At 43.5% G+C, this 549,704-nt stretch overlaps 1 protein-coding gene, 2 long non-coding RNA genes and 2 pseudogenes across 5 annotated transcripts, besides 19 other annotated features; 3 read left to right on the plus strand and 2 right to left on the minus strand.

Moving 5' to 3' along the window:
* Nucleotides 1–29,202: 29,202 nt before the first annotated feature.
* THRAP3P2 (THRAP3 pseudogene 2) lies at nt 29,203–30,575 on the minus strand (annotated as a pseudogene).
* On the minus strand, nt 89,586–90,605 carry LOC105370974 (uncharacterized). Its single transcript, XR_007064765.1, has 2 exons — nt 90,487–90,605; nt 89,586–89,895 (listed from the first exon to the last, which is right to left on the minus strand). It is a non-coding gene; the product is annotated as an uncharacterized LOC105370974 (long non-coding RNA).
* Nucleotides 90,606–121,967: 31,362 nt separating this feature from the next.
* Nucleotides 121,968–122,065, plus strand: LOC124903608 (uncharacterized; annotated as a pseudogene).
* Nucleotides 139,719–139,893: a silencer, noted in NCBI's record as "fragment chr15:92396360-92396534 (GRCh37/hg19 assembly coordinates)". NCBI's record gives its function as "represses an EF-1alpha promoter that drives an FKBP-Casp9 reporter gene in an ReSE screen in K562 erythroleukemia cells {active_cell/tissue: K562}" and the evidence as "EXISTENCE:reporter gene assay evidence [ECO:0000049][PMID:32094911]".
* Nucleotides 139,719–139,901: a biological region, named in NCBI's record as "ReSE screen-validated silencer GRCh37_chr15:92396360-92396534".
* Nucleotides 139,762–139,901: a silencer, noted in NCBI's record as "silent region_6839". NCBI's record gives its function as "represses an Ori minimal core promoter by ATAC-STARR-seq in GM12878 lymphoblastoid cells {active_cell/tissue: GM12878}" and the evidence as "EXISTENCE:reporter gene assay evidence [ECO:0000049][PMID:35858748]".
* SLCO3A1 (solute carrier organic anion transporter family member 3A1) lies at nt 140,297–459,024 on the plus strand. 3 transcript variants are annotated; one of them, NM_001145044.1, is made up of 11 exons: nt 140,297–140,677; nt 202,582–203,047; nt 381,470–381,568; nt 390,868–391,131; nt 407,054–407,218; nt 412,650–412,848; nt 414,940–415,078; nt 433,573–433,748; nt 437,539–437,603; nt 449,345–449,587; nt 458,369–459,024. In NM_001145044.1, the coding sequence occupies exons 1-11, from the start codon at nt 140,498–140,500 to the stop codon at nt 458,449–458,451; spliced, it is 2,079 nt and encodes a 692-aa protein (NP_001138516.1). In that variant the 5' UTR covers nt 140,297–140,497; the 3' UTR covers nt 458,452–459,024. The 3 variants fall into 3 exon arrangements, 2 of the variants coding, with proteins under 2 accessions (NP_001138516.1, NP_037404.2); NR_135775.2 differs by lacking the exons at nt 140,297–140,677; nt 449,345–449,587; nt 458,369–459,024 and adding exons at nt 140,893–140,999; nt 440,086–440,210; nt 441,782–441,908; NM_013272.4 differs by lacking the exon at nt 458,369–459,024 and having other exon boundaries at nt 449,345–452,492.
* Nucleotides 154,308–154,602: an enhancer, noted in NCBI's record as "tiled region #9082; HepG2 Activating non-DNase unmatched - State 10:DNaseD". NCBI's record gives its function as "activates a minimal TATA promoter and a strong SV40 promoter by Sharpr-MPRA in HepG2 cells {active_cell/tissue: HepG2}" and the evidence as "EXISTENCE:reporter gene assay evidence [ECO:0000049][PMID:27701403]".
* Nucleotides 168,266–168,841: an enhancer, noted in NCBI's record as "OCT4-NANOG hESC enhancer chr15:92424907-92425482 (GRCh37/hg19 assembly coordinates)". NCBI's record gives its function as "activates a minimal SCP1, AML or CMV promoter by ChIP-STARR-seq in primed H9 embryonic stem cells {active_cell/tissue: H9 hESC(primed)}" and the evidence as "EXISTENCE:reporter gene assay evidence [ECO:0000049][PMID:30033119]".
* Nucleotides 236,668–237,540: an enhancer, noted in NCBI's record as "H3K27ac-H3K4me1 hESC enhancer chr15:92493309-92494181 (GRCh37/hg19 assembly coordinates)". NCBI's record gives its function as "activates a minimal SCP1, AML or CMV promoter by ChIP-STARR-seq in primed H9 embryonic stem cells {active_cell/tissue: H9 hESC(primed)}" and the evidence as "EXISTENCE:reporter gene assay evidence [ECO:0000049][PMID:30033119]".
* LOC124903557 (uncharacterized) lies at nt 250,517–254,233 on the plus strand. Its single transcript, XR_007064764.1, has 2 exons — nt 250,517–253,403; nt 254,086–254,233. It is a non-coding gene; the product is annotated as an uncharacterized LOC124903557 (long non-coding RNA).
* Nucleotides 260,677–261,177: an enhancer, noted in NCBI's record as "H3K4me1 hESC enhancer chr15:92517318-92517818 (GRCh37/hg19 assembly coordinates)". NCBI's record gives its function as "activates a minimal SCP1, AML or CMV promoter by ChIP-STARR-seq in primed H9 embryonic stem cells {active_cell/tissue: H9 hESC(primed)}" and the evidence as "EXISTENCE:reporter gene assay evidence [ECO:0000049][PMID:30033119]".
* Nucleotides 261,178–261,678: an enhancer, noted in NCBI's record as "H3K4me1 hESC enhancer chr15:92517819-92518319 (GRCh37/hg19 assembly coordinates)". NCBI's record gives its function as "activates a minimal SCP1, AML or CMV promoter by ChIP-STARR-seq in primed H9 embryonic stem cells {active_cell/tissue: H9 hESC(primed)}" and the evidence as "EXISTENCE:reporter gene assay evidence [ECO:0000049][PMID:30033119]".
* Nucleotides 298,438–298,938: an enhancer, noted in NCBI's record as "H3K4me1 hESC enhancer chr15:92555079-92555579 (GRCh37/hg19 assembly coordinates)". NCBI's record gives its function as "activates a minimal SCP1, AML or CMV promoter by ChIP-STARR-seq in naive H9 embryonic stem cells {active_cell/tissue: H9 hESC(naive)}" and the evidence as "EXISTENCE:reporter gene assay evidence [ECO:0000049][PMID:30033119]".
* Nucleotides 368,936–368,985: an enhancer, noted in NCBI's record as "active region_10111". NCBI's record gives its function as "activates an Ori minimal core promoter by ATAC-STARR-seq in GM12878 lymphoblastoid cells {active_cell/tissue: GM12878}" and the evidence as "EXISTENCE:reporter gene assay evidence [ECO:0000049][PMID:35858748]".
* Nucleotides 377,521–378,257: an enhancer, noted in NCBI's record as "NANOG-H3K27ac hESC enhancer chr15:92634162-92634898 (GRCh37/hg19 assembly coordinates)". NCBI's record gives its function as "activates a minimal SCP1, AML or CMV promoter by ChIP-STARR-seq in primed H9 embryonic stem cells {active_cell/tissue: H9 hESC(primed)}" and the evidence as "EXISTENCE:reporter gene assay evidence [ECO:0000049][PMID:30033119]".
* Nucleotides 404,056–404,647: an enhancer, noted in NCBI's record as "H3K27ac hESC enhancer chr15:92660697-92661288 (GRCh37/hg19 assembly coordinates)". NCBI's record gives its function as "activates a minimal SCP1, AML or CMV promoter by ChIP-STARR-seq in naive H9 embryonic stem cells {active_cell/tissue: H9 hESC(naive)}" and the evidence as "EXISTENCE:reporter gene assay evidence [ECO:0000049][PMID:30033119]".
* Nucleotides 404,828–405,527: an enhancer, noted in NCBI's record as "OCT4-NANOG-H3K27ac hESC enhancer chr15:92661469-92662168 (GRCh37/hg19 assembly coordinates)". NCBI's record gives its function as "activates a minimal SCP1, AML or CMV promoter by ChIP-STARR-seq in primed H9 embryonic stem cells {active_cell/tissue: H9 hESC(primed)}" and the evidence as "EXISTENCE:reporter gene assay evidence [ECO:0000049][PMID:30033119]".
* Nucleotides 406,227–406,925: an enhancer, noted in NCBI's record as "H3K27ac-H3K4me1 hESC enhancer chr15:92662868-92663566 (GRCh37/hg19 assembly coordinates)". NCBI's record gives its function as "activates a minimal SCP1, AML or CMV promoter by ChIP-STARR-seq in naive H9 embryonic stem cells {active_cell/tissue: H9 hESC(naive)}" and the evidence as "EXISTENCE:reporter gene assay evidence [ECO:0000049][PMID:30033119]".
* Nucleotides 407,028–407,322: a silencer, noted in NCBI's record as "tiled region #9655; HepG2 Repressive non-DNase unmatched - State 22:ReprW". NCBI's record gives its function as "represses a minimal TATA promoter and a strong SV40 promoter by Sharpr-MPRA in HepG2 cells {active_cell/tissue: HepG2}" and the evidence as "EXISTENCE:reporter gene assay evidence [ECO:0000049][PMID:27701403]".
* Nucleotides 410,924–411,914: an enhancer, noted in NCBI's record as "OCT4-NANOG-H3K27ac-H3K4me1 hESC enhancer chr15:92667565-92668555 (GRCh37/hg19 assembly coordinates)". NCBI's record gives its function as "activates a minimal SCP1, AML or CMV promoter by ChIP-STARR-seq in naive and primed H9 embryonic stem cells {active_cell/tissue: H9 hESC(naive and primed)}" and the evidence as "EXISTENCE:reporter gene assay evidence [ECO:0000049][PMID:30033119]".
* Nucleotides 433,460–434,363: an enhancer, noted in NCBI's record as "H3K4me1 hESC enhancer chr15:92690101-92691004 (GRCh37/hg19 assembly coordinates)". NCBI's record gives its function as "activates a minimal SCP1, AML or CMV promoter by ChIP-STARR-seq in primed H9 embryonic stem cells {active_cell/tissue: H9 hESC(primed)}" and the evidence as "EXISTENCE:reporter gene assay evidence [ECO:0000049][PMID:30033119]".
* Nucleotides 451,228–451,985: an enhancer, noted in NCBI's record as "OCT4-NANOG-H3K27ac hESC enhancer chr15:92707869-92708626 (GRCh37/hg19 assembly coordinates)". NCBI's record gives its function as "activates a minimal SCP1, AML or CMV promoter by ChIP-STARR-seq in naive H9 embryonic stem cells {active_cell/tissue: H9 hESC(naive)}" and the evidence as "EXISTENCE:reporter gene assay evidence [ECO:0000049][PMID:30033119]".
* Nucleotides 457,528–457,822: an enhancer, noted in NCBI's record as "tiled region #10912; HepG2 Activating DNase matched - State 8:EnhW". NCBI's record gives its function as "activates a minimal TATA promoter and a strong SV40 promoter by Sharpr-MPRA in HepG2 cells {active_cell/tissue: HepG2}" and the evidence as "EXISTENCE:reporter gene assay evidence [ECO:0000049][PMID:27701403]".
* Nucleotides 459,025–549,704: the final 90,680 nt, after the last annotated feature.

Below are 549,704 nucleotides of genomic sequence, written 5' to 3' on the forward strand. Positions count from 1 at the left end.
GCTTGCGCATCACTCCAGCCACATGGCTAGCTCCTCCCTGTGTGTCTTTACACCATCTTCTCTCTGTTCATGTCTGTCTCTGTGTCTAAATTTCCCCCTTATATAAGATGTTTTAGTCACATTTGCATTACTATAAAGAGTACCCGAGGCTGGGTAATTTATAAAGAAAAAAAGGCTTATTTGGCTCATGGTTCTGCAGGCTGTATAAGCATGGCAGCAGCATGTTCTTCTGGTGAGGGTCTCAGGAAGCTTTTGGTCATGTCAGAGGTGATGGGGAAGCAGGGATGTCACATGGCAAGAGAAGGAGCAAGAAGGAGAGGAGGAGGTGCCACGCTCCTTTAAACAACCAATTCTCATGTGAAATAACTAAGTGAGAACTCAGTCATTACATACAGGATAGCCCGAAGCCATTCATGAGGAATCTGCCCCCATGACCTAAACACCACTCACTAAGCCCACCTACAACATCGGAGGTCACATTTCAACATAAGATTTGGAAGAAACAAATATCTAAGCCATATCATAAAGACAACAGTCATATCAGATTAAGGTTCACCCTAATGGCTTCATTTTAACTTGATTGCCTCTGTAAAGAATTTGTTTCCAAATAAGGTCATATTCACAGGTACTGGATGTTAGGACTTCACATATCTTTTGGGGAGGGGACATAAAATAACCCGTTACAAATTATTAAACTAATAAACATGTTTGGACATACCTCTTAACCTTTCTCTGCTATAGTTTTTCTCATTTGCAACATGATCATAATACCTGTTTCAATCCCACATAGATTTCTGAGATGGAAGAAGTTAATGGCAATAGCATATAACATTCTTCTGCCCACCAGTAAATTTGATTTGACTGACCAACATGTTTTTGAATATTTTAAGTATAGTTAGACCAAATTATAGGTGATATCAGAATAAGTTCCAAACAGCTGGAGAGCAGAAGTTATATAATACACAGAGTCGAGAATGTCTACACCCAAATCAGGCATGTGGCATGACAAGTGCAGTTACTGTTGGGGTAATGAAAGTGACTGTAAGAGAGGTACTGGAGTTAATAGCAGAGACTGTTGGTTCAGAAAGACCTGGGTTAGAATCCTGGATCTGTGGCTCATTTTAGCTATGGAAATTTAGTCCCTCTGAGTCTTAGTTTTCTCATCTGTAAAATGGGTTAATAAGCCTTTAATAATCCCTGCCTAAGGTGATAGAAGAGATTGAATGACGTGTTTTTATACATGTTTAGCAGTGTCTAGTACATAATAACCATTCACTAAATGGTAGAATATGTCAGAACCACATATGATATATATTTGGACTGTGCTAAAATTCTAGCCATGAAATTGCCATAGTTATGTGGCAAATTGGAAAGAATAAAGGGATGATCTACGGTGGCGCCTACCTGTAACAGATCTCTCAGGCCCTCAGCAGCCTCTTGGTGCAACCAGGGGAGAATCATGAGAAACCTTCCTTTCTTCTGTGTTTCTTTCTTCTGCTAGCAGCAGACACCCAAGAAAGGCTTAGAAACTAATGACAATAAATTGTGTCAGTGGTGGATGTCCTTGATATGGTTTGGCTCTGTGTCCGCATCCAAATCTCATGTTGAATTGTGATCTCCAGTGTTAGAGGTAGAGCCTGGTGGGAGGTGATTGGATCACAGAGGTGGTTTCAAATGGTTTAGCGCCATTCCCCTAGTGCTGTCTCGTGATAGAGTTCTCACAAGATCTGGTTGTTTGAAAGTGTGTAACACTTCTCCCTTTGCTCTCTGTCTCTCCTGCTGGCCATGTAAATATGTGCCTACTTCCCCTTTGCCTTCTGTCATGATTGTAAATTTCCTGATGCCTCCCCAGAAGCAGAAGCCTGTACAGCCTGCAGAACTGTAAGCACAATTAAACTTCTTTTCCTTATAAATTACCCAGTCTCAGATAGTTCTTTACAGCAGTGCAAGAACAGAGTAATACAATCCTGAACCTCTTGGAACAGATGTGAATGGATTATCACATCTGATGAAATGGGGCTTCTTTTTACAAGAAAGAAGGGACAAGAAGATGAAAGCAACTCTGCTGAGTGTTCCTAGCGGAATATCAGATTGTTCTTTGCCATCAGGGAGAGTGAACTGAACCATTGCTTGAGATCAGGAATGTTAAGACATATACTTCAGTGACAAAAGGCATTATGAGCACAGAGCTCCAGCTGCCTGGGGAGCAGAACTACAGCCAGTATGGCTGAGTGTGTCAGTGCCAAAGTGCTGGCAGTTTGTTAGACTCCTCAAGGTGTAGGGCTTTCATTGTGAAAACTAAGTTGGTGTGGCGTTTTGAAGTCCAACAGACCTTGATTCAAATCTTGCCAGGCTACATCCTAACAATGGGTAAATTACTTAATGTCTGAGTCTCAGTTACTTCAACTGAGAAGTGAGGCTGATTCCTATGTCCTAAGGCAGTTGAGAGAATTTGATGAGATGGGATATGCAAAGTGCCTAGCAGAGTGCCTAGACTGAGGTAAACAGCTGATAATAGAATCAGTGCCACTGCATGTTGGAGGTAGAATTGAGTACAAGGAGAGACCCATACCCTAGAAACCAGACCCCAATTAAAATAGCCAGGGCTCAAATCCTGACTCAATTACTTACTTACTATAGGGCCATTTATCCCACTTGGTAGAAATATTGACAGTGATATAAATATTTATTTATATTTATCCCATTTGGTATAAATATTTACATTGATTATGAAGTGCTGCCCCAGACCTCACTAGAAGCATTACATTATATGTGGTATATGAATCACAGTACCTTCTAAAATTTCAGAACTTCTCAATTCTGAAATCCATCTGGCCTCAAGGGTCCTAGATAAGGAACTGTAGACCTACATGTAGAACTCACTCCATGGGGCTGGGTGGACTGATGGAGTGATCTATGTAGAATAGAGCCCTGCAGCACATAGAAGGGCTCAGAGAGTGCAGGCAAGGACAACAGGAGAATCTGACTTCTGTTTTCCATACTTGCTGCATGACCTGGGGTGAGCTACATAACCTTTCTCTTTCCCCTTTGGAAATGAGCATGATGATCATGATACCTCACTTGTTATGAAACAAAATCAGCTGATATATATAAAGCACTTGGTAAAGTATCTGGTACCTATTAGTAAGGGCAAATTCTTATAATTATTGCATTTTATGTGTACATGAAAATTTCTCTTTTATAACAGGCATGGCATCACAGCAAAACTCAGGAAACAAGGCAGACCAACTTGTATTGGTATTCCAAGAATTTTACAGGGAATAGAAAGGTTACACGGTATATTAATCCAAACTGACCTTTTGTGCTTTCTTTAATCCGATTAAAGCACTTTTCATTAAAATAGTTTTATTTTTACATAATGCTACTGACGGATTTTTTTCCTCCTAAAAGTTCTGATAAGACAAAAGCAAGAGGAAAATGGTTATCTCTTGCTTGTAACTACACAAGTTATTTCAGATAGATAGATGAGGAATGGATGATTGAAGGAACACCCAATGAGGATGCTGTGCCACATATTGTTGAAATCAACAACCATTTATTTCTGTTTCCACCCGCTCTGTCCCTCGTGGGGTGGCTATGGAGCTATGTCACTCCAAGAGGAACTGCTGCAGGGAAACTGGTTGGTGGACAATTCCAGCTGTCCCTTGTATTTGCATCTGCCACATTTGCCCTAAGACTACACTTTCCCACACCATTGACAGCTGGTGAAATAAGCACGGTAGGGTAGGGGTCCTAGTGCCAGCCTATTCCTGCCCAATGTGGAAATCCTCTAATGGGAAATTTTTGCATGAGGACTCCCCATCAGCCTGGTCAAGATGTTCTAGAACTGTGCTGCAGCCTGAGGCTTGCCCCACACAATCCTTCCTTCCCTCTCTCCTTGTACAAGTGTCTGATCTGCATTGTGGTCTGAAGGCTCTCCCTGCCTGGTTGTGCTTTCTCCCATTCTTTTTTTTTAATTAATATTATACTTCAAGTTTTAGGGTACATGTGCACAACGTGCAGGTTTGTTACATATGTATACATGTGCCATGTTGGTGTGCTGCACCCATTAACTCATCATTTACATTAGGTATATCTCCTAATGCTATCCCTCCCCCCTCCCCCCACCCCACAACAGTCCCCAGTGTGTGATGTTCCCCTTCCTGTGTCCATGTGTTCTCATTGTTCAGTTCCCACCTATGAGTGAGAACATGCGGTGTTTGGTTTTTTGTCCTTGCCATGGTTATCTCCCATTTCATCATGCAGAGACGATTCTCCTAGTAAATATCTTGCACATCTAATCCCATCTTGGTGCTTGCTCCTTGAGGACCCTAATCGACACACCCTGTGTTTATCTCCTAGTTTTCCTTGCCTTGAGGGTTCTGGGTGTTATGTAAGTTTTGCCTCTGAGATGTTCTTGCAAGAGATTTGGAAAGGGAAAGAAAGGGAGACATCAGTCTCTCCATCGCAGTGGAAGCTGATGACTGGGCTCCAACAGATACGGGTTTTTGGAACAGCAGATTCCCCATTCCACTGTCCAATTACCAGCCTCAGGGACTTGGGCTGCTGTGGCATTGGCAGCATTTTTATGTTGCTTCCTGAACTTTGGACTGTAGCAGCAGGGACCTCAGATCAGAGCTGCTGTAGCAGGGTTTTGAAGCCCAGGAGCCACTCCTTAGCTGCTGTTTTTCCAGCCTTTTTAATAATTTCATGAGCACTCATCGCCCTGAGTGGAATTTCCTTCTGCTTAATTCACTGGGGTGATTTCTGTTTCTTGCACTGAATGCTGACTGATACAGAATTCAGTTCAGGCAAGCATCACATCCCCCAAGTTCTTATCATTGGACTGGGCTGTACAATCTACACCACTACCAGGGAAACCTTATTACCCAGTCCCCACTCTAGATGTGGCTCCAGAGATTAATGGACAATCAGGAAGTTTTCAGGGGCAGGGGCAGGGGCAGGGGACATGGAGAAGAATGGGTGGAATTTCTCTAAAAGAACAGAGCCAAAGTCTAACCAAGGAACTCACTTCCCTGCTGGGGTAGTGAGTCTTCACAAGGTCTGCCCTGCAAGATTTCCTTGGTTCTGGACCAGTGACTGCTATGTGCTCCCCAATCTACTCCTCTCTTTTTGAGTTTTTGCAGTTGCCCTGTTCCTGCTTTACTATTGTATATTGAGTGTGTGTTGAAGGGAGAAGGAAGTGTAGAGATAAATTGTCTTTTTGTATACATAGATTACTGAACCATGAAGAGACAAAGTTAGGCCTGAGAATCTTCACTTTGAGCTTAGTTCGGAAATGGGGCAGTGCTTTGGATGGTCTCCCTTGAGGAAGAGTGGTTGTGCTCTATGTGTGGGAAGAAGAATACACATGACTGATTGGTGGCCGGGGGTGAACTGTGTTGGAGACTGATCGTTAGGCATAAAAATCCATTCTCCTCTTCTTGTTTGTCTTAATCAGTGTCTGATCAGGAAAACACAAACTGTGTCAGGTGTTTCAAAGAGAGGGAATTAACACAGGGAAGTGGCTCCAAAGTGTATGGAAGCATTGAAAAGGCAAACAGGAGAAAATGAGGTAATCAAGAAATTAGCAATATCAGAAAACAGCCCTTCCCCTTGTGGTTAAAGGGACAAAGTAGGAGGTGATGTTACTGTAGCCCAGGAAGCCAGAACCACAATGGGCATGTCTCAGGAGAGCCGGGATCATGGAGGGTAGGACTATCGGGCAGGAGGCAGAACTGTGGAGGAAATGCAGCTAAAGCAGAGAGGTAGAAAACTACACTGCCTTTCCTTCTGCTCCTGCCCTCCAGTCCCCCACCAATGTCTCCTATTGGCCTACCCTACCCCAAACTAGGGAGCAAAGAAGGCTTGAGTATGAGGTTTCCTGTGATACACACGAGGACACAAGCCAGGCAGTCTGGGCATAAGGCTAGGCTGCATTTCCCAGTGTCCCTTGCAGTTAGCTGCATCATGCGATTAAGTTATCTTCTTTGGGATGTGAGCGGAGGTGATGCATAACCCTTCAGAGCCTGGGCCTTGCATCAGAGGGTATGCCCCTCCACATGGTCTTTCTCCTACTCACTGGCTGCCACAGGAGAGATTCAACATTCTCCAGGCAGACAGTAACAATGCCCTAGGAAAAGAGGGGCAACACATGCAAGAAGCTGTGTTCCCTGAGTGATTATGTGGAGCAGAGCTGACCCACTGATGTGGATAGCTCATCTGGAAACAGGTACAAAAAAGAGAAATAGACTATGTTCTTTAAGCCACTGTATTTTTGAGTTTCTTGGCTACCACAGCTTAGGTCTTTATCCCAATAGACATGTTTTCAGTTTTTATTCCATTTATTCAAGGATTAATTTTCAGCTACTAGACCTAGGCACCTAGGCACTTAGGTACTATGGATAAAAACATAAACAAGACAAGTTCTTATTCTCAGGGAGATCTCTACCTACTAGAAGAGACTGACAAACATAAAATGTTATAGCATAGAGTGCTAAATATTATGAAAGCATAACACCCTGCAACTGAAGAGGTGACACAATTTAGGAATTATTCTTAAAAGTCAGAGTTGACAGACGGGAACTTGGAGGTTTACAACAATCACTACCAGTGAACAAAATTCTACTGTGCCAGACTGTGTATCAGGTCCTTAAAACCTGTTGTCTCACTTAACACTCACCTTTTGAGACAGGTGTTAAAACTCCCCATTTTACAGATGAAGAAACTGATAATCAGAGAGTTTAAGTAAATTATCTAGGGCCACAGAATTAATTGCTGAGATTTAAGCCCAAGTTGGCTCTTAAACTGATGTTCTTTCCACCATGGTAAGCCATCTCTCTATCCAGTGAGCTTTGATTTTGTGCTGCACTTAATAGTGTGCCCACTGGGTAGATGCCTGCTTGTCTGACCTGCGCTAAACATCTATTTAACTCATTGCTCAGGTCCACAAGGAGAAGACAGAAGAAAGTGGGGAGACAAGAGGCTGCTCTTGTTACTTGATTTCTTTGCTTTATTTCTGACCAGAATAAGGTGTTCACCACCAGCATGACTGTCCTCCTTGTTTCATACCAAATTTGTTCTAAATTATTTCAGACAATTTCCCAAAAATAGCTAGACTTAAAGGACAAAGATTTACCACCATGAAGGATATTCAAAAAAACGCTCTGGGTTCTGGCAATGTTCAACATTTCTGTCTCTGAAAGTTTTGGGGCAAAAGAAAGAGCATGGGAACCGCTTTCCACTGGGCCTGAGGACCCCATTTTTAACCATCTGAAAAAGAGACATGTGAACTGGCACTGACTTTAGGGACATCTTTCAATGATCAAGAATATCAATGACAATGCCAACACTAATATATCCAAATACTGGATTAATAATTGAACAAAATTGTAGCACCCCATGTGACTCTCCCCTTCTAAATTTAAAAATGATAAAATGAGACTGACTGATCTCAAGAGGGATTTTATTTATGTATCTCCTTGACATTCTAAGAGAGAGTGAGAACTGTAGTTAACTATTGGAAAGGAGGAACATAAGCCTTTTCAAGGTCCAAAGGCCCTTGCTCAGTTTTGAATGATGCTCAGTTGCCAGTCTCTGCCACTTTTGCAAATGATCATTTATTAAATAAGAAGGGACATTTTGAAGACAGCTGAGTCTTCAAAACATGAAAAAGTAATACAGTCTCAGAGCAAGAGGGTGATAAATTATGTCATGTGAACCCAGCCATGGTGTGCCCTGAATGCTTATGGAAAAGTCATTGTGTAACAGTAAATAACGGGTGGATCATAAGGTGTTTTCTTCCAGAGCATTCACAATGCTTGACGTGCTTGTTAGTTCACAAAGCGTTACAAAGTATGTGAATGGTACAGTAAGGCCAGTTTGGCAGGGGCAGGGACTAAGACTTGAAGTGATTATGTCCAAGATGACAGAGACAAACGCACTTGTGGGTGCAGAGCCTATATCTCCTGGGTCAAATACCAATTCTAAATATCAGCCCACCTATCCTTCTTGTTTAGAAAAAACTCAAACTACTTTTTCGTCTTCTCCTACACCACAACAGTCACCAACACAGAAGACATCCACGATCAAAATGTTGGGTGTAGGGGGATGTTTCTCCCCACCACCAAGTGAGCAATCAGTTTTGCAGTGGATACCAGTTGGGCATCCTCCAGTTCAATTCCAACACCATCTATGTGAAGCCAGTGCCAGATCCCACAGGTTGAAGGTTCAGTCCCCAGAACTTCCCCTGCTTCGAATAGCAGGCACAAGTCCAGGCCTCTGGAACTTCTGACCAACCAGCTTCAAGTTGGGGTTCCCAAAACCTCCTCTTTGGGTTCCATTAATTTACTAGAGCAGCTCACAAAACTCAAGGAAACACTTACATTTACTGGTTTATTGTAAAGGGTATTACAAAGGATATAGATGAAGAGATGGATAGGACAAGATATGGAAGAAGGGGCATGGGGCTTCCACACTCTCCCTGGGTACGCCAACCTCTTAAAACCTCCTTGTGTTCAGCTATCCAGAAGCTCTCCGAACCCAGTCCTCTTGGGTTGTTATGGAGGCTTTGTTACATAGGCATGATTGATTAAACCTCTGGCCATTGGCAATCAACTTAACCTTCAGCGCCCCCCCACCCCAGCCCCCACAGGTTGAGGGGTAGGGCTGAAAGTCTCAATCTTCTAATCATGCTTCTGTCTTCTCAGGGTTTCTGGCAACCAGCCCTATCCTGAAGCTTCTGTGAACGTTAGTATACAAAAAGCACTTTGGAGATTCTGAGGATTTTAGGAGTTGTATGCCAGGAAACTGGGAAGAAGATGACATATATATATTTTCATATCACACTTCTCTATCAGGCATTTTTGCTAAAATCCAATAGTGGTCAGGGTAACAAATTTAATCAAGATCTTATGCAAACTTGACTGTAGATTGAGCTTGCCAATATACATATAAAATAAACCAGCTCACAAAAAGATAAAAAATTTGATCTCCCACCCTCTTTTAGGGCAATCCACAAAAATCAAATAAGATCAAATCTGTACTTTCCCTACTGTCTGGGCTTAAATTATTAGTAAGAATGAATGGATGACTACATCTTGATTAGTTTCATTCTTCTTCATATCCTAAGCATAAGCTAAAAACTGAAGATATTTTAGTCAATGTAAAATCGTTTAATTTTTTTCTCAGATCTTGAAAGAGGCTCCCAAGTCTAGTTGAGGGTTTGGGGAAAAAAGATAACTTTGTCCAGCTTCTTTGAAAAATGAGACTACATTGAAGATATGGCTCACCAGAGACCTGGAGAAGTCCATTTTGTCACCTCCTTGTGTCACTGGCTCATTGCACAAGTGGTCTTTCAAGGCAATTCCAAGCACCATTTTGCAATGTCTCACCCTTAGGGGTTGTCCTAGTTAGCATGTCTGGGGATATCTATTATCTTGGACAATACACATTTCCCCAAATACATGCACTCCCAAAATTAAATAAAAGGAGCATAACAAACAATAGATTAAGAAGTATTAAATCAAATAAAGGATATAGGGGAAAACAACAAGCCTGTGTGTTTTTACTACTCTCACACTCCAACCAATCAATTCTCCAGCAAATGTGAGCGGGACTTTCCCCACACACCGAGCAAGCAATTCTGCAGTGAACACCAGCTGAGTATCCTCTAATTCAATTCAATTCTCACACCATCTACCTGAAGATATCATCGGACCCCACAGATTGAGGACTCAGTCCCAGAAAACTGCCTCCCCACTTCAGACGCCAATCACAAGCGTAGGTTGTGACCTGTGCTTCTGACCCACTGGCTATAAATCAGGGCTCCTGTGACCCTCATTTGTGTTCGATTAATTTGCTAGAGAAGCTCACAGAATTCAGGAAAATACTTTACGTTTACCCATTTATTTTAAAGGATATCAAAAAGGATACAGATGAACAGCCAGATGGAAGAGATGCTTGAAGCAATGTATGTGGGAAGATGCATGGAGCTTCTGTTCCTTCCTCAGCAAGTCTCCCCCTAGGAACTTCCACACGTGAACATACAGAAGCTCTCTGAACCCAGTCTTTTGTGGTTTTATGGAAGTTTCATTATATAAACATAATTGATTACATCATTGGCCATCGGTGATCAACTCAGTCTTCATCTCTTCTCTCCTCCCTAGAGGTTGGGGATTGGGGCTGAAAGTCCCAATCTTCCACTCATGCCTTGGTCTTTCTGATGAGCAGCCTCATCATGAACTACCTACTCTGGCCACCAGTCATCTCATTAGCATGCAAAAGATGTTGTTATTACTCCAGAGATTTCCAGAGTTTTAGGAGCTATATGTCAGAAAATGGGTCAAAGACCAAATATATATTTTACAATGTCACAATTACCCTATTATATATCATTAAGCCAAGAATCTCAAAATGTTCTAGTTTTCCATGAATGCATACTTTATGTACATATCTCCATTTCCTACACTACCAGAAGAGGCAGGGAAGAGGGCAGGGGGCCTGGAGCTCGGAGGGCAGCAGGTCTCTTCTCCTTTAATCAGCCATCCCTCACTACCTCCCTACCACTGGGTTATCCTCCAAGTGCCCCTCTCTCCAAAGGAAGAGTTCTTCCATTCCATCACAGCATCTCCACCACCCCCCTTTTCTCCTCTTATACACCATCACTACCTCCTCCTCGCTTTCTCTTTCTGCGTCTCCATTCCTGCAACTCCCCCAGCTGGGCCCATGTGCCCTCTACCTCCATCCACGTGATGCTCTGGTAAATCTTCTGTACTTCTTGGGTTGCCTTCAAGGTCCTCCCCTAGACGGTTTCTGCCTGCTACAGCGTCCATCTCATCAACAATGGAAAAACTGAACCCAAAGCAGCCACAGGACTCTGCAAGCCTGAGCACAGCTGTGTCCAAGAGGAGATATCCTCGCCATCACTTGTGGACTTCCCTGCTGCAGGAGAGCCAGAGGCCAGTGTCTATGCTGGCCAGTGTCCTATCAAACTCAGCTACTTCCCACTCCTTAGAGGTGGAGAGAGTGAACAGGTATGGATTTCCAGTGCATCTTTTTGAGCTTCCATTATTTCTTCGACCTGTTTTTTGACCTTCAGGAAACCAGGGGTTCCCTTAAAAGGAATGCCATCTTAATGGCATTTTAAAGTCTTATTTTAAAATTTTTGCCATGTGGGCTGGAGATGGAGAGGTCCTGCAGCCCCCAAGGGCTTGCACCACCCTCTTAGCTCTCATGGCCTTTCCCTTTTCTTGTTTGTTTGTTTTGTTGTTGTTGTTGTTGTTTATGGTTGTTTTGTTTCTGTTTTTGAGATGGGATCTCACTTTGTCACCCAGGCTGGAGTGCAGTGGTGCTATCTCAGCTCACTGCAACCCCCACCTCCCAGGCTCAAGGGATCCCCCTACCTCAGCCTCTGAAGTAGCTGGGACCACAGGCATGTGCCATATGCCTGGCTAATTTTTTGTATTTTTGGTAGAGACAGGGTTTTGCCATGTTGCCCTGGCTGGTCTCGAACTCCCTGAGCTCAGGCAATCCACCCGCCTCGGCCTCCCAAAGTGTTGGGATTACAGGTGTGACCCACAGCACATGGTTGGCCTCTCCCTTTTCAACTGTGCACCTCTAGTCCAGAGCCTTGCATTTACTTCTCCACATTACTCCTCTGCATGGAGAAGAAAAGGAGCTCTTTGAGTTCTACCAAAAGTAGACAATCAAGTTCGGGGACCCAGCATTAGACTTTTCTGAGCCCTGTTTTTATTAGTTTGCTATTGCTCTTAACACTCTTTCATGTAAAGTCCCTCAGGGATGAGTATTAATTGGCACCTGCCTATTTTGGCATCTTCCTCAGCGACGGGAGACAACTCAGAAACAAAGAGCCAGCATTTCCAATGGCTGGACCTTTGTCAGCTCTCTAAGGACCCAAATGTTGAAAGAGATGGACCACAGAAAGGGCCTCTGAATCTGCAGGCCAGAACAGAGAAGTGGTAGGTGAGTTTTAACAGGGTTAGGAGTGAAATAAATCCAAGTCAGAAATAGGAAGAAGAGCCAGAACAGTGAGTGAGAACTGGGCTCAGTGAGGATTGCCAGTTGAGACGTTAAAGCGATGTTCTTCTTTGGCCATAAACTCTTCCGAACACTTTATATATATTAAGCCACTTATTCCCCACCAAAAAAACAGCAAGTTTGGTGCCATAATTATCACTCAGTTGAAGAAAGGGAGGTGCAGACAAATTAAGTAATTTGCCCAACATCACACAGCTAGTAAATGGCATTGTGGTGTCCCAATCTGCTTCATATTTTTTCAAAAATTTATGAAAATATACAAACTAATTCAAAGAATAGGTCAGTGATAACCTATTGCTCACTACTTAGCTCCAATAATTTTGCCAGATTTTTATCCACATATATGTGTGTGTGTGTGTGTGTGTGTGTGTTTATCTTTTTTTCCTGAAACATTTAAAGTTTCATAATACTTCACCCCTAAATACTGCAGTACATATATCCTTACAACAGGGTGTTCTACACAATATGATTTATTACACGTAAGGTATTGGAAAGTCTCTAGCATAATCCAATAGACAGTTCATATGCATATGTCCTCCATTGCTTAAAAAAAGGTACAAAGCTTTTAAAAGAACAGAAAAAAATTTCACACATTACATTTTAGCTTCTTTCTTCTTTCTTTGTTTCTTTTTCTTTCTTTCTCTCTTTTTCTTTCTATTTCTTCCTTCTGTCTTTCTTTCTTTTGAGATAGGGTCTCATTTTGTCGCTCAGGCTGGAGTGAAGTGGCACAGTCATGGTTCACTACATCTTCGACCTCCTGGGATCAAGTGATCGTCCCACCTCAACCTCTACAGTAGCTGGGATTACAGGCACACGACACCACGTCCAGCTTTTTTTTTTTTAATTTTGTGTAAAGATGGTGCCCAGACTGGTCTCAAACTCCTGGGCTCAAGCAATCCTCCCACCTTGGCCTCCTAAAGTGCTGGGATTACAGGTGTGAGCCATCAAACCTGGCCTTGTTTTTTTAGAGAAGAGCCCTTCCACCTCATTTTTTCATGACATCAGTTTTTTGAAGAGGCCAGGCCAGTTGACTTCTGCGTTGTCTGAGGCTTCTCTGAAAAGACTCACACTGATTCTCAAGTGCCTCACATACACATCTATCCAGAGCTGAGAATGGAACCACTTCTGTCTTCTGCCAAAACATCCACCCTTCCCCAATATGGCCTTCCCACAGCCCCTTGTAGACTATTATAATGTTTAATGTATACAGACTGATTGTCTATTTTAACAGCATCCAGCAGTTTCCTTAATTTGTATACCTGAGTTCTGGCATAAGGCCTGGCACAGGGTGGGCCCTCAGTGGATGATTTGATAAAACAAATGAGCCTAATCTCTCTTTTCAAATGCTTTTGAAAATTGCACTATAATATATATTCAGAAAATGCATAGATCTTAAGTGAACAGATCTAAGAACTGTTACAAACATGTGCTCTGTAATGGCCTGTATCAGGATAGAAAGCATTTACCAAACTTCCAGAATGCTGCCCCATACCCCTCCCCACCACCCACCCACAAGGGTAGCCACTGCCCTGACTTCTGTCATCATAGTTTAATTTTATCTGTTTTTCAATGAATAAATAATGTCATAAATAGACTCTTTAGTGTCTCCTTCTTTCACTCAAAATTATACCTGCAAGATCCATCTGTGTTGTCCCAGTATTGTTCATAATGCAGAAGTTCATTACTTTTTGCTGCTATGTAATATTCCATTGTAAAAATTAACCATAATTTATTTCTTGATATCTGTTTTTTTGTGTTATTTTTCTATTTTGAGGCTATTAGGAGTAATGCTTCTAGCAACCTTTTTATACTTGTCTCTGTTGAGTGCATATCTGTAGTATAATTTCTGGGACTTAGGGACACTGCATATTCTCGTTTAGTAAATACAATCAAACAGGTTTCCAAGGCGGATACTCTAATTTACACCAGCAGAAAGTTTGGGACAGCTCACTTATTCCACATCCTCTCCAATGCTGGGCATTGTTGTTAGGCTTTTTAATTTTACTCGTTTTGATGGGTATGTAAATGGCATATCATTCTGGTTTGAATTTGCGATTTTCCATGATCAACTTTGCTTATACTTATCGGCCATCTGTAAATTCTCCTTTGTCCAAGTATTTTGCCTTTGTTGAACATTAGGTTGACAGTGTTTTCCTTACTGATTTAAAGGACTTCTATATATACTAGATGCAAATGTTTTCTTCCTGTGTGGTTTACCTTCACACTCTCTTAATGCTATCTTACTGGCATTTTAAAGTCTTATTTTAAAATTTTTGCCTGACCTAGGGCCAAAAGGATATTTTCTACTTTTCGTTCTGGAAGTTTTATTGCTTTACTTTAACATATTTAGATTTGTGACCCATCTGGAATTCATTTTTGCCCCCTGTAGATATCCAATTATTACAGCACCATTTGTAGAAAAGACATTCTGGACTACAGTAGCAATTTTGTCATAAATCAGCAGACCACATATATATGGACCTATTCCTGGGCTGCCTATTTTGTTCTTTTGCTATGTTTGTCAATCATTACAATAATATCACTCTGACCCGACTACTGCAGCTTTATAATAAATCTTAACGTTTGGTAGCAAAAGTTCTTCAATTTTGCTCTTCTTCAAGCTCTTCTACACTATTCTCTGTCCTTTACATATTCACATACATTTTTAAATTGGCTTGTCAATTTCCACAGGAATACCTGCTAGAATTTTAATTGAGATTCCGTTGAATTTATGGTGAAACTAGAGATGATTTAACATATTTACAATATTTAATCTTCTAACTCATGAACATTTTGTATTTCCTCCATATACTTGGGTCTTTTAGAATCTGTATCTGTAATGTTTTATGACTTTATAAGTAAAAGCCTTATAGGCCTTTCATTAAATTTATTCCCAGTGATTATTTTGTATTCTATTTCAAATGGTGGTTTTTAAAAAATATCATACTCTAATTGTTTCTGCCTAGTATATAGAAGTACAATTTATTTTGACAGGCTGAGATTGTATGCTGCAATCTTGCAAAATTAAATTACTAATTCTAATGGCTTATTTGTTTACTTTTTGGTAAAAATAAAAAATAAACACATTTTTGCATATATCATGTCATCTGCAAATAATAACAGCTTTATTTTGTCCTTCTCAATTCTTGTGCCATTTATTTGCTTGCCTTATTGCACTAGATAACACCTTTAGTAAAATGTTGAGTAAAATAGGGACAGCAGAAATTCATGTCTTACTCCTAATTTGAGGGGGAGAGTTTTAACATTTCATCATTAAGTATAAAATTAGTCATAGAGTTGTTATCGATGACCTTTATTAGATAAAGGAAATTCCCTGTTATTTCTATTTTGCTTAGCCTTTCTATCATGAATCAATGTAAATTATATTACATATCTTAATGCACTTATTGAGATAATCACAATTCCCTCCATATTCTCATTTATTCAGTAAACTGTGTCATTGGAGATTCTAATATTTCTTCTTTTTTCTTTTGGTTCCACAGCATTTGGAATGATTTTCAATTGTTAAACCAGCCTTGCATTCTTGGAATAATTCCAACTTGGTTGTAATGTATTTTCCTTTTAATATGTTACTAGATTCTGGTTGCTCACATTTTGTTAAGAACTTTTGTACCTAAGTTCATGAGGAAGATAAAAAATAATTTTGTTGTAATGTCTTTGTCAGTTTTATTATTAAGGCTATTTAACCTCATGCCAGGTTGAGAACATGTTGGAAAATGTACATGATTCTTCTTTTTTATGCATGATGCAATTTAAGCTCACTTCTCTACAGTCCTTTTTTCTCTGAGGTCTTGGCTTCACAAATCCTGACTGCCTTAACAGCCTTAAATTCCAATTTTATGTTTACCTCAGCTGTAAGCCTTTGGTCTCTGCTCTGTGACATACATCATTAAGCACCCTGAGGAGAAATGTGGTGGCCACCATAGAGCTCACGTCTATCTGTTCCTTTTCTTTCAGGATCTTGGCCACTCAAATCTTGGCTGCCTTTCAACAGCTTTTTAAAATCTAGTTTTTTATCGTTGTTCCTGGCAGGCACGAGTTATTTATCATAACCAAAATAGGAAGTCTAATCTTCATCTTTAAAGTTGACATCAGATTGGACCATCTCTCATTGTTCCTTCCTTGGTAATAGAATATTGGGATAGCAGTACCCACAAGAACGACTTCGTGGTATAAGGCAAAGATATGAAGCAGTGATTGCATGAAGAGCATCTGTAGCCAAGCCTGGGCTTGGATTTCAGCTCTGCTACACCTAGACGTGTGAGTTTGAGAACTTTTCTACACTTCAGTACACACATTATAATACGGAATAACAACAGTATCTACCTCATAGGCTTATTGGGAAGACTAGACCTAGTGAAATAATATATCTGAAATAGGTACTCTGTGCCTTAAACGGGGTGATAAAATAAAGTGCTGGCTACCATTAAATTAATTTTTATTATTTGATTTCTGATGTGTCTCTTAATCACTTTTTATTAATATTTTACACAAATATAGAAAAGTCTAATGAGTTTATGCTTTTTCTTGTGTCTGGCAAATAGTAGGCACTCAACTATTCAATATTTGTTAAACAGGCTTAGTCGTGAAGGGATTTAACTCCACACATGGCTAGCAATGGTTTATTCAATTCCTTTGATTCCAAAATCATGATGATTTCCATCAGCAGTATTAAATCACAAACTTATCAGCTACTCTTCTTTAAACTGGGCATAATCTCAGTCACCGTAATCATTTTGAGACACCATCGACTGTTGTCACCTCCATCTCAAACAAAGCCAGGAAGAAGAAACCTAACGCTTTTTTTTTTTTTTTTTTTTTTTTTTTAGAAGGAATCTCGCTCTGTCACCCAGGCTGGAGTGCAGTGGTGCCATCTCGGCTCACTGCAACCTTCCCCTCCTGGGTTTCTGGGTCCAAGAGATTCTCCTGCCTCAACCTCCCGAGTAGATGGGATTACAGGTGCCTACCACCACACCCGCCTTTTTTTTTTTTTTTTTTTTTTTGGAATTTTTAGTTGAGATGGGATTTGCCATGTTGGCCGGGCTCATCTCAAACTCCTGACCTCAGGTGATCCACCTGCCTCAGCCTCCCAAAGTGCTGGGATTACAGGCGTGAGCCACTGTGCCTGGCCGAAACCTAACACTTCTAAGGAAAATTATGAAGCCCCTCTATCTCTAAGGTACACAGCTCTTCTAAAAAGAAATAATTTTATTGTGATTTTATACTGTATAGTCTTTAAGAAGAATAAATGTGTTTGGACAATAAGTTTTGTATGTAGCCCGGCAATGGAACCCATAGCTGAAAAGAACACTCAAATGGGAGAATTAGCCTCCCTTGCCCACCCAGCTGAGCCTATACTCACCCTCAGTACCTGTGAAATATTATTGCCCACCTGGCTGGAGCACAGACATGTCTTGGAACCTGGAGAATGAGACGAGAGCAATCTCTGAGGGTAGAAGATGAGATCTTTTTTTTGTGGAAGGGATGGGCTTTCCCCAGGCAGGTGATGTTTTGTCACACTTTGAGAGATTGGAGGTGGGATGTGCTGTTGTGCTGAGGACAGAAGGAAAGACCAGGTACCCTGCAGCTGGAGAGTCCCTGGGCACAGGGCAGCTCAGGATTTCACAGGTCTTGGAACATACCATTTAGGAGTCCTTATTAGAAAAAAGAATACAACACTAAAGATACAAAAATCAGCCTCAAAGGTGATCATTTATCTTGAATGCAGAAACTACAAAAATTTTTAAAAGTTGACCAACACCACAAATACACAGCAAATAACACTTTGATGACTTCATTATTTGGCATACTTCTCTTTTTGTTCACAGTTTTTTAATTTTGTTTGTTTGTCCAGTTATTGGCTAAATATCCTGGGATTTTGTAACATTTCCTGTAAAGAAATTAGGAAGGTAGTTCCATCTCTTCATTAGCAAGATAGTGTAAACCTTATCTTTTATTATTGAGAGTTTAGGAAATTTCATTTTGCTTCAAAAATTATTGTTGGTAATGTCATATGATTTTTTTGAGATTGTTACAGACCCCAGAAAACTAATATCTACTTTCTTTTTTTGTGTGAGTTGTTAGATTTGGAAGAATTTTCCAGGCTAGTATCTGACTTTGTACATTTCATCCCTTGTTCTCCCATTATGGTGCTAGGCTTCACAAGACGCCATTCCTGTGACGTCAGGCCATGCTCATTTGTAGGATGATGCTAGGAGACCCAGCATGTGGGGCAGCATGGCTAATCCTCCAAGCCACTCCTATGGGGCAGCTTCTAGTGACTATATATGGCAGCAATGGCAATGACACAAAAAATTTATATCGAGACAAACTAAATGTATTCTCAATGCAACTTTCCTCTCACTATTTCACAGATGTCCATGGCCACTCTATTCCCCCACCCCACCTCTCATGACAATCAGAGGGGATGTTGACAGGGAATAAAATGGAGTGGCAATAGAGACGGTCCTGCAACACTTGGAATGAAAATATCTTACTCCTACAAATTGAACAAAAAGCTACAAACACTTGAACACATTTCTAGTTCTCCTCCCAGGGTCATGTAAGGGAGGGGCCCTGAAGCTAAGGCTTTGTTTGTTTCTTGGCAAACACACCTCTGCCAGGACGCCACCATTTCTGCCTACACCCAGAGTCCAGGTGTATCTTTCCTTGTGTGTGGCAAAGAAGTTCTAAATTACCTGGGACTTCTTATTTTGCCTTTCTTAGCTTGTCTTTGCCTTCTGGAAACTCCTTCCTCATTCAGCAAAGAGCTTTACATGGACCCATGGGTTAGCCTTGTGGAGATGGAGGGTTTAGGGTAGGAAGAGGATGGAGCATTGTTCCTCCCCATGAGTTCCCAGCCTCCAGGGATAAAGGAGATTTTCAACCTATCAGGAGAACCAGAGCATGATATTATCAGTAGAACTGACTTTAGTGGACTCACCCTAGATCCCGCAGGAGTGTCCCAGAAGAAGGCATTAGTGGGGCTCACCTCTCTGCAAAGCTGGGATCTCAGCATGTGGTGGATTTGAAATATAACAAATGCATCTTCAATTGATGCCCCTTTCCATTGCACTCCCATACAGTCACCCTGAATCTGCCATGTGGCTCTCATGGTGTAGCCAAGAGAAGGAACTCAGAGTCTGATGCCAGTTGGCAAGGCAAGGAAAATGAAGTTATAGTCTCTGTCTGTACAAATTCTATAACTTTTTTTGTTTGGGTCATTGTTATGGTTAAAACACAAGTTGAATACTTCCCCCTCAAAATGGCCCCTGGCCAGTGACCCTTTGGCCAGTCCAATCTTGAATACAATTGCTTCCATTGCTAACCAGCGTGGAGGGTTGAGGAGATCAGCTACTGACTGTATCGCAGACTTCCCAGAATTTGGAGATTGGCTGCTGTCACTGTGAGAATGATTGAGGTCAAGTGAACATGGAAACCAAGGAATTAAGATAACCCAGGCACAAAGGTCTCGAAGAACAATGCACCCCTGTTCTTGATGTTTTTCTGAGGAATTTCCCCGTGCTGCACTGGACAGGGACCAGGTCCTTTCCTTGGTTACAAAGGCCCATTATCACAGGCAAAAGGCGGCATCCATGTGCCTTCCTGGAATTCTATGAAACTAAATGCCATGCTGGTGTGGTGTGTGTGTGTGTGTGTGTGTGTGTGTGTGTGTGTGTGTGCGCTTGCCCACATAGGTCAAACATTTGAAAAATGTCTTATGGCCTCATTCAAGATCACAGTTACTTAGATGTGCCTGCCTGATTCCAAAATGCATAGATATTCTGTGCCGCAGCTGGCTGTCCCATTACGGGAGATTGCCTAGACTGAGAGAAAATAATGGTCTTCTAGAACCACTGAGCTATGCAGACTATGTGATGAGTTGAAACAAAATACACCATCATAAGAATGGCTAACTGTTATTAAAGCCTATTGACACAGTGAATGATAGAATGTTCACGCTAGAAGAGATCTTACCATGAATCACAGATTCAGTTTCTAGCTACTGAGGATCTACTATGTGCCGTGCATTTTTCCACACACTAAGGATATAGAAATTAATGGGATAGATTATTTTCCCTCAGAAGTTTACATCCTAGGAGGGAAGACAGACAATTAGCAAGTAAATGAACAAGACATTTCTGATAATTATAAGTGCCACAATGGAAATAAAGTAGATGTACGGTAAAGAGTCACTGTGAGGGGTGGGAGGGCTTCTTCAGATAGGGCAGTCAGGAGAGGGCTCTGTGTTGACTATCGCTCCTACAGATCCACAGTCCACCTTCCCCGGCTAGCTCTGTGTCCCAGGAGGCAGATCTTCATTCAGTTCTTATGATGCATAAAATCCAATGATATCCAGTGTCAGAGAAAGACAGAGATGCATTATGAAAGCCCTGGTGAACACCAACAGTAGAATCCCTGTGGAGACCCGTAGGGTTTGGAGTGAGACCCCGCGCCTGATACTATATTCCCTTGGGGAACCAGCCACTCAACTGGAAGCAGGGTGTGAAGATATTCATATCTCATATAAATGCCCCCCCAAAAGTATCTGTAGTGGAGGAGGATACAGTCAAGCGGACAAAATGATACCATAAATGTCAGTCAGTTTCTTTTCCCATCTATGCTAGTGTTTGCTCAGAGGGCCCATGAACAAAGTGGCTCTCATGGCAGAGATGGAGAAAACACACGGGCTCAAAAACGTGGACTTCTCCTTACCAAGCCTCATCTGGCTAGTGCCCCAGCTGAAGACCTAAATTCTCAATAGCATTGAGTCCCTGACATGGTACCAGTTCCTCGGGAAACATGCCAGTCAAATGACAATAGATCAATTACCCTGGGGTCCCTTACATCATGGGGAGATCAACAATTGTTTCACAGCAACAGATACATATTCCGGATACAGATTTACCTTCCCTTCCTGAAGCAATTCTTCCAGCATTGCCATTCACAGGTTCATAGAATTTATTTACCCTCATCTTGGTATCCCTCACATAGCTTCTGCCAGCAAAGGAAGTGGGGCAATGAGAACTTATACACAAGAGACTGTGTTTGATCCTTTATATGGATTAATCTACATCTCAATCTCATGATATAGGAACTATTTTGCGCCTTTTGTAACTGTGGAAACTGAGACTTGGGGAGGTTAAAAAAAACTTGTCACAAATGATCAGCTAGCTTGTGACATAACTAGGACTAAAATCTAGATTTTTCTGGCCAAAAAGTCTGTGTTAAAAAAAAAACACTGCATTTATTGGAGAGATGGCTGATTCCAGGGTTGGGAGAGGGAAAACAAGATGAGCCAGAAACATCTTAAAATCCCAGTACGGAAGGTAGTACCCTCTTCCCCTCCAATAAAAGGAGGAGGGAAGGAAGGAAAGAAAAAAGGAAGGAAAAAGGAAGGAAGGAAGGAGAAAATGAAGGAGAGAAGAAGAGGAAGAAAGAGGGAGGGAGGGAAGAGGGAAGGAGATAGGTGGGGCTTGTCCAAGGGACACAGGATCCAACCCTTTGTTCAGCCCTGGAACAAAGCTGGAAGAATTTGAGCAACAAAATAAAAAACAATCATATTTGATTGTAACTCAAATAATAAAACAAATACCCATGAGCTGTACTGATATAAACAATTGATCAAAGAAATAAACACATGGAGGAGAATAGATAAATCTTTCTTACAGAATTCCAAATAATGTTTGTAGATTCTCCCTTTCCCAAAGGCTTGATATCATGCATTCCCTAGTATGGAACAAAGAAAAGGGCACTTCATGTCTGTGGTTTCTTCCCCCAAAGCCCTTGACCCCAGTCTAATGATGAAAGAACATCCAACAAACCCAAATGGAGGGACATTGTGCAAAATCTCTGACCAGCTGTCTTCATAACTGTCAAGGTCATGGGAACCAAGGAAAGGCTGAGAACCTATCACAGAATTGAGGAGACTTCGGAGACACAACAAATGCAATGTGGTGTCTTGGACTGGATCCTGGAACAAAAAAAACCCGACATGTGTAGAAAAACTAGCAAAATAATATCTGTAATCTAGTTAATACTACTGAAACGATGTGAATTTCTTTGTTTTAAAAAACATGCTGTGGTTATGTGTGATGTTAACACTTGAAAAAGCTGGGTGAAAGGTGTATGGGAATTCTCTGTACTGACCGTGCAACTTTTCTGTAAATCTAAAAGTATTACAAAGTAAAAAGTGTAACAGTTTCAAAAAACATAGAAAACAGAACACTGTATTAGACCACCTTTGAGTCATGGTATTTGACAGAACTTGCCTGGGTATTTTCCACTTGGGAACATTTAGTTGTAGGCCATGGAAAATTTGCCTCTCTGCCCAATAGAGAAAATAAGGAAAGAAAAAAAGGAGACATGTAAGGAGTTGATTAATTCTCCAGTTTTAAAGATTACTCCAAAGACACTGTACTTTTTTTTTTTTTTTGAGACGAAGTCTCGCTCTGTCACCCAGGCTGGACTGCAGTGGCGCGATCTCAGCTCACTGCAAGCTCTGCCTCCCGGGTTCATGCCATTCTCCTGCCTCAGCCTCCCGAGTAGCTGGAACTACAGGTGCCCGCTACCACGCCCGGCTAATTTTTTGTATTTTTAGGACGGACGGGGTTTCGCCGTGTTAGCCAGGATGGTGTCGATCTCCTGACCTCGTGATCCGCCCGCCTCGGCCTCCCAAAGTGCTGGGATTACAGGCGTGAGCCACCGCGCCCGGCTGAGACTGTACTTTTAACAAACAATTTAATAAACTCAGTGACTCTATCATTAACTATCAGTTCAGTTGTTGAATTTTTCTCTATGTATCCATAAAAATTACGGGTCTTACATCTTGTGATGAAATCTCCCACTTCACCAAAAAAATAGTGCACCCGGCTTGATGAATAGTCACTGGTATAAATCATTTGAGACAATCAGAAGTTTCATTATGCATTTGCCTGAAAAATTGGCCTCTTTGGTGAATATTTTTAATGTATTTCTCAAATCTGTCTTCACTGCACCACATCAGGCTGGAAAATCAATATAGACAGTAACTGGAGGCAGCAAAAAAGGAGATGAAGTAGTAGCTACTGAGAAGTAAAACTGAGGCAGCTGGTCACAAGCCACAGTAGGACTCACGTCTCTTCATTGTAGTTGGCATTTAATAATTGCACATTTATTGAACACCTACTTCTGAAATGCATAGAAATAACCACCTTCATGTGCCAGGACTAAATGGTCATTATTTTATTACCAACCCTACATAATAGTCATTATTATCCCCAGTGTTAGAGGTAAAGTGATTGAGGCTCAGAAGCATTAAGTCACATTGTCAGCTGGGCATCAAATTAGATTTCCTTGGCTTCAGACCTCCAGCTTATTCACAGGGAGCAGAGCTGTGCTTACACGGGCAACACGGCACGGAGCCTACACCCCCAGCAAAGCAAATGAGAGCTCGGAGGCCATGACTTAAACAAACCATTTTTTAAAAAACATGGAAGAATCTGTTAAGCAACATTTGGTTGTTAGTTAACTCAAATTGTCCCTGTTTTTTTTTGTTGTTGTTGTTTGTTTGGTTTTTTTTTCCTGCAAAGGTATGCTCTGAGCTCCAGGTAAACTTGGACGGAAGAGAGGGTTCTCAACAGAGGAGCCACCTGTTCAAGGTATAAGCCAGGAAGACATCTTTTTAGATTTTTTTCCCCTCAAGTCATAAGAAACGTTTTTACTTTTCAAAGGCAGTAACAAAAATGGATCTATGTGATAAGAGAAAACAGTCTCTTGAGCAAAAGCACAAACAGCAGTTTCAGTGCAAAGCTACAGCAGCTTTCCCCCAAGGAAACATTAAACACACATACTAAGGGGCGGGGCTGGGCTGAGTACGCAGCAGCCTACACAGCAGACGGGATCAGAGTCACAATCCAATGGAGCACGCTCCAGAATTAAAAGCAGAACTCCAGCAGGCAGAGGGGAAAGACACTGGATGATATGGTTTAGCTGTGTCCCCAGATCTCATCCTGAGCTGTAGCTCCCATAATTCCCACGTGTTGTGGGAGGGACCCGGTAGGAGATAATTGAATCATGGGAGCGGTTTCCCCCATACTGTTCTCATGGTAGTAAGTCTCTTGAGATCTGATGATTTTATAAGGTGGTTTCCCCTTTCATTGGGCTCTCATTCTCTCTTGCCTGCCACCATATAAGACGTGCTTTTCACCTTCTGCCGTGATTGTGAAGCCTCCCCAGCTACGTGGAACTGAGCCTGTTAAACCTCTTTTCCTTTACAAATTGCCCAGTCTCGGGTATGTCTTTATCAACAGTGAGTGAAAACGGACTAATACACTAGATGACCAAACTTCAGCTCTATTATAGAAATATATATATGTATGTATATAGTTTGTATATTTTATACCTATATGTAACTAAATTTATAAATACTAAATATAAAACTATATTTAAATAAATATATAAATTATATCTAAAATATACTAATTCAAAATATAAAATAAGGCATATTGTGTTAAATAACAATTTTAATTTCAAAATGAATCAACAGGCTCATCTTTTATTTTTTTAACTGGGAGTTCAGAGGTAGTTAGTAAGATGAGGGGGTATCCCCAAACTAGATAAGAAAATCCCTCAGAGCAATAGTGAATAATTGGGGTGGAGGGGTTCTGACTCCTTTGAGAATCTTATGAAAGCCATAAAACATTTTCCATGAAAATGAACATATACCCATTGATGCGAGTTTTCTTTCTGGGTGGTCCATGAACCCCTGGTGTTGATCCCTATGGAGAGTCCAAGGGCAGCCTAAGCCTTCTGTCATGTTCATTTCCCAAGCAGCAAAAGAGAGGGACAAACCATCAAGATTTCTAAAAACCAGTTTATAAATGTTTGTTGAAGGAGCTCTGAGTTTATCTATTTGTATACATAGGGTTGATTTCTATGCCTCCCAATTTCCAGATAATGTTCCAGATATACATGCCCCAAATAATTGAAGTCAGACAGATAATAAAAGAGCAGAACAGAACAGGGATCAAACACTCTTACCCTTTGGTGCATTAGCAAGAGACTCCCAAAGCTTAGAAACTGATGGACATCAGCCAAACTTGACAGGCTAATGAATCTGGTCCACACAGGCATGGCCAGGAGAGCCAGAATGTTGCTCCGGCCCTCTCTGGTGCACATCTGGGGCAGAATTGAAACAGGCGAATGATGGTGTTGGAGCTGAGGTCATGGAAGCCATGTGCCAAGCCCAGGGGGTGATCCCAAGTACAGAATGGAACTGTGTCATGTGCACATTTCAGTCTCATTAATTCAATGACATAGCCTAGGGAAATAAACGAAAACGCCCACGTAAGAGCAAGATAAGAGGTAAATAATTGAAACAGTGTAGACCATGAGGCCATGCCACTCAACAAGCACATGCCAAATGGCGGTGGACACAACGCTGCTGCTGGCAAATCATAAAGGACAAGCAAGAACATGTGAAGGATGTTAAGGATTTCTCAGCCACTGACAAGGAAGCAAGCCTGTGGCTCAGTGGAACCAACAAGTGAGTGTTCAAGGAAGCAAAGTGGAATTGAGGACCTGGTCCGCAAAGAAACATTAACCACTGGTGAACTAGACAAATGTATGAAATCATATGCAAAAGATTGAAACGCCTAGATATTTTCTTTGGTAGTTGGTGGGAGAGGTATATTGGGTGAGTACTCTCCCTCATAAAAATGGGCTGCACAATATTGATTCTTGGAAGAAAACTAAAAACATTTTTTAACAAAGAGATATGACTACAAACTTGGAGTCACTAGCCACTGTATTCCTGGATCAGTCTTGTACATATGTAGTCAGATTATATATTTGTTGAACGCTCCTAGGTTGTTGTCACTGACAGATAATAGAGTACTGACTAAAGTGGATCTTATGGTACACTTGACCTTAAGCAAGAGAAATCAAAGTGGGAAGGCATCATCCACATTAAATACTACCTGAGCTCCACAGGTGTCTCGTGGGTGTATGAATTGCACATGGGAGAGATTGTTCCAGACCACACACTGTCTGTCACCATAACTGATTGAACTATTTCCATGAAAGACTGTGGTCCTAACCCATAAGGAAAAAGTTTATGCCTCACATAACGCTTCATCTCTCAACACATCCTTGAAATTACTTACCAAAAAGTCTTCCAAGGGGCTTTGCACTTGTTATCAACCATAAAACCTCAAAGGAAGTCAAATTATCCCAGAAAAGTCAGAGGACATGAGGTAGCCATTTCACTGACTTCAAAAGCAAGTGAAAATTATTGTATTAAATATCAAATGCAAATCACAGGCAGGAGATGATAATGCGGGAAAAATAATTCCTCCTCTCATTGTGACCTACCTTAGAACTGCATTTGTAGATATAATGGTCTATAAAATCCTGTTATTACACCTGCAAAATTGCTAGAAAAAGTTTTCACTCTTATTCATACAGTACAATATACCTTACAGTTCCCAATATACCTTAACACATACTGTCTCTTGCCGTAGAGTGAACTCGGATGCAGAATATCACAGTGAGGAAATGGAGGTTCAGAAGGTTAAGTGAACTATCCAGGTTCAGGCTTGGAATGGGGATAGCTATTTGGCCATAATGGTAAGAAACCAAATTTAGCCACTAATAACACCCTGTTCTGAGCTGCAAAAGAAAAGTAACAACTGTTTGGCGTCTGTTTTCTTGGGGTAACAGCTTGCAAGTTTCTGAAAGAACAACTTGCTATTAGGGCACTGGCTCCTCAAATTCCATTATTAATCCAGGATGAATGGATGCCCAGTTTTGTAGGCTTCTCTGGAAATGATACTGGCTCTCTGCCCTTTCCTACATCCCCGCCCCCAATTCAGAACTGCTGTTTTGTTGTTTTTAATTGCCTTTCCTTTATTTATTCTTTATAAAGCCCCTCCAATTCTAACATCCCAAGCTATTTGAAATACAAATGCAGGAGGATTTGTCATGTCCGTAAACATGCTGTGTGACTGTATCTACCTCTGGAAGATACTGCAAATGCATGTTAGTCTTCAGTGCCTTTGCTCCTGGAATTCTCTCATTATAGAAAACCAAAAATGGCAGAATGGCTTATTTTGCCTGCAATTTAGGCAACCTTCTATCTATCCTAGTATAATAATAATGTCTCTGGAACTCAATATTATATTCAAACCACCAGCTCCCTCACTTAGTTGGTGGCTTTGAAAACTAGAATAGAGGAACAACTTCAAGTTTAAAGAAGAAAATAAGCACTGATCTCATAAAATAATTCTAACTTCATGAAAGTTATAATTCTAGTCCAAATGTTTCATGCCCAGTAGGCCCTCCTCTGCCTTCCAAATTGGAACTAAATCCACTCTAATCTTCCGTACTCAGACAGAGGACAACTTTCTACCTATGAATCTTGCTATCAGAGTAAAATGTTGTTAAAAATTTCTCATCCACATGATGGAATATTATGCACACATGCAAGTGGTGTTTTCAAATCATTCATAATGTCATGGAAAGGAAATAAACAAGATATTAAACCACATATGTTCTCTAATCTCATTGACATGAAATATGTAATATGTAATGTAGTTTATAGTTTAAATGGCTGGAAAGAAATACATAAAATATTCATAACAATGGTCTCTGTTCTACAATGATGATTGACTTTTGTGTTCTTTAGCTTTTCCTTTTTTATGTCTGTCACTTCATTTATTTTATTTAATTAATTTACTTATTTACAGGAGGATTTGAAACAAATTTTAAGAAATTTTTCCTCTTTTTTCCTCAGACATGAATCATTCAAGTGAAACCAACTTAACTACAGAAATGTAAAGAAGTAAGGAGAGAGATGCAGTCCACATGTGTTTTAAGGGGCTGCATGCTCAGGACTGCCTGCCTAGAAGGCAAGCACAAAGACCCTTTTAAGAGGATATTTTTCTCCCCAAATATCTACAGATGTTTCAACTTAGAGCTTAAAGGTTTTTTTTGTTTTTTGTTTTTTGTTTTTTTAAAAAAAAGGTGCAAAGGTGGCCGGGTGCGGTGGCTCACGCCTGTCATACCAGCACTTTGGGATCTGCCAACTTGGGCAGATCACCTGAGGTCAGGAGTTCGAGACCAGCCTGGCCAACATGGCGAAACCCCGCCTCTACTAAAAATACAAAAATCAGCCAGGTATGGTGGTGGGTGCCTGTAATCCCAGCTACTCAGGAGGCTAAGGCTGGAGAATCGCTTGAACCCAGGAGGTGGAGGTTGCAGTGAGCCGAGATCATGCCATTGTACTCTAGCCTGGGCAACAAGAGCAAAACTCTGTGGAAAAAAAAAAAAAAAGGAGGGGGAGAAAAAAATTAACAAAAACAACAACAAAAAAACCCCACACAAACCACTCACTCCTAATTACCTTCCTTAACTGATTATGGTTGTTACAAATTTTACCAAAAGATTAATGAAAATATTGAAAAAAATTATTTTCTCACCTTACATTTGTAAAGATAATAGAATTTAGGAGTTTCTCAGAAAATAGACCAGAAACTGCCTTCAAGTTTCCAGACTAGAAAGTCTGGGACAGTGGAGATGCAGGTGGAGAATGGGAAGCCCAGCCCAGGAGAAATCAGAAAATATGGGACTGGGGTGTGGTCGGGAGCTGCTCCACAGGAGACGTGGCTGTGTGAGAAAGGGGAACACGAGGTAGTCAGAAAGACCTTAACTCCCCGCTGACATACCGACACTGGCTTTCACAAGGATTCCAGCAGTTTGGCTCCAAACTGAGGTGAACGCTTCAATGCTTATTCACATGCTTTCATTCCCATTGTTTATTCACATTGTTTTTTTCACAAAGACTCAAGTTGCCCAAATTAAATATTTCTTCTAATGTGACTACACATGCCTAAAAAGTGGGGTGAGGTGGCGGGTGCTTTTAAAATCAAGATGGGAATGAGATTAAAAATCATCAAATTAATCCTTTTAGCTCCAGATGAAATGAAATTAAGCACAGAATTATTGGTTTCTAATAGGAAATAACCCGAAATCTAAACATCAGTTTCCCTTCCTGCCCTAGTCTCTACCCTTCACATAGAGAAGAAATGAGAAACTCAGCTAAAGCCCAGTGTGTTTTGTTCTGTTGAAGAGCAGAGCTTCACCCCAGGCTCTGTGGCCGGCCTCTCCTGTCCAGTGGGATGCAGCACGTGGGATACTTTCGGCTGTAGTAGGATTCCGCAAGGCAGGTGGGGTTGAGCATAAGATCTTCAGAGTCTCCTTGAGGCTCCTCTGTTAGCTCCTCACCCGCCATCTTCCTAGCACTTCTCTCCCCTAGGCAAGGGCTCCTGTCAAAAGCAGCCCCCACTGAGTTGTGGGCTATAAGTTATCCTAGGTTCTCTGTCCCACTCTCATTATCTTCAGTCTCCCCTTCCTCCCCACTGAACTTGTCATGGGCCCTTCTGGGGCTGGGGCTAGACTTCTGAAACATGAACCTCCCCAGCCTTGGCCCTGGCTCTGGCTCACCCACTTCTCTCTGCCTTCAACTTCACAGTCATTGTGTGAGTAACACTTCTTGCTTTTGAGTGTATACTCTGGGTTCCACTGCTAGTCCTGGTTTCTCTTTTGAAAATCATTGTTGCTACTGTCATTCCAGAGTAACTGACTCTTCCCAAGCCACTCCCCCTGGCTGGAAATGGGAAGGCCCCTCGAGCTCTGCTGCTCCTCTTTCTCTTGGACCCACAAAGTTTTGGTCCCCAGTCTCAATTTTTCAAAGCCCAGGTGCTCTTCTTTCCCTCCTCTGTTTCTTCAGTGCACACTTCTGCTTTGCAAGAGTGAGATGCCTGGGAGGAAGGGGATGATGACCTGGGCCAGTCTGTGTTCTGACAGCTTTTCCAGTTTGATCCCTTGAGTTTTCTCTGTTTTCTCAGCTGATCTTTCCCTTAAGTGGCTTGAGTCTCGGAAATCCACTGATTCTCTTGATTTACCTCTTTTAAGCTCTTTCTCCTTATGTTTTTTACCATGTTCAATATCAAGGTGAAGATCAATGGGATCTTCTTTTTATTTTCCTCTGGCCTTGAAGCCAAGTTGCTGGGGAATTCTCATTTCATCATGAGCCAGGCCATGCTTTTTGAATGTGTTGAGGGAAATGTCTAACCTCCTGTGTATCTCTGGGCTTTTCTTGTTTTTAGCTGCATCCTGCTCGGTTTAGGTATTTAGTAAAGCATTCATACAATGTCATCCTGAGGAGTGAAAGTGATGCTCCACAACATGGTGAACAAGGGTCACTATCTGCTGGGCAAACAATTCTGAGGGGCTACACTGAGACTGAGCTGACTGTATGTGCTGGAAAATGGGACAAAATTTCTGTTCCTTTTTGTTGCTGTGAACTAAATCCTGACAAAGCTTGTGTTCCTGAGCCAAAAATCCACTGGGTCATGCAAGGTCCTCATCAAAAGATTCCATCCAGACATTGACCTGTGTCTCTTGAATAATCACAAAGAAAGACTTTCCTGTGGGCAAGTCTTCTTTGGCTCCCATGTGTTCTTTTTTTTTTTTTTTAATTCTTCTTCTTCATTCCCTTAGGTTTCTGCAATAATCACATATTGCTTATTTTAGAAAAATATTTTTTCTTCAAGCAACCCTTCCTGTGTTATAGCAATAATGTGTCAATTTGCATTCCTACAACTATATACTTCAGTGTTCAGCTTACTCTATGCTCAGAATTTACTCTATACATTTTCCTCTAGCCCTCTTCCTTTCCCACTCTATACTCTTCCTAGTCAAGCTTTTCCACTCCCATTGCTTCAGTTACAATCTATATATTGATAACTCCCAAACATATATGGCATATCCCAGACTTCTCCTATGAATGCTAAACCTATGTATCCAGTTGCCTATTTAGCATATCCACCATGATCACTCACTGGCAATTCAAACTCAGTATATTTAAATCAGAACTCAAGGACCCTGCTCCATACCCAGTCCTCTTTCTGTTTCCTATGTCAGTGAGTGACACTCCTATCTATGCCATTGCATTATCTAGAAACCTGGTTTAACACCTCCCTATCCAACATACCACATATATCCAATACTTTATCAAGGCCTATTGCTTCTCCTTACAAAATATCTTTCAAATCTTTCCACACTGCTCCATACTCATGGACACTCCACTGGGTGAAGTCTTCGTCTCTCACCTGGATCACTGCAATAGGCTTGAATTGTTTTTGGGTTTTTTTGTTTTTTTGTTTGTTTGTTTTTGTATCCACAGAAGACTGCCTTCCTGCTGTCATCTTCTCTCTAGCCAAATTTATCATTTTGAAAACACTAATTCGACTCTACGTTTTTCAAACCTTAAATCTTTCAATAGTTTCTCTATTGATTTTTAAAATAAAATGTAAAAATCACCAAAATTACAGGACCCTGAGCAATATAACCTCTTTCTTTCTCATCACCCTTATCCTCCCCTTCCCCTTGAGTTTGGTAGCCTTATGCTATAGGGGAGGAAACCCCACAGATTCAGAATTTGAAAACAAGGCTTTGCCTTTCATAAGAAAGGTAGGAAGAAAGAAGACTTCTCACTAGCCATGGGCCGAGGACCACTTCAAGCCCAATTCTTAACACATCCACCTGACAGGCTTTATTTTAGATCTGAGCGCAACAAATCCTGTTTCCAAGAATTGCCCTGTATCCAGCAAAGGGAGAGAAGGCCTCAGGATGCTCAGGTAGAGAAGAAGGGGCACTGCGTTGCTCACCAGAGAAGAAAAAGTAAGCCTTGTCATAAGCTATCAAACTTCAAAAGGGTATTTATGTAGAGGCACTGACAACATTTGTTTGAAGGAACTATTTGTCCTATAAAGTGTCTAGAATCCATAAGAGAGTGTAATATTTCCCCCATATTTATCCAGGAAAGTAAAATAGTGAAACTGTACAAGGGAGACACAGTATTTGCCCAGGGCAACAAAACATTAAGGATCTCTTTGGCTGATATTCTGATATGCTGAGCCAAGAACATCTGTTGATCGCAGAGAGGCTGATTTCCTCTTCTACAACCACAGTAACTTTCATTAAGTACCACAAGGGAGAAAGTGTCTTTCTGGTTAGGTCCATTTTATGCACTGTCTGTTCTATTGGAAACACTTTTTTCTTTCTTCTCTCATCCCTTCTCCAGGCTAACTCCTACTCTTCATGGAGATCTCAGTGAAACATAACAGCTTCTTGGATAGCTTCCCTGATTAACTGATCATCAGCTATTAACTGATTAACCACTTCCTTGATTAGCTGCTTGAGAACTCTGTCTTGGACCCACTTACCAGCAATGTGATTCAATAATTAAATGACTAATACATGTTAGAATATGCCTATCAGGTTCTTCATTGTAGGCCCCTTTCTCAGCACAGGATCTTACACATTAAAAAAAATTTGCTGAAAGATATGTTAATTCATTTGTATTATTTAATATTTGTTCATCTATCCTATCAAACTGTAACTCCCTTGACCAGGACTTTGTCATATTTCTCTTTGTAGAACAGGAGATTTATGATTTAATATGGTTCTTTGTCCACAGTATGCATTCAGTCAGTGTTTTATACATACCAAAATAAAAAGGAAAGCCCTTCTTTATCGATGTCCCTGTGTGATACAGTAGCAGCTTAAATCTTGGCTTCAGATACCTTTACATTATTAAAATTGATTTATGACTTCAGAGAGCTGTTGTTTACATAGGTTATATCTATCAATATTTTTTCATCTGAGTTAAAACTGTGAAAGGCTAAAATATATCTACTTAGCAATTTATTAAGGTAATAACAAACCCATTACATGTTAGCAAAATCACCATGCATTTGTATGCAAATACCATGCATTTTTGTATAAAAATACATGCATTTGTATGAAAATATCATGCTTTTGTATAAAGGTACATGCATTTGCATGAAAATACCATGCATTTGTATAAAAATACATGCATTTGTATACAAATACAATGAAAATACAAATGCATGGTATTTTTGTTGACATGCAGTGGGTTTGTTGTTACCTTAATAAATGGAGATATATTTATTACCTTAATGTACTTGGCAATGAATTTTGGAAATACATTTCCAAAATTAAAGCCTTTTTAGTTAGAAAAATGGCATTGTTTTGTGTTTTTAAAAAATATCTTTAATGTCTAAAGATGATAACTAGATTCTAAAACGTGATTCTGCTTTCAACCTGCTGCAAGCTGTTGGTTTGTTTGAAGTATATAAAGAAAACTGTCATTATACAATTATGTAGTTGGAAAATAAAGAGATTTTAATAACCTTTTTTAATAATTATGGATATTGGCCGGGTGCGGTGGCTCATGCCTGTAATCCCAGCACTTTGGGAGGCTGAGGCAGGTGGATCACGAGGTCAGGAGATCAAGACCATCCTGGCTAACATGGTGAAACCCCGTCTCTACTAAAAAACAAAAAATTAGCCGGGCGTGGTGGCAGGCACCTGTAGTCCCAGCTACTTAGGAGACTGAGGCAGGAGAATGGCATGAACCCGGGAGGCGGAGCTTGCAGTGAGCCAAGATTGTGCCACTGCACTCCAGCCTGGACTACAGAGTGAGACTCCGTCTCAAAAAAAATAATTATGGATATCCTCCTTTACTAGTACACCAAAATTCAACAAGTGGTAATTTCTTAAAGATGAGCTGAAATACCAAATTGAAACATTATCAGTGAACTTCTTTCATACATGGTTACATTAAAATCTGTCAGTTCACTTTGCACTCTGAACAGACATTTAACTCATGCATGCTTTTGTAATGTCATGCAGTGATCACTTAGAAAATATTAATTCACTGAGTTATACAGATCTTCTAAATGTCATATTTCATTATACAATATAAAAATTACATTTATTAATACCACCACCAATCTCATTAGAAAAGCAATTATTGGGAAGCTGCCAAGCTTGCAGTGGCAAATACAAATTTTCCAAAAGTCTAACTTTCACTTGAAATGTTAAATTTTATCATTGGCAACAAAAATTGTCAGTTGTTAGCGATAGACCCACTTTATATATTTTTAAGAAAATGTCTTTAGAATATCCAAATCTGCATAACTAGAATTGGTCTATTAGTCATTGTTCCAGATAAAAATAGTGTTTCCTTAAAATACTAAAATGCTGATATTTCAGCTTGCAATTCAGACAACTACACAAGTGCTTTTCCTCTGGAAAACCGTGGTGCTTCAGTGTGTAGCAGAAGTGCTTTAGGCACTTGACTTTTATCTTGGAGTATTCATGAAATACCAGAGCTCGAGGGGCATTCACTGGAAATCAATATTCTATCCTCAGCCTCTTTTAACTCTGAGGGAAAACTTACGCTTTCCAGTACCTCTGACTTCCAAACATCCCATTCGACATACAGAAATTATACTTCCAAGCCTGCCAGTTTTATTGTCAACACTAATATCCTTAAGGGCTTAGGCAAGAGAATACAGATACCAGCCAGGGAAAAACAAAACAAAATCCATTCAAAGTCCAGGCCCTTTCGCTGGTGGGTGGGGCGATTGTTTCCATATTAATCAAAAGCACGTAGAATTAGGAGAAAGAAAGATAAAAGACAACTTCCAGGGCTGTGGCTGGGGATCAGGGAGGATGATGCTATTATAGCGGAAGGAGAAATCACAAAGCAGCAACTCACGAAGGAGGTTTGATGAGTGCACTGAAACTGGGGATCATTTCTTCCTGTTTAGTTTCTTAACTAAACACAAAGATTTCCCAAAACTCACCTACCTCATTGATGCGGTGGTTTAGCCAAGGAGTGTAAAACCATTGTCACCAGGGAGTAAGGAAGTAGTTCAGGAAGTTCACAATGGAGCCACCACCAGGAGACAAGAGACCCCACCTCCAGAAGATTGGGGTACCTCCTACTCACTCTCCCTCCGTTGGTTCCCCTCTTGAGATCAGGATTTGGAGAGATTACAGACCATTTTGGAAATTTTTTATTCACTATGTATTTTCTATTTATTAAATAATTAAGAATATCTTTAAGAGGATAAACCATGAGAAGGAGGAATATCTTTGTCATGAGAATCTCATGAAAAACGCTGTTGAAATGAGGATTCTTCAAAGAAGAACACTTCCATTACTTTATTTTCAATGAATAAGAGTAGAATGCAACTGCAGCTTTGCATCCTTAGGGAAGCTACTTAACCTTCCTGAGCCTCTGTTTCCTCACTTGTAAAATAAAGATAATAATAGTATTTACCTCCAAAGATTATTGTGAAGATTAAATAAAATATTACACATGCAGTATTTGACACTCTGTTTGACACAAGTAATACATCACAAATAGTGGCAGAAGTGGTAGTGGTGGTGGCAGTGGCAGCAGCAGAGGTTGTAGTAGTCATGGTGGAGACTGATAGTCGTATAAGCAATGGTGGTTGTGGTGGTGGCTGTGGCAGCAGGAATGGCGGCAATAATGCCAGTGGTTGTGGTGGTGGTGGCAGCAGAGATGGTAGGGTGGTAGCAAGTACAGGGTGGCAGTGGAGATTTTAGTCCTGGGGGAGGGGTGGTGTGGCAATGGTGGTTGTGGTGGCAATAATGTCAGCAGTGATGGTGGTGACAGTTGCTGTGGTGGTGGTGGACTTGGTGGTACTGGAAGTGGAAATGGTGATGGTGGTGGTGGTGATGGAATTGATGGAGATGGATGTGATGAAGATGAAGGTGGAGGTGGAAGTGGAGGTGGAGGTGGTGGAGATGGAGATGGAGATGGAGGTGTTGGAAATGGAGATGGAGGTGGAGGTGGTGGAGATGGAGATGGAGATGCAGGTGTTGGAAATGGAGATGGAGGTGGAGGTGGAGGTGGTAGAGGTGGAGGTGGAGGTGGAGGTGGTAGAGGTGGAGGTGGTGGTGGAGGTGGTAGAGGTGGTGGTGGAGGTGGAGGTGGTGGTGGGAGCAGTGGAGGTGGAGATGGAGGTGGAGGTGGTGGAGATGGAGATGGAGATGGAGGTGTTGGAGATGGAGGTGGAGGTGGAGGTGGTGGAGGTGGAGGTGGTGGTGGTGGAGGTGGTAGAGGTAGTGGTGGAGATGGAGGTGGTGGTGGGGGCGGTGGAGGTGGAGGTGGAGGTGGTGGTGGTGGAGGTGGTAGAGGTAGTGGTAGAGATGGAGGTGGTGGTGGGGGCAGTGGAGGTGGAGATGGAGGTGGAGGTGGTGGAGATGGAGATGGAGATGGAGGTGTTGGAGATGGAGATGGAGGTGGAGGTGGAGGTGGTAGAGGTGGAGGTGGAGGTGGTAGAGGTGCAGGTGGTGGTGGAGGTGGTAGAGGTGGTGGTGGAGATGGAGGTGGTGGTGGGAGCAGTGGAGGTGGAGGTGGAGATGGAGGTGGAGGTGGTAGAGGTGGAGGTGGTGGAGGTGGAGGTGGAGATGGAGATGGAGGTGGAGGTGGTAGAGGTGGAGGTGGTAGAGGTGGAGGTGGAGGTGGTAGAGGTGGAGGTGGTGGTGGAGGTGGTAGAGGTGGTGGTGGAGATGGAGGTGGAGGTGGTGGAGGTGGAGATGGAGGTGGAGGTGAAGGTGGAGGTGGTGGAGATGGAGATGGAGGTGGAGGTGGTGGAGATGGAGATGGAGGTGGAGGTGGTGGAGATGGAGATGGAGGTGGAGGTGGTGGTGATGAAGGTGGAGGTGGAGATGGAGGTGGTGGTGGAGATGGTGGTGGTGGAGATGGAGATGAAGGTAGTAGCGGTGGTGGTGGTGATAATGGTGGTGGTGGAATTGGAGGAAGAGGTGGTAGTGGTGTTGGAATTGAAGGTGTTACGGTTGGTGGGGGTGGGGGTGAGGGTGGTGGAGGTGGAGGTGGTTGGAATTGAAGGTGGAGATGGTGGAGGTAACAATGGAGGTGGTGATGGCAGTGGCAGTAGAGATGATGGTGGTGGAGGTGCTGGCGATGGTGCTGGCAGTGATGGTGGTGGAGGGGTGGTGATGGTGGTGATGGTGGAAGTGATAGTGGAGGTGAAGTTGGTGGTGGTGGATGTGGAGGTGGTGGAGATGGTGCTGGTCATGGTGACAGTGGCATTGGTGGTAGTGCTGGAGACAATGGCAGTAGAGGGGTGGTGATGGTAGAGGCAGTGATGGTGTTGGTGGTGGTGATGGTGGTGAAGACAGTAGTGGTAGTAGTGGTAGCAGTGATGGTGGTGGAGACAGTAGTGGTGGAGGTGGTGGTGGTGGTGGTGGTGGTCGTGGTGGTGGTGGTGGTGGTGGTGGTGGTGGTGGTGGTGGTCATAGTAGTGGTGGTGGTGGTGGTGGTAGTGATGGTGGTGGTCATAGTAGTGGTGGTGGTGGTGGTGGTAGTGATGGTGGTGGTCATAGTGGTGGTGGTGGTGGTGGTGGTAGTGATGGTGGTGGTCATAGTAGTGGTGGTGGTGGTGGTGGTAGGGATGGTGGTGGACATAGTAGTGGTGGAGGTGGAGGTGGTAGGGATGGTGGTGGACATAGTAGTGGTGGAGGTGGAGGTGGTAGTGATGGTGGTGGTCATAGTAGTGGTGGAGGTGGTGGTGGTAGGGATGGTGGTGGACATAGTAGTGGTGGAGGTGGTGGTGGTAGGGATGGTGGTGGACATAGTAGTGGTGGAGGTGGTGGTGGTAGGGATGGTGGTGGTGGGAGCAGTGATGGTGGTGGTAGTAGTTCTGGTAGTGCTGGCGATGGAAATGCAGGCTGTGGTGATGCTGTTGGCAACTGTGATGGTGATGGCGGTGCTGGTGGCTGCTGTGGCAGTGGTGGCAGTAATATGGTGTAGTGGTTGTGGCTACACTGTGTTTAATTATTAAAGCCAGTTGGTTATCGCAGAGGGAGTACAATCCTGACTCACTTGGTCATCGGAGTAAGATCAAGTCTTTTCGATGGCATTGGTAAGAGGAGCTGGAAACCATCTCCTCCTGTAGGACTCACAGGGTTCTAGCTCCACCACTTAGACTATATGCCCTCAGCTCTGGATGCTTCCTGTAGCTGTAGAAAGTCCAGGAAGGCAACTAAAATAAATGATGATGAGACCTGTTCACGGAACGAGCTTAATTCAAAAGAGGGGTAGAAGAATTGATTTAATTATTTTCCCCTTTGTCCCTTCGAACCCAACTTTTTTTTCTCATTGTGGGATAAAATATTTTATCAGACATGCCCTTACTAATTCTTAATCATTTTTGGTTAATAAACAAATAATATCTTTGTTTTGGCATCAAAACGTAGAGTCCAATCTAATAATTACATAATTCCAGTGAGACAAAGTGCAATTATCAAAACACTGCGAATTCCTCACCCACCTCAAGCTGGCTTCAGGCTGGGTGCCTGGTTTCTGCTGTTCCTGGAATGCTGTTTCTAAATGTTCCTGGCAGGGCCAAGATGGGATGGAACAGGGGAAGAGGAAATAAGTCTTACATGCTGGTACTGTTGGCATCTGGCTTTGGTCTGTCTTGGATGGAAGGTGGAAGGCACACATTTACTGAGTTTTGCTGTCACAGGCACTTTTGAAGAGTCCTTGCCAACTTACTACACACACACACACACACAACTCATGCACACACACCATACTCATCCATACACACACTCACTCACACACTCATGCATATGCACACTCACATGTACACTCATGCACACACACACACAACAAAGCCTCTCTCCTGAGAACAAAGCCCCTCTCCTCAGCCTCTCGGTTTCTAGTGGCCCACCCCTCTCCTGGGATCACATTGTCTCTCCAGGACATCTTCTTTGGTCCCTTTCACCAAGTCCACATCTGGCCCCCGGAGAACAATCACCCTTGTTCTTGATAATCTGATAAGGGTGGCATCAGTCACAGCTGCTTCCTTTTGAATTCTGTTGGCTATAGTAAGACACATTTCTATGTTCCCCAAATGCCAGTGGGCACATGCCAGACTCCCCAGGTGGCCCCTCAAAGCCCTCTCAGTTGACTTGCAGTGAGCCATAAGTTCCCACCCACACTCACACAGGGGACAGGGGTTGGAGTACAGCACCCTGAAAATGCATCCAAAGAAACCCTCTTTCTATCAGCCTCTCCTGCCTTCCTTAAGCCTGGAAGCAGATGAAGGGCTAATGCTTGCAGAACTGGTTTTCCAATCTCTCAGCATGCCCTGCTAAGGACGCGGTGGAACTTGCCACCTACTGTCCTCTTCTAAGGCTTTGAGGCCTTGCTGAAAGCCGCAGACAGAGTGACATTTTCACATTCTCTTACAATAGGGTTGCAGTGCTGGCAAATAAGAACAGAACAAAAAATGATGAGCACGCTTGATCTAGGAAAACAAACACAAAGAGAAAACAGTAATAATGAGAAAATACCCCGCGTTTGTTGAGCAAAGCTTTTACATGTATTGTTATATAATTTTCAAGGACTGGGAAATGGATATGGAGATCACAGTAATAACCTAGCATTTAGATAACGTGGCAGAGTTTACAAAGAGCTGTCTCCCATATCGACTCATTTGACTCTCATAAGAAGCTGGCTGGGTTCGTGCTATTCATCTCATTTTACAGAGGAAGAATTAGGGTCAGGAGTGGCAAAGGGGGCTAATCTCACAAGCCAACCCATATTAATTGAGCCCTCCTGCCAATCACAGTGCTATTCAAAGTATAGTCCAAGAGTAGAAAATGAAAATAAATATTTTAAAGCTCTTTTTTTTTTTTTTGAAGTGTAGTCTCGCTCTTTCACCCAGGCTGGAGTGCAGTGGCGCAATCTCGGTTCACTGCAACCTCCGCCTCCTGGGTTCAAGTGATTCTCCTGCCTCAGCCTCCTGAGTAGCTGGGACAACAGGCTGGTCTCGAACTCCTGACCTCAAATGATCTGCCCGCCTCAGTCTCCCAAAGTGCTGGGGTTACAGGTGTGAGCCACTGCACCCAGGTGAAACTCTTTTTTTTTTTTTTTTTTGAGACGGAGTGCAGGGGCGCAATCTCGGCTCGCTGCAATCTCCGCTCCCAGGTTCAAGCAATTCCCCTGCCTCAGCCTCCCAAGTAGCTGGGACTACAGGCACGGACCACCATGCCTGGCTAATTTTTTTAAAAAATCTTTTGTAGACATGGGGGTCTTGCTTTCTTTCCCAGACTGTTCTCAAACTCCTAGCATCAAGCAATCCTCCTGCCTTGGCCTCCCGAAGCGCTGCTAGGATTACAGGTATAAGCTACTGCACCCCACCTAAAAACTCTAAAAGGAATTTAATGTTGCCATGACATCCAAGCATGTGATCGGTAGACTCATTTCACTGAGCAGGGTATGGACCAGTTTACCTGTTGTCAAACTCATATGGTGAGTCTCACACAGCTTGAGCTCTTTTTTAGTCATGTATAGTAGGACTGTATTCTAGTCGGCAACAGATTAGAAATTTAAAAAGAGAAAAAACAGGCCCTTCATGACAGATAATTTAAGAAACATTTCCCTAGACAAAGCATCACATTTAAAAGGATTTGAAGCCCAGGAAACAGTGTTGTGGTTGATTAGTGATGTCTGTCCTGAGCAATGGGGTGGGAGGCAGTGACATGTGCATCACCCTGTGCCTATCAGCTAGGTCATGGTGTCCTACCCTAGTAGAACAACCTCACATCTTGGAAAGAGACATATGTGGGGGAAACGCTAATAAACCTGATTACAGAAACAGCTATATTCGAAATGCTTTACAAATTTCTTTGGATACACTTGCATGTACTATCTCATTTGAAACTTGGAACAATCCTGAAAAGAAGATGAAGAAGGGATTATTAGTCCCATGTTGCAGAGAGGAAGACTGTGAGTCAGATCATTTAAGTTCCTGTCCGTAATCACAGAGGTAAGCAGTGGCAAGTGCTGGGCCCAGAACCAACACTTGGTTGTCAGCTGCTTAGTCCAAGTATCCTCTCTCCCTATCTAGCTGCCTCCCTGTTGAGGATGAAATAAAGTGATATATGTGAAAACTCCAAGTAAAAATGAGAATGTCATACGATATCAGTTTTATTACAGAGCAGCTTAGATAATTTCATGGATGACATCCCTACATGGTTTTTAGATTGACATTCCAGAGGACAATCTAGCCTTCCTGATACTAAAAGAGCAATTGCCCCTTTCAAACAAATCTCTGTGCTAGAAAGACACGTAAGTCCAGGATGGCAATTTTTCTCTTCATTTGCTATCCTAGTTCCAGATGAAACTACTGAGTGTTATTATAAATAGAGTGGTAAAAATGTCCTGTCCAGCAAGCACCTATTGAGCACTTGCAGTGTGCCAGAGAAAGGCTACACTGCACTAGGCACAAGAAACACAGACATGAATGGGACCAACAGATGCATAGACTCTGAGTCCCTTAGGTGGCCCGTGTTCTCAATTAATATGGGTTGACTTGTGAGATTAGCCCCCTTTGCCACTCCTGACCCTGGTTCTTCCTCTGTAAAATGAGATGAATAGTACCAACCTAGCCGACTTCTTATGAGAGTCAAATGAGTCGATATGGGAGAAAGCTCTTTGTAAACTGCCACATTAACTGCTCTTGCAATTAACTGTTCTATGTGTGGTAATAAAAAATAGATAAGAGGTCCAGAATTGCTTTCAAGGGGGACTGATTTACTCATGGGTGGAGACGGTAAGCTAAGCAGAGAGGAAAAAGAATTTACAAAGGAGAAGAGCCTGCTCACGGCACATTTGGAAGGGTGAACGAGGAGACGATCGGAGAAAGGGCATTCACATAAAAGGAATAGTACGTGCAAAGGCTCAGAGGCTTTAAACCATCTCATGGGTTTGGGGAATATAGATGGTCCTACATACTGTCTGCAGGTAAGAGGGAAAAAAATCAAGATTGACCTTCACTATGCATTTCTTTTAAAGAAAGGTATCTATTGTTCACATAAATTGCAAACATTTCCCCTACTGAAACTATCCTACTACTTAATCTATGTCTTATTTCATCTTTGATAATATAAGGATGCTAACAGAACTTACAGCACTAGGCTGTTTTGTTAACCACGCAGAGTGCTTAGAACTGTGTTAGTCCATAGTAAATGCTCAGTAAGTGTTTTATTGTTGATGATCGTGGTAGTGGTGGTGATGATGATGGTGAAGTTCATGATTTCTACTTTATTTGACTCCTCACCTCAACTGCCACATCTGAGCTTCACACCAAATATAGAATGAATGTGAAATAATTTGTTTATGCTATGACAGTTTGGCTTATTGCTTTTCTCACATAGATTCCTTTAAAGACTGTTATGCTTGGCATCTTTTGGGCTTTGGTGAAAAGAGGCACATCTGAGATGCCTAGAGCTCACAGCAAGGAGAACAGGCTCCCTTGCATAGGCACTGGTGCCCTAGATCAGGTTTAAGCAAACCAAAATCCCTGGGACAAATCAACCCCCTGTTTGTTTTTGTAAATAATATTTAGTGGAACTCGGTCCTTTTTATTCACCGATCATTGTCTTTGCTTGCTTTTATGCTACAATGGCAGAGTTGAGCTGTGGCAAAGATCTTATGGCTGACAAAATCTAAAATATTTACTCTCTGGACTTTGGTTGAAAAAAATTAGCCAACTCTTGCCCTCAATGATGCCCAGACTCCTGCTACTCATCACTGGCTGCACCAGCCATTCCAAAGCTGGTCAAAGTTAGGACAGGGGTTGGTGCACTGTTGGTTAGAGCACATTGGTGTCCTGATCTAATTGTCTTCTCCCAGAAACCTCACGGCAGTGCCAACCACTTCCTGAAAATATGGCCAGTCCTCATGATTCACAGATTCTGTATTTGAAAATTCACCTACTTGCTGAAATCTACGTGTAACCTCAAAATCAACACGCGCAGCACTGTCTTGGCCATTCATGGACATGTGCAAAGCTGTGAAAAATTTGAGTCACCCAACGCTCACGTGTTCCCAGCTAAAGTTGGACAAGCGGACCCTCTGCCTTCTTGTTTTACTCTCATAATGTAAAACGAGTATCCTTTTTGCAGTCTGTTCAGGGCCATGTTTTTCTCACTTTTGTGCTTTTCGTCCATGGTTTTGCTGTATAAAACGGTCCCCAAGCCCAGTGCTGAAGTGCTGTCTAGCGGCTACGTGCAGGGCGGCTATGATGCACCTTATGTGTCTTAGATAAGCTTCCTTCAGTCACACGTGACAGTGCTGTTGACCCTGAGTTCAATGTTAATGAGTCAACAATATATATTAAATGAGGTGTCTTTAAACTGAAACACACATACGGCAAGGCTATGTATTGATTGACAGATGACAATGTGACTGGAGGCTTGCAGTAGCCCTAACCCTGTGTTTTGGTCTTGGTTAATTTAGTGTTTGAGGTGAATTTATACAACATAACTACAGCAAATAATGAGAATTGACTGTGAAGAAAAAAAATGGCTCAGGATGGCCCAAGGTGTATAACCACATTGGCAGAGCACTGTGCACAGGGACCTGAGACCTTCCTTAGCAATAAAAGGAGCTCTTTTGTGTCACATTCTGATGAGCGAGAAGAGGTCTCTTGCTCTCTCACCTGCTGACTCCAGGAAGACCGGAGATATTCCACAGTGGTTTGGGCACAGGAAGTCTCCATAACTCATAAAATAAAGGTTTCTGGGAACTGACTCTGGGGCTTAGGGATATGGTACATGAGCTCTCCTTTCCAGAAAGTTGCTTATGTAGGATTCCAAATGGCTTAAATTCTGATTTCCCTCCTCTCTCCCTCTTCCCTCCTCCCCCAACCCCTGCCTTTTTTTTTTAGACTGAGTTTCACTCTTGTTGCCCAGGCTGGAGTGCAGTGATGCGATCTTGGCTCACTGCAACCTCTGCCTCCCAGGTTCAAGTGATTCTCCTGCCTCAGCCTCCCAAGTAGTTGGGATTACAGGCATGTGCCACCATGCCTGGCTAATTTTGTATTTTTTTAGTAGAGATGGGGTTTCTCCATGTTGGTCAGGCTGGTCTCAAACTCCTGACCTCAGGTGATCTGCCCACCTCGGCCTCCCAAAGTGCCGGGATTACAGGCGTGAGCCACCACCCCCACCCCCCAACCTGCCACTTCTTTTTTCTGGAACTCTGGTATAGCTTCTGAAAAACACTTCATTCCTGACTGGCCAGACCTCCCTGTGTCTTTTCTTCTTCCAAGTACACAGAGGTGCTAAAAGTCCCCCCAAATTACTGCTTTGTGCTCATCCTGGCCGATGATGGCACCCGTCTCTGCAGCCATTCCTGGGCACTGCCTACCCCAGAGGGATGCAATCCTGTGTTTGCACAGTTACAAGAGCAAGTTGCCCCTCTTGTCCCTGTGGGGTGGTGTCTTGAACTGAGTAGGAGGGACATGCTGAAGGGCATACAATGAGCTGAAGTGCCTGGTGGTGATGGTGCTAACATCCCTGGGGAGCATCTAACTCAGGGCGTTATCCACAAAGCAGCTCTGCAGGCTTGACATGGGGTCATGATACCATTAAAGGAGATGGCACTTGTCAGCTTCCTTTAGTGGTACCTCCTTGGATTCCCACTTTCTCTTCTTTCCTTCCCTCCCCTCTTTGCTTCTTCCTTTCCTTCTCTCTGTCCTCTCTCTATCTTGATCAGCTCGAATGGTATTGAATACTAATCAATACCACACCTAGGCCAGCTGGTAAGTAAAATTTAGAGACAGGAGTTGGGGATTTGATCCCTTCTTTGTCACTCGCTAACTGCATTAATTTGATTAGCTCATTCATCAAATATGGATTGTTTACTAGGTGCCAGGTGCCATGTTGGACACTTGGGCTAGGTCAGGCAAGGAGCAGAGTATAAGTTAGAGAATGCAAGGAGCCATGGGAGAAAGAAAACACAGAGCAGTATCAGGGGTTGAGCACAGTGACCCAAGGGAGGCCGAAACCGACTTCTCTGAGACCCCATGTGCTCAAACATAACATGTGGGTGATGGCTCTGGCTCTCCTTATGAAGGTGAAATGAGACAACACCCATGAGAGGGCCACATAAATCATCAACTGCGAGATGAATGTGTGCTGTGTGAGGAAGAATCGTCTCATCCATAGGACCCAGAGATTAAAATACGCTCCTCATTTGGAGAGGAAAGTGATAAGGGACAGAAATCCACATTTGTGGGGTACCTATTCCGTGCCACCTCCCGCCGCTCTGGGACCTCCTCTGCCCTCTAAGGTGGGCCTCACTTTCCCAGTTTTGAGGATGAGAAAGGCAAGGCTTAGAAGTGAAGTAACCTACCCAACGTCAGGTCACAGCCCTGGGAGGATGACAGAGCCGGGCTGAGAATCCATCTTCATCTTTCCAGGGCTTTGTCCTCCGGGGATCTGAGGTGTAAACCCAGCTGGGTGACCTCTAAAATCCCTCCAATTCCAGGAGCACACAGCTTCTCAGCAATTACTCTTCTGGGTGAGGATAATTGGATGATCCAAAGAAAAACACATCTCAAAAGGAAATGAGTCCCTCGGTTTCTAATAGGAAGGTCGTTTCTCCGTCCTGCTGGAAACATGAACCTCAGGGGGAAGCAGACATCCACATCTGACCTTGGGGATCAGATGGATGGGCGAGTGGCAGAAGCTTTGACTCGAGGGGCTTCCTCCACCGTGGGGGGGTCCCAGAGCCCAAGGAGAAAATAGAAGCATGAGGGATTTCACTGGTGCTTCCAAGCCTCCTACTAAAAAAATGAGAAGGATGGGGCCGCAGTTGAATAAGCCTTGCTTCTGACAGTAGGGCAGTTATCAGAAGGGAGCAACTCAGGCTTCTTTCTTTAAAGAATGGAGATCTACATGCTCAACTTCAAGTACAAGGTGGTTTAGAAAAGGAAGAAATACACACACACACACACACACATACACTCACACAAAGAATTGACAGTCCTGTTAAATATTGCTCACCAAGAAGTTGACCAGGAAGAAGTATTTATTTCATGCAATTTTCCCAGTGTTTGAAGTTTTGAGATATTAAATCACTTAATATTATAGATAACATAGTACTTTTTGGCTGTTATCTCATGTCTGATCCCTGGCAGGTTATGAATAAAGATAATGTGATTTACATATTTATTAGCTCCTTTTTTCACTAAAATAACAGCCCCACATCTCCCATAGCCCACAGTCTGCACTGACTGGCAAGGACATTTAAAATAAGACCTTGTCACAAATTCTCATTTTATACTGGTCACAGTGATAGTGTGCATGAAATTATAATAGGGAATACTCCCAAGTCTGTGCTGAATATCAAGTTTAAGTGCAATGAGGTCATTCGAAGAGTCTGTGATCCCTCTATAGAGGCAAGAAAGTCACTGATACCCCTGAACCCCATCTCAGGAACACAGTGGCCTAGATTGGCTTGCAGAACAAAGGTTCCGATTATAACTGCTCTGTCCAGAGGCTGTGGCATCAGTGCCCTTTGCAAAAGGGCCTGTCACCTGGAGTGGACATTAAACAGAGCAGCACTCTTTGCCTGGGGTCTTAATGCCCATGGTGGTTTGTTTGAATTTGAACTCCTCAGCAGAGTTCCAGTCATTCTCCTGGGAATATGGACTCCTTCAGCTGAAAGGCACTGAACACAATTAATCTCCTTGTCTGGTTCCCTTTATCTTGTAGAAACATATGTGTATATAAAATTTCAACAAGGAGTTCTCCTATCAGACACAGAAGGACCTGCCATGTAGAAATTATTTGGCAAGGAAGTACAGGCATTTTGACTTAAGAAGGGCCTGAGAAGGCAGAGCTGTTCCCCTGGGAGGAGACCCCTGGTGCCTTTTTCTCCCCTAGAGCAGTGATGGTCGCCTGTGGGTGGAGAGACGATTGCAGGTAGACATAGGAGAAGAAAATGCTGAATGAATCTGAATTTTTATTTTCTAAGTACATCTTTATGTTTAAATAAAATTTCTTGGACCAGCAGGTTTGTGGTGTCAGGAGTCCTTAAATAACTAAATAGTATTTCTAACTACTGATGTTCTTGAGCAATGATGCAAGTATTATGTGAGTGGTGTAGCCTGTAATGGATCCACGTTACTATAGAGAAGGATGTCTCTTTAACATTCTACTACTTGACTGTAAATCCAGCAATCACCGGCCTCTTGCCTACTTCCCTGGGCATGGGAAGAACTGTAAAATCATATGGACATTTGGCACAAAGTTTCTTTGAGAGAGGTATTTATTATCTCTTTTCTAAAAAGCCTGGAAGCAACTTTTTACCTACTGCAAAAGCAGGCGTCTTCTAAGAAGTCACACCAAACTTAATTTGAATCCTTATCTAATGAGAGCATCTTAGAGCTACTTCAGAGATTTGTTGGAGACTCGGAAATCCTGTTTCTAGGCCATCAGTCCTCTCTGAGCTGTTTTAGGCAGAGATTCATTCATTTACCCAGAGATTCGTTCTCACAAACAGAGAAAAGAATGAGACGCATGATATAAAACTCAAGATTGCTGGGTGTTGCTCCACAGGGCACGTACTGATGGGTACGAAAGACCTTTGCTACAGGAAACTATTTGTTTTTCTTTGCTGCAACGATTGCAAATCTGGAATCTTCCAAACTGAGCTTGACTATCTAAGGTGGGGGGCCTCCCACAAATGTGTGGCCGTTTTAGAAGACGAAATACATTCTTTTCTTATTGTTTCCAGGCCTCACATGAGCTGGTGCCCTGTTTTGACTACCTCTCTTTCTCCTTGAGTCATTCAAGCAGGTCTACAACTCCGACAGTAACAATGAGGCTTTCCCTTCATTATTTGACCTCCCAGCCAGAATCATGGTGCTTTAATGAGGGACCCCATATCTCATTTGGCCCATCAAGGGTTTCTCTGAGATATCCAGTGACAGCCTTCAAAAAGCACAAGGGAAAGAGACCGTTGCCAAGCCCCAGGAGATCAAGTGAGGAGCAGGGGGTTGCTACAGGAAAAGGTAAAGTTGGGATCGGGAAGCAGGTGGGAATCCGACCCTGAGAAAGGAGCGTCTGATTGCTTCAATCTCCATACCGCCCTCTCTTCTCCACCTAAAACAGAGAGAATTTTCTGTGTCTTTCCTCTCTGTTACCGTCTCAAAATTTTTTATATAAGAAATTTGGAAATTGAGTGTTTGTGTGTGTGAGTGCAAGAGAAAATAAAAAGAAATGAACATAACATGCATTATAAAGTACTTACTAAGCTCCTGTGCCAGTGTCCCCTGAATTTGAATTGTTCCTCTCCGGGGATTTGATGACGGGCCCCACACTGATGTGGGTAGGTAGCCTACAACCAGCTAATGGAAGCCAGGGTTTTTTTGTTTGTTTGTTTGTTTGTTTGTTTGTTTTGATGGAGTCTTTCTTTGTCACCCAGCCTGCAGTGCAGTGGCACAATCTCGACTCACTGCAACCTCTGCCTCCCCGGTTCAAGTGATTCTCATGCCCCAGCCTCCCGAATAGCTGGGATTACAAGCACCTGCCACCATGCCCAGCTAATTTTTTATGTTCTTGGTAGAGACAGGGTTTCACCATGTTGGCCAGGCTGGTCTCGAACTCCTGACCTCAGGCGATCTGGCTGTGTCAGCCTCCCAAAGTGCTGGGATTACAGGAGCGAGCCACTGCACCCAGCCCGGAAACTAGGTTATGTAGGGTTAAGGAAATTCCAGTTCCATTGGCAGCAGACACCTGGAGAGTTGTCTCATGGAGAACATTTCTAGGTTGACAGCTGTATAGACCAACCTACTGGGAAAGAAAAATGACAAGAGTAATGAGAGTAACAGTAAGTACTCTACAACAACAGTAAGGAGATTACGCTTGTAGGTCAACTTCTCCAAACCTCAGCTTCTTCAGTTCAAGGTAAAGAAACTAATAGAATCTAAACCATAGGGCTGTCATGAAGATTAATTTATTAATATAAAGTTTTTAAGAGCATAAGTGCTCAGTAAATGCCAGCATTCATATTATAGCAACACAATATGGAAAAGATATAAATGAGGTCCTGTCTCCAGAAGCTTGACATCCAGTGGGAAAGCAGGAGTTATAATAAACAGGTGAAACATAGGGTAATTTCTGCAGTGGAGGTAAATGCATTTCAGAACTCAAGAGCTGTTCTTCCAAGTTTTCCCAAGAATAGGAAAATACTTCTCAGAGAGGGGGACATTTGAACTAGAATATCAAAGATGAGCAGCAGGGGGGCTTTCCACAGAGACAAGATGTAAGATCTTTTTTATTTTTATTTTTTTCAGACCAATAAAATAGAATGTGCAAAGGCGTATAGGAACAAGAGAACACTGGATTTGGGACAAGCCCAGATACTTCAGATCTCATCTTCTAAGCTTGCTCATTATGAGTCAAACACAAAATAAATCAGCGATATACTTTTTTTTAATTGCCAGAAACTTGAAAACACAGGCAGACAGAAACCAATTCGTACTTCTTTTTTTTTTTTTTAATGTTTTTTTTTTTTAATTATACTTTAAGTTTTAGGGTACATGTGCACATTGTGCAGGTTAGTTACATATGTATACATGTGCCATGCTGGTGCGCTGCACCCACTAACGTGTCATCTAGCATTAGGTATATCTCCCAATGCTATCCCTCCCCCCTCCCCCGACCCCACCACAGTCCCCAGAGTGTGATATTCCCCTTCCTGTGTCCATGTGATCTCATTGTTCAATTCCCACCTATGAGTGAGAATATGCGGTGTTTGGTTTTTTGTTCTTGCGATAGTTTACTGAGAATGATGGTTTCCAATTTCATCCATGTCCCTACAAAGGACATGAACTCATCATTTTTTATGGCTGCATAGTATTCCATGGTGTATATGTGCCACATTTTCTTAATCCAGTCTATCATTGTTGGACATTTGGGTTGGTTCCAAGTCTTTGCTATTGTGAATAATGCCGCAATAAACATACATGTGCATGTGTCTTTATAGCAGCATGATTTATAGTCCTTTGGGTATATACCCAGTAATGGGATGGCTGGGTCAAATGGTATTTCTAGTTCTAGATCCCTGAGGAATCGCCACACTGACTTCCACAATGGTTGAACTAGTTTACAGTCCCACCAACAGTGTAAAAGTGTTCCTATTTCTCCACATCCTCTCCAGCACCTGTTGTTTCCTGACTTTTTAATGATTGCCATTCTAACTGGTGTGAGATGATATCTCATAGTGGTTTTGATTTGCATTTCTCTGATGGCCAGTGATGATGAGCATTTTTTCATGTGTTTTTTGGCTGCATAAATGTCTTCTTTTGAGAAGTGTCTGAGAGAGGAGTTGATAATATCAGGCTTCTTGTTTAAAAGAAAGCATTGGATATTTCTACTCCTTAGCTATTATTTAGTTCCAGAGCAATAGAATCACATCAAATATGCTCTCTGGAAATTATTCTCATTAAGTAAACAATATACAAGATCTGAAACAAACCCTAAGACAGTCACGCTTAGTGTCACTAATGTCCAATTTAAAGTCAGAAGTCCAAGAAGGTATTTTTGTTTTATTTTAAAGAGTCCAGTCTGCCAGTTACATACCGTTCAGTGTGCTGTGATATTATTTCCTACTTTATTTGTTGGGGTTCTCCAGAAAAACGGAAGAAATAGAACGCATATAGGGAAACAAATAGATTTATTTTAAGGAATTGGCTCACATGATTATGGAGGCTGAGACAAGTCCCAAGATCTGCAGTCAGCAAGCTGGAGACCCAGGAGAGTCAATGATGTAATTTCCAGTCTGAGTCCAAAGGCCTGAAAACCAGGAGAGCCCATGTACAAGTTACAGTCTGAACGCTAGCAAGCTCAAAACCCCAGGAAGAGCCGGTGCTTCAGTTCAAGCCCAAAGGCAGGAAAAGGCCAAATTCCTTCCTTGAAAGCAATCAGGCAGAAGGTGTTCTCCTTACTCCTAGAGGAAGGAGCTGTCTTTCTATTCTATTCAGGCCTTCAGTGAATTGAATGAAACCCACCCTCATGAAGGAGGGCCATCTGCTTTAGTCTACTGATTCAAATGTTAACCTCATCTACAAACACCCTCACAGGCACACTCAGAATAATGTATGACCAAGTATCGGGGAACCCCGTGGCCCAGTCAAGTTGACACATAAAATTTCCCACCACACCTAATTAGTTAGTGTGATGTATTGATCAGCAGTTGCATTCCATATGGTGGAATTTTTTCAGAAACTGTTAATTGCAACACTGAAGATAATTATTATACCTCACACTGAATGCATGAGATTTAAAGTCTGGAAAGACATCTCTGGCGTTCAGAAGACCTGATTTGCATTACCTTAACTTCCTGCATTTCTTACGATTCTGCAGCGAAGTCTAATGTGACAGAAGATTATTAGAAGGGACACAAATATTTGTAATTTATAACAAGAAGGTCTGAGTATTTCAATAATGAGAGAGAGAAAAATACTGTGACATCAGAAGACTTGACTTCGCTGAGTTTCCAAGGCAGTATGTGGCCATTCTTTATAAAATATGTATTATTAAAACCCTGATCCTGGATAGAGCAGACCTTTACATCTGCCCACATGGCACAAACAAAAACAAAGTCTTGGCAATCACTTCTCTGATCTGATTGATATAATCAGCGAATTCTGTTAATTTCGGGCTGAAGAGACTTTTCTTCATTCCTGCTTTACCAGTTCTCACTTTGCACATCAATCACATTAATTGGTTGATTGTGAGCTTTCCACTGAGCTTCCTGCTGTTAGAAATCCCCAGGGAGTTTCACTTAAGGAAAAAAAAGTGAAATGTCTACTGCAAGTATCCCCACACAGAGCTCTTTCCCAAAATGGGAAGAGAGACAAGACTTAAAATTTTTCTTCCCATGAAATGTCCATTTGATCCCTTCCTTTTGGACCTCATTTAATGCCACAGGACATAGGGTTCACTCTGGCCTCACCTCCTCTTTTTACTCCTGGCCAACTGGTGAAACCCTGAGTCCAGAAGCCGAGGAGCCCCTCACCTTGTCTGAGCTGGAAGAGTCGCCCTCATGGGAGCAGTCACCTCCTAAACTGGATTGATTTTCTTGTGGGTTTATGAAGAGGCTCCTCCAGGGTTGACACATAAGGGAGGAAGGTTCCCCAAAGCAGCTCTGCTTCTAACTGAATCATATATAGGACTCCCGAAGAAGATTGTTGAGCAGGTGGATCCAAGACTACAAAAAGATTCTGGGCAATTACTTTTCAGTCTTCTTCCCCTCACTCCTCATGACTTTTGTTTGGAATGAATTAGTTGATGCTTCTGTATTAATTGAACTAGACTAAGTTAAACTGCGAAAACTCAACCCCTAGATCTCAGTGGCTTACCACAATGGTGGTCTGCTTCTTACTCATACCAACCTAGATGACCAGCATCGACAGGCAGCGAGTTCTGCTCCTTTGGATGCCCAGGGACCCAGGTGGACTGATGCTCCAGCCTGGACTGAGAGTCTGGGTCCTCCATGCCACCATGGCAGGACAAGAGAGCGAATGAAGGTCCTGCCCTTTGGCAATTTAAAATCTACACCCCAGAAGTGGCAAACACTACTTTCACTCACAGCTCATTGGCCAGAACAGTCACATGATTCCATCTCATGAAAAGAACTGGGAAGTGCAGGTGCCCAAGAGAAGAATGGGACATTTACCACCCCTGGTAATGTTTACCAGAGCTTCTCTCTTTTCTTTTTCCCTTCACCCCAGACTCTTGACTTCCAAGGTCTTCTAACCTTCCTCTGATTTTACAACATTTTGGACTCTTTTCTTTTCTTTTTTATTTATTTTTTGTTGGTTTGTTTGTTTGTTTTTATCTTTGTTTTGAGATGGAGTTTCACTCTTGTCACTCAGGCTGGAATGCAGTGGCACAATCTTGGCTCACCACAACCTCCACCTCCCAGCTTCAAGCAATTCTCCTGCCTCAGTCTCCAGAGTAGCTGGGACTACAGGTGCACAACACCACGCCTGGCTCTTTTTTTTTTTTTTTTTTTTTTTTTTTGGATTTTTAGTAGAGACGGGGTTTCATCAGACTCTTTTCTAGAATTTTTGTCATCAGTAACTCTGTCCAAGCCCTCCCCCTCCCCCAGGCAAATCATCCACAAACACACACACACACACACACACACAGAGTGGGTAAGAAAGGTCTAACAATTTGTTGACAATGCTCATGCACATTAGGTAGAAACAGAAGTCAATGAGAAGTGTAAGCATTCTGATTGCCTAGGATTTGTTGAAATGGCTCGTATGAATTGCTGTCAATGGTCTTCAGGCCCTGCCACTCTTGTGCTCATGTGTGTGCGAAAATGGTTCATTAACAAACCCTCTGGTCATGTTCAGTGCCACTGCACCTGTATATATTGTAGCTCACAGGTAGGATTGATGTAGTCACAGTTAGACATGCCTCTATGTGATGCTCTATGTGTGTGTGTTGAAGGGAGGGGATTGGTAGGATTGTCCCTCTCCAAATATAGAAATAGCAAATTCAGTGGAAATGATCTGCAACAATTTTTTTTTGAAAAAGGTTCTCACTCTGTCACCCAGGCTGGAGTGCAGTGACATGATCTCAGCTCACTGCAACCTCCGCCTCCTGGGTTCAAGTGATTCTCGTGCCTCAGCCTCCCAAGTAGCTGGGATTACAGGTGCGTGCCACCACTCCTAGCTAATTTTTGTATTTTTGATGGAGATGGAGTTTCACCATGTTGGCCAGGCTGGTCTTGAACTCCTGGCCTCAAGCGATCTGCCCTCCTCTGCCTCCCAAAATGATTTTTAAATTTATAATACTCATTCCTGGCAGAGATCTGGGAGACAGGAGTGCTCATCTATTATAGGTCGGAGTGAACTTTAGTACATTTCTTTTTCTTTTTCTTTCTTTCTTTTTTTTTTTTTTTTTTGAGATAGGATCTCACTCTGTTGCCCAGGCTGGTGCGTAGTGGCACGAACATGGCTCACAGAACATGGCAGCCCCAACCTCCCAGATTCAAGCAATTCTCCTACCGCAGCCTCCCAAGTAGCTGGGACCACAGGGACATGCACTACCAAGGTCAGCTAATTTTTTAAAAATTGTTTAGAGACAGAGTCTCACTATGTTGTCCAGGTCAGTCTCAAACTCCTGGCCTCAAGTGATCCTCCCACCTCGGCCTCCCAAAGTGCTGGGATTACAGGCGTGTGCCACTGTGCCTGGCTCATACAACATTTCTGAAGGATGATTTGGCAATGTTATTCAAAAGATTTAAAATTGCACATAAACTTTGTTCTATTATTTCCATTTAAAAAATTTTCCTAGGAGAAAAAAGCAAAGATTTAGTTGTAAAGTTCTTCAGTATAGCATTATTTATTACAGGCTTGAAACATGTTTAATATCCAGTGATAGGGAGTTAGTTAAATAAATCATTTCATATTATTGGACACTACCCAACAACTAAAGTTATGTTTTGGAAATATATCCACTAACTGTGAAGATGTGCATGAGTTCATGAGTTATTATTATATGTTTCCATTTTGAAAACAACTACACATGCATGCACATGCCCATGCTTTACTTTTGCATAAGGGTTGACTCTGGGTTCATTTTATCTTCTTGTTTTAATTTACCTGAAATTTCTTTCTAGCTCACCTACTTGTGTAAAAACACTATTTTGAAAAAACTTGAAATGTTGCACTTTGAAGGAGGCCCATGGGTGTGGAAGAGCTCTTATCAAGGAATTTGGCCCATTCACGCACCACCCCACTTACTCCTAAAGCCCCCACAGATCTCATGAACACTTGGCAAAAGCTCTCTGTTCTTCTCTATTGTGTTTACCTAGCAAACATCCTCACACTTGAAGTTTACAGTCTCTCGCTTTTGTTAATCTCAGTCTCTGACTACTTGAACACGAGTGCCCACAGAAGTCTCCTCCAGCTCCTCTCCCCAATACTTTTACTTTGGAACCCTTCTTTCTTGAACACAGTTCTACACTAGCTGCGTGGTTTCAAGCACCATTAACTATATGTAAGAGGCTTTCTCTAGCCCACCTGCCACATCTTTCAGAATTCATATTTCAATAAGTGTGACGTATTACTGCATTATTGAACCATCAGAGTTAATTCTCATCTCTTTATACGCTCCCCCCACCCAGTTATGGGAATGGGATTAAATACAAAATGTTAGTTGTTTGTATTTATGTAAACATTTAACTCATGAAAATCTTTGAAAACCACGAAACTCACTTTGGGAATTTGGTTTCGGAGAGTTAGTTATACAGACAGAGGAGGCTAAGCATGGTGGCTCACACCTGTAATCCCAGCACTTTAGAAGGCCGAGGCGGGTGGATCACCTGAGGTCAGGAGTTTGAGACCAGCCTGGCCAACATGGTGAAACCCCATCTCTACTAAAAATACAAAACTTAGCTGGGCATGGTGGCGGGCGTCTGTGACCCCAGCTACTCAGGAGGCTGAGGCAGGAGAATAGCTTGAACCTGGGAGGCACAGGTTGCAGTGAGCCGAGATCATGCCACTGCACTGTAGCCTGGGCAAAAGAGTGAGACTCTGTCTCAAAAAAAAAAAAAAAAAAAAAAAAAGAACACTACTAAACAAAATTCCTGGTGAAGATTTATTTATATTACCTGGAGTTTGACAATTTTACATTTTTCCAACATTTGTTTTGTGTATTTTGTGAATATGCAGCTAGATCAAACTCTATGCAAACAAGCTCTTCTGTTTCAGTATCAAAATCCATGAATGTCCTCCCGAAAATTTCTTCTTGTTTAAATTGTGCTAAGTGTACCATTAAGCCTTATGTATGTGGCAGGTATAAATGGAGAAAACAGAGGCTATTTTATTGAATTGAAACAAATGCCCACCTTTCCATCAGATCAGCCTTTGTTTTTTTGACTTGTGCTCTTCAGACTCCTATTTCCTTTGGTGGTGGCAACACATCCTTGCTTGTAGGGGCAATTTGCCCTCCATCATATCAGAATCAAAGAGCATCGTTTATTGGTTGAAAAGCAGTAAGTGCAAGGCATTGCCCTGGAAGAAAGAAAAATATGACTGTGCTAAGAATTTTTCAGCACATTCCAAAGTATATCTCAGCAATTCTGTGCTCTGGTGGGGCTAGAGTCCCAAGCACGGCATCTGTGCAAATACAACATGGCGCCCTCTGAGGCCAGGCTATTTCAGGACCATACATGTGCAATGATAAATAATCCTGCTGGGTATGTTATCACACATCATGGTAAATCTGAGAAGCAATCCATCTGGAATGCTTTATACTCTGAAATACAAGCTTTCAGAATTAGGCAAAGTGCATTTTCTTTGAGCTAGCTAGTTACGAAGAAAGAATTGGCTGCAACAGAGGTCAAAGCCACAGAGAGATGTTCGATACACAAGTAGATAATGAGGTGCCATAAGATTTGTTACATCAGCTGGTATCTCAAAGCTCCCTCTAAAAGAGTTTCTTATTTGTAAATAAAATACAAATGCCCCACCCCAGCCAAAACTTGAATGGGAGCAAGAGGTTAAACTGCTAAGGATAAGATACCAAACGTAATATGACTTGCACTATCAACCCAGTATCCTTTGGGATAAGCAAAGCCCTCTTTAAATATAAAATTACTATTTGTTGCATATAATCTTGATAGAGGCATCACCAAATTTATTATGACTTTTCTCTACAAGATGGCTAATCGCTATTGAAATAAGATTCCTTAATTAAATCAGGAACAAATGTAATTCACTTAAAGCTCCATATTGCACACACGCGGCGAGAGAGGCAATACTGAGAGTGACTATCACGCCAGCTGTTCTGCTGATTTGTCAGCAGCAGTCCCTGAGTTCAAGGCATGTCTTATTTTATCAGCACTAGAGAGACTGAAGAAGAGGAAGTGCATTTGGAAAGGAATGCACCAGACTGACAGTTATGGACGGTGATGCCATGAACAGCGTACAGCCAACCAGAGGCCACAAGCTCTTTTCACTCTGCCATGAGCTTAGGGTTTCACACGGAAGGACACAGATTTGTCAGGGCAGGGTTGGTCTCCTGCAGCAGAAGATTGCAGCAGGACATAATGAAATAGGATGATGTAGCAGAGAGGATACTGGATTGGAACAAAAGGATATGATTTTTATGCTATTTATTTGCTGTGGGACTTTGACAAATACCATGACCTCTCTGATCTGTGGTGTCCTTACCTGAGTAATAGTGGTCATAGTGTATTAGTGTATGAGTGTACTAGTCAGCTAGGGCTGCCATAACAAAATGCCACCGACTGAGAATCTATTTTCTCACAGTGCTGGAGGCTAGAAATCCAAGATCAGGTGTCAGAAAGTGTAGTTTCTTCTGAGGCCACCCTTCTTGGCTTGTAGATGATTGCCTTTCCCCTGTGTTCTCAATAGTCTTTCCTCTAGGTAGGCATTCCTTGCATCTTTTGTGTCTTCAAATTTCCTCTTCTTATAAAGACACCAGTCAGATTGAATTAGAGAGGGCCCGATGTCATGCCTCATTTCAGCTTAATCACTTCTGTGAATGTCCTATCTCCAAGTAGAGTTACATGCTGAAGTACTGGAGGTTAGGACTTCAACATATTAATTTGGTTGGGGTGGAGGACACCGTTCAGTCCATAACACAGAGTCAATGTAAGCATGCAATGAGATAACGAACCTTCAAGTACAGGATAGATTGCAAGGCGCTATACGATATGATATATTATCATTTGGAAGGAAATGTCATAACACAACAGCTTCAGACCTGCACCAGAAGCAGCTGATCATGGGAGCCATCTTAAGGCCTTCCTGTTGCAAGGTAAAGTAGAAATGGGGAAAGTGCAGAAAAAACATACAAAATAATTTTTATGATTTTTTTTGCCATTGATCATCCATTCCTTTTCATAAGTGTACCTTGATTTCCTTTGGGGCTTTACCTCCCCAAACCCCTACACTGGGTGCTGTGAAAATGACCTGTATTTCCACCATAAACCTGAGAGGTCCCTGCAAAGACTTTCCACTAGATCCTTTCTTTTACACTATACAGCCAAGAGCGTAGAGCATGCAACCCAAGCTGGTCAACTGGTTATACTCTCCTAGGACTTTGTTTCCTGTTTAAAGTGACATAAGGTTAGAGAAAAACATTGTTACATTGTTGGGTTTCATTTTTTCCATCTGAAGAGTTTCTGATGGTCCAATGTGTCAGATAGTTATGCTTCCAAGCCTGTTTTTTTTTTTTTTACCTTATTACTAATTATTAGTGCTTCCTAATATCCTTTACCCAAATCCTCTTTTGCATAAGTTTGCCAGAGTTTGTGTCTGTTGCTTGCAAACAAAAAGCTATAACCAGAAAATAAGGGTAGAAGAATGAACAGAAAGAAATTTGTAAGAAAGGAGGAAAAATGAAAGATCGGAAGATAGAAAAGTGAAAGGAAGGAAGAAAGAATGGGTGGAAGCGATGAAACAGAAGGGGGTTGGATGAAAAATCAAAGGGTCATGAGGCATAGCAACTCAGATCTTTTGTGAGGGCAATCAGTTCCATGCCCAGAGAAAGTAATATGGTTTTCCTCTGCTGCTTAACATATAGTTACACCTCAGTGAGAAGATCTTTCTGTTCATGGAAACTAGTGCTGCGCTTGTCCACCCAGTTTTCACCTCCCTAGGTAGCCTATGTTTATGACACCTTATATAGAGTTGAAATTTGCTCCCAGTAATCTACACCCTCAAAACAGGTCTTCTGACAACCTGCAAATATTTTAAGACTGACCGAGAGAGACAAGGTGAAGACATCACAGATAAACCATCCAGGAACGTTCCTCAATGAAGTCACTATATTCCAGATTCTTGTCTTCAGCTTTGTCTCTCCAGAAACTCAATGTAGCTAGGGGACCTAGAATTCCAGAACTGACAAGGTTAATTCAAACACACTCACAAAAGACTGATGATAGAATAGGTTTCCAGTTTCTCAATATAAAAGTACTAGGTTAGAATCTGAGCTGGTTCCAAACTTAGCCAGAATAACGATGTGATTTTGTGCAAGTTAGTGAACTTCTCTGAGCCTTGGTAATATCTGTAGTTGGCGTGAGTGTCACATTAGCCATTACCTGTGAAGTGCCTGGAGCATTGTGGCGACCCAGTACATGTTAGTTGCATTCCCTTACCTTCTATGCCAGGTGCTTCTCCTGAAGCTCTTCAGATACTCTTGGCCTCACTGTTCTTGTTCCAGCTACTGCTGCGGCAACCAGCTCTGCATGGCCCCTGACTAAGTTCACGCAGGCACAACCTAGCAGTAACTTCCTGCTGCCTGTGCCTGCTTCTCTCCATCCTGGGCTTTTCTATTGACTTGGAGTATGCCAGGCTCTGGGGGTGGGGGTGGGGGGGCTGCAAAATCCTTCTTAGTGCCCACCTGTGCAAAACTCTGATATGTGTTTGGGGGCGGGGGAGGGGGGCAGGGTTATCACCAAAGGGTGAATCGTTGACCAACGGAAGACGGGACTCAGGATAAACCCTTCCCTCTTTCTCTTCTCCGCTGTCCTGAGACCCATCTATAAGACGTCTCAGAGGACTGTACTGTCCCTTTGTGTCTGGGTCCCTTGGCCCCTCGAAATCCAGTAAGCAGTGGCATCTGGTGGTGACTAACTCAGTAAGTTATCCTCATATTGGCTCTGTCTCCTTCTCTGCCTTATCCTCTGAAATGCTTCCTCTCTACCTAGTAAGAACACATAAGCCTTTTCTTCACGCTCTGTTTTCTAGGGAAGACAAGATAAAGTGAACTGTAACCCCCTTCACCTTTCCAGTCACCAGAATAGCTCCATCAGTCTCTCCATTGTCCAGATCAGGCAAATTTTATGGTGTCCAGCAGGCGAAATTAACAGTTAAGAGTTTGCTGGTATATATATACAACAGAATATGATTTAGCTTTGAAAAGAAAGGAAATTTTTGACACGTGCTACAACATAGATGAGCCTTGAGGACGTGCTGCTAAGTGTAATAAGCCAGTCACAAAAAGATAATGTATAACTCCACTTACATGAGGCACCTAGAGTCGCCAAATGCATAGAGACAGAAAGCAGAATGGTGCTTGCCAGGGTCTGGGGAGAGGGGAAAATGGGGAGCTGCTGTTTAATGGATGCACAGTTTCAGTTTTGCGAGATGAAACAAATTCTGTTGTACAACAAGGTGAATATACTTAACACTACGGAACTGCACACTGAAAAATGGTTAAGACAATATAAATAGGGCTGAGTGCAGTGGCTCACACCAGTAATTCCAGCACTTTGAGAGGCCAAGGCAGGTGGATCACCTGAGGTCAGGAGTTCAAGACCAGCCTGGCCAACATGGTAAAACCCCGTCTCTACTAAAAATACAAAAATTAGCCAGGCGTGGTGGCGCGTGCCTGTAATCCCAGCTACTTGGGAGGCTGAGGCAGGAGAGTCTCTTGCACCCAGAAGACGGAGTTTGCAGTGAGCCGAGATTGTGCCACTGCACTCCAGCCTGGGCGACAAAGTGAGCTCCGTCTCAAAAACAAACAAAAAAAAACCATATAAATATTATATCACAAAGGGAATGTGAGAGATGTTAGGAATAGTCCATGGAGACTCTGCTGCAATAGAGCTCACCTCCAGTGACAGCCATGTTTAATGACTCTGCTCCTGGAAAGTCCTGGGAGACCATTGCCCCCAACCCACTTCATGTCTACACTTTTCCTGAAACCCAAGCAGACTCTCATGGGTTTTAGGAAAAGTTTTTGGTTTCATATCTACATATCTACACTTTTCCTAAAACCCAAGCAGACTCTCTCCTATGTGTGAACACCTTCTTTGTGTAGATATTACATTCAATGAGAAAGCAGCAGCTTTCTTTGTTATAATGATGACATTCATGGTCTGTCTCCATCTCCTTTCCCTAGTCACCTGGATTTTGTTTCCTGACCTGTCTAGTTTCTGCAAATCTAGTTTCTGCAAAAATTAGCAGAATAATAGCAGAAATTAGCAGAATAAATGTAGTAATAATAATAGCAGCTAGTGTACCATGTGTCAGGCACCATTCTAAACGTTTTACTTGTATTAGTTCATGTAATTCTCACAACACCATTATATGATCAGTGCTATGAATATCCTCATTTTATAGGGAAGAAAATCAAAGCACAGAGAGATGATATAATCTGCCCACATAGCTATTAGGTGTCGGTGAGCTCTCATACTGAAGCAGTTGCCTCCAAAACCTGGGTCCTTAATCCCTACATTTTACAGCCTCAAATCCCATTCTCTACGCTTCTTACTCTAACAGTGATCTTATTTCCAAGTTGTGAGGACATTTTATGGTTGCTCTTTATGGGTTCTCTACCCCACTCTTCACCTTGCTGACTCCCCTTTGTTTTGGGATCAAAACACCACCAGTTCTTTCCAACATCTTCTACATGGCATGTCCTCGTGTGTCCATATCTAATTATGTAACAGGAAATGCTATCCCATGCTCTGGGTATGAAGTCCAGTGGGACCATTCCTGCTGGAATTTGTAAACCACACTTTCATAAATATAGTCAAAGATTATGCTGGACTTAGTGTAATTAATTAGACTATCAATATCACCTAAGCTATGATTTAGACCTTGAAAGCCCCCTGTTACAGGCTGAATTGTGTATCCTCCCCTTATTCAGTTTATATATTCGAGTCCTAACCCCAGTACCTCAGATGTGAACTTGTTGGGAAACAGGGTCACTGCAGATGTCACTAGTTATGAGGAGGTCATTTGGGTGGATCCTCATTTGATATGACTAGTGTCCTAATCACAAGGAAAAATTTGGAAACACACAGAGAAAACACCATGTGGTAATAAAGGAAGAGATAGGGAGGGATGCTTCCACAAGCCAATAAATGCCAAAGATTGACAGCAAACCATAAGAAGCTAGGGAAGACGCCTGGAGCGGATTCTTACACACAGCCCTCAGAGGAACCACCCTTGCCCTCACCTTGATCTCAGACTTCTAGCCTCCAGAGCTGTAAGACAACAAATTTCTGTTGTTTAAGCCACTCAGTTCGTGTTACTTGGTCACAGCAGCTCTAGCAAATTAATATATCCCCTAAGATCTTTTCTACAAGTCAGGTCTTCCCTATCCTGTACTACGCAATTATTTTTCTTTTTATACCCAAGGACAGGACTTCATTTATTTTTATATCTCTATTTAATTTTGGTTCAGAATCTAGCCCATCAAAATCATTCAGCATCTTGATTTTGTCATATGTTGCATTCACTTCCCTTCCAGGTTTATATCATCTGCAAACTGAATATTTAAATCCTCTGGGGTAGGGACCATGTCCTCCTCCTCCTGAGATTTATAAAGAGAACAATGAGTCAATGATGCTTAGAATGTCATTGGCCTCATAGAAAGATACACATTCTTCCAGGCTGAATGAACAGTAGTGTTTTTACTATTAATGTCACTAATATGTTTATGTGGATGGCAGATTTCCCATAGGCCTACCTAAGTCAGTAAGACGGAAAATCTTATCTCTCTCCACTAAAATGACATGGTGGAAGTGTAATAAAAGACCTCTCTAGTTATTACAATTACATAAAAAATAACAGAAGCCACTGAAAAATCAACAAATCAACAATTCCGCTCATGTCTATACCTGCTTTCTTCCTTTCTGTCTTTCTCTTTGGTGGTGTGTGCTTGTTCCAGCTAGCTCTTGCTTACTTAGTTATCTCACAGATGAGCTTGGCTGAATTCAATACAGAGGAAGGTATGGCAGTGCCTTTTGCTTTTTGCATGCTTGTTGTTTTGAAATACTTGACCTGAAATTTTCTGTTTGGCATGACACAGCTTTTGTGTGTTATTCACATTTTCATTGCAAATAAATCTTGCTGTTTGGTACTGTGACACATAAAAGAAGCAGCTTATGTTTTGAAATACTTGACCTGAAATTTTCAGTTTGGCATGACACAGCTTTTGTGTGTTATTCACATTTTCATTGCAAATAAATCTTGCTGTTTGGTACTGTGACACATAAAAGAAGCAGCTTAGACTTCATTTTTCTCTCTCCAGCCTGTTGCACCAGTAGCCATATAGCACCTGTTGGCACATGATCTTGTTTCTTAATTATCACGGGCTCCCTGAGTGATCTGGAGCCCATCACGGCACCTCTCTGGGCCCCTGGAAAATGAAGGGCTTGGGACGGCTAACTTCTGAGGTCCTTTTTAGCCCTGACGTTTTCAGATGTTCTGGGTGGGTGGTTGGAGGCAGGGGGATTTCTCATTATAGATACATGTCTTCAAAATGGAAATTCTCTTCTTCAGAAAAGCAATTCTTGTTGGAATTTCAAGGGCAACAAAGAATTGGAACAGGTTTAGCAATAACTCAAATCTTTCTCGAAACATTTTTTCTAATGTTTCTAAGTGAAAGGTGTCAAAAGCATTACATTCACTGGTGTGAATTTTTGTTAGATATCAAGAGTAAATAATATATAATGGGAAGAAATTTCTATTAAATCTATTTGGGACCTTATGGAGATAAAGCCATTTGATTTGTGCTTGGATTCAATATGGATGCAGCATTAATATTTATCTATGAATAATTCATGGCTATTATTTTTATAGGTGTCTAAAACAATCTTTGCCTTTGAAAGACATGTGGGAAATCAGGAGCTTCCCCAAACCTCCAGGGAGCGCCCTGGATAATAATTCTTCTGCATGCGCATGGCCCAACTAGGCTGAGCAGGTGTTTGTGATCATTAAAGGCAGGTGCAGCCTGGTGGGGAGAGAAGGCAAGGGATCCCAGCAAGATGTCCTGGGGCCAGTGGTGATGGAAGAGCTTAAAGTTCCTGTTAGTACAGAAACTTAGTTGAGCAAATATAGAAAATAAACAAAATTAAATTTTGGCTTGCCCCCCCAAAACATAGCCTCTAAAAATTGGTTTTGAGGAAATTAACATGTTTACTCTGCACTACAGAGTGAACTACAGTGAAACATTACCTATGCAATTTCAATAAAACTGCACCAGCCCAGGGAAATACTAACTTCAGCTTCTTTGTATAGATCTGCTAGCCAAGTTTCAAAGGGCTAAGGTAGGGAAAAAAAAGCCAGCATTTATTAAATATTTGCCACATTTCAAACACTAGGATAGATTTGATTAATTCACACAAGAGTCCTGTGAGACATGAGTCCATTTGTGAGATAATGAAACTGAGGCTAGTAGAGGTTACGTATCTCATCCCAACAAGAAATGGCAGAATCTAAACTCTCCATTCTACCCTGCTGCATCATGAGTACAGTTGGAGTTTGATCTTAAAACAATACTAACAACCCTAAAAACATATTAAGATTCAGTAAAATTCCTATAAACCTTTAGGACATTGGAACGTTTTCCCGATAGTCCCAAGTTTAGGTGCACTTCAATAGGGCAAATTCTTCTCCAACACGGTTCAGTGCAGGATTAACCTGAGATCTACAGATTTGCTTCAGATGTCAGTGAGCCTTCTGGAATTGCATGCGAAATGATGCAACTGTGTGTGTGTGTGTGTGTGTGTGTGTGTGTCTACTGCTCTCATTTGACTTTCAGAAAGCTCTCAATTTTAAAGAAGGTAAGGAATTAATGGCACAGATTTGTAGAACTATTTTTATGAGCCCCCAGGCTACTGGTGCTTTAATGAACCAGTGAGAAGATGGACAGTGTGAGCCACAGAGGAGGTGGTTGCTTACAATTAGGTATTATCTATTGAGAGAAAATTCAGAAGAAATTTGTTGCCAAACTTAAGAGAGAGTTCCAACAAGCTTTTTAGGGGTGGAATCATATCCAAATTCATCTCATTCAGTCCTGAGTGCTAGTTAGGTAGGAGCTTGACCCATCAGAGAGTAACCAGAGGGAAACAACCACAGTGGGGCTTGCATCGGGAAACCACATCATGCAGAGAAAGATTGGGGAACCAGGGATGAAGGGAACACCCAGCCATTGTGAGTAGGAGTGTAAATTGTTGGGATAACTTTGAAAAGCACTTTTATAATATGTCATAATCTGAAAACATGCATCTTCTACAACTCAGCACTTCTACCTTTTCATAGAGAAACTCACTCATGTATGCCAGGAGCCATGCAGAAAAAATGTCATTATTGCATTGTGTGTAGTAGCAGAAATGAAAAGAATTTTTTAAGAGAGAAAAAAAGAAATGAAAATCTATATGCTTATCAACAGGAGAATTAATTACTAAAAAGGTGTAAAATTTTTATAAGATGGAAAGTAAGCAAAATGGAAAGGAGCTAAAATGAATGAACTAGAGCTACATTTACCTATGTGGAAAATTTCAATACAAATTTACAAAATTTTTTAAAATAAAAATAAAGCAAATAACAAAAGGTTACATACAACATGACATCCTTAATATGAAGCTTAAAACTCTGCAAACTAAGTTATATATGGTTGATAGACACATGTCTATGTAGTAAAAGTGAAAAAATCTGCATGGGTGCACCTGTAGTTCCAGCTACTTGAGGGGCGGAGGTGGGAGGATCGCTTGGGCACAGGAGGTTGAGGCTGCAGTCAGCTGTGTTTGTGCCACTGCACTTCAGCCTGGGTGACACAGCAAGACCTTGTCTCAAAAAAATAAAACATTAAAACAGTTTTTTAAAAAATAAAAATCTGCCTGGGAACGATATCCTCAACATTAAGACGGTAGTTATTTTGGGGGACAAAGTGAAAAATGGCTTTAGAGCAGTTACAAAGGGAGCTTCAGCTTTAACTGTGCTATTTTATTTCTTGATAAAAATCTACAACATATGTGTTTTACAATATACATATATGGAAAAATAGTACAGTTTAACAAAGCTAGGTGGTGGGTACATAGTTTTATTATTGCTGTCGTTAGTATTCTTTATGCATATCTCTGTGTGTCAAATATTTTATAATAATGAAGCACGAAAAATGTTGTAGGCTCCCTTTACTGGCAGGTTCAGTTTGAGGCTGCACGGGTTTTTTAGAGTTAATCCTTGCACCAGCCTGAGACTAAATTAAATGGTAGATCTTTGCAGCTAGCAGCTTGTGCCCCCAACAGCACCCTAGCATGCCCTTAAGCAGCCTTTCTTTGCTTTCTACCTGCTTTGTTTTACCTGGGACTCCAGAATCAATGCAGAGAAGAATGCAATGAAATGAAAATCCCCGTTGGAAATCTTGTTTCTTTTGAGGGCAGGATCCCTTTGAATATTTAGATCCTGTGTGTAATTCCTACACAATATATGGATGAGTGAGTCCTTAGACTTGACAATGGCATTTCAGGAGGACTTTCCTTATCCATGGGGGATATATCACAAGACCCCCAGTGGATGCCAGAAACCAAAGTTAGTACAGAACCATCTGTGTGTGTGTGTGTGTGTGTGTGTGTGTGTGTGTGTGTGTGTGTGTATGTATATGTATATTAATCTTTCTTCCTATATATACATACCTATAATGTTTCATTTATAAATTAGGTACAGTAAGAGGATAACAATAATAAAATAGAACAATTATAACAACATACTGTAATAAAAGTTATGTGAATGTTTATTTCTGGAATTTTCCATTTAATATTTCAAGTTTGACCCTGGGAAACTGAAACCTTGAAAAGCGAAATCATAGACAAGCGGAGACTGCTTTAGTCTCACAGAGAAAACCTTCACATCTTTTTGTTTTCAGAGTGCCGACCAGAGGTTAAATAGGGACAGAGTTTGTCCCTGGTTCCCTGTCCCCCAATTCCTTTCAGCTGCCTCCTTACTCCTCCAAGTAAGAAAGCACCCAAGCACACCACCCACTCTGCCCTAGAAGTGCCCGATATCTTCAAAACTGCCCTGCCCTGCCCGAAGATCCTCTCCCCTGACCTTGACACCCCACCTGTGCCTGGCCTTTAAGCCAGTGCTTCACATTGCCTGTGCTCCCTTCCCACCCTTGCCCCATTCAGAGCTCCCCTGCTTACCATCTCCTTGGGGACCTGCGTCCTACCAAGGGGAAGATGAGGTGGTGCATTTGCATGCAGTCAGCCGTCTGAGTCTTTAACCCAAAGCCGGGACCCAGGGCATTGAAAAAGAAGCAGGAAAGGTATTTGGGGGCAGGTAGCCTTTTTAGTTTACCCATATCTAAGGGTTTCCTGAGTTTCCCCCAGACAAGCTTTAATTTGGGGGAATTCTTTCCTTTTGACCTGGTATCATAGACTTGGCACACACATTGGGAGCCAGTGGATCCTGGTTGAAACTTTGTCTGCTACTTTCTGGCTGGCTGACCCCAGGCAAATTTCTTAAACATCCTGTATTCTTAAACAAACAGTTTTCCCAGAAGTAAAATAGGGAACTAAATAAGATAAACTGTAAAAGGCTGCATCAGAGCACTGCTCAGTTGATGTTAGTTCCTGTATTAGTTATCTATGGCTGTACAACCAATTAGCCCAAACACAGCAGCTTATAACAGTATGCATTAGTTATCTCACACTTCTGGTAAATCAGGAATCTGGGTGCAACATTGCTGGATCTTCTGGCTTAGGATCCCACAGGCTACAACCAAGGTGTCGACGAGGGCGAGTCATCTTAAGACCTGACTGGGGAAGGATCTGCTTCCAAACTCACTCACGTGGTTGTTAACAGGATTCAAGCTCCTTGTGGGCTGTTGGAATGGGGGCCTCAGTTCCCCAGTGGCTGATGGATGGAGGCTGTCCTGTGTTCCTTGCCACGTGGGCCTCTGCAGCATGGCAGTGGGCTTCATTAAAGTAAGCAAACTAAGAATGCAAAACACACACAGAGAGAGAGAGAGAGAGAGAAAGATGGAAGTCATGATCTTTTATAATCTAGGCTCAGAAGTGACATCCTCTCCCTTTTGCCATATGCTACTCATTAGAAGCAGGGAGGTCTGGCCCGCACTCATGGGGAGGGAACTACACAAGGATATGAGGCCCAGAAGGCAGGGTGCACTGGGGGCCTCGCTTCAAGGCTGCATACCACCGTTCCTTTACTTTCCCATTTTGACTCATCCTCACCAAAAGGACACTGCCATGCATTGCTCTTCATTCAACTTATTTTATTTTCAGTGATTTTATAATGCCTATGCATATCATTTAATATTTCTGTAACTTTTCATTCAAATATTTACCTAGAAAGTATGAAGTATTCCCTTATGTGTACCTCTACAGCTTCTTTCCTTTGAGAATTTCTGATACCTTAAGATCAGTGATATAATAATTCTGCTACAGCCTCCTTTCTTCTCAGCTGCGATCCAGCTAATGAGCCACTGGGGGACCAAGGCTCAAGATCAGTCATGTATCCACTCCTTTCTGGCCCAGTGACCCCTCACACAGCATGTCTTTGGGCCTGAAGGTCATTCTATCTGTCCACAAACACAGAATAAGCCACCATCTAGAAACTGCCCTTAATTCACAATGCCATTCTCCCTTTGCTGCCTAGGAAGATGAGCTGTGCTGAGTTTCCCTTGCCCAACCCAGGAAGACCGAAGACAGGCTCTCAGTTCTGTGTCTGCCTATGTCTGTCTCCAGACCAGGAGGGCATAGTCTTCTCTTTCCTCTTGTGTTCTCACACAGTGCCATCAGTCAGGGCCCTGCACAGCTCTGCTGAGACACCCCCGTGGCCATACTTGTCCCAATCTCCAACACATGACAGTATAAATTCATGATCACCCAGAGCATCATAAACACAGCTCCATCTCAGGAAACTCAGAATGCCAAAGCCTCCTTCTTCTTGTCTCTTTTGTGCAGCTTTGCCCTCTATCAAAACTTTTGGACCTTCAGAGTGCTTGATGAGCAAATGAGAAATTGCTTAGATTGGTGTCACTTCATCACTTGCTGCTTGCCTGGCCCCACTCTGCCTCTCTCTATGTGTTCCCTGTCCACTGTTCTCTGTTGTCAGCCTCACAGCACCCAGAAGGAGCTATGGGCAGTATCAATGGTTGTCTCCTAGCTCCCTTAGGGTGATTGATACCTCTCCACTTTTGCTCAAGTTATCCTCAGTATCTCTGATGCTCTTCTTATCTGACGAGCTCTTCTTCTTCCTTTGGAACTCAGCCAGATGCCAGTTTCAGGAAACTAGGTCCTAATTATAAGCTTCAGAGTGGCCCTCGTGTGACAGAATATAGTGCCACCATATGACTTACTATATTCTATTGAAATGTGTTATTTGCACACTTACCTCCACGTGGGACTTTTGCCAAGATGGGCCCAATGCCAACGTTATTGCCTCATGGTTACTGGCATTATCTTATATCAACTACCCTAAAAACCTAGGCATTGTTTTTATTCTCACTTTGCACATAAGGAAACCAAGGTTAAGTAGCTTGCTGGAGGTCACGAGGTTAAGAAGTAGCAGAAGGAAGTTTCAAATCCAATCTATCAGACCGCAAAGTTCATGCACTAAACCATTAGGCTACACTGCCTAGTTCTTCTCCCCTCTTCCTCTCAGCCCTCAGCCCTCTGCCCTCTTCCCCACCCTCTTAGTAAGGGGGCCCAGCACTAAGTTGGCGCGTAATCAATGTTTGTCTAATACAATGGAGTTGGGCCCCGTTTTTTACAGATAAGAAAATTACATTCCTATTGCCTTCATCAGAGCCAGGAAAATGAGCAGGACTTTTTATATGTCGGGGTTTTAAATAGATTTATTTCATGTTTTCCTAAGTGACTGAATAATCATCATTCTCATCAATACACACAGGCACAATACAACCTGCAGATGAAAAGACCGTATACTTACAAAGGTAGTTTGTTGTTGAAATGTAAACATCTTGTGCTTACATGCCTCTAGATTCAGCTATGAAACACCTCAACCAGTCTAAGATGCATTCTTAAAAATGAGGGGGAAAGAATATTAACTACACTTGCAAAATGTACGGTAATTTGTAAGGTGGCTTTTAACTGTTGCTGAGTCAAGGCTGTTCATCTGCCATTCCTCACTGTCCCTTTAAATACCACTCTCTGTCACTTCGGTGAAAGGAGAATGATGTATATTTCTAATTATAACCAACCAGGCACTTCCACACTCTGTTTGGTTCCCTGCAGGTTACACTATTTGCCAATATCTATTTAATTGTAGCAATAACAGGAAAAACTCCCAAATCCAACCAGCTAGAAATTCTCTGGCTCTCTTCCACTTTAGTGGAATCAAATTTTTGCACTTGCGGTCATCTTTATATATGAGAGGAGAGTGAGGCTGGGAGAAACTTGGTGTTAAAAATAAAGCAAAGTTACAGACTCTCACTCTCTAGAGCTCATGGAAGATTCTGGCTTTTTATTATTAATGATTAGCATTGACACCATCCCCCAACCTCAAGAGCATGCTGAGGATCTTCAGGGAACTCCAGCTTGATCTGGGCAGCTGCCAGGGTTGACATCTATCTGAAGATTCTGTTCTCCTCCTGCCCATCATGTCAAGGTACCATGCAGGGTGAGTCAAAGTGAGTAGCATTGTGTGTCCACCCCCTGAGGCCTGCCTCCCACCCTGAAACCTTTGCCACCTCTCCCATAGCCACCACCTTCCTCTTTCCCATGCCTAAGGCTGCCTTGGCCCCTAAATACCCCCACCTGCCCCAACATTCACCATTGAGGGATGGGGGTTACCAATCAGCTACATCACTAAATTAAATACTGACAATATGCTACCAATAGGAGAACACCTTCTAGTTAGAAAATTCAGCTTTTCTTGATAATGCCCCTGCTTGTGAATCTAGCACAAAAGTCTCTCTAGGGACAGAATTCTAGAATGGTTAAGAATGTATTTTTAGGCAGATGGAAGCTTTTTAGAAAATCTTGGATTTGACTGCATCATAAATGGTGCAGGGATGAGCAAGCAAAGGGGAGGGGAACATGGGCTGTGCACTTTCCATGCCAAGCACTGTGCCAGAGTCTAAATTCAGAATATATCATTTCATTGCTACTCTCACCCTTTGGGTAGATATGAAGATCTATGTTCTTTTTTTTTTTTTTTTTTTTTTTTTTTTTTTGAGATGGAGTCTGGCTCTGTCGCCCAGGCTGGAGTGCAGTGGTGCGATCTCGGCTGACTGCAAGCTCCGCCTCCTGGGTTCATGCCATTCTCCTGCCTCAGCCTCCCGAGTAGCTGGGACTACAGGCACCTGCCACCACGCCCGGCTAATTTTTTTTTTTTTTTTTTTTGTATTTTTAGTAGAGACGGGATTTCACCATGTTAGCCAGGATGGTCTCAATCTCCTGACCTCGTGATCCGCCCGCCTCAGCCTCCCAAAGTGCTGGGATTACAGGCGTGAGCCACCGTGCCCAGCCTGAAGATCCATATTCTTGTAGTTGAGGAGACTGAGGCTCGAGGAGACTGAGGCTCAAGGAGATCACATAGCTCTTCTGAGGTCACATGTCAAAATCGAAGCTTGAGCCCTGCTTAGGGGATCTCTAAAGTGTTGATTTTCCCTTGACACTATGTGGGGACCAGGGGCAAGTGTTGGCCCAGGTCAAGTAAAGGTACAGCTTCTGCACATGGAGCCAGGACAAGAGCTGCTCTTCTAGAGAAGGATGAATGGCAAGTTCCAGATTCTCACTATTTGGAGGTCATGGAAGATTCTAGGCTTTTCTTATTAATGTTTAGTACAACACCATCACCCTCAGCTTGAGAGCACACCGAGGACCTTCACAGCTAGCATCTGAGCTTGATCACAGCTGCCACCAGGGTTGGCATGTGTCAGAAAATGCCTCCAACAGACACCTGTAACAGAGTTGGCATCTGCCCAAATCCAATGCCTAGGTAAGGGACTGTGCCCAGGCAGAGGCAAGGGACTACAAGGAAAGGGCCAAGTAACCAGGAGATGCAGCAGATGCACTTAGAGAGATGCGAGAAAGCAAGAGAAGGGCTCCAGGGAGGGCCAGGGCAGGCCCACAGAAACTGGTTCATGGCTGGAACTCCATCTATTTGGTAACTGGAGGACAGCGCAGAGACCTTAGCAGATGACTCAGTCATCTCTGGACCAGGGCCTCAGGACTAGGGAGGGATCTATTCTAAGCCTGGCCTGATGTTGAAGCGCTAAGCATATATCCCAATTCCTGGATAAGGCTGATCCCTGGGGAATGGCCCTGGTATCTTAGGTTACCAGATTGAGACACCTGCAGAGTTGTGGAGAAGTGAGGACATTGACCCTGTCAAGGCCTGGGGCAAAGCTTGAATATGACCACATTTTACAGAAACCAACAAGGTGACCAACGCCCTCCACATTCAGTCAGTCAGCACATTACTCAGTCACCAAAGCCTTTTTTGGGCACCTGTGATTCTTTCCTTCTACTAAGAGTTGGTGCCACCTGACTATGCAGTGTGTCATGTTCTGCTCTGGGTATTCTTAGACAAAAGCCAGATTCTGTGCTAGGTATCACAGGAGATGAGTCAGCCAGGCAGACCAAGATTCCCCCTCATGGAGTTTATAATCTAGTAGAGAAGATAGGATGCAAATTAGAACAGTTATAATATCCAGCTAAGAATCCCAGTGGAGGAGCAAAAAAGAGCTTTGTGTAACAGGAAAGAAAGAAGAGAACTTCTGATAAAGGGAGGAAAGAGCAGGGTGCCTAAGTTGATTTGGTGAGACTTCCAAGAACTTGGGAGCTTTGCCGTAAAAATTATGAAGGACCAGGAGGCGTGGGCTGTAGGACTGAGCTTCAGGTCTGGGGTGACCCTCCTCTACATGACATGTGCCCCTTCTGTCCTCTCCAGCTGGTCCATTCCAATCCAGAAGTCAATGCTCCTTAGCATCCTTCATGTCTATGTTAGACCTCAAAATGCTATCCCCCACTCTCCCTGCTTTTCCAGTGAAATATGCTCTTCTCCTGACAATTGCTGGCCACAATCCCCTCTACCATGAAGTAGTCCAAGATCAGATCTCTCTATCTTGACATCATTGTTGAATCCCCATTCCGCTAAGCATGCAAGACTGGGTGACTAGAGTTAGCAGGTCTCTCTTTACCAAAGTGCGCTTTGTGATATCAAACAGCAATACTCCTGAAATAGGGGATGAAAAACCAATCTGTCCTTCTGATCATATTTGAAAAATACTAGAGAATCTTACGATGATCAGGTAGGAAATTGTTATTAAACAAAGTGATCATTTGGGACACCAATAATCCCAACTTACGTGTCTATTTTCTAAGTATGAATTCTAGAGAGGATTTTTCTTCTACCTTGTGAATCTACGAGTTCTTGGATATGTATTTTCATAGGAACTTTTCTGGAAATTGTCTCTGTCTTTAAATTGTAAGAGGACCTTGAGAACAGAGATGTCATTTTTTTAACTCATCCTCCCATCTGTGCCACTCTATGAGGCCTGAATGCTGGCCTGGCAACCTGGGGGACACACAAGGTGCTTAGTCTTTGTGGACACTGTTGTCTGGCTGAATATAGGGATGCTTAATGCAAGTCAGCCCTTCTTTGAGGACAAACTTACTCAGATCCATTCTGCAAGGCCTCCGTGGTCTACCTATTCCAGGTAGTAGAATTCTAAAGCCCTAGGAAATTGCATCCTTTGGCTAAGTTCTCTCTCCTCAATAGCATGAAGCAGCATAATGTCAAAGAAAATGACCCTCAAATCAGGCAAACTGAGCTCGAAGAGCACCTTTGGTAATGACTAGCTGTGTGGGCAAAGTACTAAACTTAACCTTTTTAAAGATCTGTTTATCTTCATAATGAGACTAGCCTATTCCACAAAGATGTGAGTGTGAAACAAGTCTGGATTGTTGTATGCCCTTAGTAAATGACAGCTATATACAGCATTCCTTCTTTGAATTTCCAAATTTTAATGAAAATTATTTTTCAGAATGAAATCTTTGCTTTTTAAAAACTATTTTGAGTGTACACAATTATATTTGCTAATGGGCTGACTGAAGCTCAGACACATCTCCATAAAATATATTTATGCACATATTATATATCCAGACCCTACACACTATGTCACTATATACCTGAGTATGCACGTGTTCTCTCTCTCACACACACACACGTACACACGTACACACACACACCTCAATCCCAAATTAATTGCAGGTGTAATGAGTATTTGGTTCCAGCATTAACTCCCAGTCCCTCGTCACTAAGGAATTCTCATTGCTCAACTGAGTTAACATCGCTTGTCTTGTATCGTAAACACACCTGCCGGTAAGAGCTTCCCTAGAGTTCCTTAGTCACCAGTTCCTGAACTTAGCACTGACTGGGATGGACCAGCAGCCCCAGTTCACCTGGTTGCCATGAGAAAGAAACAGAACACAGCCCTTTGACAGAACTAACAAGGTCCTTGAGGGTTTGCTTCAGCCCTCAAATAAAAGAAAGAATGCCACATGCAGCTCTGTGCCTCCATGGAGGTAAGAAACACCTGCCATGCCTTGGGGATAACATCGACACCCCGCTCTTCTGACGTAATTGGCTGTTAACTAGATCATATCACTAATGGAGTTTCATCGTCATTATTCATGCACCTGTCTTTCTCCTGTGCAGGACTGTGAGTTTTTGTGCAGGTGGAGTTTGTCTTATTCATCTCTGTGTCCCCAGCGCCTGTCTTCTGTAGCTTTTGGTGCACACTTTGTTAGTTGGATGAATGGATGAGGAATGGATGGGTGGGTGACACATTTACTATTTGGGTCCCTATATCAGCTTTGAACTAGAGTCACAAGAAATTTTTTTAAAATAATTATTTACTCTATTCTTCTTTTTCTTTTTTTTTTTTTTTTTGAGATAGGGTGTCTGTTTGGTTCCCTGCAGGTTACACTATTTGCCAATATCTATTTAACTTGAAACAGAATCCTGTGCTCAGGGAATATTCCTGTGCTCCCCAGTATCTGTCAGTTGCCAAGCCATTAGGTGGTCCTGGTGCTGAAAATGGAGCTGGTATTTTTAGCTCTGTTCTCTTATTTGTTTCTGTTGACTTTCAGGAAGAAAAGGCAGGAATGTTGACTTTACACCATCATCTTCATAGTGGCCTGAATGTTTATGCTCCCCCCACTTCCCTCCACCCCCCGAAAGTCATGTTGATATCTAATCCCCAATCCAATAGTATTAAGAGCTGGGGGGCTTCTGGGAGTTGATTAGGTCATGGGAGCACTTAATGCCCTTATTAAAAGGCCCCATGGTGTATATGTACCACACTTAAGCCACTATCCTCAGCAAACTCACACAGGAACAGAAATCAAACAACACATGTTCCACTTACAAGTGGGAGCTGAACGATGAAAACACATGGACACAGGGAGGGGAACATCACACACTGGGGTCTGTTGGGGTATGGCGGGAGGGAGAGCATCAGGATAAATAATGCATGCAGGGCTTATTACCTAGCTGAGGGATTAATAGGTGCATCAGGCCAGCATGGCACACATTTACCTATGTAATAAACCCACATGTCCTGCACATGTACCTGGGAACTTTAAAAAAAAGCCTCCAGGGAGCTTGTTCTCCACCTTCTGCCACGTAAAAGACACAGTGAGAAGGTGCCATTTATGAACCAAAATGTGGGCCTTCACCAGACACCAAATCTGCCAGCACCTTGATCCTGGGTTTTCCAGCCTCCGGAACTGAGAGGAGTAAATGTATGTTGTTTATAAATTACCTAATTTAAGGCATTTTTTTATAGCTGCCTGAATGGACAAAGTCACCAAAACAGATGTCTTCCTCTGAGTTTCGAAGTGACAGCAGGAAGGGCTGAACCCTCATGTCTATTTCTCCAAAGATGGAGTGAGGCTCTGTCTCTGTGCTGTTATTCTGTCCTCCCGTCCATCTGAACATCTTTAGCAAATGGTTCCTCTCTCCTGCTGTTCTTCAGCCGTCCTGCTGTCCACACCCTGGCAGCCTGGAGGTGGGTCCAGCCAACCATGGGCCTGATTCCTGAGTAGGCTTCACCCCAGCCTCAGTTCCCTCCTTGGGTGAGTTGGACTGTGTGACCTGAAAAAACAGAGTCTCAAGAGCTTTTTCATTCTCTGCATTCGAAAACAGGCAATGCCCAGGGTGGTTAAAAATGTGAGCTGGGGAGTCCGATTGCCTGTGTTTGAATCCTAACTCTGCCCCTGCTGCCTGTGAGCTTTGCACAGGCCACCAGCTTTTCTCAATCCAGCTGTCACGTGAGCTGTGCGGGCTGAATTGAGTTCATGTGGACCAGCACAGTGTGAGCCACCAAGGTCAGCGGCTGAGCCTGAAGCTGACTCACACTGCTTCTTCCCAGGTACCCATACTTCACCAGGGGCAGAGAAATTTTCCAGTCCCCAAAATGAATCTCCCCAATACCTCAATAATCCATGGCTCCTCCATGCCAGATAATTTTATAATTTGTTTCTTCCACCCTGGGAAGAGAGGGGAGGGCGGAGGAAAAATGGTGCCTGGGGGGGGTCATTGTCACTCCACTTTCCTGTCTTGCCACTTAATGGGTGGTCCTTTTCCTTGTAAGTCCTTGGTGACTCACAGAGGGATGGTGAGGGGGACTGTAATGCTACCATGTATCAGCCTTCTAGAGAGCGTTATAGAGATGGTTTTGGAGACAGGCATCTCCAGGACATTTTATCCCAAAGCTTTCAGTATAAAACAGAATATAAAGATAATCCTGAAAATCCTAAAACTTTTGGAGGCATTATCAGACAGGAAGGAGTTTCTTAGACTCTAGAAAGACAGCACATGTTAGGAAAGGCACCAGACAACAAGACAGAAGACATGGGTTTCAGGATAGGCCTTGTCCATGATAATTGCAGTCTTGGCCAAGGCAGCAAAACTCCAGGAGCCTTGGCTTTCCGAACTCTAAACCACGGATAACAAGGTTCTTTTTCCCAAGTTTGGTGTGAAAATTTCATGGGGATTTTGTAAGGAAGACATTTGAAAATGATGATGTGCTATCAATATTATTATCATAAATTATGAATCATAATGGTAGGAAAAAGGGGAGTCTGAAAGTTAGATTTGTTTGGTGCTTCTCAGAATTGTCTGAGGAAAGAGGATTCTTGCTAGGTAAGTGTCACTCTCAAAGAAAAGCATATTTTACATTGTGAGCCAGGGCCCATATATCTATGTCTGTGGATATACATACAAAAAAAGGTTTCATGAAATAATACTTACCTTGAAAAAAATGGACTCTGATGTTTTGTATGCTTTTTTATTCCTCTTAAAATAAAATGCTAGTTATAAGTCTTTAAATTGAATTTTTTATTTTTTTTTGAGACGGAGTCTTACTCTGTCACCCAGGCTTGAGTGCAGTGGTGAGATCTCAACTCACTGCAATCTCTGCCTCCCAGATTCAAGCAATTCTCCCTCTTCAGCCTCCTTGGGAGTAGCTGGGACTACAGGTGCATGCCCCCATGCCTGGCTAGTTTTTGTATTTTTAGCAGAGACGGGGTTTCACCACGTTGGCCAAAATTGATTTTAAAACTACTAACAGGTCACAACTATAGCTTGAAAACTACTTGTCTAGATTAGGGGTTTGCAGACCCCTGTAAAGGACCAGAGAGCCCATCTCTTAGGCTGTGTGGATCACAGGGTCTCTGTTGTAGAAGGAAGCTGTATTCAACGCATGCATGAATGGGCATGGCTGTGTTTCAATAAAATTTCATTTACAAAAACAAGTGGCTAGTCTACAGGCCATAGTTTGCTGACCTCGGTCCAGATAAATCCAAGTTCTTCAGGTAGAAATATTCCAAAGGACTATTCAAGTGTGATGTTTGCACTTTTGTCTCTAAGTTCATTGCAAAGCTTGCTAACAACTTCAATTTGGCCTCCCGTGCCAATTCCCCCACACAGAGGGAAAGAGCTCTTCTACCAGCAGGAATCAGCAAGCCCTGGGTCTTATGACAAGTCCTTCTCCCAGTGCGAAGTAACCAACTGGCATCTGGTTTACAAATCAGTTCCTTTCCAGTTGAATTACTGTGAGTCATTGCCCAAGAGCCTGATCAGGCTTGCATGGAAAGAGAAATCATGTTTCTGAGCGTGCAAAATGAAGGACCAGACCCCAAAATATCACATCTCACAAAGTACTGCCTTTCATTCTCCACTCCCTTCCCCTGAGCCCCAGCTGAGAAAGGTCAGCCAGGTTGGCAGAGGATAAACTATGGAAACCAAAACAATCGTATGCTGGAATATGCAATTTCATTTTCAGTCAGGTCTTTGACATTGTGTGACCATGGGAGAGGTCACACACTGGTGAAGGAACACATGCTTACCTGAAATTTTCTATTATGCAATCTAGGTAGCTTTTTAGTTTCAATATTCCAAAAAAAATCTTGTTGCCATTCAAAATAAGCAGAAACCATTTATGTCCAATGTTTCTCCTGCAGCTTGTCCCAGACGAAAAGAGTACCCCCATTCAGGCTTTGTATGGTTGGTGTCTTAGGTTCCTGCAGACTTTGTTCCAACTATTAGAGTTCTTTGCCCTTAGTCTTTGGCCTTAGTTTTTTGTTTTTGTTTGTTTGTTTGTTTGTTTGTTTTTGAGACAGAGTCTCGCTCTGTCTCCCAGGCTGGAGTAAAATGGCATGATCTCAGCTCACTACAACTTCTGCCTCCTGGGTTCAAGCAATTCTCCTGCCTCAGCCTCCCAGGTAGCTGAGGTTATAGGCGCCCACCACCATGCCTGGCTAATTTTTTGTATTTGTAGTAGACAAGGGGTTTCACCATGTTTTGGTCAGGCTGGTCTCGAACTCATGACCTCAAGTGATCCACCTGCCTCAGTCTCCGAAAGTGCTGGGATTACAGGCATGAGTCACCACGCCCAGACTTTAGCCTTAGTTTTAAAAAGAATAAAACACTGGGAATAAGATGAACTTGGGTTGTTAGATTTGTGGAATGAAGGAAGCCCTTCAGGACATATAATAAACGCTGAGGATAAGCCTCGGCTTCATGTCCCCCTCCTCCCTCCATCCCCTTTGCACTTGTTGGGAAACAAAGAAAGCCTCTCCCTGCAACCAGGACTACCATTCAACCACAGCAGCAGGAATATCATGCGTGTGCACTCCCCCATGCAAAATCAGAGCTACTGTCCCACTTGAGCGTTAAAATTAGTAGAATCAAGCCTGGCGACCCCTGACATAGCCTCAACTGTGTGGGGAGAACCAATGCTTAAATGAATCCCCTTTTGTACGTTACTTAATGCCTAAAGGACACAGGGCTCATTCTGAGTTCACCAAGGGGTCAGCAAACTCTTCCATAAAGGACTACATAGTAAATAGTTTAGGTTTTGCAGTCCCAGAGGCAAAATCAAAGATATGATGTAGGCACTTAAAGAACAATTCAAAATGTAACCATTTAAAAATGTAAAAAACCATCCTTAGCTCACAGGCCCTACCAACACAGGAGGAGGGCTAGATTTGGCCCATAGGCCATAGTTAGCCAACTCCTGGTTTGGAAGGACAGAGTGCAGGAGAGGGGCATGGCAGAATTGTTCAACTGGAAAGAAAATGTGACAGATGTGGCTTTGGGGATACATGCTTTCAATGTCATTGTCCCCTTTTGCTGGGTTGTTTTGTTTTGTTTTGCTTTTTGAGACAGAGTCTTGCTCTATCACCCAGGCTGGAGTGCAGTGGCACGATCTTGGCTCACTGCAACCTCCACCTTCTGGGATCAAGCAATTCTCTTGCCTCAGCCTCCCGATTAGCTGGGATTACAGGCAGGTGCCACTACACCTGGCTAATTTTTTGTATTTTTAATAGAGACGGGGTTTCACTGTGTTAGCCAGGATGGTCTCGATCTCCTGACCTTGTGATCCACCTGCCTCGGCCTCCCCAAGTGCTGGGATTACAGGCATGAGCCACCTCGCCCGGCTTGCTGGGTTGTTTTAATGAGAGGGAATTTATGGTACTGAAGTAAAAATATTTACTAAGTTAAAAGTTAAGTGCATAAAGTATGCATGGTTAGAAGAGCTTAAAGGAAAACTGCATGCTCAAGTTTGTTGATAAATATTTTGTATGATATGTATAGAAATAAGATATTCTAATCTTTTAGGTTTAGGAGAACAAGTCTTTATTAATAAGTTGAAAACACAGGTATGGTTCTACAGACTAAAATTTCATTAAAATTCTACATTTTTGAAACTCCTGCAATGAAGTGCAAACAGAAAATATTTAGAACCTGGCCAGTAGAGCAGAAGTCACCGTGAAGATTGGACTTGGTTGTGGTGTTATGGGATCCTGAACAGAAGCTAATGGCAGCTGAAAAGAAAACCACATGTGGATAAAGTAGAAAGATCATCAGAGATGAGCTACCGATGGTCTTTTGAGTTCCATTTGAAAGTAATATTATGGAGAGGCTGGGGGAGAAAAAAAGAGTAAAGTAGTGACGAACTTGGCAGGAAAATACAAGAAGCTGAGACCATGTGAATTGGAGTATTTGGGGGACACTGAACATGCCAGGCATTTCTGCGTAGAACAGCCAAAAATCACCCAACTTCATGATTCCACGTTGTCTTACCTGTTCGGCTCATCATGTCTAGGTGACCAGAGGCAATGTAACCAGAAGAATCAAATGGGAATTTTTATTAAGGAAAGGAGCCATGGCCTTGACTTGGAAAACAGACTCAAACACCAGCGCTCAAGGGCAAGATGAGGCTCAAAGTGGAAGAATGAGCATGAAGATCGGAAGCCAGAAGAAGCAGCGATGAGTAGAGATGCCGCACACATACATGATCAGCACAGGCAGTGCAGGACAAAATCATGAACAAGATGAAAGCATGAACACCCAGATGAATATGGTGCCAGTCACAGTACAGGAATGACGCATGTTCTGCAACTTCAATGGCGCAAGGAATACTGGACCTGGATGGTTGATATAATAACATAGCCATAAAGTATAAGAAGCAGATGGGATTGCCTCAAGATGATAATTTTGATTATTCAACATTGTTATGTTCATAAATACATCTTTGTGCAACATCTTCATCACAGATGGCAGACACTTGACACATGTGCGGTCAGTGGCAGGGATTACTAATTGATCACAGTTGTTTTTTCCCCAAGGCTTGGATACAGCCTCAAAATTCTTCTCAATGTAGTCATCCAGTATGTTACAGATAGTTCGCTGTAATTGGTATATAAAGACAAACATATATGCTATCCTAATCTATAGATTATAGATATTGATATGGTTTGGCTCTTTGTCCCCATCCAAATCTCATCTTGAATTGTAATCCCCACGTGTCAAGGGAGGGACCTGCTGGGAGTTGATTGGATCATGGAGGCGGTTTTCCCCATGCTGTTCTCATGATAGTGAGTGAGTTCTCATGAGATCTGATGGTTTAAAAGTATTTGGCAGTTCCTCGCCACCCGCCTCCTGCCACCATGTGAAGAAGGTCCTTGCTTCCCCTTCGCTTTACACCATGATTATAAGTTTCCGGAGACCTCCTTAGCCATGCAGAACTGTGAGTCAATTAAAACTTTTTTCTTCATAAATTACCCAGTCTCGGGTAGTCCTTTATAGCAGTGTGAAAACAGACTGATGCAGATACAATATGTAATCTATAGATATATTTATAGATTATTCTGTGTAATCTATAGATATATTGACAGATTATTCTGTATAAACTACAGATATATAGATTTAGCTGGTAAATTTAAATTTTTAGCTCAGTATCCACCGAACTTTTATCTTAATTATCACTTTAACTGCTTATTACTTTCAGTTCAATAACCTTACTTGAGTTCTTGCTGCCAGATTCAGTTTTCAACAATTGTCCACACTACACTGAATTTGTCATCTATTGTCCCATTCATGTTAGTGACATAGACTCTGCAGGTATGAACTGTCAATCATTGTTATCTTTATTTACAATGTAAGAATTACCTTCCAACTGATATGAAGTGCTCAGGGTGAAATTGCATTCATCTCCTAAGTCAGGAATGGTATTTGAATTAATGTTAGTTTTAATTACTTAAAGGCTCATTTAAAATTTTGAATTTTGATGATATTCTTTCTTTAATTATTTTTATGACATTCACACATTCTAAGATACTCTAGATTGTCCACTGTCATTGAAATGTTTGTCACTGAGGCAACATCATCTAGTTGCTAAAATTCTTCTTAACTGAATGAAAGGTAGGGAATAAGATGTGATCTATTTCTGGCAGAGTAGCCTGTTGCAGATGAATCCTTCCACCAAGAAACTGAAATATGTGGTCCAGATTTTTTTCAAAAGTTCTATTTGAAGGCACTGGGGAGCCATAAAAGCAGTAGAAAGGAGAATACTGATGTGAGCCCAACATTCTAGAATTTTTCCTCTTGAGGTATCTGCCAATTCTGAAACAACTCAGGGCCAAGTGACTAGGAAGCAGGGTACAAAGTGGAGTCTAAGAGTCTGAGAGTCTGAACAAAGATTTTTGTAACCCGCAGAGCTGGGGAGACAAACATTAAAGATTAGAGCTCAGCAAATAATAGAAGCCCTGGTAAACTCCCTAGACCTCTAGTTAGAACCAATAGGAAGGATAAACTCTATGAATAAAGATGAGCTGGAAATAAACCATTCCTCGCAAAAACTGAAACCAGTATTCAAACCACTCAACCCAAACTAAAGGAGATATGACCCTATTCTAACTGACTGTCAGAAAGAAAAAAATTAATCCTCCATGGAGGAAGATGTCAGGCAGAGTCTCAGATGATCTAAGTCATTTTCCATAAATAATATTTGACTCTCAATAAAGAAATTACCAGGCATGTTAGGAGTTAGGGAAAGTGACTAAAAATCAAGTTTAAAAGAAAACAGGAAAAAAGACAAGTAGAGAATTACATGAGAATTTGATATTTTAAAGGGTCTAATGAAAATTCTAGAACTGAAAATGTATTATAAAAGTAAGGGCTCACTAGGTGAATTGAGCAACAGACTAGACACAGGAGAAAAAAGGATTAATAAACTGGAAAAACAGGTTGATTAAAAATAGCCAGACTATGGATGAAGACAAAAAAAGCATGTAAATACATAAAAGATCATATAGAATATATGGTATACCTTTAAAAGATCGAATATTTAGATAATTGGTACACCAGAAGAGAATGAGAAAAAGTATGGAGCAGAAGCAATATTTGAAGAGATGATAACTGAGAAAGAACATCAGAAAACTGAAAAAGGGCACAAAATTAAAAATTCAAAAATGTATTTGAAATATACATAGAGTTAAAATAACTATTTACAAAGAAAACTCTGAGATCAGATGGCTTCCAGACCAGATAGACTAGATTATCTTTAATGACTCTCCTAGCCTTAAAATTGTAACTATAAATAATGGATGTATTTCCTTCATACATGATAAAGCAGAGAAGAGCTGTTTCTCCTGTGCCCTGCCTAAATTCTCAACCCACAAAATTATGATTATTATAAACTGGTTGTTGTTTTACACACAAATGCATACACAACCTTCCAAAGAAAATTTCAAGACAAGATGACTCCACTGGTGCATTATTTAAAATATTAAGGGAAGTATAACGGCCTTCAGAAAACAGAGAATGAAGACTTTCTAACTAGTATTAGGAGGCCAACATAACCTTGGTTCCCAAAACTGACAAGGTATTATAAGAAATGAAAATTCAAGGCTGGGCGCGGTGGCTCATGCCTGTAATCCCAACACTTTGGGAGGCAGAGGTGGGTGGATCACAAGGTCAGGAGATTGAGACCATCCTGGCTAATACGGTGAAACCCCATCTCTATTAAAAATACAAAAAAAATTAGCTGGGCATGGTGGCAGGTGCCTGTAGTCCCAGCTACTCGGGAGGCTGAAGCAGGAGAATGGTGTGAACCTGGGAGGCAGAGCTTGCAGTGAGTAGAGATCACACCACTGCACTCCAGCCTGGGCAACAGAGCAAGTGTCCGTCTCAAAAAAAAAAAAAAAGAAATGAAATGAAAATTCCAGGTGAATTCCTCTTAGGAACATAGATCAAAATGATCTTAAATTGCAAACCAAGATCAAGGATATACTAAAAAGATAATACTTTGGTACCAATCTTAAGCTTATCTTAGGAATTCAAGATTGGTTTAAGATTCAGAACTTAATTCATCACATTAATAGAATAAAGAAGAAAAAGTAAAGGAGAAAAACTAAATAACTATCTTTATAGATGAAGGATAAAGTATGACAAAATTAACCGTGATTGATGATTTTTTAAAAAAATCTCCTAGAACCAGGCATTAAAGGGAATCTCCTTAATCTGACAAAGGGTGTCTACAAAGCACCAACAACAAATACCATACTTAATCATCAACTATTACAATTTTCAGCAGAGATCAGGAGCAAGACTGTGATGCCTGCTGTCTTAGTGTTTTGTGTTGCTAAAACAGAATACCTGAGACTAGGCAATTGATAAAACATAGAAATTCATTTCCTCACAGTTCTGGAGGCTGGGAAATCCAAGATCAATTTGCCAGCATCTGGTGAGGGCCTTCTTGCTGTGTCATCCCATGGCGGAAGACAAGGGGCAATAGAGAGAACAAGAACAAGCCATATTCATTCTTTTATAAGGAACCCGCTCCTGTGATAAAAATATTAATTCATTCATGAGAGAAGTGCTCACATAACCCAAACAACTCCCATTAGGACCCACTTCCAAACACTACATCATTAGGGAACAAGTTTTTAACACATGAACTTTGGGGAACACATCCAACCATTGCACCTGAGCTCTCCAGGCCTATTCAGCATTGTATTAGAGGCTGTGACCATGGTAATACATCACTAAATAAAAAATATATAGTCATATATATATATATAATAAATGTACATGGATTAGAAAAAATGAAATAGAAATTAAGCTGCTGTTATTCACAGACAACATGATTGTACACATAGTAAAAATGACAATTAGAATTAGTTAATGAATTTAGCAAAGTTGTTGGATACAAGGGCAGTATCATGAATAAACTGCAACACAAACCAGCAACAATTAAAAATGAATTAAACAAATGAAACTATGTAGAAGAGTGTCAAAAAATTCGAACAACTAAACATAATGAATATGAAAGACTTCTACAAATAAACATATATAACAGTATAAGAAGGATGTAAAGAAGACATAAATAAGTGGAGGACACTTATTTAGGCACATGATACATGGATTGGAATGTAAATTTGTTGATTTTTCCAAGTTGACCTAAATTCCTGCCAAGATATCTTTTTGTGTGTGTGTGGGTGCGTGGAAATTGACATCCTGAATTTTGAAATTTGTATGGAAATACAAATATAAAGAGTAGTTAGGATAAATTTGAAATACTTCTACCATCAAATATCAATACTTATTATAAAGGCACTGTAATTAATATATTAATTAGTAAATTAGTACAAGGATAGACAAGTAGACTAATGGAACAGAATGGGAGTCCAGGGATAGATCCATACATATATGGACACTTGATTTATGACAGAGGTGATACTACACAGCAGAGGAAAAAATGAATGTGTTGACAATCAGTGATGCTGTGTCAACTGGATATTCAGGTGCAAAAACAAAACAAAATAAAACAAAACTTAAACCTTCCTTTAACACACATACAAAATCCAATTGTATTTATTTATTTATTTATTTATTTATTGAGACAAGGTCTTGCTCTGTCACCCAGGCCAGAATGCAGTGACACAATCACAACTCGCTGCAGCTTCAACCTCCTAGGCTCAAGGATCCTCCTGCCTCAGCCCCCCGAGTAGTTGGGACTACAGGCATGCGCCACCATGCCCAGTTAATTTTTTATATTTTTTGTAGAGACAGGGTTCCACTTTGTTGCCCAGGCTAGTCTTGAACTCCTGGGCTTAAATGATCCTCCCACCTCAGCCTCCCGAAGTGCTGGGATTATAGGCATGAGCCACCATGCTCAGCTCCAAAATTTCGTTTTAAATGGCTTATAGAAGATATAGGAGAATATCTCTTCAAAGTTATTCATTTTGGCAAATATTTCTTATAAATGACAAAGTAGATACACTGGACACTATTGGGAGAATGGAATGTCAAGCCACAGAATTGGAGAATGTATTTTAATCTGTTTTACCAACAAAAGATTCATATTCAAAATATATAAAGAGTAAATAAATAAGGAAAAGATAGACAATTCAATATAAAATTGGACAAAAGATTTGAACAGATGCTTTCTAAAACATATGATAATCACCAGGAAAATGCAAACTAAAGCCATAATAAGATACCACTTACACACTTAGAAGAATATGTAAAATTAAAAGGATTGACCAGACCAAGTATTGGTCAATTATGGAGAAACTGTAACCTTCACACCCTCCCAGTAAGAGTGTAAATTGGTGAAAGTACTTTGCGAAAGTATTTGGCAGTACCTGCTAAAGCTGAACATACTCATACTTTGTGACCCAGCAGTTCTGTTCCTCAGGATAGATATATCCAACAGAAATGCATACATACGGGGCGAGGGGAGGGAGAGTATTAGAAAAAATAGCTAATGCACGCTGGACTTAATATCTAGGTGATGGGTTGATAGGTGCAGCAAACCACTGTGGCACATGTTTAGCCATGTAACAAACCTGCACATCCTACACATGTACCCCGGAACTAAAAATAAAAATTAAAAGAAAAAAATGTATAACATAGGTTCACCAGTAATAGCCATGTTGAAGAATGCTCACAGCATCTTTATTTATAATAGCCAAAAATTAGAAATGATCCAAATGTCGATTGATAGTAGAATGAATAAATAAATAAAATATTTTATAGCGACAAGATAAATGAGTCTCTTCTATGTGCAAAATGTGAATAAATCTCATGAAAATAATATCGAGCAAGAGAACTACATGATTTCATTTATATGAAGTTCAAAACTAGACAAAGCTAATTTACAGTACTGGAAATCAGGAAAGAGGTGACGTTAGCAGAAAAGTACTGTAGGGACTTTAAATACAGTGACCTCCCATCCTAGTTTTCTTTCTTTCTTTTTTTTTTTTTTAATCATACTTTAAGCTCTGGGATACATGTGCAGGACGTGCAGGTTTTTTACATAGGTACACACGTCCCATGGTGTTTCGCTGCACCCATCAACCCATCACCTACATTAGGTATTTCTCCTAATGCTATCCCTCCCCTAGCCCCCAACCCACCAACAGGCCCCAGTGTGTGATGTTCCCCTCCCTGTGTCCGTGTGTTCTCATTGTTCAACTCCCACTTATGAGTGAGAACATGCCGTGTTTGGTTTTCTGTTCCTGTGTTAGTTTGCTGAGGATGATGGTTTCCAACTTCATCATGTCCCTGCAAAGGACATAAACTCATCCTTTTCTTATGGCTGCATAGTATTCTATGGTAAATATATGCCACATTTTATTTATCCAATCTATCATTGATGGGCATTTGGGTTGGTTCTAAATCTTTGCTATTGTGAATAGCACTGCAATAAACATATGTATGCATGTGTCTTTATGGTAGAATGATTTACAATCCTTTGGGTATCTACCCAGTAATGGGATTGCTGGGTCAAATGGTATTTCTGGTTCTAGATCCTTGAGGAATTGCCACACTGTCTTCCACAATGTGTGAACTAATTTATCCTCCCACCAACAGTGTAAAAGCGTTCCATTTTCTCCACATCCTCTCCAGCATCTGTTGTTTCCTGACTTCTTAATGATCACCATCCTAACTGGCATGAGATGGTATCTCACTGTGGTTTTGACCACAGCCAATATCATACTGAATGGGCAAAAGCTGGAAGCATTCCCTTTGAAAACCGGCACAAGACAAGGATGCCCTCTCTCACCACTCCATCCTAGTTTTCTAATAACTGAAGAGTTAACAAGGACAAGGGATTGCAGTGTTAAAACTGAGTTAATACTAAACAAACTGAGGTGGTTGGCTTCCCTAACTGGCAGGGTCGCGGGGTCTGTTGGGGTGGTGATGGTTACATCTGGGTGATGGTTACATGGCAATCACTTTGTGATATGCCATCTGTGATAAACTACTGTGACATGTTGTTCTTTTCTTTCAAATATGCTTCTGTAATAGATTTATTAAGCAGCTCAACCTACCTGGCATTTATTGATAAATGTAGAATAATGTAGGGGTATATGGGAAACTACTTATGCTCAAATAATTTATTGATTAACATGTGCTTTTTCTGCTGATTAAGAAGGCAAATTGTCATCAAAGTGACACTTATCACTACTTTGCATTCAATTGGCATCTTCTCCCAGGGAGGTACTCCTCCAGGGGCTGTGAATATAAAAGTGAACAATAATCCTATCTTCAGGTAGCTTTCATTCTAGTGGCAGGGACAAGCTATAAGCAAATAAAGACATGTATTATATAACATTCTGTTGGGTAGTGATATGTGTAACAAATAAGAATAAAGAGGTCAACATAGTAATGAGACTGACGTTTAGGAAAGGGTGGTCAGACAAGACCACCTTCAATGAAGGTGAGATTTCAGTAAAGACCTGCATCACCTCAGGTAACAGGAAAATACCTTGGGAAATGAGGAAAGAAAAATTCCAGAAGAAGCAATGAGTATAAAGTTTCTGAGATGAGAGCACAAGTGCTCCATCCCTCATGAGCACATATCACAAGTGAAACTATTCATTTAAAGTTTTCCTTTCCCACCATCCACTAGTAGCTCCACTGAGACAGGGACTGTACCTGTCTTGTTCACCAACGTTTTGTGAGCACCACTATCATGAACGGAGCATAAATTTGTTCAATAAGGATTTTTTATAAAAAGTAAACTCAAAAACTCATTTTAATATATGCTTTGATTTGTTTCTAGGCCATCTCTTCTGCCCCTGGAATTGATCTGTTCATTTGTGCATCAGTCCTACACCGTTTGAATTACTGTGGCTTTACAGTTTGTCCTGACAACTGGCAGCAAAGTCACAGGAGGCATAATTCTAGCAGTGGGCTATGCCCGGAGACACAACTGTTAAATAAAAATAGACAGACGGTGTCATTGTCCTCGTGAGGGTCAAACCCTTGTAGGATTGTGGAGGTGAAAAAGCTTAATTTCAAAGAATAAATTGGCAGTTTAGTCTATATCTGATGAGTAAATGCATAAAAGCAGAAAATGAGTAGAATTCTTTGTAAGGGTGGATAAACAGGTTTGCAGGTCAGACGCTGGCAAATCCCCAAGATGAGGCTCAAGGTTTTTATCTGAGACTAGCTTCTTGAGAGCCATTGTGGGTTCTAAAAAGGGCGTGCTATTTCCAGTCTCGATACCAAGTGGTGAGTGTTAGCATCTGTGACACAGAGCCCAGAATAAACACCTACTGAGATTGTATGACCAGTGTGATGCACGGTGTGACCTGTTCATCTGATCCTCCTGCAGTAGCAGCAACAAACAGCTCAGATCATTCCTCTGTGCCCTTGCTTTGAACCAGTGCCGACCCAGGACCCAAGGTTTAAGTGTGGATTTAAAAATTTAAACAGCTATCTGACACGGTTCAGAGGCAATAACCCAGGTATGCCCCCATCGGCTGGGGCTTGCTTCCCCACCGCCCCAATGTGGATAATGTTGCTGGCTGCCTCAGATTTTGGGGGTGACATGGCAGGAGGTGAAAATGTCACTGTTTTTTGGTCAAGAGAGGATATCAAGGCAGGTTTAGAAAGTTCGTTAGCCCCAGTGTGCAGCAGAGCAATAAGACATGTATTGTCTTTGCACCTCAGTTGCAAATATTTCCAATAGTTTGTGTTTATGTTGCATTCTCTCACCACAAGCTTCCAATTCAGGGGATAAAACTAGGCCTTTCATAGTCAACTTTTTGGTGTAAATCTCAATTCTAACTGAATTTCTATAGCCCAAATCATGCCCTATATGAGCTCAGTAGACTGTTTAAATAAATGAAATTGCTTTATAATGCAAATAACTACCCAATTTTGTACATTTTATTTTTCAAAGTTTTGCTTTTTTAAAGCAAGATATAACTGTGGATGGCCTTCCTGCAGAGGGACGGGCATGTGCAGTGTCTTAGCTGAAGTCTTAGGAAGGCGGGAGGGAAGCATAGCCTGTTTCTGGATTTGTCAGCATGCTGTGAGCCTAGTGTGCTCTCATCATCTGAGCCTCATTAGCATCTTCATCCATTTGCGTTCAGATTCTCTTCTTGCCCAGAGATGGGATTTCTCCCAGGGCTTTGGGATGAGAAATCATCCCTGGCACCTTCCTAGATTCTCTGTCTTCCTCCTGGAAGAAATAAAACCAGCATGGATAAGTGTTTTGGTGCCGCAGCCAGCACTCCCAGCATGCTGTGGGGTCTCAGCCTCCCCCACCCGAGCTGGTTGCTTGACTCACTACTGTCAGGTACCAGATTGTGACCTTCTAGAGGGCAAGGAGACTACAGTGGTGGATGAAATGAATCAACGATGAATAAGGGAACCACAAGAAGTCGTGGGATCCGGTGAAGGCAGTGTGACAATGGAGTGAAGCTTCTGGGCTTAGAAATGATGGACCTCATTCAAGTCCTGTCATTCACAGCCGTTTGACATTTGCTAGTTACTTTGTCCCCTCTGTCTCCCTTTCTTCCTCTGTATAGAGAGGCCTAATACTTCCTCCACAGGAGGGTTGCGAACATTGCACGGGATAGCATCAAATCCACAGCACCTTGACCCGCCAGCCCATTAATGAGAAAACCCACCCCTGAGAACTGTTTGTGCCTCAAGCCAGAAGACACCATGGCAACTGGCCTGCTCTCTTCTCTGAGGATTATCAAGACCCCTGCCTTTATCATGTTAGGTAGGCTCAAAGAATGAAGAGCAATGAAGAAAAATGTCTCACCTGTGCATCTTAACAAAAAAGTCTTCAGCACTCATACATCACTGAGCTTTCTGTTTACTGCCCTGTTTCTCAGACAGGCTCTGATCTTTCCAGTGAATCACTGCCTCCTAGCCCAGAGCTCAGTCCTGTTGTTAACAGTCTGTTCACTGCCTTAAAAACGAACTAACAAAATAATAGTTAATAAACTAACTTCAATCCATATGCTCATTGATTAAAGTACACCCAAAAAGGAGAATAAATTATAAGCGTAAAGCTCAATGAATTGTATCTTCCACTCCTTATTAATCCCATTGCTTCTAGCATTTATTCTTATTGTTGCGGGGCAGGAATAATCAATTATCTATCTATAGGTTTCACCTATGCTTCCAGTGTTGAGATTCCAGCATAAGGAGGAAAGAGTGTTTAACAAAAGTGGTAAGAAGTATGTGACAGCCGAAGTGATCAGGAGCTGGGAACTCTGCTAAATAGGAAGAGACAAGAGGAAAGCAGACTAAAGCAAGTTAATTCGTGTCTATGGAGTCTCCCAAGTTCCAAGCATTAAATGCAGTAGAGGATAAAGATTTAGAAAGAGACTAGAAATCAAGTTGAAAGACAAAGGACAGAAGGAAGTTCTGTAGATACTCATCTTGACCAAGTGACTGATGGAAGAATAGGATTATTATCTGAGATGATTGTCATTGTCTTTATTCTGAAAGTTTAATGACAGTTAAAATGTCATTTGTGGTTGTGAATCAAACCTAGAACACACTAGAATTTAGCTTTTCTTTGGAATCTAATCACAAATGCAAAATGACTAGGCTGATGGCAGTGGAATTCACCCCTATATGGTCTCATTTTTGAGAAGGGGCAGACATATAAGAAGAGAACTAGAAAAAAAAAAACAAAAAAAAACCTGCTATTAGCCAGATGCAAGAGGTCCCAGGAAATTCTTGTCAGGAATTCAAAGAGAGACTTAGGCATTTTCAGGCCATACTTGGGGATGAGGAGAGCAGTGATTTCCAACCTCCTTGGAGAATAACATCTTGTACCTATCACCTGGGTCTTTTCACTCAGATCTCAGGAGATGTCCTGGGGCCCTCAGTACCCTATATTCAATAAATCCCCAACTCACTCATGCAGTGATAAACAGACATGGGGAAACCATCATTTTCCTGGACCTGAGAGGAGAATCTGTGGGAAGCCCAACTCCTCTATTACACACTACCTGGATGAGAGAGAAGATTTCAACCATAATATGATCCTACTTTTCTATTTTATTGAGCTCTTAAGGGGTTAAAATTTCACCTCTTCTTACCACCCAAGTTTAGAACCCGCTAAAAGAGAGACAAAAGGCAGAGAAACAAGAAAGTTTAAAAATTTTTCTTTGTTATTGATAAAGACCCAATGAATGGGCACAGCTTAGATGGAAAATGGTAAGATGTTCCTAAAACTGCATCCCCACCATGAATCAGAAATACCCACCCAGCTGTAGGTAGCAATAGAAAACATCAGGTCTCCCCATCGAAAGAAGCAGTCTTGACTGCTAAACTAACCATTTGGCAGACAGCAAACTAAAGCACAGGTTTCCTCTCAGAAGAAAAGAGGAAGGAAGGAAGGAGGGAAGGAAGGAAGGGAAGGAAGGAAGGAAGGAAGGAAGGAAGGAAGGAAGGAAGGAAGGAAGGAAGGGAGGGAGAAAGGGAGGGAGGGAGGGAGGGAGAAAGGGAGGGAGGGAGGGTCCTTTCTCTCAAATGCGCTTCTCAGAAAAAGCCACTCCCCTTCTTTCAGGGATAAGTAAGCCAGAAAGACGAGAGAGGCCAGGAGCATTTCTCTAGTGGAAATTCCTCCACACGGAGGGAAACATTAGGAGTGGGATATAATAGTCCCCTATAATAGATTTTTATGTATGTATGTATGTATGTATGTATGTATTTATTTATTTATTTATTTATTTATTTTTGAGATGGAGTCTCGCTCTGTCACCAGGCTGGAGTGCAGTGGCGCGATCCCGGCTCACTGCAAGCTTCCCCTCCCGGGTTCACGCCATTCTCCTGCCTCAGCCTCCGGAGTAGCTGAGACTACAGGCGCCCGCCACCGCGCCCGGCTAATTTTTTGTATTTTTAGTAGAGACGGGGTTTCACCGTGTTAGCCAAGATGGTCTCGATCTCCTGACCTCGTGATCCGCCCACCTCGGCCTCCCAAAGTGCTGGGATTACAGGCGTGAGCCACCGCGCCCGACCATATTTTCTTCCCATTTATTTGACTTCGTTCTTCTAAAGGGAAGGATCTACTTCTTTTCCTTCTTTCTGCTGTGCTTGAAACGCTGGATTAGAGTATGCACTGTCACACCAATGTTGATAATTAAGGGATTTCCATATGTGCCCGGGAATGGCAAATGGCCTGAGAAGTGAGGAGAATACCACACACAGAATTCCCCAGCACTGTGGAATTCCCCAGCACTGCTGGCAGTAGGTCTTAGGTCCTTCACAGAAGCGCAAGGGAACTCTTTCAGAGGAATGTCTCCTTACAGGGATCACCAAATCATCTGAAGAGTGGCTGGCTGGGGGAACAAGGGTAGCAGAGAAGAATGAAGGAAGCTGGTTGAAGGAGCAAGGAGGATGTAAGAGAATAGATGTGTTTCTAAGTCCACATCTAGATTTGAGCATGTAAGTGGGATATTTGACATTGATTCGTTCAACAAATATTTGCCAAGCCCCTGTGAGAGCCAGCTTCTACTGAGGACTCAGTGGTGAACATGATCCAGTCCCTGTCCTCAAGGACTTTTCATTTTGGTTTGGATGGCAGCAAAAAATAGAAAATAAAAATAACAAATAAAGAAAGAACATGCTATTACTACAAGTAGTGACGTGTGCTATGAAAGAGAATAAAGCTGGGCGAGAGGACAGAGAGTGGTGTAGTTGTTGGGGCATGCATATTCTAGGTAGGGGCCCCTAGGTGGAGGAATCAACCAGCAGCCATGGATTGGCACATGCCATTCAGTCTTGTCTCCCATCCCATCCAATGAGAAAATCTCAGCGCCGGATTCCCTGAAACACCTTCCCAGCATGAGTGTGAATATGTCAAAGAACAGAGAGTTTTCTAGGTTTTCACAGAAGCTGTTTCACTGCTGGACAGTTCTAAACATGTAATAAATGTTTTTCTTGAGCTAAAATCAACAAGTTGAAGTCCATATGCCAATTCTCATTTTGGTTTCTGGAACAACGCAGAATAAGGCCTCTTCCTCTTCCGTGTGCTGATAATAACAGCTGTTGTTGATTGAGAATGACTCTCTACATGGAGCCGCGCTTTCCAATATAGGCGAGCTCCGTAACCGCAGCAAGCATCAGTCTCTTCATTGGTAAATCAAGAGTAGCAGTGCTTGCTTCCCTGGGTTGTAATGAGGATTAAATTAGGTAATGCTTATATACACAGGAACTGAACCACATATTGACATAGCTGATCTCAAATGATACCCAAGAGTCCTGAGCAAACTCTTCAGTGTTGGCTTCCTATCAGGTTCTTTGCATATTAACTTGTTTATCCAACACTTACTGAGCCCTGATGAGTGTCAGGCAGTGTTTCCAAAGCAGAGGATACAAAGATGAATCTGACATAGTATGTGCTTTTGGGAATGGCAAGGTCTAACGGGAGGGACAGGAGAGTAAACAAATAATTACAGTTCAGCATAGAAAGTGCTATAATGAAGTGCTACAGAACTCAGAGCTTGGAGACACCAGCTCTGCCCAGGAAGAAGAGGCACTGCAAAGGTTTTGTAGAGGAGCTAATGCTTGATCTGAGTCCTGAAGATGGCCAGGATTTCCCAGGCAGATAATGAGAAAAGAGCTAGAAAGAGATGTAACAAAAAGCATCCCTAAAAAAAAAAAAAAAAAAAAAAAGGATGGCATTCAACCACTCAACAGAGTCTCCTTTTTTTTTTTCCCTGAAGTAAGATTAATATTGGAATTCTGACTATTTTTGTCATCTTTATTACCAAAAGATAATTAAAAAGAAAGAATTGTTTAAAGGGTTTTAGGTGGGTGCATTAATTTTTTTCTTACCTAATTTGCTTATCATAAATTGGAATGAAATGGAAAATATTTGGAATTTTTTAAAATGCAATTATTGTATACCTTAATATTCGATGCATAAAAATAATGCCATGTTGGTATGATGTTTTGGTTTTTCCAAAACTAAGAACCAAAATACAACAATTAAAAAATGTTATATTTAATGGGAAGACCAAGTATAGTGGTTTGAAGAAAAACATTTCCACCACATGGTATACTGCAAGAACAGCTTCGTTAATTTAAACGAAACATAGAATTTCTTATCAGGTGCTTGTATTTCCTACAATTCATTAAAATAATTGCATGATTGCTTTTTAAAAATTCCCTTATCTGAGCACAACAGAACATTCTTGTAACCTACCTAAGAACAATTTCTTAGAAAAAAGATAAGAGAATTCAATAAGATGTAATATCCTACAATGGTCATAAGGTGATCCCATAGAAATAATAGCAGAATACAAAGGTAACTATCAATCTGGATCTCTTAAATTTCCTTTCAGCTCAGTGATTAACAATACATCACCCAAATCCTGTTAACTAAACAGGATTAATTAACAATCCTCTGAGTGTTTCAAGGGTCCGGCTGATGGTTTTTCCTGTGACTTCCTATAGACTGTAAAGTCCATAAACACAGGAACCATGACTGTCACTCTCAGTTTATTCCCAGAACCTAGCATAGTGGCGTTCCACCCACACAGTAGGAGCCGAATAAACACTTACTGAGTGAATGAATAATATCATCAATTTTATATATTTGTAGCTTCAGGAACATTTAAAAAAGGCAGCCTACAAATACGGTACTGAGGACCAGTGGAGTCACAGCTTTCAGAGTAGACCAGAAATAATCAAGAACTCACCAGTCAATACATATATCACCAATATAGTTCATCAAATGAAGATCTATTTGAGTCAGGAGCTTCTGTTGAAATTTAAAAACACTCTTAGAGATACAGATATACTGGTCACACTTTAATGCCATTTGCTTTAATCTTACACTCAACAATAATTATTCAGACTGATATCTGAAATATAATTTTTTCACAAGTGTATGGATAAAGGTTATCTTTTCTTTTTTTTTCTTTTTCTTTCTTTCTTTTTTTTTTTTTTGACGAAGTAGCGCTCTGTTACCCAGTCGGGAGTGCAATGGCCCAATCTCGGCTTACTGCAACCTCTGCCTCCCAGGTTCAAGCGATTCTCCAGCCTCAGTCTCCCGAGTAGCTGGGACTACAGGCGCGTGCCATCACACCTGGCTAATTTTTCTAGTTTTAGTTATCTACTAATTAGTTATCTACTAATTTTAGTAGATAACTAAAAATACAAAAATTAGCTAGGCATGGTGACAAGCACCTGTAATCCCAGCTATTCTGGAGGCTGAGGCAGGAGAATCGCTTGAACCCGGAAGGCAGAGGTTGCAGTGAGCCAAGATCACGCATTGCACTCCAGCCTGGGCGATAAGAGTGAGACTCTGTCTCAAAAACAAACAAACAAGCAACACAAAAAAAAGTAATGCAAAACCTAATACTACAGAGCAGTCTATCCAGTCCAGCCAAACAAGGCCTGCCCTCGCCGGAAACTAGTTAACCACAGTCTAACTTGCTGATGTTTTATCAGAGCTTAACTGAGTTGGGGAAAGGGACATACTAGCAATCCTGTCCCAAATAAAGGAGATGGGGCTGGGGGAGGAACTGAGGAGCACTTGAGGTTCACAGCCCAGGGGCACAGGCCCATTGAAAGACTCAGACCTAATCACAGGACTGTAAAATGCTCCCCCAATACCTTACCACCATGTTATGAAGGCCTATTTCTAGCAGTTCTCTTTACCCAGTACATCCTGTCCAGCTATCCAGATAACAGTACAAGGCATACTAAAAGGCAAAAAACACAGTTTGAAGAGACAGAGCAAGCAAGAGAACTAGACATGGCAAGATGTAGGAATTAGCAGACAGAAATTTAAGACAATTATGATTAGTGTGCTAGAGGGTGTAATGGATAAAGTAGGCTGAATGCAGGAACACATGGACAAGGTAAGCAAAGAGACAGAAATCGTAAGAAAGAAACAAAAAGAAATGCTAGAGATATAAGACACTGTAACAGAAATGAAGAACACCTTTGAGGAGCTAATTAGGAGACTGGACATGGCTGAGAAAAGAATTTCTAAACTTGAGGATATATCAATAGAAACCTCCAAAACTGAAAAGGAAAGAGAAGGAAGACTGGAAAAACAGAATAGAAGATTCAAGAACTGTGGGACAATTTCAAAAAATGTAAATATGCAGAATGGGAATACCAGAAGGAGAAAAAAGAGAAAAAGGAATAGAAGAAATATTTGAAACAATAATGACTGAGAATTTTCCCCAAGTTAGTATCAGACACCAAACCACAGAGCCAGGAAGCTCAGAGAACACCAAGCAGAATAAATTTCAAAAAAAATTACACCCAGGCAAATCATTTTCAAACCATAGAAATTCAAAAGTAAAGAAAAAGTCTTAAAAGAAGCGAGAAGAAAAAAATACTTTACTTATACAGAAGCAAAAATAAGAATTACATCTGACTTTTCCCAGAAACCACACAAACAAAAAGGGAACGAAGTGGAATATTTAAAGTGCATTGAGAAAAAAAAAACCAAAACAGCAACCTAGAATTCTGTGACCCGCAAAATTAACCTTCAAAAGTGAAGAAAAAAGAAAGACTTTCTCAGACAAAAAACTTGAGGGAATTCATTGCCAGGAGACCTGCCTTGCAAAAAATGTTAAAAGAAGATCTTTAGAGAGAAGGAAAATAATATGGGTCAGAAGTTTGGATCTACATTTAAAAAAAGGAATAGCATCATCAAAGAAGGAATACACGAAGCTAAAATAAAAACTTTTTTCTTTTATTCTTAACAGATCTAACAGATAACAGTTTGATCTAAATATTAATGCAACAATGTATTTGATTTTGTGTGGTTACTTGTACAGATAGTCATGATTTTTCAGCATCATAATGGATTTATCAGGTTATTAAATGCAAAGTGATGAGTCTACTGGAACATAACTCCCTTGTAAGTTGAGGAGCATCTATATACCTTGTGTGTGTGTGTCTGTGTGTGTGTGTGTGTGTGTGTGTGTATACATATATGTACATATATATATATATGTTTATGCATGCTTATGTATAAGTGAAATGAATAACAGTAATAATACCAAGGATAAGAGGAAGGAATTGAGGTTAGGTTTTTACTATACAGTATTCACACTGCCCATAAAAGTTGCACAGTGTTATTTGAAAGTAGGCTTGGATTAGTTGTAAGTATTTATTGTAAACTCTAAGAGCCATTAAAGGAAAATCATTTTTTAAAAAGTATACTTAATATGCTAAGAAAAGAGAGAAAATAGAATGATATAAAATGCTCAATTAAAACCAAAAAGGCAGAAAAAGAATGGAAGACAAAAAAAAAAAGGAAAAAATGACAGGGCAACAAATAGAAAACAGGAACAAATATGGTGGGTGTGAATCCAACTATATCAATAATCACTTTGAATATCAATGGTCTCAATGTACCAATTAAAAGACAGAGATTGTCAGAGTGGATCAAAAACCAAGACTCAACTATAAATGTTAGCTACAAGAAACCCACTTTAAATGTAAAAACTCATATAGATTAAAAGTAAATGTATGAAGAAAGATATACCATGCTAACACTAATCAAGAGAAAGCAGAAGTACCTATGTTAATTTCAGACAAAGCAGACTTCAAAACAAAAAAAGATATCAGGGATAAAGACACCCTTCACAAAAATTAACTCAAAATGAATCACAGACCTAAATGTAAAATGCAAAACTAAAGCTTCTAGAAAATAATACACGAGAAAATCTAAATGACCTCTGCGTTGGCAATGACTTTTCAAATATAACACCAAAAGCACAGTCCATGAAAAAAAGAGTAAGCTGGACTTTTTTTTTTTTTTTTTTTTTTTTTTTTGAAACAGTCTCACTCTGTGGCCAGGTTGCAGTGCAGTGGCACGATCTCAGCTCACTGCAACCTCCACCTCCCGGGTTCAGGCGATTCCCCTGCCTCAGCCTCCTGAGTAGCTGGGACTACGGACACGCGCCATCATGCCTGGCTAATTTTTTGTATTTTAATAAAGACAGGATTTCACCACATTGTCCAGGATGGTCTCGTTCTCCTGACTTCGTGATCCACCCTCTTCAGCCTCCCAAAGTGCTGGGATTACAGGCGTGAGCCACCACGCCCAGCCTGGACTTCTTTAAAATTAAAATTTTTTCTCTGCAAAAGACAGTTCAAGAGAATGAAAAGACAAGCCACAGAATGAGTAAAAATATTTGCAAAAGACATATCTGAAAAAATATACAAATAACTCTTTTTTTTTTTTTTTTTTTTGAGATGGATTCTCACTCTGTCGCCCAGGCTGGAGTGCAGTGGTGCAATCTCAGCTCACTGCAACCTCTGCCTCCCAGGTTCAAGCAATTCTCCTGCCTCAGCCTCCTGTGTAGCTGGGACTACAGGCACATACCACCATGCCCAGCTAATTTTTGTATGTTTAGTAGAGACAAGGTTTCACCATCTTGGTCAGGCTGGTCTCAAACTCCTGACCTCAGGTGATCCACCTGCCTCAGCCTCTGAAAGTGCTGGGATTACAGGCATGAGCCACCATGACCAACCCAAAGAACTCTTAAGACTCAACGATAAAAAACCAAGCAACCCAATTTTAAAAATGGGTCAAAGAGCTTAACAAACACCTCACCAAAGAAGATATACAGATGACAAATAACCATGACAAAAGATGCTTCACATCATATGTCATCAGAAAAATCCAAATAAGAACAACAATGAGAAACCACTACATACCTATTAGAATGGCCAAAGTCCAGAACACTGACAAGACCAAATGCTGACAAGGATGTGGAATGACAGGAACTTTCATTTATTGCTGGTGGAAATGCAAAACGGTCCAGCTTTTGGAAAACATTTGGCAGTTTCTTGCAAAATGAGTAATATCCTGCCACATGCAGTGGCTCATGCCTGTAATCCCAGCACTTTAGAAGGCCAAGGCAGGCAGATTGCTTGAGCTCAGGGGTTCAAGACCACCCTGGGCAACATAGTGAAACCTCACCTCTACAAACAATACAAAAATTAGCCAGGTGTGGTGGCATGCACCTGTAGTCCAAGGTACTTGGGAGGGTGAGGCAGGAGGATCACTTGAGCCTGGGAGGTTGAAGCTGCAGTGAGCTGAGAGTATGCCAGAGCATCCCAGCCTGGGCAACAGACTGAGACCTGGTCTCAGGAAAAACAATAACAACAACTAATTATATCCTAACCATATGATCAAACAATCATACTCTTTGATATTACCTGAAGGATGTGTATAGAAGCTTCATTTATAATTGCCAAAACTCAGAAGCAACCAAGATGTCCTTCATGGGCAGATGGATAAACAAACTGTGGTACATTAGGTAATGGAACATTTTTCAGTGCCAAAAAGAAAATGAGCTATCAAGCCATGAAAAGACATGAAGGAAATTTAAATGCATATTACTCAGTGAAAGGAGCCAATCTGAAAAGGCTACCTACTATGTGTTTCCAATTATATGACATTCTGGAAAAAGCAAAATTATGAAGACAGTAAAAAGATCAGTGGTTGTCAGGGATTGTGGGCAAAAGAGTGATGAATAGGTAGAACATGGAGGATTTTTAGGGCTGTGAAAATACTCTGTGTGATACTATAATAGTTAATACATATCATTAGACATTTGTCCAGATCCCTAGAGTATATACTAAGAGTGAACTCTAATGTAAGCCGTGGACTTTGGGTGATGATGTGTCAGTGTAGGTTCATCAGTTGTAACAAATGTACCAGTCTGATGGTTGGTGTTAATAATAGGGGAGGCTATGTATGTGTGGGACAGAGGATATATAGGATATCTCTACACTTTCCTCCTCATTTTGCTGAGAACCTAAAACTGTTGTAAAAAAATATTTAATTAAAAAGTAAGCAAATAAATAAAATAAGTTCAAGAGGAAAAAAAGAAATGTATTGCCTTCTCATAAAAATTTAGGCAGCGCAGAACTAGATCCTTCTAACTCATAGTTCTGCTGTCAACTGAGAGCTTTCAGTGTGTGCTCTAAGATGACTAATCCTTTCTGTCCATCACATCTGCATTTCAAAGAGAAAATTCTAAGAGAAGAGCAAGACTTTTCCCCCTCTACATCATTTCCTGGAAATTGCACACACTACCTCTGCTTATGTTCTGATAGAACGCAGTCATTGTTGCACCTAGCTGCAAGGGAGTCTGGAAAGTGTGGTCTGATTCTGAGCATCCAAGTGTCTGGCTAATATCTGAGGTATTTTTACTTACCAAGAAGATAAAAAAAGATGTTGATGCTTAATTGACAGTTTCTGCCATGCTATTCATTGGAGGAGAGGAACCTTTCCACCTTCTTCTCTTGACATCCACCTCTGCAATACTGACATAAAGGATTTCAACCACTAATTCTCTCTTGGGCAAAGTACAGAGTTGCTCATCCTGACTGCGTTTTATACTTTCCTTGTGTATCTCTGGCTTTCCTTACCACCAATCTCAATATGCAACCTCCCTTCTCTTTTCATCCTCTTTGTTTATCTTGCCCCATTACCGCTGTGGCTCATCCAACTGTGTTCATGACACCACATTCTGGCAACAAACTCTGGAAGGAGGGTAGAGACCTTTCATGCTGACCTGACACTCAAGACCATCAATCCAGATGACCTCAGATGAGTTTTCCATCATCTCTCACATTTAACGCATATCACAGACTGAACCTATCACCTATTTACCTTCAAGCAAACATTGAATCTCTGAAGTACAGACATGAATCCATTTTGATACCAAAGATACATTAAGAAATGATGAAAGAAAAACCACTAATACAGAGAAAGATGTCTATTTAGCCTTTGTTTCTTTAAAAAATCAAGTCTAAACCCAATCTAAAAAGCTGTGATATGATCTCATCAGGCATTATGAAAGCAGTAGAAATGTATTTGGCATTTGCTTTACTGATGCATAAATCTAAATTTTGAAAAACGGTATTAGTTGAATGGCTTTCAGTAACACAGCTGCTAAGGTAAGGTCAGCAGTGGAATTTCTAATATAGCCTGATTTTTCTGTAGGGTAGACAGCAAAATAAGCCATTGCTTTCCGTACATTTTTCTCCCTATTTAGAAGTACAATTGAATGTCATTGGAAGAGATAATTTTTAAATGTATAAGAAAATCATTTATTTGTTAAGAAGCAGGGACAGTACCATAAAAAAGGGCCTTTTTCCTCAGAGCTATCCTCTCCTGAGCTACATTTTCCTATTATAACAGAATTAAAGTGACATACACATGAAATGTGTTCATTATACATCATGGATCGTACATAGTAGAAAATAGACTGTTCCAGAAACGCCAGTCTTGACTTGCCAGCCATCCAGTATCCTGAGGCCAGCATCACTTCTTAAACTTGTCTATCTCTTATTGGTCAAATATCTTTGTTTACAATGCGGATATACAACTTTGAGTTTAAGGAATTGGAAACAAATGCATGCATTTGGCGGAACTTATTTTACAAATGAGTCAAATTTAGTGGATCAACCTCCTGAGGTTTAAGAATATTTTGATTCACTGTCTTATGTGATCTTTTTCTTCATCTCTACATCCTCGGAAGAACTTCCCTAAATACATTACTTTTCAAAGTTCTTTTGAGTTCAATTTATGTCTTCTGGATGTAACATTGTGCAGAGATCAGCCTCAAGGCCTCCCTGGATGATTCTGTTTATATTTATTTGATTTAGTTTTATACTTTCTGCAGAGATGGAAGCATGCCCCCAAAATGGCCCTCGGCAATGTGTTCATCACTCAGTTTAAGCATAGGACATAATTGCTCCTTCACTTCCCAGCAGGCAAGGTCAGGCTGTAGCATCAACTGTGGGTTGGTCTTGTCTGCCATCATTGTAGCACTGGAAACTTGAGTGGTCACGGAACTAGGGAGTTAGAAGCACAAGGATTTAAAAAGGATTACCAGACCAGGTGCAGTGACTCACACCTGTAATCCTAGCATTTTGGAAGGCCAAGGCAGGAGGATCACTTGAGCCCAGTAGTTCAAGACCAGCCTGGACAAAAGTAGTGAGACCCTATTTCTACAAAAAGTAAAAAAGAATAATAACCAGGCATGGTGGCATTCATCTGTGGTTCCAGCTACTAGGCTGAGCTAGGAGGATCATTTGAGCCTAGGAGGTTGAGGCTGCAGTGAGCCATGACTGTGCCACTGCCCTCCAGCCTGGTGACAGAGCGAAACCCCATCTCTTAAAATAAATAAATAGCATTACCTTTGGCCCTATTAGCTTTTCTCAAGACACCTGCCCCCAATCTTTTCAGACTAAAAACTAAGACACTTAAATCCGTACATGCTATGGTAGCCATTCACCCTTTCAATCTCAAGCTTTCTTGGGCCCACAGTTGTGTATGCCAGGTGGTTTAATGAGACCTTGAGCTTCTCAAAAAACATGATGTCTGAATGCTATTTTTAATTTTTTAACTCAACAAACATTTATTGAACTCTCACTTATGGACAAATACAAATGAAGAGGTAGCTGAAGCCTTACATAAGAATTGTTCCTCTTGTGGCTTTTACCCTAATGTTCAAACTGAGAGTTAGCTTTGTTACCACCACTGCTCCCTTTGTGTTTAATTGGGTTTTGAAGGACCTGGAGGATTCCACCTGTGAAACAGACCCTGGGGCAATCAAAGAGAGAGTTGAGAAAACTGTTCAGAATCATAGAAGCAGGAAAGGGTATGATATATAGGAGGCACAATTAGCAATCCAGGGTCACTAGAGAATGAAAGGTGAGGGTAAGTGGGAAAGGCATGAAACTGGAGAATTGTGAATTCAGAATATATAGCTCATATAAAATAATAAGACATGAATTTCAGAGATAGAAGGATTGTAGATTTTTTCAGTCATTATTAAATAAAAGTCAAGGGTTACGTAATGAGATTCACCAAAGCTATACTGCTTGTACTGTCTTGTTGGTATCATGAAAAGGAAATAACTTTAACAAGCAATGAAAAGACCACATCTGGGCAATTTCTCTGGCTTCCACTATTGGTATGAGCCTCACATCACCAAAAACCAATTGGAAGGCAGCAATTATGCTTACAATCTAAAGCTCTATCATCATCATCAGAATCACTTCATCTACATGTTGCTAATTCAGAACAGACACAACATGGGCTCTTTATATGGCCAAAGAGGAATTAACGTTATCTCAGGCTTCGTCCAGGTCCAGAGAGATTTCCATTTTGTAGCACATTTTCTATAATTTACTGTAGAGGCCTAAATAGAGCATTGCAACTTTAAAGAGGAGAAGTCAAGGGCATTTAGGATATTGGATAATCAGAGAAGGACTAATGTTCACTGGATCCAAAGGTCCAGGTGCTGTTCTTTGTCTTGGCTTGTCAGGATGCTCCAAGGGAGAAGTGGGTCAAATTCTAAGGGTCCTTGCTGCATGGCTCATTGATGTAACCAGGGTAAGAGAAACGGATCTTCTTGGTCTTATCTCCATGTCCAATGAGGACACTGTCTAGTATGAAAGCAGCCAATATTTTTCCACGTGATTTGGAGTGGCTCATGAATTGTAAAAGATGTGGATGTTGGCTGCATGAAAAGACAACAGTTATTTTAAGACTGTAGTTGGACTATGCTTGATGAAAAGGGCCCAAAGCCATAAAGATCCAGAAATATAACATCATCTTTGAAATTAGCAAATGGTTGATTGCTTTGAGTGCCATCACTGAAGGTCCCCAATGTCTTGGTAGGTCCGTTCAGTAGAGGCATTAAAATAATCATGAACTTTTTTGTGTTTGTCTCTCTTTCAGTGAGCTATTTCCTCCGCTAGCACTCAGGCCTTCTGGGACAAGCCAATTATGAAATAAAACCATACATATTCTCAGGGCTGAGAATACCCAAGGGTCCTGTGGGGGTGAGGGTGGAGCAATGATTAAATAAATGCACCCTTGGATGAGATCCCATTATAAATGGGCCCCACAGTTTAATGGGTTATTGAGCCATAAAAGAATCTTTGATGAATGAGTACCATTTTACCTCTACACATGTTTCTTCTGACATCCACTATCCTGTTATCCTCCCCACCCCTACGGCCCTGCAACATCACCATCCCTAACCCCTCTTTCTTCCTACATCCCACCTCATTCTCTGATTTGCCCATAACCAGCAGGTTAGAAGACCTTAAACTCAAGAGTGAGACAATATGATCTATGCCTGGTGTTACTGTCTACAGTTTTGTTTTAGTAGGGACTGGGGAGGTCCAATTGAGGGAAACATCTAGGGTTTGGCCTCTGAAAATAGGAGCTAAAGAGAAACAATGTCACCTGCTAAAAAGGATAAAGCTGGGGTGTCAGAAGGGCCTGGGTACAAATGTCAACTCAGCCACTTATAAACTGTGATATGAAAGTAATAGCATATCTACGATCTTCAGTTTCCTTGTCTGTAAACTGAATATAATAAAGGATTATTATAAAAATTACAAAGAATATATATTATATATGGCACATGGCAGGTATGTGATAAAGATGAATTATTATTTTACCATTACTAGCATCATCAGGGCTGAAGACCGAGCTAAAGATACCAAGCTCAAAGGAAAGTCCAAAGAATAGGAAGAGAATTTTTTAATAGTAGACAAAGCCAAGAATCTGAACAAGAGTGAACTGACCCCTAGGCGGTGTGAAAGACATTGAAGCTGGAGTATGGATGGTCTGTTAACCTTGGCCTCAAGTCACATGATGTGTGACTGGCTCAGGCTTGTTCATAGTTATAGAGTGGGGTCAACACTCCACCAGTGGGTGAGGTTTGGAAGTCATCTCACTTCCCCAAACCCAGGATGCATCTTGTGTGATGGGAGCTCCTGGGTACCATCCATCCATGAAGACACCATCTTTCTCTTCTCTCCCCTCCTCTGGAACTGGGCTTCTTTGTACATGAGGCAAAGAACAGACAATAGAACCCAGTCCTCTTGGTAACAGATCCAAATTTAGTTCTTTTGAAGAAGGATTTATACTACTTCATTCATTTAAACATAAATATGAGGGAAGATAGAATCTCAGGTAGAAATGAGAGATGAAACTCTGATGAGGAGAAAAAAGCATCAAGGACTAAAAATCAAACACAGAAAGGAGGTTACTGGCTTCTTACATTCAGTACTTATGAATCTTGGATTTAGAAAGGAAATGTCCTCATTGCCAAAATGAAGAATGGACTTTAAGCAACCACTGACCCAAGGCAAGAAACTAAAGCCTTCTCTTCCTGCATTTCCTCATCTGTAAGATGAAAAAGCACTGATCTAGACTCAACTAAAAATCGCATTGAATTTTAAGTACAAAAAAGCCACGGTGTTTTTTGAAGGGCTATGTGATGGCTGAAGATTAATACAAATATTCAAACATTTATTTTCTGCTACATGCTTGGCACTGTGTTAAGCATTTTTTTACTTTAATTGCCCCTCTTAATCTTCATGACAATGAAGGCAGTGTATATTATCAACTTCACTTGACTGAGAACAAACTTAAAGCTAGAAAAATTAAAGGAATGTGCCCAAATTCACACAGCTAGAAAATGAAAGTGCTGGAAGTCCAAACCCTGGTGCATTCATGCATTTACTCAGCAAGTATTGATTACACATCTGTGATGTCCCAGACACTGTGCTAAGTACCTAGGTGCCAGGGTGATCAAAAACAGATACGTTCTTTGACGTCCATCTACCAAAGAAAATGAATAGGAATTAGTTACCCCAACACACATTAGAAAAGCAACAAACAGAGGGAGAAGAAGAAGAGTTACATGGCACTTGGGGAACCAACAATGGGATTTGACCTGGTCAGGAAGGTTGAGCAAGGCTCCCCTGAAGTGCCTTGAGTTGAGAGTTTCGAGTGAAGATAGGAGGGAAGAACATTATGAGCGAAGGGAACAACAGAAACTGCATGTGCAAAAGTCCTGTAGCAGGAGGGATCATGAGTACTATGGGGGTCAAGCGAAGGCCAATATGACTGATGCCAAGACAGCAAGAGAAGCAACATACAAAAATGCAGATGGAGAGAGGCACAGGACCAGGCAGGCCATGCAGAGCCTTGTGTGCCAAAGTGAGGAATTTCACCTTCCTCCTAAGAGCAATGGAACCCCACTGAAAAGTTATAAGCAGGAAAACATTGAGCTACCAAATTAGATACAAATTGTCTTCTTTATTTTGCCAGTGAAAATGACATCAATTAAACACCAATCTAACGGAGAGGGAAGGAAACAGAAGAAAGAGGACAGTGTCTTAGGCTTTTTCTTCTTGAGGGTGTTGACCTAACCGCAGATCATTAACAATAGGGTAAATAGCATACAGTGAAAAATATGAAGTGAAAATCCACAAGGGGTCCAGTGTGGCTTCTAAAATGCTTTGCCAGTGGAAATCTTGCACTAGTTCTCAGTCATTCTTAAAACACAGTTACAGGAGAAACAGATGAGTTTGCCTTCCTTTGTCTATAAACCAACAGATTTAAGGAGCCTACTCACCCAATGTGGTGGTTAGTAAGATTAAACACATATAAATCATACACACCAATGCCTAACTTTTGATATCCTGCATTTTAAGTTATTGCAAGTGTTCTGAATGGTGTGTGGAAAATTTTCTCTCTGTTGACGGATGCCAGGCACCTTTAAATATAGAAGTATCCTCCTAGAAGGAATAAATTAATAAAATGAGGCACATCAAAGGTAGGTTTTATGTATTTTATTGAAGTAAACATGTTCATCAGCTCTGAGAAAGAACTGTGGCATAAGAAAAAGGGCTTGAGCACCCAAGATTTTCAACCATTTCTAGGAAAACCAGAAGTATTGTGCTCACTTATGGTGACTGAACAGACTATTCAGGTTTTATGATTATTAATAAGGTTTTGAACTAAAGAACTTTTCTTATAGATTAAAAAGGAAAAGAACCTCAATTTCAGTTCCCTCTATTTTGGAAAGGACAAAGCTCTTCACACAGATCTTAAAAGAAGCAGAAATGGAAGGGAAACCAGGAACATTCTAGAAAATAAGTCTTTCATTAATTTGGACTCTTTACAGCAGAAGAAACATAAGATAAGGCCATCTTTGTGATCCCTATATGCTCTGTTTACAGATCTGATACTCACATATCACCCTTTGCAACACTTCTAACAAACGGAATACCCTGGAAGTGACAAGATGTGGCTCTCTGTGTGGAACACTTACTCTGGGGAAAGCCAGCTGCCTTATGAGGTGACTCAGGTACCCTTACAGAGAGGGCTTTATGGTGAAGGGCTAAGGCTTCCAGCCAGCAGCTATGTGAGGGCACCATCTTGGAAGCAGATCTTTCAGCCTCAGTCCAGCCTTCAGATGACTCTGCAACTCCAGCCATCAGCTTGAGTGGCCCTGAGCAAGAACCAACCAGCTTAAATGGCTCCCAAGTTCCTGGCCTATAGAAACAAAGATAAGAAGGTTTGTTTCAAGCCTGTAAGTTTTAAGGCTTACATAGCAATAGATAACTGATAAACGGTATAATAATAGTAAAAAACTACAAACACGTATTGAGTTTACCGAAATATAATCTCCTGGTAGAAAGGAATCATGTCTATTTATCTTGCCATTGGCACCTCAGGGCTTGGCACAAAGCCAGTGCTTAATACATATGTGGTGATTCAGTAAAAGTGTAAGACCTTAGTCACATGGCTGATATATTACGTACTTTACACATATTTCCTAATTTAATTCTCCCAGCTACTCTATGAAATATATTTATTATCCTTATTTACAATCTGAGGCTTTGCAAGATTATATAACTAGATTCCTGAATCTCTGACTCCAGACCCACGGACAGGGTCTAGTCATGCTGATGTATGTTTTTGCACTTGCTGTGCAATCAGCTGGAGACACGGTATCCCTGCAGCTCTCGAGACTTAGAACTCTGACCATGGAACCAAAATGTGTCAACACTCCTGTGGAGACTGTAGCCAGCTTATGCTTCTGCGGGAAAGCAGAAGGAGCTCAGCTAGTTAGGATGGGAAGATACAAGTCAGCTTCTAGAGGGGAAGGATGGGCAGGACCTGCACAAGGTAAATAGAAACAAGCTAGTGTCCCTCTCAGCAGATCCTCCCTCCCTCTAGGTGGCTTCACACAAGTCTCGTCTCTGCCATTGGCAGCAACCTTTTAGGCTGGTTCAAAACCAAAGAAACAAAGTGCCCAGGTCTGTGCAGGTTTCACAAGACATCACCTGGATTCTCCAAACACAGCACACTCTGGGGATTAAGTTCTTGGATCCAAGACCCTGGATCACATTCCTGACCCCTCACTAAGCCCTGAGGGAAAAATGTTGAGTTGTTGAAAATGAGGTTAAAAGGGATTGAACTACCAAATCCAATCAACATTCAACATATACTGAACACTAACCACACTTTTGAGTAACTAAATATGTAGTTTGTTGGTGGTAAACTGGTTTATTGTTTTAAAACATAAAAATCTGGAGTATTGATAAAATTTATTAAGAGCATGAAGGTTTCCTTTTGTGCTGTTTTAGGGCTTTTAGCTTCATTTCATAAAATATTGTGGCTCTAGGATGAGATAAAATTAAACTTGGAAATAATCTTACCAGTATTTGCCCTTACAATTCTATCTAGTCCTACATTGAGGATGGCTATTTTTTTCTGAAAATTAAGTTTTAAATAGAGTTCCAGAAGCCAGTATGCCCCATGAGAGAATCTCAAGGTAATGTATCTTAATTTCCCCCAATAAACAGCTTATTTTTCTGGTGGAAAGAGAGGAAAATGGGAAACACATTTTAAATTTTTTGTAGTTTTAAATTACTATGAATACATAATACTTGTACATATTTATTTTTATGTCAAAATAATTTTAGAAAAATAATGACTCAGAAAGAAGCTCATATAAATTCAGGGAAAAGGCAGATTACTAAAAAGTATGTATATTATGATGCTCTCACATTAAATATAGAGAGAGAAATATTTATGTTTACATATAGAAAAGACTAGGATAAACACTAAATATTAGCTTTGCCCTCCATTTACCCTCCTTCTGTTTCTTTCTTCCAGTGCCTATAAGTGCCTACTATGTATCAGGCACCATCCTAGGCTTCAGGTCCCAGAGATAAGGCTCAGGTTTGCCCTCAAGTAGCTCATAGTTCAGTGAGAAAGTCAGCAAAGTCAACAAATGCTTGGGAAAAAAACCAGACTTATAAAAGGCAGTGATATGCTTTGGATCTGTGTCCCCACCCAAATCTCATGTTCAATTGTAATCCTCAGTGTTGGAGATGGGGCCTGATGGGAGGTGATTGGATCATGGGGGTGGATACTTCATGAATGGTTTAGCACCATCCTCTCAGTGCTGTTCTCATCATGGTGAGTGAGTTCTCACAAGATCTGGTTGTTTAAAAGTGTGTAGCACCTCCCACCCACCTTGCTCCTGCTCTGGCCATAATGGGCCTACTTTCCCTTCGCCTTCTGCCATGATTGTAAGTTCCCTGCGGCCTCCCCTGAAGCTGATGCTGCCATGCTTCCTGTACAGCCTGCAGAACCATGAGCCTATTAAACCTCTTTTCTTTATAAATTACCCCATCTCAGGCATTTCTTTATAGCAGTGCAAGAACAGATTAATACAGGCAGTATAGCATAATGGTTCTTAGAAGCTGCTTTTGTGATCAGCAGATAGACCTGACGACAAACCATAGTTTTACACTTCCTAGCTTAAGCAAATTATCTCATTTCTCTAAGCTTCAATGCTCTTGCTTGCAAGTGGGGATAAAAATAGCTACCCCATAGATAATTGTAAGGGATAGAAGGAATCATATGAATACGAAGCACGCAGCATGAGAGTTGCCCATAGTAAGCACTCAATAAATGGCTTCCATTGACTTTATCACAGAGGGCATAGTGCAAGCCTAGAGGAGGCTAAAAGGCTCATAAAGATCAAAATCCCTGAGCTGATCATCCTATGATTAACCCTAAATAGGTAATGATAAATCACAAACACAGGGTTTGTGTTCTATATCGACCCAATCATTGGGCAAAACCTGCCACTGTTATCTTACAAAAATTTCCGGAATCTACATCACCAAACTCCTGTCTAAAAAGAACATTCGTTTTTTTCCCCAAAGCTTTTAGCTTCACTCATGTTTATTGCCCCTTCCAAAGGGTCCCAGGGCAGCCCCCAACAGACAGCAAAGCCAAAAACAGCTCAAAGGCATCCACCAGAGGCCCCAGAAGGCTGACTTCTCACATTTCTTCCTTTTTTCTTTCTGCTTTTTCTAGCCATTTCACTGGAAAATGTAATTCCTACCATAATTAAAAGAGTTCTGAATCTTACTTTCTTGAGAGGTAGCATAGTGTGAGAGAGAAAACCCAGCCCTCAGAGTCAGCCAGTCCTGAGTCTGAATCCCATGGCTCAGAGCCCAGAAACCTTGAGCGAATAACGCATGCCAGTCTCTGTCCTCATGTTTCTGCATAACAGTGAAAAGAACTATCTTGTGGATTTGGTGCGGACATGAAAGGAAGGTCACTTATGGAAGGTCACTCACTGAGTAACCAAAACTTGGCACATGCTCAATAAATGTTGGTTTTCTTTTTTTGTCAATAAAAATGATATGTTGACTGTATTTACACACAAATTTTGTAACTGTCACTTAATGCCAATATGCCCTCATTCTCTCATTGTGTGTATTCAAATGCAGAGTAAATAAGCCTTTCAGATGCTTTTAAAGTTGAAACCCTACTGAATTGATTACGTTTTGAGGGGAGAATGTGCATCTATCATTCATTTTTAGCATAATCAGACAATACTGACAAGAGGTGAAATGAAAACAACATTGCTCAAATTGGTTGAGCTCCATTAATTACCATTACCCAAAAGTCTGAGTGAAAATTCAGCTCAGCTAAATGACACTATTCCCATTAGAAATCATATTAAAATTTTGCAACTGAAGGGTTAATATACCCCAAGGTATCTTTTTTGAATAGGCCAGGTTTTGTCAATTTGCCTCTGCAATTTCTAAAGTATCTTTATCCTTATATCCATCCTCTCTGTAGCCTCCCAAAATAAAGAGTTAAATCTCTGTCTTCAATAATCACAAAACCTTTTAACTATTCACCCCTGGATTCTGTCTCCTCACTACTATCTATCTGAAACACAGAAGCCAGAGTAACACTTCCATTTTCACATCAGCATCTGGTAAATAGCCACTGATCCAGTCTCCCCAGTGATACCCTGTCAGTCTAGCTGCTCCACCATCCTTCCTCTCTCTAGACTTCAAGTTCAAGGAGCTTAATGCATCAGGGCACCTTGCCCTGCACCAACTCTAGTTAATTCATGTCCAGGCTGGCTGTCCCTATATGCTTATAAGCTTTGGATACTGCCTATGATCCACCAAATAAAGTCGAGATCCCTTGGCATGGTATCAAGGATTCTCATAATGGGATACCATTTTCACCCTTATTTACAAATAATACGAATGATATCCTAAACTAGGATATCTCAACACTTAGTATGCACACGAATCATTTGGGGATCTTGCTTAAACTTTAGATTCTGATTTAGTCAGGTCAGAGTGAGGGCCTGAGATCCTGCATTCCTGACAAGGGGATGTTGATGCTGCTTTTCCACAGGCCACAACTGGAATGCCCTCTGGTCTTAGTTAATTGGTTGATACCTCAAAGCCAAGCTCAAATGCAACCTCCTCACTAAAATTTTCTCTGATTTTCTGAAGTAAATACGAACTATTTCTCCCTGGAATTCTTGTATGTTTGATTGGGAAATCAATCACCAAACACGCCCAACTAGCAGAGTTTTCATATACATTTCCATTTTAGGACAAATTTTATTGTTTCCCTCTAAGTTGACCCAAGCATACCTTTAAATGATCTGCACATTCATGATTAATTCTGCACAGTAATTAAAGTACTACAAGAAGCTCCCATTCATTCAGGGTAAAATAACCAGAAAAATGTGAACAACCTAAACGGTGCAGAATTGCATGATAATAATTTATGTTCATAGTAATAACCCAGAGGCATAGGGAGCCTAAAATAGCTTCTGGATCATCAAAGAAAGATTAAAATTATGTTCGGCATATTTTAGTGTTAAGTGAAATTGTGTTCTAATTCTCTGAAAACTGACATGGGTGTGTGTGTGTGTCTGTGTGTGTGTGTGTGTGTGTGTGTGTGTATGGTGTGTTCTGATTCCTTGAAAACATATAAGAAATGTGTAATTGTCATTGTCAGTTACATGTAATATTTATCACCCTTAGCACCAACTCTGTGCCTGCCATTCCCCTATCACACATGCACACACACTCACATGCACACACACCCACACGATTTCTCAGAAAATAAAATAGGAAGGCTCGGATTCTACTATGCTTCCAAATTCCCAAAATAAACTTCTTGGAGCCCTCTTTTTTTTCCCTAAAATTGAAGACCCTGTAATTATCTGGACTAAGCCTAGATACAGGCTATTTCTCCATTGTTATATATTCTCATAATGAATGCATATTGTTTTTCATTCCACAGGGATTTGCAATGGGCGACATGCATTCCCATACTAAAATCTAAAAAATGAATTAAATATGCAAAAGAGAAAAACAACAGCCAAATATAAATGAAGCCAGGAAGAGCAGTTGCCCGGACATGGGTTTCGTAAAGTGTTGCCTCATTGTTGGCCTGGAGCAGGGAGGTCAGTATGCTTAGGTCTGACTTCCTGCCTCCACTACCTGTTTCCTTTCTCCTTCCCACAACGAGCCAGGTAGTTGGGTAGGTTTTACCCTGTTCTTCCACTCTGGGACTCGTGTATACACATATCCTCCTTTTTCCAGAGGTGATGTATGCCTCCTGTCCTCCCTGGGAATATATTGGAATTCTTGCTTCATTTACTAGGAGAATAAATCACACATTTGTTTAATATTTTCTTAAAACATGACATTCAATGCATTATTTCCCTAATAAACTATTGTTCCCTCCCCCTACCCACCACTTCCACTCCAATGACACTTTCTTTCATCCAGAAATCTACCTCCTTCCAGGGAAGTGGGATGTAGGTTTCATTCTGCACATGTGTATTTATCTTCCAGGCCCCCAGACTTTGGCCAAGTGAGCTTCATTATTGGCTGAAAATCTCACTTCCTATCAGTGGGGAATCCTTCTCATCCTCTTGGCTTTCTTAACTCTGGCATCATTCATCATGGAGTCTAGCCATACAATCAGGAAAGCTTTCCTCCAGTGGGGGTGAGCCTAGAGTGGGCCTTGCAATTGCCAATGGGCCCCAAAGCAGCAGGAGGTGAGGACTAGCTCTTTAGCTGACACCCCTGCCACGTCCTGTTTGTTCCTCCAGAGCCTGGCTCAAGAAAGGAACAGATGATGGCCAAGCACGGGCTTCCCTGGGGCTCTCATGGCTCCCCCGGTTACCTCTGGGGGAGGTCTTTCTCAGGACATTTAATAGTCTGTATGCACATGCAGCTATATTTTGTACGGTTGACCCGGCAAAAATTGGAGTGGAGTCTGGGTCAAAACCCTGAGAGAGAGAATAGGCAGGCACAGATGCAGGACTCAGGACTGTCAATGAAAGGAGGAAGGGGAGGGCCATAAGCCTTTATCTTCGAGGCCCCGTCATGGATACTTAGTCTTTGAAAGAAGAGATCCCCTTCCTAAAGAAGAAACCTAAACTCTACAGAATAAGTGTAGGTCAACAGGAGAGACACTGGGACAAAGTTGGAGTGGCTGTGCTGCAGAGGGGAAGACTGGGAGTCATTGCCAGGCTAGAAGGAAGACTCAAGTGAGTCTTGAGTGGCAGGGCCACCGGGGGGCGGGTTGTCCACAGGCCCCTGGGGCCACTGCCAGTGGAATGCCCGGGGTGTCTTGGTCAGTAGGAGAAGGAATGTCTGTATCTTAGTTCTCAAAGAATGAGGGAAGGAACTTCTTTCATAAGGATCAGGAGACTAAGTGGAATTTGAGCAGGCCTGGGCTGTCACTGAGCAATGGTCACCCACTGCAGCCATCAGTCTACCAGCCATGGAGCATTCAGTACAAGAGGCTATACTGGCCTCCCTCACACAGCTGACCCATTGCCTGTGGACAACCGCATGTTGTGGCCCTAGACACTTTATAGTAGACTAACAGAGGCCTGACGTTTTGTAAGTGGAAGGGAAACTTTACACCCTGACTGAATTAGGACTGGGCAGAATGGACTGAAAATTTCCTCGACCCAGGACAGCAACTGTACAACATCCTGCCTCTGCTACACAAGCTCTCTCTTGCATTCTCCTTGCTTTACATTCTGTCTTCAGCTCCTAAGAATCCCTTGGGTTCTGATTGCCCATAAATTGACTCCTGCTTGACTCAAAGCTTCAGGGTTTATGGTGGCCTGTTTCTTATAAATCTACCTTGCTTCTTACACACAATTTACCTTGACCTCCGCTATTTGTCTCTGCCTTGATTCAAAGCGTTGGACTTCCTCTTATCCATGACAAATACCTGGTTCTTTCAATCATGTTTTATTTTCCTTGGGCTCACTTTCTTACTCTTTATTTACATTGACTGCCATTTACATCCATTGTGTAAAAATATTTAAAACCATCATGAAAAGTGCAGCCTTCATGTAGTGAAATGTTACTAAAGATGAAGACAGAGTCATATCAGGATTTCATACATGACCAAGTTCTTAGCACTATGTCAACTCTCTTATCATCATGAGGGGCTATGTGATAACTATGATGATGCATACTCCACAATAGTGGGCCTCATTATTATTTTTTTATACAATCAAGGCACAATCTATTAGAATGGGAAGAGACCCTGGAGATAATAAGACACAACCCTACCACTTTACAGAGGGGTAAATTGTGGACCAGAAAAATTAAAAGCTTTGCCCCATATCATAGGGTTAATCAGTAAGGACGCTAAGGTCAAAACCTGGGTCTCGAATTTTCTTGTTTAATACTCTTTCCACTATGTCAAAAGGTGATTTGACATACATAAGTGAGTAGAACTGGATTTTTTTTTAAAAGTCAAAGTTTCAACAAGTGAAGCTCAAGGGGAATTTGTTTCGCTCATTCATTCTGTTCCTGTTTATTGAGTGTCCACTATATGCGGGCACTGTACCGGGCAAAGGAGGTGAAGTTGTGAGGAAGCAGATGCCAGTCCTATGAACCTTAAACATTAAGCAAATATCCATGCAAATAAATTACCGCATATCTCATTGATCTTCAAATGCAACTGCTTTTTAAACATCTCAGCACATTCAAATTTGAGACACGTTGTACCATCAATATGTCTTATGATGAAGTTGGCCTGGAAGGGAGTCAAGTTCTTCCGGATTGTATATGAATTTGCTTCTTTCACCCAGGTCACTTTCAACATGGGATTCCTTCTAAACTATACTCTCCATTTGAGGTTTTCTGGACCACACTTGTTGTTGGACTTTAGACTACAAACCTGCAAGATGATCACCTCCCGATTCTCTCCTGAAAAGGAGAGACTTTTCTTTCTCCTTCCATCTGGGGCTAAGGTTGAAACTGGCAAGTTTCCTTGCTGTCCCTTTCTACATGCTGGGTTCATTTCTTATGTGCCCTTACTTCAGTAGGCCAGCTTTGTGTGGAAAGTCTCACGCTAAATTCTTCACCTTGAGCTTCTTCTCATGAACTTTCTCAGAGGTATGTACAATAATGGTGCATTTTACAATTAGTGGCATCTTAGGTTCTATAAAATATAATAATTATAAGTTGTGAAAAAACAGCGCAAAATGGTACGAGGAAATATAATAGGTGACCTAATTTAGGTCAAAGGCCTCTATGAATAAGTGACAGGTAAACTGAGTCCTAAAGACTGAGACAAGTGACCCAGGAGCTAAGCATCTCAGACAGGGACAACAGTCTGTGCAAAACCCACTTAGGTAAAAAAAAAAAAAAAAAAAAAAGAAGCCAGCGTTGCTTTTAAATCCCTTTAGTCTGATGATCTCCAAAGTGTTAATATCCAAAAGAAAAGAATGTCTTTTCAATGAATAGCTTTTCCTTGAAACTGAAATAGAAATATGACGGATTCCGATTTCTACACTACTTTCTTAAAAATTGTATTTTTAAAAGCAAATAGAGTTATGCCCTGTAATTATAATTATCACCCACAATTTCCTCAATCTAAAGTTGATTATGTTCTCTGTCGCTGTGCCAAAAGCACAGTGACTTGACATGTGGAACAGTAACAAGATAAATTGTCGCCATTACATATTCCTTTTGCATAGGGGAGGTATTAAAACCATTCCCTCTCACAGTTTTTCTAGAAAAGCTTCATCTTCCAGGGTCTGAGCATTCCAGACAGGGGGAATAGCCCATGGCACTAGAGAATAAAGTATGATTTTTAATAAGTTCATGAAAGGAGCCTTCCCAGTTGGTATATGGAGAACACCATTCCTCTCAGCCAATCCTCTTTAAATCAGTGCAAAAGCCAATGCCCATTGCAGCATTCCTCAAATGGTGCTTCCTGAGACTTCAAAAAAGTGATGGTAACAAAAGCACAATTCCTGATATTGTGAAATACATATAGTCATGAACCACATAACAAAATTTCGGTCAAAGATGGACCACATATATGACAATGGTCCTATAAGATTATATTATCATATTTTTAATGTGCCTTTTCTATATTTAGACATGTTTGGATACACAAATACTCATCACTGTATTACAATTTCCCACAGTATTCAATACAGTAACATGCTGTGCAGGTTTATAGCCTATGAACAATAGGCTATACCATACAGCCTAGGTGTGTGGGAGGCTGTACCATCTAGGTTTATGTCAGTACTGGCTCTCATGTTCATACAACCATAAAATTGCCTAATAATGCATTTCTCAGACCATATCCCCCATCACTAAACAAGACATGACCGTATCTTGTTTCCTGACACACCGCGCCTAAACTTCTGGGACTCTCCAGAGTGATAAGAGTGTCTTTGTGTATGCTAATGAGATGGCTGGTGACCTTCCTAAACTGTTTCAGGAAGGGGGATGGTTACCAGAAAGACCAAGACATGATTACAGAGTTGGAACTTTCAAGTCTACCCCCCAATCCCCAGAAAGGGGAGAGAGGGAGAAATTGAAGGTTGAGTTGATCAGCAATGGTCAAATGATGTCATCAATCATGACTATGCAATGAAGCCTCCATAAAAATCTGAGAAAGGACAAGGTTGGACAGAGCTTCCAGAAAGCTAAACACGTGGAGATTCCTGCAGAGTAGAGCACCCAGCGAGGGCAGGGAAGCTCCATGCCCTTTTCCACAGATCTCACCCTATGCATCTCTTCCATCTGGCTGTTCAACTGTGTCCTTTGTAATGTCCTTCATAACAAACCTGTAAACATAAGTAAAGTGTTTCCTGAGTTCTGTGAGATGCTCTAACAAATTAATCAAACTCCAGGAGGGGGGTGTGGGAACCCCAATTTATAGCCAATCGGCAGAGGGGCAGGCCACAATCTAGGGTTTGTGATTGGCATCTGAAGTGGGAGGCAGTCTTGCAGGGCTGAACCCCCAACCTGAGGGATCTGATGCTGTCTCCAGGTAGATAGTGACAGAATTAAGTTGACTCAGAGGACAACCACCTGGTGTCCACTGGAGAGGTGGCTAGAGAATTGATTGCTTGGTGTGTGGGGAGAAAAAAAAACATGAATCTGGCCATAGAAGCATTGTGTTCTGTGTTGAATAGAGAAGAAAGGACAGGAAAACACACCTTGGTTTTTTTCCACCTATCTCCTAGTGTCTTTTTCTCATGCATGGCTCTACAGCAAATAGCACCCAGGGATTTCTCTGCGATTACTAGACCATCTTAAAACTTTGAAAACTCCAGTTTGTTATAGATTTAATCAGTACACTTTTACTTGTATTTTCAGAGTTGTGCTGTAAGAGTTTCTTAATAAAAGTAACTGGTAAAGGCCTATCAATTTACTGCATTGTAGAAGTGCCCAGTTACAGTATAGCTTGTCCAGATGAAATTTCCTTTCTTTTCAAACCAGCTCACTGATCCTAAGTGACCAAAAGACATTAATTCCTAGAAGCATTTTCAGTCTTTGCTCTATTTTGTACCTGGATTGTGAGACACTCAGACCTAAATGTCAGTGTGTATTTGCTAGGCTGGAATGTGGCATTCATGGAATTTCTTTTGCAGGTCTCTCCCTAGGACTGGGGACATATTCGATCCAGGGAGTCAAGAGACTTACAGAGGGCTGCTTCTTTGTCACTTGTCTGCCATGATCAAACAGAAATAGAAAAGGTAGTCACCAGGAATGAAATTTGTGTGGACAGCTGCCATCTCTGCAGCCTAATCCTATGTTGGGTTGGGGACTTCTCACCAGATGGCCCTTTATCTTATTTCATCTGGACCCCAGGTCAATCATTATTCTCCAGAAAAATAAATTTCCCTACCCTACCCTACCATGATTGTTTCATTCAGAGAAGATCCTTTGGCTTTGATAAAGAGCCATGGATGGCAGATCATCCATCTATCCATTTATCCATTCATCCATTCAAACAGTGACTGATGGGCACCTACTCGCTGTTCTGTGCTGTTCAATGTCTGAGACATATTCTGTGCATTGAAGCTGCTTGTTGCATTGTTTATCTTCATCTTCTTCCTATTTTTCTTCTCTACGCTTTACTCTTCCTCCTCTTTCTCAGTTTAAGGTTTGTACTTGCTACGGTTTGAATATGTCCCCTTTAAAATTCAGGAGTTGCCAATATGATAGTATTAGGAGGTGGGGCCTTTAAGAGATGTTTAGGCCATGAGGGCTCCTCCCTTGTGAGTGGGATTGAGATTCTTATAAAAGAGGCTTCACACAGTGTTTGGCTCATTTGCTCTTTTACCCCTGAGGGTATAGTGTTCCTCCCTTTCAGAGGATACACCATCAAAGCACCATCTCAGAAGCAGACACAGCCCTCGCCAGGCAACCAAAGCTGCTGGCGCCTTCATCTTGGACTTCCCAGCCTCCAGAACTGGGAGAAAATAAATGCTTGTCTTCTATAAATTATCCAGTCTGCAGTATTTTGTTAGAGCAGCACAAACAGACTAAGACAGAAATACTGTGAAGGTTGATTTGGGTGTCAACTTGACTGGATTAAAGGAACCCAAATAGCTGGGAAGGCATTATTTATTCTCAGTGCTTCAGTAGGCACTGAGCCCATCCCCCTTCTGCTGAAAGGGAAACCCAACTCATTTGGCATTTAATTAGAATAATTCGGCTGCCTTAAGTGTGTCTGTGAGAGTGCTCCTGGGGGAGATTGGCATGTAAGTAGGTGAACTAGAATGGGGAAGATCCACTCTCAATGTAGCAGACACCATCCAGTGGGCTGGGGGCCTGGAGGGAACGAAAAGGTGAAGTAAGGTCAAATTCTCTTCCTCTCACTTCCAAAGCCAGGAGACCCTTCTTCTCCTGCCTTCAGACATCAGAACTCCAGTTTCTCTGGCCTTTGGACTCACATCAGCAGATCCTGGGCCTTTGGCCTTGGACTGAGAATTACACTGTCACCTTCCTTTGTTCTGAAACCTTGGGTTTGGGACTGAGCCAAGCTACTGATTTTCCTGGTTCTCCAACTTGCAGTTGGTCTATCTTGGGACTTCTCAGCCTCCATAATTAAATGAGTCAAATACGCTAATAAATCCTTCATCTCTCTCTATATATATATCTAATAAATCCTTCATCTCTCTCTATATATGTCTTACTGGTTCTATTTCTCTGGGGAACCTTGACTAAAACAATACTGTTGGCCAATTATTTGATCAAATCACTATAATTGGTTTGAAAAAAGAAAGGAGGCCTCAAAATGAGTAACCCTAACTTCAACTGTTAACTTCAGTCTTTGCGGAACGAAGTGATGTCTTACCTCCATGATCAAAACAAGGCAAGCGCTCGGCTATTGTGGTTCTGAAGCATTTTCAGAGAAAAGATAGTGAACCAGCTGACACTAATAAAGTTCCCCCAAATTTGATTAAACTTAAATCTGCCCTTTTTGCCTGGGAAAACCCATAAGCTTATGTGAGTAAATAAGCCTCTTATTTAAAAACTAAACTTTGAAATTTGGAAAGAAAAGCTGCAGAGTTGGTGCCCCAGTACACAAGGGCTGTTCCAACCTGGAGTGCTCATTGGAATTTCAAAGGGAAATGAAAACAGGTGAGAAATACTTGTATTCATAGGTTGTGGGAACCCAGGCATGGGATAATGTAGAACCTAATAGCTAATACGCTTACTAGATGACTGATTGGCTTTAATGTGAAAAAGTTTGAGGCACAGGACGCTTGGAGGGAAAATCATCGATCTCACCATCTATGATCCCGAATCCAAGACGAAAACGATTATTTCCTTTCTCCTCTGCCCTTCCTCTAGCTGCTGGGAAATGGCCACACAGAAGCTAGGAAAGGGGAGTAGGTGGTGCAGAGCAGCGGTTCTCAAACTTTACTGTTTTGCTGCACACTAGAATCACCTGGGAGTTTTCAAGAATCCTGATGCCCCCTCCACGTTGAGAAGTGCAGTGAGAGCAACCCATTAAATCAGGATCCAGGAGCCGGTGGGGGAGAACTCGCAATTGGCATTTTTTTGAAGGCCTCCAAGTGCCTCCCATGCAGAGCAAGTTTGAGGCCAGAGGTATAAGTGGTGCTTCCCAATGAGGCAGGATCTGAGACAAGACACAAGCTCCCAGCTGGTGTGGTCCCTGGCTGCACTTTAAGTAACAAGGTGTAGAGTTTCTATCCCCGATCCCACCCTCACAATGATGTCCTGGCAAAGTGAAAGAAGCTGAAAGAAAAGAGCTGAAAGAATTGAGCCTGGGCAGAAATGCAAGCAGGATGTGGGCAATGGGGCTATCAAATCAACACAGCCTGGAAAAAAGGGATAAGAAAGCCTGCGTGTTCTCAGGAGGATAGAGCTATTTGTCATTTGAAGCAAGACATCCCACTGTCCCATGAAAGCTTTTCTCCTCCCCTACCCCAATAACATGCACACAGGAAGAATTCGTTTGTCCTATGTCTCCAACCGGAGTGCCCAAATTCCTCTGGCTCCCCGTAATTACGATGCTGGATGAGAAAGAATTGGACTTAGGCCATCACCTAAGCATTGGCATATGTTCAAAGTTCTCCCATCTTGAAACCAGAAAGCAAGCCAACCCACCTCCGTGGACTTTTGCTTTCCTTCCAGCCCAAGCTCCCTTCTTTCTTGCCCACAGGCAGCTTTTAAAAGGACCTATTACGGGCACCCACACTCTTAGTTTTCATCCCACCAGTATGTAATAGGGACATTTTGTTTATCATAGACTTCTTTACATTAATCTTGACTTTTAAAAAACAGTGCCTTAAAATATTAATCTTGCTCCTTTTGCGGTTTATAAGCATGATGATTGGGTTTTCATGTGTGAGATGTGTCTCCCTCAAATCTTTTTATGAAGTAGATGCATTGTCTGTCTGACATGAAAAAAGGAAATAATTATTTATCTTGATTACTTCATTTTTGGCACCCCCTCCCCTTTTATTTAGCCCCAAGACTCTTGCCTCACCCTAGTCTTAACCATTTCCATCTGCTCCTCAACCCACTACAGTCTGTTCTGCTCTCAATGCAATAGAAACTAATCTTGAAAGACTCAATAAAAATTCTTCTGTGTCATTTGTTTTAAAGGACAACTTTTTAGTCCCTGTTTTCCATGCCATCCCTTTAAGCACTCAAACACATCAAACTACAAGACATACACAAATACAATGATTATGAAAAATGTTACTAATACCTATGTCTATTCCTAAAATGTCAACATCTTGTTTTCTTCCCCATTTCTTAATTTTTTATACTACGCCTATACTATCTAAGATTATAGCAGTACTTAATTAAAAATCTCAAGTTTACAGTATTCCAGACCAAAAAGAAAAGGAATATAAACTTAAGACAGCCAAGGTCGTAGGATCTGGTTGAAGCATTGATTCTTGGTTAGGGCAGGAGGTCAGATTATTTCTCTGAAGACTATCTAAATCCAAACAATGGACACCAGGCTGAAACTTTCTTCTTAAGTTAATCTTGACTTTTCATATCAATTAAAAATAAAGTCTACATTTTCCCCATGGATTTTAGTTTTTAGTAGCCTGGAATTTCCCGATCAAACATTGATGTCTGTCTTGGCTACCATGACATAACCCATTGTCCTGTCATTATGATAACTGGGTCTGGTCTATTGATGTTATTTAAAATGTATGGCTGCCTCAGTAGTGCCTCATCCTGAGTGAGACCATCCAGAGGTTTCATCTCTCAGGACAGGTAGAACCGGGGTAGTACAATGCATTCTCCTTTTTAAGATATTTGTTGACTTCATCATCTTGGAACACAGTTTTGATCCTTTTTCTAGTTATTGTGTGTGGCCACTGGTGCTTGGAAGACCCTCCTGTTCTTGATAGAGTTTCTGTATATTTTCCCTGGGCAATTTGGCTAACTGTTTCCTGTACTGCCTCTTCTCTAGTTATGCAGCTTGACATGAGTTTTATGTCTATATTTTAAAATCAAACAGAGTTAATAGAAGAAATAAAAAACTAATTTATATTAACTTCCTCATTAAAATTAATAAAAAATTAAACATATCCCATGATAGCCAAATTTCTATGTTCATTCTAATTACCTTTAATATATATTAACTTTTCTCTGAATATCATTATAAAATTTTGGCCTTTTACAAACTCATCATATTTCAGTTAACTGCAATTATTATACCTTTTTTGATGCTCAAATTATAACTTGGCCAGCAGGAGACCTTGAAGCTGGCTCCTTTGTCCTTTCAGCACTGTCTCTGGCATTTTTGAAACTATCTTTCCTTTCTGGAAACAATAGGGTACTCTGGGTTCATGCTACTGCATGTATATGTGTGATCCAGGAGTGCTAGTTCCTTCTAGTGAGGGTGAGAAATAGAGACCCAAATCTGGGCATTTAGGAGTTCATTTGAGTATAGGCAGTGACCAAAATGCTACTGAAATGGGAGAGTTCCCTGACCCCCATTGCAGGATGTGTGACAGGGGTGTGGCTTGTGTGTTCAGCCACTATCATGGCTCAAACCCCTTACGGGAGGGGGAGCATGCATCTGGGCAGGTGCAGGAGCCAGGGCGAGCGCTTTTGGGCTTTGGCCCCACAGTAACATCTAGGGGTGGGTGCCTGTGACTCCCAAAGCCCCACTGGGTGTGTTACAATGCTCTTTTAGCTCTGCCATCCACTGATGGCTTGAGTGTTAACCAGCTCACTGCCCTCTTGGTACCCAGATCCTCTTCCAGCATCCAGGAAGAATCAGGTCACATGGACAAATTTAAGGATGGTAATTGCGGGAAATTGTATTGCCGGATAGGGGTGGGTCTCAGTGGGATAGATAGGGAGCTGGAGAGGGGATGGAGTAGAACGAATATCTCTCCCTGGAGTTCAGCCATCCGGCAGCCGATCCCCTCTCCAACTGTCCCCAGCTGCACTCCTCTCGACATTCAGACGCTCCTTCTCTTCTCTCCTCTGCTGTGCAGCTCTTCTGCTCCTCTGCTCTTCTGCTTGTGGATCCTGGAGTTTGGGATAATGGGTACAGGATAAGGGAGCATGGCAGGCCAAAAGGCACCATTTGGGCACAAAAACAGGAATGCCTGTTCTCATTTAGGGCCGTGGGTTTCCAGGCTTGAGGGTGGGGCCTTTGCCTGGGAACTGCCCTCTTCTACCCAGTATTGAATTTCCTTGCCTCCTGTCCAAATCATAGGCAGTAACCAAAATGCTACTGCTGTTGGAACACATAGCTAGGAAAAAATATTGCTTTTTAATGCTGTGAGTTCACATTGGGTTTTTTCCCTAATATTATTAACATAATTTAATTGCTGTACCTGACTCTTCTCAGAGGATGAGGTTTTATCGACCTCTAAGACTTTCTAATATATTAGTACAACAAATGACCTCAGCTTGAACCTTATCTACTTCATAGTTCAAGCCCTGATATTAATCTGCCTTTGTGTTGGCTTCACATCACACTGACGTTCGAAGACTCAATACTTGGTTTTTGTTCCAACATCTCATTGTGGCCCTTATCACACCGATTCCCAAGTTCAACCCCCATCCCAGATGACTTCTTGGCCCCTGGGAAATGCATGTAAGACATTTTGCCTCTGAGGAATAATTGTTCAGGATGGTGGCATGTTAATCTTCTATTACAAGGAGGGCCTGGCTTTACTTCTTGTGAAAAGAGAAGACTTTTTTCTGTTTCATGATCCAGTTTTGAAGAACCTGGTATTTCCTTTTGTTCATATTTCTTCTACCATCAGTTCCATATCTGTCTCTATAATTTTCTTTCGACACATTTAAATATAGGAATACAAAGCAAGAGTGATGCAGCCTCTGTACATTCTCTTTAATATGAACATTGAAAGGACAGAAGCACTGTTTTTTTCTTTGTCTCAACTTGGTATATTTCCTTCTAGAAATCTTAGTTTTCTTACGTGTTTAAAGTATATCTTCCTTAACTGATAACTCCAGATTTGCTGATAATTTGTTCAAGGATCTGGAACTCCACAAGGGTTGCACTGGCCATAAGTTTAGCTTCTATCCACAGGACGGGGGATAATGGGGGTGGCCACCACCTTGGGGGTTGTGTCATAGATACCCTTGCTACCATTATACTTAGGAGGAAGGCTCTGGACAAGGAAATGGGAGAACATTTACTTACAGAGAAAAGACCTAGAAAGTAGTGAGCACGAGCGGCACATATCTGATCTCTTATTCAATGTAAGTTTAGCAGGGTGGATTTTGGTTTTTACAGCAGCCCTGGTTTCATTTTATGCCTTTAAGCTGTGGCAGAGTACATGAGATATTTGTTGAAGGCTGCCCATTAGCCTAGGCAAAAATGCATTATAAAATGTGTATACATTTTTTTAATACTAAGGAAAATTTTTATAAATTGTAATTCTCATATAAATATATATATATTTTAATGATAACTCAATTCATGTGAATGTAAAACTTGCCATTTATGAGCCAGGCTGTATACTAGGCACCTGACACTGAACCCTCCTTCGTCCTCACAATAGCATGCTGAGACAGGTTCATTATTACCATTTTAAAGATAAGCAAACAGAGGCTTAGTAAGGTTATGTAAATTATTCATGTTCTTAAACTAGTAGGTGGTGAGTAGGCGATTCAAATCCCGGTACTTTGATTCTAACTCCAGAACCCATTGTCCTAAATATGTGTCTGTATGCATAACAAAAACTGGATCCTACCCTACATATAATTCAAAATCCTCCTTTTGTCACTTATTTTACTAAGAGCATTTCTTTCATAAAGTTTTAGAAAAGATTTTTTTAATGACTGCATACTGTCTTTTCTTGAAAAGGTAATTTTGCCAGTCTCCCACTAATGAACATGTTTTTCAAATTTTTCAGTATTATAAATAATTTTTCAATAAGTATTAAACAATAAGCAAAGCATTATACTTATTTTTGTTCATGTGTCTGATTATTTTCTTAAATTCATTGAAGGGAAATTACTGAGCCAAAGGAAATGATAATTTGTGTACCTACATTACCTGAAAGGGGTCCCGATCCAGACCCCAAGACAGGGTTCTTGGATCTCACGCAAGAAAGAATTCGAGGTGAGTCCGTAAAGTGAAAGCAAGTTTATTATTAAGAAGGTAAAGGAATGAAAGAATGGCTACTCCATAGACAGAGCAGTCCCTGGCTCTGGTTGCCCATTTTTATGGTTATTTCTTGGTGATATGCTAAACAAGGGGTGGATTATTCATGCCTCCCCTTTTTAGACCTTATAGGGTAACTTCCTGACTTTGCCATGGCATTTGTAAACGGTCAGGCACTGGTGGGAGTGTGGCAGTGAGGACCACCAGAGGTCACTTTTGTTACCATCTTGGTTTTAATGGGTTTTGGCCGGCTTCTTTAGCGCAAACTGTTTTATCAGGAAGGTCTTTATGACTTGTATCTTGTGCTGACCTCCTATCTCATCCTGTGACTAAGAATCGCTTAACTTACCGGGAATGCAGCCCAACAGGTCTTAGCCTTATTTTACCAAGCTCCTATTCAAGATGGAGTTGCTCTGGTTCAAACGCCTCTGACACCTGTATAGATAGTACCAAATAAATTTTCACAGAGGTTGTGCGGACTTATACTTCTGCCAGCAATTTATTTTAGGGAGTCTTTTCAAACTTCCACCAGCAAAGAAAATTTTCTTTAAAAAATGTTTTGCTATTTTAATGAGTGAATAAAATGTATCTTGTAACTTTTTAAATTAGTATTTGATTAGTTGTGAGTGTGAATATTTTTTCCAGATAATCATATTTTGTATTTAAGTTTACTGTGAGGATACTCTGCCCATGTCTTTTGGAGTATTTTGTTAACTGATTTGTAAGAGTACTTCATGTACTATTTCAGTATTATCTTTCTGCTCTGTTACTACAACTACTTTTTCTAATTTGTAATTTGATTGTTGTGAACGTGTTCCTCGATGTAAAGGACTTTCAATTGTGTTAACAGTAAGAAGATCTATCTAACTTTTCCTTTGTAATTACTTACATTTGCTTTTATGCTTAGAATATCGTTCCCTCTCCAGAAGTTTTTGTCTATGTGTGGGTTCTTTAATCCATCTGTTTTTATTGTTGTTTTTGTCTTGGGCTGCTGGATAGTGAAGCTATAACTTGAGTTAATCAATTTTCCTAACCATTTGAGAAACAATCTCTGCCTTTCCCATTTTTGTTGTCCTTACTTTAAACTGGAATACATACGAGAGTCTACTTCAGGGTCCACTGCTCTATTCTATCAATCTGCCTACCAGCTCCTGAGCTAGTACCATACTGCTTCGGTTGCAGTTGCTTGTAATGTATTTTAATACCTAGTAGGATGTGCCTACACACTTGAAATTGCTCTGATTCTCCTTTTTCAATAATTTTTAGTTTTTTGCTTGTTATTAATATACATTTTAGAATCACAATGTCATATAAGAAAAATAACACTATCTTTTGATTGGCACTACATTTTTTCATCATGTCATCACAATATTTAACATGTCATTGCAAAATCATAATAGTATTTATTTTCTTTTGGTTGTGCTATTGTCAATTTTAGATCAATGTTACGCTGACTTCATAAAATGAATCTTTATACAGTCAGCTTTTGTTTTTATATCCAGAAAAATCATATAACATGGTATTATCTGTCTTTCTGAAATTCTGAAAGTTATCACTGGTAAAATTTTCAGAAAATGAGACATCTTTGGAAGTAATAAAATACATACACATACATATATATCTCCAGGATTTCTTCTAAAAGTTCATGACCCTTTTTCTTAAAGTTAGGTAGTCTATGCCATGAAAATATGTTTAATTCAACTTTTCAAAGTTATGAACACTGTGCTTTAACAAATAATTTTGTATTTGTTAAAATTCTCCTGTTTATTTTTATATTTCCCTTCTACTTTTACATTTTATTTTTTCTCTTCACCTTCATATATTCTCCAGTTATGTTAAAATGTTTTTGAATTCATATGTCAACTTTACTAATTCTATTTTTAATAATTTGTTCATTTTCTATGCTTATCTTTAGAAAATATTTTCTATTTTCATCGGTTTTGTTATAGACACCTTTTAATTATATATAATACATATCATTTAAAACGTATATATTTTGTTTTTTCCTATTGTCAAAGAGCAATAGTTCCATAAAAGGCTCACATAAAACAATTGCTTTCTGTCCATTTCTTCTTATATACCTTTGTTTTATATATTTATATATTTAATGCATAAAATATCACTGATGATTTTATATTTTTATGCGTACTTTGCTCTATTGAATATTTTCGGCTATGTACCCAGTCTTGAATAAAGTTAACATTAATACCTTTATTTTTTTCTTTGTGTTTTTCCAGTAGATCTTTTTTCTTTTATTTTTTATTTATATGTGTCTCCTCGTTTTGGATAGGTTTCTTGTGAGCAGGTCATAGTTGGATTTTCTTAGCGCAATCCTGAAGTCTTAGTATTTTAAATATAGGAAGATAAATCACTTACATTTATTGTTATAACTGGCCATCCTCCCATCCTGGGTAATTATTCTGAGTATCTGTGATTTTGCTCAGCCAGGGCTCAGGGAAACTGAGTCTCAACACTGACACAGAAATCAGTTGCAGGCAAGAAAACGAGCAAAAACTCACACTTAATCATGGGTAAAGAAAGGAGCATTATAAAAATCAAGTCTGTGGAATTGATCAGAAATCTAGAACAGGATACAAATCAAAGAATTTAAAATGTCAGATACAGTTGAGGAGTGGGTTCATAAAACAAAGCCAAGACAGCTTCCCTGAGGAAAAGACACAGAGGGAGATGCAAGTATTTTTAATCTTTTATCATGATAATGAAAAATACAATGATGGCAACAAATTACAACAACAACTCATTTATCAAATCATATTTGGGCCAGACACTGAACTACGTTCTTTAGATAATCCATCCCCACAAGTACCCTAGGAAGTGTATGTTTTTTCCCGTTTTAACAACAAGAAGACTCAGGTTTTAAGTACATAAGTTAATTTCCCTAAGGCCAAAGTTAGGAAGTGCCTGAACCACTTTCAAAATAAGATATCTCTCTCAAAAGTCTGTGATGTTTTCTATTATATTATATTGTTCCCCCCCCGCCCCCCGCCCAGTAAAGGTTGAGTATCCCTAACCTAAACATCCAAAATGTTCGAAAATACGAAACTTTTTGAACACCAACATGACCCTCAAGGGAAGTGTTCATTGGAGGATTTCAGATTAAAGATGGTCAACTGGTATACACTCTGCAAATATTCCCCAATTTGAAAATCTCCCAAATCCAAAACACTTCTGGCCCCAACCATTTCAGATAAGGGATACTGAACGTGCATTAACATTTTTCTTGGTTTTTATTTTCCCCATTTCTATAAGTATGTATTTTCTTTGAATTCTTCAAATTCAGTTTTTGTTTGTTTGAGATGGAGTCTTGCTCTGTCACTCAGGCTGGAGTGTAGTGGCGCAATCTTGGTTCACTGAAACCTCTGCCTCCTGGGTTCGACTGATTCTCCTGCCTCAGCCTCCCGAGTAGCTGGGATTACAGGCGCGTGCCACCACGATCAACTAATTTTTTTCTATTTTTTGGTAGAGGCAGGTTTTCGCCATGTTGGCCAGGCTGGTCCTGAACTCCTGACCTCAAGTGATCTGCCCACCTCGGCATTCCCAAAGTGCTAGGATTACAGGCGTGAGCCACTGTGCCTAGCCCAAATTTTATTTTTTAAGATCACACTTGAATGCATACATTCTCTAATCATCAAATTCATGAATGATATAACTTTTGACTTACTTTACAAGATGAAGAATTTCATACTCTTCTTTCCCACATACACTCCTTTTCCCCCATTCTTGCCAACTTCATTTAGAATTATGGACATATTTATTACTTTTATTCTATCTCAAGAAAAATTTCCAACTGTACTTTATTTACAACTTTTTTAAACTTAATTTAGTATGTTAAGCTGGGGTTATCACAATTCTTTTGAACTCATTTTTGCTATTGAGTTTTTGTCTTTAACATGTTGTTTCACTGGAACGTATCTTTAATGTTTTCAAGAAAATGCATGGGTGGTATCTTTTTTGAACCCTTGACTAGAATATCTAAGAATCTCTTTTTGTTTTCTTTGCAAATTAACATTTCAGCTTGAGTCATAAGCACTTTCTAGTACCATTTAGACTTTACTCATTTCTCATGTAGCATCTAGTCTTGTGCTGTACCCTTAATTCAGCCTATTCTCATTTTTTATCATAAGTAACATTTGTTTTGTCTGGATGTTTGTAGAATATTTTAAAATCTTTTCCATTTGAACAAATTTGCTAGATTATGTCTGTGTACATCTTTACTTTTGCCCGGAACATGGTGCAGTATTTTAAGTTGTACATTTCTTTTTTCTAGCTCAAGTTTTTATTCCGTTTTTCTCCATGGTAAAGCAACGTCATTTGTTCTGGTTATATTTCCCTTGGGTCCTTCTTGTCCATAGAGTAAGTCTTTGTTTTTGATGGACCAACTTACCTATCTTTTCTGTCATCATTTTTTGTTTCTTTTCTCTGCATTGATAGAAAAATTCTCTACCTTGTTTTCTACATTATTTATTTGGCTTTTTGTGATTTCAATTCTGGTCTTCACTGCATCAGAATTGAAGTTTGATTCCACAATTTTATTTTTAGTTTACCTGAATTCAATTCTTACATGTCAGTTTCCTTTTCAATCTCAGAATCTCAAGTGTCACCTTTTTCATCAATTTCATTCTTACTTCAGAAAGTACATACTGCCTAGTATTAAGAACACAAAAAAAGCAGGATTAAATCTTTTTTCTGTTTTATGCAGTCAGCTTTCCCTTAAACAGGCATGCTTTTTCTCTGCCTCATTGGTCTAGCGAGTCTCCTGTTACATGTTACGGAATATTTTTCATAGACTCAATGTATCTTTATACCATCCCCCAGCGCATATGCACTTACTCCCTCTCCAACAAGGATATAGCTGTCCAAATTGTTTGTACTCTGGATCTGCCAGAATCTTCCTCTTAAATGTTTAACTGAAGAGGAAGCTATGGTGTCTAGCTAGCAATGTGTACTGTTACACTATGACATGAATTTCTCTTGCTTCCCTGTTTCTTTGTAAATAAAAGGTGAATTCATTACTAAATACTTTGAAACATTCCATAGTCTTTTTGTGGCCTGAAACAGTGCAGGGGAAACTCCGATTCCAAGACACAGAGCTCTCAATGTATCTGGCAGATTGTATTTTTCAAAGGTAGCCACAGCAAATATATACCTCATTCCTTGGTTCTTCTAACAAAGTGACATCAAACATCCTTCACCAGGAGATGAAGTCTATGTTCTCCCGTCTTGAGTACAGATGGAACTTTGTAGCTGCTTCCATGAACAGGCTGCAGCAGAACTAACATGGCTGACTTCTGAGGCTAGGTCATAAAAGTCACAGGGCTCCCTCTCTGAGGCAGGTACACTGGGAGCCGGGAGCCTGCATGCATTAAGTCTGGCTGCCCTGAGGCTGTCATGCTGGAGAGATCAGGGTGAGAGCCCGCAAACAGATACCCAAAGAGGCCCAGCTATTCTCACCCGCAGCTGTTTGTCTTTGTAGACCAGGTGCCAGGTGCCAAATGAGATGATCCCAGCTGACAGTAGAGTCCAGCTCTCCCTCCTAAGCCCTGTCCTGACTGCAGATTTCTTGAGCAAAGTACGTATTGTTTTAAACCACTAAGTTCTGTGGTGGGTTGTCACCCAGCAGTAGATAATTTTTTAAAAGTTTCCCATCCTTATTCGCACTTACATTATTTTACATCCCAGGGCATACTCTGCAACCACCCATGCATTTCACGGAGGCCCACTGCGCCTTTCTGGGAGTTGCAATTGCACAGATAGATTCAGCAAGGTGAGAATGCCATCCTCAGGCAGCCAGGAGGTGACTGTCAGGCTATTTGGTTGGGGAACCAGCCAGCATCCCCTCTGCAGAACCTTCCTCTCTTTTTCCTATGGAGGAAGTAGGAACTCCTCTTCCTTGGTCATCCCATCTGTCCTGTGTGAGGAGTAATTTCCCTGAGAAACTGACCATCCATAGTCAGGATCCTGGGTTTTCAGCCTTTTATGTCCTGTGAGCCTCTGGATTTTTGTTGGGTAAAGGCAGTTAGGAGGGGGAAATCCAGGCAACCATTATGATCCACAAGCTCAGTATCTCAGCTTTCATTCTGAGATTCAGATATGCCACCAAAACAACATTCAGACACAAAATAAAACGGCAGGTTTCCTCTCCTCCACTCCCCCGTTCCCTGGCCATGTCATTAGTCGTCTATGCTCCCTCCCTGCGGGACTGCACAGTGCGAGGATTCCCAGAGAATGAAAATAACCAGCGTCATCTTTAGAGCCAATTGTTCCTCTTAGTCCTTTTTTCTAAAGCCCCAAATACAATAAAAAAAGGGGAATGAATATAAATACTAAAATACTGCTTAAAATTGTCTAACTCTAGGCTTCTTTTGATACCATTCTAAGCCAATTCTTCTCAAGTCATGATGTACACCTGCAGAGCTTGTTAAACTTTAAATTCTGATTCAGCACATCTGGTCTGAGAGTATTCTCTCTCCCTCCCTCCCTCCCTCCCTCCCTCTCTCCCTCTCCCTCTCTCCCTCTCCCCCCTCCCTTGTCTCTCTCTCTCTCTCCTCCTCCCTCCCTCTCTCACCTCCCTCCCTGTCTCTCTCTCCCTCTCTCTCCCTCCCTCCCTCTCCCTCTCCCCCCACCCCTGTCTCTCCCTCTCTATCCTCCTCCCTCCCTCCCTCCTTCCCTCTCTCCCTCCCTTCCATGTAATAATGCCTGTGCTGCTGCCCAGGGACCACACTTTGAGTAGCCAGGCTCTAGGCAATCCCTCTTGCTCTCACCTCCTGCCTGGCTAGGTGCAGTCTTACAGCTACTGTCACTACCATGTCCGTTTTCTTCTTTCCTCCTAATGCTTACGGGCTCTTCTTGCCATTTTCTCCTGTCCCATACCTGTTGGGCAGCTCCAGTGATGAAGGGTTTCTTCTTCTTGTGTCCTCACTTGTTTGTTCTCTCCCTCATAGTTACTGACCACTCTGGGCTTGGCTCTTTTAGGAGGCAAAAATATAGAAATGAAAGACACTGACCAAAGGCTAATGAGGGAGAAGCACAGTGAGAGCTCTCCACAGTGGGATCCATGCTAGGGTGTGCAGAGGCTGGCTCAGGCGGAGAGGGGAAGCAGGTGGGAGGGAGTCAGGAGGCAGTTAGTGAGAGGGTATTCTCTGAGGACTTCCTGGAGGCGGTGACACTAGCTGGATCTTAAGATACTAGTAGGTGTAAGCCCCCTGAAGAAAGGGGGAAGGAAGGACATTCCAAGCAGAAGGAACAGCCTGCACAAGTGTTTAGAGGAGGAGACCGCATGGTGAGCTCAAGGAACTGTAATTAAGCACGGATGGAGTGTACGGTGTGTGAACGGCTGGGGGAGGGTTACGGTTGTATATTATCTGCTCCGGCTGCCATAACAAAATACTACAGACTGGGAGGCTTAAAGAACAGAAATGTGTTCTCTCCCCATTCTCAAGACTAGAATACCAAGATCAAGGTGTTGACAGGTTTGGTTTCTTTTGAGGCCTCTCTCCTTTGCTTGCAGATAATTGCCTTCCACCTGTGTCCTTCCATGGTCATCTCTCTATGTATATCTGTGTCTTGATCTCTTCCAATAAGGATACAGTCCTATTGGATTGGAGCCATATGAGCTTGTTTCACCTTGGTTACCTCTTTAAAGGCCCTGTCTCCAAATACAGTCACATTCTGAGGTGGTAGGGGTTGAGTTTGAAACATACGAATTTTGGGGGAGATACAGTTCCGCCCATAACAGGTCATCAAAGGTTGGACAGACTTCTTGTTCTGTTTGTTCACTCCTCACTCCTCAACCCTCCTACTTGCTGTAGTATGGGAGAGGCGTATGCCTGGAGGAATGGCAAGGAGGCAGCGTAAGGAAGCTAGGGTGCAGGAAACAAATGTATCCCGAGCAGAGGTTTTGTATCTTTCTCCCATGGGTATATGATGTCTCTATAACCCATTCTCTTAATTTAGGTTTTCTTTCTCTGTAGTGGCAGTCTACACCCTGGAGATTTTTTTTCCATGACCTCCTTGTATGTTCTCCAGAAACTCTTCTTTCACTTTGATCAGTCCAAGGGTTAATGGACTGACTGCACCATGCCCACTTGAGGTACACAGGCCTGGCACCCACTACCCCTCAGGAGGGCAGACAGCTGTGACCACTTTCTGCTGAGCTTGGAACTCACGATACTCTTGACATATAATCACTATCCCTCATGCTTCCTTTGTGGAAATGCTGTTGGGCCTTCAACTGGTTTCCAGTGCTGGCTCATGTCATTTGCCTACCATAGCATAACCCACTCTCCAAATATCAAGGTTTGTGTGCATTTTTCAGAGACCAGGAGCAAAGGTGGGAAAACCCTCCTCCGAGAGAGAGGACGAAAGACATTGTGTCCAGGAAAGGGGCTCGTGGGGACAATTTTTGCTGCAAGAAGGGTGTGTGTGTAGTTGCACAGAGGATGCAGAGGAGGTCCCTGGGGGGAATGCCTGGAAGGAACTTTTCTATAAACATTGACTCCTTCTGAACATTGACACCTTCTGGATCTCTTCTGTCCTAATCAGAGGTATTAAGCTTCTTGGCACGAGGCCTGGTGGTCACTGAGAACAAATGATCCTTTATTTTTATTATTATTGTTATTATTATTTTGAGACGGACTCTCGCTCTGTTGCCCAGGCTGGAGTGCAATGGCACGATCTCGGCTCACCGCAACCTCTGCCTCCCAGGCTCAAGCGATTCTCCTGCCTCAGCCTCCTGAGTAGCTGGGATTACAGGTGCTCACCACCATGCCCGGCTAATTTTTGTATTTTTTAGTAGAGACTGGTTTTTCCCATGTTGGCCAGGCTGGTCTTGACCTCCTGACCTCAGGTGATCCAACTGCCTTGACCTCCCAAAGTGCTGGGATTACAGGCATGAGCCACTGCACCTGGCCGATCCTTTATTTTTATAGTAAAACACTTTCTATACCCTTAAGAAGCTAACAGTCTATGTGGATAAACAAATTCTATTTATATGCATATCAACAGAAGCAGCAAATGATGATCTCCCCAAATGTACTAATATTGGGAAATGTTTATTATCTCTATTCTTTCTCCTTTACCTCAAAACTCATTTTCCATAAATATAACAGATTCCTAAAACCCTGGTTTTCTCATATCAATTCTTTCTATTTCCATTAATGGTCTTCTTTCTTTCTTCTGTTTCTCCAGTTGAATTCACCATTTTTTAGAAGTATATCTACATTGATGTTTATCATTTTCACTTCTTTGCTGAGCTTTAGGGCACATTCAAATTAAGAGATATAATTCACAATATGAAACTATGAATATAGTAAGTAGCAAACGGAGGCTATTTGGTAGAAAGGCATATGGACCAGGCTAATTGGAAAATGGGGGTGGGGAGAGAAAAACTCTGAGAAAAAGAAAATAAGCTTCAACTCAGCCCAAATATTAGTTTCAAGCCAAATAAGTTGGCCTAGCCCCAATTCTATCCTTGGTTGGACACAACATAGGATTGGTGCATTTTCAGAAAAAAAAAAAAAAAATTCACAGGGTGAGAATCTAAGCATCCATTTTCCATCCCAGTGACAATCAGAAATCATTCTTTGCATTTATTCTTCAACTTTGTATTTGCCTGTGAACAAAACTGAAGCTGGCAAAAGATGCTTCACGTGAATTACTTGAACAACAATTTCTCATTGTGTTGAATTACACTGAGGCTGCTTGCTGGGAAATCTTTCACAGTCCAGTAACAGAGGAAGATATTGTCGTTTTTTCCCACGACCATATAGTTAACCCACTTCTCTCCTACCAAAATGAATAGACAGTCCTCTCTAAAATGAGGGAGGAAAGCTCTTCAAATCCTGATCACTAAGCATTTACCTATAGCTTATCAATATCTTACGAACCAAAAGCCAGTTTATCTTCTCATGTCACCCCACTTTCTTTTTTGCTTCCCCACATCAGATTTTAAGATTACTTGGCTTCTCAATGTTTAGAATACCTCTAGTAGCCAACAAAGTAAGGAATCACGGAACCACAGCCTTAGCTAGCAATATTTTCATCTTGAAAAGTCATCTAGTCCAGAAAGTAGTTGAGAGGCTAAAATAATCATAAAGGTTCTAGAGTCATTCATAATACCAACCTCTTCCTAAATTCACCATCCACCACTAGAGGGAGAGATGAATGAAAAAGGCCCTAGCATGGAAGTGGAGGTTACAGCATTTCTCCAAGGCAACATTTAAGGAAGCCCAGTTGAGGCCTTTAATGGGGTTTAAGTTGTCGGCTTTCCTGCTCACATGAGTGTTAACCGTCTATTTCAGAGGCTTGTTGGAGGGGGCACTGCAGTTCATGGAAGGGTTAAACCCCCTCTACCTCCCTTTCTTTCTCCTCCCTGCTCCCGTGTCAGGAGTTGGTTCCTTCCTGTGGGTTCGTGGTCTCGCTGACTTCAAGAATGAAGCTGCGGACCTTTGCGGTGAGTGTTACAGCTCTTAAAGGTGGCACGGACCCAAAGAGTGAGTAGCAGCAAGATTTATTGTGAAGAGCAAAAGAACAAAGCTTCCACAGCGTGGGGGGGGGGGGGGGTGGGGCAGCTTTTGTTCCCTTATTTGTCCCCACTCATGTCCTGCTGATTGGTCCATTTTTCAGAGTGCTGATTGGTCCATTTTACAAACCTCTAGCTAGCTACAGAGCACCGATTGGTGCGTTTTTACAGAGCACTGATTGGTGCATTTTACAAACCTCTAGCTAGCTACAGAGTGCTGATTGGTGCATTTTACAATGCTCTTGTGAGACAGAAAAGTTCTCCAAGTCCCCATCCGACCCAGGAAGTCCAGCTGGCTTCACCTCTCACTCCCACCAATTTGGGGTGGCAAATGTAGACTCAATTCCTGCCACTTGCTGGCGGTGAGCTCCCAAAATCCACCTACTGTTGTTTCTTTTGAGAAAAAAAAGGGGCTAATAAGACCAGCTCTCCCTGTTGTAAGCTTCAGCTGAGATACAGGACATAGAAGTACTTCATAAGCATTAACGTGCTGTACAGATACAAGGATGTTTACTATTTTTCTGCTGCTTCCTCTATCTGCATACGGGGCTAGGGGAATGCCAAGCAGAAGCACTTGGTGCTCATAAACCCACCTTATCATCCCTGGAGCCCTGATCTACAAGTAAATAAAGGATGAGCAAAGAAGGAAGGGAGTTGAACTTGTTAAATTCCTTCTTTCTGACTGTTGTGAGGCCGCAGCCTGATTTCCCTGAGGCTGACTTTGATGATTCTTTAGGCTTCAGGCACCAGGATTACTTTCATGGCTGCTTACCATTAATTATAGGAAGAATCCACAACCCTAATCCGAAATCCTTTATCTGACAGCAAAAGTGTGTGATTTCTCTAAAGACAGCTAATTTTTTAATCTAAAATAAATGGTTAAGCTGAAAGAAGGCTGTGCCCTTCTCAGTCTGTACATGAGGCATTGTGGCATAGAACAAAAAGGGCTGGCCGGGCGTGGTGGCTCATGCCTGTAATCCCAGCACTTTGGGAGGCTGAGGCAGGTGGATCACCTGAGATCAGAGTTCGAGACCAGCCTGACCAACATTAAGAAACCCCGTCTCTATTAAAAATACAAAATTAGCCGGGTGTGGTGGCACGTCTGTAATTCCAGCTACTCCAGAGGCTGAGGCAGGAGAATCACTGAAACCCGGGAGGTGGAGGTTGCCATGGGCCGAGATCGCACCATTGCACTCCAGCCTGGGCAACAAGAGCGAAACTCCATCTCAAACAAACAAACAAACAAAAAAGAACAAAAAGGGCTGGACATGGATGCAAGTTTTGTTCCTTTCCAGCTTTATAAAAGAGGAACAACATAAGTCCCAGCCTCCCCATCAGATGAACCACACTGCGTGATAAACGAGATAATATGTATGTAGTTATAAAGAACCTGGGCTATGATGGCAGACAACCTGGTTTTCAAAGACTTGCCCTGCCACTTACTAGACAAGTGACACTGGTCAGGTTAACCTTTCTAGGCCTCAGTTGTCTCATCTGTAAAACAAGGCTAATAATAGTATCTGGTTTAGAGGATTGCTGTGAGGATTACGTTGTAAATGCGGGTGAAGCACTGAGAATGGTGTCTGGCCATAATAAGCACACAGTAAACATTAGCTCTTGTTATTACAAAGAATGTAAATAAGAGTTGAAGACTATAAAGCACTCCGCACATTTCATTAGCAATGGGGTCACCATTCGTAGACAAGTCTCAGCTCAGCTTTGCAGCTTACCGTCACAGAGGCAGGGAACAGAGCTAGCTTGTCAAGGGTCTTCTCAGGAGGAAGTGGGGAGGTAGCCCATGAAGCAAAGTGATGGGGAGGGAAAGAGGGGGACATAAAGATCCTGCAGAGAAGTTGGCTCCGAGTGATAGGAGGGTGTGGGGAAGAAAGAAGGGGGCAGTAAGGATTCTCATTATAGGACTGGCCGGGAATGGTGTGACCACTGATTCAGGAAGTGGGGAAGACGGGAAGAGACTTCAAGTGTGGGGGGAGCCAATTCAGATAGGAGGTGGCCTAGACAAGGTGAGGGCATCTCAAAGCGACACCAAGCCTGGGTGAGATCACGTCTGGAGCCACAGAAGGATGAAGCAGTTTATATTTAAATGCCATGGCAAAACAACATCCCCACCATTACACCCTCCATTCTCATTCAAGTTCTTCGGGAGAAAGGAAAAATATGGTCGGGTTCATTGCTATTCAGTTTTGAAGTTGAGCCTGCATTTGGACACAGGCGCTTGGGAGAGTGGGTCATTTTCTTTGACACAATTATTAAGGAAACCGTTTTAAATGATTCCTTGAGTCCCCCAATGGCCCAGGTGGAAGGTGCTGTTTCCTGGTACCTGTCCAGCCCTCTGAGCTTTTCTCTCAGCTTCCAAACGCTGCAGTTGAGAACTAGCAGATCCTATTGGTAGTGCCCTGTGGCCCACACTCCTTGGTAACGGTGAGAGTGGGGAGTAATTAGGAGCGGCTGCCATGGGCCAGGCATTCAGGTCAAGGCCGAGGATGGTGGCCAGGGCCACAGAGCCAGGGGACGGGTGGGGACCCAGCAGGCCTGCGGCTGGCCGCTTGCTGAGCGCTCCAGCAGCGGGGCCCTGGGCGGATGAAGGGCCGGAGAAGGCCCTCTGCTGGGGCCGCGGCGATCTTGCAGCGCCTGGACACCGAGGCTGGGGCACTAACGGTCCGTGGGGCTCCCGACGTATTCCTCTAACTTCCCCTTTCTGTCCTTTCGGTCTGGGGCCTTTTCAACACCCCCTGTGGCCGGGGACAGCTGGGGCAGAAACCGGCAGGCGGCAGAAGCCTCAAGCAGCTCTGACCTCTGGCACCTCCCCAAGACCCAGAGCACAACATCTGTCCCCAGAAATCCCCGGGCGGAGAAGAGCGCGCGCCAAGCCCTTCCTGGGTACTCAGTATTCTCCCTTCCTGGGAACAGCCTGCCCTCTGAGGCCTGGGCACCCGGGTTCCCGAGCGCCGGGTCCCAGCCCCGCGGGGGCGCCTCCGCACCCCATCTCCGCGCCCGGCGCAGAGCCGCCAGTCTCCGCCGCGGGGCCCCGTGCCCCGCAGCGCCACCTAGGGGCCGGGCGCCGCCTCCCGCCCTCAGGGGCACCCCCCTTACTCCGCAAGGACTCCGGGTCTCCCCAGTTCTCCCGGCAGCCGGACCCTCCCAGCCTCGGCCGCCGGGCCGCCCTCCGCATCCCAAGCCCGCCTCCCGTGCCTCCCCGGGGGCGCACCGGCAGCGAGGAGCGGCTCGGCGAGGGCGCGCAGCGGCGGCCCAGGCCCAGGCCTTGGGGCTGGGGCTGAGGGGGTGAGAGCAGGCGCGGCCGGCGGGCAAGGGGAACCGGGCGATGGCAGCGGCGGGCGGCCGCGGGAGGCGAGGCAGCGGCGGCGGCGGGCGGCGCGACGAGCCCCTGTGATTGGCACAGCCGGAGCCGGAGGAGGAGGCCAGGGGAGGGCGGAGGCGGGGGAGGAGGAGGAGGAAGGGGCGATCGCGGCGGCGGCGGCGGCGGCGAGGAGCTGTGCCTTCCACCTCTCCAGCCCCGGCAGGACGGGGGCGGCCGCCGCGAACCCGGGGCGGGGACAGCACGCAGCCTCGAGGCGCGCACCCCCGCCCGGCAGCGGCCCCGACACCCGGGGCGAGCGGGAAAGCGGCAGCGGCGGCGGCGGCGGCGGCGGCGGGGGAAGGATGCAGGGGAAGAAGCCGGGCGGTTCGTCGGGCGGCGGCCGGAGCGGCGAGCTGCAGGGGGACGAGGCGCAGAGGAACAAGAAAAAGAAAAAGAAGGTGTCCTGCTTTTCCAACATCAAGATCTTCCTGGTGTCCGAGTGCGCCCTGATGCTGGCGCAGGGCACGGTGGGCGCCTACCTGGTGAGTCCCCGAGCCAACTCCGCCGCGGGCCCCTTCCCCAGCCCGGCTCTCGAGCGGCCGCCTGGCCCGACGAGGGGGCCGCCCGGCGCTGGGGGCAGGCGGGCATGACCTCGGCCCGGCGTGGAGGTTGGCGAGTGGTGCAGAGGCGGCCGCCGGGGGAGCTGCCGGCCGGGGCTGCCAGCGAGCGGGTAGCGGGCGGGACCGTTGATGCCGGTAGCAGCTCGCGCGCGTCCGGCTGGGGCAGGGGGTGCCGGGGGAGGAGAGGCGGCGGGCAGGTGGGCGTGAAACTATTCCTCTCCCCCCATAAGAGCGGAGCGAGACGGTGAGTTCAGGGTTCTCCTTGGAGAGGAACGAAAAAGCGTCGGGGTTTTCAGGTGACCTGCACATGGGAAGAAAAACCAGTTAGCATCCTGCGTCCTCTACTCTCCATTGCATCCTCCTCGAGAACAAATCTATTATGCATCATTTTCTCCGGGCGCTTTCTACATCCGCCAATTACAGGGGGATATAACAGCTTAGAGTGAAATGCGCCCTAGTGTGGCCCTGGCCTGAGCCGGGGCTGCAGGGGGAATATTGCCACCCGGTATCCCTATAGCCCTCTTTGAGCGTCTGGGATAAAGTTACGGTACCTAGAGAGCAGCTGCGAGTTTGTGTAGTTCCTGCTATCCACTCTTAGTGCTAAATTCCCCATCGTGGTCTGTCGCCTACAGAAGGTTGCACCATTTTCCACAATGAATATGTATTTTATTTGCCTCCAGAAAGGGGATGTTAATGCTCAGAGGGCCCATGGGTGCGTAACATTTCAGAGGAAACAGCTTGTAATGACTCAGCACTGTCAGGTACCTACTTTGTCGCTTTCGCCTCCTCTGCTCAGGTGGTCGCAACTTGAGTTCCAGAGAGCGTGCTTCCACACCTAAGTACAGTCCTGTCTAAACGGGAAATTTTTTTTGAGAGTTTATAGTGTTAAATCATTACTTGGCTATTGACCCGCAACTGGAATCAAATGTCATAGACTTTGAGTATTCCTGAGCAAGTTTGATGGAGATAGAATTGGACAAGATTTTGGCCATTGAATAACCACATCCAGAGATAGAACCACGCGTATCCTGATGCTATGATTAATCCCTCATTCCTGGCCTTGGGGTAAAGTTCATGAGGGCCAGACGCTGGGGGCTGTATACCATTCATAAACTATCTCTTAAGGCTCAGGGCTCACTGTTAAAGGGAAATACAAGCAGTGCTTGGTCTCCGGTGTTGAGGAAGTTAGGTGGTTGTGAGAGAGGGGGTCTTCAAACTCAGCTCTGTTCCTGGGGTGACAGAATTTCAGGGCTTTTGAAAATCAAATACATTTCTGTTGCTCATTCTGAGACGAAAAGCGTTTACATCCCGGTCTCTGTCTTGTGCATTCGTAACTTGTAGACTGCAAGTGAACCCTGTAGTCAAAAGCATACCTTGTTTTCTGTTCTATAAAATACACTTATTGTGTCTATAGTTATAATATGCAGTTGCAGACAGTACCTATTAGCCCTTGGAATTTGAGGGATAGGGGATAATTGTGTTTTGGGAGTCAGTTTATCGGCACTTCCTTAGGGGAAATTTAACTGTTAAAATATTTAAATAAGTACATGTATTACAGAGATGCAAATTCACATTAATAAAATATATGTGGGTCTGTACTGTGACATATGCAAAGTACATAATACCTAACCGGGTCTATGTTTAGAAGGAGGTAATTAGTATATCAACAGCTGCCTCCACTTTAACGGTTTGTTTGCCTCAAACCAATTTTGCTCGGTAGAGTGCATTATTCATGTGTGGCAAACACCCGCAGAACTTTTCACCCCAGGAGTGATAAAAGCGTGGGCTTACTATTTTTCGGTTGCAGTGATCTAAGGATTTGACAAATAAATGAAGCTGGGCTGCAACTAGATGAATGGCCTAGCTCCTTTAGAAAGTTAAGAAGCCGAGTACTCCTGGAGTGGTGGACTTCTGGAGGCAGGGCTGGCCCCAGGAGATAGGAGGTTGACTTTAATCCCAGAACAGGGGAATGGCAAGCAGAGGAGGAATTCGGTCCACCTGGTGGCGGCATCCTGGCACTTCTAGCCTTCGCTGATGGAAAGCCTGGTTGGGTGGGGTAGGGTAACAGGAGTCAACAGGTGACTTGCAGAAAGCAGCTGGAGGCCCAGGAGAGGACAGGCCTAGGAAATTGAATTCATTTTGATTACTAGGAGTGGAGGCATAAGGCTCTAAGGGCTCTGCTTTGCCCGGCTGCCCTCGTCTTTGCCTTGCCATCGGAGCCTCATGAAAATAAATAGTTGGCTTGTCAGGGTTGACTGACGCAGCTTGCTATGGGCTTTGCTCTTCTGGGCCACTTCAGAGTTTTCTCTTCATCTGTTATTTGGGAGATGGGGAAAAAAAGTTTGCTCCTTCAGCCATGCGAGACTTCTCTGTGGATAATTGGAGAATGAAATATTGCAGGCTGTTTGCAGGAAAGGCACATTTCTTCCTTTTAATTCATCATGGCTTTCTTAGGAAACCTGAGACCTTGTGTCTGTAGGGGACCACAGGGCAGGGTCCACGTGCTAAGTGTGCGTTATACGTGATCCTTACCTTGGCAATCAGCCTGCCTCTCTAATGAGGCATTTCCAGATACTTGAGGAAGGACTTGCCTTGGGACAGTGCCAGTAATGCTCCCTTTCACAGAGAGGAGGGTGGTTACAAATTCTATGCCAACGATGTTATTTCCTATTAGATTCCCAGAGTCCACCTTCTTATTTCATCTCCCCAGGTGCCTTAAAATATTGCAGTTTCATTTCCTTATTTTTTTCTGAAAAGACAAATTTCTCAGTGTCCTGAATGACACTAGTGTAGGCTTCCCAACTGCAGAACTGAAGCAGAAGGTTGCCTGTGATTTAAGAAGCAACTTTGAGAAGGAGGACTCGTGTGTGTGTGTGTGTGTGTGTGTGTGTGTGTGTGTGTGTGAGAGAGAGAGAGAGAAAATGTGTGTGTGTGTCTGTGTGTGTGTGTATGTATGCATGTGTTTGTTTTCCACCAAGAACCTGCCCAGGGAGGAAACTCAAAGGAAAACTGTATTGTATATAAGGCCATCAATTGTTAGGCTAGGCTGGGGGCCTGCAACTTTTGCCTTGGTGTCAGGCAGTACAGAAAGACACTGATCCTGAAAGCCAGACTCAGTGATCTAGATAAAGTAACCCAGGTGCAACCTGGGCCAACTGTGGATTCTGAAATCTATTACGGTTACAAACATCTTAACTGGAAACCATGCTTCAGATAAACCAATAGTCACAGGGATGTTCCATCATAGTCACCTAAACCTCCTGACTGGCTATGACATAATTTTTGCAGCATAAGAGGAGAGGCCTGCTCGGTTTGATAGTCATTTTGTATGGAACAGAGAATGCAATTTAATTTTCTTCTACTTGGGTTTTGGCTTCGAGTGGCTCCAGTCCTGTTTGCAAGGATGTAACATGTGCTTAAGTCTTGGACTGGTTGGAGAAGATGCAGGCATATGAGAACTGCATGGGGAGAAAGTCATTTTGTGTGTGCCTATTGGTGTTTTGCAGAGACCCCCTAAAATGTTTTAAGCCACTCGCTGAGGGTAGCCCTGCATATAGAGGTTTCTGTGTGGTATCAAATTACTGAGGACTGGAGTAGATAAGGGTGTGTACAGGAAATTAAAGCCTCTGACACTTCTAGATGATTAGTTTGAGGCATACATACAAATACATTTGAATTTCCTCAGGTTGAAAACTGAAAAAAGGCCAGTCTAGTTTCCTGGGTGGGGCACAAAGGGAGTTCCTGTGAACAAGGGGTAGGTATTTCCCTATTTAGAGTTATAGAAAAATAAGTTTGAGGTTGTGGTGACAAAATAATGACATAGATGACTGAGTGTGGTTAATGAGGCTCTATCTCACTGCTTTGTAGTCACACTTTTTCTTTCAGCCTGAGAATAGTCAAGTGGGCTTGCAATTAATGGGTGAGGCGAAACTGCTAGGTTTGTTACTCCTTTTTTTTTTCTAAAGAAACATCATTTCGAAGATGAGTTTCTGCATATTCAACCCAGAAGCAGACAGCTCAGGAAACTGTCTGTTGACATTTTCAACAGAGAGAGACATTTTTAAAGTCCTTGTCAAATTACTATGATGACTAAGGTAACCGTATTTTATTTAATCAAATTATTTTATACACTTATGCTTACTCAAAGTGACAAAATTCCTTGCCATTTCCATAATTACTATGTAGCCCCAGGTAGTAAGAAATAAAATTACCTTGATTTTTTTTTTCCTTATAGCTAGATTCAAAATGTTAATAATTATTAAGGGAAAAAGGTGTTTCTGAAAATTCTTTTCAGCCAGGTTTGTGTATTTATCTTTGTTTGTGAGGGGGTTTTTGTTGGTGTATTTAACAATAGAAGAAACTGAATGAGTTGTAAAATGAGCGAGGGCTCTATCCTGCATTTTGTTAACTCTTCCCCTCATTCAATTTTAGACACCTTATGAAAAGGATCGCCAAGAGGCCTCTCTGCAGTGGCACCGCCTTGCTAATCAATTGCCCAGCATTTGCAGCTCATCTTGGGTGCTGCTGGAATCGTGTTTTCTGTTATGCTGCATGGGCTGCTTCTTGCACGAAGTCATTGGTGAACTGCTGGGCAAAGGCAGCCCCACCAACAGGGTCTCTGTGAATTTATTTTGCACACCTAAAAGCAAACTTTGAGGTGCTGCCTTGATCAGGGACTGTATTCTCTTAGCAGATTGGCCTGGATGAACAAGGGTAGTATTGCAAAAATGATGAGGATACAGCTGCATTTCATGCAGAAAGAGTGAAGAATAAAACTCCCTACTAGCTGCATTTCTCTGGCTTTAGTTCCAACTCGCGCAGATTTCACTACATGCATCATTTAATAAGCATGTTTCTCTAAAGTGGAGTCAAAGTACTTCTCTTCTGCATATGTACTCTATTCTGTACATTGCCGCATGCATTGCATATTTACATACGTGTTTGTGTACAGCGTTGCATACAATGAATATTGTATGCCATACTTTTTGAAGGTGCGAAGGGACATTTCAATGGTAACTTTGACTGTATGGTTGACACATGGATTTGGAACCGTTCTCCCCTGAAGAAAATCTCGGTATTTTCTTGCCTCTCGGAAATGCCTTTGGTAATCTGTAGGCCAGAAAGATAGCATCCTTACTCTTTCAATTCATTTTTATTTTCGGTTTCTATGTCTGTATCTGGAAAACAGATATAAACAGGAAAAACAGTGGAATCATGGACCTTGGCTCATAGGATAAATGAATTGATGTGATTCAAAGACACTTGTATTTTATGTAGCCTAAGTGTTTATGTGTTAGCATGAGACAAATTATTGCTTAATGGTTAAAACTCCAAGTTAAATGATTACAGTTCCAAGGTGGAGAAAGGCAAGTGTCTGTGGCAGCTGTCGCTTATTCGATGAGTGTTAGAAGACTGGGATTCATGCCTATGTCCTCCCCTTACCTGCTCTGTGACCTTGAGCTGTTTACTTAATCTCTGTGTACCTCAATTTTTCATTTTATAACTGGGGTTATAATAGTACCTACCCTCTGTTTTGCTGTGAGGATGAACTGAGTCAGTACATGTAAAGCACCTTGAACAATATCTGGCACATAGTGAGTGCCCAGGAAATATTAGCTATTACTATTAATAATAATATGGTTATGCATATTTACTGCAAACATAATAACCGTGTAGCCCCAACCAATGAGAAATAAAATTATTTCAATTAAACTTTAGTTTTGGTTTAGTGAATTGCATATTCAAGTAGTTTCCTATTCTACATGGACATTTTTGTCTGGGAGGTAAAAAGTTTTTAAGGGCAAGTAATAAGCTAAATATCAGTTGCTAATTCTGTTTATTCCCTTATAAATATAGCAATCCATTTCATCTTAAAGATGCTATAAAAATTAGTCACATGGGAGAGGAGCCCACTGCAGGAATGGTGATTCATGTTGATCATTTACAGTCCATGGGTACTTGAAGGAGGTTAAAGCAGGGCAGGCAGGACTGGCTGGGCGGGGCAGGTACCCTGATGCTTCACTTTGGGAGGTCCTCAGTATCTCTTGCTGTGGTCTGTGGCCACTGGGTGCTGAAGGCTGAGGGTAGGTGGAAAGAATGTTGGACTTGGAGTTGGAAGACCTGGATTTGAACTTAGACTTGCTATTTCCCAGCTCCTGGCAACTTCACTTACTCGAGCCTCAATAGCCTCATCTGAAAAATGGGGATAATGATCAAGCTTATCTTACAGATGGTTGTGAGGTTTAAACAAATAGTCATGTGATAGAGTACTTCTCATAGGGTACAGTATTCCACAGTTGCTTTAACAGTAATGGTATAACCCTGCTCGTTGACATTAGCACCAACAAAAGTCCCTCCCAGGGAGCTGAGGATTTGGAATATTGTGTGAGGCCAAGGCTTCTGTTTCCTAAACTGGTGATCTGGGCTCCTGAAGCTTGCTCTGCTTCACTGGCTGAAAGGCTGAGTGACCAATTCAAGGGAGCCCGAGGTGTCAGGAGGGCGAGGACAAAGGGACATATGTTGTGGACATATGCTGCCCTCCAGGCAGCCTTGTTTAAAACGTGCCTTCGCAGAGCTCAGCCTTGGTTGCCCAGAGGGGCTCAGGTCTCACGTCTTGTCTGCTGCCTTCACCTCGTGTTCTCTTGCAGTATTAAGTGGACTCTGGCAAGCAGGTCTGTGGGCATTTCCCCACGCTTGGTCTTTTTTTTTGGTTTCTCATAAGCAGAACAATGGACCTGTTCCTGCAACCTGGTTTCCCATCCCATGGATTCATCCATCTCGGCTTACGGACATACCTTCTGCACAACACCACTCCCGTTCCATCTGTAGTCTTAGAAGCAGCCTTCCCGCCCCCAGTCTGGTCACACCTGTCCTTGCGAAGGATAGAGAAGGAATTGGGCCTTTCTCAGTGAATCAGGTGGCAGTGTATGTTTTAGGTGAGTTTTTAGATTCACCTTCAAATGCCACAGGCTTCAGGAGAGAGTCTGTGCTCAGAAGACCTCAGAGCCCCAAAGCCGGGTCACTCTGATGACTTTGCCGAGGGAGGAATTGTGTGTAAAGCACTGAATCTTGTGCAGCCACAGGTGTGGAGTGAGCAAGCCAGGGGAGCCTTCATCCATGAGTTCCAGTGACAACACAGAGACTGGAAACATTCCCTTGGATGTACACAGAACCTCAGCAGTTGGTGACTCCCAACTTCTTTATTTCGGTTCTTCTTTGTGGTTTTGAGTCGAGTGCCTCTGAAAAGGGAAGCCCTTACTGAGGACTTAGCAGCTCGATTGTTTAGTAGAAACGGTGTTAACAGCCTCGTTATTTCCCATATGACTGGGCATTCCTCTTTAAACACGGAATAGTTGGTCATTAGTACTTTCCTGAACTTAGACAATAGTTGCACTTATTCCTCCTAATCAACACACATTGAAAATATTTAAAAGCAAAAAGTAACATAGGCTGCCATAAGCCCCACTTTTGTTGTTGTTGTTATTTTGAGACAGGGTCTTGCTCTATCATCCAGGTTGGAGTGCAGTGGCAGGATCACAGCTTGACGTCCCAGGCTGAAATGATCCTCCCACCTCAACCTCCCAAGTAGCTGGGACTACCGGCACATACCACCAAGCCTGGCTAGTTTTCTTATTTTTTTTTTTGGTAGAGATGGGGTGTGGGGTGGTTTCATCATGTTGTCCAGGCTGGTCTTGAACTCCTGGACTCAAGTGATCCACCTGCCTTGGCCTCCCAGAGTGCTGGGATTACAGGTGTGAGCCACGGTGCCTTGCCAAGCCCTACTTTTTTCAGTGGGGTGGGGCGGGTGGGGCAGGAAGAAGTGTGAACTCATCTTTCCCTTTTGCCCTCATGATTTCCTTTATAAATACCCCTGCCATGACTTTTCAGTACTCTCCTTTTCATGGACGTAATAGTCCAAGTGGCATTTTAAGTTATCTGGTAATGGACTCAGAGAGCCCACTGACTGTAATGATGAAGTCTTATTTTTTTATTTTTTATTTTTTTTTTGAGACAGTCTCACACTGTTGCCCAGCCTGGAGTGCAGTGGCATGACCTCAGCTCACTGCAACCTCTGCCTCCCGGGTTCAAGCAATTCTCCTGCCTCAGCCTCCCCAGTAGCTGGGACTACAGGCGCGTACCACCACTCGGCTAATTTTTTGTATTTTTTTTAGTGGAGACGGGGTTTCACCATGTTGGCCAGGGTGGTCTCGAACTCCTGACCTCAAGTGATCCACTCACCTCAGCCTTAGCATTGGTTTTGGTTAAAATCTTTGCCCTCTGAAAATTCTGGGAACAGGCTGTGCCCATAAACCCATCCCATAGGCAGTGATGGGACTACCACATTTGTTCTGCCAGGTTGTCCTTTGGGACAACTTTTGGGTGTCTGGATAATGAACCTGTTCAGATAGGCCTTGAGACTTTCTTGGTAGCTCTAAAGTCTCTTCTGGCTCTCCGTCCATTGATACCTAAATTTCTAGTTGTGCAGAGCGTGAAGAAATGAGCAGGGGCTGATGAGGCTTTTAACAAATAGTTCCGGAGAAAATAATAGAAGGCAAACTAAATCCCTGCTCACAAAACTACAGGAATTTGAGGGAGTTAGAAGTGATTATTTTTACCGCCATTTCTGCACTTGCAAGGTTGATGTAGGGAGAAGTGTCACAATGATGTTTTTCATTTAAAGACTACTGTAAAATATTAATGGGAATGGCTATTGTCTTTCACCCCCTTTGCAAGAGGCTTATGTAAAATAGGCAGGCTGTTTCTAATTGTTGAATTTGTCTCCCAACTTCAGCTGATTAGAAGGAGAAATTACCACCTTGAATATAAGCAGGTTGAAATTGGGAGAGCTGCCCTCAGCTGATTATATAAGCTATAAAATACAGCACCTAAAGTCTTATGTTTACTCTGCTAAGAATTCCCTTAATGAAGATGAAAATTTCTAAGCAGCATGGACCCATATGTGTTTATTATGTAAGATTCAATTATGGTGATCCAACCTGTAAAATAAACAGTGGGGCTGATTAATCTCTTTGTTGGCTTTTGGGTCAGAGAATTGTTTAAAGTAGATCCACAGAGCCACCTAGAGCTGTCCCCCTGGAACTCAGCTGGCTGTGCTGTCAGCACCAGCTCCCCTTCTCTCCAGGGGTACAGGAGGCTTGTCCTGGGTCTGTGGTCACTGTAGCTTTCAGGGTGGTGGAGGGCAGGGCCCCCTTAAGGTTGGCTTTCGAGGTTGCTCGTGCAGTGTAGTGGGATGGCCGTGAGTACAACCACTGCCGGTTGTGACAGACACCATCCTTTGGCCGTTTCATTTCTCAGAGTGCTGCTGTGATAGCACTTGGAATTTACTGTGTCTTGTGGGATGCTTTGCATAAGCAGCATGTATTCCAGTGTGGCACATCACACCATCCTCTTCTTGAAGCTATACATGCGTGGGGTGCACAGCACACCACACGGTCAAGTTCAGCTTTCCAACCTCCTCCTGAAATGTAGGAAAGGAGCATATTTTTTTGGCCGGAGTGATGATTGAGGAGAAGAAACTTAAAGGGAGCCAGGCCCATGAAATAGATGTAGAAGAGCTTCAGAGAAGCCTCTCCTGTCCTTATGCAAAAAACTGAGGGCAAGACTCCTGACTTATTGTGTGGCATGTCGTGTCGCCTCCCCAGTGCTGGTACATACTTTGTAGGTTGGGAGGCTTAACATGCCAGTGACAGTTTCTCAGCCAGCCAAAGAGAGGATATCTTTTGGAAACAAAAACCATAAATTAGCACCATTCCTTTACCTTTGCCAAGCTGTATACATGCATCAAGGAGATGCATATAAATAGATCAAAAAGCCAGTGAGCAGTTTTGCAGCTTTGCAGCTTGCACTTGATGGAAGCAGATGGGGAGGTTCTCCTTGCTGCACTAGGCTCAGAGTGGCACGTGGAGCCAGCAGTGCTTGGGCTAAATCCAAATACAACCTTGTTCGATTTCTAGAGATGGACATGTGCAATCGACTGTCCAACAGGCATATTGTTTCTGTGGCCCAGGGTGGGCCTGTTTTTAGGTCTTCTTAAGTATAACATCGTAGAATCTCTGCATTCATTGCTTTCATGTTAGGCAAAATCAGGGCACAGAATTGAGGCATTTACCCAAATGTGCAGCCCCACCCTCCGGAGCCAGCTCACATTCGCTGGCAGGTATAAGCAGGTGAGCAGCCAGGAAGGAAAGACAACTGATAGTTTTAATTTTGGGAATAGCAATTATAAACAAGTATAAATAAAAATATTGTTTTGGTGAATACTGGGGAAAAATCACTTCTCTTATTCTCTTTTAAAATGTTCCTCTTTTTTTTTTTTTTTTTTGTCTAAATAGGCTTAATGCTTTCTAAGAGGTACCCTACCTATCCTTAATGGAGTGAACAGATAATATATATACATTTATATTTATTTGCCTTCTGATGCTTAGGATTTCATTGGGGAATACTTTTGTATTTAAAAATAACAGTGACAGGGAGGTGATTAAAAATAGCTCAAGGGCTTGTGGCACCCAAGGCTATCAGGGGAACTATTTTGTGTGACAAGTGACACATTTAAATCCCCCAAAAGGAAGCTGAGTGTTCTCCTGTTGAGGTCTGTCGCCTTGGTGCTGCTTTTTGCACCCGGTGAGCCCAACAGTGATGGTCACAGGTGTTCATTTCCGCTCTGTCACGTCCTGGTTGTTTGTTTTCTTCCTACCTCCCTCCACTGGCCCCTGACCCCATCAGTGTCACGCCTCACCGTCCCTGACAGGATGTCACAGTCACATGGGTAGGGACTCTGGGAGTCAAGACCTAGGCCACTCCTGAGTGGGACTGTCACGGCAGGCATTTGCCATGGGCAGTGTCCTTTCTGCCCCCTCCGTGGTTGGCCACCCGCTGTCCCTATCCAGTGGATAATGGAGCTGAGCGTGGTCTCTTACAAGCCTTTCAGATCCAATTCCACCTTTCACCACAGACTGTATGTGATTCCTGCCTTCCTGGACTAATTCTGAGCTCTTTTGTACTTTATTTGGGAACAGGAATAAGTGGGGACTTGACATTTTATTTAAACTTTTCCTTTTGTAGAGTTCGTAGGACAGTAGGATTATTCCCTAACATTTTCAATATCTCAGATGCTAGACCAAAATTGGGTCATATTATAAGTGAGAAAGTGACTTTCACAGTTTATCTGTTGGTGAGGTGGACATGGGCTTGGAGGGGAGAGGGTGGATGAGATGGTAGGCATTTCAGAAGGAAAAAACCAGGTCTATTCATTAACTAGGGCTGCTGTAACAAATTACCACAAACTGGGTGGCTTGAAACAAATTTTTTGTCTGACAGTCCTGCAGGCCAGAAGTCTGAAATCAGGGCATCAGCAGGGCCGTGCTCCCTCCTAGACCCTGCGTAGAACCCTTCCTTGCCTCTTCATGGCATGTGGGGGTGGCCAAGGGTCCTTGGATTCCTTGGCTCGCAGCTGCATCACTCCCATCTCTGCCTTTGCTGTCACATGGTGTTTCCCCCGCGTCTCTCTCTCTTCTTCTTCTAAGGACACCGGTCACATTGGATTAGGGCTCACCCTAATGACCTCATGTGACTAGCTTACATCTGCTAAGTCCTCGTTTCCAAATTAGGTCACATTCACAGGCACTAAGAGTTAGGACTTCAGTTTATCTTTTTGGGGAAAACAAATCAATTCATAACACCAGAGAAGAAAAGAGCAAAGGATCCTAAAACAGTCTGTGTGTACAAAGAAAACAAAGGCAAACTCTGTCTTCTTAAGTGTTTGGGTGAGGTAGGAGGATTGTTGGATATTCGTAAGAGAGTCGTTCATACCCAAAGATATCATTTCAATCTTCACAGAAATGCGGACAGTCCCTGTTTCCTTTCTGTAAGAAGGTAACCATGTTACTCTCTGGGGTGGTGGTGATTAGACTTGCAGGAATGAACCTAGTTGGATGATTCGTTAGCTTCAAACACATCATTTTCTCTTCCTGGGCCTAGCCGAATGCTGGGATTGGACTGATAGTCATGTCATTTGATTAAGGAGAATGCATGTAAAAAAAAATCCTAGACAGATATGTGGGTGAGGAATATGTGTTTGTGTATTTACTGTGTGTATGTACATAGGTACTCATCCATGTTCCCATCCCTCACACCCAGGATTCCTTAGCAGGAATCAGGGCTGGTAAAATCTGCAGCTGGCTCTGTCTCCTTCCTGAAGCCCTATCCGATTCAGTGAGACCAAAAGAGACTTTATCACTGTGCGCTGTGCCAGCCAGTCTCAGATTTGGCCAGGTATGTATTAAGTTAGCACCAGACATCTGCATTCTAATCTCATCCATCTCTGTGGTTTTTTTGGTGGGGGTAGGAGTGATATGGTTCCCAGAATTTCTCTGCACAGGCTCCTTTTTTTAAAAAAAAAAAAAAAAGAAAAAAAAAATGTCAGCTTGATCTCTGCCAAACTAATTAACTTCGACAACTTCCTTAAGTGCTGCGAGCAATATAGAGTTGAGTAAGGCATGTTCTTGGCCCTCATGGAGTTGATTTATCGTGGGGGGGGAGATGACATGTTTATAATTTTTTCATTAATGACTCATTCATTAGGACGTTTCAGGTCCTGGGCCAGGTGGCAGCCAAGCCCTCTGGAAGCCTCATGTCTGGTCTAGTTGTATTACAATAGACCAGACTAAAAATAGAAGCAAAGCATTGGGCCAGGGTGGGAGATGGGCCTGGGTAGACTGGTCGGAGATATAAAATAATTTTCTCAACCTTGGTTGGGGATAGATCCGAGGGTAGCAAGATGTCAAGTGGAACCGTTGGTGAGAGGCTGGCTGCGGAGAGTCATTGGAGGCAGCATGTGATTGGAAACCTGGGATGGAGAAGGGGAGGGCTGGAAACCCAGGGCCACAGCCGGGCTGGGGCATGTCAGGGCTGGCACTGTGGAGTGCCACTCCAGTTAGCAGCGCGGAGGCTGTCGGCATCTCTCTCGGCCAAGCTTGGATCCCTCTGCCCCTGCTCCCCTGCTTTGAAGTGGTGTGGTGAAATGTGGCTGGAAGTCAGTCTGCTAGCCTGTGGAGGGACCTTCATCCAGGGCATGCTCAGACTCAGCTAGAAGCAAGCACAGCTTCCTCGCATGCTGAGGCCAAGGGGCTGAAGGATGCAGAATGCTTCTTGTACTGGAATGCTGTGCTCACCAGTATGGGTGCCACATGGGAGGGGGGCAAATATAGGGTCCTGGGCCTGAGGACAAAATGACACCTCTGTATTAAACCTCTCTTTTGCATATGTACAAATTAGATTCTTGCAAGATGAGCTAACATTAGGAAAGGTCCTATTATATTTGACTTTTTTTTTTTTTTTAAATAAAACCACTTTTGCTTGGCCTCGGATGTATCAGTTCTGGATAACTTTAAAGCTGGTAACAGAACAAACTGTGTTCACACACAGGAAATGTCTCCAAACAAAAAGTGGGTGTGCAGTTTACAGTTTAAAAATTGGATGAAGGCCCTTCAAACTTCCCCTCCTGTTCTCCTTGGGAAGAGCTTGGCAGGCTGCTGAGAGAGGCCACTCCTCCCTGGAATAGGTAGTCACCGGGGCCTGGGAAGGAAGGTAGCCTGTGAGTGGAGCTGCCTGGTGACTGGGCGGAGGCCCCGGGTGTTCTGGGGGCTGGGAGGCCTGTGGAGGTTTCCTTTCAGCTTCAAGGACTGTGTGAAAGGTTGTGTGAGTCAGGTCAGGAAGCATTTCTGCGCTGTTGCTCCAAGCCTGTGGCCGGCCGATCCAAGCGCTGGCTGAGCTAGCTGGAAAGCTCTGTGAGCATCCTATGTCTGTGTCTTTATCTATTCATCGCCTGGCTCTAGTGCTAGCTTCAACTTCAAGTTCGTGCTTTTTTTTTAAATTTTTTTTTGAGGGGATGGAGTCTCGCTCTGTCGCCCAGGCTGGAGTGCATTGGTGGGATCTCGGCTCGCTGCAACCTCTGCCTCCTGGGTTCAAGTAGTTCTCCCGCCTCAGCCTCTCTAGTAGCTGGGATTACAGGAGTGCACTACCACGCCCAGCAGATTTTTGTATTTTTAGTAGAGTTGGGGTTTCGCCATGTTGGCCAGGCTAGTCTCGAACTCCTGACCTGAGGTGATCCACCTGGCTCGGCCTCACAAAGTGCTGGGATTACAGGCATGAACCACCACACCCAGCCGGCTTTTTTTTTTTTTTTTTTTTAATATAAAGACTTTACTGTTTTACTTATTACACAAGGAATATATGTGGTGTTGACAATTTGGAAAATACAAATAAACATAGATAACATAAAAAAAAATCCATAATTCAGAGAACCTGGAGATAAACTGTAAACATTTTGGCGTGAGTCCTTTAAGTCTCTCTCCGTCTACCTGCATTGATGCGTGACTTCCAGGCCCACACGGTGGTAAAGGATGTGGGCTTTGGGGTCTTTGAAGTCCATGTCTGGGGCTGGTTAGTCTTGTGTGGCTTTGGGCATTTAGCTTTCCCTCTCTAATTCTCAATTTCCTCATCTCTAAGATTGGGATGATATTTATACTTTCAATGATCTTGTGAATACCAAATGAGAGAATCCATCCAAAGTACTCAGCCCGTGCCTCTCTGCAGTATGTGCTACTGTCGTGATTTTTAAAAAGTAATAAAATTGGATCTCACTATAAATTCTGTTTAGGAACCTACTCTTTCCTCTAAATCATTCTCATGGCTTTTCTGTAACATCAGATGTTCTTCTCTGCTGTCATAGTTTCAAATGAAAAATGACCTTATTGTTTTTATAAAACAATACATATTCATCATGAAGAAAAGTTTATATAAAAATGTTTTTAAAAATTCAAAATCCCCCATTCAGAAATAATCATGACTGGTGGTGGGGTTTGAGAAGTGACCGTTAACCGCACCTTCCTCTCTGCCCTCACTCTAGCCCCTTCTAATTAAGAATCCACTGGGAGCCGGGCATGGTAGCTCGTGCCTGTAATCCCAGTACTTTGGAAGGCTGAAGTGGGAGGATCACTTGAGCTCAGGAGTTTGAGACCAGCCTGGGCAACATAGGGAGACCCTGTCTCTACAAAAAATTTAAAAATTAGCTGAGCATGGTGGCTTATGTCTGTAATCCCAGCACTTTGGGAGGCCGAGGTGGGTGGATCAGTTGATGTCAGGAGTTTGAGAACAGCCTGGCCAACATGGTGAAACCCTGTCTGTACTAAAAATAAAAAAATTAGCCAGGCATGGTGGCACATGCCTGTAATCCCAGCTACTCAGGAGGCTGAGGCAGGAAAATTGCTTGAACCCAGGAGGCAGAGGTTGCAATGAGCCAAGATGGCGCCACTGCACTCCAGTCTCTGTCTCAAAGGAAAAAAAAAAAAATTAAAAAATTAGCTGGGTGTGGTGCTGCATGCCACCACCCAGTCTCCCAGATATTTGGGAGACTGAGGTGGGAGGATCACTTGAGACCAGGAGATTGAGGCTGCAGTGAGCCGTAATAGTGCCACTGCACTCCAGCCTGAGTGACAGAGTGAGACACTATTTCAACAACAACAACAAAGAAAGGATCATTTGGGAAGTAGACACCCCAGCCAGCCACAGGGGTTTAAAACATCATCTTGGGGGTTGTGTGGAAAAAACTGCAGTTTGGATTGGAAAACTCTGTTTGTGTCCAGATTCAGGCTTCTTTTCACTACTTTGTTCTCAGAATAAAACTCTTCCAAGGCAGAACTGCAGGCTTTGTCCCTGCAGATGCTCACCTGCTCAGGTAAGCTTACCTCCTGGAGGAGCAGAGAATATGTGCATCCTGAGGGCTGTTCACAGAATTGGGGGAGAAGGGGGTCAGGGCAAGCTTGCCAGCTTCCTGCTTGCAATTCTGTGAATCGAGTAAGTTGCCAATCCTTCCCTTTGGGGAGGATTGAGTGGGGAAGTTAGAAGAGCAGATGCTTTTTCTCTGTTAATTTCCAGAAGGTGGACGTTCGTCTAGTCTATATCAAGGTATGAATTCTGGGGAAAGGGAAGAAGAATTTCTTGTTATTATTAGGAATATATCATTTTAGAGTTCTTTCTATTCTTATACATGGAAAAATGACTGGCTGAGTAGATATACTTATAAAATGTATGTTCTAAAAATAGCAGTAAGTTTAATTTCACTGAAACTTAACAGAAGACTTCAGTAAAACTGGAAAGAAGTAACTATCTTTTGCTACTAAATGTTGCTGTAGAAGTGTCCAAGGCCAGCCTTATTTTTCCTCCCTTAGAGATAATTTATTATTGCCTATAGGTTAGATATATGAGGAATCTTTTCTTAATATTTGACAGATAATTTAATTCTGATGTATATTACTGCTGTGTGATGTGTGTCATAGTTTTTGGAACTGGATGTGTATTTTCAATCAACAGATGCAATTCTTTATTAGTTTTGGGAGAATTTCTTTGTATTATCTCTTCAAACACTGGGTTCTATGCAGTGAATTCTCTGCTGTAAGGCACCAATTGTCTGTATGTTACATTGTCTTTGAACTCCATAGTTGTCTGTTTTGCTTCGATTACTTGAATCCCTTTTTTTTATCTGCATTCACCATGTTTATTTTTAGCTTTCCTCTAGTCAGAAAATTGATTTTAAACCATCTTTCTTTAGTCCTGTGTAGATTCTGTTTCATATCTTTATTTTCTAGGGTTGGCTTTAGTTTTCAACGTATTTCTTTAGATCTACAATCTTTTTTTTTTCCCTTTTTTAGATGTTGTCTTTGGGTTCTTGATGTATTGAACTCATATTCTTATTAAGTTCTATGGCTCAAAGATCTTTTGGGGGGTATCTTTCTCTGGCTGAGTTACGTTTTCTTTTATTTTGAGTTCTTTGTCTTTGACACCTACTGTTGCTTTCTTGCCTTTCCAGGAGTCTGTGTTTAAAGATAACCATGCCTTGTGGTTTTTCATTTTATTCTTGCTGAAGTAAATCAGGCTATATCTTTCTTTGATTTATTTATTTGAAGGCTATCTTTTTTCTTCTTGCTACCAAGCTGAAGTTTGAAGGCTGGTTTTTTGTTTCTGTTCATGCTTTCTGTAGCCTGAAGACTTATGAAATGTCTTGGGCCAGTTGAGCTGTAGCAGGTCGTATGCTGGGTGCTGAGTAGGCTTGGCTAGATGTGGTCTTGGCAGCTTTCACTTGTGGGATCTTTTGAAGGCCCTTTTAAGTGGGTTCGGTCTTCCTGTGTGGGGGGCACACACTGCACACCCTCTGGCAGTATTCTGTGGCCTCGGGTCAGCCTTGGGTTTCACGTTGGACTCCCAGAGTCTTCATTCCTTGCAGCAGAGATGATCAACACCACGGTTTATGCATCATCTCATCCTTTTCTCCCCAGCAGATGTTTTCTCTCTTCCCTAGTCAGAAGAAGAGAATATAGGGATAACTACTCAGGTGTTTTTTTCTAGATGTGGTGATATTGATGAAAACTCTCAGAATGTTTATTTATTCACTGTTTTGTCTTCCTGAGGGTGTTTGACTCAGGGCTCTGAGCCTTGCCACACTGGATTCTTTTTCCTTTATTTTATTTCCCAGGCACCTTTTGACTTTATGACACTGGGGTGTGCTCATTTTGTTTTTTTTTGGTTTTTTTTTTTTTTTTTTTTGGCTGATAAGTGTTTTATTTCAGGTTTAATTTTTTTTTAATTCAAATTTAGGAAGAGTGAGATTTTATACAGAGGTTTAATTCTACCATTTTAACTGGGAAATGTCTAGCAACATTTGAAAAGATTGTGTAATATTCCATTGTATTCCATTTCCCTATTTCTGTATGGTAGGTTGCTTATGGTTTTGTTTTGCTGATACAAATTCTGGTTGCTCATTTCTTTTCATTGTTTTGCTTTTCAGAATTACAAAATGGGATGATGAGTTCAAGGGATTGGTCACAAAAGATGTGGGGAGTCAAATCCTCTGTGGAAAGGGGAATTGCCTTCGTCGAGGATGTGGTGTGTGCCCGGGAGGACACAAGCAGTCTGATCGAACTCTCACACAAATCCCATGCAGTAGATGTCATTATTTCTCTTTTCCGTATAAGGAAATAGGGCTCACTTCTAGAAGTTAAAGAATGTGCTGGATGGGCACGGTGGCTCACGCCTGTAATCCCAGCACTTTGGGAAGCCAGTGCGGGCAGATCACGAGGTCAGGAGTTCGAGACCAGCCTGGCCAACGTGGTGAAACCCCTTCTCTACTAAAAATACAAAAAAATAGCCGGGCATGGTGGCAGTTGCCTGTAATCCCAGCTACTCGGCGGGCTGAGGTAGGAGAATCACTTGAACCCGGGAGGCGGATAGGTTGCAGTGAGCCGAGACCATGCCACCGCACTCCAGCCAGGGCAACAAAATGAGACTCCGTCTCAAAAAAAAAAAGAAAAGAAAAAAGAAGAAAGAAAGAACGTGCCCAAGCCCAAGTTGGCACAGCTAGTGTTTGATCTTGAGTCTCTTGGTTCCAGCTCTAAATTCCCTTCTCTTTGATCACACCACGCCTTGAAAAAATTCGCAGCTGAATGCTTCAGTGTCTTGAGTGTGTTGATATTATTTTAACATGTTACCACCTGTGAGAGAACACTGTTCTCACTCTCTCTTTTAAACTGAGGGAAAAGGTAATGAACATTGAACATGACTTTACTGGGACCAGAGAATAACTTCACCAGGGCCAGAGAATCTGTTCTCTGTTCCCTTCCTCCCCTTTAGGGCATGGTGGCGTCTGTAAGTGACAAGAGTGCTCTGAAAAAGACCTGTTATACATTCCAGGGCTGGTCACAGGGCCCCTGCTCCTGGCATGCAGCTACCTGCGTGCTCAGCACTCACCTGCGTTCCTGATTTGAACAGCCAGCCACTCAAACACATGGGCCATTATGTAATATTTCTGCCATAACAATTCCCACAAAATTACAGAGTGTTCTGTGTCAGTGTGAACAGACACTCTAATTAGTGTTTACTTGTTCAACAAGCGATCATTTTTCAAAATTTTAGTGCAAAATTACATTTACCTTATTCAAAAAGTATTCCACAGCGCTGAGTAACATGTTGATGTTTGCCAAAAGATGCTGATGGGAGAGCCATCTATTTACTGTGGGTGTCAGTTTTCTCCTCGAAAACAAAAGTGAGTACCATGCCATCTTACATGTGTGGAGTGTTCAGCCAGTTTCAGTGTTGTGGGATTATGTCATTTCAGACTGACAGCAACCCTGGGACATCTGTGGGGCAATTTTGCCCCACTTTTGTTTTTAATTCTATTATGACGAAACAAAAAAGTAGAAATTATAGTACAGTGGACACCCATGTACTCACCACCTAGGACTGACTAGTTGTTAAGATTTGACACATTTGCTTCATATATACAGCTACATTCATACACACACACACACACACACACACACACACACACATACATACATACATACTTTATTTCAGGACCATTTTAAAGTAAATTATAGAAATGATGACACTTCACACCTAAATACTTCAGTATACCTCTTCATAAACTATGGTCATTTCCCTATAAAACTGCAACCCTACTATCACTCCTAACAAAATTAAGTAGTCCCTAATTTCAATTAATACTTCCTACATATCAGATTTCTCCAAAATGTTCCCAAAATATCTCTATCGCAATTGCCATTTCTAGCTCTATACCTAGCTTTCTCTGGAACTATTTATTTGTTTATAAACAGCCACAAACCAATTCAAGATCATACATTTCATTTGTTCTATGATTTTGTGTCATTTCCTTTGTTTTTTTTCTTTATTGTGGAAAATTACACATAAAATTTACCATCTTAATCATTTTGAAGTGTACAGTGAACTCAGTGGTGTAGTAGTCCCCCTTGCTCTTGGGGGATATGTTCCAAGACCCCTGATATGGATGCCTGGAACCTTGGATAGTACTAAATGCTATATATGATATGGTTTTTCCTATATGTATATACCTATGATAAAGTTTAATTTATAAATTAGGCACAGTAAGATTAACAACAATAATAATTCAACATAATTATAACAATATGCTGTAATAAAAGTTATGTGAATGTGGTCTCTCTCAATACATCTTACTGTTGCTCACTATTTTCTGACTGTAGTTGACCTCAGGTAACTGAAAACTTGGAAGTGAAACTCTGGATAAGCGGGGACTCCTACATTAAGTATATTCACAACGTTGTGCAACTATCACCACCATCTACCTCTGGAACTCTTCTTCCCAGAGGGAAACTCCATACCCATTAAAGATCACTGCCCACTCCCCTTCCCCCAGCCCTGGCCACCACTGTTCACTTCCTATCTCTATGATTCTGACTACCCTAGGGCCTCATATACAGTGTTTGTCCTTTTGCAACGGGCTTGTTTCAGTCAGCATAATGTCCTCACAGGTCATCCAAGTTGGGGGCTGGGTCAGAATTTCCTTCCTTTTTAGGCTGAATTTTCCATAGTATGTATAGACCACGTTTTGCTTATCCAGTCGTCTGTCGATGGACACTTCCGTTGCTTCCACATGTTGGCTATTGTGAATAATGCCGCTCCGATCATCGCTGTAGAGCTTTCATCTGGAATAATTTCCCCACTTTTTCCCCACTAGGTTAACTTTTTGAAGGGGTTGGGTCAGTTGTCATTCCACAGAACATCTTCTGTAATGTTTCGTATTCTGAATGTATCTGATTATTTCCTCGTGGTTTCATTTAACTTGTCTCTTTTCTCTGTATTTCCTGTGCAATGGAAGTTAGCTTTTGCTTGACTAGATTTAAGTTTTGCTTGATTAGAGGAGATAATTGGTGAGGAATTCTTTCAAGTACATTGTATTAAAACACCTGGTTGACCCCTGCTCATGGTGCTAAGGCTGACCATGAGGTTGAGATGGGTGGTTACATCCACACCACTCCACATGAAACAGACATTTGCCGCCTTGAAGTTGGCAGACAGTCTGTGTTGGTGCCCTTTTAATAGATGAGTCAGTTGCTGAAATTCTGAGTAGGCTCTGACTTGGTTACCAGTGATCTCTACCATTTACTGAGCATCCGCTGTGTGTACCTGACACATGTCATCTCATTTAGTCCTTTAGGGGCGGCAGTGTTGTCCCACATTGTAGCTCATTGTAGGAGATCCTAGTTGCACTTCTGTTATGAAGCCACTCCTGCCTCCCTTTCCTCTGACCCTCCCCTCCCACTGTGGATCATGGTCTCCTCCCCCAGCTCCATGGCATGATGTTGGCACTGCCTTTCCAGTTTACTCTCTCCACAGGGTAAAAACTGGACTCTGGAGCAAGAGACTGCCTGGATTCCAATCCCAGCTCTGCCCGTCACATGTGACGTAAACCTAGGTTGGTTCCTCCCCCGTCAGTTGGAGATGATTAAAGTACCTGCCACAGAGGGCTCTCCTGAGCGTGAAAGGAGTTACTGCCTGGGAAGCACTTGTGTGTGATAAGTCTTAGCCTCATTCTCTGTCATTCCTTCCATCGGTCCCTGGAGACAGTTGCTCAGTCCGTGTTTTGCTTTGAAGGTTTTGCCGTAACTCACAATAGAGAAACACAGGATGACTGAAAATCAGGTAATAAACATGAAGCAGTGACAGTGATTCTAGAGCAGGGGTTGGCAAACTATAGCCCATGGGCCAAACCTGGCCTGCTCTCTACTTTTGTAAGTCAACTTTTATTGGAACACAGCCATGCTGATTTATGTATATATTATCATCATCATGTGACAGAAACCATATTGCCTGCAAGTAATATGGCCTGCAAAGCCTAAAATAGCTGCTATCTGGCCTTTACAGAAAAGGTTTGCTACCCCTGCTCTAGAATCTTAAAGAATTCTTAGAGTTGTGGTCTCAGATCTCTAGATCCCAGAGATGCCACCTCAGCTGAGCGTGGTGGCTCACACCTGTAATCCCAGAACCTTGGGAGGACAAGGTGGACAGATAGTTTGAACCCAGGACTTCTAGACTAGCCTGGGCAACATGGTGAAACCCCTTCTCTATTTCTATAAATTAATTTTTAAAAGCCACCTCCTGCTAAATTCTTGTCTTCAGCTTTCACTCCCAGGAGTGGCATTGCCCAACCTTCCCAGTTGGGAAAGTTCATTTAGTCTGCCTCTAAAGGACCAAATGAGATAAAGTGTGTCAGGTACACATAGCGGATGCTCAATAAACGCTAGTGACTGTGATCACTGGTAACCAAGTTACAGCCTAGTCAGGATTTTGGCAAGTGCCTCATCTGTTAAAAGGGCACCAACGCAGACTGCCAACTTCAAGGGAGCAAATGTCTGTTTCACATGGAGCGGTCTGGATGTTACCACCCATCTCAATCCCGTGGTCAGCCTTAGCACCATGAGCAGGGGTCAAGCAGGTGTTTTAATATAAAGTACTTGAAAGAATTCCTTACAGGTATCTCCTATAATTAAGCACAAATTAAATCTAGTCAAGCTACCTAGAGCTGGAGGCTGACTTCTTTATCTGAGCAGGCCCCTCCTGCAGATCTGAGGCTGGCAAGCATGGGCTCTGGATAAGTGGTAGGTTCCGGAGGCCTCTCAACTGGAACTGTTCTCTTTACTGTGAGTCTTTTCTCCCAGCCAGTCCACTGAGTAGGCCTGCTTTTGTTTTGCACAGCACCTCACAGGTGACCCAGCAGGGAGCCCTGGTGCGCTCTTCTCTGCTGTCCAGCATGGATGTGGCCTATGGTAGAGGGACTGCCCTGTGGGATCACAGGCCTTTTCTGTATTCACATTGCCTGCCCACACACACTAACCATCACAGCTCATTACAGATATTTGACTTTTGCCGATATGTTTGGGGTTCTGCTGTTTGACCCAAATGGATCTGATTCAAATCCATTGAATGAGAAACCTCAATACCATAAGTTTCTTCTGCATTTTCACAGAAACAGAACACTTTCCTGAAGTCATTCTCTATTATGTGCAACTTATGTGACTTGATTTATTTCTTGATCTTTAAGATAGTTTTTATTGATCTGAGGCATTAAATTGAATTCTGATGTGAAAGAATCTTTTCCCTTATATTTTATGTTGTCTCCTAACCACTTAAGTAGCTGTTTAATCTTTTAATTAAGTTGGTGTGAACCTTCTTCAAACGATGATGGCTGTTCTCCTTGTATATATTTTAAAATTTTGATATCAGACCTCCCTCTCTAATCTCTCTTAACCTTAAAAATTTTAAGATGTTCGTGTTCTTTGAAGCTACTTTATTAATTCAAGACCTATTTATTGAGCTTCTGTGACTTGTCAGGCACTCTTCTAGATACTGGGGACCCAGCATATCAAAACACAAGAAATCGCTATAAAGACGCTTACGTTGTGGTACTTTTGCTCATGACATCACTGCAAGGTTTGATATTCTTCAGAGAGTGGTATGGTGGCCGAATGTAGAAGTCCATTCAAGTCACAGAGGAGAAAATTGAAGTGGATCTGCAGAAACAGAGGCTCCACAGCAGTGAAGAGGAAGGGAGGAAATTTTAGGGAAGGCCTTTGGGAAGGGGAAGGAGGTAACTAACTCCCTTGGCTGGAAGGTCCAGTCAGGTAAGGGAAGGTTTTGAAGGCTAGGCTCAATCTAGTGGGCATAAAGGAGTTACAGGTTTTTGCAAAAAGGGGTGTGGTCTATAGAAGGAGGCGTTTTAGGAAGCTAGTAGCTCAATGAACCTACAAAAAAATCTGAGACCTGTAGTCTGATCTAAGCCTGCAGCCAAAAGTTAGGGAGTCAGGTGTTTGGATGGAGCCACCCTTCCAGCTCTCCATTTACCAGGTGATGGGGCCACACAGGGAGCATCCTGTGGAAGGACTAGAATCTCAGGGCTTTCCTTAGGTGAGGCTGCACCGGAACAGAGAGAACTGTGCTGACAACATGAGGCAAGATCTGGTATCCCAGAAATGAAACCATCATCAGGTGGCATCTGAAGTAGGGATTTAGGCCTTTTTTTTTTTTTTTTTTTTTGAGACGGAGTTTTGCTCTTGTCTCCTAGCCTGGAGTGCAGTGGTGCTCAACTCACTGCAACCTCTGCCTCCCGGGTTCAGGTGCTTCTCCTGCCTCAGCCTCCCGGATAGCTGGGATTACAGGCACGTGCCACCACACCTGGATAATTTTTGTATTTTAGTAGGGACGAAGTTCACCCTGTTGGCCAGGCTGGTCTCAGGTGACCTCAGGTGACCCGCCCACCTCGGCTTCCCAAAGTGCTGGGATTACAGGCGTGAGCCACTGCGCCAGGGCGATTTAGGCCTTTTCAGTGGGCTCCAGGATTGCAGATGTGTTCACTGTCCTTGGTAGTAGCCAAATGCCATCAGAAGAAATTAGCTCATGGACTGTTTGCAGGGCATGGTGTCATCTCATGGTCTTCTAAATATTGGCCCCTACAGCTCAGAGACTAGATGATGGGACACTTGAAGCTTCCGCTCGGTATGCAGACAGTGTTAAGAATGGCATCGTGACAGGGACAGATCAGCATTCCTACCACACTCTGTTATGTTTTAAAATCAGATTCTCATTTTATGTCAAACCATCCAGAACTGTCATCTCTTAGCCGTCTTTCTCACAACTCAAAGCGTAGATTTTCATGCCCAGAAAAATTTTCATTCACAGACATCTAAACAATGAAATACTTATAGTAACTGAAAAAGTACCCATGCTTCATCAAAAGGACCTTATGCTTAAAGAGAGAAATGTTGCATTTCTTGGAGATTTTATAATTTTTTTCTTACACTTAGGAAATAAGAATTTGGGCTTTTTTTCCTCCTTACCAGTTTTATCCATTTCTCTCTTGTGAATAGTTGCAGTCATTCTTCCTGGCATTGAAGTATTTCTGAAATAGCTCTTCTTATCTAGGCATAATTACAACATATCTATGAAGTACGTGACTCTATTTTGAAAATCAGCCTGTGATCTGCACACTTGCTTCTGAACACACACTTCTACCCACATGCAAATTCTGAAGGGTAAGCACGCTGAATTCGGCAGCCACTTTTCCAAAGGCAATAGAGTAATCGGATAGGCCATGGTTATATAGAATATCTGTTGGCATAAGGGTTCTACTAAAATATTTATTGCTTGACCCTGAGTGGGTGCCTATAAAGCAGGTACGTTTTGCACACCACTTACACTGTGATATGCTTGGTATCTGTCACTTATTTTTTCTGCCTTTTTTTTTTTTAAAGCCACCATCTGCATTTTCTACTTTGAAGCACATTAGTTACTATGGAAACAGTGATGTCATTGGTGGGGGTGAGGGTTAGTAACATCTACAAGGACAGTATAAAATCATTTTATTTAATGGGTTGAAATTTATATGACACTTGGGAGAAATGATGAGTATGCTTAAGAGAATGGTGTGGGTATACAACCGTAGCTACTATGATGCCTATACATGTAACAAATCAGCATTTGTATGGTTTTTAGGTTGCAACAAAAATATGGCTGAAAACTAAGAAAAATACGAAGAAGAGAAAATGGAAGGTCAGGGCATTCTTATAATTGTTCTAGCCGCTCAGAACATCATTTTCTGAAGGTGGCCTTCTGGTTAATACAAATATATAGATGTCCCTATATAGATGTAATTTATATCAGCTAATGGTCCAGTTTTCTTCTATAGAGATACTGTCATGGGACAGGTTTTTGGCTTTCTGAATGAAATTTGTGTTCCAGGCAGTAGTGGTTCAATTCTGACATGCAACCAAGCTCTTAACGAGATTCCTGAAGAGGATCCCATGGTCTCCGAAGCTCCAGACAGAGATTTTATGTAAGGACAGTTGTGTGTCGCAGCAGAGATGGCACAGTGAGTCCCAGGAAGGGCCCTTGGATCTCTTTAATAAGATATTCAGGGCTCTGTGCAGAATGTCTGAATGAAGCTGGCTGTGTTCCTCTTTCATTTAGTCTCCTTGGAAAGAAAAAGTGCTCCAGATAGATAGATATGCTCCTCAACCTGCTTGTATGTGTGTCCGTCCGTCCGTCCGTCCGTCCGTCCGTCCGTCCATCCATCCATCCATCCATCCATCCATCCATCCATCCATCTATCTATCTATCTATCTATCTATCATCCTGAGATGATGGTAGATTCACATGCAATTGTAAGAAATAATCCAGAGTGATCCTGTACACACTCTACCCAGTCTCCCCCAATAGTAACATATTGCAAAACTGTAGTATAACACCACAATTAGGAAATTGACAGTGATAGGGTCCACCAACAGATTTCCTCAGTTTTACCGGCACTCGTGCTTCTCTCTCTCTCTCTCTCTCTCTCTCTCTGTGTGTGTGTGTGTGTAGTTCTTTGCAGTTTCATCACTTGTGTGGATTAATGTGACCACCACCACAATCAGGATATAGAATCTGCTGTACATTTATTGCCACAGTCTCTCCTGCTCCCTAACCCCAGGGCAGCACTATTCTGTTCTCCATCTCTCTAATGTTGTCATTTTACGAATGTTACTTAAATGGCATCATACAGCATGCAACCTTTTGAGATTGTTTTTTTTTTTCCACTAAGCACAAATCCCTTGAGATCCATCCAAGTTGTTGCATATATCAATAATTCATTTCTTTTTATTGCAGAGTGATATTGCCTAGTGTGGAGGTACTCCTGTTAGTTAACCGTTCACCTCTTGATGGCATTTGGGTTGTGCTTATCTATTTAAACAGAAGTATCTGGGAGAGGGCTTTTGGGGTCCTAAAAGCACAGAATCAGGAAGCAGTGTAAAGTGCCCCAGTCTCTGTCTATGGTTCTCTTCTTGGTTTTCAGCAGGGATCCTTCCAGAAGCAGTAAGGCCCAATTTATTTAGAGTGATGGAATTTGGTGGAGAGAGCAGAATGAGCCCAGAGAGCTGGCTAGCCAGGCGATATGTCTCCTTTCAAAATGGGGCTCAGGATGGGGCTTGGGTGGAGGCTCTGTGTGCCCTGAGACCTGCATTCATGTATCTGCATTTCTCTTACAAGAATTGATGGGAGAAGGTACCTTTTCTGCAGAGCCTGTGATCAAAGGAGATGTAATACAAGCAGCTTGGCCAGCTTGGTCCCTCCAACCCTTTTGGGGAAGATCAAAACCTGAACCCTTATTCTAGGACAGGAAGCAGAGGGAATTTTTTCCTTGGTCTTACTGATTGATTTTCATTTCGAAAAGTGTTCCCCCACCTTTTTTTTTTTTAAATGCTCGGGGATTTTCTAACTGGTCATGTGACAGAATTTAAACACCAAAACTGTTCTCTGAATACCAGCCACAGGTCTGTATTCCTGGTTTGAGGTTGATCAGGAAGTGGCCTGAGCTGAAAGACCCAGTGATTTGACATTGCTCTTTCCTTGCATAAAATGCACGATAAAGAAAAATGTTTTTTTCTTTATCGTGCAGTTTATGGAACCAGCAGACTAACCCGCCCCCTTCCCTTGTCTTCTGCTATTTAATATTTAAGCTGTTGACCTAAAGAAAGAAAGAAAGGGTTTTTAGCCTTGAGATGAAGTTAAAAGCCACTCAGAGAAACCGTTGGATCAGAAGCTTTTAATACCAACAGCTGTCAGTCAGCGAGCCAGTCAGCACATGGTCTTTCTGTCGGAGCTCAGTGGAGAATGCAAGTCCCCTGTGGTAAATAAGCAACATGCCGAGTCTACCAGGAAGGGAAACACGAACACATACTCCCCTGGCCCAGACTTTAGGAGATGGTTTTCTTAGCGCAAGCAGCATGACTTCTTTGCCTGGCAAACTCCTGGTCATCTTTTACCACTGGAATGTCATGCTTGAGTGAGGTAACCCTGCTCCATCCCTGGCCAGGTCTGGGTCCCCTCTCTTCGGGTCTCTTTTACAATTGACCCTATTATCATGCAAAACCCTTAAGATCAGTGCCTTCAAGTACAAATGCTTTTCATTGGAGAGTTTGGTTCTAAAGCAGCCACTGAGACCAATGTTATATGGAGGTGGAATATTACTCAAGGACATCCCCTTAGTTGCCTAGAAGGGAAGCAGTGCATTCCAGGATCAGGCAGTATAAACAGTGCTTACCTCTGAACACTAGGATCACGCTTAGCATGGTAATAGTGAGATCTATGCACAGGAGGGGGCATGTGAGGACTGAAACTCAGTGTGAGGATGGGAAGTTTATGTCTCCCTTCTCAAGCACGCAGTCAGGATGTGCATTTGCTGAGTGGAATTGTGGACAAACCATTCACACTCCTTAAATGGTATATATTGAACCCATGCATTTGCTTCTCTTTGTGTTCATAGCTCCCAGTTTAAGGTTGGACACTTGGTAGCCTTTGGTAAATATTTACTAAATGAATCAATGAATGATCAAACAGAGGGACATGAAATTTGCTAATACGGTATAGATTTGGGGGCCTCCACCCCCACCCCACCCCCACTATGTATGACTTCTTTTTTTTCCTTGAGATGGAGTTTCACTCTGTCGCCCAGGCCCGAGTGCAGTGGCATGATCTCAGCTCACTGCAACCTCCGCCTCCCGGGTTCAAGCGATTCTCTTGCTTCAGCCTCCCGAGTAGCTGGGACCACAGGCGTATGCACCACCACCACGTCCAGCTAACTTTTTTGTATTTTTAGTAGAGACAGGGTTTCACCATGTTGGCCAGGCTGGTCTCGAACTCCTGACCTCAGGTCATCTGCCCATCTCGGCCTTCCAAAGTGCTGAGATTACAGGTGTGAGCTACCGCGCCCAGCCATGACTTCTTAATCCCACTCGGATTTCACTGAATATGTGCGATAAGTATAACCTCATCAAGATTTCCTTGCAATTAGGTATCACCTTGGTGTCCCAAAGAGATGTAATATCACCTTGTTCTTTAAGAAGTTGGTTGGGCTGCTCTATTAATGCCCAGTGAGTAAGGGAATGACAGATGGGACAGCAGCCACCATGCAAGCCAGGCAGGCGCCATCCACTGTAAACAGAGAGGAGAATGGTGAGGACTTGGGAAGGAGCCATGTGCTCCAGCCATTCAGATTCCAGTCCTCTCTGTCAGCTCCTCTTAATCTCCATGTTACTCAGATGCTTTGAGGCTGGTGGATAACAAAGTATCCCTCCTTCCCCTTTTTTAACAGCGGGCAGTAAGTGGTCTGGGTTTCACTTACATCAGGTGCCCAGGAGTCTTCCTGTGTGAAGTCAGCTTGTTTGGAGAGTGAAGAGAGAAACTTGGCACCGGGACCCTAGAATCCCCTCTTTCTGGTTTGCTTTTTCACTCCATCAGCTGAGGTACCACAGGGGATGCCAGAGACCTGAGGCTTCTTGGTAGAAGCAGTGCCAGTTTGGGATCAGAACGTCCAATCGCTGACTGGTTCTCTTGCTCTGAGGCTGGGGCTCCCCGGAGGGATGTACCTCGCACTGACTGGCTGGGGCCCTTCATCCTTTGCATTTTCTTGCATGCAGTAGTCTTCCATAGGGAGTTCTACCTCTCAGGTATTTGTAATTATTTTATGCCATTATATACCCTGAAAGTGGCTGTGGGTTATAAATTCCAAGTTGTGATTTATAAGCCTTAATAGTTACTAAGGCAATGCATTGATACATTGTTCATACGCTCATAATTAGTTCATGTGTTTTGCTGGGTTGTGCATAGAAATTTCGGTTCCAAGTATTTTTTGAAGTAGAAGTGTGTTTGTAATATCCTACTTACCGATAGTAGTGTAGCATCCTGATAGTACATCACAGTTGCTACACTCACTTCTGTGGGTCCACACCCCGTGCCAGGCACCGTGTTACATGCATTTCTTCTGCTGTCCTTTTCATCCTCACACTGAGATGCTTGCAGAAACATCTCACAAAGCAGGCAACTGAAGGGATCCAGTTTCAGACCAAGGTCTGGCCTGACTGGAAAGCTTTATCACCATAGCATCATACATACAGTCACATTAATGATCAAAATAATGATAATAAGAATCGTGATCGTATCTAACACTGTTATAAGGTTTTCCTATGGATTAACCTTTTGGATCTTTGCAAAACCTTGTGAGATAGGTACACGTATTATCTTCATTTTGTAATGAGGATTCCGAGGTCCTGAGAGTTAGAGAAATTTTCTCCCTGTCACATAGCTTGAAAGTGGCAACACTGGACATCAAAAATGGGCATTCTGCTGGGTGCAATGGCTTACGCCTGTAATCCAGCATTTTGGGAGGCTGAGGTGGGTGGATCACCTGAGATTGGGAGTTCAAGACCAGACTGGCCAACATGGGGAAACACCGTCTCTACTTAAAAAAATACAAAAATTAGCCAGATGTGGTGGGCAGGCCTGTGTTCCCAGCTACTTGGGAGGCTGAAGCAGGAGAATCGCTTGAACCTGGGAGGTGGAAGGTTGCAGTGAGCCGAGATCGCGTCACTGCGCTCCACCCTGGGCAACAGAGTGAGATTCTGTCTCAAAAAAAAAAAAAAAAAAAGGTGGAGGGGAGCATTCTGACTTCAGAGCCTTTTTCTAATATTAAATTGTTTTAAAATAAAACTTATTGATTTATTCAGCACAGATTATGTGAATCACTACAATCAAATTATTATGAAATGTCTATTTTCTAGTATTAAATGAGGCTTAAGTGATTTTTCACAATCTGCATTTTCTGGAAAGCTTTGATAATTATATTTCAGTTCTAATGGTGACATTTCTTTTTTTTTACATCATTGGAATTATTTGTTTGGATTACGCATTTTTTTGTATGCTTACTCTATGCCAGGCCCCATGCTGCATATTTTCATATATTATCTCATTTCATCTTTTTTTTTAAGCTGATTCTTTTAGACCTGAGGCAGCTGAGCATCACGGAAACTAGTCAGTGTCTATCCTAAAAACAGCTGGACCCCTGCTGGCGAGCTCACCTGTATTCTAGGAGCATGGGGTCTGATTCCCTTCCTCAGTGAATCAGGAAAGCTTTCTGGGGAAAGGAGTTGTGTGGGTTCTCCAATTCTTGTTCCTTTAGAAGTAAAAAGCCTTTCCGTCCCATATAGGGACACAGAAAGGAGGTGATGGGGGTGGTGCTGAGCCTGCCCGCCTGCTCTGCGTCACCTGGAAGGAGGGTGCAGAAGGAGCAGGGGGCTTGTCTCCCTCTTTGCTCCCTTTGGCGTCACTCTCCACGCCCAGTAACGAAGCCCCACCCCTGGCTGGGCCTTTTCTCACCATCTTCCTTCTCCAGGGCTACCTCCTGAGGGCTCACTCCTTAAAGGCAGGATGCAGTGGCTTCTCCTTGAGTGAGCTCAGAGGTCAGGAGCTTCCTAAGCTCCTGTATCAAGAGACAGAGGACATCTGAAGCCAGAATGCCCTTCCCAAAGCTGCCCTAGCTCCTGTGTTTCAGGAAGAAGCCGGGCAGATGCCTCTTTGTTCCAGCAGCCAAACTCCAGCATGTCACAAATCATACATTACAGGAAAAGGGAGCCCTTTGCTGCTGGGCAGCGGGGCCCAAGATCCTCACAGTCTTTTAGGGATGCTTAGAATTGGCCCTTGGTTGGTTTGTAGCATTTATACAATATCAACCCTTAAACTGATGGCCCTTGAACAAGTGCATCATTCTCTGTCCTTGATTTCATTCACAGTAGACAGTTTTAGGTAGATCCCTGCTGTGAGCAGACACATACATGCGGTCTGACAATTCAGATCCCTTCGCCTTCCCCTCCCCTATTTTTATGGCTGCTAACAAATCGGCTGGACCTTTCTCTAAAGGCCTCTCTGGGCGGGTGATATTTGAGTAGATTTGAAAGAAGTGTGAGATCAAATTATATAACTATTTGGAGCAAGAATGTTTCAGGCAGAGGGACTAGGAAGTGCAAAGGCCCTGGGGTTGAAATATGCTTGATGTGGTCGGGGAGTGGAAAGACCAGTGTGTCTCTAGCAGAGAGGGTGAGAGGGAGGCAGGGGAAGATGAAAGCAGAGAGGTGGGTGGAAGACCAGACCCGGCAGGCCCCTGTGAGCCACAGGGAGGCAGAGTTGGTCCCTTTTAAATATTGGGGCTGGCAAATCTGACTAGTCCATTTCCCTAGTACTCCTGCTTACCTCTGCATTTTTGCCTTTGATTGTTCCCTTTCTTGAGTGTGTCCTGCGCTTCCCCTTGGTCTCCCTTAGTTGTGCAATGGAAAGTAGTAGCAGAGCACAAAAATCCACATTGGAAGCTTAGAGGATTGTATCTTTTTCTCACCAGCTAACTCTTACTAATTAGAAATTGACAACAGCGCTTGTCTCTCATGCTTCTCTTTTAATTGAGATTTCCTTCAAGTCCTCCTTTTAGGCAAGAGCTGCCTCCTATGAGCCCCTGGCCCGCTGCACCTACCTTGGGTCTGGGTGGCTCCTGTTTGTGTCCACATCAGCGTGAGTTGTGTGAAGTCCTCAGCAGTGCTCCATGCCTAGAAGGCCCCAGTGAGCATTGACTTGGACCTGGTGATTTTCCTCTTTACGCTTTGCCCTTCCAAAGAGAGATGGAAGATTCAGCCTCAGCGTCAGTGTTGTTTCTACGGTGTGACCATATTTGATGTGCTTACTGATTCCTAAGTCACCTACTGGCACACAGCACAGATGCATCCAATGTCCTTATCTCTCAGGCTTTGCTTTCAAGACTTCACACTGACTACATCAATCTGAATAATCGAGCTCAACTCCAGACAATAATTCAGGGGTACGATGTGATGGCCCTCTGTTGATTCTCTTTAAAAGTTGTGAATGTGAGTAATCATGGGTATTTAATGAGCTCTGCAAGATGGCAGGTGCTGACAAGTGCCTTATATATTCTGTTTCTAGTCTTGCAATTTGTATATTATCATTCAGAACCCCAGGCTCAGGAGGTTAAAAATTCTGCTTACAGCTGAAGTTGCAGTTGCGTGGGAGAGGGAGCAGGAGTTTATTCTCCCCTCTTTGTTTCTGCCTGTGTCTGTATATTGGCCAAGCCCATTTCCAGTGGGAAATCCTTAGTGGCTTTTATGGTGTTTTGTGGGAGGGCACAGGGGACTGACGTGTGAATGCCAGGTGTCATTATCACTGTCAAGTGTCTAATTCAGTGCTGGGTCATAGACAGGTTTAGAAGTGCCTTAGAATTCAGAGTTAATCCAGAGTGGGCCACAGGTTGATGGCATTTTGCTTTATTCTTCAATGCTTTCCTTTTCTCTTTAGAATATTGTCATCCCTTTTACCCCTTCCCCCTTCCTCGGCCATTTTCCCCAGAGGGCAGAATGGCTTGAGCTATTTCCTGCCTGAGTTTTGATGTCGAGACCCCTGCCTGCCCAATTCCTGCAACAATGACCCTAAAGCACTAATTTCAGGCCCCTCTTTGCTTGCCTGCCTGCCTGCATGAGACATTGCGGCCGCTAACCCTGCACCCTTGAGGCACCCCCTCCATTCAGTGACATGGTACTGCCTGTGTGCACAGGAGCCCTGCAGCAGCTGACCCAAACAATGCTCATTTTCATTGTGGCATCTTGGCATGGCCTGGCAGCTTTGGCCTTTTAGAACCCAGCTGGTGCCAGGGTTGCTGGCCTGCCCCGCAGAGGTGATTGGCCACTTCGTAGTAATAAACAGATTTCAATCCTGGGAACTTCTGAGGCCTGCTGTTCTCTCCCTGTCTTTTATGTGTCTTTTTGATGAAAGATATTCGAGGTAGCCACATGGTTTAATAAAACCAGGCTGGATGCAACTACCTAGGTTTAAAATATCATTCTGCTAGGCTAGCTGTGTGCCCTTGGACAAATTACTTAACCTCTCTGAACCTCTCCTTCTGTTTCTCCAAATTGAACTTAGTAATACCTACACTACAGTTTGTGCCAGGATTTAATAAGATAGTGTTTGTGAAAAGCACCTTGTTCAGATCTTACACACTGTATGTGCTGAGTACATAATTAGTTTTCTCAGGCAGAGTCCCAAACAGAAGGAGAAGCCAAATAAACCCCATGATGTGCTGCTTTGTTCTGTGTAGTCATCTGTGTTTGGCAGATTTGAGATTATTTTAAACCAAAGTAAAAGAGCTTTAATTATGCTCTTGTTTGTGGTTTGGTTGGTTGCATTATTAACCGATTTTGGAATACTCCCCGCCCTCTCACTGTTGCAAAGTGAAGGGCTGGCTGGGAGTCAGGAGCTGGAAGTCAATACTTTCTTTGCAGAACTTCCAACTCCCTCTGTCTCAGAGATGGGGTTGGCAGTGTCATCTGAATGGGGTGTGGGTTCAGAGACTGGCCCGTCGAATCAGTATGGGCTGCCGGCTCTCTTATTACATCCTGAGCATGTGTGTCTTGGGCCCTTACAGATATACTTGCTGTTGCCCTTTGCTCTTCATTCACTTAATTTCAGTCATGCAATCCAGTTATACAAATGACATATGCATAACTATTTGATTTTAACAAGCAGTTAGCTAAAGTGTTTAGTGTGACTCTAGAATTAAACTCCTTGGATTCCAGTCCCTTATACCAGGTTCAGAATAGTCCTAGGCATATGAAATCTCAATTTTTTTTCCTACAAAGTGGCTTAGTGATAGCACTTATCTTGTAGGAGATTAGCAGGATTAACCTGTAAAAGTGCTTAACATACTACCTGCTATGTAATAAATGTTTAATTAAAATTACTTGTATTAATGTTAGCAGTAGCTGGCTGGGTACAGTGGCTCATACCTGTAATCTTAGTGCTTTGGAAGACAGAGATGGAAAGATCATTTGAGGCCAGTAGTTAGATACCAGCTTGGGCAACATAGTGAGACCCCATCTCTACAAAAAAACAAAACAAAACAAAACAAAAAAAACAACACCAATTAGCTGGGCAATGTGGCACACACCTGTAGCTCTAGCTGCTCAGGAGGCTGGGGTGGGCGGATCGCTTGAGCCCAGGAGCATAAGGTTTCGGGGAGCTGTGATCATGCTATTGCAGTCCAGCCTGGGTAACAAGAGTGAGACTGTCTCTAAAAAAAAAAAAGAAAAGAAAAACCAAAAAAAAAAAACCTACAATTATTACTAGCTAACATATAGCTAACATTTGTGTACTTGTTATTACAGAATAAATATATTCCAGCTAAGTGGACGTGGATGGTTTTCTGCATAAACTCTTATTGTTCCTTGACTGATGTCATAACACTGGAGATGCATGCTCCTTAGATGAATGTAAGTTCTAAAATTGTTGCCAGGAAAGGACTGTGGGTGGTCCTGCTGGACCTGGAGTGCATTTGCAACACTTTATGGGCTTCATAGCACCTGTAGGCCTCTGCTATCTCCCCTAAGGCTGTTACTCATCACTCAGCACTTATCCTAGCCCTTCAATTTCCCTGGGTCTCTGGTCCAGAGCTCACACTGCCTCTTCTTACATCCCAGGGGTATCTTGACCTTTGGTAGTGGGCAGTAAGATGTGTACATTAGTCTGAGGCTCTGTGCCTTATAAAACACTGTGCTTGCTTGTTCTATGAATTGACTGATCTGGAAGCTCTGTAAGGTAGGCTCATTGCAAATGCAATTGCTGTTCGCTTAGTGTCATATATAGCATAATTATTGCACCTAGAATATGCTTGTATTGTCTGCATAACTGTAGGGTGGATCTGGTCTTGCTCTCTTATAAGAAAAGAGACAGGCCTTGTTCTCTACATGTTCCTTTAGGCAGTTTGCCCAGGCAAATCAACCAGGCCATTAAGGTGAAAGTATGATAGCTGAATTTTGCTCTTTTTCCATAGGTTGTTTGAATGATTTCATTTTGCATCATTCATAACTGTTGTCATTCTGTGATGTCTAGTTCATAAATACCATTCGCCCTGAGCGATTTTCTGTTACATTTAAGACTAACCTACTTTAAGGGAAAGATAGTCTTTCCTAGTCTAGTCCGCGTATCCTAGACTGAGTTATGCAGTCTGGGAAGCTTGCAGCATTAATTTCTTGCTAGAAACAAAATTTGTTTACATGTCCAATATTCTGCATATAGTTGTGTATTTTACTCATTTATGACTATAAATATAGAGGCATATCAGCATGTATATTGTGTAAATATGTACACATTTAACATGTGGAATATAGTAGGACTGAGTTTGTGTTTTGCCTTGTGGGCACTCTCAGTAGTTATTTCCCCTCAATATTTTATTATTGAAAAAATTAAGCATAAAACTTGAATTATATAGTTAATACACGTATACCCACTGTCATGATTCTGCAATTAACATTTTGCTATATTTGCTGTATAATTGTTCATCTCTCCATCACCATACTCATCCATTTTCATCTTCTTGCTGTGGTGGTGGTTGTATTTTTAAGTAAGTTGCCTGGTCCCTAATCATGACTATGTGCTCAGCTTGCAGGAAACATATATTATATCCTGGGTCTTCCTGAGCCTTTCCTGAACCTCTCTCTTACAGAGACCTTGATACCTACTCATGACTGCCAGAGCCCTCCCAGTGGCCTCACCCAGAGCTCTATCCCCTATGCCTGGCATTGACAATTCTGATTCTTACTGTGCATTTCAAAGCAAGGATGTTCGAGATGTTGTATCTATCATTTTACTTCCTCCCATGAAGAGACTTAACTGGAATTCTGAGAAAATGCTTTCTGATCCCCATCCCTTAGCACAAGCCAAATAAAGGCTCTTTGTCTTTTAAGGCTCTGATAAATACCAACTCTTAAAGGCAGGTTGATTTAGCCTCTGGTTATTTTCCCCAGAGTTTTCTGGTCTGGGCAGCCTCCCTCACCTTCCAGCCAGCCAATCCAGGTTGACCCTGGAGGAGAAGGAGCTCTCTGCTGGTGTGACTCACTGATGCCTCACTACTGCCCTGGCCAGACTGCGAGGCTCAGAAGAAAGGTAGACATTGCTGGGTGGGGACTGCCCATTCATTTTTAAGTAAAGGCTTTCTCCCTTATGATAATATCACAATAATTGCCACGTAATGTGTGCATTCTGTCAGAAAATAATGGTGAGAAAGTTAAAACTTGGCCCTTCATGCAATTACAGAGAGAAACCGAGTCAAATACTATTTTATTTAACTCATTAATGAGGGAACCAGTGAGTTGGTAAAGCCAGCTCAAAGAAGCTTTTGAGGAACTTGGTATTTATTGGCATTTTGGAAAAAAAAAAAAAAAGAGTGATAGAACAGAACCATTTTTAGGTAAGTGTGGGGGAAATTGTGATGGACCATTCAAATCAGCCACAGGTACCGTAGCTTCAGGAATATTGCCAGCAGAAAGAGCCCAGCTGTCAGCTCCATTTAGGACTACCTTGGCTGAAGACAGCCACCTTGTCTGAAGTCAGGCTTTCTTCCAGGGCAGCCTGCACCCAATGTCTGATCCATGAGCAGATAAAAAGACCAATTCTCTTACCACTGCTTGAATCTCTTGAAGGTCACTTATCCTGTATTCAGAACCTCCCATAGGGTCAGCTAAGCCTTCTGTTGCAACTGCATCCCATCCCCAATTCTCACTCTACCCAGACCTGCTTCTTTTCCTCCCTCTTACGTAGGGGTTCTAGGTTAGCCCCTAGAGTACCCTTGCATAAACTTGAGGCTCACTAGTGTTAATTCCAGGGTCAGCTTCATGGGAAATTCAATCTCTACATATACAAAATTAGTGAATGTCTTACAGGGTAATGTTTCTTTGACTTTGGGGTTTATCTTTTCTACTGTACAGCAATCTGTAAGTTAACACGCAGCTTCACAGTGTTCGTGCCCTTAATATATAGTAAATAGGAAAATCAAACCCAGGTATATTCCTCTGCATCAGGGTTTGGGAAACTTACCACGTAAAGAGCTGTATAGTAAATATTTCAGGCTTTGCAGGCCATACTGTCTCTGTTGCTCTCTCACAACTCAACTCTGCTATAGCCGTGATGGCTACACAAATGGGCATGGCTGTGTTCCAGAGACACTCTACTTAACACAGACAGGTGGTGAATGGGATTTGGCCTTGGGCCATAGTATGTGGACCCCTGTCCTAGATAAATAAGTAATCCTGGGTTGGTCTGTTAAACAATGTTCCAGTATGACATTGAAAGGACAGGCTGCCCCCTCCCCCCAGCTTTGCCCTTTTGACACTTGTAGAATATGATGTGTAATCTCCCCAACAGCCTACAAAGTGCTGATATTACCACTTTGCAAATGAGGAAACAGGCTCAGGAAAGGTCTGTCTTTACTACTTAAGAAGATGATGGTTCTTGAATTGAACCTGGTAGATCTAACCCTGAGGCCCACTCTGTCCCCACTCGTATCGTCCTACCTTCCTCATTCATGGGATGCATTGGAGCAGTGTTTTTCATTACTATTTGGAGAAAAGCGCTAACAAACAGAGCTGGCTGCAGATTCATAGAAGAAAGAGGTACGTGAAGAGTCCCTGCCCAGGCCATGTACCCTGGAATTTTCCCAGAATGGGCAGATTTACCTGTGAACAAGGTAACTGGAATGGAGGTAGGACTTATCCTCTGGCTCCAGAGGAATTTCCCAGCCTGGATAGTATTTTCCTGACCTGCATTTGTGACATGAGTAGGAGGTAAGAACAGCTTATTGTCCATAAAGGCATCCTGGCATGGAGTGGAGCTCTTATCTCAGCTGTGCCACACACTGACTGTGCCAAGCAAGCTCCTTGGTCAGCCTGAGACTCGGTTATCACAGCTAAGAAATGTGGAGGATCTTCCGTCTTACTCAGCTCTCTTTATAAATGTCCTTTAACACGGGGCCTAGATTCCAGTTCTGATTCCATATCTCACCAGCTGCGTGACTACTCCCCAGTAAGTTTCTGAAATCTCTCTGTGCTGAAATTTCCTTGTACGTAAAATGGGGATAATAATAGTATTCCTTTAACATAGCTAATGTCACAATAAAATGAATTAATATCTGTTAAGCTGTTAGAACAATAATCTGGTGCATAGCAGGTGCTATGACAATGTTTTGTTACTGTTATTTTTAGCACTTAGTATGATACTTGGCTAGTAATAGGTGCTGAATAAGGATTCTTCAATGCATAAATGAGCCACATAACAAATAAGCCTTAGAATAATTTCTAGAACTCAAATAGAGCTTTCTGCATTATGGGAAGATGCCTTATCTCTGCTCTTCTGCAAGGTAGGCACTAACTAGCCACATGTAGCTGATGAATACTTGACATGTGGGTAGTATGATTAAAGAGCTGCATTTTACATTTTATTTCATTTTAATTAATTTAAACTTAGCCACATGTGGCCAGTGGCTGTCCTGTTGGACAGCCCTGTTCCAGTGGGCTCAGAGGTTGAGATTCACTTGGTCTGTGTCATAGTTGGTTTGGACTGCTATAACACGATACCATAAACTGGGTGGCTTAGAAACAACAAACATTTATTTCTCATAGTTATGAAGGCTGGAAAGTCCAAGATCAAAGTACTGGCTGATCTGGTATCTGGTAAGGGCCTGCTTTCTGGTTGATAGATGGCACCTTCTCATTGTGTCCTCACCAGGCCAAAGGGTGTGGCAACTCTTTGGGGCCTCTGTTATAAGGGCACTAATCCCATTCATGAGGGCCTCACCCTCATGACTTAATCACCTCCCAAAGGCTTCACCTCCTAATACTATCACATTGGTGGTTAGGTTTCAATATATGAACATTTTTAAAAGGACACAAACATTCAGACCGTACAGTCTTTTATCAGCATTTCTCAAACATCCGTGGGTGGTTAACATGCAGCCAGAATTGAGAACAGAGTTAGAACTTTTAGGCCGGTACTTTTTCTTCTATTTATCCATCTATCCATCTATTCGACAAATGTTTGTTAAGTTCCTGTTATACATCAGTTACTCTTCTAGGAACTAGCAATCAGCAAAGATAAAGTCTTGGCTTTCAAAGAACTTGTACGCAGGTAGGGAACAGATGATTGAAAAGCACACAGTGAACAGGACACTTCTGGACAAGGTACTTGAATGCCAGGAGGACCAAAAGTGTGTTGCCATAGCGACTGGATTGGAAGCGAAGGTGGTGCTGATCAAAGGAAGCCTTTCTCAGGAGGGGACGTTTGAGCTAAGACCTGCCTGGGGAGAAATCAGCCTTGTCATGATCTGGGATAAGAGTGTTCCAGGCAGATGCAGTAGCACATTGTCTCAAGTTGAGGATGGGTTTGATCTGTTTGCAGAACAGCAAGGCAACTGGTGTGGTTTGAATGGTAAACATATGGGATGGTGGTAGGAAATGAGGTTGGAGAGGAGGGCAGGGGTGGGGGGTTTTATAGCATCTTGCAGGCCAGGAGGGTCCGGAGTTAGGATTTTATTCCAGGCCCATGGGGAGCCATTGGAAAATACTGAGTAACTTGCCATGATGTGACTTTGGTACTCAAAATATCTAATTGCCATGTAGTGTGCATGGACAATGGGGAGAGGCATGGCAGGTGTGGTGGTATCTCAGGTGAGGGGTTGATGGTCGCCAGGTCATAGGTGGTAGCAGTGGAGACAGAGGAGTGGACAGATTGGAATCTGCCAAGGTAGGGCCAAGTGATGGGTGGATTAGATGTCTGAAGGCAGCAGAGGCAATGGAGGAGGGTCCCCAGCACTGTGTTGCCATGGAGTGGACAGTGGGGCTGAAGACCCGTGTAGCCCGAGGCAGCATTTTTGACTTGAATGTTCATATGTACCACTGGGGATCTTGGTAAAATGTAGAATTTGACTCTGTGGGTCTGGGGCAGGGTCTGAGATTTTTGAATTTCTAAAAGGCTCTCTGGTGATGTCAGCTACTCCTGCTGGAGCCCCACTTGACTGAGCAAGGGCTTACTCACCCTCACCCTGCACATGCTTCTGCCACACAGAGGCACAGAACAGTGAAACCCCCGGAGGGACAGGGAGTGCGTAGAAGCAGGTTGTAGCTCGCCTGCAAGAACTCTCAAGAATCAAGGTTGAGTCTGTTGTTCCTAATCCATACCTGCATCCTGGACTTGTGGCTGTGAGTCTCCAGAGACTCAAGGCATTTGCTTTGTGAGGACACAGAAGTCCCTGCTTTTTTGTTTGTCCTTTAGGAACAGAGTTCCTGGGCAATTATTTCACAGCCTGTAGCAGTGTAGGTACATCTCTTCAAGTCCAATCTTTAGAACTGCTTTGAGGGGATGTATTTTACATGAAAAAGAAGCCTTTAAAGCAAAATGAGCTGTGGGCGTGAAGGCAGTGTGACTCCCTGTGTGTAAGAACCCTGTGCTAGTAACACAGTGCACTTTCTTGGTGTCTGGGAGAAATGAGACTTTATCACTAGAGATATTAATAATATGATGATCAGTTTCAGCAGAAAGGAAGTTTAACTCCAAAGTGGTTCCTCTAGCTGTGGGTTCATTTCTTCATGAAACAATGAACCAGGAAAGGAAGTGTCAAGTAGTTTAATGTGATGCATATTTGTTGCTATACCAGGCCATAGGATTTAGGGCTGTTTTAAAATGAGTGTATTTCTTGTATACAAGGGGCTAGCTCAACCATAGTGGTCATCCAGGGCTTGCATACAATGTTTTATTGACGCAGGACTTCATATGGAAGCTTTTTGTAAATGAAACTAACATTTGATTACTGGGAGAAAATTACTGTGACTAGCCATCTGGTTTCCCAGCCAATACTGTTGATTCATAGTGCTTCTAGTAGTTCTTAATAATCTGTCTCATTTCATATGATATGAGATATTGAAGCTATTTTCTTGACTTCCTCCAGCCTAAACACTTAGGGTTATTGCACCAAGCGTGCACTCTAGCTTTCTTCTATCTAATCTTTTGAGTTGCCAAGTGCCATGGCATTTATCGTTACAGGTTATTAAATTATGTGGTGTTTTCCATTTTTATTATGTTCTTCACTTCTAATAAATGCAAATCTTCTCTTCAGAGCCCACACAGATTTTTCAAAACTAGGCAGTGTCAAGGACAATGAACTGTGTAGACCCAGCCTTACTCAAAACTACCAGTGTCCTTTCTTGTTTTCCAGTAGGAAGCTATTCAGTTAAAAGCACTCAACCTGTTTGTCATTTTGCTCCTCTAAAGAAGCCTAAATCCTTCAGTTCTCAATGTTTGTGTCTCCTATTTGTTTCTCTTCCATTTTCGCAATTACAGCTAACTCCAGAGATAAAACAGGCATGGTTTAAGAGTCCTTAATGAAATATCTGCAGTTCATAATATGGTTGTAGAATTAAAGCAGGGCCTTTTCCTGTGTTGGAAGAAATGCTCCCGGCATAAGCATATGCACCTCTCTATCCTCTAACTCTGGAAACCAGCATGTTACATCCTGGATGAGGACTCAGAGTGATGGCCCCATCACAAAGCTGAAAAAACTTTTCTTTATCTGCCAAAAAAATAAAAGTCAGATCCATGGTGCAGTCACGATTGCTTCTCTGAGGTAGGACTCCAGGTAGAAATGACACTTGGAGGTTGATAGGTTTGGTTGTGTCCCCATCCAAATCTCATCTTGAATTGTAGCTCCATAATCCCCAGATGTTGTGGGAGGGACCCAGTGGGAGGTAATTGACTCATGGGGGTGGGTTTTCCCGTGCTGTTCTCGTGATAGTGAATAAGTCTCATGAGATCTGATGGTTTTATAAAGGGCAAATCTTCTGTGCACACTGTCTTGCCTGCTGCCATGTAAGACATGCCTTTGCTTCTCTGCCACCTTCCACCATGATTGTGAGGCCTCCCCAGCCATGTGGAACTGTGAGTCCATTAAACCTCTTTTTCTTTACGAATTACCCAGTCTCAGGTATGTCTTTATTAGCAGTGTGAGAACAGACTAATACAGAGGTGCTTTTTCTGGAGGGACACTCTGATTAGTGTGAATAAAGGTGAGTCTTATGTAAGATGTTTATCATCAGGACATGCTGTATCTTGTAAGAAAATAATCCAAATGGTACTTAGAATATGTCTCATTGATACCAGCCTTGATGCTGAGGAGAGGTATTGTGGGCTTTTAGGAGCCAGACAGTCCTGGGTGAAACCTGTCTCTGCCCCTTGTAGCTCTGTGATTTTAGGAACGATATGTCACTTTTGTGATCTTTAGTTGCCTCTAGAAAATGGAGATGATAATGCCATTTTAGCAGCTGGAAAGTTGTGAGAAATCAAAGTAACCGTAAGATAAGTTCCTACCACACTATTTGCCATTGTCTATACAATTGTTGCTTTTAAAATAAAGACAGGCTGGATGCGGTGGTGCACGCCTGTAATCCCAGTACTTTGAGAGGCTGAGGTGGGCAGATCAGGAGTTCAAGACCAGCCTGGCCAACATGGTGGCCAGTTTAGTAGAGATGGGGATCTCTACTAAAAATTAGCTGGGCATGGTGGCGGGCACCTATAATCCCAGCTACTCAGGAGGCTGAGGCACGAGAATTGCTTGAACCCAGGAGGCAGAGGTTGCAGTGAGCCAAGATTGTGCCACTGCACTCCAGCCTGGGCAATGGAGCGAGACTCTGTCTAAAAACAAACAAACAAACAAACCCCCAAAACTTATAAAGCTGGATGTTCCAACTAATGTCCTATCCTGGTTTTTAAATTTCTTTGGATCAAAATAAAAAACTCAACAGGCTTCTTCTGATTTCTGACAGTTTCTTTTGTGCTGGTGCCTTTGACTATCTCAAAACGTGGCTGCAGGTGTTTTCCCTAGCTGATGAAATGCTGGGACTGTCCTCTTGATAAAGTTAGTCTCCCTGGACAGTGGCGGCAGAGTGGATTGGTGTGCTCCCATGTGCTAGGCTGAGTCTACCCTGCAGCGTGGGCTCCAGCAGCAGTGTGTTAAGGGCAGTGTTGGAACAGACTGTTCTCTCTATTTTCTGACCTGCTCAGGCATCCTGCAATGGATGACATGTGAGCATGAGGATGGGTGCGGGAGGCGAAAGGCAGCTGAAACTGCAGGGCAGAGCCAGGCGAAGTTGAGAACAAGAAGGAATCGCTGCTCTACACACACGGGGTTTTTAAATTAGAAAGATATCATGAGATGCAGAAAGCAGGTGCTCATGGTTTGTTTCTGTTGTTCTTGGCTTGCGTTAAGGTGCCTCTCTCGACACGGTTTTCTAAGTGTGAAGTTGGAGCTAGTGTGACCCAGTTAACATTATAGGGCTCTGTCATTTCTGGGGATGCATCTGGTGACCATCCATCATGTACCAAACACCTGCCTAAGAACAGAGCCGTGTGCCTGTGTCACTGGTGCACACAGCAACATGCTCTAAGCTTGTCGATCCCCAGTTAGGCAATAACCACTTTCTCACTGAGGTAAAGAAGGCCTTGTCCTGTAACTGGAGAGACAATGCCTCTATTCTAGACGCTTGAGATCACAGTCTTTCCAGAGAGTGCATTTCCTTTTACATTTGCTAATATTTCTAATACTGTATTAGACTTGCTTGTCTATGCAATTTCCCCAAACAATGTGTCTCTCTTGGCTTTCAGCTTTTATTAGACACAAACATCTCATTTCTGTAATTGTTCTCCTGTCAGGCCTGGCTCCATTATTATCTGGCCTCCAGAGCAATTTGAGTCTCTTCTGGAGGGCTGAGAAGGCTGCACTCCCTTCCTCATTTCCAGTGGATCTGGGAAAACTCAGCTAAAGGAATTTAACATTTCGATCCGCAAGATACTAACATCATCCTCAGTGGGTTGACATCTTCTTCTTCCCTTAACTGTGAGACTCCAGAGCATGCATTTTGGATGGAGTTGATATCACTTCTAGTGGAGGGAAAATTACTTCTGGGTGGGGGAGGGAGGCAAAAACTTACTCTTTTTATGTATAAAGCAAAATATACATATTATGAATATATAGAGAGATTTACATTTTATTGGTAGTATTAAAATTTCATGGGGGGACAATTAGGAAGAAATGTCTAAAAAGGTTCTTGGAGGTGATAATGAAGAGAGGTTAAAAAACTGCTGCGAATTTTATTCTTCGTGGCTCCTATCACCCAGTCACAACAAATAATGCGTAAAATGAAACTCTTTAGTTCTGTCTTTGGGATGAAGAGTGGCCAAGTGCCATATGGGAAGGAGGGAAGGGCTGGTGTGTTCCCAAGTGAAGAGCAATTCAAAACTCCTTGGAGAGAGTCATCAATGAGGTTTAAACAGCATTGGAATCTCCCAGAGGGTTTCAACATACCAACTCCTGGGTTCTGCAAATGTACCCCAGAAACATTCTGGAACTCTGGACAGCACTTGAGTGATTCCTAAATATCCAGGCCAACACAATGTCTGTAACCTCTGATGTAGAACAGGGAGAGAGAGTGACTTAGAAGGGAAGCTAGTTCAGTGTGGGGGGGATGGGGCTATTTTGCAGGCGTTTCCCTAACTAGCTCCCTTCACCTCTGTGCTTTGGTAAACTAGACAGTACCTGGTTAGTTCACCAACTGTCCCCCTGCCTTTTCCACTTTGATGCATTTGCTTATTGAGTGGTCTCTACTTGGAGTTCCCTTTCTTTTATCATAACCTAACAACATTCTATTTACTCTATAAGATGTATGTAGTTCCAACGTGACTCCTCTTGCAGGAAGCTTTTTGTGAACCTCTCCCAGTTCTGCCCTATTTTTTCATTGCATTTACCACATTCCACCTTACATTTTGATCATTTCTGTGCATTGTCTTTTTTCCATTTTATTGGGGTATAATTTATATACCATAAAATCCGTCCATGCTAAGTATACAAGTCAATGATTTTTAACAAATTCATAAAGTTATGCAGTCATCACCACACTCAGTTTTAAAACATTCCATCCTTCCAGAAAGTTGCTGATGCCCAGTTGTGGTAAGTTCCTGCCCCATCTCCATCTTCCAGACAACCTACTTTCTTTCTCCATAGCTTTCCATTTTCTGGACATTTCATACAAACAGAATCATGCAATATATATAGTGTTTCACATTTGGCTTCTTTCAATTAGCATATCTTTTTGAGGTTAATCTACATCATAGCATGTATTAATAATAGTTTGTTCCATTTCATTGCCACTACTATTCATTGGTATTGGAATTTAGTAGATACTGTATTTATCAGATTGTGTTGGTGTTATATTTTTGGTTATATCACATTTTGTTTCTCTGTTAACCATTCATGGATGTTTGAGTTGTTCCCAATGTGATGTTATTATGAATAATTCTATTTGCTGTCAATATAAATGTGTGTTTTTAATTCTCTTAGGTAGATACCTGGGAGTAGAATTACTGGGTCATGTGGTAAATTTATGCTTAACTTTTTAAGAAGCTGTTCAACTGCTTTTCAAAGTGGCTATAACCATTTTATCTTTTATGTTCCCACTAGCAGTATCTGAGTGTTCCAGTTTCCTCAGATGGACGTGAATACTTTGTATTGTCTGTTCGTTTGTTTGTTTTTGTTTTTTGAGATGGAGTCTTGCTCTGTCACACAGGCTGGAGTGCAGTGGTGTGATCTCAGCTCACTGCAACCTCCACTTCCTGGGTTCAAGCGATTCTCCTGCCTCAGCCTCCCCAGTAGCTGGGATTACAGGTGCATGCCACTGTGCCCGGCTAATTTTTGTATTTTCAGTAGAGACGGGTTTCACCATGTTGGCCAGGCTTGTCTCAAACTGCTGACCTCAGGTGATCCGCCCGCCTTGGCCTCCCAAAGTGCTGGGATTACAGGTGTGAGCCACCGTGCCTGGCCTGTTTGTATTTTTCATTATACACATTCTACTGGGTGGGTAGTGGTATCTCATTGTGACATTTTATTTGCATTTCCCTAAAGACTAATAATGCTAAGCATCTTTTCAAATGCTTATTAGACATTTGTATATCTTCCTTGGTGAAATATCTCCTCAAATTACTTGCCTATTTTAAATTGAGTTGTTTGTCATTTTACTGTTGATTTGTAAGGTTGGTAGGTAGTTTTGTTCAAATCATCTTTATCCTTACTGATTTTCTGTCTCATTGTTTTATCAATTATTGAGAGGGATATTAACTTCTCCAAATATTATTGTTGTATTGTTTATTTCGCCTTTCATTTTGTCGATTTTTACTTCATGTATTATGGGGCTCTATTCTTAGGTTGATGTAGTTGCATTTACACCTGCCATTTTGTGATTTGTTTTATGTCTCATCTTTTTTTTGTTCCTTTGTTTCTTCTTTATTGTACTCTTTTGTGTTAATATTTTCTCATGTTTCATTTCAATTCCTTTTCCTCATGTTTTGAATTATTTTCTTAGTGATTGCATGTATGATATATGTCTTAAGTTATCACAGTGTACTTCAGATCAGTACTAAAATTCTCTAGAACATGGAAACTTTCCTCCAGTATAGCTCCATTTCATCCCCCTCCTTTGTAGTTTTGTTGTCAAACGTATTACATCTATATCTTATAAATGAAGTGTTATGGTTCTATGCAATCTAATGCCTTTTAAAGAAGTTAAGAGAAGAAGAAAAATACATTTATATAGCTTTTTGTATTTACTTACATATTTAACTTTTCTGATGTTCTTTATTAATGTATATCTTAGTGTATATTTGAGTTACTATATGGTATCGTTTCCTTTCCATCTGAAGGAATTCCTTTATTATTTTTGCAAGGAAGATTTGCTAGCAGTGAATCCCCCAAGTCTCTGTTTATCTAGGAATACCTTTATTTTGCCTTCATTTTCAAATGAAAGCTTTGCCGGATGTAGAATTCTTGGTTGACGGTTTGTTTTCTTTCAGAACTTTAAATACATTGTTTCTAATGAAAAGTCAGCTCTTAATCTTATTGAGGACCCTGGGTATGTGATGAGTTGCCATCTTTTCTTGCTGCTTTCACAATTTTCTGTGGGTCTTTGCCTTTTAACAAACTACAATGTGTCTAGGCGGGGATCTTTTTGTGTTTGTTCTTCTTTGGGGTTCTTTGAGCTTGTTGGACCTGTAGATTCTTGTATTTCACTACATTTTGGATGTTTGGGCCATTATTTCTTCAATTTTTTTTTCTGCCTCTTTCTCTTTTTTCTTTATGGGACTCTATTGCATGTATATTGGTATGCTCGGTGGTGTCCTAAAGGTCTCTGAGGCTCTGTTCATTTTTCTTCTCTGTGGTTCAGATTGCATAATTCTTAGTGATTATTTTCCAAGTTTACTGATTTACTGATTCTTTCTTCTGACATCTCATATCTGATATCAAGCTCCTTTTGTGAATTTTTTGTTTCATTTATTATACTTTTCAACTCTAGAATTTCCATTTGGTTCCTTTTTTTAAGAAAAATATTTTCTGTATCTCTTTTTTTAAGAGACAAGAGTCTCACTCACTGTGTCACCCAGGCTGTAGTGCAGTGACATGATCATAGTTCACTGAAACCTCAAACTCCTAGGCTCAAGTGATTCTCCCACCCCAGCCTCCTGAGCAGCTAGGGCTCTCTCCAGTGTGTGCTCATGGCTTTCTGGTCAACCAGAGATAATGGGGAGCGCTTAAGGATCCCTATGGCTGATCCCTGTCTTCCGTTTAAAATTCTGTTTAGTTTGCCAGTCTTTTGCTTGCCCCAACCAGCACTACTGGTTGCAGCCTCAGGGTAGCTGAGGGGGATTTCCTTGTTTATTTGCAATCAATATTGCTTTCCCTGCCACTGTTCTGCCAACCTACATGGGAGTAGGAGGGAGGGCAAGAACCAGATTCCCACTGATCTATCCAGAAGTTTTAAATGAATTAGTGCTCCTCAGTTTGTTGTATGTTTTGTCCAGAGTCTTGAAATGGTTGTTTTTGACAGTTTTATCATTGTTTTTGAGAGGATTTGCCAGGCTTCTCACACTGCCATTCTAGCCCCACTGCCTTTTTCCTTCTAGAGAGGAAAACTCATGGGGCAGATAAAGTGTGGACTCTGGCACCGGATTGCCTGGGCTTGAATCCTGACCCTGCCATTTGCAAGCTGCAAGACCTTCGGCAAATTACTAGACCTTGGACAAATGACTTAACTTTTGTGCTTCTGTATCTTCATCTGCAAATTCGAAATAATAATAGTACTTACGTAACAAGGTTGTTGTAAGAATGAAATGGATTCATCTACATAGTGATAGCAGCGGTGCTTGTTACTGCAAATGCAATATGTTAGCTCTTTTACTTGGTGCAGCAAGGGCAGGGACTGTATCTTACTTGGCACTTTAAACCTTGCCCCACCATCCTTGGTCTGGTGGCTCGCACGTAGTCAGCTCATTGGATTCTCAGATCATCTTTCTTAAGTGATGCTTGACATACGGAGGAAATGAGGACAGCTCTCAGAGTAACTGAAGATGCGAGGAGGAGGGACTGCAGGGGACCTGAGGAACAGATGGCCTGGTGCCTCGTTGAGGCCAAAGGTTGGTCAGTGTGTTTTCCCTCCTAGCTCTAGGAACTGCCCAAATTGCCTGGTGCTGCTCAGAAGCCATTGAATTTGAGATGAGGTCTGTACACTTGCATTTCCAATCCAAGAAGTTAATTAGCACAATTGCCACCATTTCAGAAGCTCTCTTGTTTCGGGCACTTCAGGAACGGACAGGACAGTGTGGCGAGGATGCTGATTTTTAGGTATTTTTGCAAAAGGGAGTGGTTGTGGGGGAGCTGTGGGAGAGCAGGGGGTCTTATGGTGTGTACTCACCAACCTCAGCTGTTTCTCACCCACACAGAGCCATCGAGCAAATGAGAGATTGGTGCCTTTTCCTCCAGTGGACACAGCTAGGGTGAACAAAGTATGGGAGGCCTTTGTGGAGGGAGGCATATGTCCTACGCAGCTGTATGCAGTGATCCTGGCTTAGCCACCACGTGTCCAGCTCTGTGCTCAGGAGCAGGGCAGCATGGCCATAAGATGGTAGCCATAGATGTGAAATCTGCTTACATGGGTTTGACTGAGGTGTACCGAGCAAATGGGGACTTTCTTATGATTCTTAACAGAAGGACTGAAGGAGGATGGCAGTGACAAGAAAGGTGATTGTTGAATTGAAGTTGTTGTTGTACATGGATGAGGATTGGGTGTGCTTGTGGAGAGGGCAGGGGTGGAGCCGGTGGAGAGGGTGAGAGTGAAGAGGAGGAAACAGGACACAGTGATGGAGAAAGGTCTTCAGGAGATGGGAAGGAGTGGGTCGGGTAGAGGGATCTGTGTTCAGCGGGAGGGAGGGCCACGCTTTTCCTGGGTGGAGGTGAGGTGCCCCACAGCACATGCCCTCACTTCCCCTTCCTCTGAAGAGGGTCCCACGTTTAGCTTCAGCAGGAAGAGGCACTGCTGTTATATCATGCACGGATGTTCACCTCTCTACTCCTGTGGTCAATTACAGGTACACCTTTTGGTATTTATTTGGGTACTTATCAGTATAGCATTTTTAGCACCTTGACCAGATACTGTGCATCCAACAAGTAGGAAACTGTTTTACTCCTGGGGGAGCGAGACCAAGTAGTGATATGTCTACTCTTCTCCTAACGCTGGGGGAGTAGAATTAAACTGGGCGTCAGGTGTGCCATTTGCAGGTGCGTGATACATTGCAAATTGCTTCATTCCTCTGGGCTTCCGGTTCCTCCTAGTAGACTGCAAGGAATGGACTAGATCATATCAACATCCAATTAGCAGTTAATATCCATTGGTCCTGTGATCAGTCACTCTGTATCTCAGATGAAGCCAGTGAGGGTGTTTTGTGCCTGAGATACACTAAAATAGGAGTAGAAGGACACACAGGTCAATCAGAGCAGCAAGCTGGCAGAGGCAGGTCGGGGAAGGTGAGTTCTTATGGTTCGTGGTTGTTTTCTTCACTGCTCTGAAACTAAAATTGGACTTTGTTATTATTCTGGAAGCTTTTTAATGCTGCATATAGGAGGATGCTATTTTGTTCTGACCTGTGTTTATTCCATACCTGCATGCACAAGCTTTGGTAATCATATTATTTTATTAGCGTATTTATGGAGGTTCATTTCCAAGAGAGGATATAATTAGGTGGAAATTGGTTATCTTGATAGTTACAATTTAACCCTACCTCTCTGATGGTTTGCTCTTGAGGAATTTACATACAATGATTTTGTACCCTGACCTGGTAGAGATGGGTTGTAAGCAGTACAGTCCTATGGAATTACAAGTAGAATTTGAAGGCCAAGAGAAAAAGAAATGAGATGCTTACGCTCATCCCTAACATTCCACATCATTGCTCTCACATGGCTGCAGGCTTGGGTCTGAGATTCCTGGGAACCAAAGCAAACAGGGAAATACAGCTATAATCACATTATTTATAGACTTTGGTTGGGTGTAGCTAAGGTGAGAGAAACAGTAGAACTAGTTCCCAGGAGAAGCAGAGCTTTTGCTAGACCTTAATTTTAAAAATATCTCATATCTGCCTTAAACCAATGTTTCTGATAGTGTATATAGCTATCCCTTGGGATCTGTGGGATATCCAGAGCCCTCTGCAGATACCAAAATCTGAAGAAGCTCAAGTCAGTCAAAGAACATAGTATAGCATTGGACTTTAACTTATGCAATCCTCTCATACACTTTAAATCTTCTCTAGATTTCTTGTGATACCTAATGCAGTATAAATGGTTCTTATACTATTGGTTTTTAATTTAGTTATTTTGATTGCTGTGTTGTTATTTTTTTTATTTTTTTCCGGATATTTTGGATCCATGGTCGATCGAATCCCTGGATGGACCTGTGGAAATGGATGGCAGCCTGTATATATGTTTTCAAGGGATGCTTAGTTTTTTGTTTTTTTTTTAAGTTACGTGGTCAAGGGAGTTTCAGGAAATGCTACATAATATATATTTTGATGGATTTTTGACAGTAAATGTTACCATTTGGAAAACTTATAAAAGTCTTGTAAAGAAAACTATTTCTCTTTGTTCAACCCAGAGTTTTAAAAATTTCATATGACCTCAGAACTCTTTTTCCTCCTTATATAACTTTTAACAATAAGTAAACTTATCGTTATTTTTAGGGCAAGTTTGGTCACCAATTTGCTTGTGGCTGCCCCTGCTTAGCTGATAGGCCCATTAGCCTTCACCCCCAAGTCGGGCCACCTTGCTGACGCAGGGGCACAGTGCTTGGTCACTTGGGTGCTATGGGACCAGTGGGGTTGGGCGTCAATCCTGGCTCTGCACCTTAGCTGCGTGGCATCAATGGGATAGTTATCTTCTCTGGGCTCAGGTTCCTCATCTGTAGAATGGGATAGTAATATTTCTGCCTCATGGAATCATAGTGGAGAGTAAGTGTGTCAGAATACGTAAAGCGCTCCATACTGGACTTGGCATAAGTAATAACAAATGTTCAACATGATTGTATTTAATGATACCCCCATTCCAGAGCTTGCTAGACACTTGTCTCCTCAGTTACTAGGGGCTAACTAACTATGTGCTATTTCTTTGGGTACTGATTGTGTGTTTTTCTTTATTCCGGTAGAGAGAAACTTTATTCATCCTTTATGATAATTCCCTGTTTTCATAGTTGTTGTCTCCATGATACTGTGAGCTGGTTGAGGGCAGAGACCAGGTCTTATCGAACTTTGCCTATCCAGCCCCTGGCATGGTACAGCTTTGCAATAAAGGATTTTCAATGCATTTGACAGGAAGCCGGGGCCCTAGGGCATATAAAGAAGCCCAATTCAGTGAAAACAGTTCTGCATATAGCAGCGTGTGTGTGTGCATAAATCAAATGAGGGCCTTAGACTAAGATCTCTGTCTTGAGAATATGTCTGGTCCTCTGTACATTTTTGTTGAATGCTGAGGAAATCATTGAAATCATTATTCTTAAAATTTCTCTAATAAAAGAGCCCTGGCACCACAGAAGTTGGTGTGTTAAAGGTGTGAAACACAAACTATTAATAATAGTCTGATGCAAAAATATCTGGAAATGAATTGAAAGCTCCGATCCTGAGTGGTAGAAAATTCTATTAGTTGACTGTACCCAGGAGGGATGGAGAGTCTTTATTTTTCTATGATGGACCAAAGAGCTACAGAGAAAAATCAATGATGAGATTTATGAGTAGGAAGCAATTAAATTGAGTGTTTTTTTTTTTTTAAAGAGACAATCATGAAATGTTACATACCCTCAGAATGAATCAATGAACATAAAAATTCACTAAATGTAAGGAATAATAACATTTGCCTCAGTTTTACTTTAGGGCCATTTAGAGGAAAGAGTGGAAGAAAAGGGAGATGAGAGAAACTAAGAAATGGAGTATAGAGGAAACAGTAGCCTGAGGAAGGTGCAAATAGTGAAGTAGAGAAAAATGCAGGCGATGGCAGAGACGGAGTCTTAAAGGACAGACCAAGGAGGCCTTTCTTTTTCTGTTGTTTTCTTTGAGATGGAGTCTCACTCTGTTGCCCAGGCTGGAGTGCACTGGTGCGATCTCAGCTCACTGCACCTCTGCCACTGGGGTTCAAGCAATTCTCCTGCCTCAGCCTCCCGAGTAGCTGGGATTACAGGCACCCGCCACCAAGCCTGGCTAATTTTTGTATTTTTAGTAGAGATGGGGTTTCACCATGTTGTCCAGGCTGGTCTTGAACTGCTGACCTCAGGTGATTCTCCCACCTTGGCCTCCCAAAGTGCTAGGATTACAGGCATGAGCCACTGTGCCTGGCCCAAGGAGGCCTTTCTTTTTTTTCTATTTTTCTTTTTTGAGACAGAGTCTCACTCTGTCACCCAGGCTGGAGTGCAGTGGCATGATCTTGGCTCACTGCAGCCTTTGCCTCCCAGGCAGATTCTCCTGCCTCAGCCTCCTGAGTAGCTGGGATTACAAGCATGTGCCACCATGCCCAGCTAATTTTGTTTTTTACACTTTTAGTAGAGACGGGGTTTCACCATATTGGTCAGGCTGGTCTTGAACTCCTGACCTCAGGTGATCCACCCGTCTCGGCCTCCCAAAGTGCTGGGATTACAGGCGTGAGTCACCGTGCCCAGCTCCAATGAAGCCTTTCTAAGGAAAGCCAGGCCGACTCTCACTCGCAGACTAGGTGATCAGAGAGAACGATAGTGCCCCTATGAAAGACCCAGGTGTAGAGAGGGCAGTACAGAGGCCCAGAGAGAGAGAGCCAGCAGCTTTCATGATCCTGCTGCAAGGACGAGGAAAGCCACCACGCACAACCCCAGGCATAACTGTGACGTGCAGGTGTGCAGAGCCTTTCTCTCCCTCATTTGGACCCTGTGACAAAACTGTAAGGGGGGATTGTTATCTCCATGTTATAGAAGGGAAAGGAGAGTTGCAGGGGTGTTAAGTGCCTTGTCTCATATTACCCAGTTAATATGAAACTCAAAATCTCACACATTTTCCACTGTAATCCCCACCCCCACAACTTGCCCCCTAAAATGATGATGCTTTTGGTGTAGACTGGAGTTTAGAGTCTGTGTCTATGAGATTCTCCATATGATTCTTACTCTGCTTTTTAAAGAAAAATGGTTTTAAAATGGCCCCCATTTATATGTGAACATGATCCAAGCTAAATCATTCCACCAGAAATAAAACCTCATTGACTAAATGTCTCTTTTCCCTAGTCAGCACATGAGGTGGGTGTTCTCTTTGCCACCATAGCCATGACAAGAGGCTGATCCTGTGTCGTCTTCTGTTACTTGGTTCTGCAGATCTAGGATCCTGGAATTCACAAGTGAATGCATTTTGTGTGCCATTTCCCTAGAACTGTAAATGACTCACCCCAAGGAGCTGCTGTCTAGATGAGAAACAAAACCTCACACTATTGCTGCTGCTGCTTCATCATGGGGAAATGACTTCTGGGCTTAGGTGATTAAGTCTCTTTCTACCACTTTACTACAGGAAGACATGTCCTTGGCACATCAGACAGAACACTGAAGTTATCTTGCAAATTACTTTAATGGAATTAAAAAAAAAAAAAAAAAACTTGGCCGGGCACGGTGGCTCACGCCTGTAATCCCAGCACTTTGGGAGGCCGAGGTGGGCGGATCACCAGAGGTTAGGAGTTCAAGACCAGCCTGGCCAACATGGTGAAACCCCATCTCTACTAAAAATACAAAAATTAGCTGGGCGTGGTGGCGGGTGCCTGTAATCCCAGCTACTCAGGAGGCTGAGGCAGGAGAATTGCTTGAATCTGGGAGACAGAGGTTGCAGTGAGCCGAGGTCGCGCCATTGCACTCCAGCCTGCGCAACAGAGCGCGACTCTGTCTCAAACAAAACAAAACAAAACAAACAAACAAAGAAACCCAAAAAGCTTGCATTAAAATTGTGCCTGGAATGACTTTTCTGTTACAGCAACAGGAGTGCTTCATATACTTACCAATGGCCAGTGTTTGTATTGCCAGGCACGGGAATAGTGTGATTTCCCATGCTGAATTTATAGAGATCAGGGGTTTGGCATTCTACATGTGGCCTATGGACCAAATGTGGCCTGCTGCCTGTTTTTGTAAATAAAGTTTTATTGAAACACAGCCATTTCCATTTGTTCATATATTGTCCATGCATGCTGCTTTTGTGTTATGGTGGTAGAGTTGAGTAGCTGCTATGATGACCATATGGCCTAAATATCTACTGACTGGCTTTTTACAGAGAAAGTATGCCAGACCCTGTTCAGGAACCCCTGTTGGGAAAACCACAGGTTTTTGCAGGACCACAGCGAGATTGACATCTCCTGCACTGTTTTTAGCATCTGCTCCCTGACATGGGCCCTGCTGCTGAGTGTGCAGTTTGAGGGTATAGGTTCCCCGAAGCTCCCCAGGAAGAGCCTGCTCAGTTCTGTCACATCTGCCACTACTCAGCAGAAGGACTTTAAAATGCAGGCTCTCCACACTGCACTCCCGGGCTCCTCCCAGCCTCATAGAGCATCCTGCTCTCACCCTTCACAAGCGCTCCAGACTGAGCCAGGTGAGACTCTCGCAGGGACCTTTCGGCTCCACCTTGTTTGTTCCATGCCTCCAATCAGCTGCTGCCTCTGTTGAGCTGGATCTCTAAGGTGGCTCTGCCACAGGGGCCTTTCCTTGCTGTTACACCAGCATTAGCCTGCTGAAGCCTCCTCTCTCCCCAGCACTGTGGAAACAGCTGCCCCGGCCGTCTCTCCTCCCTGATACCTGCACAGCAGTGCCAGGTTAATACTGCAGAAGAGCGGCTCCTGCTCAAGAACCTCCCTTCGCTCCCCATTGACCTCTAAATCAAAGCCTCAGTCTGGCCTTCAAGGTTGTTTTTATCTCAGACGACTACTCACAGTTCTCTGAAGCCACTCCATATTCCTGCCTTTCCCCAGGGGTGGTCTAAACTCTCCCTCTGCCAGCCTCCTTGACGCCACTGATCTTTGCTCTTGGAATGTTGTGGCAGCCTCTCCCCTCCCACAGCTATTAAAATCTAATTGATCTTTGTTGCATCCCAGGTATATATTCCTCCACACACAGCCAAATGAATGTTGTTGCTCCCTCAAACCCTCTGCCACTCTGTTACCCTGTTGCAGGCTGTACCATTGTTAGATTGTTTCTTTCTGCTGTCCCCAGACTGTAAACTCCTACAAGGCAGCATGCTCTCTTAATCATGGTTATGTTTCTTGCATCTATCACAGAGCAGGCACTTGGCTGTGTGGGACTGAATTTGAAGTGAAGTCACAGAGCATGCACACCAGTGATGTGGCTAGCTTTTTAGTGTGCACCTACTGTGGGCCAGCTGCTCTGATGTATGACTTCATTAATGTCCGCAGAAGCAAGTATTGTTCTCTCCACCACACAGGTGTGGAAACAGGCTCAGGAAGATTGACTTGACCAAATGCTGTCAAAGCCAGATGGGAACTCGAGGCTCTCCTGCTCCAGACTTACACTGATAGGACCAGGCTGCTCTGGTGTAAACATCCATGCATGCACAACCTCTCTGCCACCTGATACACATGCACACGCCTCTACCTGCATGCATGTTAGAGTCACCCAGGGAACTCTGAAAATACAGATGCCCAGTCTTGCAGGTGGGAGGACACGCACAGGTGTTTTTCAAAAGCTCAGGTGATGCCAGTTCAGGCCAAGGCCCCGCCACCCAGACCAGAGTGAGAAGATGGACACACCTCTGGGAGAGCCCCTGAGTTGCTGCTGCCTGCCCCTAAGAATAAGTGTTTTTTTGTTAAGTGAATGCCTGATAACCTTGCCCCTGGTTGGCACCTTTTGAAGGTGAGGATGGGCTCATGAATACTTGGCCGTGGCCTCTGAATGTGTCCTGTCCTATGGCAACATAGACTGAAGCTCTCCCTTTTGGGCTAAGTGCTGATAGTTTCAGTTGGCCTTAGTGTGACTTCAGCACTTTCCAGAAGGTGAGGCTCCCAGAAATGCATCCCAACATTTCCCACATGAGGAGACAGTGTCTCTATGAACTGGAAATGAGGAGGCGATAATTTCAATTTGTAGATAACTTAAACTCTTTCATCTTTTGAATGGGGGAAGGCTAGTTGAGAAGAGGAAGCTGAGTAAAGCAGAGGTACTCAAAGTGGGGTCCTCTGATGAGCAGCATCAGTGTCACCAGGTAGCTTGTTAGAAACGCATAGTCTAGACCCCACCCCAGACCTGCAAAATCAAAGACTCTGGGCTTGGGGTTCAGCAGTCTCACACTCTCTGGGGGTAATTTTACTGCCAATGAAGGTTGAGAACCTTGGTTCTAGAATGATGGTGAGTATGTGCCTGGTGCCTGAATGGTCAGTGGTCCTCATCTCCAGCTGGGTATCAGACGCATATCTATATCTATCTATATATATACGTATCTATATCTATATAGATATTTAGATTTTTTTTTTGAGACGGAGTCTTGCTTTGTCACCAAGGCTGGAGTGCAGTGGCGCAGTCTTGGCTCACTGCAACCTCTGCCTCCCGGGTTCAAGCAGTTCTCCTGCCTCAGCCTCCAGAGGAGCTGGGACTACAGGCATGTGCCACCACGTCCAGCTAATTTTTGTATTTTTAGTAGAGATGGGGTTTCACCATGTTGGCCAGGATAGTCTCGATCTCTTGACCTTGTGATCCGCCTGCCTCAGCCTCCCAAAGTGCTGGGATTACAGTCGTGAGCCACTGCGCCCGGCCGGGACATCTATATTTTTAACAATTGCCCCAGGACATTCTGAAATGCAAGCTGATTTTTTTTTTTTGAATAATCATTGTAGAAGCCTGATACATACTGCATACTTTACATAATAACTTCATATACACTTGGTTCAGGATAAGGACGCTTCCTCTTTCCTTTTCCTCTTGCAGTTATGGCTCCTTCTTCTCTAATTATCAAGACCTTCTCCATTAGTCCTGTTACCCATTAAGTAAAGGCAGTCATTCCCTTCCACATGCTCTTCCTCAGGCTGGGTTGTTCACTGCCACATAAAGGCTACAAGTGGGTTTTATGGCCTCATGCATACTTAGTCTGTCTTCTCAAAATTGTGTTTTAAATGAGTGAAAACATTAGCCTCTGATCTAATTGATCCACAAAGCATCATTTCAGAATCTTTGCATGACTTCCCAGACTGGCATTGCAGCCCAGCAGAAGGCCACAGGTCAAGGAGGGAAAGACCGTACTACTTCCTGTCACCCCTGTGCGTTGCTCTGCAAAGAGCAGGTGGGAGCCAGGACAAGAGCTGCAGGCACGGGCGTTATCTGTCTCTAAAAGAACTGATTATTTTTTGTTTTGCCCACAGCTGTCTCTGTCCCAATCACCCTTATCTGTCATCAATGTGCACACCTGCATGATATTTTATGACACAGCACACCTGCTGAAATGGAGCAGTTGTCATGTTTCAGATTTGTTGTCTTGTGTGTATGTCATGAGGCATCATGGCAAAAATGAGATACAGCTTCTGTTCTCTCCCTTCCCCCTACTTTGTTACCCTCCAGCCTCATGGTGGGTCCTAAAGCTGAAGACCTACCAGACTGCTTCAGCCACCTCTCCGGGGGTGACTTTCTAGGGGACCCCACCCAGACATGTTCTTTTCCACTTCTGCATCCAGTCCCCTTTGGACCTCTCAAGACTCACACAAAGGCCTGGGCGAGGCTCCCCAAAGCCCCCTACCTCCCAGGTCTTTAGGCTGCCTTCCTTTTTGTTGCCACATTGCATCACCTATTATAAACCTCTGGTAAATCATTTATTCCATCATGTATGTATGTTTGTTTGTGTTGCGAAGGAAAGTAGTAAATAAATGAATTTGTTTTTACTTGCCCAGACCCTTCAGACAGAACTTCTTTGGCAGTATTTAAAAGCCATTTGAATGATGCCAGGACTAGCTAAACTTCGTTTCTGAACAGCGGCAAACACCTGGTGTTTTAAAAGTAACAGTCTAATCACATAACTAGGGCTGAGTGATCTGCAAGCTGGCCTTGACTTGTCTAGAAAGCACAATAGAAATAGGAGTTGGGATCAGAATGCCAGAGATAGAGGGTGTCACAGATGTCATAACCCTGCTCTGCAGAGCTTGCCGAAGGCCAGGGCTGAAAGAGAGACCCCCAATAATGGGTGTCATGGCCTTAGCCCCGCGCTGCTCACTGCCATTAGAATCACCTGGGAGCTTTGAAAGCGTCCTAGGGCCCCCAGGCCACTCCCCAGACCAGTTCAGTCAGAACCTCCCAGGTGGGACCAGGCCTCTCAAATTTTTAGTGCTCCCCGAGTGCCTCCAATCTGCAGGTAGGATTGAGAACCACTAGGCTCAAGGAGTTTGTTTAAATATGTGGGTTTGAAAATGAGGCTAAGAGGAATCACCTGGCTATAGCATTTTTTTGGTTTGTTTTTTTAGTAACGGGAAATTGAATAGAAGCATGCTAATTAGCACAGGCGTATGTTTATATGTGCATAGATACACGTATCTGGACACTGCAGAGGTTGTAGATGCATGGACGTTTACAACAGTGTCCATATTTGTAGATTTGGAGGAAGGTTAGATCCATATGACTCTCCTTTTTGACCTTTCCTTAGTAGACACACCCGGTTGGTCAGCAGATCCAGCTCATTCTCCCTGAAATAGAACTCTGCCCTAAAATGCTTCTTACATCTTTTCCTGTTCATTTCCATTGCCAGTGTGTTGACGTGGCCTTTTCTTCTCCCCTCTCTCAATATGGCCCAGCTGTCTTCACTGCTGGCCTTCTTCCACCCTCCATTCACCACACCTGGTGTGACCCCTACACTATTAAACCTTTGCTGTTCTCCGGTGTTCACAGATAAATGATAATGATAATGGTTATAGCTGACCCTTCCCTAGCATTTACATGTATGTGTTGTTGACTCTTGACACCAGCTCTATGAGGTAGCACTCTTATCCCCCTTTTACAGATGGGGAAACTAACGCGCAAAGTAACTTGGTCAAGGTCAGCCAGAGTCAGGATGGACCCAGGTGGTCTGGCCCTAGAGCCTCTGTTTTGCTGCCTCTCTCCATGCACTCCTGCCATGTAGGAAGGGAGAGGCTGCTCTGTGCTAACAGACTTTTCATCCATTATTTTTAATCTTCACATCCCTCCTGCTGATTAGATATTATGATTCCTGTTTTGTAGAATCCAGGCTGGGAGAGTTTGAGTAACATGACTGAGGACACAGAGCTAAGGAAATAATAACAGGGGTTCAAACCAGGTTTTCTTCCCTCCATGATCTGTATTGTGTCTACCTAATTGCTCGGGATTGTCTAAATTCACCCCTGTGGCATTTGTGGCTCCTTACAATTTGTCCTCACCCCACCTTTCCAACTATTTTCTTCCTTTTTTTTTTTTTTTTTTTGGAAGCAAGGTCTCGCTCTGTTGCCCAAACTGGAGTGCAGTGGTGTGATCTCAGCTCACTGCAACCGCCGCCTCCAGGGTTCAAGCAATTCTCCTGCCTCAGCCTTCCCTGAGTAGCTGGGATTATAGGTATGCACCACCACGCCTCGCTAAATTGTGTATTTTTAGTAGAGAAGGGGTTTTGCCATGTTGGCCAGGCTGGTCTCGAACTCCTGGCCTCAAGTGACCTGCCCACCTCGGCCTCCCAAAGTGTTGGGATTACAGGTGTGAGCCACTGCTCCCGGCCCCAGCTATTTTCTCTTCCATGATGAAATCATGCCACCTATCTTTGGCTCATGCTGTTCCTTTTGCCTGAAATGTTCTTCCCTACTCAGCGAGGACATCATTCAGCTGTCAGATCTCCCATGACAAGGACTCTTGTCTTGCTCACAGCACCCTGCGTGGAATTTGCACACAGCAGCAGAGGGTAGCCATCTCATTTTCTTACCACTTTAAGAAGCCCTGTAAGAATGCATCTCCTCATGGCCCCCTTGGTGTGAGGTCTGCATCACACATCTCACCTCCAGTCCCTTTGTGTTATTCTTAGGTACATGTTTACCTTCTTGCTAGATGGCTTCTTCAGGCCAGATGTCCTCTCTCCATCACTTTTCTCTTGTGTCTAGGGCATTGCCTGGCAAGCAGCAGATGTTCGGTATATGTTTAACAAACATAGGGCAGACAAGAATACAAAAAAACGGGGGAAATCATAATATTCAGTTGGAGGGTACTTGGCAGGGTCATAGTGCTTAGAACAGTCAGGGGTGTATTTACCTGATGGCCTCTGGGGAAATGTACACTGGAAATTTCCAGACGGAAGCAAAGAGCAAATGATTACCCCGCTGGGCTGATTTAGCTTGTGCATTTTGCCACTTGGGTTTTGTTAAGTTTGTTTTTATTTTGAGGTGGGGGATAGGCTTTGCTAACCTCCTGCGGAAAATCTCCTGGCTCCTCTGTCTTCCTGGCATGGACTTTATCCCTAGTATATATTTGGGAGTGTGTGCAAACCGCGCACTTCAGGACTTTTATAGGTTTTCATGGGCTGTCTGTGGTGGAGGTCTGTGGGGGTGGGGAATGCAGTGTTTCCGGAAGAGGGTAGAAGCTTTCAGGATGGAAACAGGTGCCAGAAAAAACATTGTTGCTACTGGGAAAGTGAATTCGTTAACTGAATTAGGGTTATGATACTAAATAAACGTCTTTCTGATTCGTCAGGTTAAAAGGCATTTACACAGCTGCCTTTTTGCACCTGGCACCGGAGGCCAGGTGGGAGGGTCCCGGGGGGGATGGGCAGAGCGCACTGTCAGGCGGGAAGGAGAGGCTTCCTGGGCATCTTCTTGGATTGGCTCTGACCTTTCTTCTTGCCCCCCTCAGGTGAGCGTCCTGACCACCCTGGAGCGTAGGTTCAACCTGCAGAGCGCTGACGTGGGTGTGATCGCTAGCAGCTTCGAGATCGGGAACCTGGCGCTCATCCTCTTCGTGAGCTACTTCGGGGCACGCGGGCACCGGCCGCGCCTGATCGGCTGCGGCGGCATCGTCATGGCGCTGGGCGCGCTGCTGTCGGCGCTGCCCGAGTTCCTGACCCACCAGTACAAGTACGAGGCGGGCGAGATCCGCTGGGGCGCCGAGGGCCGCGACGTCTGCGCAGCCAACGGCTCGGGCGGCGACGAGGGGCCCGACCCCGACCTCATCTGCCGCAACCGGACGGCTACCAACATGATGTACTTGCTGCTCATTGGGGCCCAGGTGCTCCTGGGCATCGGTGCTACCCCTGTGCAGCCCCTGGGCGTCTCCTACATCGACGACCACGTGCGGAGGAAGGACTCCTCGCTCTATATAGGTAGGAGCTGCCCCAGCCGTATTAGCAAGAGACCAGGGTGTGTTGACCATGGATAAAAGGTGGCCTGGTGGACTTTGATTTTGCCAGAGTACTGGTTCTCAGACTTGGCTGCACACCTAGTGTTCTTGAAAAATACTCATGCCTGGGGGTGCAACCTGGGCATTGAGACGTTTTTAAAAGTTCCCAGGTGATTCTTGTGAGCGGCCGAATTTGAGCTCCACGGGGCTAGACCACTAACACCGCTTCAGTGGGAAAACATGATCGGGAGGAGTTGTATGTTTATCTCTTCTTTTTGAGTGCGTATGTGGACTTTGGGCTTTCTGATATTAGCCACCAAGGTATACTTGGGGTCTACACATTGGAAACTCCAGCTTTGAAGAATCAGAATGATGTCCTGGTCATTGTCCTGTTGCAGCTCAAAAGGAGAGGTGATGGCTTTGCCAGCATTTGGCATCATTCGAAGTTGGTGACTTCCGGTAATTTTTTCAATAATGGAAGTATGCATGGGAATTGGGTATGTAGAGAGAAATAAGGTATTTGTGTTTTGAAAAGTTATTTTTCACGGTCAGAGTTTCTGATGTTTTATACTGGAAGGATGGAAACCACTTGTGCGTGGGGGTTAAGAATCATCTGAGTGGCAAGTTGTTTATTACGTGGCGGGCAGTGTTTTCAGTGGCTGCGGTGGGCTCTGTTGGATGGCAGCGTGCAAGGTGAGGGCTGGCCAGCCCCGCATCTCTATCCCTTGTTTACAAAGTATAATTCTGTCTCCTGCCAGCTGCTGGATTTTTCTGACATCCCCAGTCACTGAGTGCTAAGCTTTGAAAACATTACCTCTACCCAGGGAAGCTTTATGCCTCCCAAAAGCAATGTGCCTTGAGGTAGAAAGTTAATTATATTATGGAGTTTTAAGTGAAAATAGAATTTGAACTGGATTTGACATAAAGGTTCCTATCTGCCAGGCTTCAAGCTTGCTGAGATAGGATGGTTTGGAAGCAGGACACACCGAAATGCAGATTTTTCTCTGTGTCTTTCTGGCCCAGCTTTGGAGTAGACGCGTTTACTGAACACGGATGTTGCACGCGGATGTTCTGGCTGGCTGTGAGCAGGCTCTGGGCAGGAAAGATGGAAGGAATGCGCCTCTCCATTCAGAGGATGGAGCACCAGTGAGCCTAGTCACCAGCTACCTATGGAACAAAGGGGAAGAGAAAACGGCTCAGGCCAGAGATGGTTAGGGGTTTCCATTATTACCTGAGAGTGGTTATGGTGGAGGAAGGGAAACTAAGGTAATCATTTTTCTTTCATTGCCTTAAGTCTTGAGTGAAAGCCGCTCCACGTGAGTTTTTTGCACACCAGATCATGGACTACAGCATGTAGCCACAAAGGTCTCCTGAGGTCCACCCTCTGACTTGACTGATGTCACCCTAGGGCTCTGGGAGAGTTGTTTTCTGGTAGGAATAACAGGAAGTAGATCAATCAGAGCACAGGGAATGAAATGGGGAGTGAAAACCTGAATTGTTGTCTCTGCTGATAGAATCAAGTAGAAAAATTTCTCCCCAGAGTCACCCCTGAAGTCCTAACAGTGCTGTATCACTTCTGCCTGGGGCTTCCAGCCGTAGTCACTGAACCCTCTTCTGGAAGTGTCTCCTGATGAGTTAAGCTGTGCTGTTTCCCCACACTGGGTGAGGGTTGGTTTGAATGTGCCAAAAGCTTTATGGTGAGGAAGCACTTTGGTTTGGGACATGGGGGTGTGGGAGGTGGAGGCGTGGACAGTAGGGCTGATCATTTGAGGCAGAAGGCCTTCTTGAATTCTGAGGCCTTGTCTGTGGGATTTGCATTGAGTCTTTGGTAGGAAGAACTATTCAGCCAAATTTCTATTTGGTCACCCCATTCCTCTGTGATAAGTCTGAGTTGGGGGAGTGTCTCTTTGCATGACATACGAACATCTTGGTGGCTCTGTTACATATGGCCAGATTCCAAAACATCGTAGCCCATGCCATGGAGATGATAGTTCTGGGTTTCTCTGCACTGGTTTACATGGGTTTGTGTTTATCGGGATCAGGAGAGGACAAGTCTTTTGCATAGATTGGCCTCAATAGGGGGCCTTTTATTCCATATGTGGTTTATTCTCCAGGTATAATTTAAGATCATAGCATATGCAGAGTATAACTGGTTCATTTATTTATTGTATGAGCTATAAAAAAAGTGTTTGTGGTAGTGAGAATATTTCAGAGTTTATCTCCTCTAATATGGCACTAGTTCCTGAAGCCACTTAACTTTACTTCACAGTATTTGGGGTAGCCCACTGAACAGGATTGATATAAAATTCTGGCCTCTTAACTCCCTGAAGAGGAGGAAAGTCTCAAGGGACTGATGCTGGGACTGTAGGTGTAACTGTATATCCATCGGGGAGGAATAACATGTGTACCCCTGGTTCCAGCTCCTGCAGAGTTGGTCTAGAGAGGGGCCCACAACCAATTGTCTGGTCATATGCCTAAATCGTGACACTATAGTGGAGATTGAAAGGATTCTAAATATGGCATGTGTAAAACACCAGCTTGTTCTTGAGCTGAGCCTTCCCTTTGGGTGTCAGCAGGGAACAGAATGATCAACATGCACAGCTCAGGCTGCAGATCAGTGGTGATGACACCTGCCCCGGGTCACCCGCATTGTGGGTCACTAGATGGGTGCTGTTTGTACATCGGTGGCCGTGTCGTAGCTTCCACTACAACCCAGGGCAAAGTGAAGCATTCCATCTTGAATCAAGCCGATATTTTCCACTGAAATGACTTACTTGCTTTGGCCTCTTGTGGCTGAGCCGCTGCCAGATTCCTGGATTCCTGGATGGGCTATTCACAAGGGGCTCCTCTGGCTGGCACCATTCTTCAGCCCGTCCTTTCCAGTGTGGGAGGGAGCCAAGGGAGCTCATTACCAGGGGACAAAACTGGATGAATGGGGACTCGGCTCTGCTGGCAGGCTTTCACTGCGGCATCATGCGGCACCCGGACTCACAGTGCAGCCAGACGGTGACCCGTGGGTGGCACGTGGCACTCTTTGTTCCTAGAGTGACTACATGGGCGCAGTGGCAGTGGAGACCACTGGGCCCCTACTGAGGTCGGAGAATCCATTCTTTGGGAGTCTAGTCATGCCTCTAGCTCCATGTTGTGATCTTCCATTAGCCCAGTTTTCTTAGCTGTCCTTCTGTTTCTCTAAGTTCAGAACACAAGTCGTATTTGCTTTTTATGAAAGTGTAAGTAGGATGATGGAATGGGCTTACTGTGCCCTTTCATTAGGTTGCCCCCCTTTTTTTTTTCAAGGAGGAAAAGGTGAAATGGGAGTACTAAAGATTTCTCAATAACTTTATTCCTAGTTAAAAAGCATTACATGTTCACCGTTTACAATTTTGAATATGTAGAAAAAGAATAATTAGAGAATATTGTAGCTTTATGGTGTACACAATTCTATTCTCTCTTCTGCATTAGCATGCTTTTCTATGAAAATGTGTTCAAGATAAATGATGTTTTGTGTAATTTCATTTCTCTTACTATTTCATGAGCATTTGTTTGTTACTATTCTATGACATTGCTGCATATATAATCCCTTCTGAATATATACGACAATATTTAATACTTTCTATAGTTGGACATGGATTTTTAAAATATTTGCTGTTTTAAACAAAGCAGATAGGTAAACTGTGATTCCGAGAGGTTGAGTAACTTACCCAAGCTCATTTACCTGGATAGGGCTGGGCTGTGGGTCTGAAAGTGATGCTTATTTCAGGTATGTCTGGGATCTGCTCACGAGGCTGGGATGGGAGCTCAAGGGTGGTGCACGGTCCAGGGAGTCAGGTGCAAGCCAGGGCATTCCACGAGACAGCCCGAAGCCTCCTGGGCATACAAATTGCAGCAGGAGCCAGGAAGGTGGGAAGACAGCAGTGTGTCTGGAGTCCAAGGAGAGAGGTGCTGCTGAAATGGAGAATGAGTGTCAGAGCCAGAATGGAGTATTGGAGGTAGGATGGAGAGAGAGGAAGGTGGTCCTAGCTAACGGTTCAGGTCTGAGTTCTGTAAAGAGGTTGCACCCCTGTTTCATAGTGCTTTGAGCTGAGATGGCTGCAAATCAGACCTTAGACATCTGGGGCAGGAGCAACTGATCTGTTGCATCTTTCGCTCAGCTCTTTCCAGCAGTGTGGGCGCCATACCTTCACATGCCATTCATTCTGTTTTTTGAACCGCAGTAACCACTAGGAGGTTTTTTTAAGTGTTGTGTTAGAAATAGGCCACCTTACAACTTCCCATACCCTGGGTTCTGGTTATGCCCTCTGGATCTACCATGAATAATCCCTATCCCTCTTCCATATTTTGATGGCTCCCCAAATAGTTGAGCACTAACCTTTCATGGGTAGGCGGATGGTATCTAAAGCTTAGTTAGCTCTTCGGAGCTAAGACCTTTGCTCCATGCTTGATGGATTTCCTACCATACTTCCTTCTTAAGAGGGATGCCAAGGGCTGGGGAGCTCATTACCAGAGGACAAAACCAGATGAATGGGGGATGTGGGATATGGCGTTGTATTAGTTTGCTAGGGCTGCCCTAAGCAAACACCACAGACTGGGAGGCTTAAATGACAGAAGGATATTTTCTTATAGTTTTAGAGGCTGGAAGTCTAAGATTAAGGTGCCACAGGGTTGGCGTCCTCTGAGGTCTCATTCCTTGAATTTCAGATGGTTGCCTTCTACCTGTGTCCTCACGTGGTCTTCCCTCTGCATACACATCCCTGGTCTCTCTGTGTATCCAATTTACTCCTCTTACAAGGTCGCCAGTCACATTGGTTTAAACCCACCCATATTAGCTCATTTAACCTTAATTGCCTCTTTAAAGGATCTATCTCCAAATATAGTCAGTCACATGCTGATGTACTGGGGGTTAGGGCTTCAATATATGAATCTGGGGGAAGGAACACTATTCAGCCCATAACAGACACCAAAGAGATTAGTACCAAACCAAGACTACACTCCTGCCTCTTTGCCAAAAGTTTTCGGTAAGGAGCTGTATTGTAATTTTTCTCTCTAAGTACTTGAGGAATTGATGATATAGTTTTTTTTTTAAATAACTTTTAAAAATTACAGAATCACAAGTTGTGGCAAAATACAGGAAAGTCCCCTGTATCCTTCTTCCTGTTTCCCCTGCTGTTGATGTCATGGTAACTATCACACAGTAGCAAAACCAGGAAGTTAACATTGCTGTGATCCATAAAATTTATTCAGATTTCTCTTTTTTTTTTTTTTATTCTTTTTTGACATGAAGTCTCACTCTGTCACCCAGGCTGGAGCACAGTGGCGCCATCTTGGCTCACTGCTGCCTCTGCCTCCTGGGTTCAAGTGATTCTCGTGCCTCATCCTCCCGAGTAGCTGAGATTATAGGTGCCTGCCACCACACCCGGTTACTTTTTTTTTTGTATTTTTAGTAAAGACAGGGTTTCGTCATGTTGTCCAGGCTGCTCTCGAACTCCTGACCTCAAGTGCTCCGCCTGCCTCGGCCTCCCAGAGTGCTGGAATTACAGGCATGAGCCACTGCGCCCGGCCAAGATTTCTCCAGTTTTATATGTGCTCATTTGTGTGTCTGTGTATAGTTCTGTGCAATTGTATCAAATGTGGATGATGCAGTTTTAAGAATGCAGATTGGGATCAAGATGAAACCAGATAATTTTGAGTTGTGTGTGTTAGGCAGACACACGCGCGTGCACGCACACACACACACGGCACAGAGACAGGCTGGCAGATTCTCCTGAGGATGGATGTTCTGGAGAGAATGGGAGCTGGCCAGCGGAAAGGGGTTCTTTGAGAAGGGAGGCTTTGCTGTTTGCCTGAATACACAGAACAAGTGCTCTAACTCAGGAGGCACACGTATTAGACACAAAAATGTGTCACGTTTTCTTTGTTTATCACTTATCCTGAACCCCAGTGCAGCCCTCTGTGTTTCCGTTAATAATGCAAAGAGAATAATTCTCAGATTTCATCTGCCAAGTGTTTGATTAGTACGAAGGGCCCCCGAATACTGGCCAGCAACCAAAGAGAACCAAATTTCCTTTCAGAGCCCTGGGAGCAAAGAGTTATTTGCCTCTGATGAGTTTTTATTTTAACTTGACATTGGGTAAAATGTGTTTTAACTCTCCAAAGAACGTGGATTGGGTATGGATCAAATATACTGTGACTGAAGTTCATCTGAAAAAATAATTAAAAAGCCATCTCTCGTGGGAGCAAGCATTGCTCATTATATTCTTGCAACTTCATTGATATTGAAGTTTCCTTCGTTAATTTCTTTTTCTAAAATAAATGGCACTATAAAAGTGGTCAGTTTGTTTTGGCCATATTCCATTCCCTCTCCCCAGCTGCTGGTCGCATGCCATTTTCAGTGTGTTTGTAGCAGCCTGCTAGGAAACAGCCTGTGGCTCTTACCTGGTGCTTCCATATTGCCTGGGCTGATAGGTGTTTCTCATTCATTCGCAGCCACTCATAACTCATGCCCTGTGGTTCATGGCATCACCGCTGTGCCTGCTGCCTGGGTGACCTTTGGACAAGACTCTGTGGGCTCTGGAGCCCAACAGTCTTGAAATTGAAATCCTGGCCCCTCCACGACTCCTGGGTTTTGGATGAGTTTCCAATTGCCCTGAGACTTTTGCCTTTTCAGTAAAATGGTCTGGTCTACCTGGCCAGGCTTTCCATGAACGTCAGGTGTCCTGTACACGGTGGGGATCAGTAAATGCTGCCCTTTTCATCCTTATGGTCATAGCATCTCCATTTCCAGATGTAGAAATTAAGGCACAGATGGATACATGACTGAACTGTTTAAACGCAGGAGCAGATCTTTGGACAAGAGCCCTTGGAACCTGATTTTCAGCCTGGGATGTGATCCATCTTATAGAGCTGAGAATAGCAACCTCTTCAGTCCTGAATTAAACCAGCAGCGCTCTTCTTTTCCTGAAGACCCCCTCCAGTGGCTCATCTCAAAGTGCATGAAGTGCTAGCATTGCCCCAGGCAGGAGGAGAGCCAGTTTGTATTAATTTGGAGGCAGCCCAGAGTATGGCCATTGCCCCAGTGTGATGTATGGATTGGCTTTCTGGGTTCTAGCATGTCGCTTCTTAATTTGGAAGCATATTAGCTCAATTTTCTTTTAAATAACGTATTCTTATTTTAGTAACATTGAGAAAAACAGAAATGTAATAAGAAAACCTAAATAATATGTAATCCAGATACCTATAGAAAATTATTGTCAGTAGTTAGGTATATTTTATTCCAGCCTTTTTTCTTTGTATATCGTTTTGCTTAGTTAAAAACCATACTATAAATAAACCTGCTTTTTATCAGTTGGCATATTATAAAGTTTTTCCTGGGTCATAAACAATATACATCATTTTAGATAATTGCATATTATTTTGTCAATCTAGAAATGCTGGAATTTGCTAGTTGGGCATTTAGGTGATGAATGTCTCTGTGGCTTTAGCCTTGTCGACGTTGGCTGAAAACTTTAAAAGCTCAGGTTAGTTCAGATAGATTCAGTGTGAGCTGAAAGCCAGCCCCCTGGCCCTGCGGTGACTTTTTCCAAAAGATAAATGAGTGAGGCCAGGAGTGTCATGCAGACGGGCTTTGGGCCGGCTATGGGTGTTGGCATTCTTGTTTTGAAACCCCCTTCCACATCTGCTCAGGGGTCACAATCTTAAGTGCTGAAGGGGTGCAGCTGATGAATGAGAAAAGCAGACAGTGTGGAGCCTGGGGAGCTGGTCCTTGCCTCGTCCTTCACCATTTGTTGCCCTGTGGGAGTGCAAAGTTAGTGTTTCCAGATCTTCTGATTGTTAAGAGAGGCTGGAAATCCGTATTTTTCAAGAGGATTGAGTTGCCAACTCATTGAAATCTTCTCCAAGCCCTTTGCGAGTCAGCATTGGTTAGCATGTCTCGAACACATGGTAGCTCAAACACACACGGTAGCTTGCCATGGTGGCAATTTCAAATTGCATTCATTGATTTCAAAAGACCATCAATTTCAAATTGCATTCATCTTTTGAGTTGCAAATAAATAAAACACGAAAAAAGAAAAGAAAGGAAAGCTGTCGCACATTGTGAATGTCACAGCCAGAAAAAAAGTGTTCTTCGCTGTGGTTCTGAATGTTAGGGGTATTGGATTTGGAGGAAGAGGACAGGGGATCTTGCACGAACAGAGGACAACCTGGCAGGAGTGAGGGTAACACCACTGCTGAGCGGACCCACTCCTACTGACACCTTGCTTACTGCCTCACAATGATGGGGATTCCCAGGATTGGAAAGAAATGAAACCATTTTCCTAAGCCAGAGGAAGAAAAGCACGGTTCAAGGTTCCCCGAAGAGAGTATTGGGATGCAGAAACCAAAACCATTTGTGGCTGGTTGGGGCCTACAGATATTTACTGTGTGTGCAAGAGCATCTTTGTGAAGAAACTTTAGAACATAGCACTGAAGTGTTTGATAGGCAGGAAATAGGACCAGAGAGGCCCAGGATGACCTGAAGAAAGGTGAAAGTCCATGTGAGGGAATTTTCCTTCCAGAAGGATGTCAAAGAATACTGCTAGTTACTTCTTTACTCCGGCTTCCTTACTGCACCTGACTGGGGAAGGCACACCCATCTTATTTGCTTTTCAACTGTGGCACAGGTATTGTTCTTAAAAAAGATTTTGAGACATTTCCTCTAATAACATGCGTATTGTTTCTCTTCAGTTAAGACTGTTTACTTTTCTGAGAGAGAATAATCTTGGCTTCATTTTCTTTTTGTCCTTTTCACCTACAAGAAGCATTCTGTGAGAGCAGATGGCATGAACGGTTTGGTTTCTGTCGAGCATTGTGTTTTGCTATTGTTAACACTGGGATTTGAGGTTCATGGTCTTCCTCCTTAGTGGGAAGTAAGTTCTTCATTGCTAGATAATTTTTTAGTGTTAAAATGCCTCACAGAAGAGTCTCTTGTGAATATTTGCTTTTGTCTGTCTGTCCAGTACCTTGTTTTTTTTTTTTTTTTTTAACTAGGAAACTACCTCTCCCATCTTAGGTGGTTGCTGTGGGTTGCAGAAGTGGCCATGTGGTCAGTCCGGGCATGGTCAATTGTGACACAGAGAAGGTCTACAGTAGTCTACAGTGACAGGCCCCAGAAGTGGGCCAATCAGAGTCCACTGTGGGGCGAGAGAAGTGGACTGAGAGAAATGGACCATCTTCTCTTGTAGGACTGCTACTGAAAGAACTCTGAATACCCAGAGATTCCAGTGTCCATCATTGCTGCCACATGCAGAGAACTTGCCTAAGAATGAATGAACTTGCCTACAGAGAAAAGTAGACCAAGGAAAAGGGAGAGCAAAAGGGCTTCCTAGATCCAGCCGTGCTTGAAGCTAGCATCTAGCCCTTAGAATCCTAGTCACTTGAACACATAAATTATCCTTTCCAACATCTACAGCTGCCAGGTTTCTGCCTCATCAGGCTTGAGTGCCTGTCATGTCATAGGAGTTGGTCTGGATTGCTTCCCTCTTGAGGTATAACCAAGCATCTTTGAATAGGGATAGAGTCCAGGGGAAACTCAAGTAAGGCATTTGTTCTCTGCTCAAAGTGCTAGTTCTTTCACAGTACAAAGATTAACCACTCATGAGACTCTGAAGAACCCCTGACCCTATGCATAAAATGAAAGGGGCTAGCTTGAAAGCGTTGGCTTAGCTCTTCATTTCGTTATTTCAGAGGCATTGAAGTTACAGGACTTAGATGCCAAAAGGAGTATCCCCTCTCCACCTTTCTCCCTACCTATCAAAAACAAACAAAAGTATTTAAAAATAACCTGTTGGCAGGCTTTGTGCAGGAACAGTAAGTGTTTAATAGCACATTGCGTATGTGGGCAGGAGCATGTTGAGCATGCTCAGTTTATTCAATGGCTCGTTTATTGAATGGAAAAAATATAACCAATCCTGGCTCTTTTACTTGACTGCAATTGCCAAAGGTACCTTAACTCCCTCAAATGACTTCATATTGTCAGGAATGAATAAGCTAAATAAATGAGTATGTTCCATTCCCAGCGTGGCTTTGCCATTTCATTCCTGCCAAGCCGTGTGTGTGTGTGTGTGTGTGTGTGTGTGTGTGTGTGTGCGCGCGCGCACGCCCATGCTTATTTTAAACCACATAATAGACAAATATGAAGATACCAAAGCCTTGGGTGGCTAGTGGACACTCATCAAAATCGAGATGTATTTCTTTAGCGCTCAGATTCAAGAATCTGGCTTCAGAATGTCAGGAGTCATCGTTGGCTGCTTGAAGCTAAAGGTTCTTGGATGTGCCTTGCGGGAGTCGGGGCCATAACCTTTTCGAATTATGTGGAGATTTACGTGTATATGTACCCTGGGAGGAAAGCTTTGACTGGATTGAATGAGGTTCATGACCCACAGAAGGTTAAAACCATATAAAGACCTAATGTTAGACTTTGGTGACAGGCATTTTGGGGTGAGATAAGTCTAGCTAGTTGAGGTGAGATAGGCTGTATGGAGTGACAGATGGCATTTAGAGACTGGAATGTTGTTCACTGTTCAGCTCTTAGCTTGTTTTGCTCCCTGGAGAGCCACTGTACTTACAACAGGAAGCATATAAGCATCACTTAGGCAACTGTGGTGAAAAGTCAGAATGCATTCTCAGCGGCATTGGAGACACCCCTCGGCCCTCCACTCCCCCGAAAATTCCTTTGGGGCTGAAATTTTCCATCCCTTCTTTCAGCCTAACCGTGGGTGTTTTGGGTAATATTCAGCAGATTTTCTGTGCTGGTTTGAACTGATGCACAGATAGGAAAATCAAAACTTTTTTTTTTTTAGTTCTAAAAGCAAAAACACTTTAAAATGGCACTTGGATCATTAATAGAATCTGAACTCTCAAAGTCAAAATTTTCCATGTGTTCTTACTAAGAAAAAGACTCACTGTTGGGGCAATTAAAAACAAAGGCAGAAAGTTGTGAGGGACTAAACAATTCTGGGGACATGAATGAACTGGCCAAACTTTTTATTGGCAAACCTTTTATGGGATAGTTGGTGCATTTGAGAAACCCTCTATTTTATACCACGGCCTCCTATTTCGGGTGTCGGGGGACTGAGGGAGGATTGGCGTTGCACTCATTCTGATGGCTCTCCAAGGAGAGATACTTTTCTCCCTTTCTCTCTGTAATGTTCCAAGCAAGTGGGGCCAATGGGTGTGATTTCTCCCTGCTTCCCTTTCTGGGCAAGATGCTATTACCATAAGAACATTCACGTTTGCCCACCTGCCTTGTGGGTTGTTAATGGAGTTTACAAAGGGAATTTGGATTCTCAGCAAGAGGTCTCATTAACACAGCAAGGATCTAATAGATTCTAAAATTGCGTATGGACACTGGAACCTTTTGAAACCTGGTGGTGTCTATTATTAGATCTAAATCATTTCGCCAACCCTGGCCTCAGGCTGTACATTTGTATCATGGGGCAAAGAGCCTTCTCTTCATCAAGGTAGATCTACCATATTGATTGAAGAACATGTTAATACCTGTGATTCTGGTGACAAGACAAGGTAAAAAGGCTATTAGGCAGTACATAGAGGAAAATGTCTCCCACATTGGTGCTTTTATTTTATTTTTAAATATCAGCCTTGTTACTGGTTGTGTGTTTAATACTAGGATTCATTACTATCATAAAGAGAGTTTAACAGCTGTCTGCTTATTTAGACAAGTGCGTTAAGCACAGGTGAGTTTGAATAGTGACCATAATACCGCTGAATACACTAGCTCCCATTTATGGGGTCGCAGCTGTTATGACATACAGACAACCAGTATTTTGCATATACTCTCTCACTCCCTCCTCATAAAGCCCAAGGAGATAGAGGCTGTTATTCTTTCTGTGTAGGTAAAGGAGCTAAAGTTCATGGGGCTTAAGCAGCTTGTTCAGGGTCATATGGTTAGTGAGTGGCACGGCCCAAGCTACAGTCCGGTCTGGTCTCCGTTATCCCAAGGGCCTTATCTTTCCCATCGTATGCTACCCCTCCACCATCCCCAGGCATGATTACATCCACACCAGGATAATATAGGACCCCAAGAATGTCACACTAAGTATGAAAAGTGACTCAACCCAACTACCTAAATAGGTATACAGCTCTTTCTCAGTATAGTACCCACCTGCGGTGCTTTGTCATTTTAGCTGTAAAGTATGAAATGGTGAGGCGTTTCTAGGCCAGGAGACGTCTGATGGGTCTGGGGTATTCAGGGCCTAGTTCTGTGGGAATTTTAAAAACTCTCATCAGATAAAGCATTGCTCCCACAAAAAAATCATGTGAGTTGTTTTCAAAATCTCCTTGTAGTAAAGTGAGAGAAGCTCACTCACCAGACGGTTTTGTTTACACTTCAGGCCTGGCAGCATTTAATTGGTATACATTCACTGCACTTATGCAACTTGGACTTGAGTGTTTCACTCCCAGACTTGATGAAGCTGACTTGCTTTTCTGAGCGAGTCAGGAGTGATTTTAAAACATACTAGACGCCAGCGGGGACAAAAATGGTAAGAAGGTAGGGCAAGAAAGACTTCATGGATCATGGATGAATACATGAGAAAGAACAAGAAGTAGAGATAATGTAATCCCCAAGACCTTTCCTCATGGGGAAATAATCAGCATGAGCAGTTATTGAGCTCTGTGGTGTTCTGAAGACCCTCAGGAGTGGCGTGTCCACATACATGAACTGTGTTTGCAGAAGAAGGTGGTTACACGATGGATGGATTGGGAGTGGCAAAGGCAGGCCTCCTTAAGGCATCCTCAAGGATTTGACGTCCAAGTAGGTGAACTCTCTTCCAACTCTATGTCCTGAAGCCACATTTTCCCGAAGTCATTGAGATAGCGTTTTGGTGACCTTCAGAAAAAATGACAGTCTCTTACTGGTCCATCTTGGGGAGTGAAGAGAGGGTCTGGAGATTAAATTGGGTGAGGGACCACGTGTTCCATGTTGGAGCATTGGTGCAAAGTTGGGAGACTCAGCTCCTCCAGCTTATGATGACAGGTTCATATTTCCAGTCTTTTTTTAATTAAAAAAGTTGTAAATTTTGGTAAAATATTCATACAGGTCACCATCTTAACCATTTTCAGCTGTACAGTTTGATAGTGTTAAGCACATTCACATTGTTGTGCAACAGATGTCCAGAACATTTTCATCTTGCAAAACTGAAATTACCTCTTCAACAACAACTCCCATTCCACCCCCTCTCCAGGCCCTGGCAACCACCATTCTACTTTCTGTCTCTATGAATTTGACTACTCTAAGTGCCTCAGATAAGATCGTAGAGTATCTGTCTTTTGTGACTGGTTTATTTCACGTAGCAGGTTGCTCTCAAGGTTCATCCATGTTGCAGCATTGGGTCAGAATTTCCTTCCTATGTATATTATATACCAAATATTCCACTCTATGCTTAAAACATATTTTGTTTGTCCATTCATCTATGAATGGACATTTGGGTTGTTTCCACCTCTTGGCTATTGTGAATAATGCTGCTGTGAACATGGGTGTGCCATGTATTTTCAGCCTTATAAAAGTATATCTCCATCTGGGTATCCTAAGGTGTGTTAAACTCAGTAAATCCATAATTCATCTCTTTAATTTTCTCCCAGGTTTGCCTTATTGACCAGCCTTGTCCTCCCCTCTCTCTTCCTGCATTTAAAAGCTCCAGCCTCTCATGGATCAGGGTTCCTGCACCTCTCTGATGTCTGGTCCCCAGCCTCCTCTACTCGTCCCCTCCCTGCCACAGGTCAGCTCTCAGCACCTCTCAACTGGACCACTGCATCTACCTCTGATGAGTTTCACTGTGCCCAATCCAGCCTGTCTCCAAGTTGTCCTTCACATTGCCACTGTTCCAAAGCAGGCTGTGAACTTTATGAACCCAGAGAGATGTGCGTTGTTCTGGAACCTTTGTTACAAAGGTTCCAAGAGCTCTGCATGGGATTTAATTTTATTTTGTTACATGCCCAATGAGTAATAACCATATGGTTATGTGTATTAATATAATGCATATGGTGAGATTATAGTATTGTATTTTTGAGACACTTAAAATAACCTGACTCCATTTTAACAGAGGTGTTAAATTTAATTGTCTACATTTTATTCATTCATTCAACACATATTAATTGATAACTTACGATGTGTCAGTCCCCGTACAAGGTGCTGGGGATACATGGATGAATCAGACCTAGCTTCTGTCTGTAGGAGTAATAATAAAATCACCCAATGTTTATTAAGCACTTATTGTGTGCCAGAGACTGGGCTAAGTTCTTGACATATATTATCTGGTGTAATTCTCAAAACAACCCCTGAGTTAGTTTTTATTTGCCGCGCTTTATGGGAGGAAATCCTGATGCAAAGAGCTTGAGTAAAGGGACACCTTGGGGATTGGAGTCAAGGGGGTTCTTGCTCCTCACAATATTCTCAACTACTGTGTTTTCCTGCTTCACAGCAAAGTGTACCAGCGAGTGTCATGCAAAAGCCAACAGTTTGAAACAGGAAGGGCAAAATGAAATGAAACACCAGGCTGATACATATGCATTTATAGATGTGGAGCTGGAAAATATTGACCAAATGTGCTCAGAAATATTTTACAATTGTGAATAATGACCAGTCCCTTGCAAGGAGACAGCCTTCCAAACCGTAGTTACTGTTAGAGAAAAGAAACAACATTCTGCATGTCCTCAAAGCAAGAGCTCACGTAAACTCGGTTTTTCATAGGTGTCAAATGCTGCTCCCTGATGCGATGCATTATGCAGGCAAAGAAATAACATGACAAAGCCTCTCTCACAGCCTCAGAAAGGAAGGTGATGTCTCCGAACTGGCCATCTGGATATAGCTAGGATGAAGCATTTTCAGAATTTGCCGAGGTTCACAGCTGAGGAGAGGGGCCAGTGGCATCCTCTGCTGTCAGGTAGCCCCTCCTCCTCTTCCTCTGTGAATGGGCAAACCCTGCTTCTTCTGCTGGGTTGTATCTTTTTTTTTTTTTTTGAGACAGAGTCTCGCTCTGTCACCCAGGCTGGAGTGCAATGGTGCGATCTTGGCTCACTGCAACCTCTGCCTCCCTGGTTCAAGCAGTTCCCCTGTCTCAGACTCCCAAGTAGCTGGGACTACAGGCTCACACCACTGCGTCGGGCTAATTTTTGTATTTTTGGTAGAGATGGGGTTTCACCATATTGGTCAGGCTGGTCTCCAGCTCTTGACCTCAGGTGATCCACCTGCCTCAGCCTCCCAAAGTGCTGGGATTATAGGAGTGAGCCACCGCGCCCGGCTGGTGTCTTAAGTGTGGAAACACACACACACGCACACACACACACACACACACTCACACAGGAGTAGATGAAGGGAAAAAACAGAGATTGCTATTCATCACACAAAAGCCAAGCATGTTCTTTTAAGAAATCACTGTTGCTGGAGACTTTTAGGCAAGTGATGTGAGCATTGAAGAGACTTTTAGTGTAAAATCAAGGTGGAAGATTAGGTTCAGTAGTTTGTAGTCTGCAGTGGTGACTGTCTTAGAAAGCTTTGGCTGGTAGGAAGCTCCATTGAGAGAGTGCATATCGTATGCAAGGCACTGAGCTCACTGTTGCCTTTATGATTGTTCACTTCATCTTCATAATGGCTGTTTTTCCTCAGTAGGAAACTGAGGCTCAGCAGAATTAGTAACTTGTGCAAAGTCATACCTCCTAGTAGGTCAGTGATGAGACTTGAATATAATGTTCACTGATCAAATCTGGCCTGAAATTGAGATTTCATAGAATAATTGATTTTTTGTCATCATGGAAAACTTAAAACATATTCAAAATTAAAAAGGATGGTTGAATGAATCCCTGTGTGCCCATTTTCCAGTAATTATCAGCATGTTGCCTTTCTTGTTTTATCTCTACCCCTACCTGGCCTCCCTTCTCCGTGATTATTTTGAAGCAAATTTTAGATATACCATTTTATTAGCAGTTTTTTTTTTTTGAGACAGGGTCTTGCTCTATTGCCCAGGCTGGAGTGCAATGGCATGATCTCGGCTCACAGGAACCTCCACCTCCCAGGTTCAAGCAATTCTGCCTCAGCCTCCTGAGCTGCTGGGATTACAGGCATGTGCCACCATACCCAGCTAATTGTTGTAAGTTTAGTAGAGATGAGGTTTCACCATGTTGGCCAGGCTGGTCTCAAACTCCTGACCTCAGGTGATCTGCCTGCCTCGGCCTCCCAAAGTGCTGAGATTACAGGCGTGAGCCACCGTGCCCGGCCTATTTGCAGTTATTTCTGAAAGTTATTTCAAAACATAATCACAATCCCATTCTCATGGTCGTTAGATCTAGAGACTTTATCAGCTTCAGGTTTCATTTCTTAGGGGCACTGATCTTTAATTGGTGACAATGATGATGATGTGTGCTTCCATCATGGGACACATGTAGCTTTTGTGGTGTTAACAGCTATGCTTGGCCATGGCCTTGGGGGTGGTGATATTTAAATTCCATCATTACTCCTTTGATTGCTTCTACTAAGAGAATCTTCCCCATTTCAACTATTTTGTTATCCTGAGTTAGAATTGGAATGAGAAAAGGAGGAAAAATCCTCCCCAATTACTAAAAACAATTTAAAATTTAAGATTTTTTTTTCGGTTATTTTTCTCCTTAAGGTATATCCTATTAGAAATATACAGCAAAATTACTGTGTTTTACAGTAATGGAAAATGGCTTCTCTCTGTGCAGTTATGACTCCAATGAACAATTAAGTTTGCTTCATTTTGCTTTTGATTTTTATAGATTGCTTTTCCAAAAATATATAATTATGTAAGCTATTTACAGGGCTTCAAACTCAAATCTACAAACCAAGAATATTCTGAGAATTCTAGCTTCTAAGCCTGTCATTTCTGTTCCATTTCTTACCTTGGAAGTAATCAATTTTTCTTTGTTTTTGGATTTTATCTTTCTGTTTTAAAAAATGACCAAATACATTTATATATTATTAGCTTCCTTTTTTGTAATAAAATGTAGTTTATACAGTTTCTCTACTTTTTCACCTAAAAAGCATACTAAAAAAATCACAGAATATTGCAGTATATAAAGGATCAGGATAACAAGCAGTACATAGAGACATAGAATCATTGAATTTTTAGAGATGTTAATAATAGCAAACATGTGGCACTCTGTGCTACACACTGTTTTCAGTGCTTTACATAAAGTAACTCATTCTTGTAACAACAGTAATCTTCTGGGGGTATGTACTATTATTATCCTCATTCTGTAGGTGAGGCAACTGAGGCACAGAGAGGTTGGGTAACTTGCCCAAGGTCTCAGAGCTAGTAAGTAGCAGAACTTGAATACAGTTGTCTGCTGTTAAATGCCACATTACACTGCTTCAGAATTGCCAGAGTTTAATTTTCTGATTTTTATGAGTCAGGAAATTACAACCCTAGGATGGTTATGTTAAAGATCTGAATACTCACGTGCCCTGTCCCCAGGGTTCTTACTTTTTCTGATGGTACTGGCTTTTCTTGCAGCTTAGTGTTGAGTCTGGGCTTTGATTTTTACCTAACTATAAGCTAAAAACTTAGACTGTTATTTCATGGATGCTCAGAAGACATGAGACTCCTGGATCAGAGACAAAGGGCTTTATTACTCATTGACAATAATCAGTATGTGTGTCTGTTCTTCTTACCTTGTAAGTACCATAGGGGTGATGGTGAGGACCAGGTGGATGTCTGTACCCCCAGTGAGTGTTACAGGAGAGGAATACTGAATTGGGGAAGTACACTACTTTGACGTCAAGCAGTAAGCAAGCCTACCCTTTGCCCCAGAGACATACCTTTCCTCTTTCTTCAAGGTTGCTCACTGGGAAATGGCTAGGCAGTGAATGGTCAGGGTCTTGCATTCTTGGCATACCCAGCAAGACATGTAGAAGCACAGAGACCCATGGGTCACTGTCTGCCAAAATGCTTCTTTGCACCGGTTTTAATGATTTTAGAATAAAGGGAAAAGCGGGTGCCCCATACCACTTCTTTGCCAAATGACTTCTTTTTAATACATTTGCCAGTATTCCCTGATGCATTTACTCCAGGTTTTGTCATTCTCAAATTCTAGCCATAGCAAAAAGAGTCAACTCTTGTTTGAAGACCACCTTTAACAAATTCTAAATACTACTACATTGCAAATCTATGGGTTTTCTCTTTTATTTGTAATGGGGACCATTTTAGAATTAGCTAGAGAGATTAGGTTGACAAGCATTGATGAATTTCATTACCACATAATAGATGGTTTCTTTTTCATTTCCTTTTCTATTTTTCCGGTTGAACTTCTTTTCGATGTTAAGCCTAGTTTTTGTTGCCAGTGAGTTGTATAATTCCGTAAGTTACTGCCCTTCCTAACTAAGGCCCTGACTATAACTTCGCCTTTTTATGGTAACACATATTGAGCTTTGATTGGTAAAACTCTTTGGAGGCGTCCTTCGTGAATTTCCTGACTTTTTTTTTGTTTTTGAGACAGAGTCTCGCTTTGTCGCCAGGCTGGAGTGCAGTGGCGCCATCTTGGCTCACTGCAACCTCCGCCTCCTGGGTTCAAGCAATTTTCCTGCCTCAGCCTCCTGAGTAGCTGGGGCTACAGCCGTGTGCCACCACGCCTGGCTAATTTTTGTATTTTTAGTAGAGACAGGGTTTCACCATGTTGGCCAGGATGGTCTCGATCTCTTGACTTCGTGATCTGCCCGCCTCGGCCTCCCAAAGTGCTGGGATTACAGGCATGAGCCACCATGTCCAGCCCAGACTTCTTAGGATAAATAAGAAATAGTAAGGGTTCAATGGTGAGAAGTGGCCTTTTAAGTTGCAAGAAGGAAAATGGCAACACAAGGGACTTTTGTAAATGTGGTGTAATTCTCCTCCATTGAGGAAGACTGGGACCCGAGGATCAGAGGCATGGAGGGAGAGAACACAAAAAACAGGACCTGGGCTAGAGAAGAAAGGTCAAGCCAAGGGGTGCAAAAGCCATTCAGCACTCAGCCCACCCCTTACCTTAAAACCTAGCCCACCCCTATTAGCTACTAGGATGGGAATTGTTGAGTTCAACCAGCCTGATGTTTGCAAGTATGATGTGCTAGACATGGAGTAACGCCTCAGCTTTTTCCTCTCTTCTGAATTTTCATGCAAGGTGGTAGACTCTGGAGTGGTGAGTGGATGGGAGAGAGAAGGGCCTGCCACTTCCTTCCTGGGGAATCCTCAAGAGGTTTCACCTGCGTTGCAGAGACTGAGTTGCTGAGCAGGTATCTGTGCCTATATGTGGTCACTCTTTTAGGAGATTTTACACTTCTCACTGGGCCTCTTCTTGGAGTTGTTTTTTTTTCTGTTTAACCAATCTCAGTGGGGTCTTTCAGGACCTTAAAACTGTTTCAAGGGACACCACAGTTAGCCTGGGAAACATAAGAGGAAATATAAGACCTAATTATTAAAGTTTGCACAGCTTATCATGGAGAGAGCACTGCTTAAGCCCTTCCTAACATAGGCAGATCATCGAGCAAGGAGTCACAAGTGGGTTAGTGACTGAGGGTGAGGGCTCTGGAGCCAGATGGTCAAGGTTTGCTCCTAACCCTGACTAGCTCTGTAGCTTAGCTTCCTCCCAGATACAACGGGAATGATAATACTGTGTCTCTTATTAGAGATGCTGTAACGATTATAGGAAGTGACATGAATAGGTGCCATGACTGGCACATAGTAAGTGCTCAATGCGTTGTTATTAAATTGAGGATTGGGCACAAGCCCAATCTACTAATTTACATGATTTCTAGATTTAAGCTATAGGAGGTTTTCGTCCTATGATCTGGAGCTGCACTGTCCAATATGGCATCCACTAACCACATATGGCTATTTAAATTAACAAAGCCAAATACAGTGAAAAACTCAGTTCCTCATTTGCACTAGCTAGATTCGAAGACCCAGTAGCCACATGTGACTGTTGGCTAGCATTTTGGAGACTGTAGATTGTTGAACATTCCTGTCGCTGCAGAAATTTCTTATGGATAGCTCTGGCCTGGAGGGTTTAAACTTTGAGGGATTTGATGACTGCGTGTTTTATTTTGGAACTTTTTTCCTGATCCCAGTTTCTTTTCTACAAATAGAAAAGAATGCATGTCGTGCGGCTTACAGGAATGTACAGACTTCAGTGAGTATGGGATTCACACAGATGAGGAAGCCCTTGCAGATACATAGAGGAGTAGGAGTTTCTCCAAGGTGAAGGCTGAGGCTGTCCTGAGAGGTGGCCAAGGGTCCCTTCAGTGCCTTTTAGTCTCAGTCTCCTGTGCAGACCCTCTGGGTGAAGGAGGCTGTATTTCCTCCATTGCTTTAGCCCCCAGGAGGACATTCCTGAGTTCGATATTCTGTCCTGTTTCTCTCGTAGGCACCATATGTCCCAATTTGGGTTCCACAAATATGGTCACTGTGATTATGGGGCACATAAGGCTTTCCATTTAAGTTGCTGAGTACAGATCATTAATCCTGTTCAGCCTGTGCCCCCTGAATCTGCAAAGAGGAAGAATCCATCCTGAAAGGGGCCAGAGAGCCAGGATGCCTTTGTCTCCCTTTCTTTTGGGTTTTATCTCCATGAGAAGTGGGTGAAGGGTGTCAGCTGTGTATTTGTAGCTAAATAACCGGCTGTCTTCCCAGCTGACGATGTAAAAGGAAACCACCCACTTACATTAAAATGTGTTTCTGCTTTATGAGCTCTGAGGGTTCATTAGAGATGGCGTTAATAAGGACTCCTGTGCTCAGCTGTCAGCTTTCTGCCTTACCTAGGGGGCAGGTAGCACGGGCAAAGCACTCTCTAGGTGCCAGGCCCCATGGGGAACAAGTGGCGGGAGGCAGAAGCTTTGACTGTTCTGCCCGCAAAGCATGAAGGGTCTCTGGGAGGCAGCCAGGTGCAAGGGGATTTCTGAGCTGCATTTTAAAAAGTGGGAGTGGGCCAGGCATGGTGGCTCACACCTGTAATCCCAGTACTTCCGGAGGCCGAGGTGGGCAGATCATGAGGTCAGGAGTTTGAGACCAGCCTGGCCAACATAGTGAAACCCCATCTCTACTAAAAATACAAAAAATTAGCTGGGTCTGGTGGTGGGTGCCTGTAATCCCAGCTACTTGGGGGGCTGAGGCAGGAGAATCACTTGAACCCAGGAGGCAAAGGTTGCAGTGAGCCAAGATCATGCTACTACACTCCAGCCCGGACGACAGTGCAAGACTCCATCTCAAAAAAAAAAAAAAAAGTGGGAGTGAGGCTTATAAATCTGTGGAAAGGGAAGAAGGGGAGGGGGACATTCTGGGAAGCACAGGTTATGCAAAGTTTTAATTTGAGACAATGAGAACAGGATATTAGAACAACTTTATTGCTTCCTAGTTATGCAGTCTTGCATAATTGACTTAACCTTGGTTTTCACATCTGTAAATTTTGGAGGCGGTATCTACCTTATGGGGTTATGAGTACCTACCTTATCGGGCTGTTCTGAGGATGAATCAGTTAATACAGGTGAAACATTCAGATTCCCACCTGGCTCAGAGGAAGCAATCAGGGAAAATTAGCTTTCGTCATTATTATTTATCTTCTTCCTCTGCATATTGCTCTTATTATTGAAAGAGAAGTAGTTTTTGGAGATGAATTCAAATGCCATCTCTGCCAGTGACCCTGCACAAGCCACTTGGAGCTTTCTGAGCCTCAGTGTGCTCATGATTAAAATGGGGTAATACTATCTGCGTTATGAGGATTCTTGTGAAATTTAGGTATTGTCTAGAAAATCCCAGTGCAGGGCCCAGTATAGAGAAGGTACTTAGTAAGTGTTAGTTTCCTTCTCTCCTCCTTCTCCCAAATTTCCTGGTAGTAATTTGGCAACCCGTTTAGTTAAAAAGTGATGAGACGAAATGGCATTTGAGCAAGATTAACTCAGCAGCTGTGTGTAGGATGGATTAGCTCATGTGCAACAGTGCAACTTGGAATACTCTAAACATTGGTTTTTTTTGTTTTTTTTTTTTTTTGGTATCTAGGTATTTGTGTCACAGTTACAAGATGGTTCCTTATATCATTACAGTAGCTTTTTCCATGTGTCAGGCTACTCTGAATGCTTTACACGTATTTGCTGATTTGACCCTCCAGACAACTATAAAAGGTAGTACTGTTGTTCACATTTTACAGATGAAGTAACTGAGGCCAGAGAGATTAACTTGCCCACGATCACCCAGCTAGTGTGTGGTGATGCGGGATTTGAACCCAGGCTTCAGAATCTATGCTCTTCACCTCAGTGATTGACACTTTTGAAATTTCTAGACAGCAGGGGGCTGTTTGTTGCATTTCTGAGTTATGGAACATGGTAAGACTAGGAACCACAGAAGGTTAATCAGGGGAAAAAGCATAGGCCACCAGGAGGTTTTATCCTAGTCCGGAGAAGTTGGGTAGGGAAGGGCAGGCCCCCAAGACTTTCTAAACGTAGCTGGGATGTTGTGCCCCCCTCTGGGCTCATCTGGGCCTGTCCCCTGCTCTACTTGTGGAAGCTGCCTTGGGTGCTGTATTAGATTGTTCTTGCATTGCTATAAAGAAATACCTGAGACTCAGTAATATATAAGAAAAGAGGTTTAATTGGCTTATGGTATGGCAGGCTCTACAGGAAGCTAGTGCCAGCATCTGCTTCTGGGGAGGCCTCTGGGAAGCTTCCAATCATGGTAGAAGGGAAAGGAGGAGCAGGCACGTCAAATGGCCAAAACAGGAACGAGAGAGAGAATTGGGAGGTGCCACACACTTTTCAACGATCAGATCAAGAACTCGCTCATTATCACAAGAACAGCACCAAGAGGATGGTGCTGAACCATTCATGAGAAATCCACTCCCATAATCCAATCACCTCCCGCCAGGCCCCACTTCCAACATTGTGGATTGCAACTTAACATGAGATTTGGGTGGGGACACAGATCATATAGGCGCTATAGCAGAAGAATGTGGTTCTGCAGCAGGAGCCTCCACCTCCCAGCTTTGCAGGGCTGGGCAGACCTTCCCCCATGGTTCGCTGGCTGCAGCCAGGCCTGGCAGAGGTGGGCAGATGCTCAGCCACAGATGGATGCCACGCTGCTGCCAGCTCCAGCACCTCCTAATGAAGTGTTTCATGGGTCCTGCATGAAGGTCAGCAGGCAGTGACAGAGGGGGTGCCAGGCTTCTTCCCTCCTCCTCTGCAGCATTCCAGTCATAGCTTGGACTCTTTCCCGTCAGTCTTTGCCTCCTACCCGCCTCCTCCATTCTCCTCCACACCTTTGCCCAGGACCTCTACGCTGCTATAAAGACATCAGCAGCCCCCGTAGCTCACAGGGTGCTGCTTCGAGCCATGCCAGCCCGCTGCTGATGTGACACAGCTAGCAATTACTGAGTTCTTCCCACGGGCCAGACACTGGTTCTATCTACTTAGCACAGAGAGGCCTAGTCACTTGCCTGGGGTCACATAGCTAGAAAGTAGCAGTCCAACCTTGAACCCTGGCAGTCAGGCTCTGGAGCCTATGTACCCAGCCCCTACCATTTGCACCGGGAGCTCTCACCACATGTTCCCATTGGGCCCTAAGCTCTTCCTTTTGTTGCCTTTCATTTCCTTCTCTCCTTGTTCCTGGCCCTACCACTTCAAACTTGCTTTCCCTCCTCTCCTAGCATCACATCCAATGACAGCAGCTCCTGCCTGGCATTGGAGCCATTCAGATCTCCTGTGTCTCTGGGCCTAGGTTCAGGTCAGTGTCCTGTCTGTTTCTGGTGCCTTCCTCGGGGTCCTGATACCTGCCCTTTCTGATACACGTGCAATCCAATAGATGACAATGTTTGCCAAGCCTGAGTCTGTGCCAGCACCTTGCTGAGCACTTCACAGCCCGTGAGACTCCCCCAAGCAGCTTTTATGGAAGAGGGGATCCAGACTCAGGGACATTGGCTTAAAGAGGTTGTAGCCAGTCCCCAGGGGCCACTGACTCCAGACCCAGGTGCATATCACAGTGCCAAGGGGCCTTTCTGTGCTTACAGAAATGAATCAGTTGGCATAGTGAATTTCAAATCAGTGCTTAAACTGATGGCCCTTTTTGTGGTTCAGGAAATTTGTGACAGGGTGATCCAAGAGCACCACTCATCTGGCACCCTCTGTCACTCAAAAAACCCCTGACACACACTCACATGCTCATGTGAGTCGACTGTTTCCTCCTGGCTGTGTTTGTACCAGTGTGCCTGTGAGTATTGATCAGGGTTCAGGGGCATCCTCCACAACCCAGAGAATGAATGCCCTGTGTAAATCCCCCTTTCTATGGGGAGATGTGAGTGAGTGAGTGGTGAATGAGCGAATATTCTGCTTCCTGATTGCTGCCTCTCTGAGCAAGGTGTCTGCCCCCTCCTAACCACCCCAGCATTTCTGGAAACCCTTGAGAACATTCCACTTGGGAGCTGCTAAATGTTAATGAGGGATCAGGTCAAGAGGGGCCCCCTTGACCTTTGCCCTTGGGCTTTGCCACCCTGCCGTTTTAGGAGGGTGATTTATTGAAGTGAAGGTAGAGGGAGTGGGTGGAAAGGAAATCACCCTTTAAAATTTATGACCATTTTCTCTGACATTAACGTGCAAGCCTCTGGCCGTGCAATTAGAGGTTGTTAGGCAGCTACAATGGGAAATTAATTCTGTAGGCTCCCTTGCCTGGTTGTGGGCAGCACTGCTCCAGGGCAGGTGGAAAGTAGGCTTGTTTCACTGGCCTGGCCGGAAGGTTGTAGTGTTCTCCTGAGAAGGGAATGTGAGCTGGTTTAGGTGTGTTGGGGCAGGGCGGGGCTCGGCTGGGGGGTGGGAGAGAGACACTGAATCAGTGCATGAGTGACCAGCTAGGACTGAGCCCAAAGACCTGAGATTCCCTGGGAGGCTGTGGGGTCTGCCACCCAGCAGATCTGTGTCACGGGAGTGGCGCTGTCACTCGTTGAGGTGGTGGCCTGGTTCCTTTGGCCTTAGGGAAGGACAAACTTCAACTCTGAGCCTTGATTGAGTGACCTTGGCCAAGTTACCTAGCTTTTCTGAGCCTCACTTTCTTGGCAATTAGATGAACCAGAGGTTTATTTCACTCAGTAAGTAATCTTTTCTCTTCCTTCGTCTTGGAGGTTTTGAAGCTTCTAATCTCCCATGGGTTTTGTACTTTTTCTTACTCGGGATGTTTGTTTCTCTTTGTCTTTAAAAAAATTATTTTTCCTCCTTTTTAATTTTTATGTTTAAAATATCTTCTATTCATTAACCTTCATGGAGCTTGTCTGTGTGCAACTTCATCTGAGAGCGCTCAGGCTTCCCTCTCTCCTCTGCCCAATGCAGTGCTTTGCATACTGTAGGAGCTGCATAAATGCCACTGGCTTATGGGCATCTGCAGTTCTGAGAGTGAGGGCTGGGGGCTGGTCTTAGGAGGGCAGCTCTCAGGCTACAAATGGGGGCTTGCACCAGCGTACTGGCTGAGGACTGCCTGCCTTTGAGCTAGGTCTTACCCATCCACGACAAAAATGAGAGAACAGTACAAGGTGGAGAGTTTGTCATAAGCTTAATTTATTCAATTTAGAGTCTTGTTCTTTATTCTAGACAATGCCACCACCTACTGTTTTGCTGTTTAAATGTACCTAATTTTAGGAAATCATAATTTTGGATCACGGCAGCTTTTCTTATTAAAATTTTACTTGTAGAAATAAAAAGGTGGCACCTCTGTCATTTACCCCTCAATATTTTATATTTGACTCTTCTGTGAAATCCAAAAATGTAGCAACTGCTGAACCCCACAATGTCTGATCTATAGCAGGCATTTCAGAGCCTCCAGGACTTGATTAGATATTGTTACACAGTGGTGATATGAGAACACACACCTGTCCATCGTTGAGATTTTGTTTTATGTATATTCCTATAGCTGTGCAGGTAAAACATGCCATTTAGCAGTGCTACTATGGCACAACTGCAGGGGGCACCATGTAGAGACCGTAGTTGGATGTGGCCTGGAGTTGTGTGTCAGTGGCCATCCCTCTTAGATTGACGATGCCCAGGCTCACTGGTTTTCAAACTTTGTTTTGCAACAGAACTCTGCTGGAAATGTATGTTTGTTTGTTTGTTTGTTTGTTTCGAGACCGAGTCTTGCTCTGTCGACCAGGCTGGATTGCAGTGGCCCAATCTCAGCTCACTGCAACCTCCACCTCCTGGGTGAAGGTAATTCCCAAGAAGCTGGAATTACAGGCGTGCACCACCACGCCCGGCTAATTTTTGAAAAGAGATGGGGTTTCTCCATGTTGGCCAGCCTGGTCTCAAATTCCTGACCTAAAGTGATCAGGTCACTGATCACTCCTCCCAAGGAGCTGGAATTACAGGCATGAGCCACCACACCCAGCCCTTTGCTGGAAATCTTAAGGGGAGTTCCCCTATTGATCAGACAGAGCAGAACTGCTCTGCCCGAGTGGGCGTGGGGCCCAGGGCCCAGCCGTTTGACCTCGTTCTGCCTCCCTTTCTCTCCTAAAAGCATCTCCCTTGACCTTCTGTCCTTGTAATTAATTCAGGTCTCCACAGAGCACACTGAAAACCTCAGGTCTAGTCTCATTTCCATTTTATAGAAATTGATGGTAAAAGACACATAGCATAAAACGTAGCATCTTACCCATTTGTAAGTGTGCAGCCTAGTAGTGTTAAGGACACTCCCAGTGTTGTGCAATCTCCAGAATGTTTCGTGTTGCAAAACCGAAACTGCACTCATTAAACAACTCCCCATTCCCCCTCCCCTCAGCCCTTGGCAACCACCAGTGTGCTTCCTTCTGTCTCTGTGAGTCTTGCTATCCTAGTTACCTCCTGGAAGTGGAACCCTACAGTATCTGTCCTTTTGTGACTGGTTTACTTCACTTAGTATCATGTCCTCAAGGTTCATCCAAGTTGTAGCCTGTGTCAGAATTTCCTTCCTTTTTAAGGCAGAATCATATTTCATTGTAGGTGTAAACCATATTTTGTTTATCCATTCATCTGCTATGGACACTAGGATTGCTTGCACCTATGGCTGCTGTGAATTAATGCTGCTATGAACCATAGGTGTGCAAAATGTCTTTTGAGTTCCTGCTTTTAATTCTCTTGCTTACACCCAGAAATGGAAATGCTGGATTATATGGTAATTCCATGTTTAATTTTTCGAGGAACCGCCATACTGTTTTTCATACCCAGTGCATAATTTTCATGTCTCATTGTTGATAAAATAGAGGTGACTAGGAGGCTCCAGGAAGAAGCCAGAGCCCCAGAGGACACAGAATGGCCTGGGAATGTATTCCCTCCATCTGTGCTAGGTCATGATTTGGGCATCGCTGGCTTCCTCTCCCCAGAGGCCAGCTCTTGCTGGATTCCAATGACCTGGTTCCCTCTTTGTGCCTCTTCAGGGCTACCCTCTGGTGACTGCCTCCCATGTTGCTTGTCTTGGGTGCCTTAGCATCCCTCGGTGGGTCCCTTGGCTCTGCCTTCACTTCTGTCAATAGACCTCCATTAGCTGCTCTTCATTGGAAACTTTTGAGCGTGCCATTTGCTACCTGCACATCTTGTCTGATATAATTACTAGCAGGATGACCTTGGGCACATTGCACAACCTCACTGTACCTCAGTTTCCTTCATCTATAAACTGCCTCCCTAGGGTTGCTGATGTATGTTGATCTATTACAAAGGACTGAAAACAGCCACTGGCACATAGGAAGCCCTCACGTAAGTGTTCACCATTATTTGTATGATTACCATATCCCTGTGCAAGGTCCCTCCTAAGATGTAAGCTGCCTTAGGTCTCCAGGGCTCCCCCTTTGGAATGTGAGCCCCTTACAGATTCAGTACCTGATTTCTGGGCTTCGAGGCAAGACAGACATGGCCAAGGGGAGAAAAGCAGTATTGGAAGGATGCTCCCAGACCTATCCACCAAAGTGAGACAAAGCATTGGGTGAACCCTCTTCTCAGTACCAGCTTCACAGAATAGTAAGCAGCTGCAGCGTGGGGCTCAGAGTGGCTTTGGCTTCTGTGCTTACTTAGCAAGTGATCCGTCACAAGTCCTGCCAGCTCCCTTTGGAACTCTGTCACCCCGCTCAGCCATGGACAAGCAGACAGCCACGGATATTATGACAATGCAAGTCCTGGAGGGTTTGCATCTCTGATATGGAGGAGTCAGAGTAATCCTTCCCACTCTCCCCCGAGATGCTTTTCAAAGAGGAGCCTGCTTTGAGTTCTGAACATCTGAGTCTTTCACGAAGGAATGTGGAGAAATCGAGGGGGCTTTTCTTCCCTGCAGAACTGATGATGGCCATCCAGAGGGGGAAAGGCACGAGCAGGCTCCCTCTCTCTCTCTTTCTCTCCCCCTCTTTTTTTGGGTGCAACAGAAACCTTGCACTTCCCTTAAGCTTTCTGTAGTACATGTTAAGATTCCTCTGCCACGCCCAAATTTCAACTTTTCTCCAATATTCTCTTTAACTTAGAATGAGGACTCAGGCCCTAATTGAATTGTCTTTGAACAGTTTTTGTTCTGAGCTATGAACTGTATATTCCCTTTATTCACCCAACAGATATTTATTAAATATTTTTGGTTGGGCATGGTGGCTCATGCCTGTAATCCCAGCACTTTGGGAGGCCGAGGCAGGCGATCACGAGGTCAGGAGTTCGAGACACCCTGACCAACATGGTGAAACCCTGTCTCTACTAAAAATACAAAAATTAGCTGGGCATGGTGGCGTGTGCCTGTAATCTCAGCTACTTGGGAGGCTGAGGCAGGAGAATCACTTGAACCTGGGAGGCTGAGGTTGCAGTGAACCTAGATTATACCATTGCACTTCAACCTGGGAGACAGAGTGAGACTCCATCTCAAAAAAAAAAAAAAAATTACGTGGCTGGCACTGGATTCTGTACTGGGAATGTGATGAACAAAGGAGATAAGGACCCTGGCCTCGTTTACATTCTAATAGGGAAGACAGCCAAAAGTGAATGAATAAGTGAATACGTAAACAGACACAATAGCGGCAAGTTGTAATGAGTGCTGTGAAGGGGAAACACCGAAGGCAGCAAGGACAGCATATGCAAAGGTCCTGTGGCGGAAAGGGAGAGAAAGTTACTATGCCAAAATAACACCCCAGGGGCAGAGGGAGATGGAGAGTTGGAGAGGTGGCCACAGCTGGCCCCACAGGGCCTGGCTGGCTGCAGGAAAGTTTCAGAGTGCTTTTCTGAGTGTAATGGGAATCCACTTGCAGGGTTTAGGTAGGAACAATGTGATCCGATGGTGACTGGCTACTGTGCTAATGGGTCTGGGTGACTGATTTGGAGGCGACTGAAGATAACATGTCACCCTGGGCTACCAAGGAGGCAGAGAAGGTTGGAGAGATTTTCAAGGCAGAATTGAGAGGAGTTCCTGATGGATTGTGATGGAGAGGGAGGGAAGAGAATTTAGACAATGAGAAAAATCCCAGATAATGCCTAGAGCTTTTCACTTTCTCAAACACTCATCCCTTTTCCCTCTTATTTTGATTAAGCACTATCTGTCATTTTCTTTGAACATATAAATATCACTTGGTGATAGCGAAGTAAAAGCATCAGGCATGATCCTGCACTAGTTTGTGGGCATGGATTCAGTATGGACTTCTTACTTCAGGGAGTGTGTCCCCAGGTCACCTTGGTTCTGTGGACGCTGAGAGCAGGCCTCTTGTAATGCAAGTGCTGAGAAGACTTAGAGATAATTAGGGCAGCGTCTTCTCTGCGGAGAGGTTGAGCCACTCAGCTGGTGTCACCCAGCTGGTCAGTGGCAGGGAGCCAGGCTGCACGTCTTTGATTTTTAACCTACACTCTCACCAGTGAGATCAGCCCTGGGCAGCCTGTGAATCTGATCGTGTTACCTTCCATTGATTCCCAGATACCCTGTGTTCCAGGCAGTGCCAAGAACCAGTGAGGAGCACTCCGGGCCCTGGTAGACAGAAACATCCTTCAGAGTTTATGGCAAACAGGAGAGATTTGAAAGTGGCCAGTATGTAGGGAAATGGTTCAGTCAGTTATGTTATATGAAAATGATGGAATATTTCCCAAATATTAGGTAGTGGTCAGAAGAATATTCTGTAACTTTGGAATGCATGTGGTAGAGAACCAAGTGAAAAAATAGGACTTCGTAGTATGGGTTGAGTGTGCAATGCACTTAAGGAGAAGGACTTGGGAGGATTATACTGTTTCATTTTTCCTAAATATGTCTATGATGCAGTTACATGAAAAAGGAAGCATGCTGTCAGAACCCCCAGTTCCCAGTTTAGTTGTCATAATGCTTAAAGGCCAAGGGGTAAGAGCAAATGACTGGAGTTACCAAAATTCCCCTCCGAGGAAGGGCAGGTCGGCGTCCTTCTGCAAACATTCTTCTAGCCAACGGAACCTGCCATTGTGGAATGGCAAAGGTGGGGACCTGCCGTGCGTGCTGCTGGAAGAAGTTTATAATCAAATGTGTCCATGAGTCCAAGACAGGATGAGTCAATGGTGCTCACGGAGGACTCTTCCATCCCCAGTCATACCCCTTAAAGCAGCACAAAGCAAGCTCCTGTCATCGGGTCCCGAGTGACCACAGGATGTTATTTTGGCCTTTGGCCCTGTGTATTTCCTTCCCTGGCCTTGAGAGGGCTGTGGAGGGCAGATCAACAGGGCAAAGGAAGCTTCGCTCTTTGAAATATCCATGCTTGCCCCTTCTGGGACCTCCCTCCTGGGTGCACCTCTAATCATACGACCCCTCCTTGTCGAGGACCGTCTTTTCCGAGGCTCTGTGGCATATGGTGACGATGACATAGGAAAAGCAGCTTATCTTTGAAATTCAGCTTGTGAATTCCAATTCTGTGAAATTGTGGGAATCCTCAGGCCTTTCCCGAACAAGCTCCCGTGCTCTTGGTCTGGTTGCCGCTGGCAGAGTTAGTGTCTTTTAGCTTCTCACTCAGGTGGTGCTTTGTTGCCTGGACAAGCTATACTCCTTCTTCCCTTTTTTCTCTGCTCTGGAGTGTTTTTGTGGGGTGAGGAGAGCTCTTAAATCCTTCTAGGTCTTGAGATGATGACACTAGGAGCCTGGTCATTGTGGGCAGGAAGTAGACTATAGATAGGGCCGACAGATCGTTGCCTTCGGCCTTTGTCACTTGTTTAACCCACTTGAGTGTTTATTAAAAATGTGAGTTAGTTCCCGACATTCACTCTGGATCTAGGCTTCTCCTGGAGCAATAATAGCTGAAGCCAGAAGCGTCTGTGCAGCAGCTAGACGGGGCAGGTTGCTCCGATGGCCCCATTGCCCTCCCAGACTGCTTTCCTCGTTAGTACCCCCTGCTTGGCCCTAGCAGCCAGGTGACTTTGGGACCCTGGGTCGGTCTGTACACTGCAGAGTGCTGTCTTGGATCCTGGGGCTCTTATTGACACACAGCTGCTGGCAATTCCCCTTTGGCCCCCGTGCAGGTGACCGAAAGTGACTGCAGCCCAGTTAGCAGGGGCTTTTCCAGTTCCATGTGAGAATTGTTTATCCTCCCAACTAGGTGTTCCAGCAGGGCCGTGGGAGCAGAAGCAGAATTCAGATGACAGATAGACGAATGGAGATAAAATAGAGATTGACTTCTGCATTCCTTGCTCAGCTTTCCACACCCTAATAAAAGTCTGAGCCAGAAAGTGGGTGGAAGCCCTGGCCCTTTGTTACCTGCCCTTTGTTTCAGTGCCATGCGGCTAATGAATGCCGACCTCCGGGAAGCTTTTTCCACTCCTGCTTGGCGCATGAGAATACAACCAGCTGGTCCCTCCACAGTGGGCTCAAATGTGACCCTGCGTAGTGCTCCTGGGAGGTGCATTTGAGCTGTCCTAGAAGGGCTTCCAGAGCTCGAGCTGTTGCCAAGTTTAGAAGTGGCCGCATGTGTGGTGCCAGCCACAGCATCCTATTCCTGCAGATAAGCCTACAGGCTCTGTAGGAGTGCCGGCATGCACACAGCACCACCTGGGTGGAAAGCAGCAGTCATTGGTTAGGAATTTGGGGATTTTCTAATCTAAGTGTTCTCCCAAGGAAGTGCAAGTCAGGAGAGGGCCGAATGTGCACGAGACTCTGCAGGAAGGCTGAAAAACTTTCAAAACAGTACAGGCAATTAATCAGGGATGCCTGCATGGGCCACTCTCTGGTGCCCTGTGTTTACAGACATGAGGGCTGGGTTTTCCTGCCCTGAGAAGAGAGGGCCGTCCAAGGAATAGGAGAGCCATGGCACAGGAAGTGGAAAGTCAGTCTGGGATGTAAAGTTGGAAGTCAGGGTCCTTTGGGTCCTGTATCCTGACTAATGACCCCAAAGATATTCTGGGTGGCATGTGCCAGCCTCCTTGCCAAGTGTCTCAGAGCCTGCAGAGCACCATCCATCCTCAATTCCTTTAATAACCTGAGGAACCTGTCATCCATTTAGGAATCAATACTTTGGTTTTTTTTTTTTTACTATTATTTCTGCTTACCTCACCTTTTGGGGGAATCATTCCCTCCATTTTTATCCCTGGTGTAAACTTCCCTGCCCTCTGGCAGATGTCATTGTTATCCTTGAGTATTTATGCAGTTCTGATGTCCTTACTGAGTGCTGACCCTCTGCATGCAGGTATCTAGGTGTGGTTGGGGTGGGTGCATCAAAAAGGCTAGACTGTGTGCAGCTGCTTCTGCACACAGATAACTCTGACACACACCCAAATTGGCATAGAGACTGGCGCTGGGGGGAAGGATGTGACCAATAGGACCAGACTGTCTACCTGGGTTCAAATCCTGGCTCCACCATTTCCTGGCTGCATGATCCGGCACTAGGTTTCTCATCTGTTAGTGGGGATAAGGGTAGTACCCATGCGGAGGGCAGTTGTGAGGAGTAAAAGAGTAACTATACTGTAATCCCAGCACTTTGGGAGGCTGAGACAGGCAAATCGCTTGAGGCCAGGAGTTTGAGACCAGCCTGGTCAACATGGCGAAACCCCATCCCTACTAAAAATATAAAAATTAGCCAAGCGTGGTGGTATGTACCTGTAATCCTAGCTACTCCGGAGGCTGAGGCACAAGACACACTTCAACCCGGGAGGTGGAGTTTGCAATGAGTTGAGATCGTGCCACTGCACTTCAGCCTGGGCGACAGAGTGAGACTCTGTCCCCCCAAAAGAAGAGTAACTGTAGGTGAATTGCCAGCGTGGTTCTGGGCAGCTGTGAAGCCCTATGAAAGTGTGTTGGTGGTTGCCTTTAATATAGAAGGCAGATGAGCTTGTAGTCCCAGCTACTTGGGAGGTCAAGGCAGGAGGATCGCTTGAGGCCTGGAGTTCAAGACCAGCCTGAACAATATAGTGAGACCCCGGCTTTAATAAATAAATAAATAAGCAAGCAAGCAAGCTGAGCGTGGTGCTGCACACCTGTGTTTCCAGCTACTCGGGAGGCTGAGGCAGGAGGATCACCTGAGCCTGGGAGATTGAGGTTGCAGTGAGCCCTCATGGTGCTACTGCACTCCAGCCTGAGCAACAGAACCAGACCCTGTCTCTAAAAAACAACAACGAAAAGAAGGCAGACTGTGATGGATTCTATACGGAAGAGATAAATGCCCTGCTGTGGAAATGTAGAGGAGGAAAAATTAGTCCTGACAAGGGAGGTTTTTAGGAGAAAGGCAGATTGAAGCTGCCCCTGGGGAAGAAAGTTGTAACAGGCAGAGGAAGCAGCTGGAATGAGGTAGGGAGGCCTGATGGTATGGAGTCTGCATGCTCAGGGCTGCCTGCTGTGGCCAGAGATTCGGGTGTGTGTATTGTGGAGGGGATTGCAGGGGGCTGGGGAAGCAGAGATCAGTCTGCAGTGGTGGGTGAAGACAGCCAGTCGTGTTGCACGTGGGACAGGGGCCCTGGCTGGGCAGGCAGGGGGAGCCCAGCCCTGTCACTGGCCATTGATCCCAGGCCTTGACCAAATGGGGTCTCTAATCCCCAAGGGTCCCGGTGGGTTATTAGGAAGGGCAGATGAGCCCCTGCAGGGGAACGTTGTGCAGTATGGCAGGCGCACCCCACATGGGTGTGTGATCCTTTGTTTTTTTGCTGCAGGCTCCATAATGTCATCCGGTCTTTCTAGCCTCCTAAGAATGAGGTTCCTAGTTCTTACCTAATTTCTCTTCAATTTCTCATGCACTGCATCTTCCCGCTGTTTATTTAATGTACATGTTGTCTGACTTCATTTGGTTCTGTATTTCACAACCAGTCTGATTGCTCTTGTCCCAAGTCATTGCTTTTTGGGGTGAGGGCTGATGTGTTGTTGAAAGTCTTTGGCAATGCTTAATTTTATGGTATGTGCAATGCTAATTCTGCCTTTAGTAATTTGATGACAGAGACTTCTTGGGAACCACAGCCAGGGAGCCACCCTTTACTCCACCAACAGGTGGCTTATATCCAATCTGAGAAAGAAAGAAAAAAAAAAAAGTATTTCTCTGGCTTTCACTTCATTTGACAGGTGAGCTGAAGCTATTGTGTGTATTCTCTTAGTAAAGTCAGTTCCCACAGTTCCCTGGGGGTGATGTGGCTTTGAGGTAAGAATGAGGTAACAGACTTAAATGTACATGATTTTATTGAGATAGAATTCACATACCACAAAATTCACCCTTTTAAATTGTAAAGTCCTGTGGTTTTTAGTATATTAACAAGGCAGTACAACCATCACCATTATCTAATTCTACAACATTTCATCATCCCCAGAAGAAACTCCATTAGCAATCCTCTCCCATCCCCTGTTCCCTTACCCTCTGGCAACTGCTTATCCACTTCCTGTCTGTGGATTTGCCTTTTCTGGACATTTAATATACATGGAATCAGTGCAATACGTGGTGTTTTGTGTCCAATTCTTTCACTTAGCATAATGTTTTCAAGGTTTATTCACATTATTGGTAGTACTGCATTCCTTTTTATGGCTTAATAATAATTCATTGTATGGCTGTAACAGATTTTGTTTATTCATCGGTCAGTGAACATTTGGTTATTTCCACTTTTTGGCTAATATGAATAAGGCTCCTCCGATCACTCGTGTATAATTTTCTTTGTTTTTCTTTCTTTTTTCTTTTCTTTTTTTTTTTTTTTGAGACAGAGTCTCACTTTGTCATCCAGGCTGGAGTGCAGTGGTACAATCTCTGCTCACTGCAACCTCTGCTGCCTGGGTTCAAGCAATTCTCCTACCTCCGCCTCCCAAGTAGTAGGGATTAAGGCCTGCACCACCACGCCTGGCTTATTTTTGTGTTTTTAGTAGAGACGGGGTTTCACCATGTTGGCCAGGTTGGTCTTGAACTCCTGACCTCAAGTGATCTGCCTGCCTCGGCCTCCCTAAGTATTGGGATTATAGGCGTGAGCCACCGCACCCGGCCTTGTGTATAATTTTCTGTGCGAACGTGCATTTTTGATTCTCTTTTGTATATACCGAGAATTGGAACTGCTGTGTCGTGTTGTAACTCTAGGTTTAACATTTTGAGGAACTGCTAAACTGTCTTCCAAAGCGACTGCACCATTTTATATTTCCACCAGTAATGTGGATTCTTCACAGCCTCGCCAACACTTATTATTGTCTCTGATGGTAGGCATGCTAATGGGTATGAAGTGGTTTTGATTTGCATTTTTCTAATGACTAATGATGTTAAGCATCATTTCATGTGCTTATCGGCTATTTGTACATGATCTTTTTGATAAATGCCTGTTCTCATCACATCCTTTGCCGTTTTTAAATTATTAGTTTTTTAACTGTTGAGTTGTAAGAGGTCTTTGTATTTTCTGGATACTAGGCCAGATCTGTCATTTGCAAATGTTTTCTGTCATCCTGTGGGTTGCCTTAAGTATACATTCAAACTAGTACCTTTCACTAGAATATTATGCTCTTGGTCAGCCACAAAGGGTAGTGCTCTGAAACTCTACCAAAGAACAGTTGTATCTTTGCATCACCAGCACCTGGGTGAGCACCTGGCATAAAGTAGGAACCGGTGATTTGAGTAAATAAATGAATGTTTCTGTTTGCCACCTTTTGAGAGTAAAAATGGGTGTGGTAAGATAGACAGAAATGGATAATGAATTGCTGAGCCAAACCACAGAGGCAAAGATGCAGGATTGCATGCTAAAGCACCTTGTATCTGGCTATGATGTTCAAGATCAATGAAAGACTGGAGTGCAGATCAGGGATTGCACCTGTGTTTCTGATGCAGTAAATATACTTTTCCGAAATCAATAGGGTGACTCTGCAGAGCCCTGTAAACATGGTGTAATTACTGTGCTGAGAATTACAGTTGTCACATATCGATTCTGTCTTCTCAGCAGGTATTCGTACATTTCCTCCTGCCCCTAGTGCCACTCTGCCCCATCTCCAAAATCTAATTCCCATTGACCGCATCACACTGCTGTGTCCAGGAGGGAAGAGGGGATGTAATGTAGTGAGGGGACTTCAGCTGTACCTTCACCTTGGTTGAGGAAGAGGCAGCTGAGTGAGTCACAGATTTAGGGACAAGGTGGCACAAAGTTGCTCTGAAAATTAGATCAAAGAATCCCAAGAAGTAGATAGGCATCAACCTCAGTGGAAGCTGCCTCGGGAAATAACCTGCTCAAAGAAGGATTTCTCATTCTTCAGAGTAGACTAGGAGGGAGGCTTCCTTAATCCTGGAAACAAGGCCCAGGTCATCCCTGCAGAGGAAACATCTATATATAAAGTGGCTAACGTAAGATAAACTGTCATCTTAGAAAGCATCATTCACTGACTCGCTCATTCGCTCACTCGTTTGTTCTAACCTTCACTGAATAGACACTTGTGTTCTTGGTGTGTTGCAGGAGGGAACTATGCTATGGCTGGGGCGATGAGTGAAGTACAGCCTCTGCCCTCGAGGAGCTTGTGTTCTCCCAGGAGACACAGGCAGTGAGGCTAGAGTGCAGAGATGAACCACCAGAGGTGGTGAATGCGGTGGGGGGAGGAATGGTGTCAGGCCTCTTGGGGAGGCTTAGGAGAGTTACCCACAGGAAGGGAGAGCCTGCCAGGAGGAGTAGGTGTTTGTCAGGCAGACCGGGTGTGCCAGGCAGAGGGGAGCCGCTCATGTTGGGGCCTGCACTCACAGAACTACAGGGCGTGGAAGGGAACTGCGCGAAGCCTGGTATGATGGAGGCAGTTGGCTGCCACCCAGGAGTGGGGAAAGTGAGGTTGGCAGTGGGAATTTCCCACCTCTGTTTACCTCTGCTTTGAGGGGGTGGGGCTGGCAGGAGATTCCAGAGGGAGCATCCCAGGCTCTGAGGGCTGGTCTCAGTGTGGGTGGGAACACTTCCCACACTGCTGTGACTCTGGGGTGATTGCCGTGCTCCTGTATCCGAACACCCGTCTCCATCCAACAGTGTCTTGTGTTGATTCGTCTTTGGAACTATATCTTCCTTCTGAGGTGGAGGATGGGAATGGATTGATTGGAACAGTGAATGGTTCTCAGACTTTTCATTCTCAGGACTCTTACAGATACTGAGGCACTCCACAGATCTTGTTTTTAAATAGGGGTATGTCTATGGATATTTACTGTATTAGAAATTAAAACTGAGGATACACAGGTGTGTGTTCTGTTAGCCATGGGCGATGTCTTCACAGAGCATGTAGAAACCCCCACTCATGAGGGAAAGATTGAGAAAGGCACATACAGTCTGTGAAGATAGTTTTGACCTCCTAGACCTCTCTGCTCAAGGGTGTTAGAGACAGACCCCTAGGGGTTTCTGAACCACGCACTGAGAATTCCATTGGATTAGAAGCTGTGCGGGTGCCCCTACGTTCTCACTTGTCTCTGAGCCCTTTGTGAGTTTCTCAGGATAAACCATCCACCCATGGAAGTGGCAGATCCTGAATGCCATCTGCAGGACGGGCACTGTGCTGAGCCTCAGCCAGGCGGAGACGGGCGGGTACTGCACAGAGTGAGGCAGTCAGAAGTCCTGCCCTCTGCAGTTTCCAGGGGCCCAACATTCAATAAATTGTTGCAGAAGCAAATATTTACCTCACCACTGGGAGAGGGCTGTGTGGGAGAGTGATGAACAGCCTACCTGGTCAGGTGCCCCGCAGGCTTTCCTGAGAAGTGAATCCAGGCGCAGAAGGAAGAGGAAGTGGAAGTTGGTGGGGAAGAGGAAGTGGAAGTTGGCGGGGAAGAGTGTTGCAGGTCCAGGAAGTGGCCCATATATGATTTTTATCAGGGTGGAGCCCCTGTGGTTAGAGCCCAATGAGTGAGGGGGGTAAAGATGGGGAGAGGGGTTGACCTGCGAAGCACCCTCTGCTTCCTCCTTCCTTCTCCAACAGCAAGGATCCGAGGGGAAGGAGTCCATCACTGGCCTAGACACCATACCCTGAACCGCCCCCCGTGGTCTCCCGCTGCTTTCTGCCACTGCCCAAGGGCTGGACAGCACCACCCCTCCTAATTCCTAGGAATTAGGCCCTTCTTGGCTCTGTGCCCTGAGCCATGTTCTCCTCTTGGCCTTGGGCTCTGATCAGATGCTCAGTTGTCTCCCTTCTCTGCTTCCCTCACTTGCCAGGGTCACCTTGTCGTCCTCTGCCTCCTATTGTATATATCCCTTTCATAAGAATAATAGCCCATCCTCACACTGTGAGCCACTGTTGCAGGTGCTCCACAAACATTCCCACCTTCAGTCTTCACCGCACCCCTGTGGGCTTGGTCCTGTTGTTGTTCTCAGCTTCCACGTGAAGAAACTGAAGCCCAGAGAAGTTAAACACTGCACACAAGGCCACATAGCCAAGATGTGGTAGGGTTGGGATTTGAACCCAGGCCAACAGGCTTCCATCTAGATTCTTAACCACTATGCTGGGCTGCTTTTCATTCTATGTCATTTTCTTTTTCTTTTTTTTTTTTTGAAACAGAGTCTCGCTCTGTCACCCAGGCTAGAGTGCAATGGCGTGGTTTCAGCTCACTACAACCTCCACCTCCCGGGTTCAACCAGTTCTCCTGTCTCAGCCTCTCTAGTAGCTGGGACTACAGGCGTGTGCCGCCCCACCCGGCCAAGTTTTGTATTTTTGGTAGAGATGGGGTTTCACTATGTTGGCCAGGCTGGTCTTGAACTCCTGACCTCAGGTAATCCACCGCCTCAGCCTACCAAAGTGCTGGGATTACAGGCACGAGCCACTGCACCCAGCCCATTCTGTGTCATTTTCTTTCCAGCTGTGGACCATGTATTTGTATCCCTAGGCTGAACACATAGTAGGAGCTCATTAGAAATTTGACACATGAAATCATCTTTGTATTCCCTCTTCATGGCCATCATGTCTTGTGCATATACCATTAATAAAGAAACAAGTAATTGGACCAATAAGCAAAACAAACAGCAGTGACTGCCACGTATTAGCGTGTTTGGAATCTGTAATTACCAGCTTTCTTTAGGGCAGAGGTGTGAGTTCATAATGCCTAGACAGGTTCTAAAACCATCCTGGTCCCTGGTGAATATGCCAACAGAAGGTATTGTTTTTACTATTATTACTGTTATTAAAAGCAAAAGCCTCTTGGGATGTGTACATTCCAAGCCCAGGGCTGGGGCTGTTAGTTCCCAGCAAGGACAAGATGAGGAGGGAGTGATTCTCAAGGAGGTGATCAGAAGACCCATCCCCTGGGCGTGCACTGGGGTCAGAGGCCAGCTTTTGGAAAAGGAAAATGAGCTAAGGTCTGGCTATTGTAATTCCCTTATCTCTGACTTCCTGCTGAGGCTGGTTGGTTTCTGGCGTTCTACAGAATTCCCTGGTGGCTTCTCAGCAGCAGGCCTGAGACCCAGAACCAGTGATCATGTTTGTGAGCAAATGACTGAGGAGGATTTGATGCGAAATGGGCTGTGAGTGTTGGGGATAAAGCGTGACTCTCAGTTGTGCTACTTTTTACCACTTCTGGGCAGCCTCAGTTGGCCCGCTCTGTGGGTTTTTCCCTCCAGCTTTGCAGATCTGCAGGCATATTTATTTGTGAGTGGAGTAAGCGGAATTTTTCAAAGAGAAGCAGTTTGCAAAAGATGAAAAAACAACTTGGGATAAATGGCTCATCTGGCAATGGGAAATGGCCTCCGGCATTGAGAGATCTTTAGCCTTGTCTGAGCAAGCAGAGGGGAATTTGGCTTCTGTATCATCTTAGAGAAAGAACCTTTCTGCCTCCTTGCTGAGGCTAGGCCCTGGGGAGAAACAGCCTAAAACCCCCGACACCATTTGAGAATTTAAAAGTTTCCCTGTCCAGTCAACTTTTGTGCCCCTCCTTGTCCAAGCCCCCATGATCTCTGTTCCCTGGACTTGCTGTGGCCTTGCCTTGCCTTCTTTTTTTTTTTTTTTTCTTTTTTTTGCGATGGATTCTCGCTCTGTCACCCAGGCTGGAGTGCAGTGATGTGATCTCAGCTCACTGCAGCCTCCACCTCCTGGGTTCAAGCGAATCTTCTGCCTCAGCCTCCCAAGGTTGGGACTACAGGCGCGCGCCACCATGCCTGGCTAATTTATTTATATATATATATATAGTATATATAATATATAGTATATATTATATATATAATATATAGTATATATAATATATAATATATAGTATATATATAATATATACTATATATTATATATATACTATATAGTATATATAATATATATAATATATATATATATAATATATATAATATATATACTATATATTATAATATATATATATATTTTTTTTTTTAGTAGAGACGGGGTTTTACTGTGTTTGCCAGGCTGGTCTCAAACCCCTGACTTCATATGATCCGCTGGCTAGGATGACAGGCATGAACCACCGGACCTGGCTGCCTCCTTGACTTCTAACTGAAAACCCTTCTGTCTCTTCTGTAGATTTCAGCCGCCAATGTGGTCTCAAAAGTACAGGGCAAATCCATTCCCATCACACCTGCAATCAAAGCCTCCGGTGCTTCACTCAGAGTGAAAGCTCATCTTCCTGTGGCCCATGAGGCCCTCTGTGATGGGGTCAGTCTGCCTTCCCCACCTTCTTTCCTGGTGGCATCTTCTTGCTTTCTCAGCTGCAGCCACACTGGCTCTGTTGTTCCTCACATGGATCAAGCTCAGTTCCCACCTCAGGGCCTTTACATTTTGCTGTTCCCTCTACCTGGTTCACTTTCCCCAGATATCCTCCTGGCTCTCCTTCATTTGGTTCAGGGCTTTGCTCAGATACTACCTTATCAGAAAGGCCCTTCCTATTGGCCTTATGTAAAGTTGTATCCCTGTTGTCATGCCTGTACTCTGTCCCCCATACTCAGCTTTATTTTTCTCCATAGAACTTAGCCCCACCAGATGTAGTATTAATACATGCTTCATTAATTAGATATATAGTTTCTGTCCCACTACACCAAAATGTAAGCATCATAAAGACGAGGACTTCATTCAGTTCAGTGCTATATTCCCAGTGCATAAAGCATGGCCTGGCACATAACAGGTACTCACCAGGTCTTTGTCATATAAATGAAAGGGAACGACTGAGTCTCCATATACATTTGATCCATGAACAACATGGGTTTGAACTGCATGGACCCGCCTCTATGCAGATTTTTTTCAATAAATATATTGGAAAAATTGTTTGGAGATTTGCAACAATTTGAGAAAACTTGCAGATGAATTATGTAGCCTAGGAATATTGAAAAAATTAAGAAATTTAGGTATGTCATGAATGCATAGAATATATGTTGATACTAGTCTATGTATTAATTGACTGTTTATGTTATTGGTGAGGCTTCCAATTATCACTATTAGTAGTTAAGTTTTTGGGGAGTCAAAATTTATAGTCAGTGTTTTACTGTGTGTGTTGGGGTGGAGGGTGACCCTGTCGCCTGTGTTATTCCAGGATCAACCGTACTTCATTTTGTATTCATCTACCATGTGTCTGGATCCCACACTCACTCAGCATTTCTGCATTTGATGTCATGGAGCAAAGATGGGCACTGGATTTGGGCAGCCCCGCGTTTGAATGCCGCCTCTCCCATTTCCCAGTCGGGTAATGCTGGGCAAGTTAACTTCCTGTCTGATCCTTCATTTCTTCACTTGCAGAATGGAGAGCATATGCCTCACCTTGAGGGCTGTTGGAGGAATGGAGGTTTGGGTGCTCAGTATTTATTAGCCCTTATACTACATTAATTTGGTGTTAGGCAAACAGAGGAAAGCCTTCTTAAAAAACAGCTTTACCAAGATAAAATTCATATACTATAAAATTTGCCCCAGTGAAATTAAAACCACAATGATATAGATACCACCTTACTTCTGCAAGAATGGCCATAATTAAAAAGTCAAAAAACAATAAATGTTGGCTTGGATGTGGTGAAAAGGGGACACTTTCCCACTGCTAGCGGGAATGTAAGTTAGTACAGCCACTATGGAAAACAGTATTGAGATTCCTTAAAGAACTAAAAGGAGAACTACCATTCCATCCAGCAATCCCACTGCTTGGTATCTACCCAAAGGAAAAGAAGTCATTATATGAAAAAGACACATGCACACACATGTTTATAGCAGCACAGCTTACAACTGCAAGGATATGGAACCAACCTAACTGCCCCTCAACCAAGGAGTGGATAAAGAAAATGTGGCATATATACACCACGGAATACTACTCAACCATAAAAAGGAACGAAATAATGTATTTTGCAGCAACTTGGATGGAGCTGGAGGCTGTTATTCTAAGGGAAGTAGCTCAGGAGTGGAAAACCAAATACCATACGTTCTCACTTATGAGTGGGAGGGAGCTAAGCTATGAGGACACAAAGGCATATAGAGAGATATAATGGACTCTGGGGACTTGGGGGTTGGGGAGGTTGGAAGGCGGGTGAGGGATAAAAGACAACATATTGGTACAGTGAACACTGCTCGGGTGATGGGTGCACCAAAATCTCAGAACTGACCACTAAAGAACTCGTTCATGTAATGAAAAACCACTGGTACTCCAAAAACGATTGAAATTTTAAAAAAGAAAATTATAGGCTGGGCACGGTGGCTCACACCTGTAATCCCAGCACTTTGGGAAGCTGAGGCGGGCAGATCGCCTGAGGTCGGGAATTTGAGACAAGCCTGGCCAGCATGGTGAAACCCCATCTCTCCTAAAAATACAAAAAAATTCGCTGGGTGTGGTGGTGGGCACCTGTAATCCCAGGAAGCTGAGGCAGGAGAATCGCTTGAACCTGGGAGGAGGAGGTTGCAGTGAGCTGAGATCACGCCACTGCACTCCAGCCTGGGCAACAGAGTGAGACTCCATCTCAAAAAAAAAAAAAAAAAAAAGAAAAGTATAAAAAATATACACAGTTCAGTTGTTTAGTGTATTCATAGAGTTGTGCAACCATTAGCACAATTCAATTTTAAAACATTTTCATCACCCCTAAAATGGAACCTCTTACTCACTAGCAATCACTTTCATTATGCCCTCCCTAGCAGGTGCTGCCAAACACTAATTTACTTTCTGTGTCTATTTGATTTGCCCATTCTTAACATTTCACGTAAACAGAATCATACAATATGTGGCCTTTTTTTGTTTGTTTTGAGATGGAGTCTCACTCTGTCATCCAGGCTGGAATGCAGTGGCACAATCTCGGCTCACTGCAACCTCCGCCTCCTGGGTTCAAAAGATTCTCCTGCCTTAGCCTCCCGAGTAGCTGGGACTATAGGCGCGTGCCACCATGCTCGGCTAACTTTTTGTATTGTTAGTAGAGACGGAGTTTCACGATGTTAGCCAGGATGCTCTCGATCTCCTGACCTCGTGATCTGCCCACCTCGGCCTCCCAGAGTGCTGAGATTACAGGCGTGAGCCACCACGCCCGGCCTTATGTGGCCTTTTATGACTGCCTTCTTTCACCACCATGATGTTTGTAAGGTCCATCCATGTTGTAATGGGTATGGAGACACCACATTTTGTTCATTCAACCATTGATGGACATTTGGGTTGTTACCACTTTTTCACTGTGAAGAATAATTCTGCTCTGAAGGTTTGTATACACATTTGGTGTGGACGAGGCAACCTCTTATTGGATACATCCAAGCCAGTTCCGGGATGCCTTCTCTCTGTGGTGTCCCAGATCGTCCTGTAGCTCCTAAACTCGTTCCTTTCAAATTAAGAACATATTTTGAGAGAGCTATTTTACTTATCTCAGCAGACATTCTTTTGATACAGGAGTAATTTATTCTTTTCTCACTATTTCATATGACTAGCTGGTTATTCACTTGATTTTGCCACCTGCAGTACCCCTTCTTTGCTCATCCTACAGGTTGTCTCTTATCCAAAATGCTTGGGATGAGAAGTGTTTCAGATTTTGGATTTTTTCAGAATTTTGAATATTTGCATTATATATAGTCACTTACAAGTTGAGCACCCCAAATCCAAAAATCCAAAATCTGAAATGTTCCAATGAGCATTTCCTTTGAGTGTCATGTCAGCACTCAAAAGGATTTGTATTTTGGAGCATTTTGGATATCAGATTTTTGGATTAGAAATGCTCCACCTGTAGCCTGATGTTCCGGATGCCTCTGTCAGACCATAGTCTGCTCAACCATGAGGCTTTATTTTACTCCGCTCTCAGGACGTTACTCTCTCCCTTGAGTGGCCCTTTTCTGAATGAAATTTGCCATTCTGCTCCGAGAGGACCCTTGACTTTAAGCATACTTGTCTGAAACGTGATTTTTGAATACTTAGTTTATCTCATTCTAGTCAATTTATCTCCTAATTGCATTATCTATTATCCCAGTAGAATTATGAAGCATTTGTAGAAGATTCATTAATTTTTGGCTGCCTGCTGGCAAGGATTTGATAACAAAGGCATAGTCAGGACTGCCTTGGCAAGTACTTGTGTTTGAACTTTTGAGGCTTTCTCTTCCCATTTTCCCAAAGGAAGGCTTGATTTTCCTGATTTTGCCTGAAGGGCATAGGCAATAGTGGCGTGTTGTCTTGAAGGAGAGGGAAGAATGGTGGGGCAGAAGAACAGCTCTCTGGTTCTACTCTGAGGAAAGGAAAACAGGGCATATGTCAGGCAATGAGGTTGATTAAAAACATCTCAGTCCAAGGTGTGTGGGATTCCAGAGATGAGTCATATCTCACACTCATAGGCACTTTTCAGTGTATTTTCCCCTACAGTGTATTGCAAATCCTACCTCAGGGCCTTTGCACTTGCTCTCTGGCTTCATTCAGGCCCCTGCTTGTGGGTCTTCCCATCAGAGAGGCCTTCCCTGAATACCCTTCCCCTACTCATCTGCCACCTTTACTCTTAGTCGCCTTACTTGGCTTTGTTTTTCTTCACATATTGCCATCTAGCATAAAATACATTTATTTACTTATTGTCATTCCTCACCAGAATGCCAGCTCTATGAGAGCGACCCATTCACTGTTACATGTTTAAAGCTTGAGATGGTTCTCAGAACATGGAAGGGACCCAGCACATGTGTACTGAATGAATGAATGCATTTGATTTTATGAAAACCCTGGGACAGAGGTATTATAATTCCCATCATGTGGGAGGAAACCTGGACTCAGAAGACTGGGGAGAATTATTCAAGGTCACAAAGTAGTCGCTGCTGAGTCAGAAGTTGAGCTCAGCTCTTCTGGTCCTGATGCAGCCATCTCAGGCTCGCAGGGCCCAAGAACAAACTCTGGCGGTCATACAGACAGGCTCAGAAGATGCCGCAGACTGCAGCGGGAGGTAGCATATGAGGCAGTGACTAGAGTGGACATTTTAAGAATTACAGAGCGGCCGTGCACAGTGGCTCACACCTGTAATCCCAGCACTTTGGGAGGCCGAGGCAGATGGATCACCTGAGGTCGGGAGTTCGAGACCAACCTGACCAACATGGAGAAACCCTGTCTTTACTAAAAATACAAAATTAGCCAGGCATGGTGGCACATGCCTGTGATCCCAGCTACTCTGGAGGCTGAGGCAGGAAAATCACTTGAACCCAGGAGACAGAGGTTGCGGTGAACTGAGATCGCGCCATTGCACTCCAGCCTGGGCAACAAGAGCGAAACTCCGTCTCAAAAAAAAAAAAAAAAAAAAAAGAGCAAGGATTTCCTGTGGCCTGAGAAAGAAAACAGGAAACAACTGAAAGCTGGCCAAACAGCAATGGGAGAGACTTGGTGCTGAGGAGGGAAGTGGAGCCGGGGAAGGAGGAGAGAATGAGAGGTGGAAATGGCTGTGGAAGGTCCTAAGCCCAACGGAGAGCCCAGCAGTGATGTTTAGGAGCCTCTTGGTGATCTCAGGCTGTCCAGTGCACCCCATCCCCAGCAGCACACCAGATGCTTTGTTCCTGGACCAAACTGAGGGTCCTCGGGCTGCTTACTTTCACAACCCAATAACGAGATGCAGATGAGCTGGGAAAGGAGAGAGTTTATTTCTGGAGCCGGGTACAGGGAGAAGGCCTGGAAAACATCGCCAGACCAACTCAAAATTACAAAGTTTTCCAGAGCTTATATACTTTCTAAGCTGTATGTCTGTGTGTAAGTGTGCATTCATCTGAAGACATAAGTGATTAACTTCTTCCAATCTGTAACTAAGATCTGATTCCTGAAGACCTTCCTCTGGAGCCTCAGTAAATTTACTTAATCTAAATGGGTCCGGGTGCTGGGGGTGATTACCCTTGTCTCCTGCTAAATCATGGAGGTTTGGGGAGTTCCTTCAGACCCCCAATACACCTGTTTAATCCTAAATAGGTCCTGTTAAGAATTCCTTTGTTATCTTGTCGTGCTTCGAGGCCCGGGAAAGTCCTAGGCAAGATGCTTGGTGGGCTTTTGTTGCATTCCAGCCTTTGTATATGGGCACTGGCTCTTTCAGCTTTCAGCTTTTAATATTTAACTTCACCAGTCAGTCAGTGCTGAGACAGTTATTATGGAGGCTACCCTGTTCAGCTGTTAGGGAGACCAGGCCTGCCACAGTTTCTCTCTCGTGAGGGTTTAACTCGGGGAGGGTGGGGGGGGGGGGCGGCAGCAGCCTGGGGCTGATTAACTCCTGAATGTTGTGCTAATGAGAAAGTGGTGTGGGTAGTGAGAACCAATGCCCCAAATAACATTTCATCTGATTGGATCACACCGTGGGATTTTATTGCAGTAGATATTAATTGTATTCTGTCCAGAACTGGTTCCTTCTGGTGGGTTCTTGGTTTTGCTGACTTCAAGAATGAAGCCGTGGACCTTCGCGGTGAGTGTTACAGTTCTTAAAGATGATGCGTCTGGAGTTGTTCCTTCCGAGGTTCAGATGTGTCAGGAGTTTCTTCCTTTTGGTGGGTTCGTGGTCTCGCTGACTTCAGGAGTCATGCCACAGACCTTCGCAGTGAGTATTACAGATCATAAAGGTAGTGCAGAACCAGACTGAGCAGCAGCAAGATTTATTGTGAAGAGCGAAAGAACAAAGCTTCCACGGCGTGGAAGGGGACCCAAGCAGGTTGCCGCTGCTATTTCGGGTGGCCAGCTTTTATTCCCTTATTTGGCCCCGCCCACATCCTGCTGATTGGTCCATTTTACAGAGTGCTGATTGGTCCATTTTACAAAGTGCTGATTGGTGTGTTCACCATCTTTTAACTAGACCCAGAGCACTGATTGGTGCATTTACAGTCCTTTAGCTAGACACAAAAGTTCTCCAAGTCCCCACCTGACCCAGAAGCTCAGCTGGCTTCACCTCTCAGTATGGGTGGGGAACCTACTTGTTTTCAGTTTATGAAAGTAGGTTTTCAGGAAAAGCAAACCTGTGGTAGAAACTTGTTGGAAATGTAATGGAACCTGGAATGTTCCATTAATCACAAGACTTCTGTGTGATTGCTCAGAGCTCTAAAAGTAGATACAACGGCCTTGTCATCTGTAATTTTTTTTTGTTTTTGGTCATTTTTAGGTGAAATATTTGATAGTGCTTTATACTTTCTACCCTTTTTAGGGCATGGTAAATGTATTTGTTCGACTGACAGCTACTGCAAGAAGCAAACCCTCACATGCATCATTGCTTTTTTTTTTTATGCTCAGGTGACTCCAGAACAGGTTTTACTAATATGTGGGCAGCTCTGTGTAGTAGCTCTTGCCATGTTAGTGTTGCTATATTTAGTTCCTCCTATTCAAGGTTGCTATGCTTGTCGGCATCAAGCAGGAGGAGAAAAGACCCTGGTGGAAGGGGCATGGGAAGTCTTGTGGACCAGGCCGGAAGTGGCACCTCATTGGCCACAGCTCCGTCCCATCTCTGGTAGAGAAAGAGAGTTGAGCAGTGTGTTGGGAAGAAGCAGAAGCAAGCTGGGTACTAACATCCTTTAAAATTAGATAGTTTTTTTTTTTTTAATGTACTTCGAGTATGTTCTAGAAAGCTATTTCCTTGGATACCTCCCTTTTGCGATGAAGAAGTGGCAGCTCACAGAATTGAGTGACTTGCTCAGGGTCACAGAGCGTCAGGTGACAGTGTGTGGTCTGGAATCCAGGCCTTATCCATTACCTTGTCCCGTACTTTGTCTTTCCACGAGTTTTTGAGTGTGGCCAGCAGTCCTACCTCTAGACTTTTCTGCGTGTGCCATGCCAGCTTTTGGGAGGATTACAGTCATCACCACCATCTGAAGAGGTACTGGGGACCTCAGCTCCCCCATGACAGCAAACATACCCAGGGAGAGGGGGCTGTGGGGATACTCAGTGGATGATTAGGGTTTTTAGAATCTGTTGGGAAGGGGAAGAGGTATACATTAAAATTGAGTGCCCTAGAGAACAGGAGAATTGGAGAGAAGACACATGATTAAAGAGAAACGCATATGCAGACCCCTCTCCCACCACCAGCATCCCAGTGCTTGGGAAACCCAAAGCCAAGCCCTGGCTCCTCAGGGATCCCCAAAGGAAACATTTATCCCCCTGGATGTTTGGATGTCCCGTAATGATTTAGAGGCCTGAGATCCTGCTCAAATCCCTGGATTCTATGTGGTATTGAAGAAGGACTTTTAAAACTAGACCTGACAGGTCCAAATAAATATCCTCCATTGTGAGGAACAATCTCATTTGGGCCTCTGAGGCTCTCTAAAAATATCCTTCATTGACTGTTCACTTTAGAATCCAGGATTGAGACTCCCACCCCACCCCCTAACTTCCCTTCCCTTTTGTTTTTCTATGTTGCCTGCTCATCCTTCCTCCTCTCACCAGCCTGGCCTTGCCTAGGGAGTGGGAGTTGGCAGGGCTTGCCTACCAGGAGGGTTTTGTTGAGAGGCACCAAGTCCAAAGGAATCTTTTGTCTACAGGTGCACTTGAATTGTGGGCAGCCAGCAGGGTGTGTGTGTGTGTGTGTGTGTGTGTGTGTGTGGAGGGAAATTCGTAGGAGTGAGTGTGGGTGTGCACACCTGCTCTAAATTGCTTCTACTGCCAGAATGTACTCCTGGAGGGATCAGGAAGGAGTAAGCCCTTAGTCGATTGAGCCAGTCCAGCCCTGAGGACATTGATTCCAGCTCCTTGCTTTCATTGAAGGGAGGAGAGAAACTCAAATAGGAGCCCTCAAGGAGATTGTGTGAAGCTTTCTGAATTCGGTGTCATTTTCATGCAATTTTGTTAAGAACTGGTGTATTTCATCCCCTCCTGGTTCATTCCGTGAGTCATCCAGAAGGCATCAGAGCCTCGTCATTTTGGCAGCCGCAGGGCATTTGTGCCCAGCGAATTATGGGCAGCTCTGATCTGAAGTAACAAGGTTGAGTCGAGATAGGTTGAGAAATGACCCAGACAGAAACAGGGGCCTCGGCTGGCAGCCCCAGCCACACCATAACTGCACCCGTAGCTCAGATGAGGTCAGGACATTTTTGCTTTGTGACAGATTTGGGACGCAGAGAAAAGAGTTCAGGCTTTGTACTGACCGAGGCCAGCACTGACACCAGTGCAGACAAAGAGGTTTGTAGCCAGGGGAGTGGAGGGACGGACAGCTCAGATTTTAGCTGACGATGATTCTCATGGCCTGTGTACAAGTTCCCACTAATGTATCATCAGTACCAGCATCTCTGAGGAAGATGTTTTTCCCACTGTGCACAATGCAACATCACTGTCCCCAGGGTACATGGGACAGAAAAATCCCTGTTAGAACTGGGCACAAAACTGCGCTTCTGAACATTTCAGGATATGATCCTTTCAGGATACTGTGTCTAGCACCCAAATTTTGAGGACTCAAGTTTTCATTAAAGCAACAGGCAGTGATGATGATGTGCTTTCCAAATGCAAATTGTAGGAACATTTAATTAAATGGGACCCTTAGGAGCAGTAACCATTCTCAGATCCCAGTTAACCTGGTGTATTAGAATGTCTCAGCAGTGGAAGGAATTCATGCCTGGGCTTTGGTGATGCTTCTCAAACAGAGCATCTGGCACTGTTCGTGGAAAAAGGTGATTTCAACTTGAAGCAGAAAGATAAGGTGGCGCTTTGTAGAATGTAAAAAAGTCTAACCCTAGCTTCTGCAGAGAGCTGGGCTGCTGCACCAATTATGTTGTGTGGCATTTTACTTCCAAAGGGCAGCTTTGGTCATGGAGGAGAAGACAAAAGCGTGGTGCAGTTTTTTGGGGATTTTTTTTTTTGACAGCAAGAGAGATGAGATACAATTTGTATTTTTGAACTCTGCTTTCAGATAACTTTATAAAGGGCTTTAAAACTGTCTTTGTAAATGATCCAGAAGAGTTAGGCTCTAAAGAAGTTTTGAAATACCTCATTCTATTTGTGCTGCTTTTTATCCTTTCTAAAAAAACAAAAAGATTATTAGATGGTAGGAAACTATGTCTAAATAAACCCAGTGAGTTGTTACATTTTTATTCATTTAAAATATTAAAATGACAATAAGAGAGGTTTTTAGTTATCAGAGCATGTTGCAGAGGTATAAGAGGAAGCAGAGAGTACTGTTTTCTAGATTAACTGCTCTACACAGAAATGAACAGCAGTATAGATTAACCCATAAGAGTCCAAATAACTCCCCCTGCTTGAAGCTTTATATGGTGATCTGTGGTAGAATGTCCCTCCTCTGGTTATGCTTTTCTTTGGCTAATAGTATCATTTGTCTCCCCACCTCTCCTGTAGGACTGAGGTGCCGTTGTGGGGACATAACGCAGAAGCGTTGCCACAGGATAAAGACAGCACTCGACATATAATAAAAATCAATATGGATAAGACACCTATTACACAGATAATCCCATATGAAATAAATTAAACCCGTTTTACAGATGGATTAATTGTTTTGTCCTTGTTCTGTTGACTTCCAGACCTTGTTATCTCTCCTGTTTTCCTGGATCATATTGTCTCTCAAATATCAATAGCACAGTTTTTGGCTGTGTTGTTTTCAAACAGCCTACTTTTGGGGAACCACGAGGACGTAGTGGCAGGACTAAAGGTCAAGGTCACTTCAGTGTTCTCCCAAATCCCGCTGGCATAGGCTCTTTCCTTGTCTGCTTTGTCTGCAGGATTCAGCACCAAGAGCTCTCAAGAGCAAATCCACAGGCAGCTAAATCAAGAAGGTGGCTCTCTTCCCTCCTCTTTGCTCCCCTCTTCCTGCAGAGATGCAAGATGGCTTTGAAATGTCCCTATCTTCCTTCCCTTCTGATTGCCTTACTTGTTCAGATGCTTCCATCCTGAACATTTTCTAGAGTCCCCTGCCTAGTCGCCCTGGAAAGTACCCAGGGAAGCCACTTACGGCCTATCCATCAAAGCACAGTGCGTGTCTCCTTTCTCAGACAGAGGACGTAATCATCCATGCCCACAGAGGAGAGCGTGTGCCCTGAGTTTCAGTGCCGGATCAGAGACTGGAAAAGTCTGTATGCCCCCTCCCTACCTTACAGTCTTTTACTTCTCCACCTGGGGAAAACAGCAGATGGAGGAGAGGAAAGAGAAGTTTAGCTGGCATCATTAAAATGACTTTCTAGTCTCCTGCGAGCTTTCTCTCAAGTAGATTCTGCTGAGTTCTGCTTGGACTGGTAAGCACAGAGAGTGAGTCATAGAGTGGCCCTCTAGAATCCTCCAGCCTGTGCTTATTATGCAGCATGGAGGTGTCCTGGCTAGAACAGGGCCTCTAATTTATCATGTCTTCTCACTAGGTGAGGTGAATAGGGCTCCACAAACCACCGTGGGGACCAGTGGCATCAAATTCTGGTGCTAACAAAGGAAGTTCCATCACAGACAAGGAGTGAGAAGAAGCCAGGGTAGAAACAAGCGACCCCTGCTTCCATGTGAAGCTTCATTCCCCAACCCATTCTTCAGACAGAGAAAGGGTGCACACGCAGACCCGCAAGCACAGCCTTCGCACGTGTGCTCACACAGCCGCAGTATTTACGGCACTCACGACGTGTCCAGCTTCTTTGTGCGCTCACAGCAGGCACTGCACTGTCCGTGGTTACCCTTAGGGTGGCGCTGTTTATTGGCGCCTTTTTGCTTGGCACATTCTGGTTCCTCTGCATGGAGTCTCCTTTCTCTTTCCCCTACCCAGGGGATCTGGCAAACTCGTGTTGCTCCATGTAGAGTCAGCTCAGAGGTCCCTTCCTCTCAGAAGCCATCTCTGCCTCCACCTACCTCCAACACAAGAGTTTGCTAACAGGTCCACACTGTGTTTAGCACTGTCACCTTGCATCATTTTTTGGTGTGATTGTATCTGTTGCACATACACCTGTGTCCCCGCTACACACTTTGAGAGGTAAAGCTCATCTTTTCGTTGTATACAGCACATGTACAGAAATATGTGCCTGGCACATAAAGGCAATTAGTAGATATTTGTCGAATGAATGAGTGAATAAATCATTTTTTGGGGTAGAAGTGGTGTAGAATATCTGACTACTACATGTGGATACTAAGAACTAATTGTTGTTGTGGAGTAAAATTTCTTGTGTTTGTCTGTATATATATAATTTTTTTTTTTTTGAGATGAATTCTCACTCTGTTGCCCAGGCTGGATTGCAGTGGCACAATCTTGGCTCACTGCAACCTCCACCTCCTAGGTTCAAGTGATTCTCCTGCCTCAGTCTCCCAAATAGCTTGGGTTACAGGTACGTGCCACCATGCCTGGCTAATTTTTGTATTTTTAGTAAAGTAGGGGGTTTCTCCATGTTGGCCAGGCTGGTCTCAAACTCCTCACCTCAGGTGGTCCACCCACCTTGGCCTCCCAAAGTGCTGGGATTACAGACATGAGCCACAGTGCCTGGCCTCTTGTTACAATTATTGTTGTCTTTCTATCAAAAACATTACCAAAATCTCCTTTTACTTCATAACACTCATAAGACTCCATCTATAGAATTCCTTTTCTGGTAGAAGTGCTCCCTTGTTGGGCCTGGCATCTTATGGGCTCACCCTTATATTCTCCCAAGAGAAGTCCCCATTTTTCAGTGGAAGAGATCTAGCTATGTCTATGGTTTCCTGGTGGCGGGGGCTGGTCCACAGACCTAGAATGAGTTGCTGGGGAATTGGGTAGGGTGAGCCCTTTGCATTGCTGGGTAGAAGAAAATTTGACCTGGGCGCAGTCATCAGTTTGGACTCTAACTTCCTAGCTAGTTCTGTGTGTGTCAAAATCCTCCAGCATAACATTTGCCATGATGAGCAAGGAAGTGTAGTGTTTTTTCCCCTCAGCGAAATGTTAAAAGGCAAAAAGGCTATTTCTGCTCACCCAGAAAAACATTTTGGCTCTAGCAGAAAACAAAACAAAAAAAACTTACAGCCTTAAAACTAAAAAGAGGCATTGAAATACAGTACCTTCTCCCCACGCTGTTCAAAACACTTCGTGAGCAAGCACATGTAGCACATGTAGGAGAGAGGCCGAGTATGTTCTGAACTAATATTTTAGTGTATTATTTAAAATCTGGCCAGAGCACAGCATATTTGCATGCCTGTCTTTGGGCTCTGTTTCTAAAACAAGGAGAGTGGTGATGAAATCCGCAGCTGGTGTGCTGGCCCCAAGCCTGGGCAGTTTGGGCTCCATCACACCCTGGAGCAGCCAGCAAAGTTGCTGGAGCCGCTGATGGGAGGTGCCTTTGGGGTGGGCAGAGTTGTGGAGTCCTCTCCTTTCTCTGTAGTCAACACACGAGAGTCAACATGGAACTTGAGGTCTGTGAGCGTTTGCTGAGCCTGTGACCAGGAGGTGCTCCTGGAGAATGAAAGCGGGTAGGTAGGAGACAAGTGGTATCCAGCTCCCAGGGACTCACAAGGAGCCCTAATGAAACAACATGGTTCTTTCTTAAGTGGACCCATTTCTCCCATTACTCCTTCAAACCTCTGGGTTTCCCCTGACCAAAAAACAGGCATCCAGGGTGTATCCTGCCACTGTGCAGTGCCCTGCTTTGGTTAGACAGTGCCCATGTGAACATGAAGTTTTCCTTCTGACAGGCGGCAGTCTTCTCAGGCTAGAAGAGTAGACAGAGCTTCCACCTGTGTACAAGGGGCGTCTGCCGTCCTCATGCTACTAATGCCCAACCAGATGAAGGGTGTGTGTGTTTGTGTGTGTGTGTGTGCATGTGTGCAAATCCTTAAATAGGTATAGGCATATGTAGTCAGTCTTCATTATTTGTGGTTTCTGTATTTGGGAATTTGCCTATTTGCTAAAATGTATTTGTAGCCCCCAAATCAATACTCACGGCACCTTTGAAGACATGTGCAGGGTGGGGAAACATTTGAGTTGCCTGAAGTGCCTGTTCCCAGCTGAGGTCAAACAAGGTGACCTTGGCCGGGCGCGGTGGCTCACACCTGTAATCTTAGCACTTCGGGAGGCCGAGGCGGGCGGATCATGGGATCAGGAGATCGAAACCATCCTGGCTAACACAGTGAAACTCCATCTCTACTAAAAATACAAAAAATTAGCCGAGCATGGTGGCAGGTGCCTGTAGTCCCAGCTACTCGGGAGGCTGAGGCAGGACAATGGGGTGAACCCGGGAGGCGGAGCTTGCAGTGAGCCGAGGTCGTGCCACTGCACTCCAGCCTGGGTGACAGAGCGAGACTCCATCTCAAAAAAAAAAAAAAAAGCAACCTCTTCCTTCTTGTTTCAGCTCTCATGCTGTAAACAAGTATCCTTTTTGTTGTCTATTTGATGTCATATTCTTCCATGTTTTTGTGCTTTTGTTGATGATTTTACTGTTTGAAAAGGCCCCAAGCACAGTGCTGAAGAGCTGTCTAGTGTTCCTAAGCACAGGACACCTGTGATTTGCCTTACAGAGAAAATATGTGTGTTAAAGAAGCTTCATGCAGGCATGAGTTACAGCATTGTTTGCCATGAGCTCCATGTTAATGAATCAAAGATATACATTAAATAAGGTTTGTTTAAACAGAAACACACTTAACACAAGGTTATGTGGTGATGAGTTGATGAAAATGTTGTGAACAGAGGCTCGCAGGAACCTAACCCTGTATTTCCCCTAGCAGCAGTGGCTCCGTATTCAGCAGTGGCTCCGTATTCAACAGTTCAGTGTTTGTGGAGACTTTCTAGAACATAACTGCAGTTTGAGTATCCCTGATCAGAAATGCTTGGGACCAGAAGTGTTTTGGATCTTGGATTTTTTTTTATGAGTTTGGAATATTTGCATTATATTCCTTACCAATGAGCATTTCCTTTGAGCGTCATGTTGGCGCTCAAAAAACTAAGGATTTTGGAGCATTTCAGATTTTGGATTTTTGGATGAGGGATGCTCAACCTATATCTTGGATAATGAGAATTGACTATATAAAGGGGTGAGGGAGAGGGTTTTATGTAGAGCTCTATACCTATGATACCATATTGGAAAACGTCTACCATATTTGAAGTCGTATGGAGAAGTCTCCATTAAGAGATTATACCTTCAGACAGGTGGCTGCGCTGGGTTGGGAGGTGGATATGGGAGATGAGGGTGCTGACATGAACCAAGGTGGTATGGTCTGAATGTTTGTGTGAATCCTAACCCAAGGTGGGTTAGATTTCAACAGAACTCGAATAGGTCATGATGGAGGAGCCCCCATGATGGGGTTAGTACCCTTATAAAAGAGGCCCCAGAGAGGTGCCTCGCCCTCTCCATGACGTGAGGGTACACCTAGGACATGCCATCTGTGAACCAGAAAGTGGCCTTCCAACAGACACCAAATCTTCTGGTGGCGCCTTCTTTTGGACTTCTAGACTCCAGAACTGTGAGAAGTAAATTTCTGTTGTTTATAAGCCACCCAGGCTGTTGTATTGTTACAGGACCTCAAACAGACTGAGGCTCAAGGCACCAGGGAAACGTGCTGACCGATCGATCTTCAGTACGGTGGATTTATTAGAAAGGGTGCTGCAGTGATGAGCCCTTGTCCTCCAGGTCAGGACAGAGGCCCAGGGAATGCCCTTGCGTGGCCTCTGGTGTGGTTCCTGGTGCTGCCTCGGTCCTCCAGGTTTGACTGTGGATGAACTGCCCCTCTGTCCACACATACATAGAAAAGGACAGTGGGGCCGGGCATGGTGGCTCATGCCTGTAATCCCAGCACTTTGGGAGGCCGAGGCAGGCGGATCACCTGAGGTCAGGGGTTCGAGACCATCCTGGCCAATATAGTGAAGCCCCGTCTCTACTAAATATACAAAAATCAGCTAAGCATGGTGGCATGCACTTGTAGTCCCAGCTACTAGGGAGGCAGGAGAATCGCTTGAACCCGGGAGGCAGAGGTTGCAGTGAGCCGAGATCACGCCATTGCACTCCAGTCTGGCAACAGAGCAAGACTCCGTCTCAAAAAGAAAAGAAAAGGGCAACGGGCAGTGCCCTGGGGCAGGGGAACTGAGGCAAAAGGGTGGGGATTGCAACCCCTCTGCTCTCTCATTTCCCAGAGAAGAAGTGGTCTTGGATATCCAAGGAACGAATGAATTCTCAGGTGCCTGCTCCTCCCAGGCACTTCACACTGGATGTCTTTGAACTTGACGGCAGCCCTCTGAGATACCATTATCTCCATTCTGCTGATGAAGAGCAGGCACAGCGAGGTTACCTGCATTGTCAGAGGACACACAGCTAGTAAGGGGTGGAATTTAAATTCAAACCTGTGACAAGTCAAGATACAATTATCTTTAGTTGGTGGCTGACTGGAAAAACAGATGCAACAGCAGGAAGAAGGGGGGCTGAAGCTGGTGTATTGTCTGAGTGTCTAAAATCATGGTGCGTTTGAAGGGAATGAAGTTGAGTGAGCGATTGCAGGATTCGAGGGCGAGTTAGGGCAGAGCTTCTCAACCTGGGTGCTTTTGCACCTCATGACGTTTGGCAGTGTCTGGATTCATTTTTGGTTGCTGTCATAACAGGGTTGGAACACAGGGGAAGTGCTACTGGCATCTAGTGGGGAGAGGCTGCGGATGCTGTCAAGCCTCCATCGGTGCACAGGACCGGCATCCACAACAAAGAATTATCCAACCCCAAATGTCAATAATGCCAAGCCTGAGAATACCTGATTAAGGGGAAAGCAGGCTCTCGAAGTGGTTTGAGTTGGGAGCATGTTATGGGCTGAAAAGTTACAAACTATATCCAGAAACTTCTATAAAGGTATTTCCTTCTGATGTGCCATCATTCCTGGCTCAAAATTCACTTTTCTTTCTACATTTTCTATATTCAGTAAGATATGACCTGTCTGTGAGCCAGGCCTATTGGTACCTGTTCTGTGGTGAGCAGGCACCAGTAGGTGACAAGGCAGGCAAGAGAGAGTGTCCCTGGACCTAAGAAACCAGGCTGTGGACCCAAAGCCATCTGGAAAAGACTCACGGGATGTGGGACATCACTCAAGGCTCAAGGTCAGCCTGGGGTCCAACAGTAAGGATAAGAACCAGGACAGCAGGTTCCAGAAAGCCAGGTCCCTTCATAGGAGGTCAGCCTGACCTAAACGGACACCATTTTCATTATTGTTATTATTATTATTATTATTATTATTATTATTATTTCTCTAAGCCTTCTTAGCATTTGCAGTGTATCCTGGGGGAACTTGCAGTTTTCAGAGACAGACTCATGAATAAAAATGAGTTGTGTAAATTCCTGTATTGAGAGTATTTGCCAAGTGCTGCAGGGCTCCAGAGGAGGCAACGGGCACCTTGGCCTGGAGAAACAGAGGAGGGTGAAGGTTTCTGGGTGAGTCACTGCTGGAAACTAGAAGGTGAAGGGAGAGTCCAGGCAGAGGGAAGAGCGTGGTGGGAGGTAAAAGGTGCCAGCGGGCAGAGCCAGGCAGGGTAGGCGTGTGCTGTGGGCAGGGCAGGGAGGCGGGAGGTGGGGTGAGGGGAAGACCACAGGGAACTCCCCAGGGAGCAGAGAATTGGGTGCCTCCTGCAAGTGTCCACTGTGGCTTCTAGGGAAAATCTCTCCGAAAGAGGAAAGATGTGCTGTGCTGGCAGGAAGGCGGAGACATTCATTTCCAGTCCCTCTGTGATAGGGTAGGGGTGACCCTGTCTTCAAGAGGTGTGATGAAGCCAGTGTCCCCATTTAGCATCAAAATAGACAAGACAGTTCCTTCATTAAGAAAGCAAATCTTGCTGGCACTAGATACCCTTTACAGAGGGCCAGGCTCTGGGAGCCTCCCTGTCTGGGTTCCCATCCCAGCTTCTGGGGTTCCTCTGTGTGCAGTCTGGGGTAGTTAACTTAATTTCTCTGTACTGCAGTTCCTATCTGTAAAATGAGTAGAATAAGTGTTCCTGCATCATAGGTGTTTTATGAGATTAAATGATTTAGTGCAAATAAAGTGCCTGGAATGGTGCCTAGAATATAGTAAATTCTCAGAGTTAACCAGTGTTATTCTCTTTTTACCATTTAGGGAAGGCAGAGGAAAGGGCTTTAAGAGTGTCATGTTCTAGAGCTGAACTTGTGAACTGGTACCTAGGTGTGCTGCAATTGGCTGACAGGTGCGCATTTTAAAAAATTGAATTTGAATCCTTTGCCTGGAGCTGGCATGATCCATGATTCATCATAGTCCATCCTCCACCCCACCCCCTTGTCCCAAGCCTGTCCAGCAACACACATGCAGTGTCCCCTGCAGTTGGCTCCCTAAACATGAGAGCAGAGGACACTGGCGATTGCATTAAGCGGACAGAAGTTACAGGAGGAACCATTGGCAGGATTAGCCACAGACTGAGTCAGCTGTCATGCCACACACTTGGTGAGAGCCCTGCTTATGAAGCAGCTGTGTATTTCAAATGTTGGGTTCAGCCTAGGAGCTTGTTGATGATCACTTTCTGTGGCAGCAGGTTCTAGGGCCAGGGGGGCACCCTGCCAGCTTCTGTCTCCAGCAGACAAGCTGCATCCAGGTACAACCTTCCTCTCAGCCTGTCAGACGTGCGTCTGCACTGCTAGCACAGCCTCCTCCTTCCTACGCCTCCACCTGACCTGTTCCTATAACTATGAGATTGCCCCTTACAGCCACCCAGTGGTGGACGCTCCAAGGCAGGCAAGAGGAGCAGCCTACTTTCCCTAGCACACACCAGCCTGAAGAGCTGTGCTAGTGGTGGAGTGAGGAAAGAACCCTGGCCCCAGAGGTAAAAGACCTCACTGAAGTGTGACCTTGGTCAGATCACTGAGCCCTGCAGTCCTCTTTGTTGTCTATAACCCCTGGGGTACTGTATTGCTTGCAGCACCTCACTTGATTATTGGGTTGTTAGAGAGAGGCAGTGTGTGTAGAGGTGCCTTATTATTATTATTTTTAATGTTAGATACTCTGCAAATGATGGACATTCAAAATAATTAGCAATGCTGCATTATTTCTTGAAGTGTGGCCAACCATCCACAGCCTGGGCTAGAAAGCAGAAATGGGGATGTTGATTGTGATGAGGGTCCCAAACTGTACTGGGGAGAAGATAGATGGAAGCAAAGAAACTCTATACACAGAGAATTTCAAAGAGTTAGTACCAAAAAAAGACTGTAAAATATCTTAATAACTTTTGTATTGACCATGCATTGAAATGACACTTCAGATATTTTGGATTAAATATTAAATATTATTAAAATTAATTTTGCATGTTTCTACTTTTAAATGTAGCTACTTTATTTTTTTTAACATAGTAGAAAATGTACAGCGTATTTTACTTTAGACCAGCTACATTGCAAGTGCTCACTAGTCACATGTGGCTGTCATTGGACAACACAGCTGTAGCCATGTACCAATTGCATTCTGTACGTGCCATTGGGCTTCGAGACTTTTTCCTCCTTCTCCTTGGAGTAGCCTCAACTCTATCGGGGAATCCACGTTGGGCACCAGATATCGGGGAATCTGCCCCGATATTCACGTAGGTTCTTTTCTATTTTCCTTAAGTGCCGGCCAGCTTGAGAAATAAAGGGACAGAGTACAAAAGAGAGAAATTTTAAAGTTGGGCGTCCGGGGGAGACATCACATGTTGGTAGGTTCCGTGATGCCCCACAAGCCGCAAAAACCAGCAAGTTTTTATTAGGGAGTTTCAAAAGGGGAGGGAGTGTGCAAATAGGTGTGGGTCACAGACATCAAGTACTTTACAAGGTAATAGAATATCACAAGGCAAAGGGAGGCAGGGCGAGATCACAGGACCACAGGACCGGGGCGAAATTAAAATTGCTACTGAAGTTTCAGGCACCACTGTCATTGAGAACATCTTATCAGGAGACAGGGTTTTGAGATCAACCAGTCTGACCAAAATTTATTAGGTGGGAATTTCCTCTTCCTGATAATCCTGACAGTGTTCTGGAACTAGATAGGGGTGATAGTTGTGAAACACTGTGAAAGTACCACAGTGTCACTAGTGGTAAATTTTTGCTACATGTCATGAATGATTGGATGGATGGATACATGGATTGTGCAAAAACGTACTGCCTGAGGTTTTGTCAGTGCAATGAGACCAGCAATCAATTCCTCATTGCCACCTGGGGGGTGACATGCACTGGTCTTCCCTACATTATGATGACCCAAGAGCTTCAGCCTCATGTTGCTGACCCTCCTTTCTGTATCCTCATGGCTCATTGAGAGAAGCGAAGGAGCTGTCTGAGGATGTTGTGATACGTTCCAAGTTGTCGGTAACACACTTAGAGGTGATATCTCCTGGCAGCTGCAGAGAAAGCCAGTTCAGTCAGTTTGGGGTTATTAGGGAGGAAGGGGAAAAATGGTGAGAATGTGCTCTAGGAAAGTGGGGTTCTCAGACATGGAAAACCAAATATGTCATGTTCTCACTTCTAAGTAGGAGCTAAGCTATGAGGACATAAAGGCATAGAGTGATATAACGAACTTTGGCAACTGGAGTGTGGGGACATTGGGAGGTGGGTGAGGGATAAAGGACTACATATTGGGTAGAATGTACACTGCTTGGGTGATGGGTGCACTAAAATCTCAGACACCACCACTAAAGAGCTAATCCAAAAAACACCTGTACCCCAAAAACTATCAAAAGTTTTTATTTTGGACAATAGCGTCCTAAGATACCTCGACAAAGAAAAATCAGAGAAGGTCTTTTGCAAGCAAACCTTATTAGAAATACTTTTTAATGGTTGAGATTAAAAACATATTTCCTAAATGATCCTCCCAGGAAACTCTGAAGTTCTTGAGGACAAAGACCTTGGCTATCTTGCTAATGTTGTCTCCCTGAACCTTGCATGGGTCCAGGCACTGAGTAGGCACTCAGTAAACACAGAGTATTGACTCAGATCCTGAATATTGAAATAATTGATTATTGAATCAGATAATTTTCCAAACAAAATGAATACCACCCTGTGCTTCTTGTTTGTTTTCTCCCATCACCCATTTCTGGGGAGTTTTTCAGGTTTCGCAGGTAGACCTAGGACTAGGAACATTGCTAAAGGTCATTGACCAAAGACAGAACTTCAGTCAGTTACTGGAGGTCTTTTCCCCCCTGTAAATGATAGGCCATCCTGCGGTACCCTCCCTTCTCACTGCTGTTTAGGAAAATGGATTATTTCTGATTCAGACATTTCCAGTCCTTTAATTCTTTCTTTCTCAGTGAACTAAGCTCTTTTACTCTTCAGTGAAAATGGCACTGTGCACAAGTGTCTGGCATCCACGCAAGGAAAAAGCTTTCTGTGAACATGTGGCCTTTTAGATTGAAGGCAGTGATCTTTAGAGTTCTTAATTACCCAAGCCACCAACTCATCTAAGCCCTGGTCCATACTGCAAAGAGGAGGGAAGGATTTGGATGTCAGTTTAAGCCTTGGCGTCTGTTCTGTATTCAGGGCTCATAGTACAAATGTGTTACTTTTTTCCCCCCTCAGTGGAATGTATTTTTCTTACTTTTCCCTCTCTAAAACATGCATGTGCCTTAGAATTTTCCCATTGGAGTTTATTTATTAACCCAGGTTTACCTTTTTATTATATGTTAATGATTTTACTAAGTAGATAGATTAAACTAAACTTATAAATTATTAATGGATTCATATATGAATACTACTGTTAGGAACAGGAGTCTCACAAAGGTTCAAACTTTCCACGTATCAGTATCATCTAGTTCAAGGGTCAGCGAACTATGGCCCACGGGCCAAATCCTATTGACCATATCTGGCCCTTTACAGAAAAAGTTTGCCAACCTCTGGTCTAGTTCAACACTTAGCATAAGCTACTGCTCATACCTACCCTATTTTGGCCTGTGTTCTGGCACTGATTGATTACTAAAATTGGTTTGCCATTCTCAATTCTCTTCACTTGTACTAACTATCATTTATGACTTCAGACCTGCTAGTTAACTTCTCTGAGATACAGGTACCTCATTTGCAAAAAGGGGACATAATGCAGTTTTCATCATTAAGCATCAAGCGAGTTTACATATACGGGTTTAGTACCCCTTAGCCCCAAAAAGCTTGGGACCAGAAGTGTTTCTAATTTTTTTTTTTAATTTTGGAATATGTGCATGTGCATGATGAGATATTTGGGGGATAGGACCCAAGCCTCAACATGAAGTTCTTTTGTTTCATATACACCTTATGCACATAGCTTGAAGGTAATTTGATACAATAGTCTAACTAATTTTGTGCATGGAACAAAGTGCTGACTGCAGTTTGACTGCAACTCATCACGTGAGGTGAAGTGTGGAATTCTCCACTTGGCAGTACTCAAAAAGTTTCAGATTTTGGAGCATTTTGGATTTCAGACTGGGGATGCTCAACCTGTATAAATAACCTTAGCGTGTTGTCTGGCAGTTAGCAGAACCTTTCTTCTTTCTACCTCTTCCCTAAAGGGTATGACCATTTATCCACGGAAAAAAAAATTGAATGGCACTGCCGTGTAGAAGTAAATTTGCTGTCACTTATCCTGGGTTTAAATCACTGTTCTGCCACTTACTAGCTATGTGACCTTGAGCAAGAGGCTTTATCTCATTAAACCTCCTCTAAAACCAGAGATAATAATAGTATCTATGTCCTAAGTACAACTGTGACTCTTCGGTATACAATGCATGTCAAGTGCTTAGCGTAATGCCTTGCACCCAGTATATACTAATTAAATGGTAGCATCTATTATTGTCATCAGTGTTATTAGTAATTTCTTAGGGTGTACAAACTATTGGTGAGGATCATGGCATTCATCAGCTCTACCCACATTTGCCAACATCAACTCTCCTAGTCAGCCAAAACTTTTGCCACTGAGCTTCACTTAAGCAAGCAAAGAAAACATGTTTTCCTGGGGAAAATGAATCTAGAGCTTCACCATCCGCATTTGGTGCATTAGAAATATTCCAAAAGGAAAAGCAACAGAGAGGCTGGATTTGCACATTTCTTTCAAACTGCTGCCTGATTCCCTTCACTCTTCCTGACTGCATTGTTAACAAGTCCTCTCGGCCTCAGCTGTCCCTGTGTGACTACAGTAGTGCCACTCACATTTCTCAGGGGTTGGTGTGGGGAGAGGCCTCGCTGCCCCGGTGGAGCTGCCCAAGGGACATACATTCATTGGTTTGCTTCTTTATTCATTCGCTTCAAATTTATTTTACTGTGCTGGGTGTAGAGGTAACACAGGATATTAATACCTAGCCTTTTCGTTAAGGGGCTCACCATCTTGGACCCCAGTTTTGAAGATACTGGAGAGGCAAGAGTTTGGGGGCTGGGAAATCTGAGAGTTTAAAAAAAAAAAATCCAAGCAAAGATGGTGAATGGATTCGTAGGGTGATAGAGGGGAGAAGGGGGTACTCAGCTGGCCAGGGATGAAGCTTTAGTTGGTATGAAGTTTCTAAGCTCATTCCTGTTCTGAGTGGGTCCTTTCTAAACATAACTCCTCGACTATAAATCCCTTTTACTCCAGGGATCATTCCATAAGAAGCGTAGCCCTGGCTGGCTTTGCAGTTTTCTCCCTCACACCATGCAGCTATTATTGGGCACGGAGCAGGCTGTATGCACTAGGAAGTGAGTGTGTCTCTTGGTGCCCTGGTGCCCCTTGAACAAACACAGTCCCAGGAACAACTGGACTTCTGTGCAAGCTGAACTTCTGTTTCTACTTCTGTGCAAGCTGAACAAAGGCACCAGCCTACTTTTCCCAGGTCCGGGAAAGACTCCAGTGCACCGTGATGCTGAAGACGGAGGTGCTTCCCTTGGCCTTGGGTCCAGGTGACCATAATTCATGTGCAGAAACTGGCATGACCCTTTATAGAACAGTAGATTCCACTGGGGCGAAATTACTGGCAGCTGTGCTTTTCTTGTCAAACACTGGCTTGGGAGAGCCAAAAATAGATGGTCCTGGGACCAGTCTGGGTTCAGGAAGTGGCATGAGCAAGTTGCCTCCCCCTTAGGGAGAGTGTGCCACATTCCTCAGAGTGACAGGCAGCCTGGGAGGGCAAAGAGCAGGGCAGTGGCCAGGCTGGGGTGGGATGATTCGGATGCCTGGCCTTCCGGCTGCCATGGTCCTTCTCCCACCAGCCAGACCCTCCTTGCTCTGCCAGCCAGGGGCTCCCATTTCTCCCTGCTCCTTTGTGCCATGGCTCACCTCTGACTATGACACTTCTTGCTCAGAAAGCTCCATGGGACATCATCGCTGGGCAAAGAAAGTGTAAACTCGTCCTGTGAGGCCCCTCGGAATCCGCGCGTATCTCATCTCATCTCTCTTTAGACTCCGCTTCATGCCCTTTATGCTCCAGCCACTCCAGACTCCAGCTTGACATTCCCCCAAAATGCCCACGTTTTCCCACCTCATGGCTTTTTCCTCTAGTTCTTCCCATCCTGCAGAGTGCTTCCTACCTGTGCGCATTCCATAAGTCCTTCAAGGACCAGCTCACATTATGTATGGTGATCGTAACATTTATCATCTAAACAAGGATTTTTTCGGAAAAAATTTCACAAACTACCCCTCCCTTTGGGCCGTGAGGTCATGCAGTCACCCAATCCGAAAACCCTTTACAAAGAGGACTGTATCCCTCCTTGTCTGGCTCTCTCAATTTTTTCTTGTTGGAAAGGTTGTCACAGATCCCCCTGCCACAGAGTGTGGACATCAGGGTAGACACTTAGTTTCTGCTCCAGGTTCTAAGCTCCCTGAGAACAGACACAGTGCCCAGTGAGTCTTGTCCCCTTACCAGTGGCATGTACAACCCGTTGCCCAAAGTTGATGCCCATGGACCCTCAAAGCAGCTGCTTGCTGGTGAGCACGCTTTGATGCTGCATGGCTGCATGCTTACATGCCTTCTTCTGTCCCCAGCACCACTTGTTGAAGTTATGCACATCATTGCAGGAGAGGGGCGTGCCCACAGCTGCAAAGTCCTTGGCGTGCAAGGTGAGGACTCTGCTTCAGCCAGCATGCCAGATTCTGGCCCTCAGGCAGCTGCCCAAAGAGCTCTTGCCAATGCCGTGGCTCTTGCTAATATTTGATGATTGTCAGAGAGGGACCACCTATGGGTCATGCCGGCCACACATTCCTTTAGGCAAGAAACCCAGAGTGTGGCTTCTTATTTTGCATCAAGTTAAGTCACTTAGCAATCAGGGCAGGGCCCTAGTTTTAAGATGGCTTAGCCCACACTGGAGTGTCTAGTTAAGTAACAGGTTCACAGTCCAGCCTTGGCTCTGGGGAGGGCTTGTAGGCGAAAGAGTTGTAGTTTCTTTCGACAAATCTGCATTTGCTATAAGAGCTAATTAAAGATTCCTTTAAGGGTTCATAAGATTGATCTCCAGTTAAGCAGTATTTTCAACTCTTTTTCTTCCTTAGCTGGAGAATCCTTGGTTCAAACAACATCTTGGGTGGACATTCCAAAATGAGAAACAACCAAGTCAAGCTTTTCTGGGCAAAAGCAGTGTTAGGGCTTGAAGTTCTGTGCCCTTGCCACGGGCTCCCTCTATAGAGTTTCTGAGAAAACACCTTGAAAATCACTGCTCTAGAGTTTAATAAGGAAGATGCGTGTCCTGGAATCACAAGTGATTTGAGTTGCTGACAAGTGATTTGAGTGAAGCACAGGCTAAGATGGGTGGGAGGACAGGTGTTGCACACCAGCCCTACAGGAGGTGTTTAATGGATGCTGGTGGGTGGGGAGCTGCACGGGCTTGCCCAAGGCCACTCAGCTCCATTATAAGTCTCCCAAGCCCAGGCCTGTGAATTACACCCAGCAAGGGGATCAGGACCCTCTCCAGGGATGCCTTCCCTGCATCACCTCCACCCCAAACTCCCAGGAACTGAGGGAGTCTGTCCCTTTACGGAATGGCAGCCCCTGCTTGGGCTATGGGAGCAGCAGTAAGAGACTGACCTCATCCAAAGTGGATGATCCTCTCCAGGTATCCCTTGGTCTTATTTCCATTAAGCTGGAGATGGGAGTAGTCAGAAGTAGCAGTCACATTTTAACAAGCTATGTTTTACAAGATACACTTGACCTTTGCTGTAGTGATCAATAACTGAGCATGTACCCTATGCCAGGCATGGCCCTATATGCTGTGCACACACACATTATCTCATTTCATTTTTACAGCGTTCCCACTTTATAAAGGCTGTTCCAATTAAGAATTTTAACAAGAAGGCTTGGTGCATTTCTTGCATCTTTTTGTTAAAGTATGACCCTGAGAATTACCCGAGTGGGAGGCTATTTATTTCTAGAGAAGTTCTCTCTGGCATCCCCAGGAGGAGAGCCAGGTCCATATCCTTTATCCCCATCCCTTGTTTGGCCTGATGGAGGGTGTCTGGCCCTACCTAAACGAGCCTTGGAAGGTTTCACTTCAATTCCAACTTAATCTTTAATTGACTGTCCCGGACAGATTGAGAACTGAAATCCATCAGAACGAAGCATGAGGCTGAATTTCTCCTGAGAGCTCAGCTCACTTTTACAAGTAAATTACTTACATCTTCCTTGAGGCAGTAAAAGCGCATTTGTTTGGTTGTGGTGTGGGGAGGCCACGGGGACTGTAACTCTGTGAAAATCAGTGTTTAAAATGTGTGACAAAAAGCAATAAAATCATGTTGATCGGCATACAAGAGATCAACGTGGAATGTGCCCTGGTAGCAGAAACAGGGTGGAGGAAAGTTGGAATTCACAAACATGTTTATAGATCTCTGGTTTTCTAAGTCCAGTTAGAAGATATTCAACCCATGTCACATTCCTGGACCATAACATTGCTCTGATGTTGATCTAGAAGCTGCCATCTATTGTACAGTTGAATCCGTCTATGGTAACTAGGCTAATCAATCAAGGAGGAAAATCAAGACAGGGAGCTTGTGAGAGTGGATGTGGTTTCTGGTCACAAGGCTTCCAGGTCAGCGCTGTACCTCTGACCCTCCCCAACCAAACAAGGGTTCTGTTTATCCAGACCAGGGGGCCACCAGGTCAGATTTGCAGTCGGTTATTCCCACTGAGGAGAGGGGTTTGTGCTTTCCTGTTTAATTGCTTGTCTGGCCAAGCCATGAGTTGCAGGGTCCACCTCTTTGTTGGCCTTTTCCAGGAGGCGGTAGTGGGAACTCAGTGCGATGACATAAATCCTCTTTCCAGACTATTACTCAAGGTTTGAAGGGAGATAAAGTTAAATTTAACCTCCCACTTCAGCTATTTTCACAAGAAAAATAAAAATTTAAAGCAGATTTCCTGGTGATTCCATCATCTTTCTTATCGGAGATTTACAAATAATTCTAAAAGTTGAGAATTTCTGCAAAGTCTGGATACCCTTGAACCTTTTTCCTGAGAGATAAGATGATGTATTTATGCACATACATTCAGATAAGAGGTTCCAAATGTTTCTGCTTAAACCTCATCGGTAAAGGTTGTGATAAGTACCAACAATACTTTATCAATTTTATACTTGTATTCTTTGATAACATAGAAGGCATATTATAAAATAATCAAACGTACATAAAAAGAGGAGATAAAGGTGAAATAAACAGTATTGTAAAATGTCTTACTAGCCCTGATGGCTTTATACTGTCATCGGCTGATATCTCAAGACATAGAGATATTTAGAGTCACTTAGAGTGACATTTATTATTAATGATTTTGAGTATAAATCCATATTTCCAGTTATTTTATCCATCATTTCACATTTGTTTGCTGAATTGTCATTGCTTTTCAACTTTATGGTAGGGCTGACAAAAGCTTTTACTAGGGGAATGAGAGGCCCTGCCATTTTTTGGTGTTGTGTTTGTATTATTATCTTCAACTCACACTTTTTTTTGCAGTAATCTTTTTTTAAGTGAAATTTTTTCTTAAGTAGATCATACATAGAGAGAAGCACATAAGTGCTTCATCTCAGATCATAAGTGAACAACATGAATTTTCACAAAATTTACACACTCATATGACCACCACCCAGATCAAGGGATAGAACATTCCCAAAGCCCCCATCGTGGCTCTCCAAGTCACTCCCACCCTCTTCTTTCCCAAAGTAACGCCCAAAGTAACCTCTCTTTTGATATCTGTTACCTTTTATTACTTTTGCCTGTGTTTGAGCTTTATGTGAATGAAATGATGGCATCTATTCTCTGGTGTCTGGCTGCTTTTGCAGTACATTCTCTTTGTTGGATTGATCCATGTTGTCACATGTAGTTGTAGTTTATTCTGTTTAAGTGCAGCACTCCATTCTGTGACAGCCCCGTTTCATTATTCCTTCTACTATTGAGGGCATTTGTGTAGTGTCCAGTTTGTGGCTATCATGAATAGTGTCTCTGTGAGCATTACTGTCCCTGGGTTTTGGTGAACATATGCCCACATTTATGTGGGATGCGCACCTAGGAGTGGAATTGCTGAGTCATGAGGTATGTTCATTGTTAGTAATACTGCCCAAAAGTGTCAGTGTACGTTTCCTAATGAGCACGGGTTGAGGAGCAGTTCCACGCTCACCAACACTTGGTATTAGTGTCGTCTTTTTAGCTTTAGCTGTTCTGGTGGATACTGTCAGCATGGTCCTTACGTCAGACAATGGGGTCCCTCAGGCCCTGTGTCACAGAGGGCCCTGCACTAGTGCTCCTCAGGAGTGTGCCAGTTCTGGAGGGTGGTTGCTTGCAAAGGGCCACAGGACCACTTCCAGGGCCTGCTTGTCCTGCAGAAGGTGGCCTGAAGGGGTGGCCAAGAGATGCTTCTCATCAGAGACAGGACGGAAGGAGGAATGAGTGCACGGAGCTGGTTCCTGTGGGCTTCCTAGTCTACGTGTAGGTGGGGGAGGCCTTCGAGGAGCAGGATGGAGCCCTGGGTTGGGGGAAGAGGGTGCCATGACCAGGGTATGGCTCTCCCCCTTGTAACAGGCTTCCAGTGCCAAGGAGGCTGGGAATTCCACATTTGGATCTGGTCCTCTGAGTTTACATTCCCTTGAGGAGCGTGACAAGGTGAAACCAGTGGAGGTGGGCTCTGGGAGCACCTGGTGGGCAGAGGCTGAGTGGCATGGCTTTTTGAGAGATGAGGGAGTACCTGCTAGCCACCATGCTCGGCCTATATTTGCCCTTTCCTCGGCTACTGTCCAGGTAGGGGTGTGATGGTGGGCAAGCAGCTGAGCCTGGGTCAGGGGGTAAAGAGCCTCCCTGGCTTCCTGGGGAAGAGGACAAAAGGTGGGTGTTCACCCCATGGGATTCCGGGGAGATAAGATTAGGGAGATGGGGAAGTGGCTGTGGGTGCCTATTGGCAGCAGGATCCTTTCCTTCCATCCTTGCCTGCCTCCTAGAGCTCACTGTCCCAAAGAAAGGTAGTATGAGTGACAGGTGTCATTTTAATTCTCTAGTAGCCATTTTTTTTTAAAGTATGCAGAAAGAAGTAAAATTCATTTTATGTTGACCTAATAGAGCCAAAATATAATTTCAGTAAGTGATCAATGTGAACATTACTAGTGAGACGTTTACATTCTTTTAAAAAAAAAAAAAAACTAGGTTTCAAAATCAGATGTGGGTTGACACTTCCAGCGCACCTCAGTTCAGACCAGCTGCATTGGTTAACCTCCTGGACAGGGCAGCCCCAGAGGGGATCATGGCCTTTGGTGCGAAATGAAGTTAATTTGGGTTTGTACTCTCCATAGCTATTTAATATGAACTGTTGCTTTTTCATAGTTTTGATTTTGTTATGAAGATATATTTGTAAAAATAGGAAGATAGAACATATTTTAAGTTTGTTAGGTTGAATTTAAACTTTTAATGTCAAGGCATATGGGGAGAAGGGTATCTCCATTTGTACCTTTGCCCATAAATTCTGGTAGCTGTCAGCGGTCAAGAGAGAGGAAGGTTGGTGGTGGCCATGGTCAGATGCTGTCCATCTCAGTGTATCCAGGCAGGGACACAGGCAAGGACCATTTCTTACTCATCTTTGGGGCTTCACAGCCCCAAAGATTCTTTGCAACCTGAGCAGAAGTTGCTTTTTATCGCTTACAGATTTGACATTTTCTAGGAAGGTGATGCAGGTTTTAAAAACCGTATAGTTGAGAAGAGTGGCAGCAATAATCAGATAATAAGGGAACAAAACCCAGTTCTTTGCGTTGTGTCGGTAGGTGCCACATGAAGGGGGAGCATACATCTGCCTTTTTTTCCCCCATATTCCTAGAGCCTAGTGTTCAGTAGGTGCTAATGAATTAACTTGTTTATTCAACACGTATTTACTGAACACCTATCATGTGTCAGGTGTCAAGTGATGTATTATGCTCTGGGGATACAACGGTGAACAAGACAAAGTTCTTGCTCTCTTGGAATTTATGTATTATTGATGAGAAGCCTGTTTTGTTAATAATAAAGTCAGGCACAGTGGCTCATGCCTGTAATCCCAGCACTTTGGGAGCCTGAGGCAGGTGGATCACCTGAGGTCAGGAGTTCGAGACCAGCCTAGCCAACATCATGAAACTCCGTCTCTACTAGAAGCTACAAAAATTAGCCGGGTGTGGTGGCGGGCACCTGTAACCCCAGCTGCTAGGGAGGCTGAGGCAGGGGGAGTTGCTTGAACCCAGGAGGCGGAGGTTGCAGTGAGCTGAGATGGCGCCACTGCACTCCAGCCTGGGCGACAGAGCGAGACTTTGTCTAAAAAAAAAAAAAAAGATAATAATAATTAATTGTGGTCGCAGCTCAAATGACATTCTGACATTTGATGGATTCTCAAAGAGCTCAGAAGAAAAATAGCAGTTTTCCTGAGTCTTAAAAGATATAATCAGTCAGCAGGCACAAGGGATATTTAAATACCTAAAGGAGGGGTCCTCGTGGCCACGTGGAGGATGTGGGATTTGCCGGCAAAGGATTAAGGGAATCCATTCAAGAACACTTGTGTCAAATTTATTTTGATTTACAAACCCATGTCTGTACCATTCTTTGTCACCTGACAGATAATTGTGTTTTATCACTTACAGATGCAGGCTTTTCTAGGGGCTGATAGCAAGGAGATATACTTTTGAAAAATGGCGTAGGGTTGGGTGCGGTGGTGCACGCCTATAATTCTAGCACTTGGGCAGGCCAAGGCGGCTGGATCGCTTGAGCTCAGGAGTTTAAGACCAGCCTGGGCAATGTGGCGAAACCTCGTCTCTACAAAAAAAATAAGCCGGGCATGGTGGGGGGAGGAGGAGGCTGCAGTGAGCCGTGATTGCACCACTGCACTCCAGCCTGGGTGACAGAGTGAGGCCCTGTCGCAATCAATCAATAAAGACATAGATGAGAAGTGTAGCATCATTAATGAAATAACAAGTGAACGTAATAAATTAACATTTAAAAATAAAACTAATTTTATTTTTAAATGTTATTTTATTTTATTTAAAGAAATTAAAAATTCAGTGAGCCCAAGGAAAACTTGATTACATGGGATGGTTCAGCATGAGACACGATAAAAAGGAAACGTGCAGATCAATTAGTAAAATAATCAAAATCCTGTGGGTCCTTTTCAGTGGTTTTTGAACTTGAGGGGAATAAGAATCACCTGGAGGGCTTGTTCCACCACAGATTGCTGGTCACTGTGCTTATAGTTTGTAATAACTCTAAGGTGGAGCCTGAAAATTTGCAGTCCTAACAAGTTCCCAGGTGATGCTGATGCTGCTGGTCCAGGAACCAGGCTTTGAAAATTCACAGGTTTATTTCATTGCATCACTCATATATGCACACAACAGCTTTATGCTTCAGTTTCATACAGTTAACGCAAGGACAGACCATAAATCCTACTAATGCAGAGCGAGGTAGGATACAGTCCAATCATGGCTGCAAAAAGAATGAGGGGAAAAGCACATCAACTATGTGTACAGTTTTCATCTCTCTCTCATACTTAACTTGGTGTCCTTGACTAGTTTGGCCAGTCTCTTGTGTCTCCTTGTGGGGATATCAAAATTAGGCTCTCCGTAACCTGACTCTTCTTGAATTGGTTCATCTCCTGACACTGCCCTTTTCCTGCAGAAACTACAGGGACCATCACTCGCAGATAAGCCCATTGCTGTTTATTCCACTGTGCCTTCGCATAAGTGTCCTCTATTAACCTGCCGCAAATGTGTGTTCTTGCTTAGGACCCCACTCAGCTGCCACCTCCTCTTTAGGCTCTTGTCTTCTCTATCTTCCCTGTTCCATCTTCTTTCTGTACCTTATATGGACTCCTGCTGCAGCCCTTAACGTACTGTATTATAATCTGTAACATACATAGTCCCCTTCCTATCGTGTGAGCAACTCTGGGGCATCAGCCTTACCTTCTGCAGTTTTGTGGCCCCCGTTTCCAGCCCACATGTGAGCAGATACTTATGGATTGTATGTCCGTAGTAAATATGGATTGCGTGATTGAATGATTTAGTAAAAAACATTCCAGATCTCTCAGTCTATAAAAATGAATAGGATGCAATCACAACCAATAACAAGAACATAGAGGGCTCAAATAACTGATATTTGGAAAAGAGTTGCAGAGTCATGGTACAAATAAGACCATAATGAGAAGTCCTGAGCTTTCCATTACCTCGTTGCTCTGCATCACAGGCAAGTCCACATTTGGCTCTACTTAGATTAATCATTTCGTGGAAGAACCAAAGTATTATTTAGCTACTAATAAAAAGCAATTTGCTGATACCAACTCAGGGACATGAATATCACAAAATAGTTATCCATAAGCATCTGTCATCTCCATTATATTTTAGTCACAGTGATAGATTATCAAATGAATTAGAGGACAGAATTAGTCTGAATCCTCAGTTCTAACATAATCACTTGGGGAAATATTTGCCAAGAGAGTAGAAAGATTATGAGAATGAAAACTTCTTCCATTTGCCTTGAAAAGATTAGCTGTAGAATCCTAATCATCTAGAATATTTCAAAATCCACTGTCAGATGACCCATGAGCTCAGTCCATGTAGTGTATTTTCAAATGCATTGCTTACCACTTCTATCCTTCGCATACCATAGATTTTTAAAATGATGGCGGGAGGGCGGAAGAGATGGTGCTTTAAGATGAGGGAAATGGGCAGTTTTTTTCTTTGGAGGCAGTCACTGAATAGTGGGACTATTTACAATGTAGGGCACGGAAAGGCAGCATTTATTTTGAAGAAATGTCAGAGCTAGAGTTTTGTGAAATTGCTTTTAATAGATTTTTGTTCTTCTTTCTCATGCAACTTTGCCAGAATTAAAGCAATGCTCTTATGACAAGAGGAGCACCAGGGCCACTGTGGGTTCTAGCAAAGAACTGGTGTTACTTAGTGCCTGCTGTTGGCTGCTTCTCTGGGAAGCCTGGTTTCCTACATTTCACTCTCTCAGCACACCTCCCTCTTGACTCTGACCATCCTTCTCAGACTCCTGAACTGGTTTCATTTCATCTCTCTTCCTCTTGCCTCTGGGTGTCCTTAAGGCACTGTTCTTAACCCTCTTGCCTCTGGGTGTTCCTAGGGCACTGTTCTTAACCTCCAACTTCTTCCAGTATATACTCAGTTGTGTATTACCAAATGCCCCTGGGACGTTTCCACTTAGATGTTCAGCCTCAAGAAAAAAAAAAAAATCCCTATGTTGAGCACATCTGCTTGAAACCCTCCTGCCTTTCCAGATATTTTCTCTAATTTGGACATACCATGATCAGACCCTTCCTGACGCATTTGCTGTTGCCTAGAATGCCCCCTGCCATCCCCCATTCTAGAATACAGCTCTTAAACTCAAATGCCTCCAGAAGCGAGGAGAGGAATTTGCATGTGTGTTGCTGGCTGGGAATAGGGTGCAAAATGGCAGCTGACCTTGGCCTCAGTGTTGAGGAGCAGTAGAGCCCGTGGGGACAGTGAAGAGCTGGGGAGCTGGTGCAGCAGCAAAGCGGGCACTTCCTACTAAGCACCAGGCCATCCTTGCCATGTAGGTGTGTGGGCCCAGTGTTACCAGATTTCTTTATTTTTAAAAAGAATGCAGGGTATGTTTGTTTTTAATTGCCTGATTTTGGCCAAGTGCAATGGCTCACGCCTGTAATCCCAATACTTTGGGAGGCTGAGGTGGGAGGATTGTTTGAGCCCAGAAGTTCGAGACCAGCCTGGGTAGCATAGTAAGATTCTGTGTCTACAAAAAAATCAAAAAATTAGGCAGGGTGGTGTGCACCTATGGTCCTAGCTACTCAGGAGGCTGAGGTGGGGGATCACTTGAACCCAGGAGATCTGCAGTGAGCCATGATGGCACTACTGCACTCTAGTGTGGGCAACAGAACGAAACCATGTCTCAAAAAAAAAAATTGCCCAATTTTATATGTGTTAACAGTTGTTTGAAATTAAAATCACCTTTTAGGCTAACATTGTGCAGATCATACAAACTGTGTCTGTTAGTCCTGTGTGGGCCTCAGCTGCCAGTGTACAATTTCTGATTTAGAACATCTGGCTCAGTGCCATCCAGTAGACATACGCAAGACATTTGAGTGATCTAAAATTTTCTAGTAGCCATGTTTCAAAAGTTAAAAGAGAACAGATGAAATTAATTTTAATATTTTTAATTTAGTCAAGATTTCCCAAATATCATTTCAACATGTGTAACCAATAAGAAAAATCACTAATGAGAGATTTCACATTCTGTTTTTGCATGTAAGTCTTTATGCTTTACAAAACTAAACGCACATCTCAATTTAGACTAGCCGCATATGACTAGTGGCTGCTGTCCCGCGCAGCCCAGCTCTGGATGAGGAACAAGAATTAATTACATGCACATATAATGAAGTGGGATTTTATTCATTATGCTTGTGTAGAGCTAGATAAGTTGAATTGGGGGTAATCCAAAGTCAAAGATAGTAAATCTGAGAATGGTGAGTCCAAATATGACAAAAAGAAATAGATAGAAAAGAATTGCTGGGATGGCACCAGAGTGATAATTGATAGACTTTCATAAGTCCATCGTGCATGGCTTCCAATAATCCCTTAAGGGACTTTTCTCTCTGGAGCTCTACCCTGTGCCACAGGAGTTCACAGTTTAAGTTCTAATCCATACTTCAAGGTTAGCTTCCATTTTGGATTTATCATGCTGTTGCCCTTCTAAAAGGCAAATGTCAAGGTGAGTGTTTTGTCTATAAGCATTTAAAACAAAATGAGCATCAAGGAAGCCACTGTAAAATGGGGAGGAGTGTTCTGAACTCATTGACCACTTCATCATTCAATCAAGACTTAGCAAATGCACTACGCTGCTAACGATGAGCACTTCCACCCAATATTTACCGGCTTTCACTGCACATTCATACTGGGAAGCAGCGTTCTAGAGTTATTATCAGCTCTGACCTCGTGAAGGTTATGACCGCCAGTGACTCCTTTCTTGACCCTGACTACATGATTTGTGTGTTTCCTTACTACTGCATCGTTGATATGCTCAAGGATCTGTTGAGGGTTAAAACGGGAAGCCAGTGATCCTTCTAAACCATGTTAGCATCTCCCCGTAGTAAGATGTCAACCATCTGGCATGCAGTATTGTGTACATGGATCATTGTGCTGTCGCTAGGCCTCTCTTTGCCCAGTAACAGTCAAGATGTGGTCATTTATGCTCCCTTGCTACCAGAAGGGACACAGCTTCTCAGGACTGTCAGTCATACCTGTTTAACTCCTGTCTAATGTTCTCAGTGACAGCTTTAGCATCTTGGAAGATACATACCATTAGTGCTCTCCAGGAGCCAAGGGTCCCAACTCTGGTGAGTTAAGGCAATGGCACAATTATAATCCTGGGTTGAACTGTCAACATTATTGGAAAGGTCATCCTAGGGCTATTGCAGTGGCATTTCCCCATATCTGAACTCTCTGGCATGGATCTGTTGTGAAAAAAGCTGCCAAGTATGATGATTTTGAGAAACAAGAGTCTAAGGAACCTTGAAGGGAATCCAGGGCCCCTTATAAAGATGGTCATTTCTTAAGTCATTAGGTACAACCTTTCTGGCGTGTGTCTAGACTCACTGGCTTCAGTAAGCAGCCTCCACTTGGTTTCAGCCAGTCTTATCTCCTAAGTACAGCACTGATTGGGAGAAGAGGAAGCAGAAATTCTGCCTTTGTGCAAGAAGGAGCTTGCCCACAATTGTCTCTGGATGCATACTAGTCTTTGTACGAATTGCATTAGTACAAACATTTCAACCAACACATAAAATTTCAGTTGTCTTTGTTTTGAGCCTTCCGAATTCAGAGGAAGTATTTCATGCTGATATATTTAGATGAAAGAGAAAGTTACAGAGCACTTTTGGTTTGAAGTTACCACTCCAGACACCTTAAATGAAGATGAAATTTGAGAACTAATTTATAGAGATAATGACTTAGAGTAGAAATTGAGAGCAAATACTTCCTTCCTTGGAAATGGCTCAGAAAGTAGATAGTAAAACAAAGGAGAGCCAAATGGAACTTGGTTGGGATGACATGGGCATTTCCTCTTTTCATCCACACATCCATTCTTCAGATAAATATTTATTGATTTTATCATGATATTCCAGACACTTAGAATGCAGGCATAGTGAAGATCCATTTTTGTTTTTAATTTAATAGACTTGGTCCATGGTAGCCAGCCTGCAAGACTAGCTCCCAGTAATCCTCATTTCCTGGTGTGCATACCCCTGTTTGGTCCTCTCCCATAATGAATAAGGCTGACCTGTATAACCAATAAGATAATATGGAATTAATGATTTGTAACTCCAAGGCTAGATCGTAAAAGATGTTGCTGTTTCTACCCTGCTCTCTTGGATCGCTTGCTCTGGAGGGAAGCTGGTCACCATGTTGTGAGGACACCTAAGCAGGCTGTGGAAAGGACCGCATGGAGAGCTGAGCCTTCCTGCCAACAACCAGCCCCAACTTTCCAGCCATGAAAAGAAGCCCCCTTGGAAGCAGGTCTTCCAGCCCCAGGCAAGCCTCCGGATGACTGTGGCCCTGGCTGATGTCTTGGTTGCAACTTCATCAGAGACCACAGCTAGAACCACTTAAATTCCTGACCTATAAAATTTGCGTGACATGATAAATGTTTATTGTATTAAGCCTCCGTGTTTTAAGATAATCTATTATGTAGCAATACATAACTAATACATAGTCTTTATGTGTGCCAGGCTTTGTTTTAAGGCCTTTGCAAATAATAACCCATGAATCCTCATAACAACTCTTCAAAGTAGGTACTGTTGTTACTCTCATTTTATACATGTGGAAACTGAGGCCCAGAGATTATATTTACTTTTTAAAATTTTGTCTTTTTTTTTGTAAAAATGTTTTACTTTTAATTTTTATGGATATATAGAGATGTTTAAATTACTAGCCCAAAGTCACAGTTGGTAAAATGTTGAGCTGGAATTTGAATTGAGCAAGCAGTCTACCCCTTAGCAGAATCTGCTTTTTTTAAATGAACTAAGCAGCCTGGCCAGAGTCCATGCCCTCAGCAGCTACGTTGTGTTGTCCTTAAGGAGGAGCATGTTTTAGAAAATCAGTTATAAAATCAGGTGATTGATGAAGTGCAGGGTTAAGTTAAGAGAAGAGTGAACTGCCTTCAGAATCCAGTGCTGTTACCACTCAAGTGGAGATCTCAGATAAATCACTTATTGGAGCTTCTGTACAATCATCTGTAAAACCATTACTTCCCACTTGGAGAGATTTTTGAGGATTAAATGAGATAATGCATGAAAGCCCTCTAGCTTGGGCATCAGTACACCTGAGTTCCCTTCCCTTGCTCTGCACAGCCTGCTCATCACCACTGATGGGGAACTCTGTCCTCTGTAGGGCCCCTGCAGACATGGGCCTTGCCTGGATGCTGCTGCTGTCGGAGCCTAGGAGAGTTGTGCCTGGCATCGCAGCACAGGTACTCACAGCTCTCAGAAGGAGACTCCTGTCTGGGACCCTGCCCTCATTCCCACGTAGGAAAAATCCTTTACATGAGCATCTCCTGGCCTTCATTGTTAGGTTGTAGACTACAATGAATGATATTCTGTGTTTAATTACATTATGCACAACACTCTACAGAGTGGGTGGTTTTGAATCCCAACCACTAATTTACGAAGTGGAGCGGCTCTGCTGGCTCTGTGAAGTATGTGTTGTGGAGCCAGAGGTGATGCTGTTGGATGTGGGTGGTGATTTACGGGAGAGCAGCATAAGCAGAGGAAGGCACAGAGACCTGGGTTCAAATCCCACTGCCAGTGCTATCTGACGTGAGACTTCGGACAAGTTATTTAACCTTAAGGCTTAGTGTCCTTGCATGTAAAATACAAATAATGCTGACCTCATTGATTCCTTGTGAGGAGCCCATGGGATAATGTGGGGTACCATGCATCAGTATCATTTCCCTTTCCCTTGATAATGATTATATTGGACAGCTAGTGTCATAGGAAGCTAATGGTTAGGAATTCAGACTCACACAAGAATAGATTTTGTTTTGCAGTGGAAACTTAGTGATAACTTTGGACTAAGACAATGTGAAGACATTTTGGCAGACAATCATAGAGTAGTTATATTCTTGTGAGGTCTGCAGAAGTCCCTAGTGGGGAGAGCAGACAGAGCCTTGGATGCTCAGACCTAGTTTGGCTGTGAAACTGAAGCTTTAGTCCTTTTAAGTCTGTGTTTCTGACCCTGGAGGAAAAAAGTTATACATACCTTGAAAGATTTTCTTGAAAAAAAAAAAAAAAAAAACTTGTACATGTCTGTATACACAAGATGGAAAAAAAAAAGTTCATAAAGTATAATATGAATTCATGATTAAAAACAAGAAAATATTACAAAGCAATACTCATAGAAATTTAGACATAGAAGGTAACTTCCTTATTCTGATAAAGAATGTCTACAAAAATATTCAAGAACCAAACACATGGTTAATATCATACTTAATTGTGAACCTTTATAATAGGAATGATTTAAGGATGCTCTCTTTTACCTTTTTCATTTACTATTACACTGGATGTTCTAGCTATACTTAGGCAGGAAACAAAATAAGATTAGAAAAGAACAAACAAAATTGCCCATATTTGCAGATAAGATTATCAATGTTAAAAAAGAGATAATTTTAAAACTATCAGTATTCAGATTTAACAGCTACAACATCAGTGTACAAAAATCTTAGCATTTCTATAGATAAGCAAAAATAAGTGGCAAATGAAAATTGTTTAAGAAAGTAAATATTTATGCTAGTAATCAAAACCATAAGGTATCTAAGGAAAAAATATGACAAAGATAAGATCTTTATCAAGAATATTATACAGCTCTATTGAAAAGCATAAAATAAGATATTTAAACAAAGGGTAAAATATACCATATTCATGGATGGGATGATTCAGTATCATAAACATTTTTTTTTGCCCAAATATACCTGTAATTTCACTTCCATTGCAATAAAAACAAAATAGGGATTTTCATGGGGGTTGGGGACTATATAAGATAACTCTAAAAGTTCATGTGGCAAAGTAGATGACCAAGAATAATTAACATAATTTCGTGTAAGGGGATCATACAGGAGGGAACTTATCCTGATAGTTATCAGGATTAAAAATTATAGTAATTAATACATGTGGTATTGGCACAGGGATATAGAAATAGATGTTATTTGAACTGCCTAATGTGCTCAAAAACCAACCCATACATATACAGACAGCTAAATGAGAGCAACAACACTACAATTAATGAGGAAAAATGATTCATTTAATGAATGGTGCTTAAACTGTTAGCAAATGAAAGGGACAAAAAGAATCAGATCCCTACTGCATACCACAGTATAAATATATCTAGATGGTTAACATCCTGAGTATGAAAAGCCAAAAATTTAAAATGTATAGTGAAAAAACACAAAAACCCTAAGGGAAACTCTTAATGTAATCTAACTGGATTGCATTAAAATTATAAAAGGACACCATAAACTAAGTTAAAAGACAAGAGAGGAAGTCCTAGCCAGAGCAATTAGGCAGGAGAAAGAAATAAAAGTCTTCCAAATGGAAAAGAAGTCCAGCTGTCTCTCTTCACTCGTGATGTGACTCTACACCTAGAAAACCCTAAAGATTCCACCCGAAGGTCCCTGGAAATGATAAATGACTTCTGTAAAGTTTCAGGATGCAAAATCAATGTACAAAAATCAGTAGCATTTCTATACACAAATAACATTCAAGCCAAAAGCCAAATCAAGAATGCAATAACATTTACAATAGCTACATCCACACCCACACAAAATACCCAGGAATGCCTCTAACCGTGGAGGTGAAAGATCTCTAGAAGGAAAACTACAAAACACTGCTGAATGATGTCATAGATGACACAAACAAATGGAAAAACATCCCATGCTCATGAATTGGAAGAATCAATATTGTTAAAATGGTCATACTGCCAAAAGCAATCTGCAGATCCAGCACTATTCCTGTCAAACTACCAACGTCATTTTTCACAGAAGTAGAAAAACCTATTCTAAAATTTATATGGAACCAATAAAGAGCCTGAATAGCCAAAGCAATCCTAAGCAAAAAGACCAAAGCTACAGAGGCATCACATTACCTGAATTTAAACTATGCTATAAAGACATAATAACCAAAATGACATGGTACTTATACAAAAACAGACTACATAGACCAGTGGAGCAGAATAGAGAACCAATAAATAAAGCTCCACACCTACAGCTCTCTGATCTTCAACAAAGTTGACAAAAATAAGCAATGGGTAAAGGACTCCTTATTCAATAAATGGTGCTGAGATAGCTGATGAGCCATATGCGGAAGACTGAAACTGGACCCCTATCTTTCAACATATACAAAAATTAACTCAAGATGGATTAAATATTTAAATGTAGGAGCTCAAACTATAAGAATCCTAGGGAAAGAAACCTAGGAAACACCACTCAGAATATCAGCCTTGGGAAATAATTTATGGCAAAGTCATCAAAAGCAATTGAAACAAAAACAAATTAACTAAAGAGCTTCTACATAACAAAAGAAACTATCAATAGAGTAAACAGCCAACCTACAGAATGGGAGAAAATATTTTCAAACTATGCATTCGACAAAGGTCTGTTATCCAAAATTAATAAGAAACTTAATTCATTAAGCAAAAAACAACCTCATTAAAAAGTGGGCAAGGTCAGGTGTGGTGGCTCATGCCTGTAATCCCAGCACTTTGGGAGGCCAAGGCAGGCAGATCACCTGAGGTCAGGGGTTCGAGACCAACGTAGCCCACATGGTGAAATCCCATCTGTACTAAAAATACAAAAGTTTGCTGGATGTGGTGGCGCACCCCTGTAATCCCAGCTACTCAGGAGGCTGAGGCACGAGAATCACTTGACCCTGGGAGGCTGAGGTTGCAGCGTGCCGAGATCGAGCCATTGCATTCTAGCCTGGGTGACAGAGTGAGACTCTGCCTCAAAAATAAAAAAAAAAGTGGGCAAAAGACATGAACAGACACTTCTCAAAAGAATATGTACAAGCAACCAACAAATATATGAAAAAATGCTCAGCATCACTAATTATCAGAAAAATGCAAATCAGAACCACAACGAGATACCATCTCATACCAGTCAGAATGGCTGTTACCAAAAGTCAAAAAACAGCAGACGCTGGCAAGGCTATGGAGAAAAGGGAATGCTTATACACTGTTGCTGGGAATGTAAATTAGTTCAGCCACTGTGGAAAGCAGTTTGAAGATTTCTCAAAGAACTTAAGACAGAACTACCATTCAACTCACCAATCCCATTACTGGGTACATATCCAAAAGAAAAGAAATTGCTCTACTAAAAAGACACATGTACGTGTATATTCATTGTAGCACGATTCACAATAGCAAAGACATGGACTCAGCCTAGGTGCCCATCAGCAGTGGATTAGGTAAAGAAAATGTGCATATACATCATAGAATACCGAGCAGCCGTTAGAAGGAATGAAGTCATGTCCTTTGTAGGAACATGGATGCAGCGGGAGGCCATTATCCTAAGCAAATTATGCAGGAACAGAAAATCAAATACCACATGTTCTTTTCTTGTAAGTACAAGCTAAACATTGGGTACTCGTGGACGTAAAGTCGGCAATAATAGACACTGGGGACTACAGTGGGGGTAGGGTGTGGGGAAAAGGGTGAAAGGCTCTTGGGTACTATGCTCTCCACCTGGGTGATGGGATCGTTCATAACCCAAACCTCAGCATCACACAATAGACCTGTGTAACAAACATGCACATGTATATCCTGAATCTAAAATAAAAATTGAAATTATTTTAAAAATTAAAAAATAAAAAGACACATATGGACAGAAGATTTGTGCTACACATAACCAATCAACGATTAATATTCAGAATATTTAAGAATTCCTAAAAATTAGAAAAAAGGCTATGCCATAGAAAAATGGGTATAAAATAGGAAGAGGGAGAAATCAGAGGTGAGGAAACTGAATGGGTAATGAGCATAAAAAACATGCGCAACCTCACTAGTAGTCAAGAAAGTGCAATTAAAACAATACAAAGAGATACTGTCCTACACCTTTCAGATTGGGAAGAATTAAAATCTGAGAACACCAAGGGGTGGCAAAAATACAGGGAAGTGAGGATTTTCACACAGTGCTGCTAGCCAGGGGCAGTGGTGCATGCCTGTAGTCCCAGGTACTCGGGAGGCCGAGGCAGGAGGATTGCTTGAGCCCAGAGTTGAAGGCTGCAGTGAGCTATGATTACTCCACTGCACTCTAGCTGGGCAACAGAGCGAGAGACCCTGTCTCTGAGAAAAAAAATTGTAAGATCACTTTGGAAAATAAGTGGCATTTTCTATTACAAGTCAGCAAATCTACAAATACAAATATACTCTCGAAAACCATAGATACAGGAGGAAACCTAAGAATGTTCACTGGGGCATTGTTTGTCAGAGTTAAAAACTGAGACCAGTCTAAATGTCCATCAGGAAGAGAGTAGATTTAAAAAGTATTTGATATGTATAAGATAGAATACTATATGGCAATTAAATGAATGGATTAGATACATTTGAATAACTTAATGTTGAGTCAGATAAAAGTCTCAGCTAAGTAATGTTCCTTTTGTGTAACATTTTTTAAAACCACAAAATGGCACCTTAAATTATCTTTGGACATATATATGATTTTATATATGATTTTATAATTGTGGGCATGTGTGTATAGATATACAAAACATGTATATTTACATATAAACATTCATGTATACATACAAGCACACCCACAGTTATGAAATCATGCCTGTGAAAGACATCTAGAAGTTCCAGAGAACAATATCCTCTGGGAAGGGAAGTGGGGGCAAGTTAAATTGAGCTGGAGCGAAAAGGAGGCTTTAACTCTGTAATGTTTTTTTCCTTTTTTTTTAAAAAAAAAAAAAGAATCTGGGGAGTGACTGCTTAATGAGTATGTGTTTTCTTTGTGGTCATGCAAATGTTTTGGAACAATATATCTATAGGTGGTGGTTGCATAAGGTGAATGTATTAAATGCTGTTGAATGCAGAAAAAAAAGGAATCAAAATAATAAGAGACCTAAAGGCAATGTCACAGAATTTGTTAAAGTTGAGAGTTGATTATGCTAATTAAAGTTGAGGGTCAGTTATACTAATTTAATTATTTTCTGTATTATTGTGTTTAAAAGGCTTCGTTGAAGCAACAGCCATCAGCACTTTTGAGATGTACCCAGAGAAACTGTTAGAAATCTGTCTCTTAGCAGAGAACGTTCTCTTTAGGTCTGTCCCTGTGTACCGGAAGGTGTTTGTGCATGAGTGCTGGTACCTTGCCTGTGTGCACACACGCTTGTACGCTTGTATTCATCTCATGCTCAGCTGCTGTTGCCTTGGCAACTTGGGATGCTCTGTCTCCTGCTGAGTCTGGGGTAGTTGGAGGGCTTTGTACATTGGCTGTTCATTTCCCTTCGAGGACTGTCATCGAGAGCAAGGCTGATCAGTCTGTCTATCTTTGTCTCTGCCTCCTAAATATGCAATTTACCTTGTCATGAGCATCTTCTAGCTACTCTCCCCAGCTTGCATACCTCATTTTCAGCCATTCATTTCTAAGACATAACTGTGAATGCCTAATCAAAAAAGAAAAAAAGAAAAATTTACAACCTTAAACCATTTTCTCTAAATAAGCAGTTAAGAACCAGGAAATGCTTTAAGGACCAGGTGGGTGGGCGGGGGGGAGGGGGCGAACAAAAGAAAACATGCTGTATTTGCATTGTTTCTACAGATCCTCTTTTCCAACCACTGGGAATGCCTCAATGGGCAAGGCATCCAGCTTAGGACCTGGCACCAGCACATATTATGGGATGCTGCTTCCTTGGTGCTTGTGGAATAAATTCCTACTTTTTGGTCACTGTGGTCCATTAGGAACCTTCTGGCTTGAACCTCCTTGTTCAGACTGGTCTACAGGGTTGAGCTTGACAGTGCCTCCTGCCCCAGCCTCCTGTGCCCGCTGGCCTGCTGTGCCAGTCTTTCTAGCTGTCACTTGGAGTGCTTGAGCCAGAAACTGATATGATAAGGACACTTAAATGCTGGTTCAGCTCTGGGTCTCACATGCCCCCCCACCCAGGGAGATTGTTTAGTGGATTGAGGCTGCATGAAAAGATATAAAACAAACATGTGCTGTTTATCAACACAGTAGGGTTTCCATTCTTAGAATGTTAAAGTGGTCATGTATTAAAGATCTCTATCCCAACCAACCAGCTAGCCAATATTTACTGAGTTCTTGCACTTTGCCGGGCATTTTAGAAACGTGACGACTGAAATCCATGGAAGTTGTGTGAGTTCTTTTTTTTTTTTTTTTTTTTTTTTTTGAGACGGAGTCTCGCTCTGTCACCCAGGCTGGAGTGCAGTGGCGTGATCTCTGCTGTGTGAGTTCTTTTTATTAGCTCAGTTGGCACCTTTGCCTAGAGAGATACCTGCTCAATGCAGGTCCCTCCATCCTGCTTAAAAGGATCATTAGAGCCTCCTCTTTTCATATTGCTCTTCTAAGATCACTACATACGGAAGACCACGACATAGGGACTCTTGGGTAAGTGCTGAATCCATATTGAGCCCTTAGCTGCTGGAACTGAGGGTCTTAGCCCAGTGAGGATGTGAGATTTTTAACCTATGGAGTGGATGTGTGGTTTTCCCATTTAGCCTCAGTCCAGATGTACATTCGCAAGGAAAGAAGGCACCTACCTGCTATTACCGCAGGTGTTAATTGTCCCTGATAAGCAGCCAGGGCCCTGTTCCAAGGCAGGCAACGTCTAGACACAGTCCTTGGCCTGAGAGAGCAAGAAGAAGAAACCGTCCAGTGGAAACTCACTCTGGAAAGGCCCTTGAACAATGTACTCCTCATTCAGGACCTGTCTGGACAAAGTGATGTGTTTTTATCAGTCTGGCAACATTTCTTACAAGTCCATAAGGCCCAGGTGATGAAAACAGCATGGTGTGAATGTATTTAGTGCTTTTTCTCTTCTGTTTTAAGAAAAAAAATTATTAACATGGAATGCAAGTGTGTTCCTACTTGTCATTCTGAGAATTTTTCTTCTTCTTGACTCCAGCCTTTCCAAATAATTAATTTTATTTGCCTGATGCACACATAGTGGATTAAGAGTTTTATGGTAAAGATATTCTCCGAAATTAGTGGTAGCAATTATCTCTCAGGAAGGGCCTGCGATGGGCAGGAGACTCACTTTTTATTGAATATTCTATAATATTTGAATTAAATTTTCCCAAATGCATCTCTTTTTCAATTAAATAAACTTAATTAAAACATCTTTTCTAGTAGAACACAAGGGATACCTATGCTGATAATATTACATGCACTGTGCTGACTCAGTATAGGATCATTTAGATTACCATACCCCAGTTCTACTTAATAGCTGTATGATGCCGCCAATTAGTTCAACATCCCAAGCCTCAATTCTCAAATCTGAACAGTAGAGATGAGGTTGATTGCTTATCTCACGGAGTATTATAAAGGTGAAGTGAGGCAAGGATATCACTCTTCCCTGCATTAAAATTACATTGCCCGCCTCCCCTGTGAACCCTGTGTACCTCCATAGCAGGAAATTCATCTTATGTATCTTTACGTGCCCAAGTCCCCCAGCTCTGCTCTGAAACATTCTGATAGGAAGGGCCATTCTGTCATATTATTTATTGCTATATCTCTCTAGTGCCTGGAACCGTGCTGAGCATAGTATACGTGCTGTGTAAATGTTTGTCGAGTGCACTTATGCGTGGTAGGAGGTAGTTAATTGATGGTTGAACACTGACTTGCTGAAATGACTTACACATGTCCTGTCTCACCCCTAGTGGTTAGTGCTAACAAATGTCTCGGCTTCAGAGAAGATACACTATGGAGTATACATTCCTTTTGCTTATTAGTACTTTATTAGTTTTTCATCAGCTAGCCTGTCATGCATTGGCCTCAGCATCTATCAACAGATCTTGTCATTCTGCCTCCCCCTTCCCATCAGAGGATGTCTCATCAGTGGACATCTTGTTAGTGAATACCTCGTTATTCCTTCATCAGACCTTCTGTCATTTTCTCAGCTGCGTTGATGAGAAATCCCAGACTTCATGGGAAAGGTCAGGAGTTGGCAAATGAGAGCTAGACAAGATTCAGTAGTGACATGCAGTGGTTGTCCTGTGGGATGAAGGGCTTTCGTGAGTGATACAGTAGGTATACACAACAGTTAGTTCCCCATGGAATTCATGGATACGGGGCCAGGATTACATGCACCACCAGCCAGAAGATGACACCAGGTCAGCCTGGCCAGGCTGTGGGTCGGATCACAGCCCTTGGCAGTAGGTTTGAATGAGGTGGCACTGGAGTAGGCATTGCCTGGCAGTGCTCCCCATCAGCACTGCGCAGCTGGGGACCTGCTGCAGAAGGGCCATGCTCACACTGCTCAGCAGCTGTAGCTGTCAGCCTCTATCATGGATTCTGATAATCGTCCAGATTAACTGAAATGTGCAAAATAGGTTGGTGCCTTATGGTATGTGGTACGTGGACCGTCTCAGGCACTGGTTATAGGGGCAGATTCCTGGATCCCACCCAGACCTTCTGGGAGAGGCTCTCTGGGGTAGGGCTTCGTAAGTATCAGCTTTAACATGCTCCAGTCTGTGCTAAATCACAGGAAAGGTGGAGAGCCATGCTGGACTAGCTGGGAGTCTGGTTTTTGGAGCTGACAGACCTGGACAGGTTCTAGGCTGTGCCACCTGCTAGCTGTGTGATTGTGGCATGCAGCCCTGCTCAGCCTCTGCATCCTCCTATACGGTGAAGACCATGACGATGGTGTCCGTCTCATGGAACTGTTAGGATTAAGTGAGATAATGTATGCAGGGCATCATAGCACAGCATATGGCCTAACACAGGCAGCTAAGAGTATAGCTGGTTAGGCAGTGATGACAATGATGATGACTATCCGTGGAGAGGGGAGTGGTTTTAGTAATTCTGCTCCACGCAGCATTAGAAGAGTAGATGCTTGAGTAGTGTTGAAGAGATGATGAATTATTGGCCATTTTATTGACAAACAGAACACCAAAAACCAAAGATACTCACTCCCTGGATTAGATGTCACCGTAGTCTGTGTATCAACAAAATCTCCAAAGTGATTTGGAAGGACACTTTGAGTTTGGCAGGGGATAGATGCTGGTGAGTGAGTTGGAGAACTAATGCAGGTGCATCCCAGAAGCAATAGTTGGAGCTTCTCCCAATTGTCCCTCAAATGCATTAGTCCCGACTGAAATCTGGTGGTTTGTGTAATGTTAAAAACATTCTTTTACTTTTCATCCTGGATGCATCTATGGCCTGCATTTGAGCTCCTACCTAAAGTAGTTCTGTCTGGCAGAGAGCAGAAGAACACTCCAAGTGTGGTCTATGGCTCTAAGCTCTGAAAGCCTCATCATTTCCTTATGGGGATAATTAAAAACTCTTTTAAAGCCTCTGAAACTCTCTTATTGAACCCTAATAAATATCAGTGGCTTTATTTGCCACAACTTACTAAAAAGCAGAGCAGTGGTTAAATGAAAAGATTTATGATATTTGCATTGTTTATTTTGAAGCATCTAATTAAATAATTAGTTCAGTCTTCTAGCTGTTTTTAGAAACAAGTCTTTAGAACCCTACAGAGAGATTTTCTGGGCCCAGGAACTCATTTGGGGAAGTGATTGGCCTTTGAACAGTAAGTAGAAAGTCATCAAGGTAGCTCTGCCCACCTGGTGTTTGCTTATGGAAACCATCTGCTGGTTAAAGTTCCTGGCTCAGAACAGCCCTAGCCAGGCAGTCACAGCCTGCACAGAGGTGCAGTGATGGCCATAGTGTGCCGAAGGGGCTGATCGCTTCAAGAGCGTCTGGAAAGTTGATGGTCTATCTGTCACTGCGATCTTGACATCCTGTGTGGTTCAGTCTGGTTGCAGTTGGACTCATGCTGGGTCTGGCGGGTAGGTGAGAATCTCTACCTTGCTGTTGCTGTCCAGGTTTCAAGGCAAGCGTGAGAGTAGTCCTACACAGAGGAAAACACACATTAGGCTCAAGCACCTGCCTGTGCTTTGCTGCTGCTTGTTTAAAGGAGTGCTTGGAAATGCCAGCTGCCCAGCCTCTAGAGAGCTGGGGGGATGGACCCCTATCCTGTGAGAAGTTGAGTTTGAGGATACACCTGACCGCTGAGGGATGCAGAGCACACCTACGCTAGCTCACTTTTACACAACCCGATAGATTTCTTGATGTTATGCACTGGATAATTCCCTTGTGGCCCAGTCACCTTCCCTTTTGTAGGGATGGCCTGTCTATGTGATAGAAAGTACTCAAGCCATGGAATCAAGTGGATGTGAATTCCACTGCTGAACCTGCCACACACTGACTTTGGGACTGAGCGAAAGCGTTTCTGAGACTCAGCCCTTCTAACTCTCACAGGAGGAATGGAATAGCTAATTGCACCCAGTGAGGGTTAAAAACGTCTTGTATGTGAAAGGAGATAATGCCACACCAGGTGTGCTCAGGCTGTGTCTGTTAGCAGCTGAGTTGCTCTGTCGTCTCATGCTTGGGCGTGCTGTTAGGTAATTTGCTAATCTGTTTTTTATAAAGCCTAGAAAGCAACAATCAGAAAATATTAAATTCAGAGGTTAATTAGGTCTCTCACATAAGCCAGGTTGTGCTGGAGTTGCCTAAAAATTTTGCATCCTTTCTAACTTCTGCACTTCGAGAAAGAGCAGGGCCTGTTCGCCATCCTGGTTCTAAGAGCAGATGGTCTGCCTGACCAAGAGCTCAGAGGTGACATTAGTTAAAGATCCATGACATAAGCTACAGCTTCTATGAGCGCCAGATTGACCTTTGTTAGAATGAATGAGTTTTACTGGACTTTGGTACAGCTACTGAGTTAGTTCAAGAGCACAGGTGCTTTTTGGTTAGAGGCATATTAGGTCATGAGCTTGCTAGAAGTCAATCTCTGTGAGTCTTTTTCCCACAAATAATGAGTGCTGGGGTTCATGCTGGTGACTGTTTCCTACTTTGATCTGGCATATGTCTGCCTGATCCAGCCCTTTCTGTGCCCAACACTCCTTGTGTCTTTAAGATGAGCTGAGTAAAAAATTCCAGCAGGAAAAAAACGACAACAATTTCCTATTCATTTAAATGACTGCCGTTATTGTTAAAGACTCAACTCTTTTTCAAAACTAGATTTCCAGTGCCCCAAAAGACAAAACATAGTGAGCGTAATAAACAGGATAGATGTGTCTAGTGCAGAGAGAATCATCAGAATTACTAATGAAGCTTCTTCATTAAGCTACCACTCCAGTCCAGAAAGGGAGTTCCCCTCTAGGGAAAGCCCCCAAATGTATCCTTTTAGCAATGTCTCCCTTTATTTGATCTCTGTTTTAGAGAACCAGAGTCCTTTACTTCAACAAAATAATTTCTAAAGGAAGTAGCAGAAAGGCTCGTTAATTGATAGTTTGGGAATTGTGCTGCATTGAATTATATAACCTGGAATGTCATATTATACCGATTTAGCACTCACATGCATTGCACAACAGTTTATAAACGAACTAAGCAACATTTCCACTGACACGCAGGAGGACTACAATATGTCTGTGGTGTAACATTTAGGACAATACCTTTATATATATGTTCTCAATGAGATAAAGGTCAGTTTCATGGTAGGTGCTGCTAAGAATAAGGAAGAGAGATTGTTCTCTTAACACCTGTCTAGTTAATGTGGAACTTGGTTGGAGAACCCATAAACACAAAATATTCAGGCATTGTTCCATAGTGAAAAGACGACAGCTTTCTACCATGGCAGACTCTGAGCTTGAGTTGAAGGGACATTGGATGGATATATGGCTGGAGTATTGAGGCTGGGAAGTCCTCTCTTACGTTGAATCGGGGAAGACTGCAAAGAAAAGGTCGGGGAGAGAACAAGATGGGGTGGATGTCAGATGTTGTTTTGGGGGAGAACAGAGGAAGAGGAGTCACTGAATAGGGATAGTGTGGAAGGAGGCTTGCCTCATGGTGAGTGGCAGAAGGGCTTGGGTTGTATGTACTAGAATGGCCTTGCATAGGAAGGGAGGAGCAAGGGAAGTGGATGATTTAATTGACGCTAAGAACCTCTCGCAGATTTTTAGAGGCCTTAGAATTAGTAGGCTTTTCTGAAAATTAGAAGAACTGGAGAGGGCGTGGAGGAAGGAAAGTAGTATACTTCTTTTTCCTGTTCTGTAAGTTTTGGGGCATCATGCATTAAATTATTAAAATAATCCCCAAAGCATAAAATTAGGGTATTTTGGGATTACCATGAGTATTTTACCCAAGGAAGAGCGATCCAAGCTCTACTAGTTTATAGGGTAGTACCTCAAAGACTGTAAGTTTATTTATTTTCTAAATTTTTGGAAGCATCTCTTTTCAGAAGAAAGACTTTAGAAAGAGCCATACTGACAGCCTTGAGGACTTGGTGATTTCGAACCTACAGGTCAAATGTCTCCGATGGGTCCAGAAAGGTTGCCTTTTCTAAAGAAGTCGGCTCGGTAAACAGGAGGACCCAATCACAGGTGCCATTGCTTGAATGAACTTGAGAGCAACCCCATACTTGGTCCCTAAATGACCCACTAGCAAAACTGAAAGACCTTTTTTTCTTCCTGCAAACACATACACACATAACACATAATTCAGATTGCTATATTTCTTGAAATGGCTTCCACTGGGGTTGACATGGGTCTGATTTGATCAAAACCTGGACCCAGCAAGTGAGACCTCCCTGGAGCTCAGGCTTTATGGTAACACAGACTGGGGTTCGTATCCCCCTTTCGCCGCCAGGTTGTGCAGTGCCCCAAAGGCAAGTCACCTATTCTTTCTGAACTCCAGTTTGCCCTGCTGTAAAAACAGAATCATAACACTTGTTCCATGTGGGTTTTGTGAACATGAAGTAATGTTTATGAAGTATCTAGCTGAGTTGCACATTCAATGAGCTAAAAAAATAAATTGCAGTTAAGATGTTTTCGTTTTAAATTCCTTGACTTGTGACCTCCTTTCTAAACTGGCATACTACAATCATCTAGATTCATTTTTACAGGTTTTGGGGAGTCAACATTGACACTGAAATCATAAATCAGGTTTAAAATTCTGTGTTCAACTTGGTAGAACATAAGGGTTTTATACACACATGCACAGAGATAGGTATAAGTTGTTTTCTCAATGATGTTTTTCAGTGATATTGGCAAATGTGATTATTACGCCTAGAAAACAATAACTGGGACCATAATCGTTTATATGATATATGTGAATGTAAAACTGAAACTAAAAGCAAATCCTTTCAAAAAGCAAATCTGCTTTGGATAGCATCAGTCATGGTCAAAAAGGCAGATCAACGCCCTGTCTACCAAGAAGAGCAATATTTCAGCTAGGAAACTCTATTTGAAGAGATTTTATGGATTTCTGATGTGTAAAATGATTTTGTATCATATTGTAGATGGAGTCATTTGTAGAGAGAATGAAAAATATATTACTTCTGACATGTTCTTTTTAATTGAAATGACATTTGTACACTCTGATATTTCTCTGTGCCAATGTGTTTTTCTTCTCACTGACCGCAGCCATCATCCAAGTCAAGGTCAAGGGCTGCATGCTGTCCCAAATGTTATGCTCTGCCGAGCCGTCCCCTGAGTTACAGTTGGGAAGTCTGCAAACCTCTGCCTCACTCACCATCAGAATATTTTCTGGAGGAACAACTCTAGGATTGAAATAAGCAAGAGCCAGTTCTGCTGGGGTCATAGTCCAGGGCCCACAGCTCAACCACGAGAGAACAGATACAAAGTGTCCTGGGCTCCTTCACATCTCTGTCATTCTGTCACTCAGGAGCCTGGTTAGGTGACTCAGGTTCTGAGCAGTACCCTGGGTTAACTCCTGCCAGCCCACTCAGTTTCTGAGCTGCAAAAGCCAACTCGAGAATGTCTCCAGCACGGCCTGATGCTTGTTGTACAGCCTGTGCAATAAGTAAACCAGGGATTCGTGTGTCAGGAAGACAGCAGGCTTTGACACCATGGTGCCATTTGGATTTGGCTCTACCACTATGATCTGTGTGATCTTAGGCAGGTCATCAAAGGTCAACAAGTCTCAGTTTCCTTCCAACATTTTGAATGACAGTACCCACATCCTTCAAAGGTCTGTCTAAATGGGATGGTGCATGGACAGAACTTACCTCCTTCTAAAAGCTTCCTTAATGTTAGCTACTATCAGTGTGGAGTTGTAATGAGGACCAAAGAGAAGTAACATGAAGCAATACAAAGCTTGTCCCACAGATGTTTCTTTCCTGAAGTCCTTTCTGTTTAGTTCAGATGGGCAGGCGATGTGCAATGAGGGAAAGGTGTGCATTCATCCAATAGAGGCATTTTCCAAAGCCCCGTGCTCATGGAGAGGGACAGTGGCACATGGAAGTCTTATGGAGAAGTGCCATGTGGGCTGGACTCCCCCAGACTTCATTGTGTAGCTCCTCCCTGCAATTTCACCGCACTCTTGACAGCCCAGAGTCAAGCAAATGGGAGATGGCGGAGCAGGTACCTTGAGCCCCTCTAGGATAAACTACCACATGACACTTAGGATCTTTACTTTTCATTATATCTGCAACACTCAGCACAGGACCCTGGAAAGTTTTTGTTGAATTATGGGATGCTAGACTGCAGAGTAGATACTCAGGTGATCTATGTAACCTATTCAGTGTTTCTCTAAAGTGTTTCAAATAACGTTACTCTTGGAAGGGGCTCCATTAAAACAACACCAATAAAATATATGGTCTTGATAAAGCTCCCTTTTGGAGAATGGTGATGCACGTTAACATATTAAAGCCCCTAGGCAGTTCTGCACAAAGAAACCAGTTTAACTGCATTCAGTCCAGCGTTTCTCAGTTTCATTTGGTCTAGGGACCCTTTTTCACTTCTTCCTAGGACACTTATTAACAGCTCATGCATATTAGAACCCATCAATCAATGGCATATTGATTGGTGTTAGTATATAATAATAAATCCTTGTGCATTTTTATGTAATTATTAGACTTCTGTGTAGGCATTTGCTTCCTGTTACAGTGCCATTGTCCTTACCTGTCTGCAAAACAAAATTCATTTAAATTTTTCTCCTGTAACTCTGTTGTTGATGTCAGTGGGGATCAAATGTTCGGCTGGACTTAATTTTTTATGAGCCCTGTTGATCTTTCTGCATGATGACCCCTCTGCCGCATGAAGCCCCAAGCCCAGTAATAAATGATGGGCTGAGACTCACTGGGCAGTCTCAGGGGGCCCTGATTGTTTTCACAACTGTCTCTATGATCCAATCAACTTTGTTCTGAAAAAATAGCTGGGATTCCCCCTACTCCTCACCACCTCCATCACCAGCTGGCTGTTCCAGTCCAAGCCATCATTGTGTCTTACATGGATCTTCACAGTAGCCATCTAAACAGACTGTTCCCAGCACAGCAGCCAGTGCGATCCTGCTAAAACCCAAGTCAGATCAAGTCAGTCCAATGCCTGGAAAATACCAGAATCCTCACAATAGCCTTCAAGGCTCTACATGACCAGGGCCCCTGCCACACTCCTCTTCTCTCACTGGCTATAGCAACCCCGGACATCTTGGTCTTCTGGAATGCTCCGGGCAGGGTCCTATCCCATGACCATTGCATTTCCTCTCCTTTCTACCTGGGACGCTTTCTCTCAGATATCCAAATGGCTCTCTTCCTCACTTATTTCCCACATCTGTCAAATGCCATCTTACCTTATGATCAAATCAGGGTAATTAGCATAGCTCTTACCTCAAACATTCATCATTTCTTTGTTGTGGGAGCACACAAAATCCTCTTCTCATGCTATTTTGAGATTACAATGCCTTATTGTTGACTGTAGTCACCTTACTGTCACATGTATGGAAACATCACATTGTACTCCATAAATATGTACAATTATTATATATCAGTTTTAAAAAAAGATAAAAATTTAAACACATGCTTCTTAAAAAAAAAATTCCATCTTATCAGAGAGGCTTACCTGGGTCACCCTATGTAAAATGCAAGAATCCCCCACTTCCTTGACAGTTATTCTCTCTCTCATTCCTTGCTTTTTAACCCCCTTGGCGCCATCAGTGCCTGCCCTGTGATGTATTTATATTGTTATTTACTGACTCACCTTCTCAAAGGAATGTTAGCTGTGCTAGGGCAAGGGCTCAGCTTTGCCAAGGGCAGCATCGCTGGCTCCTAGCGTGGTGCTTGGCCTGCAGTCACAGCCCAGGACCTGACCATTGAATGGGTGAGTAACGGCAGTGGCTAGCAGCCCTCTAGTGATGTGAACAGAGCGAGTTATACGCAAGAGGTTGTGAACATCAGGGAACCTCTCAATTTGCTGTGTTATTTGGAATGGCTCAGCCTGGCAGCTGTCCCCAGGGTCACAGACTGCTGCTTCTGAGTAAACTTGTCACAGCTGAAGGTGAGAGCCAGCGAATCACCAGCACATGAGCGGGGACTGAAGCCTCAGAGGAGAAGGAGGGTGGTGCAAAGACAGCCCAGAGAGGAAGAGACAGAAGGCGGAGCCCTGCAGAGCCTCGGGCAGCAATGCAAGCAACCCACTGTCACTGAGGTTGCCTTTATGTAATAATCAGTGCCGTTTATTGCATGAGTGCATCTTCTGCTGTCCTTGTTGCCTCTTACAAAGACCATTGTATTTTCATCTTCTCAGTTACAAGCCTTTGAGATTGGAGCAGCTTGCACGTGAGCAAACAGCTCGCCATTAGGAATCAGTCTGGATAAGAGCAGGAAAGGGCTCAGCTTTCTTGGGCTTTTCTTGCCGTGAAATGAGCAAATTGAAAGTGAAGGTTTTCAAGGTCCCTTCCCAGCCCACAGTTCTGGGAATTTAGTCACCTTGAAGCCAAGGGAGCATGTGTGTCACTCATTTCATGACTCAGAATAGCAGGCACTTCAGAAATACATAAAGCCAGACCCAGAGGTGGTGTTGGCCTTGTGGAAAGTGTCCCCTTCCCATCGCTGACCACATTGCTCTAGAAATTGTTTTCCTTGGAGTTGATGTAGACTGTGATGAAGAACCTTGTACAGGTACATGGTTTTCCCCTGTGAGAGCACTGGCTCACACCCGGAATCCCAGCACTTTGAGAGGCTGAGGTGGGCAGATCCCTTGAACCCATGAGTTCAAGGTCAGCCTGGGCAACATGATGAAATGCTGTCTCTAATTTAAAAAAAAAAAAAAAAAAAAAGGCTCAGACGAGGCTTAACTCTAGGCCCTGCTCGACTGAGGTAGAAACATCCTCAGAGCATCCCCAAGGAGCTAGAGAAAGAACAAATAAATCACCAGTGAATACAAAGATGAATAACTTCAGAGAAGTACTTCATGAAAAAGAAAATGGCATTTGTTGAATGTAAAAGAACAACTGCGGTAGCAGGTTATGGATCAAAGCTCTCACAGCCTGAAAATTAAAAGACCCTGCGTCACACGGTCCTCCAGGGAAAATAGCCAGTGGCCCCACAGTTCTGGCTACGAGGCTTCAGCTTCCAGAGAGAGGGAGACTGACATCTCCACTGGACTAGAAGAAAGGAAGCCTGTGTGCAGATGGGTGGCTTTGCATGTGGCAGACCTTGAAGCTAGGGGGAGAGAGCCATCTTTCTAGACTTGTCAAAGGGCAAGACCGGGCCCTTCTCAGCATAGAGGGAATGTGAACTTGGACTCTAATTACTCATCAGTTCTCTCGGCAGCATGGATTGATATTGGTATCTCATTTCGTGGATGAATAGAGAGGCTCATAGATGTTGAGGCTTGGTTTGAGTCACACAGGTGCTGCGGCCAAACGCCTCTGATGTTCCTGCAGTACGTGGCCTATTCTTTGGGCCAGGTGCTGTGTTGGCTGCCATGGTGATCTGACCTCAACCCTACCAGCCGTTTTGGATAGTGGTGACCCCTTTGTGGCAGAAGGTGACATGAGATTTGTTCCTGTGGTCTGATGTGCCCGAGGAGCACAGCACAGGGAGCCTTGAAACAAGGTGCCCCAGCCACCCGCCGAGTTAGGTTACACTTCTCAGCTGATGACTTAAAGTATTAAGAAGAGACAAACAGGCATTCTTCAGTGATACAGAAAATGTCACTCACAATCAAACATTCTTTCTTGTTTTTAAATCCAGCTGAGCTATAGACCTGTCATAAAATCATGGCATCTAAAAGGCCCTTTAGAGGTCCTGCTGGCAGGGGATGTTGAGGAAGGATTTGGACTTTGAGTCAGACCTGTGGGGTTTAATTCCTGGACCTGCGCCATGCAGTTCAGTGACTGGACAAGATGCTGAACCTCTCTGAGCCTCAGTTTCTCACCTTGTGAGATTGCTCAAGAATATGCTGTCCTAATAGGTGACAGAGGTCAGGCAGGAATTAAGCAGGTTTTTCTATGTAAAAGGCTGAGCGTACAGTAGGTTTTCACCAAAAATAGGTGACCTCCCCTCGCGTGGTCACTCCCACCCCCATCTTTTCTGGACCAGGAGGGCACAATCTTACCCCCAGTGAGCAATGCTAAGGCCTCTTTATCTCCCCAGATCCAGGCTAAAGCTTAAACCTGAGCCCATTTTCCTTTGTCTCGGCTGGCACCTTGGCAGGGGAGAAATATATGGAGGAAAATCAGTACCTTTGTTTCCTCCCAAGGAAAAGAAAATGCAGAAGCCTGATGGGCGTCTCACCTAGATCACAGTTCACTGGGCCACGGGGGCAGTGGACCACCTGCGGCTCTTTTAAGTGCAACTCCGGTTCAAGCCAAATACCTGGGCACAGATGTGAAGCGTGGGTGGCAGAGAGGCAAAGAAAGAGCTGGAAAGAAAACTGGCACTCTTCGGAGGGCTGCAGGAGTGAGAATGCCCCGTGATTAGGGTTTCCTTCTAGGCCCGTATTTTCAATTACAGTCATAATTTATTGCTATTATGGGCACCAAACTATACTTGCCATGGGCTTTGCATACACAGGAAATGAGCCAGCATTTAAACACTACTCAGAAAAAGGGGCCTAATGGCTAAAAAGCAGTGGGAAAATGGAAACCTGCCCTCTCCTCCTTGTCACAAAACACCCACCTCTTCCTCCTCCACTTGTCCACTAAAACACTTGCCTTTAAAAATCAAATTAACAACATTTATTGCTTATACAACATTTATTGGGTGCCTAGTCTGCCAGGCTATATGGTGGAAGTGGTGAGGAAAATGGGGCACTTTGAGGATATTGTCCTTCTCTGTGGAGGGAGAAGGGTGGGAGGTTTTCAGGTCCCAAGCATTCTGGGAACTCAGCGTCATGGCTTGGCAAGGAGACAGAGTAGGCATTGAGGGAGGTGGAGGAGGAGGGTAAGGAGGATCAGGCCTGGATCTGATGTGGAGGGAACTGAGCTAGCTGTGAGTGTAAGTCCTTCCTAAGGGGAAAAGCTCCACTGTTTGGTTTGCAGTCCCCCAAAAGGCTGATGCATTCTTTCTTGGTTCCATGGCTAAGCTTAAGGCATGGCTTTCAGAAGCCTTGGACAGCAGAGAAATACTGGGAAGCAGGGGCACCACCATTTCTAGTTTCAGGTGGGAGAGCTCTTTGGAGTGATGTCCTACTGATGAGCAAGGTCCATCCTTGGGGGCTTGGGCAGGCAAGAGCTAGGCATAGGAGTGAGCAACTTGGTACATTTAATGCCAGGAGCTTTCCGTAGGTCCTGTTGGCGGGTGTATTCATCCATTTTCATACTGCTGTGAAGATACTACCTCAGACTGGGTAATTTATAAAGGAAAGAGGTTTAATTGACTCACAGTTCCACATGGCTGGGGAGGCTTCAGGAAACTTACAATCATGTCAGAAGGCGAAGAAGAAGCAAGTACCTTCTTCGCAAGGCAGCAGAAAGAGAGAAAAGCCCAGGGGGAACTGCCACTTCTAAACTATGAGATCTCGTGAGAACTCCCTCACTATCACGAGAACAGCATGGGGGAAACCGCCCCCATGATCCAATCACCTCCTACCCAGGTCTCTCCCTTGACACATGGGGATTACATTTCAAGATGAGATTTGGGTGAGGACACAGCCAAACCATATTGGGTTTAGGACAGCTTTCACTCCCAAGGGAGAGGCAGAACAGTAAGCAAGCAGGAAGATGGCCAGAACCTAGAGTTTACACATGGCAGTGAGCGTGGGGTGTGAACAGGCTGCTAAGGGTAACTGTTGTGGGCATTGCCCAAGCATTGCTGATGATAAGACTGGTCCAGTCCCTGCTTGCTGGTGGGGCCCAGGCTCTGACCCCATTTGCTCAATCAGGAAGGCCCGAGCTTATAGGAACATGGCTTCAGAAACAGGGGCCAAGAAGAACTGGTGAAGGCAGGAGCTGATAGCTGGAAAAGTAAGACATAAGAAAAATACGAAATGGAAATTTAAAATAAGGTACAAATGATTTGGCATGTGGTTGGTCACCAAATGAATTGCAGAGACACTCCTCAGAGGATTAAAGTAGTGGGCAGAAAGGATTTCAGGATAGGGCACTCCAAGGAGGAGATGAAATTTCTGCTAGACATTATAGGGTTTTATCAAACCCCAAGAAGAGAGTTAGACATTCTGGACAGGAAGATGATGTGCAAAAAGCCCAAAGATGTAAGGCTGGGAGATAGCAAACCAGGTCTTGATGTTGCAGATTTGTTGTATATATATTTATATAGATAGATAGATAGATAGATAGATAGATAGATAGATAGATAGATAGATTAGATAGATAGATAGATAGATAGATAGATGTTATAGATATATATATTATGTATTTGATATAAACTAATGCATATCAAACATTGTTTTTTTGGTAGAGATGAGATCTCACTGTGTTTCCTAGGTTGGTCTTGAACTCCTAGCCTCAAACAATCCCCCCAACTCAGCTGGGATTATAGACTTGAGCCACTGAGCCCAGCCTGAAGAAGGCTTTGAAGGCTAAAGGAAGGAATGTCGTCCTGATCCCTTGGGATCTAGGCAGTGGCAATCTCTATGGCCTTTGTAAGTTGACATGGAGGTAGGTAGTGTGCAGCACGGGACAAAGAGATGGGACGCAGAGAGACTAGTGTGAAAGACTATTGCATGGCTTAAAGAATGAATTAATAAGGGGCTGCATCAGGATACTGACTGTGAAATGGAGGAGAGAGAATGAATTCCAGAGAGTTATCAAAGCAAGGATGGATGGGACATGAGGAAGAAGACCACAAAGACAGGGGGAGTGAGTGACAGATGGTCACAGTCATAAAAGGAGGAGGAGGAGGGAAAGATTGGGGGAGGATGGAAGATGAACTTCGGGCCTGTGGATTTGAGGTGGCAATGAGAATCCAAATGCTTACATCTCAAAGTGAGTTATGTGGGATTAAGATAAAGACTAGGGCTTGATCGCACATTTGAAAATTTTCTCTGTAGTGTGGATCTCTCTAGAAGTCACAAGGGAGACCACTTCCTTCAAAGAGAGGAGAAGAAAAGGATACAGAGGATCAGCTACTCAACACCCACTTTTGATGGGCTGAAGAAGGAGAGTGAACAGATAAAGGAGGACTCCAAGGTTAAGAGGCACCATAAAAAGCGACTAGATACCATTTGCAAAGGAGAAAGAGCCCAAAGAAGACAACATCAAACATTAGCAGCTTCAGCTGCTGCAGGGAGATTAGGGAGAATGAGGGTTAAGATCTGGTTATTGGAACTGATCCCTCAAAGGTGCGGATGATCTTTAAGAATGTTGTTTCCATTGAGTTGGAGGAGCTGGGATTGGGGGGGGGTAGGGAAAGAGCAGGTGGCATTGAAAACATCTAAGTAGCAAAAGGAAGCAGGGATCCTTATATAAACTTAAAAAGCTGTAAGTGAAACCAAATTATGTTCCCTGACAGGGAAGGACCTAGTGTTGAACACATGGCAAAGAGAAGAAGCGGTGTGTGAAGCATGTTCTGGAAAAGGCGGGGAAGGGCTGGACACGATGGCGCTCCCCTTCTCAAATCCAGGGGTGGAAGAAAATGGGTGTAGAGGTGGATATTTAGGGGAACAGAGGACTGGAGCAGGGTTGCTGACACAAAATAGCCACTGCTTCTTAGGGATGTTCAATGAGAGGGTGATGGCTGTGGGTGGTAGGGGAGGGTGGGAGAAGGCCTGTGTGGACATTTGGGGAGGAGAAATTCTGGAATGATTCTTGTGGAGGATTGGCTCAGGAGTTCACAGGGATGAGCGAAAAGGGAAGGTGAAGCTACCAGGGGCACATGACACCTCCCAGGATGCTCAGACAGCCAGGGATCTTGTTTGGGTGGTGGGGGTTGCTCCAGCAGACCAGGGTGGAGGCTTGGAGACATAGGCAGAGGTGAGTGAGATAGGGGCCCATCACACTAGCACACTAGCCCACCACATACTCCTGGAAGGGCAGGAGGCTCAGAACAGTTGGAGGTTTGGAGAGGTCGGAGGGAAACTTCTTGATGAAGCAGGCAAGCTGCTGATGAGTGGAGGAGGATGGATGGGAGGTGCCAGCGATGAGATGACAGAGATGGAACGCAGAAGGTGATGATGTGGTTGAGGGCTGGGCTGTGGCTGATGCGTACCCGAGTACAAGGGACTGAGATGGATGGGCTGAAGAAGACAGATGTGAGGCCAGGCCTTGGGGCGGTGACGGGGCTGGCATAGCTGGAAGGGAACTGGGTGGGAGTCAGGGACTTAGGTTTTAACAAACCTGTTGCTAAGTCTTTGTTTGGCCTTGGCCAGGTCACTTGGGTTTCCCTGGTGAGGGGCTGCTGTCAGCACCATCCTTGCATTACTGTGCACAGTAGTCCTTGAGAGCCAGCAGGGGCCCTGGTGATGGTTCAGAGCAGTGACCTTGGGTGCTTCAGCCTCACGTGGTCACACCTCCACAGAACATGGTGCTCCCTCCCTCCTAACCAGTGTTACATCCACGACCCCACCAGCATCTCTCATGGCATCAGAAGTGGCAGCAGGCAGCCATCACCTTGTGATACTGCCACTTCTCTTCCGCAGGGATTGGAAGCTCTGCATTTCAGAGCCAGGTTTCATTCAGTCCCCTCACCAGCCTCCTGGCAGCCTGACCTCAGGTCTGGCAGATAAGGTGGGGCTGCTGTGGTAATCCAGGAGAAGTGAGGCAGGAGGGAGGACTGGCGTCCGTCGGGCCACCAGGAGTGGGGAGCCTGTCTCACCTGTGGGCTGCACCTGAGTGGGTGAGCATGGCATCAGAGGGGATCACGGGGTGGGTTGGAGTGCAGGGATGTCCCCCAGTGTGTTCCCCATTTCAGTCGCCCTCCCAGTCTGTGAATCTAAGAGCCTGGCCACTGAGGCATCCAGGTGCAAGCTGGGTGACCCTCAGTTACGATAATGTGACTGCAGCATCTGATGCCGCTACCATCACTCCCCTGGTGCTGGGCCTGGGACAAGGTGCCATATGGGGAATTTTTTTCCCCCCAGGAGGCTATTTTTAGAGTGCTCCAGCTGAACTGTTGCTGTGAACTCTATGTCTTAACTAGGAGTGTGTGCGTCATTAACGAGGCAGGTGTGTGCGTCCTGGGAGGGGCTGATGCGCGGTTCCTAATGGTAGCATGTGTGGGCTGGCCGGTTGCTGCTTTCAGCCTGCCAGGGTGACTTTGCTCATTGCCTCTCACTTGTGCAGGCAGAGGTTGTGTGTGAGATTTAGGGTGCCCTGGAGTCAAACTATCTGCCTGACTCTTGGCTCTACCACTTACCAGCTCTGTGACCCTGGGCAAGCTATGGATTATGTTTGATGTGTTTCTCAAAGCCTCAGCTTGCTCCTCTGTGACTTGGGGTAGTGAGAGCACTGATTTCATGAAAGTCATAGGGAAATCAAATCAGGTAAAGGCAAAGCATGTAGCTCTTCCATGCTAAGTGTTCAGTAAATATTACTTTCTTCCCCTTCACCCCCAGAGGCTTCCTCCTATTTATAAGCTTCGTTAATCACTGCCATGGCCAAGCCCTGCCCTAGGCCCAGGAGAGCTGGTGGTGTTTAAGGTACGACACACGCTGGAAGCACTCCTTGTACAGCAGGAAACTTGAACTGCATCTTGAGGGATGGTCAAGAGTTTGCTGGGTAGAAATCTAGGGTTGTGGGGAATGATTGTCCTATGACAGAACCCTCCTCTTGAAGCCTATCTACTTTCTAGATTTTAGCTGATCGCCCAGTTTCATGGGCAGGCAGGAAAGGGAGGCCTTTGTCCCTTTTCCCGAGGATGAACTCCAGCCGGTGTGTGTGTTAGATATGTACAGAGCCCAGCAGCCTTGCCACTTGTGGGGTGGCTCCTTTCTACTTGGGTGCCTTATTGTCTGTCGGGTGCCCCACAGCAGAGACCTCAGGGTTTTGGTGGCAACCTGCCCAGATACGGAAGAGGAGAAGGGAGTCAGAGTGGCCTTCATGTCAGGGCAGTGAGGACTGTATCAAAGCCCAAGGCTCGTGGAACCATGTGGGGGAAGCGACATGGATACAGAGCCCTGAGAGAGGGCGCTTCCAAAGAACTGCTGCCTGTTGACCATTCTCTTCCCCTGAATGTGATCCATTTACAAGGTGGGGACAGACTTTTTTCAGTTGTTATATATCTGGGATATGAGCCTCTCTCTGAGTACCTCAAGTTTTTTACCAGCCAAGTAGACTTGTAGCTTCAGTGTATATGCGATGTGTGCATGTGTATATATACACACACACACTATATATACACACACACACACTATATATATATGTAAAGTATATCTGTACTCTATCCATCCATCCATCCATCCATCTATATTTTCCCCCATAGCGCACATTTTTGTAAAGTCCCGAAGCCTCTAGTTTGAAGCAATGCTGAAATCTGTCAACTCAATGGATTAATAGTCTAATCTCAGCCAATTTGTTTGGCAGAAACACTAAATTCCTGAAACCATGTGGGCTGGCCCACTTGACCCCTGTCCTGGGAAAGTGAAAAAATACATCCCAGGTTTTTGGGCTAACTAGCATTGAAAATCAATCCATTTTTATTTTCATTTTCCTACAGTTTCATGGTGGCCACTCTTGACTCCCATTTGTATTCTGTGTGGGTCATGTTGATTAAGGAAGTGAGGAGGATGGATAGACAGTAAGAGGGATGGCACCGTGCATGCACCACCCAGCACTCCCCTACAGAGAGAAAGCTGGCTCTGAGGGTCAGGCCAGTGCCATGAGGCTAGCTGGCTTCTTTTGACATTAGTGCTCAGAAGAGACCTGTTTCCATAGCTTATCCATGTGGGCAGTGGTGGAGAATTTACCCAATCCAGAAGGTAGTATAGTGCATGGTACAGCATTTTCCAAAAACAGATATTCTTCCAAGCCGACTTAGAAATATTTTTAATCATTACATTGTTTCTGTGGTATTTGATAAAGAAGTGAATTTAGTAATAGTGTAAAATTCCTGGCTTCATTGTTGTGTGATCTCATGTAAGTTGCATCTTCTCTCCAAACCACAGTTCTTGCCTAATGAGGAGATGCTGATAATAATACCTACCTCTGAGGGTTGTAGTGAGGAGTAAGTAATATGTCACACGGGTTTTCCCAGACATGTCTAAGTACTCAACAAATGGCAGCCACTATCCCTATCATCACCTGTATGGTTGTGCTTGTTGTCATCATCGCATCCTCACATTTTTGGGTGGCCCAGACTTAGTATGCCCTTGATAGTGCAGCAGAAGGCCTGCTGAATCCCTGATGCAGATGTCACTTACTCTTTTAAGAAAGCATTCCCTAGCCAACCGTGCAGTTAGCCTCTCCCATTCTGTATACATTTCTCATGTACCTATCATACCATTTATCAAACCATCTTTTAACTGTATGTTTGCAGGCCTGCTGTGCCCCATGAGGGCAAGAGACTGTTTCAGAGAGAGACAAAATGAGTAAATAGCTGATGGGTGAATTCATAAACAAAATAATTTATTTTGCTTTCTGTCTTCTCTCACAGACATTTTGCAAGAAGGCAGACACAATGCATTTTGAGAAAACAACCACTCCTACAAGGCAAGAGGGTTTTCCTCCATCCGAGAACTTCCTACACTTAAAGCAAGTAGGCGAAGGTCATAGATTTCCGTAATAGTTTTATTGGAGACTTGGTCTTCATTTATCATTCATGAGAGGCTTACTTAGCTCTTATTACATGCTAAGCATTAAGGTCACAAAAATGAATAAGACACAGCCCTACCCTCAAGAAGCTTCCACTGTGGTGAGAGATGTTCACATACATAGTCGAGGTACTTTTATTGTTAACGATGACTCTGTGCAAAGCAAGCACCAGGGGCACCGAGAACCCAGGGCTAGGGACGCCCGAGGGAGGCTGTGGGAGGCAGAGGAGTGTCAGAGCCTCCTGTGCCGTTCCACCCAGCCTAATACAGTGGCAGCCCTGGTTTCAGAAAGCAAAGGCCAAAGCTGACTTGTGGTCAGATTGTCACACCTGCCTGGAGTGGCAGGAAGGCAAAGCCAATACATTTTATTGCTTTGGCTCTAGATTCAGCCAGAAGGTGTAGTGATGAGGCAGGAAATCCTGTCTGAAACCAGAGTTCCCATCTGTTGGCATAAAATCCTGATGAGCCTTTTAGGGGAGATAAAACATCAGTAATATTCAAGTGATACCAGGAAATTCCCGGCTTTAAAAGGACAAGATTTTAGCAGAGGAAGTTGGATATTTAGAGTTGCATTTTTTTCCAAAATTATTTTTAGCCTCCAGCTATATATAACTTTTCTTGCTGACTTAGGTACAGTATGTGGATTCGACTGATTGTATTTAGGAACAAAAACAGACATTTTAACACCTGTGCGTGTGAACATTCTACATAGGACCTGCTGAGTGATACCTTGTAAGGACCAAGGGTAATAGTCACCCATAAGGAGTCACCAATAGAACTATTAAGGAAATCTATGACCTTAGCCCACTTGCCTTAAAGTGTAGGAAGCTCTCAGATGGAGGAAGAAGCTCTTGCCTTGTAGGAGTGGTCATTTTCTCAAAATGCATTGTTTCTGCCTTATTACAAAACGCTCGTGAGAGAAGACAGAAAGCTAAATAAATTTGTTATTTTGTTTTCGAATTCACCCATCAGCTGTTTACTCATTTTGCCTCTCTGAAACAGGTCTCTTGCCCTCACAGGGTACAGCAAGTCTGCAAACATACAGCTGAAAGATGCTTTGGTAAATGGTATAATAGGTAGTTGAGAAAGGTTTACAGAATGGGAGAGACTAACTGCATGGTTGGTTAGGGAATGCTTTCTTAAAACAGTAGGTAACATCTGCACCAGGGCTTCAAGAGTTGACAGGAGGCTTCCCAGGAAGAAGAAGGGCAGAAAAGGCAGGGGCACTGGGAAGCCTGCAGTGCTACCTGCAGTCAGGGAGTCGTGGGATTCTGGGAAGCCTGCAGTGCTACCTGCAGTCAGGGAGTCGTGGGATTCTGGGTGTCAGAGTAGAGTGGCTTTGTAGCCAGAAGTCATCGAATCAACTGAGTGGATGGTTATGCCAGCAAAACCGTTCACTTTACAGGAGAGGAAGCACAGAGAAATTGAGGGGCTTGTCCAAGGTTACACAAGTCTAGGGAAGACTCACAGCCAGAACTTGGGTCTTAGCTTCTTCAAGTGTGGCAGAAGGGCTTGGCACTAAGTACGCTAAAGCCACCTCGAGGATTCCTTGATATTTCCCTGCAGCCTTACATGCAGCCTTACAAGGATAAACTTCAGCTTAAACTGAATCCACCTTTCTTTACAGAACATACAAGGAAAAGTCTAGTAGCTGTTTGCATCCTAAATGTCCACATTTGTGCCAAACAGCTAGCCTGGTCATATTTTCAAGACTATGGGATTGAAATTTATTGCATTTTTTAAATTATTCTTTTTCATTGTTTGGTACTCTATATGAGAAGAAAACTGGAGCTTTCAGAAAGTATTGCTATTAAAAGGTGAGGTTGAATTTTTTTTCTTTTTTTTTTTTAAGACAGTGTCACTCATTCTGTCACCAGGCTGGAGTGCAGTGGTGGGATCTCAGCTCACTGCAGCCTCTGCCTCCCGGGTTCAGGCGATTATCCTGCCTCAGCCTCCCAAGTAGCTGGGATTACAGGCATGCACCACCACACCCAGGAAATTTTTGTATTTTTAGTAGAGACGGGATTTCACTTTGTTGCCCAGGCTGATCTTGAACTCCTGGCCTCAAGTGATCCAGCCGCCTCGGCCTCCCAAAGTTCTGGGATTATAGGCATGAGCCACTGTGCCCAGCCAAGACTGATTTTTCATAAACAAACTTAACTTTAAAAGTTGAGACAGATCTTACCCTCCTACAGAAACTCATTCTGAAGAGCTGGATCCTTATCCCATTGATCCTTACCCTAGAGGGCTTTTGAGCTCCGTCTCAAGGGGCTAAGATACCTTTTTTTCCAGCTCATAGTGGTGGCAGAAGGTCAGGTTTCCTGAATATCCTGGTGTCATATCCAGAGCCAAGTCCAGTGAATCTGTTGGGCCATGTGGTCCCTGGTTCCTCTGTCTTTTGTGCTTCCAGAACACCCACCATGCCTGGGTGGCACTTAGCATTTAAATCGTCTTTTCCCTATTGTGGATTCACTAGGTTGCAAAACTGTGGACATAGCACAGACTTGTTCCCTAGTGAGTGAAAAACATGAATGAAAAAAGCAAAAGAAACTGATGCAATCCCCACTTCCATACATATCATGGGCAGAGTTCATCTCAGTGTTTTTTTTCTTTTAGTGGAGTCTGTGTGTTCATTTCTAGATACAGTTTGGTAAATAGAAGTGACTGGACAAACAGTAAAAAGGGAGAGGGCTTCCCTCACTTTCATTCCCACTCCCAGGCTTTAATCTTCAGAGGAAAATGAGCCTTGGGTCCAGTGGGAAGTGTATGGACATACTGTGCTGTCTAACTTGCTTTTATAGTGAGTTAGACAGTTTTGGAATTCATGATTAGTCTGTATTTAAGTGGAATTTATGCTACCATGTATTGACGTGTTTGTGTGACGTTCGTGTGTATGTATTCATCCACCCACTCATGTCTGCCTAACAAATGTTTGTTGTGCCTACTATGTGCCAGGTGCTCTCTCAGTCATGGGGATACAGCTTTCAAAAGGCAAAGTCAAAATCTTCATGCTGCTTACATCCTAGTATAAGAGAGACAAAAATTTAACATCTACACAAAGCAAAACAGGATTAGAGGCTAGAGAATTAGTGGGAATGAAGTGTAATGTTTTACAAAAGTAGGCCACGGAAAACCTCTCTGAGAAGGTGACATTTGAACAGACTTGAATGAAGTGAAGGAATGCCCCAGAAAATATTAGGAAACCTACAAATACAAAGGCCTTCCCATTCATCAACCCACCTACCCACCCATCCGTCTACCTACCCATCCATCCTCCCATCCATCCCTCCATCTGTCCTGCCACTCATCCCTCCATCTGTTCATCCATTCATCCATCCATCCAGCCAACCAGCCAGCCAGCCTTCCATCCATCTGTTCATCCATCCATCTGTCTATCCATCCATGCATCTATCCATCTATCCATCCTTCCATCCTCTTAATGGCATGTCCTCATGGTGTGGCATATTGAGAGAGAATGATTACTGTTCCTTAATAGCAGTTTAGTAGACGTTATTTTTCTTAGGTTGTCCTTTTTTTTTTTTTTTGCTTTTAAAAAATTTTTTTCTTGGGTTTTTTGTTTTGTGTTAGAAGAGTGGTATTTTCACTTGCAAGAGATTTTTAAATTCAAGAAGCCAAGAAGCACTTAAGGATACAGGCTCAAAGGTAAGCCAAGCCAATCCCTCCTAAATTTTAAGTTCTTATTTTAAGGCTGTGGATGATACTTCATAGGGTTCTTGAGAGAAATGTATGGGGGACACCATAGGCACAAAAGCTAATTGCAGCAACAGCGATGACACTAATGCTGCTGCTCTTGCTGCTGCTGCTGCTACCACTACTACTACTGCTGCTGCTGCTACTGTGGCTAGCAAACATATCAGTGGCATCCACTTGTTGTTTTGGAGAATGCTAGGCTCTGGGCCAGGCACTTTCCATTCTTGCTTTCTGATTTGTGACAACTCTACAAGGCAGGTATATCCTATTCCACATGTGAGCAAACTGAGGCTGGACATGAGGCTATGATCAATTCTTTTCCTTCCCCAACCATTCCCGTAGCTGTCTCTATGAGTTTAGTGTTAAACTGGGATGATCTGGGACTCTCTTCTCAGTCAGCAAAGGCAGAAGGAAGTGTTTTGAATTCTCCCGGCCGTGAGTGGCTGCCATCTACCTTGCTGATGCCGCGTGATGCATGGCAGTAAGAGTTAATGTTTCCCAAGGGTCCTTTAGCAGTGGAGATGCTGGAAGAGTGGTACACGGGTTTCTAAGTTACTTAACAGATTTTATGAACTGCTAATTACCTTGTAAAGACATTTTATTGAGCTAGAGTGATCTGCTGTTGGCACTGATTGTTTACATATCTCAGTCCTTTGGCCTGTTTCTTTTGCCCCAGGTCAGCGCATCCCTGAGAGCTCTGCTCTGTGTGCAGCAGGGAGGCTTTGGTGCAGTTCTTTACCCTGCACGTGTCCAAGCCCGTGTCCATGCCCTTGTCCACCACCAGTCACCAAGTGTAGGGATGGGTCTCTGTTTCTCCATCCGGTAACTCCTTAACTGTCGTTAGGAAAGGCAAGCAGAGGAACTGCAGTCTTGGGTGTGACCTCCCAATTTGACTACTAGATTTGGCAAGAAACAAGAGCCTTGGCTTTCCTATCTGCAAAGTGAAGGAAAGAATGGAGAAGGCAGGTGTGTGTTCCTTGTCTAATGGACTGTTCCTCCACAGCCTATAAGAAGTTTCTCACTAAGGAGACAGAAGTGACGAGAGCAGGTGGTGGTATGTTTAACAAATACCTGAGAGCAAGTAGAACTCATCAGCTTCTGTTTTATTTTTATTTTTCCTACTGAGTAGAATGCCTTAAAATGGAAAGTGTGGGACAAACAGGTTTACAAAGCAGCTAGAGTCCACAGTAATTAAAAAGAAAAAAAATAGTCTAGGGGTCCCTAAGGGTTCTATGATTTCTGCTTTCCGTTTTCTTCAGAGAATTTGATGTGAGTTCATAGGTCTGTAACCAGTTATTTATTTTAAAAAGCTATGCAGGACAAGGAAAGAGACATGTACAAAGGAGGTGGCCATGACCGTCATGGTTTTCATTACACTGGTAAAGATGGATTCTGAAAACAATGGACAATTCATGAGAGAGTGTAACAACATTCCCACCAAATGTCTAGCATAGATTATGGCCGGGCACAGTGGCTCACACCTGTAATCCCAGCATTTTCGGAGGCCAAGGCAGGTGGATCACTTGAGGTCAGGAGTTCAAGACCAGCCTGGCCAACATGGTGAAACCCCATCTCTACTAAAAATACAATAAACTAGCTTGGTGTGGTGGTGCACGCCTGTAATCCCAGCTACTTGGGAGGCTGAGACAGGAGAATCACTTGAACCCAGGAGGTGGAGGTTGCAGTGAGCCAAGATCGTGCCATTGCACTTCAGCCTGGGTGACAGAGTGAGACTTTGTCTCCAAAAAAAAAAAAAAAGGGGGGGTACATTATTAAACAGATGGTGAGCTTTGATAGAAGATCTCTGGGAGTTGTCATGAGCTCTCTAAAAAGAAGCAAAGCCAAATAATGCATTACATTTTTGATAGGGTCGGTATTGTGACAATAAATGCTAAATACGTGATTTCCTGGAGATGTAGAACAAACGTTCTTTTAATATCCTTGTGAACTTTCTAAACAACACCACATTGCTTTATTTGTTGAGAGATAAACTTTGTGTAAGACACAGGCTAATGCCTTTACATACGTTGTCCCACATAAATCTCAAATTCACCATTTGACGAAGGTACCGTCATCGTTTTTTTCGATATTGTGGATGAGCAAATAGGCTCAGAGATTTAGCAACTTGCCCAAGGTCACACAGCCAGCAGCAGCAAAGAGGAGTCTCATCCTGGTTTCTCTGTCGTCTTCACCCGTGCTTTGGCCACAGCACCGCAGTGCTCTCTAAGGACTTCTGTAAGCTGCACAGTTTGCTCCCGACGCATGCATTAAAGGATTGACATTGGTCTGGAAAGACCCCTGGTGTGGAGTGCCACAAGACTGTGCCTTTTGCTTTGTGCCGTTCAACATTTTTATCCATGTCCCTAACGAAAACACAAAGACACACTTACCACATAAACGAAGCAGTTTGCACAGGCTGGAGGAATAGATCATGAAAACAGGACCGCGTAAAATAATCTGTCACACCCGTGGACAGAAACCTCGACTGCCATTGCAAAGTGCACAAGTCTGCAGCTTGGTTTTTAGTTTATTTTAGTTTTCAGGTAAGGCACGAATGTGCAAGAGGAAGCTTAGGAGCAGAGTTTGAGACAAGGATGTGGGCAGTTAAGAGCCTGCACTGACTCCTCTGATCACAGCGTTCGGCTCAATCTGCACAAACCATGTTGAGAATCTTCCCTAGAATTTCTGCCGAGACTTAGCAGTGGGCACAAAACCCATCACTCTGCTTATGTGCTGCTGTTTATACTGGGTGCCTCTGAGCACCATGTGGGAAACAAAGACCAGAGTCTCTTGTGGAGGAAGAGAGGGCAGCACACAGTGGGGGAGGCTGGTCGGTCGTATGTCAGGTGATGATGGTACCAGAATGGCTGGGGGCCTCCTGGGAATTTCCACAAGTCCGTTGAAGTCCCCAGCCAGGGGATGGTTGAGTCCAAATCCGAGGCCTCCAGGTTCCCATTAGCATCCTCGGGAAGCCACAGCACCAAAATCTGCCCCCCACCCTGGCCTTTGCTGACCCCAGGAATAGCTCCGGCTCCTGCCCCTCAACATTTGCAGGATGTTCGCCACCATGCTTCACTCAGCAAAAGTATTTTTTCTACAGATGTTTATTGAACGCCGACAGCACTAGACAGCCAGTGTTCTAGGCCCTGGGGATACATTTTTAATGAAATACAGAGAGAAAAGATGAGGAGAGAAAAGACACAAATTCCAGCCCTCAGATCTGAGAGACAGTCTAACCCAGAGCCCAGCCAATCCAATCAGGATTTGGGACCTAATGCAATATTCAGACAGCCCAAATATAATCGTTTTAAGCTAGAATGATCAGGACTTGGGTTTAAAAAGCAAAGTAGATTTTGTTCCACAATAAAATCACTGCTTCTGATTTTTGTGGAGAAGATGCTGCAATTAGGGGTTTTTCCATTAGATCCGAAGCCAAGTGGAGAATGCCAGAAGTTTGGCATTCCCAAGAATTTTTGTAGGATCTGGAAATGAGAGTGTTTTGCTTTTTGCTGGCGTATCAGTTAGGAGATCTTGACGTTCTTGTTTCAGCTGCAGGCACAAGTGTGTGTGTGTGTGTGTGTGTGTGTGTGTGTGTGTACGTACATGAGAAAACCCCTGACCCATGGTCAAACAACCCCCAAAACTGCCAGTTGATTAGAAAAATGTCCTGTTTCCTTCAGGCCCCAGAGGACATACATTTAAGTAAATACTTTAATTAAATTACATCCTGTTGCCAAGTAATTTCTTAAAAGAGAGGCGGTAAATGGAATCTCTTCTGGGAAAGTTTGCTATAATTACTGGATGGCTTTCTTGGGGAGGAAAATGTTTATTTAAAAACTCCGCAGCCTCTTATACTTCTATGCCAGGTCTCTGACCCTGGGGGAAAAAAAGGAAACTTGTTCACTTCCTGAGGTTGCCAAATTTAGGATTTGTCCCTGGCGATGGGAACAGCTATCAGGGATTGTTTTGCCTTCCCAGCCAGGCTCCTGCCCTGGAGTGGGCATGAGCGGCAGGACCCCTTTGCTCTGGGGATTAAAGATGTTTGCACTGGACCCAACCAGAGACTATTCCCAGGCTTGGTAGGTGTCCATATATAAACTCTCCGTTCCGCATCTTTTACCTACTTAAACGTAGTCAGTGCCTGGGCAAAGACTCATGTGAACATTTGTTTTTGAAAAATGTTTGTTTTCTCATAAAGAAATACATATTCTCTGTAGAAAATTTGGAAACACAATAAAGGCTAAGCAGGAAAATAAGAATCATTTTCCTACAACCCAGGGAAAAAGTACATTTTTGACTGTTTTTTTTCCCCTCCTTGTATTTTTTTTTTCCCAAACACATATATGTAGTCGCGCTGACACTGTGTAAATGAATTATTTCATAAGATTTTGTCAAAAGGAAAGGTGAATGGCCTCTGGCCCCAGGATCTGGGCTCCCAGTGCAGCTGAGGCCTGCTCACTTGGCTTCATACATTTTTAATAGAACTCTTCCGTCTCACGTTATGAGAGATAAAAGATCTATGATTCAATCAGGCACCTTCTTGGCTCAGGTGAAGAGTCTGTGAACCAAAAGGCCACAGGTCAATTACCTCGGAGCTGCTAAGAATTGCAGCCTGCCGGCTCAGTCTGGCTTCAACCGTTGCATTATTACTCTAATAAAATGTCCTCGGCTACATTTTCGTAACAGTTGGTGATAGGAGTCCCAAAGGGGATTGGGCATTTATCTTGAACACGGGCTCTGCCCACGTTCCTACCATAGCATAGCAAAGTTTGGCTTAAAATTGAATGCGATCCTCCTGTTGATTCTTTCTGTGTGTTTTATCCCACAAAATGCCCCAAAGGGTTAGTTGGTTTTCAAAAGCTACGTGTTAGACACAGTTTGGTCTTTTTTTACCCTCCTTTCATGGCCTTGAGATTATGAATTGATGCTTTTCTTAGATGAATACCAAGAGAAAAGAACTTTACAAAATAACAAAATTTCATCCTGGGAATCCACAGTGGACTCTTCTTGCTTTGCGGGGAGCTTCTGGCAGAAGCTCTGCAGTGGGGAAGGATGGTGGTGGTGGGCTGGCACAGGCCTGTATGATTATATTTCGTGCTAGAGCCGCAGTCAGTAACACAGCCATTACTATGCCGTCTAAGACAGATTAAAAACCTGGTGTCTTTTCTGCTGATTGAACTCTGGAAACTTAACATGAACTTTGAAGAACTCTGCCCTAAATCCAGCTCACTGAAGGGATAAAATACTTGGGACACATTAAATCTAAAAGAATCTTCAGGTCATCTTTTCTTGGACCTCGGATTTACAGATGAGGAAAGTGAGGCTCTTTGAGGGTTGAGCAACATGCTCTAGGTCCCACCCCACCATGGCAGAGAGGAAAGTGGTGCCCACCTCTCCATAGCCTAAGCCATGCCTCACCTGTGCTTCCTGGTACCTCTTAGCGCTCGCATTCTAAGTACACCGGTGAGTACACTACTGAACTACGTGTTGAGATGGGTACCATGGAAACGAGAGATGCCCACCCTTGACTCAGCAGTTGGATTACTTTAAAAACAGATGCCAACCTATGGAGTTCCCATTTTGTTCTTAACTGGAATGAGTGTGCTGTAGAATTACATAAATGCACCTGTAGCTGCAGCATCTTGTCTGGGCTTGGGCTGTACCCTGTGAGGGAGGGAGGGAGGGAGGGAGGGAGGGAAGGGGAGGATGTTTCATCAATGTTGCCAATGTCTGCTATGCTTTTAAAGAAATGTTCTGCACGCATTTCTGGTATCCGCTAAGGCTTTATTTAGTGGTTCCAGAGACCCACAGGAAAGCCAGGGGTAAGGAAGAGAAAAGACAAAAGACATCAATAGAGCTATGAATGAGAAAAAAAATAAAGGAGTTGAACAGGAGGAGTTTTTTCAAAGAGATGACTCAGTAGAAAAACAATAGCAGTATAAAAAGACTTGGAAAAGCATGAAGAGAAAGAAAGAGTGTTAATAATGTTAACCTTTCGGAACTTATCCAGTGCACAGCAGGAATGGGAGCCTGTTTTGTTTGGTTGAAAACATCCACCTGACAGTAAAGACTTCCTAAAAGCCCAAATAAGAGGGCTGAGTTTGCAGCTCAATTGCTCCACTGATAACTCCTCATGCTCCTTGGGGCTGCAAAGGTTTTGGGAGCATCATTTCGTGGATCCCTGACCTTGACTGTCTTCCTCTTGGGAATTTCACTGTACACTCTGTAGAAGTGTGGTATGTCTGAGGTCAGCACCTAGGGATGCCTTCATCACCTTCACTCTTGGGAGGGGCATAGAGCTGGGCCAAGGACACAGTCTTTTGCGGGTACATAGTAGGTGAATATATTTATGGGGTACATGAGATATTTTGAAACAGGCATACAATGCATAATAATCACATCAGGGTCAACAGGGCATCCATCACCTCAAGCATTTATCCTTTCTCTGTATTATAAATGATTCAATTGCACTATTTTAGTTATTTTTAAATATACAGTAAATTACTGTTGTAGTTGCCTTGTTGAAGAGCACAGTCTTTTGAGCAAGACTGAGCGTTTCATCGTGGACCGTGCCACTCACTAGTTCTGTGATACTGGCCAAGTGGGTAGGAATTTTCGAGCCTCAGTAGGTATCTGTAAATGGATGTCAGTTCTGTCCACTCTCAGGATTGGCATGGGGACTGAGGCCCAGGTCGTCCATGCATGGTTGTCGTTGTTGGTAGTGATATTCAGTCTACCCTCATTCTTGGACCACTGTGTGTCTTTCACTTAGTGTCGGGTCTCTGCTATAGCAATGTTTGGCCAAGACTGGGGGCCAGAATGAGTTCTCTAAGAAAAGGCTGGCATTAAATATTGTCCAGTATTTTCTCAAGCCCAGAGGGTCACACCATGTGCAGGCGTGTGGCAGGGGGAGAATGAGGGAGCAGTGGGGCCAGGTGTGAGGAGAACTGAACTCTCCCTGGGAGCATCTAGGGATGCCTCCTTGAGGATGCAGAACCACAGAGGTCCTCAAGGAAAATGAGGACTTCAACACAGCATTCTAGGTGGAGCGAATGGCTGCAGGGAAGTCTGAGAGGCTAAGTGTATAGGGTAATTCCCAGTCTAGGGCTGTGTTATGTTTTCATTACCATAGAGTCAGTGCAGGGGTGGTGAGGGTGTGTATGGTCGGTGCTGAAGCTGGAAGGGAGGGATTTTGGATAAGGCTATGAATTTTCAGATTTTACTGTGCATGTAATGGACAAACTGGGTGAAAGCTTTGGGTAGTGGAGGTGCTCTCTGGGTTTTGGCAGAAAGCCCTGGGTGCGGTGATTGGGTAGGTTGGAGTGGGCAGCATCTTGCAGGTGCAGAGGCCCCCATCGAAGGCGGTTGCGATGCTCCTGGCAAAATTTGGGGAAAGCAGGCCAAGTTGGAGATGTGGTGAGGAGACAGCTTTGAGGAGCATCATGGAAGCAGTACTAAAAAGATTTGGAGCATGGTTGGATTGCCCTTATAAGGGACAGAGAAGAGATAACAATTACTCTGAAATTTCAAGTCCATACAGCTGGCAGCTGTGATAGGAAGTCAAGATAGAAAAAGTGGGGCGGGGCGGGCGGGGTGAGAGAAAACAAGTCACATTTGGACACCTTGATTTTGAGGCATCAGGGGAAGTCCATGTCAGTGGATTTAGCTGGTAGTGTGGGATGTGGGTTTAGCACTTAGAGCATGGATCAGAGCAAGGTATGTACAGGAAACTTTGTGATGCTATCTTATTTATATAGAATTTTAGAATTTACCAAAGAATCTCACGTGTAAAAAAAACAAAAGAACTCCATGGATGGGGCATTGTTTTTCCATTCTGGGATGAGGAAACTGAGGCCATGCCTACGTAAATGTATTGATTAGAAAAGAGTCAAGTTGAAGGAGATTTCTGAGCATATTGTTCCAGCACCTGCAAGTGTGGAAATGGACACGGATGTCCTCTTAGTATTTCTGCCCTTTGGAGAGACTTCTGCAACCCTCCTCTCCTCCAAGAGCAGGGTAACTTCCTCCTCTTGCATTCTCCCTCCAACTCTCTTCCCCTTAGTGGAGAAGTAACGATGTTCACGCTTGGGCAGCTGGATGGACACGTCGTGGAGTGAAAACCTAAAGGGAACTAAATGCCGAGACGGTGGGCAAAGGAGAACGAGGGAGGAGCAGAGGGTGACTTCCAGCTGGGACTGGCATGTGTTCGTTCAGCCCGAGCTTCCACAGCACACCACATGCTAGCTTAAGAGCTGTGCATACAGCAGCAAACAAAATAGAGAAAAATCCCTTCCCACTCAGATCACATATTCCAGTGAGGGAGAGAGACAGTAAACAATATAACTAAGAAGAGTAGGTGGTGGCTCGCTGGTGGCAAAAAAGACGGGGATAGGAGTGTTGGGAGTCGTACAGTTTTAGTGTCAGAGGGGCAGGTCTCACTGAGGTTTTGGCATGTGTGTAAAGACATCAAGGGAGTGAGGGACAAGCCGGGAGGTTATCTGGAGGAAAAACATTCCAGACAGACCAGTGAGGGCTGAGGCTTATTAGGGCTGGAGCAGGCTGGCGTTGATGAGCTGGGAGCAGGCGCATGGGTGGGACCCAGTGAGGGAGGGGGAGGAGCAGAATGAATGGGGGCGCCATGGCAGATCACGTGGAGTCCTGGTGACCATTGGGCTGATCTTGGCTTTTATGCAGAAGGACCTGGGAAGCCATTGCAGGGTGCTGAGCAGAGAAGCGACATGGTCTGACAACTCCTGGGTGCTCTGTGGAGAGTGGACTGTGGAGGAGTGAGGAGGAAAGTGGGGGCTGTATGCAGGGATCCAGGAGAGGGATCCTGGAGACTTGGGGCCGGGGATAGCACAGATGCCTCCTAAAGGAAGCACTGACAGAATGTTCAGATGGATTCGATGTAGAGAAGGGGAAGAGGCCAGAAGTCCAGCATGACCTGAGTAACTGGCTAGGTGAGGCTGCCAATGGATGGGGATGGCTCAGAGAGAGCAGGCTGGGGTGGGGTGTTTGGATGCGCTATGCTGGAGATACTGCTGGAACATCCAAGTGGAGACGATGAGTGTGCCTGGAAGTCGGGGGAATGTGAGTTTATGAGTCATCGGGGTAGAGATGGTACTTAACACTGCGAGGCTGGGCGAGATGGTTTGGGGCATGGATGTAAGAAAAAGGGAGCCTGCAGCAACTCCCTTGCTGAGCAATCAGAAGAGGAAGACCTGGCCCAGAGACCAGGGGAAGCATCCAGGGTGGGCAGGACCAGGTGGAAGCCCTGCAGCCACAGGAAGAAAGTATTTCCAGGAGGAAGCAGGACCAACTGGGTTCCCAAAGTAGAGGATGGATCAGGTCAGGTGACAGCGACCATTGGATTCACCCACTTTCACGCCTGGGAAGGCCTCGTTCCCATGTCCCCTCCAGTGGTGGCATGTGGCTATGGGAACTGTCATTGAGACGTTGGCTGGCCCTTTGGCCAGTGAAAATAACGCTTCCATGTATCAATTCTGTCCCTGCGTTAGTACTGATAGCTCTAACTGTCATTCGCTGATTTCCTGTTTAATCTGTCAAGTGATCTACGTCTACCCCCTCATTTCATTCTCACCATGGCACTGTAAGGTTACCACATTTTGCATCTGAGGGAACTGAGGTTTGGAAAGATTCAATGGCTTGTCCAAGGTCATAGTTAAAGAGGCAGGGCAGGATGGAGAATCCAGGACAATGAAGCTCCCAGGTACATGGGTTTTTGAACTGTGGGTAGTTACTCCAGTGGCCCGGAAAACTCCAGGGCTCTTTCTCCCATACCGGCCATGTACAGGGTCAGCCTTCTATTTTTCCAGGTGGCCTCATGAGTTCTCTGGAGACCCTTAGATGAATTTGTAGAACAGGTTGGTAATGACCCCAAATCAAAATTGCTCTGTGCTGTATATGTTATGTCAATAGCAGCGCAAAAGTGAACTTTGCCAATGGGAAACATCATGATTTTGCTTTTTCCTTCGTCCAAACTGTGTTTGCTGAAAATCCCTGTCGTATGGCCCAAAGGGATACAGAAACCCAGATCTGTTTAAATATAGAATATATAAACTCATGGAAATATGCACATATAGGATTATTAATTCTAAGAAGACTCTTGGGCAGATAGAGTGATCTAAGAGGACCAGGAACCAGGCTGTGGGCTGCCTGGTTTTGCTTCCTGTTGCCCCCTTGCTGACAACATGAGGCTAGCTCCTGCCAGCCCTAGGGAGCTCACCACAGGACAGTTTAGAGAGGGAGGACAAAGCTCACATAATTGCAACCGTGAAGTGGCTTTTAACACCCGTGGAGCCCCAGACCTTTAGGACCTGTCCTTTGCAGAGGCTCTTCCCTGAGAAGTCCCTGAGAGTGTGAATGTCCGCCAGTCTCCATCCAGTGTTACTTCCCAGCCCAGAAAAGGCATTGCTTCCTCTCCTGGGGTGGGGATGCAGCCCAGTGCTGTTTGCAGAGCCTGTGGCTTATAAAGCCTGGTGGTAGGGAAAAGACAGAAGTTTTGGGTGGTACCACAATTTGGGTCCCTGGAGGCTGGTCCCATCCTGAGCTCACTGGCAAGGAAGGGGTCTCATGCACTGCCTAGTGTAGACTCTAGTGTCAGCCAGATGTGCCCACGACCTGTTTCTGCCAAAACACTGTCTCTTCCAGTATAACTGGGGCGTGGCCACTGCCCAGGGCTTGGACCAGCACCACCAAGCCACTCTCCAACTGCAGAACATCCCAAGGCCATGTTGAAATTAGAGGAAGATGCCCCATCTGTTTTCTAGATTTCTCCTGCATGTCTGACAATCCTTCTAGCCAGCTGGATTTCATGAAACCCAAAGTGGATCTTGCCTGGAGCACATTCTTTTCTGATTTTTAAAGCCAATCTGAGAATTTGTTCTGGAAAATGTAATATGTGTGCTGCTTTTGCCAGCCTATTATTGAAGAAGGGCTGGCAAAATACCAAATTATTGAATTTGGTATCTGAAAAACCTTCTGAGGTTTTCTTTTTTTTTTTTTTTTTTCTATCTGTGTTTGAGTTTTTCTTTTTCTCTCACTGAAAATTCCACTTCGCCAAGAATTAAGGGACTCTAGCTCCTGGGAGCTGCCTTTAGGTTTAAACACTGACAGCTCTGCATTCTCCCCACCCTGGGCAGCGGCATTGCTTAACCCAACCTCTTTACACACCTTGATAGGGAGCTGTTTGCCTCCTTCAAAGCCACAGTATTTTTTTTATCAAAAAAATTGTTTCCATTATCACTCTTTGGTCCTGAGTTCTAGCTTTGCTGCTATCCAATTAAATTTGCCTTCCTGGGCTGCAGATTCATCCATTTCAAAAGGACCAAGTCAGGTGGTCTCTGAGACTTCTTCCAGCCCTGAAGTCTTGTGACTTTGTAGGTTCTTAATTTCTTACCTTATACTGTGCTGGGAAGCACCCAAATCTCGTGGTAATTACATTTTTCCTTCAACAGACCATTAGAATGTGACCTCTGTGAAGACAACAGAAATGGAGGAGGCGATCCATGGGCATCTTCTGAAGCTGTTTTGGTTAACTTTGATTTGGAAGTCCTGGTTCCAGGTTCTCCTGTTTCCTGGGACCAGCTCCAGAAGTTCATTATTTTCATAAATAATAAATGAATGCATACTAGGGACTGGACACTGTTTTGAGTGCTGAGTATACAGAAGCGAATAAAACCAAATACCCTGTCCTCACAAGAGCAATATGCAATACGGTAGCATCATGCCGTGGGATGGTCAGTTGTATTCTATAAGCCCCCTAACAGGTTTGATTCTCCATAGTTAGTTTCTCTTGCTTACAACCATCATCTTTAAGATCCACAATCATTTTCACCTACATAGTATTTGGTAACAATGTTCATGCCAAATGATATGTTTTACTGCCAGACAAGACTGCCTTTTCTTCCTGGCTTGTCCTGGAGGATTCATGCATTCTTCATTAAACCCTCCAAACAGCTCTCTCTGTATAGATAGGAACCTGATGCTCAGAGACTGATGCGTGGTGATATTTCAAAGAAATGGTCAAGCTAGGTTTCCAACCCAGATCCCCGACTCTAAATCTAGGCTTCTTTTAATGAAAAGCCCAGTGCAAAATGAAGTCATGTGTCCATATAACAGGGAGTCAGCTTCTAGAATGCTAAACCTAGAACTTATTTCATGGGTCCTAATTATCAGCCTTAACCTCCACCCCCAGCATGAGTTAAATTCCTGACAGATTTCTAAAATGGTCTTTGCATTTCTATAACACCAGGTTTGCATTACTAAAAAGCATGCTTTCACTTTATCGTCATTCATTCTTATTCTCACTGTCAAGCCAACTGTGTAATCCCCTGGAAGACATAGCCCAAGACTTGATGTTATCTACAGATTACATTGCCTTGCTCCAGCAGTTCATTCAGGAACTAGAATATTAGCAGGCTTCCTTCCCTTCAGCTGGTTTTTAATTTTTTACCCCCAGCTTACCATAGCAGCTTAGTGGTGAGCATTCTGGCAAGGTTGTGACTTTAACACCATCACCTGGGTCTGTGGTTTATGACAAGGTGATCTGTCCTTATCCATGGCTGTTGGATCACTAGAGTCCCAGGTAATGAGAAGAGCAGTTAATCTCACATGTATAGTAGTGAGACCTAAATGCCTCCTGTGCTCCTTACTAAAATGATTTGAAGGTGACCAAGAACCTCCCATGAAGGTCACAGAAGAGCAGAGTGTACTGGAGCTGAAAGACATGTGTTCAGGTGTTTGTTTCTCTAAGGAAGCAGTAGAGAATGTGAATAGATGTGCTACCTCATCTCTCTGATCATGTGTCCTCATGTTTAAAATGGAGATAATGATCCCAGTCTGAACAACCTTGCTGGTTGGCCAGGAGAAAATATATGAGCTAATAATGTGTGTAAAGGCACTAGGTAAGTTACAAAATTCTGTACCAGTGTGAGATCATTATTTGCCTTCTATAAACATAAAAAGTGATTTTCAAAAAGGGAAATGCATGGGAATGTAGAAGTAGCTGGCTATTTTAAAGGACACATGCAAAAGTCTCAGGATACAAAATCAATGTGCAAAAATCACAAGCAATCCTATACGCCAACAATAGACAAGCAGAGAGCCAAATCATGAATGAACTCCCATTCATAATTGCTACAAAGAGAATAAAATACCTAGGGATACAGCTAACAAGGGATGTGAAGGACCTCTTCAAGGGGAGCTACAAACCACTGCCCAAGAAAATAAGAGAGGACACAAACAAATGGCAAAACATTCCATCCTCCTGGATAGGAAGAATCAATATTGTGAAAATGGCCATACTGCCCAAAGTAATTTATAGATGCAATGCTATTCCCATCAAACTACCATGGATATTCTTCATAGAATTCGAAAAAAACTACTTCAAATTTTATATGGAACCAAAAAAGAAACCATATAGCCAAGACCATCCTAAGCAAAAAGAACAAAGCTGGATAAATCATACTACCAGTCTTCAAACTATACTACAAGGCTACGGTAACCAAAACAGCATGGTACTGGTACCAAAAAAGACATATAGACCAATGGAACAGAACAGAGACCTCAGAAATAACACCACACATCTACAACCATCTGATCTTCAAGAAACGGGACAAAAGCAATGGGGAAAGGATTCCTTATTTAATAAATGTTGCTGGGAATACTGGCTAGCCATATTTAGAAAACTGAAACTGGACCCCGTCCTCCTCAAGATGGATTAAAGACTTAAATGTAAAACCCAAAACCGGAAAAACCCTAGAAGAAAACCTAGGCAATACAATTAAGGACATAGGCATGGGCAAAGACTTCATGACAAAAATGCCAAAAGCAATTACAACAAAACCCAAAATTGACAAATGGGATCTAATTAAACTAAAGAGCTTCTGCATAGCAAAAGAAACTATCACAGTAAACAGGGAGACTATAGAATGGAAGAAAAATTTTGCAATCTACCCGTCTGACAAAGATCTGATATCCAGAATCTACAAGGAACTTAAATTTACAAGAAAAAAAGAACCCATCAAAAAGTGGGCAAAGGATATGAACAGACACTTCTCAAAAGAAGACATTTATGTGACTATCAAACATAGGAAGAAAAGCTCCATATCACTGATCATTAGAGAAACGCAAAACAAAACGACAATGAGATAGTGTTTTGTGCCAGTCAGAGTGGTGATTATTAAAAAGTCCAGAAACAGATGCTGGTGAGGCTGTGGAGAAATAGTAACACTTTTACACTGTTGGTGGGAATGTAAATTAGTTCAACCACATGGAAGACAGTGTGGCGATTCCTCAAGGTTCTAGAACCAGAAATACCACATGACCCAGCAATCCCATTACTGGGTATAAACCCAAAGGAATGTAAATCATTCTACTAAGAAGACACACGCACATGTATGTTTATTACAGCACTGTTTACAATAGCAAAGACATGGAACCAACCCAAATGCCCATCATGATAGACTGGATAAAGAAAATGTGGTACATATACACAGTGGAATACCATACAGCCATAAAAAGGAATGAGATCATGTCCTTTGCAAGGACATGGATGAAGCTGGAAGCCATCATCCTCAGCAACATAACACAGGAACAGGAAACTAAACACCGCATGATCTCACTCATAAGTGGGAGCTGAGCAGTGAGAACACATGCACAAACACCAGGGCCAGTTGGAGGCTTGGGGGCAAGGGGAGGGAGAGCATTAGGACAAATAGTTAATGCATGTGGGGCTTAAAACCTAGATGATGGGTTGATAGGTGAAGCAAACCACCACGGCACATGTATACCTATGTAACAAACCTACACGTTCTGCACTTGTATCCCAGAACTCAAAGTAAAAAATTAAAAAAATAAAGGGCGCATGCAATTTGGCACCCAGCTTCATTAATACTAATTTTGCATCTGTCACCTTAATCTTTTCAAGAAAGCCAAATATTAGAAAAATTTGGAATGTCTATTCAAAGGCATGGAAACAGATCAGTTCTTTGAATGTTTCAGGTTCCATTCAGATTTTGGTTTTCATGCTAGGCCAGTGAATTTTGGAGATACTGATTTCTAATGAGCATTTGAATCTGCTGTGCCCAGAGATATCCCAGTGTGAAATGAGAGCAATCATGTTATCTTCCCCAAGTTCCAGGCCCAGGAAATGGGTAGTGGCCAAAGGCAGATGATGCAACTATAAATCCATCCACATTCCAAGAGCAGTGTCCTACCATGACACTGGTACCTTCCTCTCCTAAGAACCTGCTTGGTGCTCTGCCTGTGCAATTTTGAGGAGCACGTGGTGTATACCTGGACAATACTACCAGCCTCTCCCACTGCCTGTGACATATTAGGCCATCTAGGGATATTAGGGTGGGTCAGGTGAGGTGGTTCTGAAGGAGAACAGATTGGTCCTCAGCCTTCTTTAATTACTGTCCTTTGACTATGGGTCTCAAACATCAAAAGTGTCTGTGGAGCTGTTTAAAATGACCATTTCCAGATGCAACGTGTAGAAATTCAAGTTGACTTAGTCTGGGATCTGGGCCTGGGAATCAGCATTTTGATGATACTAAGATTGATTCGGTTTGAGCAATCCTAGTCCTCTGGGCATGTGTCCTCACTCCTCCCGACATTCTGTGTGGCCTGGACCCATCTGACCTCAGACTTTCTGCCTCCTTCATGATGCCCATCTCATGGGGTTGTTTTGAGCATTAAATTGAATGTGATGCTCTTGTAGAAAGTGTCTAGTCTACAGGAAGCCTCCTGTAGACTAATATGCCTAGCCCCCTTCCCTTGTAACAACCCTGGACAGGAAGTAGAACTGGCTTTATTTCAGCTTTCCTAAGATGAATGACAGTGCTTTGTTCCTCCTAACCCTTTTGTGCATGTATAGTACAGGTATGTTTCCATCAATCAACAGGTATTTATCCAGGGCACACATCTTGCAGAACAGGCATTGCAGAGGCAGGGAGGGAGACACAGAAGATTCATATTTCCCAGCACAATAGACTAGAAGCCCTTTTTTGGGAGGTGAGACTTCAGCACATGAATCACATGGTTGCCAAATGGACAGAACTTCTAAGAAATCAGCTAATATACAGCAGAAGACTAAGTTATGCAGTTTTTTTGTATGCTGTGAATTCAGGGAACAGGGAAAGCAATGGTAGACTATGCCAGCCAATGGAGTCTCGAATGAACTATGTGGTCTCTTCAACCCGTACATTTTAAATGCAGATGGAGATGTCAGGTTTCACTGAATATATGTGCATATGTGTGTAATTCAAATCATAGTTGCAGAATCTGAGGGATCTTCCACTTATTTAGAGCCTGCCCTATTCTTCCCATCCTTCCTGCGTGTCACCTGACATTTAGAAATCAGAACTGTAGAGGTCCAAGGAGACGAAATACCATCTTAGGTACAGAAAGGAATTCAGAATTAGAAGCACATAAACACAGAGGATAAGTGTAATGACATTTAAATATTTAATTTTAATATTTTAGCCAATCTGTATGCTGTAGATTTCTAGCTAAATGATGTTTATCACATTCTAATCATGTAATTGGAGGGTTGGCAGGAAGTATGGTGGGGGTGGGGTGTTATTTAATTTAATGGCCATGAGGCTCAGCTTCAAACCAAATAATGAGCAGAATGCACCTTCCAAAGAGTGGGTGGAAGCAGGCAAGAGGTCCAAGAGGTCTCAGATGAGCCCCATGTGACTCTGGGGTTCTTTAATGGCGCTCTCTGCATTCTTGCCCTGTCCTCTCTCAGCCAGATGGTTTCAGTAGTTGATGCTGTTTTCCATCTACAGCAAGCTATTCTCATCTTTCCTTGAGTAAACACTTTTACTCTTTCTTTTTACTGCTACCATTTAACATTCACACAGTGTCAGAAGTGTGCCAGGCAGAGGCTGTGCAAACCTACTCAGATCATCTTGCCTAGCGAACTTAAAATTAATTTTAAAAGGGAAAAGAGGTTGACTGTTGCAGACAAAAGTGGAGGATGACTTAAGGGATCAGCTATGACTGTTTTATTATGCCGTCTAGAAAATGATTTTGAGGGGATCCACACGGTTGGGCCAATTGATGTAGGAACGAGGCTGTATGTCTGCTTAGCTTATTCATCTACCTGCTGAACACTTAAGAGCATTGTGACAGGCCCTACACCGGGCACTGGGAAATGGCAGAGTCACCTCCTGCTTCAGAGGAGCACACAGAAAAATCCAGCATTGCCCACGTCCTACAAAGCACAGAGAAATGGGCCATTGACTGTAACATGGAGGTGGAGGTCTGAGAAGGTGCAACTTTAATGTGCCTCAAAGAGTGGGTAGGTGTTCACCAGATAGCTGAGGGAGGAGGGCAGCCTTTCCATGCAAAGAAGATAGTGTGTGCTAAGATGTGAAAATATAGGAGAGTGAAAGCACAAGGCACACTGAGAAATCAGCAAGCACAGGACAGGCCTAGGAGAAGTAAAAAGTTGATGTCGTGTTTTGGGAACAGTTTCCACCCCTAGGGTGTCAGGTGATCTTTTAGGCCATAGGAAGTCATCAGCAGGTGTTAAGGTGTGTATTTTAGAAGGATGACTCAAGTGGCCATGGAATCATTAGAAGATAAGAGAGAGATTCTAGAATCAAGATGACAAGGATGGGCTCTTCTGGGTTAATTGTGACTTTTTTGGTGACCTACCTTTGTGCAGTTGTCACAGACATGGCTGTTTGATCTGCCAAGAGTCATTTGGCCCAGTTGTTTGAGCTGTGATGTTAGTAGTTGGCCAACTACTAACTGTGTTTGCTTTCCATGCTTGCCAGTTGACCTTACTCCTTGACCAGAACCAGCCTCCTAGCCATGGTTAAGCTTCAAGGGTGGGTGGGTGGGAGGAAGTGTTTGGACCTGTTTTACCCATAAAACTAAGGTAGAGTACAGATTTCATGGACGGCATTGCCCATGGGATTATAGACACTCTGTCTCTTTAATTGCAGGCCATGAAAACAAACAGGGGCCAAACATCCAATGAGAATTAAACATCACACAGTGCAGGTGCTCTTGCTCTGCCTGTATAACCAGCGATAGCAGGCCCCAGATGTCAGGACTGCCAGCCTCTCACTGGCCCAGGCAGGCTGTGAACGTCAGTTCCACTGTGTGAGAAGCATCCTTGAGTCATCCAGTCCAGCCCAACCCCAGAGCCTAAACATGCTTTGATACCTTTTTGTTCAGGACTGCCCAAGTTTGAATGGCAGCTTTTCAATAGGCTCCATGCATAGACAAGTTTTATTTCATTTGTATTCCTTTCTTAGCTGAAGTTCCCACCAGGTTCCTGGTTCACATTTTTCAACCCACTGCATCTCATCCATTTTCTTTATTTCCACATAATGACAACCACTTTCATAGATTGCATGTCAACAGTCTTGGGTGTTTTACATGAGTTAATTCATTCAGTTCTTACTCAGAACCCCAAGAGGTCGAAATTATAACCCTCCTTGTAGAGATCGGTCCAGGGGAACTCAGGGAAGCTGAAGCACCTGTTCCTGCCTCCCTCCTCCTGTTTCTCCCTGGTCGGTTTTTCCATCCCCCCTGGGAGCCTGCTTCCTTTCTGCTTTCCAACATATTCTGCATGCTTCTGTTGCTTCTGCTTCCCCTGTCTGAAAAGGAACTTTTCTCTAGACCCAGCTACTCCTTCCAGCTTCAGCCTGGTTCTCTCCTACTCTTGCCGTAACTGTATCTGGCAGCTTCATAGACCATTATACGAATTCTTAGGATCTAGAGTCAGCCCCACCAGTGACCTCTGCCTCATCTCCACCATGACCTTCCCGGGGACACTCTCCTGTCTTGGCTTCTGGGAAGGAGGGCAAGTCTGGCTTCCCTCCTATCTCAGTGCCCACAACTTTATCCCTGCCTGCGTCTGCTCTTCCTCTCCAGTCCTGGAATGATGTGTACCCCCCGAAACCAATTTCACGAACCCCTGTTCCTCTCTCTGGGAACTTATCTCTTATCCTGTTCAGACAGGCCCCAACTGCAGGCATATTCTGTCTGCTAGATCACTAGATAAAATCTCTTCCCATTGTGGGTTTCAGTGACAGCCCTGCCACATCCTCATTCTCTCAGGCAAGCAAACAAGAGGCACCTTTGGCTCCCTTCTCCCAGCCTTTCCCTTCATACCCAAGTGGACAGGAAGTCTTCCTAGATCTTCAACTCTGGAGGCATCCCCACTCTGGAGCTCCTTCCTCCAGATCCCATCACGGTCAGGGCCCCTCACCTTCCTCCTCCTAGGTCCATGTGTCTTCAGGTCATCCTGTGCTCAGAGACTGAGGCAGCCCACGGAATTGCTCTTCTTAAGTCGTCACCTGCCTAGGAGGCTGCAGTGGCTCCTCTGCCAACTGTTGCATCAAGTCCAGCCTGTCTGATGCTCCAGCTTCTACCCAAAGTGCCACCCGATCTGTCCATCGATTCCTCTTTCCCTTGACTCCTGACGTAGTCTCTGGCTTCCAACAAGCAGATCTTCTAAGGTTGTCCCCATCCCCTCGCAACACCTGCTCTGTGGTTCCATCTGCTTCTCCTTGGCCTGAACACCCTCTGAGCATCCTTCCATCTCTCATCTCCAGCCATCCTCTGAGCCTTGGCTCAAATCTTGATCCATCTAACTTCTGAAATTAATAATTAAAACATGTTGTCTGTAATCCCAGCACTTTGGAAGGCTGAGACAGGCAGATCATGAGGTCAGGAGATGGAGACAATCCTGGCTAATGTGGTGAAACACCGTCTCTACTAAAAATACAAAAAATTAGCTGGGCTTGGTGGCATGCACCTGTAGTCCCAGCTACTCGGGAGGCTGAGGCAGGAAAATCTCTTGAACCTGGGAGGCGGAGGTTCCAGTGAGTTGAGATCACACTGTCGCACTCCAGCCTGGGTGACAGAGCAAGACTCCATCTCAAAAAAAAAAAAAAAAATTGTCTCTTAGAGTAACACATACTCATTGTAAAACATTTTAAGGAACAGAAAAGCATACACAAGAGATAAAAATCACTTATAATTCTGCCACCCAGAAATTACCATTATAATGTGTATGGATCCTTCAAAGAAATAAATGTGCATGCATATAAAGGTAATATTATTTTTACATGACTGATATTATGCTATTTATCTTCTGTAACCACTATAATATGAAATTTTTCCTGTCCCACTAATTTGTCTTAAAATAGCATTTTTAATACCTGTATAATAGCCTTTCATACAGATGTGCAATTGATTTATTTAGTCAGTCTTCTACTCTAGGTCATTTTGTGGCTTCCACCTTTTCAGCAGTATAAATAACAAATGTCCCTATTTCCTATCTCTAGTCATTTGTTTTGGACATTATATGATTTAGAATTTTTTGTAATGCAGAGGCAAGGTGCATTTATTGAGCTACTGCGGAGTGCCAGCATCTATACTCAGTATTTCCCTTTCTCACATAAGCCTTCAGAGCCTCCTTGCAAAGTAGATAGTATCAATATCTCCAGTCACTTGGCTTCAGTCACCCAGTTGCTAGGATATGAGGTTCAAATTTGGCTCAGCCTTTGATCCCAAATCTAACTGGCATCGCTCTGTCCTCTCGTGATGGTGTTGACAGTACACCGGTGCGCATCTGTGGGCAAGCTCTAAGTGTTAATGAAGGGAAGGGATGGTTTCATTTATTTTATTACCATTTTCCAACTGGGTTATAAGATCCTCCTAGGTGTCTGATGTATACATTAGGGTTAATCTTAGACCTAATCGGAGCTAGAAGGGATTTTCTCATTTTATAAGAAACTAAGAGGTTTAAGAAGTATCTACAGTGTCAGATTGTAAGCTATATTGGACAGCCTACAGTGGACACATAAAAACATCTTCAAAAAGTTATTGTCGGCTGGGCGTGGTGGGTCACACCTGTAATAACAGCACTTTGGGAGGCCGAGACGGATGGGTCACTTGAGATCAGGAGTTCGAGACCAGCCTGGCCAACATGGTGAAACCTTGTCTCTACTAAAAATACCAAAAGAAAAAAAAAAATACCTGGGCGATGTGGCTGGCAGGCACCTATAATCCCAGCTACTTGGGAGGCTGAGGCAGGAGAATCGCTTGAACCCAGGAGGCGGAGGTTGCATTGAGCCAAGATCATGCCACTGCACTCCAGCCTGGGCTACAGAGTGAGACTCTGTCTCAAAAAACAAAAGAGTATTTTCTTTATAATATAGACTTTCTTTTCTGTGCACATGTGTCAGAATCTGTAGCTGTACTGAAGTGCAGTACAGGCTGCCTTGTCCAAGGCTGCAGTTTTGGTAGCCCCTGTACTGCATCAGTGTTGAAGAATCAACTGTGAAGCCCCATGTAGCTCACCTGTGAATTCCTTGATTTACTTCAGGTAGAGCAGAGCTATGAGAAGGCTATAGTCCCAGCTTAGGATTTCATTCCGCAGAGAGTTAAAATCTCAATTTTTCGTTGTCTGTCACCTAGGTCTGTCTTCTTTAGGCAGGTGTTTCTCAGACTGTTTTCAATAGGGCTGGCAAGGGCCCTGTGAATTTCTAATTTCTGATTTCTAATGAGCTCCTGGGGGATAATGATGCTGCTGGTTGCAGCCCACACATTGAAAACCATTGCCTTTGGCCATTAAATATATGTATATATAAATATATATATATAAATATATATATAATATATAAATATATATATATAAATATATATATAATATATAAATATATATACAAATATATATAATATATAAATATATATACAAATATATATATAATATATAAATATATATACAAATATATATATAATATATAAATATATATACAAATATATATATAATATATAAATATATATACAAATATATATATAATATATAAATATATATACAAATATATATATAATATATAAATATATATACATATATATATAATATATAAATATATATACAAATATATATATAATATATAAATATATATACAAATATATATATAATATATAAATATATATACAAATATATATATAATATATAAATATATATACAAATATATATATAATATATAAATATATATACAAATATATATATAATATATAAATATATATACAAATATATAATATATAAATATATATAATATATAAATATATATAAATATATATATAAATATATATAAATATATATAAATACATAAATAAATATATAAATATATATAATATATAAATATATAAATATATATATAAATATATATATAATATATATATAATATATAATATATATATAATATATAAATATATATATAAATATATAAATATATATATCTGTAGGTTATACAGTTAACTTGGTGTTTTTGGCCCCACTGTTTAAAATGGCAAAACCTGTGTCATTCAAAACCTATGTGATTCGAATCGTTCATCCTTTACATCTTTTGAAGTCCAGAATGTGTTCATCGGTTTGTAATCAGCCTAGTTATGGGCTTGAGCCTCTTCCTGCTCAGCCTCAGGTCCTCCCACCACCAGCTGCAGTTTCAGTCCCATCCAGGCCTGAGTCCATCTTTCTCAAGCCAGGCAATGTACCGGGCACTTCATCTGAGCAACGGATGCCCAGAACCTTGGATCTCGAGAGCTGAGGTTGGGTGCCCAGGACAGTGATGTTCTCACTGAACTACAGGGTCTGCTGTTGCCTCTCTCTGCCCCTAATAGACCACAGCCATTTGCCTGGAGTCCTGGACTGCCACCTTGTTAGCTTTTGACAGTCACTTCTCCATAGGAACTGCTTCTCTGCTCTGTCCCTGAGTGGCATCTAGAATCTGTTTAAACTGCCTCAGACCTCCCCAGAACCCCAGTATCTCATTGTAGCACCCACATTTTACTATTGCCTGGACTTATTCTGCCATCCCTACCCCAAACATCAGTCCAGGGACCTGGCACCCACTTCTGATAGAGGTGAGTTTGCTGTACCCCCATCGGACTCTGAAATTGTGCTGCCGTCCCTCTCTCTCCTCTCCTGGGGAAGTCCCAGAAGCTCCCCAGTCCTGCTGCTATGAAATGTGGTCGTGTTGTCACTGGGAAGGAGTCCCCAACCTAGTTGACTGCAATAATCCAGACTTCCTAGTACAGTGTCTCATCCTCAGCAGCACTGACATTCAGACCAGATCGTTGTTGCTTGGAAGTGACCTGTGTAGAATGTTTAGCAGTGTCCCTGGCCTCTACTCACTGGATTCTAGTAGCAGCCCCCTACCATGTAACCACCAAAAATGTCTCCAGATATGTCACATGTCTGCTGGGGAGGTAACCCGTCCTCTCCCTGCATTAGGAACCACTGCTTTGGGAGGCCGAGGTGTGCGGATCACCAGAGGTCAGGAGTTCGAGACCAGCCTGGCCAACATGGTGAAACCCCATCTCTACTAAAAATACAAAAATTAGCCAGGCTAGTGGCGGGCACCTGTAATCCCAGCTCCTCGGGAGGCTGAGGTAGGAGAATTGCTTGAACCCGGAAGGCGGAGGTTGCAGTGAGCCGAGATCACGCCATTGCACCACTGCTTTAGAGCATTTGTGCATTCAGCAGTTTCTTTATTGTTGTGAAGCAGGTTCTTTCACCAATGGTGACTCACTGAATGCTCACATAACTCCATGAAATGATTGGCTTTAGCCCCATTTTACAGATGAGGCAGCCAAAGCCTGGAGAGGTTATATGTGAAAGGATAACACAGGAAGTGCCAGGACCAAGATTTGATTCCAGGCTGGTCTGACGTCAAAACCCATGATCTTAGAGATGAGTGGTTACAAGGAAAAGACACCCATTGATAGGGTTTATTTTAAGGGTACAGTTGGATAGTTTACAGGCAGGTCGTGCCTGCATCTTTCTGCACAGTGGCTTCTCCTCCTGGCCTCTGCTACCCTCCCTGCTTTAGCTTCGGTGCCAGCCCCAGCCCCCAACCTTATTAAAGTCTCTTAGTCTCTGTGTCTGAAATCCAGATTCCCAGGAAAAAAACTATGTGATTGGCTCAGCTCGGGTGAGTGATTTGCTCAAGGTTCAATAAGCGGTGTGTGTTCAGGGTGGGTTTGGTGACGGAAGGAAGTGACTGGTTTCTCCAGTACCCCCAAGCTCTTGCAACTGACCCTAAGCTACCATTGCCCTGCTGTCACCATGGCAACGGAGGCCAATTCTGCCCAACACCTTGGGACAAAGATTTTACCAACCAGTGCCTAGGCCACAGCATCCTACAAAGTGAAACCACTGGAGATGTGGGCAGACACATCTGTTTCTTCCATTTAGCAAACAAGTGGAGCTAGATCAGCCCCCCAGAAATCGATCTTTACCAAGACTTAATGAAGAGTTAGCTAGTTAATAGCCCATGACAAATCCAAACGCTGTTAGAGGTCTGACAACCTAGATATTAACAGCAGCAGTGGCCAGTTTCCAAGAGATTACTGACATTTAGGGCCATTCAGGAAGACATCTGGGAGGAAATAGTCATGGAATTGTTTAAGGCCCAGCTAGGGAGGCGGGGAGGAAAAGAAGACTCGACAGCTTTGTAATGTACAGTGACACTGGCACCTCTTAGCAAGAGCACAAGTTGCTCGTGAGCTTTTTAATCACAGAAGAGTTCAGAACCTGAAGGAGCAGCAAATGTCAGCGGAATTTCTTCCAGCTTAAAATGAATCCAGCAGGCCCCTAGATGCCCAGAACCCTAGTGCTGTCTGAGATGTTTCCAGGGGTCATTGCCTCATGACCGGGTGACCAATAGTCAATGCTCCTGATCACTAAGCTGCACACTTAGGTGACTGTCACAAACAAATAAGCATGGCCTTTAGCTTCTGGTCTTGTGGACTTTTTCTGGTGATGCTGCCTCTGCTCTCTGCTTCGAAGGTGTTAGCACCTGTGGCCTTTTCAGTGCCTTCAGCAGGTGTGGATAGTGCACCTCTGTGGGCTGGGCACTCTGCCCTTGAGGAGTCGCCAGCCACAGAGGGATGGCTTGTTTGAGACCAGGCAGATGACAAGGCAATTTATTGCAAGCTTTAAGAAGAGTGGAAACAAACACACCTAGGGAACACATTTTCAGACTTGTCTGAGCAGATGCGATGTTGTCACAGAGTCCCTGCACACGGAGGCACGGTGCCACCATCCAGAGATTCAGGAAATGCCTCCTGCTCTCTGGGAATGCACACTGGTATGGTCGGAAGTGGATACAAGCCCTTGCCCTCATTACCCACATCTTACGTGTCAGTAAATGCTCTCAGCTCTGTCTCCAAATTACACCCCAACCCATTACATCTCTATCTTCTGTCCACTGTGCTAGTCCTGGCCACTATCACTACCACCAACCATATCATGTGTCCACTCTGTAAGCCATTACTCACTCAGCAACCAGAATCATCTTTTAGGTCACGTCCCTGCTTAAAATGTTTTGGTGGCTTCCTGTTCCACATAGGATAGAACCCTGACTGCTTATCACAACTGGGAGAGCCTGCCTTCCTCTTCAGCCTGTGTCTTGCTATGCTGTTACGGCTCGGGATGATGTAGCCTCCTGGCCCCTCTTGCTATTCCTCACATCCATCAAACTCACTCCCACTTAAGACTTTCACGCATGCTTTTCCCTCCACAGGTGACACTCAGCCTTCAGACATAGTCTTCTTGTCTCTCAGGCCCCAGCCCAAATCCACCTTCTTAGAGCAGACTTCTCTGACCCATCCAAAGTTGCCTTCTGCCCCACGTCACTCTGTCACATACACCTGTTGTGTTTTCTCCATAGTATTATTACCTACAATTTTCTTGTGTTTTTCTCTTACTATGATAGAGGTGCAAATAATCAGGGGAATTAAGTAAGGCATATAGTATGCTCAGGGTCCACAGTGAGGTGAAGGCTTCAGGGCAGTGGTAACATTTGAGCTGGAACTTGAAACAGGTGTGATTTGCCAGGTCAAGAGGTGGATGGAGAGATTTCATCAGAGGCAACAGCATGTGTGAGGGCCCAGAGGCTAGGGAATGTGTCACCCTTAGGGAACAGCTTTGGGACAGCATCCCTGTAGCCTGGACTGCATAGGAAGGCAGAGCAAGAGTGGCTGGGGGCATTTAGACTTCATCTTGTGGGCAGTTGGAATCATCAGTGCACAGGGAGGGATTCACTAGACCTCATGGATTTGCTCAATGGAACCAAATAGGGTTTGAAAGTGTAATTGAGGGGTTTTTTGATTTGGAATATTTTTATTCCAATTTTATTAGGAGCCAAGCCTGGAGAGGGAGGGAGAGTGTGCTAAGACCAGGAGCTTCAGTTTGGAGTACGAATCAAGGAGGGGCTTTGGAGCATGAGAGCTTGTCTTCTGATCCCATCGTGAAATGAACAGCTACGTGACCGTCTTGTGTGTGCTAGGTTCGTGCTTGTATCTGAGAGATGAGAAATGGCAGAAGGAACAGCCGTGAAATCAGCAGATTAACTCTTCAAAGAAGACACTTACATTTTCCATTGATGGCCTCCTCCCTCTCCTTTTAGTTCAAGCTGGACAGAAACAAAAGTGCTGCGTGATGAGGGTTAGATGCTCTTTGTAATTCTACAGCAATGAGTCTTCTTTTTAAAACACCCAGATGTCAGTACTATTTTGGGCAGATGTACTGGGGAGCAGTTGGTGATGACCTCACGAGGCTGTGACTTTAAAGACCAAATGACACAGCTTTTGAGTAAAGCAGGCTCCGGTCTCCTAATCCCCGGGCTCCAGGGTTCTCGAATTCAGAGCAAAAGTGGTACTCCACACTGCCCGTGTCCCTGCTCATCGCCATATCCCCAACCCCTCCTTGCCCCAAGCTGCTGAGTGTGCACAGAACTTGTGTGGTTGGTCTGGGGCTCTAAGACAAGTTTCCTTGGACAGACAGCCTGTACTCAGCTGGGTGTCCATGCTCCTGTCATCCACCTTGAGATGGGGTCAGCATTGTATCAAGTTCTCTCTCTCCACTTTGAGCCTCTGTTCCCTTATCTCAGGAAAGAGGGTGAGCAATACCTACCTGGAGACACTGGAAGACAGATTGGCCTTTTGCATTCTGTAAGGGATCATATGAATGTTCATTATTATGACTTCTGGCTTCCAGAGCATAAATCCTAGACTCACCTGGGTAAGAACTAGATAGGACCTCAGGGTTCATCCAGTCCAAATGCCAGGCTAGGGAAAGAGTTCTTTCTCAGCAGTTTCCAGCAAGCAGTGACCAGCCTCAGATTGGATACCTTCAGTCACAGGGAGATCGCTCTTCCCAAGGTTCTTTATTCCAGCCACATATACACAGGATTCAGTGTTAAAATGCATTCCCTTATATGCAGCCTGGCTCCATGTAATTTCCAAGTTCTTGTCTTTCCCTCTAGAGCTGTGCTGTCCCAGATAGTAGCCACTCTGCATGTGGCTGCTGAGCACTTGAAATGTGGCCAGTCCACACTGAGATGTACTACAAATGTAAAATTTATACATAGGCATAAGTACATTTTATATTTATATAAATACATTTTAATTTTTTTTTTCCTTTTACAGGTTGAAAGGATAATATTTTGGCTACGTTAAGTTAAATAAAATGTTGTTAGAATCAATTTTACCTGTTTCCTTTTACTTTTATATTGTGGCTACTAGAAAAATTTAAATTATATAGGTGACCCACATTATACTTTTGCTGGACAGTGCGGCTCTAGAACTTTCCAAAATAAACTAGATCCAGCCCTTTTATCTAACAGCCCTTCAGATGTTTTAAGGCATGTATCTTATGCCCCTAAGTTTTTCTGGACATTTATTCACAAGTCTTCATTGAGTGCCTGCTATGTGCCAGGCACCGTGTAGATGCTGAGGTGGGATGGGATGATGAGCAGGACCAGCACAGTCTTCTCACTCCTGGGGTTACAGTTTGATGGGGAGATAGACATCAATCACAGCCTCACAAGCAGGACTGTGCTTCCAGATGTGGCTTCTTGGAGCCCCCTTTTTATAATACACTTTTTATTTGACAATAGATTTACAGAAGAGTTCTGAGGATAGCACAGAGAGTTCCCACAGACCCCACATCCAGTTTCCACCATGATTAACATCTTACATTAATATGGAACATTTGTCACAACCGATGACCAGTATCAATACATTGCGATCATCTGAGGTCCACATTTTATTCAGATGCGTGTAGTTTTTCGCTAATATCATCTGTTCTGTCCCAGGATCCCATCCGGGACATCGCATTACATTGAGTCATCATGGCTCCTTTGGCTCCTCTTGGCTGTGACAGCTCGTCAGACTTTTCTTCTTTCTGATGCCCTTGACAGCGTTGAGGAGTACTGGTTAGGGGTTTTGTAGAAGCTCCCTCAGTTGTGATTTTATGTTTTGTTTTTTTGTTTGTTTGTTTGTTTTTTTTTTTTTTACTTCTCATGGTTAAACTGGGGTTATGGGTTTGGAAGAGGAAGGACACAGAGGTAAATTGTCATTCTCATCCCATCATATCAAGGGCACATACAATCAGTAGGACTTATCACTGGGGGTATTGGCTGAGGGAGTGTTTGTCAGGTTTCTCCATTGGGAAGCTGCCCTCTTTTCCTCTTTGTCTGCTGTTTGGCAGGAAGTCACGGTGTGCAGCCCACACTTACAGAGTAGGAGTTGGGCTCCACCTCCTTGAGAGTGGCACATCTACATAAATTATTTGGAATTCTTCTGCATGGGAGGCTTGTCTGTTCTCACCATCCGTTTATTCAGTTATTGATTCTGTCAGTATAGACGCATGGAAATCTATATTTTGATTTACAATCCAGTACTGCTATGTTTTGTTCCTCAAGGCATTCCAGCTTTGGCCACTGGGGGCTCCTTCAGTTGGCTGCTGTGTCCCTTTGACGTACCCCATCGATGTTCATTTTCCAGCAACTTTTTACTTTCTGGCTCTATGAGATGCTCTAGACTCATGCTGTATTAAAATGGGGATGCTTTTGTGCCTGTCTTGTGGAGCTGTCCTAAAAATTGAATGATTTACTGCAAGTAATGCTTATTTCCCTGCACACTTCTATGTTTGTTTGTTTGTTTTAACAGTTGTAGCACCACAGTGAATCTTTAGTCAAGCAAAAAATGATCCCAAGTCTTTTTTCACTGAAATGCTTTTTAAGTCAAAGCCCTCTATTATTGTTTTTTTCAGTTCTGGGATACATGTGCATGATGTGCAGGTTTGTTATATAGGGAAACATGTGCCATGGTGGTTTGCTGCACCTGTCAACCCATCCCCTAGGTATTAAGCCCCATATGCATTAGCTATCCTGATGCTCTCCCTCCACCCACCCCCGCCCACAGGCCCCAGGGTGTGTTGTTCCCCTCCCTGTGTCCATGTGTTCTCATTGTTCAGCTCCCATTATGAGTGAGAATATGTGGTATTTGGTTTTCTGTTCCTGCATTAGTTTGCTAAGCATAATGGCTTCCAGGTTTATCCATGTCCCTGCAAAGGACATGATCTTGTTCCTTTTTATGGCTGCATAGTATTCCATAGTGTATATGTACCACATTTTCTTTATCCAGTCTGTCATTGATGGGCATGTGGGTTGATTCCATGTTCTTGGTATTATGAATAGTGCTGCAATGAATATTCACATGCATGTATCTTTATAATAGAATTATTTATATTCCTTTGGGTATATACCCAGTAATGGAATTGCTGGGTCAAATGGGAATTCTGGTTCTAGGTCTTTGAGGAATCGCCACACTGTCTTCTACCATGGTTGAACTAGTTTACATTCCCACCAACAGTGTAAAAGCATTCCTATTCCTGCACAGCCTTGCCAGCATTTATTATTTCTTGACTTTTTAATAATTGCCATTCTTACTGGTGTGAAATGGTATCTCATTGTGGTTTTGATTTGCATTTCTCTAATCAGTGATGTTGAGCTTTTTTTCATGTTTGTTGGCTGCATAAATGTCTTCTCTTGAGAAGTTTCTGTTCATGTCTGTTGCCCACTTTTTAATGGGGTTGTTTATATTTTTCTTACAAATTTAAGATTCTTCTTATAGATTCTGGATATTAGACCTTTGTTAGATGGATAGATTGCAGAAGTTTCATCCCGTTCAGTGTGTTGTCTGTTAATTCTGATAATGGTTTCTTTTGTTGTGCAGAACTTCTTTAGTTTAATTAGATTCGATTTGTCAGTTTTTGCAAAGCCCCCTAGTCTCTACTTGTGTAGGTTTTTTTTCCTCTTAATGCAGAACTTCCTTTCCTTATTCATTCTCATATTGAGTATTCCACGTCGTGGTTGCATCCTTTTGTGATTTCCTACAGTGTTGATTTGTGCATTCCACCTCATACACTCTCTGCATTTGACAAACAGGTCTTGCCATGGCAGACAAGAGAAAGACTGGGCCACATGCAGCCTCTTGAGCTCTCTGCACTCATCACCCCACAGGCATCTGCATGTGGCCCCTTCTTTAGCCAGCATCCCGCCATCTTGAATCGAGGTTATCAGGAAAGACGTTGTCACATGAGATTCACCATCTATCAGTTTTTCCCTAATTTATTCAATCTAATGACCTTATGAAAATGGGAAGTGAGGTTAGTCAGATTCGATTTGTCTTCAGAACACCCCTTTGTGCTCATATTTATTGCCTTTATTTTATTTTTTAGAATCCACAAACCGTGGTTAACTTCACTCTGTAATTTTGCTAATGTCATTTCCAGAATCTGTGTCAGTCTTTAAAAACTAAGCAGTTACCTAGTGCCAGTCTAGGTGGTATTTTCTCTGTTTTTCCATATTTTTCCCATGTAGTCTTTGTTGCGTCTGCAGTTTTGTCTGCATCTAGTAACACCTGGGGCTTGCAGGGGGGACTTGAAGTCATTTGAAGATGTATCTTCCTTCTTTCCCCTTTATTTCCAGGTTCCGGTTCCTTCGTAACCACATTTGTTCAGCCTTTGGGGGTTGAAGAGCATTATCCTTGAAGGCAAAATAAAGCATACAGAATTACAGTTAAGTGAATACAATTCCTTGCTGAACCATCTGCTCTAAATTGAAGACCCATCCTTTGCTCCTGCTTTTTTCTGCTCCAAAAAAAAATGGCTTTCTGAGATCTTTGCTTTTCAGAACCTTAGTCTCTCTTGGGCCAGAGCAGGGCAAATAACTTCGCTTAGAAGTCCCTGCCACGCTTCTATATCCATCCTTAAAAATAGGACGCTCCTTCCATCATTTGTCACTGGAAATTCTAAGTTGATCCAAGGGTTCTCTTTTAAACTATAGACTCATCTTATTACTTCCTCCCATGTAGTATTAGTGAGAGTGTTTATTTTCTTGGACTTCCTTCTCTCCAAAGCCATGTTCCCTATAATTTCCCTTTCAAACAATTTGCAATTGTTCTAATATCCAGTTGAGGTCTGTTCAGACCTTCACCGCTCTACCTTCACTTTTCCGCTGAGAAAAGGCACCTCTTATCACTGTCCCCTGCCTAAGAAAGCCTTGCTGGCAGCAGCATGGGTAGGGTTTATGGGAGTACCTGGACTTCAGGATCCTCAGGATAAATTGCAGCATCCAGAGTTGATTGGAGAGAACAAGCTCAACCCCTTCCCACTTTTAGCTTTCTTTACTGTGGAAGGATTTGGCTTTTAGGTTTCTTTACTGTGTTACCCAGTTAATTCTTTCATAATGGAAAGACAAACATCATGTCAGTTTCTCCCTCCTGCCAGAAAATACATTCCCAAACATCTCAAGGTCTCCCTGTCTGTGCCCTTCCAGAAGGTAGCCCTTGCCTGGCAGTTGCCCTTCTGGGCTATCAGAGCACCCAGCCAGCTGCTCTGCTGTGCCCGTCTCAGGAAGCCTGGCAGGCACATAAGTCCATTCTTAGCTTTCTGTCATTCCAAGCCGAAGGTGCTGGGGCCTGATTGCCACCTGGACTGCCGGTAAGAAGGCTGGAACTCGGGCAAGGCTGCAGAGGGAAGAGTGGGTCCCATGCCCCTTCCCTAGGGCAGCCCTGCAGCCTGGCAGCCCGTCATTTCACTGAGCAAAGGGATCTCAGGAAAAGCCAGCTTAGAAGAGAGATTACTGTATTCGTTTTCTTATTACTCTCAAGGTGCTTGCTTTTTCCTGAAGATAATGGTTAGAACTGAGAATATTGGCAGGCTCCAAGCATCACACACAGTCCTTGGAAAAAAACAAAATACAGTGGATTTTCACTCCCAACATGGAGAGGGTCCCAGGGACTGATGTGCCTATCTTCCCAGAAGTGCAGAAGCAGACCAGGAGACCAGTCCATCTGTGAGGACACAGTCCCAGAGAGATAGATTTTCCTCAGGCCCCACCTTTGGGGATGGAGAATCCAGCCCCATCCAGACCCAGCGCTTGAGCCTCCAGACATTGACCAGAATGTCTGCTGCTTCTTGATGCGAGTTCTCCTAGAACCTCATGTGCCAGCCAGCTAAAAGAATCACTGATAATCAGAGGCTGCATGAGCTGTCAGAGCCATCCCATTTCTCAGTGGACAAATGAGCACATTTGGTTGCAGAAGGGAGAGGGGCCTTGCCCTCGGCGACACCAGGGGACTAACAGAACCTGAATGTGGACCCAGCTTTGATGATGGTTAATAATAATGCTTATTATTAAACAAAGCCCAACTCTTTGCTGGGCAGTGTTCAAAGCTAATGGCATTTGCCATCTCTCCTTTTTATTGTAAGTATGATACATCCTATTGTCCCCAGATTCCCAGGTGAGGAAACAAGAAGCAGAGAAGTGGTGTGACTTGCCCGTGGTCACACAGCGGGTAAGGGGTCAGCTGAATTTGGACTTGAGCCTCATCATCACTATTGATTAAATGCAGCCATCTTCTAATGCTGCGCTAGGTTCCTGTATAAGCGTGAGAGTGTGTGAGTGTGTGTGTGTGTGTTTGTGCACGCCTGATCCGTGTAGCATCTCTAGAAGGTGGAGGGTGTTTCCACAGATCCAGAAACTGAGGTCAAGTCCTGAGAGTCTAAGTTCAGTGCCCTTTCTGCTATTTAAGGGAAAGAGGCCTGTCTGTGAGTTCTAACCCTATACATAAAGAATAAATGGGGTTCATTATTGAGTTTTTCCCCTTTTATTCTGTAAGTTAAAATCAACCAAATGATTGAGTTTTACCCCTCACCCATCCCCTAAGCCCATTCCTTTTAAGGGAATGGCCTTCAGATGACCTTGAAGATAGGATGTTGGGTGTCCCGCAGGGTATGGCTACACCCCACTGGATGACCCCACCTGCTATCCCATGGAAGAGAAGAACAGGCAAATGTGGCCCATCACCCCATTCACGTAGGGACACCTAGTGTTCTCTGGGAGATGAATATTCCAAACCCACATCACCATAGTCCCCATCAGGGATAATGCTTTCCTGGGGCTGCAGAAACAAAGTACCATAAACTGGGTGGCTCAAAGCAACCCAAATGTATTCTTTCACAGTCCTAGAAGCCAGAACTCCACGATCAAGGTGTCTTAGGGTTAACTTCTTCTGGAGGCTCTAAGGAAGAATCTGTGCCTGCCCCGCCTGCCTTCTGGTGGTTGCTGGCAATGCGAGGTGTTATTTGGCTTAGAGACACGTCCCTTCAATCTCTGCCTGCAATGGCCTTCCCCTCTGTGCCTGTGTCTTTCTCTCCTTTCTCTTAGAAGGACATCAGTCATTGTATTTAGAGCCTATCCTGAGATCCTTCATTTCATCTTCAGTGACTCTTATTTCCAAATGCATCGCACTCACAAGTGCTGGCGTCAGGGTTGGAGCAGTATCTGTTTGAAGGCACTATCCAACCCACTCTGTCACTGCTCTGTCATGGTATATCAGCAGCTGGGGAAGCAGTTGGAAGTCTCGGGGTAACTGAGCTTTCCCCTTTCCATCTCCACCCTCTCTTACCAAGTAGATCAACCTCTTCCCTAGGGGGGTGTTTCCTGTCACAGAGAAAGGCCAAAGCCAGCGTGCTAGAACAGGTTTCTGCAAGGACACTGTTACCTGTCTGTTTCCAAGAAGCTGTCGGGTGCCCTGTGGCTGGGCTGGTTTAGCTTTCTCTCTGCCCTCAGGCAGGGGGCTGGGTTCCATAACTTCCCAAAGCCCTTTGCAACCGGGGCACACACCACTTTCTCTGGCAGCATGGGTCCATCCTCAGGAGTGTCACATTCCCCATGCTTCTTCCGTCACCCTTGTCCAGCACTTTTCCCCAGGGCTTCACAGGACACATGCCTGGCCCTCAGGGAAGCTTGTCACTTCACTCATTATCCCGCCTGTGAGCAGCGGCTGGCAGTGTGCCCACCGTGAGCTCTGTGCCCCCGACCAGATGGCACACGAGGAGCCCAGGGCTGCTCATTCCACAGTAAGCCTAGTGGCTGGCTTCCCTGGATTTAGATATCAAAATTCACATTGGTGGAGAGAAGAGGGCTGTATCGATGCAGGGGTCTCTACACTGAGGCCTCCTTTAGCACAGAAGACCCTGTGACCTCATCAGACCAGCATTGCTGCCCAGAGCCCTAACACAGCCTGATAAGTGCATATCACTGTAGTCAGTCATGCATGGCTTAATGATGAAGACACTTTCTGAGAAATGCGTCGTTAGGCAATTTTGTCATTGCGGGGACATCACAGGGTGTACTCACACAAACTCAGATGGTGTATCCTACCGTACACCTAGGCTATAGGGTGTAGCCTGTTGTTCCTAGGCTACAAACCTGTACAGCATGTGACTGTACTGAATACTGTAGGCAGTTGCAACGCAACGGTAAGCATTTGTGTATCTAAACATAGAAAAGGCACAGTAAAACTACAGCATAAAAGATAAACAGTGGTACACCTATAGAGGGCACTTACCATGAATGGAGCTTGCAGGACTGGAAGTTGCTCTGGGTGAGTCAGTGAGTGAGTGGTGAGTGAATGTGAATGCCTAGGACAGTATTGTACACTCCTGTACCATAGGCTACACTACATTTATTTCAAAAAAATTTTCTTCACAAATAAATTAACCTTAGCCAGCTGGGCTCGGTGGTTCATGCCTGTAATCCCAGTAGTTTGGGAGGCCAAGGTAGGCAGATCATTTGAGGTCAGGAGTTCAAGACCAGCCTGGCCAACATCGCGAAACCCTGTCTCTACTAAAAATACAAAAATTAGCTGGGCGCTGTGATGCACGCCTGTAATCCCAGCTACTCGGGAGGCTGAGGCACGCTTGAACCTGGGAGGCAGAGGTTGCAGTGAGCCGAGTTTTTTTTTTTTGGAGACGGACTCTCGCTCTGTCACCCAGGCTGGAGTGCAGTGGCGCAAGCTCGGCTCACTGCAACCTCCGCCTCCGGGGTTCAGGCAGTTCTCCTGCCTCAGCCTCCCAAGTAACTGGGACTACAGACGCACAGTGCCATGCCTGGCTAATTTTTTGTATTTTAGTAGAGACGGGGTTTCACCATGTTGTCCGGGCTGGTTTTGAACTCCTGAGCTCAGGCAATCTGCCCGCCTCAGCCTCCCAAAGTGCTAGGATTACAGGCATGAGCCACTGTGCCCGGCCGGTACTTTTTAATAAAATTTTTATTTTTGTTCACTTTTTAAACATTTTTGTTAAAAACTAAGATAAAACATACACATTAACCTTGGCCTACCCAGAATCAGGATCATCAAGACATAATTGGGTGATGGAGATTTTGCAGCTTCATTATTATCTTATGGGACCACTGTCATTGTATTCGAGGTTCATCATTGACTGAAACATTTGTTACACAGTTCATGGCTATATTTGGATCTGAGCTCCTGCAGGCACTGTCTCATATTTTGACATCCACAGTAATTAATGACGTGCCTTATACGTGTTCGGTGAGTAAGTGTTTGTAAATTAATGTTTGTGAATTAGCATTTTCCCTCTTTTCTACCTTTGCACTGGGGTCTGGTATACATAGGTGCCTAATAAATGATCCTTGTTCTTCTGGGTTTCCCCTCTCCTTCCATGAGTCTAGGGGTGTTTAGAGGCTGACTGGCTCATGCCCACAGCTCAGCCCTAATAATATTTCAGGATCACAAATATCAGACTGAGAGTGGACAGAAATGAATGTGGACATGGATGAAAGGGAGGGCTTGTCTGAGTTCCATCCCAGGGATCAAAGAGGAAGAGATGCACAGCAGAAGAGATCTTCTCTCCACTCCCCACTGGCATTTGATTCAAACTCCTAGTTCCTTAGTAGCTGCCCCTCTGAAGGTCCTGAGAGACTGAGACTTCCCAAGCGTTTGTTCACTGAATCACTCCAGAAGTGTCCTCTTACTGGGATTAGCTATGAAATCTCTAAAACCCAAAGAGCTAATAGGGCTGTTGGCTGTTGGGAAGATCCTAAGAAAGCTAAGAGGTGGAGGAGGTGCACCCACTGTCCATCCCCACTGGCCACCGTGGTGGAGATGGGGAGCTACAGGAGGTTCCAGGCCCTCAGGAAAGCAGAGAGTTGAACAGCATGCTAGCAAAACAGGCCAGAAGGACCAGGAGCCTGCCGGGTTGTCCTCCTAGGCAACCCATCACCCTGTTAGACGCTCCTATGGGTTTGTTTGTGGATGCACATGTACATCCTTACACAAGGGCCTCCCCTTTGGGAGCCACAAGGGTTTAGCTACATGGTCATGTCAAGGCTCTGGGTGATACAGGGCAAGATCTGGATTTTGGCAACCCTGTGGCAGTCACGCATCTGCCACCATCCAGATGGCATTGACAGACAGCGCCCCAACTCACACCCAGCCCTCCCTGGAGCTCCCACTGCCTTACGTCACTACATGTTGCCCCGGGCCCCTCCTGGAGGCCTTGTCAAAACAGGATGAAGAGCAAACCCTGAACACTGGGGAAATCCAACTGAGGAAGACCTGAGTGTTACCTAACTCTGAGCCTTCAAAATCCTGTACTAGGACAGCAAACACACACACACTATTCTGATTCTGTTCCGGGAAGGGTTTCAGATGGTAAAAGTTTTTGCAAAATGAGTGAGTAAGTGGCAGTTTTATGGAGGAGGTGACATTTGCATTCTGTCTGAATTTTGTGGGGACAGCTCAAGGAGCAGGCTGACCTGGGTCCAAGTCGGGTCAGTCATCCTGGGAAAAGCAAGGATTCAGTGGCCTGAATCATGCCAGGCAGGGAACTCTGCAAAGGGGCCCGAGTGCCGTGTGGTCCATGTGGGAAGTGTGAATTGCATCCGGAAGGCAATGAAGAATCAAGCCACTAATGAGTTTTGAGGAGGGGGTTCGTGTGGTCAAGTTTGTGTCCTAGAGAAGGCAACTCTGTTGGCAGCACCTTAGAAGGCTTGGAAAGAGAAGGGCTTGGCAACAGGAGACTGGTTGGCCTGAAGAGTGAATTTCTAATTGTGGACTTTCAGACACTGGCAAGCTGTTAGGGGAGTTATTTTGGGGTGGCGAGATCCAGAGCTGTGGTCCAGAGGCAGTCTCTGACATGCCAGGTCACTCTCTCGGGCTCCGGCTCCTGTACCTGACTACCACTTGGAGCGTGGCTGTGGGTGTTATCATTGTGGTCCCTCTGCTGGATGCTCATTAAGGCTTTCCCTGGAAATCAGTGTCCAACCTTTCTCCCACCACAGGGCAGCCCTGGGATGGCTTCTGAATCAGGGCCTGCCCGCCTCCTGCAGGTCCCTCTCAGTAAGTCAGAAGGTACAGCTCTGTGGACCCAGACCTTTGGAACCTCAGCATTTCTCAAAGTGGGAGTTGGTGAGAAGAAAAACCTTGGGACAGAAAACAGCTTAGCCTGGGCTATCAGGTCACCCAAAAAGAACAACCAAAATGGGCAGCTCAGAATAACGCCTTAAGGTTAGCTCAGGTTCTGCTTATAAATACTAAGCTCCAGGCTAGAGGGAATTTATCCCTTTGGGAACCAGATACGCTCTGATGTTTTACCAGGGTTCATTTTGAGAACATGGTCATGTTAACTGAGAGTGTGGACCTCAGCAAAGATGGATGTTTTATTAATGTGACAGATGCTGATCGGGACCCCTTGTGCATAGATATCCAGTTAAACCCATTTCAGTCCAAACCCTGGAAATGTGGGTGGAGTCCTCGGTGTAATGGCATGGTGTAGTGTCAGTTTTCTCAAAGCCAGACAGGCTCAGCTGCAAATCCCAGCTCTGCCACCTGTTAGCCAAGTGACCTGGACATGTGTCCTAACCTCTGCAAGCCTCTCTTTCCCTGTCTATAAAATGGGAACAGTAAGAACCATTACAGAGGGTTATTGTGAAGACTGAATGAAATTAGTTAAACTCCACCTGCAGTTGGTTGCTTTAAGTAGTGTAATGAAACTTTTTAAAAAATGGGCCGGGTGTGGTGGCTCATACCTGTAATCCCAGCACTTTGGGAGGCTGACGTGGATGGATCAGGAGTTTGAGACCAGCCTGACCAATATGGTGGAACCCTGTCTCTACTAAAAATACAAAAATTAGCCAGGCATGGTGGCGCGTACCTGTAGTCCCAGCTACTCAGGAGGCTGAGACAGGAGAATTGCTTGAACCTGGGAGGCGGAGGTTGCAGTGAGCCAAGATCGCACCACCGCACTCCAGCCTGGGCAACAGAGCTAGATTCCATCTCAAAAAGCAAACAAACAAAAAAATCATGAAGCCAGGCAGGCATTGTTTTATTGTTGTTGTTCTTTTGTTTGTTTTTTGCTTTTTCCATTATCCTGTGGAACCCTTTGAGCAGCCTATGAAAGGCTATTCCCATTTCATAGATGGGATGAACACAGTTTAGGGATGTGTTTACTCTGAGGTTATCAGTGACTGAGCATAAGTTAACCTCTCCAACAGCCTGATCTTGCATCTGTTCAAGCCATGAGCCTAACACTAGAGATAGTCTCCTAACAGAGCCCTGCTGAGGCTTTCATCAGTGACCCCCATGGAGGCACCTGATGCTGAACTTGGCTTCGAGGTCCTCCCCTTCTCCCCTTCTCGCCTGCTGAACCTTCCCAGAGCGTAAGAGGTAGTTGGGAAATGTTTTTCAGATCTTTTGACTGTTTTTAAATCCAATTACTTAGTTTTTTTTGCTGTTGAGTTGGTTGAGTTCTTTGTATATTCTGGTTATTAATCCTTTGTCAGATGAACAGTTTTCACATATTCTTTCCCATTCCATGGGTTGTCTCTTCACTTTGTTAGTTGTTTCCTTTGCTGTGCAGAAGCTTTTTAGCTTAATTTAATCCCATTTGTTACTTTGTACTCTGGCTGCCTGTGCTTTTGAGGTCCTACTTAAGAAATCTTTGCCCAGACCAGTGTCCTAAAGTGTCTTCCCCAGTGTTTTCTTCTAGTAGTTTTATAGTTTCAAGTCTTACATTCAAACACTACTCACGATAGCCAAGATATGAAATCAACATTAGTACCCATCAACGGATGAATGAATAAAGAAAATGTGATACATAGACACAATGGAATATTATTCAGCCAAAAAAAGGAATTAAATTCTGTCATTTGCAGCAACATGGATAGAACTGGAAGACGTTATGAAATAAGCCAGGCACAAAAACAAATATTGCATGTTCTCACTTATATGTAGGAGCTAAAAACACTGATTTCATGGAGGGAGAGACTAGAATGATGGTTACCAGCAGCTGGAGGGTAGGGAGGAAGGGGAAATGAAGACAGATTGGTTAATGAGTACAAAAATGCAGTTAGAGAGAAGAAATACATTTCAGTGTTCAATAGCACAGCAAGGTGACTGTAGTTAATAATTTATTATATTTTTAAAAATAGCTAGAAGAGAAGATTTGAAATGTTTCCAACATAATGGTTGAGGTGATAGATATACCGGTTACCCACGTTTTTTGTTTGTTTGTTTGTTTGTTTGTTTTTGCAGATAGAGTCTAGCTTTGTCACCCAAGCTGGAGTTCAGTGGCACGATCTCAGCTCACTGCAACCTCTGCCTTCCGGGTTCAAGCAGTTCTCCTGCCTCGGCCTCCCAAGTAGCTGGGACTACAGGCGTGTGCCATCACGCCAGGCTAATTTTGTTTTGTATTTTTGGTAGAGATAGGGTTTCACCATGTTGGTCAGGCTGGTCTCAAAACTCCTGACCTGAGGTGATCCACCTACCTCGGCCTCCCAAAATGCTGGGATTATAGGTGTGAGCCACCACACCCGGCCATTTACCCAGATTTGATCATTACACATGATATGCTTGTATCAGAATATCACATGTACCCTATAAATGTGTACAACTATTAGGTATTCATAAAAATTAAAAATAAAATTTTTAAAGAAGAGTTAGGATGAATGGAGACAAACTGGAGTCTCAACTCCAGTTTTTCTGCAAGGAAAAAAGGAGGCTAGGCTAAATAATTCAGTAGAGTTGCCATAACTGTATGGCCGCCTTTCCCAAGTGGCCCCTATTTCCTGCAGTAATTAAGGGGGATCCATGTGCTCAAACCCCTTTATAGCTCTTTTCAAGAAATCATGTTATTTCCTTCTTTTTTTAACAATGTTATTGAGGTATAATTTATATACCATAAAATTCACTCATTTTACGTGCACATTTTACAGAGTTGCACAACCATCACCACCATCTGATATTAAAACATTTACAACTATTCCTGGTTTAAAGTGGAGAAGAAGTTATGTGCTGGTCCTGTTGAGCCCCTCACTGGGAAGTTTAAAAGAAAAAAGGTTTCCTGAGCCTGTTAGGAAAGGCAGTGAGGACACGGCTCAGAGGCCAGGAAGCTCCCAGGAAACTTTCCTTAGATGGAAAGTAGTGAGCTTTCTTACGGGCAACATTCACAAAGGTGAAACCACCAGAGGAGGAGTGGGGACCAGCCACCCTCCATCCTTCCTGTGAGAGTCTCCAGTGTGGGAGCATCCTCAGTGGAGGGCAGGATTTCTTGGAGAAGAAATTCCAAACAGCCTCCAAGCATTAACCTGCTGCATCCCTCTTGAAGGAAGGGGAAGAGAAGAGGCCAGGTCAAGTCTAGATTCCAGAGGGGGAGTTGGTAGAGAGGCCAAGCACTCATAGGATGCCCTCAGGCTCTTCAGGGGAAGAGTGACCCAACGGAAAGAACCTGTTCAAATCCTGGCTTCACCAGTTACCAGCTCTAAGCCTCAGTACCCTCATCTCAAAAATCGGAGAAAATTGTTGTGCTGTTTCTGGCATTTTGACAAAGTGAATGACAATATGCATCCATAGGGTCTGGGATGCTGAACAAACAGCCACAATTTCAGTTATTGTTAAAGAAAACAGCTTCTGAGAAATGCAAAACCTGAACACTCTTGAACAAGACATATCTGGTTTATTGCAAGAAATGAGAATGTGTCTTACTGGTGAGTTCAAGTCCATATTCTTCTATTTACTCTGTTTGTGTGGATCTGGACAGGTTGCTTATAGAAGCCTCTCTGAGCCTCAGTTTCCTTATCCATGAAGTGGGCCTAAGAATAGCGCCTGCCTTGTAGAATTGAGCTGAGGAGCAAATGAGACACCGCACGGACTGTGCTCAGCCAGGGCCCATTGCCTGCCGGGTGCCCTGTCAAGGTTGGCCGTTGTCATCAGTGTCACCATCACTGCTGCCCTCTCTATGGCTGGCAGTGGTGAGGACTTGTTGTGGCCGTGTTTTCAAAGGGACCTTCTGTCCCAGATCCCTTGGGTACCATCACTCAATATTGCAACTTCTCTGTGCGTAGGAAACTCCCTAACTCAAACCTGAAAGGACAGGCCTATGGAGGAGCGTAATGAGAACTCATATGCAGTCCCAGGGTGTCTCAGGGAGTCTTCTGGGAGTTTGCTTCTTCACACCTTGTATGTAAATATTAGGAGAGAAGAGTGAGGGAGTCAGCTAGAGCTTAAATAGGAGAAATGTTGAGGACCAGTCTCACTGATGGCAACCAGGAGGTATGTTTTTGCAGGCCATCATGCCCACTGCTGTGTTGCCACAAACACCCCCTGCTCCCTCAGGCCAAGGGAATAGGAGCCCAGAGCCCTGTACACCATGCAGGGGTAGGAGGATGTTTGCTCCAGCTTTGCATTAAGAAGGGAGATGGATTCCTAGTGATGCCCCAGTGAGGCCAAGTTCGATCCCCTCCTCCCTCTGCTTCCCGTGTGGTTTCTTCAGCCTGGGCTGCCTTGCCCTCACCTCAGCCCTCACGTAGGTCATGTAGCCTACATCCCCGAGGGAGAAGTGAGACTATTCTTACAGCATAGGAAAGTTGACTACGGGAATGACATTAAGAGACTGAACTGGAATCTTTTATCTTTGTCTACTCGTCTTCCTCCTAACACAAATGCACTAGACTTCTTACACATTCACAATCAGGAGAAGTACATGCATGATATAGTAAAGCCATTAACCTGGTGTCAAGTGTTATCAATTGGGTCATTAAATAAGACTCATTAAGCATCGTCTAACTGCAAGTAGATGGTGCTGCACCTTTTGGAACTGGATGTCTAGAGCCAGAAGCGTCAGTGCAGACTACTCTTTGTGGTTTCCCTTGTAGCTACTAGCCGGCTTGGAAGGAATCACACCTATGTTAGTCCTTTTGGGCTCCTGTAACAGAATACCATAAACTGGGCAGCATATAAACAACAGAAATGTATTTGTCATGGTTCTGCAGGCGGGGACGTCCAAGATCAAGACACTTGCAGATTCAGTGTCTCGTGAGGATCAGCTTCTTGATTCATAGACGGCCACCTTCTTACTGTGTCCTCTTCTGCGGGAAGGGGTGAGGCAGCTCCCTGGAGCCTCTTTTTTAAGGGCACTCACCCTATTCATGAGGGCTTCACCCTCATGACCTGATCACCTCGCAAGGACCCCACCTCTTGATACCATTACCCTGGGTATTAGGATTTCAACATGAATTTGGCAAGTAAGAGTGCACAAACGTTCAGACCATAGCAGTACTTGGCCAGGCTACCTCCTAATAATACTGCCAAGCGAAATCAGATGGTGCAGGCGTGATAGAGCGGCACGAAGCTATTTGTGTCTTTCATAATTAGCATGTTTTGAAGGAAAACTTAGCTGTGATAGAGTTAGAAATTAGACTTTTCTGCTCAGCAAATTAGCTCTCAGATTGCAAACCACGTGAGTCCATTCCCCCACCCCCACCTTACTCCCACTTTCAGAGATGAATCAGATGGTTTACTCTGTTCTACTTTCCTCTTCAGAAAAGGGAAGCAGAATCCAAACCTAATTAAGACAGCGTTTCAGCGCTATAACTAAATTCATTCATAGCCCAACCACACTGGGATGCATGAGCTTCCTCTGGCCACTTCATATTGCAAACCTGGTTCAAATAATTATCATTCATCATTTACTCTCAAGTTTAAGTTTCTAGAGAAATTTTTAAAAATTAACCCTGCTCTTCTCATGCTTGCTGGGGCCACAACGCTCCAGTCACTTTGATCAAGACAGCACAGAGGCCTCATACTAAAGCAAGCCTCTGAACATGCTCCTTATTAATTAACAGCTGCAGGCATTTGGAATGTTCTGTCCGAATGGTGTTAACAGCCTCATCCCTTTGGTGGCCAGAACTAGAAAGCAGAAAGATCCCAAGTGAAGCTCCTCTTTTGAGCTACCTGCTAGCTCCCACCACTCACGCAGGCTTTGGACTCACCTGCCCTGTCACTCACAGCTGTGTGACACTGGACATTCAGAACCTCTCTGTGCCTCATTCGCCCCACCTGTAACACGCTGGGTCACACAACTCCTTCACACGGTGATGATTCCTAGAGATTCATGAATATTTGGAGATTCCTACTCTGTGCTAGGCACTGTGCTGGGCGATAGGGAGACAAAGAGAAATAAGACCGAGGTTCTTCCCCTCAATAACTCCATGCTCCAAATCAGTGCTTCTCATTCAAGGGCTCCCCCCGCCCCCCCCCCGCCACCCCCCACTCCCCCCAGGGGACATTTGCCAATAGCTGGAGATAATTTTGGTTGTCATGATGGGAGATAGAGGGTGCTACCAGGATCTAACAGGCAGGTGCCTGGGATGCTGCTGAACATCCTACAATGCCCAGAACAGCCCCATGCCAGGAATTACTCACTTTGTCATGTCAGTAGTGCTGAGGTTGAGGAACCCTGATCTAACAGACCAATCCAGATAGATACGCAGATAATTTCAGTGCAGTGTGATAGGAGTTACGAGAATTAAATAAAATATTTTATGTACAGGGGCCAAGACTTGGTAGTTCTCACTGAAAGGTCATGCCCTTCATGCAGTGACCTGCTTCTGCAAGGACTTATGTTGGTAGCAAACAGCCAGAGAAAGAAGGCAGTCTTTGCATTCACTACGCAAGGGAGGTGTCACTCCAGGTGACCTAAACCTGGCTTGTGTGATCCAGTCCTGCCTCTTGCTTCCAGCTCTGTCAAAATCCCTGCCCGTCTACAGGTTACCAGGACCTTGGGGGCAGAGGGATCCCAGAATGAGAGCTGGACCTGCTGGGGGAGGAGGCAACCTTCAGCATTGAGTATTCCTTTGCACTTGCCCTTCCCTCTCATCTGAACACTCCCATCCCTCACTCGAGCTCTGCTGGGGAAAATGATGAATGAGTCACGAAGTGAATCACTGGGGAAAGCCCTCCCCGGGAGCTGTGGCTGAGAACCCACCCAGGCGACATAACTTCCTGGTTCCTTTCTTGCCTCTCCCCACAAAAGATTAAAAATAAAACGGGAAATAGTTAAGATGACTTGCTGCAGTAACTTTTATACTTTTATAATAAGAAAGTGAAAATGTTTAAAGAAGCCAAACTGGTAGGCTACCCGAATTAGGTCGAGCACGATGAAGACTCTATTCTGTTGCGTTGGCATCAGGCTCGTTCAGAACCGACTGCTTCAAGCAAGTCATTCTCCCAAAGAGGCGGAGGCAGGGTGGAAAGAAAACGTGAGCCTAAATTGAAATATCCAGGGCCTTAAGAAATCACTCACGCTCTCTGAGCATCTCGAAGTTTCCTGGCTTTCAAAATGGGTTTGATGGCACCTCGTACCATTGTTTGGAGGGTAAAGGAGTTCAGGCATGTGAAGGGACTTCGAAAGTTAAACAGCCTTGTACAATTATTGCTAAATGTTGGGGACAGGATAATAGCATTGTAGCTTTGTTTTCATCTTTCAAAAACATGTCTTGAAATAATTACGGAGGGTCGGGTGCGGTGGCTTACGCCTGTAATCGCAGCACTTTGGGAGGCCAAGGTGGGCAGATCACCTGAGGTTAGGAACTCGAGACCAGCCTGGCCCACATGGGGAAACCCCATCTCTACTAATAATACAAAAATTAGCCAGGTGGGATGACGCATGCCTGTAATCCCAGCTACTCAGGAGGCTGAGGCAGGAGAATTGCTTGAACCCCAGGAGGTGGAGGTTGCAGTGACCCAAGATCAGGCCACTACACTCCAGTCTGGGTGACAGAGCAACACTCTAGACTTTTTTTTTTTTTTTTTTTGAGACAGAGTTATGGAGGAAATGATATTCGGGATTTGCTTTAACATAAGGATGGAGGAGTGGGAGGGGGCAGAGATGGAACCCTGACTGTGAGTTGATGATGGTTGTGACTAGTGAGAGGTATCTGTGCCTTCATTCTTCTAGTCTATTCTCTCTACTTTTAAATTTGAATTTCCACCATTTAAAAACATCTGTTAGATATTTTAGGTATACTGAACTATATACTTAAAAATGGTTAAGATGGTAAATTTTATGTTATGGACATTTTATCACAATTAAATATATATATACACATCCCTCTTTTAAAGTCAGTAATTGAGATCAGCAATATATATGAGGCACAAGGAACACAGAAAAGCAATCATATGAGAGGGAAAAAGAGAAAGCCAGGATTAAAGGGGCATAGCTCTTTTGCCCCCTTTTCTGGGAATTTGTTAAGTACAACCACTGAAAGAAGCAGGACTCTCCCTGGCTGGAGGACTAGAGAGTGAGCAGGAACTTTGGCCAGGACGTTGGAAATACCCTCCTGGGGGCACGTGACCTGAGATGGTTGAGGAGCGGTTGGGTGCTGCATGCATGCGAGGCCGGTGCCTGCCAGGGAGCGTGAGGATGAAGACAGGTTGCCCAAGCCTGGAGAGGCCCACTGTCTGCAGGGCAAGCATTCAGAGAGCACACCAGCACACCATCCTCGCATTTGGCAGCGAGCAAGGCAAATGAAGACACAGGACAGTGTGGAGGGCTCTGCATGCTGGGCTGTAGTTTGGACTTGGAAACAGATGAAATGAAAGCTGTAGTCACTTCCCTTTTTGCCTTTTAAAAAATATATGTTCAGGGGAAAAAACACACGTCAGAAATGGAGTCATTTGAAGCTAAGTGTCACCCATCTCGGAATAATTGTCCGCCAGCACTAGATTTTACAAAGTGATTGGTGGCACAGAGCACTCTTCCTGATGGACAACACTGGCCCGGCAGTGTAGGAGGGAACGCAGGCCACTGGCAGAGCAGCAGAGTCTGGGGTGGGCCGTGGCCTCTCCTCTGGCCCCAGTTCTTCAGTCGTGACACCTGGGGATATGTCCTTTCATCTCTTGGGCTCTCTGCATCCCCACCTTGAAGGGAGGACTGGATGGAATCCAAAGACTGATCACAGGCGGCTGTGTCTGTGTTTGCAGTTGTTCCTGGCAGGCAGACCACACTGGATGTGTCTTAGTCGTAATCTGGGGGCCTGGGCGTGATGAGCTCTTGTTCCTTCTACTGTGTAACTTGCACTAGAACCTAAGGAGGCCTCTCAACCAGGGTCCTTTTTTCAGCTGTCACCAAGGGTACAATTAATGGCACAAATCGGTTCTTCCCTATGACGCACTTTGTGTGAGATGCCTGGATAGCAAAGGCAACACTTGCACTGTGCGTTTTCCCTCCTGGATTCCAATAGCTTTCCAGTTAGTTCATAGGTTTCAAGGGATTTGGATGGTGCAAAATGGAGGCCTTTTGGAAGAAATTAAAAATGCGAAGCCTGATAAGCGTAACCACCATTCTTTTTTTTGGTTTTTTTTTTTTTTCCTCACTGGCTAATGCATTGTGTGTTTAAAAGGAGATTTGGCCCAACCCAGCCTCAAGCCATTATTTACTCAACCTTTGTTTTCTTTTTCTTTTTCTTTTTCTTTTTTGGTGGTTGTTGTTGTCGGCTCATTATAACCAACTGAACTCAGCCTTTCTTTAACATTTATTTTCTGTGTCTGTGCTCTGGACTTAAGTGAATACAAGATCTGAGAGAGATGACCCACCAGGGGTAGTGGTTTTCAAATTTTGGCAATGGGCCTGTTTTTCTTTAAACAAAAGATTGGTTTTCTGAGACTATGCAACAACTTTACGCAAAAACTGTATTTTTGTCCACAAACTTGGTGACTTAGAACAACACAAGCTTATTATCTTATGGTTCTAAACACCATAAATCTGAAATCAAGCAGACCTGTGCTCCCTCCAGAAGCCAGGGGAGAATCCTTCCTTGCCTTTCCAGCTTCTGATAGATCCAGGCGTTCCTTGGTCTGTGACTGTGTAACTCATGTCTGTGGCTTTACTGGCATCCTCTGCTCCCCTTCTCTCTTTTCTGTGTGTCTATTATAAGGACACTTGGATTTATGGGCCCACTAAGGTAGCCCAGGATGATCTCATCTCAAGATCCTTAACTTAATTACATCTGCAAAGACCCTTTTTCCAAATAAGGTCTCATTCACAGGTTCCAGGACATAGACATATTTTTTTTGAGGATCGTCATTCAACCCAGTACAAAAACCTTACACGGGGCAGAAGAGAGAAAGGGGAGAGCTCTGCTTATATCATTATCACATTGTCAGGACCTTGACCTCCACACATTCAGATCCCACCCCTTTCCCCCATCCTTTGCCCGGTAAGCCATGCACCAAGGATCCAAATTTGAAAACCAGAGTTTTAGCAGAGAGAGCTTGGGAGACTTGGGAGTCAAAGGCCTACGCTGGGAAATGGGCCTGGAGTTTCCACAAGACCACTTGGCCTCTCGGTTTCATCATCTGTGAAAAATGAGATATTCAGGTCTACGCTACAGTGTTGACATAGAGTCTAAATGAGATCCTTAGTTCTTGGGTCATTTCCAGGGCTCGGTAGCATGAGTTTACTCTATCCTCATCCCACGACATTCTACCCCGTGGAAAAGGTGTTGAGATGTTATGGAAACACTTCTGACTTCACAGAAGGGTTGGTTCCTGAACCAGTGGACAAGAAAGTTAATTCTGGCTTTCAAAGAAAGCCAAGAGCTCTAGAATTGTAGGGTTCAGGTTTTCATCTTTTCCTTTGGCAGAAAAGAGAGCATTCTTCAAGCCTATTCAATTCTAAGTACCAAATGACAAGCCATATTAAACAGATCCCAGTGAGCTCCCCACATCCTTTCCTGCTTACACCACAAGTGGACTGTGTGCCAAGCAAGGCTTTGAGATCAATTGCACTTCGGTGGCTTTTGAGTAGTTTCTCAACTCCATCTCATCTAGTGACATTTTAGAACGGATAATTATTTGTTGTGGAGACTGCCCTGTGCATTGCAGGTTCAGTGGCATTTTTGGCCTTTACTCACCAGATGCCAGCAGCAACCCCAGCCCATTGTGACAAGCAAAACTGTCTTCAGACATGGCTCAGTGTTCCCTGGCGGGCAAAGTTGCCACTGGTTAAGAACCACTGCTTTAAGAGAACCTATGCTCGAGGTCAGGCACCGTGGCTCACGCCTGTAATCCCAGCACTTTGGGAGGCCAAGGCAGGTGGATCACCTGAGGTCAGGAGTTTAAGACCAACCTGGCCAACATGGTGAAACCCCCGTCTCTACTAAAAGTACAAAAAATTAGCTGGGCATGGTGTCAGGCACCTGTAATCCCAGCTACTTGGGAGGCTGAGGCAGGAGAATTGCTTGAACCGAGGAGGCAGAGGTTGCAGTGAGCCAAGATCGTCCCAGTGTACTCCAGCCTGGGCGACAAGAGTGAAACTCCTTCTGAAAAAATAAAGAGAACCTATCTTCTTTCAAGCCAGCCTGTCATGTGTCAGAACTAAACAGTCATTTTCCTTATAATTTTTTTTAAAGGCCCAGTTGCTGCCTGCCCATTGCTGATGCAGGAAGTCTGAGCCATTCAGTTAACACCAACCCGAAAGATGCAGTCAGAGGCTGACTTTGCTTCCCTGCTGTGCACAATTTGTCTCTTCCCTCTCCTTCATCTGCAAACAGAACCAGAAGTGATCTTCCAGAAGAATAAAGCTCATATTGTTTGTTCCAATTATGAGGATCGTTTCTCCAGTTCTGGTCTCAGGTGGGCCTTAAGGACCTCACCAGGTGATCTGCCCAGGTGAACGTGGTATGCCCTGAAGGTCTGCTATTTACCAGTCTGTCTTGTTACCTTTTTTAGAGGAGACATTCCTCAGCAATACCTGGCCTCCATTTTCCAGCCTGTGAGTTAGAACCCCGATGCTCAGATTTCTCTAGAGGAACACACTGCCTGCAAGGATGAGTTTTCCAGAAAAGCCATCTTCCAGGACAGAGACGCAGAGAAATTAAGCAACTCATGTTGATTCAGTCTGGGAATCTCGAGAGAGCTGACAAGCAGGGCGGTGGGGGGTGGCCAGGAGCTGACATGGCTTTCTGGTAGGCAGCCCCACATCCTGCTTCCTCCCTGTGCTGAGTGTAATCACTTCTGCCCCTTCAGGAAAGTACTTCACACCCGTGGCATAGAGCCAACAGTGAGGTGGATTCCGGGTCCTCTGGATGCCTGGGATGGTGAGATGCTTGAGAAAGTTTTGGCAGTTTGTTCAGACTTGGGGACTCTCCAGTCTGCCTTCCTATCACCCAGCAGGAATGCCCTTCCCTTCAACCCTGATACCTGGGCACTTGGCCTCCACCTGAATACCCTTGGTGGTGAGCAGCTCACTACCCCTCTGAAGACAGCCAGTCCCCCGTGCTCCATGTTCCTTGTCACCTGCTATCTTATGACTGCATCCTGAATCCGACTCTGGCTTCTGGAGGGAAACTTGGTGCTTAAGCTTTTATTCCCCATGACAGTGTTCCAGCCTTGCTGCCTGCTCATTGTGTTTTCTGGGGCTAAACTTCTCCAGTCCTTTAGTTATTACATGGCACGGCTTCTAGATCCTTACTTCTCCCAAAAGCCCCTCCAGGAGGTAATCCAGCATGGTATGGCCCCCTCTAAATGTCACATTCCAGACTGACCACACTGGCAGCTGACTCTATGAGAATATGGGGGCTGCCCCTTTGTAACCCTGACTCTGTTAATGCCACGGAGGTTGCATGGGCATTTGGGATAAGTGCATCACTGGTGGGAACTCATGCTGAAGCTCCATTCCGCTGCAGCTCTTCCTGCCTTGATGAGCTCTTGCTCCATACCTTCCTCAGCCCATCCTAAAGTGCTTGCAGGCGAATGCTGGCTCCCTTTCAGACAGATAGTTTGGCCATGTTGAATCCTCAGTCTACCTCTAGTGTATGAATCTTCCCTCTCAAATGGGCATAACATGCCAGTGTATCCATCCCACATGCAGAGAATGGGATAGGAGTGACCCTTTGGCACACTGGCCAAGACCTCCATCCTGCTCCACAGGACTTCACACATCTGCTCCACGGCTTTGAGATGGTTCCGCCAGTTCTGTGTCTCAGCATCATGCATGGTTCCCTCTCTCATATAGTGAGTGAGTGTTTTTGTCCAGTCTGTACTTGCCTCACAGTATAATGTGTTTATGACTTGTCTTCAATCTAATCAGCATCCTGTTCCTATCAGAAAACTGCAGAGGAAATGAAGTTGGTCTGGCGTGACTTGTTCCTGCTAAACTCTGTCGACTTCTGACAGTGACAGCTCCCTGCTTGCAGAACACATAAATCCAGAGTTTAATAATCCATCCTTAGTTTTCACCAGGCTTCAAAATCAGCCGACTGTCATGTCAGCAAGCGGCCGTGTCCCCCTTAGTGATAAAATCAGGGTGAAATTTGCATTTGACTCACATCTTGACTGTTTTCCACCGTTCGTCAAACAAAACCCATGGTGTAGGGGCCCCGCTGGAGGTGAGGTTGGAAAGGGGTGAGAATGCATCGGTTGCGTGCAGCTGGTGCCAACCTGGCTAGCACCTCTGCAGTCTGCCCTTCCCAGTCAGAACCTCAGGACACCAACCCTGCCTCTAGATAGGAGGGATTTCTGCTGATGCAGCCTATGTTCTGCTGCATGTTCAGTACTTTCCCCGGATGCAGGACGTAGTTTTGATGTTAGGATTTCTGCTTTATCCTGGAACCCCAGCTCCCATCCCTATCTTGTGCCCTATGCATGATCACTGAGTCTCTACTCATTTGCTCCTGCATGGGGCCTGGGCATGAATCCACGGATAGACAGTGCCCCAGGGACCTGCCGCTAGCCCACCCACTCTGCCCCCAGAGCCTGATTCTCATTCTGCTGAGCCTCACTCTGGTGCTCACGGGCCTCCTTGGACACTGTACACCAGCACCGTACACCAGCCAGGGCAATCCCCACCAGTCAGCACACACTCGGAGGGAGGCCCTGAGCCAGGTCCCCACCTGCACTCAGAGCCCCATCTGCCTGTAGTCGCACAGCCTGGCATGGAGTCAGGAAGCCTGTGAGGGTTTAAAATAGGGGATGAGTGTGATTTAATATGTTTTGGGAAGATGAACCGAGTCAAGTACGGACTGTATGAGATTGGGGAGTGTATTAGTCCATTCTCATGCTGCTAATAAAGACACACCTACAACTGCATAATTTATAAAGAAAAGAGATTTAATTCACTCACAGTTCAGGATGGCTGGGAAAGCATCAGGAAACTTACAATCATGGCAGAAGAAGAAGCAATCACTTCCTTCTTCACATGGTGGCAGGAGAGAGAAGTGCTGAACAAAATGGAGAAAAGCCCCGTATAAACCCATCAGAACTCGTGAGAACTCCCTATCGTGAGAACAGCATGAGGGTAACCACCCCCATTATTCAGTTACCTCCCATGGGGTCCCTCCCACGACCCGTGGGAATTATGGGAGCTACAATTCAAGATGAGATTTGGGTGGGGACACAGCGAAACCATATCAGGGAGGTCCCTGATATGGGTCCTTCTATTACCCTGTGGTTGGGGTAATAGCAGGCCTCCCTTCCCTTCTTGGGCTTTTCGGAGATGGTCATTTTTTTGACAGACACGGCGTGAGGACCTTCACTGATTACCACAGACTCCCACAGAGTCATTTGCCCCGCCGTGTCCTCCTACAGGCGGGGGAGCCACCCTCAGAGGAGCTGGTGACCCTCCTACCTTGAACTGCACTGCTTCAGCCACACCAGTGAGGCAGGCATTCCCTGGCATGAGAAAGCGTCTGGCTCCCTCTGGTGACAAGAGGAAGCACCTGAGCCTTTGCCGCCATTTCCACTGGTGGTGGAGCACGAGGTGAGGATGGATAAACTAAGGTCCAGAGATCCCCCACACTGTAGGTGCGGGGTGGAGTCCCAAGTAGAGGCCCCATGCCACTAAAGCTCAGTTCTGTCTCCCTCAGGACCCTGGGCTTCCCAGAGCCAGCAGGGATATGGCTCTGAGCAGGTTCTTCAGCACTCTGCAGGCGCTGGTTCCTTTGGAATTAATTAGATTTCTCTAAAATTAGCTTAGAGTTAGAGGGATTTCCAAAGCCCTCAACCTTCTGCTGCCATTTCCCCTTTCTGAGTGGGAGGAAGTGCAGGATCCTGCAGGACCTGGGCTCCTACGCAGTTGTGTGGCCACAGGCTGGTAATGTAACTTTTCTGTGCCTCCATTTCTTCATTTATAAACTGATGGTGAAGACACCTGCCTCTCGGGGTTGTGAGGATTACATTCTATGCAGTGTCTAAAGGCCCTAGCACATGGCGGGTATTTAATTAAGAATGATTTTGTTGTTGCCATTATTCATGGCATCAACAGAGCTGGATCTCGAGGTAGCAGTGGGCTTTCCACTGTGGAGCAGCAGAAACCGAGTTAGTTCGCTATATCCCCATTGAGTGAACACCTGAGCATGCTAGTGAATGAGAGTGAGAAATAACTGGGAACTACACAAGTTGGCTTTTGGGAGCACCAGAGCTGGCTAGCACAGGGCCTGACTTGGGTCTTGCCCTTGAGGCCTGGGCTCATCCCCAAGGTTTTCCGAGCCTCAGGGACCTCCACAGCAGCACTCCATAGCAGGTGTCTCCCTGAGGCCACATAGCCTGAGCAGGACACACCTGAGCCCAGGAGCTGCTGTGCTTCTTGCTGTAGGCAGGTCATAGCCTGACCTCGGCGCACCTCCGCGGGCAGCTGCAGCCCAGCCATCTCCTACACAGCCACACCACTGACTCTTCTTGTTTGCAAGGGTCTCCGTCTACTGTCTGCCTCACATCTTGGGGCTCTCCCACACCTCTGCCTTTGCCCAGGCTGTTCCTGCTTTGCCCAGGCTGTTCCTGCCTTCTTCCTGTTCTTCCTCCCCTTTCTTTAGTCCTCTGCTTTGTTTTTATTTCAGCTTCCCACTTACTGTACATGTATCACTGGGCACGTTACTTCATCTCTCTGTGTCTCAGTTTCCTTACGTTAAAATGGGAGTGTATCTGCGCATAGGGTTGTGGCGACGATTAAATGAGGTAGTACATGGAATGTGCTAGAACTCAGCCCTCAGCTCACTAGGCATCAGCACCGTCATCCTCACTAGCAACAGACCTGCCTCAAAACCCAGCTCTGGCCCTACGCTATGAATGGGGATATTTCCCTCACTGATGTCCTGTGACTCATCTGCCATACTCGAGCTTGCGCCCTGTGAGAAACAGTTTATCTTGTGTACCACGTTTAGGAAACTTATTTCCAAGCCTGCCCTTTGCTAGGCACGGTGAGGGGGTCCAGCGATAATGAGTAAAATGGTCCCACAGGTCAGAGCTCCCTGGCAGTTTTCCACCCGGCCAGTCCTAACCAGGGAGCAATGCCCATGAAGGTGCTGATTTTATCCTGACATCTGGGGGCCCTGGGATGGCTGCATTCACGTTGGATGGCCCACCACATGCATCTAGTACTCCATGCCACTAGGGGGCACACCACAGCTTCCAAGTACCCTCTCAAGTGTTGGCCCACATGATCCCCACTCTGGTCTTGGGAGCTGTGTTAGTCTCCTGGGGCTGCCATAACAACATGCCATAGACTGGGTGGCTTCAACAACAGACACTCATTTTCTTACAGTTTTGGAGGCTGGAAGCCTGAGATGGTAGTGTTGGCCATGGGTCTCTTAAGAACTCTCTCCTTGGCCAGCAGACGGCCAGCTTCTCACTGTGCCCTCACACGGTCTGTCCTCTGTACCTGAGCTTCCTTGGTGTCTCTGGGTCCAAATCCCTAAGGACACCCATCAGATTAGGGCCCATCTAAGGGCCTCATTGTAATGTAATAATCTCTTTAAAAGCCCTATCTCTGAACACAATCACGTGCTGAGGTTCCCGCGGCCAGGGCTTCAACATGGATTTGAGGGGACACAGTCCAGCCCGTAATAGGGGGAGAGCAGGGCAGGTGACTGCCCTGTTTTCCAGATGGAGCTGCTGAGGCTTTGAGGGGTGAGTGCCTCGAGCACAGCCTCCTGCTGTTGCTAAGTTGTCCTGCAGAGCTTTGAAGCCTGAACTAGACACAAGGTCCTGCGGTCTCTGCACTGCCCCTTGCTGGGGGCTTGGGTGTGGACAGCAGGGAGCCTGCAAAACCTGCATCTGAGAGGATGTCCCTAGAGAGCTTCTGGGAGGACCCCACTGGGCTCACACACAGAATGCGGGCCCTTCAGGAAGGCACAAGCTGTTGTTTCTCTGGATGGATTTCCGGCCTGCGGCTAGCCAGCCAGAGAGGCATGTGCCTTCACCCTGGTAAGGCCTGGCTGGGCCTGGAGAGAAAGAAAAGATGCCTCTTTCAGCTAGGTTGAGAAGCCCAGAGTGGCAACAGCTGCGGCTTTGACCAACTGCAGATCCTCCCCGAGCATCCTGAAGTCGTCTAGCTTTGTGGGATATCGTTATACAAATTATTCTCCATGAGGCCAGGGCTTCCTACCCCTCCCAGGCCTGGGTAGTAATCAGTTTACAGTTCAACACACACGGAGTCCCTCCTCCAGGGCTGTACTGCCCCTATGGAAAAGGTGATTTTTGTGTTTTTTTAAACAGGGTCTCTGCTTTTCCCGAGCCTACAATTATTATGGCAAGCCCAATACATGGAGTTTTTTTTTTTTTTTCCTCCAGTCCAACTAGAAGCAGAACTATAGAAAAAGTCTCAGGTCACGTACTATGACAGAAGAGAGAAGGTGAAGGATGAGAGAAAATCTAGGAAGGCCCCTTGGAGGAGGTGGTATTTAAGGCAGGCTTTGAATGGAGGATCAGTTTTTGATGCACCGCTAGGGCCCTGGAGGAGAAGGAGAAACTGGGTTGAAGACCAGCATAAGCAAGGCCCATGCCCATACCAGACAGCAGTAGGGGCCATACTCGGTGCCCCAGAGGCCACACGGGGTACACCAGGCAGAGTTCTGTGCTGAGTGCTCACACTCGTGGCGGCATACAGTGCTGCTTTGGCTGGCTTTACGAGAGATTTGGGTTCTGTCACCATGCTCAGTGACTTTGGTCTGGCCACATTTGGTGAATGGCTGCCCCTCCACCTTCCAGGGTGAATATCAAATTGTGTCCATATTCTTCCTTTAGCCCATGTGCCCAGATGCATTTTTTTTGGGCGGGGGAAGGTAGGTATTTTTCATTTTTATGGATACATAGTAGCTGTGTGTGTGTGTGTGTGTGTGTGTGTGTGTGTGTGTGTGTGTGTGTATGGGGTACGTGAGATTTTTTGACACAGGCCTACAATGTGCAATAATCACATCAAGGTAAATGGGGTATCCATCATCACCTCAAGCATTTATCATTTCTTTGTGTTACCGACATTCCAGTGATACTCTTTCAGTTATTTTTAAATGTAAAATAAATTACTGTTGACTGTAGTCACCCTGTTGCAATATCAGATACTAGAGTTTATTCATCCTGTCTATATTTTTGCACCCATTAACCATCCCCACCTCCCCTGCCCCCTTCCCAGCCTCTGGTAACCATCATTCTACTCTTTACCTCCCAAATGCATTTTGGGTACCAGCTATTTCTTTGGTCAGTGCTGGTACCACTAGTGGTGCTTTTTTTTTTCTTTTTCTCCTTTTTTTGAGACAGAGTCTCGCTCTATTGCCCAGGCTGGAGCGCAGTGTTGTGATCTCGGCTCACTGGTGCGATCTTGGCTCACTGCAACCTCCACCTCACAGATTCAGGCAATTCTCCCTGCTTCAGCCTGCCTAGTAGCTGGGATTACAGGTGCCCACCACCATGCCTGGCTTTTATATTTTTAGTAGAGATAAGGTTTTCACCATGTTGGCCAGGCTGGTCCCGAACTCCTGACCTCAGGCGATCTGCCCACCTCGGCCTCCCAAAGTCCTGGGATTACAGGTGTGAGCCACTGCACCCAGCCCACTGATGGTGCTTTTTAATGAGAAAGTCTGGTCAAGGGCAGCAAGGGCAGAGGCTGGTTCTAGTCCAGGATTCTCAACCTGTCTGCAGGTAGAATCACCTGGGGACTTTGGGAAAAGCCCATTGCCTAGTGTGTCTTCCAGACCAGCTTCATCACAATCTCCAGGAGTGAGACCTAGGGATTGGTGTTTTCTTTTTACAAGTTTCTGAGGTGAATCCAATGTGCAGCCCAGTTTGAGCCCCATTGATGTATCTGATCTAAGAGGTCAACAGGTGCAGTAATGTGGGGAGGGGCACATATGCTCTGGCTCTGTCATGTACTGTGTGGATTTGGTAACATTAGTGTTTGGTTTTGTTTGTAAACTTTGTGATGGAGATAATTCTATTACACAGTGTCTAACACCTAATTTGTGCTCAATAAATGGTCACCTCCTCACCGTCTCCTTCCCTGTTCACCTCCTCCTCAGACATAAGCAAGGTCAGTTATGTAATGCTGGCAGGCTGTTGGCAGCAGGCACCAGATAAATGTGTATTGCAGGTTTCCTGCTGTTTATGGATCATGTTTTATTCATGCACATATGATGCAGAATGCTCCCTCTGAGGGGAGAACTTTGAGCCTGCAGATTTAAGATGTGGCAATACATTTATATAAATTGAGGAGACGAAGGCAAGTGGGTGATGAGAAACGCAAAGCCCTGACGGAGGGTTTCACAGGCATTTAGGAAGTGGAGGCCAAGGATGTTCAAGCAGCCTGGAATTGCTCTTTTTCCTAGGTCAGCACTGCCCTCTAGTGGGGCAGAGTCACAGCCAACCCGCGTTTCCTCCTCACTCCTCCCACTTGCGAGAACCATCTAGGGTTAAAATTACTCCAAGTCCAGCCAAAGAAACAGCCTAGGGAGACCAGCCATGCACGCCCCCATTCTTGGACTCATTGTTCCTGAAACACAAAGATAATTCTAGAAAGCTTCTATTCATGCCAGATATCAGAAGATTTGCATGCATTACATATAATTCTCACTGTTCTACAAGACTGATAACCCTTCTTCCCAGACTCAGAGTTGGGAAGTGAATCTTCCAGAAATTGAGAAATGTAACCAGGATTCCAGCCTGGTAGGAATCAGCCTTGGCTGATTCTCACGCCTTCACCACTGTGCCGTGATACCTGCTCTTTCTCTAGGAACTAGGTCCCGGAGTCCTGAGTTAAAATCCACTTCCACCATGTACAAGCTGTGTGACCTTGGTGCAGCTGACTGATCTCTCTGCGCTTCTGTATTCTCATCTACAAAAAGAGTCTCATAAACTCACCTTATCAAGGCATAGTGAGAATGATTGACCTTGAATAAATCAGAAGGGGCAGAGAAAGAGCTGAAGAAAATGACTGCCTCTGGATGGTAGGAAAACTGTGTTTTCCCCCTGCTGAATGCATTACTTTTATAATCAGACGAAATGATCACTTTCCTTGTAAAGAGGTAGAAGCCGTCACCCGTGTGTACCAGCCCTGCGAGATATTATAGGAGAGACCGTTTTCTTGTTTCCTCGAAGTTGAGTCAAGCAAATCTCAAGATTCCTCTAAAGAAAACCTCAGGCTTCCCCCAAAGGGATCTCTCATTTTGTCAAGTACAGAACCCTCAGCTCTGCCCTTCTGCTGCCCAGCTAGCTTGGTGCTGTCTCTGTCACTGCTAAGAAGTCAGGACTGACTGTCATGTGAGATCTCACTGTCCTCAGGTGCCCTCCCTTCCCACGTTCAGGAAGGGATCTGAGCAGAGGTTTGAGTGCAGGGCAGCGTGACTCCTGGGTACAGTAGGTTCTCCCTTCACCACTCTCCCAAGGACAGCTGAGAAGTGCCTGGTCCTTGCAGTTCCGTTCTATCAGCACCTGAAATTCTATTGCAATAGATAATTGTATTCTTCAGAAGTATGTTCTTCAGAGAATCGTATTTGTCTCTAAGCTTTCTGTCATTAGGAGAACTGTGTTGGGATTTATTAAAAATTACTCATAAGAAATAAGCCTTGTGCATAGAAACAGACGAGAAGGGAAGATCTAAATGCATGTCAGTGTTTCTGGGTGGTGAGAGATGGTGATTTGTGCTGTCATCTTTGTAATAATGATTGCTAAAATTTATTGAGCACTTACTGTATGCCAGGCGCTGTGGAAAGCCCTTGTGAGGCACTAATCACCCAAACCTCAAAACAATCCTGCGAGGTGGGTACTGTTAACCTCACTCACAGGTGAGAGTATGGAGGGCCAGAGTAGGTAAGTACCTTTGTCAAGGTCACACAGCCAGTGACTGCAGACCCTGGCCATGCAGCTCTAGGGTCTGTGTTCTTGGCCACTGTGTTATTCTGCCTCTCTACGCTTGGTTTATCCTCAGTCATCCTTAATGAGCATGTGCTGCTTTTAAAATGAAGAAAAGGGGTTTTGTTTGTAAATTAACTTACATGGTTCCAGGAATGATAAACGCATATGAAGAAAGACAGTACAAATATAATAATGCCTAAAGGGAAATATGAGAACGATGCTAATCCTTTACATGATCCTGTATTTTCCACATTCTCTAAAAAAAGCAGAGTTTACCTAAGTGATTTAAAACGTCATAAAAAAAGAAAATCCTGCTGTTAGAGGCACCAGTAAGAAGAACAAATAACAGCTGATGGTTTTTGAGAATGTCTGTGTTCCAGGAATTGATCAGAAGCATTCTGTGCACTACGTATTTGACCCTCAATAACCCCTTAGGAGGTAGGGATTGTTGTCATCCCATTTTACAGAGGAGGAAACTGAGGCCGAGGGAGCATTTGTACCATGCTCACAGACACACCAGTACAGCAGAGCCTTGACACCGATCCTCCCTCAAGGTCAGTAGTACCTCTCTGTCCTTTTCCACCCCAGGAGACCTTGAGGGTCAGAAACACGAATGGGTGCATCTAATTGCAAAGTGAGTAGGGGAGCTGATAGCAGTCCCTGGGTTTCTGGATGGCCTGTTTGGCTTTGCTCTCAGGGGCATAAAGAGTTTATGCCAGCAGGTAGCAGATGCCTGCAGCTCCTCGGGCAGCCTGTGCTCCTCTCACCCAGCCCCACAGGCTGTTCAACGCAGGAGCCATGCCCCATGCTACACTTTGACAAAGAGAAAAATAAAGGTTCACATGGAAGGGTCAACATTTTTCTCAAACAATGCAGCATGCACCACCATAGCCAGCCAGTGATAGTATCTCTTCCAAGAGCAGGCCTTCCAGTGAGCCTGCAGAAGCCGCAGGGCCAGGCGGAAGGAGGGAGAACAAGAATGGGTGCCATGGAGTCTTCCTCTTGGAGCATCAGTGGAAACTGATGTTTATGAAGTGCTTCATCTGTGCCAGGGCTGGGCCCCCACCATTGCTTTCATTTATTACTCACCACAGCCCTATAAAATGTCTTAGTAGCACACTACTTTTCAGATGCAGCAAACCAGCATAGAGAGGCTGAGGGGGCTCCCCAGGTTTCCAGGCAGTTAAGTTGGTAGTACTTGGACGCACATCCAGTCCAGCTGTAGAACCCACTCTGAATCCCACCCCACCTGCCCTCTGAAGGGCAACTGGGCTTCCCTGCTGTAAGTTTTGATTTCAGAGTAGCCGTGTGCCTGCATCTGAATGGACTCCTCGATTCAAGGAGCTGCCTTTGAATAGCAAAGTTTAGTTGTTTTTGTTCTTCAACCCTGTCTATTTGCACGTGAGCTAACTGGGGACCCAGTTTTGCGTAGGCATATTGTGGTTAAGCTGCTGCCTGGAAGCCAAGTGCCCCGGGGCGAGCTGCTTAAGTGGGCCTCATGCCTTCTTGGATGAAACTGGGATGGTAGCACCCAACCCATTGCCTAGTTGGGAGTAATCCTGAGGTAACATTGGTGAATCACATAGTCCAACTGGCGTCACACAGCAGGCACTCAAATAGCCATTTGTGTGTATGTACTTATATCACGCATGTGCATACGTGTGTATTAAAAATATTAAAATCACGTTTTCTTGCCTGAAACGTAGATACACAGCTTACACGTTGTTGTGAAATAAATACCCATGAAGTCTATAAACAAATCAACCACAAAACTAGCATTGGAGAATCTCCTCCCCACCTGTCCCCAAGGACCCTCCCTTCCCCCGACAGTAACCACAGTCCTGACTTCTGTAATAGTCCTTTCCCTGGTGTTCTTTATAGTTTGACTCCCTGTCATTAAAGAGTTAACTTTGCTGTTTGGAATCCTGCATAAGTAGACTCACACCAGGACGTGTTCTTTCAACTTCAACCATGTCATTGATGATCACCTATAGATGATCTGTTTTCTTTGCTGTAGAGTAACTCCAGAGTACGGGAGATCACAGTATGTTTTTCTGTTCTACCATGGTTGGGCATTTGGGATAGTTTCCAGTTGGGAAATCTTACAAACAATGCTGGTGTGCGCATTCTTGGATGCTTCTCCAAGAATGTGCAGTCCGTCAGCACACTTGCTGTGGGGTGTTTACCAAGGACTCAGAATTGTGCATCATTGGATTAGTTTATCTTCACTTTTTCAGACACTGCCAAGTTTTGCCAAGGTGTTGTCCAATTTACACTCCTACCAGCAGTGTAGGAGAGCTTCAGATCCTTGCCAACACTTGGTAGTGTCAGACTCTTTAACCAGCTGAAACACACTCGTATTTAATTGGGGTCTAAATTTATAATTCTCTGAATTCTAATGAGACTGACCATTTTCTTATATCTTATTGTTCATTTGGATTTCCTGTTTTTTGAAATGCCTATTAAGGTTTCTGTCGATTTTTCTCCTGGTTTTTTTCTTTCTCATCAATTTATAGTAGTTTTTATATAGTCTACATATGAACTCCTTGATTCTTACATGTATTATAAAAATATATGTGTTGCACATGTATTTTCCCACATTTTCACATTCTTGGTGAACTCTTCTGATAAATCAGCTTCACTCTGATAATGAAGTTGTTAATTGTAATGTAGTCCAGTCTTTTCTTTCAATAGCTAGTGTTTTTTAAGTTTGTTTTAAGAAATCTTTCAGCCGGGCGCAGTGGCTCATGCCTGTAATCCTAGCACTTTGGGAGGCCAAGGTGGGTGGATCACCTGAGGTCAAAAGTTCAGGACCAGCCTGGTCAACATGGTGAAACCCCGTCTCTACTAAAAATACAAAAATTAGCCAGGCATGGTGCCACACGCCTGTAATCCCAGCTACTCAAGAGGCTGAGGCAGGAGAATCACTTGAACCTGGTGTGGGGACGGCAGAGGTTCCAGTGAGCTGAGATCAAGTCACTTCACTCTAACCGGGGTGAAAAAGCAAAACTCCGTCTCAAAAAAAAAAAAAAAGGAATATTTCTCTACCCCCAACATCATGAAGGTACTTTACTCTGTCATTTTCTAGAAGCTTTTATGTTTTCCTTTTCACCCTTATAGTCTCTGGTCTCTGATCCACCTGGAATTGATTTTTGCACGTGTTGTGAGGTGAGGCTCATTCCCCCACCACCCCCCTCCCTCCGCCCACCGCCTATAGTTGCAAATTGTCCTGGCACCATTTATGGAAAATACCATTCTTTCCCCAACTGTTTTGCAGTGCACACTTTGTCATAAAGCAGGTGTCTGTAAGGGTGTGGATCTGTTGTTGGGCTTCTCTTTTGCTTCATTGCTATATTTGTTATTTCTTGTGCCAGAGGCACCTTGGCTTTAAAAGAAGTCCTGATACCCAACAGGGAAAGTCTTGACAACAGTTGTGCTTCTTCAAACATGTCTAGACTGGTCTTGGTCCTTAGCATTTCTATGAACAATTTAGAATCACCTTGCTACATTCCACAAACACAAAATGTTGCCTAGTACTTTTATTATCTATTATTTTTTTTTTTTTTTTTTTGAGCTGGAGTTTCGCTTTTGTTGCTCAGGCTGGAGTGCAATGGCGCTATCTTGGCTCACCTCAACCTCTGCCTCCCAGGTTCAAGCAATTCTCCTGCCTCGGCCTCCTGAGTGCCTGGGATTACAGGCATGTACCACCATGCCCAGCTAATTTTGTATTTTTAGTAGAGTCGGGGTTGTCTCCATGTTGGTCAGGCTGGCCTTGAACTCCCAACCTCAGGTGATCTGCCTGCCTCGGCCTCCCAAAGTGCTGGGATTAGAGGTGTGAGCCACCACGCCCAGCCCCATCTATTATTATCTTATATCAGTAATAGTATTAAAGTTGAATAATTCTTCCTGGACCAGAAAATTTCAAGTTTCCAGTTGTATTTTCCAAATTCTTCTGGTTACATGCACCTAGCCTGACCCTTCTTGTAGACTTAGTGAGTCCCATGGTCGGATTGCATCTAGAAGGAGGTACATCGAGTGGGAGAGTCCACAGCACAGACAGAGACATCTGCAGAGGGACTTGGGGAAAGAGCACTGGTCAGGGAAAGAGGAGGTTTGGGTCTGGGTCCCAGCTCTGCCACCAACTGGCCAGGTGAGCCTGGGCAAGCAATTGCCAAGAAGAGTCACTCACTCCTTCTTCTGCATGGCCACTGTGACTAGTGCTCTCAACCACACATCCTTTCAACAAACAGCGAACTTACTGTCCATCAGCACTGGGGCGAAATAGGAATATAAAGAAGAATAAAGCATCATCTCTGCCTGAGGGGCTTAGCATCTACAACAGTGTCTCTTGGACTGTGCTGCAGTCAACACCAGGACTGAGAAATGACACACACAAAAAAATGTTTTGTGGTCAAATAATTAACACAAAACCTTTGTGCAATATTCCATTCATGCATATTAGCATTTATGAGATCTGAGAAGTCTTGGAGTTTAACCCAGATTTGCTTAACGATTGTATTAGTTTTCTATCACTACTGTAACAAATTATTGCAAACTTAGTGTAAAACACAAATTTGTTATCTTACGCTTCTGGAGGTCAGACATCCATATTGGGTCCTACTGGGCTACAATCAAGGTGCTGGCAGGGCTGTGATCCTGCGTGGAGGAGAAAATCTGTTTTGTTGCCTTCTCCAGCTTCTATAGGCTGCCCACAAGCTTTGGCTCATGGCCATCCACCATCTTCAAAGCCAGCATGACTAGTCAGCTCTTTCTCATGATGCCGTCTCTCTGGCTCTGCCATCACATCCCCATTTCTGACTCGGACTCCCTCTTCACATTTAAAAGATCCTTGTGATAAGATTGTGCCTATGGGGACTCTGCAGTATAATCTCTTAGTCTACAATCTTAATTCCTCTTGGTCGCTTAAGGTAACATAGTTGCCTTAAGGGATTGGGATGTGGAGGTTTTTGGGGGCCACTGTTCTTCCTGCCATGGTAGTGGAACCCCTGTGAGTCCACTTACCCCAGCTTTATTTATTTATTTATTATTTATTTATTTATTTATTTATTTATTTATTTTGAGATGGAGTCTGTCTCTGTCGCCCAGGCTGGAGTGCAGTGGCGTGATCTCGGCTCACTACAAGCTCCGCCTCCTGGGTTCACGCCATTCTCCTGCCTCAGCCTCCTGAGTAGCTGTTGACTACAGGCACCTGCCACTACGCCCGGCTAATTTTTTGTATTTTTAGTAGAGACAGGGTTTCACCGTGTTAGCCAGGATGAACTTGATCTCCTGACCTCGTGATCCGCTTGCCTCAGCCTCCCAGAGCTCTGGGATTACAGGCGTGAGCCACCACGCCCAGCCACCCCAGCTTTATTAAAGTTCATCTGACACTGCGTGGCACATGGTGTGGAGGACTCGGTGCAGGGTGGGGTCTTCCTGTAGCCCCTCACCATCATGTACTCTCATCTTGGTACTGCTCCTGATATCATGTGATAGATTTGTGTTTGTTGCCATTCTTCAAACTCCACAAGGGTGAGGTTTTCATCTGTTTTGTTCACTGCTATGTCCCATAGTGTTCACTGTTGCTGACATAGTCCTAGCAAGTAGGAGGTTCTCAGTGGGTATTTGTTGACCGAGAGTGGTGGAAAGTCTTTCTAATAAGACAGGAAGCTTCTTGAGGGCAAAATTCTTGTCCAAGTTATCTTTTCTTCCCCAGGGTCCAGAGGTGGCTGGTGCTGAATTTAAAGATTATATAGTGCGGGAAAAGGCAGACTCACCACCAGGAAGTCTTGCTGGAGGTCGTTTTCTTAAGGAATTTGCCGTAGTGTATACCTAGACTAATCTGTCATGGGCAGAAACTCTTCATCATCTGGGTATAAGTTGAGATAATAAGCTTCTCAGGCAAATTTGCAACAGAGGGTCCCAAACTTACTTGGTTCACAGCGTCCTGAGTCCAAAAGAAATACGTAGTAGTTTTGTTTATCAAGCAGTTAGGCTCATACTGCTTAGTAAGTGTTGCTATCCTCACAACATAGAGTAGCTGCTCGAAAACCATGATACGTATCAACAGAAAATATATATATATTTTAGTCATAATCGCTTACTAATGGGATGTGTGTCCCTGTTGGCAACTGCACAGTTTCTGAAACCTTGGAATCAGATTGGACATTGCCACCCTCATTTTCTGTGCATATTGATTTCCACACTTGGTTTTCTCACAGCAACTATGGAAAACTCAGCTCACAAAGATGTAATGTCACTGAAAGAAATCCAGTGTTGACACCATAGGCTACCTTGGGATAGTAGATTCACATGTCCAAGAGATGTCAGGTATTGCTGTGTTTCCCTTAGAAACTCAAGATATTCTGCCTTACCCCTGTGAGTTCACTGCAGTACCCAATGGTGTCCCAGCACAGTCTGTAAACTGAAGATTTGTGCTAATTCACTGAAGGCCTGTGTACAGAATGCCAGAGCCAGATCACCATGCAGGGGAGCACTGCATTCAAACCCTTGTCCCCTTGTCCAGCCATCTCATCCCTGGGAGGTCGGGCTGGCAACCCAGTGTGCCAATGTGCTTGGCTTGGCAAGCAGCAGATCAGTGGGGTGGACTCCGGACATCCAGTCAGTCTGGATGCTGATGAGGCTTGAGATTACAGCTGTTTCCCAGCAAGAACTCCTTCCTGGGCCTGGCCTGCTCCCAGCTCCAGCCCCTCTCCCCCAAAGATAGCTTTAAGAAATGAGGTATGGAGGGTGTAGTGAGCTTTGGAAAGAGAAGGACTGGGAACCCAGGTGGGTGCCAGCCCTCGTTGTAGGAGAGTCACAGGTGTCATCTATTTAACAAACCCTTCCCTGGGTCTTTCTGTATGCCAGACACTTTTCTAAGAGGTTTGCAAATAGGAGGTCATTCAATCCTCACCACAACCCCATGAAGTCGATCTATTGTTACCCCCACTTTACAGAAGAAGAAGCTGAGGCATGGGAGGTTAAATGTACTTTGCCCAAAGGTTCATGGAGCTGGGAAGTGGTAGAGCTGGGATTTGAACCCAGGCTGTTCATACTCTCACCTGGACTTTTCCCTTAGGGGGTTAGAAAACCTGGGCAATCCTTCCCACTGTGCTGCTTTCTAGCAACGTGCTGGGGCCAGGTGCTGAACCACTCTAAGATTCTGTTTTTCCGCTGTGAAACAGGCCCAGTAAACTTCCCCCTGGGGTCATTGAATGGCTTCCAGGAGATCAGGCATGTAAAGTGCTTTCAATTATCCAGGGTAGTAGCAAAGAAAGCCTTCAGACCTCCCTGACTAGGGAATCCCAGGCTCTCCTCCCCACCGACATACATGAACCTGGAAGACAGCAGGGGGCAGCACCGGGCCGCTGCAGAAGGTTCTGCACCTGGAGGCGCTGGCCCTTCCTTCCACAGGGATCCTGCATCTCAGTACCTGGCAATCTGCTCCTCCTCCATTCAGGCAGAACATTCGAGCTGGCTTTGCCAAAACAAGAACAAAATCACAGCCTGGCAGGATGAATTAAGGGGGAAACCAAGGAAGAAAGCTCAGCATAACCGTTGTTAGCTCAGAACCTGCCTTGCACATCTGGGCCTTCTGAAGCTGCTCGTTTCAGTTGTTAAGATATTTCTGAAGGCACTTCCCGATGCACGAAGGCCCCTCCCACGTCCCACCACCGGACTGTCCTTTGAAAAAGGTTCGAGAACGCGTTGCAGGTGGTGGTTTACCTTGAGGTCCGTGTGACGAGGAGCGACATAGAAAAGTGACCAGAGGTTGCACCTGAGGAGGAAGATGCCTTTTATACCAAAATACGTGTGCACAATGTCTTTGGTGTTTGGCGTGGGGTCCTATCAACTCCGTCCTGTTCCTTTTTAGCTTATCTTTGTTCAGCTGAAACCCAGATGAGAACAGGACCTTGAAAAAGCCACAATCCAAACTCTGGAAACCCACACCTTCTCATAGAGGAATTTGGTGGAGAGGCTGCCTCAGGGTGTGGTGTCTCCACAGCAGGCCACTGCTGTTCCCTGTTCAAGCCACCATCCCCAGTCACTGGCCCATCTGGGCCCTGTGGGGCTCCTGTGGACAGCTGAGGCCAGCAGCTTGAGGGACGCCCCTCCTTTTCTGCAAGAGGGCAGGAGGCCTGGGACCCCAATTGTGCTATGATGTCTGGCTAGTCCTCACTTTCAACTGTACTGTCCCCAAGCATGGGGATAACAGCACAGTCTCGATGCAACCCCTTCAGCTTGTTGGTTGTTTCTGTTTTTCCAAGGATGCTGAAGGCTTGGTCCTTTGACCCATTAAGTATTAATAATAATTCTCATTATTCAGTCTGTAGGGCATGGATCAGTGACGAATACATTGCTTGGGGGATTTATTTAAGGGAAGAAGGGCTATGATTATGGGTGATGGGGGAGGTGCCGGGAGTCACAGCAGATGAGTCAAGAAGGGTAGGCACAGCACCCATGGCAAGAGAATTGTATCCCTGTGCTCTGTGTCCCGTTCTTTTGGGAAGGCCTGAGCAGTGAGTTTGTTTGCTGAGCCGTCTCTAGAGTGCCAGTAACTCTGACTGCTGGCTTACCACAGCCTGCAGCCTGGATGGGAGGATATGACTGGCTTCAGGACTTTGCAGGAATCTCTCTGGTCTAGTGTGGGTGCCGCTTCTGACTCGGACAACTGTTCTCCATGCCCTCTACTTCCTGCTGCTTTCTCAGATCCTCTTCCTGCTGCTCTGCTCCCTAACCACAACCCCACTAAATAGAGCCCCCTAATTCTAGCCCATTCCGAAAGATCTTTTCCAGTAACATCCCCTGCCCCCAACTTTGTGTGCTTGGTTATCTTAAAGTTATGACAAACCAGAGATAATGTGCTGATCATGTGAACGTCACTCCTCTCCAAAGTGACACATTTTCATTTTCTAAAATGCACCTTATTAACAGAAATAAGATTCTACAGTTTCTGGTTGGCCATGGAGTGACTATTTGGAAACAGTGGAACTTCCAGATTTCTTCGCATCCAAGTAGGATTTTGCTGAGGGTGGACTCAGCCCTGTTTCTGTGATATAAAACATTTTCTTCATTCTTTCCTTCATCAGACATCTCCTATAAGCCCCGTTCAAATGACTGCTTCAGGGTTCTGGGTTCCCGTGTGTAAATGTGTGTTAGTTCATTCTTGCCTTGCTATAAAGAAATACCTGAGGCTGGGTAATTTACAAAGAAAGGAGATTCGAGTGGCTCGGGGTTTTGCAGACAGTACCGGAAGCATGGTGTTGGCATCTGCTCCTGGTGAAGGTCTCCAGAAGCTTCCAATCATGGCAGGAGGCAAAGGGGGAGCAGGCACATTACGTGGCGAGAGCCAGAGCAAGAGGGAGAAGGGGAGGTCCCAGATTCCTTTAAACAATCAGATCTTGTGTGAACTGAGTGAGAGCACACCCATCACCAAGGGGGCGGTGCTGAGCCATTCATAAGGGGTCTGCCCCCATGATCTAATACCTCCCACTAGGCCCCACCTCCAATATTATGGATTACACTTCAACATGAGATTTGGAGGGGACAAACATGCAAACTATATTACGCGGCTTCCTTTGCCCGGTATTTAAAAACCATTTGCCTTCCTCTGTGTAGTTTAAGTTGTTTTTCCCCACCTCAAGTCAATGAATGAGTTCGGAGGAGGGAAAGCTTCAAGTCAGCGAGGCTAGGATTTTTACTGGTTGGTTCAATGCTGAATCCCCAACCCTGAGAATAGTACTTGGCACATAGAAGGAGCTCAGTAAAACTTGACTGAATGGATGAATATGTGATTGGTTCCACAATGACATCACCGAGAGAATTTAGGGTGAGTTGGTCTACGCCTATGAACAGACTAGGCTGGAGAGCTACCCTCCACTGGGCTTAGGTTCCCAGCAAGTGACATTCATCTCTCACCCTGCTCTCCAGGTGCCCGTGTGGCCTGTTAGCACCCAACCTTGGAGCTGCCTGGCCTGGAATTACCCATGCACTGACTGTCCTCATCAGATGGCCAGCTTCTAAAGGGAAGGGCCACTTTCTGGACTCTTATTTTTGCCTCCAGGGCCTGGAGAACTGTCAGTGCTCAAGAAATGTCTACCAAATTGAAATTTAAATAGATACAGCCTGTGGGTTTGAATTTGGGATCAGTACTTTTCCCAGAATGTCCTAAAATTTCTGTGTAAAATACCAGGTATTGTATCGATCAGATACTTAAGCACTGCCCAGAGCCTGCCATTTTCTCAAGTGCTACAGAATCACTTAATTCCTGAACAGCTGTTACAAGCAGCCACAACAACAGTGGAAACAGATAATGACTTCAAAACGTGGACAGAAATTGAAGAATTGAAATTAATAAATGTGTAATTAAATGTTAGATATTTACCATCGTGTGAACTTTGTTATTTGCTGAATTTCGGAGTCTTGAACGTTTTATTATATTTGAAAATAATTTGTGGCATAGATTATCCTCACTTCACAAAAAATTCTTGAGTTTGCACAGTGGGTGTCAAGGGATCTTAGCCAACCATAAATTAAATAAGTTACATAAAAGTAAGTAAATGTAAAAGCAAAATTATAAAAGCCTTTTCAAAAGTGTGGATGGCAGAAAAAATATTTAATGATAGATGCGGATGTATTTTAATATGTTTGATGTGGGGTGAAGTCCTCTAAAAGTAAGGGACACAAATTTCAAAGCAACCTACCTGAAATACTATAGAATTGTAGCATAATATACAGTGCTTTCATAGAGTTTCCAAAAATTAGAAATTCAGCCTTTCCCCTCTAGGATTTTTAGATGAATTCCTAATGTCATCTCATCTCATCAATGTAAAATAATCTCCTTGACCTTTGGTGATTTTGCTCATCGAATAGCTTCTGTTTTGTAATCTATTTTTTTCTTCATCTTCCTTCAGGAATCCTGTTCACGATGCTGGTATTTGGACCAGCCTGCGGGTTTATCCTGGGCTCTTTCTGTACCAAAATCTACGTGGATGCGGTCTTCATTGACACAAGTAAGGAATATATCTCCATGTCTACCTTCCATCCGCAAGCGTTTCCTCCCTCATAAATGCGGCTTCAGCCTGTGGGTTCTAAAACCTTCTTGCTAAGAGACAGTCTTGATGCCCCTGCCTCTGTAGCTGGGGCTCACCCGAGATTAGATGAAAGAACGTGAGTGTTGGTTCAGAGGGCCTGACTCAAGTCTGGGTTCTGCCAACATCTACCTAGAGGCTGAATAACCCCCAATAGCTGATTTTACTCCTCAAATCTGTATTTTCCTTATCTGTAAATAAAGGGTAACAATAATTACATCGGCCTGGCAGATAAGAATTTAATGAGAGTGTCTGTGTAGAAATGCTTGGCATATCCTCATTGAGTGGGGGCCCATTAACCTATATGAGGATCCTACTTTCCAAACTAAAAGTTGGAGCATGTGTTCTGGAGGTGCAAGTGTACAAACGGGGTCAATGAGACAGAATATTGGAACATCCTTTTAGAAGACACTGTTGTGGTGGCCTTTGTGAGGAAATATCCACATTCAAAACCATTTTAAGCAGAACCTGTGTTCTTAGCAGGAAGTGCAAGTGCATTTCTCAGAATACCCTGAGTTCCCCAATCCATGATTGTGGGATTGAATGGGATGCTAGATCGATGGGCTAGACTATTCTGTGGTGACAGACAGTCCCAAAACCTCAGTGATTTTATACAACTAAGGTTTATTTCTTGGTCACACTACATATGCAGTGTAGGTCAGCAGTGTCAGGGTCAGGGAGACTTGGCTCATCGTGGTGACCTGTAGATCTACTCTCAGGATCGATAAGCATTCTCAGCCCCCCAGGCCCAGGCCCACAGAAGTTCCATCCTGACCCCAGCTTGCACAGTTACCAAGACAGGAAACCAGTTTTACTCTGGCCCTTGAAACCTCTACTCAGAAATGACATACAGTGTTTCCCCTCATATTTCATTAACCAAAGCAAGTCACGTGGTGTATTGGTTTCCTGTTGCTGCATAAGAAATAACCCCAAACCTAATGACCTAAAACAGCAGACATTTCTTATCATACTGTTTTTCGTATTTTTTTCTGTGGGTCTGGAATACAGGAGCAGCTTCACTGGGCAGTTCTAGCTCAGGGTCTCTTATGAGGCTGCAGTCAAGGTGTTGCAAGGTGGCAACCTGGTCTTGGATCATCCCAAGGCTCAGCTTGGGGAGGATCCACTTCCAAGCTCACTGCCATGGGCCCACAGGAGGGGACTACCTCACCGTGACACCCCTGAAGCAAACAACCCAAGAGAAGGTGAGAGAGAGCACCTGAGGCAGGAGTCACAGTCTTTTTATAACCTAATCTCAGAAGTGACATCTCATTACTTCTGCTGTATTTCGTTTGTTAGAAGCTAGTCACTTGTTCAGGTTTACTATGGAAAGAGAAGGGATTATTACACAAGGACCAGAATACCAGGCAGCAGGGACTTTAGGGGACCGTCTGGGTCATTGCCTACCATGTGCTGTCACATCTCTACCTTGTGTCTGAAAAGGAACACTATATTTCCATGTAGTTTAGCATGCAGCAAAGCCATATTTCCTTTCTCTCTGAAAACAGAGGGTGAGAAGCCATTCCAGCCTCTGCTTCTCATGCCGATCTATCCTCAGGATCAGTAAGAATTCTCAGTCCCCAGGTTCTCAATCCATCATCTCTTGACAATGCTAAATTTACTAATTCACCCCAAAGAAATAATGTGGTTTTAAATCCAAGTCGCTTTGTGATTCACTCCATTAATCCTACTGATATATTTACTTGTAGCTAATGATGTTACAAATTTCCAAGTGGAAAAAAAAAATCAGAGGCAGCCCTATTTATTTATACTTTTAAAGTGCTGAGTCTGTTCCGAAGGTGATTGAGTGCTGGTGTTTTGCAGCCGTCGGCTGGCCCTTTGAACCCGTTTCCTAGGGAGTGTGGTAACAGGTAGGCTGGGAAGACACAGGACACATGAAGTGAGTCAGTTTCCATCTTGCTCGTATAGACAGGCCAGCTTCCACCACTGCACCCAAGGCAGCACAAGACAGGGCCAGCAGAGGGGATAGAGAGGAGGCATACTCCTGATGCAATGGGGAAGCCACCTTGAAGGGTAGCAAAGTGGCCAGATAGCATATTTTGCCCTCAGTGCTATCAGTGGTGGCCTTGAACCAAAAGCCTGCGAATGACCAGAATATCTGAGCTGGAAAGAGCCTCAGACATCATTCCTTTCCAACTCTTTCATTTTACAAATGAGGAAACCAAGTCACAGAGAGGGGAAGGGATGTCCCCAATCCAAGGAATGTATCTCTATAAAACCCCGATCTCCTGAGCCTGCCTGTGGAGATTTCACTCACCAAACTCTCTTAGGAGAATGAAACAGCACCTTTTCTCAGTGCCTGAAATGACCAGCGGGTAGACAGATGGCTGGAGGGGGCTTAGCCCATCCACTCCCAGTTCCCTCCATTTGCTGAGACTGTTCCTTCAGCCTGGAATGCTGTTCCCATCTTACTGTGTTCGGCATCTCTGTTTGCCCGTTAAGGCCCAGGGTGGAGCGGTGTGATCCATGGTTCCAGGCTCATTGGCTACTTGGTGCCTGCATGGATGTAAGGCAGGTGGGCTCCTTTCAGTCCCGTGTGGGCATCTCGCTGATGACAGGCTTCCCCACCAAGTTGATAGCGGACTTCCCTTTCTGTTTCCAAAGAATGCAAGGTGCATTGTCAGTCACGGTCTTTGTTTGCGTCCTTCCCGGAGGCACCGTGAGGCACCGTGTGGCACAGCTCTTTACCGGTAGAGGGCAGAAGAATATCATTTATCCTATTTAGGGAGTCAGCCATAGAATTCTATAGTTGCCAGCAGTTTTTATTGTTTCTAGTCTTGTGAAACTTGCCGCCTGCAGGTGGATTTGGGCTGTATTTGAGGAGGGGATTCTTAATTGCTTTAGGGCCTCCCCTATCTTTTCCTTGCTTTCCTAAAACAGTGCTCTTCTGTAGGGCTGTCCAATGTATGGGAACATTACTGTAGGCATTAATAGGCAAGGGCCACACACGTGGACACATGTTTCTGAAGTCCCCACTGAGATTGGGGTCCAGGAAAAGCAGCAGCCTAAAATTTGTGGGGAAGGAGCAAGGCAGGTCCACAGAGGGCCCTCGTTATGGGGTAGATGGAGGAGAGAAGGCGGCGTCCACCACATAGCCTGGTGCCAGCATTGAGAGGAGAATCCAGTGAGGAAGCCTGGTTGAAACTTGTGAGTAGATGCAGCTGGGGTGCCAAGGAGGGCTGGTTGTAGACATGGGCCAGTTCTGGGGTGACAGCCCCCACGGGGCACCTTGCCTGGAGGTCCCAGCTGGCTCCACTTGGACATGGGCTGCTCCCGCTGCTGCCTTTCATCCATGTTTGATCGCTACGTGGTTCCCTTTGCTCCTCAGCTCAGGGAGAATAAATCCCTCCCCTGAGAGCTGGGGGAGGAAATGATGGTGCCTCCAGAATTTCTTTTTTAGGTTCTTTGTTAACTGAAACCCAGGTGAGAACAGGACCTTGAAAAAACGGACTTAGTAGCAGAGTACATATCTAATCACTGCCTTGGCCAACCTTAACTATGTGGGTTTATTACAAAAAGATTAGTAGTAACAGCAGCCATGAATTGGTCACTTCTTAAAGCTATACATAGATTGCCTCATTGGAGCCTCAGCACATTCTCATGGGAGTGTAGATCCTACTGTTAGGTGAGGCATTATCATGCAGTGGTTAAGAATTCAAGCACTGGAATCAGACTCCATTTGAATCCTGACTACACCCCCTTATGAGTTCTGTGATCCTGGGGACATCGCACACACATCCTGAGTCTGTGTGTGGATGGCATGAGTTACTCATGCAAAGCATTTAGCACAGTGCCTGGCATATAGTAAGCACACAATAAATACTTATAATAAGAAATCCGAGAGAGGTTAACAGTTTCCACAGCTAGGGATAGAGCAGGGATTCATCCCCAGGCCTGTCTGACCTCAAAGCCCCACTCTTAACAGAACAGCTGGCTTCCCTGAAACATCTCCAGGAATTTAGCCAGAAGGCGGCTCCCTTCCATGGACAAAGGCCTTGCTGAGATGGCCTAGCCTCACCAGCACATCCATGCAGACTTGTCCTGAGGCACACACCAGCCGGCCTCGCAGAAGGCTGCATGGCGTTTGCAGCTGGAACAAGATGTGGCCATCTGTTTGCTTCACAAAAAAGGTCAACAGACTGAGAGCCTCCTGCTCTGCCATCCTGAGGGCTGGCTGCTACTGCTAGATTCCTTCATTTTGGGCTAATTAGCCCAATGGCTGCGATTCTAGATGTTCAATGCCACCCTCCAGCCTTAGTCCCTTCCTGTCTCCAGTTTCTAATTAGGTTTGTAACTTAATGATACTCTTGGAATTCTTGAGTCCCATAGCAAAAGTTTGGCAACATAGGTTAAACAAATGGGTAAATGAACTACAAAAAAAAAAAAGTCCATATGGCACAGGAAAAAGAAGTAAATGTCCCCAACTTGCTTTGATCTCCTCTTCTCACAATCTCAAGTATCCTCATGAGCGTGTGGGTGGGTTGGTTGGTTAGTTTTAAACTGGTTTAACTGTATTTCCAGTGACTTTTCATTTGATCTTGGAAATGGGTGGAAATCTCCATGAGCCTCCTAGTTCAGTTAACCTTTGACAGAGAGAGCAAACAGCTGTCAACAGCTCTCAATTCACCCAACACAAGCAAGAAATAAGAACAACCCAGAAGTCAGATACAAAGAGTGGAAGGGTTAGAAAAATTGATCTTGTAAGGCCAGGCATAGTGGCTCTCACCTGTAATCCCAGCATTTTGGGAGGCCGAGGCAGGTGGATCACCTGAGGTCAGGAGTTTGAGATCAGACCAGCCAATATGGTGAAACCCTGTCTCTACTAAAAATACAAAAAAAAATTAGCCGGGCGTGTTGGTAGGCACCTGTAATCTCAGCTACTTGGGAGGCTGACGCAGGAGAATTGCTTGAACCCAGGAGGTGGAGGTTGCAGTGAGCTGAGATCTCACCACTGCACTACAGCCTGGGCAATAGAGTGAAACTCCATCTCAAAAAAAAAAAACAAAAAACAAAAAAACGGAAAATGGATCTAGAAAAGGAGAAACACCTTCTATGCCTGTTGACACCTATGTCAAGACAAGTCCAAGCTGTGCCTGGCTTCATGACAGATATTTCATGGTACACCCAGTGTATGGCTCTTTGCTCTACTCTGCAACCCTTTTCTCCTGTCCCCTTTACCAGACTTCCCTCCGAATGAAATGGCATCTGTTCTCATCATCTGGAATGACCACGGGGTAGATTAGTGGCTTGATGAGGGAGTTGAGCCTATTTACTTAGAGTCCCCAGAATGTGCCACACCTTGACTCAGCCTGTTCCCTCAGCCTGGGATACTGTCTCTACCTCATTTTATTCAACATCTTTCTTCATCCATGTGTCTAGTTTTGTTGGCAATTGAATGCATCTAAGTAAATGAGACAGATTGGTGCTTTCAGTTTTGTTCTGGGCATCTTACTGAAAGCAGCCCTTGCCAGAAGGCTGAAACTGCAGCCATTTTTTTTAAAGTTAAGACACTAACTAGAACCAAATAGAGAAGTAAAGAGGTTTTCAAGCCTTCCTCCCTACTTTTATCTAAAACAATACTTTTGCTATGCCAAGCCTGCCTGAGACTGCTGTTCTTATAGAACGTGGATTTCTATTTCCTAAACCTTTTGTACTAGTCAGGGTAGGCTAGGTTATGTTGCGGTAACAAACAGCTCCCAACTCTCAGCAGCTTAGAATACTAAAGGGTTCTTTCTTCTTTGTGCTACATCCAGTGTAGGTCAACAGGGACATTTCATTTATTGTAGCCTGTCAGATACCATCTTAGGAGGAAAGAGGGGGTGGAGTCATGTACCAGCTCATACACACTTCCACACAGAAGTGATATATGTCCCCTTGCTCACATTTCACAGGCAGAGCTCTGTGGCTTATAGTTACACCTAACTTCACAGAGTGAGGAGGTGTCATCCTCCTTGTCCTCAGAGGAAGAGGATCCAATGCAGACACTGATAACATCTACCACACCGTCCTCTTCCAGCCACACAGAGAACTCTCCCTCAATATCCCTAGTTCTGAAACAGTGTCTGTAGAGCATTGACGGACAATTACCAACAGGTGGAGGGAGATTTTTCACCAAAACTAGCCAAAATACCTCATAAAAATTATATTTGTTAGCTGGGCACAGTGGTTCACACCTGTAATCTCAGCACTTTGGGAGGCCAACGCGGGTGGATCACCTGAGGTCAGGAGTTCAAGACCAGCCTGGCCAACATGGTGAAACCCCATCTCTACCAAAAGTACAAAAATTAGCCGGGCATGGTGGTGGGCACCTGTAATCTCAGCTACTTGAGAGGCTAAGGCAGGAGAATCGCTTGAACCCAGGAGGTGGAGGTTGCAGTAAGCCAAGATCACACCACTGCACTCCAGCCTGGCCGACAGAGCGAGATCCACCTCAAAAGAAAAAAAAAAATTAGTATTTGTTATAGAGATGGACAGAGGCAAGACATTTCTCAGACGGGTCCAACCAGTAGCCGTCTTCCCCAGATCAAACTCACCAAAGCCTCCCCCGCCCTCAGGGCAGCACACTCCACAGCTGAGCAGTTTCTCTCAGCATGTTATTTCTCTCTGCCACAGTGCTCCGGATAATTGAAATGGAGAAAAAAATCAATACTTCCCAAAATAGTCAGTGATGAGTGTCTTGGATCTACAGAATCCTGCTGTCCACCACCTTCACGCAGGCCCCGTCTCCTGTACTTGCCCGGGTGGCAGGCGGGCTTTGGTTCTGACACAGGTGACGTGCCCTTCCCCATCTTTCAAACTGTGAGCCAGCGTCAGCTTTCCCCAGACATACACATACCTACAGGAAGCAAGTTGACACGTTCACACAAACCACCACCTCCCCCATCGCCATCCCTCTCCCTGGGTTGTTTTCTCACACTTAGAACAACAGAGTCACTAACTTCCTAACTAAAATATGACTTTTCTAATTTTGTTCCCCCAAACAACTGCTAGGATTTCTCTCTCTTTACCCGCTCACATCTGCCAGCTTTTCAATTCCCCCTTTATGGAGCCTGGAGACAATGGAGGGAAATACTTCAGCTCCCTTTTGCTGTCTTTTGTTTTCATTCATTGCTTGGCAGCAGGTGAAGAAACACAGTAAGTGACTAGTGAAAATATTCCTGTTCAGCTACCAGAGGCAATTTCACTTCCTTGTGTCTTCCCTCATTTGCATAAAGATGCTTTCAAGATCACCTTGTGTTTTCCCATGCTGTACCCTTTTTTAAAAAGATCCCTATTTTGAGATTCTCATTTATATACATATATGTACATAAAAGTGAGAATAACAAGATCTCTCTCTATACAAAGAGCCTACTGTGCATCAGGTGATTCTTGCTCATTGCCTGTCATCCTTGCAACCACTCTAGGTTGAAGCTGTCTTTATTTTGCAAATGATGCAGCTAAGACTCAAGGAGGGTAAGTAATCTGCCCAGTGTCACATGCTAGTAAGTGGCAGAGCTGGGATTCGGCCCCCAAGTACTCCAGGCTTACACTGTCCCCTCTCCAGCATGTAGCTATGCAGAAACATCTGGTCCATTGTAGTGCTATTGTTGCGCTGGGTGTATGTCAGCATCTCCAGGACAGTGACTACCAGTGTTCCAAAGGCCACTTGCTACCTACTGGAAGAGCTGGTGGCCTTAGGCTCATGGCACAAAGAGCAGGAATTGATCATTCACCTCGGGCCCTACAGAGAGCCCAAAAACAGACATTGAAGAGGGGCAGTGGAACAGAAAGGTGAGAGCGTGGACCTTGGCATGTGTATACCTGTGTTCCGTTCTTCAGCCCCATGAACCTGGGCAACGAACCTAACCTTTCTAAGCCTCAGTTACTCCATCTATAGAAAACAGATAATAAAAGTCCTGCCTTGTAGAGTTATGGGGAAGGTTGGCTGGAACAGTTAAGAATGTGCTCTGCATAATGCCTGGTGCAGAGGAAGCCCTCAATAAACGATGGCTGGCCTTATCATTAATGCTAGCTGAGGAGTCTTCAGGGAGAACATTTTATGAGTGCTGAAGTGTTCATCTGGTGTGTGCGGTCATTACTCTTCCCAGAGCTGTCCATCCATCTGGTCCAGGCCTGCAGCCCTGTTGGTCTTACCTCATACACCATTGCCCAGATCTCCCCAGTTCTCCTTCCATGTTCCAGGGGCATGGTTTATTATCAAAGAGACATTTCTAAGCAGCTCACCTGGGAGCTGTGCTGTACAAGGCAGGTGTAAAGAGAGAGAAAGAAAAAAACTGTACCAAAGGGTAAGCTGAAGTTTATGTTCTTGTGACTTAGCTGGCACAATAAAAGAAATAGTGGTACAGTGCCACCAAACCATATGCATAGCCCCTTTAAGCACATGAGTTGACTGCAAAGCTTTGTATTAGAGAGCTGGTGCCAAACCACAGGCCACCAACAAAGTTGGCATTAATTAATTAATTAATGCATGGAAACAAAGGCCCCTCACCATAAATAACAGGCTACCATCATCTGGGTGCCCAAGCATGCGCCAGGCACTCTTCTGAGCATTTTATGTCTGGTGTGGTCATTTGATCTTCCCACTAAGTACTGCCATCATCCTAGATGTTATACAGATCAGTAAACTGAGGCATAGAGAGTTCAAACCACTGGCCTAGGGTCACACAGAGACAAAGGGGTAGGACTTCAACCCAGGCAGCCTGGCTTCAGAGGCCCTGCTCTAAAACCCTATTGTGCGCCTCCCCTTATGAGCTGTGAACCTAAATTGAGGCAGTGAGTGGGGCATTGAGTGGGATCTCGTGTGAGCTGCTTTTTGGAAGCCAAGAGTGAATATACCCGGTGAAAATCTACCTCTGAACAATAAACATTTCCTTGTGCTTCTTTCAGTACACCTTAGCAGTGCTGCCAAGCCAGTTTTAGCCTAAATTCAGAGAACGTCTGGCTTCTCACTGTTTTTGTTTAGACCGATATAAACACAGGGTAGACAAGAAAATTAAGGGGGGAATGTGATCAGCCTCCGGCTTTGAGAGAAACAGAACCGCTGGTGTGGAACAATAGGCTTCGTAGCCTGGCAGCCAGTGTTCCCGACCGCAAGTCATTTCTAGAGCCCTTGCCCTCTCTGTTCAGCGGATTCAGATTCTCAGCAAAATCCCCAGTGGTCCAGCCTTCTTTTCTCCACTAAGCTGTGCTCTTTCCATTTACAGGTAACCTGGACATCACTCCGGACGACCCCCGCTGGATCGGAGCCTGGTGGGGTGGCTTTCTGCTCTGCGGTGCCTTACTCTTCTTCTCTTCCCTCTTGATGTTTGGGTTTCCACAGTCCCTGCCCCCGCACTCAGAGCCCGCCATGGAAAGCGAGCAGGCCATGCTCTCCGAAAGAGAATACGAGAGACCCAAGCCCAGCAACGGGGTCCTGAGGCACCCCCTGGAGCCAGACAGCAGTGCCTCCTGTTTCCAGCAGCTGAGAGGTAAAGGTGGCCTCATCTGCCTCTGCTCAGAACAGTAGGGGGATTGGGATGGGGGTGATGAATGAAGGGGTGGCACCCAGGACTGGGGTGCTTGGGGACTTGGTGGAGGCAGAATAATATTGGCTTGCATGGCTGGCCTCTACCAGCCAGGTGCTTAACTTATTCCTGAGAAGTAAATAACCTGACTTGCTTAATAAAAACAAAAATAAAGTAGCTACCATTTGTTAAAGGGACCCAGTGGTTAATATAGGACCTGACATTTAATAAACATAAATGTCTTCAGAAGGAAGCAAAATATTCTGTGGAGCTTTTTTGAATTCTTTCAGGCCACCCATAAGCACCTGGAAGCAATAAAGGAATTTTGAAGTTGGCTTCCTTTGCCTGATATCAGCATTCTTTGAAAAGCCACCTCCAGCCGGGCGCGGTGGCTGTAATCCCAGCCACCGCGCCCGGTGTAATCACATCTGTAATCCCAGCCCTTTGGGAAGCCAAGGCAGGTGGATCACTTGAGGTCAGAAGTTTGAGACCAGCCTGGCCAACGTGGTGAAACCCCATATCTGCTAAAATACAAAAATTAGCCGGGCTTGGTGGCATGTGCCTGTAATCCCAGCTACTCGGGAGGCTGAGGCAGGAGAATCGCTTGATCCTGGGTTCAAGCTCACCAGAGGTTGCAGTGAGCCAAGATTGAGCCACTGCACTCCAGCCTGGGTGACACAGCAAGACTCTCATCTCAAAAGAAAAAAAAGCCACCTTCAAAGTACATTTCTTTACATTCACTTTGTCCTTTCATTGTCTCCACTAAAGATGAGAGATGTTTTCCTGCAGAAAGAAATATTAACCCAGTCTTAATGACACAGTCACACTTTAGGATGCAGCAAAGCTCTTGCTATCATTTTTTAAAGAAAAAAAAGTGCAACTTTTCTGACAAAATGGTGAAGCACAAACAATGATGCAGAGTGAGAACCCCCCTCCACCACCACCGCCCAAGTTGTTTCCATCTTCGGCACAATCCTTTAAAGACGAGGAAAATGACAAGGAGCTGAATGTAGCCTGGCAGTCTCAGAAGCTGCTCGGCGACTATCAGGCGAGGTATGTGTGAGGTTCCTTAATGCACACGACTCCTTGCTCAGCTCCCCTGACGTCCTGCTGGATTTTAGAAATGAGTGGGCTCATGCAGCCAGGAGCAAGGTCAGGCACTACTTCCCAGGGAAGCTGGGATGCAGAAGGGAGATGGTCAGTCCCCTCTGTGCAGGAATGCGGCACTCAGCCGGGCCAGCCTTCCACAGCGGCAGATGCAGTCCTCCTGTGCTTTATTTAGACATTTCCTAGCAGTGAAAGTCTGTTTACTAAACTTCTGTGTAACAATGTGCGCCTTCTATAGAGATGCTAGAGATTTGTGGAGAGAAGCTTGAACTGCTTTGTGCTCAGCCCCCTGTTCTGTTCCTCACCAGCCCTGCGATCATTAACTGCCCCCTGCTTCTTTTCCACGAATGTAAAACTGTAATAACACAGTTCCTCACTGCCAGTGCTGTCTCAAGAATGAAAGCACTGCTGCAGAAGACTGTCTGTTAATCGTACCTGTTAGTCCATGAGAAATCTCAAGAACTTGTGCGATTTCTGAAAAGAGACAAATTTAATATCGTAATGTTATGTCTGGCCCCATGTTCCATGATGGTTTCTACCAATGCTGTAATTTGGAATCATCCATAAAACTTAAGTTCCAGAATGCACCGGTAGATGAGAAGGCCAGCCAATCTGTGTCCTCTAAGGTTGCCTTGGTTGGAATGCCCCCGTCCTCATGCACGTGTGCTTAATAAAATAGGCTCACTTCCAGCAGGCCCCAGGCAAGGAGGGTGCCTGCGACTCCCCTAGTAGCAGGAGAGTGATGCCTGAGACTCCCCTAATAGCCATCCATAGAAAGTGTCCTGGTAACTAGACCCCTAGGAATAAATTGGGCAGGCATGAGAGTGTGGCTTTCAAAGGACATCCTGGCCATGGGCGACTACAGTATTTTCAGGTTGCTCCCCACCTCGGGATGATGACCCTGTTTCCCTAGGGCTCTGATTGTAAAAGCTGCACTAGTAATCACTTGTCTTTCATCTCTGGGAATAAAAAGATTAAAAAGATACAATGGTGCCATCAGAGAACTCACCATCCCACACAGGACCAGGTCTGCAAGTCAGCAAAGGCAGCCCAGTGTTTTGAGAACCGCAATAACAAGCAGCACAGGTGGTTACAGAAATGCAGCAAAGAGGCAGAGAGAAGCCCACCGCTCCTGGGCTGGGAGTCACGGGTGAGGAAAGGGTCAGCGGCAGAGCTGAGCCAAGTCTTGAGCCCTGCTATGGCTTAAGCATTCTTGGGTCATGATTCAGTCGCTCATTAACTCATTTGTTTTATTCCATTGGTAGTTACTGAGACCCTACTCGGTGCTAAGCACAGCCTTGACTAAATTGACTTATATTCTGGAGCTTATGTTCCACTAGGGTGCAATAGGCAAGCTCAGAGCAATGACAAGGTAAGCAAGCACTGGATGAGCTGCCGTTGAGCTGACAAGTACACAGTCAGGTAGACAAGTCTGGGACCCGCGAGGCCATATTGATTACAAATTGTGATCTGTATACGCACAGGCTTCACTTCTGATGGTTAATGATTTTAATTTAGAATTAACAATTCCCAGAGGCAATTGGCCCATAATGGACTAAAAGGATGTCTCAACAGGAAAAGAAGAAAGTGTTTCTGCAAGATTCCTTAAGAGCCAAAATACAGTGAAATGAGCTATTATGCTAATAAACACATTTTACACATGCCAGTGCATGAAGTGGGGCCACAGTCGTTTACATGATTTATTTCTCCATGCGAGACACATGTTTTTGCTATACGAGCTTTTCCACCAAAAGCACCATGCAGTGCACCCTGGCATTCCAAAACCCTTCATCCAGTTTGCATCCTGGAAAACCCACGCTGCAAATGCAGTGCTATATACATGCAGTGTGTTACACATTTGTGGGTTTCAATAAGCTGAACGGCGTTGCATGTATACATAGAACTGACATTGCTCCTAAAACCCCATGTTGCAATTTCTCATCCGTTTTGTCTGAGCTTCCAAATGGGTTTCTTCTTTGGCCATCAATCTGTGCCCCCTGCCATGCTCTGCAGACAGCAAAGGCCCCCTGATAAGAGCTGGCATTATGCCAGGAAGAGCCCTTCCAGCCCCCTCTTCTCTGGAACTTAGAGTCTTCTCCTGCTTCTAGGAGAGAAGGGGGCTGTCTGCTTTGAGGCAGATCCACCTGGGTTAAAATCCAGCTCAGTCGCTTCTTAATCATGCAGCCTTGGCCACATCACTTAACTCCTCTCAGCTTTCACATATGGTGTCTGGTTTAGTCTTTACAAAAGCTGTGTAAGGTCAGTGTCACTGTTTATTCCTGTCTATAGATGAGAAAACCAAGCTGGTGATATGGGGATTTGAGTCTGTGGTTCGATTTTCAGAACATTCCCCTAAAAAAAGCGGGCTGCAGAGGTCTGCTTCCAACAGTCAGCCATCAATTGGGTTTTACAACCCTTATCCAAAGCTGAGAGATGGAAAGCCCGGAGTCTTGCTCCAGGTCAGCCTGGAAGTCCCCATCTTATAGCAACAGCCCCATAACCATCTTACCATGCAGGAAGCAGATGAACAAATGCTTGGGTTTGTTAAACTCCAGTATCTCCCCGATGTGGGGGCTGGCCGAGCCAAGGCACATTTTTACTTCTCAGCTGCGCCACCAAATAACTTTTCCTTTAAGACCTGGCTCTGGCTCTGCTCCTCCCTGATCTTGCATTTTGGACAGCCTGTTTTTTACACACCTCACATTCGTCCTCTTGTGTCCTCTCCTCCCCTTTCCTACATGGTAAGCCGTGTGTGGGCAAGACTGCACCTAGTGTGCTGAATCTAGCAAATGCTCAGAATTTGCAGAATTGCTTTTGAGAGGCTACACCTGGAGGGAAGAAGTTGAGGGACTGTAATAGACATACGTACAGTATCATCATCAGATAGTGTATTAAATATCATCTCCACAGTTTTGTGCTCCATTGTAAGTTGTCTCCGGCATCTCTTGCCCTGAGAGGCCTTGATGGACATGACGAGGGTCTCTTCTGCAGCCGCATGTCCATCTGCCTTCTCCCTCCAGCTCTGTACAGTTCCTGGAATGCATCAGGCAGTCTCTTGTTTGCTGCTATTTCTCCCTGGAATGCCCTTCTTCCTTCAGTTCACTTCTGGGCTGGACTGTTTCTCACCTCCCCAGGAAGCCCCCCAAAGCCCCTCTGTGTACCTGCCCCTGTGTACCCGGTGCTAGGTTAGCTGCATTCCTCTGAGTTCCACAGAATCCCTGCAAAGCACCTGGGAACACATTACCATGGCAGTCTCTTTGCTTGTCTGTATCTGTCCAAAGATTATGCATTTTCCAGGGATGAAGCTGCAGTTCATCTGTTCATTTCCAATGCACAGAACAGTGCATAGCATGTAGGTGATACTGGTTGAATGAAGTAATAAATGAATACTTTCTTGCAAGCCTGCATGTATGTATAGACATGGACGCATGCACAGATAGCAGGTAATGATTGTTTTTTGTGCACTGTCATATTTCATCCCTGTAACCTTAGGAGGCATCGGTACCACTTACCAGTAAGGCAAGTGAGGCTTGTAGATGGAAGGGAAAGGCATTTGAACCCGGGCGAAGGCTCCAGTGTCTGTCTTTTTAACCATGGCATTATGCTGCCACTTCTGACAGTAAACGGACACTCTCTTAAAGAATAAGTGGCGTCAGCAGGTGCTGACTGATTTCTTAGCAGAGTGTACTAGAAGTACGGCTGCTGGCTGCAACAGCACAGGTGTCCCCTAAAAAGATGGGTCTTCCAGACACAGCTGCAGCCTAAAAGGAAGGGGAGAACCAACTCCCTGCAACCATTGGCCTGTCCTGACCCTCTGCCAGGTTTTCTAGCTGGGATGAGTGTAACCGCACCAGAGGTTTAAAATCCAAAGGGAGAGTCCTGCCTTTGATCACTGAAAGAGAGGGCAATCAAAAGCTGAGCACTCTTGTCACTGAGCGCTTCATGCTGACTGCCAAGTGGTCTCTTCCTGTCCCAGAAAAGATAGCAGGTGCCAGCTGAGTGGGCAGGGCTGGGGCCTCAGGCTCAGAGTCTTCAAAGCCACCACCCAAATCTAGGAGATGAGTTATGATTTCCGGAGCTCTGGCGTCGACCTCCCATTTGGCCCCCACAGGTGGCTGATGGGGTGGTTATGTTACTTACCTCTGTCCTGATCAGGGATCAGGACACCAAGGCTGGCAGGCGGTTGGGGAGACAGGGAGAGGTGAGTGATGTTAAACCAGGTACTTAGATTCCCGTGGCTGGGCTGGACCTAGTTCTCCAGATTCCAAATCCCGTGCTCTTTCCCGTTTCCTGTAAGGGTTCACTAAATTGTTCATAAACTGACGAAAGAGGAGAAAGGGAATCAGGCTGGGGCCCGTGTAACAAAGCCCTTCCTGTGTCTGAGAAACGTACACTTCTGCTCAGCCTTTCCCCCCTCCAAAAGAGGCCATGCAGAGCCCAAGCTCTAGAGAAGGTTCACCTTTTGAGGAGCTGAGATCCTCCTGGGTCCTTGTAACCTCCCCTCCCCTCCAGCAATGCAGTCCATCCTGGAGTTCAGCTGATTTTGCCACCCAAGTCTCTCTCCAGCCTGCCCTTGATCTCTGTTGATCTGAGAGTCCTTGTTAACATTAACAAGGTAACACTCCACACTCCAGCATGCCCTGGGCCCTCCAGGCTGTTGTCCATGCTGTGATCTTTTCAGAACACATCTGATCAAGTTACTGCCTCTTGCTTTAAGGTATGGAGACAAAGTCCTTCCATGGTCTCTGAGTCCCTCCAAACCCTTCTCATGCCAGTCATGCCCTGTTCCCTCCACGCCCACCTCACTGGTCTCTTTTCAGTTCTCCCTATACCCCAGGCTCCTTTCCTCCTAGGACTCTGCATTCGTTCCCTCTACTGGAATTCTCATTTCATCTTCAGACATCAGCTCATGTGTCATTTCTTAGGAACATCTTCCTGACCTGGTGGTACCCCTTCCAAGGCACATCATAATTTTCCTTTATATGTGTGAATAATTGTCCTTTATTCACTTACTCTGTACGCTTCATGAAGGCAGGGACTGCAGTTGTTTTTTCTCATGTCCTGGTACACAGCAGGTGCTCAGTGCCTGCTATGTGATAGGGGAGGGAGTAAATGGATTGCCGCTTTCCCTAAAGCTCCCCTGCCCCCTACTTCCCACTCAGGGTTTTGGCCTGTGTTTGACCAATCCATAGACTTGGCAAGAGCTTCAGGTGTCCTGAGTGCCACCACCAGCCCACATGTGACTACCTGTGTTGGAGAGGGTCTGCTTCTGGCACCCTGGCTGCTGAATGGTAGAGGATGTGCCAGCCCTGGTGCCAAAACTGACTTGCCCTGGGGACTCTGGGCTTCATGTTGTCGCTTGTCCATCTTCTGGCAGGTGCTTTACATCTTGGTCAGGGAGCACATTCACCCCCGCCCCACCACTGTGCTTCCCACAGTTCAGCAGGAGCCACAGATTTGCCTGTCCACAGGACCCAGCTCATGCCTCTCCACATGACCCAGCTCATGCCTCTCCATAGCTCAGGCCTGGCCACAGGACCCACTTCATGCTTCTGCATCTCAGCCTCCTCCATCCATTACCATCTAGCAGTCAGTTTCTGCTATGTTTTTCTTAATTAAAATCCTGTGCCTTTCAGCATAATGTTATCATGAGGAGCCTGGTGATCTGAGAGTCCTTGTTCTGCCGGTAACCAGCTGAGCACTTTTTTTTAATCATGCACTCTGTCCTCAGAACCATGTTCTTCCTGTGTGTGGATTTCCTGTTAAAGTTTTTCTTTCCTGATTCCATGGTGAAGGAGACCATATGCCCTCCCAAATGCTTGGAATCCTGTGCCAGGCTGTGATTTACATTCTGCCATGTCACAGGAGTTGTTTTTATAGGTCCCCACGGACCAGACTGGTCACTGGCTTAAGTTCTTATCAATATTGATTGATAGGGGACCTGCTGTGGACAGCACCGGAGGGATAGGTCCATAGATAAGCTACAGCTGCACTTCTCAAGTTATTTCAGCAAAGCTCCTGAGACAAACCATGTGAGGGTGCCTAGCATGATGCCTGGCACTTTGTTGATATTCCTGGAGTGCGTGTTGAATGAAAGAATGAAGGAAATAATTAGAAGGCAGCATTTCCCAATGAGGGTCCCTTGAGATGCTCAGGGAAAAACAAATCAACAGCAGCAATAACAGAAGGATGGGGAAATGGTTACATGGCCAAATAACTTTGGGAACCTGTGTGCTGTTTGATCCTCTCTGAGATTCATACTTCTGAAACATATGTGACTCAGAACTGTTTCAGTCACATTAACTGTAGCTACTTGGCTAATGCTTCCAGAATACAGAGTAGAAAGTGGAAAGGCTCACAGGAGGTTCAAAGGGATGAACTGAGGACCAGAGAGAGGGGACTTGGAGATACTTGATTAAAGATTGTAGCATTTCACCCCAGTCTGGAAGGATGAGCAGGATCCCCGTGGATGGAGAGAGAAGAGCTTTGGGATGGGGGACAGGGATGAGCAGAGACACATGGACAGGAATGCCCAAGACACTGTTGGGAGCTAGACGTCTGGTTTTAGAAAAGGTCATGCTGGAAGGCAGACTAGGGGCTGCTCCCACACCAGCAGTTCCTGGTATCTGAAGCTGCTCGTGGAGGCTTTTGTGAAATTATGAATGAGTTATTGAAAGCCTTAGCATTGCCCTTCTGAAGCATCTGGACTTTATCTGAGGAGCCCTTGTTTCCCAGCCAGGAGTTTGAGTCAGCATCAGCTGTGGAGTTTCTTGAACCACCCTGTGTGTGGGCCACAGCCCAGGAATTCTGATTCTGTGGGTAGAGAAGGGGTCCAAGCATCTGGATGTTTTCGAAGCCCCCTAGATGATTCTGTGTGAACTCCCAATTGCCAATGAATGCCAGAAGCAGTGGGGGGTTCTTTGAGTGGCCTCCTCTGGGGGCCAACAGATCAGAGCTGGTCCTCCTGCATTTGTACAGGCAGGGGACATGTAATGGCAGGGGACTCACTCACCAAATAAGCTTGGGACACCGTAGACACTGTGATCCTTGTGGAGATTCATAAGTGATATCTTAGCGCATGAAGGCTCTGAGAAGGGCTGCTGTAAACTCAACACTTGAGGAAATACCATCAGGAACTCTAGGCTTAAAGATGGGTATTTATGTCCATCGGGTATTTCACCCCCACTGTTTCTTTTATGAATGTCAGTATTTCTCTTTCCAGGCTTTCCAGGGTGAATGCCTCCATTGTTGGAGTTTTCATGAATGCCAAATGCAGTCAGCCTTGCTGCCATGGAGGTGGCCACCACTCTCCCAAAGAAGGTTCTTAGGGGCTGGCCTGGAGTAGTGAAAGCAGTTGTTTGCTTACAAAAGCCTATTCCCTTAGTCTTTTTCTCTCTGCTACCTCTGACCTGGAAAGACACCATGTTGGGTCTGAATAAGACGTTGCTGCCTCCCAGGCTCCTTTCTTCATCTCTGTGATCCCGAGCGGAGCCTGCGTTTTTCTGACTTCACACTCCAGAGGGACGGAAATGACTGGGGCGACACCAATTTGGAGCTGCAGCTTGCAGGAAGCTAACTGCACCTCTGCAGACACTTGCTTCGTGCTTTAAACTGGCTAATGGGCAGCCACATGACTTTTTCTCTTGGGCCTTCTTGGTGGGGTTATGAAGCGTTGGTGACCTTAAAGGAATCAATAGAATTGATGGGGGAGTTATCCCCGCCAGCCCGCACCCAGCTAACATTGGGATTTCATTCTAAATGCTCGTTTCTGGTGCTGATCATTTATTTGTTCACTCAAGCCACAAGGTGCAAAGGAAGCACTACCCTCTGCCTCTTATCTCCAGAGGATGGTCAAAAGGAAACCCAGTAGCTGCTTCTCTCAAACTTGCAAAGAGAAGGTGCTAGGAAGCGCTCCCATGGGCTCCTCAATAGCCCAGGGCAGAGGTTAGGAGGCAAGTTCATCCGCAGCAATGAAACCATGGTGGGTCTGAAGCTGGGGCCGGAGGCTGCCCCATCTGGGGCCAGTGTGTGGCAGGCACTTGCTTTTAGAAGACTCCCAGACACTGCAGGCCTCCTCTCCCACCTGGGCTTTCCTCTACCCCTACGCAAGGGAATGGCTTAGACACCTCCAGAATCGACAGTGTAAATGAAGAAGAGACTGACATTCTGGATTATTGCCCCCATAGGCCAGGAGTTTGAGTCAACATCACCTGTGGAGTTTCTTGAACCGCCCTGTTTGTGGGCCACAGCCCGGGAATTTTGATTCTGTGAGTAGAGAAGGGGTCCAAGCATCTGTAGGTTTTCAAAGCCTCCTAGATGATTCTTTGTGAACTCCCAATTGCACATGAATGCCAGAAGCAATGGGGGCGTTCTTTGATCTCCCCTGGGGGCCAACAGGTCAGAGCTGGTCCTCCTGCATTTGTACAGGCAGGGGGCATGTAATGGCAGGGAACTGACTTAACAAATAAGCTCCCCCTGACTGTATAAGCAAGGGTCTGAATATGTTTCCACCCAGACAGTGAACCTGTGGCATGTCACTGATGGTTGGTTCATAAGTTTTTTTCTGTTGCCTCAGTTAGTGTTTCTTACGAGGCTATAACAGTTACCCTTCAAAGCTTTGCAATTCATTCATTCATTTTAAAATTTATTTATTAGATTCTTTAATACCCCTTGAGTTTGTTAAGTGTCTGCTCTTACGGGGCGTGGTGCTCACATCTAATGACAGAACTGCTCCATCCTTGGTCCCACGTGGCTTCTGGCTTGGGAGATGAGAAGGACTCAGGCAAGGGCATCCAGCCTGCACGGGGCACATTAGCAACCAACTCGGTGGTTGCTAAACCTTGATGCTATTCCGTGACACCGTTTCTCCTAGGGGTCACCCCACCTTGGATTCACACCCATGCTTCCGTCACAGTATTTTTCTACATTTTTATTATTTCTTCCTCTTTCCCTTTTTTTAAGTTATGATTTGAAGACTGTCATTTATCTCATCTAAGACCTCCCTGCTCTCTGTTCTCTTCTGTCTGTGGGTCTCATGTGTTGGGAAGCTCCTCATGGCAACTCAACATTCAGAAAAACAACTTTTATAGATTCAAGTCCCCACAAAATACCTGAATGTTAAGCACGTGGACTTTGGAGCTCAGGCTGACCTTAGTTCAAATCCACCCTCCCTCACCTCCCAGCTCTGCATTCTTGGGCAAGGTGGAATTTATAGCCTCTCAATGAAGCGTTGGTTTTCTCATGTCTGGAATGATAATGTTAAGACGATAACCCAAAAAGCATTGGCTACCATTGTAATTACTGAGCAGTTGCATGCATTAGCTTCATCTCCCCTTCTTGGGAGCCGTGACAGTGGTGTGTTGACAGCAATGTTATCAAAGGAAAAGAAAGTCAAGGCCAACTTCAGTAGAGAAGATTGAAAGCAGAAATACACCGAGAGTCCAGCAGGTACACTGAGCCCCATGATAACCACTGCCTTGGGCAACTTCAATTCCGGGGAACTGGACATGGAAACCAAGGCCATGGACAAGTACATTGCTTCCTGACCTGGCCTGCTGCCTGGCCCTCTGGAGGTAGGAGCTCTTCTTGACCACAGAGATGGCCCAGGAACTCAGCCCAGCCCACTTTCTCCATGGCTATGGCTGCCCCACTTCACCTTCTTTCCCTTCTCTGCTAGCTCACCAAGCAGCGCACACAGATACATCTGCAGCAAGTCGTGTATCCCCATGGCTCTGAGGAACACTACACATGACAAGGAGCCTGAGGGTTTCCTCCATGACTTGACCGTGGATCACTTCTTTTATATTAATTATTATTATTCTTACTGAGCTCACACCTGTGTGCCAGAGACACTGGGCCACATGCTTTACACACTTGGGTCTCATTTCATCTTTATAGCAGTCTGTGGGGTGGAGTTCTGTGCTCCAGTCACTTCCACATCTACTAAAGCCTTGAAGCCAGAATTCAATCCTGATTACCTGACTCCTTAGACCAGGTTCTTAGCCATTATTTTATACAACCTCATTCAGCAAAACCTTTTCTACAGTACAAGCCTCCTCTTTCAGCTCTACAATTCTTTCTTCCTTTTATTAATATTTCTCCCTCCCTCTCTTCCCTAGTTCTCTTCCCTCAAAAAAAAAAAAAAAAAAAAAAATGGACTAAGTCCCAGATCCATGCCAGATCTGGTCATTTTCCCCAACCTAGGCAGAAATTTTTTATTATTATTATTGCTATTACTATCATTATTTCTTAGAATTAAGCTGCACCTTTGACTACCAGGAGTGGCCTGCATGCTTAATCTTCAAACCAAGAGCAGCTCAGAAGCCAGACCAGAGTAGCATACTGGTGACAAGCACATGCCATGGCAGCAGGTACCAGGGTTTCAGTTTCTGCTGTGCTGCTCTAACCATGGGACCTCTCTCTGCCTCAGCTTTTTCATCTGTAAATGGGGGATTTAATAGTCCCAAGATCACAGGTTTGCTGTGAGCATTGTGGGAGCAGATAGGTAAGCATTTAGAACGGCATTTTTGCACAAAGGAAATGCTCTGTCAACGTTAGTTTTCATGACTCCTCCAAAATCTGCCTTTCTCCGTCCTGAAGGACCCATAAGTTTCCAAGAACTCTTAATCCTACAGGAATCTCTTAAAGACTAGCAGTAGAAAACCTGTTTTCCCTAGAGACCGCTCTCCTGCCGCTCTTTCCACCTTTGTGTCATCTTGCTGGTGACAGTACCAAGCTCCTAATGAGAGTTGAAAAGGTTTCTCCAGCTGGTGAGGCTGCATAATTCAAGCCAGCCTACCTCCCACCTCCAGCTCCCAAGTTCTGAGGCTAAATCGGTAGGCGGGGGGTACATGGCTAAGAGAGTCTGCAGGTGTTCAATGGCCTGGTGTGGCCTTGGTTCACCAGTTTCTGTTTGCCTGGGCCGCCCCATTAGCTGCTGCCTCCTTAAAAAGTCAGAATTTTATAGGCTTAACAATCTGTTTGAATGCAAAAGCTTGAAACACAGGGTTGGCCCTAGGAGCAAACTAATTAATAGCCCTTCTCAAACTAGGGTTTTGGAAGGTAGGCTGAACCTTTGAAAAGCAATCATCTTTTGAGGGTGCTGCAAGTCATTGCAATAAAACTGGGGATGGGAGGAAGAACTTGGAAGGAAATAGCGAACCCAAGAGGAAACTGTCATTTCTGGAGGCAAGTTGCCTTGGTAGAGGGAAAAAAAAAGAATGTTCTTCATGCAAATAAGGCCCACTAAGGCTTCCTCAAGTCAAATGATTCAGTCAAATCATTCTCAAACCTAATGATTTTTCACATCTAATTCAAGGAGAAATTAGTTATTAGATATTAAGACAAAAGCAGGCAGACTTCTATCTTGACAAGGAATCCTTCCCGCTGAAGTGGAATTATCTCCAGAATAATTAAATTGCTTGCTGAAGTATAAAAGCATTCCATTAACCGGAGTTGCCTTTGTTGAACAGTGCCTTCCTCATCCCCAAACAAATCATGATGACTCTGAACAAGGACAGGGAGATACCAGGACCTAAATAGATAATGTGATAAAACTGAAATCATCATCAGTGTCATTTCTGAGCCAAAGAGCAAAGTTGCTAATCAGCAAATGCTGGAGGTATCAGCCTCAGCCCGGCAGCAGTTTTACTTGTGACCAAGCGTGGCTGTGATGCTTTATTCTCCAGGAGTCCTAGACTCTGAAGATTCTGCACCCTAATGAAAAAAATGAAGGCTACAGTGAAAGCACGGCAGAGGATCGTTTTCCTGGAATGTCCCCAGCCTGCCTATTTGACATTGGCAATGTTTCCAGAATTTAGATATCTTTATTCCAAAAGAGCACTGTGATTGAGAAATGGCGTTATTACTTGCCAAAACACATAAACCACCGGGACATTCAAATGTATTCATTACAAGGAGGCGCTGTTATAACCCGACGTGATCCATACTGTTCTTACTACATTGTGAAACTTGTTGTTGTGTGGCATGGCCGACAGGTCTCCTGCCACAGGTACACTACACCATCAGAACGTGCCACACAGTATAGCAAATCAGATTTCACTCATTCATAGTGATTTATGAGGATAGACTTGTAACATCCAAGGGGCTTCTGTACATGAAGATAAATGCTTACCTCATTGTCCTCTGTTTATGCCCAATGAATTCATCTGTATTTGTTGAACAATCCACATATTTAAATATTTCACAGTCAGGATTACTCTAAATATTTGTACCATACTTTAAACATAATGTGGATTTAACACAGGAAAATTTCCCAACATTTACATATAGGTGTTATAAAGGTAAACACTTCTAAATATTTATTTGAAATGATATTTCTAAAAATTCAGATGATGGTAAATGCTTTAAACCTTGTAAAAATAGACAAAACACACACATAAAGACCAGTACACTTAAAATCGAGGAGGGTATAAGTGTATTAATACAATGGACTTGAAGTTGTTTTCTTATTATCTTTATTCTTATTCATAGCCTTTTAAAAGTGTTATTTTTATTTGTGCATTTATTTCATCAGAGAGTTGCCTTTCTAATGTTTCAGGAATTTTACAAGGAACCACCACAGAACAGCCAAGGCCACCAGCTCTGGTTATCATCTGGTTATAACACAGGATTCGGTTGCTCAGGCTTTGCCAATTCCAAGCTTTTGGTCATCTGGCTCAGTCCATTTGCATAACTAAGTTCTTTTTGTTATGTCAAAGAACCCTAAGATGCTGATCTTCTGTGTAGATTTTCATTCTTGAAACTTGATACCATTCCTGGAAATGGTAAATTCTAAGTTTTGTATATCTGCCAGTTCTTGACTTATTGAGCTTGTCTGTTAACATTATTAAAAACTTATGCATCCCCTATTATTATTTTATTCTGATGAGTTGGGCCGCTTAGAGGTTTCATCTCCTACGAGATGAGATTGAGCCTGATAATTAGCTCTCTTCTTTAGGACAGCTGGCTAATTCATCACCTTGGAATGCAGTGTGAGACTCCCTGCCCACCTGTTTATTTTGCATGCCACCACGGCACTGATCAGTTTTTCCTAGACGTGGTGTAGTACCTCCTTCCTCTGGGACTCTGTGTTTTATCTGTTCTGTTTGCATAGGTGGAAACAAGTAAACTGCATGTCAGATACTCCACACTTTATGATCGCAGCAGCACAGACTTCCCTAACTTTAGTCTAGTCTCTGGGAAACCACCTCTATAATTTTTGCTTTATTTGCATTCCACCTGAACCATTATGCACTTAAGACTTCTCTTTAAATAACTTTAAATCTACTTACTTTTTGTAGCCTAGCAGTGTCTTAAGCCATAACAGCCATGAAACCACGCATTCGATGTATCAGCTGTATTTCAGCTTTGTTGTAAGGACATATTAAAATCATGGCACAAATATTGAAATGACAGGGTTGTCCTGGTGCCCCAGAGCTCTCTTGTACACTGCCAGGATACGTCATACCATAATTTAGGAGACTTGGCTGAAGACCACATGCCAATGATTCTGATTGCTGGGAATATCCAAATAATGTGCTTGTTTTCAAAGGATTTTTAAAAAATGAATCTCCTATTTTAAAAGCACCAATTTAAGGGAAAGTCTTAGTGGCATATAAAACCACATGCTTTAAGAAAAATAGAGTAAAATAAAGAAAGAATGAAGTACAAGACCTCAACAATTCCTGCTTTCCGGCTCTGTCATTATTTAAAGTGGTGCATGAACCTCAGAGCACTTTTGCCCATCACCAGCTTTCATAGAAGCCCTGAGCACCAGGACTGAGTGGGAGGCTTCTTCTAGGGTAGACTGGGTGATGAGAAGAGACCCGCTAAGGAGAAGGAAACACATTCAGCAAAGATCTACAGGCAGAGCATTCTTGTATAGGGAAGACCCCCAAGGACAAAGACCTGGGTGGGGTGGACCTGGGTGCAGGCGAGAAACAGCCAGAGCCACTGGGGCTGGACTGGAGGGTGGGAAGAGGAGGGGCTAGGGGGTGTGATCAGATCACTGAGGGGCAGACCTCGGGCCATGGCACAGCCTATGGATTTTGACCATTGCAGGGTTTTGAGCAGGAAACTGATTTGAGCTGATCTCGCTGACTGCTACTCAGGGAATTATTATATTGGATCAAGAGTGAAAACCAAGACCCCAGTTGGGTGGCTCTGGTGGTCTCCAAGTGAGAGCTGATGGAAATTTTGCCAGAGAGGTAGCCATGAAGATGGCAAGAAGGGGTTTTATTAGGCATGTACACATTTTGGAGAGCACAAGAATTTCATATCTTTCTTGAAACTGTTAAGTATATTTTCTTACACATATATATATATAGATCCATCAATAGGTATATTGACATATACTTAAATATATTGATATTTATACTTTATTTTATATAAACACACACACACACACACATTTTTTTTTCTTTTGAGAAACAAACCCCAAACCCTCTGTTAGTAGAGGATGAAAATATCTTCTGACATTGCTTTAAAAAAATTTTACTGTGTCTAGTGAACTGTAAGAAAAGTCCTGGTATAGTCTCTCCTGTTTTAGTAGAAGATAGTAATTGGCAACATGTCAGTGTACGCTTTGAAGCCAGAGATTTCACAATCATGGATGACTTATGGGGTGTAGATTTTGGCCTTAGCAACTGGGTACCTCTGGATGCTGTTTGCTGAAATGGACAAGAGCGGGCCAAGAAGGGGCCTTAGGAGCAGGGAGCTATAAGATGGGAGCACAGGGTGTGACCTTGACCCTGACCATCTGCCTTCTGTCTCCCTGCAGTGATCCCGAAGGTCACCAAGCACCTGCTCTCAAACCCTGTGTTCACCTGCATCATCCTGGCCGCCTGCATGGAGATTGCAGTGGTGGCTGGCTTCGCTGCCTTTTTGGGGAAGTACCTGGAGCAGCAGTTTAACCTCACCACCTCTTCTGCCAACCAGCTGCTTGGTGAGTGTGTCCTCAGGCCTCCTGAGAGGGTCGGGGGAGGGTGTCCTGTGTGTAAGGCACTAAAAATTTACTGAGCCCTGCTGAAGAACCCCACTCTGCTCTGGGCCTACAGCAACAAGATATATGTGGCCTCTGTGCACAAGGAATTTAAAGTATATTCTCAGAGTAAGATTTGCCTGCCTGGATCAGTTGCTAAAAGCACATGATAATAAAGAGTGAAAATATAAAATGTACATTTGAGAGGCCAGTAAGTCGATAGATGGGTGTGAAATGGGAAATTTGAGGAAGCTATGATGAAGAAGGATAAATCTTGAAAGGTTAGCAGGTTTTAATCAGCCACATAAAGTTAAGAATATTCTTGGCAGCATGAGACCCATAGTTAACTGCAGAGCTTGGAAGCCATACACTCCCTACTCCTCCCTGTGCCCACAACAGACATAACTAATGGATCATGACACTCCTTCTCCCCAAGGTCAGGCATGGCTTTACAGTTCTTTAAATCATAGACTACAGGTTTCTACTCCCAATTGTTCAGAGTTGACATACTAAAGAAAACCAGTTTGCACTCATGAGAAGCAGTGTTGCTCAGGCAGGGTAAGGAATGTGGTCCTGCAGCATGTCTTAGTTTGCTTTTTGTTTTGTGACAATATATCATCCTTTACTTCAAATGACAGGAAGCTGCATTTGTTGAGTTAATCAGCTGAGATGTTGATAAGTAGTGGACACAACAGCAACAGACATAGCAGTCAAACAAGAGGGAAGAATCAACAATGGCTCTCAGGTTTCTGGCTTGGAGAGCTTGTGGTACCATTTGTAAAGACTGGAAATAACAAAGAAGAATCAGATCCATGCAAAGTTTCTGGATCAGACCTGAAGCTGTTGAGTGTGAGATGCCCATAGCATATCTAAGTGATGTCCAGTATTCAGCCGAGGGGTCAAGAAGGGTCTCTGGGATGATAATCGATATTATATGTAGTAGTGGAGGTTCAGTTGCCTCAGTAAATGGATGGTAGTTGAGGACATCGGAGTGGAATTTACGTAGGAAAAAATGTGTAGAGTTAAAAAAAGATAGGTGAAACCCCAACCTGAAGAAATAGAGGAGTCTGCAGAGAAATTTAAGCAACAGCACCCAAAAGAAATGCAGAGAATGTGGATCATGGAAGTCAAGGGTGAGATGATTCCAAGAAGAAAGCAGCCATCTGCAATGTGAGCAGTCAAGCAAGGTGAGGGCCCAAATGTCTCTGTTGGCTTTAATGATGAGGACAGCTTGCAGCCTGTGTGAGGGCTGTGTCCCTGAAGTGGCAGCGGTGGCACCCGTTCTGTGGTGTGGAGGGAAGCCCACGAGAGGGAAGGAGTAGACAGTGAGCACGGGACTTAGCCAGGGGAGAAAGGAGAGAGGACATGGCCTGTGGCATGTGTTGGAGTCGAGGGAGGGAGTGGTGACTATGTGGTTGCTGGGACAGGAAAGACTTGAGCAGGTTTCTCAGTGGAGGGAAAGGAGCCCACAGCTGGGGATTTGCAGCAGAGAGAGGGAATGTGGTGGACAGCCCTTGACAGAGGAGTTCACCTGTTCTCCTGAAAGAGCAGAGGGAGGGACACGTGATGGAAGCTACTGAGAATGTGGTGATACAGCCAGGCATGGGGGCAGCTACAGCTCCACAGACTTCGTCTTCTCTGTAAAGTAGGAGTCAGATTGTCTGCTGAGAGGAAAGGGAAGGTGATGCTTTCTGATCTTCCCTTTTAAAATCTCCTGTCATGTCACAAGATGGCCAAGAAACAAACACAAAGGTGCTAACCATCATGAGTCATCAGAGAAATGTACATTGGAACCACAATGAGGTGCTGCTAAACATCCACCAGACTGATAGAACCAAGTGTTGGGGAGGATGTGGAGCCACTGGAACTCGCATACTTGGCCAGTGGGAATGCAAATGGGTGCTGCCACTTTGGAAAACTCTTTGGCTGTGCCTATTAAAGCTAACCATATGTCTGTGCTGTGACCTATCAGTTCCATTTCTGGTCATCTGTCCAACAGAAATAAGTGTTTATGTTCACTCATTTACATAGCATACGTAATAATGTCCAGAGCTGTTTTATGCATAATGGACCCAAACTTGAAACAACCCAAATGTCCGTCAATGTAAAATGGATAAATTATAGAATGTTCTATGGTAAACTATTGCACAGAATGAGAAGGAAAGAACTTTGATACATGCCTCAATGTGGTTGAATCTCACAGAGTTGAAAGACATGAGACTCAAAAGAGCACATATTTAGATGAATTAAAAAGAGGAATAGTTAATTGAGGTGACAGAGGCCAGAATAGTGGTTACCTTTGGGGGAAGCTAACTGGGAGGCACACCAGGGAGCCTCCTGAGCTGCTAGAAATGTTCTAAGGTTAATCTGAGCTGTAGTTACAGGGGTGTGTACAGATGCAAAAGTTCATCAGGCTGTTCCCTTAAGCTCTGTGTACTTCACAGGACATAACATATCTCAGTTTAAAAGAAAAAGTAGGCCAGGCGTGGTGGCTCACACCTGTAATCCCAACACTTTGGGAGGCTGAGGTGGGTGGATCACCTGAGGTCAAGAGTTCAAGACCAGCCTGGCCAACATGGTAAAACCCCATCTCTACTAAAAATACAAAAATTAGGCGTGTCATCCCAGCTACTTGGGAGGCTGAGGCAGTAGAATCGCTTGAACCTGGGAGGTGGAGGTTGCAGTGAGCCGAGATCGCGCCATTGCACTCCAGCCTGGGGGACAAGAGTGAGACTTTGTCTCGAAAAATAAAATAAATAAATAAATAAAATAAAATGTAAAACCCTATCACAATGATATGGCCAGATTACCACCCCTCTCCCTGGGAACTGCCAGGGTACCACAAGTCTTATGTTTTTCTTTTACACAAAGAACTCTCTACCACCCACCACTTGGTCAATTTTACCTCCAAGAGGTATTGGCAAAATGCAGTCAGCCCTTTAATATCTGCCCGACAGAGATAGGGTAAAATACACCTCTTTATAATTAAAGTTGTAACTTCTTTGTTATCCCCAGGATCTCAGGTTTAGCCCTTCAGCACCTGAAGAGTTTATCTCTCACCTGCTGACTCCTCTGCTGCTTTTTCTTCCATTTTGATTCCATTTGCACAGTTGCTTCAACTTTGGGCAGTGCTCTGTTTCAGAACAGATGCCTACATCTTCTATCGACAAACAAATCAATAGTCTTCAGGGCAGAAGGTCAAAAAAACAATTCTGCCTTATTGCGCCTTTCTGTCTCCCAGTGATTTCTGTCTGCTGGTGTGCTTGGCAGGAGGCACCTTCTCCTGAGCTGGGCAGTCCAGGCAAGCAGCACAGGTGCCCTCTGTGTGTGCCCTGCCCTTGGTGACAGTCTAGTCAGTGTGGACGCTGGAGGCTGGCTGCAGGAGGGGCTGGCAGTGGGCGGTTAGAGAAGGCAGACTTGGGAGATGAGGCCCAGGCAGTCATCCCAGAGCATCAGCACTGGCCCCCCTTCCACCCCTTGCAAAGTCATCAGCAAATGGGGCAGAGCTCAGAGAAGAGCAACACAGGTGATTAAAGAGCTGGTGGTGCTGATTTGTGAGTGAAGATAAAAAGGACTCAATCTGCATAGGTTAACGTAATGAGAATGGAATTTCAGGGAAGTTCTGATCACCGCCTGGAGTGTTAAGGACAGCACATACATCAGGGAGGGAGGGGGCCTGACAATGGCTTGGAGAAAAGGTGTGAAAGCCTGTGATTGCCATGGTTACCATCCTTGACAGGTGACACCCCCACTGTCTCTGCTAGGAAATGAAACAAAACACAGGCCTGCTTTCTGGGTGTGGGCATGTTGTCACTGATGTCCATTCACACACATCCAATCTGTTCCTTAGCTCATTCATTCTGAAAATAATACTTGGATGCCCACTCCGTGCTGGGTACCATGCTAGACACAGAGAATCTAGGCGGGACTGAACAAGACAAAAAGGGTTTTTGTCCACAGGAAAGCTGTATCCTAGCAGAGAGAGAGAGAGAGAGCAAGAAACAAGAAACCCAAAAATAAATGAGGCTGCTTCAAAGAGCTGAGAGAGCCATGAAAACAGTATGGAATCTCAGGGTGGGGATGCATGGATCTCTACATAGGGTGGCCTGGGAAACCTGTCTGAAGAGAGTAGGGGCCAGCCAAGTAAACACATCGGGCAAGTGTCCCAGGAGAGGGAACTGCACGTGCAAAGCCTGGGGAAGCAGAACTGTTTGGCCTGTCCTAGGGAGAGAAAGGAGGGACAGTGGCATGGTTGGGATGGGCAGTGCGGTGCAGGATGAGGATAAAGAGGCACCCAGGAGCTGGCTCATGACATCACTCCTATACCAAGGGAAGAAAACCAAGCACAGATACTCCAAGAGCAGCAGATGATAAAGAGATATTATATGTCATTTTAAGTATGACTTGTGCTGTTTTCTTGCAGAGCTATACCCCCTTATTATATTTTCTCACCCCAATATTAAAATTAATTTGCATTCCCTTAGCACATACCAGCTGGTTAATGTAGTCAGTTGACCTAGAGGTCTGTTGATTGGCAAGAAGGCAGCCTAGACTGGAAAATTGGCCATGCATCATCTACATGGTAGATAAATGACACGTAGCAATTGAAAGCTGAGTTTTAGATGAGATGAATCAGAATGGAGCAAAACCAACGCAGGAGCTTGGAACCCTGGGATCCTTTGGTCCTCCTAAAATGCCATGGTCTCTGCGAATCAGAAATAACAGGTTTATGGTCCTGCTCACTTGTAGATAGCCCTGGGTAGAAGAGAGAGAAAGGAAAAAATATATATGCCATTTATTCACCAAGAGCTACAAAACATATTGATTGATGCCACTTCCTGAGGGGTGGCGGAGCTGGTTCAAACACTCTCTCTATGGCCTGGTGAATTCCGTGACCTTTAGGTTAAACAGCCTCCGTACTTTCCGTGAAACCCTCCCTTCTTGCCTCATTAGAAGACGAGGAGAAAAATCCCTAAATGATCTCAAGTCCGCTTCCCACATCTCATCTCAAAAATGCTCACAGAGCACATCACTGCTCCGTGATATGTACCCTCCCGAAGGCATGTCTGTGTTCCCAGTCTCTCTGACTCCATCTCTTGGTAGTCCCCTCTTCAGCTTGCGTTTCTCCTGAGGGTGCCCCACTTAGCAGGACAGGTGCGTGCACTTAGATTCATGAAGCAGAGTTGCTTTATGTCTGTCTCCCCCAGTTCTCCATGAGCTCCCTGGGGGCATAAATCAGGCCCTTCCTGAAGACTCCAGGGTCCCATGGAGGCAGTGACACCACAGTGGGGTCATAGGGCATTCACGGGACTCAGCCTCAGGCCTGCTGCCCGCCTGTCTGTAGACTGGCCCCACCTTCCCTGTTCACAGCCCTGCCCCTCTATTTTCCTTCCAGGGATGACTGCGATCCCGTGTGCTTGTCTGGGTATCTTCCTGGGAGGTCTTTTGGTGAAGAAGCTCAGCCTGTCTGCCCTGGGGGCCATTCGGATGGCCATGCTCGTCAACCTGGTGTCCACTGCTTGCTACGTCTCCTTCCTCTTCCTGGGCTGCGACACTGGCCCTGTGGCTGGGGTTACTGTTCCCTATGGAAACAGGTGAGTACTGGCAGTGTCTGCCGCCTTCCTGCCTGTTCAGGGACCCTAGCAATCTCCCTCTGCAGTAGGTTGAGGGAACCAGCTTTGTTCCTAGTGACCTGAGGAGACGCATCACGGCTGCCTCTGCATCTTACTGTCCACGTTGGAGAATCAGTAGAACCCTCTGGGCTGAGAAAGCAGACCTTTCCACTCAAAGGCTGGGAAGCACTGGGGGAGAAGAGAAGCCGTTTCCTCCCTGGCAGACTCACATCGCGATTTTTGGCATTTGACTTTAGGAAAAATGTGAAGAGAGAAAATAAAAATTTTAATTCAAAATTCAGCTCAAAATAAAAGACAGAATTGATTTGATTTCAACAATTCCTTAAACTATCAGAAGCTGTCATTAGGCTCACATGGCAATTACAGGATCTGGCCCATGGCAGGTGTTCTTAAGTGTAGCGAGGGAAAGGGGGAGAAAAAGGGAGGGAGGAAGAGAAGGAAGTTAGTTCTCATAGGACCACTTTTCTTTCTTCCTAGTTTTTATCCCAAGACTTGGGACTAGAGTCCAGTGAGAATTGCCCTTAGAGGGAATTATGGGGAGTCTTCAGCTATCCAGTATCAATAGCTGTCCCCTTTTCCACATGGGACTGAGGCTGCCTTGGAAATCCAGCCTGGAGCATCGAGGCTGAAGCATGGCTGGCCTGCAGGTTACCAGTTTCTCTCTCTAGAGCCAGACTCTTCCTCCAAGCAGACCACGAGGCCTGCTCCTGCGCTTGTGCCGGAAGATGCAGTGGAGCCAGGGCTTCTCTGCCACCCACAAGGGTGAGCAGGCAGAGTGGGAGAGCAGAACAGAGGCAGCTTTCTGTATGTCTGTGTACAATCCAGGCACCATGTGCCCCTCCTTCCCCTTTACACCATCACGGGGTTGCCCCTTCCAATCCCCGCCCCAGCCTGGCCCCGACTTCGTGTTCAGATATGTCTTCTTCCCGTTTGCACCTGCTATGCATAACAGCTGTCTCAAGTAGCAGACTGCTCAACTCCCAAGGAGTAAAGGGTAGTGGTTAGGAGCACAAGGTCTTACTATAATGACGTTATTCTTCCATGAAAAAGAAAAGAAAAGTGTATATCCTACATCACACAGCCCTAGTTCCAGCGCCTCCTCTACCATTTATGACTTCTGTACTTTTGGACAAGTCACTTAACCTGGCTGTGCCTCGGTTTCTTCTCTAAAGCCCATGGGGTTATAATGAGAATAAATGAAATAATCCATGCAGTACTTTGAATAGTGCATGACGCATAAATTGCCGGGTGTCGCCATCGTCACCTTTATTATTATGAAGTGCTCTGAGCCTTAGGAGACATAGCTGAAAATGATCAGAGTAAAGAAGAGACATTTCCTCTCTTATAGAGCTAATACACTCACTCTACCCTTTTGTTCTTTTTTCAGTTTGCTTGCTCTAGATAACTTTGCCTTTAATGATGCAAAGGAAAATTAAAACACCTTAGTGTTATTTTTCTCAGGACATTGAATCAATTAGACAATAATTATTGAAGTCAGTCTGGTTGAAGCAGTGTAGTAAGTAAGCATCATGAGGCTTCCTGACTGTAGGGGAGGAATAAAGCAAAGAGACAAGAACCAGCCCAAAGAGGGAAGAAGTTAAATCCTCAGTGGTGCAGGCATAGCAGTGTTCAGGACAGGGGGATAAGCTGAGGCCTTAGCAATCAGGAGAGGCATCGTGGAGGGGGTGGCCCTGAGCAGTCCCAACTGCCACCAGCCCAGAGGGCACATCAATACCAGTGATAAAAAGCATCTTCCTCCTCGCTTCATGAGAGGGGCTGGAGTGGACTCAGCTCCCACCCAGCCCACCACCCAAGCTGGCATCATTGGCCAGGGCACAACCCACGTAGCTCTCAGCAGTGGCCCTGGGCTGCTCCTTGCTGGACAGGATAGGCTAAGGTTGGTAAAGGAAAAGGGAAGGGAGAACCAGGTAACAATCCCATAAGCAGGGTACCACGCGACTCATCACAACAGAGGCAAAAGGCTGTCACTGGGGGCATCTGATTCCGAATTGACCTGTTTCTAATGGCTTCCGTGTTTCCTTTCTTTTCCAGCACAGCACCTGGCTCAGCCCTGGACCCCTACTCGCCCTGCAATAATAACTGTGAATGCCAAACCGATTCCTTCACTCCAGTGTGTGGGGCAGATGGCATCACCTACCTGTCTGCCTGCTTTGCTGGCTGCAACAGCACGGTAATGGGATGGGGCAGGGGATGGGGCAGGGGATTCAGGCAGCTAAAGTGGCTTAAAACCCAAGTTTTTGCCCAGGTTGTTCGCCTTCCCTGTGACTTTTTCTTAGCTGTTGCCTTGCTGTAGTGGAAGATGTTCCATCAGCAGGATGAGAGGACTGATTCAGGTCTTCTTGCTAAATCAAGTGGGTTTGTAGGAAGTCTCATTGTGCAACTGAAAGTAAAAATTCAAAGGAAGCTGTATATATGGAACCAAAGGAAAAGATGGTGGTTCAAGGTACTTGCAGTGTCAATGAAATAGGATGTCTGCATGGGTAGTGAGCTCCCCATCACCAGAAGTATGTCAAGAGAGGCTTAAAAACCATTTATCAGGAAAGACTTCTTCCAGACCTGAAACACTCTGACACCAATTCAGCTTCTTTCCTACCCAGTTTGCTTTGCCATTTTCCTCCTAACTAAATGCCTCCCACCTCTTTCCATGTTCCTGACACATTTTTGGGAGGAGGTGGGTTGCTTTTTCCTGCTTAGCGTGGATTTTACAATTGGCTGTCAGCCCACAGCTTTCCACGCTCTCTCCCTGAAAACCTGATGCTAAGTGACGGGTCATCCATTGGTGCTGATCCCACCTTCCAGGAGTCCTTGGCACCTGCCCTGTGGAGGCCCCGCCCCCATCTCTTGCTTGGACCCGAGCAGTAGGTCCTACCTGGCCTCCCAGGATGGCCCCTTATGTCCTTCGTTTTCTTCAACACTGCAGTCAGAAGGGTTTCTGTAACATAGCAAATGACCCTTTCTCATGCTACTCTGTCAACTAGAAGATCAGTTCTAGGTGCCACGTGTCTTCAGCTCTACCTCCTTTCAGTTTGTGGTGTTCAGCTTCCCCCATACAACCTGTCTTTTCATACACCTCCCTCCAGCTGGACAGGTCCTACTCACCGGTCAGTAGCCTCCTCCAATGTCCCCTCCTCTGAAACCATCCCTTCCCTTTTTATCTTTGGGGTTTTTCTCCCTGAAGTCCTTCGGTGCCTCTTTCTCCTAAAGACATTGTTCTCACTTTATTACGATGATTTGCTAGAAGTGTCTGTCATCTGCTCTGGTCTTTGGATTTCTTAAGCAAGGGCCAGCACCCAGAAGTACTCCATGAATGTCTGTGCAAGGCATAGTGGGAAGGAAAATATGAACCCCCAGTGGCAGCTTTCAAGGGACTTAGAGTTGAGATCATTAGCTGCTGCTTCTTCCTACATCTTATATCTTTCAGGAGCAGCAATTTCTCTGAAAGAAGAAAAATGGATCATTTATTTTCATTTTCAAAGATTTCATTTTTCCTTGTGTTTAGCATTTAGATTCCTGGCCAGTTATTAACATTTTCTTTAGAGAAAATAAATCACCATGGGGGGTGGGTGGGAGAAACTGATTTTTTAAAATTAGATGATAAAGCAATTTCTTTATGTGAGTGGAAATAAATTTTAAAAGAAGGGATGGGCCTTGAGAATGGTTCAAATAAAAACACAAGCCATTATTTTTCATGACAACAATTTCATTAACATTTTAATATCCAGAAAGTTACATTATAAATCAGTCTCGGTTATTGTCCTGTTATAAGAATTAAATTGACTCAGTATAGTCTAGTGTCCTGAGACCAAATGAGTCTCTATTCCAGGGAATGCACTGACCAAAAAAATTATCTTAAAAATTGCATTTCCCCTGATCTTGCATGTACAGGAGTCTTATTGAATAAGAGCCTTACCAGGCCCATCTGTGGCTGCATCCCACTGCTGAAACAGCGAAGCTGGAGAATGCAGTTATCAGACTGTAAGCTTCTCTGCTTACCTCTGGACCTACTGTTTGTCCCCCAGACACCTGCCTTTTATTCAGGTTACTCGAGGCCTCACATTGTCTGCTGGGGTGTAGGTGAGGCAAGGAGGATATTCTCATGCAATTGCAATGCAGAGACAGAGAAACCACCAGGCCCCAGAGCTGGGGTGAGGCATACAGTGCCTTCCCTGCAGAGGCAGATCTCTAGATGCCCTGGCTTCCAACAAGTGGATGAGGGATTTGGAGACCCAGAGCAATGCTTATCCTGGAAAGGGACCCTTGTGACAGTCTAGCCTTAAAAACAACCACAACCATAAAACTTGCAGCAGCAGCAGCAGGCTTTGTCGAGAGCCTATTAAGGTCCAGGTAATGGGGCCTTCCGTGTGTCACTCGTGACCCATGGCAGCTTGGCCCAGAGTCAGAGAAATCTCAGGCCAACATCCAAAAATGAGTGAAAAGCAATTTAAATCCTTTAAATCTCTGCTGCAGTATTTTGGGAAAATGCCAAATGGTGGCTATATTCCTGGTATGTGTACTCCCTCCCTCGCCCCCTTTTTTCTCCACTCTTCTTGTCTCCAAGTTCGGGGCAAAAAAAAAAAAAAAAAAAAAAAACTCTTTGACAAGCTAAAACCTTTCACCTCCTCCTTTTCACAGTGATCCCCTGGAATTCTCCACCTTCCCCAATGTGAGTTCAGCCATTTTCCCTGGTTTCATCAATTCTTCCACCCACGGCCTCAACCCTGTGTATATTATCTCATTGATCCTCCCAGCACCCTTGGGAAATAGGTGTTCTTCTTATTTCCTGAATACAGATGAGGTTAGTCACTTGCCCAAGGCCATGCAATAGGAAGTGGGGGATCTGGCTTTTGAATGTAGGGTCTGTCCAATGTCGAGTACACATGGACACCAAGAAAGGAAAAATAGTGTCTCCCTCTGTACCTCCCCTAAGAGGTCCACCTTTTTTCTACCTCTTCAAACATGCACTTCTCATTCGAGACATTTATTTGGCCTTTACCATCTGGCCCTGGCTGCCTCTCCAGCCTCAACCTCCCTATTCCTCCCACCTCTTTTTTTTTTTTTTTTTTGAGACAGGGTCTCGCTCTGTCACCCAGGCTGGAGTGCAATGGCACAACCTCGGCTCACTGCAACCTCTGCCTCCCGGGTTCAAGTGATTCTCCTGCCTCAGCCTCCCAAGTAGCTGGGATTATAGGCAAACACCACCACACCCAGCTAATTTTTTATATTTTTGGTAGAGACGGGGTTTTTCACCGTGACGGCCAGGCTGGTCTTGAACTCCTGACCTCAAGTGATCCACCCGTCTCGGCCTCCCAAAGTGCTGGGATTACAAGGCCTCTCACCTCTTAAAGAGCCACTTGGTAAGTGGAACTTGCAGTTCCCCAACACATCAAGCTCTCCCTGCCCCTGGGCCTTTGCACGTGTTGTTTCTCTTATCTGCAGCAGTCTCTCCCTTCTAAGCTCTGTCTTATCTCTCAGGGCTGTCTCTCCTTCACCACTGCTGAGAAGCCTTCTCCAGCTCATTGCTTCCTCCAGGGCTGTGTTAGTGCCCTTCCTGCAAACCCCTATTGCCCCTGCTCTTGCCTAGCAAGGCTCTCACCTCACCTGTTCTAATGGCTCATTTACTCTGGCACCTCCCTCATTAAGCTGCAGGGACAGGGGCTCTGTTATGGAACCTTGCATTCTCACTGTCAGCCATGGCTCTGGATAAAGGCTCCAGGCTTTCTCAACACCCAGCTGGAGGCCCTGTACTGACCTCAGAGAGCCCCAGGGATCCAGGGGTAATACCATTCTCTTGTTTAGCAGTTGGCAAGTGGGTAGGTTGGATGGTGCCAGTTTCAGTACTAAAGACCTGATCCTTGCTCGCCACTCACCACTTTATCGTTTCCATCAAGACGTGAAAATTCCCCATAACTCAATTAGATGTAAATAAGTCACTGATCAAATAATTCTGATTATAGGGAAATCTGATTAGTGTTAGTGGTTTCCTGATATTAAACTTTTCTTCCTGCTCTGGATTGGATTTTTTTTTTTTATTTTCTTATATCTCCTTGAGTGATAGCAATGGAAGTTTCCAGGCCTGCATTTAATGTACGACTTCTAATTCTTCTCACTGCATATGACCAGGAAGGGTGACCAAAAAAAAATTGAGTTAATTCTGTAAATTTCCTTTGGCGTGAATATATGGTCCAGATTGTTTCTGTACCTTTCACTTTCAGAAGTAATTATTCCAACAGAAGCATGTTAGTATGCTGTGGACTGATGGCTGTAAGTTGTATCCTTTTGATGTACTAAATAATTGAATAGAAAAAAAAAAAAACTTCCATCAGCCACCAATAGAATGTTGAAAGTCAGTATGAGTCCAGCACTGCAGTTTGTAGGGTACTGATGATAGATGACTAATTCATCCCCCCCATTCCAGGCAACAAATATTTATTGAGCACCTGTTTCAGTGAAATGCCAAGTAGGTTCTGTGGCGGGGAGGAGGACAGCTCCATTATGGGCCCAGGCAGGCAGCTCATGGTTCAGTGTGACGGGTCTCAATACAGGCCGCACCTTAGGATCACGTGGGAGCTTTTAAAACATGAGGCCCCACTCTCAGAGATTCTGATTCCCTTATTTTGGAGTAAGATCCATGCATCAGTATTTTTTTAACCTCCTCAAGTGTTTTTGATTTGTAACCAGGATGGAGAACCGCTGTTCTAATACAGGGCTTCTCAGTCACGGCACTGTTGACATTTTGGGCCAGATAATGGATTGTCATGAGGCGCTGCCCTATGCACTGTGTTTTTACCAGCATCCCTGGGCTCTCCCCACCAGATGCCACCCCTGCCCTCCCCAGCCACAAGTTCCGACAACTGTAAATGTCTCCAGACATTGCCACATGTCCCTCGGGGGATATCATCACCCCCAGTGAAGAACCACCGCTGTCATAGAAGGGATGAGGCATGTTCTATAAATTGTGTCTTTCTTGAAAAAGGTCAGCATCTAAGCTGACACTGAGTATTCATCATTCAGTCTCTTTTTTCTTCTCACCATGACCATATTTGCCCACTATAAAAACCAACTGGAGAGTTAGATATGCCATATAGCAGGGGTCCCCCACATCTAGCACCAGTGCCAGTCTGCGGTACTGGTACTGTTGGGAACTGGGCCGCACAGCAGGAGGCGAGTGGCAGGTGAGCAAAGCTTTATCTGTATTTATAGCCGCTCCCCATCGCTCACATTACTGCCTGAGCTCTGCCTCCTGTCAGATCAGCAGTGGCATTGGATTCTTACAGGAGCATGAACTTACTGTGAACTGCGCACGCGAGGGATCTAGGGTGCGTGTGCCTTAGGGGAATCTAATGCCCGATGATCTGTCATTGTCTCCCATCATCCCTAGATGGGACCGTCTAGTTACAGGAAAACAAGCTCAGGGCTCCCACTGATTCTACTTTATGGTGAATTGTATAATTACATTTCATTATATAATACAATGTAATAATAGAAATAAAGCGCATGATAAATGTGATGTGCTTGAATCATCCTGAAACTATCCCCCAAACCCCACTGGTCAGTGGAATAATTGTCTTCCACGAAACTGGTCCTTGGTACCAAAAAGGTTGGGGACCTCTGCCATAAAGCATGTTGCAGCACAGGAAACAAACAGCGTGTCTGCCCTGAAGATATATTTAATGTGGCCTGAGCCAAAGTTTAACTGGGCCTCCCTGAAAAAGTTGGAAGATAGCTATCATGGGACCTGCACCCCAGTAGGGCAGTGGTTGGCTGGAACTGAGAAGCGCTGGCCTTTTGGGCAGGACATTTGCTGTCTACTTAGACACAGCCCCCACCACTGGCCATCCCTTACACCTGAGCCATTTTTTAAGTGTATGTTTCCTGTCTGGTTCCAAAGGCTTACGGTTTGCAGCCCTCCTCATATAGCCTGGCCCTGTCTGCCAGAGCTGATTTAAAAGTCTGTACTTATCCTGGTAATGGCTTGTCAGAAGGGACTTGTGACTATTCTGAAATCAAACCCTACTGGGGCATCGCCACCTGGGACACCTGATATATCTCAGGCCCTCTGCTAGGCATTGTAAGTGTAGAGATGAATAAGGAAAGGAGCTCATGTTTACTATAAAATGAGATGTCATATTATTAATAGAGGTATGTCCAAGGGAGCACCCAAAGCAACACCTAACCTTACCTTACAATATAGTTAAGTGAAAAGAACACATTGTAAAATAATACATAGACAATAATCCCTTTTGATAAAGAAACATCTAAATATATGCATATCTTTGCATAAAAAATATTGGAAGAACATATAGCCATCCATTCGTAGATGGATACTTCAGGTTAGGGGCCAAAAAACTAAATTTTGCTTATTTGTTTCCAGTTTTTGTGTATATTTCAAAAATATCTAAAATGATTATCACTTTTCCAATGAGGAACAGATTTTTTTAATTTAAAAAATCCAACATTAAAGGTTAGGTGGTTAGGTTAGGTTCTAAAAGAGGGAAGCAGCTGTGTAGACAAATCAGTGAACTTGCAGTATCAGGCCTGCTGGGGTAGAAATTGGTTCTGGGTGGGGCAGGGGTGGAAGGAGGGAGTGGGCATGTTCTCCGCTGGGGGATGGGGTGAATGAGACCCCCATCTCTGAAAAGATGTAAAAAAAATTAGCAGGGCAGGTGGCTCACTTGAGCCCAGGAGTTGGAGGGGGAGACGTGGCAAGGGCCAGGCTTTCATCATGAAGGGTAGTGGGTGTTTGGTAGCCAGGCATGGAAGGACATTCTAGCCGGAAGAGTGCACAGGCTGAGGTGTGACAATTTGGACCTCATGATGCAGGCAGGTTTGGAGTTGGAAGAGAGAAAGCTGGAGGGAGAGATGGAGGGGCCCTGTGTTCCTTCAGAGTTGCAGTCATGCCTTTCACCTTTCCGTGATCTCCCCACTGTGTCCTATGTTAGATAGCTGGAGCAGAGTGAGCCTTTCTGCTCCCCAAATAAAAACCCCCTTCCTCCCCTCAGCAGGAGATAATTAAGATCTAACAGGACGTGCTCAGGCTCACGCGCCACAGGTTACCGGGGTGCAAGGTGGAAGGAGGTCTTGCTTTCATCTCAGAATTTTTCTCCCTGGCCATTATTCTTCAGCCAGTGACCCCACAAGGGAAGAAGAGATCGTATTTCTTCTTGCAGTTTTTCAGTGTCCCCTTTGCCTTGATCTTGCAGGTTGCCATTGGCGCCCTTTGTGATGAGATCTGAGGGTTATGTCTGGAAATACCAGCTTTGGTTGAACCAATGAAGTGAAGAGATGCTAAGCTACAAAAAGACAGTAATAAATGACAGGAGACTGTCTGAGGAACGTCAGTGAATTATGAGAAAATCCATAAGTGTCTGGGACTCAGAGAAGTATGTTGCCATTCAAAGGAAAACACCCCACTTTATTGTGGTGGTGTCCCACGTTCTTTGATATCTCAGCTATTAGAACATCAGGTGCAAAAGATCAAAGATCTCACAGGCAAAAGCAGGAAGAGCATGGCCTGTGGTGGTACTCCCCGGTAAACTCCCTTTATGAACATTTCTAGAAACTGCCAGAGCCAGGCATGGTGGCATGCCTCTGTAATCCCATCTACTCAGGAGCTGAGGAGGGGAGGAGCACTTGAGGCCCCAAACTTGAGACCAGCTTGGGCAACATAGTGAGACCCCTATCTCTGAAAAGATAAAAAATGAGGCAGGCAGGTGGCTTACTTGAGCCCAGGAGTTTGAGACTGCAGTAAGCTATGATCATGCCACTGCACTGCAAACTAAGACCTCATCTCTGAAAAAAGGAAAGAGAAAAGAAATTTTCATGTATCTCTGCTAACTGCTTTCAAGGAGGAAAAGCAAAAACAGTATTCCAGGGGCGATCCTCTACCTTTCAAGTTTCCATAGAAGGCTCGTAATACAAATATCCCCATACAATCCTCTTAGAAAAATAATCTTTCCACCTTGAACTTCGCTTCCTTTGTACAATTAATAGGGATCGATCATCAGGATTGGATGTGGGGGGAAAATAACAGGCAGAAAACAACTTTATTTGCCAGTATTTTTGAAACACTGCTGAGCAGTATCTTGTTCTTGTAATACCGGCTGTCAAAATAGCATGCCGACTGCTTCCTTCATCAATAGAAAACAAATGCAAGATTCCAGAGAGTCATTTTTCTATTTTTGTGGTCTCTAGCCTTCTTGTAATTATTTATTCTCATCATTGTATGTGAATAGAAACATTTCTCAATTGAAATTAATGACTGAAGGTGGAACAGAAATACAGTTTTCAGTGATGTGCTATTCTTTCATTGATTTCTTTATTTTATAACATTTTCCATTTTGAATACATTTATATGATTCAAAAGCCAAAAAGTATAAAAAGGAGGATATGAGGGACTCTCCCTTTCACCTGTGTCCGCTATTTACTTCTTCCTCAACCTGCCAAATAGATGATTGCTGTCCTTGGTTTCTTGTACATCCTTCTGGATTTTTTACTGCACATAAAAGGCCCTATTCTGTACCTCACTATTTTGTTTGGCTTTTTCAGTTAATAGTTTACCTGGGAGTTATTTCTAAATTAGTACATAAGGGATGTTCTTCTACCTTTTTATGGCTATATAGTATTCCATCGCGTGGACCAAGTAGTCTGTCTTTTTTTTTTTTTTTTAATTATACTTTAAGTTTTAGGGTACATGTGCACATTATGCAGGTTAGTTACATATGTATACATGTGCCATGCTGGTGCGCTGCACCCACTAACTCGTCATCTAGCATTAGGTATATCTCCCAATGCTATCCCTCCCCCGTCCCCCCACCCCACAGCAGTCCCCAGAGTGTGATGTTCCCCTTCCTGTGTCCATGTGATCTCATTGTTCAATTCCCACCTATGAGTGAGAATATGCTGTGTTTGGTTTTTTGTTCTTGTGATAGTTTACTGAGAATGATGATTTCCAATTTCATCCATGTCCCTACAAAGGACATGAACTCATCATTTTTTATGGCTGCATAGTATTCCATGGTGTATATGTGCCACATTTTCTTAATCCAGTCTATCATTGTTGGACATTTGGGTTGGTTCCAAGTCTTTGCTATTGTGAATAATGCTGCAATAAACATACGTGTGCATGTGTCTTTATAGCAGCATGATTTATAGTCCTTTGGGTATATACCCAGTAATGGGATGGCTGGGTCAAATGGTATTTCTAGTTCTAGATCCCTGAGGAATTGCCACACTGACTTCCACAATGGTTGAACTAGTTCACAGTCCCACCAACTGTGTAAAAGTGTTCCTATTTCTCCACATCCTCTCCAGCACCTGTTGTGTCCTCACTTTTTAATGATTGCCATTCTAACTGGTGTGAGATGGTATCTCATTGTGGTTTTGATTTGCATTTCTCTGATGGCCAGTGATGATGAGCATTTTTTCATGTGTTTTTTGGCTGCATAAATGTCTTCTTTTGAGAAGTGTCTGTTCATGTCCTTCGCCCACTTTTTGACGGGGTTGTTTGTTTTTTTCTTGTAAATTTGTTTGAGTTCATTGTAGATTCTGGATATTAGCCCTTTGTCAGATGAGTAGGTTGCGAAAATTTTCTCCCATTTTGTAGGTTGCCTTTTCACTCTGATGGTAGTTTCTTTTGCTGTGCAGAAGCTCTTTAGTTTAATTAGATCCCATTTGTCAATTTTGTCTTTTGTTGCCATTGCTTTTGGTGTTTTGGACATGAAGTCCTTGCCCATGCCTATGTCCTGAATGGTAATGCCTAGGTTTTCTTCTAGGGTTTTTATGGTGTTAGGTCTAATGTTTAAGTCTTTAATCCATCTTGAATTGATTTTTGTGTAAGGTGTAAGGAAGGGATCCAGTTTCAGCTTTCTACATATGGCTAGCCAGTTTTCCCAGCACCATTTATTAAATAGGGAATCCTTTCCCCATTGCTTGTTTTTCTCAGGTTTGTCAAAGATCAGATAGTTGTAGATATGTGGCGTTATTTCTGAGGGCTCTGTTCTGTTCCATTGATCTATATCTCTGTTTTGGTACCAGTACCATGCTGTTTTGGTTACTGTAGCCTTGTAGTATAGTTTGAAGTCAGGTAGTGTGATGCCTCCAGCTTTGTTCTTTTGGCTTAGGATTGCCTTGGCGATGGGGGCTCTTTTTTGGTTCCATCTGAACTTTAAAGTAGTTTTTTCCAATTCTGTGAAGAAAGTCATTGGTAGCTTGATGGGGATGGCATTGAATCTATAAATTACCTTGGGCAGTATGGCCATTTTCACGATATTGATTCTTCCTACCCATGAGCATGGAATGTTCTTCCATTTGTTTGTATCCTCTTTTATTTCCTTGAGCAGTGGTTTGTAGTTCTCCTTGAAGAGGTCCTTCACATCCCTTGTAAGTTGGATTCCTAGGTATTTTATTCTCTTTGAAGCAATTGTGAATGGGAGTTCACTCATGATTTGGCTCTCTGTTTGTCTGTTGTTGGTGTATAAGAATGCTTGTGATTTTTGCCCATTGATTTTGTATCCTGAGACTTTGCTGAAGTTGCTTATCAGCTTAAGGAGATTTTGGGCTGAGACAATGGGGTTTTCTAGATATACAATCATGTCGTCTGCAAACAGGGACAATTTGACTTCCTCTTTTCCTAATTGAATACCCTTTATTTCCTTCTCCTGCCTAATTGCCCTGGCCAGAACTTCCAACACTATGTTGAATAGGAGTGGTGAGAGAGGGCATCCCTGTCTTGTGCCAGTTTTCAAAGGGCATGCTTCCAGTTTTTGCCCATTCAGTATGATATTGGCTGTGGGTTTGTCATAGATAGCTCTTATTATTTTGAAATATGTCCCATCAATACCTGATTTATTGAGAGTTTTTAGCATGAAGGGTTGTTGAATTTTGTCAAAGGCTTTTTCTGCATCTATTGAGATAATCATGTGGTTTTTGTCTTTGGCTCTGTTTATATGCTGGATTACATTTATTGATTTGCGTATATTGAACCAGCCTTGCATCCCAGGGATGAAGCCCACTTGATCATGGTGGATAAGCTTTTTGATGTGCTGCTGGATTCGTTTTGCCAGTATTTTATTGAGGATTTTGGCATCAATGTTCATCAAGGATATTGGTCTAAAATTTTCTTTTTTGGTTGTGTCTCTGCCCAGCTTTGGTGTCAGAATGATGCTGGCCTCATAAAATGAGTTAGGGAGGATTCCCTCTTTTTCTATTGATTGGAATAGTTTCAGAAGGAATGGTACCAGTTCCTCCTTGTACCTCTGGTAGAATTCGGCTGTGAATCCATCTGGTTCTGGACTCTTTTTGGTTGGTAAACTACTGATTATTGCCACAATTTCAGCTCCTGTTATTGGTCTATTCCGAGATTCAACTTCTTCCTGGTTTAGTCTCAGGAGAGTGTATGTGTCGAGGAATTTATCCATTTCTTCTAGATTTTCTAGTTTATTTGCACAGAGGTGTTTGTAGTATTCTCTGATGGTAGTTTGTATTTCTGGGGGATCGGTGGTGATATCCCCTTTATCATTTTTTATTGTGTCTATTTGATTCTTCTCTCTTTTTTTCTTTATTAGTCTTGCTAGCGGTCTATCAATTTTGTTGATCCTTTCAAAAAACCAGCTCCTGGATTCATTAATTTTTTGAAGGGTTTTTTTGTGTCTCTATTTCCTTCAGTTCTGCTCTGATTTTAGTTATTTCTTGCCTTCTGCTAGCTTTTGAATGTGTTTGCTCTTGCTTTTCTGGTTCTTTTAATTGTGATGTTAGGGTGTCAATTTTGGATCTTTCCTGCTTTCTCTTGTGGGCATTTAGTGCTATAAATTTCCCTCTACACACTGCTTTGAATGCGTCCCAGAGATTCTGGTATGTTGTGTCTTTGTTCTCGTTGGTTTCAAAGAACATCTTTATTTCTGCCTTCATTTCGTTATGTATCCAGTAGTCATTCAGGAGCAGGTTGTTCAGTTTCCATGTAGTTGAGCGGTTTTGAGTGAGATTCTTAATCCTGAGTTCTAGTTTGATTGCACTGTGGTCTGAGAGATAGTTTGTTATAATCTCTGTTCTTTTACATTTGCTGAGGAGAGCTTTACTTCCAAGTATGTGGTCAATTTTGGAATAGGTGTGGTGTGGTGCTGAAAAAAACGTATATTCTGTTGATTTGGGGTGGAGAGTTCTGTAGATGTCTATTAGGTCCGCTTGGTGCAGAGCTGAGTTCAATTCCTGGGTATCCTTGTTGACTTTCTGTCTCGTTGATCAGTCTAATGTTGACAGTGGGGTGTTACAAGTCTCCCATTATTAATGTGTGGGAGTCTAATTCTCTTTGTAGGTCACTCAGGACTTGCTTTATGAAACTGGGGGCTCCTGTATTGGGTGCATATATATTTAGGATAGTTAGCTCTTCTTGTTGAATTGATCCCTTTACCATTATGTAATGGCCTTCTTTGTCTCTTTTGATCATTGTTGGTTTAAAGTCTGTTTTATCAGAGACTAAGATTGCAACCTCTGCCTTTTTTTGTTTTCCATTTGCTTGGTAGATCTTCCTCCATCCTTTTATTTTGAGCCTATGTGCAAGTAGTCTATCTTTAACCAGTCTCTTATCAATGAGCATCCAGACTGCTGCAAAACTTGAGCTCTGACCAACCACATTGTGACTCATATTGTATATATGTCCTTTTATGCCTGGGCAGGTCTGTCTGTTGGATATGTTCTCGTAGAACGGACAAGCCTGTTCCCCCTGTCCTCCGGGTCAACAAACTTGTCAGGTCTGTTCTGGGAGCTCAGTGGCCACCTTATTATTAATATGAAGTGTCATGGTACATTTTATTGACAGTAAAGCTAGATCCCGCCACCCCCCAAGTTTGGATGCCAAGCAGAGAATTCACCTCTCGCAGAGGCAGCAGGGACTGCATTTCTTCCCAGAGAATGGCAAACCAGGAAGACACTGCTTTGCCTTTGAAATAGGGATTGAAAATGGGGTCATTTGCCAATTCTGCAATCATAAACTAATCTGAAATCTGGTATGCTTTCTTACTAGTTAATTGTCTTAGGGACAGCCAGAGAAAGCATTAGGGGACATATCACTTCATTCAGACCATGGGAGTCTACAGGTCAGTTCCAAGATACACCTGCTTTTTGGATTGGCCAAATAGAACTATGCTATTGGGGTTTGGGGTGAGAATTAGGATCCCAGCCTTTATCATCCCCTTAAATTAGACTGCTGTCTCACATCCAGCTTTTCAAACTTTTTATAGCTCAAAGCATTTGCAGATCTAGGGCTTCCCATGTAGGTGCCCAGTTACTGCCAGCTGAAGGGGTATCCCCTACTTCCCCTTTTCCCTTCACATCAAAGTTGAAAACCCCATTTTTGGAAATCATCTCTCTGCACTCTGGGAAAGGTGAAACTACCTAAGTCCTCATCTGCAGTTCTTCCTACCACACTCGGACATCTGAGTGGAAGATCCCTCCTTAACAGCCTCACGACCTTATGCACCCATCTCCCTTAGCACAACGTTGGACAAATCTGGGCTCTTATGTCACACAAGCCCAGTAAAGGAGCTTCCTACCCCTTGCCATCTGACCACAACTGCAGCATTTTCCCTTGGATCCCCTGCTGGAGAGGTTGCAGGGCTGCCCCAGCCTGCTCCCCATGTGTGGGACCACCCAGCCCATCCTGGTGGATTGACTCATTGGATGGAAAAGGAAACCCATCCAAGTCCTTGCACAGATCACTCTGGCATCTCCTACCCAGCCTCTCTCACAGCTATGAATAAATTAAATCTGAATAAATAAATACAGATTTGCCTAGAACCTTTAGGAGAGATCCATCCATTTCCAGCTTTTCCTCTTGGACACCAACAAACAGACATTTTCATTGGTCTTGTGCCGGTCTCTGGCTTTTCTTCTTCTGTCATTAACCCTAAATCATCCCATTCCTGTCTATTCAGCATGGGGCTACCTTGGCCCATTTTGGCTGCTATATCAAAACACTTTAAAGTGCATGGCTTATAAACAACACATTTATCGCAGCTCTGGAGGCTGGGAAGTCCAATATTAAACTGCTGATGGATCTGACATCTGATGAAGGCCTGCTTCCTTTTCATAGATGGCACCCTCTAGCTGTGTCTTCATGTGGTGGGAGGGGCAAGGCAGTTCTCTGGGGCCTCTTCTGTAAGGACACTAATCCCATTCATGAGTCCTCTACCCTCGTGACCTAATCACCTCCTGAAGAACCCCCACCTTGTAATAGTATCACATTGGTGATTATTTTTCAACATATGGATTCTTGGGTCAAGGGACACCGAACATTCAAACCACGCACTGCTACCCTTTGTTTCGGCTGCAAATCCTGTGGCAGCTTAACCCTGCTGTCTGCTCGCCTCATTAACATGAACATAGACAAGGACACATTTAGCTCACCCGGATGGGGCTGTGCAGGCACCGTGCCAGCTGTAGCCTGAGATAAAGATGTCTCATTTTATCCCATTCCATGAGTGCCATGATCAGAGGATCCATTTCAGGAGGGATTTAACACTTTTTAGGGCAGAGAGAGGCCAGTTTCCTCTTTTATGGTAAATATAATATAATCGAGCCATAGCCTAGGTATGGGCAAAAATAAGACCAAGACACAGGCAGCAATTGCAGATGACTTGTTAAACCAAAGAAAGCTCACCGATCACATGGCTCATTCAGAGGGTTCTGGCGTCAGTCACTCAACTCCAGTGCCCATATCACATTCCTGAGAGACTGCGTGCTACAAGTATGTAGCCTCTCAGGAACACTCAGGAATGTGATATGGGGGTACTGGAATTGAGGGATTCCTGGGGTACTTAGCCAAACAAGACCACAGCCACCCACAAGGGGCCCATTTTTCATTTACGCCTAACTACTCTTTGAGTCCATATGGTTCTAAGAACTTCAGTCCCAAATCTTTTTCCTCACAGACCACTGCAGTAATCAAAGATGGATGGTTGCAAGTAGTTTGAACTAGGGCAGGGTTTGAGACAGATTTAGGACATGGCAAAATGAACAGAACTTAGGTGTTCACTCAGTCAACATACATATATATATTATATAATATATATAATATATATATTATATAATATATATAATATATATATTATATATATATAATATATATAATATATATATAATATATATAATATATATAAATATATATATATATTATATATATGTATATAAAATCCCACTTGTGAGCCAAGCCCTGTCCTGGATGGCTGGGTAAATTAGGGAATACGGCCACAGTGGTCTCTGTCTTCATTAGCTTTAGTGTCAGGGGGAAGATGGATTTGATGTAGGTATGTGAGCGGGGGATTCAGAATTACCTCCTGGTTTTTGTTAAGTTGGTGCAAAATTGTGGTTTTTGTCATTACTTTTATAGTCAATAGGGTGCCGTTACTAAGGCAAGAGGTGGAGGGAAAGGAGTTTGGAGCTGGAGCTGGGGCTGGGGCTGCGTAACTGTCAGGAAAACAGTGTTTTGAAGTAAGAGGAAGAAGCAAAGCAGCATTTCCTCACTAGACGCCCCTGGCACAGGTGGGTGAGTCAGAGCTCAGGGGAACATCCCAGGAAGCTGTGCGGCATGGCTGCTCAGGAGATCTGATGGGCACTCTGCGATGTGGGGAGCCACGTGGCCTGCAGCAGCCAGGTCACCAGAGGTGGGCATGGCGCCTCCACTGGTCAGCAGGGTAGGCAGAAAAGAAGGCGGCGCCAAGTCGGGAGTGCTGGGACAGGTCGGCGCCTTCCGGGCGCGTCTGTGTGTCCGTCCTTATGCCTGACCGTGTGACCTTCTGGGAGAAATGGCCTCAGCTTCCCTTTGTAGAAGAGGAATACATAATTTTCTCTTTACCCTTCACAGTTCCCAGTTGGGACAGACCCCTGTAACCTAAGACAGATTAACAGGAGGAAAACAAAGGTTTAGAAACACATATACATGATGTATACACAGGAGATAGCCAGAGAAATGAGAGCATCTCAGAGACGTGGCTTTGACTTCAGGCTTGAATACCATGGTCCAGGGAAACAGAGAAAGAAGGGTGTGGGGAAGGCCAGTTATGAGGAGATGCCCAGATAAAGCACCTTAAAAAAGAGTAACATTTGTTATGCAAGCTTAAGTCAGTGTCTTCTAGATTGATGATAGTCTCTAGGGATTCAGTCATTCCTTTATCTCTGGTACAGAGAGGAACCACCCTTACAAATGGAGATTTCCTTTGTAAATGTAATTTTCCTTACGCAACGGTAACTTCTGTTGTCAGAGGTTCTGCCTGTGTCTGTGGTTTCTCAAAATAATCAGCTCAAAATATTCTTTATGCAAAAGGGGCATACCGCAAGGTGGCATATGCTGGTGTCCTACAACTCCTGCCTTCTGAGTCTCTCCCAGGTTTCCTTCTTGTCCAGCTCCCGTCCTTGCAGGAAAGCGAATTCGGGGGAGATACTTTCCAGCCTTAGGCGGGACAGTAGTGCCAAGCTGAAAGCACAGAAGCCAGCACCGGCACTCGTTCCTGGAGGCAGTTTTGATGCCTCACCCGTGCTCATGAGTCTTGGGAAGGATCTGGGCTAAAGATGATTAAATTTGGGAGAGATGTGATCAAATGCAGAGATGGTAAAATGAAGGAAGGAGAGCTGGGGCAAGAGTACAGATGAAGAAAGTCCAGAGCAGGTGGGAAAGAGGAGAAGGTACCAGCAACAAAGATGGAAAGCGAGTGACCAGAGGAGGACCAGGGAAACAGGTAGAGTGGAGCTTTGAAGCCAAACAAGGGAGTGATGAGTAGTGAGCAAGGGGCCTGTGCTCCTGGGAGCTCCGGGGAGAGAAAAATGCATGGTGGGCCTGGGATATGGAGCCCACTGAAGAGCTTAGCCCCACCGGATTCATGCGTGTGGAAACAGAAGCCAGTCAGAGTCAGCTGAGAGCGTGGGAGAAAAGGAAATGCAGGTGGTGAGCTAAATAGCTAGAAAAGTTTGGCTGTGATGCTGGGGAGGAGTGGGCAGTTTCCTCTCCTGGGAAGAGGAGGAGTGGCATTTTAAGTGAAAGTTGGGGAGAAGTCTTGCTTCCTAATAAAAGTGAGGAAGGTTCGTTCTCATGTGTATTCTAAAGCTGTATGCTTAGTTTCATCTACGTCTCAGCTCTGCGCTAGGAAAAGATGCTAGGGAAAGAATGCAAAAGACATAGGTCTTGTCCCGAGGTTCTTGTCTCCTCCAGGAGGCATGTAAAGGTCTCTGCTGTAGGGTGGAGCGACCCTTGAAAAGGGCCCTGCAGGACTTGGAAGGAGGCTGGGATGTGCCCAGTGAGGTGAGGTTCTGAGAAGGGAGGCAGTATCTGAGCTGGGTTTTGACAAAGAGCTAAAAAGTCTCTAGGCAGAGGTACATGAGAAGGAACAGAGGGGCGGGGCCTCGGGATCTTCTGGGAATTACAATAAATGCCCCTGGGTACCCTAACTGAACCATTTTCACAAAGGCACCTGCTCTGGGCAGACACTGAGGGGAAGGGTGGAGCCCCAGCGTACGTCTGCCCCCATTCCTTCCCCCATGAATAAAAGCCCCTGTTGGGGGCACAGCGATACAGACTGACCCTGTTGGGTTTGGGGCACATGAACACTTTCAGACACCCCTGAAACCATCCCATATAGCTTAGTGGGATCAGAAAACCCTATCTCTGTGTTCTGTGGGGAGAGGGGGAGGACCAGAGGAGGAGAACTGTAAAAGCCAGAGGGGATTTATTTGACCCTCAGGAGGATTTACCTGGGCATGTGCTCTGAAAGCCAAGCAGTCCTGGAAGGAAAAGCAATGAATCATTTATGATTGTTTTCACTTTGTATTCATTAAAGGCCTCTGCACTATTATTATGGAACCTTAATTGGCTTGGCACCGGGCACTGCCTCTCCCAGCCCCTGCTCCTCCCTTTGCCATCAGAAATTCCTGGAGTGAGTGGGGGAGAGGACCCTGTCTGCAACAGGCAGCTGGGCTAGAATCCACCCCGAAGATCAAATGAAATGCAGTCACTTTTCTTTCTTCTCTCTGATCATATATTAATAAATGTATCTATCTTGTTGGGTTTTAGCTCTGCTCCCCACGAGCTGCTCCAAGCTCCTGCATCTCTTAGCCCCCTTTGCTTCCTCAGCCTCCAGAGAACTTTCCATCAGCTGTCCCTCGCCCAGCCTTGCAGACGCGGTGACTTCACGCGTGACAGCGTGCAGCCTTTGTTCCAAGTGCCGTGTTGGGCACTCCACCAGCAACAATATGCGGGTTACCTGATTTACTTCTTTTAATACACTTCAGTGTAATTATAACTGCATAAAAGAGAGGACAAATTGGCAAGTAATTACAATGTTAATTTGGCAACGTTTTATCATATTGTGGAAGCGCAATTTCCTCTCTAATTGTATTGGGGGGGACACATTTATCTGTGGTTCAGCTTACTGAGGGATTCTTGAGAATGGAAATGAAACACACAAGAGACAGAGAAATCAGCTCTCCTCCCCGTAAATATTCCTTTATTTATGTGTGTTTTGCAGCCTCCTTAAAAAAGCTAACTAACTCGTTTATTCAGGCCTAATTAATGGAATGCCACAGAATGTGTAATTAGGCTGTGACAGATTCAGCTGATGGATGGCTTTGCCTTTGGAAACCGGAAGTACCCCCAGATAAAAGGGCTGAACGCTTCCCTTTCAGAATCTCACGGGCTGTGCGTGCCTCACCACCGTCCCTGCTGAGAACGCAACCGTGGTTCCTGGAAAATGCCCCAGTCCTGGGTGCCAAGAGGCCTTCCTCACTTTCCTCTGTGTGATGTGTATCTGCAGCCTGATCGGTGCCATGGCACAGACACCCTCAGTCATCATCCTCATCAGGTAAGCCCTCGGCACAGCCCCGCCTCTCCTCCTTTCCACCTGGTGTTCATCTGCAGGCCTCCTAGGGACCAGAGCTTCAGACAACAGGAATCTCTCGAACCAGGTGAGCTAGGGCCACAGCAAGGAGCGCAGCTTCTCTAGGCTGATAGGAATCAATTATGTTTGATAGGGACCTCCCACCAAGAGAAGAAGGCAGGGCATGGGGGAGAAGACAGCACTTTCATGTTCTCCCAGAAATAGAGCCTGCAGGCAGTTTTGAAAAGGATCCTGCATTGAGCCTTACAGGACGCAGCCTCGTTGGAGGAAAATGAAAGTGGCGTCAGTGCCCAGCCCCCACCACCCTGCCACTGCTTAGCCATATGACCGTGGGCATTTTCCCCCTAGACTTGCTCCTGAATCTGTAACTGGGGGTGATATGACCCATCCTGCCTGCCTCCTGCAGTGGAGCAGGACCCACTGAGACCATGTGTGTGCAAACACATAGAGACTTGACGGGTTATTGTGCAGCAGGGCTCACGGCAGGTGAGCAGTGACCATTCTTGTACAAAGAGGTTGCTGGAGAGAGCCAACCGAAATTCTATTGTTACCTGTCTCTGGGGACCTGTCCTGGGGATAGGTGAAGTGCCTCAAAGAAAGATGAGCCATTAGTAATATTCTGAGTAACTTTTATCATTTGCAGAGTTACCTAGATTTGTGTTGGAAACCCAGAAGTGAACTAACACATAGGCTGCCATTCATCTGAATCAGGGGAAGGTACTCTACACAAAGACTCATCAGCTGGGCATGGTGGCTCATGCCTGTAATCCCAGCACTTTGGGAGGCCAAGGCTGGAGGATCGCTTGAGCCCAGGGGTTTGAGACCAGCCTAGCCAACATGGAGAAACCTCTTCTCTACAAAAAGTAGCAGGGCGTGTTGGCACATGCTTGTAATCCCAGCCACTTGGGAGGCTGAGGCAGGAGAATTGCTTAGACCCAGGAGGCGGAAGTTGCAGTGAGCTGAGGTCATACCACCGCACTCCAGCCTGGGTGACTGACAGAGCAAGACTCTGTCTCAGAGGGGAGAAAAGACAGACTTGCCTAATTGGGATGCAGTTATCCAAGTGAACAGATTCAATAGCAAAGGCTGGAAATAAAAGTAGGAATGAAACGCATGGAAGTACCCAGTGTCCATGCACCTCACCTCTACTTTATCCAGCTTCTCTCTCACTTTGCCAACCACATTTCCTCATCTTTATTATGAATTCCCAAGGAAGAGGATTTTTACAAGTACTAATGTTACCTAGAACGTCATTAGCAAGGCCTTGCGAATGTGCAGAGCATTAGGGTATAATAGCAAATTACCATTTTATACTTACTAAGTTTGAAAAATAAATTTTAAAAATTGACACCCAGTGCTTGCAAGGCTGTGGCAAAACTGACAAAATCACAAATTGCTGGTGGCATGGGAAAAGGCTATCACTCCTTTCAAAAAAGCAATATGACAGTGTGCGTCAAGAGCCATACAAATATTCAGACCCTTTTATTCAGTAACCCTACCCCTTGCCATTTATCTTAAAAAAGTACTCCTTTACAAGAAGAAAAAAAGAAAGAGCTCAATGCAGACAAATTTTTATTACAACGTTAACTATAATAGCAGAAAAACCTGAATTGGAATAGTGAGTTAAATTATGGCACTGCAGCTCCATGGAATAATGAAAATTCTTAAGAATGTGAAAGTGTTTATGAAATGAACTATTGAATTTAAAACTATTTAGAGAAGATGATTATAATATGCATTTGGACAAAACCCATCAGATCTCATGTATAGGTTTTAGGTGGCTGCCTTATGAGTAGTTTATTTTTCATTATTAGACGTTTTCGTGAAGTTATATTGTGATATTCATACACTAAAGGCATTGGAGAAGCATGAAAAATGACTAGTCTCTTATTAGCTTGCCCCACGACTCCTCTGCAAAAACCCAGCCTCTAGACGCTGACTAGTGGTGACTACCAAACATGGAAAGTTTGTTGAAATTCTTAATCACTTCCAGATCTCAGCTTGATAAACAGCTCTTGGAGCTTTGCTGGAAATATTTGATTCCCTCTAAATTAATCAGCCACAGATGGCCTAAATGACCTAGGCTTGTAACTCCACGCTGTGCTGGAAGCGCATGCTATGCATTGTGCATATTGAGAGGTCCAAGACACAGTTTTATTCCATCACCTTCCTAGTCTGATTTGCCATCACAGATGTCTCAGGCTGGCACAGGGGCACAGATGTGCACCAGCCCTTGCCCCTCCCAGAAGAATGGACCCACTGTCATGCCAAACAGGACCATCCCAACAACAGTGCTCAGAACATCTGGAAGCGAGGTTGAAAGCTGATGCCCAGCCCCTCTTAGGCCCCACGCTGGGCTCCGAGAGAAATTAGGCAGTGTTCTCAAGGTCACCCAGCTAGTACCTTTAGAACTAAGACTCCCTCCCAGCGTTGTCCAGAGCTTTCAATAGTGTTCACACGGAGCCCTCCCCGTTTCTTCATGACTCAAGCCAAGAAGGATTCTTCTTCTCATAGGAAGCAATTTCCCAACAGGATATGAAGGGAGATCTTAGCACCTTGCTCACTTTGTTCCTAGTGACATATGATAGCTGAAAGGAAATCAAATTTCAGGTGATAAATATTCTAACTCATTATACCAGTGTGCTTTCTTGATAAGGAGAATTTGTCTCTATTTATGTGTCTGTCTTTCAAGTCAGTGCTTTCAAATGAAAGTGCAAAAACCGGAGACATGGAGCTGATAATAGCTTTGAAGAACTTGGATTTTGTAACGTGCACGTTCTAAAGGGTGCTGACTGTGTTTCTGTCCAGAGGCACTGGACTCATCATGGATGTTGTACTGGTGTCTAACTCAACCAGCCAGAGTCACGTCCCCATCGCTCAATGAAAGTCATGACCTGCTGCCCTGGGATGACTTACCTGTACTGTCTGGGTCCCAAACTGAAGAACTAGGAGTCCAATGTTCGAGGGCAGAAGGGGTCCAGCAAGGGAGAAAGATGTAGGTTGGAAGGCTAGGCCCATCTGGTCTTTTCATGTTTTTCTGCCTGCTTTATATTCTAGCTGTGCTGGCAGCTAATTAGATGGTGCCCACCCAGATTGAGGCTGGGTCTGCCTTTCCCACCCCACTGACTCACTCAAATGTTAATCTCCTGTGGCAACACCCTCACAGACACACCCAGGATCAATACTTTGCATCCTTCAATCAAGTTGCCACTCAATATTAACCATCACAGTGCTGGAACATGCTAAGTGGATTATTTCCCAAATGGTCCATCCAGGGTGTCTAACCATGCTAATCTGGTGGATTTCACAAAATGACTGGAGAATGGTAAAGGTGCTCATGGTTTCAGCTTGTTTGTGAAGGATAAGGGGAATTATTTTCTCGGTTGATGTTTTCCCCCCCATACGTGTACCCCACCCACTTAAGATGCTTCCTGATCTCAGCAAAACCAACATGTCTTTAAACGCAGGTTTTATGACCAAATTTGCATTCTGTCCTTCGAATGACAAGGTTAGCTCCAGTTATTAAAAAACACTGTTAAATTCCTAAACTTATCTTGGCACCACAGTTGCAGTTATTTTTCAGACTTTAGGCAGAAAAAAAAAAAGACACTATTAGTAATTTTAAAAAAGACACTATTAGTAATTTTCTAAAGAAGAGCTCTGATGGACAGCAGCAAATGACTCTGGGGTCTGTTAATTACAGGGGAATGATAAAAATCTGGTTTTTTTTTTCTCTTCATCTCTTTGCACGTAGGACAGTCAGCCCTGAACTCAAGTCTTACGCTTTGGGAGTTCTTTTTCTCCTCCTTCGTTTGTTGGGTATGTATTATCTCTTTATTTCCTCAATAATGAATTGGATGCTTATTACTAGGTGAGTAACTGTCAGTCAAATTATCCCATTTCCTAGGTCTGTCTCTTTTTTCTTTGCAGTTTAATTATTAGTAAATAAGAAATTTTAAGTCTCAAAATTTTGGTCAGAGATAAACTCAGACACTGCCTCGATATCACGAAGTTCTCATTTATACCAACTCTTATCTTCACGCCACCGTGAATTCTCATCGGCATAAGGAGGAAAAGAGATGGCACCAAAGGGGAAAAAAATCTGGTGGTGTAATTTGGCATCTTCATTAAGCAAGCCATGAGCAGCTTGTGAAATGCTTCATTTATGGGGCCGCCAGCTGGGAGAGAGAGGCGTTCTCACAATGCCTTGAAAATGGAAACTTTGCATCCTTTAAATTTTTCCAAACTGACTTAGTTTGTTTACCTTGAATTTCTGGGATGGGGCAAATGTGACCTTCATGCTATAGGGCCCACGTTTCCAGATTTGGTATGGAAAGAAGGAAGAAAGTCTGACCCTCTTGTTTTTAAGATAGGCAAAAGGAAGATGAGATAGTCCATGGTTCACCACCCAAGGTCCTTCCTGGGCACTGGCTGGGCTGACGCTGGGCCTGGTTCCCAGCTATGCCTACCTTTCTCTTGCCATACCACACCGTTGCTTTATGAGCATTCTTTTGTTAAGGCCAAGATCAAGATAACTTTTTTCCTTGAATAATAGGACAGTCACCTTCCCCAGTGGACTTTAAGTGGCATCTGAATGTAGAAAGGAAAACAACCATGACCTGTATTTTTAGAGTAGAAATAAAATTCCTCATTCCACGTATATAATCGTGGATAAGCACAAATACCTAGCTATAGAAATGTTTGTAAAAGTGGAAAATTGGCAGCAACCCAAAAGCCCAACAGCAGACAATTAGTTAAATCAGTTATGGTCTATAATCGCAGTAGGATTTATGTTCCCCTTTAAAATTCTGGAAAGAAAAATATAGACTTAGAAAGGGCATGTGATGGGGGAAGGGGAAAAACAGGTCTGTAATGTAATAACTTTTGCAATATTTTTCCATTTTATCAGAAGAGTATCAGCTATTATCTTTGAGTAATAAGGTTATATTTTCTAAATTTGTTTTAAAGTTTTGAATGAAATGTCTGTTACTTTTATGAGATTAGTTTTTATATACCGATATATGAAAGAAAAATATTAACCTTTAGATCCATTAAGGTCCTCCCTGGGGAATGGCAAATACATAGCATATGTCTCTCCTCACCTTCCTTCTCCGTCTATAGCAAAAACTTTCTATCAATCTGTGATCATTCCCTCTGTGCCTGGTAGAAGACCTCAGAATGCTCTCAACCACTATCAATCCATGTTCCTTGGTATATACATGGGAACTCAAATGGCATTGTCCTAAGTCTAAGTCATGGAAAAGAGAAGTGCTCTAGGTGTGAAGATGCCCCAATTAAAACAAGTTCAGCGCTAATTCAAAGTAAAGCATTTGGGCCTTCCTGGGAAGCTGTAGTAGCATGCAGAAATACCAAGGCAGAGTTATGATCGTGCTGATTTTTTCCTATCAGTGGGAGGGTGCAGTCTGCATATATTTTACCCCTGCTCTCACTGCAGTGTGGGGTGGATCGATAGGTGGATGTGTAATATTAACTGGCACATTGACACCCTAATTTTTGCAAATGGTAAAGCCATTCCACATATGCATTTGTTCAAGAAGCTAATGTTTATTGAAAACCTATTGTGTTCTAAGCCATGAACCATCCCCAGGTAAGTGACCTCAGCTCTGCCATTACGAGTCCTCTGGGGCTGGCCAGGGAAGGTAAGAGCCCACCCTCCTCATCTGTGGAGTTGCTATGGAGATCTCTGCACCTCTAGACAGATACTAAGGACTCAATGCAACTGGCAGAACATTTTTTTGATAGCACAAGATGAAAAACAATTTGCAAGGTATTTCTGAAAAGTTAATGAAAATTGTAGGATAGTTGAAAGCAAAAGTGAACATTATGAGGCATATGATACTGTTAAAATCATCATACACTGCTGTAAAGCAGTTTCAATATCTGTATGTCTGCCCCAGGAATAATCAACCAGGTATTACCTAGAATAGTGTTTTTCAACTTCTGCAACTGTAATCTAGAGCAAGAGATGACAAGTTTTGCATTATGGCCCAGTACGCACATGCCTATGCCTAGATACAGCTGAAACAAACAAAAAAAAAAAATCATGAAAAAATACTCACTGTAATAGGTATGACACATTCTGACATTTTCTATTCTAGTCTATTACATGCTTTTAAAAAAGTTGGTTGTGACCCACCCTATTGATTTTATTGCCCCTTATGAGTCTCCAATTAGAGGCTGGAAAACCCTGCTCTAGAAGACTATGACACAGCTTCATCTTTCAGTTGAAAGCAGCTCATTGAAGAAGTCTTAGCATTTGGCCTAATTCCCTTTCTTGCAGGACCCAGTAAGATTAACCACCATTATTGTTAATGTGAAGGCCGGCAAAGACATCAGATCCTGTGACATCATCAACTTTTTTGCTGGCCTAGCAAGGGCAATGGGGATACAATGGGGACATCACAGGTTAGTGTGACAAGATTCGAGTTGGCACAGGTGCAACAGGAATATGTAGAAGGGCCTCCTAATCTTGCCTTGGGATGGGAGCAGTGGGTTTGGAAAGGATGTGATGTCTATGCTCAGCCCTGGGGAAGGAGTAAGAGTCATACAGATGAGCAGGGAGAAGGACTTACGGGGTAAAAGCCCGGGGATGAACAAAGGTCCCAGCATGTTTGGGGGCTGCAGAAGGCCCAGACTGGGGGGAAAGGGGGGACAGAAGAAGATGGAGCTGGAGAGGGTAGTGGATCAGGAACTTGGTCAGGAAGGGCTTCTGCCCTGTTGCTGCATTTGACCTTTATCTTGGGAGGGTGAGGCAGAAGAATCCCTTGAACCTGGGAAGCAAATGAAAGTTGTTGATGGGCTTTAACCAGAGAGTGACAAGATCCACTGTGTATTTTAGAAAGGGCTTGTCTGCCATGTGGAGAATAAGAACATGGCTGAAGAAGTTGCTGCTGTAATGAAGTGAATGACAGAGGCTCGTGCCGAGATGGTGCTCGCAGGATGGGGAGAGGGGTAGGGTTGAGAAATAAAAGGAGGAATCTGCATTATGCATTATTCTCCAAGTGGAAGCATAAGAACTGGAGTCTTAGAAAGGGGCACCCACAGTGCCCACTCCTAAGAAAGTCTTGGGTAATGTGGTGAACAGGGGAATTATTTATGAGACAGGAAGAAAGGATGTAGAGCAAGTTGGGAGTGGTGTAGACCAGCGCTCTCCAGTGGAACGTTCTGTGATGATGGAAATGTTCTCTGTCTGTACCACAGGTGCTGTTGCACACTTGAAATGTGGCTTCTGTAGCCTACTTTAATTTTATTAGTTTTCACATAAGTAGGTGGATGTGGCCAGTGTCTGCCATACTGGACAATGAGGGGGCCATCTTTGATGCACCACCCTCATGGGTCAGAGTGAGGAAATGGGATAGGGGAACAGGAAGACCCTCTTTCCAGACACTTGGGTGTAAGTGAAGAGGGCAGGAGCTAGAAATGAATGTGAGATCGGTCTCCCTTGTTGCTTTACCCACCAAGAGCAAGGAGTTGGTAGAAAGGGCCAGGGCAGGGCTGCAGAGGTGTACTGGTCAGTGGGGCTCTGGGAGTGGCCCCAGCACCCTGGAGTAGAAGCAGGAGTGTGGCAGGAGAGTGGAGCCAAAGAAGCTGAGGGTGATGATCAAAGTAGGGCTGAGATGGGAGAAAGGAGAGAGGACAAAGATACAGGAACTGTAAAAACTAGTTGTAATAAATAATGGAAAAAGAACTGGAGGATGTGGCCAAAGCCTCATTGTCTGACTTCGAGATTATGGAAGTGGAGCAGTTCTGACCAATGACAAAGCCCAGGGTGTTGCTGGCCAGAGAGGGACAGGGGTCAAGAGCGTGGATGTTGAGAGTGAGTTAATGAAAGGCTCACATGGACAAGTTTATGTTGTTGAGTAGGGGAGGAAGACACTGAGCTGGAGAAGGGTCAGTGAATTCAGAGTAAACTGAACGATCTACTCATAGCAGAATTCCTGGTATAATTGAGTCCATCCTCCTTTATTCTTCTGCAGGTGTCTTGGCTACTCCTTTTCTCTCCAGGCTGTGGGCAAACTCTCTGCTCCTGAGTTGGTCTAGAATCTTGTTCCTGGGGCCACTGCTTGCCAGGGCGTTACACCAAATTAAATTATTGGAAACATACATGTGCTGAGACTCTTCCACATCCAAGGTGCTGTCTAGGGGCTGCTCAGGGTGCACAGATAAGTAGGTGCCAATATCCTGCCTCTGGCGGCTGCAGTAGGAGAACAAAGCAAGTGTGGGGAAGGTGTGGGGTTGGAAGAGTTACAGAGGGCCTTGATTTTCAAAGGGAGAAATTATACTTGGCTGAGTAGTTGCCAGTGTGGAGCAAATGGGGGTTTCAGATGGGAGAGTGAATGTACATTCAGAATTCTGCTTTAGGTAGAGCAGCAGGTGAGCAGGGCATGAGGTTTAGCAGGATGCAGGATAACCCATCAAAAGCATTGAAGTGAGAAGCTGACCACCAGCAAAGCAGTGGGTTTGAACGGTAAAGACAGATGGGAGCCACATAAGAGACAGCATCTATTGAGATCCCCCCAACCCAACCGACCTAAGTGAAAGCAAAAGAGAAGCAATGAAAGCTCAAGATGAGGCTGAGGTTTGGAGCCCCTGGGACTGAGGCTATGGAGAAGCCTTTAATAGAATAAGAAACAATAGATCAAGTGTCTCAGGGTGTCATTAGGGATGAGCTTAGCTTCCACAATACCACTACAAACTCCCCACATACACTGACCCTGCCTCTTAATTTTCCAGCCTGCCCGCCTAGCCAAAAGCATAGGGAAGGCCCTCGGGGTGCATTTCTGTAGGCAGGGGTCATTCCTGAGCAGATTGTCCTTGGTCTGGGGTGATTTGTGAACTACTCTGGAAAAGTACATCCTAGACACTCCTGCTGTGGCTTGTCAGACATTTGTTGAGTTCCTGCTGTGAGCATCGTCTTGCATATGCCAAAGTTTATAGGCAAGTGGAAAAATGAACGTGTTAAGTGCTGCTTTGGAAGAAGCAAGCACAGCATGCCCAGGGGCCCCAGGTGAGAGATGAGAGGGAGTGAGATACGGCGGTGGGATGCATGGAAGACCCCTTCCACTTGCCTACACTTTTAATTGTTCATTCGGCGAACATATGTTAGGCGCCAGCCATGTGCCCTGGCTCTGTCAGCAGTGGACCTCACCTCCTGATGTACCTGCACCACCCATGATCTGCCACCCTTACCTGTACTGAGATGACATCCAGTATTTACCATGGGCCCTCTAAAGTCAGTCACACCTGCTCTTGAGCCTAGCTCTGCCTTTCCTGACCATGTGGCAGATTATTTAAGCTCTCTGGGCCTTACCAACTTTAACAAGGGGTCCAGGAATGAAAGGAGAACATAGTAGCTCCTGCAGACTCTCCAGTTTAAGAAAAGTAAATGTCAGGTATCACTGGAAAACAGCCCAGATTCTTTCTTGGCATTGCTGAAGCAGAGAACTCATTAAACCTTCCAGGAGAATACACTTTTCAGCATCTCCCTTTCTAGCTGGTGCTGGACATAACAGTAATTCCACCAGGTTGAATAGAGATTCCATGGTGAATTCAAGTCTTGGCAGGTAAGCCAGAGAGAAACAGATATCTTTTTAAATGTAAGTGGCCGTAATTTTCAGCTTCCATTTTGTCCCGTAAAGGAATTTGAACTTATTTTTCTTACAAAAGCCTTTCAGTTCACCTTTTAAGTTTAGACCAAGGAATATAAATAGGCCCAGCCATTTCAACTAAGAGAGTAAATTAAATAGCCAATATATAAGGCCCTGAGGTTTAATCTCTGTTAATAGATTTCAGGAAAACAGAGACAGTGTTCTTAAACTGTGCAGCAAGTTATGCATTGAAATATATATAGCTGCAATTTAAGCCAGAGTGTAATAGTAAGATTCAGTCCTTTTAATATTCCCTCTAATAGCGGGCAACAGCATTGAGCCTGCACATACCTTCCTCAGCACAGGGTGGGTTCCCAGTGCCCCAGTGATGGAACCCTATTAACACCTGCTTCATCCACAAGTTCCTGCCCAGAGGACCTAGGGAGAAGACAAGATAAAAAAAAGAGAGAGAACTGCTCTTGCAGGCTTTGGGGAAGACAGCATTTCTTCAAAAGACACAGTTACTAAAGAAATACACCACCATCATCAAGCTCCCTTGTAACTAAGGACTTAACAGAGTGAAGGTGCTCAAAACCAGAGAGGACACTAAAGTACACCTGGCCCCCCCCCTTGTCCTCCCTTCTGGACACACCTGATTATCCTCTAAAACTTATGATGATGTGGAGAAATTTTTTTTTTTTTTTTTGAGACCAGTCTCAGTCTGTCACGCAGGATGGAGTGCAATAGTGTGATCTTGGCTCACTGCAATCTCTGCCTCCCAGGTTCAAGCGATTCTCCTGCCTCAGCCTCCCGGGTACATGTACAGAATTCTTGCCAGTGGGGGTTATTATTCACTGAATCACAGCTTGAAAGGTTTTCTACAACTCTTTCTCTAGAGGTGGTGAACTTAGGACGGATTTTCATTTACCCAAAAGAGTTCCTGAACACGGAACAAAAGCCAAACAGCAGCAAGGGAACCAGATTTTTGGAGCGCCCACCCTGTGAGGGCTTTCTCAAATGGCATCCCATTGATTCTTTACAAAAGCTCTGCCTGAAGGTATGATCGTGCCCATTGTATAAACAGTGAAACTGAGATTCACTCAAGTTGTGTGAATCACACAGTTCCCAAGTGGCGGAATTAGAATCCAAGATCAGCTGTCTCTGGTTCACAAATTTGCATTTCCTCCCAGTCACCAAAACTCCAGATGTGAACTCCCTGTCTGAGTTCACATCAAAGCCTACCACGATGACAACTCCGTGTCTCTTCCTGCTGACAAGCATAGTATCTGCTATTACTGCCTCAGGTGTCCAGCGAAATACTGAGTTTGTTTACAAAATAAGTCTCCCAGCCTTCTCTATGTATTAGCAACCCCAGAGAAGGAAGGGCTGCCCGCTTTGCAAAGATCAAACCCCCTGTGTGTTTCACCCTCTGCACACTTCAAAACCAGGCTTCTTCAAGCCAGTTACGCCAGGAGCTTAGCAAAAGGGTAAATAAAATGTTCTCTGTATCCCTGGAAATCCCCAATAAGAGCTCTAAAGTCTTCTCAAATCAACAAAGTCTGAATTAGAAGGAAGGAGATTATTGGGTTTGGAATTTTGAAATATCAAACCTGGAACAAATAATCTCACTCTCAGTTTATTTGTATGTGAAATAAGGTGGGGCAGGGGGAGTGGTTATGGAGGGGACGCATAATGGATGTGGAGCACTCTATACAGTCCTGGGTAGGGGGTAGTTAATGATACTACTTAGCATGACAGTTGCCAGTCACACTGTCACAGTCTCCCATTTGTCTATGGGGAACCAGCTCCTTGCAGGGACTGCCTGAGTTTTTGTTTGGTCCAACTGAGTGACGAACATATAAGGATGTGGGGCTGGGCGTGAAAATGAGTCACCAAGGTGGAACTCCCTTCTGTGACTCATCAGGTGAGTTCCAGAATGGCAGAGGCCTCTAACAAAAAAGATGCAGTCCGTTCGTCTCTGGTATTGTCCGCACACCTGCAGTTTAGGGCCTGATAGCTAGACCTCCCCTTTGGGAAAGAATTTTAAGTGAATAAAAAGGAAAAGATGAATTTGATGGAAAAGAAAGCCAATATTTTCACTATTCAGAAGTATAAAAGGAATCTCACAAAGGTTATACTTAAGGTACTCAACCTAGAGTTTATTCTAAAATACCACCCCAAATCCCCTATCTAACATGAATAAGGTGGCAAAAGTTCTGGTTGCATGGCAAGATCAGACCCTTGGCGAAACACTCACACACACACCTCATTTGTGTAGTGTTTACCTTAGCCCTTACCAGGCAGGGTGGTATTAACTCCATTTTAAAGATGAAGAAACAGACATTGAAAGATCAAGTGACTTTCTCCAGGACTTTTGGCACCTTAAAAGTTCTTTCATCTCAGCTGGGTGCGGTGGCTCACGCCTGTAATCCCAGCACTTTGGGAGGCTGAGGCAGGCAGATCACAAGGTCAAGAGATCGAGACCATCCTGGCCAACATAGTGAAACCCCGTCTCTACTAAAAATACAAAAATTAGCCGGGCGTGGTGGCAGGCACCTGTAGTCCCAGCTACTTGGGAGACTGAGGCAGGAAAATCACTTGAGCCCAGGAGGCGGAGGTTGTAGTGAGCCGAGATCATGCCACTGCACTCCAGCCTGGCCACAGAACGAAACTCTGTCTCAAAAAAAAAAAAAATTTATTTCATCTCTACCACAAATGCACTCTGAAATATTGAACAGAGCATAGCATGAAAAACTTTGGTAGGTTTTTTTTTTTTTTTTGGAGATAGGATCCCATTCTGTCTCCTAGCCTGGAATGCAGTGGCGTGATCATGGCTCACTGCAGCCTGGAACTCCTGGGGTCAAGTGATCCTCCCATCGGCCTCCTGAGTACTTAGCTTTCAAATTGTTGTTTAGAGGTTTTGTCATCTGGTAGTGGAGCTTGACAATAGGCAAGATATAATTGGCATATTTATCACATAGCAGTATGCCCTACTTAGAAGACAACCAAGTATTATAAGAATTCTCACTCAGGTACATGAATGAGTTGCACAGTGGTATTTTGGGGGGATATTTTGGTTTTAACAATTATTAACGAATTTGGTTCCTTTATGTTGCAAATTTCCTTTGATGTGCTTAAAATATGACCTGGTTTGCACCGACCTGGAATTTGTATGCAAGTATCCATGCATTATAGAGCAAGGGACACCTGTACCCTCAGTTCCTTCCAGCAGCAAAGCATTTACTAGAGGTGTCCTCTCTAACCTTGGCTCCCCGTCACCAGGTGTTGGGTGGCTAGAACAAAGTGAAATGACCTCAAGAAAGGTCACAAGGAGGGAGGAGCATTTGGGAGCTAATCACAATATAATGATTATGCCCCGTGCAGAGATAGAAAGGTGAATGGATTTGCTTTGCCCTGCTGTGCCACAGAAACAGGCCACATTAGTTCCATTTATCTCTAGGTCCATCTGTAATACACACTGGCTCCAGATCTTCATTTTTTACATAAATAACGTGGTGTGTGGCTTAGTTTCTATTATGCGGTTGCCATGGCAGTTCCTCCAGTTGGCTCTTTCAACTGGAGTGAAATGAAAAAAGGCACTTGTTAGGGGGCAGGGAAAACACACAGGGTTGGTGGGGAAGGGCTGAGACACCTGGGCAGCCTTTGGGATCACAGGGAATGCTACGAATATGCGCTTCCATTCGGCAGGACCACAGCCCAACCTGGCAGCTGGAAAGAAGGAAACAGGTTGTGTGGGATTTTGAGCTTGGAGCTTATTTATTAAATCGAGCTGCTTGGGAAGTTTAATGAGATTTCAACCAGAAATCTTCTCCGGGGCTTCTCTTTGGGGTATCAAGCAGCGGAGGTGAAGAGTTCCAAGGAGAAGTACAGAGGCACCTGGGCCGAGAGCCTGGAGCTCTGCCAAGCTCATTAGCACTCATAGGGTAGCAAAGCCCCGCTCTCACCCGATTCCAGGCATGTCATTAAAACCGGGGGAAGGGCTGCTTCCTTCATTAAGCCTTCCCTCTCTCCCCAACTGCCTTTGGAGGCCCCACAGAATGGAGGTGCTGCTGTGCTTATAATGCACATGCTGTTATTCCAGCAATCATGGATGGACTTCAGGGGCCTATGAACCCCCTGAGATACAGGTTTGATTTTATGGGTAGGTGCATTTTGCTGGGCTATGGGTCTAGATCTCATCAAAATCTCAGAGGGACCTTCCTTAATACAAAATGAAATTCAGATGCTCTAGGACTAGCTCTGCAAGGAACACTCCAGACAGAGGTATAGAGGCCCTGGGATCTCAGAGTTGGCCACACCTAGTTCCAGAGATCACTTCCTCCTCCTGCAGTCTGTCACTGAAGATGGTTGGCACTTTATTCTGGCCTCAAGGGGACAGTTTTTTTGAACAGTTAATTTGCATTAGTGACTCATCTGTCACTTTCCCATAGTACAGATGACACTCTCCCCCTTCACTCAGAATCACCTGGGAATGTGAAGGTGCTGAGGACTGTGCTGCACACCAAATGCTCTGATTTCAGTGGTCTGGGATGGGACACCCTGGATGATGATTGTCATGGGCAGCCAGGTCTGATAACTCGGATAACAGCAGGCAAAGAAACACAGAGAGGAACAGGGAACGGAAGTAAGGAAGGGGAACGGTTTTCATCTCATCTGCCATTTTTGGTGACTGGTTGTAGGTACCGGAAATGCTCTACCGTGAGGGTTTCAAAACTGGTTACCAACTCATTCTGAGCTGGGAATATTAAATATCCAGGGGAAGCGAAGTTGTCAGTATATATGCAGATATTTTCCATTTAAACTATATGTGTATACACACAGATGTACTCAAGTCCAATTTGTGGTGCCTGCACTCAAGAGCACAACAGCCCTAAAAGCCTCAAACAGAAGAACACCACACACAGTATGCCGGCGCTTTGCAGTTTCCTCTGTAGAACACCACACACAGTATGCCGGCGCTTTGCAGTTTCCTCTGTAGAACACCACACACAGTATGCCGGCGCTTTGCAGTTTCCTCTGTGGAACACCACACACAGTATGCCGGCGCTTTGCAGTTTCCTCTGTGGAACACCACACACAGTATGCCGGCGCTTTGCAGTTTCCTCTATGGAACACCACACACAGTATGCCGGCGCTGTGCAGTTTCCTCTATGAGACTACGCTGCTTTCACTGACACTAACTAAGAATGTTTCTCTTCAAGGAAGACCGTCTTGGCCTTCTCAGGCTCTCAGCAGAGGATGATGATGATAATAGCAGCTGTCATTCACTTTACATGGTAAAGTGACACAGTACACACTGTTCTAGATGCTTTTTTTTTTTTTTTTTTTTTTTTTGAGATGGAGTCTTGCTTTGTTGCCCAGGCTGAAGTGCAGTGGCACGATCTTGGCTCACTGCTACCTCTGCCTCCTGGGTTCAAGCAATTCTTCTGCCTCAGTCTCCCAAGTAGCTGGGACTGCAGATGTGCACCAACATGTACCACAGTGCAAATTCCAGGTTGTCTCTTTAGTAGAGACGGGGTTTCACCATGTTGGCCAGGCTGGTCTCAAACTCCTGATCTCAGGTGATCCACCTGCTTCAGCCTCCCAAAGTGCTGGAATTACAGGTGTGAGCCACCATGCCAGACTGATGCTTTCTATGTGTAAAGTTAGTCTTCACAGCCATCTGGTGAAGACTGTAGTATTATCATCATCCCCATTTTGCAGATGAGGAAACTAAGGCAGGAGGGCTTAAATAACTTGCTCAGATTTGTACCATAATAAAAAGGCAGAACTGGGACACAAACTCATGCGCTTTGCCTCCTGAGCATGTCTTTGAGCCACGGAGTCAGACATATTTGCCTAGCAGTGCTATAAGAAAAGCTAGGCAGAGACAGGAACAGGGGAGCACTGGCCACCAGATCCAGAACCTTAACATTCTTTTCCCGGTAACAGGCTTCATCCCTCCACCCCTCATCTTCGGGGCTGGCATCGACTCCACCTGCCTGTTCTGGAGCACGTTCTGTGGGGAGCAAGGCGCCTGCGTCCTCTACGACAATGTGGTCTACCGATACCTGTATGTCAGCATCGCCATCGCGCTCAAATCCTTCGCCTTCATCCTGTACACCACCACGTGGCAGTGCCTGAGGAAAAACTATAAACGCTACATCAAAAACCACGAGGGCGGGCTGAGCACCAGTGAGTTCTTTGCCTCTACTCTGACCCTAGACAACCTGGGGAGGGACCCTGTGCCCGCAAACCAGACACATAGGACAAAGTTTATCTATAACCTGGAAGACCATGAGTGGTGTGAAAACATGGAGTCCGTTTTATAGTGACTAAAGGAGGGCTGAACTCTGTATTAGTAATCCAAGGGTCATTTTTTTCTTAAAAAAAGAAAAAAAGGTTCCAAAAAAAACCAAAACTCAGTACACACACACAGGCACAGATGCACACACACGCAGACAGACACACCGACTTTGTCCTTTTTCTCAGCATCAGAGCCAGACAGGATTCAGAATAAGGAGAGAATGACATCGTGCGGCAGGGTCCTGGAGGCCACTTGCGCGGCTGGGCCACAGAGTCTACTTTGAAGGCACCTCATGGTTTTCAGGATGCTGACAGCTGCAAGCAACAGGCACTGCCAAATTCAGGGAACAGTGGTGGCCAGCTTGGAGGATGGACATTTCTGGATACACATACACATACAAAACAGAAAACATTTTTTAAAAGAAGTTTCCTAAAATAAAAAAAATTAAAAAAAAAAAACCCACAAGTTGAAAACATTGCCAGATTAAGCACTAGTGACACACCCCGTGCCACCCTCTTCCTCCAGGTGGGGGTGGGGGCGGGCGCACAAGTCGGAGGGGTGGAAGCACCACTCCTCTCTCTGACTTTCGCAATATGGGTCACTGTGTAGACGACTCACCCAGTCTGCATGTGGTTCAAGGCCCCAGAGTTCTCTCAGTGATGCTAATGGGTGATCCGTGCTGGAGTTTGTAATTGGCACCTCTCACCAGCTCCATTTCCATGTTCAAGACTGAGGGCCTGAGGGGGAGCCAGGTGGGGGGCCAGCACCTCCCAGTGGCGGGCATCCACCTTCCCCCAGCCCCACAGAGTGACCTCAGGAAGCAGTAGGCCTCGCCTGGCTATGACTGACCCGGCTCAGAGCTGGTGAGACCCAACGCAGTCCAAGTCATTTGCTTACATTTGCCAAAAACATTTTGCCATTTTTAAAAGAAAAAAATACAATCCATATGAATTTCAAACTGTTGTATGTATAATCCTCTAATACTATTTTTAACTACTTCTAAAATCTGTGTTAACCCTTCAAGTCACTAACACAGTTCTCTAGGCCGGATTTATTATGCTGGTTGCTTTTACTTTTTTTCTCCTTTTTTAATGCACCAAAAATATGTGATACAAGGGATGCAATTAACCTATTGTAATTTTCATCATTTTATCCTCATTCGAATATTCTACAAAAACAAGAATATACAATGTGTTACAAGAAGAAAAAAAAATGCTTCAAAAAGAGAGTGTATATGCAGCCTGCCTTTAAAAGAATCACATTTGAGACAACAGGGGATAATGTGATGAATTGCAAATTTGCCTTTTAGCTTCCTTCCCCATGATTCAGTGATCACTGTCACGGGAAACCCTTTTATATTCATGCTTGACATTCCAAGAGGCGTTCTTTTCAGCCTGTGGAGGAGACACTCTTAGATGTGGGTTTGTGTGTATGGGTGCAACACTTCCGGGGATAGGAAAGAAGAACAGTTCCCTAACACAAGCTGTTAAGAAGTCTGTAGCATCTCTGATAACGAATAGACCCACAAGCTCCTGGAAGCTGTCGTGTGTCCAATGCGTGAAAATGTCTGTGACATTTTCAGTGTTAGTCTTGAACTAAGGCCCTTGTCTGTGTGTTTTGAAGGTGGGTGAACCTCAGAGAATGAACCTGTTATGATTTGGGGTAAGAATCACGTTGGAAAACCTCTCGCAACCAGCACACTAGGCCTTCTACGGCCATTTCTGTAAGGGGACAGAGCTTAGGTAAAGGCACACACTCATACACACACAACAAAGGGCCCTGCTAACTTACTCCTCATGCTGCTTCAGTGACCTTTGTTCATGTCACATTCCTGGCGCTGGAAAAAAAACTCAAAGGTTGATTGGTTTGCTTTTTCACCTTGGACACATTTGCATTTTACCCACAAGGCAAACAAAAGAATCAGGAAGTAAAAAATGGTTGGGAGTGGGACAGGTATGGTACCGAATTTTTAATGAACATTGTAAATGAAGAGGCTTGAATGACAGCCCAAATCTAGAGAAGGCACTCAGCAAGACCAACCAAAAGAAAAGCTGTGTCGTGGTATGGGGCCACCGTGATCAGCTACCTGGGGCAGGATGCTTCTGAGACAGGCCTTTCAACTGCTTAGTGTTAGTATGTCCTTGCTTATGAAAATGGGGACACTCATCAGTACGTTAACTACTAAAGGGGAGATGGTTCTCCAACCACTTCATAAAATATGTATGTTCTGTTGTTCCTAAGGCTTTGATAATATCCTGTACAGATTTTGGTTTAGTTTTGCAAATATATTGCTAATAGGTCACTCTTATAGATTATTGCTTGGCCCTTCAAACTCAGTACACACACACTGAGGCCCTTTGACCTAGTGTTTTATGGAACTATTTGCTTTGAGAGAAAAAAAAAAGAAAGTTTTTTAAACTCTTTGCATTTTGGATTTTTTTTCCTAAGATTTTAGGATGAATGTGAAAAAGATGTTAGAATAACAGGAAGACAACTCCAGGGCTGAGTTTTATCAGCAATTGGGTATAAATTTAAAGACCGCTGTTGCAGGATGGCTCTGAATTCTGTTGTGTCGTCTTTTAAAATTTTAATTATTCTCATATAGTACCGAACAGAAAACTCAGTCTAGTTTTAATTTGCCTTTTGTGCTCTAAAGAAGCATTGTACATACAACACTAGATCCAGCCCCTCGATTATCTGTTTGGTTTCAAGTGAATGAAAAGATTTCCTGGTAAGATCATTGGATTTACAGAATACAAAAATGTACGGGATGGAATAAACCTAGAAAGTGAATGCTAGAGTTCTCTCTCTTCTGCTACAAACTCCTACACCATCTCAGCTGAACATGCCCAGGGTGGATGAAAAGTCTCTCTCTGCTGAAATTGACAGATCTTTGTAACTCCTACGTAGAGACAAAGAAGGTTTGGGTTTTGTTTTGTTTTTTGTTTTGTTTTGTTTTGTTTTTCTACCAATATCATTCCCTCCTATGAAGTAAGCACATTTTGCAAAAATGCCTCTCTAGGGGACAGGGTTTGCTGTCTTCTCTCAGCTGAGGCTGTGTGCTCTCAGGGAACGCTGGCTCTGAGGCACCCTGGGGGACAGGGCTCCAGAAGGCCACAGCATGGCATGCGGGCTTTCCTCACAGCTAGCGAAGGAGTGGAAGCAGCCTCCTCTCACGGTCCCCCCGAGGAGCTTGCTAGGAACACTTAACAGGCAAAATAATAACTGGAAAGCCAGGAGCTCCTAAGGAATCATTTGACAGGGTTGCTAACGTCTTCCTAGCAGGAGGGAGCGTGCCCCTCCATAAAAATCACTTCCTTCTCACCATCTGATCATGGAATAACTCGCTCTAGTGCTGACTTTTAAAGATTGGTTGAGTGTCATCTGTACATTCCAGTCCCCCGATTCCACTGCCCTGTGTCCAGTAATTGCCCTCCAGCTTCCCCTCACTCACACTATGGCAGGGCTTCCCAGCCCTTACAGTCAAAAAGCCTGCAGAAACGTTCCACACAAGGGCAACCAGCTGGTCCCTGGGATGGTAGTCACACCACTCTTGAGGAATTTTCCCAGGAAAAAGATTCTCCTGTGGTTGCTAATGGATATTCTTTCACACCTTCCAGAGGAGGTCATTCACTGAGGAACATTTAAAATGGAGATAGATACATGTACTAAAATAGAAAAACCTCCAAGGAAAAGTAGTTTCTGGGTCCCCGTGTGCCTGCTGGGCTGGTTTTCTTGCCGCCTGCTGCTTCCGGTCCTAGGAAGTCTGGTTTCTTCTCCACCCAGCCATGCCTGCCAGACCTGTGCAGTCTGCTCTAAGCCCTGCTAGGAACTCCAAAGGCCCTACTCAGCAGTGGCAAGCTATGAAGGTCAGTGCATAGAGGTCAATGCATCTGATCATACAGTCAAGACCAGAAAAACAGGATGAGCTTCTGTTGCAGTTGGACGGAGTTACGCTATATTTTATTGTTGCTTGAATATTTTATTTGATTTGGTTTAGATGAGGGAAGAAACCATGCAGTTTTTTCAGTCTAACAGATGGAGAATACTTCCCGCTGCCTGGTGCTATTCTTACCTGACTATCTTGATGGCTTGGGAGAACCACATATCTGGCCAGAAGCCAGAGGAAAGTACCAGACACATGGCAGGGGCCTGCTGGCTCCACTGGGCTCACGCCATTCTCCTCTGATTGACCTCCTCTCAACCATGATCCATGTTTCCTTTTAGGGACCGTTCCCCCTTAGGTTAGAATCCACTTCAAATATCTAAGAGGTGCCAACTTTTCCAAGAGAGGGTGCTAGTGAAATTAAATTTGGCCTGGAAAATTAGTTCAAGACCCAAATATAGTATTTATCCATTTTCTAACCTTCCTTCCTTTTTTATTACACCTGCTCCGCCCGACTTATTCCAAACTGCTACTCTCACAACAGCCGCAAGAACGTAATCCCTTACAGTAAACCACCCTAAGTGACAGACTTTGGACCCCACGCCCCTAGTGTACTGTCATTGCTCAAGAGTAAATTGGAATACTCTCTCACTGGTGGAAGATGCAAGGCAGATTTTTGTTCAAATGCCTCTTATGGGGCCTGTTGCCTAGAACAGCATGTGGAATCCACCCTGAATGCATGCAGCCACCCACGCCTGCCTCATCAGTAGCTTCAGCAACCCAGAATGCTTGGTCGTCATGGCAGGGACAACATGGGTTATCAAACCTAAAATGGAAAATTTTGGAAAGCAAAGATGGCCCTGTCCCTTAGAAACCTGTGACTGCCATGGAGACAGGGACAACTCACACTTCTCAGAGACTATCCACATTAGCATTTTTCTTTGCAGAGTTTATTTGGGCGTGCATTGCATGAGTTTGATATATTCAAAACATGTATTTTTTCATTCCTTTACTTAAAATTTTGGCTATATGCCAAGCCCTAGATCAGATGCAAAAGTGGAAAAGTTTTGGTCCCTACCCTCCAAGAACCCCCATTTCAATGAGCTGGACAGATCTGAACACAAACAAAACCAATGGGATAATAGTATTAAGAGCTAGGGTCTGTCTGGGGATAAGGAGAGCCAATTCATGATGGTGGTGAGTTCTGCCTCATGGCAGCAAGAATCAGGAAGGCTCTGGAGAGTGGGTGGCCTAGAAACTAAGAACTAAAGAGCAGTGGGTGACTTTTGGGGAAGCAGGGTGAGAAGATGAGGGCAGAATTGCCCCCAGAGAGAGCGCCACCAAAACATTCACAAGTTTTTTCTCTAATGGGCCAAGTAGTAAACATTTTAGACTTTGTGGGCCTGCAGTCTGTGTTGCAACTTCTCAACTGATGTAGTACTGTGAGATCAGCCATAGACAACAGGTGAACCAATGGGCTATGTTCCAATAAAGCTTTATTTACAAAGACCGTCGGTGACTGAGGGAAGGCCATCGTGTGCTGATCTCTGTTCTCTTGCACAGGCAAGGTCTCAAGCAGCACTGCATGTTTGGGGGACCCTAGCGGCTGAGCATAGGTGAGGCAGATCCCAGCACCTAAGACTGCTGTAGCATGGGCCAGGGCATACATAGGAAGGGACCCTGAGCTAGGTGTCTATCAGCCTTAACACTCCTGACCATGAGACTCTTAATTCAGATATCTCATTTCCAAGAATAAAGTAAGTACCCCTTTGCTCTCATGGTTAAAATTGAAGGCAACATTATTTTTCTCTTGTGTGACGTGGCGGATTTGAACTGTATAGTCTACATTCCCATATAGCTGTGACACTGTAGCTCGACTAGAGTTACCATCCTTTTTCTCTTAAATGATGGAAATGGGCACATGAGGGAGAAATGTTCAAACTAGAAAAAGAAGAGTGATTCCAGATACCAAAGAGTATTTTCCAATCCTTTTCCTCCCCACAACCAACACAAAACACTGGCACCCTAAAGTTAACAGATATGCCAGGTAAAATACTTGGTAAGCACTAATAATAGTAGCTAACATTTCTCAAGCACTGACTATGAACCAGCTGCTGGCTGAGCTTATTTCATGTATTAGCTCATGTAATCTCAACCATAACCCTGTGAGGTAGGAGCTGTTATTGGCTTCATTTTACAGGGGAAGAAAATGAGACTCGGAAGGTCCAGAATTGGCTCAAATTCACAAAGCAGAGTTGGGATTCAAACCCAGGTCTGTGAAAAAGCTTTTAGGTCTTTAAAAGCTCTCCTTATTCCCAGACAGACCCATAACCACTATGGGTACTACCTCCCTACCAGGTAAGACACGAGGGACCTCCCTCCCCACCTTTAGACACTGATCAAGAAGACCCTGGCCCGAGTGGACTGTGGGGCCCCACATGCTCCCACGTGCCTCCTGATGTAACAACCAGGACACCATGGCAGCTGGGCTCTGGGGCTGTGTGTCCTTCTAACCCCTGATCCCAGTGGTCCATTGATGTGAAGTATTTTACCTGAAACAGACAGATAAGAGGAATCAGATAGGAGACTCCTAGTGCATTCCGAAATGCACTATCAAAGCACCAAGATGCCAGGGAGGCACTCCACAGTGCTGGTCATCGGCTCCCCCGGAAAGACCCCAGATACCTGCCATGCCTGGCACCCCTGTAGTCTACAGCATCAACCACAGGAGATCAGCTCTGACCCCAGGGCTTCAAACACACCGAAGCTGGTCCCTAATTGGATATACTTCCTCTCCAGAGGAGACCAGGGGCACTTGTCATATTGAGTTCAAGTCCCTGGTCAAACTCATGCACTGGCCACCCTAGCTTGCTGTTCTGTCTTCTGTTCTCAGATTCCAGGCTTTTAGGAACAGAATATCCAGACATTTCCATTTTTGTAATAGTGACTCAGGTCAACAATCAGGAGTTGGTGATTATCATAAATTTTGAATTTTTGTCCCGTAAGATACAATTGATTACGTTCTTTTGCTATGAGCAAATGAACAACATAGTAAGTTTTCTGGAAGTTTAACTTTCTGTAGGTGGACACTTACCATCCCATTCATGTTTTTCTTAACGTTAACCTTATAGAAGATTCTCACACTAACCTTATAGAAGATTGCTCTCATGGAGACATGTTTGGCAAGACCATTTGATTTTATAATCTAAGGCCATAAAATGAATTGGAAGCATAGAATTTACAAAATGTTCTACAGAAGGATCCCAACTGAACACAGATGGTGCTCCCATCCAGCACTGTAAGGGAGGGAAGGGGCCAGGAAGCTCATGTTTTTATTAAGCACCTGCTACCCACGTGCCGGGTTCTGTGAATTCATGATCCCAGGTACTGCTCCCAGCAGCCTTCTCACACCAGCCCTACGAGGTAAGTATATATTCTTTTCCACTTCACAGGTCTGAAAACTAAAGCTCAGCAAATCCAACCGTTCTAAGATCACATAGCTAGTTTATAAAGCCACCAGGAGCCAGTGACAGATCTGACTCCTAAACCAGTGCTCTTTCCACTACAACACAAAGCCCCCGAAGTTAGAACACGGAACTAGCTTCTTATGAAGCCTCTGCAAAGCCAACAGAGCGTCTACCTGTGGGAAACCCCTAGCAGGAGTCTATTGTTTCATAGAGAAGTGAGCCAGGAGTTGGAGGTGAGAATCTCTGCAAAGTTTTGCCTATGGGCACAGGAATCTAGGTTTCACTTTAATAATTAAATGTTGGAAACCTTTCAAAACACTCCTCCTTCCTACTTCAACCTTAGCCACATCAGCAGGAACTTCCCAGCCATTCATCAGCCTTTATCTTATTCATTCTGCTGAGCAGGGATGAACCCCAGCTCTCTCACTTCGGTCCCACCCTTCCCAACTCCCCACGCCCAAGTCTTTCAGTGGAACCCAAGACTGTAAGAACGTAGGCCTTGTGAGAGTGAAGGAAGGATGCTCGAACTTGCCCAGGACTCAGGCTTCAGCTTCACAATCCCGAGGAAAGGAATGACATTTCCAAACTGTCACCTTTGTAGCGCTGGGTCAAAGTCTAAAGAGGACAAATAAATAGAGACTTCTGTGGCCTCGTTGTGCCTATTGAACAGGAGAGCTGCATGTCACAATCAATGAGACCTGCACAGCTTGTGAATCATCACTGAGACTAGTTGTGTTTTTAATACCTTTAAAATGAAGCCACAGCATCTATTCTGGAAATGTGGCGTAGGCTTAAAAACCTTGCTCCAAAGAGGATATCGTTTCAGCCAGCATGCAGTGAATATCTGTGGCTACACAAAAAAACAAACTGTCCCGAATGCTGGAGGAGGAAATATGACATTGTGATGCCAGGCAGTTTTCTGTGACACTCAGGAATCTCTTCAATAGAGATGTACAGTGACACTTAGAGCCCCAGAACACAAGGTCTGTCACTAGTAATTTACATAAGATAAGGATAAATTATTGACTGGGATACATCTTACTCATCCCCGACATCTGCTTGGCTGTGGGGTTGGTCATGTAGATAAATATCCTTCCCAGAAAGGATATTTGGCCTTCAAAAAAGTCTCTGGGCTCAGAGTCTGGTCCCTTGGGGTTACATGGAATGAAACCCAGCACTTTATTGCTTTGACTGCCTACTCTTGTCCCTTCACTGCAAAGCCATCATGCTATTAAATAAGCCTAACAAACAGTAGGTGAAGCAGAAAAGACCGATCTCTTTTTCCTCTTGGCTCTTCTTCCCTCCTCCCCCTTTAGGCACAGAGTACCAAGACATTGAGACTGAGAAAACCTGCCCCGAATCACATTCACCTTCAGAAGACTCCTTTGTGAGAAGCTGAGGGCCTGGCCCTCTTCCTCTTCCTGGAGAGAACAGCCCACCACCACCCACAGACCTCGCGGGCCTCACTTAGCGCGCTCCTCCCTGTCCGAGAACCCGAGGGTCCCCATGTGGATTATCCAGCCAGTGTGTGGTCCTTTGAGGCCCCAAGCGCAGGCCTGTGATGAGGACCAAAGAGGTGACTTATGGTCAGGAGTACTCCAAACAGCTCTCAGAGTAGGCATCTTTCCTGGGTCTCTAAAGAGTCATGCTGACCTGGTGTGCAAATTCCCTTCCACCCATCCCTCTACCTCCTCTGGGGATGGCTTGCCGACATGCTTTAGAAACTCCCCTCTTGGGAATGCTCCTCTGACTGAGGGCTCCAACAGCTTTAATGAAATCAGCCGAGAGGGTAAAAACCAACCTGTTGCATAGAATGGAGGGGGGAAAAAGCACATACTCAATAGATTTTTGAGTGTGGTACTCTGTATTTTTGCAGCGTTTATTTTCCAAATGAGCAGTTTAGAAATATGTGATGTAAAGTACATACTGTACGTTTGCTGAAAATTATATTAAAAGCACTATTTTAATTCTTCCTCTGTCTCATGCTCTAATCTCTGTTATCTTTCTTGTGCCTTCAGGTAGAATGATTCTAAAAGATTCTGGAGAGTGTTTCTGGCTATGTGCGTTCTATATTTATGGGCTTTGAGGTTATGGACTTAAGAGAGTATGAGCTTTAGAGCCAAGAGAGACCTGAACTCAAATCCCTACCCCACTGTTGGTGTGATGTTAATGTAGTGATCTGACTCCTCTTAGCCCCCGTTTTACCATTTGTAAAATGAGAATATTAATGCCTACTTTATGCAACTATGGTACGACTTAAATTAGATCATGTGTAAAGGTACCAAGTGCAACATACAGCACAGAAATTGTCATTGTTCATTACTACCCCAACCTCTGGCTGGAATCTAAATGCTCCATACCATGCAGCTTCTACTGGTAACATTTAGTGGTCCTATCCTCTCACTGTCTGGTTTTCATTTCTGATTCTCCCACTGCCTGTAAAGCCTAGGAGACAGGCAATTGGCTTCATCTCACAAAAGCCCCAGTGCATGTATAGTGTATAGTGCCCAGGTACAGTGCATGTTCTTCCGTGGGTGATCAATATGCAAATGAATGAATGATGAACAAACAGCCTCAGACCCAGTCCCATTCCCTCAGTGGAAACTACAGCATTTGCCTCCCTTTCTGTAGGTCCACAAGCTACCCAGTGGCTAGAGCTCTAGTGGCTTTCCCATACCTTGCTAGGTCTCTTCGTAATTGGCTGGACTCACCTCTGTATCTTTATTAATTCACTGGCTGGACTCCAACCTCATATGAGCAGATAGGTTGGGTTGACACCTGCCACTGACTTGCAGAATGGAATCCCCACTGCATTACTCCACTGGCCAGACTGGAGCTCAGGCATGGATGCTTGCCAGAATTCTATCTGTGCTTTGTCTTTTGGGCAAAGCACTTAGAATCCACTTGTCTTATGGGGCTAGCCCCATAACTGACCACTTTTCTTCATAGTCCTCTCCATCCTGAATCTTGTCCTCTGTAGCCCATCATCCACTGCAGCTGAGTTCACCCCAAATCAAAGCTTGTCAAATCTATTATTACCTGAAGACTGCATCCACCTCAGCCTTGAGTTGTCTTTTCACTCTGAGGTTTTAGGGGGTCAGGAAACAATGTGCTTGACTTTCTTCAAGGTCCAATTATAGGCCATTGGTGCCTTGGAGGATCCTTTTTCAGCCTGGCTGTGTTATGTGATTGTTTATTTTTTGCAAAGCAACATGATTTATTCTCTCCAGTATAAAAATCCCAAGAAAATGCAATTTCAACATTCTCTGTCCTGATGTTAAAAGATGCTGAAGCAGCTGTAAAAGTTGTTAGCGGTTCCTCCTGGGCTTCACCTGCACCAGAAATTGAGATGGAGGCAGAAGGGAAAGGAGTAAGGAAAGGCTAGTGCTTAAGGTATCCGTGTGTTCAGTCCCACATTTTACATCTGTTTTTATCTATAGTCCAGTTTATTTTCCCTGGCTACCATTCCCCCATACAGGTGGTCAACTTAAAGAAAACTTATTCTCTCCATTTTATCTCAGCCTTGCAAAGACATATTCTTATAGTCAAGAGATTCATCTTTCAATACTTAAGTGAATTCATGAGAAATCTGTCCATAAAAGCTGTCCAACTATTAATAACTCAGAGAGAATACACGGCTTCATCAGACCCCAAAATGCCCCCTCTTCCCAATGTCCTCTCAGTTGCCATGGGCCACCAGGGCCTTGAACTACATACACAACTAGCTCATCTTCCACGCTTGAAAGTCCAACTCGACCTCTTTCCCAGTCTTCAGGAAAGGGTTAGCCATGCACTCAAGCATTTGGCTCAACCAAAACAACAGCAGGCTGTTTCTGTGGCCCCATAACATGGATTCAGAATCACTCATACATCCCCTTTACAAAGAGCTTTCTGTCTTCTTTTTAGGCTTTGTTACTTAACGAGCTACTGTTATGGAACAGCTTCCATAACTCTTGAGACAAGTGTCTACACTTAATGCACAAGGCAGACTCACTTGCTTTCCTGGAAGCCTTTAAAAAGTCTCTTAACCTTCTTGAGTTATAGCATTTCCAGTTATAAAATACATGAACATGTATTTATGGGATCCCCAAAGGAGGGCACTTCAGATCTTCCAGAATCCTGCTCCTCTGTTGCTCATAAAATTAAGGGGTGAAGTAAAGAAGACAGAACAGCAAGCTAGGGTGGCCAGTGTATGAGTTTGACCAGGGACTTCAACTCAATATGACAGGTGCCCCTGGTCTCCTTCAGAGATGAAGTATTATCCTGTGAGGCCTCTCTACATCACACATCACTGAGGTCTTGACCACAGGACACAGATGCAACTGAAACATGCTGCCAATGAGAAAGAAGTGGAAGACCTCTGTCCCCAGACTCTACACCCCTCAGCTTGGCAGCTGGCTCCTTTCTTCATTCAGAAGCTTACCTTGCCCTCTATCTTATGCTTCCATTTCTGTGGACAATCATTCTGTATTGAGGCAACTATATTTTCATAGTAAAAATTAGTGCTTGATATAAGTTTAAAAAAAAAAACAGCCCAAAGAAAATGACAATTCTTTTCCATTGTTTCTAAAATCATCATTTTCTAGCCCTTCAAGTTTTGTGCAAATGACTAGACATGACAATGCAATACTACAAAAGGAGATGTTCCTTTTCAGCAGGATGTTGGAAATAAGATTTTATTTCCAGTTCATCTGTGCCTGAGAATGTGACTCTTGAAGGGTCACATTACTGCCAATTATTTTCTCAGGTGGTGTCAGTGGATTGGTCCTGACAAAGTCACTGAGGCAGCTACTGGGGAGGAGAATGCAGAGTGAAGACCCGTGCTGGGTGAGGAGGGAGCTGAATGCACATGAGGAGGCCTCACTGCGACCTGGTCTTACCCTCCACTTCCTGCATCCCATGCTCCCTGGGAAGATAGACCCTGAGGAAGATGGTTAGTTTCATTCCATATTTCAAATGGATAGATGTCAGATTAAAGCAAGGCCGTGACTTTTAGCAAGTGAGTATGGACAGGACTCCATGAAGTCCTCTGCACACAGTGGCCACTTCATAACTGGGGGCCATAGGAGAGCAAGATGACTTAGGGGAGGGGTCCTCAACACTCCCGGCCACAGACTGGTACCCGTTGGTGGCCTTTTAAGAACCAGGCCACACAGGAGGAGATGAGTGGCAGGCAAGCGAGCATTACCGCCTCAGCGCTGTCTCCTGTGAGATCAGCGGTGGCAGCATTAGAGTCTCATAGGAGCATGGACCCTGTTGTGAACCGTATATGCGAGGGATCTAGGTTGCATTCCTTTTGAGACTCTAATGCCTGAGAATAGTTTTATCATGAAACCATCTCTACACCTCCCACCCCCACTCTCTCCATCCATGGAAAAATTGTCTTCCATGAAACCAGAAAGGTTAGGGACCGCTGGCATAGGGGAAAGAGCAGGTAACAGGTTTACATCCCGGCGGTTCAGCCACTTTTCAGCCTCGCCAGGTTAGCAAGTCAAGATTCGCTCTAAACCAGTCTTTATGTAGCTATAAAATGGGAAGGTTACAGCTGCCTGCTTGGCAGAGACATCATGAGAATTCAATGTACATGTACAGCCCAGTGTCAGTCCCCGGCAAGTCTCAGGAAGTCATGAGTTTCATTGAGAAGTCTCATTTTTGGCCATATAAATACAAAACCACTTCTATTTGCCAATATTTGTTACCACTCTGCTCTTCGGTAATCCTCTGTCCTGCTGAGTAGTGACTCTCTTGATGAGTTCTCAGTCCATTCCTTAATTTTTTAGTCATTTCTACTTATTAAAAGAGCTTTGCTTCACTCATTAAGATCCAGTCCTGACCATTTGAGAACTTCATCCTCATATACCTTTTAACCCCCACAATGGCAGGCCTGGCCTGTGGCTTGGGGGGCCTATAGTGGAGGAGGAAGTGTGGTCTACCCTCTCCTACCCCTTTTCTCTTCCCTGCCCCAACTGGGCTCCAGATGGAGGTGTGGGAGCTGAAGAGGGAAGTGAGGTACATTCAGCAGACTGCCTGTGGCTAAGCTTGCTGCCATCACTGACAACCACTACTGATGCAGCTCCGTCTCTCAAGTACGTTTGGAGGCAGGCAGGCAGGCTCCAGTAAGCCTAGCTGAAGGAGAAAACCATCCAACAGCTCCCTTCAGCTCTGGGGCTCCCTTTTGAGAGGCAGCTCCAACTCCCAGCAAACTCTCAGTTGCCCGCTGTGAGCTCCACCCCCCTTCAGTAAGCACCCTTTTCCCCTGCATGGATTAGTCTCAGGGAAGCCCATAGCCTAACCTCATCTTTTCCTTTTAGCTTGAACTCTAGGATGGAAGTATTAGCAGGGCTCTTATTCCCCACTATGAGTAACAGATAGCTTCCAAGGGCTGTCCCTGCCTCCCTCCTCCATGGTCCCATCTTTCCAGTGTACTCCCCACACCTCTTCTCAGTCTGCTCTGGTAGCAACAAGACATGTTGGCAAGTCCACATGCTGGGAGGACACACAACCAGTGTGCATACCCCCAAACTCTATGAGCAACTGCTTTGAGAACACCCTTCCCAAACAGTGCCTTGCTTCAGAAACATTACTCTTCTCACCCAAAAAGGTGACCTCTCATGCTCTTCTCCAGCCCTTTGTGTGTTTTGGGAATGGGTGCATATAGGGTGGGTGCAAGGAGTTGGTAGTGTGAGTTTTTCCAAAAGGAGAAAACTCAAAAGATCCTCACCCCACACACCACACCACCACACTATACAAATATGGAAAGAGGAAGGCCAGCCAACAGGTGACAATAATGAGAGATGATACTACCTCCCAAATTTTCATAATGAAAACCCACCCTACACCTGAGCCTTCAACCTGAGTCTTCTAACCTCCAGGTAGGTATGTCTTTGTAGATTTCACACTTAATCAAAGAGTACTGGTTCAAAGCCTGGTATGGAGCCCTGTATCCTCTAAGGACGTGTAGAGAGATCCAAGGAGAACCTGTACTCAAACTTTCAATGTAGATTGAGGCAAGACAAGAACCCACATAATACAAAGACCGCTATCAGAGCCCTGTCTATTCAAGGGCTCCTACTGAGCAGTAAGTACATGACAGTGATGGGCATTTGGAGCGGAGAGAAGCCCTATGACCTGAAATAGCCAGAGGAAGCTTTCTGAAGAACTTGGAGCGTGCAAAGACCTCAAAGGAAATATTTGTCATTTAGGCTTCAGGTACAATGCTTTGCCCTGCTCATAACAATAGGTTTCTGAAAGGAGGCAGGGCAGTGGTTAGAGAAGAAAAATGTCTATGAATAGACACTAGGATAACAACAACGTACCAGGTGCCGGGCGAAATTCTTTACAAAACTGTCTCCTCGTCTAATCCTTGCAAGCCCCCTGTGAAATAGGAATCATTTCATACCAGCCCCTTAGCTGGGGTTTGAGTCTCAGTTCCTCTACTTGCCGTCTGTATGACCTCAGTTTCCTCATCAATAATATGAGGATAATCATACTCACTCCATAAGAAGATTGTGAGGATTCAGCAAGATGATGATTCTAAATCACTTAGTACTGTACCTGGCCCCTAGAAAATATCCAAGAAATATAAGGGCTCCTCTTCTACTTCAGCACATAGAAAACACATTCTCTCACATTTCCAGGTCATCTAACAGAGTGTTAAATTTTTAACAGAGCTAACTTGGATGGGTAAATAATTGTAACAGCAATTATCTCCCTGAGGGCAATTATTTGCCATCACCATTTGCACCCACCGAAATTATATCCACAAGAAACAGAGTCACCCATTAGCAGATAAACGTAATTAAATTGGAAGAATGACATCCAATGGCTGACTGGATTAATAAAAGAAATTTATTCCCTAGAGGTATTTCAGAAATGCTTCTCCAAGCTGGATCTTATTTTTTAAAAGCTTGTACTCTGAATTCAAATTATGTATTAATTCTTTTCCAAAAATCAGCACACCTCTAGCCCTTATAAATACCATGTATTTCTGAGAAGCTTTGACTACAGTGGTTTTATAAACCACACACACAGACACAAATCCTCTTGATCTTTGTATAAAACTACATATATAAAAGACATCATACTTTGTGGTAACGTCGATTCGGCAAATATTTTGACTGGATTGTATGTTTTCTGGTTTCAGAATTTTATTTCAAACAGTAGGCAAAGACCACGGTATATGTTGTCACCTCACACATTTAAACAATTTTTTGCCCTTAAACCCTCCAAGAATAATCATATGCAGATCTGGCTCAAAATACCTTGAAAAAGTGAGTTTATAAACTATTATAATTTCTCATGAATTCCACAACAAACTATTAATAATAAGCAGACTCCAAATTTATGGATCCTGATAAGGGATTTTTCCTTTTCCTTTTGGGACATCCGACACTCTCATTGTTCTTAGGAACACGGGTCTAAGTCTTCATTCCTAAATCTGTCTACTGTTGTCACTTCGAAAGCCTCAAGATAATTGGTATCCGCTAGTTACATGAATTTTTATGCAGCTCTCCGTCTGAGATTTGGTGGCAGTCTACATTGGCATACTTCTTAGGTTCTTGAAATACTTCTGTGAGGTAGAGATAAGAAAGCCATAAAACTTTATTTTACTACCGGAAAAAATCCCAAAGAGGAAAGGTGTCTTTCCCTGTAGCTCTTACTTTGCTCCTGTCACAAAAGAAAGTAAAACCATCTGTCCCAAGATGGCTGCCAGAGAACTACACAAGCTGTTACTGGCCTGGAAGAGCATTTCAATCACTTCTACATTTTCATTCAGAAAAAATGAATTTTCATACAAAGTGATTGCAGAAGTAAAAATGGGTGCATTCAATATCCACTCTGCACTTGACATGCTCTCAGAGTCTAGACCATGGCTAGCTTTGAGAATTTCAAGTTGCATTGAAATGTGCCCTTACAGCAAATCACATTCATTAATAATCTAACCCAATTAGACTACAACTGAAATACAGCCAAATTGCTACCCTCTTCAACTCTTTGGAAGACCATTGAATGATCTTTCTAAATATTTAACCAAAATTAAAATGTTTGGTATTAGAAAGTTTCTTGTGTTGTCTTTTTTTTTTTTTAAATATAAGGTCATCTTTTCTAAGACTAGTATAAATGGATCTTAGTTGTTACATAGTTGGTAGCTGTGTGTATAAATTAGCAAATGTGGTGTAGCAATGTTCTCTACTTCCCTGCCTGTATAGGCTCAGATCTGTGGACATGGCCTTATTTGCACAATTCTGCACATCCTTCTGTGGCATACTGGGTGTAGACAAAGTTCTGTTCCTTGAGTACTGATGAATATAAATTTCCTACCTGCTTTTTGCTTTTCAAAAAAAAAAAAAAACGTGGCTACAGAAAAGACCATACCTAGCCCTGTTCATTTACAAAGATTTCATACTTGGTTACAATCTCAACAGTGATAATGGTTTCATTCATGATAGCACACATAAAAAAGCATGGTAATAAACCTATCAGAAATATGCACTATTTACTTTTTTAAATAGTAAAACTATCCTAAAAAACAAAAGTAATAACTTGAAAAGTAAAGACAATTACCATATTCCTAGATCGGATAGTTAAAACCTGGAAAAATGTGATTTCTCCCAAATGAATCTATAATTTCCATGCAATCCCCAAGAAAATCTCAATAAGAGTTTCTATGGAAATTCATGAACTGAATGCAAAATTCAAATATAAGAGCTCAAGCATAGCCATGGTAATTCTGAAAATAAAAATAAAAATGAATGAGGATTGCCCTTCTCAAAAATCAATATATTAATAAAGCAATAGTGCAGTTGACCCCTGAACAACATGGCTTTGAACCGTAAGGGTCCACTTAAATGCGTTTTTTTCCAACCAAATTCCACATCAAAAATATAGTATTCTTGGGATGCTGTATTAGCCTGTTCCCATGCTGCTAATAAAGACATGCCCTAGACTGGGTAATTTATAAAATAAAGCGCTTTAATAGACTCATAGTTCCACATGGTTGGGGAGGCCTCACAATCATGGCAGAAGGTGAATGAGAAGCAAAGTCACATCTTACATGGTGGCAGGCCAGAGAGCTTGTGTAGGGGAACTCCCATTTATAGAGACTTATTCACTACCACAAGAACAGTATGGAGAAAATCGCCCCCATGATTCAGTTATCTCCACCTGTCCCCACCCTTGACACTTGGGAGTTATTACAATTCAAGGTGAGATTTGGGTGGGAACAAAACCAAGTCACATCAGATGTGAAACCCACCCTATGGAGGGCCGACATATCCTGTAGGTTCTGTAGGGCTGACTGTAGGACTTGAGTATGTGTGGGGGTCCTGGGCCCAATCCCCCATGTAAACCAACGAACAACTATACTTAAAACTAGATCCAAGCACAGTGGCTCATGCCTGTAATCCCAGCAATTTGGGGTCTGAGATGGGAGGATCAGCTTGAAGACAGGAATTCAACTCTAGCCTGGGCAACACACTGAGACCCCGTCTCTACAAAAAAAAAAAAAAAAAAAAATTAGCTAGGCATAGTGGTGCACACCTATAAGGCCAGCTACTCAGGAGGCTGAGGTGGGGGAATTGCTCAAGCCCAGGAGTTTAAGGCTGCAGTGAGCTATGGTCGCACCACTGCACTATAGTCTGTGTGTCAAAGCAAGACCAGCATTCATACAGGACCAGAAGATAGGTCAAAGACTCAGAATAGCAACAAACACATTTATATATGTGTGTGACTTAGAATATATTAATTAAAGGGGAATATTTTAGATTGCTGGGAAAACTGACTATTCGATTAATGGTTTGGAGAGACAACTTAGAAACAAATTTGATTCATTCCCAGTCACCAGTGAAAAATATAAATCTTACGTGATTTACATAGCTAAAAGTGTTTAGAAGCTATAAAGATTCAGGAAAAACAAGAGAATATATTCATGGTTTTGTGGTTTTCTAAAAAGACCTAAAATAAAAAAAAAAATCCATAAATAAAAAGACATAGTTTTGTTTACTTCAAAGTTAAAATATCTATATAATCTACAACAGCATGTATAAAATCAAGAGAATATTTGATTTATAAATTACAAAAAAAAACTGTCAATATATAAAGAATCTCTACATATCAACAAGAAAAAGTGGAACTAGAGCTACTATATCACGTATTTCAGGCTGCCACTCCCATTGTCCTCTCTGTAAATCCTACCGAAAACCACACAAATAATACCAATGGGCACAGCACAAGAGAGGGGCCACAAATGTCCTTTAAGTATTCAAACTCACTAATAATGAAGGAAATACAAATTTTAAAGAGATAATTTTTTACCTAAAACTTTCGGTTAAAATTTTAGATTAATAATATCTCCAGTCAGGGTACAAGGCAAATGCTGGAGTCTTACATGGCGGCAGGCCAGAGAGCTTGTGCACGGGAGCTTCCCTTTATAAAACCATCAGATATCCTGAGACTTATTCACTACCACAAGAACAGTAAAGGGAAAACTGCCCCCATGATTCAGTTATCTCCACCTGGCCCCACCCTTGACATGTGGGAATTATTACAATTCAAGGTAAGAACTGTATGCTGTTGCAGTCATTCCAGAAGACAATCTGGCAATGTCTACTAAACCTGTAAAGGCCTATGCAGTGGGATCCAGAAATCACCTCTCTCAACATCCACCCTAAATAAAGGGATGAGTGGGGATCAGGGAAGGAGGGTTACATGGAATGACAGGATTTAGGTCTTAAGGGATCCTTGGTGATCAAGGGTTGAGTTTCTGGCCACCCTGTCATCTTTCCCACATCATGACCTGCATAGAGCACGGCTGGGCACACAGCTTCATTTCCTTCTACCTCACATTCCTGTTATCACCCCACTGCCTCCTTTAAACCCAATCCATCCTTCAATATCCAGAACAAATATTGTAGAGAACTGTAGTACTCTCTGGGATTAGCTCATTCAGCTTGACTTTTTGCCAAAGGCTTAATACTTTGTTCACATGATAGTTTCCATGGGATGTCCTACCCACCCCAGTTATTCCAGGATGAGCATATCTAAGCATTTTTCAAATATTCCACCTGGGGTCCACAGGCACAAGCCCAGCTTGGAAGTCTTAATGCACCAACAAACTCAGTGATGAGACAGCGGTAGTCCACCGGCTCCACATTGCCACCCCACCACCACCCATTCACCGGGAGTGATAGTTTCTCACTTGATCCCACAGTTCTGTGCTCTCACTGCGCCTTGTACTCGGTGTTACTCATGTTTTGGTCCATATGTTACATTTCCTCTATTGAGTTCTATTCCTTACAGACGATATCTATGTCTTGTTTCATTCTCTAACCCTCACAGTGCATAACACCTTATTTTTAAGGTGTTAACATAAGGTTAAATATACACATAAAGGTACACTAAATACTCTTAATTTCATTTCTGTCCTACAGACTAGAAAGATGGATAACATAGCCAGGGGGAAGGTCTGACACCTAAGGCTATTTCTAACCACATGCATCTTCTGTCATTGACCAAATCTCTCCTAAGATTGTATGAGGAAAGCCAGAACTGAAAGTTACCTTGTTATTCCCCATCTCCCTTTAGCTTAATTCAAATCAGCCGCTCAGACTGATAACCCTTTATGCCTAGATAAGACTTTAGAGTTCCCAAGATTTTTCTACAACCAGTTGTGTTTTTCTTGATTTTCTAACAACCCAGAGAAATCATCTGGGGCGCCAGGGGCTAAGTGACTTACCCAGTGGCCACTTGGCTAGTAAGTGGGAAAGCTGGAATTAAAATCTCAGTGCATTTTCCTCCAATATTTGAGTGTTTCCCCTCCCCATACTACTTCTGTCTTTGCAAATAAATCAGGAGTCAATTCCTCATCGGAGGTGTAGATAGATATGAAATGGGACCAGAATCCAGTGCCTGTTAGGGTCTACTAAGATTGCATTTTCAAGCAGGTTGAATTGCATGGGTCCAGGGAGTCAAGTAAGATTTTGTAGTCTCTGGAGCCATTTCTCCAGGGCCGTCTTTCCAGGAGACAACTGTGATTTGGCCATCGGGCTAAAGTAGAGCCCTTGTATCAGGGAAGAGTGTGTCAGGCAGGAGCCTTTGGGGTTATCAGTCTTCTCTGAGCTCTGGAATGGGGAATGCATGCTTCTCAGCAGATTGGAACTTTCAACATAGGCATCTTCAGGCTGACAGACCAACCTCATTTCCTCCGACAACAAACCAAGGCTCCAGGTAGTTCAGAGATACCCTGAACTTCAGACTTGGACCCATTTATGACTGCAGCATGGGTCCTTTTGCCTCTTGATCTAGTTCCTGACTAACCCTTCCTGAGGTCCATGTTCTCCCAAGACACTCTGAATACAGCTTGATTTATGTATTTCCTCTGAACCTCTCCAGTACAAATTCAGCAGAATGGGCCACTCTTCTTCCAGAAGAGCCATGCCAACAGTCTTTTGTCCTGGGACTCCACTGAGGCCGATTTATAAGGATTAAGGTCATGTCACCTCTGAATATTCAGAACCTGGGAAGCTGTGCTCCCCTCTCCTCCAAAGATCCCTTTGGATATTGGCTAACATCTTAAATTAGGCAGGCCTGGGCTAGTGTGCCCTAACCCTACAATGTTTTCAAGTCTTCTGGGAAGAGGTTTGGGCTCTCTTCCCCAAAAGATCCTCAAGACAGACCCCCCGAGATTGCTCCTGCACTTCCTGCCCCCACTTAGCCACAGGAAACCATAGAGCCTCCTGAAAGGCCTGAGCACCCACCAAAGTACAACAGGTGCAGACTGAGGTATGAGGCAGTTTTCACAAAATAAGCAGGACAATTTCTCATTATGCCAGATGGCAAGATCAAGTGACCTGCGGTGCAGGGAGCCACTGCTATTTTTCCTCCTACTGCCATGCCCTGAAAATGCAGATTATCCCAGAGGGCAGCTGAGAAGTAAAAATAGCAGCTGTTATTTATTGAGGCCCAATTATGTGTCAGCTACTGTCCTAAGTGTTTTAATTTATCTTCACAAACTTATGTGGCAGGTACAATTATGTCGGTTTTCCGAAAAGGAAAGAGATACTCAAAGTCCCTCCTAAGAATGGGTAGAACTGGAGTCCAAGCCCCAACCTCTGTGACTTTGCTCCCAATAGAGGGCACTGGCCTTGCATTTTCTAATCTTGGAAGAATTATATTAATAGTTGATGGTAGTGATGGGAATGGTAGGTTTTAGGGATAAAGCTCTTTTGGTTCTTCCTGGAAAACCTTCTATTGCAATATGGTGGGAACAACCAGACCCTGGAAGGGTCCATTCACGTCATTCACACAAGCCATCAATGCTGCTCACCCTGTGGTCTCTGTTGGGTCTAGGATGACTTGTTAGTCCCAGGATGCTCATATCACGAAATGATTCAGGTTTCACAGAGACTGTGGCACCTGAGGCAGCTACGGGAGGAGCAAGCATGGCCCCTGGTTGGCTGCCAACCCTCAGGCCTCATGACACTGGCTTGCTTACATCAATATCAGAGAGAAACGGTGGTGGTGGTGAGAGCAGTGTGGACACTAGAAAGAGTCAGCAACATACCACTAACAGGATGTGGCCATATCCAGGGAAAAGCCAGCTCAGAAACTGGGGGCAGACTTCTCTGGACACAGCCTGCTGCGGCACGTGCATGTTTATGTGTACGTGATGGGAAAGGGGGAAGTGGTCAGTGGTCACTGTCTCAGCAGGAGTAGCAGCAAAGGCCACAGCGCTGACCAACAGAACTTCCAGTGATGGTGAAGATGCCCTAAGTGCTGCGTTCAGTCTGATAGCCACTAGCACATGTGGTTTTTGAGCACTCAAAATGTGGCTAGTGCAACTGAAGAAGGGGATTTTTATTTCAATATTAATTTATTTAAATGTAAATGGTCACTTAAGTCTAGTGGTTATTATACTAGGTAATGCAGGCCTAGAACATTGCACTACATACCACTTGAAGAGGCTGGGAAATGTGACCCTCTCCTCCTGCAGGTTTCCTGTCAAAGGGTTGGAAAGGGTCCCTGAGGAAGTATTAGTTTGGATTCCCTAAGATATTGCAGCCATGACTCCTTTTTCTTTGTCCAGGAAAAAGAAATATCTGCTGCAAGATTTAGAGACCAGAGTGAGGTCATTACTGTATCCTGTATGTCCCCATCACTGGGGGTCTCCAGAGCTGGCTCTCTCTTGGCCACTTTCAAGCTCTCTTCTGGGGCTCAGAGGAATTTCAGCTGCTGTCTACCATTGCTGGGCGCTCTAGGAAATTTAGACTATTTCAGGATCTCTCTGCTAAAAAATAAAAAATATGCCATGCAGCCATTTTATGTCTATTCCTCCCATGCTAGGTGGGGTCTACAGACTTTACCAAACTCCCCAGGCTCCAATTGAGAAGACACAGGTAACAGCTACTCGTGGATTATTCCCTGTCCTACCTGGGTGTTCCATCATTAAGTTATCCTACCCTGGGAGTATGGGCACAGCTCAGGGCACCTTTTCTGAGGACCCACACTGGAGTTTACCTCCAATATCCCATCCTCTGATTCTCTTTCCTTCCCTCTCTCATCTCAGGGGATTTTCTTCTAATGGTGTTTGAGGAGGGAAAACTTCTCTGATCAAATTCTGATCAGTCATCATCCTTCAAGGCCTTGGATTTTAGTATTCAAATGCCCAAGCTTTTAAACTCTTCTCTTTACTTTTCTGGTTTACCAACCCTTTACTGAGTCAGTGGATGCCTCACAGGCTAGTGTCAATGTGAAGACTAAAAGGTAAGTAAGAAAACCACTAGAAATGAGAATGTATTGGTTAATACTGCAGAATATTTTCATGCCACCAGAGCATGAAGATTAGAACCTGAAGCTCGAAAGGAATCTGGAGCAAGATTGAGAGAGCTTCCCATACCAACCTCCAGATATTTTACAGCTGAGAAGGTATCCACTCACCCTCAAGAAAAGAAAAAATAGCACTGAAGGTCCCTTTCCCATGTCAAAAGCCTGGCCTCACATTTGACCTGATTTGCAGGCTAGAGCCTGGCCTTCTTATTTTCTATAAGCACCTAACCAGGGTTGCAGTCCCCTGGTCCTCACTGCAATCAAAAGTCAGTGTTGGAGTGGCAGAGTTCAATGCCAACCGAACATCTTCAGTTCCTTCCTCCTAGTTTTCCTTTTCACAGTTGTCTCTCCCAGGATCAAAAAGAGCCATGCCAAGTATGAGATTCAAGGGATTAGACCAACAGTGAAACCCTTCTCCTTTCCCATGCCAGGGCAAACCCCCTCTTGCTTCCAAGGACCATTTCCATTTCCTTAGGCAGCCATGCCTTATATGAGTTGAAAGGCACCTCTATGGATGAAGACTCTAAGTGAACCCAAGATGGAATGTCGTATTCTATTCCCTCTCCCAGAGAGAGAACAATGAACATTCCCTGCATGTACAGAAGGTCAGTTAGACTAAACCAGAAGAAATGATAGATCCAGATGGGCCTAGAAGTCAAAAGGCAAGCAGTGCAACATTGAGGAAATATACATTTTCCATCCCTTCTTGGGTGTGTAGCTTTTTCTAGAGGGAAAATCCATAATGAAACCAGGACATCAAGAAGATAATTTAGCAGTCATTTTTTGATAGCCAACAAGGTTCTGTCCTCAGTGGATGTGCATCAAACAGGAAGGCTGAGATTAAAAACACAGTCAACTAGGACACAATGCAGAATGGTGGCAGGTCCTTTAAAACATGCAGATAGGATGGAATCGTTATTAATATACTTTTCACACTGAGGATTCCATGAAAGCCCAAATAGAGTCTGAAACAACTTAAATGTGTTTGATCCCTCTCCATGGCATTGTCATTTACCACTTAATTTCTGTGGCTAAAATTTGCCCTGGGCCAGGCGTGGTGGCTCATGCCTGTAATCCCAGCACTTTGGGAGGCTGAGGTAGGCAGACCACGAGGTCAGGAGATCAAGACCATCCTGGCCAACATGGTGAAACCCTGTCTCTACTAAAAATACAAAAATTAGCTGGGCATGGTGGCACACACCTGTAATCTCAGCTACTTGGGAAGCTGAGGCAGGAGAATCACTTGAACCCAGGAGGCAAAGGCTTCAGTGAGCCAAGATTGTGTCACTGCACTCCAGCCTGGATGACAGAGCGAGACTGTCTCGAAAAAAAAACATTGCTGTGTACAAAATCTGTAAACTCTTCATAGGGTGACTGCTCCTTTCTTGACTTTGTAGTGGAAAGGTATAAGGAATGTCATTCTGATTCCAGGATGGTGCCACATTCTCAAAGTGATGGAGGGGAAGGAGACAGGGCAGCCAGTGCCCAGAGGAGCCATGCTTGACTCAGCACAATGCAGACCAATGGAAATTGCTGATATCTTCATTGGGGATCACATTCATTCATGCGATGGAGCACCTTCTCCATGGCAGACTCTGCAGCTCTTCCTATATCTTTTCTCACTTATTTTTCTCATCTTGTGGTATATTACTACATCCATGCAACAGAGTAATGCTTTGGAAATACTAATGAATTTTTCTCTTTGTATTTACTTTCTTCTCTTGGCTCCATTCTCCTTTCACTCAGGCAGGCTATTTTGTGTTGGTTGCCTTGGGGAGAGAGGGTATGAAATCAGCCGTTACAGAAGTCAAGGCTCTTTGGCAACTGGAATCACTCAAGGTTGAGAGTTGGGCTCAGTAATAGGTCATGCCTCTAACTCAAAGCCATCTGCCAACTCGAAAAGTGACTCCCAGTCAGAGAAGGAGGAATTAGAAAACAATCTGAGATAGCGTAGATGGTAAGGGTGGAGACGCTTTGGAAGTGGCCCAATGCCCTGCTGCCTAGGCTGAGCCTGAGCAGGTGGAAAAAAATATCAGATTTATTTCTGAGATGTGAGGGCAAGATGACCTTGGTTTTACCTGCCAGGTAGAATGGCAGGGAGGCAGTTCATATCCAGAGAACTGGTTACAAGCTACATCATGCAGTGGTGTGCTGGAGACAGCAAGCTGGAGATGACTGGGACATTTCTAGGATTCTGTGAGCTGACTGTCAAATCATTGGCAGCCTGACGGCCATGGTAGAAGTGTCTACACCCTGGAAATTTCCAAATGCTTCAAATCAGGACTTCCCTGTCTCCACCTTTCTGAATGTAACTCCCTCAGAGCCTGTGGTTAAGTATTTACTAGCACACAACTGGAGGTGTTAGAAGTCTTAGACAGGTCACAGCATGACACTTGTGCTCTCAAAAAGGGCTGAGTAGGAGAATAGAGAGTCCCACATGTAGGGATCCTCCAGACATGAGACTTCCTCTGACAACTGCCTCAATAGACAATGGAGACCCACATAGGGGAGGACAGCTCAGCAAATGCTCAGATGACATCGTGGACCAGTAGGGCCCTGGAAATGATCATGTTGTTAGATAAGGTTCCTGGAACATAAATGTAAATCTGGGGAAAAGGCAAAAAAAAAAGCCCAAAGTATTTGAGCATACAATTTTGCCATCCTTCAGAACGGGGACTCAAAATACAAATTACATTCTTACCAAAAGATAGTTACATATCTTGCACGCCTGAGTTTGTGAAGCGAAATTTGTATCTGCTACATGTATTTCACCAACAAGAAACACAAGTATTGGAGGGTTGGCCTTGCCCCAGGGTCTTACCATGTGTCTAGCTCCCTCATCTGTGCTGTTTTCATCACACAGGGAAAACCAAAGGCTGGGAGAGCAGCACTGGGAGTGAGCACAGTACCACCTGGAACTGATTTTTGGAACAGGGTCTTAATCAGGTGCAGCCACAGAGAAGTAAAGTCTCTTCCCAAGTCCCAACCCAAATGAAGTAGCAGCTTTCAAATGCCTTACCCGGCAAGGGAATAAATAAATGTTAAACAGAGGGTGAAAAGAATTCCTTTGAGCTAGTCAAGTTTTGCTAAATAATTCAGGAGCTGAGTTTGATGAGGAGTAGGAGGGAAAGCGAGATTACTAATGCAACGGATGGCTTGTGTGGGAGGAAGGACATGGTCTATGGGATCCAAGCAGTGGGCAACAGGGTGATCTGCTGAGGTCTAAGCATGGCTGGGGTCAGCTCTCAATGAGCCTTGGAAGATGGTACGTAAACAGCATTACAATGAAAAGGAGGCAGGGTCCTCACTGATGGACATCACCAGTAGACCCTGAACCAATCAGTCAATTACTAAGGGCAGGGTATTCACTGACTCTCCTGCCTGGTATTCCTCCTGCAATGAGAATAGCAATGCCCCAACCAATATCAAGACAAAGGAGTCAAACAGAGCTCAGGCACCAGCCTGTAAGACCTTCTGAAAGTAAGCGAATGGAAATGCCTTATGAGGGAAGCCTCTTCTTAGCAACTGTCTCTCCACGGCACAGGGAGGGCACCCCAGGCCAAGGCTCAGGAGGACTCTCACATACCCCTAACTCGATGTGAGAGCCATATCCTACCCTTTTCTTCCAGCTTCTTAGGCACGGCTGAGCCTCTGAATGTTCGGTTTCCCTGAACTTTGGAGGGAGACTTCAGCATGCAGTTCCTCTAACTCAAGTGCCCTAGCTATGCTGGCCATTAAAGTTAGTTTTAGAAACCAAGATGGCATCTCTCTCCTTAGTGCCCAACTGGCATCAGGTGAGGAAGATACAGAGAGCGTGGGGCTACTCCAGACTAGGGAACCCAAGTAGTGACTAGTGACCCAGGCCCCTGACCCTCATTCCCCAGTCACCACGCAGGGACTGAAGTGCTCTGGGCACCCTGGGCTGCCTCTAAGCTGCAGGAGTAGAGGCAGAAGCTGCTCTTTCAACACCACTGACATCTTCCCCTTTTACTTTCTAACTGTATGGCTACAATTTTGGCCACAGGGACTGTTTCTGCATCTTTCCCAAGCCAAGATGGAGAGAAAGGGACCTGGCAGTGTCACCTGTAACAAGGCACATAACTTTTGTGTTGGGACACAGAATTTATTCTCTCATTTTTCTTAAACATGTCTTACCACAATATCTTGCAGAAAATGTGCTCATTTAGTTTTTTTTTCCCCCAATTTAGCACAACTTGAAGGAAGCAATACAAACAAGGAGGAGGTTGTGCCTGACACATGGTGCACTCTGGTATTTTGAAACTTAAGTATCTTCCTAAGAGCTCTGTGAAACAGCTATTAGTACAGTAGCCCCCCATTATCCACCAGGGATACTTTCCAAGACCCCCCAGTGGATGCCAGAAACTGCAGATAGTACCAAATCTGACACATGCTACGGTTATTCTTATTATTTTTTAATCAAATAACCAAGCCAAGTACTAAGTAACTCACAGACAGGTAGCACATATGGTATGGATACACTGAACAAAAAGATGATGCTTTGTCCCTGATGGGATAAAGCAGGGTGGCACAAGATTGCATCATGTTACTCAAAACTGTACATGATTTAAAACTTATGAATTGTGTATATCTGGAATTTTCCAGTTAATATCTTCAGACTGCAGTTTACTGTGGGTAACTGAAGCTGCAGAAAGCAAAACCTCAGCGGGAGACTCCTGTACATTCATCTTATAGATGAAGACACTGAGGTTCAGGGAGGCAAATAAACTAGCCCAAAGCCACGCAGCTAATACTTGATGAATCTGGGACTTGATCTCAGGTCTGACTCCAAAGCCCAAGCTTTTTTCAATTGGCAGGTTAAAAAGCCGGGTGTTTGTGAGGTTCAAATAAGGTAATACCCACTACTTACCTCAGAGCTTGGCACATAATAAATGCTTAATAGAAAGTTTACCTGTCTATTCTTCTTTTCACATAGGAAAAGATTTTTAAAAATAGATGAATTAGCCTGGCAGTTGAAATGACCATAAGCACTTAAAATGGAGATTTAGGCATCATCCAATCATTGGGATACTGTCTGGAGTTTGAACACATGGATCCTCACACAAGGATTCTTGACCTTGTTGTGCGACCAGAGGCAGTTTAAGCAACCTCTCTGGGCTTCCAGATTGTAGGGTGTAGCTTCCCGAACTTCTTTGAGCTGGTCATTCACAGCCCAGGGACTTTGGCTCCCTGGAGAATCAGAGGACTAATTCAAGGAACCTGGGAATCATGCGGATGCCAAGCATTGTCTCTAAAGAGGGAACACGTAACATCTCACCTACGCACACCATTATTTTCTAATTGTGTGTAGAATTCATGATTAAGAAATTACAAATTTCCTTAAAGGCACTGTTGACCTCAGAAGACATTTATATCATTAAGAATTTATTAGCTACAAAATCTAGGTCAGGTTATTTATACTTTCTGAACTTAGGATATTCTTATCTGTAATGTGGAAATATTAGTAGTTCTCATTGCAGTGTTTTTTAAGGATTTATTATATATTGAAAGAGTTAAACACAATACCTGGTATAGTAAGTACCCAATTAATGATAACCTTAAAATATCAATTATTATTACTATTGAAATGCTTTCATATTAAAAAGAGCTCCTCATCCTCATTCTGCTAAATATTGGGGGCAAAACAAAAGCCAACTATAGGAAAGAGGAAGTTCCAGGTGTGGAAATGCCTCTCCCTATGGTTTTGGCCTGCAGCTGTTTTGCAGTCAGAAGATCTCTAGAGCCTAGGAAAATGCCTATAATTCTACCTGGTCTTTGACTACATATTAGTATCAGAAGTAGATGAGTGGGTAGAAGGATTAAAGATAAGTTAACTACAAATACTTAAAGTGATTTAAGCAAGAAGGGCTTACTAGTACCTCTCTTATCAAGAGGTCACATACAACAAGTCAGCTGACCTCTGGTCTGGGACCTCCATCTTTACATCAAGGTCTTCCACCTTGACCTCTCTGTCCTTCTTCTACCATCCTCAGCCGGGCAGTGCCTCTCCAAATATGGTTGCAGCAGCTCCAAGTACAGCATCCTCAGCAGAATCGACTTCACAGGGAGGAATAAAAGGGAGGCAAAACCTCCTATATATCCTCCTCCTTATTTCACCAGAGAGGAAAATCTCTCCCCAACCTTTCAGCACACCTTCCCTGATAACCTCAACTGGCCATGCGTGGGTCATATGCAGCAACCTCTAAATCAAGAAGAATAATATTGTCTGGGTGAAGACTTGCCCAGGGCTGAGCTCATCTTTTCTGAGCACAGTCCCTCAATGCTCAACTTCTATTAGAGAGAAAGAAGTTCCAGTAGGCAACACCCAAGTGTACCATAGACTGGGCCTAAGAAAAAGGGAAGACGGAATAGAGACCTCTCTCTGCCTGCTCAGAGTGTCTCACATCCTCCCTCAATACTCCTTTGTCCACCCCCGCCTGACTGACTTTCTAAAGCTCTGCTTGCCCCCTGTGGCTCCAAGTTAAAAAACCCAATATGGCGGTGCCAAATGCTGAACCACATTCTGCAGCAGGTCATTCTAGGCTGACCTTACCTGAGCTGATCTGCTCTGTGCTGCCTTGTCCTGCCTTTCTCTGTCCTTCTTGCCTCTTCACCTTTGCCCAAGCTTCCTCCATTTTTTCACCAAATTATATATTGTAAACATAGAAGGCTGAGTTTGTTCCCACTTTTCCCAATGGGTCCGGCCTAACCAGTATTCTGTTGCTTTTCTGAATTCTTACAGTAAAAAAAAAAAAAGCCTGCGGAAGAGTAGCCTGCTTATGGAAAAGTGCACATATCATACGTATACACTGCTAAGTATAAAATCAGCACCCAGATCATATTTAATTTAGCTTTGAAACTTACTGCATCTTCTATCACTATGTAACCTTTCCTCTGTATGTTGTCTTCCTTTACCTTGATTGAGGGTAGGAACTCTGACTTACACCCTCTAAAATTATAATAAGTGCTCAATAAATACATGTATGTGGTTGCCCCTTGAACAACATGGGTTTGAACTGCCCAGGTCCACTTATACCTGGATTTCCCTCTGCCTCTGCCACTCAAGACAGCAAGATCAACCCCTCCTCTTCCTCCTCCCCTCAGTCTACTCCATCTGAAGACTAGGATGAAAACCTTCATGATGATCTACTTCCATTTAAGAGTTAATATATTTTCCCTTCCTTATTACTTTCTTCATAACAGTTTCTTTTCTCTATTTTTCTCTACTAGCAAACAATGTCAATATTTTCACAATTGCTCTCTACCTTAGTGCTAAAAAAGAAATATGAAAACTGAAGAATGGCAGCATAGCATTGCAGACATTTTCCCAAAGAATAGGCACAGATCATTAACGGTACACAAGATATGGTTAGGTCTAGCATTGCCCATATGGAATGGCAAAATAAAACTAATTAATTTGGTTATTGGTTAATCCCTTTGGTTACTGAATATGTGGTACATAGATATGTCATTAGATAGCATTCATTCATACAGTGAGGAAACTATTCTACTTTCAATTTTTTTCTATTCACTACTTAGATTAAAGAGGAAATCTATTTGGTATTGGTGTGTCTTTAACATTTTAAAATACTACTAATTGCCTGTTTAAAAAGCTCTATAGAATCACAATCTTTGCAGGCAGCAGTATCTAGAAAAAATTAATATTATCATATTTTTATGGCAACCTTATTCTGGCAAGAGATACATACAGCTTTTCTAATTTCAATGGTGATAGTGTTTCATTTTTTAAAGAATTATGAAAAAGAAGTGAGCTCAATTAAAGAAAAATTGTAAGAAAGGAATACACATGACATGCTGATATTGCAAAACAAGTGATGGTGTTACTTGAGTGACAGATGTTTGATAGTGTGACATAAATGGTAGTCAAAAGAAGATGGAACTGGGATTCAGAAACACCCTCATCCTCAAGCAGTAACTGCAAGAGCCAGCGGGCCTAGTTTCCTTTCCTACCCAGGCAGGTGCTACATGCAGTGAGTTTGTCCTGATGGAATGAAGTGTAGTGGGCATTGCAGTTAACTCCCAAAATTCCATCCCACATCATTTTAGGCTAAGAGCAAAAAGTCAGTTGGCTTATAGCATTTCCTTGGTGATTGATTTTGGCCTAAGACGAGGCAAGTGTGATCTAATTTAGTCCAATCAGGTGAACAGGAAGGGATTTTATACCATGGATTCGGAAAGTGGGCTTTCTCTTTCTCTCCTATGAATAAGAAAGGCTGTCACTCCAATTTCTCACGGCTGTCACCTTATAACCATCAAAGAAAGGATTGCGGGCTGAAGGCAAAGATGAAGACACCAGCATGGCGAGATGAAGAGGATAGGACCTTGATGGCATAGCTGAGAAGTTTCTCATTCTATGCTTAGGTCCTGACCTACTTCTCCACTTCCAGTTACAGGAGATAACCTTCCCTCATTAAGTCAGCTTGAGCTGGGGTTTTCTGTTACTGCTATGGTCCAAATGTTTGTGTAGTCCCCCAGATTTATAGGTTGAACCCTAACCACCAATGTAATAGCATTAGGAAGTAGAGCCTTTCGGAGGTGACTAGATTATGAGGGTAGAGCTGTCACAAATGGGATTAGTGCCCTTTTAAAACAAATCTCAGAGAAATGCCTTACCCCTTCTACCATGTTCAGGCACTGCAAGAAGGTACCATTTATGAACCAAAAAATGGTTTGCAAGACATTGAATCTGCTGGTGCCCTGATCTTGGATTTCCCAGCCTCCAGAACTGTGAGAAATAAGTTTCTGTTGTTTATAAGCTACCCAGTTTACAATATTTTGTTACAGCAGTCCCAATGGACTAAGTTATGCACAGCTCAAAGCCCCTACTAATCCTTAACTTTTTGAGGAGTCCCAAAGGAGCTGGATATCCTGCCTGATTCCAGTTAATGACACAGAGGTGAGAGGAGTCAAGCAGATGAATCTATAACCCTGGCTCAGGTGATGTGTGGCTTTCTTCACACCTTTCAGTAGGAATTTATGCCATTTGGCTTCCAATTTCTGACTCTCCTTTCAAGACAGCAATGCAAATAGGTGGTGCATTCAAATAACCCAAAGGGATGATGATGCATTTTCCTGGGATTCTAGGTCCTAATCCACCAATACTGCCCTCAGGCCTGCATGAAACATCATTTGAAATTGAAAGTGGGACACTGACACGCCTCCTCCTAGTCCTGCTATCTTGTTCCACCACCTTGGGGCAATGAATAGTTGCCCTCTCATCCCTTTGCATTAATCTTTGTCACCTAAAACCTCTAAAAATGTCATCAATCTGCCTCCTCGTTTTTCTCTTCAGACTAAATCCTTTTAGTCCATTCTTATAAGTATTATTTCTAACTTTTAAATTATTATTTGACTCCAATCCAGATCAGACAGTGACCAAGATCCTCTACAGTTAAAACTCCTTCTATTACATATGGCTATAATAAGGCCTGAAAGAGACTGGATTTGGGAAACTACACTTTGTGAGTATAAACTGAGTGAAGCACAAGCGTAAGGTACCATGACTGAAGAGAGAAGGAGTTCAATTATGCTCACCACTTTTTTTCGGTTGGACTGAACTGTCATTTCAGCTACTCTTGTTAAACTGGCTGCTCTTGCAGGGCTGGTGTATTAGAAAAGCCATAGCCTAATTAGGAAACCTCTGCTCTCAGCTCAGCTCTGCCACTAGCTAGAGCTACCTGTGTGTGATCTTGAGCAAGTAACATTCCTGACCTAGGCCTCTCTCCGTTTCCACCAAAATTATGTGACCTAATGGCAAAAATGAAGTGATCAGCAGCCCATAGACTGAATCAGAGAATATTCTAGGGTTACAGACCAAGTCAAGGCAAGCAGTGATTTGAAAGGGTAGGATTTTGTTTGAACGTTTTTCCTTCTTGTCTCTTAGTGGCTTCACATTCAGGCTGCTTCATCAGACTCCAGCCAGGTTTGTCTTCCTCCTTTTCCAGGGAGAGAACACGGGGCCCATGCAAGAGACTTTCCCTTTGATATCTCAGTGGTGTGCTGGCACATGCTATAGACCTATGACTCCCCTTACATGCATAATAAAATAGGCTTCCAGGGAAGGAACTCTCAGCTGCAGGGAGCAGTCCTAGATAGAATGGAATGAGAAGCAGTGACTTTAAGATGACCATTGTGTGTGCTATATGTAGCAAGGTACCACGTTCCTGGACAACATTCACCAGGCCTTTCTGTGTGCTTGGCCTTATTTAACCCTCAAGGCAAATCTGCCAGGGAGATGTCACGAGCAGGGCATTCAACTTGCATGCACGCATATGACCACACCAGTTGTAAAAATATCAAAATACTTCTACGACAGCTGGCAAATAGCCTCTACCCCAAACCCTGAGTGCCCTTTACTTTCTTGGCCCCAGCAAGTAAAAGATGTACCTGAGCATGAAGTGGGACTTCCAGAAGCCAACTCTAGTGCTGACAGCATCTGTTATTGTTAGTGCTTTGCTTTCATTGATTATTTTCAATATCATATTTTATGCACAGTGCATAGAATATATAATTATATAGGTCAGGGGTCTACAACAAAGTTTAGTTGTTTACCTATGGAAGTAATGATGAATGGATAAATACAATGTGGTATAAATGAATCCATAATGGAATATTATCTGGCCATGAAAAGGAATGAAGTACTGATGCATGCTACAACATGGATGAACCTCAAAAAATTAGGCTACATGAAAGAAGCCAAATATAATGGGCCATGTTTGTATGATCCCATTTATATAAAATATCCAGAACAGGCAAATCTAGAGACAAAAAAAGTGTTTGCCATGGCCTGGGGGTGGGAGGACAGCTGAATGGTATGGAATTTCTTCCGGGGATAATGAAAATGTTCTAAAACTTATTTGGGTGATGGATGCATAACTGTGTGAACATACAAAAGCTCATTGAATTATATACTTTAAGTGGATGAATTGTATGGCATATGAATTAAAGCTGTTTAAAAGATTACAGGATAAAATGTCCATAAATATTTACTAAGTTTAAAATTATATATATATATGCACACATATGTACCATCGCATTAACATATTATGTACACTATACCAAAAATACAGAAACTAGACTTTTATAGGCTGAAATGAAAAATAAATAGAAGTTTTCATATTTTCTGCCTGTAACCCAGTGGATTGCTTTTGGAGACCCCTGCTCTAGAAGCAGCAGTAGAGGCTCAGAAAATTTGCAGAACCCATCTCTTCACATTGCCTTTGCTCTTTCTAGCACAGCATACAGATTCCAGGGCTTCTCAGAGGTTGAGGAAAGACAGAGAACATGGCCATTTTTTGATGCTCACAATCAAGAAAGAAATGCCAAAAATGGGATTAAAATATCAAGAACTATTTAAATTGTTTACATTTTTAGAATTAAGGCTTTTGACAGAAGAGAATGCTATACAATCATTCTATTCACAAGGTAATTAGAGCTTTCCTAGAAAAAATTAATTCAAAGCACACGAAGGCAGTGGGGTGTGGTTACAGAGAACAACTGGAAGGTTGTGTGTTAATCTCTTCATTCTCTCCAGTCAGTCTCTGGGGGAGTCTGTGCACAACCTCATTTGGTGATGGCATTTGAGGTCCCAGTAAGTGCGGAAGCCAAACTAAATCAACCCTGGGCTCCTGCTGTGTTGGCAATATGGACCCTGTGCTTCAGGGCAGAAACAGGAGAGCTAGAGAAGGGGGCAGGGGAAGTGAGTGGCCTGCAGAACCCCCTTTTCTGCCTGCAAGCAAGCATTCTGCAAGATTGCTTGTCTTTCACCAACAACTGTAATTGGAAAGCAAAGGAAAATGAAAGAAGGTTGTAGGAGGAGCCACCAGTTCAAATGGGAGGAGGATTATGAAGTCTCCCAGAGGCAAGGCAACTCATTAATTCACAGCTGGCAGGATGCTTCCCGTCGAAAGTTGATATTAAGAAAAGTTCAGTTCTTAAAAATGTATTTCATTCATGTGGATTTTGAAATTATTTTTTGAAAAAAAAATTAGTTCTTTTCCTGTTCTGATAGCATGCCCAGGAAACAAGATGGTTTCTGTTTTGGGACAGATGATTCTGGAAAGATGTTAGAAATATAGTACATTGAAACAAAATCTTCCAGTATCATTAACCTACACCTAGTGTTAAGCCCTGTCTTTTTTACAATGTTGCGGTCTCAGTAAATGGTTGATAAATAACTTCAGTACATTCATCAAATTATTTTTGGTTGTTTCTAGATCCAGAGGCCAGGAAAATGTCAGTGGAAAGCAGCTAGCATGAAGACCCCACAGTGTTCCTCCCTCTAGTAGTCTGGTATTATTTGGAGCTGAGATGCTGGCTAATATGGTTAGGACATTTCTCCCCTCCAAATCTCATGTGAGAATTTGATTCCCCGTTTTGGGGATGGGGTCTAGTGGGAAGAGTTTTGGTCATGATTGGGAACCCCTCATAAATGGCTTGGTGCCCTGCTCACAAGAACGAATGAGCTCTCACTCTACTAGTTTACTGGAGAGCCGGTTTTTTAAAGAGCCTGGCATCTCCCCCACTTTCTCTCTTGCTCCCCCATCTCACTGCAATATACCTGCTCCCCTTTGCCATCCATCATGAGTGGAAGCTTCTTGAAGCCTTCACCTGAAGCAGATGCCAACACTATGCTTCCTGTACAGCCTGCCATACCATGAGCCAAAATAAACCTCTTTTCTTTGTAAATTACCCAGCCTCAGGTATTCATTTGTAACAATGCAAAGTGGACAAACACAGAAAATTGGTACTGAGGAGTGGGGCTTTGCTATAAAGATAGCTGAATATGTGGAAGCAGCTTTGGAAATGAGTAAATTGGCAGATATTGGAAGAATTTGGAGGGCTTAGAAGAAGACAAGAAGATGAGGGAAAATTTAGAACTGTCAACCAAAGGATAATGAAGTTCATAAATGTGGAAAGGAGAGCTGTATTTCTCATAAATAGTTGCAGCCTGCAGGGTGGCCATTCAGAATGACTGGGAAGCATAGCCTCTGGCCAGAAGCCAGAAACAGGCACTTGGAGTATAAGAATAAAACAAGGATTTGTGCTGAATGAGGTGGCCAAATATATATTCAGCAAGCTATAGGAGGAGCCATGAATATTTACGAAAGAATAAACACACACATGCTCAGTTGACCTCCAAGCCCCTTCATGGGGTCCATGTTCAAAAAATGGTAGTGTTAGCAAGATGTGTCGGGGGAGTTTTTGGGCCTCTGACTTCAAAAGATGAAGCAGAGGACATAAAACCCCTCAGTCAGTGCACAGCCTTCCTAGACTGACCAGAACCTCTCAGTGGTTGGTGGTCTCTTATCAGGAAGGAATGCTGGTTGGTTGTTCTGTTGAAACTGCAAAAGGGAGGAACAGCATCAGGTGGTTGGTTGAAATCAGTGGTGAGGTGACTCTTTTGAAAGGGCTGGTTCCAACCCAAATGCTCATCAATGATAGACTGGATAAAGAAAATGTGGCACATATATACCATACTATGCTGCCATAAAAAAGAATGAGTTCATGTCCTTTGCAGGGACATGGATGAAGCTGGAAACCATCATCCTCAGCAAACTAACACAGGAACAGAGAACCAATCATCACACGTTCTCAAAAGTGGGAGTTCAACAATGAGACCACATGGACACAGGGAGAGGAACATCACACACAGTGGCCTGTTGGAGAATGAGGGGAAAGGGGAGGGAGAGCATTAGGACAAATACCTTAAACCCTAGATGTCAGGGTGATAGGTGCAGCAAACCACCATGGCACATGTATTCCTATGTAACAAGCCTGCACTCTCGGCACATGTATCCCAGAACTTAAAGTAAAATAAATTAATTTTTAAAAAGAGAAAGGGCTGGTTCCTGCTTAGCCTTCAGAGAAGAAAGCCTAGCGGTGGTTAGCAAGGGACGGGCTCTGACGAGGCATGTTTGACCTCCCATTGCATCAGGGCTGGGACTCAGTTTTAAGGTTTTTTTGGGGTCCCCTTGGCCAAGAGGGGGTCCATTCAGTAGCCTGGGGTGGGGGGAAGGCTTAGGATTTCATTTTTATTTCTCAGAATGTACTGGAGATTCGTTAAATGATTATGACCAAAATGCTGATAGAAATATGGGCAGTGAAGGCCAGGTTGATGAGGTCTCAGATGAAAATGAAGAACTTATTGGGAGCTGGAGCACAGGTCACCCTCGTTACACCTTAGCAAAGAATTTGGCTGCATTGTGCCAATGTCCTAGGGCTTTGTGGAAGGCTGAGCTTCAGAGTGATGACTTAGGGTATCTGGAGGAAAAAAAAATTTCTATGCAGCCAAGTATTCAAGAAGTGGCAAGGCTGCTTCTACCAATCTAAGATCAGATATGGGACAAAGGAATGACTTAAATTTGGGACTTCCAATTTAAAGGGAAGTAGAGTGTAAAAACTTGGAAAGTCTGCAGCCTGGCTCATGGTGGAGAAGGGAAGAACATTTCAGGAGAGGAACCCAAAGGATAAGAATCCAAGAGGCATGAGGAACAACCACTTGCTGGAGAGATTAGCATGACAGAAAGGGAAGCAGGTGCTACTAGTCAAGACAATGAGAAAAAGGCTACTCCTCCCATTGCAAGCCCAGAGGCCTAAGAGGACAGACTGGTTTCAGGGACAAGGCCAGGGGCATTGCTACTCAGTGCTGCCTTGGGGTGCTGCTTCCCTTATCCCAGCCATCTCGAGTCCAGCCTCCACTCAAAGGCCCCCAAACAGGAGCTCAGGCCTCCACTTCAGAGCGTGTGAACTGCAAGCCCTGGTAGTTTCCACTGGCATTAAGTCTGTAATTGTGCAGAATGCAAGAGTGGTGGAGGCTTGGCAGTTTCCACCTAGATTTCAGAGGATACATCAGAAAGCCTGGGTGCCCAGACAGAAGTCTGCTGCAGGGGCAGTGCCCCCATGGTTAGCCTTTTCTAGGGTAGTTCCAAGGGAAAATGTGGGGTTGGAGTCCCCACAGAGAGCCCCCACCAGGGCACTACCTAGTGGAGCAGTGGGAATGAGGCCACTGCCCTCCAGACTCCAGAATGGTAGAACCACTAGCAACTTGCACCTTAGCCTAGAAAAGCCACAGTCACTCAACTCCAACCCATGAGAGCAAGAACAGCAGCTGTACCTTGCAAAGCAGGCACAGAGGCAGGGCTGCCTAAGCCCTTGTGAGCCCATCCCACACAACCGTGTACCCAGAATGTGGGAAATGGAATCAAGGGAGATTATATTGAAGCTTGAAGATTTAATGTCTTCCCTTCTGGGTTTCAGACTTGCATGGGGCTTGTTGCCTCTTTCTTGTGGCCAATTTCTCTCTTTTGGGTTGGGAATATTCACTCAATGTCTCTGTCACCATTGTATTAATATATTGGGAATAAACAATTTGTTTTTGATCTTATATGCTCATAGGTGGGAGGAACTTGCCTTGAGTCTCAGATGAGACTTTGGACTTTTGAGTTGATGCTGGAATGAGTTAGAACTTTTGAAGACTATTGGGGAGGGATGACTGTATTTTCCAATGTGAGAAGGACATGAATTTGGGGGACCAGGAATGGAATATAGTTTGGATTTTTGTCCCCTCCAAATCACATGTTGAAATCTGACCCCTCATGTTGGAAGTGGGGCCTGGTGGGAGGTGTTTGGGTCATGGGGGTGAATCCTCCATGAATGGCTTGGTGACCTCCTCATAGTAGTGAGTGAGTTCTCACTCCACTAGTTCATGTGATAGCTGTTGTTTAAAGAGCCTGAACCTCCTCCCTTCCCTCTTGCTCCCTCTCTCACCATGTGACACACCTGCTCGCCCTTTACCTTCGACCACAAATGGAAGATGCTGGCACTGTGCTTCTTATATGGTCTGCAAAATGGTGACCCAAATAAACTTCTTTATACACTGCCCAGCCCCAGGTACTCCTTTATGGCAATGCAAAAGGAACTAACACACAGGTGGGTTTTTTTGTTTGTTTTTGTTTTTTTGAGACAGAGTCTCACTCTGTTGCCAGGCTGGAGTGCAGTGGTGCGATCTCGGCTCACTGCAATCTCCACCTCCCAGATCCAAGCGATTCTCCTTCCTCAGCCTCCCGAGTAGCTGGGATTACAGGCACCTACCACCACACCCAGCTGATTTTTGTATTTTTTAGTATAGACAGGGCTTCACCATGTTGGCCAGGCTGGTCTTGAACTCCTGACCTCAGGTGATTCCCCCGCCTCAGCTTCCCAAAGTGTTGGGATTACAGGCGTAAGCCACTGTGCTCAGCTTAATTTCAGCTTTTATTTTAGATATGGCAGGTACATGTGCAGGTTTGTTACATGGGTATATCGTACCCAGGGACTGTACATAGTACCCAATAGGCAGTTTTTCATACTCCTCCCCTTTCCCCTCTAGTAGTCTACAGTGTCCATTAATCCTATGCTATGTTCATGTGTGCTCAGTGTTTAGCTCCCACTTATAAGTGAGAAAATGTGGTATTTGGTTTTCTATTCATGCACTGATTCACTTAGGATTATGGCCTCCAGCTGCATCCATGTTGCTGCAAAGGACATAGTCTCTTTTTTTATGGCTGCATAGTATTCCATGGTATATATGTACCACATTATCTTTACCCAATCCACCATTGATGGACACCTAGATTGATTCCATGGTTTTGTTATTGTGAATAGCATGGTGATGAATGTATGAGTGCATGTATCTTTTTGGTATAATTATCTATTTTCCTTGAGGTATATACCCAATAATGGGATTCATGGGTTGAATAGCAGTTCTATTTTGAGAAATCTCTGAACTGCTTTATTGGTGGCTGAACAAATTTACATTCTCACCAATAGTGTAAAAGGTCCCTTTTCTCTGTAGCCTCTCCAGCCTCTGTTGTTTATTAATAGCCCTTCTGACTGATATGAGATGGTATCTCGCTATGTTGATTTGCACTTCTCTAATGATTAATGATGAGAAGTTTCTCATACGTTGGCCACTTGTATATCTTCCCTTAAGACATATCTGTTCATATGATTTGCCCATTTTTAGCGAGATTTTTTGTTTTTTGCACTTTGATTGAAGTTCCTTATAAATTTTGGATATTAAACATTTCGCGGATGCATGGCTTGAGAAGATTTTCTTCACAACACCCATTCAGGAGGTTTTCCATTTACTCTGTTGATAGTTTCTTTTACTGTGCAGAAGCTCTTTAATTAGGTCTCAGTTGACAATTTTAGGTTTTGTTGCAATTGCTTTCGGGGACTTAGCCAAAAATTATTTGCCAAGGCCAATGTCGAGAAGCATATTTCCTAGGTTTTCTTCTATGATTTGTATAGTTTGAGCCTTCATTTAAATCTTTAATCCATCTTGAGTTAGCTTTTGTATATGGTAAAATGTAAGGGTCAAGTTTCATTTTTCTGCATATGGTTACAAGTTATCCCAGCATCACTTATTGAATAGGGAGTCCTTTCCCCATTACTTTTGCTGGCCTTGTTGAAGATCACATGGTTCCAGGTATATGGCTTTATTTCTGAGTATTCTGTGCCATTGGTCTGCGATATGGTTTGGCTGTGTCCGCACCCAAATCTCATCTTGAGTTGTAGCACTCATAATTCCCACGTGTTGTGAAAGGGACCCAGTGGGAGGTAATTGAATCATGGGGATGGTTTCCCCCATACTGTTCTTGTGGTAGTAAGTCTCAGAAGAGCTGATGATTTTATAAGGGTTTTCCTCTTTTTCTTGACTCTCATTCTCTCTTGTCTCCTGCCATGTAAGGTGTGCCTTTCACTTTGCTCTATGATTGTGAGTCTTCCCCCAGCCACGTGGAACTGTGAGTCCATTAAACCTCTCTTTCTTTATAAATTACCCAGTCTCAGGTATGTCTTTATCAGCAGCATGAGAACAGACAAATACAGTCTGTGTCTGTTTTTATACCACTACCATGCTGTTTTGGTTACTGTAGCCTTATAGTGTAGTTTGAAGTTGGATACTGTGATGCCTCCAGCTTTGTTCTTTTTGTTCAGGATTGCTTTGGCTATTTGGGCTTTTTGTTTCCATATGAATTTTGGAATAGTTTTTTCTAATTATGTGAAGAATAGTGTTGTAGTTTGATAGGAATAGTGTTCAATCTGTACATTGTTTTGGGGAATATGTCCATTTTAATAATATTGATTCATTTAATTTATAAGTATGGAATGATTTTCCATTTATTTGTATTACCTCTGATTTCTTTCAACAGTGTTTTATATTTCTGCTTGTAGAAATCGTTCTCCTCTTTGGTTAGCTGTATCCCTAGGTATTGCATTTTCTTTGTGGCTATTGGAAATGGCATTGTGTTCTTGATTTGACTGTCTGCCTGGATGTTATTGGTATATAGAAGTGACTTTTGCACATTGATTTTTTTATCCTGAAACCTTGCTAAAATTGTTTACAAGTTTGAGTAGGCTTTTGGCAGAGTCTTTAGGGTTTTGTAGGTATAGAATTATATCATCGGCAAAGAAAGATAGTTTGACTTGTTTTTCTATTTGGATGCCTTTTATTTCTTCCTCTTGCCTGATTGGTGCTCTATCCCTGATTGGTGCTCTACTCTGTGACTGTGCTGGTACCTAAAGTGCAAGATAAAGTCCCCTTTACTTTTTCCTCTGCTTTTCTCAAGCAGAAGGAGTTTTGCTCCCTAGCCACCTCAGCTGGTATTGTGCTGAGTCTCACCTGAAGCCAGCAAGTCTGAGGCTCACCCAAGGCCCTTGACGTAGCTCCTGTGTATTGATGCTTGTTATTCAGGGCCCAAAGGCTCTGCAGTCAGAAGGTGATGAATGCTGCCAGGTCTTGGTCCTTTCCTTCAAGGCAGTGTGTGTGTTCCCTTTTGGCCCAGGGTATGTCTAGTAATGTCATCCAGGAGCCAGGGCCTGCAACAGGAACCTCAGGACTCTGACCGGCACCCTATCTTGCTGTGGCTTCCCTGGTATTCAACATGCAAAACAAAGCCTTCCCCACTCTTCCCTCTCCTCTCCTCAAGCAGAACAAAGGGGTTCTCTTTTAGAACCATGAGCTGTGTATCCTGAAGTTAGGGGAGGGGTAATGCCAGCACTCCCTTGGCTGCCCCAGCTGGCATCTCAGTAGGTCACGTGCTCCCCAGTCCACTGTCTCTGGGCCTGGTTCAGCACTAGAACTCACTTAAGAGTTGTTGTCCTTTTGGCCCAGATTGCCTTTCAAGTTTAGATACACAGCACACTGTGGCCCTCAGTGGCATGGTTTGTAGGCTCTCAGGTTCAGACTGCTGGGATCAGTGATTTCCCTCTGGCTAGGGCTGGTTTAAATGCTCCCTCTGCAGGCAGCTATCAGCTGAGTTTGGTCCAGTTTTCCTTTCTGCTCTAACAGGACAGCACTGAGTTAAATGCCTCACAATTGCTGTGCTCTCCCTCCTCCAGCACCCAGAGACATTCTCCGTACCACACCACTGCTGCAGGGGGAGGGGTGAGCTTCATGATTCAATATTCTTTTTTCTATCCCTTCATTGCTTCTTTCAGCGATATGAAGTTAAAACCAGATACTACGAGTGCTCACCTGATTTTTTGTTTTTATTAAGGTTTTTTTCTTCTTCTTCTTCTTCTGTGTAGACAGTTGTTAACTTGGTGTCCTTGCCAGGGGATGATCGGTGGAGCCTTCTATTGCTCCGTCTTGCTCTGCCTCTCCCTCCCTGTTTCTCAATTTTGTTTATTCTTTTAGAAACCCATTTCTTCTTTGTTATCTATTGTTTTACTAGTGTCTGTTTCATTTATTTTTCTCTGATCTTTGCTCTTTCCTTCCTTCAGCTAACTTTGGGTTTAATTTGTTGATCTATTTTAGTTCCTTGATGTATGACATTAGATTATTTGACATCTTTCTTCTTTTCTGATATAGGAATTTGTTATAGATTTCCCTCTTAGAACTGCTTTTGCCACATCCTGTAAGTTTTGGTATGTTGCGTTTCTATTTTTGTCTTGATATTTTTTATTTCCTTTTTGATTTCTTCATTGACACATTTGTTGTTTAAAACATGTTGATTTCCTTGTTTATGAATTTTTAACGGTTTATCCTGTTATCAATTTCTAAGTTGGTGTCACTGTAATCAGAAAATACACTTGATAGAATTTTCAATTGTCTAAAATTTGTTAACACTTGTTTTGTGACCTAACCTTCTTTATTGTGGGTAACATGTACCTGAGAAGAATGTGTATTCTATTGCTGTTGGATGGTTGTGTACATGTCTAAAGTTCCATTTAGTCTAAAGTATAATTCAAGTGCAATGCTGTCTTATTAATTTTATGTCTAGGTGGTCTGTTCATTGTTGAAAGTGGGGTACTGAAATTCCTCTAATAACATTATTCTACTATATATAAGTGCTTTGATATTGGGTACATATACATTAAAAATTGTTCTATCCTCTTGATGAATTGACTCCTTTATCATTATATGACTTTTTCTCCTTGTACAGTTTTTTGACTTAAAGTCTATTTTGTTTCATATAAGCACAGCTACCCTTGCTCTTTTATTATTCCATTTGCATGGAATATCTTTTCCCATTTTCTTCACTTTCAGAAAACTAACCAATTTCTTGGAAGACACAAACTACCAAAATGTTCAAGAAAAAAATAGATAATTTAAATAGTACTGTACCTATTATAGGAAGTGAATTTGTAATTTAGAACATTCCAACAAAACAAACTTTAGGCACAAATTGCTTCACTGGCAAGTTCTAACAAACAGGTAAGAAAGAAAATAAAACTGACACTACACAGTCTAGTACAGAACACAGAAAAGAAGGGATTAGTTTCTAATGCATTTTATAAAGTCAGCATTACCCTGATATGAAAACCAGACAGAGAAAGCACAAGTGAGAGGTGAAGCCAGCTGGACTTCCTGGGTCAAGTGGGGACTTGGAGAACTTTTCTGTCTAGCTAGAGGATTGTAAACGCACCAATCAGCACTGTGTCTAGCTAAAGAATTGTAAATTCACCAATCAGCACTCTGTAAAAACGCACCAATCAGCACTCTGTGTCTAGCTAAAGGATTGTAAATGCACCAATGAGCACTCTGTAAAAATACACCAATCAAAAATGGACCAATCAGCACTCTGTAAAATGGACCAATCAGCAGGGCGTGGGCAGGGACAAATAAGGGAATAAAAGCTGGCCACCACAGCCAGCAGCAGCAACCCACTTGGGTCCCTTCCACACCATGGAAGTTTTGTTCTTTCACTCTTCACAATAAATCTTGTTGCTACTCACTCTTTGGGTCAGTGACACCTTTAAGAGCTGTAACACTCACTGCAAAGGTCCACAGCTTCATTCTTGAAGTCAGTGAGACCAAAAACCCACCAGAAGGAACCAACTCTGGACACATCTTGGCAATCCAGCTGGGACACATCTTGGTGGCCGGGAGGGGACCATAGCCAAGTGGTGAGTACCATCAGACACCTTTCACTTGCTATTCTGTCCTATTTTTCCTTAGAATTTGGGGGCTAAATACCAGGCATCTGCTGGCCAGTTAAAAGTGACTAGCGCAGCCGCCAGGCTAAAGACATGGTGTCAGGCTTTCTGGGAAAGGGCTCTCTAACAACCCCAGACTCTTCGGAGTTGGGAGCATTGGTTTGCCTGGAACCAGCTTCCGCTTTTCCTGTACTTCTGGGCTGAGCTGAGGGTCGATAGAGAGGAAAGCCATTCAGCTCTGAGGGCCTGACAAAAAGTTGGTTGACCCTGTAGCCATCAGCAGAACTCTCAACATCATGTTGCCCAAGCGAGACTCGCCCATCTATCCTATCTATCCTGACCCTTGCCTCCTGGATCCTAATGTCTGCCAGACAAACTTCCTCCTGCCTCTCTTCTCCGAGGCTAGTCCTGCTTCTAAAACCACTCCCTGTCTTTGTTGCTTTTCTAGTTTCTCCTATAAGATAATTTCTAGTAGAAATTTCGGGACTTGGTTCCTTTCTTTAGGCACCCAGACTCACCAATCAGAAAGACATAATTTTTGCCCAAAGACCCGTCGGGGGTGGGGGACTATCTGGAATTTTAGGATCCCTCCTCAGACTAGCAGGCCTAACAAAGGCTATTCCTGAAGCCAAGATATGGGGAGCCTCAGAAATGATACACTTCCTATTCATATGATGAGAAGTGAGGACAAAAGGCGTCACTCTTCCAACCCTGGAGATCTCTTCCCTCCCTCAGGGTATGGCCCTCCACTTCATTTTGGGAGCATAACATCTTTATAGGACAGGGGTAAGGTCTCATTACTAACAGGAGAATGCTTAGGACTCTAACAGGTTTTTGAGAATGCGTCAGTAAGCGCCAATAAATCTGATTTTTCTCAGTCCTCCTTATGGTTTAAGAGGACAGGCAAGGGTGCAGGTTTTTGAGAATGTGTCAGTAAGGGCCACTAAATCCAACCTTCCTCAGTCCTCCTTGTGGTCTAGGAGGAAAACTAGTGTTTCTGCTGCTGCACTAGTGAGCGTAACTATTCCCATGAGCAGGGTGCAGGGACCGTTGCAGGTTCTTGGGCAAGAGGGGTTTCTGCTGCTGCATTGGTGAGCACAACTATTCTGATCAGCAGGGTCCAGGGACCGTTGCGGGTTCTTGGGCAAGAGGTGTTTCTACTGCTGCGTCGGTGAGTGTGACTATTCCAATTAGCAGGGTCCAGGGGCCGCTGTGGGTTCTTGGGCAGTGGGGGGGGCGGGAACAAACCAAAACCATGGGCGTTTTTTTCTTTCAGTTGGGAAGCACTCAGGCATCAACAGGCTTACGCTTGAAATGCATCCTAAGCCATTGGGACCAATTTGACCCTCAAACCCTGAAAAAGAGGTGGCTCATTTTTTTCCACACTGCAGCCTGGCTCCAATATTCTCTCTCTGATGGGGAAAAATGGCCACCTGAGGGATGTATAAATTACAATACTATCCTGCAGCTCAACCTTTTCTGTAAAAGGGAAGGCAAATGGAGTTAAATACCTTATGTCCAAGCTTTCTTTTCATTGAAGGAGAATCCACAACTATGCAAAGTGTGCAATTTACATCCCACAAGAGGACCTCTCAGCTTACCTCCATATCCTAGCCTCCCTGTAGCTCCCCTTCCTATTAATGATAAGCCTCCTCTAATCTCCCCCTGCCCAGAAGGAAAGAAGCAAAGAAATCTCCAAGGGACCACAAAAACCCCCAGGCTATCAGTTATGTCCCCTTCAAGCTGTAAGGCGAGGGGAATTTGCCCCAACCTGGCTACATGTCCCCTTCTCCCTCTCTGATTTAAAGCAGATCAAGGCAGACCTGGGGTAGTTTTCAGATGATCCTGATATATATATAGGTGTCCTACAGGGTCTAGGGCACACCTTCTATCTCACCTGGAGAGATGTCATGCTGTTGTTAGATCAAACCCTGGCCTTTAATGAAAAGAATGCGGCTTTAGCTGCAGCCTGAGAGTTTGGAGATACCTGGTGTCTTAGCCAAGTAAATGACAGAATGACAGCAGAAGAAAGGGACAAATTCCCTGCTGGTCAGCAAGCCATCCCCAGTATGGATCCCCACTGGGACCTAGACTCAGATCATGGGGACTGGAGTCGCAAACATCTGTTGACCTGTGTTCTAGAAGGACTAAGTAGAATTAGGAAAAAGCCCATGAATTATTCAATGATGTCCACCATAACTCAGGGAAAGGAAGAAAATCCTTCTACCTTCCTCAAGCAGCTACGGGAGGCCTTAAGAAAATATACCTGTCACCTGACTCGCTCGAGGGTCAAGTGATCCTAAAAGATAAGTTTATCACCCAGTCAGTCACAGATATCAGGAGAAAGCTCCAAAAGTGAGCCCTGGCCCTTAACAAAATCTGGAGGCATTATTAAACCTGGCAAACTTGGTGTTCTATAACAGGGACCAAGAGGAACAGGCAGAAAAGGAAAAGTGAGATCAGAGAAAGGCCACAGCCTTAGTCATGGCCCTCAGACAAACAAACCTTGGTGGTTCAGAAAGGACAGAAAATGGAGCAGGCCTATCACCCAGTAGGGCTTGTTACCGGTGTGGTTTGCAGGGACACCTTACAAAATATTGTCCAACAAGAAACAAGCTGCCCCCTCACCCATGTCCACTATGCTGAAGCAATCACTGGAAGGCGCACTGCCCCAGAGGATAAAGGTTCTCTGGGCCAGAAGCCCCCAACCAGATGATCCAACAACAGGACTGAGGGTGCCCAAGGCAAGCGCCAGCTCATGTCATCACCCTCACTGAGCCCGGGTAAGTTTAACCATTAAGGGCCAGGAAACTGACTTCCTCCTGGACACTGGTGTGGGCTTCTCAGTGTTAATCTCCTGTCCTGGACGACTGTCCTCAAGGTCCGTTACCATCCAAGGAATCCTGGGACAGCCTGTAACCAGGTATTTCTCCCACCTCCTCAGTTGTAATTAGGAAACTTTGCTACAGATAGTAAGTATGCTTATCTAATCCTACATGCCCATGCTGCAATATAGAAAGATAGGGAGTTCCTAACTTCTGGGGGAACCCCCATTAAATACCACAAGGAAATCATGGAGTTATTGCACGCAGTGCAAAAACCCAAGGAGGTGGTGGTCTTACACTGCCAAAGCCATCAAAAAGATGAAGGAGAAAAGGCAGAAGGAAACCGTCAGGCAGATGCTGAGGCCAGAATTGCTGCCAGGTGGAACCTCCCATTAGAAATACCTATGGAAGGACCCTTGGTATGGAACAATCCCGTCCAAGAGATCAAGCCCCAGTATTCCCCAATTGAAACAGAATGGGGACTTTCATGGGGGCATAGTTTTCTCCTCTCAGGGTGCTTGACAACAGAAGAAGGAAAGGTACTCATAACCAAAGCCAGCCAGTGGAACATACTTAAAATCCTCCACCAAACTTCTCATACGGGTATTGAGAACACTCATCAAGTGGCCAAGTCCCTATTTACAGGGCCAAATCTCCTCCAGACCATCTGACAGGTAGTCAAAGCCCGTGAGGTGTGCCAAAGCAATAATCCCTTGGTCCATTGTAAGGCTCCTCTGGGGGAACAAAGAATAGGTCACTATCCAGGAGAGGACTGGCAGTTAGACTTCACCCATATGCCTAAGTCAAAGGGATTTCAATACTTGTTGGTCCTTTGATAACTTTATAAATTGGATAGAAGCCTTCCCCTATAAGACAGAGAAGGCTCAGGAAGTGGTTAAAGTCCTAATTCATGAAATAATTCCTAGATTTGGGCTTCCCCAAAGATTACAGAGTGACAATGGTATGGCTCTTAAAGCCATGATAACTCAGGGAATTTCCACGATGCTAGGGATACATCACCTTCACTGTGCCTGGAGGCCACAATCCTCAGGGAAGGTCGAGAAGGCAAATGAAACACTCAAGAGGCACTTAAGGAAACTAACACAAGAAACTCATCTCCCATGGCCTACTCTTTTGCCCATGGCCTTGTTGAAAATCCGAAATTCTCCTCATAAAATGAGGCTGGGTCCATATGAAATGCTGTATGGATGATCTTTTCTCAAAAATGACCTCCTACTTGATCAGGAACTTGGTCAAAGATATAACTTTTTTGGCAAAGTATCAACGAAACCTTAAAAACTTACCTGAAGGATGTCACAGAGAAAAGGGAACAAGGTTGTTTCAACCAGAAGATCTAGTGCTGGTCAAATCTCTCCCCTCTACCTCCCCATTTATGGATTCTTTGTGGGAAGGACCATATTTGGTAATCCTTTTTACCCCCACTGCAGTTAAGGTGGCAGGAGTGGAATCTTGGATTCACCACACCCGAGTTAAACTTTGGACATCCCCTGTGGGACCATTAGCTCGGGAGTCCCAAGATCAGCCAGATCAGCCAGACCAGCCTCGATACACCTGTGAACTGTTGGAGGACTTGTATCTCCTATTTTGAAAGGAAACATCCCAGACTAAAAAGGCTCCTACCACTGATCCTGAGGAAAAGCCCCATTCCTCCTTAAAAAAGGTAAGTGAAAACCTACATAATCTTTAACACCTCTCCTTACCCCTTTAATGGAATCCTTTTACTATTTCATCTTATTATTAAGCAGCATACTAACCATACTCTTTGCAATAGGTCTATATACTGTAGCTCCTGCAGGGATGAAAACCCTAATCACATCAACCTTCTTTCTATCTTCCTTCCTTCTGACAGCAATTTACTCCTACCTTTAACACAAACTGGATAAAATGATCTCATCTTCCAGAGCACCCTCTTTACTTTCCTATTTACTCTTTGCCTATCTATCCCTCCTGCTTCCTTGCATAACCCATACAATCACCCCTCCTCTTCCACTAGCTCCTATTTACCTCTACAAGACTCTCAACTTAACCCACTCTCTGTTAAACCAGTTCAATCCTTCCATGGCAAATGACTGTTGGCCTTGTATCTCTCTATCAACCTATGCTTAGGTTGCCATTCCTGTTCCTGCAAAAAAACTGGGTCTTTACCAACTTAACCTACCACCCTCGTTATGAAGGAAAAGACCCTTTCTGACTTCTAAATATGCAATCATTAACCAACTTCCCCATCTTTGATGGGACCAAGAATACCCTAACAGGACGTGCAGTCCAACTTTTATGTTCTTATATTTCCAACCTCACCTATTACACAAGCAATGAAAAGCCCATACATAGCCCTGTAACTGTGAATACCATCTTAACTTTCCAAGCCCCTTTATGCATCTAACGCAACCTGTTACCAGGCCTGCCCCTGGGGCACCTACTACCCCATCTGTGTAATTTCACCCTACAACTTCAAGCCCCAACTGATCATAGTAACTTCCAAGTCCCCCAAACAGCTCCATTCGGATGGCTTGTCCGCTTCTCAGGGCCTCCAAAAATCATTACCTCCTCCCTGCTTAACAAATAGTCCAGGTTTTGTAATGGCAAACGTACTCCCTGCATGACCATTCACCCCTGGACCCCCTGCAGCAGCGCCCCCACCACTAGTGAATGCCTTCTCATCCCCTCTTTCAATCATTCTCTTGAATGGTTCCTAGTAGATACAAAACGGTTTTTTTCTCCATGGAGAAAACAGAACACAGGGAGCCACTCAGTTTGCTTTCAACACCCCTTTCCAGCCACTCACTGGAGCTACCTTGGCAAGTACTCTAGGAGCATGGGAAAATAAAAACGACAAACTCACATACCTTTTTAACATACACAACTAGTTCTGTCTATCCAGCCAAGGTATATTCTTCTTATGTGGAACATCAACCTATATCTGCCTCCCCACTAACTGGACAGGCACCTGCACCTTAGTCTTCCTAAGTCCTAACATTAACATTGCCCCAGGAAATCAGACCCTATCAGTACCCCTCAAATCTCAAGTCCATCAGCACAGAGCCATACGACTAATACCCCTACTTATAGGGTTAGGAATGCTACTGCTACAGGAACCGGAATAGCCAGTTTATCTATTTCATTATCCTACTACCACACACTCTCAAAGGATTTCTCAGACAGTTTGCAAGAAATAACAAAATCTATCCTTACTCTACAATCCCAAATAGGCTCTTTGGCAGCAGTGACTCTCCAAAACCACCGAGGCCTAGACCTCCTTGCTGCTGAGAAAGGAGGACTCTGCACCTTCTTAGGGGAAGAGTGTTTTGTTTACACTAACCAGTCAAGGACAGTACAAGATGCCACCCGGCATTTACAAGAAAAGGCTTCTGAAATCAGACAACGCCTTTCAAACTCTTTTACCAACTTCTGGAGTTGGGCGACATGGTTTCTCCCCTTTCTAGGTCCCGTGACAGCCATCTTGCTATTACTCGCCTTTGGGCCCTGCATTTTTAACCTCCTTGTCAAATTTGTTTCCCCTAGGATGGAGGCCATCAAGCTACAGAAGGTCTTACAAATGGAACCCCGTTTGTAAGTTGTTAGTTGAGCTCAACTAACAACTTCTACCAAGGACCCCTGGATCGACCCACTGGCCCTTTGGCTGGCCTAAAGAATTCCCCTCTGGAGGAAACTACAACTGCAGGGCCCCTTCTTTGCCCCTATCCAGCAGGAAGTAGCTAGAGTGGTCATCGCCCAATTCCCAACAGCATTTGGGATGTACTATTTAGAGGGTGGATTGAGAGGTGAAGCCAGCTGGACTTCCTGGGTCCAGTGGGGACTTGGAAAACTTTTCTGTCTAGCTAGAAGATTGTAAATGCACCAGTCAGTCCCCTGTGTCTAGCTAAAGAATTGTAAATGCACCAATCAGCACTCTGTAAAAATGCACCAATCAGCACTCTGTGTCTAGCTACAGGATTGTAATTAAACCAATCAGCACTCTAAAAATGCACCAATCAATGCTCTGTGTCTAGCTAAAGGATTGTAAACACACCAATCAGCACTCTGTAAAAATGGACCAATCAGCACTCTGTAAAATGGACCAATCAGCACTCCATAAAATGGACCAATCAGCACTCTGTAAAATGGACCAATCAGCAGGACATGGTCAGGGACAAATAAGGGAATAAAAGCTGGTCACCCCAGCCAACAGTTGCAACCCGCTCGGGTCCCCTTCCACACTGTGGAAGCTTTGCTCTTTTGCTCTTCACAGTAAATCTTGTTGCTGCTCACTCTTTGGGTCCATGCCACCTTTAAGAGCTGTAACACTCACTGCGAAGGTCCCTGGCTTCATTCTTGAAGTCAGTGAGACCAAGAACCCACTGGAAGTAACCAACTCTGGACACACAAGGAAATAAACTTCAAACCAATATCTCCTGAGAACATAAATACAGAAAACTGTTCAACAAAGTATTGACAAATCAAATCTAACAATATATAAAAATTATAATACCTCACAACCAAATCTAGCTTATTCTGGTAATGCAAGATCAATTCAACATTCAAAAAAAATCAATGTAATTTACTATATTCATATATTTAAAAAATCATATAGTCCTACCAATAGATGCAATTAAAGAATGACAAAACTTAAAAGCCATTTTTGATTTAAAAAAAAACTCAGCAAACTGGGACTAGAAGAAAGGAACTGCTTTAACCTGATAAAGTACATCTACAAAATACCTGCAGCAAACATCCTACTTAATAGCAGACAATTTAATGCTTTCTCTCCTAATGTCAGGGAAAAAAAAAGATGTTCATACTTAGCATTTCTATTCAACATTTTGCTGAAATTTCTAGTCAGCAAATTGAGGGGATATAGATTGGAAAGAAAGAAATATAACGTTTCTATTCACAGACAGCATAATAGTCTACGTAGAAAACTTTAAAGAATATGCAAAAAAGCTCCTAGAACTCATAGGTGAGTTTAGCAAGACCCTAGGATATAAGATCAACACAAAATTTAGTCACATTTCTTTATACTAGAAATGAACAACTGGAAATCAAAATTTGAAACAAAATACAATGGTACCAAAATTCAAGAAATACTTAAGTATAAATTTAACAAAATATGTATAGAATCTGTATTTGGAAAGCTATACTGATGAAAACAATCAAAGAACCAAATAAATGGAGATATATACTATGTTCATGGATTAAAGACACAGTGTTGTTTATGACATCAGTTTTCTCCAAATTGATTATAGATTCAATGCTATAAAAAATCCCAGCAGAATCTCCTATAGATATTGCAAATTGGTTCTATTACTTATATGGAAAGGCAAAGAAAGTAGCAGAGACAAAACTATCTTGAAAATGAAGTCAGAAGACCCATACTACCTCGTTTTAAGACTATTTTAAACCTACAAAAATCAAGTCACTGTGATATTGCTGAAAGATTATATACATAGATTAAGAAACAGAATAGAGTCCAGAAATAGACCCACATACATATGGTCAATTCACTTTTGACAAAGTCACGAAGGCAATTCACTGGAGAAAGAATAGTATTTTCATATGTTTCTGGAACAAGTGAATATTCATATAAAAAAAGATACTCAAATATACTTCACATCTCATAAAAAGTTATTCAAAATGAATCATAGACAATCTAAGGCTATAAAACTTTTAAATGAAAACAAATGGGGCAATCATTGTGATATTGTACCAGAGTTCTAGATATAATCCCAAAGGCATGCATGGTCCATTAAATAACAACAAAATGTATTATACTTCTCCAACATTAAAAACATCTGCTCTGCAAAACATACTGTCTACAGAATAAAAATGCAAGCCATGAACTTCAAGAAAATATTTGCAAGTCATATATCTGAAAAAGACTTATATCCAGAGTAGATAACCCTCAAAACTCAGGAATAAGCAAATAATCAAACTTATAAAAATGAACAAACGATTTCAACAGACACTTCAACAAAGAAGATACACATGGGAAATAAACCCCTGAAAAATACTCTCAACATCATTAACCATTAGGAAAATGCAAAATAAAACCACAGTGAGATACCACTAAACACCTTTCAGAATGTCTAAAAATTTTAAAAAGCTGAAAATATCAAATCACCAGCAAGGATATAAACCAACTGGAGGGCTTATACATTTTTGTTGGGAATGCAAAATGGTGGTCACATAGGAAAACCAAAAAGTAGAAATAAGAAGAAAATATATTGTCAAATATTTATTTATTCATTATGAATCCTACAGATCAGTGAGAAACACTAACGATATCAATAAAAAGAGACAACATCAATAAGCACTTCATTAAAAATGAAAAGCAAATGGCACAAAAAAGTGGAAAAAATTACAGATCCAGTGTTAAGCAAATAAATGAAAAGTGAAATATTAGATACTATTCTTCATGATTCACCACTGACAAGGATTTTTAAAATAACAGTATTCAGTACTCAAACTACTGGTAGCAATGTTATTTGTTAAAACTTTCCAGAACATGATTTGTAAATATCTGTCATGAACTATAAAAAATTTCATCCCCTTAGAATCAGTAATTTTACTTCCACGAATGGATTCTAAGAAGTAATCAAAAATGAAGATAAAGATTTATATATAAATAAGCTCATCATGGCATTATTTTCAATACTGGAACAGTGGAAACAACCTTAATACACAAAAGGCTTATAACCAGTTGTGGCACAACTATAAAACAGAATAGTATTCAGCCACTAAAAAATATTTATGAAGAGTTTTTGATGACATGGGAAAATATTTCTGATGTAATAAGATTGAAGAAAGCAGGATAAAAAACTGTATATATTATGACACTGATAATATATATATAAACATGCATATATATTATTTTTAAGGTTAAGATTGCTTATATATGGATATTTATGTGTGTGTCTCTACAAAGAAATATAACCATTAAGGCTACCAGGCTAGATTTTCTTATTCTATTTTTAAAAGATCTAAAATTTCTTTCTCAACTCTGATAGATGTTTTATATTTTAAAAATTATACTACTTGTATAATCAAAAAAATATTTTTAAATAATGTTTTCTTTTATGGCATATGATAAGACCTGGTTTTTATGTCTGCTTCAGCTGGAGACCCACGCTTTTTCATAAGATAATTTTATCTAAAGGGAAAATGCCAAGAATATAGTTTTCTTCAGGATTATATGATACAAGAAGCTTCACCACTCCCTGGATAGCCATGATCTCTTAGTGACAACGAAGATTTCAGTTCACATCATCTTAGGGTTTTATTGACCCCATAATATCCATCAATATCACAAGAATAGGTTTTGTTTTATCCAAACCTGACTCAGAAAATTTTATAAATGATAGCTTACAAGACTAAAATATCTTATCAATATCTTCTAATTTTTTTCGTCACTGTGTAACTCACATTCCATAATGAACATAGCAAAATGGACAGAATTGGAGTGTTATTTCATTAGTACAATGAGGCAATTATGTCAAAGCTGTCAATCATTCTAGACTTCTTGGTGCCTAGATATTATGCTTTTGTATATGCCAAGTTGCCTCAATTTTACCAATCAGATTCCTGTGCAGGAATATCATAAAATGTTATAGATGAGGAAAATGCAAGATTAAAGAATGTTGTTTAAAGCAATTAACTGGGGAAATAAGAAAAATAAATGAAATGAACAATTACCTGGACAAGAAGAATACAGGCTAAAAATAACATTCACCTTGGGTAATTCAGGAACATTTGCCTTGAAAGAATAATGGCAGATAATTGATTCAACTACCTACTAAGGGCCAAGAAATATACCTTAAATACTTTTACCTGAAGTAAAAGTATTATATAATTAATATGAGGCATCATACACTATTAAAGACTTAATTCATTAAGTGACTCACTTTTGTTTGTTTACCGTGGAAAGATCAGTAGCTTGTATTGATTCATTTAAAAGAAGTGAGAGGTATTTCTGCTTTCTTCTTAGGATATAAAAAGATGGAGAGGACATCCTTCTAATCCTTACAACAGCAAGAACAACAAAATGCCAGACTATTGTCAAATTTACAACTCATCTTGAACCCATGGGAGAGCTGAAGTTTCAGACAATAAAATCTAAGGAATATAGACGTGTTTAAGGAGAGACAGTCATGAGCACTTCTTAACTGGGGTAGATATTGCCAGACATCAGCAAGAAGAAACCAGCTAATATTAACCAATTGCTAAAGATCACATGTGAGCTAGGGAGAGAGTCCCTGTGAGACAAAGACATAAAGGCAATTTACAGTCCCCTGCAGGGTATTGCCACATACCTTGAGTTCACAGTCACAAAAAATATTGGAGGCAGAGCAAGAGTCTTAATAAAGCATCCCTTGTGGGAACAGTAGCCACTGGGGGAAAGGATATGAAGCATCTATTCTTGGATCTTCTCCTCTATTTCCCTCATCAAACAAAAAGCATAAGCTACCTAAGAACAGCAAATTATGTGCTTTTAGGGAACTGGTGAAAAACCATCACAGCTGAAGAACAGAAACTGAACAAGACCTCTATCCACAGGGATGAGTAAGAATATGTGTTGGGGGATTGAGGAGGTGGGTTGGGGGCAGATCTGTAAGTAGGGGCTGGTCACTGTAACTCCTGAGTAGGAGTTAACCATCTACTCCTGAGTAGATTGGCTCAACCCCCAATTGGTAAATGCCCAGCAGAAGGAAAAGTAGGCCCATTTCCAGGCATTACTTTTTTTTTTTTTTTTTTTAAGACGGAGTTTCACTCCTGTTGCCCAGGCTGGAGCGCAATGGCACGATCTCAGCTCACCGCAACCTCTGCCTCCTGGGTTCAAGCGAATTCTCCTGCCTCAGCCTCCTGAGTAGCTGGGATTAAGGCATAGTCTCTACTTTCTTATGCAAGGTAACTGACTTTCAGCAAAAAGTTGTGTGGCTTACAAAAAACAGCAAGGACAAAAACCACACTATCAAGAGACAAATCAATCACCAGTAGATTCAGATATGGCACAGATGTTAGAACTATTAGGGAATTTAAAATAACCATGACTAATGTCAAGTGATCTAGTGGAAAAGGTGGACAAGGCACATAATCAGATGTTAATTTCAGCAGAGCTATGGAAGCAAAGAAATAATTAAGTGAAAACACAAGAAATGACAAACACAATAAGAAATTTAAAATTCCTTTTCATGCTCATCAACAGACTCAACACAGTGAAGACAAGAATTAGTAAACTTGAAGACAGGATCATGGGAATCAGCCAAACTGAAACACAAAGAGGTTGGGTACACTGAGGCCCTGTGTTGGTGAGTGGAGAGGGAAAGAAGGGCTCTCAGGAGTTTGAGAGCTCCTGGGAGATGTCCTGGGTTGGCTTGATGGGGAAACCTACTCCATGTAACTAAATCCTCACAAACCCTATACTCTGAGCCGTCCTTTGCCCCTATTCATTTAGTCCCAACATGAGCAATGCCAGTGCTCTCATCATCTGCCTGTGAGAAGAGACTAACCTTTGGTCCCTACATCCATGCAGACCCTTAACCTTCCTTTCTTCCTGCAGCAGGTCTTCCAGCTGATACCTGCGGCATTGATAATAGACACTCCATAGCTCAGCTTTAGGTTCGTAACAGTAAACGCCTTTGTTATATAGATATATAGGTGTCTCTTATCACTCTCAGCCTAGCCAGTATAGATAAAGCAGTGTGGGGCAAGTTTTCTCTACTGGAGTGCTATTTTTAGCACTTATACTTCTACTGGCTTAAACATACCTCACTGTGTGTTTTTTTGTTGCTGTTGTTTTTGTTTTTGTTTTTGTTTTGAGATGGAGTCTCACTCTGTCACCCAGGCTGGAGTGCAGTGGCGTGAACTCGGCTCACTGCAAGCTCCGCCTCCCGGGTTCATGCTTCTCCTGCCTCAGCCTCCTGAGTAGCTGGGATCACAGGTGCCCACCATCATGCCTGGCTAAATTTTTTTTTGTATTTTCAGTAGACGGGGTTTCACCGTGCTAGCCAGGATGGCCTCGATCTCCTGACCTCATGATCTGCCCACCTCGGCGTCCCAAAGTGCTGGGATTACAGGCGTGAGCCACTGTGCCCAGCCCAAACATACCTTACTCTTATGCACTGTATTTCATCTATGCTCATAAAGTTGTTCCCAATAAATACTATCATTGTTTACACCATGGATGCATCGTGGTGTAGGTCGCCATGTATCATACATAATGTTTGATACACACTGTGGGATCCTTGCCAGTGTCATTTGACCTGATATTTTGCAATCAGGGAAAGAGTTTAGCTGGGCCAAGGTGGGAGATATGCCCTACTCCTTGACCTTGGAGTAGGGGCAAGTTCCCTTCGCTGAGGTGGCTGGATGGTGCTGCGGATCATGGAAGAAGGGTAGAAGTGCTGTGAGAGGGCCTTGAAGGGAGATAGCATTGCTAATGAATTTCCCCTGATTCCTTTGCATTTGGATGTGTTTTTGAGCCCTCAAGAGGAGGAGGAAAGGAAAACAGGAAAAATACTGTTGTTGCATCTAGGGCAGCTACTAAAGTCAATCACTTGACCTGGAGATGGGATGGATGGGCATGGTTCTGTACCCACCACCTTCAGTGTTGCCAATAGGACAGTCACTTGGCCACCTCAGACACAGAGGGAGTTCTTCCATGAGGGAAAAAAGAATGACTGTTATTGCAGCCATGGAGGCAGTTTGAAACCAGTTATCGTAGGGCATATTGTACAGGGAGTGAGGGGAATCATCACTGGGAGGAGGTACCAGATTCCATATGAAAACTAAGTCTTTCCGGGAGGGCTATCAGCAGCCTGCAGAGGGGTGTTTAAAGGCTTGGGATGTTATTTTGAATGAAGAAGTGATGGCATTAGTTTTATTGAATGATGCTGCATAATAAGCAATAGGTAAAATAACATGTGACCCTTGTCAAAAGAATAGAGAACTGATTGCCTAGGTTGGTTAATGTGGGGGAAGGCTATTTCTGTCCAATTCTTGATCAAGAACTTGGTGGATTTGGGAAGTCATGCACTTCATGACATTGTATATGCGGCTAATGATGAACTGCATACACAATGGTGGTCTTATAAGATTACAATGGAGCTGAAATATCGCTATTGCCTGGTGATGTTGTAGCCATCATTACATTTTAGTGCAATGCATTACTTGTATGTTTGTGATTATGTTGGCATAAACCTACTGTCAATTATATAAAAATACATACCGTACAATTATGTCTAGTACATAATACTTGATAATGACTATGTTACTGATTTTATTATACTGTATTTTGTCATTTTAAAAGTGTAATTTTTTTCCAAATAACTCTAAAATAGCTAAGGCAGGCCTTTCAGGAAGCATTTCAGAAGACAGTGTTGTTATTATAGAAGATGACAGCTCCATGCATGTTACTATTGCCCCTGAAGACCTTCCAGTGGGACAAGATGTGGAAGTAGAAGACAGTGATATTGATGATCCTAACCTTGTGTAGGCCTAAGCTAATGAGTGTTTCTGTCTTAGTTTTAACAAAAAGTTTAAAAAGTAAAAAACAAATAGAATTTTAAAAACAGAAGAAAGCTTATAAAATAAGGATATAGAGAAAATATTCTGGTACATTTGTACAATGTGTTTGTGTTTTACTAAGTATTATTGCAAAAGAGTCAAGAAGTTTTAAAAATTTAAAGAGTTTATAAAGTAAAAAAAGTTACAGCAAGCTAAGGTTAATTTGTTATGGAAAAAAGTTTTAAAAATAAGTTTAGTGTAGCCTACGTATGCAGTGTTTATGAAGTCTAAAGGAGTGTAGTAATGTCCTAGGCCTTCACATTTACTCACTACTCACTCGCTGACTCAACCCAGAGCCACTTCCAGACCTGCAAGCTCTATTCATGGTAAATGTCCTATACAACTGTAACATTTTATCTTCTTTATGCTTAGATACGTTGAGATATACAAATACTTATTGTGTTCTTTGCCTATAGTATTTAGTACAATAACATGCTGTTCAGGTTTGTAGCTTAGGAACAATAGGCTATAAAATATAACCTCAATGTGTATTAGGTTATGCCATTTAGGTTTTTCCTCACCCCCACCCCTGCCCCCCTCCCCCCAAGACGGAGCCTCACTCTGTCGCCCAGGCTAGAGTGCAGTGGCGCGACTCAGCACACTGCAACCTCCACCTCCTGGGTTCATGCGATTCTCCTGCCTCAGCTTCCCAAGTAGCTGGGACCACAGGCACTCACCACCACGCTTGGCTAATTTTTGTATTTTTAGTAGAGACAGGGTTTCACCATGTTGGCCAGGCTGGTCTTGAACTCCTGACCTCAGGTGACTCATCCGCGTCAGCCTCCCAAAGTGTTGGGATTACAGGCGTGAGCCACCGCACCTGGCCGCCATTTAGGTTTGTATAAGTACACTCTGAGATTTGCACAATGAAATGGCCTAATGATACATTTCTCAGGATGTGTCCTCATCAGTAAGTGACTCAGGACTGTACATATCCCCGTTAGGAGATATTCCTGAGATTATAAATTGGAGTACCTCACTGAGGCAGTTGCCATTTTGAGATGGTTGCTCTGTTAACATAGCTATATGAGAACTTGGGCATCAAAGAGAATAGCTGATAATATGCCTTGATGCAGAGAATGCATGATGATTTCATATGGGCATGCCCTTCTCAAATGGGCAGTGGTTTGCATTTGCTTTCTTCACTGAGGGAAGCTGATATTACTCTGTCTTATAGGAGCAAATAATGAAAAGGGGCCCCAGAATGTCTCAGGATTCTATGTAGAAAGGAAAAAAAAGGGAACCAAGAAAGAAAGGACAGAGTACCCTGTTTCAATTACTTTGGCTGTGTAACAAATGACTCCTAAACTTGGTGTTTTACAACAATTATTTTGCTCATAAATCTACAATTTGAGCAAAATATGGCTGAGATAGTACAGTCCTTAATCCACCTGACATCAATTCTGAGAACTGAAGTACAGAGGCTAGAATCATCTGAAAGCTCCCTCACTCATGTCTGGAAGCTGTTGCTGCCATTGACTAGAACCTTAGCTAGGGCTATTTGCCAGAAAACTCACATGTGACTTCTCTGTGTGGTCTCGGCATCCTCACAGCATGGTGTCTGGGTTCCAAGGGCTAAAGTACAGAGTGAGAGCCAGACAGTAATGCTATGATGTTTTCTATCCTGGTTTTGTAACCACATAGAATCATTTCTACTGCATTCTACTAATTAGAAGCAATTGCCTAAAGCTGACGTATTCAAAAAGTGGGAGAATTAGACTCCACTTTTTTGGGAAACATTTGTAAATATGTTTTTAAACCAACACCATCTGTCCACTGGCTACAAATTATCCACATTCCTTCCACATGCAAAATACACTAAAACCCTCCAAAGATTCCCCCAAAGTTTGATTCATGCCAGCATCAGGCTCAGGCTCATCATTCCTCCTTACCAGGTGTAGGTGTGGATGAAGCTCCTCAGGGACAGTTTCTCTCAGGGTGAACACCTCTGAACTGAAAAGACAATTTTCTACCCCAACTCATCCAACATAAAATGGTGAATGAGGCAGAAGATAATCACTTTTGCACTAATAGGGAAAACAGAGGTACACAGGAGTCACTGGTTCATAGCAATTTTGAAATCTAGCCAAGCACATGTTCCCAGTTCTTTAATTAGTTCTCAGTCTTGTGAATTTCTTGAAGTGAATGACCTTAGCTTTGTTCCGTAGCTCTATGCTCATGTCATCTTCCCTATTAGTTAGCTATTGCTATATGCATTAGTCCATTTTCACACTGCTATAAAGAATACCTGAGACTGGATAATTTATAAAGAAAAGGTTTATTGACTCTCAGTTCTGCATGGCTGGGGAGGCCTCAGGAAGCTTACAATCACGGCAAAAGATGAAGGGGAAGCAAGGCACGTCTTACAGGGTGGCAGGAGAGAAAGAGTGCAGGGGAAACTGGCACATTTAAATCATCAGATCTCATGAGAACTGCCTCATTATCACAAAAGCAGCAGTGGGGAAACTGCCTCCATGATCCAATCACCTCCCACCAGGTTTCTTCCTTGACATGTTGGGATTACAATTCAAGACGAGATTTGGATGGGGACACAGAGCCAAATCACATCACTATGTAATAAATAATTCTAAAACTCAGTGGCTTTAAACAGTAATTATTCTCTCTAACTATTCCTCAAGGTCAGAAATTCAGGAGCAGCTTGGTAGGAAGGTTCTGGCTTAGGATCTTTTATAAGGTTGCAGTCAAATCTTGGCCAGGGATGCAATCATCTGAAGGCTTAATTGGGCTGCAGAATTTACTCCTAAGGTGGCTCAAAATACACAAAGCATATCACAGAGATTCAAGGTAACATTCCACATCCTCTTGGCATGACAGTTCTTCTCCATCATAGAAGGTGACTTATGTGCTTATCACTGTGCCGTAAATACACAGTGACTCATATGGCCAGCAAGTTGGTATTGGTCAATGGTCAGACGCCTCCATCTTTCTTTATGTGGGCCTTTCCATGGAATGCTTGGATGTTCTGGCTCTCCACAGAGCAAGTAATCAGAGAGCATAAGATAGAAGCCATCATGACTTGATGACCTAGCCCTGAAGTCACATATCATTTTCTCTGAATTCTATTTTTAAAGATGCCTAGATTCAGTGTAGGAGGGAACTACACAAGCATGTAAATATCAGATGGTACTAGGAGCCATTGAGGAAGATATAGAACTATGGTTCATGAGTAGAGGAACTGAAAAATATAAAATCCAGAAATTGAATAGGTGCCAAACTGCAAATAATAGAAAATATATCAAGAAACGCGACAGATCCATATGAAAGTCAAAAGTATATCCAGAAGCAATAAGGAAAAAACAAATGGTGTATTGACTACATAGACAGAGATCCCTGAATAGTTTTCTGAACTCTCCCAGGCAGTGGCTCACTGTGAAAACTTCCTTTGACACTCAATTTGTCATCCCCAATCTAATGGAGCTTTGATGATCTTACTGGCATCCTATTCCCAGTGACACTGAGAATATTGCTAATAGCTAGCAAGGTCCAGAGTCCCTCTTTGCTCTGTCCTCTTAAGTGCTTTCACAGCCACACTCATCATGTTCAACTTTCTTCATCCTTTCACATAGGTAGTGATACTCCCATTCTGCCATCTCATCTCCCAGCAGTCTTGTAAATGCCCTAAGAGACCTGGTGGTGTTCTTCTGCATGCTAGTACAGCAATGAGGTTTGCTCCACCCCAACACTAGAACCTAAATGCACGCAAGTTATTTTATCCCACGAAAAACTGTCATTGCCAAGTGGAGGTGGAACGTTACCTTGAATCTGTGTGGTATCCATCTTGGGACTTGTTTCTTTGTGTGGATATCCAGCTGTGCAATGCCTTCTCCTAGTAATAACCTCTCTCTCACTCTGGGAATAATTCTGTAGCTTTTATAGTGACTCAGAAATCCACTGGAATACTGGTCATTAAGGTTCTTGGGACCAGCACTGGGGTCTCTCTTGTGGTATTAAGGAAACAGAGTTTCACCACTGTATGTGACCATTCTGGACACGGATAAGCACTTCATGAGGCCAAGACATTATCTGCCACCTAGTGGCTACCCTAAAGCACATTGCCCAGAACCAACTGGAACCTCAATCCTGAACAGAATAGGCTTGTCTCTCCTGCCAGGTCATGTGGATAGCCTCGGATGGAGTCCGTGTTATGGAAAGTATCTCCTGCTCTCAACATTGAACTATCTCAGGAGCAGGCTGGGTGGCTACAGGCTCTTTCTTTCTCAGTCTACACCATTAGGTTTTCACCTCTTAGCCCTGGGCTCCATGGTGGGTTGGCTCAATAGAGTTTTTCAAATCCCTATGATGTGCTTTACAATGTTTAGAGACTTCTCTCATTATACAGCGACTCCTCAGATGCTGTCAGAAAGCTTTGAAGGCTCCGTTTCAAGACTGGTTTTCCGAATGGGGAAGCTTACAGTTAATGCATCCTAAAGGTCAGAAGGCAGACTGAGAAAGGACAAACCCTTGGTCTCTGGTGGCCGTGCAATGGGATGGTCCTTTCTAATGAAAAGTTTGTTCATCTTGTCTGCACAAGCTCACAAAAGGACAGCAAGTTCTATTAGCAACAGTGATATTCAAACTCCCTCACTGAGCACCCAAGTAATAAAGGTTACTTTCTGGATCAGGACTCCCCTTTATTTCATAGAAAACCAGGCATTCCGTACTCCACCTTAATCTAGGCTATAAATATGTAAATTGGTGGCAGGGAGATGTTTAATTGGAGTGCACATTCAGCTCCACTGCTCCACTCCTCAAGCACATCATTCTAGGGAATAATATTGGGTCTCAGGGGATGGCATGTTCTCTGTTCTTTCCTGCTTTTAAGTTGCCTTTACAGTTTGTCATCACATGCACCATGGGTGCCACCATGCAGCTTAATGACAGTTTGGTTGTCTTGAACACCCTCTGGAGAACAATGCCCCAGGACACATAAGCTTTAAGGGCCTTTCGGGTTTCTTAAGGGGTAAAAGGTGGTTCAAAGTTCCCAACCTGGAAGTGGAATGGAGTCTGTTAGTACACTCTGAATATGACAAAGGGGATTGGATGTCCCTGTTCCAGGTGGGGGTTCTTTCCAGATACTTTAACTTGCAGATGCCATGTTCTACACAATGTGCAAGTTGAAGTAACCCAGAGCAGCCCCAAACACAGAATAGTTACCTGAGGCTATGGTTTGAATGACTGTATCTTCTCCAAAATTCATGTTGAAACTTCATCCCCAATGCAATGGTATTAAGAAATGGGGCCTTTAGGAGGTGATTGAGTCATAAGGGCTCCACCCTCATGGATGAGATTAGGTGGTCTTATAAAAGGGTTTGATGGGGAAGTTTATCCTCTTTCAAACCCCTTCTGTCCCTTTTTGCCTTGTGAGGACACAGCATTCCTCCCCTCCAAAGGATGCAGCTACAAGACCACATCATGGAAGCAGAGAAAGGCCCTCATGAGACGCCAGTCCTGCCAGCACCTTGGTTGTGGACTTTCCAGCCTTTAGAACTGTGAGTAATAAAGTTCTGTTCTTTATAAATTGCCTAATCTAGAATACTGTTACAGCAACACAAATGGACTAAGACACCTGGTCACATTGTTATTTTCCCTCTGTATCATGCCAGTTGGGCATTTGACTGGGTGTATCTGACACCAGGATGGGAAAAAAACTTTCTTAATGCATTCAGTTAGTGATAAGTCCAAGATGCAATCCAACTCACTTTAGTAAGCATGGGGCTTCAATTAGACATTCCCTTTTGTTCAGTTCCTTCAAAGATTCTGCTTAACCTTAACAGGAAAGATATAATATATAAGATTATATCTTTATATACAATTAAAGACATATAATTTACCCATGTAAAAAACCTGCACATGTACCCCTGAAATAAAAGCTGGAAAGAAAAAGATAGAAGTTTTACAGGCAAAATAGATAAATATAACTTCCTTCAGAGGGAAGATTAAGATCTATTTTAAAGGAACAAGAAAAAAAACAGTTGATCCTAGGAACCTTACCTTAGGGTTTCAAGTACTTTCAGTCACTCACCTCATCATGCACACAACCACATCCCCCAGTGTTCCTCTGCTTTCCTGTGCAATCAAAACCCAGCAGGACCAGGCATGGACATTGAGAGAGTTTACTGTAGGGTGCCATTTTTTTTTTTTTTTTTTTAAAGAAATGATTCAGAGCTACGAGAGATCTTTTTTTTTTTTTTTTTTTTTTTTTTTTTAAAAAGCCTTTTTAAGCTAATGACTGTTCAGGTTCTTGCACATCAAATGCCATTTACAGGGTCAGTGAGTGGAATAAAAAGGAAAATGACAGCCTTTGAAGAGAGACATGGCTGGCATTTAACTACCAAAAAGCACAAAAATGGAGGTATATTTAAAAGAACTACAGAGTATAGACCGCAATGAGAAGGAAGAGAGAAAATGTGTCGTGACTTGGAAGAAAAGGATGAGGGGGTTGGGAGGATGTGTGAAAACCTGAAAAATAAGAAGGAGCTTACAGGGAAAAGAAGGAGGATTTCTTCACTGCTTTGAAAACTTTAATGGACTTCAAGTTTCAAGACGGAGATATGAGCTCACATGTTTATCTCACCTCCATCCTAGAAACTCATTATGGTGACCAAGAAGATGCAAAATAAAAAGAATGTCTACAGCAGCATTGAAAAATAAGAAGGGGAAGCAGAACAAGAAAGGGAATACTAGACAATAAGAAGCATGTATCAGTCAGGGCTCTCCAGAGAAACAGAACCAGCTGGATGGAGATATATGTTTTATGATTATGATGAATTGGCTCACAAAATTATGGAGGCTAACAAATCCCAAGATCTTCAGGGTGAGTCAGTAATCTAAAGATCCAAGACAGCCAATAGTGCAATTGCAGTCCAAAGGCCAGTAGGCACAAGAGCCAGGAACAGCTGATGCTTCCATTCGAGTCAGAAGGCAGGAGCAAGCCAATGATCAAGTCTGAAAACAGGAAGGAGAAATTCTCTCCTATTCGAGGGAAAGTCAGTCTTTTAATTGTATTTTGGCCTTCAACTGACTAGATGTAGTACACTTGCATTAGGGGAGGGCAATTAACTTCACTCAGTCTACTGATTTAAATGTTAACCTCATCCATCTCCCCCCACGAAAGAAAAACCCTTACAGACACGCTCTATAATGTTTGGCCAGATATCCGGGCACTCCATAGCCCAGTCAAGTTGACATATAAAATTAATAATCACAAAGCAGACGATATTTTTAAGAGGAAAATACTGATCAATGGTGCCCAGCACATAATTTTATAACTAAAGTTGGGTTGGAGGATAGGGGTCTGTTTACAAGGAAGCATCTCCACCAGAGATCCTGAAACAAAAAACAAAGAAACCTACAGTTTTGATGCTGAGGACAGTAGCAGACTAGGCCATGGGCAGTTGGCAGGGCTCAGAAAAAGGGCTTCATGGGCTGTGACGGATCAGCAGCTCTGGCCACATGCCTATCCCCAAAGTTTGCTTGATGTAGATGATTTAAAAAGAAAATATGGGAGTATCAACTAAGTGGGCACTGTCTCACCGCATCCTGTGTTTGTCTTACTACCTAGTAAAGCTCTTTTCAGACACTGAAATATGCTTAAGTCCTGCCAGCAGGGGCTGGATGAAAGGGTCACACTGGAATATAGTTGGGAGAACTTTGGGAATCTCACTGGAGCCCTGCACATAAAGCACTACTCACCCCAGCTTCCACCCTCTCCACCACACTGCCTCTGTGCAGGGTTCCAAACAAGGGAAAAATGAGGATGGCCAAATGAAAACATGGCTTGGTGCCCAAGCTGACTTGATGGGGTGGGATGAGCGTGTGGATCCCCTTCACCTCTGTCTTTTCTTTCCTTCTTGGAAAGATTTTAATCATAATAATGTACCCCCCAAGATATGCAATGGGTGGACCAGCAATATTAGAAGAAATCTTGCTTGTCTCTATTACAATGACTCTGAAAGAGCCAGGACTCCTCAGAAAATTTTGAGGAGATCTATAAGCTCTCACAGGAAGAAGCTAAAATAGGGAGACATGGGGAGTAGAGAGTTATGACCCCTAGGCTCACTGACCATTTCTTCAGGATTCTTTCACAATTCCCTTTGAAGATACAGCTCTGGCCAGATGTGGGCACTCCTATGTTCCTGGGGCTGTGGTCAAAGAAGGCAGAGAGTCAGAGACAGGAAGCAAGAGGCAAAGCTCAACCTTGTAAAGAACTTCTGGGCCTTCTTGGGGCCAACACCCACCAGGGCACAAGGTGATTTGGGGAAGAAAGTGCTGAGCACAGCTGTAAACATGCCTCACTCTTTCATCTCTCCCAACTCTTGGTGGTAAAGCAAGAAGGAAGCCAAACAAAAACTAGGGAAAAAGAGTTTTCCCTGTTTCTCTTTGCCAGAGATTAAGTAGTTTGAATAGGAGCCCCTGGAATTTTGGGAAAAATCCATCACAAGTTGTGATACTAATTTTTTTTTAAAAAGCTACCTCTTAAAGAATGAGCAAAGAAAACAAAATAACCAGATCTCAGTAGACTGAGTAATCCAGATAGATCTTTTGAGGAATTAGACAAACGTTACTCATGAAAAGTCTTCTCCAGGAACCAGAAGACAATTTTTAAGAAATCTCTAGATCACTCTCACAAAATTGTTCAAGAAGACATTATATCTGTGGAGAGGGAGAACTCCAAAATCAAAACATTGGGCTTAACTGTATAAAATTGCTGATGTTTGATCATTTTGACCAACAAAACTAGCAGTTTTCTATGGACCAAATAGATTTCCTGTCAATGAAGAACTGAAGAGTGAAGGGGCTTGGGTATGGATAGAAATAGATCTAACGGATATAATGAGAAGAATTAAGTAGATATGTCAAAAAAATAAAATGACTTAGTGGTTCAGTTTGAGAAGTTATGGCAGGATTTAGAGGTAAAGGATAAAGAGATTAAGATGATTAATAAACCTGTTTTAGAAATTCCCTTGCCATTTCATACCCACTAGGATGGCTACAATCAAAATGACAGATTACAATAAAGTCAGTGAGGATGTAGAAAATCTACAGCCCACATACACTGCTGATGGAAATGTAAAATGGCACAGCCAGTTTGGAAGATAGTCTGACAATTCCTTATAAGGTTAAATAAAGTTATGACCTAGTAATTCCATTCCAAGGGATATTAAAAAGAGAGAAAAACACGTCCACACAAAAATATAGTACATGAATGTTTATAGCAGCATTTTAAAAAGTAGCCAGAAAAGTGGAAATGATCCAAATGTCCCTCAACTGAAGAGTGAATGTGTTATATTCATACAATGGAATATTATTTGGCCATAAGAAGGAAGTACTAATATATACCACGATATGGATAAATCTTGAAAATATTATTCTAAGCAGAAGAAGACAGTCACAACAGATCACATGTTGTATGATTCTATGCACGAAATGTCTAGAATGGATAGATCTATAGAGAAAAAATACAATAGCCTCCCTTCATCCAGTTTTCCTGAGGTTTCAGCTACCCACAGATGACCATGGCCCAAAAATATTAAATGGAAAATCCCAGAAATAAATAATGCATAAGTTTTAAATTGTGTGCTGTTATGAGTAACGTGATAAAATCTCTCAGTCTGGATCCATCCTGCCTGGGACACAAATCTTCCCTTTGTCCAGCATATCCACACTGTCTACTCTACCCCACCGCTAGTCATTTAGCAGCCAGCTCAGTTATCAGATCAACTGTCATGGTATCACAGTACCACGTTCAACTAACCCTTATTTTACTTAATAATGGCTCCAAAAATGCAAGAGTAGTGATGCTGGCATATTGCTGTAATTGTTCTACTTTATTATTATTATTGTTAATCTTGTACTGTGCCTAATTTATGAATTAAACTTTATCATAGGAGAGGATGGAGAGGGAAATGTATATAAGGGTTGGTACTATACACTGTTTCAGGCACCCACTAGGGCTCTTGGAATATATCCCCTGCAGATACGGGGTTGCGGGGGGCACTACTGTGGTATATTAGTGGTTGTCTGTGGCTGGAGGGAGGAGGGTGTGGAACACAGAGTGATTGCTCATGGGCATGGTGTTTTGTGAGGGGGGCTGAAATTATACTAAAATTGACCATGATGATGGTTGCACTACTCTGAAGGAGTGGGAGAGGGAAAGGAAAGTGCTGTTCTGTGGAAAAGGACAGAAGGAGGGGGAGAAAAAGGGAACAGAAACGTGGCGGTCAGCTGTTGGGACAGGAGCACTGCGGACAGCTCCTAGGCAACCTGCCACCCACGCTGCATCATGGTTTTAAGCACCAGCATGGGCTCACACTCCGGGCATTACTCGTAGCTGCAGGAGGCACCCTGAAACCAGCCTACAAGGTGGCACAGCTGAGATCTGGCTGTGGTGACAGTGGCCACAGGAGCTAGGTCCCTGACCTGCTCTGCTGAGAGTGCCCAGGCCATGAAGCCAGAGCTTTCATGCCCCAGGAAGGAGCCATGTCAAGGTGGCGCTGATGGAGGAGCCAGCAACAGAAGCAATACAGGAACTTAACAGGAAAACTAAAATCTACAGACCCTTTGAAAGAAGTGACAGGCTGCAGCCTACACTGTGAGGCAGGTGAAAAACAAAACAAAACTCCACTCATCTCCAGGTAGATTAACACTGCACCCGGGAAGGAGAAAACTTGTGTGTGACCTCAGCTATCATCATTGCCTGTACCACCCTGGCTAGTCAGGAGGCTTTGAGTCTGCCATGTGACCAGTTCATTACTACTACAACCAGCATTTGAGAGAGCCAACATACTAAGGCTATCCATAACCAAGGAATCTCAGAGTTTATGTCTCCCCGCTCCCACCCCCATCAGAGCTGTAGCTGTGCTGGTACCCACTGCTGGGCAACTTGAGGACAGGTCACATATCTGGATCCCTTGCAGACATTTCCTTGCACCATCCTGGTGTATGGCAGCCCCACTGGGCAGCTAGACCCAGAGGAGCAGCAGCATTTACAGCAGTCTGGCTCTCAAGGACTTCTACTCCTGGGGAAGGGGAAGTGTACCACATGAAGGGAATGCCTCATGGGACCAAAGAACTCAGACAGCAGGTCTTGAGTCCCAGATCTTTCTCCTAGTGGGAAGTTTCTTTCAGCTGAGGCACAGTTGCAGTGCTGGGCACAACAGGGCAAGTCTGTAGCTCTACCCAACAGTCAGGCAGTCCTGGTTCTCATGAAGGGTCTTGGAGAAGGGGACTTCTTTGCCCCCTCATCCACTACTAAAGACACAGCTGGGGTTTTTCCCACAGGAGCTTAGCAGGGGTGTACCTATAGACAGCCTCTTTGGACACTTCAGGGTAACTGCATCCCCACAGAAGAATGCCTTTCAGGTGCAGGCTTGCTGAGAGGTAGAGTCACAGTTCCTCTCTACTTGGAATATGAACATTCCTGCAGATTAAAAGAGGTGCCTATGTGATCTGAATAGCCAGAATACTGGGTCAGGAGTTGTCTGGGAAGTGGATACCTTTCTTGCTGTCCTGGCAGGAGAGCTGAGGTGGCTCCAGTCCTTTCCTCCGATAAGACCTCAATGCATTTTACTAAGAGCGCCCCCAGCCACCTCTGTCAAGGACCCACCATTGGGTACTGCATTTACACAGCTGCTTTAGCCAGAGCCACTTTTTACCCATGAACACCTCCCTTATTGGCCTGAAGCCTGAACTATTCAACCCAGTAAATAAAATACTGAGGAAAAAATATTTCTTTTTAAAAGTATACACCATGGGGGAATGAGATAAGCTTTAAGAGATCTCTGCCATTCCAACACTATAGGAGACAGTGAACTTGCTTGTACACTGAGTGCATTGGTACTACAACCAGCATCTGACAAAGCCATCATCCAAAGACTCTCTACCACCAAGGAACTCATAAAGAATCTTTGCCCCTGAAAGCACCAAGAGCCAAATTAGGCTACAATAAACTATAAACATTAGGGCCACATCCTTAATGGAGGAAAAAAAAAGGCATTAAAACAAGCCACACAGTCAAATAAAAAATAAATTCAAGAATAATTAGAAGGAATAAATAGGAAGAAAGCAGAAAAATAATTCTGGTAATATGACAAAACAGGGTTCTATAACATCCCCAAATATCACACTAACCCTCCAGCAATGGATTCAAACCCAAGATGAAATGTTTGGAATACCAGATAAAGAATTCAAAAAGCTTATTATTAAGTTACTCAAGTAGATACAAGAGAAAGTTGAAAACCAATAAAAAGAAATTTATAAAACAAGTCAGGATATGAATGAAAAATTATCTAAAGAGATATCTTAAAGAAAAACCAATCAGAACTTCTGGAAATGAAAGATACACTTTAGAGGAATTACAAAATGCAGCGTAAAGTTTCAACAATAGACTAGAACAAGTAGAAGAAAGAATTTCAGAGCTCAAAGAGCAGGCTTTAGAATTAACCCAACTGGACAAAAATAAAGAAAAAAGAATAAAAAGAAATGAACAAATTGCCCAGGAAATAGGGGGTTATGTAAAATGGCCAAAGCTAGGAAAAATTGTTGTTCCTGAGGAAGAAGACAAAGCAAAAAGTTCGGAAAACTTATCTGGGGGAATAATTAAAGACAAATTCTGGGACCTTGCTAGAGATTTAGATATCTAAATACAAGAAGCTCAAATAACTCATGACAGATTCATTGCAAAAAGGTAATCACCAAGGCATATAGTCATTGGCTATCTAAACTCAAAATGAAAGAAAGAATTCAAAGAGCTGTGAGACAAAAGCATCGGGTAACCTATAAAGGAAAATGTATCAGACTAATAGGAGACTTCTCAGCAGAAACCTTACAAGCCAGAGGGGATTGGGGTCTTATCTTTAGCCTCCTTAAACAGAATAATTGTCAGCCAAGAATTTTGTATCCAGCAAAACAAAATTTCACAAATGAAGGAGAAATAAAGTCAGACAAACAAATGCTGAGAGAATGTTACCACCAGACAAGCCCTACAAGAAATACTAAAAAAAACTTCTAAATCTTGAAACAAAAAGCTCAATGTGCATCAAAATAGAACTTCTTGAAAGCATAAAACTCCCAGGGCCTATAAAATAACAAAATGAAAAAAAGTATCTAGGTAAGAATTAATATGATGAATGAAACAGTGCCTCACATCTCAATATTAATGTTGAATATAAATGGCCTAAGTGTTCCATTTAAACGATACAGATTGACAGAACAGATTAAAAAAAAAAAAATGAATTACAAACCAAGTATCTTCTGTCTTCAAGAGACTCATCTAATACATAAAGATTCATAAACACTCAAGGTAAAGGGGTGGAAAAATACATTCCAGGCAAATTGAAACCAAAAGTGAGCAGGAATAGCTATTCTTATATCAGATAAAAGAGACTTTAAAGCAACAGCAGTATCATATAAGATTCCTATAATTCTGATATGTCTCAGTATATGTCATGAGTAATAATTATAATTATTATGTTAAATTATTAGGTATCACAGAGATGGCCAAATTTCCTTGTTAATTGCACCTTTATGGCTTTCCTGAGTCTTTTGTCATCCATGGATAATTTCTGTCTTGTTTTGATCCTTTTCAAAACGCAGTTTATAATCAGATATAGGACTCTGACAGATACTCTTGAATGCAGATCTCTGATAACATTAGAAATTGTGCCATTGGAATAGAGGGGAAAAAACTTCTAAGTACTCTTGTGGAGAGCTGATGTCTTAAACATTGCTAAACATTGCTAACCCTTTTGTTTTTCAGAGTCAAAAAATTTCTTTTGAGCTATTTACAACTTTGAGCAATTAAGTAAAATGTATATTCCTAGGAGCAAAATTTGGAGCATATTGCTTTCTACCTGATTTCTCCAAAATTTAAAAACTATTTGTAAGTATTCACAACTTATGGCAGTGTAGTTATTTGCATAAGTAAAATAAGAATCTGTTTTATTTTGTAACAGGACACAATTGGATAAACTAGTTATTTTACCAAGGCTTTGACTGGAATGACAGGCTTTAAGTAATCAATGTTGACTTATAGAGCCAGTAAAAGTCCGTTAGGAAATCTGGCCTCATAGCTTATCTATACAGTCACTGTACAGGGTTCCTGATCTGTGGTAAGTAAAGAGTGTCACTTTTTGACAGGCCCAGGAGCCCCAAGTTATCTTGAGACCTCAAGGTGAGGAATTCATCAAATTAATACAGGTATTTGCAGCCAGGTATGGGTTGGGGTCAAGGCTTTCAATTCGGGATTCCTTATAGAATAAATTATCAGCAAAGGCAATTTTTAAAAGAAGTCTATATGGCAAATAATTATTCATGCCGACTTTTTGCAAATTTTTTCTTGCAAGTTAGACCAAATCCTAAATTCTTTATTGGCTACAAATCCCCACACTAATGATTTCAAATCTTTATTTTTTAAACCGGGAATTGTACTGCTTATCCTAGAACTCATTATTTACCTTATAGTACACTGACAACTTAAATGCTGTACTAAAACTATAGATGAGAATACTAACACCTTTGTCAGGAAAGCCTTGGAACCCTAGCCTGACCTTCAGGAGTATTCTCAGACAGCTCAGACAGCTGCAAAATGGTTCCACTCCTCTCATCTTGGGGTCAACACCTACCCCCACTAAGCCCCCTTGTCATCAGGAAGAAGTCAGAGCAGTTGTCATCCTCTTTCCATCTTCATTAGCTCACACTTGAAGATTAAGGTGTTATAAAACCCAAAGGGAGTAACTGAAACTGCCATTGCAAAATTATAACTGAGACAGTAAAAGAGATCTAACCTAACCAACTCCATCTTCCTCCTGAACTCCAAGCTGTCTTTGTTCGTTCCGGGGCATAGGCCAAACTTACTTTGAGAGGAACTTAGTTTATAGTTTGAAACAAAGACAGCCCTTTCCCAAAACAAACCCTCCTTTTGCCTGGGGACTAGACTGACTTTGTAGGATTAACAAATTATCCAAATGATTAGGAATTATGGTTTAGGAGTCTTGCAGCTGGAGGCTGCAAGATACTAAACCTCCCCAAATTGCTCCTGGAGATAATATCACAATTGTAAAACCTAAGATCAGTTCTTCAGATACTTGATGGATCTTAAGTACTCAATGGATCAGCTGGCACCACTCAGATTGGTAAACTGGCTCATAAGGTCTTGTGGCCCCTGATCAGGAAGTGACTCAGCACAAGAGGACAGCTTCATCTCCCTGTGATTTCATCTCTGACCTGACCAATCAGAATTCCCAACTTACTGGCCCCCCACCCACCAAATTATTCTTAAAAACTTCGATCCCCAAATTCTTGGGGAGACTGATTTGAGTAATAATAAAACTTCAGACTTTGGAAAAAAAAAGACAAAGAAGGTCATTATATAATAAAAATATCAATCCCATAAGAAGTTATTATAATCCTAAATTTATATGCTCCTAGCCACTGGAGCTCCCAGATTCATAAAACAATTACTACTAGACCTAATAGATAGACAGAAACACAGTAATAGTGAGGGACTTCAATACTCCACTGACAGCACTATGCAGATCACCAAGATAGAAAGTTAAAGAAACAATGGACTTAAACTACACTCTAGAACAAAGGAACCTAACAGATATTTAAAGAACATTCTACCTAAGAACTGCAGAAAATATATTCTTCTCATTAGCCCATGGGACATTTGCCAAGATAGGACGCAAAATAAGTGTTCAATAAACTTTTTTTAAAAAAATCAAAATCGTATCAAGTATCCTCTGACATCAGTGGAATAAAACTAAAAATCAACTCCAAAAGGAACCCCCAAAACTATACAAATACATGGAAATTAAACAATTTGCTCCTGGATGATTTTTGACTTAATAATGAAATCAAGATGGAAATTAAAAACTCTTTACAGTGAATGTTCAATGACAACTTATCAAAATATCTGGGATACAGAAAAAGCAGTGCTAAGAAATTTTATAGTGCTAAATGCCTACATCAAAAAGTCTGAAAGATTACAAATTGACAACCTGATGTTACACCTCAAGGAACTAGAGAAACAAGAACTAAACCCAAAGCTAGCAGAAGAAAATAAATAACAAAGATCAAAGCAGAACTAAATAAAATTGAAACAAAAATAATATAAAAGATCAATGAAACAAAAAGCTGGTTCTTTGAAAAGATAAAACTGATAGAACATTAGCTAGATTAACCAAGAAAAGAAGAGAGGAGATCCAAATTAGCTCAATTAGAAATGAAACTGGACACATTACAACTGACACCACAGAAATACAAAAGATCATTTGAGACTACTATAAATATCTGTAGGTACACAAACTAGAAAACCTAGAGGAAATGGATGAATTCCTGGAAACATACAACCCTCCTAGATTAAATCAGGAAGAAATAGAAACCCTGAAGAGACCAATAACAAGCAGAGAGATTGAATCAGTAAAAAAAAAAAAATAAAAAAATAAAAAGAAAAAAAATGCTAGCAGAAAAAAAGCCCAGGGCCAGATGGATTTACAGCTGAATTCTCCCAGACATTCAAGGAAGAATTGGTATCAATCCTACTGAAACTGTTCCAAAAGATTGAGAAAAAAGAAACCCTCCCTAAATTATTCTGTGAAGCCAGTATCACCTTGATACCAAAACCAGGAAAGGACATAACAAAAAAGAAACTACAATCAATATCCCTGATGAACATGGGTGCAAAAATTCTCAACCAAATACTAGCTAACTGAATCCCACAGCACATCAAAAAGATAATACACCATGATCAAGTTGGTTTCATCCCAGGGATGCAGGGATGATTTAACATATGCAAGTCAATAAATGCGATACGTCACATGAAGAGAATTAAAAACAAAAAATATATGATCATCTCAAAAGATGCAGAAAAAGCACTCAACAAAATCCGTCATCCCTTTGTCATAAAAACCCCTAACAAACTAGGTAAAGAAAGGACTCACCTCAATTAATAAAAGCCACTATGACAAACCCACAGTCAACATCATATTGAATGAGGAAAAGTTCAAAGCATTCCCCCCTGAAACTGGAACAAGACAAGGATGCCCACTCTCACCACTTCTATTCAACATAGTACTAGAGGTACTAGCCAGAGCAATCAGGCAAGAGAAAGAAATAAAAGTCATCCAAAGAGGAAGTCAAAACTATCACAGTTTTCTGTTAATATGATCATATACCTAGAAAACTTTAAAAACTCCTAGATTTAATAAACAAATTAAATCAAGTGTCAGGTTACAAAATCAATGTGCACAAATCAGTAGCCCTGCTAAATGCCAACAACAACCAAGCTGAGAATCAAACCAGGAACTCAATCCCATTTACAACAGCTTCAAAAATAAAATAAAATACCTAGGAACACACTTAAACAAGGAGGTGAAACATCTCTATAAGAAGAACTGCAAAACACTGCTGAAAGAAATCATAGATGACATAAACAACTGGAAACACATCCCATGCTCATGGATTGGAATCAACATTGTGAAAATGACCACACTAACCAAAGCAATCTATAGATTTGATGCAGTTCCCATCAAAATACCAATATCATTTTTCAGAATTAGAAAAAAAATCCTAAAATTCATATAAAGACCAAAGAAGAGTCCAAATAGCCAAAGCAACCATAAGCAAAAAGAATAAATATGTAGGCACCACATTACCAGACTTCAAGTTACACTACAAGGCTATAGTTACCAAAACAGTGTGGTACTGGTATAAAAGTAGGCACATAGACCAATGGAACAGAATAGAGAACCCAGAAATAAAGCCAAATACATACACCCAACTGATCTTCAACAACACATACAGAAATATCAACTGGGAAAAGGACACCCTATTTAATGAATGGTGCTGAGAAAATTGGCTAGCCACAGGTAGAAGAATGGAACTGGATCCCTCTCTCTCACTTTATATAAAAATCAACTTAAGATAGATCAAAGACTTAAGTATAAGACCTGAAACCATAAACATTTTGGAAGATAATCTTGAAAAAAAACTCTTCTGGAGATTGGTCTAGGGAAAAAATTCATGGCTAAGACCCCAAAGACAAATGCAACAAGAATAAATGGGACCCGATGAAACTAAAATGCTTCAGCACAGCAAGAGAAATAATCATCAGCACAGACAATTCACAGAATAGGAGAAAATATTTGCAAACTACGCATCTGACAAAAACCAGTATCCAGAATCTACAAGGAACTCAAATCAGCATGAAAAAAAAGATCCCGTCAAAAAGTGAGCAAATGATATGAACAGACATTTCTCAAAAGAAGATCTACAAATGGCCAAACATATTTGGAAAATGCTCAACATTGCCATCACCAGGGAAATGCAAATTAAAACCACAATGTGATACCACCTTACTTCTGTAAGAATGGCCATTATTAAAACGTCAAAAAACAATGGCTGTTGGCGTAGATATGGTGAAAGGGGAATGCTTATACACTGCTGGTAGGAATGCAAATTAATAGAACTCTATGGAAAACAGTATGGAAATCCCTTGAAGAGCTAGAAGTAGACCTATCATTTGATCCAGCAATCCCACTACTGGGTATCTACCCAGTGGAGAAGGAGTCATCATATGAAAAAGACACACATGTATGTTTATTGCAGCACAATTCACAATTGCAAAGATATGAAACCAACCTAAGTGCTCAATGACCAATGAGTAAGAAGGATAAAGAAAATGTGGTATATATACACCATGGAACACTACTCAGCTATATAAAGAAATGAAATAATGTCATTTGCAGCAGCTTGGATGAAGCTGGAGGCCATTATTCTAAGTGAAGTCACTCAGGAATGGAAAACCAAATTCTGTATGTTTTCACTTATAGGTGGGAGCTAAGCTATGAGTACGCAAAGGTGTACAAAATGGTAAAATGGACTTTGGAAATGTAGAAGGGAAAAGATGGGATAAAAGAAACAACTGCATATTGGGTATGATGTGTATTACTTGGGTGCAATAAAATCTCAGAATTCTCCACTATATAATTCTTCCATGTAAACAAAAACCACATGTATCCCAAAAGTTGGTGAAATAAAATATTAAAAAGTAAGTAAAAAATAAAACCATTGAATTGCACACTTTAATAGATTGTTGGTGTGCGATTTTTATCTCAATGAAACATCTTTAAAGTTACCTTGAATTACAAGATTTCATTGTTTTTATGGCTGAATAGTATTCCATTGTGTATATATACATTTTCTTTATTCACTTAGCACTGTAGGATGCCTATAGTTAACATAGTAATATATGACATACATTCAAGTAGCTAGAGGAAACATATTGAATGTTCCCAACACAAAGAAAGAATGTTTGAGATGACTGATATGCTAATTACTCTGATCTATGTACCCTAAAAATATGTACAATTATAATCAATTTAAAAATAAAATAACATATAGGCCGGGCACGATGGCTCGCGCATCTAATCCCAGCAATTTGGGAGGCAGAGGCGGGTGGATCACCCGGTCAGGAATTCAAAACCAGCCTGCCCAACATCGTGAAACCCTGTCTCTACTAAAAATACAAAAATTAGCCAGGCATAGTGGCGCGTGCCTGTAATTCCAGCTACTCAGGAGTCTGAGGCAGGAGACTTGCTTGAACCTGGGAGGCGGACGTTTTGGTGAGCCGAGATTGCGCCACTGTACTCCAGCCTGGACGATGCAATGAGACTCTGTCTCAAAAAATAATCAAATATTTTAAAAGTTGCCATGGCCAAATAACATCTCTAGCTTTAAGGTTCCGTCAATTTCCCAAACCGTTAATGAAACAGAAAAACATACTCTGAATTACTACTATGTCAAGCAAAAAGCAAATATCTTACAAATCCAGTAAGTCCAGATTATCTAGAAAGAAGAATTAGATTGGCCTCAGTTCTCTCTCTTTCTTAATTCTAAACACCAGAAGAAAATGCTATACAAGCCTTGTTTCCAGGGTTTCAGGCTATTATGCACATGGGAGAACAGCAGAAAATATTCTACGCAAGCAGATACTTAACGCATTCACCCAAACACTCCTGCCTGAAGCAATAACTGATAAATTCTCCTACCTACCAAATAAGGGACTTAAAAAACTAAAGATCCTAAAGAATGAAGAGATATCATATACACACAGTCCAAGTTAGGATAGTTCAAGTTAACTGTTTTTTTTTTTTGACTTTACAATGGTATGAAAGTGATACACATTCAGTAGAAACCATGCTTCAAGTACTAAATTATACATACATAATTATATAACCATACTGTTTTTTACTGCCAGTATAGTATTCAATCAATTATGTGAGATCCTCAACACTTTATCATAAAATAGGCTTTGTCTTAGATGATTTTGCCCAAATGTAGGCTAACGTCATCATTCTGAGCACGTTTGAGGTAGGCTAGGCTAAGCTATGATGTTCAGTAGGATAGATGTATTAAATGCACTTCTACCTATGATATCTTTGATTTACAGTGGATTTCTTGGGACAGAGCCCCATCGTAAATTGAGGAATGTCTGTATAAGAACAGGCATAGACCATTGTAGAGTGGATGTGAACCTGTAAAGAAACACCGGGCTGCATGAAGCCAAGCAGTGGTCAAGGGAGTTTTAGTGACAGTGGAAAATTTGTTTATGCCCCACTAAATTTCCTGGTAGCTATCTATTACTGAGTGCCCATTGTGGGCAAGGTACCTAATTAAAAATATTGCTTTTATTATCATGTTTAATCCTCTCAATGACCCTATTAAGAAAGCATTGTTACTTCCATATTGCTGAGGAGGAAACCAAGGCGTAGAGCAGGGTTGTAAATATTAAAATTATTCAACCTTTAAATATTAAAATTATTCAGCGCTTTTGACATTTGAGGCCAGATAATTCTTTATGATGGGGCTGTGCATTGTAGGATGTTTAGCAGCATCCGTGGCACTAGATTCCAGTAGTGTCTCCAGACGTTGCCAACTGTCCCCTGGGTGGCAAAGTTGACCCCAGTTATGAACCACTGCCTTAGAGTGATTAAACGTTTACCCAGTTCAAAGCCAGACCTGTCTGATTGCAAATATTGCTATGGGGTAAAGAACTAGTCACATATTTATAGAAAAACCATTCTAGAATTCTGGAAGCCCGAGTTCTTATCTTCGTGCCCCCACTAGTAGCTTTCTAACCCTGCCTAATGATGCCACATCCAGCCTCTGACGCCCTTGTCTGCAGTAACCCATGTGGCAGTCAGGTCTAGGGAACTCCAAACTGTTGAGGTTGATGCTCTGAGGTGTCCAGAGCTGAGCCATGCTGAGGAGAACAAAGCTCCTTTGAACTCACACTATTTCAGCCACATCAAACAGGATTTCTCTGAACTCTTGAAGTGCTCTTAATATGATTTCAGTCTCCTAAGAAAAGATCCAGTTCCCTTTCCTTAATTAGGCAGGCTGGCCAGTTAAAATGATAGATTTTCTTGTGAGTAATATTGTGACTTGGCATTGCTCTTAGTCCTTACACAGAGCCCAGGAAAAATTAAAAACCAAGAAAGACACAATTATCGATGGAGAGGCTACCAGGGTCCCTTGTCCAGGTCACTTCATGCACCAGGAAGGTTGGATAATTTTACTATTTAGCCTATGCCAAAGAAAACTGGGGATGATAAATCTGCTGTCTCTGAATATCTTATAATGCTTTCTAACAAAAAAGCCCTTTTAATTCAGAGTAATTATAAAAGAGTTTCCTTAGAATTAGAGATCACGTTTCAAGAAATGTAGCTTTATGCTTTCTGGAGTATAACAATAACTTCTACCAACAGCTCCAAAGAGCTCCAAAGTGGTTCCCAAGGGAGATTCAACTGGAATAGCTTTAACGAACTTAGGACTATTTGAAATAGCATGTTAGAAACTTTCATGTAGACTATAAAATTTTAGATCTACTCTATTTGAATGATCAGAAATTCCACATTTTGAAATCTGACTTGTTTTAATTTCAAACATTTTTCTCTGTATTATGTCAAACCCTTATTACATGGATAGACCTTCTCTTTATTACAGTAGGTAATTGAAAGTTAAATATATGCATTTTCAGACAGCATGATGAATATGTGCATTCGATTCCAGTTTATCCTATAGGAGTTCTTCTTTAGCCATGAACCTTCCACCGAAATAAAATTATTTCTCCACTGGCAAAAGAGAAATACAATTAAGCCACATTACAAAACACTCAATTTAACCTCTCAGATCTAAGGTGATACAAAGGAACTAAAGAACTAAGGTTAAATTTGTGAGAACTATGGTAAAATTAGGATTTCAACCATCTCTCTATTATAGGTGAAAGAAAGTACAAAATCAAGCACAGTTGGATCTTGTTAGGTGATGCATAATTCCCAAACTTCCTGGTTTGAAGATCTCTTCAGCAGAGAAAGATTATGTGATACATTCATCAAAATATCTAGATCGGTGCCACCAAACCATTCATTCCTCCATTTAATAATTATTTTTTGAACACTTACTGTATGTCAGACACAGGGCTTGGCTCTGAAGCAGGGTATATCCAGTTGCTTGACTGCTGGTCAAATTAGTGGTTTTATTAAACCACACATGGCTTAGCAATGAGACCTGTTTCTTTCCCTCTTATGACTAGATATTATTCAGGAGAAATTTCTAAAACTTAAATATTAAGTGGCTCTGGGGGGAAGGATCACTATATTTCTGTTACTCAGATGCTCTCAGGGGTGTGATGTGCACACAGTCCACATGGGGGCTATTCACATTCATTGTTCTCTAGCCTTGGTCCAGATACTGGCCCCATGATCTCAGAGGGTGGTGGGAACCCACCTTCCACCAACCCCTTAGTCCTGAGCACAGGCTAGATTCTATAACATAATTTAGCAGAATAGGGAAAATGGCATTGCTTTTATGAGATGCCCCTGAAGAAATTCCAATAGTTTATCATTAGTAAAATTGTATCTTACGTATCACATGTATGTTCAGGTCAAGAGACCTGCCCACAGGACTCCCAGAGAGTCTTTACGAGTCACAACTAATCTCAAACTCTACTTAAATACCATGATATGGATTCATCTTCTGATGGCCATGCAAAAGAATCTTTTCATGTTGATTTTGTGGTTTCTATAAATTTCACATGTAAACTATTGAATCTGAAGCTAAAAGCTGTCAACTCTGATGGGTCATTTCACTGCCCGTTTGATTCTTGTTCCTGTGCCTAACTCCCCACCACGTTCCCAGCTGCTCCCACTCCCGGGCTGGCAACTATTGCTGGAGTCATCAAGACAAATGATCCCATCACAACCCAGGCTTTAGTCAGTTAGTTTATTCATTCAACCAAAATGCATTAAGAGTTCTGATGTGCTATTCCTGTGCTAGGTGCAGGAGATGCAAAGATGACTGAAACAATTTCCTATTTCTCCATGAGCTTACCATCTATTCGGGGACATAGATGAGTAGAAGATAAATAGAGTAGAACGTACTAAATGCATACAAGGGGTAAAGAAACAGAAATGGGATGCCTAACCCATCCTTGAGTGGTCACAGAAGACTTCTGACAAAGTCTATGCTGGATCTAAATTAGCAAGTAAACAGCCAAGGAGGGCAGCGGGGAGTGAGGATATAACTTGTGTCAAGTCCTGGGAGTTTGGGGAGGAGGCAGGAGCTTGAGTCCATGGGTAGAGCACAGAGAGTGAGATGTAGAATGTCAAGAGATAAAGCAGAAGCAGATCCTGCAGGGCCTTGTATGGAAACTTAGAGAACAACAAGGAGCAATGAGAGGATTTCACTTGGGTGACTGATGTGATCAATGTTCATTTTACTAAGAGTTGCAATGTCACCCAAATATTGATACATGGTCAAGCACTGCCGGTTGCCTCCTCAATATCCCCTTTCCTCTTCTTTATCAATAGAACCTCTATTTATTGGGAACAGCAATATTTCCAATTAAACTATTTTTCTTGGCTTCCATTGCAAATAGGGGGCTCCGTGAGCTGCAAGTAGAATTTGTGGGGATAAGGCTCCTGGAAAAACCTCTTAGAGGGGGACTGATGGCAAGGCATACTCTGCCCCTGTTCTCTTCCTCCTTGCTGTGAATGGGATGGCCTTAGCAACAGTGCCCATTTTGCTATCGTGAGGCAGCCTTGAGGATGGAAGCCACATGCTTAGAATGGCAAAGCGGAAACACAGTCCTCTTGTCCATGGAGATGGCGTACCAGCCCTAGGAGTCTCTTTAGCTTCAGACCTCCTCTACTGGAGGAAAAAAATATATGTATCTTTATTTTACGTTGCTGTGATTTGTACTTACTTTTATAGGCAGCAGAAAATTAATCATAACCAATAAGGAAAAGCACAGCTAGAAGAGATGCATCCACAGGTTTCTGCAAGATGACAGGTGGTAGCCTCAACTCAGCAGTAAATGGGGTACAGAAGAGTGGATAGATGTGAGAAATATTAATGAAGTATGATGAACAAGACTGGTGATTGATTGGAGGCAGGTGATGAGAGGGAATCTGAGTTCCGACTTTCTGGTTTTAGACAATGGAGGTAATAAATCATCATCTGTTTACAATAAACTCTCAAGATGTTTGCTATTGAAACGTAGACAGTCTGAAAAATCCCTCAAATCTTCACTCAGCTTTCAACCATGCCCTCTCAACAAAACATGTAATAAACTCCATAAGACTTCAAGCAAACTTTTAAATCAGACTTATCAAATCACATCCCCAAACACTTTGAAGTATAAAAGACTTTAACTTCAAGGGAAATTTATGTTAGCTATTTTCCTTAAAAATTGAATGTGCTATGAAAATTTCATGGTGGAATTCCTTTCTAGAACTCTTAGTCCCTTTAAAAGTAAGACTTAGGTTAACTGGAAAAAGGAGAGAAATGAAGACTTTAGCAGTTTAATTCTTATCCCCCTTGTCAAGGGGCAAGCTATCTATCCTTTAATAGCTAAGACATCTTCACCTACATAAATCTGTAGATTATTATATCATTTATAGTTGTCCAGGAAAGAATTTACATTTAGAAAATACAGAGAAATGGTATGATTTTTAGAGGTTTCCTCTATTCCTAAAGTGTTCCCAACATTGTATAGCTAAAATTTTACACATCTTTTTCGGTCCAACTCAATGTTATCTCTCTCCTGAAGCCTGTTGCAACCACTAAACTGGAAGCAGCTCTTTTTTCTCTCAACTTGCATGCTTTTTAGACTATTGGATACCAATAGCTGATTTAACTGTGCCAGGGTAATCAGTTAGGAATATTACGCATGCTATATCCATAAAACCAATTATCTTACTCCTAAGGAAGGACTCTAGGGTTTTTCTTCCATTTTCACAAAGCAGAAAATTTGGTTTTTACATTGCAGCAACCCTTCATTGTTGTGTGGGGCACTAAATACATCGAAACTTACTTATGACACACTTTGCTTTCAATGTCACGTTTCAGCTATCATATCCATTCTAGTCATTTCATTTTTGCAGTCTTGTAGGAAATTGAAAGATGTTAAAGAACAAGGTATTTAGTCATTTTATTGCCTGAACTGGAAAGATGGGAGAAGGACAGAAGATACAGCGGGGAAACTTTGCTTGAGTTATCCCTTCAAAAAATCTGAAAAATGGGAGGAATTTATGACCGTTCTTAGCACTACTCAAGGTACTGGAAAGTCATTTTGTACTTGAACAAGTATTTCTTGAGCACTCTTTCTGTTACGTGCCAGAGGAGCCGTGGCAGTGGTGTGCTGGACCAGCCCTTTCAGCTGGCAAGGGTCCACTCTTAAAATTCCAGGGAATTTTTTTGAGCCAATTGTTAGGGCATTGGTAGCTTGAAATTGGCCACAATTGGAGTATTTGCGTGGCAGAAGTTGGCAAACAGTACAGATCAGGGCTTTTTACTTTAAGGGAGCCGGTTTACCAGCATCCACTGGTAATACAGTCATGAGCAAGATGCATTTTAAGTCCCTAGGTATTTGCTTCCTAGATGGGAAATAAGACAAGTGCAGCAACAGTCAGAACACAGGCGGCATTTACTGGGCTCTAATCCATAGGTTGTTAGGATATGTGAGGCTCAGTCCACAGCAACACTGCACTCAAATATAGTCACAAAAGAATTATAATCGTGTGACATATAATACAAATCCAAGAGTATCACATAACACAAATCTTAGAACATATATCTCTGACAATATGATCTGAAATTCTGATGGCAAATTAGGTAACAATTCTGCATCACGCACACACACACACGCACACACACACACTTTAAAATGAATACATTGGGAAGATAAATTCCACGAGGCAATGATTGAAAAGGAGGTTAAAAGGAAGTAGGGGCTAAGAAGGCAAGTGAACACAGGCATTGCCATGGAGTCCTCCGTGCGTGATTACTTGCTTAGTCTAGGTTCTAGGTACAGTGTTTTGTTTTGCTTTGTTTTGTTTTTTGTTTTTTTAAATAAAGCCACTCCTGAGCCATAAGCTAGCTTATATATAGTAGCCAAAGAATCCACATGTGTCCCAAAACCTCTCCCGGAGAATTCTACTTAACAAAGACCTGGTCCGTAAGTTACTACCAGTCTCTGGGAGAAACAAATACTCCCTAGACAAATGCAGCCTTATTCCTGGTTTGGAGAAATTAAAATGAATCTCAAAAAGTACAACTTCACAAATAATCACAAGACATAAATTATCCTAAGCAGAAAAAAGGCTGCAGTGACAGACCACATTAAGATAGATTTCATATAACAGAATTATCAGATATAATATATAAATAAGGATGTTAAACATGGTTAAAGAAGAATTAAGAGGTGAGTAAAAGTAAAGTCTATTAGAAGTTAACAAGCAGATTTGAAAAAATTTCTAAGAATAAAAATATAATTTAGTTTTAAAATCCCATGGAAAGGTTAAAGAACATAATAAAATTAAATGAAATTTGTGAACTAAAAGGTAGATCTGTACTTTTGGAGACTCTTTAATTATTAGACATTCCTTTCACGAGGAATTAAAGCACATAAACCCTTAAATTTTTGTGGGTACGTAATAGGCGTATGTATTTGTGGGGTACATGAGATACTTTGATACAGGCATGCAATATGAAATAATCACATTATGGTAAATGGGGTATCTATCCCCTCAAGCATTTATCCTTTACGTTACAGTCCTATTATATTTAAAATGTACAATTATTAACCATAGTCACCTTTTTGTGCAATCAAATACCAGGTCTTATTCATTCTAACTACTTTTTGTACCCATTAACCATCCCTAATTCCCCTTCACCCCCTGGTAACCATCATTCTACTATGTCCATGAGTTCAATTATTTTAATTTTTAGTTCCCACAAATAAGTGGGAACGTGTGAAGTTTGTCTCTCTGCCTGGCTTATTTCACTTAACACAATGATCCCCAGTTCAGTCCATATTTTTGCAAATGACAGGATCTCATTCTTTTTTATGGCTGAATAGCACTCTGTTGTGTATATGTACCACATTTTTCTTACCCATTCATCTGTTGATGGACAGTTAGGTTACTTCCAAATCTTAGCTATTGTGAACAACGCTACAAACAGATGTGGAAGTGTAGATATCTCTTAGATATACTGATTTCTTTTCTTCTGAGTATACACCCAGTGGAGGGGTTGCTGGATTGTATGGTAGCTCTACTTTTAGTTTTTTGAGGAATCTCCATCCAACCTGTTCTCCATAGTGGTTGTACTAATTTATATTTTGACTAACAGTGTACAAGGGTTCCCTTTTCTTCACATTCTCACCAGCATTTATTGCCTGTTTTTTTTTTGTTTGTTTTTTTTTTGTTTTTTTTTTTTTGGTTTTTTTTTTTGGTTTTTTGAGACGGAGTCTCGCTCTGTCGCCCAGGCCGGACTGCGGACTGCAGTGGCGCAATCTCGGCTCACTGCAAGCTCCGCCTCCCGGGTTCACGCCATTCTCCTGCCTCAGCCTCCCGAGTAGCTGGGACTACAGGCGCCCGCCACCGCGCCCGGCTAATTTTTTGTATTTTTAGTAGAGACGGGGTTTCACCTTGTTAGCCAGGATGGTCTCGATCTCCTGACCTCATGATCCACCCGCCTCGGCCTCCCAAAGTGCTGGGATTACAGGCGTGAGCCACCGCGCCCGGCCCTTATTGCCTGTTTTTAAAAAAAAAATAAAACAATTTTAACTGGGTGGAGATGGTATCTCATCGTAGTTTTTATGTGTATTTCTCTGATGATTGATGATGTTGAGCACCTTTTCATACGCCTGCTTGCCATCTGTATGTCTTTTGAAAAATGTCTATTCAGATCTTTTGCTCATTTTTGCCATCAGATTGGTAGTTTTTTTCCTATAGTTTGAGCTCCATACATATTTTGGTTATTGATCCCTTTTCAGATGGGCAGTTTGTGGATATTTTCTCCCATTCTGTGGGTTGTCTCTTCACTTTGTTGGTTGTATCCCTTGCTACACAGAAGCTTTTTAACTTGTTATGATCCTACTTGTTCACTTTTGCTTTGGTTATTACTTAAGAAATTTGTGCTTGTGACTTATTATTCGAGAAATTTTTGCCCAATGTCCTGGAGAACTTCCTGTATTTTCATGTAATAGTTTCGCAGTTTGAGGTCTCAGATTTAAGTCTTTAATCCGTTTCGATTTTTGGTTTATTTTATTATTATTATAATTCAAGTTTTAGGGTACATGTGCACATTGTGCAGGTTAGTTACATATGTATACATGTGCCATGCTGGTGTGCTGCACCCATTAACTCGTCATTTAGCATTAGGTATATCTCCTAATGCTATCCCTCCCCCTTCCCCCCACCCCACAACAGTCCCCAGAGTGTGATGTTCCCCTTCCTGTGTCCATGTGTTCTCATTGTTCAATTCCCACCTATGAGTGAGAACATGTGGTGTTTGGTTTTTTGTCCTTGTGATAGTTTACTGAGAATGATGATTTCCAATTTCATCCATGTCCCTACAAAGGACATGAAATCATCATTTTTTATGGCTGCATAGTACTCCATGGTGTATATGTGCCACATTTTCTTAATCCAGTCTATCATTGTTGGACATTTGGGTTGGTTCCAAGTCTTTGCTATTGTGAATAGTGCCACAATAAACATACGTGTGCATGTGTCTTTATAGCAGCATGATTTATAGTCCTTTGGGTATATACCCAGTAACGGGATGGCTGGGTCAAAAGGTATTTCTAGTTCTAGATCCCTGAGGAATTGCCACACAGACTTCCACAAGGGTTGAACTAGTTTACAGTCCCACCAACAGTGTAAAAGTGTTCCTATTTCTCCACATTCTCTCCAGCACCTGTTGTTTCCTGACTTTTTAATGATTGCCATTCTAACTCATGTGAGATGTTATCTCATTGTGGTTTTGATTTGCATTTCTCTGATGGCCAGTGATGGTGAGCATTTTTTCATGTGTTTTTTGGCTGCATAAATGTCTTCTTTTGAGAAGTGTCTGTTCATGTCCTTCGCCCACTTTTTGATGGGGTTGTTTTTTTCTTGTAAATTTGTTTGAGTTCATTGTAGATTCTGGATATTAGCCCTTTGAAATAAGAGCAGAACTGAAAGAAATAGAGACACAAAAAACCCTTCAAAAAATTAATGAATCCAGGAGCTGGTTTTTTGAAAGGATCAACAAAATTGATAGACCGCTAGCAAGACTAATAAAGAAAAAAAGAGAGAAGAATCAAATAGACGCAATAAAAAATGATGAAGGGGACATCACCACCGATCCCACAGAAATACAAACTACCATCAGAGAATACTACAAACACCTCTACGCAAATAAACTAGAAAATCTAGAAGAAATGGATAAATTCCTCGACACATACACCCTCCCAAGACTAAACCAGGAATAGGTTGAATCTCTGAATAGACCAATAACAGGCTCTGAAATTGTGGCAATAATCAATAGCTTACCAACCAAAAAGAGTCCAGGACCAGATGGATTCACAGCCGAATTCTACCAGAGGTACAAGGAGGAACTGGTACCATTCCTTCTGAAACTATTCCAATCAATAGAAAAAGAGGGAATCCTCCCTAACTCATTTTATGAGGCCAGCGTCATCCTGATACCAAAGCCAGGCAGAGACACAACCAAAAAAGAGAATTTTAGACCAATATCCTTGATGAACATTGATGCAAAAATTCTCAATAAAATACTGGCAAACCGAATCCAGCAGCACATCAAAAAGCTTATCCACCATGGTCAAGTGGGCTTCATCCCTGGGATGCAAGGCTGGTTCAATATACGCAAATCAATGAATGTAATCCAGCATATAAACAGAACCAGAGACAAAAACCACATGATTATCTCAATAGATGCAGAAAAGGCTTTTGACAAAATTTGACAACGCTTCATGCTAAAAACTCTCAATAAATTAGGTGTTCATGGGTCATATCTCAAAATAATAAGAGCTATCTATGACAGACCCACAGCCAATATCATACTGAATGGGCAAAAACTGGAAGCATTCCCTTTGAAAACTGGCACAAGACAGGGATGCCCTCTCTCACCATTCCTATTCAACATAGTGTTGGAAGTTCTGGCCAGGGCAATTAGGCAGGAGAAGGAAATAAAGGGTATTCAATTAGGAAAAGAGGAAGTCAAATTGTCCCTGTTTGCAGATGACATGAATTGTATATCTAGAAAATCCATTGTCTCAGCCCAAAATCTCCTTAAGCTGATAAGCAACTTCAGCAAAGTCTCAGGATACAAAATCAATGTACAAAAATCACAAGCATTCTTATACACCAATAACAGACAAACAGAGAGCCAAATCATGAGTGAAATCCCATTCACAACTGCTTCAAAGATAATAAAATATCTAGGAATCCAACTTACAAAAGACGTGAAGGACCTCTTCAAAGAGAACTACAAACCACTGCTCAATGAAATAAAAGAGGATACAAAGAAATGGAAGGCCATTCCATGCTCATGGGTAGGAAGAATCAATATCGTGAAAATGGCCATACTGCCCAAGGTAATTTATAGATTCAATGCCATCCCCATCAAGCTACCAATGACTTTCTTCACAGAATTGGAAAAAACTAAAGTTCAGATGGAACCAAAAAAGAGCCCGCATCACCAAGGCAATCCTAAGCCAAAAGAACAAAGCTGGAGGCATCACGCTGCCTAACTTCAAACTATACTACAAGGCTACAGTAACCAAAACAGCATGGTACTGGTACCAAAACAGAGATATAGATCAATGGAACAGAACAGAGCCCTCAGAAATAACGCTGCATATCTACAACTATCTGATCTTTGACAAACCTGAGAAAAACAAGCAATGGGGAAAGGATTCCCTATTTAATAAATGGTGCTGAGAAAACTGGCTAGCCATAAGTAGAAAGCTGAAACTGGATCCCTTCCTTACACCTTATACAAAAATTAATTCAAGATGGATTAAAGACTTAAACGTTAGACCTAAAACCATAAAAACCCTAGAAGAAAACCTAGGCATTACCATTCAGGACATAGGCATGGGCAAGGACTTCATGTCTAAAACACCAAAAGCAAGGGCAACAAAAGCCAAAATTGACAAATGGGATCTAATGAAACTAAAGAGCTTCTGCACTACAAAAGAAACTACCATCAGAGTGAATAGGCAACCTACAAAATGGGAGAAAATGTTCACAACCTACCCATTTCGATTTTTATACATGGAGAGAGATAGAGGTCTAGTTTCAGTCTTTTGCATTTGGATATCCTGGTTTCCCAGCACCATGTATTGAAGAGACTGTTTTTCCCCCAGTGTAGGTTCTTGGCATCTTTGTTGATAATGAGTTTACTGTAGGTGTATGGATTTGTTTACTGGTTCTCTATTCTGTTCCATTTGTCTATGGTCCATTTTTAAGCCAGTACCATTCTGTTTTAGTTACTATAGCTCTGTAGGGTAGTTACTATAGCTCTGTAGGGTAGTTACTATAGTTCTGTAGTATAATTTGAAGTTAGATAATTTGATTCCTCCAGTTTTGTTCTTTTTAGTCAGGATAGCTTAGGCTATCTGGGTCTTCTGTGGTCTCATATACGTTTTAGAATTTTTTTTCCTATTTCTGTGAAGAATGTCATTGGTATTTTGATAGGGATTGTACTGAATCTGTAGATTGCTTTGGGTAGTATGAACATTTTAACAATATTGATTCTTCCAATTTATGAACATGAAATCTCTTTCCATTATTTTGTACCCTCTCTTCAATTTCTTTCAGTACTTTATAGTTTTCATTGCAGGGATCTTGCACTTCTTTGGTTAATTTCTAGGTATTTGATTTTATTTGTGGCTACTGGAAATGGGGTTACTTTTTAAATTTCTTTTTAGATCGTTCACTGTTGGTATATAGAAATGCTACCGATTTTTATATGTTGATTTTGTATCCTGCAACTTTACTGGATTTCTTTATCAGTTCTAATAGTTTTTTGGTGAAGTCTTTAGGTTTTGCCAAATATAAGATCATATCTGCAAACAAGGATAATTTGACTTCTTCCTAATTTGGATGCCCTTTATTTCTTTCTCTTGTCTGATTACTCTGGCTAGGAATTCGAAGAATATTCTTATTTCATTCTCACTCTTTATATTTTCCACTTTTTATTATGAAAAGGTTTAAAATATAGAATGGTTGAAAGAATAGCAAAAAGTAAGAAAAAAACAGTTTGTACACACACACACACACACACACCCACACACACACACACACACTTTTTTCCCTGAGCCATTTGAAAGTAAAGTGGAAATATCATAGCATTATGCTGTTAAATATTTCAGCATGCATCTAGGATCTAGGTTAAGAGTTGGAAGATGTGAGATTACAGGCATGAAAGACTGAGCCATAATGTCTGAAAACCATCCAACTAGATGTCAGAGGTGGAGGAGAGGCAATATTTGAAAAGATAATGGTTTCAATTTTCCATAGTGGTGAAAAGATAAATTTTAAGATTCAAGAAACCCAATGAATAGAAAAGAAAATAAAGAACCCCACAACTAGATACAACATAGTTAAGTTATAGAACACCGAAGAAAAATATCTTGAAATCATCAAGAAAGTGTTGAAATAATGTTTTCAAAGTACTGGGGGAAATGATACCTACCTAGAAATTTGTAACTGTGAGCCAGTATCTTTTTTTTTTTTTTTTTTTTTTTTTTTGAGATAGAGTCTCGCTCTGTCACCTGGGCTGGAGTGCAGTGGCATGATCTCGGCTCACTGCAAGCTCTGCCTCCCGGGTTCGCGCCATTCTCTTGCTTCAGCCTCCCAAGTAGCTGGGACTACAGGCACCCGCCACCAGGCCCGGCTAATTTTTTGTATTTTTAGCAGAGATGGGGTTTCACCTTGTTAGCCAGAATGGTCTCGATCTCCTGACCTCGTGATGAGCCTGCCTTGGCCTCCCAAAGTGCTGGGATTACAGGCGTGAGCCACCATGCCCAGCCACTGTGAGCCAGTATCTTTCAGGAATTAGGCTGAGCCCTAATCAAGTGTTTATACTTAGCATCTCTAATGTCATGAGAAAGTCAGACAAACCCAGAATGTGACAAATCTAGAATATGTTTAAGAAAACTACATTCAAAAATGTCAACTTATTTTTTAAAAGTAAAAGGACAGTTTTAAGTTAAAAGAGATTTAATAACCAAATATGTGAACCTGATTATAAGGCAACAAAATTAGAAAAAAAAACAAGCTATTATGTTGGAAGCAACTGAAAAATTCTGATGAGATGATATCATGGAATCATTAATTTTTCTTCAGTGTGATAGTGGTATTGTGGTTTTATAGAAGAATCTCATTTTTAAGAGATGCATGCCAAAATATTTAAGAATGAAATGTCGTAACATTTGCAGCTTACTTTCAGATGTTTCAGTAAACAAAATTAATTTTTAAAAATCTACTTGTACTATTTTTCTTTGTGTTCCCTTATCAGTATTTTAAACATTTTCATAATAAAAAGTTGGATATTTCAGAAGGAATGGTACCAGCTCCTCTATGTAGTTCTGGTAGAAATTGGCTGTGAATCCATCTGGTTCTGGGCTTTTTTTGGTTGGTAGACTATTAATTACTACCTCAATTTCAGGACTTGTTATTGGTCTATTCAGGGATTCAACTTCTTCCTGGTTTAGTTTTGAGAGGGCGTACGTGTCCAGGAATTTAACTATTTCTTCTAGATTTTCTAGTTTATTGGCATAGAGGTGTTTATAGTATTCTCTGATTGTAGTTTGCATTTCTGTGGGGTCAGTGGTGATATCCCCCTTATAATTTTTTATTGTGTCTATTTGATTCTCCTTTCTTTTCTCTATTAGTCTAGCTAGCTGTCTGTCTATTTTGTTATTATTTTCAAAAAACTAGCTCCTGGATTGATTTTTTTGGAGGGTTTTTCATGTCTCCACCTCCTTCAATTTTGCTCTGATTTTGGTTATTTCTCATCTTCTGCTAGCTTTTGGATTAGTTTGCTCTTGTCTCTGTAGCTCTTTTAATTGTGGTGTTAGGATGTTGATTTGAGATCTTTCTAGCTTTCTGATGTGGGCATTTAGTGCTATAAATTTCCTGCTTAACACTGCTTTAGCTGTGTCCCAGAGATTCTGGTACACTGTCTTTTTGTTCTCATTGGTTTCAAAGAACTGCCTTAATTTCATTATTTACCCAGGAGTCATTCAGGAGCAGGCTGTTCAATTTCCATATAACCACTGCTCAAAGAAATAAGAGAGGACACAAACAAATGGAAAAACTTTCCATTCTCATGGGCAGGAAGAATCAATATTATGAAAATGGCCACACTGACAAAACTAATTTACAGATTCAATGCTATTCCCAAACTACCATTGACAGTCTTCACTGAATTAGAAAAAAACACTACTTTAAATTTCATATAGAATCAAAGAAGACCCCACAACAGCCAAGACAATCCTAGGCAAAAAGAACAAAGCTGGAGACATCATGCTACCAGACTTCAAACTATACTACAAGGCTACAGTAACCAAAACAGCATGGTACTGGTACAAAAACAGACATATAGACCAATGGAACAGAACAGAAATCTCAGAAATAACACCACACATCCACAACCATCTGATCTTCAACAAACCTGACAAAAACAAGCAATGGGGAAAGGATCACCTATTCAATAAGTGATACCGGGAAAACTGGCTAGCCATATGCAGAAAACAGAAACTGGACCCCTTCCTTACACCTCATACAAAAGTTAACTCAAGATGGATTAAAGACTTAAATGTAAAACCCAAAACCAGAAAAACCCTAGAAAAAAACCTAGGCAATGCCATTCAGGACATAGGCATGGGCAAAGACTTCATGAAGAAAACACTAAAAGCAATTGCAACAAAGGCCAAAATTGACAAATGGGATCTAGTTAAACTAAAGAGCTTCTGCACAGCAATAGAAACTATCATCAGAATGAACAGGCAACCTACAGAATGGGAGAAAATGTTTGCAATCTACCCATCTGACAAAGGTCAAATATCCATAATTTACAAGGAACTTAAATTTACAAGAAAACAAACAACCCCATCAAAAAAGCAGGCAAAGGATATGAACAGATACTTCTCAAAAAAAGACATTTACAGCCAGGCGCAGTGGCTCACGCCTGTAATCCCAGCACTTTGGGAGGCCGAGGCGGGTGGATCACGAGGTCAGGAGTTCGAGACCATCCTGGCTAACACGGTGAAACCCCTTCTCTACTAAAAATACAAAAACTAGCCGGGCGTGGTGGCTGGCACCTGTAGTCCCAGCTACTTGGGAGGCTGAGACAGGAGAATGGTGTGAACCCAGGGAGGCGGAGCTTGCAGTGAGCCGAGTTCACGCCACTGCACTCTAGCCTGGGCGACAGAGCGAGACTCCGTCTCAAAAAAAAAAAAAAAAAGAAAAGACATTTATGCAGCCAACAAACGTATGAAAAAAAGGCTCAACATCACTGATTAGATAAATGCAAATCAAAACCACAATGAGATACGATCTCTCACCAGTCGGAATGGCAATTATTAAAAAGGCAAGAAACAACAGATGCTGGTGAGGCCGTGGAGAAATAGGAGCATTTTCACACATTGGTCGTAATGTAAATTCATTCAACCATTGTGGAAGACAGTGTGGAGATTCCTCAAGGATCTAGAACCAGAATTACAAATTGGCCCAGCGATACCATTGTTGGGTATATACCCAAAGGAATATAAATTATTCTACTATAAAGACACATGCACACTATGTTTATTGCAGCACTATTTACAATAGCAAAGTCATGGAATCAACCCAAATACCTATCAATGATAGACCGGATAAAGAAAATGTGGTAATACACACCAGGGAATACCATGCAGCCACAAAAAGCAATGGGATCATGTCCTTTGCAGGGACTTGGATGAAGCTGGGAGCCATCATCCTCAGCAAACTAATACAGGAACAGAAAACCAAACAGTACATGTTCTCATTCGTAAGTGGGAGTTGAACAATGAGAACATGTGGACACAGGGAGGGGAACATTACACACCAGGGCCTGTTGTGGGGGTGGGGGCCGAGGGGAGGGAACTTAGAGGATGGGTCAATAGGTGCAGCAAACCACCATGGCACATGTATACCTATGTGACAAACCTGCACATTCTGCACATGTATCCCAGAACTTAAAAGTTGGATATATAAAAACTGAGGTTGAAATAAGTGTGTTTTCAGATGAAGAAAAAAGGAGTTGTGAGCTATCATTTCTCAATCTAAAGATTTATATTCAAGAAAATACAAGAAGGAATGGAGACAAAAGAAAATAGTTAACGTGTGGATGTCGAAACGAACTGCATAAAAGAGTAATTGTTTCTAGTTTATGGAGTTAAAATGCAACAAGATGAAGCTAAATACCTGGACAACAATAACACCCAGGCTGGAAGAGGAAGACTGATGTTAACATGTTCTAAAGTTCTTGTATTGGTCAGGAGGAGGGTAAATATTAGACTTAATTATCGGTGTTATAACTTTAAGGATAACCACTAAAATAATAAAATTGGAAATAAATCTTCAAACTAATGCAAAGTAAAAAATGAACAAAGAATCTAATTAAAAATAAGGCAAAGAAGATACAAAAAGAAACTGGAGAAGTATGACAAGTAGAATACACAAAATTATATAAAGCCAAATATTTCATCACAATAAATGAGAATAAAGTGAAATCTCCTGTTAAAAGTCAGTGATTTCTGACATGATTTAAAAGATAATTGAACTGTCTATTTATGTAAAGGATGCCTAAAATTGAGAGAAATGATTGAAAAATAAAATGATTGAAAAATATTTCATGTACATACTAAAGAAATCTGGTGTAACTGTATTAATATCAGACAAAGTAAATTTTAAGGTGAAAATCATTAGTCAAGATTAGAAGGGTAAGCATATAAAATTTTGTTCCCCAGGAAGATGCACTGAATCTAAATTTGCAAATCTCTACTAAGACAGCTTAAATGAGAAAACTAAATAAAGGTTGATGGATGATGCCGAGTATCTTCTCATGTACTTATTGCAATCCATCTATCTTCTTTGGTGAAATGTCTATTCAAATCATTTGCCCATTTATTTAGTTGGGTTGTTTGCCCATTGCTGGGTTTCAAAAGTTTTTCACATATTCTGGATACAATTACTTTATTAGGTATGTGATTTACAAATGTTTTCTCCTAGTCTGTGGCTTGTCTTTTCATTCTCTTAATAGAATTTTTGAAAGCAAAAGTTTTAAATTTTGACCAAGTTTAATCTTTTTTTTCCTTTTATGTATTGTCTTTTGGGGTTATCTCTAATAAATGTTTGCCCACTCCAAGTTTACAAAATTTTCTTTCAGAATGTTTACACTTTTAGGCCAGGTGCGTGGCTCACACCTGTAATCCCAGCACTTTCGGAGCCCGAGGCGGGCGGATCGCCTGAGGTCAGAGTTCAAGACTAACCTGGCCAACATGGTAAAACCGCGTCTCTACTAAAAATACAAAAATTAGCTGGGTATGGTGGCGGGTGCCTATAATCCCAGCTACTCAGGAGGCCGAGGCAGAAGAAGAATCACTTGAACCCGGGAGGCGGAGGTTGCAGGGAGCCGAGATTGCGCCACTGCACTCCACTCGGTCTCAATTAAAAAATAATAATAATAATTTTTATATTTTTAAATTTATATTTAGGTGTATGATCCAATTTGAGTTCAGTTTTGCATATTCTGTGAGGTATGGTTGGAAATGCATTCTTTGCATATGAGTATCTTATTCAAGCAGACTTGAATAATTTCAACTAAAATTTTAAAGTCAGAAAAAGAGATTATATTTCACATATTTATTATAGAACTAGTTACCTAATAACAGCCCAGCAAATAATATTTTCAAATTCACACAGAACATTTTCCAACACAGACCCTTTTCTGGGCCATAAAACAATTCCCAATAAATTTATTATTATTATGTATTTATTTATTGTGATGGAGTCTCACTCTGTCACCCAGGCTAGAGTGCAGTGGTGAGATCTTGGCTCACTGCAACCTCTACCTCCCAGGTTCAAGTGACCCTCCTGCCTCAGCCTCCCAAGTAGCTGGGATTACAGGCACATGCCATCATGCCCTTCTAATTTTCATATTTTTAGTAGGGATGGGGTTTCACCATGTTTGGCAGGCTGGTCTCGAACTCCTGACCTCAAGTGATCCACCTGCCTCAGTCTCTCAAAGTGCTGGGATTACAGGCGTGAGCCACTGCGCCCAGCCCCAATAAATTTAAAAACACTGAAATAACACATTGTATATTTTCTGACCATAAAGAAATTAAGCTAGAGATTGATAACAGAAATATATTTGGAAAAATCTCCAAATATTTAGAATTTGAACTCACCTCTAAATAACTCATAAGCCAGAGAAAATTACCACAGAAATTAGAAAACATTTTTAACAGAAATGAAAATATGTTATTAAAAGTAGTGGGGTTCACCAAAAAATAGAAAATAGAAGGAAATTTACAGTATTAAAAGCTTACAAGAAAAGTCTTGAATGATCTAAACTCTAAGAAACAAAAATAGCAAATTAAGCTCACATAAGAATAAAGAACATTTTAAAGCTAAGAGCAGAGCGTGCTTCTCAGATTTACAACAGACAATGTCAGAATTATTTACAATAGACAAACATGGAAGCAACCCAAGTGTCCATTGACAGATGGATAAACAAAGTATGGTATATACATGAAATGAAATATTATTCAGCCTTGAAAAGGAGTGAAATTCTTGGCTGGGCGCCATAGCTCACGCCTGTAATACCAGTACTTTGGGAGGCTGAGGCAGGTAGGTCACCTGAGGTCAGGAGTTGGAGACCAGCCTGGCCAACGTGGTAAAACCCCGTCTCTACTAAAAATACAAAAATTAGCCAGGTGTGGTAGCAGGTGCCTGTAGTCCTAGGTACTACAGAGGCTGAAGCAGGAAAACGCGTGAACCCAGGAGGCAGGGGCTGCAGTGAGCTGAGATCTCACCACTGTACTCCAGCCTGAAGGACAGGCGAGATTCCATCTCAAAAAAAAAAAAAAAAAGGAAATTCTGACACATGCTACAACATGGATGACCCTTGGTTCTACTAAATGAAGTAAGAAGTCATGAGAAGACGAATGCTGTATGATTCTATTTATGTGAGGTGCGTAGAGTAGTCAAATTCACAGAGACAGAAAGTAGAATGGTGGCTGTCGGGGCTTCGGGGAGGAGGGATAAGGGATGGGGAGTTAAGAGCACAGAGTTTCAGTTTTGTAAAATTAAGAGTTCTGATGATTGGCCGTACAGAAGTGTAAATGTACTTAACACCATTAAACTGCATGATTAGAAATTGTTCTGATGGTAAATTTTAAATTATGCATATCTTACCACCATTTAATAATAATAATAATAATAATAATAAACAGAAGCTCTACACATATTAAACAGCAACTTCCCATTCCCCTGTCTTAAATTTGGTTGCTTAGACCATTTACATGTACTGTGATTATCAATATTGCTTAAGTCTACCATCTTCAAAGTTGTTTCCTATTCTCACCCCCATAGTTTCTTCTCCCCTACCCTTTCTGACTTTCTATACAAAAGGAACATTTTTATATTCCTTTTGATTTCCATAACAGAGCCATTAGTTGTATTTTTTTTTACTGATCCATATAGCGTTTATAATATACACCCTTCAATTTACAAAAGTTTTCTTACGAATAATACCGTATCACTTCACATAGAGTATGAAACATTACAAAAATATTCTCCCATTTCCTCCTCTTGGCATTTGTGCGGCTACTATCGTGCATTTTAATTTTATACATGCTATAGACACATTATCATTCTTGCTTTAAACAATTTTTTAAATTTTTTGTGTTAGAAAATGTTATATTTTCACAGATATTAATCATTTCTAGTTCTCTTCATTTATTTGTATAGATCCCAATACGCATCTAGCATCATTTTCCTTCTGTCTTGTGAAAGGAAAATCTTGGGGCCCCAAAACTACTAAGCTAAAGGGAAAAGTGAAGCTGGGAACTGCTCAGGGCAAACCTGCTTCCCATTCTATTGAAAGTCATCCCTCTGCTCACTGACATAGATGCATATCTAATTGCCTCCTTTGGAAAGGCTTATCAGAAACTCAAAAGAATGCAACTACTTGGCTTTCACCTTCCTGTGACCTGGAAGCCCTCTCCCTGCTTCGAGTTGTCCCTGCCTTTCTGGACAGAACCAATGTGCTTCTTACATATACTGATTGATGTCTTATGTCTCCCTAAAATGTATAAAACCAAACTGTGCCTCTACCACCTTGGTACATGTCGTCAGGACTTCCTGAGGCTGTATTATGGGTGGGCATCCTCAGCTTCCACAAAATAAACTTTCTAAATTAAGTGAGACCTGTCTCAGATTTTCAAGTTTCAGTCTGAATAATGTAACATTTTTGTATTGCTATTCTGCCGGCAGTTAATTCGTGTAGCTTTTTTCTGTCTGAAAGATCTCAATTTTGCCTTAATTACTGAATGCTT

Source organism: Homo sapiens, chromosome 15, assembly GCF_000001405.40.
Source record: "Homo sapiens chromosome 15, GRCh38.p14 Primary Assembly".
In the NCBI taxonomy this organism is placed as follows: Eukaryota; Metazoa; Chordata; class Mammalia; order Primates; family Hominidae; genus Homo; species Homo sapiens.

What these genes read in the sequence shown, in the direction of transcription:
- SLCO3A1 (NM_013272.4), top strand. Translation starts at nt 140,498, where the DNA reads ATGCAGGGGAAGAAGCCGGGCGGTTCGTCGGGCGGCGGCCGGAGCGGC. An exon ending in TTCTGCCAACCAGCTGCTTG is followed by an intron (nt 407,219 to 412,649) that starts GTGAGTGTGTCC and finishes TTTTCCTTCCAG; the next exon opens with GGATGACTGCGATCCCGTGT. An exon ending in ACTGTTCCCTATGGAAACAG is followed by an intron (nt 412,849 to 414,939) that starts GTGAGTACTGGC and finishes TTTCTTTTCCAG; the next exon opens with CACAGCACCTGGCTCAGCCC.